The sequence below is a fragment of the Agelaius tricolor genome, unplaced genomic scaffold (genome assembly GCF_023055355.1).
Source record: "Agelaius tricolor isolate 1412-34295 unplaced genomic scaffold, bAgeTri1.0.p SCAF_5, whole genome shotgun sequence".
NCBI classification, from domain to species: domain Eukaryota; kingdom Metazoa; phylum Chordata; class Aves; order Passeriformes; family Icteridae; genus Agelaius; species Agelaius tricolor.
In genome coordinates, this window is record NW_027269265.1 from 52,651,441 (window position 1) to 53,164,633 (window position 513,193).

The 513,193-nt window shown below is 53.6% G+C and overlaps 45 protein-coding genes, 5 long non-coding RNA genes and 1 other non-coding gene across 91 annotated transcripts; 18 read left to right on the plus strand and 33 right to left on the minus strand.

The window, feature by feature from the left end:
- Positions 1-6,486: 6,486 nt before the first annotated feature.
- On the minus strand, positions 6,487-7,976 carry LOC139590395 (uncharacterized). The gene is made up of 2 exons (XR_011679332.1): positions 6,700-7,976; positions 6,487-6,600 (listed from the first exon to the last, which is right to left on the minus strand). It is a non-coding gene; the product is annotated as an uncharacterized lncRNA (long non-coding RNA).
- Positions 7,977-14,258: 6,282 nt separating this feature from the next.
- Positions 14,259-20,365, minus strand: LOC139590415 (uncharacterized). The gene is made up of 2 exons (XR_011679337.1): positions 19,427-20,365; positions 14,259-14,851 (listed from the first exon to the last, which is right to left on the minus strand). It is a non-coding gene; the product is annotated as an uncharacterized lncRNA (long non-coding RNA).
- Positions 17,138-19,887, plus strand: LOC139590416 (uncharacterized). The gene is made up of 2 exons (XR_011679338.1): positions 17,138-17,264; positions 17,601-19,887. It is a non-coding gene; the product is annotated as an uncharacterized lncRNA (long non-coding RNA).
- A 727-nt stretch (positions 20,366-21,092) lies between the features above and the next one.
- On the plus strand, positions 21,093-27,631 carry TALDO1 (transaldolase 1). The gene is made up of 8 exons (XM_071428001.1): positions 21,093-21,299; positions 23,325-23,448; positions 23,849-23,956; positions 24,504-24,635; positions 25,058-25,233; positions 25,368-25,565; positions 26,715-26,860; positions 27,368-27,631. Exons 1-8 carry the CDS (start codon positions 21,203-21,205, stop codon positions 27,398-27,400), a joined length of 1,014 nt encoding a protein of 337 aa, XP_071284102.1. The 5' UTR covers positions 21,093-21,202; the 3' UTR covers positions 27,401-27,631.
- Positions 27,202-29,657, minus strand: LOC139590414 (uncharacterized). Its single transcript, XR_011679336.1, has 3 exons — positions 29,124-29,657; positions 27,625-27,704; positions 27,202-27,383 (listed from the first exon to the last, which is right to left on the minus strand). It is a non-coding gene; the product is annotated as an uncharacterized lncRNA (long non-coding RNA).
- A 2,402-nt stretch (positions 29,658-32,059) lies between these two features.
- On the minus strand, positions 32,060-39,831 carry GATD1 (glutamine amidotransferase class 1 domain containing 1). Of its 2 annotated transcripts, none has more exons than XM_071428008.1 (8): positions 39,678-39,831; positions 37,980-38,056; positions 37,483-37,588; positions 36,854-36,961; positions 35,964-36,058; positions 34,738-34,831; positions 33,896-34,007; positions 32,060-33,367 (listed from the first exon to the last, which is right to left on the minus strand). In XM_071428008.1, the coding sequence occupies exons 1-8, from the start codon at positions 39,733-39,735 to the stop codon at positions 33,361-33,363; spliced, it is 657 nt and encodes a 218-aa protein (XP_071284109.1). In that variant the 5' UTR covers positions 39,736-39,831; the 3' UTR covers positions 32,060-33,360. The 2 variants fall into 2 exon arrangements, with proteins under 2 accessions (XP_071284109.1, XP_071284108.1); XM_071428007.1 differs by having other exon boundaries at positions 32,060-33,370.
- A 1,702-nt stretch (positions 39,832-41,533) lies between these two features.
- On the minus strand, positions 41,534-59,428 carry CEND1 (cell cycle exit and neuronal differentiation 1). 6 transcript variants are annotated; one of them, XR_011679333.1, is made up of 4 exons: positions 57,839-58,758; positions 56,946-57,102; positions 49,998-50,154; positions 49,536-49,774 (listed from the first exon to the last, which is right to left on the minus strand). XR_011679333.1 is itself a non-coding variant. In XM_071428011.1 (2 exons), the coding sequence occupies exon 2, from the start codon at positions 49,605-49,607 to the stop codon at positions 49,215-49,217; it is 393 nt and encodes a 130-aa protein (XP_071284112.1). In that variant the 5' UTR covers positions 49,608-49,774; positions 59,274-59,428; the 3' UTR covers positions 41,534-49,214. The 6 variants fall into 6 exon arrangements, 3 of the variants coding, with proteins under 3 accessions (XP_071284112.1, XP_071284114.1, XP_071284113.1); XR_011679334.1 differs by lacking the exon at positions 56,946-57,102 and having other exon boundaries at positions 57,839-58,692; XM_071428011.1 differs by lacking the exons at positions 49,998-50,154; positions 56,946-57,102; positions 57,839-58,758 and adding an exon at positions 59,274-59,428 and having other exon boundaries at positions 41,534-49,774.
- Positions 58,674-66,866, plus strand: LOC139590399 (NACHT, LRR and PYD domains-containing protein 3-like). Of its 2 annotated transcripts, XM_071427995.1 has the most exons (8): positions 58,737-58,875; positions 62,026-62,190; positions 62,866-64,558; positions 65,063-65,191; positions 65,424-65,594; positions 65,805-65,978; positions 66,103-66,273; positions 66,439-66,866. In XM_071427995.1, exons 2-8 carry the CDS (start codon positions 62,145-62,147, stop codon positions 66,638-66,640), a joined length of 2,586 nt encoding a protein of 861 aa, XP_071284096.1. In that variant the 5' UTR covers positions 58,737-58,875; positions 62,026-62,144; the 3' UTR covers positions 66,641-66,866. The 2 variants fall into 2 exon arrangements, with proteins under 2 accessions (XP_071284095.1, XP_071284096.1); XM_071427994.1 differs by lacking the exon at positions 62,026-62,190 and having other exon boundaries at positions 58,674-58,875.
- Positions 66,867-66,987: 121 nt separating this feature from the next.
- On the minus strand, positions 66,988-93,965 carry LOC139590630 (uncharacterized). Its single transcript, XM_071428380.1, has 40 exons — positions 93,421-93,965; positions 92,788-93,108; positions 92,376-92,696; positions 91,999-92,301; positions 91,611-91,925; positions 91,126-91,491; positions 83,510-83,818; positions 83,052-83,423; positions 82,827-82,970; positions 82,582-82,677; positions 82,284-82,367; positions 81,907-82,047; positions 80,593-81,030; positions 78,979-79,161; positions 78,355-78,747; positions 77,946-78,266; positions 77,569-77,871; positions 77,181-77,495; positions 76,665-77,048; positions 76,282-76,590; positions 75,824-76,195; positions 75,599-75,742; positions 75,354-75,449; positions 75,056-75,139; positions 74,678-74,818; positions 74,389-74,494; positions 73,233-73,823; positions 73,007-73,133; positions 71,528-71,933; positions 71,136-71,456; positions 70,727-71,047; positions 70,350-70,652; positions 69,962-70,276; positions 69,095-69,841; positions 68,637-69,008; positions 68,412-68,555; positions 68,167-68,262; positions 67,869-67,952; positions 67,492-67,632; positions 66,988-67,287 (listed from the first exon to the last, which is right to left on the minus strand). The coding sequence occupies exons 1-40, from the start codon at positions 93,929-93,931 to the stop codon at positions 67,193-67,195; spliced, it is 10,935 nt and encodes a 3,644-aa protein (XP_071284481.1). The 5' UTR covers positions 93,932-93,965; the 3' UTR covers positions 66,988-67,192.
- Positions 84,524-86,342, minus strand: LOC139590405 (scavenger receptor cysteine-rich type 1 protein M130-like). Its single transcript, XM_071428003.1, has 5 exons — positions 85,984-86,342; positions 85,583-85,912; positions 85,174-85,494; positions 84,797-85,099; positions 84,524-84,692 (listed from the first exon to the last, which is right to left on the minus strand). The coding sequence occupies exons 1-5, from the start codon at positions 86,141-86,143 to the stop codon at positions 84,658-84,660; spliced, it is 1,149 nt and encodes a 382-aa protein (XP_071284104.1). The 5' UTR covers positions 86,144-86,342; the 3' UTR covers positions 84,524-84,657.
- A 1,257-nt stretch (positions 93,966-95,222) lies between the features above and the next one.
- On the plus strand, positions 95,223-97,466 carry AIP (AHR interacting HSP90 co-chaperone). Its single transcript, XM_071428002.1, has 6 exons — positions 95,223-95,441; positions 95,571-95,750; positions 95,926-96,114; positions 96,293-96,469; positions 96,556-96,697; positions 96,783-97,466. The coding sequence occupies exons 1-6, from the start codon at positions 95,343-95,345 to the stop codon at positions 96,986-96,988; spliced, it is 993 nt and encodes a 330-aa protein (XP_071284103.1). The 5' UTR covers positions 95,223-95,342; the 3' UTR covers positions 96,989-97,466.
- Positions 97,467-97,720: 254 nt separating this feature from the next.
- PITPNM1 (phosphatidylinositol transfer protein membrane associated 1) lies at positions 97,721-109,124 on the minus strand. Of its 2 annotated transcripts, XM_071427991.1 has the most exons (24): positions 109,016-109,124; positions 108,344-108,451; positions 107,478-107,692; positions 107,283-107,404; positions 104,647-104,871; positions 104,260-104,574; positions 103,805-103,900; positions 103,589-103,696; positions 103,419-103,480; positions 103,104-103,348; positions 102,405-102,594; positions 102,184-102,291; positions 101,948-102,090; positions 101,548-101,726; positions 101,063-101,233; positions 100,716-100,865; positions 100,468-100,616; positions 100,284-100,394; positions 100,033-100,149; positions 99,695-99,843; positions 99,444-99,593; positions 98,926-99,109; positions 98,551-98,679; positions 97,721-98,445 (listed from the first exon to the last, which is right to left on the minus strand). In XM_071427991.1, exons 2-24 carry the CDS (start codon positions 108,419-108,421, stop codon positions 98,179-98,181), a joined length of 3,663 nt encoding a protein of 1,220 aa, XP_071284092.1. In that variant the 5' UTR covers positions 108,422-108,451; positions 109,016-109,124; the 3' UTR covers positions 97,721-98,178. The 2 variants fall into 2 exon arrangements, with proteins under 2 accessions (XP_071284092.1, XP_071284091.1); XM_071427990.1 differs by lacking the exon at positions 109,016-109,124 and having other exon boundaries at positions 108,344-108,972.
- Positions 109,125-109,373: 249 nt separating this feature from the next.
- Positions 109,374-110,523, minus strand: CDK2AP2 (cyclin dependent kinase 2 associated protein 2). The gene is made up of 4 exons (XM_071428009.1): positions 110,159-110,523; positions 109,911-110,011; positions 109,686-109,818; positions 109,374-109,586 (listed from the first exon to the last, which is right to left on the minus strand). The coding sequence occupies exons 1-4, from the start codon at positions 110,247-110,249 to the stop codon at positions 109,519-109,521; spliced, it is 393 nt and encodes a 130-aa protein (XP_071284110.1). The 5' UTR covers positions 110,250-110,523; the 3' UTR covers positions 109,374-109,518.
- A 479-nt stretch (positions 110,524-111,002) lies between these two features.
- Positions 111,003-113,768, minus strand: CABP2 (calcium binding protein 2). Its single transcript, XM_071428006.1, has 7 exons — positions 113,192-113,768; positions 112,592-112,753; positions 112,445-112,475; positions 112,240-112,374; positions 112,060-112,169; positions 111,835-111,982; positions 111,003-111,758 (listed from the first exon to the last, which is right to left on the minus strand). The coding sequence occupies exons 1-7, from the start codon at positions 113,447-113,449 to the stop codon at positions 111,733-111,735; spliced, it is 870 nt and encodes a 289-aa protein (XP_071284107.1). The 5' UTR covers positions 113,450-113,768; the 3' UTR covers positions 111,003-111,732.
- Positions 113,769-113,834: 66 nt separating this feature from the next.
- Positions 113,835-116,374, plus strand: NDUFV1 (NADH:ubiquinone oxidoreductase core subunit V1). 2 transcript variants are annotated; one of them, XM_071428000.1, is made up of 10 exons: positions 113,835-113,995; positions 114,080-114,162; positions 114,248-114,418; positions 114,500-114,683; positions 114,763-114,952; positions 115,282-115,494; positions 115,562-115,728; positions 115,803-115,884; positions 115,960-116,105; positions 116,179-116,374. In XM_071428000.1, the coding sequence occupies exons 1-10, from the start codon at positions 113,942-113,944 to the stop codon at positions 116,260-116,262; spliced, it is 1,374 nt and encodes a 457-aa protein (XP_071284101.1). In that variant the 5' UTR covers positions 113,835-113,941; the 3' UTR covers positions 116,263-116,374. The 2 variants fall into 2 exon arrangements, with proteins under 2 accessions (XP_071284101.1, XP_071284099.1); XM_071427998.1 differs by having other exon boundaries at positions 115,803-116,105.
- A 306-nt stretch (positions 116,375-116,680) lies between these two features.
- Positions 116,681-119,024, minus strand: NUDT8 (nudix hydrolase 8). The gene is made up of 4 exons (XM_071428004.1): positions 118,093-119,024; positions 117,892-118,024; positions 117,101-117,178; positions 116,681-117,027 (listed from the first exon to the last, which is right to left on the minus strand). The coding sequence occupies exons 1-4, from the start codon at positions 118,713-118,715 to the stop codon at positions 116,797-116,799; spliced, it is 1,065 nt and encodes a 354-aa protein (XP_071284105.1). The 5' UTR covers positions 118,716-119,024; the 3' UTR covers positions 116,681-116,796.
- A 149-nt stretch (positions 119,025-119,173) lies between these two features.
- On the minus strand, positions 119,174-122,216 carry MTCH2 (mitochondrial carrier 2). The gene is made up of 13 exons (XM_071428005.1): positions 122,047-122,216; positions 121,874-121,958; positions 121,680-121,786; positions 121,516-121,542; positions 121,033-121,080; positions 120,900-120,957; positions 120,765-120,816; positions 120,622-120,681; positions 120,292-120,385; positions 120,124-120,171; positions 119,813-119,880; positions 119,504-119,579; positions 119,174-119,375 (listed from the first exon to the last, which is right to left on the minus strand). The coding sequence occupies exons 1-13, from the start codon at positions 122,131-122,133 to the stop codon at positions 119,289-119,291; spliced, it is 897 nt and encodes a 298-aa protein (XP_071284106.1). The 5' UTR covers positions 122,134-122,216; the 3' UTR covers positions 119,174-119,288.
- Positions 122,217-122,663: 447 nt separating this feature from the next.
- AGBL2 (AGBL carboxypeptidase 2) lies at positions 122,664-127,230 on the minus strand. 2 transcript variants are annotated; one of them, XM_071427997.1, is made up of 13 exons: positions 126,218-127,230; positions 126,012-126,137; positions 125,698-125,850; positions 125,491-125,598; positions 125,263-125,413; positions 124,422-125,186; positions 124,182-124,344; positions 123,938-124,064; positions 123,749-123,846; positions 123,562-123,671; positions 123,421-123,487; positions 123,226-123,312; positions 122,664-123,107 (listed from the first exon to the last, which is right to left on the minus strand). In XM_071427997.1, the coding sequence occupies exons 1-13, from the start codon at positions 126,345-126,347 to the stop codon at positions 122,685-122,687; spliced, it is 2,508 nt and encodes an 835-aa protein (XP_071284098.1). In that variant the 5' UTR covers positions 126,348-127,230; the 3' UTR covers positions 122,664-122,684. The 2 variants fall into 2 exon arrangements, with proteins under 2 accessions (XP_071284098.1, XP_071284097.1); XM_071427996.1 differs by having other exon boundaries at positions 125,491-125,850.
- Positions 127,231-127,346: 116 nt separating this feature from the next.
- On the minus strand, positions 127,347-137,728 carry FNBP4 (formin binding protein 4). Of its 2 annotated transcripts, none has more exons than XM_071427992.1 (16): positions 137,549-137,728; positions 137,308-137,388; positions 136,329-136,465; positions 135,983-136,187; positions 135,739-135,889; positions 135,541-135,661; positions 135,037-135,375; positions 134,739-134,949; positions 132,713-132,831; positions 130,539-130,643; positions 130,134-130,267; positions 128,995-129,176; positions 128,527-128,840; positions 127,890-128,420; positions 127,648-127,805; positions 127,347-127,542 (listed from the first exon to the last, which is right to left on the minus strand). In XM_071427992.1, the coding sequence occupies exons 1-16, from the start codon at positions 137,670-137,672 to the stop codon at positions 127,452-127,454; spliced, it is 3,003 nt and encodes a 1,000-aa protein (XP_071284093.1). In that variant the 5' UTR covers positions 137,673-137,728; the 3' UTR covers positions 127,347-127,451. The 2 variants fall into 2 exon arrangements, with proteins under 2 accessions (XP_071284093.1, XP_071284094.1); XM_071427993.1 differs by having other exon boundaries at positions 135,541-135,658; positions 137,549-137,727.
- A 446-nt stretch (positions 137,729-138,174) lies between these two features.
- On the minus strand, positions 138,175-164,952 carry NUP160 (nucleoporin 160). Its single transcript, XM_071427989.1, has 35 exons — positions 164,729-164,952; positions 164,345-164,555; positions 163,197-163,419; positions 163,036-163,114; positions 161,663-161,777; positions 158,469-158,627; positions 157,516-157,593; positions 156,873-156,970; positions 156,197-156,281; positions 155,897-155,965; positions 155,186-155,269; positions 154,566-154,736; positions 154,382-154,481; positions 153,085-153,250; positions 152,422-152,537; positions 152,154-152,314; positions 150,962-151,095; positions 150,618-150,688; positions 148,974-149,133; positions 148,458-148,527; positions 145,623-145,721; positions 145,259-145,378; positions 144,492-144,587; positions 144,310-144,404; positions 143,576-143,672; positions 143,375-143,480; positions 143,097-143,257; positions 142,517-142,577; positions 141,294-141,404; positions 140,168-140,291; positions 139,863-139,964; positions 139,494-139,635; positions 138,804-138,929; positions 138,625-138,729; positions 138,175-138,538 (listed from the first exon to the last, which is right to left on the minus strand). Exons 1-35 carry the CDS (start codon positions 164,929-164,931, stop codon positions 138,452-138,454), a joined length of 4,185 nt encoding a protein of 1,394 aa, XP_071284090.1. The 5' UTR covers positions 164,932-164,952; the 3' UTR covers positions 138,175-138,451.
- A 1,510-nt stretch (positions 164,953-166,462) lies between these two features.
- PLEKHG3 (pleckstrin homology and RhoGEF domain containing G3) lies at positions 166,463-175,256 on the plus strand. Its single transcript, XM_071428042.1, has 16 exons — positions 166,463-166,582; positions 169,104-169,417; positions 169,506-169,606; positions 169,705-169,774; positions 169,858-169,904; positions 169,991-170,141; positions 170,352-170,486; positions 170,596-170,778; positions 171,012-171,104; positions 171,190-171,276; positions 171,389-171,422; positions 171,508-171,615; positions 171,776-171,979; positions 172,097-172,104; positions 172,189-172,374; positions 172,621-175,256. The coding sequence occupies exons 2-16, from the start codon at positions 169,142-169,144 to the stop codon at positions 174,181-174,183; spliced, it is 3,246 nt and encodes a 1,081-aa protein (XP_071284143.1). The 5' UTR covers positions 166,463-166,582; positions 169,104-169,141; the 3' UTR covers positions 174,184-175,256.
- SPTB (spectrin beta, erythrocytic) lies at positions 174,727-193,615 on the minus strand. Of its 3 annotated transcripts, none has more exons than XM_071428014.1 (36): positions 193,272-193,615; positions 189,753-189,950; positions 189,527-189,678; positions 189,183-189,356; positions 188,979-189,070; positions 188,816-188,896; positions 188,608-188,723; positions 188,296-188,408; positions 188,029-188,216; positions 187,830-187,947; positions 187,325-187,483; positions 186,940-187,242; positions 186,640-186,790; positions 185,681-186,548; positions 185,461-185,598; positions 184,610-185,369; positions 184,322-184,524; positions 184,148-184,238; positions 183,929-184,075; positions 183,174-183,437; positions 182,826-183,041; positions 182,650-182,739; positions 182,277-182,552; positions 181,807-181,937; positions 181,359-181,563; positions 180,903-181,277; positions 180,518-180,762; positions 180,299-180,437; positions 180,141-180,225; positions 179,849-180,045; positions 179,654-179,763; positions 179,296-179,380; positions 176,428-176,597; positions 176,176-176,349; positions 176,062-176,104; positions 174,727-175,611 (listed from the first exon to the last, which is right to left on the minus strand). In XM_071428014.1, exons 2-36 carry the CDS (start codon positions 189,898-189,900, stop codon positions 175,441-175,443), a joined length of 6,978 nt encoding a protein of 2,325 aa, XP_071284115.1. In that variant the 5' UTR covers positions 189,901-189,950; positions 193,272-193,615; the 3' UTR covers positions 174,727-175,440. The 3 variants fall into 3 exon arrangements, with proteins under 3 accessions (XP_071284115.1, XP_071284116.1, XP_071284117.1); XM_071428015.1 differs by lacking the exon at positions 193,272-193,615 and adding an exon at positions 190,876-190,953; XM_071428016.1 differs by lacking the exons at positions 174,727-175,611; positions 176,062-176,104; positions 176,176-176,349; positions 176,428-176,597 and adding an exon at positions 178,974-179,151 and having other exon boundaries at positions 193,272-193,611.
- Positions 193,616-194,494: 879 nt separating this feature from the next.
- CHURC1 (churchill domain containing 1) lies at positions 194,495-196,653 on the plus strand. 2 transcript variants are annotated; one of them, XM_071428034.1, is made up of 5 exons: positions 194,495-194,630; positions 194,757-194,892; positions 195,731-195,801; positions 195,897-196,003; positions 196,231-196,653. In XM_071428034.1, exons 1-5 carry the CDS (start codon positions 194,592-194,594, stop codon positions 196,307-196,309), a joined length of 432 nt encoding a protein of 143 aa, XP_071284135.1. In that variant the 5' UTR covers positions 194,495-194,591; the 3' UTR covers positions 196,310-196,653. The 2 variants fall into 2 exon arrangements, with proteins under 2 accessions (XP_071284135.1, XP_071284134.1); XM_071428033.1 differs by lacking the exon at positions 195,897-196,003 and having other exon boundaries at positions 194,507-194,630.
- Positions 196,654-197,191: 538 nt separating this feature from the next.
- On the minus strand, positions 197,192-199,313 carry GPX2 (glutathione peroxidase 2). Of its 3 annotated transcripts, XM_071428040.1 has the most exons (5): positions 199,181-199,267; positions 198,554-198,603; positions 198,216-198,290; positions 197,815-197,985; positions 197,192-197,736 (listed from the first exon to the last, which is right to left on the minus strand). In XM_071428040.1, the coding sequence occupies exons 2-5, from the start codon at positions 198,554-198,556 to the stop codon at positions 197,386-197,388; spliced, it is 600 nt and encodes a 199-aa protein (XP_071284141.1). In that variant the 5' UTR covers positions 198,557-198,603; positions 199,181-199,267; the 3' UTR covers positions 197,192-197,385. The 3 variants fall into 3 exon arrangements, with proteins under 3 accessions (XP_071284141.1, XP_071284140.1, XP_071284142.1); XM_071428039.1 differs by lacking the exon at positions 198,554-198,603 and having other exon boundaries at positions 199,181-199,313; XM_071428041.1 differs by lacking the exons at positions 198,216-198,290; positions 198,554-198,603; positions 199,181-199,267 and having other exon boundaries at positions 197,815-198,203.
- Positions 198,953-202,719, minus strand: RAB15 (RAB15, member RAS oncogene family). 4 transcript variants are annotated; one of them, XM_071428035.1, is made up of 7 exons: positions 202,327-202,719; positions 201,005-201,065; positions 200,802-200,862; positions 200,636-200,713; positions 200,470-200,559; positions 199,502-199,567; positions 198,953-199,385 (listed from the first exon to the last, which is right to left on the minus strand). In XM_071428035.1, exons 1-7 carry the CDS (start codon positions 202,448-202,450, stop codon positions 199,230-199,232), a joined length of 636 nt encoding a protein of 211 aa, XP_071284136.1. In that variant the 5' UTR covers positions 202,451-202,719; the 3' UTR covers positions 198,953-199,229. The 4 variants fall into 4 exon arrangements, with proteins under 4 accessions (XP_071284136.1, XP_071284139.1, XP_071284137.1 ...); XM_071428038.1 differs by lacking the exon at positions 202,327-202,719 and adding an exon at positions 202,069-202,285; XM_071428036.1 differs by lacking the exon at positions 202,327-202,719 and adding an exon at positions 201,990-202,285.
- Positions 202,720-202,845: 126 nt separating this feature from the next.
- On the plus strand, positions 202,846-208,795 carry FNTB (farnesyltransferase, CAAX box, subunit beta). The gene is made up of 12 exons (XM_071428027.1): positions 202,846-204,093; positions 205,082-205,146; positions 205,303-205,375; positions 205,606-205,697; positions 205,985-206,131; positions 206,205-206,288; positions 206,918-207,004; positions 207,080-207,209; positions 207,292-207,424; positions 207,518-207,629; positions 207,715-207,829; positions 208,326-208,795. The coding sequence occupies exons 1-12, from the start codon at positions 204,013-204,015 to the stop codon at positions 208,434-208,436; spliced, it is 1,230 nt and encodes a 409-aa protein (XP_071284128.1). The 5' UTR covers positions 202,846-204,012; the 3' UTR covers positions 208,437-208,795.
- Positions 208,782-211,923, minus strand: MAX (MYC associated factor X). The gene is given in 7 exon segments (XM_071428032.1): positions 208,782-209,598; positions 209,983-210,106; positions 210,316-210,423; positions 211,474-211,500; positions 211,680-211,742; positions 211,745-211,792; positions 211,795-211,923. Coding segments are annotated over 7 exon segments (669 nt in total). The 5' UTR covers positions 211,909-211,923; the 3' UTR covers positions 208,782-209,413.
- Positions 211,924-211,956: 33 nt separating this feature from the next.
- Positions 211,957-223,897, plus strand: LOC139590420 (aldehyde dehydrogenase family 3 member B1-like). 5 transcript variants are annotated; one of them, XM_071428024.1, is made up of 12 exons: positions 211,957-211,996; positions 212,803-212,895; positions 217,530-217,739; positions 218,091-218,253; positions 220,312-220,422; positions 220,510-220,630; positions 220,733-220,818; positions 221,014-221,095; positions 221,260-221,646; positions 221,815-221,981; positions 222,156-222,255; positions 223,327-223,897. In XM_071428024.1, exons 3-12 carry the CDS (start codon positions 217,546-217,548, stop codon positions 223,518-223,520), a joined length of 1,605 nt encoding a protein of 534 aa, XP_071284125.1. In that variant the 5' UTR covers positions 211,957-211,996; positions 212,803-212,895; positions 217,530-217,545; the 3' UTR covers positions 223,521-223,897. The 5 variants fall into 5 exon arrangements, with proteins under 5 accessions (XP_071284125.1, XP_071284123.1, XP_071284126.1 ...); XM_071428022.1 differs by lacking the exons at positions 211,957-211,996; positions 212,803-212,895 and adding an exon at positions 212,913-212,985; XM_071428025.1 differs by lacking the exons at positions 211,957-211,996; positions 212,803-212,895 and adding an exon at positions 215,694-217,441.
- Positions 211,981-216,173, minus strand: UNC93B1 (unc-93 homolog B1, TLR signaling regulator). 3 transcript variants are annotated; one of them, XM_071428019.1, is made up of 11 exons: positions 215,801-215,828; positions 215,335-215,436; positions 215,112-215,253; positions 214,879-215,032; positions 214,641-214,802; positions 214,448-214,577; positions 214,276-214,369; positions 214,072-214,196; positions 213,474-213,999; positions 213,130-213,248; positions 211,981-213,036 (listed from the first exon to the last, which is right to left on the minus strand). In XM_071428019.1, exons 2-11 carry the CDS (start codon positions 215,416-215,418, stop codon positions 212,770-212,772), a joined length of 1,803 nt encoding a protein of 600 aa, XP_071284120.1. In that variant the 5' UTR covers positions 215,419-215,436; positions 215,801-215,828; the 3' UTR covers positions 211,981-212,769. The 3 variants fall into 3 exon arrangements, with proteins under 3 accessions (XP_071284120.1, XP_071284119.1, XP_071284118.1); XM_071428018.1 differs by lacking the exon at positions 215,801-215,828 and adding an exon at positions 216,142-216,173 and having other exon boundaries at positions 211,982-213,036; XM_071428017.1 differs by lacking the exon at positions 215,801-215,828 and having other exon boundaries at positions 211,982-213,036; positions 215,335-215,538.
- A 151-nt stretch (positions 223,898-224,048) lies between the features above and the next one.
- LOC139590421 (aldehyde dehydrogenase family 3 member B1-like) lies at positions 224,049-229,709 on the plus strand. The gene is made up of 10 exons (XM_071428026.1): positions 224,049-224,256; positions 224,412-224,574; positions 225,292-225,402; positions 225,487-225,607; positions 225,738-225,823; positions 226,029-226,110; positions 226,344-226,730; positions 226,919-227,085; positions 227,264-227,363; positions 228,552-229,709. The coding sequence occupies exons 1-10, from the start codon at positions 224,156-224,158 to the stop codon at positions 228,743-228,745; spliced, it is 1,512 nt and encodes a 503-aa protein (XP_071284127.1). The 5' UTR covers positions 224,049-224,155; the 3' UTR covers positions 228,746-229,709.
- A 76-nt stretch (positions 229,710-229,785) lies between these two features.
- NDUFS8 (NADH:ubiquinone oxidoreductase core subunit S8) lies at positions 229,786-231,712 on the plus strand. 3 transcript variants are annotated; one of them, XM_071428028.1, is made up of 7 exons: positions 229,786-229,888; positions 230,590-230,637; positions 230,719-230,781; positions 230,867-230,956; positions 231,039-231,211; positions 231,286-231,414; positions 231,500-231,712. In XM_071428028.1, exons 1-7 carry the CDS (start codon positions 229,831-229,833, stop codon positions 231,629-231,631), a joined length of 693 nt encoding a protein of 230 aa, XP_071284129.1. In that variant the 5' UTR covers positions 229,786-229,830; the 3' UTR covers positions 231,632-231,712. The 3 variants fall into 3 exon arrangements, with proteins under 3 accessions (XP_071284129.1, XP_071284130.1, XP_071284132.1); XM_071428031.1 differs by lacking the exon at positions 229,786-229,888 and adding an exon at positions 229,931-230,116; XM_071428029.1 differs by lacking the exon at positions 230,590-230,637 and having other exon boundaries at positions 229,816-229,888.
- Positions 231,713-233,223: 1,511 nt separating this feature from the next.
- Positions 233,224-238,665, plus strand: TCIRG1 (T cell immune regulator 1, ATPase H+ transporting V0 subunit a3). Its single transcript, XM_071428045.1, has 20 exons — positions 233,224-233,268; positions 233,587-233,759; positions 234,013-234,091; positions 234,180-234,409; positions 234,497-234,591; positions 234,761-234,887; positions 234,966-235,048; positions 235,169-235,262; positions 235,333-235,545; positions 236,014-236,164; positions 236,241-236,380; positions 236,618-236,775; positions 236,853-236,943; positions 237,024-237,142; positions 237,319-237,532; positions 237,634-237,738; positions 237,812-237,916; positions 238,003-238,123; positions 238,210-238,381; positions 238,471-238,665. The coding sequence occupies exons 2-20, from the start codon at positions 233,643-233,645 to the stop codon at positions 238,550-238,552; spliced, it is 2,496 nt and encodes an 831-aa protein (XP_071284146.1). The 5' UTR covers positions 233,224-233,268; positions 233,587-233,642; the 3' UTR covers positions 238,553-238,665.
- Positions 238,666-238,715: 50 nt separating this feature from the next.
- Positions 238,716-241,771, minus strand: TBX10 (T-box transcription factor 10). Its single transcript, XM_071428381.1, has 8 exons — positions 241,628-241,771; positions 240,347-240,416; positions 239,956-240,139; positions 239,781-239,882; positions 239,543-239,714; positions 239,297-239,452; positions 239,162-239,229; positions 238,716-239,082 (listed from the first exon to the last, which is right to left on the minus strand). Exons 1-8 carry the CDS (start codon positions 241,769-241,771, stop codon positions 238,716-238,718), a joined length of 1,263 nt encoding a protein of 420 aa, XP_071284482.1.
- LOC139590431 (uncharacterized) lies at positions 239,667-253,527 on the plus strand. 10 transcript variants are annotated; one of them, XM_071428048.1, is made up of 8 exons: positions 239,667-242,948; positions 244,421-244,634; positions 245,695-245,783; positions 246,192-246,312; positions 247,244-247,358; positions 248,127-248,242; positions 249,449-249,516; positions 252,009-252,366. In XM_071428048.1, the coding sequence occupies exons 3-8, from the start codon at positions 245,771-245,773 to the stop codon at positions 252,272-252,274; spliced, it is 699 nt and encodes a 232-aa protein (XP_071284149.1). In that variant the 5' UTR covers positions 239,667-242,948; positions 244,421-244,634; positions 245,695-245,770; the 3' UTR covers positions 252,275-252,366. The 10 variants fall into 10 exon arrangements, 7 of the variants coding, with proteins under 7 accessions (XP_071284149.1, XP_071284150.1, XP_071284153.1 ...); XR_011679339.1 differs by lacking the exons at positions 239,667-242,948; positions 244,421-244,634; positions 245,695-245,783 and adding an exon at positions 249,639-251,113 and having other exon boundaries at positions 246,119-246,312; positions 251,195-252,366; XM_071428049.1 differs by lacking the exons at positions 239,667-242,948; positions 244,421-244,634; positions 245,695-245,783; positions 252,009-252,366 and adding an exon at positions 252,382-253,527 and having other exon boundaries at positions 246,119-246,312.
- On the minus strand, positions 248,239-252,499 carry LOC139590433 (uncharacterized). Its single transcript, XR_011679342.1, has 3 exons — positions 252,369-252,499; positions 249,425-249,544; positions 248,239-248,836 (listed from the first exon to the last, which is right to left on the minus strand). It is a non-coding gene; the product is annotated as an uncharacterized lncRNA (long non-coding RNA).
- A 70-nt stretch (positions 253,528-253,597) lies between the features above and the next one.
- LOC139590632 (basic salivary proline-rich protein 4-like) lies at positions 253,598-257,411 on the minus strand. Its single transcript, XM_071428383.1, has 3 exons — positions 256,893-257,411; positions 254,349-254,587; positions 253,598-254,057 (listed from the first exon to the last, which is right to left on the minus strand). The coding sequence occupies exons 1-3, from the start codon at positions 257,409-257,411 to the stop codon at positions 253,598-253,600; spliced, it is 1,218 nt and encodes a 405-aa protein (XP_071284484.1).
- Positions 257,412-258,564: 1,153 nt separating this feature from the next.
- Positions 258,565-265,064, minus strand: RAD51 (RAD51 recombinase). Its single transcript, XM_071428430.1, has 10 exons — positions 265,019-265,064; positions 264,049-264,158; positions 263,494-263,631; positions 262,983-263,100; positions 262,336-262,427; positions 261,566-261,660; positions 260,606-260,719; positions 260,153-260,282; positions 259,491-259,612; positions 258,565-259,231 (listed from the first exon to the last, which is right to left on the minus strand). The coding sequence occupies exons 2-10, from the start codon at positions 264,133-264,135 to the stop codon at positions 259,108-259,110; spliced, it is 1,020 nt and encodes a 339-aa protein (XP_071284531.1). The 5' UTR covers positions 264,136-264,158; positions 265,019-265,064; the 3' UTR covers positions 258,565-259,107.
- A 1,174-nt stretch (positions 265,065-266,238) lies between these two features.
- KNL1 (kinetochore scaffold 1) lies at positions 266,239-289,369 on the minus strand. Its single transcript, XM_071428053.1, is given in 27 exon segments — positions 266,239-267,394; positions 267,492-267,614; positions 268,728-268,846; positions 269,357-269,466; positions 269,591-269,659; positions 269,934-270,034; positions 270,513-270,614; positions 270,724-270,763; positions 271,132-271,200; positions 271,585-271,672; positions 272,480-272,596; positions 273,079-273,169; positions 273,396-273,511; positions 274,514-274,612; positions 274,739-274,806; positions 274,909-275,050; positions 275,393-279,646; positions 284,291-284,343; positions 284,669-284,706; positions 285,210-285,249; positions 285,571-285,626; positions 286,040-286,101; positions 286,296-286,355; positions 286,590-286,629; positions 287,488-287,542; positions 289,157-289,264; positions 289,267-289,369. Coding segments are annotated over 27 exon segments (6,429 nt in total). The 3' UTR covers positions 266,239-267,288.
- A 227-nt stretch (positions 289,370-289,596) lies between these two features.
- TRNAS-GCU (transfer RNA serine (anticodon GCU)) lies at positions 289,597-289,678 on the plus strand. Its single transcript has one exon. It is a non-coding gene; the product is annotated as a tRNA-Ser (tRNA).
- Positions 289,679-292,633: 2,955 nt separating this feature from the next.
- RPUSD2 (RNA pseudouridine synthase domain containing 2) lies at positions 292,634-296,067 on the minus strand. Its single transcript, XM_071428054.1, has 3 exons — positions 295,553-296,067; positions 294,772-295,068; positions 292,634-293,844 (listed from the first exon to the last, which is right to left on the minus strand). Exons 1-3 carry the CDS (start codon positions 296,036-296,038, stop codon positions 293,062-293,064), a joined length of 1,566 nt encoding a protein of 521 aa, XP_071284155.1. The 5' UTR covers positions 296,039-296,067; the 3' UTR covers positions 292,634-293,061.
- A 107-nt stretch (positions 296,068-296,174) lies between these two features.
- On the minus strand, positions 296,175-300,364 carry LOC139590436 (protein-L-isoaspartate(D-aspartate) O-methyltransferase-like). 2 transcript variants are annotated; one of them, XM_071428056.1, is made up of 8 exons: positions 299,833-300,364; positions 298,959-299,063; positions 298,589-298,620; positions 298,042-298,146; positions 297,695-297,815; positions 297,484-297,569; positions 297,231-297,400; positions 296,175-296,957 (listed from the first exon to the last, which is right to left on the minus strand). In XM_071428056.1, exons 1-8 carry the CDS (start codon positions 300,347-300,349, stop codon positions 296,945-296,947), a joined length of 1,149 nt encoding a protein of 382 aa, XP_071284157.1. In that variant the 5' UTR covers positions 300,350-300,364; the 3' UTR covers positions 296,175-296,944. The 2 variants fall into 2 exon arrangements, with proteins under 2 accessions (XP_071284157.1, XP_071284158.1); XM_071428057.1 differs by lacking the exon at positions 298,042-298,146.
- On the plus strand, positions 300,231-304,887 carry CCDC32 (coiled-coil domain containing 32). Of its 3 annotated transcripts, none has more exons than XM_071428059.1 (4): positions 300,231-300,296; positions 300,491-300,728; positions 301,433-301,589; positions 303,190-304,887. In XM_071428059.1, the coding sequence occupies exons 2-4, from the start codon at positions 300,500-300,502 to the stop codon at positions 303,326-303,328; spliced, it is 525 nt and encodes a 174-aa protein (XP_071284160.1). In that variant the 5' UTR covers positions 300,231-300,296; positions 300,491-300,499; the 3' UTR covers positions 303,329-304,887. The 3 variants fall into 3 exon arrangements, with proteins under 3 accessions (XP_071284160.1, XP_071284159.1, XP_071284161.1); XM_071428058.1 differs by having other exon boundaries at positions 300,261-300,378; XM_071428060.1 differs by having other exon boundaries at positions 300,279-300,300.
- A 2,758-nt stretch (positions 304,888-307,645) lies between these two features.
- LOC139590438 (prolactin-releasing peptide receptor-like) lies at positions 307,646-313,463 on the plus strand. The gene is made up of 2 exons (XM_071428061.1): positions 307,646-307,977; positions 309,132-313,463. Exon 2 carries the CDS (start codon positions 309,198-309,200, stop codon positions 310,281-310,283), a length of 1,086 nt encoding a protein of 361 aa, XP_071284162.1. The 5' UTR covers positions 307,646-307,977; positions 309,132-309,197; the 3' UTR covers positions 310,284-313,463.
- Positions 313,464-320,587: 7,124 nt separating this feature from the next.
- CHST14 (carbohydrate sulfotransferase 14) lies at positions 320,588-322,719 on the minus strand. The gene has a single exon (XM_071428062.1). It carries the CDS (start codon positions 322,655-322,657, stop codon positions 321,581-321,583), a length of 1,077 nt encoding a protein of 358 aa, XP_071284163.1. The 5' UTR covers positions 322,658-322,719; the 3' UTR covers positions 320,588-321,580.
- Positions 322,720-333,759: 11,040 nt separating this feature from the next.
- On the minus strand, positions 333,760-369,183 carry BAHD1 (bromo adjacent homology domain containing 1). Of its 2 annotated transcripts, none has more exons than XM_071428065.1 (7): positions 368,870-369,183; positions 347,468-349,111; positions 344,072-344,433; positions 342,322-342,481; positions 341,291-341,367; positions 339,141-339,232; positions 333,760-336,914 (listed from the first exon to the last, which is right to left on the minus strand). In XM_071428065.1, the coding sequence occupies exons 2-7, from the start codon at positions 349,092-349,094 to the stop codon at positions 336,725-336,727; spliced, it is 2,508 nt and encodes an 835-aa protein (XP_071284166.1). In that variant the 5' UTR covers positions 349,095-349,111; positions 368,870-369,183; the 3' UTR covers positions 333,760-336,724. The 2 variants fall into 2 exon arrangements, with proteins under 2 accessions (XP_071284166.1, XP_071284164.1); XM_071428063.1 differs by having other exon boundaries at positions 344,072-344,430; positions 368,870-369,001.
- A 16,577-nt stretch (positions 369,184-385,760) lies between these two features.
- Positions 385,761-400,485, minus strand: IVD (isovaleryl-CoA dehydrogenase). The gene is made up of 12 exons (XM_071428066.1): positions 400,322-400,485; positions 397,350-397,439; positions 396,049-396,100; positions 393,260-393,429; positions 391,749-391,842; positions 391,357-391,493; positions 390,736-390,832; positions 389,557-389,650; positions 388,360-388,441; positions 387,792-387,896; positions 387,081-387,153; positions 385,761-386,968 (listed from the first exon to the last, which is right to left on the minus strand). Exons 1-12 carry the CDS (start codon positions 400,451-400,453, stop codon positions 386,835-386,837), a joined length of 1,260 nt encoding a protein of 419 aa, XP_071284167.1. The 5' UTR covers positions 400,454-400,485; the 3' UTR covers positions 385,761-386,834.
- Positions 400,486-400,556: 71 nt separating this feature from the next.
- Positions 400,557-404,905, minus strand: KNSTRN (kinetochore localized astrin (SPAG5) binding protein). Its single transcript, XM_071428431.1, has 8 exons — positions 404,805-404,905; positions 403,736-403,868; positions 403,535-403,591; positions 403,235-403,322; positions 402,041-402,161; positions 401,684-401,736; positions 401,482-401,556; positions 400,557-400,928 (listed from the first exon to the last, which is right to left on the minus strand). Exons 1-8 carry the CDS (start codon positions 404,866-404,868, stop codon positions 400,797-400,799), a joined length of 723 nt encoding a protein of 240 aa, XP_071284532.1. The 5' UTR covers positions 404,869-404,905; the 3' UTR covers positions 400,557-400,796.
- A 941-nt stretch (positions 404,906-405,846) lies between these two features.
- Positions 405,847-425,404, minus strand: DISP2 (dispatched RND transporter family member 2). Its single transcript, XM_071428067.1, has 8 exons — positions 425,058-425,404; positions 417,481-417,927; positions 415,162-415,191; positions 413,239-413,362; positions 412,321-412,436; positions 411,935-412,053; positions 410,911-411,008; positions 405,847-410,208 (listed from the first exon to the last, which is right to left on the minus strand). The coding sequence occupies exons 1-8, from the start codon at positions 425,135-425,137 to the stop codon at positions 406,792-406,794; spliced, it is 4,431 nt and encodes a 1,476-aa protein (XP_071284168.1). The 5' UTR covers positions 425,138-425,404; the 3' UTR covers positions 405,847-406,791.
- Positions 425,405-436,224: 10,820 nt separating this feature from the next.
- Positions 436,225-463,017, plus strand: CCDC9B (coiled-coil domain containing 9B). Its single transcript, XM_071428068.1, has 13 exons — positions 436,225-436,534; positions 438,776-438,889; positions 439,291-439,395; positions 440,539-440,703; positions 443,932-444,081; positions 449,881-449,955; positions 451,766-451,950; positions 453,311-453,372; positions 453,878-453,931; positions 454,362-454,467; positions 455,033-455,090; positions 455,437-456,249; positions 460,736-463,017. The coding sequence occupies exons 1-12, from the start codon at positions 436,514-436,516 to the stop codon at positions 456,217-456,219; spliced, it is 1,878 nt and encodes a 625-aa protein (XP_071284169.1). The 5' UTR covers positions 436,225-436,513; the 3' UTR covers positions 456,220-456,249; positions 460,736-463,017.
- Positions 463,018-467,683: 4,666 nt separating this feature from the next.
- On the minus strand, positions 467,684-468,757 carry INAFM2 (InaF motif containing 2). Its single transcript, XM_071428069.1, has one exon. The coding sequence runs from the start codon at positions 468,572-468,574 to the stop codon at positions 468,188-468,190; it is 387 nt and encodes a 128-aa protein (XP_071284170.1). The 5' UTR covers positions 468,575-468,757; the 3' UTR covers positions 467,684-468,187.
- A 5,906-nt stretch (positions 468,758-474,663) lies between these two features.
- On the plus strand, positions 474,664-509,101 carry PLCB2 (phospholipase C beta 2). The gene is made up of 32 exons (XM_071428070.1): positions 474,664-475,088; positions 478,617-478,694; positions 480,212-480,280; positions 488,164-488,304; positions 488,989-489,068; positions 489,374-489,427; positions 491,500-491,575; positions 491,932-492,032; positions 492,340-492,506; positions 492,713-492,859; positions 493,118-493,275; positions 495,163-495,245; positions 495,612-495,696; positions 496,830-497,001; positions 497,769-497,866; positions 498,561-498,657; positions 498,775-498,859; positions 499,131-499,255; positions 500,230-500,384; positions 500,741-500,905; positions 501,866-501,965; positions 502,227-502,331; positions 503,271-503,356; positions 503,449-503,545; positions 503,718-503,771; positions 504,301-504,511; positions 504,708-504,879; positions 505,820-505,896; positions 507,495-507,590; positions 507,872-507,929; positions 508,519-508,605; positions 508,827-509,101. The coding sequence occupies exons 1-32, from the start codon at positions 475,005-475,007 to the stop codon at positions 509,097-509,099; spliced, it is 3,636 nt and encodes a 1,211-aa protein (XP_071284171.1). The 5' UTR covers positions 474,664-475,004; the 3' UTR covers positions 509,100-509,101.
- The last annotated feature ends 4,092 nt before the right edge of the window (positions 509,102-513,193 follow it).

Below are 513,193 nucleotides of genomic sequence, written 5' to 3' on the forward strand. Positions count from 1 at the left end.
TGCAGTGAAAGGGCACGTGACAAACTTGCCTTCTTCTTTTCTGATGGCAAAGGCTCTTTGGAAAACTTCCAATCCAAGGATCATTCCACTTCAGCTAAGCAGGGTCAGGAAACAGCCTTGTCCCATCAAACATGGAATAATAATATTATGTTGCCTTTGTTAATTTCATCAGTGTTTTTATCAATGGACTCATTTAAAGAATAAAGGAAAATGAAGAGTCTCTGAAGATAGATTCTTAGATTAATTTAGAGATAAACACTTTTTATGAGTTGTTCTTTAGATTTCTCCATTAATTTAGGGGCTTGTTTTAATTATGTTATTCCAGTTTTTCTCACATTTCCTATGTCAGATTCTGTTTGCATGTCATTGCTTAGGTAGCCTAAAATAGTGGGATGAGCAAGCTCTGGGCATACTCAGTGGTTTGTATTCTCCTCTAGTTAGAAAAAATAAGGCCCCTTTTCTTCAGTGAACCCTATTTGTTTGCACTACAGGTCTCTATTGCTTGCATTGCTGCATTGCATGTGGTTTGAAAAGAGGCTTTAGGCCAAAAACATGGATGTGATGGAAAGTGAGACTTTCTGAGCAAAGTGTGGGAACAGCACCTTTCAGATGCAAAGATGTTTTCCCCTATTAGTTACTAACACTTGCACCAGCCTGTGGTGCAGATGCTCACCCATGTATTTGCACAAGCTCCATGAAACAGGATGTTCAGAAATACAGAGGAAAATGTGCAGTAATTATGAATATGCAGAGCCAGCCACTGGCAGTTTTTCCCGCTTCTGAGAGCGAGAGGCAAATGATGTTCTTACTAAAATCCAAGTCAGAAATGGCCAAAATTGGCATTTATATAAAGCCAGAAAATATCTGTCAGGTTTAAGTGGGCGGTGGAACTCCAAATTGAGCCAATAACTATAAACTCAGTGCTGTGATGAATATAACCTACTGAATTAATCATCTTCTTTGTCCATTGAGGCAAAATGTTACTTTGAACTAATCCACATGAGAGATTATCTAAAATGCAGTTTTAGACTGCTTTGTAAATCATGCTGTAAGGATCTAGAGTAGTCCTCCTCCTGGTTCAAGTGTGTTAGTTATCAAAGTCATTTATAAATGGTGTGCTCTTGGCAGCCAGTGATAGTGTAACTCTCCTCTACTGGCAGTAAGGAAATTCCAAACTCTAGATCAAATGTATAATAAAACATTTACTACATGGCACAAAGACTTGTGTGGTTTTGGGGCTTTTCTTAAATATAGCTAAATACTTGCAAATCTAAGCTGAGATGTACTGATTTAAAATCACCAGACCCCAATATCTGTTGTTCTGAAGGGTGTTTTGAGTTCTGAAGCTGTTGCATGAGTGCATGTTGCTGCACTCAGTGGTTTTGTTCTCGTTTCATTTTGGTTCTTGAAGGCCTCTGTTCATGTGGCACTGGGTGACAGCAGCACACTGGAGCTGCTTTCTGGATTGGGTTGGATTCAGTGACACTGGAGTCATTGGCACAGTAGTGTTAAGCTCACTGGGAGTGTGAGGACTCCCAAAACTCTCAGCAGGCTCTTCTGAGACAGTGGGTAGCACCATTGCTGTCCCAATATTCAGGTGCTTGTCCTGCCTGGGGGTGATCCCTTGCTTGCCAGGCAAAGGATTCCCTTCCCCCTGCGTCTCCAGCCATGGCAGCTGCTTTGGGCTGTGTGCCAGGGCCACAACAACAGCTTTGGTTGGATGGTCCTGGTTTAGGCTGAGCTGCTGGAACAGAATGCTTCCCAGCAAGCACTCCAAGGCAAGGTGATTTTCATACCTTGTTATCCCCTTTCCCATTTCCTCTCCCTTTTTCCCTGCTGGCATACTTGCCTGTCTCCTATCCAGTCTTTTCCTTCTCTTGCTTTTTATCTTGGTCCCAGCTTGGCTGCATCTATACCCAGATCTGGCATTGCTGATGCATGATTACCTAGATAATCCCAGTATTTTGTGCTGCTACGGTGCAGTTACACAAATGCTGCTGGCCTCTACTCTCCAGAAAATCCCCAGTACTCTCCTTCAATGATCTGTGGAATTAATCTCTTTTTCATGTCATTTCCACATTCCTACCTGTGAAGCCCAGTTGTTCTTTCATTTCTGCTGTCTGTACCTCTTCTCTGCTGTGGCATTTTTCCATGCCATGCTCAGCAGATTTCCATGTCCCTGCAGTCCTAGGAGGGGTTTAAGACAAACTCTGTCCTTCTGCCATGCCTTTTGCCAGGTGGAAGAGCTTCTCTGGGCAAGAGCAGGTTTTTGGATCATTCCAAATGTCTATAAAAGGCTTTTTCCTTGCCCAGCAACCCAGAGAAGTGAAATAAAACTGCCATGGCAGGACACTGAGCACTGAAACTGAACTGAAAGGTACTCCAATACTTCAGCACTGCAGTTTAGTTATTTTCAGAAAAAGCTTAAATATTTTGTGACTCGTGGGCTTCCTGATGTCTCAGAAGTTGCGCTGTCATTTCTACAGAGACAGAGATTCTTTTTCCAAGGTAGCATCAATAGGTTTCCCAGGCTAACCTAATGATTCTATTTGGTATCCACAAGGATTAGAAGTGGTCTTTCAGAATAGTAGGTGAGAGAAGGATCAGTTATATTACTGATCAGATGAACTGGATAGAATAAAGACACATTAATATTTAGAAGTCAAAAATTATTATGTAAATATTAATAGTAATAATAGTTAATATTAATACTTTTAGTTAATAGTTAATGGTAATAGTTTAATAGTTAATAGTAATAGTAATTAGTAATTTTAGTTTAATAGTTAGTAGTAATACTTTTACTCACATAATATCCTTTTTAGTAACTTCAAAGGAAGCAAGAGGAGTTTTCTTTAAATTATCTCACTTTGAAAGTTTTTTTTCCCTTAGGCACAGCCTCTGGGGTTGATGGGCACAGGAGGGAATTTCCAGCAGGAGCTGAGGCGTTTCCTTTGCTCTGGCCAGCCCCAGCAGGGCTGTGGGAGGCAGAGGATGTGGGAGCAGGAGCTTTGCCCCCTGCCCCGGGGGAGTCTCTGCTGTCCCAGCCCCAGCAGAGCAAACGTTTGTGCTTTCACATCCCGTTCCAAGGAGCTGCCCAGGCAGGAACGGGGATAGGCGCGGAGCAGGGACGGTGCCAGGCACAGGGGGACATCCAGAGGTGCCACCAGCCCGTCCCTGCTGCCCAGGCTGGCATGAGCAGGCTGGGCACCGTCCCTGGCTTTGCTCTGCAGGCTGAGGAAGCCAACCCTGGCGAGGAGGAAGATGAGGAGGCGTGGGAGGATGGAGACAGCGGCCCCCAAAGGCTGGGGAAGGCCCAGCTCCAGGTAGGAGATGCTGCCTTCCAAGGACAGGGACTGGTCTGTCCCACTGGAATTTGGGGTGTGAGGCCGATGGAACAAAGGGGTTGATTCCATTTTCTTACATGGGCCAGGCTGTGTTTGAAACAGCCCAAGGTAGCAGAGCTGGAGTCATTTCCTAGCAGGGAACTTGATTTGGAAACTGCATTCCAAACTCTTGTCCACATTTATTTTATCTCCCACATGGAGATGCCTAAGGAAGATGGGGTGTTTCTAACAAAAGAACATCCCAATTCATCTGTGGCAGAGGGCTTAAAATTAAAGTGTGAGTGGAGCTGCCTTTAGGACACTTCAAATTCCTTAGTATACGAATGGAATTTAAATGAAATATCCAAACCCTGAGAAGCTTGTGTGAACTCCAGAGCCTCTGCAAGTGTTTTACAGCCAGGGAGGGAGACAAGAGTCTGGAGTCTCTCCCCAAAAACTGGCTGCTGTTTGTTTGACCAGGCATAGGAATGACTGTGTATTCCCTGGGGCTGTCCTTATGGAGAAGGGTTTATTTATGTGCCCTGGGTTTATTCAGGGTCTCTTCACCATGATGGAAACTGATTTCATTGAAATGCCAGAGGTGCCCAATGCTTTCCCCAGCCAGAGCTCAGAACCAGCCCTGTGGGAAGGGGTTTAATGCCCATTTTCCCAATCCCTCCAGGCAGCAGCACTGGAGCACTTGAGCAAACATGGCCAAGGTGCCCAGTGCTGGCAGGAGGCAAATCCAGGGATTGGACAGTGGGAGTTTGCACTGCTCCTGGAATCCCAGACCTGGAGCTGTGCTTCAGAGAGCCCAGGAGCTGCTGCCTCACTCAAACCTCATTTAAAGCTCAGCATCCTCCCTGCTCCCTTGGCATTATTGTTGCTCCCTTAGCTGCTCTTCCTTAGTACTATTATTATTATGCTATTGTTATTGATGTTATTATTACTATTATTGTAAACTCCCACTCCATGTCTTCCATAGCCCTTTGCTTCCCAGAGGTGGTGCTTTAGGAAGCCCCTCCAGCCTGGGAAGGGCTTTTGGCTCCAGACACGTTCCCAGTGCCCAGGAGCAGCAGGACCTGTGCTGCTCCCAGCAGGTGAGGCACAGGTGCCTTTCCTTCCTTCCCTGCTGCACTTGGGCTTTTTGAGGGGTCTCTGGGGCTCTGAGGGAGAAGTTCTTTGTCACTCCAAGGCAGAATTAGCCCTGGTCCCACTAAAAGCAGGAGAATTCATTTTATCCTTGGTTTTGGATACACATTTTGTGTTTTCTCTCTGCTGGTGACACCGTGTGGTGAAGCAGCAGCTCCCAGCCTTGTCAGTGCTGCTCCCTGGAATAGTTTTTATCTGTAGAACCATGAATTCCCTGCTGGAATCCAGTCACAGCCCCCAGACCAATGTGCAGTTTAAGGTCTTACACCCTGACCAGGACAATTTCCTGTCTCTAGACATGGAAAAGGGGGGAAAACTCAGGCTGGAGTGGAGCCAGGATGCAGAATGGGGGAGTGAGGCAGCGTGCTCAGCCCAGGCTGGGTTGGCACAGGGGCTGTTCCCTGTTGGATGACACCCACGTGGAACAGGTCCTTCTCTTCCTTTGTCCAAAGTCCAATGGCAAAGGATTGAATAACTCACAAGTGGGGCCTGAAATGAAAATGGTTCTGTTAAAATTAGGCAAAGAATGTGATAAGAAAAAATGGGCATCCTTTTTATGTATTAAAATAGTAGGGAATAAAATGTTGACAAGGGGCACTTTTATTCAGTGTCACCTTTCCTTTTTTATGGAGTGAGCAATCAGAACAGAAGTAGGAAAGCCAGGAGCCTTTGACTTCCAGAGTGGACCTAATTTCCATTTTCTCCTCTCTTTCAGGACAGGAAAAACCACTTAACTGATCCCATCTTTGCCCAGAGCTTTGGAGTTTGAGCAGCCAAACCCAACGGGCTCCAGCTGCACTGGAGGGTCCCTGCTCCTGCCCATGGTGTGGGGTGAGTCCCCAGCTGTGCCCAGAGTGTCACAGACCCAGAGGGATCTGCCCTGGTCCCAGGCTGTCCCTGTCCCAAGGGGCCTTTGTCACCTTTGTCACCTTGTGGGGAATGTGGTGGCAGCCCCGGGAGCAGCTGCTGGGAGCTGGGGCAGGGCCTGGCACTGATCCAGGGCAGGGCAGTGCTTCCCTTGGGGGGGTTGGCCCCCCACGCTGAGCTCAGGCAGGATCAGGCTCACAGATGCTGCATTTGGTGCCCCTGAGAGTTTCTGTCCCCCCTGGGGATTTCCTGCCGGGATGGGGCAGCACAGGAGCAGAATTGAACCTGCAGCTCCCGTGGCCATTGCTGGCCTTGGTCTCTCTGCTGTGCCCTCAGACCGTGGCAATTTGCTGCTGCCACTGCCACCCCCTGGGGGCTGTGTCCTCCTGGCAGCCCTTCCCAGCCCCAACAGGAGCTCCAGTGCTGCCTCTGTGCCTGTGGGCAGTGTTTGCTGGCAATGTGCCTCACCCCTGGCAGGATCCTTTTGTTCCAGAGCAGGCAGACTCCAGAGCTTTTGGGCTTCTCAGCTGCAGGGCTGGATTGCAGAAGTCCCTGCAAAGAAGAATAATAATGAGGTTTGTCCAGGTGGTGCTTTCAGAGCCCACCTGACAGTCTGTGCTTTGTGCTGGAGGCTGTTGTGCATTGGCACTGCAGGGAATGAATGTCCCCTTCCCAGTTCAGCCCAGCAGATCCCAAAGGCTCTTACAGGAATATTTATCCTTCACTTCCCTGTGTGATAGCTTAATCTCCACCTGCCGTGAGCCATTCCTTGAGTTCTCCTGGAGAAAACCTCACAGCAGAGGAGTTTGCCAAGAGCCCAGAGCTGTGTTTGGAGCAGAGAGAGCTGAGAGCTGTGTCTGCCTGTGCTGCCCCAGCCTGGCAACATCCTCATGGAACAGCCTGGGCAGATGGGATTAGATGGAGCAAAATCCCTTCATGCAAGAGGTTTTCTCCTGTGCAGATCAGGCACGGGGCAGGCAGTGAACTTTGGAAATCAGCTGATTTCCCCAGAAAGCATCACTCCCAGCAGCATCAATGACAGGACCTGTGCCCACTGCTCAGGAGTCACCCAGCCAAAATCAAGGGCAAAGCTTGGTTTGGGTCTGAGAACTTGAAATAACTTGGAAAAAGAAATGACCTTTTCCTTCTTCCTTTCCTTCAGATGCTGGAATTGCCTCTGTGGATGTGCACTGAGCTCTTGCTGCAGGGAACTGCCAGGCCTTAATGGTGGGGAGCTCATGTTCTTCTCACTGGGGAACTGGAAATAATTATTAATTATTTTTAGTTAATGGTAATAGTTAGTTTAATAGTTAATAGTAATTTTAGTTTAATAGTTAGTAGTAATACTTTTACTCACATAATACCCTTTTACCCTTCAGAAGTGTTTTCTGAAACATTCCCCCTTTGGTGCCCCACTGTGTGTGACAAGGACAGAGAAAGTGAGCAGAAGAGTAGCCACAGGCTGGGGAGGGGCAGGAGAAAGGCACTGTGGGCAAAGGGACCTTCCTGGCATCACCAGGGCACCTGTGGGGAACAGAATGGACACTTTGAGGGTAAATGGAGGTGAGGAGTGGACAGTTTGGGACAAAATCTGAGTTCATCTACAGGGAAATATATCAGGGATATTTCTGAGGAAAAAGCTGAGGTAATGAGTTCACCCACCTTAGCCCAAGTTGTGTTTGCACAAAGTGGGACCAGAGGTGAAGGTTAATCCAAAGCCAACCCTGCTCAACTTCTAAATCCCAGGATAAATTCTACAAGTTGCCTATTAAGGGACTAAAAATTTGTAAGAATGGAACCAAGAGCATTAGGAAGATTCCTGGAAATGCCATTACAATGTTGTCATAGCATCTTTAACAGACCTTTAAGCTATTTTGACAACAATGCATTTCTCTGTTGGGATTATTCACTCTGTAGGCTTTGGGGTTTATTTGGACTTGAACTCCCTCACAGTGGCCCTGACACTGCTCAGGAGCTGGTAGGAAAAACAGAGCTCCTGACAGGGGCAGGGTGGTTTCCCCCAAAGTGGATCCAGCTGCTGCCCACCAGCCTGGCCACGAGGGTTCTGCTTTGACTCCTGTCTTCTTCCAGGGAAAGAATGTTTTCAGCTGATTCAGATGAGTTTCCAGCAGCCTCATCTCCCTGCACTTCCCGGGCAGCCCATCCCCTCTCCCGCCCCTCCTACTCTGAGCTCCCGCCCAGTCAGGGCCAATGGGGCATGGAATTTGTCCTGCCAGCAGCAGCAGGATAGGAGCACTCTCACCCTGGGACTTGGATTGTCCTTTTGGGGGATGCTGGGTAGGATTTAGAGAATTCCATGCATTTGGTGGCTGAAATTTCCCAGCCCAGGGGCTTTGAATGACAGGGCAGCACAAAGATTGTTCCCTGTGTGGTGCCCAGATTTGGGGTTCAGTATCAGCTTTGCTACTTTAGAGGAATTATACCTGTAGCCCCCCATTCCCTGCTGAATTCCTACTGGAATAACCTTACAGTGCCTCATGCAGTATGGATATTCCCACACACAGTTGCCTATTGAACACCTGCTGTGCCAGGAACCAGCAGAGGCTCCAAGGAAGCTCAGTGGGATCAGGACAAGGACAGGTTGATATTCCATAGCATTTGGAATGAGGATGAATATCCTCATCCCCCAGCCAAGTGTTTCCCCACAAAATTTTCTATCTATCTTCTACCTATAACCTCATTGTTACCTTAAAATGTTCATTCTAGCCATGTTCCCGGGGGCACTTGCAGAGTTCCCTGGAATTCCGTGGGCTCCACCCCTGGGCTCGGCTCCAGCTGATGCTCTCAGCAGCGAGGGCGGGGCCGGACGCGCTCCCGGCCCTGCTGGGGCAGCCCCTGTGCCCAGGGGAGGGCATCTCTCCCTGCAGGAGCTGAGCTCATTCCAGAGCCTCGGCAGCGGCCTCCGGGAGCTCTTTTCCCTGAGGAAAGGGATGCACATCCCTGCCTGCAGGGCACCTGCACTGTGACCCACCTGTGCCAGCTTCCCAGCACTTCTGCAGTGCCAGCTGGCTCCCGAAAAACTCCAAACTTCATCCAAACAAAACTCCATCTAACTCTAACCTTTTGTTTTAAGGCATCTCCGAGGGCCTTGCTTGGGATTGAATTGCTGTGAGGGGAATTCCCTTGGCTTTAAGGCTGCTGCTGGAGGATGGCCCCAGGCTGGAAGGGAGGGCACTGGAGTGGCTGGGACACACCTGGTGGCTGTGTGGGAGCTCCAGGAGGTGGCACCGGGAATCGCTGTCTGAGCTCTTCTGCAAAGCCAGCGTGCAGCACTCCCAGGCAATGGCAGCTGTTCCTTGGGCTGGTTTTGGGATGTCAGGGGGCTCTGTCCGGGCTGCAGCCTCTCCGGGGGCCCGTTCAGAGCAGCCCCTGGCCCAGGAGCCACAGGCAGCCCTTGATCCGTGCCCATCCCAGCGCTGCCCGGGCATCCCAGCGCCCGCCCCGGGTGTGCCTGGCACGCTGCCTGCGCGGGCAGGACACTGAGGCACAGCTCCTGCCCTGCAGGCACCGAGGGCAGGAGGGGCTGGTTCCCCCTGGGCTCGGCCTCCTCCCGCCCCGCGTTCCCGGCCAGCCGGGACACACGGAGGGAGCAGCGAGGAACATTCCTGGCAGCGAGCAGGAGTCCCCGAGGGCTCCGTGCAGCTCCGGGCCAGAGAAGCAGCGCCGGGCTCAGCCCCCGCCGTGAGTTTGGGCTGTGAGCACTCACCTGCAGGAAAGGCCCCTCTGCAGGCGGCACCGGCCCTGACACTCTCTAGAAGAGCTTGGGCCTTGGAGCAAGGGAACCCTCAGGACTTGCTCGGTTCTCCCTGGAAAGGGACATGGCATCAACACCTTTACAGCTATTTAGGAAATAGAAAAGGCAGGAAATCAGGATTATACAAAGAGTTTCGTGCTGTTGTGTCAAATGCCAGCCAGTTCTACCCTAGAGCCATTCCAGAGGCTGGTGTACAAAGCAGCATTAGCAGAATATTTGCTGATTTGCATGGCAATTCCTTTGCTGGCAGCAGCCATTCCCATCCCAGGCAGGACCTTTCTCGTGACCCTGAGATTGGCTCAGGTGCTTGGAGCAGGGTGCTGAGAAGGCCAGGATTCCAAGTTTAATGCCCACGTGGGCCAGTCACCTATGACTTGACGATCCTCGGGGCTCTTTCTAACTCAGAATATCCTGTGCTCTGGAAATAAAGAATGAACACTTCTCACTGGCTTTTAAACCCAGAGATTTTTGCATTGAAGAGTACGAGCCACAGGGGAAAGGAGGGAGAGCATCAAGTCTCACCTGGCAGATATCAGGTGAGCGGCCCGAGCAGAACCGAGCCCGGGCAGGGGCCCGTGCCCGCACCCAGCACAGTCGGAGCAGGAGTAGCAGCGCCGGGCTCGGCCCCAGCGCCCGGCTCGGAGCAGCTCCTCCGGCCCGCGGCGATGCAGCCCCGCTCGTTCCACGGGGATGCGGCGGGCGAGAGCCCCGGGGGTGCGGGCGAGGGGTCCGGGTCCCGCGGCTGAGGGGGCTCCGCATCCCCGCGGGGGCCGGGCCGGGAGCGCGCCCCGGGGGCCGCCGCGCTCGCAGCCCCGCTCCGTGTCCGCCAGGGGGCGCCCCGCGGGGCGGCGGCGCTGAGGCAGCGGCGGGGCCTGAGGGCTCCCGGGGCCGGCACGGGCGGTCCCCGCGCCCCGGCCGCTTCCAGCCGCGATCCAGCGCCTGCTCCGGGAATGCGCCGCTCTCCTGCCGGGCCCGGCACCGGCACAGCCCCGGCTCCCCACGGCAGCAGCGGGACTTGCCCGAAGCACCGGCGGGGCTCCCGCCCCTCTCCGGCCGCAGCTGGAGCAGCAGTGCCGGGCTCAGCCCCAGCGGCCGTCCTGGAGCGGCTCCTCCTTCCCGTGGCGATGCTTGTCCCGATCCCTACACCCAATCGCCACCCCAGTCTTGCGGCTCCAGGACCCGCAGCCCGCTCTGCCCTGAACCCCCAGCAGACACGGGCAGGACCCGGATGCCCAGGTCCAGGTCCTGTTCCCGGCCCCACCTCAGCGCCTCGAGCCCCGCGCAGCAACGGGAGCAGCCCCCGGTCCGGAGCTCCGCACAGCGCTCCAGCGACGGCTCCGCCGCATCCCGGGATGAGCATCCATCGCGCAAAGCAGAGCGGGCGCGGATCCGCCGGGATTTACGGGCGCGGGCGGGGCGGGGCGGGGCCGGCTCAGGTGTGAGGGGTGGGGCCGGCTCAGGTGTTAGGGGCGGGGCCGGCTCAGGTGTGAGGGGCGGGGCCGGCTCAGGTGCGCGGGGCCGCAGCGCGGCTGCGCGGGGCGGGGCCGAGAGGATTTAACCCCCGGGAATCGCCGCTGGCGCCATTTGCCCCCTCGGCGCTCGGGAGGGGAAGGTTCTGTCCGCGCGGGCTCCATATCTTTTTATTTGTTTCTTTTCTTTTACGCTTTTTTTACCTCTTTTTCTCAATGCCTCCCTTCTCTCCCTTCTCTCCCTCCCTTCCACCCCTCCCCCACCCCCTACACCCTCCCCCCCCCTACCCCCCCCCCTCCCTCTCCCCCCTAGCCCTCCCCTCCCTCCCCCCCCAAACCGCTCCCTCCCGGGCCGGTCCCCCCTACCCTTCCTATGCCCCCACACACCCCAACCCTACCCTACCCCTCCTTTCTCCACGCTTCCTTCTCTCCCTAGCCCGAGGCCCACCTGCCCTCACATCGTCCTTTTCTTCCTCCCAATTCCTCCTTCCCCTCCTTCCTTCACCCTTCCTCCTCTTCCACCTCCCCCTGTTTTCCTTCCTCACCTTGATGCCCCGCCCCACCCCCACCTGTGCTCCATCCTCGTCCTCCATCCTCCGCCCGTCCTGCCCCTGCTCCCCTCTCTGCTCCCCTGCACATCCCGATCCCCCCACCTGCCCTCCATCCTTGACCCACCCCGACCACCCCCTCTGTCCCCCTGTTCCCATCCTCTGTCCCCCTGTTCCCGTCCTCTGTCCCCCCCTCCCTCTTTCCCCCGCAGCCGCGGGTCCCGGGGCGCCGCAGAATAAAGCCCAGAGGGCCGGAGCGGCGCCCCCGCTGTCCCTGGAGCCCCCACACGGGGCCGGAGCCGCTGGGCGGGTCCCCCCATTGCAGTGCAAAGCACGGCCCGACACCGCCGGGGTTCCGGCTGTCCCTACATCACACTGGGGGTCCCCGGGGGGGGGGGAAAGGTTGGGGGGCGGGGGGTGGGGGTTTGGTAGGGCCCCCTCCTCAGGAGGGGGTCCCGGGGGGAGGGGGGGGGGAGAAGGGGGGGGGGGGGTTGGGGGGGTAGGGCTCCCTCCGGAGGAGGGGGTCCCTGGGAGGGGGGGCGGGGCCGGCCCCCTCCGGAGGAGGGGGTCCGGGGGAGGGGGCGGGGCCTGGAGGGGGATTTTCCCCCCTCCTCCGCCCCGCTTCCTCCCCCCGGACCCCCTCCTCCGGATGGGACTCGGCTCGGCCCCCTCCCCGGGACCCCCTCCTCCGGACCGGGGCCCAGGGGGAGGGAGGGGGGGCGGGGTGGGGAGGGGGGGGAAGCAGAGTGGGTCGCGTCGCTCTGCATCGTGAACACAAACAGAGATGACCGGACAAACAAACGGCCCCTCCCCCTCTGCCCACCCCACCCCGCCCCCCTCCCTCCCCCTGGGCCCCGGTCCGGAGGAGGGGGTCCCGGGGAGGGGGCCGAGCCGAGTCCCATCCGGAGGAGGGGGTCCGGGGGGAGGAAGCGGGGCGGAGGGGGGAAATCCCCCTCCAGGCCCCGCCCCCCTCCCCCGGGACCCCCTCCTCCGGAGGGGGCCCGCCCCGCCCCCCCTCCCAGGGACCCCCTCCTCCGGAGGGGGCCCTACCCCCCCCAACCCCCCCCCCAACCCCCCCCCCTCCCTTCTCCCCCCTCCCCCCCCCCCCCGGGACCCCCTCCTGAGGAGGGGGCCCTACCAAACCCCCACCCCCCGCCCCCCAACCTTTTCCCCCCCCCCCCGGGGACCCCCAGTGTGATGTAGGGACAGCCGGAACCCCGGCGGTGTCGGGCCGTGCTTTGCACTGCAATGGGGGGACCCGCCCAGCGGCTCCGGCCCCGTGTGGGGGCTCCAGGGACAGCGGGGGCGCCGCTCCGGCCCTCTGGGCTTTATTCTGCGGCGCCCCGAGCCCCGCGGCTGCGGGGAATGAAGGAGAGAGGAGGAGAGGGGAGGACGGGGAGAGAGGAGAAGTGGAGGAGATGAGGAGGGGTAGGGAGGGGGGATCGGGGTACGGAGAAAAGCGGGAGGAGAAGGGAAAGGCCAGAAGGGAAGAGAAGGAACGTGGACAGAGGAGGGAGAGAGTGCGAATAGAAGGGATTAAGCGGGTAGGGACAGAAGAGGAAGGAGTGTGAGGGTTTGGGAAGAAAGGCGGGGAGGATTTGGGGGAGAGAGGGAGGAAGGGAAAAGGGAAAGAAAGCAGGGGAGCACGGGGAGAAGGAAGGAGGGGGAGAGGGGGGACAGGAGGCGAGGCCGAAGCCCCCGCGCCCCACCTGAGGACGGCGGACACGGACGCGCCACCCGCACCGAGCTCCGGGTGAGCAAATGGCGCCGGCAGAGATTTCCGCGGATTAAATCACCTCGGCCCCGCCCCGCGCAGCCGCGCTGGGGCCCCGCGCACCTGAGCCAGGCCCGCCCCGCGCACCTGAGCCGGGCCCGGCCCCGCCCCTGGAACCGCCCCCGGCCCCACCTCGGGCCCCACCTCGGGCCCCGCCTCACGGAGCCCCGGCCCCGCCTCACGGAGCCCCGCCCTGCCCGCGGTGGGGGCGGGACCATCGCTCGCGGCCTCGCCCCTCTCACCTGGGCCGGGCCCGTCCCTCACGGCTGGGCCCAACCGGGGCTGCTCCCGGCGATAGAACCGGGGCTTCGGGCCCCTGTCCGCTGGGGGTCCCGGGGCCGGAGGACCGGGGCGGGACTGGGGCTGGCGTGGGGACCGAGCTCGTCGCGGGCGGGAGGAGCCGCTCCGGGACGGGCGCTGGGGCGGAGCCCGGCGCTGCCGCTCCTGCTCCGGCTGCGGCCCCGCCCGGGCTCCGGGCGCGGTCCCGCCACGGCCCCGGAACCCTCCGAACCCCGCCGGTCCCCGCAGCGCCGGAGGAATATTTTCGGAATTTTTTATCCAGCGTAGGCAGATAATTCTCATAGAGAAAGCCCAAAAATAAAGGTTATGGGGTCGAGGTAGGTGGGAGGGGCGGGCGATGTTCTGCTTTAAATTAAAACACATCGGGAAAAAATCTATCTGTGGAACAGCTCGTTTCCTCTCCTGGACTGGCTTCTGTGTGATCGGCTGCGATTTCAGCTGTTCGCATGGCATTTCCAGCCTGTGGGACTCCAATGGAATGCCAGGTGCTGAGCACGGGAGAACACAATGGGAAATCTCTCTGGATCAGGCAGTGTCCCAAAGGTCTGGCAGCACCCAGCATTCCTGGCTGGAATTTGGGGATCCCAGCACAACCCCTCCATAATGTCCCTGTGAACCTGCAGTGCCCAGCATTCCTGGCTGGAATTTGGGGATCCCAGCACAGCCCCTCCATAGTGTCCCTGTGAACCTGCACTGCCCAGCATTCCTGGCCAGGGGTTGGGGGTTCCAGCACAGCCCCCCCAGCACATCCCGCTGCTTCCTCAAGTCCCCTTTAACCAGGATCCTTTTTTGGGGTGGGAGCACCCAAACCCAGCAGAATTGGCTTTAACCAATTTTGGGGGATCTCCCCTCTCCTCAGCCAGTTCCTGCTGCCAAAACCCAGCCTGAGGCTCAGCTCCCCATCCCCTCAACTCTCGAAGGAATTGCACTTGGATTTCCCAATCCAGCTGGGCAGCAATGCTGTTCTCCTCACTGTGTATCTTAACTGTAGGAATTGCTTAAGAAATAATTAAAATAAATTCAAAGAATGAAGAGACAAGAACTGCCAGCTCCAACCAAGGGCTGCTCAAGCCCCTTCTCAATGATCTGCTTTAATTAATCAATGCAAATGAACCAATTAAAACCACATTGATACAGTTTTATTCTTTTTAATTGAATTCTAGAGAAAAACTGCAGAATAGGAAAGAACCTTTTTAACCCCAAAACTCTTCTAGGAGATCCACAGGGCAGGGCTGCACTGCACCCCAAACTGAGAAGAACTGGGAGCAAAGACAAACCCAGACTGAGATTCCTGGGAGATTGGTGCAGCTTCTGCCAGCCAGAACATTCCTTGGTCTGAACACACACCTGGGACATCATCAAGAGCCTTTTTATTAAAAGCAGTTTTCCATGCAGAATTAACAGAATACAGAAAATTAAAGGCAAAGGAACAGCTCCCCCAGCCCAGCAGGCTGCAGCATCCAAAAGAAAATGAACAGAAAGATGATGGATTGGGACCATCACCAATCCCAAATCCCTGGTGTGGAATATCACTCTGCTTTGGTTTATAGATCACCGCTTCTCTTAGTGGACAAACCCTTCAGCTTTGCTCCCAATTCACTGAGTTCCCAACTGTGGCCACCAAGATTCTGCTGCACCAAGCCCTGGTAGGAACATCAAGTGGTACAGGTGCAGTGTGGAGCAGGGAAAGAATGAGGATTGTTTCTCTTTTCCAATTCCAGTTTTCTTGATGAGGTTGGGAAAAATAAGGAATTTAGTTTACATGAGAAGATTGGAGTCTCTTTTTAACAACTGGCAGACAACACACGTGGGGAAACATTTCCACCTATCTCAGCACAGGCAAACCATGAACAGTGGGATGGAATCTTAAAACAGAAATGATCAGGTGCCTTCTACCAAGGTGGGGGAGAGGAGAGGAGAAGGAGAAGGAGAAGGAGATCTCCTTTCTCGTGGGATAGGTGTTGTACCTGGTAACCTACCTTCCACACCCTCAACAGCAAATTTTCCTTATGGATAACACATCAGAAAAAAAAAAAAAAAAAAAAAAAAAAAAAAAAAAAAAAAAAAAAAAAAAAACCAAAAAAAAAAAAACCAAACCTACAAGTGAATTGTTAATCTGCCAGGATGACAGCCCAGGGACAAACATTTTTCCTGCTGTGCTCTTGCTCTTTTCAGAGCAGCCTGACCAAGTTTTCCTGCCAGGAGACCCCAGATTAGCACAAAGAGCCACCCCTTAGTACTACAGTTATTTACAGCTCGGCTCTTGGCTGCAGAGAAGGGCCCTGAAAGCCCCAGCAGCAGCACAACCTTCAGCACAGTTCCCCTTGCACAGTCCACGTGCACACAAAGCACACACCAGCCCCAAACTCCTCCCTCCTGACTCACTTACCTTCTGGAATGCCACAGAAGAAGGAATTCCAGCCTAACTGGGATTCCCTTCTCCTCCTGGCCTTCAGGGACTGCTGGGCAAAGGCAGCTCTCCCTCCCTGGCCTGCTGGATTCAGTTTGACTCCTCCAAGCTCTCCCCCGCTGTGGAATTACAACTGAAATGTTCCACAGGGGTATAACCAGACCAGGAGCTGTCCCAAATCACGTGAGCTAAAGACAACCCTGCAACCACTGTTGTGGCATCCAGCACTAAATTAGTGGTTTCAACCTCCTTCTGACCACCTAACACAGCTAATGAGGGCAGGAAAATTAATTTAAACTAAGCACAATGGACTCAGTTTCCATTGCCAGGTTTTACAGTGCACAAAGAACTGAGCTTCCCCAGTACATGGATTTCAAACCACTGGCCAAAGCCAGTAGGTCAGAAAGGGAAAAGCAGAGCTGCTGGCAGTGCTGGAAGCCCTGATTGCCCTGAGTTACAACAGCTTGACCTAAACTGAAGGAGAACCTGAGCCCCTGTGAATATGGCATCAGGTATCTGTGCAGGTTACATTTCATAAGAAAAAGATCCCTGGGAAGTGCATTAAAATTGTTCCTACCTGTCCTTTCACAAGGGAAGACTGGTTTTCCATACAGCAAATTTTTTTTTTTAATTAAACAGATAGCACTTCACTCAGCTGGAGAAGAAAAAGATGAGATCTGCTAAATTTCCCTAAGCCAGGCAACACAAAACAAAACAAAAACAAAGCAAAACTTTTCAGTTTGGGTAAAAAAGAACCTTTCATTCCACTTTTTCACCATTTTTAACAGTCTACCATATTCATTTTGTCTCTCTTCAAACAAAAAGCCAATTCAACTTTGAAAACCGTATATTCTGGTGTCCCAAGCTAACACATAAATGCATTTCTCTTCCCCTGTGCCCAAATACATCTTAGCATAGAAACATCCAAACTCACTTTTCCTGGGAACTTGCAGAATTCAGCTCAGCATTGCCTGATAAAAACCCCACAGATTTCCAGTGGATTCTGCCTGCTTGGACTTTCAATTCCTCTTCCCCCAGCTGCTCCCTGCTGTGGCATCCGGGGGGGGGGGGGGGGGGGGGGGGGGGGGGCAGTTGTTTCCACTGGGCAGGACAGGGAGGGTTTCACACCTCATCTTTCCCAGCACCTGCAATCACAGCCTTTGGGTCCTGCTGTGTCAGCCCCCCCAGGCCCTAAAGCAGCATTTCCTTCCACCCTGCCAGGAGCTGCCTCACAGCCCTCCAGGAAGGCCCCATATCAACCCTTGTTTCAGTGAACTCCCTGGGGGCAGACTCACTCCTTTTCTTTCTTATAAACATTTTCTTGGAGAAAAACAATCCACAAATTAAACCCAGGGCCTGAGATGCCATTGGAATCACAGCTGCCAGCCTGGCACAGCCCCAGGGCCCTGTGATACGACCCCAATGCAGCTCCCAGCCTCCCATCTCCCACTCCTCACCTCTGGCACGAGGCCACTGCAGCACAACCATCACCCCCCACTTTGTGTCTCCCCAGGACCGTGGAACACCTGGGCATCCTCACCGGAGCTCAGCTCTTCTCCCTCAACAGAGAGGAGCTGAAGAAGGTGTGTGGTGATGAGGGGAACAGAGTGTACAGCAAGATCACGGTGGAGAAAAACCAGCTGGAGGTGAGTATTTTTCTGGATAATTCCTGCTGGAGTAGGGGGCTGTACCAGCAGTGTCAGATAGCTCATTAAACAGGCATTTTAAGAAACACAATTGGGGGAAAAAAATGCAACCAAACCTACACAAGCAATAAAAGACACGTAAAAATTCTGAAGTGCCTTTTAAGCTAAAAGGCCCCAAATCCACAAGATCCCCCTGTTTCCACTAATTAATCAGCTTTTTACTGATATCACCCATCCCTTTGAAACTAGCTCTACTCCCAGAGCATTCACTGAATACTGTAATTTAACTACAGCTTGAAGTTCAACTCCAAACTTCCTGTTTTGTTTCCATTCCAGAAAAGCAGAGGGGAGTCAGAGCTCCAAGAAATCATGAAGCGCCGCCAGGAAAGGATTGATTCTGCTAATTAAAGTCTCTCTGCTTTATTTCAGCTCTTAGCCCTAAGTAGTGCAGAAAAAAAGGGAACAAAAGCAATGATTCCCGGCCCAGGCCGGAGGCAGCAGAGCTCCCCTTGGGCTCCAGCTGCCATCAGAGTGACAATTCCTCAAACACTGTTGGGAAGGGTTGACAATAAGACCATATCCCACTGGGAAAGGTGTTTTAATTTTGCATGAAATATTTTTTTTATAACTATATATTTTATACTGAAATTTTCCGTGCATGCGATCGGAGCAGGATTCCCTCGGGGCTGGATGTACGACAAGGGCTGGATTCAAACAAAGACCCCCAGAGCTTTTCTCCAAGGGCTGTCCCTGCTCCCAGCCCTTGCTGGCACAGCAGGCCTGGCACACAGCTCAGGAGGGGCCAGCTCAGGGCCTGGAGCCTGCACCACGGGAATGAGGCTGCAGGAACAGCCCTGCAGTGCTTTGGGTTGAAGGAAAGGACATTAAAGCTCATCCTGTCCCACCGCCATCATGGGCAGGGACGCCTTTCCCAAGCCCAAGTTGTTCAAATCCTGTCCAGCCTGGCCTTGGACACTTGCAGGGATGGGGAGTAAGGACCCCTCTGGGCAGCCTAAGGCAGCCCCATTTCCATTTCCTCCTCAGTGCAGGTGTCCCCTGCAGCCCATGAGCACAGCCCGGTGACAACTCCCTGTCCCCCTCCTGTCCCCCTGTGCCCCCTCACTGGACAAGGCTGGAATGGCAACACACATTCCCAAAGTCTGGCTGCTTCCTTAAATCCACAGACCAGTTGGTGCTGTCTCTGAGATGAGCTCTCAGTGCCTAGAAAGGAGCAGGAGTGACAAACAAAGGGATCTGAACGTGGACATAGGTGAGCTCCACCTGCCCACTGCTGCTGATGCACAGGCCTGGGCTCAGGGCAGCTGTGCAGCCCTTCCCTGGGCCACTGATCCTGCCCTGCAATGTTGTGGGGCTGCCAAACTCGGCCTCAAACCAGGAGAAGATAAGCCCTGACCATTTGTTCCCGTCCCAGGCACGCCCACAGCTCTTGCCAGGGTGTTGGTCACTCGTCCCCACCTCCACGTTTTCACTGTAGAAAGTCAGCTGAAATGATTCCCAAATAGCTGAAACCCCAAACCACACTGCAAAGGGCAGGTTTAACTCCAAATAAATGGGCACAAGGAAAAAATCTAATTTAGCACAGGATGTTGCTCTTGACTTCCTGTTTTCCTTCATAAAGTTATGTGCATTTATATATAACAATCTGTAAATAGGGAGTGAGGAAAATCTCTTCCCTAGAGGCAGAATTAGTGATTATGCTTCCAAAATTTACTCAGAATTTCAAAACTCAAGCAAGCAGCGTAGTTCCTGTCCACAGCAAGTTTGGCACATTGCATTTCTATCTCTGTTTAGCTGACAGACCAACCTGATTGCAAAGCAGTGAAGCAAACACAGCTCCAGAGCTGCCCACAGCCCAGGGACAGTTGGCTTTTCTCTCTCAGCACTGCTCAGTCTTTGCCCAAATTTGTCTGTCCTTGCACATCTAATGGAAAAAGCTTTAACACAGCATCGGGGAACTCGTGTCTCCATCTGAGAGCACCAATGCACCTCAGTTTTGGCTTTATTCCTGACTGTCTCCGATGGATAATCTGTTTTCTTCATCTGAAAGAGGACGCTGCTGGCACCAGCAGAATTAGGGTGCAGGCAGGGGGGGGATCCTGGGTTTAGTCACAGCCCTGCTGGGATCTGAGAAGGGCACTCACCTTGTCAGGGAGGGATGAAGAGGACAATCCTCCTGAGAAGCCCTGGCTCTGGAAGAGGGTGAAGGGAAGCAGGATGGCAAGCACAGGAGGTGAAAGAGTTTCTAAAATGAAAATAAAACCAAATGTTGAGCTAGGAAACACCCCACCTTCTAGTGCTGGGGTGTAGAGGAAAGCAAATCACAGGGAATTACAGTTATCTGGGATTTTAACAGGAGTGTACAGGACAGCTCTGTAAAGCTGGGAGCCACAGGAGCATTTCCAAAAACAAATATCTCAGCAGACCTTACTGCAGAGGTCACTTTTACAAATTTCCATGCAACTGAGCTGTGCATCTGTTCTGTTTGTACTGCCTGCAGACACTGCTATAAAGTACTGTACATTGATGTAACTGAGCAAAGGAGACAATGATATAACCATGCACTGTACAAGAGTTATTAAAATAGTTAAGTTATACTTATAAATCCATGTCTGTCTCTTTCACTGGGTTCTCATAATGGTTTGTCACTGACAGTCTGAGAAACTCAGCAAAAGGTCTGAAACCACACATTTCCTTTTGGGTTTGGGGACTGACATTCAACAGGAAGGGTGTTATGGCCTGGATAGCTGTGTTTTAAAAACACACAGGTGAAAATCTCACACATCATAAGAATTAAGTACCAGAAAAGCTGCAAGCTGAACTCCTTTCCTTGTCTGGTCTGGTGGAAGATGTTCCACCCATGGCAGGGGGTGGAACTGGATGGTCTTTAAAGTCCCTTCCAGCTCAAACCAGTCTGGGAATCTGTGATTCCATGACTCACAAGGGAGGCTCGCCTATTCCATGGCAAAGAAACCAGAGACAGTACGAACCTGTTTCAATTCAAACAGCACTTAAACCTAAAGCTTCTTTGCATTATTCTTTCTTGGGCTGGGCAAAGCACGACAAGGTTGTACAAAAGCACATTCTTACCTATCAGGAAGGGAAATTTCTGTGGCAGCTGTCCCAAGTGGAACAATACAGAAAGAGGGAACAGCATAACAGCATGACACAACCAAGCAACAGATTCTCCGACATGTCCAGCCATCCTCAGTCTCAGGTGAAAAATCACAATAACAAGATCACCTCCTCTACAGCCTAAATAGAGTTTAGGCAAATCAAGGGCCCAAAACACCTGCCCTGCTGGGTCGGGGGCTCTCTCGGCGGCTGGAGCTGTGCCCGACAAGCCATTTCGAACCTTGCCACCACGGCAGGGGAGGGAGCACAGCGCGCTGAGCTCCTGCAGCGAGGCAGCACCGGCGCGGCTCCGAGCCCTCCCTCACGGCCGCCTCCCCTCAGGGCCCGCCCGCCGCCATCTTGCGGCAGCGGCGGCGCCCGGGCCCCGCGCGGCCATGAGGGACGGGTGCCTCGGGGGGCAGGTGCCTTGGGGGCGGCTCGGGCCGTGGGGAAGTCCCTCGGGTGGTTCTGGGGACCGGAGATGCCGGTGCCGGGAGGTCCTGGGGCCGGCAGAGCCCCGGACGCGCTCTGCTGGGGACAATGGCGGCGTCAGGGTCGCCAAGGCGACCGCCCGGCCCGACCCCCAGGCCCACGAGCCAGCCAATCAGAATCGTTCTCCCTCCCGCCGCCCCGCCCCGGCTCCTCCCGGCCGCGTCCGTCTCGTGTCCGCGCTCCTGATTGGTCGCTGCCGCCCAGCCGGGCTGGGATTGGCGCGGGAGCGCGCGGGCCGCGGGTGCGCGCGCAGGCCGGTCCCCTCCGGGCACGCACCGTCCCTTATAGGCACGCGAGCCCCCACAGCCGCGGACATGTCGGTGTCCCCCGTGAAGCGGCAGAAGATGGAGTCGGCGCTGGACCAGCTCAAGCACCACACCACGGTGGTGGCCGACACCGGGGATTTCAACGGTGAGAGGCGGCGCGAGGGGATCCCGTCACCGCATCTTCTCCTTAGCCCCCTCTCCCGCCCCCCTTCACGGAGAGTGGGCGCGCCCGGCCGGAGGGGCGCGCGCTGGGGGGAGCGAACCACCATGCGGCCGGAGGGGGGCGGCGAGAGGCGCTCGGTGGTGGCGCCTTGGTCCCCATCCCAGGGCAGATCCCGCCCAGGCGGGACATTTTCCAGAGCCTCCCGTGATCTTCTCCCGGTTTGCCCTCGGGTGTGCCCTGACCACCACGTTCAGCTCTGCGTGCTGTCAGACTCAAGCCAGGTTCTGCTGCGCTAATGAATTCGGGTTTTCTTCCAGTGACCTGTCTAGATCTGGGACGTGTTTGGGGTTTTTCCAAACTCAAGGCAACCCGGTCCAGCGGAGGGTGTCGCTGCCCGTGGCAGGGGGTGGAACGGGACAATCTTTAAGGTCGCTTCCAACCCAGTCATTACAGGATTATGTAAAAATAATGCCAGAGTGCTTTTGTTTCCCTTATCTGCTGAGAATGAGCCAGCACACTCCTTTCTGAGAAAGGGAGGTGGCCTTCGATTAAAACGCCACTTGTTCCCAAGCTGTCACTGCCTGGCCCGGCACGGACACGGAGCCTGCTCAGTCCATCAGAGCCAAGAACTCCCTCCATGGGTGTCTCTGGGTTGTGTAGAGCACCCTTGAATCCTGTCCTGTCCTCACCCGGTCCCGCAGTAATCCCTCCACTGCTTGCCTAATCCTGTTGGTGTAACAGTAAACAATCCCAAACAGCCACTCTCAAATGTCTTACGGGTACTAAACTTAAGGTGGAGGAGCACAGGGGTGGCAACAGCTCAGACACAGGAAAAAAACAAACCCCCAGGATGGCCAAGGGGGTGTTTGTGTGCAGGCATAGTAAGGATTGTAGAATATCCCACAGGAATCATCGAGTCCAGCTCCTGGCCCTGTTCAGGACATGCCCCAGTTGTTCTCTGGGCTGCTCTTCCCAGTGGGGGTTATTCTCAGAGCCCTATCAAGGCAAGAGCCTTACCTGGCTTGCTCCTGGAGGGTTAAACCCTGCTGGAGGTGAAGGTGGTTGTTGCTGCTGCTGGTTCCCAGTGGTGTTTGTAGAAGGTGTCAGTACAGATGCTTTAAGCAGTACCTGCGTAAATTGAAATTCTGAAGGAGCTGTTTGCCTGGAGTGGACCTCACTCCAGGATCCTGATCATTGCCTGGGAGGAATCTATGGAAAAATAAGGCTTATTTTTAGTACAGTTGCACTCTCTCACTTGGGGTTTCACCCCTGTGCAGTAATGCTGAGGAGAAGGGGCTGCTAATACAGATTTTGTTATTTTTTTGACATCTTAATTGTATTGTTGAAAGTGCTGAGCGACCTGCAGAGGCTCTGCCCCGTTTGCCCTGGTGCCAGGCTGTGATTACAGCCAGCCAATGTGTGCCACAGCCTGCTGGAGCAAAACCTGGCATCCATCACCTGGAACAGGCATAGTCCAGGGCTTAGGGCAAGACCAAGAGTCAAGTGTCTTCCTGGTAGGACAAGGAAATGAGAAGAGCAGATACTGAGAAACTGCAGCTGTGTGGAAAACGTTTAGAAAGCAGTAAGAAAAGGTGCTGGAGCCTCACAGGTGAATTCACCTGTCCTGGCCCCATGAGTTGGACAAAAACAAAAGCCTGAATTTCTGACTGCTTGAAGGGAAGGTCCCCAGTTCTCTGATTCCTGGAGCTCAGCTATGCTGGTTGGGACAAAGCCTGGAAATTGGTACTACTTCTCTCCATCCATCATTTCTACAGGTTTATCCTTTTGGGCAATTTCTGTAGTTTACAAACTTTAAAGTTTGCTGTATCTTGTGACTGCAGCCCAGTTGTTCTGTGCTCTGGCACAAAGCAGCCTTCAGGCAGTGTTTAAACACCACTGATGTGCTCTGTCATTAACAAGTGTTAACATTCTCACCTGGTTGAGCAAAACCCTTCTGATTTCTCAGGCAGGCTGGCTGTTTCAAACAGGCTGGTTTTCTTTCCTTAGCCATAGATGAGTACAAGCCCCTGGATGCCACCACAAACCCCTCCCTGATCCTTGCTGCGGCTCAGATGCCGGCATACCAGAAGCTTGTGGATGATGCTGTTGCCTATGGGAAGAAGCTTGGTGGGTAAGTAAAGAGGGGTTTCATTTCCTGTATTTAAAACAGACCTGTATTTAAAATGCCTTCTTTATATACAAGAAACATACTGGGGTTTCCCCCTCGTGTACTTGTGGGTTTGTCTCCTGCCCCAAAAGACCTCAACACTTGGAGACAAATTCCTTACACCCATTCCAGATGTGTATCCTCATTTCCCAGCTCACACCTGGCCCTCCTTGCTCAGGAAAGAAACAGCACTATAGGAAAGAGTGTCCAAAGGCTAATCCTGCTGACAGGCCAGAAGTGGCTCATTTGAACTCTGGCATTTAATGTTAAATGGGCTGTGAAATTTGATCTTCAAATCCACAGCAAAGTATAAACTCACCTTTTTTTTATCCCCATAAATGCTTTTGCTCTTTGTGGTTTTCAGGTCAGAGGAGGAGCAGATCAAAAATGCTTCTGACAAACTTTTTGTGTTATTTGGAGCTGAAATCCTGAAGAGGATACCTGGCCGTGTGTCCACAGAAGTAGATGCAAGGTTGGTTCTTTTCCCTCTGGGTTATCCTGGATATTTGTAAATACAAAAAGTAACCTGAGTTGGAGAAAGATTTTTTGCCTAGAAGACCAGTGGGACTTACATTATTAATAATAAAGAGTGTGGATTTCCCTTAGTTGGACTAGAACTCTGTAACAAAAACAAGTAGCACTGACCTTGGATTTTCATAATCTTGGTCTTGCTGCTTAAGCAAGGGACTTCCAGTTGTAGTTTTGCTAATTCTCTTTTATGTGATAACAGCTGCTCAATTTAGCAAGAGATCTGTTTGAACAGTTTTTTCCAAGACCTGAACAGGACTTGGGTGTTAATTTGCTCAGTGCCAATTTTTGTTAATGCTCAGCTTCTGAATTCATTATGAGAAACTTCATTTCCGAAGGGCTGACAGTCCAGGAGGGATCTGAGAACACAAACCCTCTGTTGGCATGTAAATGCTAATAAAACAGGACAGTGTTTTCCCATGGGGCCTTGGGGCAGAGAATTTTAACAAAATAATAAGTCAATTTTAAACAATGCTGCTCTTGCCTTAAAGGTTGTCCTTTGATAAGGAAGGAATGATTCAAAGGGCGAGGCGCCTCATCGACCTCTACAAGGAAGTAGGGGTTGGTAAAGATCGGATTCTCATCAAGCTCTCTTCAACCTGGGAAGGAATCCAGGCTGGCAGGTAAGGCTGTGTGTGCCTGGTGTGCTGATTCATGGCATGCTCCTGCCTGTCTACAGGCACTGATGTTGCATGCTGCACTTGAATAAACAGCAGTGCTGAAAGCACCGTGCCATGAGGAAGTCTGTCATGAGCACGGAAGGTGCCCTGCCACAGCTTGCTGTTGAAATAGGCAAAGTTTCTTCATACAAGGGCCAGGCCACAGTTTCCTGAAATACCCTGCTAAGCTGGCTGCATTTGGCTAGAGGAACAGCATTAATAAAGCAGAGTTTGGCAGCACGAAACATTTGCTGTTAGCTGACAACTTGTGCATCCCATTTCTAAATTAACTCAGGGAATTCAGTAGATGGAACTTAGCAGCTCGTTCCTGAATATGAATTCTGCAGGTGAGCAAAGTGCTGTTCTAAGCCAGCCTGTGTCTGCAGGGTCCTGGAGGCCGAGTATGGGATTCACTGCAACATGACCTTGCTGTTCTCCTTTGCTCAGGCTGTTGCCTGTGCTGAAGCTGGAGTTACTCTGATTTCCCCGTTCGTGGGACGGATCCTGGACTGGTATGTCGCAAATGGAGACAAGAAAACCTATGAGCCTTCAGAGGATCCAGGTGAGCACACTGCTGAGAAAACAACAGCTGCTCATTCAAACAGTTTACTCATAAAAATCCTCTCATGGCAAATGCTGGGTTTGAGCATGTTCTAAATAATCCCTTACAATAAAGTTGCTGGTTTCTACTTGTAGGAGTGAAGAGTGTCACCAAGATCTATAACTACTACAAAAAGTTTGGCTACAAAACCATCGTGATGGGCGCCTCGTTTCGCAACACGGGCCAGATCAAAGCGCTCACGGGCTGTGACTATCTCACCATTTCACCCAAGCTCCTGGCAGAGCTCAGCAAAGAGCATGTCAAGTTAACTCCCACACTCAGTGTCAAAGAGGGTGAGTTTGCTCCTGGGGGCTTGTTCTGACTTCCTTTCTTCTGCAGTGTTGAGAGTCTGGGGTTCTGGTCAGTGCTGTGCTACTTGCTGCCATCCTGCTTTAGGGATAAATCAAATTTCCTAGAAGAAATATTGTAGCCTCAGAAGAAAATACTGTAGCCTCAGTACAATATCACTGCTACAACTGCTGACACTGAGCATAACTGGATTGCAGTGGGTTTGGAGAGTGCTTCCATACTCTGCACCTCTCCCCGTGGGACAGGCAGAGGGGAGGAAAGTTAATCTGCACATGCTCAGGATGAAATTTTACTGAACAGTAGCAAAGATGCTAAACTTGATTTCATCTTGATCTCTAGACATGCCAAGAGGTGTTTGCCCTCCAGAAATTAGAAACTAAGCATACACAAGGACTGAATGATTTGATCTGGTGACACTGTACCAATGATGGCTTGGAATCCTTGCTCCCATTACACTACTTCAAGCCCAGGTTGGATGGGGCTTGGAACAATCTGGGATAGTGGATGCTTGTGGCATCCACCCTGCTTGTGGCCAGGGAGTGGAACTGAATGGGCTTTAAGGTTCCTTTCCACCCAAATAATTCAAGGATTCTCTGATCCTCTCCCTTTTCTGCCGCCTCATTAAAATGCTGGTTTACATCTCAAAGCAGCTCTGTGCACAGCTGTAGCCATGGGTTGCTGCCCACAGGCTGCTGCTGGCCTAGGAGCCTGCTATCAAGCAAGCTTTTGTTAGTTCTTGCCAAATAATCAAAGCCCTGATTGTTCAGAATATTTGCATAGAACATCTCACTGCTGTGGGGTGGTTACACAATTCCTTAGAATAGGCCTGGAATTGCTGTGCCATTCTGCAACAGGTACAAGATAATGACACACACAAACACTGTTTTAAGATAAACTGATTTATTAGGCTACCTTTTTCTTTTTCCTCTTTGTTCTCCTCCAGCCATATCAGGAGCGCTTTCAATCTCACATCCCAGACTATGCTCCTGCAGCAAGTCATACTGAACGTATCTAAAATTTTTCCAACACATAGAAACGGTCAAAACCCAAGACAATTTTAGGAAGTCTGAATTTGATAAGAATCTGATCACCTGGTCACCTGGTCTGGTTCTTTTTCTACTTCTCCTGCACAGCTCAGGCGTGTGATCTTGAGAAGATGCACCTGGACGAGAAGGCGTTCCGCTGGCACCACAACGAAGACCAGATGGCTGTGGAGAAGCTCTCTGATGGCATCAGGAGATTTGCTGCAGATGCAGTTAAGCTGGAGAGGATGTTAAAGGTAGAGATCATGCTCCTCCCATGTACTGCAGCCAGCCTGGCGTGGCTGAGGATTAAACACGTCTGGGCAGGTTTTTGGACAGGTTATGTAGGACAGGCCACCTAAATTCAGTGCACTTGGTAAGCCTCATTGCACGCCAAGAACGAATTGGTGCCAGGTGTGGGCTATGCCTGCAGCTTGAGCCACAGGACTGGCAGCTCATCAGGATAACTGTCCAAGTCCCTTAAATCTGGATTCTGAGCTGTCAGCAGCAGCACAGGATACAAATAATCTGCAGGTAGTGAGCTGGAAATAAATCATGTTTGTACTAGCAGGCACTAAGACAGTGCAGATCTGCTGTCAAAGTCTTATGTCAAATTGTGGAGAGGCTTTCACATAGGATTCATCAAACTGTGTTTTTTGGGGAAGAAATACTCAGTATACCTGATCTAGGCACTTGGTGACTGGCAGCTCCTTGCAGCATTCCCAAACTCTTACTCAGCTGTGCTTTGTTTATTCTTTTTCTAGGAGCGAATGTTCGGCACTGAAAATGGAAAATAAAAAAAGAAAAATTAATAATCAGCATTTCCCTGAGTGCTCCAAGCTGAGGTGGATCACCTGAGGTTCAGTGGATGTACAAATGTCTTACCTGTACAAGTATCATGCTGTGTATGGATAGATTTCTGTATAATGCTTTTTTTTTTTAATCAATTTGCAAAGGGACAAATGGAATTTCAAATTTTTGTGGCACTTTTGTCAATACATGCAAATTAAAACCGACTTGCCTTGTAACATGGTCGATTCATTGCTGCAGGAGACACCTGATAGGGTTTTAATCTTCAAATTCCTTATTAAGTCTTCAGTCCTAACACATTGAAGAAAACAGTTTTTAATTTCAGGCTGTTTTAAAGAGCAAACACAGATTTCACAAGTCCCTCTTGGTACAAAACCCACCAACACTCCTGTGAGACACACATATGTATGTCAAAATATACATGTGTATCTTATTAGTTTATACAGATCCTGTTCCATGAAGGATCTGTATAAACTAATCTTGTCTCCTCTCCATGAAGAGGAGACAAGAACAAGTGATAGGACAAAAAGGAAATGGCCTCAAGCTGTGGCAGGGAAGGTTTAGATTGGATATTAGGGAACATTCCTTCACTGAAAGCTGTCCAAGCTGGCACAGCTGCCCAGGGCTGAGTCCTTGCCCCTGGAGAGATTTAAAAACACATGGATGTGGCACCTGGGGCCAGGGATAGTGGTGGCCTTGGCAGTGCTGGGGGAATGGCTGGACTTGATGGTCTCAGCAGTCCTTTCCAACCCCAGTGATTCATTCCATGGTTCTAAGAGATCCCTGCTCATACATGGATGCAGTTTGCTGTTTCCTGCCAAAGTTGGCTGAGCTTAAAGGGAGAAAAGGCAGCACTGTGGCTCCAGCACTGACAGCCACGTGCTCTGTCGAGACCAAGGGAGGCACTGATCCTCCCCCAGTGTGACACAGCAGCTCTGCTGTCAGCGCATCCAGAACAAGCTGGGAGCTGCTGTTCCAGCCAAAGGGACAGCAGCTACAATCAGACACAGACAGCTGGTGCTGCCCTCCCAGCCTGCCCTGGGAACAGTGCCAGTCTGCCAGAGGGAGGTGAAATCCCCAGGGACTCAGGCCCTCTGTCCTACAGCTGTGGAGAGGGGGGAAGCAGACCAGGCAGAAAGCAGACTGCCCAAAGGGAGGTGACCTTTTTTCCTGTCAAAGTCAAGCCTGCACCAAAAGCTTGGCCCTGCCCCTCCCTACAGCCATCAGACCCTCCACATCCCTTCTCAATTTAACCTGTTTTGCATTTTTCACTCTTACTAAACTGAGAATTCCAACAGAGATTCCTAGAATGCTTTGGGTTGGAAGGGGACCTTGAAGACCATCTCATTCCACCCCCTGCCTTGAGCAGGTTGCTGTGCTCTAACACCACACACTGCACCACCAGGGCAGGGTAGGGATTTGAGCACACAGAATTTGGGGACTTGGTGCTATCAAACTGGCTGGTCAGAGGCTTGGAGCCTCTGGAATAAATGCCCCTTCTTCCCTGAGTGAGGCAAGAACCTTCAAATGCATGGAATCTGTCCCCTCACACAGCTGAGACACAACTGGGTCAGTACCACCGTGGAGCTCAAATGAAACTGAAGCATTGCAGAAGGTGCTCAAGAGAGAATGAAATGCTGCAGTGAAGAGGGAAAAAGAAAAAGAGGTAGGAAAGGTGCCTGAGTAACAGTGAAGCCTTACTCCACTTACCAACAGATGCCTCTCAAGAGCTGAGGAGGCAAGAGGGGTCACGGGGTCAGTCACAGGATCCCTTCCTTCCCGTGGTGGCAGCTGGTGTTTCAGAACTCCCCAGCACTGGGGTTCTTTCTCTGCAGCACAGATGGATGTTGTGAGGGGCCTGACATCCGTGGCTAAGCCACAAAGTCCACATCCTTTCTGAAAAAAAAAAACCAAGCAGCACATAAACCTTCAGCTTGTACAGCTCTTTAGTCAGTCACACAAAGTGAGTTCACTCCTTAACTCTTCCCCAAATTCCCCTCTCTTCAGCAGATGCAGGGACCTCTCCCAGGGCCCTGTTTGTCTGCTTACAAACTCCTTCTGGGACTTCCCAGATTCCCATACCTCCTCAGATTAAGAAATCAGATGTCTCTGGTCCCCCAGAAAGATCTGTGGCTCTCACAGTCACAAGGACAGGACTCAGGAATTAGGGGCAGATACAACATCTATGCTTGGAGAAATCCTAAAGAATCAATAAATAAACTTTAAAGCATTGATTATAAAATGACAGCACCTTTCCCAGCCTTTCCTTGTGGTGGCTGCTCTCTGATTCCAACATCCAGCTCTGTGCAAACACACAAAGCTTGGAGGGAGGTTGGAAAAGATTTCCTTCCTCCTCCAGCTGTGCCTTGCATCCCATCACAGACTGTGTTAAGGGAGACATCCTGCTGCTCCCAGCACCTCCTCCATTCTTGACACAGGGTACAGGAAAGCAGAGCTGTTGGAAGAACAGACACAACAAAGTACATCCATTTATATTCATCTTCCCAACATGGAATTTAATTTAAAATTTAGATTCACTGATTATGTCCATCCAATATAGCCATCACAGGCCAGGATGGATGGCACCAAACCCAGACAGTTCCATTTGAAATTTTCAAGTAAATCAGGACCAAAGAGGCACTCCATCTCTTCTGGCTCTTGTTTGAATGCACACAAGATGAACAAAGCAGCAGATTCCATTGAAAAAAAAAAAGTTAGGTTTTTTTTTTTTTTACAAGATTATACTGTAGAAGCTCCAAGGAAAGAATCTTAATTTAATATGTTAATACACAAATTGAATGCTGGCATGACCAACAACCACCAGCTGCAGACAGGGCCAGAGCTCAAACATCTTGTCAGGATCCTCAAAACCACAAAAACTGAGATCATACCCACAGGCAGGTCTTGGGGCTCTGTTTTCCAGAATTAAGCAGTTTCCCAACCGCTGCACCAGCACTGCTCTTCCCAGCTCAGGTGTAATCCTGCCAGGAAAGGCTCCCATACCTTAGGGATGGTGGGCTGTCCTCTTTTTGCTGAAGAAATCCTTTGTGGGGTGCAGGACAGCAGTGCTCCTTTACAGCTGTGAGCCAACATCCAAGGAAACTCCTCCTGCCTTTGGATTCATCCTGCTCCACGTGCTGCAGAGGCACTCTGATGATTCTGGCAGGTACCTCCATGTCTGCCTGTAAAAACATCAGAGGAAAACAGAGGATGTGGTCCCAGCTATTAAACCCAGAAAAGAGGTAATACTGTGAGTCCCAAAAAAATAAATCACTAAAACTCTAGAAAATAAAACCAACCCCCCACCCAAATAAATAAAACAGTAAAACCCACCAGCTGGATGTTACCAGGAACAGATTTCCTAGGAAACAAGCCTGCCTGGTAACATTCCTAGGACCAAAGCACCAAGCATTGCACAACACAATGCTGAAACAATAAAGGTTTGTGTGGGAAAATCTCCCAAATTTGAAGGTTTTCAATTCTTTGGGAAACAAAGAAGAGACAAAAACCCCTCAGGATAAACCCCACTGCTTGGATGGCTGGGATGGGATTGCTCACAGGGCTCCTCAGCTGGACTAGACACAAGGTACAGAAGATACAAACTGAGGCACCTAAATTCTTCCCATAGGAAGTTTAATATGCAAGAATTACACAAAAATCCTTGCTCTTTGTTTAATGCCACTTCATGATTCTAGTTGATGTAAATACCTTTTAGGTAAAATAAAATACCAAATAAACTATCAAGTTTTATGTTTGTAGAACAAAATTATGGAAAATGAACAGAATAAAACTTTCCTGAACATACCTGGATGACATTCAACAACTTTGTGTTTCCTCTGTTCATTTGTCCTTCTTTTCCCACAGTTTTTCTGACCAATTTTTTCCAATCCCTGGCTAAAACTGGTCACCCTGTACAAGAACTTAAGAGCTATCATCACTAATGGCCTCAAGTTGTGCCAGAGGAAGTTTAGGTTGGATATTAGGGAAAATTTCTTCATGGAAAGGGACATCAAACCCTGGAACAGGCTGCCCAGGGCAGTGGTGGAGTCACCACCCCTGGAAGGGTTCAGAAAACACATGGATGTGATACCTGAGGTTGAGTGGTGAACATGGTGGTGGTGCTGCACTGATGCTTGGACTTGATCTTAAAAGCTCTTTTCCAACCTAAATTCCATGATTCTGTGACTCAGGTGGCTTCCAGTTTGTCAGCGTGACTTGAGAAGGTGACACAATCCAGCCCGCCACCTGCAGAGCCACCTCACACAGCTGCTGGCCCACACCTGCACACATCACTCCCCAGCCACTCGCTGCCTGAGCACACCTTTCTCCCCCAGTTTTCCCAAGAGCAACTTCATGGTGTGATGGGAAAGAGTGAAAACACACACAGGAACTCTTTTTCCCCTGCTCTCATATGGGAGGAAAAAGAAAGCACCATCAAGTCCCCAGGCAGTGTGCTCTGTCCAGCTTCCTGACAGAGGCACAAGCAGAGCAATTCCAGCAGGTCCTGGATGCCACAAAATAAGGAAAAACTGTACAAAAGAGGACTGAACAAAGCCTGTAGTGGTCTGAATGCTGTTTGCTCACCTAGCAGCAGATGAATGGGCCTGGACAGAACCTCATTTAAGGAATGAAAACAGGACACAGAGTAGACACCAATGTTCTATTTTTACAGGTAAGCAGAGAAAAGATGTAGCAATTTTGGCAAAATCCCATGGAAACAAAGACCCTAAGGAAATAGAGTCTCCCACTTCACAAACAAGATGTGGCTTTCCAGACTGAAAGTATTTCCTGATGGTGTCAACATCAAATCCCCAAGCTGGCTTGTCAGAAATGAAGATTTAAATCATCAAAGCTAATTGATCATTTAATATCTATCAAAGCACAAATTTCATTTCAAATTCTGGTTTTCATTTCCATCAATGCCAAAGTTCTGTAAGCTGGGCTCCAGAATGCAACAGCAGAAGACCCAGCAAAACCCACAGCAGTCTGTCTTTTCAAATCACACTGAATTCTTGAAACAGAGCTAAAAAAATGGATTCACACAGAAAAGAGAAAATTTCCCTACTTGATGATTTGTTAGAACCAAAATATTGTAATAGCCTGGTAAGAAAACAAAAATGCAGCCCCATTTCTTTAGGGCACTGGAGAAATGCTGCCCACAATTCCAAGAGGGAAGGAAAATCAATTATCTGAAAGTTTATTTATCTACTTTCCAATAATTTTGTATGTTTGAGCCTGCAACAATTTTAAAAAGAAAATTTAAATCTGGTTATTCCTTTCCACACTCAGCTTTAAGCCACACCTGCAGCTCAGAAGGAAGGAGGAGTCCAGACTCCACCCTACAGCTGGTTCCTCAGAGGGGTCCCACATTAACCATCTGCATTTTTCAGTGCCCTAGTCCACAAAATTCCAGCAAGAGACAGCAGCAGTGTACTCCCAGAGAGGAGTATTTCCAAGAGAACAAAACCCACAACATAAGCAGCACAAAAGGGAACAAATAAACAATTGTAGGACCATGTTGAAAAAAAAAAGCTGAGCAAACTTTCTGAACACAATTCCAGCGATGTGAGCAGGAAGAAAACAAGGGCACGCTGTGCACCAGCACAATGCCAACCCAGAGCAAGGGCTTCAGCTCCAGCAATTTGTATTCACAGCACCAATTTTTGGGGGGTTTTGAGGAGATTGTTTCCCACATCTGTAAACTGAGGGTCTACAGAAGCAGTGAGAAAATGGAGCAGCAAAAATATAAGGGAGTGTCCCAGTTGCTTCTGACAACCTTCATCCATTCCATCCACACAGAACCTGACACTGCCACTTCACGGCCACTTCACAGTCACTTCAGAGTCCAGGACAGAGGTTCAGAGGGGTGTTTCATCCAGGTCACAGCCATGGAAATCCTCAGCCTGCTGGCTCTTCATCCATCCTGTTTGCAAACAGACCTTCCCCTTCATTTCCTGCTGAAGGAAACACACCCAGACAGGACAGGACCTGTTAGTGCACAAAGGACAGGACTGGTACCACACACTCCCCTGAGCAAAATGAGAGGTTTGTGGTTATTCATATGGGCTTTTCTATCTGACAAGATGACACTCCAACAAGCCAAGCCATTTCCAAAAAAATTAAATACATTCATTCCCAGAATCCTAAATCAGAGCTGACTCAAAGACAGTCTGCCAAAGCTCAAGAAACAAGAGCTGTTTCCCTGAACAGAAATGTTTAGTGAAGCCTATTCAGCATTTTACTTTGCCAGTTCCACTACAGCTGTGCATTTCCCCACACATTTTCATCTTTTTCTTTTCAATAATCAAATGCTCTTTGCCAAAAGACACAACTGCCTGGCTGGCTTGATCAAACAGATGTGTCACACACACACTTCAGCAGAAAACCAAGGGGAAAAACCCTTTCTGAGAGACAGTATTCCTGAAACAAAAAAAAAGCTCACCACTGGCTGTTCCCAGTCCCTAAGCCCCATTTTGCCTCACCTGACATTGCAAAGAATCAGAAGGTTCTGGACAGCAGGAAGGGTGGAATTCTCATTCTGTCCTGTCACCAGGTGCCTGTCCAGCACCACATGGACAGCATCTGGGCTGCTGGCTGAACACAGGAGGAAAAACAGGGATTGCTCAGTGCCAGGATCACACCCCTGATAAACCCAACACAACACACAACTATTATGGCCAGACAGATTTGCTGGGTGCTGATCTATCACCCCAGCAGAGAGGAGCACTCAAGCCCCTCATCCTGAAAAAAATTCCCTAGGAAATCCTTTTCTGAAAGGGACTGGGTCCTTGATTCAGTTAACAGCAGGTGGGTAAAGTACACATATCAGAGACTTTTCATAACGAAAAACTCAAAGTATGTATTTGAAAACTACAATTACCTCACAATACAACACAAACTCATCTTATGCCAGACATGAGCTGTGATCACCAGGCTACAAAAATTAAATACTCATTTTCTGGCCAATTACAACACCCCAGTGTGCTCAGATCTACCAGCAACTGCTCAGCACCCTAAACAGAACTTTTAAATTTCCTCATTCCAGACAGACTCCCAGACTGGTTTGGGTTGGAAGAGATCCTAAAGCTCATCCAGTCCCATCCCCCTGCCACAGGCAGGGACACCTGCCACTACCCAATGTTGCTCCAAGCCCTGTCCAAGCTGGCCTTGCAAATGAGCAGTGATGTATTGGTAAATGAGGGAATGGGAATTCCAGGTGAGAGATCCTGCCAGAGTCCTGCTCAGCTGGATACAACCAGTACACAAACACTCATTTCCCAAGGCAAACACAAAGTGCCCATCCCAGACACCAGGCATGACCCACCACTGAATGTAGCTCCAGAATCCTTCACAAAGTCCTCCACAATAATGGACAAACTGGCAAAATTCGGCTGCCTCACCAGCTCGTACACAGAGGGCTGAAATAGATCAAAAGGAAATTAGTTTGGCTGGCTTTTTTACAGAAAAAGCCAAGCAAAACCAGCACATATTTCCCTGAAATTTATATTTCTGTTCCCTCTACTATTGACCCAGCCAAATGATCACAAGCAGCTTTGATGGATTTTGTGCAGGGAGCAAACTGGAAACTCTTAAGAGAGTTAAGTAAAGAGGAAATAACACCACCAAACAATTTCTGCAGGTGTGATTAACTTCAGGAGGGCACAGACCTGTCTGTCCGTGGCACACAAATATTTGGACACAGGTGCTGTGCCACCTGCAGAGTCCAAAACCAGTAATCCATGCTGGAATGAATATGGGAAACAGCTTACAGACAGAAAATTTAGGAGCACTTAGAATTCTAATTCACAAAAGGAAGGACTTTAATTTTATGGTTTCCACAGCAACCATAGCTAGGCCACAACATGATTTAAATTATTTCATCATGGACTGTAACAATCCACAGAGAGTCATAAATAATCCTTAACTCAAAGAGAAGCACATGAGAACACTAATAGCTTTTGTGAGTCACAAAATCCTTACTTCTTAACTTTCCATGTAAATTTTCCAGGCTAGAAAGCTGTACTAGGGCAATTTGCATCACTCTGACACTATAAAATGGGCTGTGAGGTCAGAGCACACAAAATAAAATATCAGCAGTAACTGGCTGCTTTAATTGCAAGCCAGTTTGTACAAACAGCCTTTTTCCCTACTTTTTTTTCTAAGACTCCCTCTACTTTTTAAAAAGAAAGAGTACTTTGAGAAATATAACTTATCCCCAGCATTCATTAAACAAACAAAGATTTTTTTATAAGTCCTCGACAGCAAATGCAAAGAGCTGCAGCAGGAATTTCCAGCTCCTTTTTCTCTTTTTGCTTCAGTTTAAAGTTTACTGAACAATCAGAGGGAAAGCATTCCCCACATGCCACTTCAGTGGGACAAGCCCTTCATGCACCCAGTGCTGGGCCGCCTGTCAAAAACAGCTCTGCACATCTTGCACAAGCCAAGGGCACCAAACTGATAATTTATATTTACAGGAAGTTCAAAACCACCAGAAACCACACAGCAAAAAAAGCCCCCAAACAGCAAAAACAAGGTAAAAGCTTGGCTTACCCCTGTCAGGCTGTATCCCTGGAAAACCCAGGATTTATCCTCATTGGTGGCACAACACAAAGCTGCCACTCCCTGTCCCACAGCACAGATAGGCTCTAGAAAAGAATTAAAGCACATTTGTGAGCATCTCCAAATACTTGAAACACAGGTGAGTGTGGTGAGCCTCATGCTGCCCTCCTGCAATGAAGTTATACTGCACTGATAATGCTCCTTTAGGCTGTAGGGGCTCTCCTGCACACTGCAGCAGCAATTATTGCCTAGCATAAGAATTGCTACAATTATTACAGTATTACAACTATTTTGTTATTATTACAGTAAGAGGAAGAACAAGAATTGCAGATTTTAACTCCAAGTTCAGAGACAGCTCCACAAATGTTCAAATGTGGAGCACACCCCAAGTCTTGATTAACTGCAGCCTTAATGATGATCCTGGGACATTCCACACTTGGCTCTGAGCCTTGAATGCTGCTGATTTGGACAGAGCCACTTCTGTACCACTGCAAGGCAGCAAATCCTTCTTCTGAGACAAGATCTGAAAAGCTACTGGCATTGCTCCTTAAGATACTTTAAGACCTCAGACCTCTTTTTCCTTTTCAAGTCTCCCTTTTTCTTATTTAACAGACATTAGGACACTATTTTTTTTTCCTTTTAGGACTCCTTTTTACCTTTTTAAGACATTTTAGGACACTTTTTTTTTCCTAAGTCTCCTTTTCCTTTTTTAAAGGCCCATTAAGCCATTTGTTTTCCCCCTTGACATCTCCTTTTTCCTTCCCCGTTTGGAATGCTCTTTAGCCATGCAAACACTCTGAAGTCTCTGGAAGGCAGCCACCCTGCAGAGGCAGCACAGGAGCCCTGTTTCATTCACCCAGTCCCCGAGGATGTTCACCTACTGCTCTCAGTGCTGAAGTGCTGCAGGATCTTGGCCAGGTACCCACTGTTGGCCAGGTCAGTCACAGCCCCGGGGCAGTTTGGGATCAGCAGGGCGTGGTACCGAGCCCCTGGGTGGGAGGAAAGCAGGAACTGATTGCAGGACAGGTAAAAAACCCAAAAAGCCTGATTATAAATCCACTGCACGTTTGGAAAAAAAGGACAAACCCACATAAATCAGTTAAAAGCTACCTAAAGAAACTAATAAAGCTACACAGAAGAGAGAAAAAGGTCCTTCTTAGGACAAGGGACACACATTTTTAATGAGCCAGGCAAAACTTACAACTGTTCTGTCTGCTGGCTCCTACTCCAGCAAAATAATTATTTTTAACAAGTAACAATGTGTTGTGTGCTTGTGTACACACAGACATTATTTGTATATATTACATATACAATTAAAAGAGAATGACCATTCCAAAATAAATAAGAAAATTGCAAAGCAGTTGCTTGGACTTCCTCTTAAATAAAAAGTAAACCAACAACTGCAGCTATTGAAACACAACTTTCCTGCCTCTTCTGTGTCATTCTTCCCTAAAAATCCTGGCCCTTTGCAGGCCCTGTCTCCCAGACAGGGCCGTGGTGACACCCTTACCATCAATGGACTCCAGCTTGGCGGGGCTGGCGTAGGATTTCATGCGGAAGTCCTGGATCCAGCGCGTGTTGCTCTCGTTCACATCCACAAAGTCAATGGGCTTCCCCTGGGGACAACGTGGTGACACACCCCGGTCAGCATCACTGCACAGGCATCCAGGACACTACTCAAGGATGGCCACGTGGGAGTTTGAGATGCTTTCAGCTCTCAAAAAACGTGAAGTTTTCTGTTTTTCCCACTGAATTAGGGCTAATAGTTTTCCCTCCACTCTGTGTGGAAACAGATACTGGATAGAGAAGTGCAAACCCACCCTACAGAAAGGCTGCAGTCACTTTGGTATTAAAAAACCAGAATTAAACCAGTCCCTTAATATCTACGGCAAATAAAACAGCTCTCAATAAATTTATATTACATTAATTATATTATTTTTTTTAATTACAACTGAGATATCGATTGGTTTCAGGCTGAAATCACAGCATTTGTCCATTTTCACTCACCCCAGGTGTTGCCACTTGCAGGTTAAAGGCAGAGCTGGCCAGAGTAAAGCAGTGAAGGAATGACTGGGCTGAAACACCTGGAAAACAGATTCCAATACCTTAGGGAAACAACAGTGATAGTTTAATGCAGGCCACACTTTATCCAGTGTGAAAAACGCCAATCACTTGTTTTTAAAATTTTAAAAGTTTAATTATAATAAAATGGCTATAAAAATAGTAATACAATTATAGTAATAATAATTTGGGCAATTTGAATTAGGACAATATGAGACAACAGAAACAGAGTTATGGACGTCGGGGTACCTTTTTCTGGGCAGCACAGCCCAAAAAAGGACCCCCATTAACAGAGAATTAACCCTTAAAAGCAATAGCCTGTTGCATAGTCATACACTTCATACATGATGCATAAATTCCATTCAAACAAAGGATTTCGTCTGGTCATCGTCTACTTCTTCCTCCTAATCCTAAGGCACCTTCGATCTTTAGCTAGGCAGGAAGAATTCAGTTTCTTCTGATAAGAGAACAATAAATTCCTCTTCTCTGAAAGATTTAGGTGTCCTGTGGCTGCTATCTGGTGCAGGTGCCTCATTCCTTTCTTAAAAAAAATATCCCACTTACATAGTTCTTATTTTAACTACCAAAGTTACCTTTTAACTACAAGACTACATTTATCATATTATTAAAATGTTAATACAGTATTATGAATCAATACAACAAAATACATATAGTAAATATCTAAATGCCATACAATATGCACTTTTCACATCAGCAAAGTACACAAGCTTGGGTGTTTGCTCATCTTGAAAGCTCTAAATAAATTCAGATTATTATTTTGTTAGGATTTAATGATTTTAAGACATCAGAAATGGGCAGCCTTCATTACAGGCGAGCTGTGTGCTGAGGAACAGAATCCTGGAATGATTTGGGTTAAGAGGGACCCTAAAGTCTTGTACCAACCCCTTGCCATGGGCAGGGAGCAGGGACACCTTCCACTGACCCAGGTTGCTCTAAGCCCTATCCAAACCGGCCTCGAACACTTCCAGGGATGGGGCAGCCACAGCTTCCCCGGGCAATCCGCACCAGAGCCTCAGCACCCTCACAGGTAAAAGATTCTTCCCCCAAACACCCAATCTGAGCCAACCCTCCTTCCCCTCAAAACCACTAAAGCCGCACGCAGAGGAGCCGAGCAGCACAGCTGCACATGGCGGCCACACCTGCAGCGCAAGACGGGCACGAACGGAAAAGCGGCACAGCTGGGCAGGGAGGGCACACGTGCGGCTGCACAGCCCGGCTCCGGTGACACCCACAGGGGCAAGGGAGCCCGGCTGCAGTGACACCCACACGGGGGACACACACGGGCAAGGGAGCCCGGCTGCAGTGTCACCCACACGGACAAGGGAGCCCGGCTGCAGTGACACCCACACGGGACATCCACACGGCTGCACAGCCCGGCTGCAGTGTCACCCACACGGCTGCACAGCCCGGCTGCAGTGTCACCCACACGGGACACCCACACGGCGAGGGCCGTGGGCCGGCCACACGCGGGACAAGCCGCGACAGCCGCACCGGGGACAGCCCCGCCCCGCCATGCCCCGCCCGCCGCGGCGCTGGGAAGGGACGGGGAGAGCGGGACGCCCGCAGTGGCCGGAGCGGCGGCTCCCCGCGAACCGGCGGGGCTCCCCCCCGAGAGCGTCTCACCCGCGGTGGCGGCGCTGGCGACGATGAGGCAGGAGGGCTTGGCCAGCCGCTCCGACATGGCGGGGCCGGGGCCTGAGGGCAGCGGCGGAGCCTCGTGCGGCCGCGCGTGCGCGGTGCCGGGAGCGCGGAGGGGCGGGGAAAGCGCGCGAAATCCCGAGGGAGGCGGAAAAGCGCGGGAAGCGCTGAGGGGGCGCTGCCGCCGCCGGGAGCTTTGAAAGCCCTCGGGTGTCCCGAGAATCCCGTGGTGCCACGTCCCATCGGCAACTGTCACTGTTTCCTTAGTTCCCCACCTTCGTAAACCTCAGTGTTCCGTTTCTGCGTTTGCATCTCTCATCCCTGTGTGAATTTAATCGGTTTAGCCCTTGCTGGCTGCTGGTGTGTTGCAGACACAATGCAGTTATAAAATGAAAGGTGTAAAATAAAGACAGCGCAATCCTGCTATTTGCTTTATTTGTTTATTGGAAAGGGTTTAATTTCTAGCCTGGTTTCCTAAAGGAAATGTAGCTCATGCCACCTTGTCCGTCTCTTCAATCATCTGTCTGTCTCCTTTTCTCTCCAGAGCTGTGTTCCGAGTCCGTAGGCTGGTTAATCTGGATGTTCCTCACCGCTCCAGCTTAGATACCAGAAAATTTTTTTTTAAAAGGAAAAAAAAGCATCTCATTCAGTTTCACTGGGGAGTATTTCCGGATTTAGTGCCACTCCAGCAGCCTAAGCCTTTATATCACAGAGCATCACATTTATGGTCCTTATTCTCTGCTTGTGACTCCAGTGCTTTTTAAACAAACACAAAGGACAGTGCTGTCCAACCTCTGCTCCATCAGCTCTTCCCATCCTCCCTGCACTGCCCCAGGCACGTGGAATTCCACACACCCTGACTGGGGCCAGTGGGAGAGTCAGGCCCCCATCCATCCCAGCCTCTCACCTCCAGCATTCCCACTCAGAAAATAGGAATTTATTTGATCTTCTGCTCCTGTCATGACAAACTAAAACTCGAGGCTCCAGCTGTGTTTCTGCAGCAAAGCCCGCAGATGATTACACTTCTGCAGCTGAAGGGTGCCCTTTTTCCTGACCCTGTGGAATTTACAGGATTTTTCTGCCCAGTTCTTAAGAAATTAATTTCCAGAAGCCTGCGGAGTTCCATCGGGACCCTGATTGGAGCTGGTGTAATACAACACCAGCCCTGTGCAGTGACACGTGCTGCCAAAACCCTCCTCCCCTCCAGAGCCTGCAGGGAATCCGTGCACAGGGACCCCAGAGACATCACCCAGGGGATGCTTTGTTTGGGAGGTGTTCCCAGGCCATCTCAGAAACAAAACCAGAAAATCAACAGGAGAAATTTGGCAGGAAAAAGGTCACAGCAAAAGAACTGGGGGTGAAAGCTGGAGACCAGGCTGTGGGATAGGGAATTTCTTGGACCAGAAATGTTTCCCCTATGTCTTTGGGTAAATCTACGATTCAATTTAGTTCCTATCTGGGAAAAACAATAATCATCCTGCTTTCCCTGGGCAGGCTGGAGTTTATTTGGGGCAGGAACTGCCTCTTCTCACAGTTCTCAGTGGCATCACCTAGAAAATATTGGGCCTTTGGGAAACACAGACATAAAATCCAGGAATCATAGAATGGTTTGGGTTGGAAGGGGACTTAAAGCTCACCTCGTTCCACCTCTCCCATGGGCAGGGACACCTTCCACTATCCCAGGTTGCTCCAAGCCCCGTGAACCCTGGCCTTGGACGTGTCCAGGGATGGGGGCAGCCACAGTTTTCTCCAGACAACCGCCAGAGGGGGCACAGCAGGTTCCACTCACACCCCCAGGTACACGAAGATGCTCACGGGAGGAATTATACAATCTCTCTATGTGTGTGTATATATATCTATATATAGTTTATTTCTCACAATCCTGGTAAGAGTTACAGGTGTATTTGGGAATCATTTACAGTTTCACAGCATATGGAGTGGCCATACAGCTTGTGATGTGAGTAACATACAGTGTGTAGAGAGCACACGATTCCGACCCATCCACCCACCACTCACACAATGGGTTTCCAAAGCTAATACTAGATTCAGCTACGGAGAAAGCCTGGAAAATGTCAGGGTACAGCGTTGGGTGTCGTACAACACTGTCAGTCACAATGGGACAAGCTAAACTACTTTAAATTTTCAATCTAGTATTTCTAGTCTACCTGCATTATTGCATTTATACGCTTTTTTTGTTTTCAAAGTCAAAGTAAATAGAATACTATATGGGAAAGGAAAAAATTCTTGACTATTTTAGGATTTGAGCTGCAGCCCATACAAAGTGTCCATAGAAGCATAGACAAGATTATAAATTCAACAAGGTATAAATTAGCTGGATAGCTTTGTGTGTAGGTAGGTGTCCATTTCCCTCCAGGAAATGTGTCTAGCAGCATATTGTTTCTGAGAGCAAAAAAATACCCCAAACCTGTATGTTGAACACAGGTAAAGATGTGTAAGTGACAAGCAGGTCTGGTTGTACAGGGAAGAAATCAAGGTGTCACTTGGAAAATTCCTATCGTTTGGAAAACACACTCAGGAGCTGACTCAAAACCCACCGGCGTCGTTGGAAAGGTGCCTGAGGCTTCCAAAGGAACAGCAGGCATTTCAGTCTGACTTCTGAGGGCTTTGGATCAGTCCCTGGAGAAGTAACAGAATCCAAACAAACCAAAACCAAAATAAAAATCCCCTGTAATCTGACCTTCAATTTCCCTTCCTAAAATTTTAGTTCCTCCACAAACTGATAGGCAACCTGCACTGGAAGAGAGTTGGTTTCCTGGGGAGGTGAAACTGCAATTTTTAAAGGCTTCAGTTGAAACAGTCCTGGGAAAAGGCACCAGGGTTATGAAGGGCTGCTCAAAACTCAGTAAAGCCAATTTATTCCCAAGTTGGTTGGTTGGTTTTTAACCAAACAAAATTGTGTGGCACCCTTCTTCTCATCAGCTTGCCCTAGAAGCTTGGCTGCTTGAAGCAGCTGTGGCACAACCAGGGATATGATGCAGGATGTGACTGTTGGAAAGGTGCATGAAGATTCCTCTTGTCCTGGTGGGAGCTTTGGTGCTGCAGCATCATCACACAGACAGAAAGAACCTATGCATTCAGGCTTGGGATGCTGCACTGGGGCTGAGGAATGGAAAAGTGATGGAACTGTTTGAGAATTGCAAGCTGGGAACAACCAGAAGAGAAATGGGAACAGCCAGTCCAAAGCCTGTTTAACCCAAGTTATGCTTTTCAGCAGAAAAAGTCTACTTAATTTGAAGAGCATCAAAGAGCAGAGGGCACAAGTCCCAGAGTGCTGCATATCTGAGCACACACTGTCCAGAGGAGGGAGCAGAGCTCTAGCACAAGGTAGATCCAAACTCATTAATTTGGAAAGCCAAAGGCTCTGATCTCTCACAGGAATTTGAGGCCTTTTATGGTCAATTGAATGAAATGTGAGTTTTAGAGGCCCGGACACCCCAGAGTTCTCTATCACCCAGTGACACTTGATCAGCTCATTGAGATGAGACAATCCTTGCACTTCCTGCACCCTCACCCCTGGCACAACAGCTGATCCTGCCAGGCCAGCAGAAGCACAAGTCCTCAACTTCAAAACTTCTCTTTTCCCTCTGTTTTTGGCGCTCCAGAGGGCTGAGGGAGCTCTGGCTGCAGCCAAGGGCAGTGTGTGCTCACAGCATGTCAGCCCCTCTCAAGCAGCCAGAACACCTCACACCTGACTGGCAGGGAAGGACAGGAGGGGACCTTCCTGGGGACTTGTCATCCATCACAAATCCTGTGCTCTCAAAGGTGAGGGCAGATCAAAGCTTCACACATTCCCTGCTGTGACACAGTCTGGGGGCCCAGCACCGCCTGTATTTTTGGGGGACCACCCCAAACCTGCCTTAGACAACTCAAAATCTGCCCCAGCCTTGGGCTATGGAGAGGCCACATCTGCAGAGCTGCCCAGGGAGAAAGTAGGGAAAGAAAAGGGAATACAGTGCAGTGGCCAAAGAAGGAGGAAAGAACAAGCAATGAATCAGATCTGAAAACAATGGAGCCCCGTAGTTTGCAGCAGCTGAAGACGTGGTGTGAACAGACATCCTAGGAATTAGGGAATTTAAAAGGAAATCAGGTTATTGATGGTCTCAAAAAGAAGAGGAAGAAGTCATCATAAACCCACTTTATTCAGTGGATTAAGCCTCCTTTGAGGGTTGCTGGATGGGGGCACAGGCTCCAAGGCTTTTTGGGGGTGCCAGCCAAGTGTCACTCATAAGACTCAAAATGTGCCAACAAATCCTCAGCATCAGCAGATTTCTCCCCAGAAGAGTAAAGGACGAAATACCTCCAGTGTAAATAGCAGGAAATATTCCCAATTCCAATGTCCTGCAGGGAGAATTTACTGGAATACAGAACTGTTTTGCTCCAGATCAAAGCCAATTCCTCTTTGTGGTGGGAAGTGCTCAACCTGTGCAGCAGAACTGCAGCCAGCTCATGAACATCATGTGATGCTTCTTCCTCTCCCAGCTTTGTGGTGAAGGGAATGACACCACAACAAGGCCTGGGAAGGGAATTGGCATTCCTGCTCCAGCATGGAGGATGGACCAGGAGGATGGAAGTGCAAGCAGGCTGCATTTGCAGTCCTTGTCATAACGTGAAAAGAGAACACAGCCCCTCCTGATGTCCTGGCAATTCCCCTGAATCATGCAAAGTTGGTTATAGAAGAGTTCAGGTATTTTTCTAACCCTTTAACATTGCTCAGAGACAGCAGGAAATCATCTGGAAAACGCAAATAGCAGAGGTTAATTTGCATGGCACCAGAGCTCGTCATTTTTGCCTTCTCCTGAGGAAAGAAAAAGGGGGGAAGAGGATATAAAAGTTAGCATGTCCTTACCAAAGCTATTAAGATAATTAAATAGTTCTTTTTCTCTCCACTTCTCTGCTCTGTTCCTTGCACCCTCACAGAATCTTCACCAAATTGAAGCTTTCCATGGAGCTGATTGAAATTCCAATAATTTCACCTTTCAAACATATTTTTTTCATTGCCTTCCTTTTTTGGTTTACTTCTCAAAGAATCATTTTCCTCTTCAATCTTCAGCACTGTTATTTTCAACCAATTCTAAGAATAGTTAGAAGGCCGCTGAATTCTAAACCCCAGTAGCATTTCCAGAAAAAGTAAGGAATATTTTAAGGCATAAATCATCTCTCACCAGCTCCAGGGGCTTTTTGGTTGCACTGCTGTTGTTCATACACAAATCCTGATGCCAGTATAAGCAGGGCTGCCTCAGAGAAGAGACTTCCCTTATGCTCAGTCTAAGGAACGTTTGTGTCAATTGAAAAGTAAATCTGCAACTGAGATGATTTTATGATGACCTGTGATCATATCCCTGGTGCCAACAAGAACTCAAAGGCCAAAGCATGGTGAAGCCAGTGGAAAAATTCCCCTTGCTTTTAGTATTCTATGGCTCAGCCTTCAAACTCTAGTCCATCAGAGACACAAATGGATGTTTAGTTTATCACCCAGCCCCCTAAGAAATGCTTCAGGGCAAGTGACTGTTGAGTGCTTTAAGGGAGCCCCAGGCGAACAGGAATGCATTCTTACCCTTGCCAAAATGCTGCTGCACAATCCCCTGGCTGCCAGATTTGTTTTCATCCTGCTGCAGCACTGTTAGGAATAACAGGACTTATCTACAGGGTATTAAATCAGTAGGAAGAGGAAGCAGAAGCATAATCCATTTCATCTCTCTTAAAATAGAAGCAGCAAAAACCTTCTACTGAGTTGTCCAAGACAGCAAAATGACATCTTTATATTCAACTAAAGTTTATGATTCCCTAAAAAGAGATTGAGATCGGGTGCAGTGATTCAATCGAGAGTTTTGGTGATAAGCTGAAAGGTCTGAAACCAGTTTTGCCAATATTTAATTTATCGACTTGATCAAAAGAGTAAACTAGCAATCTAGATCTCTTCAAACCCCAAGCACAGACTCTGATTAGTTTTAAGTGTTAATTCACTCTCCCCACGGAGATGTCACTGGAAGGACTTCATACCACAAAAACCACACAAAGAAGGACATCAAGCAAATAACGGCGTGTGCTCAGTACGAGAAAAGACAACTATTTATTTAGCACAGCGAGGTCAGTCATTAAAGCCTTCTGCTTCCACAGCTTTGGGGCTGAGAGAGGGGCATTTGCTCCCTCGGCCTGGTGCTCGCTGGACAGTTTTGGCTCAGAACAAAAGCACTGCACAGCCTGGCACAGGAAGGCAGGACAGGAGCTGTTTGCAAGTCAGGGCTGCGGCGCGCTGTGGCATCTACGCTGGATCTGCCCGGCTCAACACTGGAGCCACGCTTGGAAAAGCACTACAGCACAGTCCAGGAGAGTCTAAAAGTGCCTCATTTTAAAGCAAAGAGCCCAAAGGACTGCCTGGGGGGGAGCAGGGGCTCGGGGCTCCGAGCACACCACACACTCAGCACTTCACCAGCCAGACATCCCTTGCACTGAGGAGAAACCAGGACTGGAAAGGAATTCAGGAGCTGCATGGCATGGTGGGAATGGCACAGAAAAGACATCATGGACACTTGGTGTGAATGCAGGGAACGAAGGAAGGGGCATCTCCAGCTTGGATTCTCTCCCCCTCCCAGACTGCAGCAATGCAACACAGAGGTTTGTACACACACACACACACACACACAGAGGATGTGCTTCAAGGCACACACACACACAGACAGGTGTTTTCCAAACCACACTGCCAAAGAGGTGGGTTCCAGGTGCTGAACCTCTACAGCAGACTGATCACAGGAAGTGGGAAATCTCTTGGGAACAGGACAGACCTCATTCAAAAACCCCTGACAAACAGAACATACCAGGCTGGCCGAGCAGGGAGGGCTCGAATGAGCGCCGTGCCTGATGAGGAGCTGCAGCCCCATCACCACCTTTGTGGGGTTTCTGGATGAAATTGGTGGCCTTGCATCCAAGTGCTCTAAGGGCAGGCAGGGTTTGGCGATGGAGAAAAGGTTAAGGCCATTGGCTGAGAACTGTTTTTCCCCTGTTCTGTTGCCAAAGGTGAAGACAAGGAAATAAAAACATTTTAGAAAGGAAAATTCTAAAATTTTAGAAGATTAAAATTTTAGAGAGAGACTCGAGTGGAGCAGGTGCTTCACTTTCCTCCTCTGATCTATCTATGCTGGTCAGGGCAGAATAGATAGATGCTGTGCCTGATGTCACACACTGCTGAAAACAATCCTAGGCCAGAGCTGAGAGGGAGGGAGGGGACAGGAAAGGTGGAAACATCTCTTGAAAACAGAAGTCACTATCTGAAAATCACTACCTTACATGGCAAAACATGAACCAGAGCAGGAGGGGTTGACTTCCTTCTGAGCAACGTTAGCAAAACTCCTTGTGAAAATTTCCCTGCAAAGTTGTGCTGCTGAGGGGAGAGGAGGACCCTCCTGCTTCTAACCCTTCCCCAGGCTATTAGAGACACACTGCTGCTGGGAACACATCCACAGCTCATGCCAAGAGTGTTTTAGGCTACCAGGATCTCACCTGGAGCTGTAGCCCTGCTTCCAAAACTCCTGCGAGCCCAACACGCCTGCTCCTGTCTCTCTGCTGGCAAAGGTGGAGGCATCAACTTCCACCTGCACCAGAACATAGTGTCTGACATTCCCAGAGGCCACACACCTTTGGGAATATTTTCTGAGCTCACCACAGGAGTAGCCATGCATTCCAAGACCATGTGCATTCAGCAGGTCAGATTTGGAGGTAAATAAGACAGACTCGAGCCAAGAGCAGAATTGCCAGGTCAGGTTATACCCCCACACCATCCCATCCAGGGATTGTGCCAGAGGCAGACACTGCATAGGCAGCACCTGAGGAATGAATGCACACCCCCCTCTATCCCTGCAGCCCCTGAATCCATCCATCCATCCATCCATCCATCCCATCCATCCATCCATCCATCCATCCCAGTTAAAGGTGCACGATGGGCTCTGTAACAGAGCTCACCCCGCTGTGTCAGAGCCCCTTTCTAATCCATCACTCCTGCCCTGCCCATGGGCTGTGGCCACTGCCAAGCTCCCACTGGACCTCATCTAATGTCTGATCCCACTTCAACCCAAAACATAAGGGGTGTTTGTAACACTGTTTTGCAGCAGCCAACAGAAGCCTAATGGAAGCTTTCAGAGGCAGAGCTCCTCACCCCTTGCTGTTTAGTGCTGAGCACTGGCCAAAGCTCTAAACACCCTCTCTCCTCCCCCTCACAAGGTCTGGCTTTAGAGCCAAGGTACTCACCCATGAAATCAGGCTGCTCCTGAGGGCTGGGAATTTGTTTCCATTTCCAAAGTGTGAACGAGTTACAATTCCCTGCTACTACCGTCACAAGAGGGAGGCAAGAAATCCACCCAGGACAGACTCCAGTGCCCTTGAAGGGGGCTCCCTGGTATAAAGCAGGTAGGTTAGTGTTATTCTCATGGGGTCCCAGGTCCTCTCTGCCCTAACACCAGCTCATGTCTCCCCCTTTTCCTGTCATCCCATGTGCTGAGAGACCACAGCCTTCAGTGGGGAAAAAAAATCCAGTGAAAGGCCTTATCCAAAGCCCAAAAAAATGAACACAAATAGTCCAGCCAACCTCAAGGGAGCTTGGACTGAGCTCACAGCACTCTGCAAAGCCCAGCCTAACTTTAGGAAATACTAGATCCAAAACAAAGTCTCTCTATTCCAAACGCTGCCCACGTGACCCTGGTGAGCCCTGGGATCCTGAAGGCTGCAATGAGACTTCTCTGGGCCACAGCACAGCCCCTCTGGTCACTGTCCCGCTGGCAGCTCAGCCAGAGGAGTGACCTGATGTGACATCCCAGGCTCACACTGGGCTCTGCCACCCCGCAGCCACCCTGGTTCCTCCGGAGCACTTCCCAGGCGGGTGTTCCAAGGTGGGATGATGAGGGGCAGATGCACAGACACCAATTAGGGATCGCCTGTGGCTGTTGGGTCAGGGAGCTGCCTCTTCCCTGCCATGCCCCTGTGCTTCCCTTGTCCTGGGAGGGGGCTGGAAAAACACCCCCAGCCCAGCGTGACAGGAGAGCCGGGCCTTAGCACTCCCCTTCCATCTTCTTTACCACAGCCCAAGTTAAAACAGAACCAAACAGAAACCAAAACACAAATTGGGACTCCAAATGGGACGTAGAACACTTTGGACTTGAAAACGGGACTGCAAGGGGGGGGAGGGGGGGGTGTCTCCCAGGGAGGACAGCAGGGGAGGGGAGGGGACACCGTCATTTACACCGATCAGGAGAAGCTGTAATCTATACACAGCGGTATAAGCCAAGATATATTACATGAAAGAACACACTGAGTGCATGGAGTTACCCACAGCGGGTCAGACTGGCACAGTCGTCTTGAACAAGACCCTGGAGTTGCAGTTGGTGTTTGTTGTTGGCCTATCTAGCTCGCTCTCTATATATATAGCTATGTATAGAATTTCTCTGCATGCATTTGTCTCAAAAGGAGCTGTACAGCTGGGCTGGGTTTCTCATCCCCACCCCTTCTCGGTCTTCATTTTTTCCGGGCTAGGAATGCCACTCCCACAATCACAGCCAGCGCAGCCACCGCCACTCCTCCGACGATGATCAAGGGCTTCATGTTGTCGAAGAAGCTGCCCGGGGACTCCTCGGAGCTGTTTCCCTTGTGGTCAGAGTCAGGGGACTGCCCGCTGGCCTCCTGCGTCTCCGTGCCGGCGGCGCTGGGCTTCAGGTTGCTGTGGTTGTTGGCGATGGCGGCGTCACCTCCTGCCTTCTTGGTGGCCGTGGCAGGAGCAGGCTGCTCTTTGGGGGCCTCCTTCTTGTCTGCATTCGTGGCAGGCCCGGGGTTGGGTTTTTCCGGCTTCCCGGAGCCGGCGGCCTTGGCATCGGGTTTGTTTCCGCTTCGGACGTTGCCTTTGGAATCCATCCTAGGGGTGCTGTGGGCAGCGGCTGGATTCGTGGGGCTATCCCAGCTCTTCTCCCTCACCCAGCTGCTGCAGGAAGCAGAGAAGCCACCCGAGCTCAAGGCCTGGGAGAGGCTGTCTTGGGATGCTTGTTATTCTGGCGGTGTCCTACCTGGACATGGTACAGCACCTGGAGTGGGAAGCAGAACAAGGAGAGGTGAGTGACAGGGCAGAGCAAGCCAGTGTTGCTCTGCCTGGAGGTGACGGAGGAGGACAGAAAGGAAGACTGGAAAACTGTTGGCTCCTTCTTTCAGAACTGTGAATTCCATTCAAAGCATTTGCTACAAGCTCTGTGCCTGTAACAATCACAGAAGCAGAGAACGGCCTGGGTTGGAAGGGACCTTAAAAGTCACCTTGATCATGCCACGGGCAGGGACACCTTCCACTGGATCAGATGGCTCCAATCCCTGTACAGCCTGGCCTTGGACATTTCCAGGGATGGGGCAGCCACAGCTTCTCTGGTCAGTGTGTGCCAGGGCCTCAGCACCCTCACAGGGAAGGATTTTTTTCCTAATATCGAACAGGAACATTAAACAAATTGGACTGACTGTCATCTATGGCTGCCACTTCTGGGCATCCATAGTGAAGTCCATCCTGGCTGTGTGCATGAGGCCATTTGTGAGTGATGACAAACTCACATCCAACCAAATAAACCTTACTTTGCCTTTGCTCACCCTTTCAAACCCTTCTGGGTGAGGAGAGAACACTGTGTTCCATGGGAAAGCAGATGGATAGATCCTTCCTGCCTGTCTCACTCTCCACCCTCCCCTTTTGCAGCACTATCCCAAGGTCCACCTAGGAAGCAGTTAAAATGTGATCTTGTGTGATACTCCCCCTCCAGATGGGTACTGCAGGAAAAGCAGCATTAGTTTCTCAGTTCTCGCAGACAGCAGAGATAAAAGGATTATTTCTACCAGCATTTTGGTAGAGCAACAGCAAAACAAAGTGCCAGATCCTCAGCTGGTGCAAATCAGAGAATTGATTGCATGGATTTACTGCAGAGCTGGATCTCTTGGTGATAGAGACATGTCACTCCTGTCATCTCCTTTCAGGGTTTGCTGGACTTGCCCATGGAGCCAAACAGGATGCTGGTGACCATCTGGGGCTATCTTCCCCCAGGGAACTGGTGGAAGCAGTGAACAGCACTGCTGCACCACGGGAATTCAGCAAAGGGACAAAGTGGGCTTTGAGGGGATGAAAAACTTGTACCACAACAACCTCACCCCACAAAGCTGGCAGGGCAGGGTGAGCTGAGGATGGAGCTCCTGTGGCTGCACATTCATGTGATGGGAGGAGAGGACAATGCACTGGGCATTTTGCCAGCAGGCGCTGGCAGTTCAGCACCACATCAGCCCCAAGCTCGGGAAATAAAGAGTAACCAGGATCTGAGCTGCTGGCTCCCTGCTGACCTTCAGGGCTGCCAGGAACCTGCCAGGAGCTTTCTGCCTGCTAAGTGAAACCAGAGCTCATTGTCTGGATCAAGAGCTGAAGAGGCTCCTCAAAAACCTCAGCCAGCCAAGGTTCCTTCCACAGCGGCTCAGAGGGCAGATCACTCCTCTAATGGCAGGAACAAGGTCCCAGGACTGCACCAATGATCTGTGCTGCTGACTCTTCTGGGAAAGAGGCTGACAAACATGGCGCCTTCATATCCATTTAGGAAGGAGGAAATCTCAAAGAGGTGAGAGGTCTGGGACTAGAGCAAAGCTGAGCAACACCTTATGGCTCCTAAGTGTAAGATGGAAACACCTCCCTCTCCTGCTCTCCCTTGCCAGCCATTGCTTGGTGGCCACCAGTCGGCTAGAGCAGACTGAGGGAATTGCAGCACCAAAATCCTGGAATTCCACAACTCTCACAGAATATCCTAAGCTGGAAGGGACACACAAGGATCTTCCAGCCCAGCTCCTCACGCTGCAGTAGGCCTGGTGACCATAAAACCTGTATTTGTCATTGACTGCAGCATTCCCTGGTTTGGGAAACTAAACCCTTTTGGAAAGCCCAAACTGTGCCTCCCTCACAGCTTGCTGAGTGTGTATCAGACATTTGGGCATCCTGTACCATACAAACACCACCCCAGATGCTCCCCCAGCTTCAGACCTCACTGTGGCTTGGGGCGTGGGAGGGAAACAAGGGCCTGGCCAAGTGCAAGAATATTTTCCTCCCAGTGCTCATTCTGTGATATTTCTGTAGATACCACCTGCCTCACCTTTTCCTGTGCTTCCAGAGAGCATCCATAGTGCTCTGTCAGCACAAGTCCTACGTAAATCCAGAGCTGAGGCTGCACACAGTCACTCTCAGAACTCTGCTCCTCTGGTTTGGGACCAATTTATCCTTTTTTTTTTTTTTTTTTTTTTCAATCTGGCACAATGATACACAAAGAAATAGTAAGTGGAGCCCACAATTGAAATGGGCTCAGAGGTTAAAGCAGGGAGGGTCAGATTAATTGTGGCATAAATATTAATTTACCTTCTTTGTCACTTTGATATCAGTTAACTGGGCCACTCACACACTCTGACATTCGTGTGGTTACAGCACATGGACCAAGCATTAAACTTCTGCTCTTTCCCTAGGAAAATCATGTACAGCCTATGGAGATTGTGAGGTAAAACGTGATCTTGTGTGATACTCCCCCTCCAGATGGGTACTGCAGGAAAAGCAGCATTAGTTTCTCAGTTCTCACAGATAGCAGAGATAAAAGGATTATTTCTACCAGCATTTTGGTAGAGCAACAGCAAAACAAAGTGCCAGATCCTCAGCTGGTGCAAATCAGGGAGGGCAAACTCACCTTCTTGCTGAGAAATGGGGACCTTGCACAGCCAGGCACCTCAAGGTTTATCCACACCCCTCACTGCTCCAGATTCCTGGGGGCACAAAAGCTGGTTTTGCTTGGAGCCATGGAGGCAGGAGCTTTGTCCTGCTGCCATGCCCTGCATTGCCACAAACAGAATTTTCTGATTCTAAGTGCATTTCCACTAAAAGCAACACAAACCCATCACACAGCTTAGAAAAGGTTTTAAAAGATGTAGAAACCAAACTAAGCCAAAAATCAATATCAGCAGTTCTTAAGTGCCTGCATAAAGGGCTTTTGCCTGTGGTTTTCCATCACTGCAAGTAGCCACAGGATCACCCAGCACCTCTCCAGACCCTCTGGCCTGGCTCCTCTCTGGCTCCTGGGTACCCTTAGCAGCACATCCTCTTCCATCCCAGTGCTTAACCCTCTTCTATGTGCTCTTAGCTCCTACCTTGGGAATCATCTCTCCTCTCCATCCTGTACTTCAAGGGCATGACCATGGGCTCATCTTTAAGCACCTCTGTCTCTCCCAGACTGAAGAAAGAAGTGCTTTCCTCGTTTCAAAAAACTAAGCCTGCATGTGAGGGTTCCCCCTATTCCTTTGTCTCCTCCTCTTCCCTCATTCCATCACACCAAGTTTTTCTCTAATGACACATTTTTCCTACCTTTGCTTTCTTCTTTATAGCTCCTCACATCTTTTTATTCCTCCCTTTTCTCTTGTCAGCTGCTGTCTCTGCCTGTCTACCCATTCCTCCCCCTTCATCTCCCTCTCTGCCTCCTACACAGGCAGCAGCACTTGGGAATAAGATTTTGTGGGAGACAGGCTTCATTCCCTCCCTTTTCCCTGCTCCACGCTATTTCTCTTAAACAATCAGTGCCCTTTCTGGAAGGTTCTCATTTCCAGCAGCTAACCACCTCTTTCCCAGGCAGGGAAGAGGGAACTGGTGTAATAAAACCAGGGATGATCAAGGAGAAAAAGGAAAAGGAAAGCCTTCCAAATTGCTGCTGCTGCAAAGATTGGCACACAAACGCCACAGCTCCCCTGGGATGCTCTCAAGGTCAGTGCAGTCAGACTCACCCAGTGCAACAAGCTGCCCTCCACTGGAGCAACAGGCCAGCAGAGGAGCAGCTTCCCTTGGCTCCCTGAAGGGCACTTTCCTGCCTCAAATCCCAGCAAATCACCAAACACATCTATTCATCTGTCTCCTGCGTGCACAGATGAAAGCTGCATCAATCCTGCACCGAACGCAGCGGATGAGTCATTGCTGAGCTGAGCCACAGCACAGCTCCATCAGCATGGCCCCTTCCCTCTGCAGGGACCCATCCCAGCTCCAAATCTGTGCCACAGCACAGCTCCATCAGCATGGCCCCTTCCCTCTGCAGGGATGCATCCCATCTCCAAATCCCCTCATCCTCCCCTGCTGCTTCCATTTGGAAGGAAAACTCAGTCACTTTGCAAGAGCGAGGAGCTGCTCCAGGGTGTGGGTCTGGGGTGCAGTGGGAAGCTCATCCCCAGGGTTTTTCCCTCTGTCATGAAAAGCAACCCATTTCCATCAGGTCCTCAACTGCCACACTGAGACTGGCAGCAAGGAAGGATTTAACAGCACAGTGGGGTTATGTACCAGGATTTATCCTGCAACAAAGGTCCATCCCTGCACTCCAGGTGTCCTCCAGCTGGAAACATCCATCTTGGAAACAGCTACTGACCACATCTGACCTGGAGCAATGCTGTGAAGAAAGAGCCAGAGACGGCAAGAAAAATCTTCAAATCCTCCCCCTCATCCCCTAATCTGCTCCTCCTTTCTTTATCACTCCTGCCTGTCTGGAAGCAAGGCAGTCATCCCCTCATGCACAGGACAGACAGACACTTGCCCTCCCTAAGGAAACAGCAGCTGGCACCAAAGGTGGCTCTGGAGCAGCAGAGGGAGCTCCTTTCCCAGCACTCTCACAATCCCACTCTCCTCCATCTTCTCATCTAACCCCCAAGGAATGCAGCCTGGACCGCTCTGTCCTCTGGGACGTGTCCTCAGGGGTCTGTGCCTGTCCCCTCTGCCACACGTGGAGTGATCTGTCAGGGCTGGAAGGATTTGTGTCCAGTCCCCTCCTGAAACTGAGCATCATTTCTGGTGCTTCAACTCCCCATTCCCAATGGGGAAAACCAGCATTTCTCCCTTTCTCTGAGCTGCTGGGGGAACAAATGTGTTAAAGGCAGGGAGATACCAAGCAAGCACCCAGGAGAAGGTCAGCAGAGTAGTGACTAAGCCATTCCCCATGCCCAAGAAGTGCAGCGAAGAGGGATGAGGTAATGCACCGCCTCTGATATTACCATAAATATTAAAGCAGCTTTACATAAGGAGCTTGTGTTCTCTCAGCTGCCATGGGCAGCTCCCCAAGGAGGATTTTTAGCTCCCTTCCAGGCTATTTCAGCCCCCAGCTCCTGACGCAACGCACGGCAAACGTGACACAACGCAACGCAAACCCCACGCCAGCAGAGTCACTTGTCACAGACGCTTCTGAACGGCCTCAGTGCTGCACAGCCAGGGACAGACTGTACAGGAGCCTGCTGTGCTTCCCAGCCCTCCCAAATCCAACCCTCAGAGACAGCAGCACCCAGTCACAGCAAACACTGCTGACCCACTTCACTCTGATGAGATATTTATGAATCCTTTTCCCAGTCTGTTGTTTGTTACTCCCCACATCCCTCCCCCAATCCCTGGATTAAACATTTCCCTCTCAAACAAGCCCTTTGAATCTTGTTATGGAGAGTGTCAGATGTTGGAAGTATTTTAGCAGTGGCAGCAGCTTCAAATCACTGCCATGGGGGAGATCTGCCAGTCAAGCCTCTGCTCCATGGCTGCAGCAATTCCTGCAGCTGCTCAGAGCCCCAGCGTGCTCCTCACTGGTTCAGCTGGTGCTGGCAGTGCCCAAAAATCTGTACCCACAACCCCCACAGCCCCCAGAGCATGGCCAGCTCCCCCCTTCCCACTCCCAGCACCACCAAGCCATGTCCCCTCTCTCCAGGCTGGGCAAGGCATCCACCTTCAGAGATTGGGTTGTACCTGGCACCAAGGTGAGGTCAGGGAACAGGACAGGTTCCTGTAGCCCAGTAAAGGCAGCTTTGCCCTCCATTTACAAAGGGAAGGGCTCTGGGATGCAGATTGTGGGCCACCAGCTGCACAGAGGTGTGACACCATTACCAGTGTCCTCTTGGGAGGCTGCCCAGCCATGCTGCCCACACAGGTGACACAGCATTTCAGTCTACCCACCAGAAAGAGCCCAGGAACAGGACATATATGGTCTTTTTCTACACCACAACCTCTGCAGATGACAAGCTCTGAGCTGAGCGTCACCTCTGCAAACCACACACATCCTGTCCCCAAAGAGCTCCTGGGATGGATGTGGCAGACATTTTATTCTCTGAGAGATGGAGGCAGCATTGCAGACACACCACACTCCTACCAGGGGCTCAGCCTGTGTTCTTTTGGAGGGGTTTAACCCCAAACACAGCTCCAACCCACCCTGGTAAGAATCCCTGTTTGTATACAGCCACGTGCACAGCAAAAACCAGGCGCTGCCGAGCAGCTGTGGGAGAGAGGAGATTTTGTCTCCAGCCACGTGCTCCGACTGACTCCCTAGGGGTGGGCACTGAGTCACAGCTGGCATGGCCCTGGCCTGCTGTCAGCAGGAGAAGTCACACCTGGGAAGGCCCCTCAAGTGCCACCAGCCTCCCCCATACAGCTTGCACTCTCAGACACATCTTACAGCAAAATAATTTCTAGAATTCAACAGAATCTGGAAATATGTAGCTGAGGCTGGGTTGGAAATACCCTGCTGCAAAGCCTGGCTCCTCAGGGTCCCAGCACAGTCTGCAAGCTCTTAAAACAGAGTTCAGAGCACCTCAATTTGCTGTGCTAATCTCACTTTAATCTTGGGTTTGAACTTCTCTCAGACACAAAATCAATTTCTCTTTTCCCCTGTATAGTTTCAGTTTTTTGTCGCAGAGCAAAACTGTCGCTTTTACCGTTAAAAAACCACGAGGTGTTAGATCTTGAGCCTCTCCCTTGGCAGGGCTGGGCGTCCCTCACCCCAAGACAGAAATTCAGGGCACAAAGGAAAGGCTTCTCAGTTATTTGTCAGGACACTGGATCAAAGCACTGGAACAATAATGGGGAAGACTTTGGGAGACAGCAACAGGAATCTTGGAGCCTTAACCCATGACACCTCACAGGGATCTGGGTGCGTCCTGAACCCTACCCTGAGCAACTCTTCCTGTTTTGACTTTTGCAAACACACTCAGTTCATTTCTTTATAATGCTTTTCCAGCCCTCCCAGAGCCAAAAATTCAATTCCAGCAACACCCTGGCTGGGGCCATGGGGCTTGTCTTGGTTTCCTGCTCAGCTCTGGGCCTGTGGTGCCAGCTCAGGGATAATGTGACAGGGTCAGCAAACATTCCCTGCCTCTTGGAAAATGGTGAACACCCATTCCTTCCCACCACAAAGCCCTGCTCCTTACCCCAGGCCTGCCAGGACTTGGGAAAAGCCTTTGGGAAGAGGGCAGATGCTTCCAAATTGGGGTGCTGCTCCCCAAGCAGCCACAAGCCAGTCCCCAGCTTCAGGAGGCTGATTCCCTTTCTGACGGAATTTGCTGTTAAGGCATCTTCTTCCCAGTCCTGCATCCCAAATTCAATATCCACAAGCAAAAAAGGATGAGGGATATATGTGACACAGTGAAATAGCCCCAACCACTGCAGGAAGCAGCAGCAAATTCAACATCCCTCCCCAGTTTATGGGCATCCTAAATCCATCCCTTATGCCTGATGCGGCATCACCCCCTTTGTGGCTCAGCTGGGGCCAGCGGAAAGATTCTGGAAGCAATTCCTCACATGCAGAGCTGGGTCTGGAATCTGGCAGCCCCTGGATCTGCAGGCATCAGCCTGAAAACTGTTGCTCTGCAGCTGAAATCTAAGAAGCCACTGCAGGCAGACAAGGGGCCAATTCCACACGAGGCAGTGACCTTCCAGGGAGGCTCCCACACTCTCTGGGGTAAAACCCATCCCTTACCTTGTGCAGCAACACCAGGGCATTCTCCTTCCCAGCAGAAAGCTGGAAAGCATCTGGGAAAGGATGGCCAAAGCTCGTCCAGCACGGAAATCCCTGCTCAGGGAGCTCCACCCTGTCTGCCAGCCCCAACACCTGATCCAGGATGGGAACAATGTGCCAGAGTGTTCTCCAGCCCCGCATCCCAGCAGCCTGACAGGGGAGGGGATGGATGCAGCGGGATGAAAATGCAGTTTTAGGGGAGAATTGGGATTTCTTCCCCCACCCTACCACAATATCACAGGGTTAGATGTTGGTGTTGGGCACTGTGGCTGAGAAAGGACAGCTGGAAAACACTGAAGGTCAAACCTGTGAAGGTCAGACTTTTGGAGGTCAGTCCTGAGATGGAGCAGGGAGCTTAATCCGGCATAGTCCATCCTCCCTCTCCTGACTGCATCCTGCCCAAGCCCCACCCAGGAAAGCGGGGCTGCGGCGGGGAGGTTTCCTCCTCTTGTCCCAGTGCCCAAGTTCTGCCAGCCTGACCTCGATTCAATTTTAAAAATCCTCTTCTTTCCCCCTTAGCACCTCCCCAGAAGCCACCAGAGGGACAGAGAAGTAAACAGGAGCAAATCAACAGGTCCCTGCCAGCACACATCCCAGGGATGCGCATGGATGCACAGAGAGCAGGGACATCAGACTGAAGAGCCTGAGACATTCCCGAAGCATTCCCTCCCTGGAAGCACCCACCGTGACTCAGGAGCCCTGGGCTGGTATCCACCCCTCTCCCATTCCTTCGGTGCAATATTCTCCCTGTTTTAACAGGCACTGCTGCCTCTGACATCTTCCTCCCTTTGTGGGTTTTTGGGGGCAGATTTCCCTTTGTGAGTTCCTCTCCAGCACAAGCCCAGGGTCAAATCAAAGGATACATCCCCTAATTGATATCAGATTCTCCCTGCCCAACAAAACATCTCCCTTTCCTGGGAAAAGGTGAAGGCTGACCCAAGCTGCCGGCTCTTCACGCTTCCCTCCTGCCTCACGACTGACAGAATTAAACAGAGTCATTAAATCCATCCAGGCAGAGCACAAGGCAAACAAATCCCTCTGTCTATGCAGATGGGAGGGGGAAAGCAGCTGGAAAAGCGCTCAAACCCTTCCGGGGAGGTGCGGCAGCTCTCCTGCCAAGGCTGGAGGGGCTCAGCCCGGGATGCTGCTTCCCCTCCTCCCTCCCAGCAGCCCTGTTTCCGGCACATGGCCGGCTCCGCTTCCCCGTGCCCGCCGCCCTCCTGCCTCCGGAGCGCTCTGCGGCATCCAGGGCCTGTCCTTGGCCCGGCCCGGGCTCGGAGCAGGGAGGGCTGCGCTGGGGCTGCGCGGCACAGCCCGCAGAGGCGGCGGCGGGGAGGCTGCAGGTACGTGCGGGAAGCTGCGGGCAGGAAGCGGCCGGGAGGCACCCGTGCGTGTGCAGAAACGCCTCCTGTGCCTGCCTGACCTTCAGCGAGCTAAGCGTGCGAGCTGGGACGGGACGGGAGCCTCTCGGGGCCGGCCATCCTCACCGCGCTCCTTGTCTGGGGTCAAAAAGGATCTTTTTGCCTCTCACGGGGAAAGCTGCGGGGTGCCCGCTCCAGAGGCAGCGGGCATGGCAGCCCGGCCTCCATCCCGGGCGGCTGCGGGAGGTGCACACTCACCTTGGGCAGGTAGCTCCACGTCTCCGCTTCTCTTTGTCACCCTGCGCAGGACATCCGCACGTCCCCGAGCTGGGAGCCCCGGCCCTTCCACCCGCGCCCCCCGTCCCAGCGGCATCCCTTACCTCTGTCCTCCGGCCGGACCAGTCACACCTTGGGAGCTGGCTCTTGCGCAGAGAGGAGGGAGGGAGGCAGGCAGAGGGTGGGGGGGAAACTTGGGAGTTTCCCACAATGCACCTCTGCAGACTGCATGACGATGGAGAGCAGGGAGGGGGGGGAGAGGGCGCTCCAATCCAGAAGGAAGGGCTGGGATCTGGAGGGGCCGGGTGCCGAGGGGGGGCCGCAGGGTGGTGAAGGCAGCCCAGCTGCATCTCTACATCCTCTGTCATTTGGGACTGAGCTGGCTCAGCAGTTCAGGGCCATCCCTGCGGCACTGACCCCTCTGCTGCTCTGTTTGTTTCTCCTCCAAATCCTGCCTGGATTTGCAGCAATTGCATGAAACATAGCAACAAAGTGGGGAGGACACACAGGGAAAAATACCTGGGAGCAGGCCGGCCTGATAAATTGGGATGCCTCTGTGTACACCACAGGCAATAGGAGTATGAGCTTCCCCCCACCCGGACAAGGGATTTCCAACTGAGATGATCCCAGGCAGTGAGTTAAGGAATGTAAAACTGACTTGCCAAGGAGAAGCTCTGCACAGTGCAGGGAGGACACTGAAATGCTGCACCTTGGGGTAATTCTATGCCAGCTCTGCTTCCCTTCTCCCCAGACTGCTCCTTGTCCCAGCAGGCTGGGATTTGACACCCCTTCCCAGACCAGAGCCGGGCACACAGCCCAGTCCCACTGCAGAGCGTTGTCAGCCAGCCAGGCACTGCCAGACACAGCCACCTCCTCCTCATCCTCACCAGCTAAAAGCAAAGATACTTCTCTGTTACAGCCTCACCCCTCCAACCAGTACTGGGATGGTTCCCATCCCTGTGTCACTTCCTGCTTGTCCCCCAAACCTCAGCAGGTTCTGGGATTGTCTGGAGCTCTTTTAGCCCTTATTTCAGAGCAAATTGGGCTGTGTGCTACTTGCCCATCTGCCTCCATCAGTTACTTGGGACCCACCAACCACCCACCAGTAACCAGCCAGGTGCATATCATGTCTAAAAAATACTCAGGTTGCTTAAATCCCACTGCAAAGAAAAATCATGCCTGTGTTTGAAGAGAGCTGCAGAATGAGGGGCTGGATGCAAGAACCTAAATCTCCCAGGACAGGCTGTGCTTCCAGGGCCTGTTTTGGGATGCAGCTACCCACACCCCCTTGGGGCAGGGATGAGCAAGGTTATTCCTTCTGTAGTCCTTGGCTCCAGGAGCCAGCTGGGCTCAGACAGGCTGGCACAGACAGGATTAGCTGTGGCTGAAGCCGATGTACCCTCTGTTCCCTGTCTGGTCCTGCACTCAGCAGTGCCAGCACTCCCTGCTTTTTCAGAGACTTGTGCCAGGCACAGACAGGACCTTTTCATGGCTCCAAACAGCTGCTTCCCTTCTTAACGCCTCCCAAATCCGCTGATCTAATGACAGCAGCAGAGGGGCTGAATTCCTGCAAAGCTGGTGGAAATCCACAGTTTAATGCAGGGGACACCCCCAAACCACTGCTTCCCTAGCAAAATCTCTTTGCTACTTCTGCATCAGGCAGGAATATCCTCAAGGTGGCAGGAGGAGGGAGGGAGCCTCCTGCAAGTGGGAACTACCGGGTCTTGTCCCCAGAGCCTGGATGAGGGGTTCCAGCAGTGGTTTCCTTGTGATCACACACTCTGCCTCTGCCTTAGGAGATAAACAGCCCCACGTGATGCTCTCACACGCCTCAGACTGGAATTCACGTTACATTTAAATTCTGAATGTAAACTTTTTTTTTTAACTGAGGTAGGAAAAAGGGAAGTGAAGGAAAAGCTGTAAAAACAATACACTTCCCCCATCTCCCCGTGGCAGAGTCACATCCCCCCTAATGCAGCGCAGGCACAGCAAGCGGCAGCCCTGGCTGAGACACAGCAAGGTGAAAATGGCTTTTTCAAGGTCAGAGGGAGTGGGAAACCTTTAGAAACGGTGCTGCTGGATTTGCCCCCTCCCCCTCTGCTCACAGCACCTCCCAGGAGGAGTTAGCAGGGATAAGGACAGCCCTGGTTCCTGGGGAGCTCCCCCTGCAAAACCCACAGGGGAATGTTGGTGGCAGCAGCATCCATGGGAAGGAACATAGAATCGTGGAATTGTTTGAGCCCTCTGAGGTTATCAGGACCAGACATTCCCCAGCACTGCCCAAGGCCATCACTATCCCTTGTCCCTGGGTGCCACATCCACGCAGCTTTTAAATCCCTCCAGGGATGGGGATCCACCACTGCCCTGGGCAGCTGTGCCAGGACTGGACAACCCTTTCAGTGAAGGAATTTTCCCAAATAGTCTGTCTAAATGTCCCCTGACACACTTGAGACCATTTCCTTTGGAGAGAAACAGTTATCCCCAGAATTATTTGACGTCCTGCAAGCAGGAGGGACAGTGTAATGTCTGGCTCTGAGCAGGGAAATAAGAAGTCCATAAGGAGTCCTTAAACTCCCAGTGTGCCTTAAAACATCCTTTCTCCCTTTCCCAGTATCCCTCACAGGCTGCTTTGCTAAACACATCATCCTGAAGCTTTTTTTTCCCCCATCATGGAAAGAAAATCATCACTCACAGAAAATAAAATCATTGGGTGGGTTACCCCCTCGTAATCCAGACACAGGTGCCCTGTGCATAAACTGGAGCAGGCAAACCAGGAGAGCAGGTCACAGCACAGGCTCACACCCCTTTCATCCCTGAGCATCCAAAGATCCTAAAGGAGCCTCTCTCCTTTCCTAGGGCCCCAGTTACAACCCACCCCACAGCTGGAGAAGGGGGAAAAAGCCACGTAGCAGCAAAACCCTGGGGCTGTTTGGGCAGCACCGTTTGTCCGTACCTCAAACTCCTGGGAAAGCAGGATGAAGGACATTTCTCACAGTGGAATGACTTGCTGCAGCACCCAAGGTGGGTTTCCCTGGCAGCAGGAAGTCCTTGCAGTGAAAATCCAAGCCCTGCTCCCCCTGGGGTACTATTTATAGCCTGGAATGCTGAGCAGCCTCACCTGGAGCCTCCCCACCAGCTGGCATGGGCCTGGGCTCTGAGTTCAGTCCTGGGCACTCGTTGTTGAAGCTGTTCTGGGGACAGGGTCACCCAGCTCTGTCCAGGCAGCTCATCCTTGCAGTGAATTACATGGGCTTGTAATTCCTCCTGCATTGTTTAAAATCACAGAATGGTTTGGGTTGGAAGTGACCTTAAAGCTCACCCAGTGCCCTCAGCACTTTCCAGCAGCCGCCTGGGCAGATTCATTCCTCCTGGGATGGGGATTAAGGATATCTCTGCAGAGGTCTGTGCTCTGGAGCCTTTGTCCCCTGAAGCATGCAGGGCAGCCCCAGACAGTTGCATTTGCTCCCAGGTGGATGAGGATGATAAAACAAGGGTTAATAAACAAGGATCAGGACCCAGAAGAACGCTCAACCTACCAGAGTCCCCAAATCCTCACAAACTGTGTCCTTAGTGCCGCAGCCAGACTTAGGAGAGCACTGAGCATTGAAATAAGCAGCTGCTGGTGTGTTGGGAGCACAGGTGGGCTGGTGGGGAATTTCTCTGGGCTGGGAACTGACCCTGCTCCTCTTGGCACAGAGCACAGGTGGGACAGCAGAGAGCACATGGTCCGGGAGTCCCGCCAGGACAGGGAGCTGGGCGCCTGTCCCAGGGAGAGCCTGTCCCTCCACAGCCGCTTCACCACCCTGACCATCACCAGGGAGCCTCAGAGCAAGCACGGAGCCAAGGATGGAGCTGTGGGAACCAGCGAGGGATGTACCAGTGCCAGCAGCGGAGCAGCCACCACCACTACCATGCTGTTTGAACCCAGTGGAGATGGGCAAACCCCACAGGTCGTGGTGCTGGTGGGGGCCCCAGGGATGGGGAAGACAATGATGGTCAGGAAGGTGATGGTGGAGTGGGGAGAAGGGGCACTCCACACGCAGTTTGACTTTGTCTTCTGCATTGACTGCAAAGCCATCGTCCTTCCCATGGAAGCCAGCATAGCAAACCTGGTTTCACAGTGCTGTCCTGGCCTGCAAGTGCCAGCTGGGAAGATCCTGGATGACCAGAAGAAGATCCTGTTCATTTTTGATGGCTTTGAGGCCCTGGGGTTTTCCTTGGTTCACCCCGAAGCTGAGCTGAGCTCTGACCCCAGGGAGGTGAAGCCTCTGGAGCTCACCCTCATGAGCTTGTTGAAGAAGACTCTGCTCCCCAAAGCTTCTTTGCTCATCACCATAAGGCCAACAGCTCTTGGAAGCCTGAGGCAGTGCCTGAAGGGTGAGAATTATGTGGAGATACTGGGATTTTCGGCAGCCAGGAGGGAGGAGTATTTCCATAGGTATTTTGAAAACCCCAACAAAGCAGACGCGGCCTTCAGGTTTGTCAGAGGCAACGAGATCCTCTATAGCTTGTGTGTCATCCCTATCATGAGCTGGACCATCTGCACCATCCTTGAACAAGAGCTTTGTGGGAAGAAAAACCTCCTTGAGTGCTCCAAAACCACCACAGGGATGATGATGTTCTACCTCTCCCAGTTACTGAAGCACAGGGACAGGGACAACCCACAGGTCCTCCAGCAGTTCCTACTCCAACTTTGCTCCTTGGCTGCCGAGGGTATTTGGAAGCACAAGGTCCTCTTTGAGGAGAAGGAAATCAAGGACTGTGGCTTGGACTTGACAGGTCTTCTTCCCTACTTCCTCAATCAAAGAATCCCAAGGGAAGGAGAAGACCATGAGAGTGTCTATGCTTTCACCCACCTGCACCTCCAGGAGTTTTTTGCAGCAATGTTCTATGTTCTGGAGGATGATGGGGAAACAATCAGCAGCCTGGGGAGGCTTGAGAAGGATGTAAATAAATTATTAGAAAGCTACAACAAGTCCAGAAAGGATTTGAATGTAATAGTGCAATTCCTCTTTGGTCTGGTCAGCCAGAAATCCATAGAGTACATGGACAAAACCATGGGGTGCAGAATTTCATCACGAGCCAGGGAAGAGCTGCTGGAGTGGCTTCAGAGGAGGCACAGAGGCCTCTCCCACCCTGGCCAAGCACTGAAGGTTTCGGAGATGGACACTTTCCACTTCTTGTTCGAGATGAATGAGAAGAGCTTTGCACAAAGTGCATTGGGTCATTTCACTGACCTGGACTTGCAGGACACCAGGCTGACCCTGTACGACCAGATGGCTCTTTCCTTCTGCATCCAGCACTGGGCTGGGCTGGGCTCCGTCACCCTCCAGGGATGCTCCTTTCACTGGCGGGATCCTGAGGTAGAGCTGGATGTGTCAGTGCCTTGGTAAGTCCTGCTCCTCCTTGCTTTAATGACCCAAAACTGCAAAGATTTCTCTTCCTCTGTCCCAAAGGATGATTCAGCTCCTCCTTCCTGAACACCAGTTTGGCCTTTCCCTGGGTGTTTGGTTCCACAAGCAGGGGATTTACTTATTCCTGGGGAGAATAAGGAACACATGGGCTCCTCCATCCGCTGCCCACTGTGGAATTGATAGTGATGGAGCTTCTTGGCTCGACCTGGCCAGGCCCACATGTGCCCAGCTGTCACTCTGAGTTCCCATCATCCCCCTTCTCCCTTGAAAAGGGGGATCCCTTGTGCTGGAATGTTAAATGCGCCCTGTGACTCACCTTATATCTCTGGGTGGCTCCAGCAGCAATGCTTGAGGTCCTTCGCTCCTCCAAAGCCACAAAGGTCCCTCTGGAGAAGCTGGAGGTTCTGCTCGGGGTGGGGGGGTTGTGTGCTGGTGTCAGAACCAGGAGCTGCCAGCACCACGGCTCTGTTTCCCTGCAGCTCTGGAGTCTCAGGAGCCGGAGGACATCCTGGTGCCCTCGTCGTGCGGCAGCGGGAGGAGCTGCCCTGCCCCATCCACCTGCTCTGCCGGGCTCTGCAGCACCGGGACAGTGCCCTGCAGGTGCTCCGGTGAGAGACGCACGTGGAGCCCAAACCAGGGCTGGGATCCGGGCTGTGGGTGGGGACACACGGACCACAGTGCAGGGGGTGAGTGGGTTGGTGCTGCCTTGCTGCTCCCTGGGGACAATGGAAAGCAGCCAGGGGGGAGGCCAGGCCCTCTTTACTTGAGGGTTTGGTGGGCAGGTGGGCAGCCAGGACAGGTGAGATGTGCTGAGCCCCTGTTGTCCGTGCTCTCCCGCAGGCTGCAGTGGTGCCGGCTGTCCGAGAGCTGCTGTGCGGAGCTGGCAGCGCTGCTGGCGGAGCACCCGGGCCTGGCCCAGCTGGAGCTGGCTGACAGCTCTCTGGGTGACAGTGGCGTGCGCCTCCTCTGTGAGGGGCTGCGGACTCCGGGCTGCCGCCTGCGCATCCTGCGGTGAGTACCCCCAGAGTCCCTCACAACTCTCAGACGTGAGAGCTCGGGAGACACCACAGAGGGTCCACCTGGGGTGGCATGGTGCCTCTGTCCCACACTTCAGGCCAAGGAGCAGCAAGGTTGTGGCACCAGGGTGGGGAATGCTACCATGGTGGGATGGCAGTAAGAGCACTCAGGAGGATCTGAGGGTTTTCCCGGGGTTCCCATCAGGCTGCGGTATTCCCGCATCACCAGTGCCAGCTGCGATGACCTTGCCGCTGTGCTGGGCACCAACACCTCCCTGGAGGAGCTGGATTTGTCCTTCAGCGAGGGCCTGCGCGATGCCGGTGTGGAGCTGCTGTGTGAGGGGCTCCAGAAATGTGCCTGCCCGCTACAGACACTGCGGTAAAGGGGCTGCAGGATGGGCAAGTGCTCCCTCCTTCTTATGCAGAGCTTTCTCCTTCCCACCCGGAGCAGCTCAGCAAGCAGAGGCCAAAGCCCTCCTTCCCTGTTTCCCTCGCTCCCACAGGCTGGGCAGCTGCCGGCTGTCGGGCACCTCCTGCCCAGCCCTGGCTGCGCGGCTGCTGCAGGGGCCCCGTCTCACCTGCCTGGACCTGAGTGACAACGAGCTGCGAGCCCAGGGCGTCCTGCAGCTCTGCCAGCAGCTCCGGCATCCCGCCTGCCCGCTGAGGAGCCTGGGGTGAGTCAGGGCCCTGCCCCGGCCCCTTCCATGCCCGGCATGCCCGAGGCGGGCAGCGGAGGCTGCGGGACAGGCAGGGCCGCACCGGCACCGCGGCCCCTTCAGCACCTCCCTCCCCACAAGCTCCAACACCTTCTCCTCTGCTCCTGCCTCCTCCACGCCCAGGCTGAGCACGGACGGATTCAGCCAGGCCCTGCTGCAGGAACTGGACGCCCTCCGGGCCCTGCAGCCCGGCCTGAACATCGGGAACCTCCTGGAGCACGACGTGCCGCAGGCCGGGGCCATGGCCCGGCTGCCCTGCCACCGCGGGCTGCTGCCGGGGGGCAGGAAGGCGCTGCCCTCCTTCAGGAGACCTCCCATCCTTTAGGAAAATCCTTCCAACAACCAGAGCCAGTCCTGGCCCAGCTCCCCGTGCTGAGAGTGGGGCTGAGTCTGCCCCACCCTCGGGGAACAGGCAGGAGATCCTGCTGCATCTGCGGGGCGGGATCCGGCTCCTGCCCTCTCCCTTTTGCCCTCGCTGTTGGGGGCAGCAGTTCTCTGCATTTGGCAGTGCCAAATAAAGACCCCGAAGACAATCCCAGCCAACTCCCACTATTTCTCCCCCTCAGCCAAGGATGGGGTCTCTGGTTCCAGTTCCTGCCTCACATCCTTGTGTGTGGCTGGTTTACCTAAAATGAAAGTGCCAGCCCAAGAAGGACGTTCCAGGCCTGGCACTGAGTTTCTGTCCACTTTGTGTTTTAATAGGAAAAAGGGGAAATTCACACTGAAATTAAAGAAAATCCTTAAACAAGGGCTGCTTTCCTGCAGCGCTGGACAGCGAGGGCTGACCTCTGTGGGCAGGGCCAGCCTTCCCTGGGGACAGGGCCCCATCACGCTGCCACACACGTGTCCCCAGGGCTGTGGCATGGCCAGGACATCCTCATGGCAACGTCCCCAGGGCGCTGCTGCCGACATCATCATAGTCCATGTGTTCAGAAGGCTGTTCCGAGGGCTCCCTGCTGGCTCCTGGGGGACCTGGAGGGGAGTAGATCCCACCTTGGGGACAGCACAGAGAGGTGCCTGAGGGGGCAGGCAGCTCCGTGTCCCCCTGACAGACCCCACTTGGGCTCTGGCCACAGCACCCATGGATCTGCTGATGGGGCCCTGCCCGCCCCCACAGCCAAAGCCTGCCATGGAGTGGCTCTGCACAGGGGACAGGGCAGCTGGGAGCCCTCTCACCTGTGGGGAGCACACAGCTCCACCCCTGCCTTGCCACTCCCTTCGAGATGTCCACACTGCTGGCAGCCGGGGGCTCCTGGGGCACAGCCAGGACATCGTCGTAGCCATCCGGGGGTCCTTGCTCAGGCCAGGCAGGGGGATCTGGGAAAAGCAGAGGGGTCCATGGCAGTGACCAGCGGCCCTGGCAGGGCTCAGGCTGTGCCACCCCGTCCAGCCTTTCCACTTCAGCATGTGCTAGAGGCCCTGTGGACCCACAGGGAAAGGTGATGCTTCACTGCACATTAATAAGGGAGGAGATTTGTCCCCTCAGCCCCCCCAGCCCAGGTGTGTCCCCTCTCCCCAGCTCTCCCTGCTGGGCTCCTGCCCTGTGGCCCTACCTGGGGCTGCCTCAGTGTCACTCCCCGCCATGCTGTCCCCTGTGTAATACGGCAGCTTCTTCACCCATCCCTCCAACAGGGAACCTGCAGGGGATAAACAGGGACTTGGGGGTGGCCTCAAGTGGCACCACTGGTGACAGAACCTCCCACCACAGAGCGGGGCTGCTCTGGGACCGAGCGACACCCACAGCCCATGGCCAGGAGCCCCTGCTGGGCCACCAGGAGCCAGAGCTGCCATGGGGCTCTCAGGGCAGAGCCTTCAGGGAGGGCACAACTGGGGCACAAGGGCTGCACCCACCTGGGGGAGTGGGCACCTCCTGGTACTCGGGAATGGCTTTGTAATCCAGCTCCTCGTAGACAGCATTGGAGATGGCATCTGCAGCTCTGCCAGGGCCTGGAAGGAGATGCAGCACTTACCTGGGGCCCTGGGCACTGTGGGGGGCACCGGGATCGTCCCTGGCCCCCTTCTGAGCTATTCTGCAGGGCTGGGGTCGCTGGACCCCCAAACGGGATCTGTCCCCACCCCCACCCACCGGGACACACCTCGGCGCCGGGCACGGGCACGGCACAGCAGCAGGGCCAGGGCACCCAGGGACAGGCACAGCAGCGTCCCCAGCACCACACACAGCACAGTGGGCACAGGCACAGACCCCACAGCCACTGCCGGGGGCCTTCTTCTGGGGACACCTGTGGGGACACAGGCAGGCAGTGAGGCCAGGGGGATCCCAGCCAGCCTGCTGGGGGGGATGCGGGCACGGGCAGAGCTACCTGTGCTGCTGGCACCCTCCGGATATGGGGTCGTGTGTCCTTCAGTGGTGCCATCACTGTCCTCCTCACAGTCCACATAGGCATGCTCGTTGGTGCCACAGCTCTGCAGGTGCCAGGCTGCCGAGGGACACTGCCAGAGCGAGCGGGCCCCGTCCTCACAGCCCACCCAGGCCAGCCAGGCCTCGGTCGACTCCTGGGCCGTGACAGCTGAGAGCTCGCCCAGTTCCCCACAGCCCAGCAGGCGGCAGACGGCGGCGGCGGTGCCGTTGCTGGTGCCGTTGGCGCACACGCGGCCCCAGGTGCTGTTCTGGAACACCTCCAGGAAGCCCCGGCAGCGCCCAGGGCCCCCTGCCAGCCGCACGGAGAGCTGCTCTGCAAGGGAGGCACGGGGGTCACGGCACGGCCAGGAACCCCCCGGGGCCTCGCCAGGCCCTGATCTGGGGCTGCCCGGCACTGACCTGAGCAGACGGCCCCTGCCCCGCCGCCACGCCCGCACTCGCGCCGTTCCGTGCGCCCGCATTCCCACAGAGACTCCTCGGAGCCGGAGCAGTCGGGGCTGTACGGCCACAGCGGCCCCGCGCCGGCACCCAAGCGCGCCCAGCCCGGGGCCTGCAGAGCCGTGCCACAGCCCAGCTCCCGGCACACAACGGCCGCGGCCTGCAGCCCCCAGCCTTCCTGGCACACCCAGCTCCAGCTGCCACCGGAATAGACCTCCACACGCCCGGCACAGCGCCCAGAGCTCCCCACCAGCCTCACCTGCAGGCTGCCTGTGGGAACGGAAGGAGTGGGCTGGGGTGGCTGCTTGGGGCACCGGCACCTCCAGCCCTTCTCAGGACACCCACCTGAGCAGACAAGGTAGGTCCCATGAGGGATGTCAGCTGGTCCAGTGGTCATCAAATCGTAATCGTCCCCAAAATAATCCTCACTTATGGTCCTACTGGCCAGATCAGTGGTCATCTGCACAATGTCTTTGATCACCGTTTTCAAGATGCGCTTCTTGTTGTCTTGCCACAGATAGACCTCCCCAGGGACACCGTGACTCTTCTCCAGTTCCCCACAGTCCAGCTTCCAACACACGTTGCTCAAATTCCGTAGGAGCGAAACCTCTCCTGGCACACGGTGCCAGGCCCCGGTGCTTGTGTTATATTCCAGAAACCCCTCGCACCGGGTCTCACCTTTCACAAGCCGCAGGGACTCAACAGCGCCTGTAAAATGGCCGCACTCAGACCTTCACAAAAAATAAGCGTGCATCATCTCATACCTTCTCCACTTTTGGTGGGGTCCCGAAAAGCCCTTAAGGCACTTCACAGAGCTGCCATACCCACCTGAGCAGTTGACGGCGGCGGCGTTTCCGGGGGCACAGGGCGGCTTCCCCAGCACGGCCACGGGGCACTGGCCCGGGTGCCGCTCGCTCCCGCTGCAGCCGAAGGCGTCCGGCAGCAGCGGCCCCTCCCCGCTGCCGAAGGAGCCTCCCGGGGGCACGCTGAAGGCGCGGCCGCAGCCCAGGTGCCGGCACAGGACGTGCGCATCGGGCAGGTCCCACTCGCTGGCGCACACGGAGCCCCACGTCCCCCTCACTGCCACCTCCACTCGCCCGGCGCATCCCGAGCTGCCGTTGCCCAGACGGAAGCCCGTGTAGGCTGCCACAGGAACAGCCTTGAGAGCACTGATGCTGCAGGGACCCCAACTGCCCCCGCTGTCCCCGCCACTTACAGGAGCAGATGACGCTGGCAGGGCCGCTGCACTCCTGCCTCTGGGCCGGACGCCGGGCACAGGCACTCAGGAGGGGCTCGGTGCCATTGCACCGGAAGCCCCCGTCCCAGAGCGATCCCGACACTGCCCCAAAACGCCCACTGCCGGCGATGGCGATCACCTCACCGCAGCCCAGCTCCCTGCACACCACCTGGGCCGCCTTCATGTCCACCTCATCCTCACAGACACCGACCCAGGCCCGGCCCTGACGCACCTCCAGCCGCCCGGCACAGGCTCCATCGCCACCAACCAGCCGGGAAAAGCCTGGGGGAGCAGTGCAGCGCTAGTGACAAGGGATGTGCAGGAAGTGCCACAACCACCATAAACCCAGCTCCTACCTTGGCAGACAACGCCAACGTCCGAGACATTGATGCTGCTGTTATAGGGTCCCCAGCCGCGGATCTCGCAGTTCCAGAGCGTGGCCTCGTCCCCACTGCAGTTCACCAGGGCCAGGCTGACGAGCCCGTCCCCGACGCCAAAGCGCTCGTGGGTGTAGTAGGCAATAGAAGCCGAGCCACAGCCCAGCTGCTGGCAAACCACCTCGGCGTCCGCCATGTCCCAGCTGTGGTCTCCCACCGTGCCCCAGTGTCCCTGCAGCTTCACCTCCACCCTCCCGGCACAGGGACTGCCGCCGCCCGCCAGCCTCAGCTCCACGGCATCTGCACAGGGGCACCGGAACGGCTCACACCAGCCCGCGGTGCCCCAGCGCAAGGTGGCTCTGCCAGCACGGTCAGCGCGTCTCCTCACCTGTGCAGGTCACCCCCACATCCCACTCGTGGCCGCAGAAATGCCGTCCCCATCCGATGTTAGGACACTGCTCCAGCGCATCCTCGGTGCCGCGGCAGAAGAAGGGCTGCAGCCAGATCCGCCCGCTGCCCGGCCCGAACGGGGCGTGCAGGGACGCCCTGGCCACCCGGCCGCAGCCCAGCTGCCGGCACACCACCACGGCCCAGCGAGCCTCCCAGTCGAAGTCGAAGGCGCACACGGAGCCCCACTCACCGTCGTGCTTCACCTCCACGCGCCCGGCACAGCGCCCGCCGCCGCCCACCAGACGCAGCTCCCCGGAGCCTGCGGCACGGAGGCTGCTGAGCCGGGCCCGCGGCGGCGGCGGGCCCCGCTCCCGCCCGCCCGACACTCACCCCCGCACAGCCGCACGCACACGAGCAGCCCCAGAGCCAGCAGCGGCCCCATGGCCACCGGCCCCCAGCCAGCGCAGCCACGGCACCTCTGCCAGCGCCCGAGCCAATGCACGCAGCAGCACCAGCACCGGGGGGGGGGGGCAGCCTTTATCAGGCGCCTCATCTCCCGGCTGCGGGGCCGCGGCCTCCAATAACCTGCTCCGTGCCCAAATATGAGCCTCGCCTGCGCCTCTGCCGTCACACACCTCGCCACAGTGGGCTGCCACCCGGATGTCCCCGGGGGGAGACAGCCCCCCCACAGCACCTGCCCTGCGGGGGCCCCTCCTGCATCCCCCGCGGCTCCAACGCTGCTGCTGGAGCCTGCCGAGAGCCACCCTGATGGCGAGGACGGGCTCCAGCCCACATCCTACCGAGAGCATCCAGCCAACCACTTCTAGGTCGAGCACCTGCAAAGCTCAAAGCCCCACGCTCGGGGCGCTCCCCTCCCGGCTGCTCGGAGCCCCCGGGGGGGTGGCAGCAGCCCCCGGCTCTCGCCGGCGCTGCCAGCTGCCAGCTGCGTGCGGTCCCTCGCGGCGGCGCTGGCACATGGCGCCGCTGCCGCGGCTGTGGCCCCGCGCTCGCCTCGCCCAGGGCAGGAAGGAGGCGGTCACCCCTCGGCGGCTCCGGCCTCGCCAGCGACCGCACGCGCCTCCCGACACCTGCGCTGCCGCCGACAGCGCCGCGCCCCCGCCGCGCCTGCCCCGCCGCCCCGGGCCCCTGCAGCCCGCCAGCCGCGCACGGCAGGAAACGTCCCGGGCTCACCCTTCACAGGACTCTCCGGCAGCGCATTCCCAACGCAGGGATCCGCTTGCTCCCATGGCACTGACACCCATTCACTCACAGCTGCTGCTCCACTGACCCCCGCTGGCCCCGGAGGTTCCCCAAACACCCACTGCCACACACTCGGAACCCACATTTCCTCACCAGTTCCACCTCGGCTTTCCCACGGCACAGTCGCAGGTGACTCCCTCTCTAAATCCGATTGCTGCTGCCCGCAGGAACACAGAAACAGCCCCAGCTGCTGCCTCCAGGATTGTCCCAGGCAAAGGAACAGGGCTTTGAGCCTCTCACATTCCAAGCACAGAAAGTTCACTCTAAAGGCTCTCGTCCTCCCGATCCTCCTCTCCTGCTGTCTCTCTCAATGTGTCTCACCTGGCCGGGATCCCGCTTTCTCCGGCTCTTTGTTATACAAACGACCGGCACCTCCCGGACTCTCGTGCCGGGCTGCCGCGCAGAGCAAACGGAGCAGCTGGAAGTGCAGCTGCTGCCCCTGCACCGGCAGCGCAGCCATTGCTGCCCGGCACCACGTCCCGGTCCCTCGCTGTGCGGCGGCGGGAGGAGCTGCCCTGCCCCATCCCCCCGCGCTGCCGGGCCCTGCGGCACCGGGCCCTGTCCGGGGCTGCTCCGCTCACAGACGCACGCACCGCACGGAGCCCACACCGGCCCGGCTGGGCCGCGGCACCCGGACCGGAGGGCACTGGCCGGCTGGCTGTCTGGCTGCGGGCCCGGCCACAGCGGACAGGAGATCTCCGAGTCCACGGACACATCTGGGGCCCCTCGGGAGGCTCTGAGGGCCATTCCCGAGGGCTCTCATTGGGCTGCCGTATTGCCGCCTCAGCAGCCCCTGCTGCTGCGAGCACCTCAGCCACTGCTCCGCCCTTCCCACCCGGAGCAGCTCAGCAAGCAGAGGCCAAAGCCCTCCTTCCCTGTTTCCCTCGCTCCCACAGGCTGGGCAGCTGCCGGCTGTCGGGCGCCTCCTGCCCGGCCCTGGCTGCGCGGCTGCTGCAGGGGCCCCGTCTCACCTGCCTGGACCTGAGTGACAACGAGCTGCGAGCCCAGGGCGTCCTGCAGCTCTGCCAGCAGCTCCGGCATCCCGCCTGCCCGCTGAGGAGCCTGGGGTGAGTCAGGGCCCTGCCCCGGCCCCTTCCATGCCCGGCATGCCCGAGGCGGGCAGCGGAGGCTGCGGGACAGGCAGGGCCGCACCGGCACCGCGGCCCCTTCAGCACCTCCCTCCCCACAAGCTCCAACACCTCTGCTCCTGCCTCCTCCACGCCCAGGCTGAGCACGGACGGATTCAGCCAGGCCCTGCTGCAGGAAGGAACTGGACGCCCTCCGGGCCCTGCAGCCCGGCCTGAACATCGGGAACCTCCTGGAGCACGACGTGCCGCAGGCCGGGGCCATGGCCCGGCTGCCCTGCCACCGCGGGCTGCTGCCGGGGGGCACGAAGGCGCTGCCCTCCTTCAGGAGACCTCCCATCCTTTAGGAAAATCCTTCCAACAACCAGAGCCAGTCCTGGCCCAGCACTCCGTGCTGAGTGGGGCTGAGCCTGCCCCACCCTCGGGGCACAGGCAGGAGATCCTGCTGCATCTGCGGGGCGGGATCCGGCTCCTGCCCTCTCCCTTTTGCCCTCGCTGTTGGTGGCAGCAGTTCTGTGCATTTGGCAGTGCCAATAAAGACCCCGAAGACAATCCCAGCCATCTCCCACTATTTCTCCCCCTCAGCCAAGGACGGGGTCTCTGGTTCCAGTTCCTGCCTCACATCCTTGTGTGTGGCTGGTGTACCTAAAATGAAAATGCCAGCCCAAGAAGGATGCTCCAGGCCTGGCACTGAGTTTCTGTCCACTTTGTGTTTTAATAGGAAAAATGGGAAATTCACACTGAAATTAAAGAAAATCCTTAAACAAGGGCTGCTTTCCTGCAGCGCTGGACAGCGAGGGCTGACCTTTGTGGGCAGGGCCAGCCTTCCCTGGGAACAGGGCCCCATCACGCTGCCACACACGTGTCCCCAGGGCTGTGGCGTGGCCAGGACATCCTCATGGCAACGTCCCCAGGGCGCTGCTGCCAACATCATCATAGTCCATGTGTCCAGGGGGCTGTTCCGAGGGATCCCTGCTGGCTCCTGCGGGACCTGGAGGGGAGTAGATCCCACCTTGGGGACAGCACAGAAAGGAGCCCGAGGGGGCAGGCAGCTCCGTGTCCCCCTGACAGACCCCACCTGGGCTCTGGCCACAGCACCCATGGATCTGCTGCTGGGGCCCTGCCCGCCCCCGCAGCCAAAGCCTGCCATGGAGTGGCTCTGCACAGGGGACAGGGCAGCTGGGAGCCCTCTCACCTGTGGGGAGCACACAGCTCCACCCCTGCCTTGCCACTCCCTCGGAGATGTCCACACTGCTGGCAGCAGGGGGCTCCTGGGGCACAGCCAGGACATCGTCGTAGCCATCCCGGGGTCCTTGCTCGCGCCAGGCAGGGGGATCTGGGAAAAGCAGAGGGGTCCATGGCAGTGACCAGCGGCCCTGGCAGGGCTCAGGCTGTGCCACCCCCTCCAGCCTTTCCACTTCAGCACGCGCTAGAGGCCCTGTGGACCCGCAGGGAAAGGTGATGTTTCACTGCACATTAATAAGGGAGGAGATTTGTCCCCTCAGCCCCCCCCAGCCCAGGTGTGTCCCCTCTCCCCAGCTCTCCCTGCTGGGCTCCTGCCCTGTGGCCCTACCTGGGGCTGCCTCGGTGTCACTCCCCTCCACGCTGTCCCCTGTGTAATACGGCAGCTTCTTCACCCATCCCTCCAACAGGGAACCTGCAGAGGATAAACCGGGACTTGGGGGTGGCCTCAAGTGGCACCGCCGGTGACAGAACCTCCCACCACAGAGTGGGGCTGCACTGGGACCGAGGGACACCCACAGCCCATGGCCAGGAGCCCCTGCTGGGCCACCAGGAGCCAGAGCTGCCATGGGGCTCTCAGGACAGAGCCTTCAGGGCAGGCACAACTGGGGCACAAGGGCTGCACCCACCTGGGGGAGTGGGCACCTCCTGGACCTCAGGCATGGCTTTGTAATCCAGCTCCTCGTAGACAGCATTGGAGATGGCATCTACAGCTCTGCCAGGGCCTGGAAGGAGATGCAGCACTTACCTGGGGCCCTGGGCACTGTGGGGGGCACCGGGATCACCCCTGGCCCCCTTCTGAGCTATTCTGCAGGGCTGGGGTCGCTGGACCCCCAAACGGGATCTGTCCCCACCCCCACCCACCGGGACACACCTCGGCGCCGGGCACGGGCACGGCACAGCAGCAGGGCCAGGGCACCCAGGGACAGGCACAGCAGCATCCCCAGCACCACACACAGCACAGTGGGCACAGGCACAGACCCCACGGCCACTGCCGGGGGCCTTCTTCTGGGGACACCTGTGGGGACACAGGCAGGCAGTGAGGCCAGGGGGATCCCAGCCAGCCTGCTGGGGGGGATGCGGGCACGGGCAGAGCTACCTGTGCTGCTGGCACCCTCCGGATATGGGGTTGTGTGTCCCTCAGTGGTGCCATCACTGTCCTCCTCACACTCCACATAGGCATCCCCGCCTGGCCTGCAGCTCTGTAGGTGCCAGGCTGCCGAGGGGCACTGCCAGAGCGAGCGGGCCCCGTCCTCACAGCCCACCCAGGCCAGCCAGGCCTCGGTCGGCTCCTGGGCGCTGACAGCTGTGAGCCAGCCCCGCTGCCCACAGCCCAGCTGGCGGCAGACGGTGCTGGCAGTGCTGGGGCTGGTGCCGTTGGCGCACACGCGGCCCCAGGTGCCGTTGTAGGAGATCTCCAGGAAGCCCCGGCAGCACCCAGGGCCCCCTGCCAGCCGCACGGAGAGCTGCTCTGCAAGGGAGGCACGGGGGTCACGGCACGGCCAGGAACCCCCCGGGGCCTTGCCAGGCCCTGATCTGGGGCTGCCCGGCACTGACCTGAGCAGACGGCCCCTGCCCCGCCGCCACGCCCGCACTCGCGCCGTTCCGTGCGCCCGCATTCCCACAGAGACTCCTCGGAGCCGGAGCAGTCGGGGCTGTACGGCCACAGCGGCCCCGCGCCGGCACCCAAGCGCGCCCAGCCCGGGGCCTGCAGAGCCGTTCCACAGCCCAGCTCCCGGCACACAACGGCCGCGGCCTGCAGCCCCCAGCCTTCCTGGCACACCCAGCTCCAGCTGCCACCGGAATAGACCTCCACACGCCCGGCACAGCGCCCAGAGCTCCCCACCAGCCTCACCCGCAGGCTGCCTGTGGGCACGGAAGGAGTGCGCTGGGGTGGCTGCTTGGGGCACTGGCACCTCCAGCCCTCTCGGGACACCCACCTGAGCAGACAATGACCATCTCCTCAAGGCTGCTGTTTGCTGCAGGGCCCATCCCTGACACATTGCCCATCTCCTCCAGCTGGTCATCCATCTCCTCAGGGCTGCTGCTCAGTGCAGAGCCCATGCCCAAACTGCTGCCCATCTCTTCACTCATGATGTCCTCCTCACTGGGGCTGCTGCTCAATGCCGGAGCCGTACCCAAGGCAGCGTAAACGTCCTTGGGAAGGCCGCAGCCCAGCACCGCACATACCATGTACGCATCCCATTGGTTCCACTGCTCCAGAGGCACACGGCGCCAGGCTGGGCTGGTTATGGTCTCCTCCAGGCGCCCATCACACAAGCTCTGACCATCCACCAGCCTCAGGGACGTGACAAAGCCACTGCCTGTAAATTCACCAGCAGAGCCATGGGCTGTAGCACCTGGCTCACACCATACTTCAGTCCAAAACATCTGGTCGCAATTCTTGACGGGGTCCTGAAAGCCCTTAAGGCTCTTCACAGAGCTGCCATACCCACCTGAGCAGTTGACGGCGGCGGCGTTTCCGGGGGCACAGGGCGGCTTCCCCAGCACGGCCACGGGGCACTGGCCCGGGTGCCGCTCGCTCCCGCTGCAGCCGAAGGCGTCCGGCAGCAGTGGCCCCTCCCCGCTGCCGAAGGAGCCTCCCGGGGGCACGCTGAAGGCGCGGCCGCAGCCCAGGTGCCGGCACAGGACGTGCGCATCGGGCAGGTCCCACTCGCTGGCGCACACGGAGCCCCACGTCCCCCTCACTGCCACCTCCACTCGCCCGGCGCATCCCGAGCTGCCGTCGCCCAGCCGGAAGCCCGTGTAGGCTGCCACAGGAACAGCCTTGAGAGCACTGATGCTGCAGGGACCCCAACTGCACCCGCTGTCCCCGCCACTTACAGGAGCAGATGACGCTGGCAGGGCCGCTGCACTCCTGCCTCTGGGCCGGACGCCGGGCACAGGCACTCAGGAGGGGCTCGGTGCCATTGCACCGGAAGCCCCCGACCCAGAGCGATCCCGACACTGCCCCAAAACGCCCACTGCCGGCGATGGCGATCACCTCACCGCAGCCCAGCTCCCTGCACACCACCTGGGCCGCCTTCATGTCCACCTCATCCTCACAGACACCGACCCAGGCCCGGCCCTGACGCACCTCCAGCCGCCCGGCACAGGCTCCATCGCCACCAACCAGCTGGGAAAAGCCTGGGGGAGCAGTGCAGGGCCTGTTACAAGAGATGTGCATGAACAGTCTCAACTCCCTCAAGCCCGGCTCCTACCTTGGCAGACCACGGCAGTGTCTGAATCATGGATGGTAATGTTATAGGGTCCCCAGCCATGGATCTTGCAGTCCCAGAGCGTGGCCTCGGCCCCACTGCATTCCACCCCGGCCAGGCTGATGGGCCCAACGCCTACACCAAAGCTATCAAGGGCGAAGAAGGCACCGGAAGCCGAACCACAGCCCAGCTGCTGGCAAACCACCTCGGCGTCCGCCATGTCCCAGCTGTGGTCTCCCACCGTGCCCCAGTGTCCCCGCAGCTTCACCTCCACCCTCCCGGCACAGGGACTGCCGCCGCCCGCCAGCCTCAGCTCCACGGCATCTGCACAGGGGCACCGGCACGGCTCACACCAGCCCGCGGTGCCCCAGCGCAAGGTGGCTGTGCCAGCACGGCCAGCGCGTCCCCTCACCTGTGCAGGTCACCCCCACATCCCACAGGTGGCCGCAGAAATGCTCTCCCCATCCCAAGTGCGAACACTGCTCCAGCGCATCCTCGGTGCCGCGGCAGAAGAAGGGCTGCAGCCAGATCCGCCCGCTGCCCGGTCCGAACGGGGCGTACAGGGACGCCCTGGCCACCCGGCCGCAGCCCAGCTGCCGGCACACCACCACGGCCAGTGGCGCTGCCAGAGCCTCCCAGTCGAAGTCGAAGGCGCACACGGAGCCCCACTCACCGTCGTGCTTCACCTCCACGCGCCCGGCACAGCGCCCGCCGCCCACCAGACGCAGCTCCGCGGAGCCTGCGGCACGGAGGCTGCTGAGCCGGGCCCGCCGCCGCCGCGGGCCCCGCTCCCGCCCGCCCGACACTCACCCCCGCACAGCCGCACGCACACGAGCAGCCCCAGAGCCAGCAGCGGCCCCATGGCCACCGGCCCCCAGCCAGCGCAGCCACGGCACCTCTGCCAGCGCCCGAGCCAATGCACGCAGCAGCACCAGCACCGGGGGGGGGGGGGGGCAGCCTTTATCAGGCGCCTCATCTCCCGGCTGCGGGGCCGCGGCCTCCAATAACCTGCTCCGTGCCCAAATATGAGCCTCGCCTGCGCCTCTGCCGTCACACACCTCGCCACACTGGGCTGCCACCCGGATGTCCCCGGGGGGAGACAGCCCCCCCACAGCACCTGCCCTGCGGGGGCCCCTCCTGCATCCCCCGCGGCTCCAACGCTGCTGCTGGAGCCTGCCGAGAGCCACCCTGATGGCGAGGTCGGGCTCCAGCCCACATCCTACCGAGAGCATCCAGCCAACCACTTCTAGGTCGAGCACCTGCAAAGCTCAAAGCCCCACGCTCGGGGCGCTCCCCTCCCGGCTGCTCGGAGCCCCCGGGGGGGTGGCAGCAGCCCCCGGCTCTCGCCGGGGCTGCCAGCTGCCAGCTGCGTGCGGTCCCTCGCGGCGGCGCTGGCACATGGCGCCGCTGCCGCGGCTGTGGCCCCGCGCTCGCCTCGCCCAGGGCAGGAAGGAGGCGGTCACATCCCGGCGGCTCCGGCCTCGCCAGCGACCGCACGCGCCTCCCGACACCTGCGCTGCCGCCGACAGCGCCGCGCCCCCGCCGCGCCTGCCCCGCCGCCCCGGGCCCCTGCAGCCCGCCAGCCGCGCACGGCAGGAAACGTCCCGGGCTCACCCTTCACAGGACTCTCCGGCAGCGCATTCCCAACGCAGGGATCCGCTTGCTCCCATGGCACTGACACCCATTCACTCACAGCTGCGGCTCCACTGACCCCCGCTGGCCCCGGAGGTTCCCCAAACACCCACTGCTACACGCAGACCTCACGTTTCCTCACCAGTTCCACCCCGGCTTTCCCACGGCACAGTCGCAGGTGACTCTCTGTAAATCCAATTGCTGCTGCCCGCAGGAACACAGAAACAGCCCCAGCTGCCGCCTCGAAGGATTGTCCCAGGCAAAGGAACAGGGCTTTGAGCCTCTCACATTCCAAGCACAAAATTCCACTCCGAACTCTCTCTTCCTCCCGATCCTCCTCTCCTCCTGTCTCTCTCAGTGTCTTTCACCTGGCCGGGATCCCGCTTTCTCCGGCTCTTTCTTATACAAACGACGGGCACCTCCCGGACTCTCGTGCCGGGCTGCCGCGCAGAGCAAACGGAGCAGCTGGAAGTGCAGCTGCTGCCCCTGCACCGGCAGCGCAGCCATTGCTGCCCGGCACCTCGTCCCGGTCCCTCGCTGTGCGGCGGCGGGAGGAGCTGCCCTGCCCCATCCCCCCGCGCTGCCGGGCCCTGCGGCACCGGGCCCTGTCCGGGGCTGCTCCGCTCACAGACGCACGCACCGCACGGAGCCCACACCGGCCCGGCTGGGCCGCGGCACCCGGACCGGAGGGCACTGGCCGGCTGGCTGGCTGTCTGCTGACCCGGCCACAGCGGACAGGAGATCTCCGAGTCCACGGACACATCTGGGGCCCCTCGGGAGGCTCTGAGGGTCTTTCCCGAGGGCTCTCATTGGGCTGCCGTATTGCCGCCTCAGCAGCCCCTGCTGCTGCGAGCACCTCAGCCACTGCTCCGCCCTTCCCACCCGGAGCAGCTCAGCAAGCAGAGGCCAAAGCCCTCCTTCCCTGTTTCCCTCACTCCCACAGGCTGGGCAGCTGCCGGCTGTCGGGCACCTCCTGCCCGGCCCTGGCTGCGCAGCTGCTGCAGGGGCCCCGTCTCACCTGCCTGGACCTGAGTGACAACGAGCTGCGAGCCCAGGGCGTCCTGCAGCTCTGCCAGCAGCTCCGGCATCCCGCCTGCCCGCTGAGGAGCCTGGGGTGAGTCAGGGCCCTGCCCCGGCCCCTTCCATGCCCGGCATGCCCGAGGCGGGCAGCGGAGGCTGCGGGACAGGCAGGGCCGCACCGGCACCGCGGCCCCTTCAGCACCTCCCTCCCCACAAGCTCCAACACCTTCTCCTCTGCTCCTGCCTCCTCCACGCCCAGGCTGAGCACGGACGGATTCAGCCAGGCCCTGCTGCAGGAACTGGACGCCCTCCGGGCCCTGCAGCCCGGCCTGAACATCGGGAACCTCCTGGAGCACGACGTGCCGCAGGCCGGGGCCATGGCCCGGCTGCCCTGCCACCGCGGGCTGCTGCCGGGGGGCACGAAGGCGCTGCCCTCCTTCAGGAGACCTCCCATCCTTTAGGAAAATCCTTCCAACAACCAGAGCCAGTCCTGGCCCAGCTCCCCGTGCTGAGAGTGGGGCTGAGCCTGCCCCACCCTCGGGGCACAGGCAGGAGATCCTGCTGCATCTGCGGGGCGGGATCCGGCTCCTGCCCTCTCCCTTTTGCCCTCGCTGTTGGGGGCAGCAGTTCTCTGCATTTGGCAGTGCCAAATAAAGACCCCGAAGACAATCCCAGCCATCTCCCACTATTTGTCCCCCTCAGCCAAGGATGGGGTCTCTGGTTCCAGTTCCTGCCTCACATCCTTGTGTGTGGCTGGTGTACCTAAAATGAAAGTGCCAGCCCAAGAAGGATGCTCCAGGCCTGGCAGTGAGTTTCTGTCCACTTTGTGTTTTAATAGGAAAAATGGAAAATTCACACTGAAATTAAAGAAAATCCTTAAACAAGGGCTGCTTTCCTGCAGCGCTGGACAGCGAGGGCTGACCTCTGTGGGCAGGGCCAGCCTTCCCTGGGGACAGGGCCCCATCACGCTGCCACACACGTGTCCCCAGGGCTGTGGCATGGCCAGGACATCCTCATGGCAATATCCCCAGGGCACTGCTGCCGACATCATCATAGTCCATGTGTCCAGGGGGCTGTTCCGAGGGCTCCCTGGTGGCTCCTGTGGGACCTGGAGGGGAGTAGATCCCACCTTGCGGACAGCACAGAAAGGTGCCCAAGGGGGCAGGCAGCTCCTTGTCCCCCTGACAGACCCCACCTGGCCTCTGGCCACAGCACCCATGGATCTGCTGATGGGGCCCTGCCCACCCCCACAGCCAAAGCCTGCCATGGAGTGGCTCTGCAGAGGGGACAGGGCAGCTGGGAGCCCTCTCACCTGTGGGGAGCACAAAGCTCCACCCCTGCCTTGCCACTCCCTCGGAGATGTCCCCACTGCTGGCAGCGGGGGGCTCCTGGGGCACATCCAGGACATCGTCGTAGCCATCCAGGGGTCCTTGCTCGGGCCAGGCAGGGGGATCTGAGAAAAGCAGAGGGGTCCATGGCAGTGACCAGCGGCCCTGGCAGGGCTCAGGCTGTGCCACCCCCTCCAGCCTTTCCACTTCAGCACGTGCTAGAGGCCCTGTGGACCCACAGGGAAAGGTGATGCTTCACTGCACATTAATAAGGGAGGAGATTTGTCCCCTCAGCCCCCCCAGCCCAGGTGTGTCCCCTCTCCCCAGCTCTCCCTGCTGGGCTCCTGCCCTGTGGCCCTACCTGGGGCTGCCTCGGTGTCACTCCCCTCCACGCTGTCCCCTGTGTAATACGGCAGCTTCTTCCCCCATCCCTCCAACAGGGAACCTGCAGGGGATAAACAGGGACTTGGAGGTGGCCTCAAGTGGCACCACTGGTGACAGAACCTCCCACCACAGAGCGGGGCTGCTCTGGGACCAAGGGACACCCACAGCCCATGGCCAGGAGCCCCTGCTGGGCCACCAGGAGCCAGAGCTGCCGTGGGGCTCTCAGGACAGAGCCTTCAGGCCAGGCACAACTGGGGCAGAAGGGCTGCACCCACCTGGGGGAGTGGGCACCTCCTGGAACTCGGGCATGGCTTTGTAATCCAGCTCCTCGTAGACAGCGTTGGAGATGGCATCTGCAGCTCTGCCAGGGCCTGGAAGGAGATGCAGCACTTACCTGGGGCCCTGGGCACTGTGGGGGGCACCAGGATCACCCCTGGCCCCCTTCTGAGCTATTCTGCAGGGCTGGGGTCGCTGGACCCCCAAACGGGATCTGTCCCCACCCCCACCCACCGGGACACACCTCGGCGCCGGGCACGGGCACGGCACAGCAGCAGGGCCAGGGCACCCAGGGACAGGCACAGCAGCGTCCCCAGCACCACACACAGCACAGTGGGCACAGGCACAGACCCCACAGCCACTGCCGGGGGCCTTCTTCTGGGGACACCTGTGGGGACAAAGGCAGGCAGTGAGGCCAGGGGGATCCCAGCCAGCCTGCTGGGGGGGATGCGGGCACGGGCAGAGCTACCTGTGCTGCTGGCACCCTCCGGATATGGGGTTGTGTGTCCCTCAGTGGTGCCATCACTGTCCTCCTCACACTCCACATGGGCGTCTCCGCCTGGCCTGCAGCTCTGTAGGTGCCAGGCTGCCGAGGGGCACTGCCAGAGCGAGGAGGCCCCGTCCTCACAGCCCACCCAGGCCAGCCAGGCCTCGGTTGGCTCCTGGGCGGTGACAGCTGTGAGCCAGCCCCGCTGCCCACAGCCCAGCTGGCGGCAGACGGTGCTGGCAGTGTTGGGGCTGGTGCCGTTGGCGCACACACGGCCCCAGGTGCCGTTGTAGGAGATCTCCAGGAAGCCCCGGCAGCGCCCAGGGCCCCCTGCCAGCCGCACGGAGAGCTGCTCTGCAAGGGAGGCACGGGGGTCACGGCACGGCCAGGAACCCCCCAGGGCCTCGCCGGGCCCTGATCTGGGGCTGCCCGGCACTGACCTGAGCAGACGGCCCCTGCCCCGCCGCCACGCCCGCACTCGCGCCGTTCCGTGCGCCCGCATTCCCACAGAGACTCCTCGGAGCCGGAGCAGTCGGGGCTGTACGGCCACAGCGGCCCCGCGCCGGCACCCAAGGGCGCCCAGCCCGGGGCCTGCAGAGCCGTGCCACAGCCCAGCTCCCGGCACACAACGGCCGCGGCCTGCAGCCCCCAGCCTTCCTGGCACACCCAGCTCCAGCTGCCACCGGAATAGACCTCCACACGCCCGGCACAGCGCCCAGAGCTCCCCACCAGCCTCACCCGCAGGCTGCCTGCGGGAACGGAAGGAGTGGGCTGGGCTGGCTGCTTGGGGCACTGGCACCTCCAGCCCTCTCGGGAAACCCACCTGAGCAGACAATGACCATCTCCTCAAGGCTGCTGTTTGCTGCAGGGCCCATCCCTGACACACTGCCCATCTCCTCCAGCTGGTCATCCATCTCCTCAGGGCTGCTGCTCCGTGCAGAGCCCATGCCCAAACTGCTGCCCATCTCTTCACTCATGATGTCCTCCTCGCTGGGGCGGCTGCTCAATGCCGGAGCCGTACCCAAGGCAGTGAAAACGTCCTTGGGAAGGCCGCAGCCCAGCACCGCACATACCATGTACGCATCCCATTGGTTCCACTGCTCCAGAGGCACACGGCGCCAGGCTGGGCTGGTTATGGTCTCCTCCAGCCGCCCATCACACAAGCTCTGACCATCCACCAGCCTCAGGGACGTGACAAAGTCACTGCCTGCAAATTCACCAGCAGAGCCATGGGCTGTAGCACCTGGCTCACACCATACTTCAGTCCAAAACATCTGGTCGCAATTCTTGACGGGGTCCTGAAAGCCCTTAAGGCTCTTCACAGAGCTGCCATACCCACCTGAGCAGTTGACGGCGGCGGCGTTTCCGGGGGCACAGGGCGGCTTCCCCAGCACGGCCACGGGGCACTGGCCCGGGTGCCGCTCGCTCCCGCTGCAGCCGAAGGCGTCCGGCAGCAGCGGCCCCTCCCCGCTGCCGAAGGAGCCTCCCGGGGGCACGCTGAAGGCGCGGCCGCAGCCCAGGTGCCGGCACAGGACGTGCGCATCGGGCAGGTCCCACTCGCTGGCGCACACGGAGCCCCACGTCCCCCTCACTGCCACCTCCACTCGCCCGGCGCATCCCGAGCTACCGTCGCCCAGCCGGAAGCCCGTGTAGGCTGCCACAGGAACAGCCTTGAGAGCACTGATGCTGCAGGGACCCCAACTGCCCCCGCTGTCCCCGCCACTTACAGGAGCAGATGACGCTGGCAGGGCCGCTGCACTCCTGCCTCTGGGCCGGACGCCGGGCACAGGCACTCAGGAGGGGCTCGGTGCCATTGCACCGGAAGCCCCCGACCCAGAGCGATCCCGACACTGCCCCAAAACGCCCACTGCCGGCGATGGCGATCACCTCACCGCAGCCCAGCTCCCTGCACACCACCTGGGCCGCCTTCATGTCCACCTCATCCTCACAGACACCGACCCAGGCCCGGCCCTGATGCACCTCCAGCCGCCCGGCACAGGCTCCATCGCCACCAACCAGCCGGGAAAATCCTGGGGGAGCAGTGCAGGGCCTGTTACAAGAGATGTGCATGAACAGTCTCAACTCCCTCAAGCCCGGCTCCTACCTTGGCAGACCACGGCAGTGTCCGAACCATGGATGTTAATGATATAGGGTCCCCAGCCACGGATCTTGCAGTCCCAGAGCGTGGCCTCGTCCCCACTGCATTCCACCCCGGCCAGGCTGATGGGCCCAACGCCTACACCAAAGCTATCAAGGGCGAAGAAGGCACCGGAAGCCGAACCACAGCCCAGCTGCTGGCAAACCACCTTGGCGTCCTCCATGTCCCAGCTGTCGTCTACCACCGTGCCCCAGTGTCCCCGCAGCTTCACCTCCACCCTCCCGGCACAGGGACTGCCGCCGCCCGCCAGCCTCAGCTCCACGGCATCTGCGCAGGGGCACCGGCACGGCTCACACCAGCCCGCGGTGCCCCAGCGCAAGGTGGCTCTGCCAGCACGGCCAGCGCGTCCCCTCACCTGTGCAGGTCACTCCCACATCCCACAGGTGGCCGCAGAAATGCTCTCCCCATCCCAAGTGCGAACACTGCTCCAGCGCATCCTCGGTGCCGCGGCAGAAGAAGGGCTGCAGCCAGATCCGCCCGCTGCCCGGCCCGAACGGGGCGTGCAGGGACGCCCTGGCCACCCGGCCGCAGCCCAGCTGCCGGCACACCACCACGGCCAGTGGCGCTCCCAGAGCCTCCCAGTTGAAGTCGAGGGCGCACACGGAGCCCCACTCACCGTCGTGCTTCACCTCCACGCGCCCGGCACAGCGCCCGCCGCCGCCCACCAGACGCAGCTCCGCGGAGCCTGCGGCACGGAGGCTGCTGAGCCGGGCCCGCCGCCGCCGCGGGCCCCGCTCCCGCCCGCCCGACACTCACCCCCGCACAGCCGCACGCACACGAGCAGCCCCAGAGCCAGCAGCGGCCCCATGGCCACCGGCCCCCAGCCAGCGCAGCCACGGCACCTCTGCCAGCGCCCGAGCCAATGCACGCAGCAGCACCAGCACCGGGGGGGGGCAGCCTTTATCAGGCGCCTCATCTCCCGGCTGCGGGGCCGCGGCCTCCAATAACCTGCTCCGTGCCCAAATATGAGCCTCGCCTGCGCCTCTGCCGTCACACACCTCGCCACACTGGGCTGCCACCCGGATGTCCCCGGGGGGAGACAGCCCCCCCACAGCACCTGCCCTGCGGGGGCCCCTCCTGCATCCCCCGCGGCTCCAACGCTGCTGCTGGAGCCTGCCGAGAGCCACACCGATGGGGAGGACGGGCTCCAGCCCACATCCTACCGAGAGCATCCAGCCAACCACTTCTAGGTCGAGCACCTGCAAAGCTCAAAGCCCCACGCTCGGGGCGCTCCCCTCCCGGCTGCTCGGAGCCCCCGGGGGGGTGGCAGCAGCCCCCGGCTCTCGCTGGCGCTGCCAGCTGCCAGCTGCGTGCGGTCCCTCGCGGCGGCGCTGGCACATGGCGCCGCTGCCGCGGCTGTGGCCCCGCGCTCGCCTCGCCCAGGGCAGGAAGGAGGCGGTCACCCCTCGGCGGCTCCGGCCTCGCCAGCGACCGCACGCGCCTCCCGACACCTGCGCTGCCGCCGACAGCGCCGCGCCCCCGCCGCGCCTGCCCCGCCGCCCCGGGCCCCTGCAGCCCGCCAGCCGCGCACGGCAGGAAACGTCCCGGGCTCACCCTTCACAGGACTCTCCGGCAGCGCATTCCCAACGCAGGGATCTGCTTGCTCCCATGGCACTGACACCCATTCACTCACAGCTGCGGCTCCACTGACCCCCGCTGGCCCCGGAGGTTCCCCAAACACACATCGCTGCACGCAGACCTCACGTTTCCTCACCAGTTCCACTCCAGCTTTCCCACGGCACATCCGCGAGTGACTCCCTCTCTAAATCCGATTGCTGCTGCCCGCAGGAACACAGAAACAGCCCCAGCTGCCGCCTCGAAGGATTGTCCCAGGCAAAGGAACAGGGCTTTGAGCCTCTCACATTCCAAGCAAAAAATTCCACACCGAACTCTCTCTTCCTCCCGATCCTCCTCTCCCGCTGTCTCTCTCAGTGTCTCTCACCTGGCCGGGATCCCGCTTTCTCCGGCTCTTTCTTATACAAACGACGGGCACCTCCCGGACTCTCGTGCCGGGCTGCCGCGCAGAGCAAACGGAGCAGCTGGAAGTGCAGCTGCTGCCCCTGCACCGGCAGCGCAGCCATTGCTGCCCGGCACCACGTCCCGGTCCCTCGCTGTGCGGCGGCGGGAGGAGCTGCCCTGCCCCATCCCCCCGCGCTGCCGGGCCCTGCGGCACCGGGCCCTGTCCGGGGCTGCTCCGCTCACAGACGCACGCACCGCACGGAGCCCACACCGGCCCGGCTGGGCCGGGGCACCCGGACCGGAGGGCACTGGCCGGCTGGCTGGCTGTCTGCTGACCCGGCCACAGCGGACAGGAGATCTCCGAGTCCACGGACACATCTGGGGCCCCTCGGGAGGCTCTGAGGGTCTTTCCCGAGGGCTCTCATTGGGCTGCCGTATTGCCGCCTCAGCAGCCCCTGCTGCTGCGAGCACCTCAGCCACTGCTCCGCCCTTCCCACCCGGAGCAGCTCAGCAAGCAGAGGCCAAAGCCCTCCTTCCCTGTTTCCCTCGCTCCCACAGGCTGGGCAGCTGCCGGCTGTCGGGCGCCTCCTGCCCGGCCCTGGCTGCGCGGCTGCTGCAGGGGCCCCGTCTCACCTGCCTGGACCTGAGTGACAACGAGCTGCGAGCCCAGGGCGTCCTGCAGCTCTGCCAGCAGCTCCGGCATCCCGCCTGCCCGCTGAGGAGCCTGGGGTGAGTCAGGGCCCTGCCCCGGCCCCTTCCATGCCCGGCATGCCCGAGGCGGGCAGCGGAGGCTGCGGGACAGGCAGGGCCGCACCGGCACCGCGGCCCCTTCAGCACCTCCCTCCCCACAAGCTCCAACACCTTCTCCTCTGCTCCTGCCTCCTCCACGCCCAGGCTGAGCACGGACGGATTCAGCCAGGCCCTGCTGCAGGAAGGAACTGGACGCCCTCCGGGCCCTGCAGCCCGGCCTGAACATCGGGAACCTCCTGGAGCACGACGTGCCGCAGGCCGGGGCCATGGCCCGGCTGCCCTGCCACCGCGGGCTGCTGCCGGGGGGCACGAAGGCGCTGCCCTCCTTCAGGAGACCTCCCATCCTTTAGGAAAATCCTTCCAACAACCAGAGCCAGTCCTGGCCCAGCTCCCCGTGCTGAGAGTGGGGCTGAGCCTGCCCCACCCTCGGGGCACAGGCAGGAGATCCTGCTGCATCTGCGGGGCGGGATCCGGCTCCTGCCCTCTCCCTTTTGCCCTCGCTGTTGGTCGCAGCATTTCTCTGCATTTGGCAGTGCCAAATAAAGACCCCGAAGACAATCCCAGCCATCTCCCACTATTTGTCCCCCTCAGCCAAGGACGGGGTCTCTGGTTCCAGTTCCTGCCTCACATCCTTGTGTGTGGCTGGTGTACCTAAAATGAAAATGCCAGCCCAAGAAGGATGTTCCAGGCCTGGCAGTGAGTTTCTGTCCACTTTGTGTTTTAATAGGAAAAATGGGAATTTCACACTGAAATTAAAGAAAATCCTTAAACAAGGGCTGCTTTCCTGCAGCGCTGGACAGCGAGGGCTGACCTCTGTGGGCAGGGCCAGCCTTCCCTGGGGACAGGGCCCCATCACGCTGCCACACACGTGTCCCCAGGGCTGTGGCATGGCCAGGACATCCTCATGGCAACGTCCCCAGGGTGCTGCTGCCGACATCATCATACTCCATGTGTCCAGGGGGCTGTTCCGAGGGCTCCCTGGTGGCTCCTGGGGGACCTGAAGGGGAGTAGATCCCACCTTGGGGACAGCACAGAAAGGTGCCCGAGGGGGCAGGCAGCTCCGTGTCCCCCTGACAGACCCCACCTGGGCTCAGGCCACAGCACCCATGGATCTGCTGATGGGGCCCTGCCCGCCCTCACAGCCAAAGCCTGCCATGGAGTGGCTCTGCACAGGGGACAGGGCAGCTGGGAGCCCTCTCACCTGTGGGGAGCACACAGCTCCACCTCTGCCCTGCCACTCCCTCGGAGATGTCCCCAGTGCTGGCAGCCGGGGGCTCCTGGGGCACAGCCAGGACATCGTCGTAGCCATCCAGGGGTCCTTGCTCGCGCCAGGCAGGGGGATCTGGGAAAAGCAGAGGGGTCCATGGCAGTGACCAGCGGCCCTGGCAGGGCTCAGGCTGTGCCACCCCGTCCAGCCTTTCCACTTCAGCACGTGCTAGAGGCCCTGTGGACCCGCAGGGAAAGGTGATGCTTCACTGCACATTAATAAGGGAGGAGATTTGTCCCCTCAGCCCCCCCCAGCCCAGGTGTGTCCCCTCTCCCCAGCTCTCCCTGCTGGGCTCCTGCCCTGTGGCCCTACCTGGGGCTGCCTCGGTGTCACTCCCCTCCACGCTGTCCCCTGTGTAATACGGCAGCTTCTTCACCCATCCCTCCAACAGGGAACCTGCAGGGGATAAACAGGGACTTGGAGGTGGCCTCAAGTGGCACCACTGGTGACAGAACCTCCCACCACAGAGCGGGGCTGCTCTGGGACCGAGCGACACCCACAGCCCATGGCCAGGAGCCCCTGCTGGGCCACCAGGAGCCAGAGCTGCCGTGGGGCTCTCAGGACAGAACCTCCAGGGAGGGCACAACTGGTGCACAAGGGCTGCACCCACCTGGGGGAGTGGGCACCTCCTGGAACTCAGGCATGGCTTTGTAATCCAGCTCCTCGTAGACAGCGTTGGAGATGGCATCTGCGGCTCTGCCAGGGCCTGGAAGGAGATGCAGCACTTACCTGGGGCCCTGGGCACTGTGGGGGGCACCGGGATCACCCCTGGCCCCCTTCTGAGCTATTCTGCAGGGCTGGGGTCGCTGGACCCCCAAACGGGATCTGTCCCCACCCCCACCCACCGGGACACACCTCGGCGCCGGGCACGGGCACGGCACAGCTGCAGGGCCAGGGCACCCAGGGACAGGCACAGCAGCGTCCCCAGCACCACACACAGCACAGTGGGCACAGGCACAGACCCCACAGCCACTGCCGGGGGCCTTCTTCTGGGGACACCTGTGGGGACACAGGCAGGCAGTGAGGCCAGGGGGATCCCAGCCAGCCTGCTGGGGGGGATGCGGGCACGGGCAGAGCTACCTGTGCTGCTGGCACCCTCCGGATATGGGGTCGTGTGTCCCTCAGTGGTGCCATCACTGTCCTCCTCACACTCCACATAGGCATCCCCGCCTGGCCTGCAGCTCTGTAGGTGCCAGGCTGCCGAGGGGCACTGCCAGAGCGAGCGGGCCCCTTCCCCACAGCCCACCCAAGCCAGCCAGGCCTCGGCCGGCTCCTGGGCGGTGACAGCTGTGAGCCAGCCCCGCTGCCCACAGCCCAGCTGGCGGCAGACGGTGCTGGCAGTGCTGGGGCTGGTGCCGTTGGTGCACACGTGGCCCCAGGTGCCGTTGTAGGAGATCTCCAGGAAGCCCCGGCAGCGCCCAGGGCCCCCTGCCAGCCGCACGGAGAGCTGCTCTGCAAGGAGGGCAGGGGGGTCACGGCATGGCCAGGAACCCCCCGGGGCCTCGCCGGGCCCTGATCTGGGGCTGCCCGGCACTGACCTGAGCAGACGGCCCCTGCCCCGCCGCCACGCCCGCACTCGCGCCGTTCCGTGCGCCCGCATTCCCACAGAGACTCCTCGGAGCCGGAGCAGTCGGGGCTGTACGGCCACAGCGGCCCCGCGCCGGCACCCAAGCGCGCCCAGCCCAGGGCCTGCAGAGCCGTGCCACAGCCCAGCTCCCGGCACACAACGGCCGCGGCCTGCAGCCCCCAGCCTTCCTGGCACACCCAGCTCCAGCTGCCACCGGAATAGACCTCCACACGCCCAGCACAGCGCCCAGAGCTCCCCACCAGCCTCACCTGCAGGCTGCCTGTGGGCACGGAAGGAATGGGCTGGGGTGGCTGCTTGGGGCACCGGCACCTCCAGCCCTTCTCAGGACACCCACTTGAGCAGACAAGGTAGGTCCCATGAGGGATGTCAGCTGGTCCAGTGGTCATCAACCCGTAATCGTCCCTAAAATGATCCTCACTTATGGTCCTACTGGCCAGATCAGTGGTCATCTGCACAATGTCTTTGATCACCGTTTTCAAGATGCCCCAATTCTTGTTGTCTTGCCACAGATAGACCTCCCCAGGGACACCATGACTCTTCTCCAGTTCTCCACAGTCCAGCTTCCAACACACGTTGCTCAAATTCCGTAGGAGCGAAACCTCTCCCGGCACACGGTGCCAGGCGCCGGTGCTTGTGTTATACTCCAGAAACCCCTCGCAGCGGGTCTCACCTTTCACAAGCCGCAGGGACTCAACAGCGCCTGTAAAATGGCCGCACTCAGACCTTCACAAAAAATAAGCGTGCATCATCTCATACCTTCTCCACTTATGGAAGGGTCCCAAAAGCCCTTAAGGCTCTTCACAGAGCTGCCATACCCACCTGAGCAGTTGACGGCGGCGGCGTTTCCGGGGGCACAGGGCGGCTTCCCCAGCACGGCCACGGGGCACTGGCCCGGGTGCCGCTCGCTCCCGCTGCAGCCGAAGGCGTCCGGCAGCAGCGGTCCCTCCCCGCTGCCGAAGGAGCCTCCCGGGGGCACGCTGAAGGCGCGGCCGCAGCCCAGGTGCCGGCACAGGACGTGCGCATCGGGCAGGTCCCACTCGCTGGCGCACACGGAGCCCCACGTCCCCCTCACTGCCACCTCCACTCGCCCGGCGCATCCCGAGCTGCCGTTGCCCAGCCGGAAGCCCGTGTAGGCTGCCACAGGAACAGCCTTGAGAGCACTGATGCTGCAGGGACCCCAACTGCCCCCGCTGTCCCCGCCACTTACAGGAGCAGATGACGCTGGCAGGGCCACTGCACTCCTGCCTCTGGGCCGGACGCCGGGCACAGGCACTCAGGAGGGGCTCGGTGCCATTGCACCGGAAGCCCCCGTCCCAGAGCGATCCCGACACTGCCCCAAAACGCCCACTGCCGGCGATGGCGATCACCTCACCGCAGCCCAGCTCCCTGCACACCACCTGGGCCGCCTTCATGTCCACCTCATCCTCACAGACACCGACCCAGGCCCGGCCCTGACGCACCTCCAGCCGCCCGGCACAGGCTCCATCGCCACCAACCAGTCGGGAAAAGCCTGGGGGAGCAGTGCAGGGCCAGTTACAAAGGATGTGCAGGAATAGTCTCAACTCCTTCAAGCCCAGCTCCTACCTTGGCAGACAACGGCGGCGTTCAAGCCATGGATGCTGCTGTTATAGGGTCCCCAGCCGCGGATCTTGCAGTCCCAGAGCGTGGCCTCGGCCCCACTGCAGTTCACCAGGGCCAGGCTGACGAGCCCGTCCCCGACGCCAAAGCGCTCGTGGGTGTAGTAGGCAATAGAAGCCGAGCCACAGCCCAGCTGCTGGCAAACCACCTCGGCGTCCGCCATGTCCCAGCTGTCATCTCCCACCGTGCCCCAGTGTCCCTGCAGCTTCACCTCCACCCTCCCGGCACAGGGACTGCCGCCGCCCGCCAGCCTCAGCTCCACGGCATCTGCACAGGGGCACCGGAACGGCTCACACCAGCCCGCGGTGCCCCAGCGCAAGGTGGTGGCTGTGCCAGCACGGCCAGCGCGTCCCCTCACCTGTGCAGGTCACCCCCACATCCCACTCGTGGCCGCAGAAATGCCGTCCCCATCCGATGTTAGGACACTGCTCCAGCGCATCCTCGGTGCCGCGGCAGAAGAAGGGCTGCAGCCAGATCCGCCCGCTGCCCGGCCCGAACGGGGCGTGCAGGGACGCCCTGGCCACCCGGCCGCAGCCCAGCTGCCGGCACACCACCACGGCCCAGCGAGCCTCCCAGTCGAAGTCGAGGGCGCACACGGAGCCCCACTCACCGTCGTGCTTCACCTCCACGCGCCCGGCACAGCGCCCGCCGCCGCCCACCAGACGCAGCTCCCCGGAGCCTGCGGCACGGAGGCTGCTGAGCCGGGCCCGCCGCCGCCGCGGGCCCCGCTCCCGCCCGCCCGACACTCACCCCCGCACAGCCGCACGCACACGAGCAGCCCCAGAGCCAGCAGCGGCCCCATGGCCACCGGCCCCCAGCCAGCGCAGCCACGGCACCTCTGCCAGCGCCCGAGCCAATGCACGCAGCAGCACCAGCACCGGGGGGGGCAGCCTTTATCAGGCGCCTCATCTCCCGGCTGCGGGGCCGCGGCCTCCAATAACCTGCTCCGTGCCCAAATATGAGCCTCGCCTGCGCCTCTGCCGTCACACACCTCGCCACAGTGGGCTGCCACCCGGATGTCCCCGGGGGGAGACAGCCCCCCCACAGCACCTGCCCTGCGGGGGCCCCTCCTGCATCCCCCGCGGCTCCAACGCTGCTGCTGGAGCCTGCCGAGAGCCACCCTGATGGCGAGGACGGGCTCCAGCCCACATCCTACCGAGAGCATCCAGCCAACCACTTCTAGGTCGAGCACCTGCAAAGCTCAAAGCCCCACGCTCGGGGCGCTCCCCTCCCGGCTGCTCGGAGCCCCCGGGGGGGTGGCAGCAGCCCCCGGCTCTCGCCGGGGCTGCCAGCTGCCAGCTGCGTGCGGTCCCTCGCGGCGGCGCTGGCACATGGCGCCGCTGCCGCGGCTGTGGCCCCGCGCTCGCCTCGCCCAGGGCAGGAAGGAGGCGGTCACATCCCGGCGGCTCCGGCCTCGCCAGCGACCGCACGCGCCTCCCGACACCTGCGCTGCCGCCGACAGCGCCGCGCCCCCGCCGCGCCTGCCCGCAGTTAAGCCACATTCTGGGGGGGCACCGAGCTCACTTCATTTTGTGGGGAACCACCTGCGTTATCTTGGATCAAGCACCACCGAAAAACAAGGGGTGTAAGAGGGGGGAGCAGGAGCTCTCTTGAGTTGTCGGCTCTGTGTAAGGGTGACAGTGGGTCTGAGCCACCCCGAGCAGTGTTGAGCAGTGACAGTGCCAGCAGAACAGCTTGCTCCCTGCGCGGTCACTTCTGCAGCAGCGTAGTCACCGCTGTGAAAATCGCCAATCACTTGTTTTTAAAATTTTAAAAGTCCAATAGTAATAAAGTGGTTATAAAAATTGTAATACAATTAGAGTAATAATAATTTGGACAATTTGAATTAGGAGAATATGAGACAATAGGGACAAAGCGTTACGGACGTCCGGGTACACCTGTTAACAGAGGATTTACCCTTAAAAACAATAGCCTGTTGCATATTCATACACTTGATACATGATGCATAAATTCCATTCAAATTCAGGATTCTGTCTGGTCATCGTCAACTTCTTCCTCTGAATCCTAACAGCGCCTTCGAGGTGGGAAGAAGTTCGTTTCTTCTGATAAGAGGGCAAGAAATTCTTTTTCTCTGGAAGATTTAGGTGTCCTGTGGCTGCTATCTTGCTGCAAGTCCTTTCTTCACAAAAAAAATTATCCTACATAGCATAGTTTTTATTTTAACATTTTTTATACCCTAAAACTCTATTTAACACACTACTTAAGAGAATAAATACAGTATTACTTTCTAACACAACACATATAATATTCATTTTAATATTTGCGAAAAGCCAATCATAAAATACGCATTTTTCACAACCATCATGAGCCACCAGCCCTTCTATGGGACTGGGGACCTGCCACCTGCCAGTGTTCTCGTGTCACCCCAGGATACCTCGTGAGCTGCGCTAAACCCTGTTAAGCCCTGAGGTGTCTCCCCCAGGGTTTCGCACGGCGCTGATGAGGCTGCCTGTCATTCCTGCCCGCTCGCAGACCCAGCCGGGGCTGGCGGGAGGGGACAATCCGGCTAAGCTCTCCCCGCGGCGGGCGGGAACCTTCACAGTGGGTACCAGCCACATTATCAACCTCCCATTCTGCACCGCGGCCTTTGCATGCAGGTGGCAAAGTGCCACAGGAGGTTTCATTCCGGAATGCCTCCCGTGTCTCCTGGAATGACACCCCAGAAAGATGGGGGGAGACGGGAAACAGAACCACGTGGGAACGGGGCGCGCGGCTGCCCTGCTGGACACGCCCCTCTTCCCTATGACCGCGCCCCATTCCCGGAGCCCCCGCCCCGCAGCACCACCCCCGGGCCGGCAGGGGGAGCCCCGCGCAGCCGCGACGATCCGGAAAGAACCGAGCGGCGGCGGAGGCGGCCGAGCCAGGGCTGGCGGCGCGGGCGGAGCGGGCGCGATGGCGCAGCAAGTCGAGCAGCTGCGGGCGGACGGCGTGGACAAAGAGGTGCTGCGGGAGGGCACCGGGCCGCTGCCAGACTTCCGCGACGGCACCAAGGTCAGATCTGCGGGGGGACGGGCGGGGTGGGGGATGTGGGAAGCGGAACGCGGCGGGGCAGGCGCGCATGCGCGCCCTCCCCCGCCTGCGTCGCCGTGGTGACGCCGCGGGCTCCTCCTGCTCCTTCAGGCCACTTTCCACTACCGGACGCTGCGGTGCGGCGATGAGGAGACGCCGGTGGACGACAGCAGGGCACGGGGGAAGCCCATGGAGCTCATCGCCGGGAAAAAGTTCAAGCTGCCCGTGTGGGAAGCGGCGCTGCGAACCATGCGGCCCGGCGAGCGCGCACGCTTCCGCTGCGACACCAAGGTGGGCGGGCCCGGGACCTGTCCGGGGCGTGGTCTGTGCAGGTGGGCGGTGACTTTGTGTGGTGAGCGCGGGTTGCGGGGCCCCCGGTGCACTCCAGCCGCGCGGTTCGAGGCTGGAGCATCTTTATATTTTTCCCCTCGCCCTCTTCAAATTCTGGCTTTCTTCCCTCCCGCAGCACGTGGTGCTTTACCCACTAGTGTCCAAGAGCCTGCGGAACATCGCAGCAGGGAAGGACCCGCTGGAGGGGCAGCGGCACTGCTGCAGCATCGCCCAGATGCACGAGCACTACTCCCTGGGGTACCCCGACCTCGACGAGCTCCAGAAGAACCCCCAGCCCCTCATCTTTGACATCGAGGTGCTGAAGGTGAGGTGCTGGCATGGGGAGCTCAGGGTGAAAGTGTCCAGAAGACACACAGATGTGGCATGTGGGATGTGGTTTAGTAGTGGCCTTGGCAGTGCAGGACTCGAGGACTCTAGAGGTCTTCTCCAACCTGAACGATTCCATGATCCTGTTCTCTGATTCCTTGATGGGGTGCTGGCAGGTGGAGCCACCCGGCTCCTACCAGCAGGACCCATGGGCCATGACAGATGAGGAGAAGCTCCAGGCTGTGCCCCAGATCCACAAGGAAGGCAATGAGCTGTACCGGCAGGGCAAGGTGTCTGAGGCAGCTGCCAAATACTACGATGCCATCGCCTGTCTCAAGAACCTGCAGATGAAGGTGGGTCTCCCCAGATACACACAGGCATCCTTGGGAATGCAGGGCTTGAGAGCTGCCCCTCACTCTCCCTGCTCTGTCTGCCACAGGAGCAGCCAGGCTCTCCAGACTGGATCGAGCTCGACCAGAAGATCACACCCCTGCTCTTAAACTACTGCCAGTGCAAGCTGCAGTGTGAGGAGTACTACGAGGTGCTGGATCACTGCTCCTCCATCCTCAACAAGTACGAGGGTAAGGAGCCACGAGCCATCCCAGGTGGCTCTGGAGGGCACCAGGACACCCCCACCCTCCGCTGATGCTGGCTCTCTCCCCACAGACAATGTCAAGGCCTACTTCAAGCGGGGCAAGGCCCACGCAGCCGTGTGGAACGTGGCCGAGGCGCAGGCTGACTTCGCCAAAGTCCTGGCGCTCGACCCCTCGCTGCGCCCCGTAGTGTCCAAGGAGCTGCGGAGCCTGGAAGCGCGGCTGCGGGAGAAGGACGCCGAGGACAAGATCCGCTTCAAGGGCATCTTCTCCCAGTAGAGTCTGTGGCTGCAAGGGAGAGCCCAGTGCTCTCGGGACAGGTTCTTTTAGATATTCCACATGTGGAATGGTCATGGATGTTTATTAATGTTTAATACAGATTTTACTTATTTGAAGTCAGTGGAAATGGCCCCAGAGCTCGCCACGGCCTGGGGACAACAGCCAGGGCTCATCGTCACAGCAGGGATACGTGGGTGACTAGAGCCTGCTGCTTCCTGCCAACTTTTATCACTTATTTGATGTTTTTATACTTTATGGTGGCCATGGAAGGGCAGCACTGAGCCTCAGCTCCAACCCATTCATGCCTGTTCTCTGTGCCACGCCATTGTCACTTATCCAGGCTGCTGCTATCATCCCAAACCAGTGTCTCCTCTTGTCATGTCAGTGTCAAGAATATTTTATATAGAGTAACAGCTTGTTCCTGCTATCTCTATAAATCTCTGATCATGCTATGCCAAGATAAAGTCAAGTAAAACCAGTCACACCCCCTGGTCACTACAAAAATTTGCTGCTAGAGGTAAAATGAGGGGAAACCAAGTTGGAGAGGGGGAGGGTATCAGCATCAGCACAGCCCACACACCCCAGGCTCTTTTCCCTGTCCTAAATTGCTTGTAACCCAACTGCTGTGCCCCACAGCCATCTCCATGTGAGACATGGTGTCCCTGGAGGCTCCCCAGGGCTTTCCCAGTGGGTGGGAACCCTGCAGCCACAGGCACAGAGCAGACTCGTGGGTGATGGCACCTTGTCATAACATCTCTTTATTCAACACCGAAACGAGAAGGTGGGGGGAACAGAGGAACCACTCTGGAACCCCAACCCAGCCCTGCGCAGTGACACCAGACGGAAATAAATAGGTGGGGAGGTGCCACTCGCTCTGGGGCACAGCCACAGCCCCTAGTTCTGCACAGGGATAATGACCCTGGGGTGCAGACCCCACTGGGCACTGCCCAACGGCCCCAAAGGACCAGAGGGGATGGGGGCAGCAGGGAGGACCCAGGGTGGCTGTGCCCTGAGGGGATCACTCTGGTTCTCTGGGGAGCTCAGCCTTCTCCCAGCACCCCCTGGTCTCAGGAGACCCAGCACCCTCATCTCCTTGCGATGGCCTCATGGCCCAGCACTGGCTCTGGCCCCAGGTGCTCCTTGCTGGGAAATCAGGGATGTGGCAGAAGGGGGACATGGCTGTGCCACCCTCACTCCTCACCCTCCAGCTTGAGGCTGATGCTGCGGGGCTTGGTCCGGGAAAAGCCAGGGGGTGCTGAGGGGGGCCCCCCATCCCGCTCTGCCTGGCTGGAGCCCCGGGAGCGCAGGAGCTGGCTCTGCTTCCGCAGGAAGTCGACAGGCGCCGGGCAGCCATAGGTGCCTTTGCCCAGCACAGGTCGTGGGGGGCCCTTGGGGGAGTGAGCCAGGGCTGCGGCTTCCAGCTGGGCCAGGTGGGCAACATAACCCTCAGAGAGGAACTGCAGGACACACAGACAACCTGAGCCAGTGGCCACGGCCGGCTGGTGGGGTCAGCCATCATCCCCTGCGTCCCCAGTCTGTCCCCAGCCCTGCCACCACCATACCTGGCACTGGTTGTGGAACTTCTTGACGGCCCGTCCCACAATGTAGATGTGTGCTGGCGCAAGTCCCAGTGAGCTGTAGACGGAGACATCCTTGGTGGAGCCATAGCCAGCGACTATGGAGATCTCTGCCTGCCCAGAGATAAGAACATTAGGGCAAGGAAAAACCCTTCCCACAGGGACAGCTACCCCTAAGGGCTTGAACACCCTCATGTTAAGAGGGATGGCTGGCAGCTGCCCTGAGAAGCTTCCAGCTCTGCCATGGCAAGGCAGTCCAGCTCCCAGCATCCCCACCAGGATGCAGAGGTGCACAGGATTCAGCACAGCCCCCGCCACCCCAGCACCAGCCCTGTGTCCCAGCAGCACCCCCATGGCCACCTCGGTGCGCAGGCTCTGCAGGAAGGCGGCTTTCTGGCGCAGCGGGTCGTGGGTGAGCCCGTCACAGAAGGACACGGCGCCGTGGGGGAAGTTGTGCTGGGAGAGCCAGGCCACCACGCGGTGCTTCTGCATGTCGGGGCGCCCCGTCACGTAGATGATCATGTACCCAGAGTCCTGCCAGTGCCTAGGAGAGGACATAGATGGCTGCCAGGAGCCTGTGTGGAGACAGTCCTGCTATGGGTAGTTGGGATTTCCCAATACAGCATGTGTGGGTGCTGCCTCCAAAACCTCCCTGCTCCCTGGATTTTATCAAGGACAAGGCCCAGCAGAGCTCTGGGGACCACATCCAAACTTGGATAGGATTATTTTCCACAATAGGGCGCCAGCATAGAGATAATTTGCTGGAGGCAAGGGAGTGGTGGAATACCCTGCCCCTTGTCCCTGCTCTGACACTCCCCAACTGAGTTGTCACACCATGAAAAATGGGGAGACTAACTCCCTGACTGAAGGGCACCTACCTTACAACGTCCACAGCCCCCGCCCGCACTTTGGGGTCACTGCCCATGATGGAGACGCTGGCAGTGAAGGAGCCGTCGATGCTGAACACAACAGACTCAGTGCCACGGGCCACCACAGTCAGGTACGCCTCGGCATAGCTGTGGTCCCCTCTGCAAAGGCAGAGATGGTGGCTCAGCACCAGCTCTCCTGCCAGAGCAGCACGTGTAGCTCTGCCAAAAGGGCTGCAGGAGAAACTGAGGCAACGCCTCACCTGACCACCATGCGCACAGGGTAGATCCCGATAGCCAGAGCCTTGTCTGGAGGGATGGTGAAGGTCACGCGCCCGCTGCCACTCGTCACCTCGGTGCCATAGTACAGCCACTTCCCTGACAGCGGCTGTGTCATGATGTAGATGTCCACCTGAGAGAGGGAAATGGGCTGGGCACAGGCTGGACCCCACATAAGTCCTTACAACCTTCTCCTGACACCCTACACAGGGTCCTGTTAACCACATCCTTCCCCTACTGTGGGTGACACCAGCCCCATGCCCAGTCCTGGACATCCCACCCTGTCTGAGGGGTCCTAGTGGCCCACTGAGCCCAGCAATACCTTCTCCCCAGTCAGCGTCACCACGTCCAGGGGTCCATACATGAAGCGCCCGCTGAGGACCTGCGCTTTGCCCTCACACACAATGACATCGCAGGCACGGTGGTTGGCCGTCACGTTCTGCAGGCACACGGGGTGTTCAGCAGCTCCTGGGGGAGCTCCTGGGGCACCACTGGGACACCACTGGGCAGTGGGATTGTCCCAGAACCCACACACCCCTGGATGCCCCAGGTGGCCTCCCGCTGGCCACATACCCGGATCTTCACTTGGGTGCGCTTGCGCTGCCACTTCTCCCGCGGGATGGCGGGGCTGTAGATGGAGCTCTCCTCGCTCTCCGCAGGCTGTGGCCCCTCCTTCTCCATCACCTGCCGGCAGCACGGGACCAGCTCAGCCTCCATCGGCCCCGGCCTGCCACCCACCCCACCGGGCCTGCCGTACCTGGCGCAGGATGAAGGCCACCACGTCAGAGGATTCCCAGTAGCTGGCGTGGAAGAGGTGGGGCAGGGTGATAGTGGGGAAGGCAGTCAGGGCGTCAGGGCAGTACAGAGAGTAGTCAATGCGCTTCGGGCCCCACCAGCGCTCCAGGACTGCAGGGAGAGCTGGAATGAAGCCTTTTCCAGACTTCATCCCCTGTTGGGCAGCCTAACTCACCCACATGGGATGGGATGGGTGGGGATGACACTTACTCTTGACAACCTCGCTGGTGCTGGCAGGAGTGGGGGGCTCTGCCGGCTCATTGCCCTTCCAGAAGCCCCCAAAGCTACCAGTGGGGGTAGGGGGAGCAGCCACATCCACTTTGGGCAGGAACAGGGCAGAGTGTGTCTGCAGGGCTTCCGCTGAAGAGAGAGCTGGGTGAGCACACCCAGAGCCCCAGGGCACACCCACCACCCCAAAACACCCCTCCAGTAGAGCCCCAGAGCAGTGGGAAAGACTTGCACATCCCTCTACCCGCACCCAGCCAGGATGTGGGTGCTCTGGGTACCCTGCCGTGGCCCCAGGGTGCCTGGCACCAGCCTAGTGTGAACTTGCTCACCCAGGAGGGACGAGGTGCCATCACCCAGGGGGTACTTCTGGTATCGGGGCACGCTGAGCGGGGGCACAGCATGGAAGGCCTTGGCCAGGAGGGGCTCCAGGCGGGAGGCGCAGGGATCGGCAGCGTGGAAGAGGTTGTAGATCTGCTCACAGGTAGGACGCAGCTGGGCCACTGCAGCACAGAGCGGGGTCAGGGGCACCAGGAGCAAAACACCCAGGAGGGATAAAGCAGGACACAGCAAAAGGAAAGGCTGGACAGGGAAATTTGGGGCACTAGAGATAGGCTGAGGCTGGCACAGAGCAGGAACACTCAGCCACCCACCAACACCCACACAGCCAGGGCTGGGCATGCAAGGGCCTCAAACACAAGCAGGGCTCTCTGGGGTGGTCCTGAGGAGCTCAGGCTTGTCAGGTGAGCATGACTCAGGGACTTAAGCCCTGCAGGGAGGGTCAGGGGCTGGCACCGTGGCAGGCAGGGATCCTCACCATCCAGAGCAGGCATGACGGTCTTGCGCAGCGCGAGCACCAGCCCCAGTGGGGAACCGAAGAGGAAGAAGCCGGATACCTTAAATTCGAGGCGGGTGCTGGCACCCTCTGCCCCATCCAGCGCCATGGCACTGCTCCGGGGTGCCTCTGCCTCCAGCGGGGCCTCGCTGGCCTGCAGGCTGGGACAGCAGAGACAGGGGGCATGGGGAGGGATGGCAACATCGCATTCCCACCATCCTGAGGGCAAAGCTGTGCCTGGCACTGTTATCCCAGAGGAGCTCCAGCAAGATCCCCCCAGGGCAGGTAACCTCCATGAAATGCTCCTTCCCAGCCTGGAGCAGAGGGGAATTGCACCCTTTCCATAAAGCACAGTATAGCAAACCATCCCCCTTGGGCTCACCTACTCATGGAGCTGTGCTGCTGGCTGTCCCCCTGTGCCCCTGGGGCTTCAGGGTTGGCCTGGCCCAATACTGGCACTCCCTCTGTCCCATCAGCCAGCGGGTCCGGGCCGCCGCACTGCTCCGGGGAGATGGGCTCTGTGCTCTGCAGGGAGAGGCAGCAAACACCCAGATCCCATGTAGCCTCCAGTGCACCCCCAAACCCTCCCCAGGGGGTGCTGGAATGCACGGCACTCACCAGACTGCCACGGCGGCTGCTGCTCCGGCTGCCCCCTGAGCCCACCCGGCTCTGGCACAGGGCATCAAATCCCAGGATGCCGCCCACACAGTCCCCCAGCAGCACCACCTGCGGAGACCACAGATCCACGAGGAGGGTGAAACCCCCAAACCTTCCCTGCAGGGTCACAGCTGGACCCCAGAGCCAAGAACACTCAGCCAGACCCCCAAATTCCACCTCACCTGGCCGCAGAAGCCAGTGCCCTCTCCAGAGTGTAGGAAGGCTGTGTAGGCCTGGTTGGCACGGGTGATGACAGTGCCCACGGCCTGCTGGTAGGTGCCTGAGGAGGTGGCCAGTAGTGGGAGTGCTGCCAGTGGGATGTGGTCCTGGCTGCTGGACAGGCTGTCCCTGTCATGGCTGTAAGGGCTGAGCCTGAGGGGACACAGCGAAGGATGAACGTGACAGTTCTGATGTCCTCATCCCACTGCAGGGTACTGGTTCATCCCAGATGTCACACCAGGAGTAATCCCCATCCCATTCCCTCCCACCACAAGACACTTGCTCATCCAGGATGCTGTATCCGGAGTTACCCCATCCCATCCAATTCCAAGACATTCCATGCTGCCTTGATGTCCCCATCTCTCTGCACAATGCTTGCTCAACCCAGGATGCTGCACGAGGAGTTATCCCCATCCTATCCCATCCCATCCTGCCCCACTGTCCTAATCCCAGACCAAAACACCTGCATGCCCTGGGATACCACACCAGGAATTATATGTATCCCATCCCATCTCATCACACAACACTTGCTTGCCCCAAGACACTGCACCAGGAGTTAACCCCCATCCCCTCCCCAGTCCTTAATGTCCCACCAGAAGTGAAGTCCCCTCTCCAAGGATACCAGCTCCCCAGTCCCCTGCTTTCCCAGTGGGAATCCGTACTTGGAGACAAGGGTGTAGGCTGCAGCACAGATGGGCGGGCAGGGCACCAGGCGCAGGGCCACATGTCCCAGTGCCTCGGGAAAGTGTACACGGGTGACAGCATCAAAGGTGGCTGCCAGTGTCTGCACATCCGCCTGCTTGGAGCCCGGCTCGCCCGCTCCCTGATCCAGGATGTTCCCACTGTGGAGGATGAGGAAGAGCGCGTGGATCCCGCACATCTGCTCCGTGCTCTCTGCCGTGCCTCCCTGCAGGAAGGAGAGCAGTCAAGTCGGGGGATGCGGCAGGAGGGCAGGGCCCGAGGGAGGGGACACGCACCTCAGGGAAGCCGGATGTTCCCAATCCTTCAGCATCCCCCTTGGTGGCGCTGGCTCCATCCCCTGTAAGCACACAGCCTGGGTGAGGCAGCTAGGGTCTCCAGGTGGGAATCAGGCCCCTCCCAGGAGATCCACCCCAGGATTTGGGGCCAGAGCACTCTCAAAGCTCACCCAGTGCCTCATCCAGCTCTGCTGGCCGCTCAAGGGTGTCCAAGAAGTCGTTGGAGCTCCACTTGGTCATCTCCTTGGCGAAGACCTCATCACTGTCAGACAGATCCTCTGCAGAGGCAGGAGGGAAGCGTGGGTGGGGGGGACACCCCTGTGCCTGCATTCCCATCCTCAGATGCCCTTGCCCCCACCCAGCCTGTTCCAAGATGGTGCCAGTACCGTGGGCATCGAAAAATTCCTCTTCGGAGCTGTTCTCTGAGTCCCGGGCAATGTTCTGCATCCGCCACTCCGACAGGCTCTGAGGAGACACGCCCCCTGCCACCCATGGCAAGTCAGCACTCACAGCCCCCTGTTGTGAGAGAGACCCCCACTCCTGCCCCACAGCTCCCCCTTGCTCATGGACCCAGACACCCAGGGAGATCTGGGGCCATCCCTGTGTCCCCCAGAGTCCCTCCATGAGAGATCTGTGACCATCTCTGGGTCACCCAGAGTCCCTCCAGGAGATCCAGAACTGTTCCTGGGTCATCCAGGGCCCCTTCAAGAAACCTGGGACCAGACCTGGGAAACCCAGAACCCCAGCCCAGGAGACCCAAGCCAGGCAAACCAGTCCCCTGACACATCTCCTGTGGAGAACCGCAGCATCCAGGGCAAAACCACCCCGGATCTGGTCTCACCTCCATGCTGGGAAGAGTAGGAAGACCGGGAAGAGGTGGACCACTGCTTGGCAAAGGTATCATCCGAGGGGGTATTGGTCCCTGCCTGCAGCTCAGCCTCCTCCTGACTGCCAGGACCATCTGGCTCCGGCTGCCCCTCGGGGCTGACCCCAGCCACGGGTGGCTCCTCGCCCTCGCCACACTTGGCCATCTTCTGTGCCAGCATGCGCGCCGTCTCCTCCTCCAGCTGCCGGATGTCCTCCATCGTCAGGTCCGTCCACTCATCCTGCCAGCACCAGGCTTGGCGGTGGGCACGCAGCATCACCTTCCTCAGGCCTGGGGGGAGAGTCCAGTGTGATCCCACGGCTGCCCAAAGGACCCTCCAGCAACCCCTGGGTCTGAACTCACCCACGTCATGGATGAACTGCTCGATCTTGGACTGCATCCCCCAGTATCGGAACTCCACCTTGCAGAGCTTGTAGGCGCACATGAGGGGCCCGCTGGCTGCTGCTGCCTCCAGCCAGTCATCCCCCAGCGGCCCCCGGCCCGTCTTGGATGAGTGGTAGAGTTTGGGATCCTCCTCAGGTTTGTATTCCCCGGGGGAGATGGGATCACGCACAATGTCAATGGTGTCTGTGGGGGGAACGGCGCTTGTCACCCCGCAGCGCTTGGCAAGGGGGCATAGGTAGGAAAATAAGGAAAAAGGGACAAAATTAAGGTCAAATTATTCCCATGAGACATGCACCCAACACAGCTGGCAGCAAACACTCTCTGTCTGAGAATTCTAAAATCTTGGAGTTCTGGAATCATAGAAACCTGGAATAGCTTTGGTTGGAAGGGACCTTAGAGTTCATCTCATTCCACCCCTTGCCATGGACAGGGACACTTTCCATTATCCCAGGCTGCTGCAAGCCCCATCCAACCTGGCCTTGGACACTTCCAGGGATGGAGCACCCACAGTTTTTCTGGGCACCATGTGTCAGGGCCTCACCACTCTCAAAGGCAAGAATTTCCTAATAGAACATATAAAATCCCATGGCTGGAACATCACAGACACCCTTAGTGCAGCCAAAGACATCTCTGTCCCCATGTGGGACCCCAATCCAGCACCTCAGGGAGCAGCACAGGGAGGGAGGGTCTGGGAGCTGGGGAGAGCTGGGGCTGACACACATACGTGCATTAGCTGGCAGATCTGGCAGCTGCAGAGTGATCCCAGCCACCCTGGGGGACATGGGGGATGAGGACGGGGACAGCACATGGGGCAGCTTGGCACAGATCCTGGCTCCTCCCCAAAAAAGTCCAAGGGTCCCCCATAAACAAGGCACAGTAAAACCACCATGTGACACAGGAGCCTCCAGAGAGCCAGAGGGCAGGGGGAAAGAGAAATGAGCCCCATCTCCTGACAAAGATGACCTTTCCCAATGAGGATGAGCTTCCCCCAAATGAGGATGACCTCCCAAGACCAGAGAAAGGCTCCTGAAGGACACCCAGGAAAACACGATCCAACAGCCGTTTGGGCTCGATCCAGCACAAAATCTGCTAGAATTTGACATTTCCAGCCCTGTCTCCAGATCATGGTCTGGGGGATCCCACGGCACCCCAGTGGCTCCCAGTACCATCCTGCAGCACTGTCCCCACTTCTAGGATGTGCCAAACCAATTTATTTGCCCTCCTTGATGCCCCCAAGGTGCTGTCAGCCTCTCTTCCTCCAGCTTGGACTGAAAAAAGGGGTAAAAAGAAAACTAGAGATGCCCTGAATCCACAAAAATGATGCAATGCACAGCATGATGCCAAGCATCTTGGATAACAGCAGCAAAGAGCTGGGATAGGACCTGCTGTCCCCAAGCAGCTCCTGGCAGTGTCATTCCCATCACAATCCAACTCCCTCTGCTTTTGCCACTGGGAGAAAGCTGCCAAGGAAGCAGTTATCCCTGCGGATCACCCAGACCATGTTTTTCCATTGCCCTTTGAAACGTGAGAGGGGTTTAAATCTGTCAGTGCTACAAGACACCAGGGCAGAGAAATCCCAGTGGGATCCACACTGGGGCTGGTCCCAGTTCAACCCTCCTCCCTGTGGAAGGCAGCAGCCACTGGAGATGCTGAGTGCCCTGTGGAATGTCCACTGGACGGGCACAGAGAGTGGAAAACCAGGCAGTGGGCACGGGGCCATGCCCTGATGCCGTCTGCTTGGCCCTGGTGGCTTCCTGAGGGCAGTAGGGGCAGAATTCCTGCCCCCAGGTCCCAGCCATCGGTATCCCGGCCGGACATCCCCAGTGCCGCAAGAGCCAGGGAGAGAAATAGGTCAGATGAATCATTTCCTCCGAGTGCCTATTTTGGGCCTCCATTTTAAGAGGCAGCACGTCACACTCCACACTCTGGCGCCTGAACTGACCATGTCCAACACCACTGAGAATGGGAACTCTGTGCAGAGGGAAGAATCCCACCCCGAGCTCCCCATTCTGCCCACCAGTCCCAGCACAAAGAAGCCAGACAGCAAACTGGAGCAAAGCCCTGGGGAGAGGGGAAGCAGGACAAGAAGTAGGAAAATGGGGACATGCTTTTCCAGCTCTCCCTGCTCCAGCTGATCCAAAATATCCCACAGGACCCAGGTGTGGAGTCTCATGTACACTTTCTCAGGAGAGACTGAGAAAGCAAATGCATGCAAGAACAAGGCTGGGACACGGAAGGAGAGGGGAGTAGGTTGGCACTGGAAAGGAGAAGCTGCAAACAGAAATAGAGGCAAGGGAAGAGGCAGAGGACAAAACTGTCCCTGAAAATATCTTTAATGTGGAACTTAATTCAGCAGCGCTGAGAGGGAGTGGGCAGGGAGCTCGGAGCAGGGAGCCTGGGGCAGGGAGCTCAGGATCCAGGGAGCTCTTCCCTTCCAGCATCCGTGAAACATGAGGACCGGCAAGAAGAGGGCAGTTGAGCCCCTAAGGTCCCCATTATAAGGTCCCATTCCCACACACCCATCCCAGAAGCATTATGTGGGAATCCCAGCAGCCACAGTGCCCTGTCCAGCTCCCCAAGCCAGCCATACCCACCCAAAATCCTCTGCCTCTTCTCTGCAGCGCTCAGGTTGAAGATGTTGGTCTGCTGCCCCGCATCTGGGCGGTAGTATGTCTCAATCTCAATGGAAAACTTCTCCACGAAGGGACACGTGTACCTGGAGGGGCACAGGACTGAGCCCATGGGCACGGCCAGTCCTGCAGCCCACCCCGCCGCCTCCCAGCTCCCACCTGGTGCGTGTGTAGGGATAAGCATTCCAGGACTCCTCCTCCACCTGGAGCGCGGCTTTGGGGAGCAGCGCCCGGAACCAGCTGGGGATGTGGGAGCCAACGTGGTAGATCTTGTGGGTGTACTGCCCGCTGCCCCCAGGGCCATCGCTGTAGGGCCGGTTGGCCAGGATCTCCACGCCGCTGCCCTCGCCACTCGACTCCTCCCGGCTCTTCTTCTGCACAGAGACGATGGCTCAGTGCGGCCCCTCCAAGCTCCGAGACCCCACCCCCACGGGCGCCCAGGGTCCGTGTACACTCCTGCCCCATGTGCCGGCATCCACCGGCCCCACACCTGCCCACAGCACCCCCTGTTTGGCTTGGTGGTCCCAAACCCACCCGAAGTCTCAGTGAAACCCGTGCAACCTGCAAGAGTGATCCCTTAGGATCAGCCTCAGCTCCCTGCCGTGCCCCTCCAGGCTCAGCCCGACAGCTCCCCATACTCTGCCCCACAGCCCCCTTACACCCTCCAGCACCCCATGCTCAGCCTCATAGTCCCCTGTGCACCCTCAGGCTCAGCCCCTGCATCCCTCATGCAGCCCTCTACACCCACAGCCCTCTACACCCCTCAGGCTACACTCTCCAGCCTCTCCCAGCCTCCTGCACCCCCTCAGTCACAGTGCCCAGATCCCTGCACCCCTCCAGCTCCCCGTGCCCAGCCCCACAGCTCTGTGCACCCCCTCAGGCTCGACCCTAGGTCCCCACACCCCTCAGGCTCAGCCCCACAAGACCCGTGTAACCCCCGGGCTCACCCCCAACCCCTGCATCCCCAGCTCCCCCGCTCAGCCCGCAGCTCCCCCGAGCCCTCAGGCTCAGCCCCGCATTCCCACCTGGATCATGTACAGCTGGGCCACCTGGTACTCCTCCAGGCTCATGGGCAGCAGGATGTGGTACTCCTTGATCAGCATGGCGGCGGCGGGGCACAGCGGGGACACCTCCTGAGGGGGTTTCCGTTACACCGGACCGGGCCGGCTCCTGGACAGCTCGGGCCGGTTCGGCACCCCTTCAGAACCGCTCGGGCACGCTCAGCTCAGCCCGGTACGGGGTTCGGCCCGTCTCGGAGCCGCTCCGTCCCCGGGTTCGGCTGAGTCGGTATCGCTCGGCTCCGGGTTCGGTTCAGTCCGGTATCGCTCGGCTGCGCTCGGTCCCGGGTTCGACCCGGCTCGGCACCACGCTCGGCTGAGTTCGGTACCGCCCGGCACCGCTCGGCCCCAGGTTCGGCCCGGCTCGGAAAAGCCCGGCCCCGGGTTCGGCGGAGTCTGGTACCGCTCGGCTCCCGGTTCGGTTCAGTCTGGTACCGCTCGGCCACCCTCGGCCCCGGGTTCGGCCCGGCTCAGTCCTACGTTCGGCTCAGTCCGGTACCGCTCGGCCCCTCTCGGCCCCGGGTTCGGCCCGGCTCGGCCCCACCGGTCTCGGCTCCGTTGCCATGGCAACGCGGCCCCCTCCACTCCCCCCCGCCCGCCCGCCCGCCCGGTCCCCGCCGCCCCCCGGCCCCACCAAACCTGCGCCGCTCCGCACCGGCCCCTTGGATCGTGACATCACAGCCCGTTCCCACGGCGACAGCCGTGACGTAGGGAGGTGAGGGGGGGGGCCGTGACGTCAGAGAGCGGAAGGCAGCGAGCGCCACTCACGGGCGCTCCGCGTGTACCGGCACCACCGCCCCCGGAAAAACCCATGTTTTATTTCAAAAGCCACTCTTTTAAGTGATCAACGAGTGGTCCGATCACTCCTGCACTCTCAGCTCCGGGACACCCACCCAGCGCGTCTCCAAACACCCACCCAGAGCGACTCCCCCACCTCTACCCCGCGTCCCACCATCCCCATCGGGACCCACCCTCGCGGGGACACACCGAGGCCAAGTCCCAACATTGTCCTTTATTTATAAAAACACGCATTTATAAAGAGCGGAGAGCGCGGGGAGGGGGGGCTCGGGCAGCACGGCGGCCCCCCCCGCCCCCGCCGCCACCACCGGGAGGTCCCGGGGGCTCCCGGGTGGCAGCTGCCGTTACGTGCGGGCGTTTCGCTCTGTCTCTGCCAGGCACTCCCTGACTAGCGCCCGGGCGTGGATGATCCCTGCGGGGAGAAGCACAGGGACACCTCGTATCACCCTCCAGTGGCTCCCCACGGGGCTGAGGAGCCTCGGGGGCGCCCGGTTCCCCACCCTGCCCCTACCCCGCTTCAGCCGCTCCATGGCGCTCTTGCTGCCGGCGTAGGTGGGCCGGATCTCCTTCCCCATCTCTTCGATGACCGAGAGCAGGTCCGTGTAGGTGCTCTGCGAGCCCTGCGCCCCAGGGGGCTTCAAGGCCTGCGGGAACAGGGGGACAAGCAGGGACGGAGGGGCTGGGGGCCGCCCCCGCCGCCGCGCCCGGCCCCGGCGGCCCCGGCGCCGCGCCTCACCTGCACGTAGCCCATGGACGGCGGCCCGAAGTCATTGAAGAGCGGCCGGAAAGGGGCGGCGGCGCCAGGGACGGAACCGGAGGGCGACGGGACACTCGTGGCTGCGAGAAACTGAGGGTCACGGCCGCACTCCCTCTTCCTCGGTACCACCCTCATCCGGTACCATCCCTTCCCAGGGTACTCCCCCTCCATCCCCTCTCCGCTCCCGGTGCCCCCCGTCCCCCACGGTTACCGCGGCGTTCTCTCACCGGCGGACGGTGCCCCGGGCCCCGGCGGGGCGGGGCTGGCGCTGGCGGCTCCGGGGGTAGCGGGGGCGGGAGCGATGGGCTTGTAGGACATCCCCGACTGCCGCCCGCCGCTCCCGGATCCCTGGAGCCCCGCGGCGGGGGTCGGCGTGCGGCCCCCGCGCTCGCCCCGCCGGTTGTATCGCCGGTGCCCGCCTCTCTTCAGCTCAGCTCGGCCCCGCTCGGCCCGGCGGGAAGCCGGGAACCGGAGCGGAGCGCGGCGGCCCCGGTTCCCGGTAGCGCTGCGCGGCCCCGGCCTGACCCGGGTCTCTCCCCCCCTCCGCCGCCGCCGCCGGCGCTCGCGGTGATGACGCAGGCGCGTCACGAGCGCGACGTCATCACGCCGCCGCGCGCCCGCCGGCCGGTCACCGTGGAGACACGCGGCGTCGGCCCCGCCCCCTCGATGCCTATCCAACCACGTGACTCATGTGCAGGCCACGCCCCCTCGCTCGGCGGGGGCCTCTCTCGGTGTCACGTGAGCGACGGGCGCCGCCGCCTCGGGGGCGCGGGGGGGCACCGGGAGCGGCACCGCCACGCTCCCCCCGCCGCCGAGGGCCCCCGTGTCACCCCACAGCCCCGAGCCGCACCGGTCAGGGCGTTCCGACTCTCCGCGGCAGTGAACCCGGGCCCGGACTTTGGGGAACCCGCCCCACCCGCCGGCCGTGCATTCCCCGGAGCCCTGTGCCCGCGGTCCCGGCTCCCTAGGGGGCTCCCATGAGACACAGTGGGAGTCCAGGGTTTTGGGGGATACCAGTGGACGGCACGATCACGAATAAACTCTGGAAACAACACAAAACACAAGCCAAAAGTCTGTACAGAGAGTTTTATCATTTCAAAAGGGCAAAATTGGCCCCAAAACTGCAGCCAGGGCAGAGAGGGTACCTACAGCATCCCTGCCTGCAGCTGGCTGAGGCCCTTCCACCCAGTAATGCTTTATTTCTTCCCCCGGAGGCTCTCCTGGCTGGGCTGCCAGGAGTCTCCCCTGTGCTAGGGGCTGCCAGAACATCCATGAGGGTCTGTGCCAGCCCCAAAAGGGGAGGGATGCCTCACCCTAGGCGGGTCTGGGGTGGGTCTGACCTCAAACCGTGGTGACGGGATGGGTTATGCTGTGCAGTCTGCAATAAACTTGGTGTGGGGTGAGCCTGAGGGGCTCAGTGCGGCACACAGAGTGGGAATGGAGGCTGGAGGGATGAGCAGCAGGGGTGAGGAAGAGCTGAAGGAGAGGGGACCACGATGGTGGGAGTTTTAGGGTGAGGTCCGGGTGGGAAGGGCGATGATGCAGGGAGAGAACAGAGATGAGGGCGAGAGTAATCGAAGCTCAGCCAAGCCTGTGCAGAAAGGGGTCCCGAATTCGGCCCCGGTGCCTCCCGCCACGGTCAGAGCTCAGCATCAGAGCTGCCCCAGCACCCAGCCTCACCCTGGGCACGGGCACCGCTGTGCCAGCACTGCCCCAGTCCCTGGAGCTGGGGGTCCCTCCGTGGCTCCCTCGTCTTCGTAAGGCACGGGGGGCTTGGGTCCCGCGTTGGCACACGCTGCCCTCAGCGCGACATCATCCGCACAAACTCTGCCGTGGGGGGGAAACACACCTGGAACATCCCAGCTGTCCCTGGGAGCGCTCCTGGCCCCTTCCCTGCTCCTACCTTCGAAGTCCACCAGGCCATCACCATTGAGATCCACGTCCTTGAGGATCTCATCCACCTCCCGATAGTTGAGCTGCTGCCCCAGGAGCTTGCGCATGGCCTCCCGCAGCTCCGCCATGCTGATCTGTCCGTCCCCATTGGTGTCAAACTACGGACAAGGTCCCGTTGCCACCGGCCACCCTGGCACGCTGACAGCCTACCTGTCTGTCCCCACAGCCCCCGTACCTCACGGAAGGCGTCACGCAGCTCCTTGATCCCAATCATATCCGCCGTCTCCGCCAGCATCTTGGGGCCCATCAGCTCCACGAAATCATCAAAATCCACCTTGCCCCCAGCTGTGGCAGGAGAGGGGTGTCAGGGGGGCAGGGGTAGGGACTGATGGGCACCTGCTGCCCCACCACATACTGATCTGCTGGGACAGCTCGATGAGCTCCATCTCTGTGGGCATGTAGCCCATTGTCCGCATGCACTCGCCCAGGTCCTTGTAGCTGATGTAGCCGTCGTGGTCCTTGTCGAACTCCCGGAATGCCTGCTTCAGCTCTGGGGACACCACGGCGTCACCACCAGCACCACCACCCACCCGAGCGGGACCCCCTCCCCAGCAGCTCACCTTCGATCTCCTCGGGCCGCAGCTCCCGGTCCTGGGGAAGAGAGAATGGGAAGAGACGAAGGAGGGGTCCTGCTCCCGGGGATCCCACGGGGATTCTGCCCTGAGCCCCCCGGGAGCACACGGGGAGGGGAGGGGACGGTGGCGTACCCGTTGGGTGATGGCGATGCTCTGCCGCAGGAAGATGCAGGCCGGCCCCACCAGCCCCTGGAGAACCGAGTATCCCTGCATCGGGGGGGTCTGCGCCGCGTCCAGCACGTCCTCAGGGTCCCCTGCGCCGGAGCCTGGAGCGCCCGAGCGTGGCTTCCCATCCTGCGGGTGGAGCAGGCGTCAGCGGCGAGGGGGGGGCGAGCAGGGACCCTCCCTTCCTCCTCCTGCCCCGCGGGGTGTCGCAGCCTTGCCGTGCCTTGGGGAGCCGCCGCTCAGGGGTCTTGGTGCAGTTGCCCATGGCTGGGGGCTGCCCCCGCGCCGCAGGACATGCCTGGCCCCGGGGGGGCTGGCTGGCGCAGACCGCGGGGCTGCCACCGGGGATTTGAGGTTTTTATGGAATATCTGGGGATATGCAGGGCAGGCGCGGGGGGGTGGGTGCCGCGCCCGCGTGCATAATCCTCCGGATTATTCCCCGCTCGGCCGCCCTGCTCCAGATGTGGGCAGCCACCCAGCTGTTCCCCAGTCCCGCAGCCTCCCTGCGAAGGCACGCAGCACCCGCGGCACCCACCGCGCCCTGGGCCCGTCCCCGCCGCCGGTTACCTGCCCAAAAGCGGGGGGCGGCCGGGGCCCCGGCTCCTCGGCAGCCCGCTGAAGCTCCACGGGGAACGCACCACTACGGCTTAATCTCCCCTGGCTGCCCGCAGTGCCGGCGGTGCCGGGACCCCTGAACCGAGGGGCCGGGCGGGAGCCGCGGGCCCCCCTCCGGCCGGGGCCGTGGCGCCGGGGGGTGCCCCGGCAGGCGGGGGGCGCGGGGCTGCTAGTGCCGCGCCGCTGCGGCCCGCGGAAGAGGAAGAACATCCCGCCCGCTCCTGCTCCTTCTCCTTCTCCCCACGACCGGGACCGAGCAGGAGGAAACCAGATAGCCCCGGACCCGCGCCCGTCCCTCGCAGGGACGAGGCCACCGCCGTCCCCGGGACCCGCCGCGGAGCGCAAGAGATCGGGTGGAGCGCAGCGACCCCCCGGGGCGCTGGGGGGGGAGCGGGGCGCCCCGGGGGGCTCCAGCGGGAGCGGACGGGGGGCTCCGGTTTCAGCGCCGAAACCCGACCCGGGCCGGGCGCGGGGCACGTGCCAGCGCGCCAACAGCCAGGCCACGCCCCCTCGGCGCCGCGAGCCCGCCTTGTGACCGCGCCCCCCGCTCCGGCCCCGCCCCCTCCGCGCGGCCCCGCCCCAAACGTACCCTGGTCCAGCCTCTCTAGTGACGTCACTGCCGCGCCGCCGGCGCTCCCCCTGACGTCACCGGGGGGCGGCTGAAGGTGACGGTGGTGGGTCCTGGTGCCGGTGCCCCCCGCCATGGCCGGCAGGCAGCTCCTGGCGCTGCGGCGCCTGCCCGCCGCCTCCTTCTCGGTAAGCGGGGACGGGGCGGGGAGCGCCGGGACCGTGCGGTACCGCTCCCGGTGTTCCCGGCGCTGAATCCGTGTGTCCCCGCAGACGGCGCCCAAGAAGACGCAATTCGGGTCGCTGCGGGATGAGGACCGGATCTTCACCAACCTCTACGGGCGGCACGACTGGCGGTGAGTAGCGGGAGCAGCATGGGGAGAGCCGGTGCCCCGTGCCCAGTGCCAGCGTGCCCGGTGCCACCGTGCCCGGTGCCCGCAGGCTGCGGGGCGCGCTGCGCCGCGGCGACTGGTACAAGACGAAGGAGATCCTGCTCAAGGGCGTGGACTGGATCCTCGGCGAGATCAAGACCTCGGGGCTGCGGGGCCGCGGCGGCGCCGGGTTCCCCACCGGGCTCAAGTGGAGCTTCATGAACAAACCCCCGGACGGGAGGTGAGAGCGGGACCGCCTACAGCTCCGGTACCGCGGCCCCGGCCTGCGGGGAGCCGCCCCCCTGACGGGAGCTGCCCGCAGACCCAAGTACCTGGTGGTGAACGCGGACGAGGGCGAGCCGGGCACCTGCAAGGACCGGGAGATCATGCGGCACGACCCGCACAAGCTGCTGGAGGGCTGCCTGGTGGCGGGGCGGGCCATGGGCGCCCGCGCCGCCTACATCTACATCCGCGGGGAGTTCTACAACGAGGCCTCCAACCTGCAGGTACGGGGAGAGCGCCCCACAGCCACCCCACACCGGCGGGGCTTGGGGCGCTCCGGGGCTCACCCCCTGCCCCCTGCAGGTGGCCATCCGCGAGGCCTACGAGGCCGGGCTGCTGGGCGGCGATGCCTGCGGGTCGGGATACGCCTTTGACGTGTTCGTGGTGCGTGGTGCCGGCGCCTACATCTGCGGGGAGGAGACGGCGCTCATCGAGTCCATCGAGGGCAAGCAGGGGAAGCCCCGCCTCAAGCCCCCCTTCCCCGCTGACGTGGGTACGGCGCCACAGCTCTGTCCCGAGTTCCCAGCTGCCACCCCAAAACAACTGTCCCCAGGACACCGTCCTGCTGCAGGGACAACACCACAGGCAACACCACATCCATTAAGAGCTCCCACTGTTTCATAGAATGGTGTGGGTTGTAAGGGAGCTGTCTCATTCTACCCCACTACCATGGGCCACATACCACAATCCCCGGTTGCTCCAAGCACTGTTGAACTTGGCCTTGGACACTTCAGGGATGCAGCAGCCACAGCATCTTTGGGCCACTTTTGCCAGGGCATCACCACCCTCACAGGGAGGAATTTTTTCCTGATGTTTCCCCAGGTGTGTTCGGCTGCCCCACCACGGTGGCCAACGTGGAGACGGTATCGGTGGCCCCCACCATCTGCCGGCGCGGCGGCGCCTGGTTCGCCAGCTTCGGCCGGGAGCGGAATTCTGGCACCAAGCTCTTCAACATCTCGGGGCACGTCAACACGCCCTGCACGGTGGAGGAGGAGATGTCGGTGCCGCTGAAGGAGCTCATCGAGAAACACGCCGGTGAGCGCTGCGCTGGGCCGGGCTGCAGCGGGGCCGGAGCTGCCTGTCCTGACCCTCCTCTTTGCAGGAGGCGTCCGCGGGGGCTGGGACAACCTGCTGGCCGTCATCCCGGGTGGCTCCTCCACACCGCTGCTGCCCAAGTCTGTGTGTGAGACCGTGCTGATGGACTTCGATTCCCTGGTGCAGGCGCAGAGTGGGCTGGGCACGGCCGCCGTCATCGTCATGGATAAATCGGTGAGGGATGGGCTCCCCCGGCTCCCCCAGCCACGGTGGGACCCTCGCCTTCCTCACCCTCCCTCTCTTCCCAGACTGACATCGTCAAAGCCATCGCGCGCCTGATTGAGTTCTACAAGCACGAGAGCTGTGGGCAGTGCACCCCATGCCGGGAAGGTGAGTGGGGGCCGGAGCTGAGGGGCTGGGGGCTGCGGGGACTGCAGGGACCCATCCCCATCCCAATTCCTGCAGGCGTGGACTGGATGAACAAGGTGATGGCGCGGTTTGTGCGGGGTGACGCGCAGGCCGCCGAGATTGATGCGCTCTGGGAGATCAGCAAGCAGATTGAGGGACACACCATCTGCGCCCTGGGTGATGGTGCAGCCTGGCCCGTGCAGGTGAGGGGCCCGGAGGGTTGGAGGGGCCAGCAGCCTTCCCCAACACCATTAACCACTCCTCTGCTCCATGCAGGGCCTCATCCGCCACTTCCGCCCCGAGTTGGAGGAGAGGATGCGGCGCTACAACGAGGCCAAAGCCCAAGCGGCATCAGCGTAAGGATCCACCACCACGCGCCTCCCTCGTCCTGCTTGGAAGGGACGAGGAAGGGGTTTCTGGGGTGCTGGCAGCACTCAGAGGCTTCTCAATAAATGCTGCTGTGCTCCCAGGCTCTGCTGTGGACATTAAATAGTAGGAAGGGACTGACGGGGCAGAGGGCCTCAAGGTCCTGCTGCCCCTGGAGCATGAGATCACCAGGGATCATGGGGTCACACAGATGGAGCCTGAGGGGAGATCCTGGATTTCCATGAGGCTATGGGTGGGGCAGAGGCAATGGCTGTGGGGTACTAACAGACACAGTCCCCTCCTTGGGGACCCCACACTCCCTGTCCCCGCCGCAGTGGCACCAGGACTCCTCCTCCTGTGCCCGTGCCAAGGGACAGCTGTCCTAGCCCCAGTCCACAACTCGGAGCCCAGGGCAGTTCCAAACATGGCTTTTACTGAATCACAGTGTGCGACATCCCTGCTGGGCTCGGAGCCATTTCCCCCATGCATGGTGGAGAACCGAGGCAGCCCAGAGCCGCCCCTGCCCGCTCAGGCCGGGGCTTTCCGGGGGGGCACACGGGTCTTCCTGCGGTAGCGGCCGGGCACCAGCAGCTCCAGGGTCAGCTCGGTGATGATGGCCGTGAGCCCCCAGACCTTGTGGGGGCCGTTGAGGAACACGGGCAGGGTGTATCCGTAGCCGCTGGCCGTGCGGAAGTGGGTGTAGCCCTGGTTCTCCTCGCGGAGCAGGTGTGCCAGGGGCAGGGTGAACACCTCCTCCACCTGTCAGCACAGACTGCTGTGACCGGAGTGGCTACCACGGGAAGGGGAGCAGCCCTGGGGAGGAGCCACTCACCTCATCAGGGTTGGGGTTCAGTGTCAAGGCCTCGAGTGACCCCAGGTTGGCCACGATGGGCGCCACGGTCATTCCATGCTGGAAGGTGTGTCAGCGAGGGACAGGGTGACACCCCCTCCCCAAAGTGCCCATGCCTTCACCCACTGCACCCAGTACAGGCACCCACCCCGTGTGTCACCCCCTCACCAGTGCTACTGCCTTGTGTCCCGTCACCTTGAATTCCCAGAATTCTTGTCACCCGTATCCCTGTTGACCTGTCCCTGTCACCCAGAATCGTCATCACCTGTAACAACTGTCACCCGTGTCCCCGTCCCCCTGAATCTGCCACACATGACCCTGTTGCTTTGTCCCTGTCATCCATGACCCTGCTGCCTTTTCCCTGTCATTTCAATCTGCTGCTGCCTGCAACCCCCCCTCACCTGTGTTCCCATCCCCCTGGACCCCAGTCACCTGCACCCTGTCACCCATCTCTTGCCTTGTCCCTGTCACCCAGAACCCTCGCTCTGTCCCCTGTGTCCCTACTGCTTTATCTCTGTCAACTGAACCCCTTGCTTCTTTGTGTCCCTGTGGCCTTATTCCTGTCACATCTTGTTCCTGTCACCTGTGCCGCTGTCACTCTAAAGCCATCACGCCAGAACCTTTGTCCCCGTCACCTCGAACCCGTCACCCGTGACCCTGTTGCCTTACCCCTGTCACCCGTGACCCTGCCGCCCTCCCTGTCACCTTGAACCCATGCCCTGTCCCCGCACGCCCATGTCCCCGCGCCTCCAAACCCCGCCGATCCCCGGTACCCGGTCGGGCAGCGTCCGAAGCTGTCCCCAGACGCTGGTGGCTGCCACCGTCACCCCCAGTTCCTCCCGCGTCTCCCGCAGAGCCGTGGCCACCGCGTCCCCGTCCGCCGGGTCCCGCCGCCCACCGGGGAAGCTGCGGGAGGGATCGGGGGCTGGGGTCAGGGCCGGCCCGGCCCCGGTGCCCGCTCCCCCCGCCGGTACCTGACGTCGCCGCTGTGGGGGCCGGCGAGGCGGCGGGAGCGGAGCGTGAAGAGCAGCGCGGGGCGGCCGCGCACCGAGCACAGCGGCACCAGCACCGCGGCCGCCGCCGCCGCGCCCCCCGCGCCCGCCGCCGCCAGCCGCGCCCGGCACCGCCGCTCGCTGCCGCCGCTCAGCACATCCCCGGCGTCCCCGGCACCGTCGGCACCGCCCGGGCCCGCCATGGCGCCTGCACGGGGCGGGGAGGAGCGGCGAGGGAGGAGGGAGGCGGGGAGGGACCGGCACCGCCCCCCGCACCGAGCCCGTCCCGCCGCGGCCCGTCCGTGCCGAGGGTGAGGCAGCCCTGCCCGGGGTGCGACGGCCTCCTCCGGTGCGGAACGGCCCCGGCCGGGTATGAAACCACCGCCGGCTTGGCCATGTCCCGCCTGGTGTGCGACAGCCGCCCCCAGGTGTGTGACCCACGTCCCACCTTCGCGGTGTCCCTGCCAGGTGTGCGAGTCCTGCTCCAGCCCCCACCGGGTGAGCAACAACTCCTGCCAGCTGTGCCACCTATCCTCCAGCTTTGCCAAAACCTTCCGGCTCTGCCGGCTGTGCAAGGCCTGCTCCAGCCATGCTATATCCCTCATCACGTGTGCAGCAGCCCCTGCCAGATGTGCAATGAACCCTCCCCCCCCAGAGTGTCCCTCTTGCTGGTGTGTGACAGCCCCTGCCACCTGTGTGACCCCAGCTCCCCAGCCCCACACACCCCCCGGGTGTGCAAACCTCTGGCTTAGTGTGCAACGCTCACCTCTGCCCCCCCAGGGCCTTGCAAGGGGTCTTCAAGGGGCCCAACAAGCCCTTAACAGGCATCCAACAGCCCCTTCCAGGCATCCAGCAACCCGTTCCAAGCATACGCTCCCCCCACTTCTGACAGCCCCCATGTGCCAGCAAGTGCCTGGGCTTGTCAGGGAATTTCTGCTGTGGAAACAGCTTCAATGGTGTTTGAGGTTGGGAAAAGGCTCCTGGATAAATCAGGGAATGCTGGTGACCGACCAGCCCCACTTCCCAGGAAACCCCCATGGACAGAGACTCTCACACCTGCATCTTGACCTCTCAGCAGGAAATGATTTTTAAAAAACTGTATAGAAATCATCACTCTCCATGATTCTTTGCTTCCAGAGCCTGCCATTGGCTCCACAATCCCACTCCCGTCTCCGGAATCAGCGGAACCTCTGCTCCTCCCACACATATCGCTTCCCTGCTGGAACCTTGCGCAAGAACAGGCTGTTCCCTCGGCTCATGTTGCCCTGGAAAGGGAAAACAACCATGGAAGGGCCACTAAATGTCCAGGGTGGCCTCTCCAAACCCCATGGGGCTCCCACCTGGCTCCTCTCCATGTCCCTGGTGTCTGGAGCATCCCAGCTCCAGCACTTACCTCCCTGTGCAGCTGGCTCCAGCAATCCAGCCAGGAGGAATAGGTGGGTGCATAGGGAAGGAGACCCCCGGCCAACCTGGGGAAGGGAGGAAAGACCCACCAGGAATTATTCCCACCCGGGAATGACCCATTCCCTCTGTTGCTCCACACTGGGTTGAACCCCAAAACAACCCTCTCCCAATTTAAGCACGGAGGGATCAATGCTGTGGAGCACTGGCAGCACCTTTCCACCTGGGAATTTCGGTAAGGTGGTCCCAGGAGCTGATCCAGGGCAGACGGACACAGGGGTCAGCGGGAGCAGGGACTCACCCGCAGTTGTTCACGGCCATCAGGTTGGAGACCAGGACGAAGGGGTAGGTCAGCATGCTGGCAAAGAACTGCAGGAAAAACGGGAATCGGTGGGATGCTCCCTCTTCCCTTCACATCGGGAGAACCCCTCAGAGTTTCAACCCAGAGAGGAAGTCCACTCCTGCCACCTCCACAGGGTGACACGTGTCCTCCACGGAGCATCCCTTGGCCTGTGGGCTAATCTGGCTGATCCCAGCCTGGCAGCCGCACGATTCCAGGAACACACCCCTCCCTAGGGAAAGGATCCACTCCCTACTCCTGGCTGTACTCACCCCAGTGACCGCCTGGGAGTAGCTCTTCATCTCAGTCATGGTGGAGACCTGAGGGAGGAGCAACAGCACCTGAATCCCCCCCCCCAAAATGGGATCGTGGCTCCCAGAACATCCCTGGAGCTGCCCCCCGTGAGCTCCCGGCACTCGGGATCCCGGAGCAGAGCCTACCCCGTTCTCCAGCGCGTACGTGTTGATGAGGTAGGCCAGCATGTTGCACAGCCACAGGGAGAGGATGTCCCCGAGGAGCCGCGGGATGAGGCCGCTGCAAGGGAACAAACAGTGGGAATGACGGCCCAGGGTTGGGATCCGGCTGCGTGGAGAGCTGGAAACAACTGGTTTGGGGCAGGTTGAGGAGGGAACAGCCAGCCCTGGGAGCGAGGATGCTTGGGTGAGTGATTCAGAGCTGCTGGAGGGATTCAAGGTACTCCCAGGAAGGCTTTGGGACCTTCCCACCGCTGCCACCCCTGCCATGCCCCTCCCTGCCTTCCCGGCACTCACGCGAAGAATCCCAGGATTCCCTCTTCCCGGTAGATTGTGGCGAAGGCGCTTAGTGTCCCACTGGGATAAGGAGGAAGAGGAAGGATAAAGTCAGGGGGGTGAATCCCTGGCCCCCCAGAGCACCCAGAGCCCCCAGGCCGTACCTGTACTTGGTCTCGCGGCCAATGAACTGCACCATGCAGCGCAGGGTGATCACTGCGGTGACACAGGGGGACACGGGGGTAACAGGAGGCACCTGGCACTGCTCCCCCGGTCCCCTGGGGTGGGGGGACACCTACCGTGGAAGGGGTGGGTGATGAGGGTGGCAGCAGAGCGGGCAACCATCTCCTGGGAGGTCTGGGAACAAAGGGAGCCTCAGCAGGAGGGGACAGGGATGTGACATCCCACTGCCTTCCTCCTGCTGCTCCTCACCTCCTTGAGCACCTGCTCCAGTGAGGACTCCTTCCTCTTGGCTCCAGGCTGGAGGGAGAAGGAACAGTCAGGTGGGAACAGCTGCCTGGAGAGGGGAGGCTGTCCCCAGGGTGGGGGTGGAAGCTCCGGATGCAGGGCTGGGGCTGCCCAAATCCGGAGGCCATGGGGAGGAAGGAGAGAGGGAAGAGAAAGGGGAGGAGGAGGAAAGAACAGAGGGAAAAAAAGGGAAAAAGAAGGAGGGAAAGCATGGAGAAGGGAAAAAGGGCAGAAGAACAGAATGAAGAAAAGAAGGAAGGAGAGAGAGAAGAGGGGAGAGGAAAGAAAAAGAGAAGGAGAAAAAGGAGAAAGAAATGAGGGAAAGAAGAAAAGAAAGAAAGGATAAGAGAAGACTAGAAGAACAGAGAAATAAAGAGAGAAAGGAGGAGATGGGAAAGGAAGGGAAGGAAAGGATGCATTCCCTGTGTGAAGCATCTCTGCACCCACCTCAGCCTGCTCGGCCTCCTGGTACCGCTGTGGAGCAAAGAGCAGGGTCAGCGCAGGGTCAGCACCGTTCGGGGAGCCAGGGGGTCCCGGTGTCCCCCCGTCCCGGCGGCAGAACCCCCGGTTCCCGCAGCGCCCCGGGCCCGGCGCCCCGCCCGTGCCGGTACCTGCAGCACTTTGCTGTGCACCACGGTGCCGATGGCGCTGGAGCAGAGGCGGGGGGCGAGGCCTTTAAAGAGTCCTGCTCTCCCGTCCACCTTTACGATGTGCTTGGCTGGGGACAGCGGGGACCGTCAGCCCCGGGGGGACCCCACGGCGGCACCGGGACGGCGCCGGGGCGGCCCCACCAAGGCGGACTCACCGTAAGAGAAGAGGCCGGGCAGCTGATACACCTGGCGGCCAAAGATGTTCCTCCCCAGGGTGGGCGGCAGCGGCTCGTAGCCCACCTGCAGCGGGAACCGGCAGGCTGTATCCCCCGCGCGGCCGATACCGGGCCCGGTACCCCCCTCTCAACCCCGCCATTCCCGCCCTTACCTGCACCAGCACCTTCACGTACATGAGCGGCTGCGAGAGCACGGTGAGCCCCGAGCCCAGCAGCACCTGCGAAGCCGCGTCCGCCATGGTGCCGCCCCGGCGTCACGGCACAGAAGGACACGGCCACGGCTGCCGCCGCTTCCGCTTCCGCCTCCCGGTATTTCCGGCGCCGCCGTGACGCGCTTCCGGCCGCTGGGGGGGCGCCCTGGGAGTGCAGCGGCTGCCATGGAAACGGCCGGAGGCGCGGCGGGGCTGTTGCCATGGCAGCGGGGCTGTTGCCATGGCAACGGGTCTGCGGGCCTGGGGCACCCACGGGGCCTGCGGGGACACCGTGGTGACAGGGGGGACAGCAGGGTCACAGGGCTGAGGAGTCACCCGGGTGGCAGAGCTAGCACCAAACATCCCTACAGCCCAAGATGACACCATGGTGGCAGGGCTGAGGTGACACCAGGCAATGGAGGGGACATGCTGGTGGCAGGGCCCAAGGTAGCACCACAGGCATAGGCTGACACCATGGTGGTGTCATGGGGTTGGGTGCCAGCAAGATTCTGGCCGAGCTTGGGGACAAGGGGACTCCTGAGGGGACATCAAAATGAAAACAGGCAGCACCAGGCATAGACATGGAGGTGGCAGCACCTTTACTGCCGAGCACAGGCGCAGCAGCGTAAGGCCACCACATGAACAGTGAGGGGACGTGCCCTGTCCCTGGGCCTGTGCCCACCCCGCTGCCAGGATGGCCCCATGGCTGGATCCCGGGAAGAGTCACTGGTGGCAGCACGGTAGCAGGGGCTCAGTGGGGGCTTGCGGTGTGTCACCGCACTTGTGCTGCTGTCCAGCTGATGCCTTCCCATGGTGGCACAGCGGCCATTCCCTGCTTCAGGTGCCGTGCAAAGGGCCACTCCAGAGTCAGCTCCAGGCACTGCTCCTGCGATGGCACGGGGGCCATTCCCTGCTCCAGCTGCCCTGGAAAAGGTGACACTGGAGCTGGCTCTGGGCTTCTCTCCCACACTGTCACCTCCACTCTGGACTCCAGGAAGAACTGGATGCCTGCGGGTCCCAGCCTGGGGGGCACAGGAGAGGTGTCAGACCCACTTGAGGGGTGGGACAGCACTGGGGACAAATGTCCCTGCAGGACTGTCCCCTGGGGGCCTGGCTGACCTATAGTGGCTCCAGGCTCACCGGGATAGTGGTGCGGCTCCGCTTTGTTTGGCGCAGGACATTCCTTGCTCTCCGTCTCTGCAGCTGCTTCTTCCTGTGTGGCTCCATCTGTGCCAGTGGTAAAGTGGCACTGGGACATCTGCACCCTCTGTTACTGTGTTCCACCCTGGCTCTACATCCCTGCCACCTCAAAATCAGTGGCACATGGAGACTCACCTGTTGGCTGGGGCTGTGGAAGTCATCTGGGATCCCGTCAGACACAGAACTGTCAGAGCCACTGGTGCTGCAGGGAGCAAGAACCACCTGCAGCCCCCAGTGGCACCAGGGGATGACATGAGGTGACAGGGGATGACATACCTGGACTCAAGCTCTGAGGGGGACACATCACTCCAGCTGCCTCCAGAGCCTGGCCCACGACCCATCCGCCGCTGCAGCAGTGCATCCGCTTCCACCAGGCACTGCTGGAGCTGTGGGACAGTACCAGTGTCATGGTGTCACCATGGTCCCGTGGCACCAGGAAACCCTGGGCCAGGCCCAAGCCCACCTTGGCAGGTGCAGGGTCGCAGAAGTCGAGCAGGGTGTCACAGAGGAGGCAGCCCAGTGACTTGAGGTCCTCCACGCTAAAGTGGGAGCTTCTCCCAGCTGGAGGAGACAGGGAAAAGGAAACAAGGGCAGCTTCCCAGCCCAGGACCACCCCACTGGAACTGTCCCCGTGGCTGTGGCAGCCCCTCACCCAGTGTGGAGCCACTGAAGGCCACCTCCAGGGTGTAGCTGTGGGAGACGCCCAGGCGCCACATGGAGACCCGGCCTGTCCCCTCTTTGCTCTTCTGCACCTGGAACTTGCAGCTGGAGAAGGAGAACTGGAGGCCCCCAGGGTCAGAGCGGTCTCAGCCACACAGGGACAACTTGGGAAGCAGCACATGGGCTGCATTCCCACTGCCACCACAACATGTGGCTCTGAGGCATCTGTGTCCCACCTTGTCAGGGGCGTTTTTGCTCAGCATCAGGGGGAACACTCGCTGGCGCAGCCGTGTCCCTGTACCATCCCCGCCACCATTGCAGCCATACATGAACACGTTGTTCTTCCTGCTGTGCCCATGGAAGTCGCAGTACAGCACCACCTCCCGCTCTGCCAGCTCCCTGCACACATCAGAATATGGCCACCAGCACTGCCACAGGAGTGGCCCTGCGCCACCAGCTCCCCACGCCCACCTCACCTCTGGACCATGGCCCGCAGGTGCCACACGCCGGGGAAGGAGCCGGGAAGAGCCTTCCCATAGGCCCTGTTGGGATCCCGTCCCGCCAGGGAGCAGCGGGAGTTGCCCACCACCACCCCATCGGGGTTGAGCATCGGCACCACTTTGAAGACGAAGAGGCGGCGCAGGAGCTGCGCGTCCTCGTGGGGGCTCAGCAGGAAATCCAGGAATCCCCGCATGGCCCAGGAGCCGCCGCTCTCGCCAGGGTGCACACGGGCGCTCAGCACCACCGCCCGCTTGCCGGCCGTGCCTCCCGGGCCGGTGATGGTCAGCAGGGGCACGGTGTTGCCAGCCAGGCTGTGGCACAGTGCCCGCACCGTGCAGTACCGTGAGCGCGCTGGGTCGGCCGCCAGCGCGCGCAGGTAGCGCCCCAGATCCGAATAGGTGTAGGGGTAGCCGGCAGCAAAGAAGCAGGTGTCACCATCATGGGGGAAGCGCATAGTCCAGCTGAGCCGGAACAGCGGCGGCTCCCCTGCGCTGCCACGGTAATAGCAGACATCGGTCCCGACCCGGCGCCAGCCTATGCCACAGCTCTGGGCATCCTGCTGGGAATAGAACAGCGGCCGCAAGCCCTGGCCATAGAGGCTCTTGGGCTTGGCCATGTTGGCGATGGTGAAGCGGTAGAGCGGCTCCTGCCGCGTGTTTTGGACACGGAAGTAGAACCACTGTGTGTGTTTGGCCGTGTACAGGTCTGGCCGCAGCATCAGCACGTACTCATAGGGACCCCTGTGTGGAGGGAAGGGCAGTGCTCCAGCTCCAGGCTGACACCAGAGGCCCCATGGCCCCCTGGCCTCTCTCTTACACCTTGATGGCCTTCTGGAGGTTCCCACTCTCAAAGCGGGACTCGAAGAGCAGCGTGGTGTCCTGGGGACCCTCCAAAGGGGCTGCTGGCGAGGAGAGTGGCCCCGGGGCTCCTCCAACCCGAGCACGGGTAAAGCAGGAGCCTTGGAGCACTGTGGAGGGAGCAGGGACAATGGTGGGGGTCTGGGGAGGGCAGAGGCACTCAGGGGTGCTGCCTGTGCTCCCTTACCTGGGCTGGAGTGGTAGACGACAGTGCCCTGCTCCTCACCAAGGGTGCACAGGGCCTGCTCCTGGCCCATGGGTGGGCAGAAGGGCTCTGGTTTGGGGGGGACCCACTCTGGGAGAGGGGGGGGACACAGAGAAAAATGCCATACACACAATGCCATAGGGGTCTGGCACAGGGGTGAGGCAGGGGACAGCTGGAGCATCCCCTCACCGATGTGCTCAATCGTCTCTGGGATGACTTCACACTCCACAGGCCAGCGAGGAGCAGGGAGGGAGAACAGAGCCTGTGGTTCTCCTGGAGACCTCCAGGGCTGCCTTAAGGGGGCCAGTCTGCCCTGGTGGGGCGTCTGCACCACCCTGGGGTCTGCAAGAGCACCAGGAAAGGCTGGGGGCCTCCAGTGTGGTTGGGGTAGGGGCACCCCACAAAACCAAGGCAGGGACAGGGAGAAGCTCTCCCCCCACACTTGCTGTGCTGGGAGGACGCTGTGCTCAGGGGGCTGTGAGGGGATGCAGGGTCTCACTCACGGTTTGGCTCGCGCCCAGGACCTCGTTGCCAGCCAGGGTCGGTGTTGCCCATGGTGGAGGCCTTGGGATGCTGCCCGGAGGGTTCCCCCGGGGACATGGCAGTCTCTTCCCTGCCTGTCTTCTCATCTTGGGGAGAACAGCGCTGCAGCCAGGGAGCAGGAGGGGACACAGCCCAGGGACAGGAGGGCGCAGCGGCCAGAGCTCACCTCGGAAGTAGCCAAAGAAGCGCAGGTGGGTGCGGATGAAGCTGTCATAGGGCTTCAGGAGCTGTCCTCCCCTGAACCCCCGCAGAGCTCCCTCCCTTCCCTGGGCAGCGCAGCACCCTGCGGGCTCCATGGCTGTGAGAGCCCCGGAACAGCAGAGGCAGCGTCAGGGCTGGGCTAGCACCCGGTTGCTGAGCTACAGGGAGGAATGGGGCAGTCCTGGAGCAGAGCTGGGCAAGGAGCCAGAGGGATTTCGCAGTCATTAAAGTTGGAAAAGACCTCGAGGATTATTAAGCCCAACCTGCGACCAATCCCCACCTCAACACCCAGACCAGAGCACTGAGGTGTTCATGTCATTCCTTGTCATTCCATGTCCAGTCATTCCTCGGATGCTGCCAGGGCTAGGGACTCAATCACACTTTTGAGCAGCCCCTTTGATGCCTGACACCACTTTCTATGAAGAAATTCCTCCTCTCATCCAACCTCAACTTCTCCTGGCAGAGCTTGAGGCTGTTTTCTCTTGTCCTGTCCCTTGTAGCAGAGCCTGACGCACCCCCTGGCTGTATCCTTCTCTCAGGGAGTTGTGGAGAGCCAGAGGGTCGCACCAAGCCTCCTTCACTCCAGGCTGAGGACCCCCAGCTCCTCCTGGTGCTCCAGACCCTTCCTCTGCTCCATTCCCTTCTTTGGACAGCCCCTCTTACCGAGGGCTCCAGATTTGTCCCCAGGTAGAGTGGAGGCCACCTCCACTGCTGAAGGTAGCCCAGGAGTGTCAGAGCAGGGGATGGGCCCGTGGCCACACCAATGCTGGGACAGCCCAGGTGCCATCAGCCTCTTGTCCACCTGGGCTCCTGTTCAGCTGCTCTCACCAGCACACCCAGGGCCTTTCCCAGCTTTCCAGCCTCTCTTGCCCCAGCCTGGAGCATTCAACAGGGTTTGTGTGACCCAAGTGTAGGACCTGGCACTTGACCTTTACCCTCAGCCCTTCAATCCAGCCTGTCCAGTTTCCTCTGCAGAGCCTTCCTGCCTCCACAACCCACACACCCACCCAACTTGTAATAATGGATTACAGGGGGCTGTTGTGCCCCCCATCCCCATCTACCACCTGCCCTCAGCAGAAACAGTGAGATGGCACTTCCCAAACTGCTACAATTTATTGGACAATGGTCAAAGGAACTGTACATCTGTAAAAAAAACCAAAACAAAAAAACCCCAAGAGGTGGGCACGGCACTGCATGCCTCATGTGCTCGAGGCTGTTTTCCTCCGCTTCAGCCGTGACCGCCAGTCCTCTGGCAGTGCCTCGAAGTTGGCATTTCTCTCAGCCATGCCACTGCAGGGATAAAGCAGAATGTCAGCACCCAGCTGGCCCTCTCATGGACCCCCTCTTTTACAAGGGACCAGGAAATGTCCTGGTGCCAGCCCCCGGGCTCTGTACCTCATCAGCTGCTGCTGCTTCCACTCCTCAATGCGCCGCTGGGCTGTGGTCTCCCGGTCCTCCTCGCTGGAGCTGGAATTCTCCTCCTCATCCAGCTCCCGCTGGATACTTTGCCACTTCTTCACCAGCGATGGCATCTTTGTCTTGCCCTTCTTGCCCTGTGCCACAAAAATAACAGTGGTGAGTGTGGCTGGAAAGAGAGGAGGGAAGGAACAGTGTCGGTGTGAGACCTTCTGGCCTACCTTGTCCTTGCGCCCCTTCCTCGGCTTCTCCTTCTCCGGAGGCGGCGGCGCCTTGGGGGTGGGCGGTGGGGGCGTCTGTGGGGGTGGCGGGGGCGGTGGCTGCTCAGCTGCAGTGCCTGTGGCTGGCAGGGCTCCCCGAGCTGGCACCGGCTGCGTGGTGGCCGTGGTGGCTGGGCTGACGGGCACGGCGCACTCCGAGTATCCCATCATGGAAGGTGCGGCAGGTCCCGCAACACCCAGGTAGCTGGACTGCAGCCCCAGTGCCGTGGGCTGAGGGCCAGCGTGGCCCGGAGCCATGCGGAGGTTGGGCCGTCCCTGGATCTCGCTCTGGAGGCGCTGGCGTGGCCTTAGGGAGGCCAGGGGCACGGCTGATGGCTGGTACTTGCCCGTGGCCATCAGGGGCTGGCTGTAGATGACGGGGCAGCTGCCAATGGTGGCCGTGCGCTGCATCAGCCCTGGGCTCATCTCCACTGCTTTCCTCTTCTGTGGCTTGGCCGAGAGCAGCGGGGCTGGGCTCGGTTCAACGGTGGCCTGGAAGAGAGTGCTGAGGTGAGTGTGGAGCCAGGAGCACCATTACACACCCATTTCCCAGAGTCTCACACTCTGGAATCAGTGGAGCCCTGGCTCCAGTGCTCACCTGGCTGCTGCTGGCAGCAGGGCGCACCAGGGACTTCAGGGGAGCATCTTCCTCTGTTCCTGGGGCTGGTGGCTCCTCACCCCCCTCATCCTCCATCTCCACTTCCTGGATCTCCCCATCTTCTCCAGGTGGTGGGGGTGGCGGTGGAGGTGGCGGGGGCGAGTCTGGGGGGGGTGGAGGCGGTGGAGGCATTTCCAAAGGCAAGGGAGGTTGGAGGACTGGGACAGAGGACTGAAGCAGAGTCCAAAATGGAGTGAGCGGCATGAGAGATGTAGCAGGAACTTGGCCTGAGAAGGATTCCTTACAAAGGGAGCCTGAAGAACAGACATTGACACAGGCTTGAATGCATGGCCTACAGTCTGTACCACTGCTCTTGCCCACGGTCCCGCTTGGAGGCACCACCACTGTGGACTGCCCTGTTCCCACCCCGCGCTCTGGGGCCAGGACCCTCCCGCCAGCGAGGCGTACCTGCGGGGCGCTCGGCGGGCCCCTCGGCGTGCTCTCCTTTGTCTTTGGGAGGTGGCTTTGGAGGACTGTCGGGTTTTCTGTCGGCGGCACCTTGCTGTCCCTCCTCTTCGTCCTCCCCATCGGGGAACTCCCACTGCGACTCTCCCGAGCGCTCGTTAACATAGAAATAGCGTCTATGCTCCCTAGATCACAAGAAAGAGAAGGAGGCTTCAGCTTCCCTTCTCCGCCCCCGACACTCCAAGGCGGGCCTGCCCACGACAGCAGTGCGCTCTCGCAGGGGAGACCCTCGTGCAGCAGGGCTGCCGCTCTCCCACACACAACAAACAACTTTGAGGACAGAGGCAGGAGAGGCCCGAGCCGACTCGCTCAAAGCTATTTGCTATCGCTGGCTGCGGGAACGTCGCCCTGAGCCCCCCCGCTCCGAGGGAGAGGAGGGCCGGAACGCTGGCAACGTCTCGCTAACATTGGGACTTTCAGCACGGCCTTGGCTGAAAGTCGCCCTCCGAGAAGAGGCACAGGGGAACAGCCCAATGGAGGGAAGCGGCTGCCCCCCTACCCCATGGTGCGCAGAGTTTTTTATGATACTCTTGGTGTCAAACACACAGTGAATGCTAGAGAGAGGGAGCGGATCTGGGAGCTGAAAAACAAAAGAGCAAAGATTTCAAACAAAGGAAAATTAATCAAGAAAGCCAAATAGACAAAGAAATGTTTGGGTCTGACCTGCTGGCAGGAGACAGAAATCTTGTTCTTCATTCCGTCGGTGAGTTGAAGTTTGTCCTTTGGAAGAACTGTTGGTCAGAAGAGTTGATCCAGAGATCCTGCAAAGTTCACAGAGCTCTCGCATGCGCGACCCCCCAGGCCCGCCCTCCACAGCGCTGGACACTCGCGAGAGGCACAACCAGCTCTGTCCGTCAGGGAATCAGCTCCGTCGCAAAGCACTGGGCACTCCGTTTGGATCCTCCAGTTTGGTGGCTGGCCCAAACTCTGCGAGTGCCGGACGTTTCTCTGCCTGCCCAGCACTAACAGAAGCCGCTCTCAGTCTGCCAGAGGGACGGCGCCAGCGTCGTCGGGTGGTTGATGGTCACAAATCATGTCTGAGATGTCAGAGATGAAAGGTGAGAAAGGAGGAGAGCGCGTACCTGTCCCAGTGGCAGGACCAGCCTTTAGGGGTGGCGTTTATTTCGTATTGTTTAAGCTGTTCGGCTGCGTCTTGGAGTTTGCGTTTGAGGTAGTTTCCATTGAGAGCACCTTCTCGCCAGTCTGCAATGCGGGTCTAGAGGGCAAGAACCGGGGGAAGCCGGTGAGGTGGGCTGCCAGGGGCCCTGGGGGGGACAGGACTCGAGGATCGGGAGGCTCCCTTCCGGCACGGGACGCGGGGGGCCAGGAGGAGGAGACCCCGCCTCCGCGCCAAGCCGCGCTCTCCCCCCGCCGAGGAAGGGAAGGCGCCACGAGGCTCACGCAGCACCGGCGCTCGGACGGACGGCGGATTGCATCCGATCCGCTCCGGAACACGAGGCCGGAGCGAGGGGCGAAGGCTCGGTTACCTCTGTCTGCAACAGCAACATGTGGAAGTTGGAGATAGATTGTCTGTTGATGCCCAGGAACTCCAATTTACTAGTCAGAGTATTTGCCAGCTCTCCAATCTGAAACTGCCAGGAAAAAGGGCAGAGTCAAGAGCTGTTCTCTGGGAGCAGCATCGGGCAGCTACGGCCCCGCGGCTCTCGGGACCACCCACAGCCCCTCAGCCTGGAGACCGGGACGTGCCACCCGGGCCCTGTGTGCCTGTCACCCCCTCTGTTAAGTCCTGCTACATCCTGCACCCCAGGGACAGGCAGTGTGGGTGGCTGGGTGACAGCTCCTCCACGGACTGCGCTCGACTCTGTGTGGAAGGACAGCATGGGCTCCGGTAGCTCCGGTACTTTGGAGTTACAGCAGAACCATCGCCATAGCAGATACCTAAGAATGCTTCCCAAATAAATGGGCCAGGATGTCATTCCAGGTTCTGTAAATAATTCCTTTCCAGAGGAACTAGCTGGAAAGCACCAGAAAGGGACAACAGCTCTGGATTTACCCCAGAGCAGAGGCAGCAGCTACATCAAAATTCAGGTCAGCTCATGGCGACCACGGCTACTCAAACCCAGCATCCCATGGAGTGAAACCTCCAATCTGGGGACATGGGGATCCTGACTCCATCCCCCTGACTGGAGGCACTGCATGGAAGCAGCCACAAGCCAGAAGGGAATCCAGAACAGGAATGTCTGTGAGTGGCATCACCACTGCTTTAAGGAGGGTTTTAAAAATATCTATTTTTAACTTCACTCCTCCGAAGAGGCTTTGGAATGTCCACCAAAGCCACCAAGGAAGCATCTGTCTCCAGAGGTGATGGGCCAGACAAGCAAGCCCTAGAGAAGACCAAGGCAGGCATATGAATTCCCATGTTATTGTGTCTCTGGAGAAGCCAGGGAACATCCTGGAGCAGAGGGTGACTTGGGAGCGGTGGCCCCGGCGCAGCTCCTATAACCAGAGAGATCCCAACCCGATGAGCAAATGGTACTGGTTACCCAGGGAGCTGGCATTCCTCCAACAGCTCTAAGGGAATCCTGCATGGAAAAGCACCACACGGTCTGTCACAGCACCCACTGGGACCAGAAGGAGAAGGGGATTGCAGAGGGGACCAGCAAGTCCAGCCCTGCTACAGGCTTTTATTTCTTTTTATTTAAATAAATTAATTTAAAAATCAGGTCTCAAATGGATACTGCACTGAGGAAGGCTCAGTTTTGGTCTGGGAATGTTACATCTCAAAATCCTTTAAGGAGTTGTTTTACGGGGGGAGATAGGAGATTTTTCACAAGGACAAAAGGACCTTCCCTTTCACACCAGAAAAATTATTTAAGTAGTGGGAAATGAGGACAGGGATAGGCAACTCTCACTGCAGGTTCCACCTGGGCTCCACTATGAGCCGGCGATTCCCCATCTGCCACAGGGAGGTGACAACACTTCCAACGTCACAGAATAACTCCAGAGCCAAATTTTATGCTGGAGATCTTAGGTAACAAGTGGCATGGGGACTAAAGGACAAACAGGAAAGATGTCTCCTACTGCTCTGTCATACTGCCCTAGAGCCAGGAGCTCTGCTATAGATCAGGGAACTGATCCAGTGCAGCCAAAGGAGCAAACCAAGGCTCAGAGAAGAGCTATCAGCAGGATGCTGCAGAAATCCCCAGGGCTTCCCCAGCTTGTATCTAAAAGTAATGCCGGGCGAAGGGCAGAGCGGTACCGTCAGCCTCAAGAAACGGAGAGATTACGGACGAGGAGTCTTCAGCCTGGAAACGGGACGACTGACCGGGCCAGAGACTGGAATATTGTTATTGGTGAAAACAAAGTCAAGATCAAACTGGTTGTCCTCTGCCACAACAACACCCAGGGCTCAGTCTTCGCCCCCCCACACCCTCCTTTCATCCAAGCTTTTGCTGCTGAATCCTACTAGAGACAGGATATTGTCCCAGCCCTGCAGAGCCCTTCCTTCACAAGCTGTTTCCACAGCCACACCAGGATCTGAGCTGTAAAAGCTTCAGGTGGGCCAAATCCAGAGCCCAAAGCTCCAGTGTCCCCAGGGAAGAGGTGGCTGGGGGAGCCAGCATGTCCCTTGTTCCTGCTGGCAGCTGGAGCACCCATCACATCCCTCATCTCACAGACATGCACCTCTACCTCTCCATACCTTTAGATCCTGCTCCTCCTCTTCCATTTTTGGAGCCCCTTGTAATTTGGCTTTTTCCTGGGGCTCCTCAGATTCTGCCTCTTTGTCTGAGCTCGGATCAGTTGCTTCTGTGCTCGGGGCTGCAGGAGAAGGAAGGACAGGTCAGTCCTTGTCCCATCACCACCCTGGCAGTGCCAGCAGCTGGCTGGACACTGTGCCTGGAACCAAAGGCAATGTGAGCAACAGTGGGCAAAAGCTGGGACCCACCAGAGCCAGTGACAAGAGCCTGAAATTTAAAAGGATAGATGGTCACTGCTCTATTTTGGTGGTGGGGATCCTTCCAGAAGGATAACATGGGAAGGGGAGCATTGGAGCAGCTACAGTGCAAAGCAGCGATGAGGCAAGACCTGGAAAATTGGACATCAGGGAAGCAGGAAGAGACTAACTCCCAAAATCTGTCAATAACAGGTACTAGGTATTAAATAAGTTAATTATGAAAGACTGCAGAGGTCCCCAAAAGCTGCCAATACCAGAAGGTCTTGCCTTCAGATTACCAATTCACTGTCAAAGCAATCAATTCCAAAGAAGGAAGTTCTTGAGAGAGTCTCACAGGCCTCTGGGGAGAAACCCCAATTCCCAGCATTTCCTGGTGCTGGAAGGCAGGATGCTTCCCTAAATCACCCTCCAGCAGCAGGGTGCTCATCTTAAACTGGTTATTTTGGAATGACAGCTCGTTGTTCCCTAGGCTAAGGTGGAATCTGGTGCTCCTGGGAAGAACTGGCTTCAGGGTTATTTGGAAAGCCCTCTGGCAAAACCATTCATTTTCCTATGCAAAAATGACATCACTGATTTAATGCCAGAGCTGTCATCCAGCTCATACCCCTGCCTGAAGCAGAGGTGCCTCAGGGCCACAAGAACCCTGGGATGGGGCAGGCACCAACTCCCACTCCAGCAGGACACGGCCTGCTGTAGGCACTTTTGTACTAGTTTTTTCTTGCAAAAGCAATTCCATTCAGCTTTCTGTGCTGCAGGCACACAAATCTTGTGCTGGGAAGGGACTGGCACATACAGAGAAAAAGAGACTCAGGGGGACCTTCTCGGTCCCCACAATGCCCAGAGAGAAGGGTGGAGTCAGGCTCTGCTGCCGGCAAACGACAGACAGGACAAGAAGACACAGCCTTAAGTTGTGCCAAGGGACATTAAAGTAGGATATTGGGGGAAATTTCTTAGTGGAAAGAGCTGTCCAGCCCTTGCACAGGCTGCCCATGGATGTGGTAGAGCTCCCACCCCTGGAGGAATTAAAAAACCATGTGGATGTGGAACTTGGGGACATAGGTTACTGGTGGCCTTGACAGTGCTGGTGGAACAGCTGGACTCCATGACCTTAGAGGGCATTTCCAACTTGAACAACTCCATGCTTCTACAATCTGGGAGTCCCAGAGCTGCTGGGCATAGAGCGGTCTTTAAAATGCTACAGCTGGTGCATTTTGGGAAGCACAGCTCTAAGGGATCCAACTGGAACATGAGGGCTAGCTGTGTACGACTGATATATCCACACACACCCTGAGTTGAACCAGCCCCTCAGAAACAGGGGCTGCCTTGCCACACATGGGCTGGAGTTACATTCCCTACACACTGAGTGTGGGGCCCTGGAGTGGCTCCAGGGACACTGCAGCTATCTGGAATTCAGTACCAGGCAGCTCAAAAACTGAACTTTGCAAGTGGAGGGTGCCAACGTGCCACAGGCTGGATTTGTGACGTTGGGAGGAACAGGAAGGAAATGGGATGTGAGGCAGCTGTTACCTGTGTCCTGTCTCCCAAGAACCACTGAATACGGAACTCTTCTCCTTATGTGGGTAATTAGGATACGGAGACTGCGGCAGAGGCGCAGTGAGCTTATCCCAGTGAGGCTGGGCTGTGACAGAGCCACCCCTCACCTGTCCCCACCTGGCACAGGTACCTCACAGCCCTTCCTGGCACTGCTCTGCGGGTCTTGAGGGAATGGAAACTCCCTGCTCCTGCCTCCAAAGGAAGCCTTTCCAATTACCTGCTTCTCCTGCTTCTGGGCTCTCCCGGCCCGTTTTGCTGGGGCCTCGACTGGCGGACTCGGGGCTGGCGGCTCCCACGAACAGTTTCCATTTGCCTCTCTTGGAGGCCAGCCTGCGGGACACATCCTGCGGGGCTGACTGGCTCCCATCAGAGAGCGGGCTGGAGCCCGAAACGCTGCCGTCCCCTTCCTCCAGGGCACGCAGCTCCGCCTGCCGAGACACAACACCCCAGTGTATTCCCAGCAATACCATGGCTGCCACTGTGGCCCTGTTTACAGGACAAACATCTCCCATTACCTTTTTCCTCTCCAGCACCATCTCCAGTTCAAGTGTGTCCTGCTCTTCCTCCTCCTCTGCGCTCTCCCCTGACTGCACCACACTGCACAGATCCTCCTGCCCTGTGTCTTCCAGGGGGTCCCTGCTGGGCTCTGGCTCTTCTGGAACAGCTGGCGTCTCTTCCACTTTCGCCTCCTCTTCCAGAGGGGGCTCAACCTCCTCTTTGCAGATCATTTTCCTCCTCCAGCGCTCCTCTTCCTCCTTGACCACGTCGGGCACCAGTGGGGCCAGGAGGGCCGCAGCCACTCCCTTCCTCTCTTCTTCACTGTTGGAGAGAGCCTGAACTCCTTCATTCACTTCCTGTGGGATGAGCTCCATGTGAGCTTTCTAGCAGCTCCCTGGGAAAGAGCCCATACTACCAGGCCCCTCCTAGAGCTGTGGATGGAGCAGAGCATCCCAGCTGCTTCCAAGGACACCCAAGGAGGTACCTGCAAGCCCCATGGCAGCCAGAACCACATGACTGACCTTCTTCACCTCTCGCTTGCTGAGGCTAGTCCCACGGCCAGCGCTGCCTGGGGTCCCCTTCTCCTGAGGGAATGGCTCCGTGGCTGCCATGAAGCTGCCATTGGTGCCTGCCACGGTGCTGCTGGGGAAGAGAAGAGGGAATGAAGGGCAGGACTGGGACAACATCACACAGGGACACATCCTGGAGATCTTGCCCACCTGTGCTGGTAATGCTGCAGGCCCTGGACCTGCGTTGCCAAGTACTGCGGCAGCTCCCAGGTCACCTCGTTGCTCTGGGTGTTCCAATAGTAGTAGCAGCCAGTGTTCTCATCCCACACTTCCTGCCAGTCACCCATCTCCAGCTCTCCCACTGCCAGGGAACAAGGACAGCCTGTCACTCCCCTCTCCCCCTGAGTGAGACCCATTTGTCAGCATCCCCTTTGGAGAGAGGAAGGGCTCTCACCTCCGGCCAGCGAGCACTGTGTGTCGTACTGCCACTCGGGGGCCGGTGCTGAGCCCGTGCCATTGGCTGTGCCCGATGAGGGGCCCGAGCCCGACTCCTTTGGCTCTGGGCGGGGAGGCATGGGGGGTGGCACAGAGGAGGAGGAGGAAGAGGAGGCAGCAGTGGGCTCAGCGGGCTGTGCTGGGGCTGTGATGGCGTCGATCTCCTGTAAAAACAGCATCCCACCAGGAGCTTCAATCCCAAGCAAAATCAAAGCTCTGACTAATGAGGACAATGCCTTGCACTATGAAACTGCCCGCCTCCCGCCATCCCTCCCTCCCTCTGTCCCCGCTGGAGGGACACTCACAGCCAGGAAGTTCGCCAGGGTGCTGTCGATGTCAGCAGAGTTGCTGCCATTGGCATCCGTGGAGCGGGCCGGCTTCTCCGGGGTCTCACCCTCCTCATCATCACTGTCAGCATAGGCACCCAGCAGGCACAAACCTCCTGTAAAAGGCAGAGTGAACACTCAGGGGAACCCTCCTGCTGCCACAGGGCACTGGATCCCACCCTCCACCTCTGCTCCAGGTGCCACTGTGAGAACAGCCCCTGTACAAGTGCCAGGGACAGCCTGGGGGGAATCAGTACAAGAACCAGTAATAAAATGCATTTAGGAATGAGCAGTCACCTCTAGGGGCTGCTAACAGCATGACTAAAATAATCAACATGGAAACAACTCCAGCCCCAAAGTGAATTATTTAGGAAAGGGTTAATTCTCTTCCCTTAAACCTAGTAGTTAAAACGTGGTTAATTACCCTGTGTTAAAAATACAGGGTTATGGAGAGGAAAACAAACACAGTCCCATAAAAGCTCTTAAATTTAGCACAAAACCCACCACACTTAGAACCAGAAAACCCACACTCAGCATCTCCAAAAACTATTTGGAACCTCACAGCCCTGCACTTTTAGGACCAAAACCCCATACATACCACCAAACAAAGAAAAAAAAAAAAAATCACACAAAGGACCAAGCTCCTACATTTAGGACTCCCAAGCCCCCACATCAAGTACTAAAAACGCCTAGACTTAGGACAAAACACCTCTTTTAGGACCAAACTCCCCACATTTTAAGCTTTAAATAAATCATGGTTTGAACCCAAAAAAATTATATGTGAGAATCAACCACCCCCAAAATTAAGACAAAAAGCCCCATTTAAAACCACAACGCCAACGTTTTTTTTATCAATATTGTGCAGCAGGGGCCGCAAGCACCCCAAAATCCTGAAATTCTCCCCCTAGTTTTTCAGGGGGGATGTAATCCCGCGTCTCATCCCACAGCGCTCCCTTACCTGTGGCCTTGACCGCGGCAGGAGCGGGAGGCGGCGGATTCGGCGGGTTACGGGGCGGCTCCGCCACCGTCTCGGGCTCATCTACAGGGCAGAAGCGTCAATCACGGGGGGCTCATGTTGGGGGGATGGCGGGGGAGGAGCGGATCGGGACCACCCGGTCCCGCCAGGCCGCGCTAGGCCTCACTAGGCCGCACCTCGCCAACAAAGCGCCCCCCGCTTCCACCCGCCTTCTTCACCTTACCGGGTTCGGAGCCCGAGTCGCCCCCCTCTCCCGCGGGTCCTGCTGCCTCGTCGCGGCGCGGGGCGGGCGGGGAGAGCTGCAGGATGGGCCGGCGCCCGGGCGCGGCCCGCGCCTTCTTCCCCATGGCGGCGGCGGCGGCTGCGCCTCAGGGCTGGGGCCGCGCGAGCCGCGCACAGGGGGCGGGATATTGACGTCACTAAGGGGCGGGTCTGCGCAAGACCCGCCCCTAGGAGCGGGACTGCGGGCGCGCGCTCCCTATGGACGGGGACGAACCAGAGGTTATGGCTCCATCCGGACCCGCGGCTCCCTCCTGCCCTACAGCATGGTCCTGGCCCTTGATCCTAGAGCCCCGTCCTGCCCTCCAGGGCTGTGGTCCCTTCCTATCCTATAGCACCACCCTATAAGTTCTTCCTGGGGGCTATAGCCCCTTATTATCCTATACTCCCCCCCTTCCCTTGAATCTCCCTTGAGCTATATCTCCTGGAGATATAGCTCCATACTTCCTCGGGGCTCTACAGCTCCATCGTGCCCTAGATCCCAGCCCTAGGACCAGGGTGGTTATGGGGATGATCCCTGGAGAGGAGCACCACACTCCCCACGTTTCCCCCCACATCCTTATGTACACCTCAAATAACAGTTCCATTTTATTAAAGTTGATCCAAAAACATACCAATAAATAAAAGAAATTCCCAACAGTTCCATGTCTGGAGGAGGCAGAGAGCAAGGGGGTGTCAAGGCCACACACCCCCCAGCTCGGTTGCTCACCCACTGCCCACAAAAGGGACAGTGAGGGGACACGCCCTTCGGCACTCCACCTCCCTGAACCGGATCTTTATGGAAAACCAATGGATAAAACCAGCACTGCGGGGTGGGATGGTGACGCTCCTGGGGACGTCACCTGGACTAGGGCCGGCAGTACAGGCGCTCCATGGTGGCCACGCTGACCTTCTGCTGGTAGTCCTCCATCCTGTCATTCAGCTTCTCATAGAGCTGGGAGAGAGGCAGGAGTCATGAGGGATCCTACCCTGTCCCACCACGCTCCCACGCCATTCCCCATGCTGGTGCTCGGTACCCACCACGACGCTGTTCTCACTGGCGCTGCTCTCCCGCAGCGCCTGCAGCAGCTGGTCTATGGCGGTGTAGGGAAGCCACATCGTGGGGGACGTTGGGGACAGAGGGACCTGGAACGGAGAGGAACCCTCACATCATGTCCCCAAGGAACATCCCACCACATCCCAACTGCGGGTGAGCTCACCTCGATCCCAAAGTACTGGTGCCCTTTGCCCAGCACAGCATCCACGTACTCCAGGACCAAATCCACAGCCTCCTCCAGCAGATCGTAGTTCAGGTACAGGCGCAGCAGCTCGGCAGCATCCACTTCCTGCCAGAAAGAGGGAAACTCAGCCAGGGAATGTGACCAGGACTGGGACCATGCTGAGAGAACCTGCTCTGTGTCACAGACGTGTTTTATGAAAAATCCTTTCCTTAGGATTTTTTCTCCTGAGAAGCTGAGAGACCTCAGAAGCAAAATGTAAACAATGATTATGTGCTGCTGTGGAATGCAACAGGTGCATCTTTGTTTGGTTAGTTGTTTCTAATTAATAGCCAATCAATGTCCAGCTGTCCAGACTGTCTCAGTCAGTCACAAGCCTTTGTTATCATTCCTTTTCTATTCTTAGCTAGCCTTCTAATAAAATCTTTTCTCCTATTCTTTTAGTATAGTTTTAATAAAATATATATCATAAAATAATAAACCAGACCTTCTGAAACATAAAGTCAACATTCTCATCTCTTCCCCTCATCCTGGGACCCCTGCAAACACCACCGCAGCTCAGAGCCTTGGTACCAGGCACAGAGCACCTGGCAGGTGTCCATTGGAGAGAGGGTGATCCAGCAGCTCTGGGAAACCTGGAATTTTGGGGTTTTTGGGGACAGCTGTTCTCACCTTGTAGCTGTTAATGAGCCAGTTGGGCAGAGGTATCCCGTGTGCCAGGAGCTTGTTGATGACGCAGCGATGGTACAGACTGTTCTGGGATGGGTAACGCTCCAAGTAGGATGACAGCAGCCTCCAGGCTTCATCTGTGGCACTGCAAGGAAACAGTTCCCAGTGGAACACGTGCCAGCAGCTCCTGCCCCATCTGTGAGGCCATGGTGTGCTCCAGGTGATGTGGGGACAGGGTGGAAGCACAGCTCTCCCCACATCCTGTGCCCACAGTTTTGGCCTTAGGGGTTTTAAGGACCTGAGACCCTCTGGATTTGCACAGAGCTCTTGTCTCCAGATCCTCCTCCTCCCAAACTGTGGAGATAAACCTACCTGGACTCCTTGGTGGTGACCAGGGCTGAGAGTTGGTTGGCTGCCAGCCAGTCCCAGGCCTTTGCCTGTGCCGCTTCCCCTCCCAGCTGGAGCTTGATGCACCTGCACAACCAAAAGCCATGGGAAGGTGGGTCCCTCCAGAGCCAGCCCCTTCCCACTGGCATCAAAGTCCCTTACAGGACTATTCCCAACAAACAATCCAGCTGGACTGACAGGGAAAGAAGGCTCTTGGGCAAGTTGCACACCCAAGCCCCTGCATCCCTCCAGCCCTGCATCCCCCGAGGTGTGAGGGCACCCGGACGTACTTGAAGGTCAGGCCCTCAAAGATGGGCGTCAAGGGCAGCTTGAAGGTTTGGCACAGGGTGATGGCCGAGTCGAAGAGCCCGGCCCGGACCAGCAGAGACACCGTTTCCTCGGGCGTGGAGTTGCCTGCAGGGAGGAAGAGCAGGTAAAGCCTCCCCAGTAACACCCAGTGCTCACCAGGCCTCGCCCGGTGTTACTCATTCAGAGATGCAGCAGTAGGGTGCCAAGAGCCTCCAACACCCGGCAGCAGTACTCCTCAATCCATGGCTGGAGGCTTTCCTGGCCTCCAGAGCATCCCATGAGCCCAGCAGCTATCCCTGAAGGGACTGGACAGAGCAGCTGTGACCCACAGAGCTGTCCCTGATGGAGCACCAGCTGGAGAGGGACAGGAGAGGGACACAGGTAGCAATACATGATAGGGAAATGCTGCTGCTTAGAATCATTGAATGGTTAAGGTTGGAAGAAGATCCCCAAGATCATTGAGGTTAGGGAGAGCACAGCCTCATCACAGGCCTGCATCCAAGCATACATATTCTGGCAGCACAGAAACTGTGGCACTCGGCTCCCTGCGTCACCACTCTGCCCTCAAAGCAGCTGTTCCATCCTTTCCCTGCAATCCCACACTGGGAATTCACCTCCTCCTGACATTTAGAGGGGAAAGATGTGGACATGTTGTGTAACTTGTACCAGAGATACTAAAATACTCCAGGTGGGAGAGCTATACCTTCCTGCTTCCCAGAAAGGAACAACTTTCACAACTTTTTAACACCGTTCCATGAAGCAAAGCAAGATTGTCCAGGAAAATATATTATTCATCAATCAAAAAGGTTGAATTTAATGATCTTGAAGGTCTTTTCCAGCCTTAATAATTCTTTGCTTCCATTATTTCCAAAATGCCTTTTTTTTTTTGTCCCAACGCAGAAGCTCCTCCCACGCCCACTGCAGACCACCAGATCTTGAAAAAGCCAAAAAAAGAGGTGGAAAACTTAAAATTGGTTCTCCTGATGTGCATCTCAGACCCTGCTGAAGTCAGTGGCTGGATTTCATAGTAGGGATGAGAATTTGATGGTCCCTGGCAGCTTCTGGGTTTGCCTCTGGGACAGGACAGAGTGGCTGAACCCCCCTCACCTGCCACAGCTGCTGCTGACACGTCGTGTTCCACCAGGGTGAGCCGGATCCGTGCCAGCAGACATTCCCTCTCCAAATCCTCCAGCTCCAGGATCTCGATCTGCCGAGTGCCTGGAACAGATACTGGGTTACTGGGCTCTCAGTACTTCAAAAAGGGCACTTGAAGCACTGTGCAGAATGTCATGGAATCACAAAATGGTTTGGGTTAAAAGGGACCTTAAAACTCATCCACTTCCATGGGCAGGGACACCATCCACCAGACCAGGTTGCTCCAAGTCCTGTCAAACCTGGCCTAGGACATTGACAGGGATGGGGCAGCCACAACTTCTCTGGGCAACCCGTGCCAGGGCTTCAGCAGCCTCACAGGGAAGAACTTCTTCCCAACATTACATTTAGTCCCACCCTCTTGTCAGTCTGAAGCCATTCCCCCCTGTCCTGCTGCTCCATCCCTTGTCCAAAGCCCCTCTCCAGCTCTCTTGGAGCCCCTTTAGGCACTGAAGAGGCTCTGAGGTCTCCCCAGAGTACTTGTAAAAGCATCTCTACAACCCTCTGCCATCCTAAGAGGATTTGTACCCCAAAAAGCACCAAAGGAATGATTAGGATTTGCTGACTCTTCCCCGCTCCCTTGACTGTGCTTATGTCCTTGATACCATTGTCCTGCTCCCCCCTCTCCAGATGTTAGATAATATTTGGGAACAGCTGCTGCTTTGCCTGCCAGGCACATGCCACAAAAAAAAACCTCTTCAGAAAAAGAAGCAGGTTTAAAAATACCTGACCTTAAATTTTCCTACTGGAACGCTGAGGATAACCTGATCCCACATCCTGGGCTGTGGCAGACACAGGCAGAGCTTATTCCCAACAGGATTTCCAAAGGCACAAACAGCCTTGAAAAACTAGAAATTGCCTCAAAAAAATGGCTTTGTTTTAAATTACAAGTTACTTCCACTGGAAAAAAAGTGCTGTCAAGGCATCAAGCTGTTAGGAGCAGGCACAGGAGCTCCTTGGGGAATAGCTGTTCCCTTGGGGAAATTGCTGTATTCCTTGGGGAATAGTGGCAGCTTGTTGTTGGGAGACACTGGGAGATTTAATGACCTTAAAATCCCACAAATTATTGATCTGGTGGAGGCAGGAGCTGCCCTGAGCCATGTCCCAGCTCCCATGGGAGCTGCAGAGAGGCTGTGTAAACTCCAGAGGCATGGGAAGGACCAGGACTGGGCACTTACTGGGAACAGCCATGCACTCCCCATCGTGGCTCCTCTTCGGGGACGCTCCTGGACGCTCATACTTGCAGGAAAAAGCAGAAAGAGAATTTATACCCACCTGGTTTCTGAAGGATAAATCACTGATAGAATAAATCCCAACAAGAGCTCTCCATTTCAAGCCTTGATTCGGACCAGGGAAGCTGTGCAGTCCCTTGGGAATTCAGGATACTTTATCCTGGGCTATCAGGAACATCAGGATCAGGTGACCAGGCCGCAGCCACCACCTCCTCGAGTCCTGACTGGGATTTGAAACACAACACTAACTCTCCTCTGGACTGGTATTCCAGCTGTTCACATTCCCCAAGACATCTGCTGTCTTCAGCACAAGGTGATATACTCCTGTATCTGTCCACCAGCCCATTCCCAACAGCTACCCCACTTCCTCCTGCCCTAAAAAAGGGGGAATGGCACAAGGGTAATGGATGGGGTGGATGAGCAGAGCAGGACAGCTGGTCACAAGCAGCAGATAAGAAGTCCAATGTCTCTGTTCCCATCAGAAAGGATTCTGGAAGCTCCTTTTCAGGAAGCTCAGCATTCTTACCACAGCCCCAGAGGCTGGCTGCACTATCCAGGCGTATTCCGGGCGGATCAGGCGCAGGCAGTTGATGGCAGCCAGGAAACAATTGCCCTGCTTCTGGAGCCCTCGCAGCGTCCGCACCTCCCTGCCCAGCCGCATGCCATACTCAAACATCACTGTTCCAGCTGAAAACAGGGAAAAGTCATCAGCCAACAGCCTGGAGAGAGAGGCCACACAGCTGGCAGGGGCACGGAAAGGGTGTCCCAGGAGGTGGGCAGGTACAGGTGCATCCCAAGCTTTACCTTTCCGGTAGTTGTGCCGGTACACGTGGAAGGCGTAGAGCAACTCGTAGTAGTTGTGAGTCATCAGATCCACGGCCCGAGCATGGGACTCGATGATCCCAACGACCTGCAGCACACAGAGGCTCCAGTGGGTCCATAATCCCCTTAAAGGGAGGGTTGTGCCCCTCCCCTCCCTAAGCTGTGATCCCAGCGCAGGATTACCTCATTGTGCAGGTTCACGTAAGGAAATTCCACCAGGTCCTGGAGCTGGGATCGCTCGCAGAGAACCACCACTAGCTGGCGTAAGCAGTCCAGCTGCCTGCAGAGGGAAGCACAACCCTTTGGAGGAGCAGGAATAAACCCAGGAGCAGGAACAAGCCCGGGATTTAAGCCACAAACAACCACTTTGTGACAAGCTCCTGCCTTCCAAATGAGCCCTGCAGGGTTTTTCCTGGCTAAGAACCAACTTAAACCTTCAAGTTTCTCCTGTACTGGAAACAGAGATCCTCTGAAAAGGCCTCTCAGGAGGGCAGTCTTCCTCCTTCAATTAGTTAAAGAGCATTCCTATTTCTCCCCCATTATTCCAATATTTTCCTCTGCTAGGATAAAGCTTTCCCTACACAGTTCACTTTCCAAACTGAAAACTCAACACTGTATCTTTCCATTAAGCAAAATCAACTAGGCTCCTACAGCTTTTTAAACATACAATGCTACACAAATGATCCTTCAATCTCTTCCCTGTTTTTCTTCCTCCCATTTTTCTCTTTTGAGAGGGTGCCAATCCCAGGTGTCCTTCAGATGAACATCCAAAAATGAACTCTACATTTTTAAAGTCACCTCTACCCATTAACTTAACACAGCAGTCATGCCCTCCCCTAAAGTGTCATTTTCCCTTCAGTTTCATGGAAAAATGGGACCATGGACCTCCAAAACAAAGGCATAAGCCTGTCACCTACCTGCCTGGATCTGGGTTTTGTGTTAAAGCTACATAGGCTTCACTATTGTGCCCCAAATCCAAGTGATGTTTGAAGATGCAGGTCCTCAAAGTAGCCTGAAAACAGCACAAATCAGTTATAAACCCAGCAAGAAGTTCCTGTGGAAGAGGTTCCTGGAGAAACAGGGAAAGAAATGGCTGTACCTGGCTTCTCCAGTCATCTGCTGATTCCATGATGGCCAGGGTGGCCAGCTCGATGACCAGCTCTGGCAGACCCAGCATCTCCAACAGGCGAAGGACCTGGAAGGCAGGAGGGTTTGTTGTTGTTTTTATTTTAGGACCTGTTCCTGCCCCTCGAGATATTTAAGGGATTAGACTTTAAAGGGGAATATTTGGGTAAACCGCAGGGATCTGGATGAAATCCCAGCACAACAGGACCAGGTTATGGCTTCTCCGCAGGATTCACCTCTGTACGTGGGGGATTTTCGAAGCATTTCAAGCATTAATGATTAGTTTTCTGGATCCTAAATCCAGGGAATCCCTCATCAAACCCAGCTCCATGCTTGCAGCCTGCCTGAACCACAGCATTATGCAGAAGGATAGATCCTATCTCAATTTAAACATACTCACTTTAATTTGCCTCAGAGCTTAGTAACCCTTGCCTTAGGCAGCATCTTACATCGAGCCTGGACATGCCTGGCTTCTCCTTCCAGCAGCTGGATCTCATCCTCCCTTTTTCTGCTGGATAACCAAGTCCTTAGCTATTAGGAAACCAATAGGTGGAAAGTACCTAAATTTCACATACTCAGCTTGTCATTACCCCCAAACAAAGAAAAGCAAGTACACATTTCACATTCCAAAAGCTAAGTTTTCTGAGGCTCAAGTCACTTCCCACAAAGGCAGGGATTGAGGAGGAAATCCCGCTCCAGCGTGGGAGGACTTGGTGCCAGTTTACCCGCTCAGCACTATACCTTGTTGTAGTACTGCAGGCGTGGTGTGGAGACCACCTCGCCCTCCTCGGGCTGGATCAGCCTGTCCAGGAACTCCTCTCTTCCCACCTCAGAGGCAGCTTGGCAGAAGCAATCCAAAGCCTGGAAGCAGACTGGAATCAGCTCGCTGTCCCCTCAGGTGACTGATACACCTGCTGTACAGGTGAGGGGACAACACTGCCTGTCCCAAGCTTGTGAGGTCTTCCCAAGAGCAGATCGCACCAGGCCGCTCCAATCCCATCCTTTCCCAAAGGAGGCAGAGCTTGGGAAGGAAGTTTCCTGTGCACCTCTCCCTCCCAAAGGAAAAGGTTCCAGACCCTGGGAAGAAGATAAGGGAAGGCCTCACCTTGTGCCCTTCCCCCATGACGAGGTAGCACCTGCCCATCATGAAGCAGCAGGAGCCCATGTTCACGTGGCACCAGGGCTGCAGCAGTCGGATGTATTCCTACAGGAGAGAAGGAATGGCAGTTTGGATTCAGGTCAGCACTCATTTGTGATCAGCAGGCAGCCAGGACCAGCAAGATTTTGGTGGCTCCTTTAGCTACTGTGCTCAGGCAAATCCTGCTTCTCCAGCTTGAGGGCTGGTCTTTCCAACCCCACAGTCCCTTGGATGCACTGATCATGAAATCCTGGAATGATTTGGGTTGGAAGGGACCCCTTGAGCCTATCCAGACCCACATCCCTGTGAAAGGCAAGGACACCTACCACTCGACCAGGTTGCTCCATGCCTTGTCCAGCCTGGCCTTGGACTCCTCCAGGGATGAGGCAGCCACAGCTTCTTTGGGCAGGCTGTGCCAGGGCCTCAGCTCCCCTACAAGGAACAATTTTTTCCAGTACTCCATCTAGCCCTGCTCTCTTTTAGTAGGAAGCCATTCTCCCTGTCCTGTCAGTCTAGGTCCTTCTCCAAAGCCTCTCTCCAGCTCTCTTGGAGCCCCTTTAGGCACTGGAAGAGGTTCCCAGGAGACCTTGGGGCCTTCTCTTCTCCAGGTTCAATGTTCCCAGTTCTCTCAGCTCACCAGAGCAAAGCTGCTCCAGCCCTGTAAGGGGGAGATATCCCCCGCATGCTCCTGGGAAAAACAGTGCTCTAAACAGCTCCAGTGTCTGTGTGAAGCACCTCAGAAACAGCTCCCAACACACCCAAAAATCAGACAGGATTCTTCCTACATCCTGTTGCAGGCAACTGCAGGGAAAATATTGACAGAACGTGGAGGGCAGAGCTAAGGCTGCCCACGGAGGGCAGTACAATGGGCAAGGCAGGTGCTAGAAGGGGAATACCTGTGCAGGAGAGGGCCAGCAGCCAAGGGAGCACATGGATTACAGCATATGGGAGGGAGTGCCGATGGCACTGAGGGCACAGACAAAGTGAGATGACCCAGCCTGGGCCTGTGCCAGCACAGCATCCTCGTCATCCTTGGAGAAGCAGCCATGTCCTGCTAGCAGGGCCATGGGACTCAGCAGGAACTGGGAAGAGAAACCAGGACTTGGAAGTCAAGTCACCTCTACAGGTGTACAAACCACCAGCACCTCTTGCCTCACCTTTGCTGGCCATGAGTCCTCTCAAAACCACATGGCAACGTATCCGGAGCCCGGATTCACTCCCTGGATTAGAAGCTACAAGGGATAAATCCTGCTCCAGCTTGTAACACACAGTGAGCAACATGGAGAGCTTTGGCCCATGTCCCAGCCCTCTGCTCTGTCACCAGACTGCCCCTGTGCCCATCTGCTCCTTGCAAGGAGCCTCCTGTACCCCCCCAGTTTGGGTCACCATGCTCACAGAAAGCTGCTGTTACCTCCCCAGGGTCAAGGCACTTAATCCCAGTTTCCATGACTGACTGGGATCAGGGAGAAGAACAGAAGGCAGTGGGGAGGAGGAGGAGCTGGGCTCTGCAAAGATAAAAGCCTGGAGGAGACACCAGTGAGGCGAAAGAAATGCGAGGAGATTCAAAGCCTGCACATATGCCAGGAGGGAGAATGATGCTGCTCCAATCTTGGCATTTCCTGGCTCAAAAGCTCTAAAGAATTGAAATTCTTCTCTCAATTCTTCTCAGCAGCAACACAAAAGGAAGCAATTCAGCCCCCAGGTATGAGGGGCTGGGAGGATGAAAGGTTCTGCTGAAAAACAGGTCACTAACAGCCTGCCTGGCCTGCTGCCTCCAGGAATGCCCAGACAGGGATAAAGCTGCACATCACGTGGAGCTGCAGACAAGGAATTGTGCAGGTCAGAACTCGAGCACAAGCAACACCAGCTGCCAAGAGCACAGGGAGAAAGGTGGAGGAACAGTGATCTGAAATACAGCAGTCTAAAACCCCTGGAAATCAGGAGTTCACCATCCCTGCTACTGGGATGCGAGGAGCAGCCAGGGATGGAATGATGACAGCTGTTTCTCACATTGTTTTTTTACTAATAAGGACATTCAAGAAATAAATTAGTCCTTTTTGGACTGAAGAAATCCTTCTGAACCCAGGTCCCATGGGCAATCACAGGCAGAGGTGGTACAGGAAAGGCTGTGGGCACACCAGCAGCCAACAAGCTCTAGGATTGCTGGGATATTTAAACAGGCTCTGCAAAGATGTTTCAGGAGCATCATGCGGCCAGACAAGCCCTGGGAGAATAAACTCCTCCACGGAAAGGGAATAGCATAAACCTGAGTATCTGGATGCTCTTGAAAACAGATGAAAGAGAAAATGCAGAAGATGCTTCCCCCATGGCAGGGGAGTGGAATGAGATGAGCTTTAAGGTCCTTTCCAACCCAAACTGTTCTGGGATTCCACAATCTTAAATCACTCCCCATCAAACACTCTGTGGCATTGTCTCAGCTCAGAGAACAGCGATTAGGGGTGGTGGTTTTAAACTAAAACAGGGGAGATTTACACTGGATAGTGGGAAGAAATTCTTCCCTGTGAGAGTGGGGACACCCTGGCACAGGTTGCCCAGAGAAGCTGTGGCTGCCCCATCCCTGGAACTGTCCAAGGCCAGTTCGGAGAGGGCTTGGAGCAACCTGGGATAGTGGACAGTAGCCCTGTCCATGGCAGGGGATGGAACTGAACGAGCTCTGAAGTCCCTTCCAACTCAAACCATTCCAGGATTTCATGACTAGGGGAAAGCAGAACTCCAGCACTTGGAAGGATGATGCTTCAGGGAGTTTTCCAGCCCCTGTGAGGGCTGGCATGATGCATTCACCTGGAGCTGGGTGTACTGACAGCTCCCCATCAGGCACTCTGGGAAGAGGAAGCTGGGATTGCTGGGCCACCTGAGCAGAAGTTAAGGAACACAGGAGAATCCAGTCTGGAGAACTAGTCTGGAAGCCAACATGCCTCTCATGCTCCATTTGTGGGGGGAAAGGAGAGAAGATTAAGCTGCTCTTTATACAAATCATTATTCTGTAATAAGATTTATGCATATTAGAACAAAATCACCAGTACATCTAATCCCCAACTCCTGTTACCCCTCCAAATCCCCCAGCATCCCACCCCACCAAGTCAAGTAGCGAGAGCTTAAGGGCTTAAAGTCAAAAACTCAAATCCTTTATCGTGCACCTAAACAGGATGAAATCTGTGAAATCTTAAAATACCCACAAATCCCATTAATGCCAACAACCTCACTCCTTCAGGAGGTTTGTCTTGGAAATTTGGAGGTGGAAAACTGATTTTGGAATGGCAGGAGGCTCAGTGGCAATGGATTCACAGCCAAGGATACAGGAGAGGCAGAAAATCAGTCACTATTGAGGTGATAAGGTGGGGCCAGTTCAAACTTGTCTCAGCCAAAGAGGTGTTTGGTTGCAGGAAGAGTCGGGATATGATGTGTTTTCTGGCCACTTCCTGAAAGAAGAGCTCCACGATTGTTTGAGGGCCGGACACTAAAAGTAGAAATGAAAGGAACAGTGAGTAGAGAGCCTGCAGTAGAGATCCCAGGTTTTCCACCCTGTCCTGTGCTCATCAGCCCAAACAGCACAGATTAAGCCAGGGCAAACCAAAAGCACGTTCCACACTCCAACTTGTTGGTTTTGGATTTCTCCTGCTGTCTGGTTAAGTCAGAGGGAGCAGCAGGAGATCAAAGTGCCCCATCCTGCAGTGTTTATTAACCACAGCTCAATTAAAACACACAAAAAAAGGGCTCTGCTCCCTCTCCACTTGTTATTCCCAGCCCAGCTGCAGTTTTCCAGCATGACAGGGCTGAGGGAGTGCTGAGCTGGCTGTTCCATTCCCTCCCTCCTCATTCCAGCATCCCAAAAATCCCCCCTTACCGACTGTTCCCAACGCCTCTCCCTGAGCTGCCACCTCCTTCCCTATGTTTCACATATTTCTCCCCAAAGAACAGTGGCCAAACAGGACTTTCCTCATGAGCCAGCCAAGAAATAACCCACGACACCAGCACACACAAAGGATGTTTTCAACTTCCCTGACATTTCCAGCTGCCTCCTGCACCCAGACTCTCCATCAGGGAGAGCTCAGGCTCTGAAGATCACCAATGTCAGAAAGTGGAGGAAGCTCTTTCCCAGCTCACACGTGGCACTGCTGCCTGTTTGTCCCAGATTTCCCCAGCTCCCTCTGAAGTATCTCAGCCTCCAAGTGCTGACTAGTCACAGCAGGCCCTTACCTGCATGTTTCCTTCCCATCCCTGTTCACCTCCTCCCTCTGGAACCACTTCAAGGCCCACATTTCCCTAATTAAGCAGCCTTATAGTCTCCCAATAAAAAACTAACCCAAAAGTTACATCTTTGCAGCAGAAGATAAAAAATATGAACCAAATATCAGCTGCAATATTTTGGGGAGGTATTTCCATATTTTTAAACACGTTTTGGGCAAGTACTTCAACATTTTCATGCTTCCCTGAGCTGCTGCTCTTGGTTGCTGTAGGGTAAAGGGTGGAGAGCAGCACAGGTTGGATGGAACAGGTTGCTCTGAGCAACTCCAGCTAGTGGAAGGTGTCTCTGCCATGGCAGGGGGTGGAACTGGATGAGCTTTAAAGTCCTTCCAACACAAGCCATTCCAGGATTTTGTGACAGACCTGGTCTGAGCTACTACAGCCACTGTAAAGTATGTGAGGGGTAAGTTTGGCTGATGCTGCCAGGGTTAGAATGACAAATTTTCAGCTGAGTGAGGCATTCCCATCCTTCTCAGGCTGAGAGTAAAATCAGAGTTCAGCGCTCTGAGATCCTTTGCTGTTGCTTTGTTGTTTTTTTTTGGTTTTTTTTGTGGACAGCCTGACAAACATCCCCACTTAAATCAGGGTCATTCAACCACACAGTCCATTAGCTCCCTGCATAAAGCACTTCCCTTAGGTGGCAGAGTCAGGCTTAAATAACTGAAAGGGAGAGTTGATGATCCGTGGACACCTTACCCAGTTTGTGTGGTGTCAGAGCTGTGGTGTCTGCTAACTCCAACACAGAGAGATGCTGCAGATTAGATTCCCTAGGGAAGAAAGGAGCCATCAGTGAAGAGACAACAAAAGGCCTCCCGCTTTAACTGTGCTCATTGTTCAACTCCTACGGAGCACAGAACAGCGAGGCCTCACAGGGCAGATTTAGCACAAGGCAGAGTCAGCTCAGAACATGGAAGGAGGAAAAAAACCCTCCCCAGTGCTCCTGGAGTGATACTCCCACAGCAACCACCTGCTTTCCACACCAGGAAGGGCATTTCAGGTGGATTAAGGAGGACTCAAAGCCAGGTCAGGTAGAGACTCACAGCGTGTCCACGGGGACGTCGGAGGCCAGGCACTGGCTCGCCCACCGGATCAGGAAGTAGGACAGCAGCAGGGGAGAGGTGCGGTGCAGCAAGTCCTGCTGGGACTGGAAGAGCTGTCCCCCTCCCAAAACCATCTGCAAGGAAAGCCCAGAGCTTGGCACACTTGAGCAACAGCAGGACAAGGGCAAACAGAGAGGTTTGTAGCAGGCCCAGCTTGTCCCTTCTGCGAACAGCAAGGTGCTCAACAGCCTGGCAGGAACTCAGCCCTTCCAGGGAACCAGCAGGAATTCTTGCCCCATGTCTGGAAGTGTTCAAGGCCAGACTGGAAGGTGCTTGGAATTAAACACTCTTCAAGGTCTCTTCCAACCCAAAGCATTCCAGGATTGTTGTCCCTAAGACTGAAATCATGGCTTTGCTGTAGAGATCACCTCGGAGTCTCCATAAGCTCCAGCAAAGAGTCACAGGAGATGAAACAAGCCAAGCTTTTGAAGGACACAGGTACATCAAGGTGGGAAAGCAGCAGGTCACATGCCTCATGGTCTGGGAGAGCCCAGCTCTAGAGGGCACCTTGCAATGCACCTTAAATGCTACCAGGATAACCTCAACCAGGAAAAAGGCATTTATTGTAAACCAGGAAACTGCTGGCTATTTCTAAGCAAATAATATTGGTTTAAACAAGGCTGTCCTTGTCTGGGGACTTGTTCCACATCGCTGGGTCCATCCAAAGCAGCAGCACCTTGCCTCACATGGCCTCAGGCTGGGTGGGACAGACCCAGACCAGTCCATCCCACCATTCCAAACACAGCTACCCTCGTGGGGGCTGTTTGCTCTGGCTGGAGCAGCTTCCAAGGGGCTCAAACTGCAACCTTGGAGTGTGCTGCCAGAGAACGGAGCTGCCATTGCTGCTGGGAGAGGGACAGCTGGAAGTGCTGCATGTGTGCTGATTCACACAGGAGGCTGGAATCCATGCCCTCCTCCCACAAATACAGCTTGGCTTCCTGCTTCCTGGATGTTCATAGAGGAATAAAGGGAATTAGGCTGCTTTGCTTAGGAAGACAAAAGCAGCTGGAGGAGAGAGCAGGACCTGCCCAAGCCTCGGGCTATTCCAACAGCCTTGTGGGATAGACAGAGCTCAGCCCTGCACCAGCAGCAGAACCCCACGGGATTCCCAAGTGCCAGGAGCTGTACTCACGGGATCTCCGAGGCGCAGCAGGAGCTGCTGGAGGATGAGCAGGTCCCGGCAGAGGAGGAAGCGCACGGTGCAGATCTTGGCCACCCCCCCGCACACCACGTGCGCCGCGGTGCTGCTGCCGAACAGCTGGGACAGGCTCATGCGCAGCGCCAGGTGAGGAGCTGAGGGGAAAACCACCCAGGTGAGGCAGGAGCCACACAGGCAGGAAGCATTCCCAGGATAAAGGACACTTCCTAGCGTTTCCCAGAAGCTGGTGAAGAGCCTTCACCTCTTTCCATGTCGGCGTCTGTCTCGTAGTCCATCTCTCGGATGAGCAATCCAATGGCATGGATGGGATTTCTGATCTCCTGCAGTTTGCTGTGGATATCCTCCATCACATTTTCCCTGCGACATCAAAAAGATCCTACTCATCATCATGAACAGCAACCTAGGGTTCCAGCTGAAGAGGGCTCCCTTACACTCCCTTCCAGTGAGGATCAGTATCTGATCAGCCTGGACATTCCTAACTGGAATCCTTGGCTAGCTTGTGAGTTTTATTACAGCGCCTGCAGGGACCAGTCTATTTATTCCACTCCCTCAGGCTACCAGGAAATAACAGCCAGATAGCTGGCATTCCACAAGGAAACAATTTCGGTTAGCACAGGAACCAGACAGGACCACAAGGTTTGACCAAGGCTCTGATCTCTCCCTTCTGTCTCCAGGCACTTCTTTTCACACCTAACAGGAATTTGTGCCTCTTCTGCTCTCCAGGTTGTGGATGGAAGACCCTGCTAACAACTCCAAACCATGGTCCCCATCCCTGGAAAAGTCTCCTGCAGCACAGGGCAAGGAGCCCACACATCTCAAACGCCCTTGGATGACAGGCAGGGACAGCTCTGGACAATCCCAGCTCAGCCACTCTGAGAAGCTTCTGGAAAACCCATCTCCTTACGTGTCATTAGCTATCAAGTCCTCCAGGATCTGCTCTGCAGCCTTTTCTGGAGGCTGGAGGCGGGAGCAAGCCATTTCCATGATGAATGCCATTTCCATAGAAATTGATTCTCCAATCAGGCGAAGGCACTGGACAAGACAGACAACATCACGAGACATCTCCAAATCTGCAATGAAAGAATCTAACTGTGTATTTTCCAAGAGATTTCCAAGGGAAGGTGGGAAGACCATGCAAAAGCCAGTTAGTTCAGCTCCTATCACCAGTTACAGCAGACGGGTCCCAGTTCCCTGTGCCAAACCTTCCCCAATAACAATGAGGCTGAATTAAAGCTCAGGAGTCAACAAGGGAAAGATTTGGGCTTTATTATTCAGAAAATAAAAAATGATGCAACAATAAAAAAAATGAAATTCCCTCCAAGGGATTTTTTCCAGCCACAGGTTGAAAGAAAATAAGCAGCACAAAAAAATATATCCTGAAGAAAATGGCTCAGCTCAGCTGTGCAATCCTTTATGGGTCAGATTTTAAATTAAATCCCATTTTTTGAGACCGTGACTGTTTAAACAGCCAGGGGAGGAACTGCTGGGGCTCCTGCTGAGGCTCCCAATCCAGCTCAGGCCTCCAGCTTTCCTTCCCTCTGCTCCACAAAAAAGCTCAACCAAACAGATCCCACTTTATAAAAATATATAAAAATCACTCAAGCATGAAAATGGAGCTTAGGTAACATTTTCCACTGCCTTTTTCTTAGTGAAACGGCATTCCAGGGCCAGCAAAGCACAGAGGGCACTGTGGTGACAATATTAATGACATGTTTTCCATACTCTGGCATTCACTTCCTGGAGACAAGGAACAGCACGGTCCCTTTCCACAGCTGATGTGAAAACATTTCATAATTTCTGGAGAAGTTTGGGTTGCAATGGACCTAAAAGCCTATCCAGTTCCACCCCCTGCCATGGGCAGGAGCACCTTCCATTATCCCAGACTGCTCCAAACCCTGTCCACCCTGGCACTGGACACTCCCAAGGAGTGTCCACAGCTTCTCTGGGCACCTGTGCCAGGGCATCCCCACCCTCACAGGGAAGAATTTCACTCAACCCAAACAATTCCATTACTCTACTGCCAGCCTTGACACTATTTTTTAATTGCTGGTGTGAGCATGATGGCAAATTTCACAAAGTAAGTACCCCTTTTTTGGCAAAGCCAAAATAAAACTATTTGCATGCAGCTATGGATCAGGAGCTCTTCAAGGGATCTCTTTGGAGATCTCTAACAGGAGGGGAGAAACTCCATGTATTCTCACCTTCAAAGATGGCAGCATCATCCTCAGTCAGGAGGTGCTCATTGGAGAGGAGATAGAGATGATCAACCAAGGAGCAGGGCACAAGGAAGGACATGGAGCCCTGAAAGGTGAGGAGAAAGTCCTTGAGCTTCCCAAATCCTCTGGAGGAACTTGTTCAGGGAACCTCACCAGCACCCAGCCTCACCTTCTTTAGCAGGCACACCATGCTGGTGTAGGGGTTCAGGTGCAAGGCCAGGGGCCGGGAAAGAGCTTCCTGGTACTGCAGGCAGCAGGCATAGAACTTGGACCAGAATTCCACCTGCAGCTGCCAAAACTCCTCTGGAGAGCACTCGTATTCTGTCACACTGCCCTGGAACTGGTGGGGGCAAAACAAGGGAATCAGGAACAGCCAAGTGAAATAAGAGCAGGATAAAACAAGGGAATTCACAGACCCAAAAAGAACATAAGGATCTCTCAGGTAGGTCTCCTAATAATTATTATTTGGATTATTTGGAAGATAATCCCTCTATTTTGGATTGTCTTCCAAAATGATGAGCAACTGCTCTGCAGGGTAGTGGTCTGGGCACCATGTGATGGGTGACCAAAGTGCACGCAGGGAGCAGAGGCAGAACAGCCAGGATTCCAAAAACCCAAGAGGGAAAACGAAACCCCAGGCAGGAAGGATGAAGACTTGTACTTTTTTAAAAAAGTTACATCACTCCCTTTGGAGAAAGAAAGGATAAACCAAGGTGTGGGGTCACCTGGCACCTAAAATATCGTGACATCATGTACAACACAATATCCTGGAAGGAAAATCCATCTCACCTCATTTTCCACAGCTAAGGTGACCTCTTTCCTTAACTCCTCCCACGTCAGGTCCATGTGCCTCTCAGTTCCTTGAGAAAAGATCTGCAAAGCAGCATAAGAAACTTGGATTTTAAGGCAAAATAAAAGTCTCACCAAAGGTTCAAGCAGCACTCAGTGAGGTAAAGCAGGACAAGAGCATCAGCCAGCACTTTGTAGGATGGAAGTGTTAAAAAAAAAGATCTGGATGCTAAATTTGGGATACATGGATGTGTGGCAGTGTACAACCACCACACCTCAAGGATTTAAAATCCAGGTGATATGGCATTTGGGGATATGGATTAATGGTGGTCTTGGCAGTGCTGAAGGGAATTGTCAGATTCCACCATCTCAGAGAGCTTTTCTGACCTTAAAAATTCCATGACACATCCTGCCAAACAGCACCACAGGGCGCTGAGCCCCCATTCTCCTGGCTACATCAGCAGGAATGAAAAACAAGCTCATCAACTTGCTGTGCTATCCAAGGGGGAAAAAACCAATTATCTGGATTCCAGGTTCCATCTCTAGCTATGAGCACACAGCAGCTGCAGCACAGCCCAGCAGCCACCAACTCACTCCAGGGAGTCCCCATGAAAACATGCCTGGCAAGAGCTCCAAGGAATCCTGCTGCCTCACATCTAAAGGGCCAGGAAGAGGATGAAAAGAGAGCATCCCAAATTCCCACTCACTCACCTGCAAAGCCTTCTGGATGGCTGCATTAGAGAACCGTCCCGGCATGAAGAGATATTCCAAGTAGATTTCCTGCAAAAAGATCGTGACTTCAGGAAGCTCAAGGATGAGGAGGACATTTAAGCTGCTGTTTCTGGTCTTTCCTCCCATTATCAACATCATCCCCTGGATCTGCGTTTCTGTCCAGACCCAGCTCCAACCTGGGATCAAAAATGGCTTCCTGCACACTCCTGACTTTGTTTATTCCCATTCTCTCTCCTGAGTGACCTCGCTGTTTTCGGTGCTGTTCTACAGGTGGCTCACCCTGGGGTCCTGATCCTGCCGGACCGTCACCTCCTCCTCAGGGAGCGGCTGCACAAACACCTGGTTCCACTGGCCAGCAACATTCCTGGAAGGAAACAAACCTAGAATCAGTTTGGCATCCACCTGAACCAAACCTGTGGCTTTCATCAGCAAAAACAGCCCTCTGGGTGTGGAAAAGGAGGTTTGTGCAGTGACAAGGGACAGATTTTGGCAGGAGAGGTTAACTGTGGCATTCCTAGCCATAAACTGATGGAACATGTTGGAATCCTTCACTTAATTCAACATTCTCCCCGTCTCATGAACTCACAAGCAACTCTCAGACTGACCAGTAGCTTCTTCTCCTAAAATTTGCACACTCACAGCATTTTTCATCCATTCCTCAACTCCCTGGCCCTGCACCAAGCCATCCTCTCAGCTTTATACTCAGGGATGGTCCTTTCCCATCACCATCTCCCCAGAACATGTTTTTTCCTGGAAGGCACCACCTGGTTGTTTTGAAGTAGCTGTGGGGAAGCACAACGCTCCCTCTACCATGCTCAAACTCCACTTTCAGCAATCCTGCTGCCTGGATTTTTACATTTTCCATGTTCCGGCAGCTTGAGTATAAATCTCTAAGTTGAGGAGCTCTGTCAAGGTTTTCTTGCAGTTATCCCAGTGATCCATGCCCAAAACTCACTGCTCAAAGTTGATGTATTTCACAACAGTTTGGTTCTCCTCGTTGTGCCACAGTGCCCAGATCTCGGCCGAGGTTAAGGCAAAGTCAACCAGAGTCTCCTAAGAAAGAGGGAAAGAGCCAATTTCTTTTCTTATCCCCAAATTAGAATACAGCAGAGAAAGGTGGGTACTTAACAACAGCAAAACATTCCCCTGTGGAATTTAACCGGCTTTGGGAATTGTTCAGTCCGGAAAAGAGAACGCTTTGGGGTGAACTAATTGCCCCTTCCAGTACCTGAAGGAAATCTATAAGAAAGACAAATAGGGAATTTCAATAAGGGCTTGGAGTGACAGGACAAGGGGGAACAGCTCCAAACTGAGAAAGAGGAGATTCAGATGGGATACTGGAAGCAATTGTTCCCTGTGAGGGTGCTGAGGCTGCCCAGAGAAGCTGTGGCTGCCCCATCCCTGAAAGTGTCCAAGGCCAGGTTGGACAGGGCTTGGAGCAATGTGGTCTAGTGGAAGGTGTCTCTGCCCACAGCAGGAGATTGGAACAACAAGAGGAGCTTTAAGGGGTTCCTTCCAACCCAACCATTCTGTGACTCTGTGATTTAAATCCCAAAGTCCAGGACTCTTCCTCCTGGGAGCCAGGCCCCAGCTCTCACCTGTGAGGAGAACAGGGAGGAGATGTGGTCAAGGCTGTAGCGGTTGCTCTCAGTGCTCACCAGCTGGAAGACACAAAACTACAAACACACCTCATAAATAATTTCCTGAAGGACTAAACCAACACATCTCATGGAACATCATCATTCCAGTCCATCTCCCTGCCTGGTGCTAGGGGTAACAGAACCTAAGAGGACAAGAAGGGTGAGCTGAGCACACCACTGGACCCTCTGCACGGAAATCCTGGCTTCACCCTTCTCCCCAAGGACACTCATCCCTGCCTGGACCTGAAGGACTCCCAAGTCTTTCCAAACACTAAACTTGAAAAACTATAAGACCACCACACCCAGCACTACCAGTGACCACAAGATGTGGGAAAAGAAGGGGACTAAGGTGGGAAAGCCCCAATTTCTCAGCTGCAGGCCCAGCTCTGCATGTTCTTCCCAGAGCAGAGCACTCATGGGACAGCAGGACTCATGTTACACACTCTTGTTCTGTGTGGGAATTCCCTGGAGAAAGGGATAAGCTGTCTAACAGATGAGCCTGGTTTATGCCGTCCTTCCCCTCCTGCTAAATTTATCCTTCTCCACAAAAAGTTCTCCCCAAGTTGCAGAAACATCCACATGCTCCCAGGAGCCTGGTGTAAACACACCACCAGCATTTCCATGCTTTTAGCTCCTTTTGGACCTTTCCTTTTCCCACGGCACATCCACGCTTTCAGAGCAGGAGGTAAACAAGTGAACCAGCCCTGATGGATCAACTTAGTCACACAGGGAATTCCACTCCCAGAGCTTGGGCACACATATCCCCCAGTGCTGTGGGGGGAAAAATGTTTATTTAGAAACCACCGATCCCTCCAGAGGGTCACACGTGAAACTTTTCCCTATTTCTTGCCTTCCAAACCCAAGTCCTAGGGGAATGAGTCCTGCAGCTTGAAGAGCCCGTGGCTCCATACCTGCCCTCGCTTGGGAGCGTGCATGTAGACTCCCAGGTAGAGGCCCAGGGACTGGGAGAAGGCCAGGCGCAGGCGGTGCCCAGTGCCGGCTGCCAGCCGCAGGTCCCTGCTGACCGGCATGAACTCCAGCAGATCCGCCACCATCAGGCACATCTGATCCTGCAAACATCAAAAGCATCAGGAGAGCAGCTTAGGAAATACTCTGGATTGAGAAACCGCTCCTCTCCTTCCCCCTTCCAGACATCTGCCCAGAACTTTGCACAACAGATGTGAATTATGGCTCTGTACACTTACCTGAACCACTCCTTGGCTTCTCCCAGCTCACCTGGGCCCCCTTCCCACCAATCCCACGGGCTGCCAGAGCCCAGGCATGTAGGAGAAAGCTTCCCCTCCCTCCCACAGCACATTCCAATGCCACTGAGCCGTGAAAGCACCGTGCTGCTCCATTAGCTCTGGCACTCAATATCTGGAGCAAGAGGCTTTTATTAACTTCCTATTGACAAAGACACTTTCATTACTGCTGAAAGCAGGAGAAAATCCATTTGGGATGGCTCCTTGGGCCTCAAAGCGCTCCTGCCTGCCTTCCCAAAGGCTCCAGTAGGTCTGGAAACAACCCTTAGCCCAGCAATGTGTATGTTGCATCTGAGATGGCCACACATACATTGCATGATGATACACAAGAGTATCGCTATCAAATATCAGAAGGCTTCAACCCATACAGAGCAACACCTTACCACACCAGAACGCTTCAGGTGCCTGCCCATACAGAGTAACATCACCTCAGAAAGCTGCAAGCCTCTGCCCTTCTTGTTCTTTAGCCCAACATTTCATACCCCTCATGCTGATGCATTGCACCTGTGTGCCCTCTGTTCCCTTTGGGGATTGGTCAGTAACACCTCAGCACTCCATGGCTCATCACCTCCAACACTGCTCACCTGCTTCTCACAGCTGCAGCCCATTGGGGATGGGGCTCGGCCACAGCCCCACTCCCAATTCCCACAAACTGTGTGCCTACAATTCCCCCCTTTTTTTTTTCTTTTAAATAAATGCTATGTCTACTATTTCTCTACAGGGCCCTTGCAGAAGAAATAGTAAACATGGTACAAGTATCTGTTTTGTAGGTTCCACCAACTCTAGAATGCATCCCTGTACTGACCTTGATTCACTCTCTAAACTTGCATATTATTAAAATCTTTATACTTACATTTATAGAATATTGACAATTTCAATAGCAACATACAAGAATAAGCCAAAGGCCAAACACCAAGATATCAACAAAATCAACAGCTATACAATTCCCCCAATAGCTATACAACTTCTAACAATATCAATAATTATACAGCTATATAATTCCAAGTTATAATCCTTTTACAATTTTTAATAAAATAACAGTGAGATCAGTGTAGAATTGATAAAATGCAAGCACAACCCTTTGTCTGCATACTATGTAAATACATTTACAAAACTAGATCTAATGTGGATAATATGCAAAGACAACCATCCAGTAATAAAAACAAGAACAAATTCCAAGGCAGAACATTGCCTAAGCTGCAAACAAAGCCCAGCAAAATGGGAAACACAAAGTTGAGCTCAAGTCACCAGGTTGGTTGAGGGCTCTGTCATTTCCACAGCTGGGCTCCCTCATGCCATTTCCATCTACCCAAACAAGGATGATAATTCACACAGAGGATATGGAATCGCTCCATCCAGGCAGTGTGCTCTGAATTTCTCCCTCTGGGAAACCTGCTGGTACCAGTGCTTGCACTCAAAGACAGGAGGGTCCCTTGAGCAACAGTAAGGACTCAACTGGCTGGATGACTGCAACTGAGTATAGTTCTTTTCCACAGTGCTCCTATCCAGGGAGCAGTTCCTTCCCACAGTGCACCACGGATATTCCAATATCCCCTCCACGCACTGCAGTTAGGAATACTTGGGTCTTTCAAATATCCAGGTTTACAATGGAATTCAGTATAGTCACCTGTGGAGTACAGCTTGGTTTATTCGACCCATTTCAGCTCAATATTGTTTCTGCCCATATCTTCTTCCAATGCTGTAAAGAACACCAGGCAAACTGGGGGGCTTGTCCACTGTCCTCTAAGACAGATGATTGTTGGAGATCCTTTCAAGATATAGAAATTTGGGCATTTGCACTCCACAGTATCACTGTGTTGATATTCTTGCAAGAAGAAGACAAGAAGCTCTGCACTGTGAATAGCTAGAGGTGTGCCACATCCCCCAGCTTGTCCTTTGCACGTTGGCAGCTCTGTCCAGGTCCCATAGTCTTTTCCTAACTTCTTTCCAAACAGTAAATGCAGTACTTGCATCAGTCTTAAAATCTTATGACTTTGTCCATCGTAAAACACTACAAAGGGCATAGTCACTAGTCTCAATTCTTTCTCTTTTCCACAAAGCTTTCCATGTAGATAAAACACTCTGTTCTTCACTTGGTAAGTTATTTCCCATTATGTCCTCAGCAGCTCAACTGTACCCCAGGTGTCAAAATCAGTCTGGTCCAGACCAGGCAGCTTCTCCTGCTGCTCTCACCACTAGGCTGGGCTCTGTCTCAGGCTGTACCTCACCCTACAGCCAAACCCCAAGTCACATCAGGGTCACCATAGGTCACAACACACACCACAGCATAAGCTGTAGTTGAGAGGGCCACTATTCACAGAGTATCACCATACAATATCAGGAGGCTCCAACCCATCCAGAGTATCACCCTACCACATCAGAGGGCTTCAGGTATCTGCCCATACAGAGCAACATCATCTCACCTCAGAAAACTGCAAGCATCTGCTCATCTTGTCCTTCAGCCCAACCTTTCATACCCCTTATTGTTGATGCACTGCACCTGTGAGCCCTCTGTTCCCTTTGGGGGTTGGTCAGTAACACCTCATTACCTTCAACACTGCTCACCTGCTTCTCACAGCTGCAGCCCATTGGGGATGGGGCTCAGGCACAGCCCCACTCCCAATTCCCACAAACTGTGTGCCTACGGGAATGAAGCTGGACAGGAAACTCCACACTTCACAGACACTGCTACAAACACACACCATGACTGTTCTCACATATTGTCCCATATCCCAGTGTGGAGAAGCCACAGCCACAATTTAAAGGGAGACAGATCCATGTGGAGCACTCACCTGTGATTCCTTGGGCTTCGTTTTGCTCCCCTAACCCCAGGTTCTGCTCACCTTGTAGGACCACATCCGGAGCTTATGGTCCTGGCAGAGGGCGAAGAGGAAGGCATCGTGATCCAGGCAGTGCATGGAGAGGCTGACGGGCACATCCGAGGGGCCACCATCACCTCTGGAAAACCGGAGGTTACATCAACACCTTCAAAGAAAATTCTCCATCCCTGCAAGTGTCCAAACCCAGCCTGGACACTGGTCTAGGGGAAGGTGTCGCTGCCCTAGGCAGAGGTGGGACTGGATGAGCTTTAAGGCCCCTTCCAACTCAAACTGTTCCAGGATTTCATGATTCTAAAATCATGGCAGGTGCACAGATCCAAGGCAGTGGGGTTCCTCCATTGTGCTTAAATCCGAATAAACCACTAGATGAGATCAGAAGGGAATGTTTCAGCACCCACAGAGCAAATGATCCCACCACACCAGTGACACCCAGTTCTTCGCTTGCTTTGGTGGAATTGAAGCAGATTCCCACTTCCCCATCCCCAGCTTGGTACTTGCAAAACACAGGTGAAGGATCCAGAGGGAAAAAAGGATCCAAGCAGTCCCAGCATGAATCCTGCCAGCCTCTGACAAGGACCCAAGAAGCCATGAGCAAGGATCCTGACAACCCCATGATACCTTAAGTTTTAGCTTTCATATTTTCCAGATTCCATACTGCATCGGTATAGAACTCTAAACTTCATATGAAATGTTAGCAAGTTCTCTTCCCAGTTTAGTTAGACAACACAATCCTTTTCTAGCCCAAGAACCAAGGACACCATTGCAGCTTCAGGCCCAAAAAGTAAACAAATAAACAGTAAAAAAGTAAACCTTAAACAGCAGCAAATTGAGGAGAACAATGTGGGAGGATGGATCCTGCCAGACCCCAGGCAGGATCCATCCAATGGGATCCATCCAATCCATCCATTGGGGGCAGACCCCCCCAATGGTCCAAATCACTCAGGGCATCAAAGGACTCACTCCCACTTGCAAGAAAAAAGCTCTAGGACTCAGCTTTGCCCTCTAAGCCACCCTAAAGATCCCAACCCACCACGGAGCATCCGTGTGATCCCCATGTAACCTCTGCTCGTCAGGAACACGCCTGGCTCCTCAGCACAAGGGCAGAGTAATCCCTAATCCATGCTGGCTGCGAGCCACATCCTGGGCAAATCCTTGGAGGCCATTTACTAGAGAACATAGTCACAGACACACGGAACAGCAGGACCCTGCTAATCCAGCATTCCATTCCCAACTTCCGTATTCTGATAGCTCCTGTGACCCCGTTAACTTTTCTGGGTGGAGTATTTATAGGTGCCTGTGTGACTCAAGCTAAAGATTCCAGGTGAGGGGGTCCAAAAGCCAAAATTAGCTCAGTTTATCTGTCCCCAGGCACTTACCTGATGGCAGTTGGCATCCAGCCCGTGAGGAAACGCTGCACCACTGAGCTTTGCTTCAACTCCACGACAGAAACACTTCCTTCAAAAACAAAAGGAAAATCAAAAATGAAGATCAAATTAAACTCCAAGATGGGAGAGGGGTTGTAGTGCCCAATCCTTACCAGGAGCATCAGGAGGAGGCAGCTTAAGGACAAAGATCCCTCCTGAGGCAGAGGGAAGGGCAAAGAGAGCCTCTCCCTCACTGCTCAGCCAAGCTGCAGAGGCCACGGAGTTGGGAGCCAGCCCTGGCACGCTGGGAATCACGTAGTAATTGGAGGGATCCCTGATGTGGATCTTGCTGATATCTGTAAACACGGACTGCACTTGGCTCTCCGTTATCAGCTCCTGTGGGGAAACAGCAGAAAACAGCCTCAAGTTGTGCCAGAGGAGGTTTTCCTATATATGAAGCCCATATGAATATCAGGGATAATTCCTTCATGGAAAGAGTTATCAGGCACTGGAACAGGCTCCAGTGGTGGAATTCCCATCCTGTGTGGATGTGGTGCTTGGGGACATGGGTGGCCTTGGCAGTGCTGGACTCCATGATCCTAGAGGATTCCATAAAACATCAAATCCTGAGCACACGTCTCTACGGTACAGGAAAAAAAACCCACCAGACATCAATGGAATGGCAACTGTCTCCTTGATAATAAAGATTTTTCCAGTAAAAAATCTCTGGCATAGCTCAGAGAAAACTGCTGGTGACGCATCCCAGGAAGAGCAGCTCTGCCACAGCACAGGGTCATCCCTTGGGAAAGCTCTCCAGAGCTCTAAAAGCAGGAGAGAAGCTCTCCAAGAGAGGAGAGGATCCTGGTAAGAAGCAGGCACAAGAGGAAAAGTCAGAGCAAATGGGGAGAATCACGGAATCCTACAATAGTTCCAGTCAGAAGAGACCTTAAAAACCATACAGTTCCAGCCCACATCCATGGAATGATGGTAAATGTGATATAAACCCTGCCTAGGATCCATCTGCCACATGAAATACAGATTTCAACCCAGACAAAACCATCCTGAAGCCTTCTCAGCTGAGGGAAAAAAAGACAATCCAGCCAGGGAGGGCTCTGGAAAAGCTGAAGCTCATTCCCAGCAGGAGCTCAACTACAGTGTCATGACACAGGCTGGACACCCAGCCAGTTCCTGAGCAAAACACGGCGAAATTCCCCAAACCTCCACTTTTCTTCTTGTTCCCGCTGTATTTTGGGTCTCCCAAGCCCTCCCTGTGCTGACAGGGTCCCCTGCCCCGGCCTCCGGCGGCATTCCTGGCACTCACGCTGCGGTAGAGGCGGGCGGGGTGCGGGAGCAGCAGGCGGTGCACGGTCTGCGCCGTGATCAGCAGCACCACCAGGTGACTCTGCACCTCGCACAGGTGGATCCCGCCCGGCAGGAACGGGCAGCCCTGGATCCGCAGCCGCACGGCGTTGTTCAGCAGGTTCACGTCCAGGGACTCCTCCACCAGCTCCACCGTGTCCCCCGACGTGCTCCTGCGGGAACAGAGGGGCACACCTGAGCATGAGGAGGGTCTGAGAGGGGAGCGAAGGGCAGAGATGAGGATGAGGAGGATCTGAGGGACAGGAGGGTCTCAGAAGGGTGAGAAGGGAGAGATGTGGATGACGAGAGTCTAAGCGAGGCGAGGCGGACGGGGGCGTGCACTCACCATCGCACCCAGCGATTCCTGGTGGCGGCCCCGAGCTGCGCGCTCTCTTGGTAGCAGAAGCCGCCGGCGCTGTCGCTGTAGCGCCCGGCGGGGAGCGGGGCGATGCCGGGGGGGACGAAGCTCAGCTCCTGCGGGGATCGCGGCGGGGCCCGGCCGGCCGCGCTCAGCTCGAGGCAGCTCCGCGCCGCCAGAGCCGCCGCCATCTTGGGCCGCCGCGTTCCCGCCTTGGCCGCGCGGGGCACGGCGGGAAGGGGAGGGAGCGGGCGCCCCCCGGCGGGCGGGAGGACGGGGGCAAGAGGGGACAGGACGCCCCCTGGCGGGCGGGAGGACAAGGGGCAAGAGGGAGAGGAAGGGAGGAGAAAGGAGGGCTCGGGGCGGGAGGGTGGGAGAGTGTCTGGGGAGAGGGATCTGGCATGGAGATGTGGGAAGAGGACTATGGGGAGGGGAGAATGGGGAGAAGGTGTAGGAAGGGGCTACCGGGAGAGGAGAAGAGGAGGGGCTACAGGAAGAGTGGATATGGGGAGAAGATAAAGGGGGATTTGGGGAAGGGGTTTGAGGAGGATCTATGAAATCTGGGGCAGGACACTGGGGAACAGGACAGGAGGTCTGGTCTAGTGGGGGCATGTGCCCTCAGCAGCACCCGTCCTGCCAGCTCCTGACACCCACCTGTGTCCATACCTCACCCTGGTGAAGCAGCCGCAGCCGCCTTCCCGGGCATGTCCAGCACACCGGACCCAGCCACTGGCAGAGCACATGTTCCCATACTGGTGAGGGCCATGGGGACCCCACCATCCAACGGATGCCACACGTCCCCCCACAACACCACACAGTGCCAGTGCCAGCGCTGGGCCTGGCCAGGCTCCCGCTCTACTTGGAACAATCCGGCCTTTGAGCGGATCCAGGGCCGGCGCACGAGGCGCCCGCCTGTAGAATGGGCCCATTCTGGTGGCAGGTGCTGTGAGGGGCCGGGGGCTCCAGCTGGGGCCCAGCTTTACTGGGGGGGCTGGAGCCCAGTTGGATTTGGCACACAGTTGGATTTGGGGACTCAAGTGTCACGGTAGTGCCAGGGCCGTGCATCAGTCACGGAAGGGGCTGAGGTGGGATGGAAGGGCACTGGGACCAGGCCTCACCCATGGGCACCCATCCCACCGAGGCACCAAGGGGTGCCCTGCATCCACCCCGTGCCTGGTGGCAATGGCTGTCTGTGTCCCTGTCTATGTCCCTACGTCCCCGTCTATGTCCCCTCGAGCAGGAATGGGAGGTGCCCATGGTTGGGGCTGGGACCCCTTCGGGTGCCCGTGTCCCCTGGGAAGGGATCCCACGGGTGATGCAGTGGCTGCGGGTCTGCCATGCCTGGTGCAGCCTGAGACAGGGTCAGGAGCGTCCCGGGACCGCCTCGGGACTGTGCCGGGACAGTACCGGGACCACACCAGAAGCACGCCTAGTTCTGTACGGGAACAGTACCGGGACCACACCAGAAGCACGCCTAGCTCTGTACCGGAACAGTACCGGGACCGTGCCGGGACAGTACCTGAGCCATCTCTGGATGGCTCCTGTACCAGCCCAGTACCTGGAGCACACCTGGACTGTGCCGGACCGTGTCAGGACTGTATCAAGACTGTACCGGAACCATGCTTGGACCGGACCGGGACCGGGACAGTACCGGACCGTGCCCCGCGGTCACGCCCGGGCTCGGTGCGGTGTTGTCCCGCTCCCATTCCCGGGAGTCCCCGTTCCCGGGGCCGGGCGGGGCGGCCGCTGTCCCCGCCCCGGGGCGCTCCCGCCGCTTCCTGCGGGCACGGCCGGGACGGGGCGGGACGGGACGGGTCGGGGCGGCGGCGGTAGCGGAGCGCGGTGAGTCCGGTCCGGGCGGGAACGGGGCACGGCCGTGAGGTCAGCGGGAGGGGAGCCGGGGGTCCCCGCCGGGAGGGGGCGGTCCCGAGGGTCCCCGGCAGCGGGGGTCTCCCGGTGGGGCAGGATCCGGGGGTCCCGGTGATGCAGGAGCCGTTGCATCCCGGTGAAGCGGGAGCCGGGAGGCCCGGTGGAATGGGAGTCGTTGCATCCCAGTGGAGTGGGATTCCTGGGTTCCGGTGGGGCGGGAACCCTTGCATTCCCGCGCGGCAGGATCTGTGGGTCCTGGTAGGGCAGGAGCCGTTGCATCCCGGTGGAGCAGGATCCACGGGCCCTGGTTAGGCAGGATTCGTGAGTCCAGGGATGCCCGGAGTGAAGCAGGAGCTGGGGGTGCCCACGAAGTGGGAGTTGGGGATACTGGGGTCCCCAAGAGGCAGGAAGCAGCAGGACCTTGGGGTGCTGGCAGACCCCCGGGACAGGCACCCAGAGAAATTTGGGATGTCCTCAAGCCGAGCCGGGGGTGCAGGACAGGCTGTGGCATGTGGGGTGACCCTGGACAGGGGTCCCAGTGGGAGGTGGGGGTGTCCTGCGCCCCTCCTTCGGGATTAGGCGGCGCGACGCCATGGGCGCCGGGCACTAAGAGGCTTTGTCAGCCCCGCGGCTCGGTGCCGCCTTGTCCCGGGAATGCCGTGACACGGGGACCCCCGCGGTGCCGAGCCCCCCGAGTCCCCGCGGGCGGGAGCGGCGGCGCCCAGCCCGTGCCCGCCGGCCAGCGGCGGTGCCAGCCGGGGCCGGGAGCGACGGCCGCGGCAGCTGCGCCGGAGCCGGCGGCGACCTCCCCGCTCCCAAGGCCGCTGGGATTCTGGAAAATGCCTGGAAATGGTGAACCGCCTGCCCTTATATGGCTCCGGCGGGCTGGCGCGCCGCGGCCCCTCTCCCGCCGTGCCGTGCCGTGCCGATATCCTGGGAAAACGCCGTGGGCTGTGCCTCGCGCCCCAGCTCCCGCGCTGGAATGTGCAACGGGGCCGGCGATCCCACGGTGGGGAGAAAATCCCACCTCCCTCCCGCCGGCCCGGCACCACAAACCCGGCGCCTGCCTCAGTTTCCCCCACCGGGGAGCTTTGGGGACCCACCAGAGCCCCCTGTTCGGCACTCCAGGGGCATCGCCCGTCCTCTCTGGCGGGGTTGGGGAGGGTCGGAAGCGTGAAGGTCACAGCTAATCCCACCGGGGCAGGCGGGAGCGGGAGGGCTCTGGGCGGCCGCGTGCCCACCGAGGTGACACCGGGGGGGGGGGGGGGGGGGGGTAAGAGGATCAACTCCCCCGCTCACCGGGGCGGGCTGACGGTGGCCGACGGGCCCAGGAGAGTGGCCGCGGTCCCCGTGACGTGAGACCGGCGCCTTAATCACGGTGTTGTGAGCGGATTAGGATGGCCGAGGGTGGCCTTCGGGGACGGGCGGCGGTAGCCACAAATCCCCGCCCCGGTGTTAGGTGGGGGAGCCCCTGTCTGGTCCCTCCGTGCCACCTGGGGGTCTTCTTTTGTCCCCCCAGCAGGGTGGGATAAGGGTCGGACACTGCCCGGAGGGATGGTCGGGGTCTACTGTCTCTGGTGTCACCGGCTGGGTGCCCCCCCCCCGGGGTCGAGGTGACCCTGGGGCCGGGTGCCCCAAGCCTGTAGGGGTGAGGAATTTGGGGGCTGGGGGAGCTGCTCCCCCAATCACACAGGTCCGAGGTGTCCAGGAAGTGCCCCATGGCACGGTTGGGTGTGCCAGTACCCGGGGTTCCGGGCTGTGGCGCCACTGGGGACATGGACCTGAGCCCCACTTAGGAGGCACCGCGGTGGCGTTTTGGGGGGCTCCTGGCGTGCCGGGGAAGCCCCGGGGAGGGCGGTGGCTGGATGGCAGCCACGCGGCACGGTGGGTGTGGGGAAGCGGCGGCGGGAACCGGCCTGACCGGTTCGGTGCCGGCACCGGGGGTGCCGGGGGGCTCGGGCGGCCACGCCGCCGGCGCGGCACGTGGCCCAGCTCAAGGTCACTGTCCCCAGGGCCACCCGCCGCGGTGACCGGCTCAGTGTCCTCGACACTCCCACACGCTTTGCCACTGGCCGCTGTTTTCTGGCTGTCCCAACCGTGTTTGTGGCACTGAGCGGTTTCGGCGGCACGGGAGGATCCCGGTGGCACCGGTGGTCCGGAAGGGCGAGCCGGCGCTGAGCTCACCTGGAAGGTGTCCCGCGGGCGCGGCGGTGACGCACGGCCCCGGTGGGTGGGGGCAGAGGTGCTCGTCGCACCCGGTCCCAGCGCGGTGCCCGGGTCTGGGATGAGGAGGGGCTGGACTCCCAAATCTCAGCATTGGTGGGCTGTGCAGAGACTCCGTACCCAGGAATTTTTGGGGTCGGGGGATGCTAGCACCCCTTGGCATAGAGGGTTTGGTCATCAGGACTCTTTGTCAGCGTGAACTCCCTTGCTGCCACACACCACCCATGTTTGGGGACTCTCTGCACCCCCTAACCCACTATTCTCCCCCCAGAGCCGCCCTGTGCCCCACTGGTGCCGGGGGATGCCGGGATGCCGGTGCCCGTGTGCCCGCAGTGCCCTGCCCTGAGCCTGGAGCCCAGCTGTGCCATGGAGGATCCGCGCGGCACCAGGACCGAGCCGTGGGCCGAGGGGCTCCATAACGCCAACAACAATGCGTCCCCAGGGGGGTGGCCCGGTGCCCGTGGTGGGCACCCCCTGGCAGCTTTCGGGAGTCCCGGGGCCAAGCCCAGCTACCTGGACCGCGTGGTGCAGGAGATCGTGGAGTCAGAGCGCACCTACGCCCGCGACCTGCGCAGCATCGTGGAGGTGGGTGCCAGGGGGCACACGGGAGCACACCCCCTAGACACGGTGGGGGGTCTAGGGGTGCAATGGTGCCACCGTGGGTGCCCGGCAGGGTTACCTGGGCAAGATCATCGACGCGGAGGAGCCGGTGCTGCGACCGGAGCAGGTCAGCGCGCTCTTTGGGAACATCGAAGACATCTATGAGCTCAGCAGGTGGGGGAGCAGGTGCCACTGGGAGGTGACAGGAGTGTGACCCTGTCCCGTGGGTGTGTGGGGGGCTGTGGTCACCCTGTCCTCTCTGTGCCCCCCAGCACCCTCCTGCAAAACCTGGAGAGCTGCGCCAATGACCCCGTGGCTGTGGCCGTGTGCTTCGTCACCCGGGTAAGGGCACAGGGAGCCTTGTGGGGACACCAGGGGGGACACGTGGTCATACCAGGCTCTCACTGTATTCCCCTTACCTGCAGAGCCAGGAATTTGCCATCTACACCCAGTACTGCAACAACTACCCCAGGTGGGTTGGAGGCACAGCTGGGTGAGCGGGAGGTGGGCAGGGGGCGCAAGGGTGGGCAGGGATCTGAGCCCCCTCCCTGCCCACAGCTCGGTGGCAGCACTGACCGAGTGCATGAGGAGCAAGGTCCAGGCACGGTTCCTGCGGGAATGCCAGGAGCGGCTGCGCCACGCGCTGCCCCTTGGGGCCTACCTGCTTAAGCCTGTCCAGAGGATCCTCAAGTACCACCTGCTGCTCCAGGTGAGCGCCTGGCGCCCAGCACGGCACGGCGTGGGCACCTGCTGTGGCGTGGGCACCTTGCATAGCCTGGGGGGACACAGGGAGGGGCTGTGGGCATCTGGCCTAGCCTGGCTACCAGGCGTGGCACAGGGCATTGGCTTGGGTGCCTGGAGCAGTCCAGGCACCTGGCACGGCACATTCCCATGTCCTGATGCCACGTGCTGTGCCCAGGAGATCGCCAGGCACTTTGAGCACAAGGCAGGGGATGACTACGAGCTGGTGCTGGAGGCCATCGACACCATGACCTGCGTGGCCTGGTACATCAATGACATGAAGCGCAAGCACGAGCACGCCATCCGCCAGCAGGTGGGCACCAGGGGACACCAGGGAGGCACCACAGGGGCGGTGGGTGGCACCAGGTGTGACATGAGATGGGCACTGTGGCAAGGGTGCTGATGCCCCTGTGTCTGTGCAGGAGATCCAGTCGCTGCTGCTGGGCTGGAAGGGGCCGGACCTGACGAGCTACGGGGAGCTGGTGCTGGAGGGCACATTTCGGACACAGCGGGTGCGCCACGACCGTGCCCTCTTCCTCTTCGACAAGGCCCTGCTGATCACCAAGCGCCGTGGGGACCACTATGTCTACAAGAGCCACATCCCGGTGCGGGATGAGACAGGAGACTGAGGGTGATGGGGGGGGAGGGAGCCCACTGGGTGCCAGGGACTCCTGTGGATGCCCGGGATGGAGGCACAGGGTGGGTGCCAGGAACCACAGTGACTGCTGGGGTTGGGGGAACTGGGGAATGCTGGGAACAGGGGAGCCCAGTGAGTGCCAGGGACCCCAGTGGGTGCTGGGGTGGGAAGTTCCGGGGATGCTGATGCCTCTCCCGGCAGTGCTCCTCGCTGATGCTGATTGAGAGCACGAGGGACTCGCTGTGCTTCAGCCTGGCACACTACAAGCATGGCAAGCAGCAGCACAGCCTGCAGGTAGGGGGACATGGGGTGGGGGGCACCCTGGGGAAACACCCTGGAACCCCCTGCCCGACCCCACTGCCCTCCCTGTGCCCCTCAGGCCAAGAGCGTGGAGGAGAAACGTGTGTGGACTCACCACATCAAGCGGCTCATCCTGGAGAACCACCATGCCACCATCCCCCAAAAGGTGAGGTTGGTGGGGTGGGCACCTCAGTGACATCAGGGACCCCCTGGCACAGTGAGGCGGGACAGCTGTACCCCACCTTTGCCTCATTTCTCTCCATCCTCCCTCTACCCAGGCTAAGGAAGCCATCCTGGAGATGGACCTGTTCTGTAAGTGCCAGCAGTGCCCTATCATTCCCTCTCTGCCTTACTCCTACCCCCCCATTTTCCCTGGTGTCACTCCCTGTCCCCACAGATCCCCCACGCCTGCCCCGCTGCAGCCCTGAGCGCCTGAAGAAGAGCTGGTCCTGCCAGCCCCTGGGTGACGCTGCCACCGAGCCACTCCAGGGACGCCGGCAGTCTGGTGAGAGCCACGTGTCACCAGTGTCCCTCCTGTCCGTGTGTTCCCACCATGCTACCCCTCCGTCACCCTTTCACCAGGGCCCAACTGTGGCTGGGTGACAGCAATGCCCGCAGGGAGGGTGGCACTGGGTGCTGATGGTGCCCCGTTCCTGTTCCCACAGAGCCCTTCCAGCACCAGGGGCACACGGAGACGCTGCTGGAGCGGCTGCAGGGACACGGGGGGCGCAGGCAGTCGGGTGTGGACAGCGGACGGGATCAGGGGGCTCGGGGTGCTGATGAGTTGGGGGACACGGGGGTGATGCCACTGTCATCTCCCCTCCCCCCAGAGCCCACCAAGCACAACCTGTGGCACCTGGGCGAGCAAGGTGAGCTGGCACGACCGCGGCACCAGTGTGGCAGGCAGAGGGGTGGTTCAGGGCCATGGCGGGGAATTTTGGGTGCTCCCTCCACTAACCTCTGCTTTTCTCTATCCCGGCTGGCAGGGCTGAAGGTAAGGCCGGGTGTGGTGGGTTGGGGTGCCCAGTCCCTCCAGCCCTGGCACGGGGCGCTGAGCCTGGCGCTCACCCCCACACAGAACACCGGCAGCAACGGGGCGCTCCTGGAAATGGGGGAACCACACCAGCACCCCAGAGCCTGGGCAGCGGTTGAGGGCATGGTGGCGGAGGAGGAGGAGGAGGAGGAAGAGGAGGCTTTGGGCAAGGACTGCCAGGAGGAGCTGCCAGAGTCCAGGGATCTGCTGTTGGAGCCCCAGGAGGAGCAGGTACCTACACCAGCCCTTCGGACCCCAGGGAGGGCATGCAGAGCACCCCAAATTGCTTCTGGGGCACTCCCACACCACTCCTGGGGTACCCTGCCTCACTACCAGGACATCCCACTCCAGTCCAGGGCACCCCATGTTGCTCTCAGTGCTCCCTCCCAGGGCCCCATGGCTTGGCTGGGATTTAACCTGCTCGGAGCACCTGGGTGACCCCCCCAGCTCATGACTCCCCACATTTGTCTTGCCCAGGCTGGGGAACACCCATGGGTGCTGGAGGGACCCAAGCGGCCGAGCAGCTGGGGGCCAGGGAGCTGTGAGAAGGTCAGTGTGACCCCCCGGCCCCCACCCGGGAGTGCCCAGGGACCCGGCACCCACACCCCTAACAGCAGTGCTGAGGAGCACCCCAAGGTCCCCAAATCCCCGTCCCTGGTGGGGACCCTGGCGCTGCCCAGCGGGGACAGGGAACCGGAGCACACTGCGGAGGATTTGCAGGTGTTGAGCAGCGAGGAGGAGGAGGAGGAGGAGGAGGGGGAAGGAGCCGCCAGCATCCTGCCACCCTCAGTGCTGGACCAGGCCAGCGTCATTGCTGAGCGGTTCGGTGGCGGCAGCAGCTTGTCCCGAAGGAGCAGCCTGGCGCTGGAGGGGACCCTGGGACGCACCCCCAGCCATGGTGGCAGCACCCTCAGCCTGGATGGGGGCCCCCCGCTCGAATCTGCGGAGCCTGGGGAGTCCCGCAGTGCCATCCCCTCGCCTGAGCCCTTCATCAGAGCCCGCCGGGAATCGCTGCTCTCCAACCGGGACCGCCTGCTCCTCGACAAGATCAAGAGCTACTATGGCCATGCTGAGCACCGCGATGCCGGCTTCGGGGTGCGCCGCCGCGAGAGCCTCTCCTTCATCCCCAAGGGGCTGGTGCGGAGCTCCGTGTGCCGCCTCAATGGGCTCCCACGGCCCCCCGAGAGCCCTGAGCCCCCGACCCAGCCCGAGGCACCAGAACTGTGCCAGGAGAATGGGGCGCAGCCTCCCGAGCCGCTGCTCATCCTGGAGGAGGATGATGTGGGCACCGCGGTGTCACCCCCAGGGCCGCCCCCGCAGCTGCTGCTGACACCCCCTCACTTGGGCACCAAGGTGTACCAGCTGGCGCGGCAGTACAGCCTCCGCATCAAGAGCCGCCGTGCTGGCACCCACCGCCCTCCACTGACACCACAGGAGGACGGGGCCCCCACCCCGAGCACCCCTTTGCTGGCTGTGCCGCAGGACGAGGCGCTGGTGGCATCCCCGTCCCCACGTGGCCCCCGCAGCCCCTCGAGCCCCGTGGGCGCCGAACCCTTCACCTGGCCCGATGTGCAGGAGCTCCGTGCACGTTTTGGTGGCCCGCGGCCGCCGCTGGTGAGCCGCAGCCGCTCGGCGCCCGAGGGTCCCAGCCGCGGTGGGCGCCCAGCCGGGAAGGAGCGGGGCAGTGCCCGGAGCCGCAGCGCTGAGACCAACGGGGGCTCTAACATCCCGAGCCCGGCGCCAGCGCGGTACAGCAGTGACGGGGCGCTGTGGGTGGCTTCCGAAGCCCCTCTGGGCCCGGGGCAGCGGGTGGTAGTGCTGGACCGGCTGCCAGAGCCCCCGGCCTACGTGCAGATCCGCTCGCCCACCACGCGGGAGAAGATCTGCCTGAAGGCCGTGGTGGAGCGCTGCAAAGCCTACCAGGCGTCCGAGGAGTACCGGCGGCGCTGCCCCGAGACCCCCAGCAGCCCCGAGCCGCTGCGCCACGGCCTCGTCAGGGACCTGCGGCAGAAGTTTCAGACCCTTGACGCTGCCAGCTAGGGGCAGGAACGGGTAGAACGGGTGTCCTGTGGACTCCAAGGGAAGGAGCACCCCATGGACCCCCAACCTTCCTGGGAGAAGGAGCACCACATGGACCTCAATTCTAGTTGGAAGAAGGGTCACCCCATGCATCCTCAACCTGCCTGGAAGAAGGGGCACCAAATGGACCTCCAACTTACCTGGAAGAAGGGGCACTCGATGGCCCTCCAGGCTGTTTGGAAAAAGGAACCCTTTGGGAACTTCCAATCTGCCCAGGAGAGGAGGCACCCCCATGGACCCTCAGCCCTCTTGAAAGAAGGAGGACCCCATGGACCCCCAGCTTGTCCAGGAGAAGGGGCACCCCATGGACCCACAGGAAAAGGGGCACCCCATGGACTCCCAAACCCACCTGGCAGACGGAGGACCCTGGGGACTCCCAACCTGCTCTGGACAAGGGACACCCCCAGTACTCTCTGCCCACAGGACCTGGGGCACCGCAAGAACCTCCCACTACAAGTACCAGCGGCGCCCCGTGCTCCACAGGCACCCAGCACTGCTCCCCACTTGCTTTCACATCTTTATTAGAAAAAAAACCCCAAACTGAACCCAAAGTTCCTCTGTGGTCGCCCGCCCCCCCCCCCCCCTCCCCCAGGGTGTCTCGGCCCAGCTGCGGGGTGCAGGGGGCCCCCCCACCCCGGCTGGGGGGGGCACGGGATGGGGGTGCCAGAGAGGGGCCCCCATGGGCTGACGCTCTTTGGTTGGTGCCCGCGGGGGCCAGGGGGTCCCCCCTCTGCACCCACGCGCTGCGGTGGGGGGGGTTATGGCTTTGGGGGGCACCCACGCACCCCCCGTGCGGGTGCTGGGGGGTCCATGCACACCTGTGGGGCGCACACCTGTGCCGTGCGTGCGGAGGGGGGCCGGGGGTGCACCTGCATGCGGGGACACACGTGTGCAGACGTGTGCGTGCAGGGACACGTATGGGCACGGGGGGCACATGCCTGGGGGGCGCCTGCGGCCGCCTCCACACAGGGGTGTGCCTGAAGCGTGTAAATGTATGTATATATATAAATACAAATATATATATATACACTGTGCACACGGACACGTGTGCTCGTGGCGGGGGGGCTGGGGGGCTCCTGCCCACGCGTGACCCCCGCGTGCCCCTCTGGACCTGGTGGCACCTGTACAGGCACCGCACACGCGTCTCCTTACGCACGCATGGCCCCACTGGCGTGATGCAGGGTGTCATTCCCCCTCCCCCCCCGCCATCCAGGGGGGTTATTTCTTTTTTGGGAAGAAGCTGAAGCGTTTCTCCTTGTCCTTGCGGGGCATGGGGGCTTCAGGGGGGGCCGGGGGTATGGGCAGGGGGAGGCTCTGCACCTTCCCGCGGCTGCCCCGACACTCCTTGATGGCCGTGCTCAGCCCCTGCAGCCAGGCCTGCAGCTCTTCCTGTGGGCATGGGGGGTGGTCAGGGGGGCTTCCCTGGCGCCCAACAGAGTCCCAGCCAACCCCAGAGCCCCCTGAGTGATGCCAGTTGCTCCAAGTCTTCCGCAGGCACCCATGTCCCATCGGGCACTGCCAACCCCTCACTGTGTCCTCATGGCACCCCTGGCCATCCCCTCCCCCTCTGAGCATTGCTGGCCAGTGCTGACTACATTCCCCTGGCCATTCCTGTGTACCCCAGTCACTCCTGGCCACCACCCCATCCCCATGACAACTACAGCCACCCCATATATCCCTGGGCACCACTGGTGTCCCCCTGGGAACAACCTGTGTCCCTCTGGACCTCTCTGACCACCCATGTCTCCTTGGGCACTGCTGACCACCACCACATCCCCCAGCCACCCTGTGCCCCCTGGGTTCCACTAGCCACCCCGTGTCCCCCAGGCCACCCCTCACCTCATCCTTGCCATGGAAAAGCCACTCACTGCCGTTGCTGAGCCTAGGGACAGAGCACAGACACCAGTGCCATGCACGCCCACTGTGCCACCCCGCAAGGTGCCGCACCCTCACCTGAGCTTGAAGACGTGTTTCTTCTTCTTGTAGCCCGCGGGCACCTCGCAGCGGGCGTCCCACAGCCCCAGGGGCTCCTCGCCCTGGCACGGCAGCCCCAGCGCGCGGCTCTTAGCGTCCTTGAAGAAGGCGAGCTGGCCGCCCCGCAGGACGCAGTACCGCGTGCTCCATGACCTGCACCAGCACCGTGTCACCCTGGGGACACCGCCCCGCCGGGGACACCGCGCTCGCCGCCGCCGCTGCCGTGCCTACCGGTTGGATGCGCGCTTGGTGGCCGCCTCCAGGTCGTGCTTGCGGCCGAGGTAGCCCTCCAGCTGGACGCTGCTGACACGGGCAGGCAGCGTGGCCGGCTCCTCCGGCTCCTCCCGCGGTGGCCGTGGGGTCGGTGACACTGGCTCCTCATCACCTGTCCTCGGTGCCAGCTGTTGCGAGGCAACAGCACGGTTATGCTGCAGTGTCACCCACCCACCGCCCCTGACAGACCCATGGCAAGGTGTCGTGCCCTCCCATGGTGGCACTGGGCACATGGGTTGCTGTCACCAGTGGGTCATGGACCTCGGTCTGGTGGCCTGGGGGTAGGTCACCCCCAGGTCTCCGTACCAGTGACATCATCAGCTCCGAAGTGTGGGAACTGGAGCACCCCAGTGAGTGGGTGGATGCCAATGACCCCACCAGTTCTGATAGGTGAGAACTGGTGACTGCTGGGAGGATGGCTCAGCATCCCCATCCCAGATGTGATCCCCCACTGAGTGCCTGGAATCCTGCAGTGATTCCAGCCCTGGGAACCCTCCATGCAGTGCCAGTGACCCCACCACATGCAGTGTGTGGGAACTGATGGCTATTAGGAAGACCCCAGTGAGCATCTGGGACATGGTCCAGCCCTGGCACTCAGTGTGGTGTCAATGTGTGTGTGTGTGTCCATGTGTCCAGCTCCAGTGTGCAGGAGGAACTGGTGGCTACTGGGAGGACCCCAGTGAGCAGCTGGGACATGGTCCAGCCCTAGGACCTCCAGATCTCAGTGCCAGTGACCCCACCAGCTCCAGTATGTGGGAACTGGTGGGTGCTGGGAAGACCCCAGCAATCAGCTGGGACCCTCAGCAGTGCCAGTGAAGCCACCAGCTCCAGTACACAAAAACCGGTGCCTACTGGGAGGACCCCAGTGAGAGGCTGGGACATGGGCCTGCCCTGGCAGCCCCCAGTCTTGGTGCCAGTGTCTCCTCAGATTTGGGGTGATGAGGTTGAACCAAGCTAGATGAGCAGTCCTGGGAGCCACCTCAGTGTTGTTGCCAGCCCAGGGGACATGGGGACAGTGAGAGGTCTGGCTGGGGACCATGGCATCAGTGCCATCATCTCGAGGCATCAGTGGTGCCTGATGAAGGGGACGCCTATCCAGCTGGGTGCCACAGGAGGGGCTTGGTCAGGCCCCCTGTCCCCAAGGAGCCAGGAGATGCCCATGTCCCCAGGCAGGCAGATCTTGTCCCAAGATGCGTAGTCAGGGTCTTGTCCCCAAGCAGGCGAATGTGATCTTGCTCCCAGGGCAGCAGGAGATGTCCCATGTAGAGGGGGCTTCTGTCCCCAAGCAGGGAAAAGTGTCTGTGTTCCTGAGCAGGCAAAGACCACCCTGTCCCCAAGGAGCCAGAAGATTCCCATGTCCCCCAGAATGCAGAGTAGGACCCTGTACCCAAGGAGATGCCCATGTCCCTGAGCCAGCAGAAATGTTCTTGTCCCCAAGCAGGTTCTCCAGGATCCTGTCCCCACCCAGGGGAAAGTGATCTGGTCCCCAGGGATCCAGAAGATGGCCATGTTCCTGAGCAGGCTGGCAGTAAGCAGAGAGCACTCCTGTCCCCAAGCAGTTGAAAGTGGCCATGTCCCCAAGCAGGCAGAGAGGATCCTGTTCCTGAGCAGCCAGAAGATGCACATGTCCCTGTGCTGGCAGAAATGATCTTGCCCCAAGGAGCCAGGAGATGCCCATGTCCCCAAGCAGGCAGAAGAGGCAGAAGGGGTTCCTGTCCCCAAGGAGCAAAAGGATGCCCATGTCCCTGAGTAGGCTGGCAGTAAGCAGAGAGGGCTACTGTCCCCAGGCTGATGAAAATGGCCATGTTCCCAAGCAGGCAGAGGGGTACACTCTCCCTGAGCAGCCAGAAGATCCCCACATCCCTGATCAGGCACAAATGAGCTTGTTCCCGTGTAGGCACTCAAGGATCCTGTCCCTGGGCAGGGGAGAGTGACCTGAGGAGCCAGGAGATGCCCATGTCTCTAGGCAGGCAGAAAAGGCAGAAGGAGAGGTTCCTGTTCCCAAGCAGGCAGAGCCACAGAGAGCCATTGTGTCCCTGCACAGGCAGAGCACGTGGGAGGAGCAGAGAGCCGGCAGCGAGCACAGGGGCTGGCACATGGTGACAATGCCCTGTGGGCGACGATGTCTGCCTCGCAGGGTGACAATGCTGCAGGGTGTAAGGATGCCACACAGGTGCTGATGCCGTGCAGAGTGACAACATCCCACAGGGTGATGATGCCCCACAGGGTGACAGTGCCCCACGGGGTGACAATGCTCCATATGGTGACTGTGTCTCTTGGGGTGATGATGCTCCAGAGGGTGATAATGACCCACAGGGTGAAAATTCCCTGCAGGGTGCTGATGCCCTGCACAGTTCCAGTGATGTCCCGCAGGGTGACAATGCCCTGCAGTGTGCTGATGTCCCGTACAGCAATGATGTCCCTTGAGGTGACACAGTGGCCCCAGGGCAGACACTCCAACTCTGGCTGCTGCATGGATCCCAGACACACACATACACCATGGGTGCCACCCCCAATGTCACCCCAGGAGTTGGGGCAAAGGGGACCTGAAGTACCCCTCTGCCCACCTGGCCTTTTTGGGGTCATTCAACATTTATTCAACACAAGGCAAGGACAAGGTGAGGGTTGGGAATGCAGGGATCTGTCAACACAGTGAGGTCATGGTCACAGGGGTGCCAGGAGCTGTGGGACATGCAGGAACACCTTTTTGCATACAGGGACATATTTTGCATGCAGGGACACCTTTTTGCATGCAGGGACAACTTTTTGCATGCAGGGACACTTTTTGGTCATCAGGGAAGGTAAAAGCTAAACTCAAGAACTGACCGGCTCTGGTCCATCTGTAGTGGGCAGCGAAGTGTCCTGTGTGCTCACATCCTTCTTCTCCTCCTCTTCCTCCTCCTCCTCTGACCTGCACAGGGAGACAGACAGTCAGCATCCCCATCCTAGACATGATCCCATAGGGATGGGGCTGGCTGCTGCTCCCTGTCCCCCTTGAGGGATGAAAGCCCGGTCAGGGTGAAGCTTGACCTTCATCTCTCCCCTTCATCAACATCAATTTATTGCTTGCAAAAGGCAAATTGCTAAAAAGCCCTTTAATGCTACAAAACATCCTTAATGGTTTGAGAAAAGGGATGTGGAAACAGTGTCCCTGGTCACATGGAACGATGGTGGCATCCCTTACCCGGCCTCCAGCTCCCCATCCAGATCCAGGCAGTAGTCGGGAGCTTCGGAGCGCGTCATCCCATCCCGCACCAGCCCCTCACGCAGAGACCGCCCGCCAAGGAGCTCCAGCTGCCAGGCAAGGAGTGAAGGTGGTAAGGGATGGGGGGGAGATTGTGGCAGGGCCGGCAGAGGCCTCATCCCAAGCCTTTCTCACCGTTGTCAGCTTCCTGAGGGCAGCAATGCGCTCCTCCCAGGTGGCGGAGGACTTCTCAAAAGCCTCATGCCGCTTCAGCAGCTTCTCCACCGCATCCACCGTCTGCCCGTAGTCGCTGCTGGCCAGGTAGGGCTCCTGAGCCATGAGCCACGACTCGGCCACCGAGGCGTCGCGGGAGAACTGGCACACCTCCAGCACTGTGGGAAGGATGGGCAGTGCTCAGCCCCTGGACCAGCTGCCCCGCTGCCCCCGGCACTGCTGTGCTCCTCCCTGGCACCCCCAGTGCACTCACGCAACCGCAGCCGCTCCCAGCGCTGCTCCCACGTCTCCATCATGGCTTTCCTCTTGTCCACCAGCTCCACCAGCTTCGCCTTGATCTGTGAGGGGATGCTGTTAGGGAGTGGCACAGATGGCATCACCCCCACCACACCCCATCCCTGATTCCCTCACCTCTGGCGAGTCCTGGTGCTTGCGCTGCAGCAGTTTCTTGCCCAGCTCGATGCAGTCAGTAAAGTTCTTGCCTCGAGCATCCACCTCAGCCTTAATTCCCTGGTGGTATTTCATCAGCAGCTCCACCGAGGAGACATCCCTGAGGACAAAGAGGCGCCAGGGTCAGTGGTGCCATCAGTTCCATGTCCCATCCCGGGTGCCCACTGGGTGCATCCATACCTGGGTTTCTCCTGTGTCTCAATCTGCCGGACGGTGCTCTCCATCCAGGAGAGCAGATCCCGTGCCATGCTGAAGAAGCGGTGTTTGTCAGCCGTGTCTGTCAGCCGTGCCCTGCGCCCGCTGCATGCTTCCAGCAGCTCCTGCAGCGCTCGGGACACCTCCTGCTCCTTCTCCTGGATTCCAGCTGCCTTCTCCCCGGCATAGGCGGTCTGCAGGCGCGCTGCTGTCTCCCGAAACTGCTGCACCTGCACGAACCACAGAACCGCTTGGGTTGGAAAGGACCTCAAGGACCATTGAGCCCAGCCTCCCATCACGGGTAGGGACACCTTCCACCAGACCACAGAGAATGCTGAGTGCTGGCACCCATGTCAGGTTGGAGCCTCACCTGTGCCTCCAGCAGCTGGAGATCCCTCTCAAAGGCGTTGTGCATGCGGTGGAAAGCCTCCACTGTGCCAGCATCCTCGCCCAGATCCTGGGGCAGTTCCTGGCGCCGGGTTGCGATGAGGGCCAGCAGCTCAGCACCGTCGTAGAAGTATTTATGGAGGTCATGGGAGGCGGCGAGGAGCTGCATGCGGGTGTCAATCAGCTCCAGAAGGTCGGCCCAGCTCTCGTTCAGCCCATCCTTCCACTCAGCTATGGTGGCTGCCTCGATGTGCCCCGCATCAATGAGGTCCTCAATGGTCAGGTTCACCCGGTCCACGCGCTCCTGCCCCACGCTCCCTGTCTCCCGCGCGAACTCACGAAACTTCTCTCGCAGGAGCTGCATGGAGGGAAGAGAAGAGTCAAGTCACCCCCCTCAAGCCACCCGCCAGTACTGCCACATCCACAGCATCATTCTCACCATGACATGGTCCAAGTCCTGCCCCATCTCCGGGGAGGAAGCAACCACATCGCGCTCAGCAATCCACTGCTCCAGCTCTTCCACCTCCCGCTTCAGCTGGAAGAGGTGGGACATGTTCTCCAGGCGCCGGCGGCGCTCCTCGGCCGCCTCCTTCAGCCCCGCGTAGTGCTTGTCCACCTGGCCCTGCAGCCGGATGATCTGCTCCCTGCGCGGCCCCGGCACACAGACACCCAGTTCTCACCCTCGAAAAAATGTCCCCGACCCACCCGTGTTGACATCCGGGGGGGTTGAGGGTGAAGGACCCGCTTTGTGCTCCCCATATCCCTCTCCGACCACCTCCCTGCCCAACTGGAGCAGCTGCCAGAGCTCCAGCTAAACCCCCCACCCACACAGTGCTTAGGGCACGGGGCTGCTACGAAGGACAAGGGACATGTGGCATAGCACCTACCCCTCAGGGTGGCCGGCAGAGAGCAGCTGCTGCGCCCTCCCCGCCAGCTCCTTGATGGTTTGTCCGTAGTCCTCGATGGAGCGCAGCTGCCGGACATGTCTCTTCAGCATCATCAAGCAGCTCTCCTCATCCTATGGCACGGAAAACATCGGTGCCATCAGCACCTGGCATGGCTGGGGGACAGGGACTAGGGTCTAGACTCAGTGCCTGCCCTACGGGAATGTCCTGGCTCCATCAGATACCACAGGGAGCAATGGTGAGCTCTGAAGGGCATGGCATGGAATGGGTGGATGCTGTGTGATGGCATGGGAATGACACATAAGAGCAGGGCACACCATGGTGTCACATGTGGACGATGTTCAACAGAACAGCGTGGCACTGCCTGGGTCAACACTGGATATCCCAGCAAGGCACGGCCCAGTGCAGCACAGACCCCCAAACACGGAGCACCACATGGAATCACTCCTCACCTTTGGTTTCTCCTCGGGTCCCATGAAGAGCTCCTGCTCGCTGACCCAGGCCTCGGCCTCGTCAGCATCCAGGTAGTACTGCTGGGCCTCTTCAGCCTCCCGCAGGCGCCGGTGCCGGGCAGCCGCCTCCTCCTGCAGCGTCTCCCACAGCGCCCGCAGCTCCTGCGCCTGTGCCGCCAGCTCCGGGCCTGGCTCCTCGCTGCTCCCCACTGCCTCTCCCCGGCTCAGCACCTCGCCCAGGCGGGGGGCATGGCCCGCCAGCTCCTTCTGCAGTGTCTGCCGGCAGGAGGGAAGTCACAGTGAGAATCGCCCATGGAATGGATCCCGAGGGACCACCCGGGATGGTGGCTGTTGGTGCAGTACCCAGGCTCACCTCATTCCTCTTGGTCAGGCGCTGCACGCTCGCGAGGTCAGTGCCATGATCCGTTGATCTCGCCAGGGAAAGCCGCTCCTGCACCCACAGCTGCGGGAAGGAGCACCCACTGAGTCCCCTGCAGCACCCATGGGTACCCCCAGCCCCTCAGGCCTTGCCACAGCAAGGACACTCACCATCTCATCCTCCAGATCCCGCCCCAGCTGGTACATGGCCTTGGCAGTCTCCAACTCCTTCCTCTTCCTCTCCAGTGGCTCCAGCAGCTCAAGGACTCGCTGCCGGAGCATTTCCTCCTGCCTGGTGGTATCTGGCACATCCCCAGCACCAGGGGTGCCCTGCCACCCCAGTTCCTCCAGCTCCTTCATCCATGTTCTCACTTGCTCTTCCAGTCTCTGGCAGGGCAAATCCATGTGAGTTAGGGATCTGAGCCAAGATGGAGAACCCCAGTCCCATTTGGGAACAAACTCCATCACCTCGGACCTCCTGTCCCTTCCCAAAGGACCCTGTGAGGTGCCAGTACCCACCGTCAACCTCTTCAGCAGCAGGTTGGTGGCGGTGAGGTCCTTGACCTTCTCAGCATGGCGCAGTTCCTCCTGCGCCCGCCCCAGCCAGCTCTCCAGCTCCCCGTAGCTCCGGGCATACAGCGCCGCGCGCTCGGCCTCGAACAGCTGCCGTCCCTTGTCCTCGGCCGCGCCGCGCAGCTCGGCCCAGCGCCGGCGCAGCTCCTGCAGCCGCTGCGCCACCTCCACGCCGTACTGCGGCTTGCGCCCAGCCAGCTCCGTCCCCTCCTGCGGCAGCAGCACAGAGTGGGGTGGTCACTGTGGCACGGGGACATCTCACCCATGCAGCAGGCTGGGAGCATTCCAGAGTCATGGGACCTCTCAGGACAACGAGTCCAACCATTCCCCCAGCACCGCCAAGGCCACCACTAACCCATGTCCCCAAATCCTGCCAGGCATGGGGATTCTACCACTGCCATGGGCAGAATGTGCCAGGGCTGCACAACCCTTTCCCTGAAGAAATTTTCCCTGATACCCAATCAAAACCTCCCCTGGTGCAACTTGAGGCTATTTCCTCTCATCCTTTCCCTTATTTCCTGGGAGAAGAGGCCAATCCCCAACTGGCTGAACCGTCCTGTCAGGGAGTTGTAGAGAGCAAGAAGGTCCCCCCTGAGCCTCCTGTTCTCCAGGCCAAACCTCCCAGCTCCTCAGCAATTCCTCATGCTCCAGATTCTTTCCCAACTCCGTTCCCCCTCTCTGATCACAGTGCTGGCACCCACCGCCTCAATCTTCTCCAGCCAGCTCTGGTTGGGTGCCAGCTCAGCCATGAATGCCTGGTGCTTCTGCCACTTGCTGTGCAGACCACGGGCTTCTCCATAGGAGACATCCTGAGCCATCAGCATCTTCTCATCCACCCAGGCATCAAACTGAAGAGAGGGGTGTCAGTGCTTAGCCAGTGGGGACCCCCAGGGATGCCACCAGCCATCCTGAATTCCTACCTCACGGCAGCTCTGCAGGAAGGTCTGTAGGTCGTGGTTGTCCTGCATCAAACCCGCTGCCTCCTCCACCTTGTCCATGACAGCTCCATGCCTAGCAGGGAACCATGGATGTGCAGCATCAGCCCTGCTGCCCACACACTGTCCACCCATCCGCCGGCCCTGTGCCGGACTCACCGCTCCTGGAGAGTTCGGCACTTCTCAGAGATCTTCTCGGCAAAGATGTTCTCCTCAGCCACCAGCTTGGTGCCACCAACCACCACCTCTGGAACCTTCTTGGCATTGCTCTCCACACCAGCGCGAAAGTTCTGGAAGCGGTGCAGGGCAGCAGCCGAGCCCTCCAGCGTGGAGGGCAGCTCCAGGTGGGACAGCGTGTACTCCTGAGTGGCACAGCAAGGGATCAGCGCATGATCACCCGTTTTTGGGGTGCCCGTGAGCCCCAAAAGACATCACTTGAGCACCCACCTGCTTGGTGAGGAGGATCTCTGCCTGCTTGGTGTCGCGAAGGAACTCCTGGAAGTTGCGGCACTGGGTGAGGAAACGCTTCCGAGCCTCTGCCATCTTGCCCAGGGCAGCCCAGCCGTCCTTCACGCCGCCCAGGCGCTGCCGCAGCCCCTCGTATTCGGGGTCCGTCTGTCCCCGCAGCACCCGCTCCCCCGCCTCCACCAAGGCGGCGAAGGCTCCCGCATGCTCCTCAGCATCGCGCCGGGCCGCTTCGTGCCGCTGCAGCATCTCCTCTGCCTCCCCCAGCGTCGCCGGCACCTCATCGACGGCCGCCACGGCTTTCTGAGCGCCGAAGAGCCACGCCTGGAAGTCATCCAGGTCCTGCAGGAAACTCCGGAGCTGCCCGGCTTCCCCCAGGGACGCTGCGCGCTCTGCCAGGGCCGCCTGCAGCTCGTCCCAGGCGGAGGTGGCCATGGCCAGCTTCTGGGCCACCTCGGTGGCCGCCTCGGGCCGCTCCTCGGCCAGGCGCTCGGCTTGGGAGCGCAGGGCGGCCAGGCGGTCCTGGGCCACCGCCAGCTCCCGCTCGATGCCGTAGAGCTTGCGCTGGGTAGCCAGGACGCCGGCCAGGTCACGGCCCAGCTCGGCCGTGGCCTCCACCGCCCGGGCTTTGCTCCGCAGCCATTTCTGGGTCTCCTCGGACTCCAGGTTGTAGTTGAGGAGGCGCAGTGCCGAGCCCACTGCCCTCCGGCGCTCCGACACCAGCTCCCGGAACCGGCCCCACCTGCGGGACAGAGGCGGGGGATGGCAGGGAATGCACTGGCACCGCGTCACCGCCTGCCCCGGCACCACCGCCACCACCACCGCCACCGTACCTCTCGTTGAGCTGGTCCCGGCACTGCCGGACCTGGGGGCTCCGTGGGTGCCCGCTAGCCAGGAGCCCGTCGGCCGCCTGGTTGACCGCGGCGATCTGGGAAGCCACGGTGGCCATGTCTTGCTCCAGCCCGTCCAGCCTGTGGGAAGGTCCAGGCTTAGAACGAGCAGCAGCTCTGGACAGGGCACGGCGGCACCGCCACGGCGGGGGCTCCTTCCTACCTGCGCTGCGTCACGTCCAGGTCCTCCAGCGCCTGCGGCACCTCCAGCTCCGCCAGCCAGGTCTCCTTGGAGCCCATCCAGAGATGGCAGGCGTCGCTCTCCCCGAAAACAGTGTAGAGGTTCAGGGCATCCTGCAGCTGGCGGCCGCGGCGCTCGGCCAGCGCGGCCGCCTCGGCGTGCAGCTCCCGCAGGGCCGCCAGCCGGCTCTGCGCCTCGGGGCCGGCGCGCAGCTCCGGCGGGAAGCCCTCGGCCTGCTGAGCCAGCCTGTCCAGCTGCTCCCGGGCGGCCGCCAGCTCGTCCAGCAGCTCCTGGTGCTGCCGCAGCAGGACGAGGGTGCGGGATTCATCCTGGCCCAGCTCCTCGGCGGCCGCCCGCCGGCGGGCATCCTGCAGCCCCTCCGCCAACTCCTCCACCTCCGCCTGGAACTGGAAGAAGCCCTCGGCTTCCCGCAGGCCGCGCCGTCGGAACGCCGCCAGCTCCTCCAGCTGCGCCCACAGCGCCCGCACGGCCGCCCCCCGCTCCCGCAGCTGCTCGGCCGCCCGGCCCGCGGCCGCCAGCCCCTCGGCCACCGCCAGCGTCTGCTCCAGCCGCCCGCCCCGGCTCCGCAGCTCGGCCTCGAAGGCAGCGTGCCGGCGCTGGAGCAGCAGCACACCCGGCAGGTCCTTGCCGAAGTCCAGGGAGGAGTAGAGCTGCTCCTGCTCCTTGATCCAGCTCTCTGCCTCGTCTAGCTCCCACAGGCAGGTCCAGAGGGAGCGGGATTGCTCCAGCAAGGCCCTCCTCCGCGCCGCCAGTACCTGCAGCTCTCGCCGGCACATCTCCAGGTGGCTCACACGGTCCCGGATGACTTTGGGGTCACAGGGACGATAGCCTGGGCAGGGAGCAGGGTGGGTGCTCGTCAGGACAGTGTCCTGCTTTCCCTTGGCCATGCCAGGGATGCAGGGGTGTCCTGGCACACCTACCCTCAGCATCAGCAAAGCGGAGGGCAGCAGCGCTGATGGCCCGGGTCTTCTCTGCCTGTACGGCCATGTCGGCCTCCAGCAGACGGTGGGTCTGCAGCAGCTCCTCTGCTTCCAGAAGGTGCTTCCCAGATTCAGGAGATGCCAGTTTCACCTGCAGGAGACCCTCACCTATTACCCACTGACACCCAAAACTCAGCACCAGCACCCTGACATCTCATCTCCCTCCTTGGTGAGCTCCCACCAACACCTGGTGGGACAAAGACAGCTCACCCATGGTGACACCCAATGCCCACAGCTCACCTTGACCTCATCCATCCAGTCAATGCAATGGAGCATCTCCTGGAAGAGGTGCTGCAGGGTGAGGTTCATCTCCAGGCGCTGGCGCCGGGCAGCCAGCAGCTCCAGGAGCTGCTCCCAGAGCCGCAGGATGTTGTCCTTCCGCCCGTTGATGCGCTGGATGTCGTGGTAGCCCTCCAGCTCCAGCTCCTTGGCCACCGCCTCAATGGCCTGCACCCTCTCCCTGTAGGCAGCCGTGTCTGTCTCGATGGCCTCGTGCTTCTTCTTGGCCGCCTCCACTGCCGCCAGGTCCTGCCCAAAGTTGTCCTGCCCAGCACAGAGCCCGTGGTGAGGCTCTGGTGAGCTTCCCAGGGCGGGGGGTCCCTGGGGTGGGTGGTCCCCTCCTCACCTGGGCCACCAGGCGCTGGTTCTCGCTCAGCCAGGCCTCCCGCATGGCTGCTTTGCGGTCGAAGCGCCGTGCCAGCTGCTCCAGCTTCTCCTGACGGATCAGCTCGTTACGCAGCGCCAGCTCCCGCTCATGCTCCGCTTTCTCCAGCTGCTCCCAGGCCTGGGGGAAGGCGGCATTGGACAAGTGGCACAATCCCCATATCCTGCATCCTCCCACCCACCCATGTCTTGTTCTGTTGGTGACCCCCAGGTGGAGGAACACAGCCTGCCATGGGATGGATCAGTACTGTCCCAGTATGGATTCTGCATGTCCTGGGATGGACCTGAACTGCCTCAAGAGATGGACTCAACCTGCTCCAGGACTCATCCCAGCCTGCCCAATGACCTGAACTGCTCAGGGATGGACCCAATCTGCCCCAGGAGAGGAGTTCAGTTTCCCCCAGGAGATGGACCTGACTCGACCCCAGGAGACAGCCCCCAGCTCCCACAGCAGACGGAGCCCATACCCGGTTGATGTCAGAGACCAGGCGCCCCTCGTGTGGGGTGTAGACGCGCTGGTTGTTGGCCCTCATCCGCGACTGGATGGTGAAGAGCAGCACCTCCAGGTTGCCCTTCTCCTGAAACCTGCCCCAGAGAGAGCTCAGCGTTGGGCACCCTTGGGTGCCCCACACCACCGGGCGGGCATGGGGAGCGGGGGGCTCTTACTTGGGGGGCTTCTCCACGGTGCGGTAGGTGCTGAAGGCTTGCAGCTGGTGCTGCACTCCAGCCAGCGAGTTGGCAAAGCTGCGGCTGTTGAGGGAGGCGATGGTCTGCTCAATCCAGGTGAGCAGGTCGGACGCCAGCCCCCCATAGCCCTCGATCATCCGCTCTGTCTCCTTGGCGTGCTCGATGACCTGTGACGGGACCAGGGGTGAGCATGAGGGTCTGGCACCCCAAGAGAACACCCCCAGCCACTTCAACACCATACCCTACCTTGCCCAGGCGCCGTCCCTCCACCTCCAGCACCTTCATCTTGGAGAAGTAGTGGTAGAAGGCCACCACATAGGTGATGATGGACTTCTCATCGGGATTCTCCGTGAACACATCTGCCCGGTGCGAGTGAGAGGTGTCACTCCTGACCCAACCTCAACCCACTTCACAGGCCACCCCAGCCTCATGAGGTCCCTCCTGTGCCCACCCAGGCCCTCCTTCCATGTATTGGGAACCTCTCTGTGCTCCAGACTCTGGAGCCTGGGAATATCCCAGGGGAAACTGAGGCAGGAGGACAAGCAGCAGTTGCCTCACCTTCAGGGTCGAGGAGAGGAGTGATGCCCAGGTGCCGCTCTGCCACACTGAACGCATGCTCCAGGTTGTGCCGGGCATTGGATTTGGTAAGGTTTTGGAAGTCAACCAGCTCAGGCCTGGGGACAGAGGGCACGAGACAGCAGTGACACACCTGTGGGACATCTCTCAGTGACACTGCCGCCCCAGTGCCTGCTGCTGTGCCACCTACCTGTGCCTGTGGATGAGGGCATTGAAGGCCAGCCCATCCTTCCAGCTCGAGGTGAAGTTGGTGACATTCACATGGGGGTACCTGCGGTGGGGACAGGGCGTCATTGTCACTCTCTGAACACTCACAGACCCTGACATGGTCATGTGGGGGTCCCACCACCTACCCTGCTGTCTTCATCTGGCACCAGAGCAGCAGTGCATCCCTGGCAGAGCGAGTCTCCCGGCCCTCCTGCGTCTCCACAATGATGTCCTGGATCTGGGGGCAAAAGGACATTATTCTGGGGTAGGAACAGCAGTTCCATGGAGGATGGCTCCCACCTGGGAATGAGGTGTGAAGCAGAGGGATTCCCCAAACCACCTGTCCTCACCTGGAAGCGGAGGATGATGGTCCAGATGAGGCCGAGGACAAGGCGGTGGTTGCCATCCACGATATCATGGGAGCCCATGTTCTCCAGGTGCACCCGCTGCTCCTTCAGGAACTGCAGCGCCTTGTCCACATTCTCCAGGCAGTGGATCCGCATCCGGCCCTTGGTGGGCTTGGGCTGGGGTGTGACAGTGCTCAGTACCCTCCCTCCCACACCAGGCACCCCAAGCCCTGCCCAGGGACACCCCTACGCCCATGCTGCCACCCCTTGGCCAACACCAAGAAAAATTGTGTACAGTGCCATGGGCAGGCCAAGTCCCAGGGTCTCCGGCTGGATGGGATTCCTACCAGAAGCTCTCCTGACAGCACTTCCAGCAGCTTGATGAGCACCCGTCCATCCCGGAGGTCCATGTAGAGGTCTGAGATGCGGCAGGTGACACGAGCCAGGTGCGAGTTCACCCACTTGGTGAAGGTTTTCTTCTGCACGGCCTCCCGTTCATCTGGAGTGACAGCGGGCATGGGGTCACCGACAGTGGGGACAACCCAGGTGGGACCGAGGGGACCTGCCACCCACCTGCCAGGGCCTTGATGCGGGAGCGCTCGAAGAGCCGTGCAGAGCTGTTGTCATTGTCCAGCTCATCGTCGGACGCGTCCCAGCGGACATTGATGCGGCTGTACTGCTGCTGCAGCTCCAGCTGCTCGTAGTCATTGGCCGAGGTCATGGTCCCAGTGTGCCCCGGCCCGGTGGCCGTTGGCTACCGGTGAGAGGCCCCTGGGGGACAGCGGGACCGTGAGCATCAGTGTGGCCGCGGTGGCTCACCGGCCCTGCGGCACGTGGGGATTTGCAGCTCAGAGCCTTGGGATAAGCTGCTCAGAGGGATTTAGCCTCGCCCCACCCAGGTGTTGGGGGGGCACCTGGCAGCTGCCCTCTCCAGGACCACCATGCTGAGCCCTGCCGAGCTCTGCTAATGGCTATTTACGGTGCTGAGTCCCCACCCAGGTCCGTCTGCCCAGCTGAAACCCCAGCCCAGGTCCCCAGAGGTGTCCCCCCAATCCTTGGATGCCCCCAGGGAAGGGGCTGCTGCTCACTCCCACCCCGACCCCTGCACTGCACAGGGGCTTCGCCCGCACTGGTGGCAGAAAGTGGGTGACAGCTGCCGGCAGGGGGGGGCACCCACCCCCGGGGACATTTGAGACATAGATAGGACATGGGACATGACTGGTATCTAAAAATGCCTCTGAGCAGCTGTCGGTGGCTGCTGAGGCCCCTGAGGGGTGCAAGGAGATGGGCTGGGGCTCCCTACAGCCAGCAGCATGTCCAGGACCTCTCCTGCAATCCAGAGCTGCAGAGAGCCCTCAGTAGTGGGTGCCAGGGGGAACCCATGTGCCCCAAATCCCTGCTGTCCCCGTGACCTGTGACAACTCATGGGCCCCCAGCTCCCCCTCGGATGCCCCGGGCATCCCCCATGTCCCCCCTGGCAGGGTTATCAGGGTGGCCCAGGCTGTGCCACACCCCAACTCTGCACCCTAATCGGGGCAGCACAGGCAGGGCCTTGGCTTGGACCTGGAGGCACTGGGAGCGTGCAAGGACATGGAGGAGCGTGCAGGAGTGTGGGCAGCACAGCAAAGACACTCGGGAGCACACCAGAGTGTGCAAGTGCGAGGGAGGGCATGGAGAAGGGTGGCAGGGTGTGTACCTGTGAGCCAGGACACGCAGGGACTTGTCACAGCATCCACGTGTGAACGAGGACATACAGAAGTGTGACAGAGTGCGCCTGTGAGCAAGGACACACAGGGACATGCCAGAGCGTGCACAGGTGAACAAGGACAAGTAGAAATGTGCCAGAGTTTGTATGCCAGAGCAAGGACATGCAGGAACACACCAGAGTGTGCATGGGACACACACGACAGGCACTCGCGTGGGTGCAGGGCCATGCAGATGTGTACCAGAGCAGGCAGGAGGGCAGCCCCTCATGCCATGACTCCGTGCCTCTGCCAGAGCACCCAGCTCGCCCTGGCAGGAAAGCCTTCTGGGAGACCAAATCTGGGGATTTTGTCCCCAAAACTTCAGGGACTGCCAGCAGTTTGGGTGTGCTAAGTTGTGTCTGGTGTCTGCAGGAGAGACCAGTTCTGACTGTGACCCCGACAACACAGCAGCAGGGCCATGGCTGCGAGCATCCAAGGAGGAGAAAGAGGAGGAGGAGGAGGAAGAGGAGGAGGAGGAGGAGGAGGAGAAGGAGATGACGCCGAAGGGAGCCACAGCAGGCCCATGGGAGCATTCCGAGCGCGGGCGCTCACCCACCCTTTAAATCTCCCTCCGCCACACCGGCGCCTTCCGAGCATCCCTCCCTGCCACAGCCACGCCGCCACCAGCACCCGCCACCCGGGAATTGTCATTCCTGCCGCTCAGCGTGCGGAAAGCTGGGAATGCCAGCATGCCGGCCTCGCCGCCAGCATCCTGCGGCCATGGCCCGGGCAGCGTCGCCTTCCTCGGCCAGCGGCTCGCCTCGGTGAATCAGCACTTCCCGGTGAGGGGCTGGCACCGTGCCACCACCACGGTCCCCCCGCTGGGCATAGGGAATGTCCCCCCACACCCCAAGGGCGGCTGGGGCAGCAGTTGGCACCTGGCACTTATGGCACCCTCAAACCCATTCCCTGGCTCATCCCTCACAGCCACAGCATGCTGCCAGCAAGCCCATTTCCAGTGCACAGAAACTCATCAGAATCGCCCAAAACACCCCGAAATTCTGTCCCATCACTGCCACCCAGAGCCTGGCGTGTCCCCATTGCTCCACTTCACCAAAACACTTGGATTTGGCATCTCCCCCATGTCCACAAGCAGCCATGCTCCGGTTGGGAAGGGGCAGGGGCCGGGGGGCAGCCCCCCAGCAGCCCCCTGCGTGCCAGGCGCGGAGCCAGGCCTGGGAGCAGATGGTCCCTCTCGGCACGGCCGCGCGGCACAGCACGGGGCACCTGGGCATGGAAAGGCACGGCACAGCTCCTCCGGCAGCGCTGCCCTGCCCCGGCCAGGGCTCCCCAGCCACACTCCCACCCGCCAGGAGAATTTGGGCTTCCCCAGGGCCACATGCCGGCCGTACCAGGACTGTCCCATGTCACCCAAGCCGGTGACACGCACACGTGCTGACACTCCACAGACATTTTTGGCTATAAATAGGCCTCCCCTGCGCACGGCGCTAGCTGAGCCCCGCTCCCTTCTTAGGAGCTGCCCCCCCCTGCACCCCAAAACCACCAGACAGTGCCCCAAAACCACATGATAGCTATGAAATATTCTGTGGGGGGCTATGCTGGCACCCAGCAGGGTTTACTGAGTCTCCTGTGCTTGCCACTGTCTTCCAGGGCACCCCAATCCCCTGGTTTGGGAGCTGGAGATTTATAAAGGGAAAAGCTGGGAAATCAGGCCTGGGAGACCCCTGGGTTATTGGGGTGAGGGTAAGAATTCCCCCAGCCCAACGCCCACCCGTGAACATCCTCCTGGCACCGGGACAAGAGGGACAAGGGCATGGCACCCCAAAAACCCTTCCCAGTAACCCTCCAGTTTGCCCAGTTGCTAAAAGCTGGGAAACGAAGTGGGTTGGGTGATGTGTCCCACCAAGACCCTCAGGACTCGGCTTTTCCACCGTGTCCCAACAGTGCTGGGAGCACCAAGGACTAGTGTGGGGAGCCCTCCAGGAGTTGACACCCCAGGAAAAATGTCCCCAGGGTGTCCCCACACTGTCCCCGGGCTGTCCACAGGGTGTCCCTAGAAAGTCACCGCCACTCGCCCGCCCCGTCCTTCCCGAGAGCAGCCCCGAGGGACGCGGGGTAATAGCAGACCCCCCGCCGCGGGGGAAAAGGGGGCTCAGGCTCCGCGGAGGTCTGTTCACCCTCGCCACCAAACTTTCCTCCGTGCCCACCGTCGCCCCCCGGTACCGCGCCCCGTGTTCGGTGCCGCACCCCCCACCCGGTATCCCCGGGGCGGGCAGCGCCTGCCGGTGCCCCCCCCCGCGTGTCCCCGGGGACCGGCGCCTCCCGCTGTCCCCCGGTCCCTCCCGTGCTCCCCGGAGCGGCGCATCCCGGTGCCGCGGGGTCTCACCTGCGCGGGGCGGCGGGCGGGCGAGCGGCGGCGGCGGCGGCGGCGGGGCCGGTGCGGGAGCGGGGCGGGGGGAGCGGAGCCGCCCTGCACCGCGATATAAATAACATTATCTGGGCGCGCAGGGACATTCCTACCCGGAGCCGGCGGCGCTGCCCGGCCCCGATAGCCCCGCTCCCCCCGGGAGGGCCGGGCCGAGCCGACCGGGCGGGCGGGGACGGGGATGGGCGCAGGGACGGGGACGGGGACGGGCCGCCCGCCCCGCAATGCAGCACAGCGGCGCCCCCCGGCCGCCAGCGCCACCGGCACCGGCAGCAGCACCAGCAGCACCGACACCGACAGCACCGGCAGCGGCAGCACCGTTGGCGGCAGCATCATTGGCAGCAGCACCGGCGGCACCGGCACCTGCGGGCTGCGGAGAGGCGCAGCGCTCCGCCGACACCGGTGGGGGTCCCCGGCCATCCCCTCCGGCCAGCCCACGTGTCCCCCGCTGGCCCTGGATGCCCCCCAGCTAATCACAGGCACCCCTCAGCTAGCCCTAGGTGTCCTCCACCAGCCCTGTGAGTAGCCCAACTCGTCCCAGGCACCCCCTCATTAGATCTCTGTGTCCTCCAGCTCCTCCCAGGCATCCCCTAATTTGTCCTGGGTGACCCCCAGCCGCCCTGGATGTCCCCCAACTAGTCGGTGGTGCTCTCCATCTAACGCAGGCAGTCCCCAGCTAGCCTTGGATGACCCCCAGCTAGCCCAAGCCGCCCTACAATCAGCCCTGGGTGTCCCCCACTATCCCCGGATGCCCTCCAGCTAGTCACAGGCACCCCGCACCTGGACCTGGGTGTTTCCCACTAATGCAGAGTGTCTCCCAGACAATTTCCAACACCCCATAGTTGGCCCTGAATGTCCCCCAGCTCGTCTTGGGTGTCTCCCACTAGCCCTGGATGCCCCCCCAGGTACTTCCCGGGGTCTCCCACTAGCCCTGGATAGCTCCCAGCTAATCCCAGGCAGCTCCCAGCTAGCCCTAGGTGGCCTTCGCTAGCCCCTGGTGCTCCCCAGGTCTCTCTAGGTGTCCCCCACCAGCCTTGGGTGCACTCAGGTAGCTCCAGGTGTCCCCACTAGCCCTGGGTGCCCGACTATCCCAGACCCCCCCCAGTTATTCCCCGTTGCCCCAAGCAGCCCCACGGCTCCCTAGGCCACGCCCGCTTCTCTAAGCCACGCCCATTGCGCTTCAGGCCACGCCCACACCCAGCGTCTCGGTCCCCAGCCCTGTCGCTGAGCCCCGCCCCTCGCCGCAGGTCTCGCGACATTTGCGGGGGAGGGCGGTGCGAGATGTGCGGCGGCTGTGTGGGCACCGAGTACCCCGAGCGGGTGAGGGCGGGCAAGGGGGGCATTGACACCGACACCGACACCGGCACCGGCACCGTCCGGTCCCGGTCCCGGTCCCGGTCCCGGTCCCGGTCCCGGTCCCGGTCCTAGCCTGTGCTCCCGCCCTAGGGCACCACCTGCCTGGAGGGCGGATCTTTCCTCCTGAACTTCGTGGGGTGCGCGCAGTGCGGCCGCCGGGACTTCGTGCTGGTCAGCAACCGGGCCGAGGGCCTGCAGGACGGGGAGGAGATCGTCACCTATGACCGTGCGGTGGGGGGCACCGGGGGGGGGTGGGGGCCGGGGGAGCCTTGAGGGGGTGGGGGAGCTTTTGGGGTCTTGAGGGTTGGGGGCCCTGAGGGGACCTTTGGGGTTTGGGTCTCTTGAGGGCGATATTTGGGGGATCCCTGAGCCATTCCTGGGGCTTAGGGTTCACTGAAGGTTGAGGGTCTTGAGGGCTATGAGGGGTCGGGGGTCTGGGGGTGTTGAGTATTGGGGGAGACCTTCGGTCTTGAAGGTCTTGAGGGATGCTGAAGGCTCTGGGGGAGCTTTGGAGTCTGGAGCTTGGGTGATCTTGAGGGTTAGAGAGGGTTGGAGGGGACCCTTGGGATCTGGGGGTCTCGAAGGCTGGGGGGCACAGGTGGAGGTTTTGAGGGTTGAGGCCTGGGGATAGCATTTGGATTCTGGGGGGGTCTTGAGGGCTGAGAAGGACTCCTGGGGCGTGGGGGCTCTCGAGGGCTGGGGCGTGATGGGGTGGGGGGGCTCAGAGGTCAAAGGAGGGGGAGGCCTAAGGGAGGATTAGTTTGAGTAGGGAAAATTTGGGGCCCCGATATTTGGGGGGTCCCTGAGGGTGGAAATGGTGGATGCCCAGGGAGGAGGTCTCAGGTTTTAGAGGGAGTATCAGGGAGCTACTGATGGGCATTAACGGGGGGTGAGTTGCTGTGGGGGGAATTTTGGGGGCTTGATGTTTTAAGGACTGGGACGTCTATGCCCTGGGAACAAGGGCAAGCATGGAGGATTGGGGCTTGTCCCAAGAGATTGAGACTGGGGGGATACCCCAGGGACAGTGTCCTTGTCCTCTCACCCCACTGTCCCCTGCCCCACAGACCTGTGCAAGAACTGCCACCACCTGATTGCACGCCATGAGTACACCTTCAGCGTGGTGGATGACTACCAGGTTTGTCTCTTGTCCCCCAAAAGCCCTTCCCAACTCTGTCTCTGGAATTCCAGACCTATCCTTCCATGGGCTGATTCCCACCTTCCCTGGGACAGAGCCTTGAAGGATTCAGAGCCTCATCCCTGTGTTCAGGGCTACCTGGAGACCCCCCAGCACCAGTCTGTGCCTTGTGGAGGAAGCCCAGCTCACCTGGCATGGGAATGTGGGTGATGGGAGGGGGCTGTGACCCCCATTCCTCATTCCTGGCACATCTCCTATGCAGCAAAGGGCTGGAAAAAGGGCTCAGGGGAGCCAGTGGGGCTGGAAACGAGATCCCCTGGCTCTGATTGCAATCGGGGATCGGGTACCAGATCTGGCTCGAGTTTCCCTGTGGGGGAGCAGGGCTGTGGCAGCCCTCCTTTTTCCAGCCCCCCCTTTTCCTTCCCCCAGGAATATACCATGCTGTGCCTGCTCTGTGGCCGTGCAGAGGATTCCATCAGCATCCTGCCCGATGACCCTCGCCAGATGACCCCGCTGTTCTGATCCCCATGTGTGTCCCAGGATGAGCTTTCAGGAGCTCTGGGAGATCCCTGGATCCCTGGCACTGTATTTATGGGGACCACACAGTCCCTGACATGATTTGCCCCTCCAAACTTCCAACCTGGATGCAGTGAATACCCAACACCGGATGCTCCCATGTTTCTGGAGCTTTTTGGCTTTGACCCTGACTGCAAGGATGGGATGCAGTGCCACATTCCAAGCTCCTGTGTGCTGAAGACATAAAAGGGTCCCTAAAACAGGATCCAAAGGGATTCCCACCCCATCCCACCTCAGGAGCCCTCATATGTGGGGTAATAAATGTGATGTGTGACAGCTTGGTGGCACAGGCAGGAGTATTTTGGGAGTGGGCTTCACCCCCTGTAGTTGGTGAAGGGTGTTGGGAACTGATGCAGGAGACTTTTTCCATCCCAGGAACCTGTGGAATTCCTCCTTGGCCCTTCCCAGCACTGGAGAGTGCAGTGAAGAACTGCACTTTCCAGTGCTCTCCTAAACCCTGCAGAGAAAGGACTTGGATCATTTTCCCTTCCCACAGAATTGGTTTGGGTCACTTCGCCCTGCCCTGGGGTTTGGAACCTGGCCCTGCCCTGCTGGGAATTCCCTATTCCTGAGGCGGGAAGGAGCTGGGTGTGGGAAATCACTGCCCTGGGGTAGGTGAAGTGTTGCTCTTGGCACCCGGCCCCAGCAACACCCATGGGGAACTGGGTGCAGCCAGCCTGGCACCCACCTATCCCTGAGCCTCCATTTCCTGGATCTGGCCTTTCAGGGCTGTATCCTCCTTCCTGTTCCCCCTAAAAACCACATGTTTCCAAAAACCTCACGGATCCATTTACACTCCCAAAAACCACGTGGATCCAGGCACGCTCCCTGCGGCTCATTTATTGCCACCAGCCCACGCCGCCCCGGCGGCTCCAACCCTCTGCCCCATCAAGCCCCCTCCCCGTGGAGGTTTCAGAGGGGGCTGTCACTCTGCGGAGAGCTGGGGCCACCCCGGGGTGACACCAGAGCCAGGATCACACCAGAGCCAGGATCACACTGGAGCTAGGATTACTTGGCCAGCTTGAGGAGACGCTGGATGTCGGGCTCCAGCTGAGCTGTGGGCACACGGGGGCTGTAGCGCCGGAACGGTTCCCCCTCAGGCCCCACCAGGAACTTCTCAAAATTCCAGGAGATGTCGGAGCGCCGCACAGGGCTCCAGACGACGAAGCGGGGCTCGGCCATCAGATGTGCGGGCTCGTCGGCCGGTGCGGGCAGGTGAGCCTTGAGGTAGGCGAACACGGGATGGGTGTCACTCCCGTTCACCTGGCACTTCTGGAACAGGGTGAAGTTGGGCTCAAAGCCACCCCCGGGCCGCACGTGCTTCAGGGTGTTGAGGATCTCCTCGTTGGTGCCGTTCTCCTGTGGCGGGGAAGGAGAAATCCAGAGCCCTGTGTTTCCCAGCTCCTCACCCCCTGCCTCGTGGCCCATAGGACTTACCTGGTATCCAAACTGGTTACAGGGGAAGCCCAGCACGACCAGCCGCCGGGGGTAGCGGGCTTGGAGCTGGTTGAGCTGGGTGTAATCCCGCACCGTGGTGCCTCAGAGCGAAGCCACGTTCTCGATCAGGACCACGCGGCCCCGGAAAACACCAAAATCCACTTTCTCCCCCTGCAAGGAGGTGGCGCTCAGGTCATAGAAGGACTTGGCGATGGGGACGGTCATGGCTGCAGGCGTGCGGCTGCTTGTGCCCCGTGCCCTGCGCCGCCTCTTAAGGGCTTCCCGGTGCTCACGTCATGGTCCAAAGGTCTCCAGGCCCCGCCGCAGCTCAGGAGAAACCTGAGCCGCCCGTCCCACCCATGGAAGGAGGAAGGTGGCACGGGGCCAAGGCGATGCTCTACCTGCCTCAATAATTCATGGCACGGCACGCTGCGGCTGCTCATCCTGCTGCCTGCGGGGTGTGGGATGCTCCCAGCCTAGAATGGCATGTTCCCGAGGGTTGGGAATGGCGGTGAGAGTTGGGGAATAACGGGAGTCAGGGAATAACAGGAATCTGGGAGCTGGGGCTCTGTGGGGCAGAGGAGGAGGGGACAAGTGTCCCAGTACTCCTCCTTGCCTGGTGCTGCCATGGCATCACTTCTGGGGCCTCCTGTGCTGCCCATCCCAGTGCCCACTAGTCCTGGGGCCCACTGGTCCCAGTACCAGCTCCACCCTTGGGCCTATCTGCTGTGGTGCCTACCATGGTCCTGTGGTGCCCATCCGAGCACCTGGCAGCATCCTGGTGTCCACCTAGATCCCAGTAGGTTCCACTATCTTAGTGCCCACTATCATCCCAGTAACCACCCATCCCAGCCCATCACCATCCTGCTGCTGGCTCATCCCAGTGCTGCCACCAAGTTTTCTGGCCCTGTTCCCACAGCTGGGGCAGAGCTGGTAGCCTGGCAGGCTGTGGTGGTGGCCATGGCACTCCATGGGCATCATGCCCCATGTCCCTGTGACCAGCCTGGAAAGGGGACACCATGCTGGCAGCCCCAGATCACCCTCAATTATTGATCACCACTCGAGTGTCCATGCCCAGGCTGTGCCTGCTGCCATGGCATCATGCCCACAGCCCCCCTGGAGCACACAGACCACCAGCCCCTCCAGCATCACCTTTATTCTGCAAACCACTGTGTAAAACCGGGGGTCCCATGGGCATGGGGTGGCACAGGGTGGGCACACAGTGCCTGGACAGCCCCCACCCTACCTGCAAGCTGAGGAGGGCACAGGTGCCAGGATGGGGGGCCCCCCTTGCCACGTTCCCTGTCCCTGGGGGTGTCCCATGTCGCTCCCCACTCTGTGGGGGCTGCCTCAATCCTGCCCCTACCATGCCCCCTGACACAGCCTGGGGAGGAGGGGTCGGGGGGTCCCAGCCTTCAACACCAGCACGTTTTGGGGGTGTCCTCGCTCCCCAGGGGCTGCTGCTCGTCCTCCTCCAGCCGAGCCAGGGTGGGGGCGCGGGGCAGCCCCCGCAGCTCGTCCAGCTCCTTGCGGTGCGCCTGCAGCACCAGCTCCGTCAGCCGTGTGAAGGACTGCAGGAGAGGGGTGGGGTGAACCTGGGGGACCCCTCCAATACCCCCTGACCTCTCCAGGCCCCCCAGGCCAGCCCCAACCCCCTCAGAACCCCCCTGCCCCAGTCTCCTCATACCTCCTTGATGTTGAGGTTGCTGCAGGCACTGGTCTCGTAGAAATCCATCCCGTATTCCCTGGCCAGCTGCAGCACCAGGGGTTTGGCAGGGAGGGGGGGGTAGCATGATTTGGGAGGAGGGGGGATTCAATACCCCTGCCCCCCTCTCTGGAATGTGAACAGCCGGGCACGGACAGACAGGAGAGCTGCGGGGGGGGCTGGCATAGGGGCACACCTGGGTTGGGTGGTGGGTGCAGGGGGCCCTGGGAGGGGTGCTGGATGCTTTGGGGTTCAGAGGTCACTGAGAGGGGTACTGGGAGGAATTGGGGATTGTTGGACACCCTGGGGTAGCACTGGGCAGTAAAGGGGTTTCCTGGATGCTCTGGAGCTGCAGGGGGAGGTCAGTGGTCCCTGGGTTCAAACTGCAGGAGCATGAGGGGTCACTGGATACAGGTAGGGATGTTTGGGGGGGGTCCCTGGATATGGGTAGGGCTGCAGGAGGGCTGTTGGGGCCCATGTGGAATGCAGGGGGGGCTTGTGGAGGGTCTGGCCATGCTGGGATTGTAGGGAGGTGCACTGGGTGCTTTGGGGGTCAAGAGGTCCCAAGGGGGACACCAAGGAGGTCACTGTGTGCTTCAGGGGTACAGGAGACCTTGCTGGAGAGGTTAGGGGTCTCTGAACATCTTGCAAGTGGGGAAGAGGGAGCCTTGGCGGTGCACAACCACTGCAGAGATGGAGGGAAAGAGGGTTCCTGGGCACTGGGGGAGCTGGTTTTGGGGTGCCTGGGTACAGACTGCAAGAGGATGGGGGGGTCCCTGCTCATGCTGGGAGGGACTGGGGAGGCTTGGGGGTCCCAGATAGAGGTAGGGCTGCAGGAGGGCTGTCGGGGTCCCGAGTGCAGGGGGGGGGCTCAGGGAGAGGCTGGCCATGCTGGGGGTGCAGGAGGGGTCCTGCCCCCTGTGGGGGGGCACACAGCAGCCCCCGCTCACCTGCAGCCCTTGCTCTTTGGGCACTTGCCTCTTGTGCTCCTCGTCCGCCTTGTTCCCGATGAGGATTTTCTGGACGCCATCGGGTGCGTACTGGGTGGGGGAACAGTGTAAGGACCCCCCAACACACGGCTGGGGAACCCCCAGACCTCCCCTCAGGAACCCCCACCTCATCCACGTCGCTGGCCCACTTCACGATGTGCTGGTAGGAGCGCTCACTGCTGATGTCGTACACCAGGAAAATGCCCTGCAGGGGTTGGGGGGCGGCTGTTGACACCCCAAAATTGTGCCTCAGTTTCCCCTCTCCTGTGTAGCAGGACAGGGAGCCCCCATACCTGAGCCCGCCGGTAGTACTGCTTGGTGATGGTCTGGTACCGCTCCTGGCCAGCTGTGTCCCTGCCCAGTGACAGCGGGTCAGTGTCACCACCCATGGCATGAGTATGGCAGGGCTCAGCCCTTACCTTGGGTGGGGGGAGCAGGACTCAGAACCCCCAGAATTTCTTCTCTCTTGCCCCCAGGTTCCAGTGCTGCCACTCACCAGATCTGTATCCGCACCTTGATCCCATCCACCTCGATGGTCTTCATCTTGAAATCGACACCTGGGATTGGAATGGGGTGTGGTGTCCTGGTGTTTCCCTTTCCAGGAGATGCTGTCACTGGGGGCCCTCTGGTCCTCTCCTCCCTCCTGACCCACCCCATGCCCCAACATGGCCTGGTGCTGATCCCCGCACCCAGTGCCTGGCCTTGCAAGAGGCCTCGGTGCCAGGTGCTGATCCCGGTGCTCCCAGTTCCCCGGTGCTGCGGCTGTCCAGTTCTCCCAGTTCCCCAGCGCTATGGCTTCTCGGTGCTGTGGCTGCCCAATGCTCTCACTTCCCGGCTGCATGCTGCTCCCGGTTCCCCTGTGCCAGAGGTGCCTGGTCCTCCCGGTTCTCCCATAGCCAGGATTTCCTGGCTCCCTGATGCTCCAGGGAACTGGCTCCCTGATGCTCCTGGTTCCCTGGAGCCGCGGCACTCCAGAGCCCCCGGTTTCCCAGTTTCCCTATGCTGCACCCGGCTTGTGGATGCCCACAGTTTTACCGTTTCCCAATGCCCATTACTTCCCGGTTCCCCGGTGCTGCATCTCTCGATGCTCCTGGTTCCCCGGTGCCCACAGTTTTCCCTCTCCCCAGTGCCCGGTTTTCCCGCTCTCTGGTTACCTGTTTCCCCATGTTCCTAGTGTTGCAGCTCTCCAGTGCCCACGGTTAACCCTTTCCCGGTGCCCCCGGTTTTCCCGTGCCCACCACTCCCCGGTGCCCCGGTTCCCACGACTCCCTGGTGCCCTGGTTTCCCGTTTCCCCGATCCCGTGGTTTCCCGGCAGTTCCTCGGCAGTCCCGGTTCCCCGATGCCCACGGTTTTCCTGTTCCCTGGATCCCCATTTCTCGGTTGCTGCGTCTCCCGATTCTCCAGTTCCCACGGTTTTCCCGCTCCCCCGTTGCCCATTTTCCCGTTTCCCCGGTGCTGCGGCTGGCTTTCCAGTACTCACGGTTTCTTGTTGCCCACGGCTCCCCAGTTCCCCGTTTTCCCTTTTCCCCGGTAATGCGGCTCCCAGTGCTCCCGGTTACCCGGTGCTGCGCCTCCCCATTGCTCCCGATTCCTTGATGCTCCCGGTTTCACGTTTCCCCGGTGCCGCGGCTCCCCGTTTCCCTGGCATATCCGTTTCCACGGTGCTGCGGCTCCCAGTCTTCCCGGTTGCCCGGTTCCCCGATGCTCCCGTTTCCCCGGTGCTGCGCCTCCCCATTGCTCCCGCTTCCCCGATGCTCCCGGTTCCCCGTTTCCCCGCTCCCGCCGCCGCGGCCGCCGTGCGCTGCCGGTGCCGGTACCGATGGTGGAGATGTGGGCGGGGTGGAACTGGTTGTCGGTGAACCGGCAGAGCAGGCAGGTCTTGCCCACGCCCGAGTCCCCGAGCAGCAGCAACCGGAACAGCACGTCGTACTGCTTGGCCATGGCGGGCCCGGGCCGCCGCCACCGCCGCCACACCGGGGCCGCTCCGGGGCCGCGAGCTGCGCCGCCGCCGCGCCGGGCCGGGCTGGCACCGGGGGATGCACCGGGGCGGGGCGGGGCGGGAGCGGCGGCGGCGGGAGGGGGCACCGGGAGGGGAAACGAGGGGGGCGACACCGGGGATGGACCGGGGGATGCTGTGGGAAGCGGGGAGGGGACACCCGGGATACACCGGGAGATGCTGTGGGGAATTGGGCGGCGACGCGGGGGATGGACTGGGAGGAGAGCTGGGGAGAACGGGGGGATGGAGCCAGGAATGCACCGTAGGATTTGTTGGGGATGCTCTGGAAAACCGGAGGTGGGGGACAGGGGATGTACCAGGGGGAGCAGCGGCGACTCTGGGGGCTTTGGGAGCACCAGGGATGTACCCGGGATTGCTCTGGGGGCATTGGGAACTGGACAAAGAGGTGCAGCAGGGGACACTGCGGTGACACAGAGCTGCACCAGAGGGACTGCTGACACTTAGGAGGGATGGGATGGCACCCAGCAGGACCTGGACAAGGGTGGGTTGTCCAGGTTTTCCTGTCCAGGGACAAGGTCCTGTGGGAACTTGTGAGGGTAAACAAGGCAAAGGACAGGGCTGGCACATGGGTCAGGACAACTCCCAATATAAGTGCAGGATGCAGGTGGTGGGATGAGAAGCAGCCCAGATGAGAGGAATCTGGGGGGGATGAGAGGCTGGATATGACCTGACAAGGTGTGCTGGCAGCCCTGGAAAGCCACCCATGTCCTGGGCTGTGTTACTGGCAGCATGGGCAACAGGGTGAGGGGGGATTGTCCTCCTCTGTCCCACTCAGGTGAAACCCCACATGGAGCGCTGTGTCCAGCCCTGGGGTCCTTGTCACGGGAAGGACAGGGAGCTGCTGGAGCATGTTCAGGGGAGGCCACAGAAATCCTCCAAGGGCTAAGAACAGGCTGGGAGAGCTGGGATTGCTTGGCATGGAGAAGAGAAGGCTCCAGCGAGAGTTAGAGCCCTTTCCAGTTCCTACAGGGGCTCCAAGAGAGGTGGAGAGGGACTTGGGATGAGGCCATGGAGTGACAGGACAAGGGGAAATGTCTCCAAAGTGGAAAAGGGGAGGTGTAGATTGGATATTAGGAAGAAATTCTTTACAGTGAGGGTACTGAGGCACTGGAGTGGATTTCCCAGAGAAGCTGTGGCTGCCCCATCTCTGGAAGTGTCCAAGACCAGGCTGGACAAGGCTTGGAGCAACCTGGTCTGGTGGAAAGTGTCTCTGCTCACGGCACAGGGTGGAACTGGATGGGTTTTAAGGTTGTTATCAACCCAACCCGTGGGTTCTATGATGATGCAATAAATGACGTCACATCACGATGACGCAGCGGCCCCGGGGTGGCTTCTCTGCGCACGCGCGCCGGGGCTGGGCGTGCTCAAGAAATAAGAGGCGCGGCCATCCGGGGAAGGGCGTGGCCGTGTGTGGTGGGGCGGGGCCAGGAGCGCGGCCGCGCGTCCCCTCCCGGCCGCCGTCGCCCGCTGCCCCCGCGGCCGCAGCATGGCGGGAGCGGCCCCCGGCTCCGGCGGGCGGCGGCGGCTGCGGGACGATGGGCTGCGGACCTGCACCTCCGCCGAGCAGGTGCCGGGGGGCTGCGCTGTGGGGCGAGGGGTGCCGGAGCGGTGGGGTGTGGGGTGCCGGGCAGCCATGGGGCTGGGCTTTGGGCTGCCATGGAATGGGGTTTAGGGTGCCGGGCTGCCGTGGGGCTGGGCTTTGGGGTGCCATGGAATGGGGTTTAGGGTGCCGGGCTGCCGTGGGGCTGGGCTTTGGGGTGCCATGGAATGGAGTTTAGGGTGCCGGGCTGCCGTGGGGCTGGGCTTTAGGCTGCTCTGGGACGGGGTTCAGGGGTGCCATGGGATTGAATGATCCCAATCCCCGTATCCCCACGACACTACTGTCTCCACACCCGCTGTGACAACAGCGCAGCAGTGACCAGTGTTTTGGGGGGCCCGGCGGTGCTGCCACCCGCCAGCCACGGCAGCTTCCGCGGGACACGTTCCCCAGCACCAGCTGGGGGAGGGTGAGAAGTTCTGGGACAGCCAGACTCTCCCTTCCATCCCACTATCCTGACCCAGCCCCTGGCAGCTCCCCTGGGTGCTGGGACGGGGTAAAAAGTGACTCCGGGTTTCCCAATCCATGGGGTTCTTCTTGCTCAATTGTTCTCTGGCAGGACACAGTGCCATGAATGCAGGTCCCCGTGTGGCCCCTCCTCACCCCTGAGGCTGATCCCGGGGTATTTCCTTGAGGATTACCGTGGCTTAGAGTGTCCAAGTCCCCAGTTATCCCAGCGTGAGCAGGAGGAGAGTGTTTTCTATGACAGTCTTGAGCTGAACCAAACTCAAGCTGGATTTGTAAAGCAGCACAGGATGGTGCTGGATTCTGGCATAATTTGGGGCACAAAGCTCCTGGGAATTCTTAGTTTGGTTTTACTGGCTGAGATGGGGCTGTGAATCAGATAAACCCCTGGGATGGGGTAGGAGTTGCAGGGTTCAGTGGGGATCATGTTTGGGACATGCAAAGCCTCTTCCCAGAGCTCACCATAGTCTTTATTCCCATTTTTCCTGACTAGTCCAAGGTGGAGGACATCGTGCAGGAGGTCTATGATGCCTACAAGACAAACCATCACTCCTCACAGTGAGTATCAAAACTCCCAATAACCATAAATAACTCCCATCCCAAAATACCGATTGACCCCAGTGGGTGCTGCAGGAGGATTCTGCCCCTCCTGCCACTGTCCCCCTGCTTTTTCAGGCCACCCTGCCTGCTCATCCTGTCCTCTCTGTATTCCAGGTACGTCCTGCAGCGGGAGAAGCACTTCCATTACCTGAAGAGGGGTCTCCGGCAGCTCACTGAAGCCTATGAGGTACCGGGAATGCCGGATGTGCCACCTGGAGCCACTGCCTGGGGTGCTCCCCTCGCCCTGGGGCTGTCACCAGGGCTGTTTGTTGCTGGGGGTTTGCCAGCCCCAGGGTGGACACAGCATTCCCTGTGTGTCCACGCTCATCCCAGCGATGCTCTGGGGGCTCTCCTGGCTGTCTCCTTGCTCCTGCCATGTCCGGTGCCATTCCCTGACTGTCCCCTCTGTCCCTGCAGTGTCTGGATGCCAGCCGCCCCTGGCTCTGCTACTGGATCCTGCACAGCCTGGAGCTGCTGGATGAGCCCATTCCTGATTCGGTGGCCTCTGAGTGAGTGGGGAGAGCTGGGGGGAACCCCACCATGGCCACTGCTGCTGCTGGCCACCCGCGTGACTCCGGAGGTGCCACCTCCCGCTGTCCCCAGAGCAAAGGAGTGCTTTGTCTCCCTGCCACCGTCAATGCCGCCCATTCTTCCGGCGGCTTCCTCGTGACGACGGAGATGGGAGGGTGACACCCCCGGCTTCGACCTTGGGGGGGATTCACGAGGCTGGGAGGGGATGCATCGCCCCAGCGGGGTGACACAGGTGATGCTGAGCCCCTTCCCCACCTTCTCGCAGTGTCTGCCAATTCCTGAGGCGGTGCCAGAGCCCCCAGGGTGGATTTGGGGGTGGTCCCGGCCAGCACCCCCACCTTGCCCCCACCTACGCCGCCGTCAATGCGCTCTGCATCATCGGCACCGAGGAGGCCTTCGGCGTCATCGACAGGTCTGGGGGCCGGGAGGAGCTGGGTGGGAGCTGGGCTGCGTGTCCCCCTTCTCACAGCCCCTGGCTCCTGCAGGAAGAAGCTCTTGGAATACCTGTACTCACTGAAGCAGCCGGATGGCTCCTTCCTCATGCACGTGGGTGGAGAGGTGGATGTCAGGTGGGTGAGGGCTGTGTGGGGAGGCTGTTTTGGAGGGAGGGCCTGGGCATTTTGGAGAGCCAGTGCTGGAAGCAGCTGCTGTGGTGGGGAGCTGGTGCCATTCTGGGGATTCAGTGCTGGGAGCTGGTGATGTTTGAGAGCCAGTATAATTTTGGGGAGCTGGTGCTATGGTGGGGAGCCACTGCTAATTTGGGGTACAGTTTTGGGCAGTCAGTGCTACTTTTGGGGAGCAAATGCCATTCTGAGGAGCCAGTGCCATGGCAGGGTGCAATTTTGTGGACCTAGTTGTGTTTTGGGGAGCTGGTGGTGTTTTGGGGAGTGGCTGGTGCCACACTGGAGAACCAGTGCTGTTTGGGGGAGATGGTACCATGGTGGGGAGCCAGTGCCATGGGGAGGTGTAGTTTTGGGGAGCCAATGCTATTTTGGGGTGCTGGTGCCATGGCAGGGGACCAGTGACATGAGCTACTGCCATGGCAGGGTGCTGTCTCAGGGAGCCAGTGCCTAGATCAGGCATTTTGTGCCATTTTGGGGACCCAGTGTAATTTTAGGGAGCTGGTGCCACTTTGTGGTTCCAGTGCCATATCCCTGAGCACCCACCTCCTGAATCTCTGGGCACCCTTTTCCTGCAGGAGCGCCTACTGTGCTGCCTCAGTGGCCTCACTGACCAATATCCTGACACCTGCACTCTTCGCTGGGACGGCCGAGTGGATTGCCAGGTGAGATCTGGGGACAGGTGGGGGACAGGAGATGACGTTCCTGACGTTCCTGCTGCCCTGACTCTGCTCCCACAGGTGCCAGAACTGGGAGGGTGGGATCGGCGGCGTGCCGGGCATGGAGGCACATGGCGGCTACACTTTCTGTGGCGTGGCCGCACTGGTCATCCTCAAGCAGGAACATCTGCTGAACCTCCGGAGCCTGCTAGTGAGTGACCCCTCTCCAGGATACTGGGGCTCTCATCCTGCTGGGGAGCTTTGGTCCCACACTGGTTCCCATTGCCCCGCAGCACTGGGTGACCGGGCGGCAGATGCGCTTCGAGGGCGGATTCCAGGGCCGCTGCAACAAGCTGGTGGATGGCTGCTACTCCTTCTGGCAAGCTGGGCTCCTGCCCCTGCTCCATCGTGCACTCCATGCCAGGGGTGAGTTGCCACAGGCTTCCTCTGTCCCCAGAACGGCATCTGGAGGGATTTGACACCTACTGTGGTGTTTCTCCTCTGGGATTTCCCTTCCAGGCGATCCAGCACTGAGCATGGCACACTGGATGTTTGACCAGCTGGCACTGCAGGAATACATTCTCCTGTGCTGCCAGTGCCCAGCTGGCGGGCTGCTGGATAAGCCAGGAAAGTGAGTGTGGGGGGAAACACAGGGCTGCCTGGCACCAGGGATGCCCCGATGCCCCCTCAGCATCCCAGTATCTCTTTGCATGCAGATCCCGGGATTTCTACCACACCTGCTACTGCCTGAGTGGGTTGGCCATTGCACAGCACTTTGGAAGTGGAGATCTCCACAATGAGGTGGTCCTGGGTATCCCTGAGAATTGCCTGGTAAGTGCTAGGCATTGCTGGGGAGGGCAGGGATGAGCTTCCCGCGCTCCACAGCACTGAGAAAGGCAGATCCAATGGCAGTGAAAAGACTTGGGGTTCAGCGTGGAGAAGAGGAGGCTTCAGGGAGAGCTTAGAGGTGCTTCAAGGGCCTAAAGAGCTTCAAGGGAGCTGGAGTCAGGCTTTGGACAAGGGCTTGGAATGATAGGACGAGGGGGAATGGCTCCAAACCAGAAAAGGGGAATTTTAGATGGGATATGGGCGAGGTATTCTTCCCTGTGAGGGTGCTGAGGCCTTGGCACAGGCTGCCCAGAGAAGCTGTGGCTGCCCCCTCTCTGGAAGTGTCCAAGGCTGGCTTGGACCAGGCTTGGACCAATCTGGGATGGCAGAGATTCCCTGTGCACAGTGGGCTGGACTAGGTGATCCTTAAGGTGCCTTCCCACCCAAACCATTCCAGGACTCCATGATTAACATTCCTCCATCCCTCTCTCTCCCACAGCAGGCCACGCACCCTGTCTACAACATTGCCCCGGAGAAGGTGGCGAGGGCGGTGATGCACTTCCTGCAGTATCCTGTGCCCAGCCTGGATCCAGCATCCGCTGCCCAGTAGGGGAGTCCTGCTGCTGGCTCGGGGTGCCAAGCCCCGGGAGTGAGCGGCACAGCCCATCCCACCCCATCCCCACGGCAGCCTGGCCAGGCAGAGCACGGTGCTCAGGGTGCTAGCAATACCAAAATCCAGCCTGCTCCAGGCCGGGTGTCCTGCTGCCATCCTGGCCAGAGCCCAGGTGGGACACGGGCTCTGGCAGAGCTTTTTGGCATCAATAAACCAGAAGTCACACCCGCCGTGTGCTGGTGGCCCCGGGGATGCGGGGCAGGAGGTGATGCCACGTCTGGATCCGGTGGCACCAACTTCCCCCATTCCAAGAACAAATGGTAACCACGGGGGAGGATAAAATAAGTGGAATTTTGGCTTTTTTTGTTTATTATTTATAGTCTTATAGTAAAGGGAAGCCTTAACTTGCAAGACAACTCTGGGCAGTATGTACAACATACCTTAGATCCATGGAATGGCATCAAAATGGGGGGAAGAGGGGCACCTACGGGGCAGGGACGGGCCACTGGAGTTCGGAAAATGCCACGGAGGTTGGGAAGGGTCAAGGGAGGGAAGGAGGAGGAGGAGGAATGGGGAAGGAGCCCCTAAGCCTGGCTCTGTGCTCCGCCGACTCGGGCAGGTGGAGTTGCACACGGAGAAAATAAATAGGGAGATCCCCCCCCCAGTGCTTGCTCCTTTTTTGGGGGGGGGCTGCCTGGCTCCTCCCCGTTCTGGACTGCACTGGTCCCCGGGTATAAATAGAAATGCTCCTATAAAACCAGGAGGGAAGGGGAGGGGGGTCGCTAGCGGAGGGGAGTTGGCAGGGGAGTCTCCCTGATGCCCCCAAGTCTTTCTGCTCGGCCTGGCCGGCTCCCCCCGGGGCCGGCACGGTGGGAGCAGGGAAGGGGCCGGGGAGGGCTGGGAAGCTGCAGTCCAAGAGCTTCTAGGAGCGGAGGGAGCGAGTCCTGCCGCGGGCCGGGGGGTGGCGGAGGGGCCTAACTGGCCTCCATGCGCAGCTTCTTCCTGTTCTGCGGCTCGTCGGGCTCCGAGTCAGAGCTGGAGTCGGAGCCGCCGTCGAAGGCGGAGATGGCACTGCCCTTGGGGTTGGTGTAGAGGCTGTTGTCCGCGGGATAGCTGGCCTGGAGCTGAGCGCTGGCTCGGGCCTTCTCCAGCGCACGCACTGTGAGGGACGGCACTGTGTCACCCCCAGGCCTGGCCCTGCCTGCAGCCCAGCTCCCGACAGGCCCCAGCTCCCCCTGGATCCCAAACTCTTCTGGACCCCGGATCCTGCCAGACCCCAGCTCCCACTGAATTCTGGATCTTGCCAAACTCTGGTCCTGCCAGACCCTCAGCTCCCACCAGATCCCAACTCCCAGTGGATCTCAGCTTCCACCAGATCCTGGATTCTGATGGATCATATCTCCTGCCAGACCCCAGCTCCCACTGGATCTTAGATCCCAAATTCTACTGGATGCCAGATCCAGGCTCCCAAAGCCTGCCAGGCCTCAGCTCCTGGATCTCAGACCCTGCCAGACCCCATCTCCAGCCAGATCTCAGCTACCACCTTGCTGCTCCAGCAGTGCATTCTGCCGCTTGAGGTCGTCAATGTCCTGCTGGTGTGTGTGGTTTTTCCGGCGCATGTACTGGATGTACTCTGTGGCTTTGTCCAGGATTTGGGCCCGGGATGCCTGTTGCAATAGTGGGAAAAGCCAGAGGCAAGATAAAGACCTAGTCCAGGGGGGAAAACTGGAATTTTACCTGTCTCATCATCCCACCCTGGCTCTGGTCCTCACTGGGGACTCTTGTGGCACAAGAGAGCCTCGGGATCGTCCCAGATTGAGAAGCCTGGACCATGGGTGGGTGCTGTCCGTGCCCTCAGCACGCTCCATAAACTCACCTTCTCTCCTTGGAGCGAGGGCACGGAGTCCCGCAGGCTGTGGAAGCTATCCTTGATGTGGTCCCTGCGCTTGCGCTCCAGCGCATTGTGATGAGCCCGTTTGTCGGCCTGGGATGGGGGGGATAGGGGTGGCACCGGGAGGAGGCCACCACCTGCACCCCTAAAATTCCCTCTGGGAATCGTTGTGGGAGCTCAGCTGAGCCTCCAGGGCGGCTCCGTGGCTGTGACGCCTCCGGCTGGGCCGTGAGGGCGTGGGAAGGAGGCGGCTCCCGGTGCTTTCGGTTTCCCCAGCTTCCTGCTACCGGGGCAGCTCCGGGCCCCGGCGCGGGGGGGGTACAGCACTTTCCCCCTGGAACACGGTCACCTCCTCCCCATGTCACCTCCACCCCTGCCCCCCAACCAACCAGGCACAACCCCCCTCATGCCCTCTGTCAACCCCTGGTGTTGTTCCCCCTGTGCCCCCCAAACGTAGCCCCACCCCCCTAAATGACTCGGCCCCACACGTAACGCCTCCCCAACACCCCCATTTTCCCCCAGAAAGCCTCCCACTTCCCCTCCCCTAAAGAGCCCCGGATCCTCTTCCACACAACCCCAAGCCTCACTGGTGTCTCCCCCCCATAGGACCCCCAGCCCCACAGGACACCCCCAAACCCAGCTGCCCCCCCAAAATACATGACTCCATGGATCCCCTTCTGTGTCACAGCCCCCAACCCAAATAAGACCACCCAGCCAGAGGTGTCACCTCCCCAAGCCCAACCCTCCTCCCCAAAAGCCCCCCAGCCCTACTGGTGTCCCCCCGTTCCAAGAATCCCATCCCCACAGGACACCCCCCAAGCCCAGGTTTCTCCCCCAGGACCCCCATCCGCACAGATCCCTCTCCATGTCACAGCCCCCCCCAGAAGACCCCAACCCCAAAGGTGTGTTCCCCTCAAAAAGACCCCCAACCCCACTGGTGTCCCCGTCAGCACCCCCAATCCCACTGATGTCCCCCTACACCCCGATCCCCACAGGACACGCCTAACATCCCCCTCTCCCCCAGGATCCCCATTCCCCCAGTCCCCTTCCATGTCACCCCCTCCCCAAATCCCGCCCCCCTCACACCCCCGCCCACGTGCTCCCGATCCCGGGGGTGCCGCGGGGCGGCCCCCAGCGACCTACCGCGGACTGAAACCTCGGCTGCTCCTCCTGAGGAGCCCCGACCCGGGCGAGGAGGAAGAGGAAGAAGATGGTGGGGGGGGGGCGCCGCCATATGAAGGAAGAACACACACAAACCAAACATTACCACATTCTCAGAGGTCCTAAAGTAGGGAAGAGCCACGGGGGGTTATCCTAGGGATTGTCTCGGGGTTGGGGGCCCAACTCACGTCGCTCTCCACCTCGATGTCATCGTTGTCGCTCATCGCTCCCGCCCGGGTGAAGCCGCGGGCCGGGCCGCGCCGCCACAACAACAGCCCGCACCGCGCATGCGCGGAAGTCGGCGGCGGGGGGGGCAATGATGGCGCCGGGCGACGCGAACGGTCGCGGGAGTTGTGGTTTGAGTGGGGAGATGGAGGCGTCTTCCACGTGGCGGGGACTACAACTCCCGGCGTCCATCGCGCGGAGCAGCGCGTGGCACGCCGGGAGCTGTAGTCTACGCTTCGGGAAGGGGACGCTTCGGGTGCGCGGCCGGAGGATGGAGGAGGTGAGGGCCAAGGGCACGGAGGGAGGGGGTTTATTGAAGGAAAATGGGGATGGGATAGGTCGGGAAGGCTGCGGGGCCGGCCTGGGGGGCTGCAGGCTGAGCTAGAAGGGCTCCGGGACAACCTAGGGGGGGCTGCAGGGTCTGCCTGGGGCGCGTGTGGGTCTGGTCTGAAGGGCTGTGGGCCAGTTTGGGAGGGGGTCTACCTGCCTGGGGGCTCCAAGGTAGCCCTGCGGAGTCTGGATGCTAATGGGCTAATACGGGAGGGCTGGGGGTCTGCAGGACATTGGGGGCGGCTGCAAGCCTTGCTAGAGGGAATGTGCATCTGCTCAGGGGTCTGTGGGCCTCACCTGGGGGGGCCTTTGGCCAAATTTGGGGGGCTGTGGATCTACCTGGGGGGCGTGAGCCTTGTATGAGGGGCTGTGGATTTGTGTGTGGGGGCTCTGGGGCTGGTATGGGGGCCTGCAGGTCTGACCTGAACAACTACATCATAATTTGAGGGGCTATGGGCCTGCCTGGGGGCTGTCCCACAATTTGGGGGCTGTAGATCAATCTGGAGGCTCTGGATCTGATCTAGGGGATTCATGGGCCAGTGTGGGGGTCCTTCAGCCAATGTGGGGGGATCTGGGCTGCCTGGGGGCTTTAGGCTTAGCTCCCAGGCAGGGGGGGCTGCAAGCCTGACCTGAGGGGGTTTGCAGAATTTTGGGCCCACCCGGGGGGAGCTGTGGAACCCCCTCAGGTACCAAGAGCAGGATGGGGCCCAGAACAGGCTGTCCTTATCCCAGCAGCTCCCCGTCCTCTTTTGGCAGCTCGTCTTCCCTGGTGGCCTCAGTTGGGTGCCTGTCATCATCCTCCTTGTCCCCGTCACCGTCAGAGCCAGTCTCATCCGAGTTGTCTTCCAGGTAGCGGTATCCACGTGTTTTGTGGCGTGGGCGTGGGATACGGGGCAGCCGGACTTCCATGTTCCACGCCACCTTCCGCTCCATCCACAGGTATGTCCCCACCGCCACTACCAGCGTCAGCAGCATGATAGACAGCTTGGCCTGCGGCACACAGAGTTTTGGGATTGGTGTGGGGGTGTGTCCCCAAAAAGCCTGGAATCTCTCAGAGTGGGCTGGGGCATATCTGGGACTTACCTTCATGGGCAGCCCCGACCACAGGTAGACGGTGAAGATAGCCAGGGCCTGCCACCAGTGGTAGATGGTGAAGATGAAGTCTTGGCGCTCCTTTTTCTTGTACAACATCCCCAGGAGGACTGTGGCAGAGACTGGAATCAGTGTCCCCTTCCTGTGGTGTGTCCCCTTGGCAGGGGGGACAATCACAGTGAGTCTGTCCCGTGGATCCAAGGACTGAGACTACAAACTCGTGGTGCATGAGGAGAGGATGTGTGGAAAAACTTGGGACAACCCAGGCTGTTTTGGGGACCCCCAAGGCGTTTTGGGGACAACAGAGGCTGTTTTAGGACCTTCCCACTACTCACTGCTGATTCCGGTCTTGTTGAGGGCGCTGCCAGTGCCCCAGAGCGCGGCAATGCTGTAGAGCAGCGGCGCCTGCGCCAGACACCGGGGCTCCGGCGCCCAGCAGAAGAGCGTCACCAGGAGCACAGAGTGGATGAGGGCTCCAGCCAGGAGCGGGATGTGCCGGCGCAGGCGCAGCATGCACAGGGCCAGGCTGGAGCACACCGAGGCGGAGAAGCCGTAGGCCATGAGGAGATATGCCAGCCTCTCCAGCCCGAGCGCGCACACGCCGTAGTTCTGCAGAGAGCAGAGGCTCAGCATCACCTGTCCCCGCTCCATCACCTCCCACCCCGTCACAGATCCTACCAGGGAAAATCCAGTGCAGACAAAGAGCACCTCGAAGCCGCTGTAGATGAACAGTGGGAAGAGGTGCCGCAGGCGATAGTCCCGCATGTGCTTGAAGGGCAGCTGGAAGATGTTGCCCCAGCCGATGCTGCGCATGTCGATCTCCTCCATGGGCCGGTACGCCGCGCCGCACAGCACCAGCACCTACGGAGCGCCGGCGGGTGAGGTCCTGCCATTGTCCAGCCCATCCCTGTCCCCTCCCGCCCCAGCGCTCACCACCAGCATGGCGAGGAAGGCAGCACCCATCAAGGCGCTCTCCACGATGATGAGGTTGACGCTGCGGGGAAGGCTCTGCAGCACCGTCTTGTTGAACCCAGGCAGCGTGCCGTGGCTCAGGGTCCCTGCCAGAGGGGCACAGGCCGTGGTTAATCCCAACCGGGGGGCTCCCGGTGCCGCCCCGCGCCCCGCCCACAGCCTCACCGCAGTGCTTCACTGCAAAGAGCGTGTGGTTGAGTTGGTAGAGGTAGTTGTTGAGGAAGAAGACCATGGGCATCTGAGCGCAGACGAAGCTCAACTATAGGATGTAGAGGGGTGCACCTCAGTGCTGCTGGCATGGTCCCACGCCCATCCCAGCCACCCCACTGGGGCTCACGTGGAAGCAGGAGTAGAAGACAGTCTGGAAGATGATGATGTAGGCATTGCAGGCGTCCCGTGGTGCCCGCTGCTTCTCCTTCTCCTGCTCCTCCTTGTAGTTAATGTACTCATAGTACTTCTGGGCCATCCTGCATGGAGCAGCGGGTCAGCCAGCACCCCATGCACGCCCCACCCACCCCTCCGATGCCTACCGCATGATGTAGGTGCCCATGGAGGCCCAGAGGGGCACGATCACCATGCCAATGGCCACTGCAGAGGGTACCAGCGTGTAGTAGCGCTCCCAGTAGTTGCTGGAGACGAAGAGGGCGTAGATGCCAATCGCCAGGAACATGGCCCACTTGGTGCCAAAGAACCTGCCAGGGCAAGGAGTGGAAGCGTGGGTGGCCATGCCAGTGATCCATGCTGGCGGGGAGCGTGGTGGGGCTGTACCTGATGAGGATGGGTGTGTAGAGCAGTGCTGCCACGGGTGTGACATTGATGCCCATCAGCACCTTGCGGTCAATGTCCTCCAACCGGATATTGCTGTACTTCACCTCCCGGTAGGTCTCATCATAGTGAAGGATCAGCTGCATTTGAAGCAGACCTGGGGGTGTCCAGGGGTGGTCACCCCATGCCCTGAACACCCCGAGTTGTTCTGGGGGTCCCTGGGAGGTCCCATATACCCAGGTAGACGCTGTAAGTGAGAGTGCCAGCCAGGCTGGCAGCCACCACGTTCTTGATGACACCGAGGCGTTTGCGGCGAAAGTACTTCTGCTCTTCTTCCTCCTCATTGTAGTCAGGGTGAGGACCCACAAAATCGTCCAGCTGTGGGTAATTGCAGCTGTCACCCCTCGGGGATGGCCACCACACGCCTGCTTCCCCCCACGGGTGTCCCCCTGGTCTCACCTGTGTCTCTGTCCCCTCAGTGCCCAGCTTGGTGCTTGGCTCTATCTTGGCCCCATCCTGGCAGCCGTCAACGTCCTTCTCCATTAGTGCTTCTGGAGAGCCCTGGATGGTGTCAGGGTGGAAGGGACCCTGTTGGCACCCCAAGTCTTGCACCCATATGTTTTGCATCCCTGTGACCTGCACACACAGACCCTGCACCCTCATGCCCAGCACCCCCAGCCCTTGCACCCCTACATCCAGCACCGTGTACCCATGTACATGGCATCCCCAAGCCCTGAACCTCTGTGCTCTGCACACCCTGAACCTGCACTCATGGTTGCACCCCTGTGTTCCGTACCCCTGTGAACCTTGAGATCCTGCACCCCTGAATCCCGTGCCCCCTACCCAGCTTTGCACTGCCCAGAACTGCACCTCTGGGCTCAGCACCCCCAGCCTCCTCACAGCCCCCCCGCCCCGTCACACCGACCCCAGCCCTGCTTGCCCGTGCCGGAACTTCTCGGGGGCGGGGCGGGGCGGGAGCTGCTTCCTCTTTCGGTTAGCACGGGCGGGACGGAGATGGTTCAAGGGGCCGTTCCCGGACCCTCCCCTCCGCTCCCGGATTCCCCCCCGGTCCCTGCCCGCCCTCCTCAGTGCCCCCCACCCGCGTCCTTTCTCAGCACCGCGGCCTCTGCAGCACTCATCACACCCCAACCCGCACAGCACCCTGGCCCCCCCGCACAGCGCCCATTGCTCCCCCATCGCACAGCACCCCAGCCCTACCCTCCCCTCCGCTCCCCTGTGACCCCCCAGCCTCCCCAGCGCTCCCACCAGGCCTCGGGGTGGATGCTGCCTCCTCGGGGTGCCCGTGGCACTGGGTGCTGTGCCCTGCTGCTTTCGCTTCCCCTTTCCGGTCCGGGGGATGTGCCAGAGTGCCTGGGCGGGGGGGACACCCCAGTCGGGGGGTGTAGGGCACGTGCCTATCCTGGTGTCACCCCAGAGCTGGGGCTGGGAGGGTGCCCGGGTGCGTGGCACGGCGGGGTGCCCCGGGGCAGGGCGAGGGGACTGCTGGGCAGGGCGGATGGGGTGACTGACATCTCCGGGACGGGATCTGGCCCAGCCGGTAGCGGGGGATTCTTGGGATGGGACTCTTGGGAGGGTGCTGGTTTCTGCAGGATAGGGGGGATACACATGGAACAGCCCCAGAAGGGTCATGGCGGTGGGGCAGGGGCAACACCCGTCCTGAGGGCCCCCCACACCCCAGGCAATGGGAGCCACCCTGGGGTGCCGGGGCAAAGGGCCCTTCCTGGGAGCAGGATGAGTGGAGTCTATTGATCATGGAACCCTTGGGAAACAGGATGAGGAGTATTGGTGGGACCCCTATGGGCCAGGGTAGTCATGGTAGCAGCATGATGGGTGTCTATTGATCATGGAACCCTTGGGAAGCGGGATGAGGGGTGTCTGTGGGACCCCCATGGATCAGGGTGGTCATGGGAGCAGGATGAAGGATGTCTGTGGGGTCCAAATGGGTCAAGGTTCATGGTGGTGGTGAGGTGGCCATGGGAGTTCCACCATCCCAAGGGGGAGGTCCCATTCTATCCTATCCCATCCCAGACCTTTTCCCCACTGCCAGCCCCACGGAGGCGGGGCCCAATCCTTCCCGCCCCTGGCCATGGGGCTCAGCCCCACAGCATTTAGGGACCCTCACCCCGAGCCTCAGCAGTGCCTGCCTGGCCTCGCGCTCCTCCAGCTTCCACACGAGCTCCCAGGTAAGCACTGCGGGGTCCCCAAAGCCGGCACTCCCTGCATGGCACCCCTCTGACACCCCCCATGCTGGTGGGGGCTGTGGGGCACAGAGGGTGTTCCCTCGAGGAAGGGTGGGTGTCTGGGCATGGAGATGGAGAGGGTGACAGATGGGGGGCTGCAGCTCTGCTCCCCAGGTTTGGGGGTGTCTTGTCCCTGAGGTCCCCATAGGTGACTCTAAATCAGCAGGGCAACCTGGGCAGGTCAGTGTCCAGAGGATGGTGATTATCCCAGGAATCCCAGGCATCTCCCAGGGCCTCTGGCAGCTGCTCTGGGCTGAGTCACCCCACAACCAGGACGGCCCCGAGCACCAAGCTGCTCTTCAAAGGTGCCGCAGGTGACTCCTCTTGGGATCGAGCCGGCATCTCCAGCACTTCCATCCTGGCATAACCCACACAGTGTCTCTCTCTCCCCAGGGCCACCACGCTCTCCATGGAGACTGGCAGCTCCTTCCAACAGCTTGGCATGCAGCAGCCCCTCGAGCCCCCCAAGCAGCAGCTCCTGGGCTGCGGCAAGTGCAGCAGCACGGGCAGTGATCCTGGCAAAGATCCTGGGAAAGCTGCTGGGTGCAGTGGAAGCAGCGGGATTGGGAAGGGGCCAGTTCCAATGGTCTGCAGCACTCCGTGGTGAGAGCAAGGGGCTGGGGGCAGGAGGGAGACAGGGAGGTGGGCAGGGGAAGCTGTGGCAGTGCCAGGGCAACGGGGACCCCAGGTTAGTGCTGGGGGAAAAGTTTGAGGTCTGTGAGCCACCATGTCCCAGCATAGCCCAAGGGAGAAGACAAGATCAGCAGGGAATGGTGCTGTGTTGGGCTGCTCCCAGCAGCAAGGGAGACAGGTGTGTGCAGACTCCCTGCACTGTACCCAGGGAATCTGGGATCCAGTTTCATGCTGGAATGGGATAATGGGGATCTGGGATGACATGAAGCTCTGGGGAGGTAGAATGGAGTTGGGTCCCCTCTAACACCCTCACCCCTGCAGTGGGAACCCCTATGCAGGGCTGGTGAGCCACCTGCGGGCATCCTGGCTCTCTGGGAAGACTCGGCCCATGGAATATCGCGTGGCACAGCTGGAGGCTCTGGGACGCTTCCTGGATGACAAGAAGCAGGAGATTCTGGAAGCCACTGAATTGGATATGGGAAAGGTAAGAGGGGCTGGGAATTGGGGGCTACTGGCATCACATCTTTGAAGTCCTTCAGACTCCCTTGTCCAGGTGCTGTATCCTTGTGAGTGTCTGGGCACAGGGGTGTCCCTTCCCTGGGGTCCTGATTCCCCCTTGATGTGCTCCCAGGCTGGTGCATCTCTAAGTGCTGGATCCCTGCAGATCCAGGGATAGTGGAGGGACTGTGCTGTTGATCCCATCCCTGGTGCCCTGAAACCAGGCAAAGGCCCTGTTGGCCTATCGGTGACCGGCCGAGGTGGAAGCGTTTCACACTCTGGTCTGCATCCTGCGGGTCCACGTGACCTCCACAAGGGTGACATCCTGGGGTGCTCCTGGCCAGCCTGGCACGCCCAGGATTACTGGCATTGTGCAATGTGCTGGCACTGCACATTCCTCCCAGGGCCTCCAAGGGACTGGTTTCACTGGCATGGTGGCATGGGCAGGGCTCTGGATATGGCTCGGGGTATTGTGGCATGCCAGGAGCTCCTGGATGATCTGCTGGTGAAGTGGGAACATCTACACTATGGATAATTCTAGTGGTCACAGCTCATCCTCTCTGGAAGTGTTCAAGGCCAGGCTGGATGGGGCTTGGAGCAACCTGGGCTAGTGGAGGGTGTCCCTGCCCATGATGGGGCAGACTTGGATGAGCTTCAAGGTCCCTTCCAAGCCAATCCATTCCAGGATTCCATGAATCCTCACCTCTTTGTTCGGCATCAGTGAAGTGGCCCATGCCCTCAGCAATGTCTTTCCCCCTCCTGCCATCTCCCAAGGCTCCTAATTGCGTGGTTTGTTGGAGGCGAGGCCTTCTCCTTCAGCCAGGCCTTGATAGGCATCAGTGCTCTGAGTGTGTCCATCATCTTTCCTAATTACTCCTAATTAGATCCGGTTGTCCAGTAATGAGCTGGTTATGCAGCCGGGCCCTCATAGCTAGATGGACACTTCACCTGCTCTTACGTAGCTGAGGTGGTGTCTCACCTCCAGCAATGCCAGTTGCTCTCTGGTGCCCATGATTGGTGGCACTGGGATGACCTCAGACTTAATGTCCTATCTCACAACCTTTGTATCTCATCAAAATTCTTAATGAACCATCATCTTCCTTATGATTGGTGAAGCCATCATCATCCTGGGTTGAGAATAGCCCCGTTGCTTCACTCCATTATCTCATATGCCTCCTGAGCCCTCGCTTCCAAGAGGGTCCTCGCACCTCCTGGCAGCTGCCTTTTGGGGACCTGAAGGTCTCTTGGTGGTGGAAGATCCTGGGAATCAGCAACCAGCCTTCCCAACTCCAAAGTGGTGTGGAGATGGGAGGAAGACTCCAATCCAGGGGTGGTTTTGGGTTGGAGGAGTCCAAAGTATGATGTCACAGCACAGGAGCTTTGCTCCCCTGCTCCCCAGGTCATGAAGGGGCTCCACTGAGCCTGCTGGGCTATCCCTGGTGTCTTCACACTTCTCCTGCAAGGATGATATGATCCCAATCTGTGCTCCGCAACTATCAAGAGGACCCACTTCTCCATCACAAGGGGTTTAAGCTGTGGTTTTTATTACTTCCCTTTAGTCAAGGTCTTAAGACTTTGACTAAATTTAAGACTAAAAGGTGCAGCTTTAGTCCACAGGCAGTGAAAGGGAGGTTGGGGCTTTGCTTCCAGCTTGAACATCCAAGTGGGAAGGATGCCTTCCACCAGGACCAGCTCTTCAGGAGCTTTGGTGACATTGCTTTGGCTCAGGGTTCTGTTGCCAGTTCACAGTGCTGAGCTCAGGAATTTGACAAATAGCATGAGAATTTTAAATTTTGAGGTTTTTTTTCCTTCTGGCCAAGTAACTATTTTCATAAAATTTCTGGGTCACTGATAATCCCTAGGAGTTACAGGAGGTGATGGAAACTTCTGCTGAAGAGATCCTCCTGCTATTGATGTTTGGAAGGAGGGAGAGATGCCTCCTAGGGTGATGGGGTTGGTGTTGGGTGATGGGGTTTCTGTTAGGGTGACAGGGTCAATGATGGGGTCAGTGATGGGGTGGCACTTCCATGATGTCTGTCCCCAGCCATCCTTCGAGGCTTTCTTCAGTGAGATCCTCCTCTGCAAGAATGAGCTCAATGTCACCCTCAACAACCTGTGCAGCTGGATGAAGGATGAGCACGTGGACAAGAACCTGGTAAGAAGGAAGCTCTGGGCAAAGGGGAGTGGGGGAGAGGGATTGCTGGTGGGGAAGGCAGTGCTGAGGTCATGTTCTTCCTTAAAGGTGATGCAACTGGACTCTGCCTTCATCCGCAAGGACCCCTACGGGGTGGTGCTCATCATAGCACCCTGGAATTACCCCATCCACCTCTTCCTGGTGCCCCTCATCGGGGCCATCGCTGCTGGTGAGCCCAAACTTCCAGTCCCCTGGCCTGCAAGTGCCAGGGTCTCCCCAGGGGTCTCTGTCACCATGTCACTGTGCTGATGTCCTGTTCATCTTCCCTCAGGGAACTGTGCCATCATCAAACCCTCAGAAATCTCCAAGAACACAGAGAGACTCATTGCTGAAACTCTGAGCTGTTACCTGGACAGTGTGAGAAGCCCTTCTTGTCCTTGTCTGTTGTTCCTAGACCATGGTGTTCCCAACCCTGCCTCACACCCACCATCCCCACACATCATCTATGTGCAGAACCTCCTCCCTCCATCCTCAGCCAATGTCTCAGCTTCCTGGGATGCTGTTGGTGGGGACACATGGTGACACAAGGGGATGTTTTCTGTTTCCTTGCAGGACTGCTTTGCTGTGGTGACTGGTGGCGTGCCAGAGACCACCAGGCTGCTGGAGAACAAGTTTGACTACATCTTCTTCACTGGTACGTCCCATGGGACAGAGCAGAGCCCTCCTAGATGTGGTGTCAGGATCTGTTGGAGGATCTGAGATGTGTATCTGAGGTCTGGTGGGACCCAGTGCCACATCCCAGAGCCATGCGATGGCTGGTGGGATTCCCACCTCAATCCATGTTTTTCCTACCCACAGGCAGCCCCCCGGTGGGGCGGATTGTGATGACAGCCGCTGCCAAGCACCTGACACCGGTGACACTGGAGCTGGGGGGCAAGAACCCCTGCTATGTGTCTGACACCTGTGATGTGACCAACGTGGCACGACGCGTGGCCTGGGGCCGCTTCTTCAACGCGGGGCAGACCTGCATCGCGCCCGACTACCTGCTCTGCACCTTGGAGATGCAGGAGAAGCTCATGCCCGCCCTGCGTGAGGCCATCACCGAGTTTTTCGGCCCCAACCCCCGAGAATCCCCGGATTTTGGCCGCATTGTGAATGACAAGCAGTTCCAGCGCCTGCGGGCGCTGCTGGGCAGCGGGCGCGTGGCCATCGGGGGACAGACGGATGAGGCCGAGCGCTACATCGGTGAGACTTGGGGTTCACTCACATCTTGGTGAGCACATTGGGGGTTTTCAGCGGGTCTGCGTAGAGAGGGGAGGCTCTAGAGGGAAAAGAGTTTTAGGGGTGCTTAAAAATGGGTCCTGAGGGCAGGTTTCATCTCCAACCTCTGTGCCTGGCTGATCCTCTCTGCAGCTCCCACCGTGCTGGCAGATGTGCTGCCCTCGGACCCTGCCATGCAGGAGGAGGTCTTTGGGCCCATCCTGCCCATTGTCGTAATCGCCAACATGGATGAAGCCATTGACTTCATCAACGCACGGCCACGGCCATTGGCCCTCTATGCCTTCTCCTGCGACAGCAAGGTGTGTCTGTGGAGCAGAAAAAGTGGGGAGGGAAGTTGGGCACCTCCTCCACGAGCCCCAGGATGTGCTCTGAAGGGTCTTTAGAGCCCAGACACTCTGAGAACATCTGGTGGGTAAACTGGGTAATGTTTGCCAAGTGCAAGCCCCTCATCTACTTTCTCTGCTCCCTCACAGATAGTGAACCAGGTCCTGGAGCGGACGAGCAGCGGAGGCTTCTGTGGCAACGACACCCTGATGCATGTGACACTGACCTCGCTGCCCTTTGGAGGCGTTGGTAGGTCCAGAATCCCCAGTCCTGGCCATTGGGAGCCAGGTGTGATCCGTGGCCTGAGCCACGGTGAGGAATGGAAGTTTCTTCCTGCAGCCAGTGTGGTTCTGGGCTGGATCCCTTAATGTCCCTCAGGAGCCAGGTTGTACCTTCATTCCAACTTTTAGGACAAAATACTAGGAACAAAGTGCTTATGAAAACCTGGAGAAACTCTTCCAGGATCTTGGAGAAGAAGAAATTTTTGGTCTCCAGAGGCACCAATTTTTGCTTTCTCGGGTGAAAAGTGAGGCTGCTTAGCTCTGGGCTGTGGGTGCAGCACAGTCCAGGGATACAGGAATACAGGAATGTTGTTTCCCAGAATACTTCCGTATGACTTGATCTCTTCCCAAAATATTTCTGGGATAAGTCCCTTCATTTGGTGCTGCCCTTGCTCAGCATCTCTGTCGGCGCTGGCACCTGAGTCAGACATAATGAAACACCCAGACAATTAATTCCTCACCTGCCTGTGGCTCAGGGAACAATTTTTTGTACTTCCCATTCCGTAACTTATCTTAATTTGGAATGATTCAGACCAACCACCTTCAATTATTAGGTAAAGCCACTTTAGAGCAGGTGAAGGAGCTGAAGTCATTGGGGTGAGATGGCACCAAAGCTTCCTTGAGAAGTCACTTAACCTCCAGTTAAACCAGCCACAGGAACTGGGAGAACTGGTGTTGCCAATGTGGCTCCAGGCTTTTAGAGTTCCGGGAAGAGGGTCGAACAGCTCCAGCTGTGGGCATATACAGTGGAGCATCATGGAGTGAAATCAAGACTTGCAGAACCCAGCAAAGCTTGTGTAGATAAATGGAGGTGGGTAAAAAGGAGATGCTGGGGCCTCCAAACTGCTGAGCTGCAGCAAGATTGGCTGGACTGAGCATGATATACCTGGAGGAGGCACTGGAAAATGGAATTCCTCCACCATGTCTGTGCTGCTCAGAAAATCCTGTAGTTGTCTTTTTCCCTCATTTTGATGCTTGGAGAAGGCATCATCAGGAACAGAGTCCCATCCTGAGCATGGACCTGTCCTGTGTGTTCCAGGGAACAGTGGCCTGGGAAAATACCATGGGAAGTTCACCTTTGACACCTTCTCCGTCCACCGTGGCTGCCTGCACCGGAACATGGGGCTGGAGACGCTCAACACCCCACGCTACCCCCCCTACACCCAGCAGAAGTTGGGGCTCCTCACCACCACCTTCGAGGTGAAGCGCAGGGGCACCTGCACCCTGCTCTGAGGCTGCCGTGCCCTGCTCTGAAGATGCCACGGAGTCAGCGGGAAGAACTGGAACTGTCCCACTCTCCCTCTTCATCACACTCCCCAGCCACTTCCTCGCTGTGTCCTTTGCCTCGCTGGAGCATGTCAGACAGCCGGGATGGACATCCTCTCCTGCACCCTTTGTGGCCTCTGCTCCAAACCATTTTCCAGGACACAGCTGAAATGAACAAAATCTTTTTCTTAGTCCAAACTTCTCTTTCTGGTGGAGAAGTGCTCCCATCAGTCCCATCTCCCCTCACACGGACTTTTCCTTTGGAATGAACCTCTCTCCCTCCTCGCTGTTGCTCTTTGCTCCGTGTAACTCTGCCTGTAGTAAAGACTTTGCATCAAACTCTCTCCCAGCCTCTCTTTGTGCCTCCCTCCTCTGATCTGGGGTGTGCTGGGAGGGTTGGGGGGCGTTTCCCTCCCCAAGCAGTTATAGCTGGAAGGGAGGTGTGGCAGGGCAGGCAGGCAAGGGGAAGGACAGCCAGAGGGCAGGCAAGGGGAAGGTAGCCAGAGGGCAGGGCAGGAAGCTGGCAGCCGCCCGTGTTAGCTGAGAAGAGAGAAGCTGTGGTTGATAACCCCAGTGCAACCATCCCGTGCTGCACTGGGAGCATGGAGACTGGAACTGTCTTCCCGCAGCTTCCTGGGATCGAGGCCAAGAGAGCCCCCGAGGGCAATGCTGGGAACGGGAGTGTGGATGGTGACACCCTGAGGTGAGTGAGAGTGTGGAGGGACAGACGGGTGGCAGGAGGGGTCCCAGTGCTCCATCCTCCCCCTGGAGTGGCACCTGGATGCTGGGCTGGGATGATGTGGAGCTCTGAGGAGCTGGAATGGGGCTGGCATCCCTCTAACACCCCTGTCCCCACAGCAGGAACCCCTTTGCAGGGCTGGTGAGCCACCTGCGGGCATCCTGGCTCTCTGGGAAGACTCGGCCCATGGAATACCGTGTGGCCCAGCTGGAGGCTCTGGGACGCTTCCTGGATGACAAGAAGCAGCAGATCATGGATGCCACTGCCTCTGACTTGGGCAAGGTGAGAGGGGACAGGAACAGGAGGACTTGGTGGCTGGAGGAGCTGAGAGGCTCCTACAGCCCAGCTGGGGGTGCTTTGTGCTCCTCTCATTGGGTTCTCCAGCCCTGCCTGAGCTCTGCCTTGGACTCACAGCCTCTGGATTTGGGAGACTGAGATGTAGCATGTCACTGTCACCCGTACTCCAAAGTCCATCCATGCTCTGCCATAGACAGAGGGTGTGGTGAGCAGCACCTTGACAGGGATAACCATTCCCACACCCACCAGCCTCAGTTTCCCTCTTCCCTGGGCAAATTAATCCCAGATTTCTGTCCCTGCTCCCTGCCCTGAACTTCCCACCTGATGTCACCCCCTTTCCTCCCATGGGGCTCACCCAGGTTGTGACTCCTGAGCCCAGATCCCCTGGCTCTGCAGCCAGAGCCTTAATACCACACAGGGCTCATTGTCTTCTCTTCCCCAACCTAGTCCCTTTGGACACCCTCCCTATTCTTCCTGTTGTCTGGATGAATGGGATCTGCATAATTTTTCCTATTTTTAAGCAATCAGTGCTTAAAAGCATCATGTTGCAGACACAGGGGGTGCTCAATGCCCTTAGGGATTTGAATCCAGCATGGGATGTAGAGGGCTCCAGTCCCCAGTCCTGGGTAAAACACTATGGAGCACTGGGATAAGAGCTGCAGGATATGCCAAGGTCACATGTTGCATCCTTGGTGTCTGCAGGCACCCTTTGAAACCGAATTATCTGAGATCCTCGTGTGCAAGAACGAGCTCCATGAGACCCTGAACAACCTGTCCTGCTGGATGAAGGACGAGAAGGTGGACAGAATTCTGGTGAGAGGGGAGAGAGAGGATGGGAGGCAGAGCTGGGTGGGATGGTGGTGCAGGGTGGGACCTGATGTGGCGGGTGTCCCACAGGCAATGCAGCTGGACTCTGCCTTCATCCGCAAGGACCCCTACGGGGTGGTGCTCATCATAGCGCCCTGGAATTACCCCATTCAACTCTTCCTGGTGCCCCTCATCGGGGCCATCGCTGCCGGTGAGCCCAAACTTCCAGTGCCCTGGCCTGGAGGATCCCAGTAGTGCCAAGCACTGGTGAGGGCACTTCGTCCATAGAGGGACTGGCTGTCACCATGTCACAGCTCCAACATCCTGTCGGTCTTCCCCAGGGAACTGTGTCATTGTCAAACCCTCTGAGGTGTCCAAGAAGACAGAAAGACTCATGGCAGAAGCGCTGCCCAGCTACCTGGACAAGGTGGGACACTCTCCCCATCCCTGTGGCATGGCTGAGGCACCCCTGCACACACAGAGCTGTGTTCTGAGCCTGCCTCACACAGCATCTCCGGTTCCATGTACTGCCCAACTTCCTTCCTCCATGCCCAGCCAGTGTCCCAGCCTCCCAGGGTGCTATTGGTGGGGACAGATGGTGACAAGAGGAGGCCTTTCTCATTTCCTTGCAGGACTGCTTTGCTGTGGTGACTGGTGGTGTGCAGGAGACCACCAGGCTGCTGGAGAACAAGTTTGACTACATCTTCTTCACTGGTACGTCCCATGGGACAGAGCAGAGCCCTGCCTGGATTTTGTGTGAGGAGGAAGACGGTTCCCTCCAGACATCCCTGGAGAAGAAGGCAGGGATTGGGTTGGAGATGTGTACCAGGATCTGTTGGAGGATCTGGGATGTGTATCTGAGGTCTGGTGGGACCCAGTGCCACATCCCAGAGCCATGCGATGGCTGGTGGGATTCCCACCTCAATCCATGTTTTCCCTACCCACAGGCAGCCCCCCGGTGGGGCGGATTGTGATGACAGCCGCTGCCAAGCACCTGACACCGGTGACACTGGAGCTGGGGGGCAAGAACCCCTGCTATGTGTCTGACACCTGTGATGTGACCAACGTGGCACGACGCGTGGCCTGGGGCCGCTTCTTCAATGCGGGGCAGACCTGCATCGCGCCCGACTACCTGCTCTGCACCTTGGAGATGCAGGAGAAGCTGCTCCCAGCCCTGCAAAAGGCCATCAATGATTTCTATGGCCCCAACCCCCGAGAATCCCTGGATTTTGGCCGCATTGTGAATGACAAGCAGTTCCAGCGCCTGCGGGCACTGCTGGGCAGCGGGCGCGTGGCCATCGGGGGACAGACGGACGAGGCTGAGCGCTACATCGGTGAGACTTGGGGTTCACTCACATCTGCATCCTTGCATGGAGCACATTCCAGGTTTGGAGAAGAGTATGAGGGGAACTGGGTACTTGGCCAGGTGGCCTTTGGTACAGGAGATGTGTCCTGGGGGATCACCAAGGTGCCACCTCCGACCTCTGTGCCCGGCTGATGCTGTCAGGTTTCCTCTCCGCAGCTCCCACCGTGCTGGTGGATGTGCAGCCTTCAGATCCTGTCATGCAGGAGGAGATCTTTGGGCCCATCCTGCCCATTGTCATCATTGCCAACGTGGATGAAGCCATTGACTTCATCAACAGCCGGGAGCGGCCCTTGGCTGCCTACGCCTTCTCCTCAGATGACAAGGTAGAGCCAAGGCAGGACTACACCTGCCCTGTGCTCCTTGGCAGCTGTATCCAGCCATGTTTGTGCTCCAAGTGCTTCCCTTACAGCACACAGCCCTAGTCAGGGGGTATGGACTGTGTTTGGAACTAGTGGAATGGGATAGGAGATCCATGTCTCATCTTCTTCATGTCACTCCCAGGTGGTGAACCGGGTCCTGGAGAGGACAAGCAGTGGTGGCTTCTGTGGCAACGACACCCTGATGCATGTGACACTGCCCTCACTGCCCTTTGGAGGCATTGGTAGGTCCAAAATCCCCAATCCTGGCCATTGGGAGCCAGGTGTGATCCCACCGATGATCAGGAAGGGTCTCAGGGGGAACTCTCAGCTCCAGAGGGCTCAGTAGTCCATAGGGAAATTCTCCTCCAGAAGCCCTTTGCTTCATCTTGGGCTCTTGGACAACCATGGAGCACCCTGAGGTTCCTTCTCTCCATATTCCCCATCCCAAGCTCTGTGCTCCCTGGATCCATGGAAATGTCTGGCTTACCACACAGGGAATCAGAGCTTGAAGCAACCTGGTCTAGTGGGAGGTGTTCCTGCCCATGGTGGGGGGATGGAACTGAATAATCTTTAAGACCCTTTCCAACCCAAACTATCCTGGGATTCCATGATGGAGACACCTGCTTTTTATGGGATGATCTCCACTACCAGCTCCTGTTTTCCACTCCTGTTTTCCACCTTTTTTCCTCTCTTCCCACTCAGCTGGCCAGGAGGCATCAGTGACTTCCCTTTATCCTGGGGCTGCTGATGTGTGAGGAACTGCACCCAACGCATCACCCCAACCATGATTAGCATTTTATCAGGAAGACTGACTGGCTCAGGCTGACTCATGGCATTTTATCCCATCTGTTACCAAATCATCTGTGGATTTTGTTGTTTTTTGCCAGCCTGCCTGGCTTTCCTGTGCTTGTTCCTGGCCAGCCAGCTTTCACGTCCCAACATTGATCCCTGGTGCTAGGTCCCACCTTGCCAAAGGCACCTCGGTCATTGTGCCTCTCCACCCCTGCAGTCTTGCCCCCCTGCAGCAGGGCTGGATCCAGCATGGATGGGATGTCTTTTGTAGGGTATTCCTGTGGTAGGGAAGTTCATCTGGTGGGAGCATCTTGCTGCTGCCATCACCTCATCAGTGACACCATCCAGTTGCTAAACATGTTAATTGAAATGGTAAAATCCACTGATGACAGAGTTTTGGAGTATTTCTCCACCTTCCAGCCTAATCTTTCCACTCCAAACATCAACTTGGGTGTGCACTAGGTCACTTTGTGGTCCTCTTTGAGTCACATTCTTGAGAAGCTCATCCATGGCTTGGAAAGCAGCTGGATGAAGGCGTAGTGCTGCTTTCACAGAGCTGGGAGCCTAATTTTGGGTTCTTTGACCCAAAGGATGGCCAGATCCAGCTCCCCACCGGGGTCCTGTGCTGTGTATTGCAGGGAACAGCGGCCTGGGAACGCACCACGGGAAGTTCAGCTTTGACACCTTCTCCCACCCCCGTGGGTGTCTGAAGCGCGGGATGGGCCGGGAGTCCCTCAACGCCCCGCGCTATCCCCCCTACAGCCAGAGGAAATTTGGGCTCATCCAGGCCACTTTAAAGGTGACACGTAAGAGTGACTGTACCCTGCTCTGAGGGTCTCCACATCCCACTCAGGGTCTGCCCACTCAGGACATCTCTTGCTGCTGGTCCTGGTGCTCAGGTGCAATGAAAGATGTTTCTCAACATCCTGTGTGCTTCTCTTTCACTTCCCTGCACCCCTGCTCACCCCAAGAGTCCTTTGTCCCCCACATCTTCCTCCATTCCAGTCCCATATCCCTCTTTTCTGGCTGTTTGGGGCTCTATTTCCACTGGTACCACCAAACAGAAGGGTCTCCTGTGCCCCTCATTCTGTACTCTGCCTTGAGAAGGTCCACAACAACTCACTAATCCTAAATCCTTGAGCTGGGATGATCTTGGTTTCTCCTGCTCTATGATCCCAGTCTCCTTTGCCCCATGATATCAGTGTCCTTTGCCCTGTGTTCCCAGTTTCTCCTGCTCCATGATCCCAAGTTTCCTTTGACCCACGTTCCCGTTTATCCTGCCCCATGATCCCAGTTTCCTTCGCTCCATGCTGCTCCATTTGCGGGGCTGGTTGTGCCGGTAAAGGGATAACAATTTCTGTTAGGCTGGGGGTTGTCCTGGCTGAATGCCACGGGGATTTCCCCGGGTGGGCGGATGGAGAGAACTGGACGAGGCAGCTGAGATAAAGACAGTTTAATAGGGAAGGGGAAACATCCCTGATGCCCGCCTCCAGGGACTCTGCCGGGGCTGAGGGATCGGGGCCAGCGCTGAGCCCGCCAGAGGCGGAGCCGGGCTTTGTAGTGAATCCAAGTATCTGGGCCGCTCCAGCTGCGAGACCGTCCGGCAACCGTGGCCCGAGCTGCTCCAGAAACCGGACGGAAAGCTCCGGAGGCTCGGGAAGCCCTGGAGGAGCGGGAGGCTCCGCGCCAGCACCGCAACCGCGCGCCTCCGCCATGAACCCGCGCTTCCGCTTCCGCCCGCCGTTCGGACACGCCCCCTCCCGCCCCACCAATCGCCGCGCAGCACGGCCGCACTCCGCCCAATCAGCGACGCTTCTCCCTCTTTCTTCCCGCCCCCCTCGCCCTTTGCGAGACTCCCACCAATGAGAAGCGCGTCCGCCATCGTTCGCCCCGCCCACGACGGGCAGCCGCACGCGCATGCGCAGTGCCCGCGGGGGCGACCAGGGGTCAGGACGGCGGAGGGCCCTTAGGGCAGGTGAGGTAGGAGGGGGGGCCCAGGGGGGCAGCCTGGGGGGCCCGGGGGGCGGCCCGGGGCTGCGGTCACCCCCGGTGGCGTGTAGTGGCCGCCCAAATCCGCCTGGGGCAGAGGGGGCGGCCCGGACACTGCGCTGCCCTCCGCCGCCATCCTCTCCGAAGGGACACACACAGGCTGAGCGGGAACTTGGGGGGTGACAGGAAGGATCGGTCCCGCGTGGGGGCTCAGGTGGGTGCGGGGCGGCGGGGAGGGGCATGGGGACGGGGATGGGGGGACACGTGGGGCCCTTGGGAGGGACAGGACATCAGGGCCCCTGGATCCTTAGGGGTGGGATGGGGAAGGGACATCTGAGTGTCCCTGGAGGGTGGGGTGTGGATGCCCGGGTCCCCTGGGGGAACAGCTGGGTCCCTTTTAGGGGGTAGACAAGATATTGGGGGATACACTTGGGTCTCTTAAGAGGGGGCTGCAAGGAGGGACAGGATGCCTGGGTGCCTTGAGAGGGGTTGGCAAAAGAAACAAGATGCTTAGGTCCTTAGGGAAAAGCACTTGGAGTCCCTTGTGGAGTGTTGGGACAGGAGTGCCTGGGGGTCTGGGTTTCTTTGGGTGGAGGAGTGGGGATCAGGGTGCCAGTGTCCCCCATGAGGGCCCCTGGCAGCCCCAGTCCCTTACTGGTAGTTGCTGAGGTTCCCTCTGCCCCCCAGGACCGGCCATGGCAGCACTGCGACTGCTGTACCAGGCTGCCCGTGCAGGTGAGGCCGCCCAGGAATCCCCAACCTCCTGAACCCCCCAAACCCCATTGTGACCCTGCTGACCCTCCTGTCCCTCCCCAGGCCCCCTGGCCCCACTGGGCTCCCTGCGCCTGCTCAGCACCAGCACCCCCAGGGACTGTTACAGTGAGTACAGCCATGCCACCCCCCTGGGGGCTCAGCTCCCACCCCAGGGCTCTGCAGGGTGGGCACAGCTCCCCTCTTCCCGCAGAGTATGTCAACATCCGGGAGCCGGCCATGGACATGCGATCCATCACTGACCGCGCTGCCCAGACCCTGCTCTGGACCGAGCTTGTCCGAGGTGAGACCCTGCTCATCCTCCTCATTTGTGGGGTGATCCCCCGCTTCCCAAATATGCCATAACCCCTCTTTCTCCCCCGCAGGCCTGGCCATGACCCTGAGCTACCTTTTCCGTGAGCCGGCCACCATCAATTACCCATTTGAGAAGGGCCCGCTGAGCCCGCGGTTCCGTGGGGAGCATGCGCTGCGCCGGTACCCGTCTGGGGAGGAGCGCTGCATCGCCTGCAAGCTCTGCGAGGCCGTGTGCCCGGCACAGGTGAGACTACTTCCTCCTCCTCCTCCTCCTCCTCCTCACCCGGGGCTCTGGCCATGACGGTGTCCCCGTGCCAGGCCATCACCATCGAGGCTGAGCCCCGCGCCGATGGCAGCCGCCGCACCACGCGCTACGACATCGACATGACCAAGTGCATCTACTGTGGGTTCTGCCAGGAGGCCTGTCCTGTGGATGCCATCGTGGAGGTGAGTGGGGCCTGCAGGGGGGACTGCAGGGACTCCCCTTTCCTGCCAGGGTGACCCCAAGGGTGACCCCTTCCTGCCCTGGCAGGGCCCCAACTTCGAGTTCTCGACGGAGACGCACGAGGAGCTGCTCTACAACAAGGAGAAGCTGCTCAACAACGGCGACAAGTGGGAGGCTGAGATTGCAGCCAACATCCAGGCTGATTACCTGTACCGATGACAGCCCCACCCGCCCCCCAAATAAAGCGTTTGGGGGTTCTCCCCCTCTGCTGGCACTGTGGGTGTCAGCCCCTTCCCATAACTCTGTGTCTTTTCCTTTCCAGCGCTGGGGTCAGAGCCCCTGACTCCTGGGGGGACCCCAACCCTGGGTGTGGGGTTGTGTTTTGGGGAGGAGGATGCGGGTCCTGGGGGTGCTGGCACCAATGCTGGGGTAGGGGGTGGTTTGCAGGAAAAGGTGTGGGAGGTGGAGGGGAAGCAGGCAAGGATGGAGGAGCAGTGCTGGGGGGATTTAGGAATCTGGGAGGGTCATTTCCAGCTTCTGAGGGCAGCCAGGGTGGGGGGGCCTGGTGATCCTGGCAAGGGGGGTTCACAGTAGTACTGGTATGAGGGTCCCAGTGATGCCTGTGATCTGGGTGATCCCAGGAGAGGGTCCTGATGGCACCAGTGGGGGAGCCTCTGGTGGTACTGGATGGGTGTCCCAGTGATGCTGGTGTGTGGGTACCAGCATGGGGTGCCTGGCAAATCTGTGGTCTCACAGTGGTACCAGTGTGGGGGTCTCGGTGATCCCAGCAGGGCGATCCCAGTGCTACCAGTTGTTAGAACTTGTCCCTCAAAGGTGAGAGTAACACAGGGGCAGATTAGAGTGAAAGGACTCTTAATGATTGGTAAGTATGTATGTGTAGGATTTATTTTAGAACAGTTGGGTGGCAACAGAAAGCAGGTATGTAGGTGTTTTGGTCATTATTATCAACAGTAATACAGCTACATGAAAGCATAAAAAATTATTACTTCAAAGAAACGTCTAAGGGAAAATAGAAAAAAAGAACTGAAAGGTAAGGGTAAAAACAAATCACTCCTGGCAGATCTTGTGACTTGATTGTTGCAATAGTTGTCCCTTGGTCAAAGTGATGGTCTAGATCTGTCAGCAGTGGGGGAAGAAGCCCACAAAACACAAAGTCTGATGGGTTAAAATGCGATCAGGCTCGGGGGGAATGCCCAGGTCTGGTGAAAGACCTCAGAAATTAGTCTGGGAGTGCTTCGGGGATCTTTGATGCTCAGTGATCCCTTTTCAGCTGCCTCTCACGGCGGCGCAGTTCAGCCTTCTTTCTTCCAGAGGGGAAGCATTAGAACTGAGCCAGTTGTGCAAGGGAGGGCCAGAGCGTGACGAGAAGGCCGATTGCGCCTTGCAGGATGCAGGCAGTGATAGTTCACCCCCTTTGTGTTATGCAGATTGGGCAGTAGCACCCCAAACCTCTTCTCTCCAGGGATGTCAATCTGGCCCCAGCAAAGCACGCTGGCTCCTGCACAAATGGGGATTGTTTGGAGTAATTACTCACTAACAGTCCGGTCTCACACCGGTGCGGGGGTCCTGCTGATTCTCGCGGGCGCTTTTCCGGCTCCGCCCGGCTCTGGGAAATGTTTCCCATTTCCGTCCTCCTCGGGGGATGCTGCGAGGGTCCTGTCTCCGAGGGGCCGCTCCCCAGGCCAGGCGGTGCGGGGTGCGGTATGTCGCGGGGAACGGGTTTCCCGGGGGGCAGCGGGGCCAGGCCGGCCGGTCCCTCCCCGGGGCCGGGCTCTTCCTGGGGAAGAGGAAGTGCTGGATCCCGGCCGAGCTCGGCGCGGGGGGGGCACGGCCGAGTGGGTCCGGAGAGGGTCCGGCCCGGGGCGGTCCCGGGGCGGGGAATGCGCTGGCCCTGACTCAGAGGCAGCTGAATGGGGCAGGGGAAGGGAGGGTTTCGAAAGTACTTTGCCAGCCGGGTGCTGGGCGCAGCCGCGTGTGCCTGAGCGGGCCGGCTTCCCACGGTCACAGCCCCGTTCCGTCGCCGCAGCCGCCGAGACAGCGAGGCCACCTCTGCCCTGTTGTCCCCCTTTCCCGCCCTCACGCCTGAGGAAGCTCTCAGTGTCCCATTCTCATCCCACCCCATTCCCTCCTGTTCCGTTCTGTGCCGTCCCCAGGTGTGTGCCCTGACGCCTCCGCACCCCGGGCCGGACCGGGCGTCTCGGGGGAGGCCATGGGGTCCCTGTTCCGCAGCGAGGAGGTTTGCTTGGCCCAGCTCTTCCTGCAGTCGGCTTCTGCCTACAGCTGCATCAGCGAGCTGGGGGAGCGCGGGCTGCTGGAGTTCAGAGATGTGAGTAGGGGCTGGGGGGCGTTTTGGGGTGTCTGGGGTGCAGGGGGTTCGGCTGGGTGAGCCTGAGTGCGCTGGGTTAGGGGTGCTCTGTGTACAGGGGGTTTGGTCTGCTCGGGTTTGGGGTGGGTGTTCTAGGGTGCCGTGGGAACAGGGAAGTTGGTCAGGCTGGATTTGGTGCCTGGGCTACCTGTTCCCCCGGGGTGCTGAACCCCCCAATCCAGTGTGGGGCCATGCCTTGACTGTATCCCCGCAGCTGAACCCCAAAGTGAGCCCCTTCCAGCGGCGCTTCGTGGGCGAGGTGCGGCGCTGCGAGGAGATGGAGAAAACCTTCAGTGAGTGCCCCGGGCTGACTTTGGGGGGGCTTCTCAGGGGAACGCCCGGTTCGGCCCCTCAGTCTGACCGTGTCCCCCCGTTCTCCAGCCTTCCTGCAGCAGGAGCTGCGCGCCGCGGGGCGGGTGCCGGGGCCGTGTCCCGAGAGCCCGCGGGCGCCGGCGGCGCGGGAAGCGCTGCGGGTGCAGGAGCAGTCGGAGCAGCTGGCGCAGGAGCTGCGGGAGGTCAGCCGCAACCGCGCGTCCCTGTGCGGCCGCCTGCAGGACCTGCGACAGTACCTGCACGTCCTACGCGAGGGACAGCGCTTCACCAGCCTGCCGGTGGGTCCGGGGGTCCCCGCCCCCCTGGAGTGCTGCCGCGTGCCTCAGTTTCCCCCAAGCTCATCCCTCTGCTCCACCTCGCCGCAGGCCCCCCTGGGCTCCCCGCCGCGGCCACCGGCGCTGTCGGAGCGTGAGCCCATCCTCGACCCCTCCGTGCACCAACACCTCGAGCGCAAGATCAGGTGAGAGGGGGAAGGGTGCGGGGCGGGGGGTGGAGAGGGGCTCTGGGGCAAAGGTGTGGCCATGGGGCAGCTGGGAAACTGCGGGATAAGGCTTGGAGATGACCTTTGGGGCAGCGGTGCAGCCATGGGGCGGTTTGCCTATCCCAGCACTCCTGCTGTGTCTCTGCAGCTTTGTGGCCGGTGTCATCCACCCGTGGCGAGTGACGGCCTTCGAGCGGCTGCTGTGGCGCGCCTGCCGCGGGTACCTGGTGGCCTCCTTCGTAGAGATGCCCGAGCCAATGGAGGACCCGGCCACGGTGAGGCAGCACCCAGGGCGGGCTGGCATGGCTGTGGGGGCTGGGACACCAGAGTGACACCGACTGTGCTGTCCCCAGGGCGAGAGCATCACCTGGGTCATCTTCCTCATCTCCTACTGGGGCGAGCAGATTGGGCAGAAGATTCGCAAGATCTTGGACTGGTGAGTGGCCATGTATCCCCCGCAAGGGGGTTTATTTAGTAACATCCACTCTGGACCCTGCTGTGGGGCTGGGCTGGGTAGCCCTGACACCCCTGACATGGTGATGTCCCTCTGTCCCAGCTTCCACTGCCAGGTGTATGCGTACCCGGAGAGTGAGGCCAGCAGGACGGAGGCCATTACCAGGCTGCATGGGCAGATCCAGGAGCTCAGCGTGGTGAGCTGGGTGCCATGAGGGGATGTGGGGGCCACGCTTGGATTGCCATCCCTGACACAGGTGCCCGCAGACGCTGGAGGAGACTGAGAAGTACCTGGCGGAGGTGCTGGACAAGGTGGCACAGGTGCTGCCCACCTGGCGCGTGCAGGTGCAGAAGATGAAGGCCATCTACCTCGTCCTCAACCAGTGCAGCTTCGATGTCACCAAGAAGTGCCTCATTGCCGAGGTCTGGTGCCCCGTGCGGGACCTCACCCAAGTGCAGGATGCCCTGCGCCAGGGATCTGTGAGTGGCTCTGTGTCCCCATGTCCTTGCACCAAGGATTGTTCAGTGTATACATGTTCTTGTTCTGGGGTTGCTCAGTTGTCCTTGTGTCAGCAGTGGCTCTGTGTTCCTGTGTCCTTGTGCCTGGGTTTCTTGGTGTCCCATGTTTTCATGTCAAGGGTTTGTTGATGTCCCCATGTCCTCCTGCCAGGGGCTGTTCTGTGTCTCCATGTCCTTTTTGTGGGGTTGCTCAGTGTCTCCATGTCTTTGTGCCAGAGGTTGCTTGGTGTCCCTATGTCCCCTCATCATGGTGGAGCATGTGCCAGGCTGGGGGGGATTGTGGGGTGGGTGCCAAGAACAGGCTCCAGGTGCTGGGGGCTGGTGCCAGGAAAGGGGGTGTTGTGGGGTGGGTGCCAAGGCCAGGCTCCACGTGCCAGGCAAGGGTGTGCCAGGGGTGCCAGGATCAGGTTCTGGGTGCTGTTCCTGCAGTACCAGAGCGGCTCCAGCGTGGAGTGCTTCGTGCAGCGCGTCCCCACCTCAGAGAGCCCCCCCACCCTCATCCGCACCAACAAGTTCACCGCCGGCTTCCAGAGCATCGTGGACGCCTACGGGGTGGCCAGTTACCAGGAGGTGAACCCCGGTACGGCCCCCTGGCACCCCCCGAGCCCAGGGCTGAGAGGGGACGCCTTGTGTAATGCAGTCCCTGTGTCCCACAGCACCCTACGCCATCATCACCTTCCCCTTCATCTTCGCCATCATGTTTGGGGACGTGGGGCACGGGCTGCTCATGTTCCTCTTTGCGCTCTGGATGGTGCTGTACGAGGACAGCCCCCGCCTGCGGCAGGGCACCAACGAGGTGGGGACACGCAGAGGGGTGGGACGGACACAGTTACAGACATGGGAAGGCGTGGGGACATGGAGCGGGGTTGGAGGTGTGGGACATGGTTGGGGATGTGGGATGGGGCTGGATGATACAGGATGGGGCTGGTGGCTCGGGACAGGGTCAGTACGGGTCAGGGTGGTGCTATGGGAAGGGAGTGGTGTGGGGCAGGGGAGGTGGTGTGGGACATGGGAGCCGTGTTTGCCCCCCTAGATCTGGCTGACATTCTTTGAGGGGCGCTACCTCATCTTGCTCATGGGTGCCTTCTCTATCTACACCGGCTTCATCTACAACGAGTGCTTCAGCAAAGCCACTGTCATCTTCCCCTCTGCCTGGAGCGTGGCCACCATGGCCAACCACTCCTCCTGGAGGTGGGGTCCCACCCCCGTGCCCCCTGCCTGGGTCCCCATCTCCCTGCTGGCACTGACACCCCTTGCTCTGCCCCCAGCGCTGCGTACCTCGCCACCCACCCCTCGCTCACCCTGGACCCTAATGTCACCGGTGTCTTCCAAGGGCCATATCCATTTGGGATCGACCCAGTGAGTGTCCCATGGGGATGACAATGAGGTGGGACCCTCTATGGGGTGGTGCAGAGTCTCACCCACCTTGTTTGTGACAGATCTGGAGCTTGGCCACCAACCACCTCAACTTCCTCAACTCCTTCAAGATGAAGATGTCAGTGGTGCTGGGCATCGTGCACATGGGCTTTGGCGTCGTGCTGGGAGTCTTCAACCACGTGTGAGTCCCTGGGCTGCACCCACGGGCTCTGGTCATGCCAAGGGGACCGGGATTGGACTCACCTGGGTGGGATGGGGGGGCAGCTGGGGTCCTGTACCCCTGTACCTCGGTGAGTGCCAAGGATGTGCGTGGGTGGGAAGGGACAGGCTGAGCATGGCCAATGTCCTCCCATCCAGGCACTTCCAGCAGCGGCACCGGCTGGTCTTGGAGTTCCTCCCAGAGATGATTTTCCTCCTGGCTCTTTTTGGCTACCTGGTCTTCCTCATCTTCTACAAGTGGATCAAGTTCAGTGCTGCTGACTCCATGGTGGCCCCCAGCATCCTCATCCACTTCATTGACATGTTCCTCTTCACCTCCAATGCCGAGAACCTCCCGCTCTACCCGGGGCAGGTACCACCCACCACCCTGGCAGGCACCTACTCCCCACCCTGACTAGGAGAGCAGGGGTCAGGAGTGGGGGTAGACCCCAAAATGCTGTCCTTGTGCCCCAGGTGCCAGTGCAGGTGGTGCTGGTGGTGCTGGCGCTGGCGTCGGTGCCCATCCTGCTCCTGGGGACGCCGCTGTACCAGTGGTGCCGGCAGGGTGCCCCAAGGACGGTAAGGCCAGGGGCCGTGGGGGGCTCCCTGGGGATCACAAGGAGGTCTCACTGTGGGTGCTGTCCCGGTGCAGCCGCTGGGGGAGCAGGAGCCGCTGCTGGAGGGGCAGGAGGCTGGGAACTCTGTCAACGCCACCACGGAGGATGTGGAGAGTGGAGGGCACAGCCGTGATGCCAAGGTGAGGAGCATCCAGGCAGGCTTTGGTGGTGGGATGAGGGTGTCTGTGCCCCCAGCTGATGTCCCATGTCCCCTCCCTCCCTGCAGCACTTGGACTTCGCCGAAATCTTCATGCATCAGGCGATCCACACCATCGAGTACTGCCTGGGCTGTGTCTCCAACACCGCGTCCTACCTGCGGCTCTGGGCGCTCAGCCTGGCACACGCCCGTGAGTCCCCTTGGTACCCCCCTGTCCCACTCAGAGCCAGGCAGACCCTCACTCCCTGCTCCTGCTCTTGTCCCTCCCTTTCCCAGAGCTCTCGGAGGTCCTGTGGACCATGGTGATGCGGAATGGCTTCGTGGGGCTGAGCTACGTGGGCGGTGTGGTGCTGGTGCCCGTCTTTGCCGCCTTCGCTGTGCTGACCGTGGCCATCCTGCTGGTGATGGAGGGGCTCTCTGCCTTCCTCCACGCCCTGCGCCTGCATTGGTGAGCCCCCAAAGCTGACAGGTTCCTGGGTGGGTCTGGGGGGGGTGACAGACCCCCCAGAGCACTCCTCAACCCCCTCTCCTTGCCAGGGTGGAGTTCCAGAATAAGTTCTACGTGGGTGCCGGCTACAAGCTGTGCCCCTTCGCCTTCGCCCCGGACACCTGGGAATAGCTGTGCCAAGGGGATTCCAGGGGCTTGGAACATCGGCTGTGCCCCAAATTGCCCCCCCCATGGACCCCTGGAGCCTCCTTGGTGGTGAATAAAGCCATCCCTGTGCCTCCCCCCAGCTCTGCGTTGCCATTGCTTGGGTAGGGGGTGCTTGGGGGTGCCCCCGTCACTGCTGGCCGTAGCCAAAGGTGGGGGCTGTGGTGGGGCCGTAGGTGCTGAGCTGGGGGAAGGCGGGCAGGGGGTAGGGCAGGGTGCGGGGTTTGGCTCCCACATAGACACCAGAGGGGCAGGTGAGGGGCTGGAAGGTGGGTGCAGGGAGCTCGGGGAAACTGGGGGGTGCTGCTGGCTGTTGCGGGGCAGCAGCCAGAGCCCCATGGCTGCGTGGAGCCCCTGCAGGGGGGAGAGGCAGCAGCAGGGGCTCGGCCCCCCCTGCAGCCCCCCTACCTTTCTCCTGCTTCTCGGGGCGGGGGGGCAGCGGGGCGGCCCGGGCGCGGGGCATGGCCCCCAGCAGGGACCCTGCCGGCACCCCACACCTGCAAGAGACGTGGGGTGGGGGCTCAGGGAGGTGACATCCTCACCATGGTGGGGGGACAACGTCCAGGAGTGCCTTACCATGGCTCGGGGTCGCCGTCCCGAAATCCCTTGGCAAAGGGGTTGCTGGCAATCTTCAGCTGGGTGATCTGCGGAGGAGAGCGGGGTCAGGGAATCCCTGGGAGGGGCCCCAGTTTCTGTCTGGCTGGTGCTCACCCGGTGGTTCTGGTAGGCTGTCACTGCCATGAACTGGGTCTCGGGGAAGCTGAAGGACTTGAAGTTCTGGTGGGCGAAGCGCTCGCTGTCACGCCGCGGGTCCACAAAGACGACGTGGAAGCGGGGCTGGTAGCGGTGCATGGAGTTGAGGATGATCTAGGGGTGGGAAAGAGGAGGTGGCAGGACCCCCCCAGGCAGGGATGCATTGTGTCTCCCCCAGCACCCAGCCCGCAGCGGGGTCCTCACGTGGCCGTTGTCGTCCAGGAGGTTGTTGGTCAGCTTGAGCTTGTCGAAGGACACGATCTGCCGCATCCACTGGGCACCCTTGGCGGGGGAGTCGGGGTGGAAGTGGACGCGGCCAGGAGCCGCTGGCTCGGCCCGGCCCGCCGCCAGCCACGATGAGCTGTGGAAGGCGTATCTGCAGGGCAGGGAGGGGCTCAGCACCCCCAGATCTCGTCCCCTGCCCCCACTGCCCCGTCCCCACCTGTATCTCTTGTCATCCAGCGGGATGAAATCCATGAGCAGGACGTAGTCAGCCAACGGATCCAGCCCCGAAAGCTTCACCTGAAAGGTTGGGAACATCCTCCTGCACAGGGAGGGGGGTGGGAAGGGGGTGCTCCCCCCACCTTTGCAGCCCCTCAGGCCACTCCGGTTCCCACCTGCCTGCCTTGGTGACGATCATCTCGGTGCCCAGGCGGTTGAACTCCTCCCAGAGGCTGCCCATCTCCAGCCGTGCCACAGCGTGGCACACGTGCCGGTTCTTGCCACTGGCCCCCGGCCCCTCGCCAGCCCACCCGAGGACGGAGGTGCATGGAGACCCCTCAGCTGGGCCCCCCAGGAAGGCTGGCAGAGGGTTGAAGGGATGTTGGTCAGGGGGAGCAGACCCCGTGCGGGGCCACCCCATCACACCCTCCCTCCATGGAGATGGTGGCAGGATCAGGGTCTCCTGTCCCCTACCACAGTGAGGTTTTATCCTCATCCCCCCACACCCCAAACCACCACAGGACCCCACCACTGGGTGCAGAAGGTGTTGTCATGGGTGGGTTTTACCTGCCATGGGTGTGGTGTCAGGGCAGGAGGTGTCCGTGGCTCCGTTCCCCGGCATGGTGGCAGTGGGACGCTGCCAAAGCCCCCTCCCAGCGCAGTGCTGGCTCTGCAGTGTCCCTGCAGCCTGCCGGGGGTTTTATGCCCCAGCTCGGGGATGGAGAGGCGGGGGCTGGAGCCGAGGTGGTCCTTGGGGGCTGGAGCACGGCCCCCTTGCCCAGCCTGCCTTCGCGCCTTGACGCGGTGATGATGGACGGGATGTGAGCGGTGGCACCGCTGGGAGCAGCCCCAGTCCCCAAACAGGGCTTGGGATGCCCCAGGCTGGGCAGGGACGTCTTTCTTGGGGTCTTCTGGTCCCTCCATATCACAGATCTGAGTGGGGGGAGGTGGGGGCTCCCCCAGGCAAAGCCCCTCTCTGTATGTGGCCGTCACCACCTGATATTGAAAATCGTGGTGAGGTGTTGAGGTATTGGCAAAGATCCACTGCTCCAGCAGAGCCTCTGCAGCTCCAGAGGGAGGAATGAGCTTCCCCCTCCCCATAACCCCCTCAAGGTGGGTCCAGTCTTTGCCCTGATGCTGGGACCCCCTCGTTGCAGTGACAGCAGGAGATGGATGGGGACAAGCAGGCGCTGCGGGGCTGAGGGCTCTTTGTGGGAGGTGATGGACACCAGGATGGGGCAGACACCCGGAAAAGCAGAGGGGTTGCTCCAGAGCCCCCCTACTCCCCTCCAAACTGCACTGGGGCCATGGACGCTGTCTCATAGCACACCATGGAGTGTGTTCTTGAGGGATGAGGGATGCTGAGGCTCTGGGTCTGGAGGACCAGGGGATGTCCTTGTGGGGGTGCTGATGGCTTTCTGTACCTGTTGGTGTTCCAGTGATGGCAGCACTGGCCTGAGCTCCCTCCCTGCTCTGCACAGAGCTGGACATTTTCTCCCAAGTGGGGCTCAGCCTTCTGTCCAGCCTTGGGTTCAGCACTTGAACATCATAACACAGAGGGGACCCCGTGTTCCTGTGGGGCAGCCAAGGGGGCAGCCCGGGCAGCTCCTGCATTTGGGACCAGGGCCAGGACTGATGTGAAGTGTGGAGGCACCACCTCCCCAGGTTCCCCCACATCCCTCAGACGTGTCCGTGCCCCGCGGGGCCGGCTCAGCCCCATCCATCTCGCGCTGTCAGCCGGGCTTGGCTGCGGGGCCGGTATCGAGCGCCAGATGAGGAGGTGTGAGAGAGGCAGAGCTGACAGCGGGCAGGAGGATGGAGGGGGCTCAGCTCTGGGCAGGATCACACCTGCCAGGGCTCATCCGCAGCTCCTGGACCTCTGGGGTGGAACTGGATGAGCTTTAAGGTCCTTTCCAGTCCAAGCCATTCCAGGATTCTCTGGCTAGTGAAGATGACTGCAGGTGGGTCTCCTGAGCCCATGTTGAAGCACATGGTACAAAATGGCTTTTCAAAATGAACTTTTTTGGTCCCAAATGAGCAAATGGGAGCCAGAAAAAACTTCAAAAAAGGTAAGCAGTGAATCTTTCTCACGGGTAATAACTGCCCCAGACAGCTGGACAGGCTGGACAGAGCTGCGGAGGTTGTGGTGGCCACCAGGATGGAGCAGGAGAAGAGCATTGGCACACAGTCAGATGACTCCTTGCAATGAGCCTCTGACTCAGCTGGAATGGGGAAGTGAAAGCTGCTTGGGGTGCAGTGAGGGGAGAAGAGGAACTGACCCTGTTTCACAGGGAGCGGTGAACAGCCGGCACGGCGGGGTCAAGAGGGAACTGAGAAGGCAGCAAGTGACAATACTCATTTCTGAACCAGAAACACGTGTATCTGTTAGGTAAGAGTGGGCAACTCTTGAGCAGCAGTTGGCTCTTTATTTATTTTATTTATTAATTTTTAATTTTTTTCTTTAATTTTTAAAGCCCTGATTGAGAAAAGAGGAAGAGAATTTTAGCAGGTAAAGTTATACCCTGGAAGTGTCCAAGGCTGCCTTGGCCAGAGCTTGGAGCACCCTGGTGTAGTAAAAGGTGTCCATGCCCATGGCAGGGGATTGAACTGGATGATCTTTAAGATCCCTTCCAATCCAAACAATTCCAGGTTCCATTTGCTCTAGGGAATGTGTAGTATGAAAGAAAATTTATAATTGCTAAGATAAAGCAATAATTTCTTTTAATATGTCCATTACTTAATGTTTTTTCCCCTCCCATGTATAATGAATAAAGGATATGTTATACAAATATAATTATGTATAATTAAAAGGTAATGTAGAAATAGAGAAGAATTTAAAAAATCTTTCAAACTCAAGTCTCCAACAAACCAGTTTGATTTTGCTTCACTCCTGCTGACACCACTGTGCCCGTGGGCGGCATCGCTCCGTCTCTGCAGGCATCCATTCCAATGTGCCGTGGGGATCCCAGCCCTAAAACCCCAGCATGGATCCCAAGACCTCTGGGGAAGGCTCATTCTCTTTTCAGGTGCTTCAGAGACCCTTTGGCAACTGCTCATGGGGGGAAGGTGTCAAAGTTAAAATCTTCCAGCCACTTTAGAGGATGGAACAGGAAAAACTTCCTGGTTCTGGTGAGACCGATGGGGCTTGAGGACTTCAGCTCAAGGACCTGTGAGTATCTTGACTCAAGCTGGCATTAAGTAAAGGGTAGGACTTTAAGTGGTTTTGGGACAATTTTTTACTTGATGGAAACAGTCATAAATTGCATTGGGGAGGGGGAATGGTTTTCCCTTGAAGCTGCACATGGATGAACTTGCAATCAGGAATGCTGGTCTCATTTTAATTGACCCAAATTGATTGGAAATCACTTCAATGGTGTCTGTTGTCAATTTAATGCAACATTAATTAATGTGGAAAATTAAGGCATGGTGTTATTGTATTTGTTATTGTATTTTTTGTCTCTAAATAAGAACATCTCCCTCCCTCCCTCCAAAATCTCATCCTTTCCAGGGACAGGGCATCCACAATTCTCTGGCCCTGGCACAGCTGTCCAAGGCCATCTTGGACAGGGCTTGGAGCAGCCTGGGAGAGTGGAAGGTGTCCCTACTCATGGCAGGGGTGGAACAAAATCAGCTTTAGGATCCCTTCCAACCCAGCCCATTCCAGGATTCCATAATTCTGTGTTCTGCATTCAGGCACACCCAGCTCCTTTGATGCTTCCAAACCTCCTGATGTTGTCCATACCTCCTGCACCCTCTCCTCTCCAGTGTGTCTCTTTCCACACAGGCAAGGCTGATTTTCCACCCCAGCTGCAGTTTTCTGATTATTCCTGCTCCCAGGTTTCAGGACTTGAGTCATCTCAGCCCATCTCATCCTCTCTCTTTGTAGGCTTTGAATGAGTCACCACAGGTTCCCCCAATGGAGACAACAATGTGTTTGGGGGCTTTGACTCATCTGATCTATTTAAAACATTTTTTTATGGAAAAATGGGATGGATTTCTCCACTTGCTGCCTGATGGTGAAGGGCGGCAGGGTGACACAGTCACATGGGAAATGCAGGATTTATTCAGAGCAGGCATGCTCCAGGCACGGGCTGAAGAGTCAATTTGAGCCTCAAGGGCTTAAATTCAGACTATAATCATCACCAGGAAGTGTAAAAACAATTTACAGCAGCAGGAGAGTTCCTGAAGGGTTTTCCCTTTATCCCAGTTTGCAGTTGGAACACTTCTTCAAATCCTGGGTCATCTCCCAACTCCTGAATCTTGATTTCCTACATCAGTTCTTTTTAATTCCCTGTGATGCCTATAGATTAGTTACATATTTCAAGAGATAAAATTGTAGGTATATAATTATGTATTTCTAAGAAAAAATGCTTTATATATATTAAGAAATTATATATAAACATTTTCTTTATATATTAAAATTAATGAATATATTGAAATTATTTTTATATGTTTATTTTATTTTTATGTATTTTATTTTTATTATAAGTTTATTTTAATATGTTTTTAATATATTTTAATATATAAAATAATATAAAAATGACAAATATGTTATATATGTATATAGAAGTAGGAAATCAATCCCCAAGTTTCCATTTAAATTTCTGAAACTGATTGAACTTTATTTATTTATCAGTACAGGTCTCCTCTCGAGGAGCTGCTTCCAGAGTAACCAATTCCCAAACCATCCCAGGATTCTGTGTCACCGTGTGTGGGTCTCACTGGGACATGGCATATCCTCTTCTGGGCTACCTTGGGCATGTTGATCACTCTAATTCTACCTGAGATGTCACAGCATATGAAAACCTGCTCCAGCTGCGCCTGGGAGGAGAGAGGAGCCAAAATCTTCCTCCAGGTATGTTTGTATTTGGTATAGGGAAGAAATCCTTCCCTGGGAGGGTGGTGACACAGGGTGCCCAGAGCAGCTGTGGCTGCCCCTGGGTCTCTGGAAGTGTCCGAGGCCAGGCTGGATGGGCTGATCCTGGTGAATCCTAGTACAGCCTGTTGGGAGGTCCTCTACTGCCCTGCACTGGGATTTTAGGGAATTGGAGTAGGAAAACAGGTGCCACGATGGAGATCCTTACCCCGGGAGGGCAGGGATGAATATTCCACACCAGCCTCTCAGCAGGGATGAAATCTGATCCCTGCTTTTTAACTGAATTCATTTCCATTCTGTGTCTCCCATCCTACCACCAAGGTTCATTGAGTAAGAAAAAGCGAGGCTGAACTTGGATTAATCAAAACATTGGAGTCAGTTTTCTGACAGGGCAGATTTCCAGATCCAGGCAGGTGGGGGCTGCCCCCGGGGAGGACTCAGCCCCCAAACCGCTCGATTTTCATTATCTGTGACAGCTCCAGCACCGGCCTGGTGTCCCCTTCCCTCCAGCACCTCCTTGTGGGTGATGAAAAGCCGCTCTAAATCCTCATTACAGCACCAGGAGACCAGACACATGGCTTGTGCGACATGTGAAACGGGATGTCAGGTTCTGGGGATGAGGCTCAGCCCTTCAGCCAAAGTTTATCCAATAATGATGATTTCCAGGTTTGGATCCATTTGGCAGGAGCCTGCGGTGCCTACCCTCGGTTTACTCTCTAGTGTAACTCTGTCAAGCCATGATTAATGTTATCCAGGAGAAAAATCAATGTTTATTTATTCTATCTGTCACAGAGTAGGATTTTAGGAGCTGTTGATCTCTCCCTGGTGAGCGGCAAGACAGAGCCTGAATTTATCTTTTTATCTCTAGATGAAGAGTCACATCTAGAGCACAGTGAGGTGAGACAAAGCCTGACTCTTATTCCTAGTGCTTTCACCTAGACAAGTTCTTCCTGGGACATAGAGAGCAGGTATTTATTCCTCAAGTGCTCAGCCTGGACTGGGAACACTCAGAAAAGAAGGAAAATTTTCATTTTTCCAGCAGGTAATGGGAAAATCGTGGACTTCCATGCACGAATGATTGGAGGGGCACTAAGAGGAAGCCTTGCAATTTCCTGATGATCTGTCCTGGTGCGGTATTTCCCTCTTTGATGCCCCAAAAATTCCCCTTTTCCAGCGGCTCCGCCCGGGGCTCAGCGCGACGGGCGGCGCGCTCGTGCTGCCCTCTGCGGGCGGAGCGCGGTACTGCACCCAGGGGCTCGGGGCTGAATTGGTCTCACAGCAGTGCGCATGCGCAGTCCGCCATGTCGGCTGGGGGGGGGGGGGGGGGGCAATCCTGGCCGTATCTCGGTGCTGCCGCCGTGTGGGAGCGCCCGGCACTGCAGGCGCCGTCCCCGGCCTGGGTCGCTCGGGCACCGGCCCTGAGTGGGGAAAGGGGAAGGGGCAGGGTCCGGGTGACCGGGAGGATGTTCCTGCGATCGAATTTGGTTCGGAAAGCACCGCAAAGCGCATCTAAACTCTTGCTTTCCGATTCTGCAGCAATGAACGCGTCTGACTCCTCGGCCTCATGGACGTTGTCAGTACTTTCCGTGGTGCTGTCCAGGATTGTCCGGGAATGGGAACGGCTGGTGGGAGCTCGGGCAGAGCACCTGGAGACCAGGTAAACTCAGAAATGGGATTGTTCTCCCTGCTGCGGGCTGTGCGGTTCTTTTCATGATGTTCCTCTGATCTGTGTCACAGTAGCTTCCTAGAGTTAGAGTAATTTCCTAGCAGGGAACTTGACTTGGAAGCTGCATTCCAAACTCTTGTCCACATTTATTTTATCTCCCACATGGAGCTCTCTAAAGAAGCAGAGGTGGGGTGTTTCCAACAAAATAACATCCCAATTCATCTGTGGTAGAGGGCTTAAAATGAAAGTGTGAGTGGAGCTGCCTTTAGGACACTTCAAATTCCTTAATATATTAATGGAATTTAAATGAAATATCCAAACCCTGAGAAGCTTGTGTGAACTCCAGAGCCTCTGCAAGTGTTTTACAGAGAGGGAAGGAGACAAGAGTCTGGAGTCTCTCCCCAAAAACTGGCTGCTGGTTGTTTGACCAGGCATAGGAATGACTGTGTATTCCCTGGGGCTGTCCTTATGGAGAAGGGTTTATTTATGTGCCCTGGGTTTATTCAGGGTCTCTTCACCATGATGGAAACTGATTTCATTGAAATGCCAGAGGTGCCCAATGCTTTCCCCAGCCAGAGCTCAGAACCAGCCCTGTGGGAAGGGGTTTAATGCCCATTTTCCCAATCCCTCCAGGCAGCAGCACTGGAGCACTTGAGCCAAACATGGCCAAGGAGGCAAATCCAGGGATTGGACAGTGGGAGTTTGCACTGCTCCTGGAATCCCAGACCTGGAGCTGTGCTTCAGAGAGCCCAGGAGATGCTGCCTCACTCAAACCTCATTTAAAGCTCAGCATCCTCCCTGCTCCCTTGGCATTATTGTTGCTCCCTTAGCTGCTCTTCCTTAGTACTATTATTATTATGTTATTGTTATTGATGTTATTGTTACTATTATTGTAAACTCCCACTCCCTGTCTCTTCCATAGCCCTTTGCTTCCCAGAGGTGGTGCTTTAGGAAACCCCTCCAGCCTGGGAAGGGCTTTTGGCTCCAGACACGTTCCCAGTGCCCAGGAGCAGCAGGACCTGTGCTGCTCCCAGCAGGTGAGGCACAGGTGCCTTTCCTTCCTTCCCTGCTGCACTTGGGCTTTTTGAGGGGTCTCTGGGGCTCTGAGGGAGAAGTTCTTTGTCACTCCAGGGCAGAATTAGCCCTGGTCCCACTAAAAGCAGCAGAATTCACTTTATCCCTGTTTTTGGATACACATTTTGTGTTTTCTCTCTGTTGCTGACACCGTGTGGTGAAGCAGCAGCTCCCAACCTTGTCAGTGCTGCTCCCTGGAATAGTTTTTATCTGTAGAACCATGAATTCCCTGCTGGAATCCAGTCACAGCCCCCAGACCAATGTGCAGGTGAAGGTCTTACACCCTGACCAGGACAATTTCCTGTCTCTAGACATGGAAAATGGGGGAAAACTCAGGCTGGAGTGGAGCCAGGATGCAGAATGGGGCAGTGAGGCAGCGTGCTCAGCCCAGGCTGGGGTTGGCACAGGGGCTGTTCCCTGTTGGATGACACCCACATGGAACAGATCCTTCTCTTCCTTTGTCCAAAGTCCAATGGCAAAGGATTGAATAACTCACAAGTGGGGCCTGGAATGAAAATGGTTCTGTTAAAATTAGGCAAAGAATGTGATAAGAAAAAATGGGCATCCTTTTTATGTATGAAAAAAGTAGGAAAAAAAATGTTGACAAGGGGCACTTTTATTCAGTGTCACCTTTCCTTTTTTATGGAGTGAGCAATCAGAACAGAAGTAGGAAAGCCAGGAGCCTTTGACTTCCAGAGTGGACCTAATTTCCATTTTCTCCTCTCTTTCAGGACAGGAAAAACCACTTAACTGATCCCATCTTTGCCCAGAGCTTTGGAGTTGGAGCAGCCAAACCCAACGGGCTCCAGCTGCACTGGAGGGTCCCTGCTCCTGCCCATGGTGTGGGGTGAGTCCCCAGCTGTGCCCAGAGTGTCACAGACCCAGAGGGATCTGCCCTGGTCCCAGGCTGTCCCTGTCCCAAGGGGCCTTTGTCACCTTTGTCACCTTGTGGGGAATGTGGTGGCAGCCCCGGGAGCAGCTGCTGGGAGCTGGGGCAGGGCCTGGCACTGATCCAGGGCAGGGCAGTGCTTCCCTTGGGGGGGTTGGCCCCCCACGCTGAGCTCAGGCAGGATCAGGGTCACAGATGCTGCATTTTGTGCCCCTGAGAGTTTCTGTCCCCCCTGGGGATTTCCTGCCGGGATGGGGCAGCGCAGGAGCAGAATTGAACCTGCAGCTCCCGTGGCCATTGCTGGCCTTTGTCTCTCTGCTGTGCCCTCAGACCGTGGCAATTTGCTGCTGCCACTGCCACTGCCACCCCCTGGGGGCTGTGTCCTCCTGGCAGCCCTTCCCAGCCCCAACAGGAGCTCCAGTGCTGCCTCTGTGCCTGTTGGCAGTGTTTGCTGGCAATGTGCCTCACCCCTGGCAGGATCCTTTTGTTCCAGAGCAGGCAGACTCCAGAGCTTCTGGGCTTCTCAGCTGCAGGGCTGGATTGCAGAAGTCCCTGCAAAGAAGAATAATAATGAGGTTTGTCCAGGTGGTGCTTTCAGAGCCCACCTGACAGTCTGTGCTTTGTGCTGGAGGCTGTTGTGCATTGGCACTGCAGGGAATGAATGTCCCCTTCCCAGTTCAGCCCAGCAGATCCCAAAGGCTCTTACAGGAATATTTATCCTTCACTTCCCTGTGTGATAGCTTAATCTCCACCTGCCATGAGCCATTCCTTGAGTTCTCCTGGAGAAAACCTCACAGCAGAGGAGTTTGCCAAGAGCCCAGAGCTGTGTTTGGAGCAGAGAGAGCTGAGAGCTGTGTCTGCTGTGCTGCCCCAGCCTGGCAACATCCCCATGGAACAGCCTGGGCAGATGGGATTAGATGGAGCAAAATCCCTTCATGCAAGAGGTTTTCTCCTGTGCAGATCAGGCACGGGGCAGGCAGTGAACTTTGGAAATCAGCTGATTTCCCCAGAAAGCATCACTCCCATCAGCATCAATGACAGGACCTGTGCCCACTGCTCAGGAGTCACCCAGCCAAAATCAAGGGCAAAGCTTGGTTTGGGTCTGAGAACTTGAAATAACTTGGAAAGAGAAGAAATGACCTTTTTCTTCTTCCTTCCTTTCAGATGCTGGAATTGCCTCTGTGGATGTGCACTGAGCCCTCGCTGCAGGGAACTGCCAGGCCTTAATGGTGGTGAGCTCATGTTCTTCTCACTGGGGAACTGGAAATAATTATTAATTAGCAATTGCAGAAATGTTTTCTGAAACCTTTCCCCTTTGCTGGTAGATCTTCTCTTTGTGGCTTTGAATTTACAGAATTTCCTGCTCTCCTTTGCCCTGCCTGAATTCCTTGCAGCTCCTAACTGGGAAAACCTGAGATAACTCAGAGGGGACAGAGGTGACATTTTTAGCTGAAAACCTGGGGCAGTTGGGAGGGGATACAAGAACTGTTTGTGTAAGAAAATGTGAGGGGATGTCAAGGGGAGCCGGTGGCATTTTGAGGGAAAAGCTGAGGTGATGTTTAGGGGAGAGAATGCAAATTTCAGAGTAGAAAAGAGCTAATCAATATTGTACAGGAAGGAAAATTTGGGGGGTAAAACTCGATGTAAGCTGTAGGGGACACAGTGAATATATTGGAGTAAAAATGAGGTACTCATTTTTAAGTAAGGAAAATTTTGGAGACAAAACTTGTCACAATATCAGGAGTAGAGAAGGAACACACTGAGGAAAAAATGAGGTGACGAGTACTGAGCATGTAGGAAAAATTTTGGGTGCTAAATCTGAGATAATTTCTATGGGAGAGCATGAACATACTGAGGTAACATGAGGGAATCAGTTGTGGGCAGATGGGGAAATTTTGAGGGGCAAAAATAATATTAAATAATCTGTAGGGCAGAGAGTGAACATTTTGAGGTAAAAGTGAGATCATCACTAGTAGACAGATGGAGAATTTGGGGATAAATAATGAGACAAGCTACATGGTAGAAAATACAGTGAAGGGAAAATGAGGGAATCAGTAGTGGACAGGTAGAGGAATAAAGAAATAATCTAAAGGTTGAGAATAAATATTTTAAGGTAAAAATGAGGTAGTAAATTGGGGACAGGTAAGGAAAATTTTGGGAGTAAAACTGGAGTAAATCTCAAGGGAGAGAGTGAACACTGACATCAACTAAGGCAGTCAGTAGAGGCAGGCAAGGAAATTTTGGGGGTAAAACTTGGGCAGATCTGTAGGGCAGAGAATGAACATCTTGAGGGAGAAATGAAGTGATCAGGAGTGGACCAGCTAGGGGGAATTTGGGGGGCAAACCCTGAGCTAATATGTAAAAAGAAATGTTTTTGAGGAAAACTAATGTGATATGTAGGGGACAGAATTTGGGGATAAGACAGACATAACTTGTGTGGTTTTGATTTTAAAACCTAGTTAGTATACAGGGGACAAAATAGGCATTTTGGTAATAAAAAGTGAGCTAATCTGTGGGTGAAATAATTAATATTTTGAGGTTAAAATGTGGTAATAAGTACTGGGCAGGTAGGGAAAATTGAGGGGGTAAAGTGTGAGATTATCTTTTGGAAAGAGCAGGAACATTCTGAGGTTAAATTGCAGTGGACAGGTGGGTAAATTCGGGGGTAAAACTTGAGGGATTTGCCATGGTAGAAAATGAGTATATTGAGGTAAAAATGAGGTACCCAGTGGTGGAGAGGTAGGGAAAATTTTGGGGTAAAATCTGAGGTGATTGGTAGCAGAGAGGATGCACTTGATGGGGTAAACTGAGGTAACCGATTATGGACAGGTAGGGAAATTATTGGGAGGGAAAACTGAAAGCAGCTGTAGGGTAAAGAATGAAAATATTGAGGTGGAAATGGGATAATAGGTAGAGAAGATTTTTAGGGTAAGTCTTGTGGTAATCTCCAGAGTAGAGAAAGAATGCTTTCTTGTAAAAAGTGAGGAAATCAGAAGGGGACAGGGAATATTTGTGGGGGAATGTGGACTATTCCCCAGGGAAGAGAATGATCATCATGAGGTAAACTGAAGTCATCACTTGTAGAGAGGTGATGAAAATTTTGGGTGTAGAAATTGATATTTTTTATAGGATGGAGAATTAGTATTTTGAGGTAAAAATGAGATAACTAGTGGTAGACATGTAGGGAAGAGCTTGGGGGTAAAACTTGAAATAATCTGTAAAAATATTTTTGAGGAAATACCTGATATAATTTGTAGGGGACAGAATGAACATTTAGTGGATGAGATAGAGAAAACCTGTGTGGGTTTTGGTTTTAAAAATAGGTAATATAGAGAGGACAAAATGCTGGTAAGCTGGGATTTAGAGAATTCCATCCATTTGGCTGCTGAAATTTCCCAGCCCAGGCGCTTTGGCTGGCAGGGCAGCACAAAGATTGTTCCCTGTGTGGTGCCCAGATTTGGGGTTCATCTTTGCTGTTTAGATGAATTAGAGCTATAGCCCTGAATTCTCTGCTGGAATAACCTCCCAGTGCCTCATGCAGTATGGATATCCATGGGTATCCTCATGCAGCATGGATATTCCCACACAGAGCTGCCTATCTGACACCTGCTGTGCCAGGAACCAGCAGAGGCTCCGGGGAAGCTCAGTGGGATCAGGACAAGGACAGGCTGATACTCGATAGCATTTGCTATTTTTAACCCTTGGCTATTTATTCATCCCCCAGCCCCACCCATGTTCCCGGGGGCACTTGCAGAGTTCCCTGGAATTCCGTGGGCTCCACCCCTGGGCTCGGCTCCAGCTGATGCTCTCAGCAGCGAGGGCGGGGCCGGACGCGCTCCCGGCCCTGCTGGGGCAGCCCCTGTGCCCAGGGGAGGGCATCTCTCCCTGCAGGAGCTGAGCTCATTCCAGAGCCTCGGCAGCGGCCTCCAGGAGCTCTTTTCCCTGAGGAAAGGGATGCACATCCCTGCCTGCAGGGCACCTGCACTGTGACCCACCTGTGCCAGCTTCCCAGCACTTCTGCAGTGCCAGCTGGCTCCCGAGAAACTCCAAACTTCATCCAAACAAAACTTCATCTAACTCTAACCTTTTGTTTTAAGGCATCTCCGAGGGCCTTGCTTGGGATTGAATTTCTGCGAGGGGAATTCCCTTGGCTTTAAGGCTGCTGCTGCTGGAGGATGTCCCCAGGCTGGAAGGGAAGGCACTGGAGTGGCTGGGACACACCCGGTGGCTGTGTGGGAGCTCCAGGAGGTGGCACCGGGAATCGCTGTCTGAGCTCCTCTGCAAAGCCAGCGTGCAGCACTCCCAGGCAATAGCAGCTGTTCCTTGGGCTGGTTTTGGGATGTCAGGGGGCTCTGTCCGGGCTGCAGCCTCTCCAGGCCCCCGTTCAGAGCAGCCCCTGGCCCAGGAGCTGCGGGCAGCCCTTGATCCGTGCCCATCCCAGCGCTGCCCGGGCATCCCAGCGCCCGCCCCGGGTGTGCCTGGCACGCTGCCTGCGCGGGCAGGACACTGAGGCACAGCTCCTGCCCTGCAGGCACCGAGGGCAGGAGGGGCTGGTTCCCCCTGGGCTCGGCCTCCTCCCGCCCCGCGTTCCCGGCCAGCCGGGACACACGGAGGGAGCAGCGAGGAACATTCCTGGCAGGGAGCAGGAGTCCCCGAGGGCTCCGTGCAGCTCCGGGCCGGAGAAGCAGCGCCGGGCTCAGCCCCCGCCGTGAGTTTGGGCTGTGAGCACTCACCTGCAGGAAAGGCCCCTCTGCAGGCGGGACCAGCCCTGACACTCTCCAGAAGAGCTTCGGCCTTGGAGCAAGGGAACCCTCAGGACTTGCTCGTTTCTCTCTGGAAAGGCACATGGCATCAGCACCTTTACAGCTATTTAGGAAATGCTGGAAAAGGCAGGAAATCAGGATAATACAAAGAGTTTCATGCTGTTGTGTCAAATGCCAGCCAGTTCTACCCTAGAGCCAGAGGCTGGTGTACAAAGCAGCATTAGCAGAACATTTGCTGATTTGCGTGGCAATTCCTTTGCTGGCAGCAGCCATTCCCATCCCAGGCAGGACCTTTCTCGTGACCCTGAGATTGGCTCAGGTGCTTGGAGCAGGGTGCTGAGAAGGCCAGGATTCCAAGTTTAATGCCCACATGGGCCAGTCACCTATGACTTGACGATCCTCGGGGCTCTTTCTAACTCAGAATATCCTGTGCTCTGGAAATAAAGAATAAACACTTCTCACTGGCTTTTTAAACCCAGAGGTTTTTGCGTTGGAGAGCACGAGCCACAGGGGAAAAGGAGGGAGAGCATCAGGTCTCACCTGGCAGATGTCAGGTGAGCGGCCCGAGCAGAACCGAGCCCGGGCAGGGCCCCGTGCCCGCACCCGGCACAGTCGGAGCATGAGCAGCAGCGCCGGGCTCGGCCCCAGCGCCCGGCCCGGGGGGGCTCCTCCGGCCCGCGGCGATGCAGCCCCGCTCGTACCGCGGGGACGCGGCGGGCGAGAGCCCCGGGGGTGCGGGCACGGGGTCCGGGTCCCGCTCGGCGCGCGGTGGCCTTGGGGGTACCGGGGCTGAGGGGGCTCCGCATCCCCGCGGGGGCCGGGCCGGGAGCGCGCCCCGGGGGCCGCCGCGCTCGCAGCCCCGCTCCGTGTCCGCCAGGGGGCGCCCCGCGGGGCGGCGGCGCTGAGGCAGCGGCGGGGCCTGAGGGCTCCCGGGGTCGGCACGGGCGGTCCCCGCGCCCCGGCCGCTTCCAGCCGCGATCCAGCGCCTGCTCCGGGAATGCGCCGCTCTCCTGCCGGGCCCGGCACCACCACAGCCCCGGCTCCCCACGGCAGCAGCGGGACTTGCTCCCACACCCTCTCCGCCCCTCCGCAGCTGGAGCGGCAGTGCCGGGCTCAGCCCCAGACATCGTCCTGGAGCGGCTCCTCCTTGCCATGGCGATGCTTGTCCCGATCCCTACACCCAAACGCCACCCCGGTCTTGCGGCTCCAGGACCCGCAGCCCACTCTGCCCTGGACCCCCAGCAGACACCGGCAGGACCCGGATCCCCAGGCCCAGGTCCAGGTCCTGTTCGCGGCCCCACCTTAGCGCCTCGAGCCCCGCGCAGCAGCGGGAGCAGCTCCCGGTCCGGAGCTCCGCACAGCGCTCCAGCGACGGCCCCGCCGCATCCCGGGATGAGCATCCATCGCACAAAGCAGAGCGGGGGCGGATCCGCCGGGATTTACGGGTGCGGGCGGGGCGGGGCCGGCTCAGGTGTGAGGGGTGGGGCCGGCTCAGGTGTGAGGGGCGGGGCCGGCTCAGGTGCGCGGGGCCGCAGCGCGGCTGCGCGGGGCGGGGCCGAGAGGATTTAACCCCCGGGAATCGCCACTGGTGCCATTTGCCCCCTCGGCGCTCGGAGGGGAAGGTTCTGTCCGCGCGGGCTCCCTATCTTTGTTTCTTTTCTTTTACGCTTATTTTTATTTCTTTTTCACAGATACCTCCCCTCTCTCCCTCCCTTCCTCCCCTCCCCCACCCCCTACACCCTCCCCCCCCCTAACCCCCCCCCTCCCTCTCCCCCCTAGCCCTCCCCTCCCTCCCCCCCAAACCGCTCCCTCCCGGGCCGGTCCCCCCTACCCTTCCTATGCCCCCACACACCCCAGCCCTACCCTACCCCTCCTTTCTCCACACTTCCTTCTCTCCCTAGCCCGGCTCCCACCTGCCCCCACATCCTCTTTCCCTTCCTCCCAATTCCTCCTTCCCCTCCTTCCTTCACCCTTCCTCCTCTTTCACCTCCCCCTGTTTTCCTTCCTCACCTTAACCCCCCCACCTGTGCTCCATCCTCGTCCTCCATCCTCCGCCCGTCCTGCCCCCGCCACCCCACCTGCCCCTGCCCCCCTCCCTGCTCCCCTGCACATCCCGACCCCTCCACCTGCCCTCCATCCTTGACCCACCCCGACCACCCCTCTGTCCCCCTGTTCCCATCCTCTGTCCCCCTGTTCCCGTCCTCTGTCCCCCCCTCCCTCTTTCCCCCGCAGCCGCGGGGCTCGGGGCGCCGCAGAATAAAGCCCAGAGGGCCGGAGCGGCGCCCCCGCTGTCCCTGGAGCCCCCACACGGGGCCGGAGCCGCTGGGCGGGTCCCCCCATTGCAGTGCAAAGCACGGCCCGACACCGCCGGGGTTCCGGCTGTCCCTACATCACACTGGGGGTCCCCGGGGTGGGGGGAAAGGTTGGGGGGCGGGGGGTGGGGGTTTGGTAGGGCCCCCTCCTCAGGAGGGGGGTCCCGGGGGGGGGGGAGGGGGGGGGGGAGGGGTTGGGGGGGGTCGGGGGGGGGGGGAGGGGTTGGGGGGGGTCGGGCCCCCTCCGGAGGAGGGGGGTCCCTGGGAGGGGGGCGGGGCGGGCCCCCTCCGGAGGAGGGGGTCCCGGGGGAGGGGGCGGGGCCTGGAGGGGGATTCCCCCCTCCGCCCCGCTTCCTCCCCCCGGACCCCCGCCTCCGGATGGGACTCGGCTCGGCCCCCTCCCCGGGACCGCCCTCCTCCGGACCGGGGCCCAGGGGGGGGGGGAGGGGGGCGGGGTGGGGTGGGCAGAGGGGGAGGGGCCGTTTGTTTGTCCGGTCATCTCTGTCTGTGTTCACGATGCAGAGCGACGCGACCCACTCTGCTTCCCCCCCCTCCCCCCTCCCCCCTCCCTGGGCCCCGGTCCGGAGGAGGGCGGTCCCGGGGAGGGGGCCGAGCCGAGTCCCATCCGGAGGCGGGGGTCCGGGGGGAGGAAGCGGGGCGGAGGGGGGAATCCCCCTCCAGGCCCCGCCCCCTCCCCCGGGACCCCCTCCTCCGGAGGGGGCCCGCCCCGCCCCCCTCCCAGGGACCCCCCTCCTCCGGAGGGGGCCCTACCCCCCCAACCCCTCCCCCCCCCCTCCCCCCCCCCCGGGACCCCCTCCTGAGGAGGGGGCCCTACCAAACCCCCACCCCCCGCCCCCCAACCTTTCCCCCCACCCCGGGGACCCCCAGTGTGATGTAGGGACAGCCGGAACCCCGGCGGTGTCGGGCCGTGCTTTGCACTGCAATGGGGGGACCCGCCCAGCGGCTCCGGCCCCGTGTGGGGGCTCCAGGGACAGCGGGAGCGCCGCTCCGGCCCTCTGGGCTTTATTCTGCGGCGCCCCGAGCCCCGCGGCTGCGGGGAATGGAGGAGAGAGGAGGAGAGGGGAGGACGGGGAGAGAGGAGACGTGGAGGAGATGAGGAGGGGTAGGGAGGGGGGATCGGGGTACGGAGAAAAGCGGGAAGAGAAGGGAAAGGCCAGAAGGGAAGAGAAGGAACGTGGACAGAGGAGGGAGAGAGTGCGAATAGAAGGGATTAAGCGGGTAGGGACAGAAGAGGAAGGAGTGTGAGGGTTTGGGAAGTAAGGCGGGGAGAATTTGGGGGAGAGAGGGAGGAGGGGGAAAGGGAAAGAAAGCAGGGGAGCACGGGGAGAAGGAAGGAGGGGTAGAGGGGGGGACAGGAGGCGAGGCCGAAGCCCCCGCGCCCCACCTGAGGACGGCGGACACGGACGCGCCGCCCGCACCGAGCTCCGGGTGAGCAAATGGCGGCGGCAGAGATTTCCACGGATTAAATCACCTCGGCCCCGCCCCGCGCAGCCGCGCTGGGGCCCCGCGCACCTGAGCCAGGCCCGCCCCGCGCACCTGAGCCGGGCCCGGCCCCGCCCCTGGAACCGCCCCCGGCCCCACCTCGGGCCCCACCCCGGGCCCCGCCTCACGGAGCCCCGGCCCCGCCTCACGGAGCCCCGCCCTGCCCGCGGTGGGGGCGGGACCATCGCTCGCGGCCTCGCCCCTCTCACCTGGGCCGGGCCCGTCCCTCACGGCTGGGCCCAACCGGGGCTGCTCCCGGCGATGGAACCGGGCCTTCGGGCCCGTGTCCGTTGGGGGTCTCGGGGCCGGAGGACCGGGGCGGGACTGGGGCTGGCGTGGGGACCGGGCTCGTCGCGGGCGGGAGGAGCCGCTCCGGGACGGGCGCTGGGGCGGAGCCCGACGCTGCCGCTCCTGCTCCGGTTGCGGCCCCGCCCGGGCTCCGGGCGCGGTCCCGCCACGGCCCCGGAACCCTCCGAACTCCGCCGGTCCCCGCAGCGCCGGAGGAATATTTTCGGAATTTTTTATCCAGCGTAGGCAGATAATTCTCATAGAGAAAGCCCAAAAATAAAGGCTATGGGGTCGAGGTAGGTGGGAGGGGCGGGCGATGTTCTGCTTTAAATTAAAACACATTGGGAAAAATCCATCTGTGGAACAGCTCGTTTCCTCTCCTGGACTGGCTTCTGTGTGATCGGCTGCGATTTCAGCTGTTCGCATGGCATTTCCAGCCTGTGGGACTCCAATGGAATGCCAGGTGCTGAGCACGGGAGAACACAATGGGAAATCTCTCTGGATCAGGCAGTGTCCCAAAGGTCTGGCAGCACCCTGGCTGGAATTTGGGGATCCCAGCACAGCCCCTCCATAGTGTCCCTGTGAACCTGCAGTGCCCAGCATTCCTGGCTGGAATTTGGGGATCCCAGCACAGCCCCTCCATAGTGTCCCTGTGAACCTGCAGTGCCCAGCATTCCTGGCTGGAATTTGGGGATCCCAGCACAGCCCCTCCATAGTGTCCCTGTGAACCTGCACTGCCCAGCATTCCTGGCCAGGGGTTGGGGGTTCCAGCACAGCGCCCCCAGCACATCCCGCTGCTTCCTCAAGTCCCCTTTAACCAGGATCCTTTTTTGGGGTGGGAGCACCCAAACCCAGCAGAATTGGCTTTAAGCAATTTTGGGGGATCTCCCCTCTCCTCAGCCAGTTCCTGCTGCCAAAACCCAGCCTGAGGCTCACCTCCCCATCCCCTCAATCTCTCCAAGGAATTGCACTTGGATTTCCCAATCCAGCTGGGCAGCAATGCTGTTCTCCTCACTGTGTATCTTAACTGTAGGAATTGCTTAAGAAATAATTAAAATAAATTCAAAGAATGAAGAGACAAGAACTGCCAGCTCCAACCAAGGGCTGCTCAAGCCCCTTCTCAATGATCTGCTTTAATTAATCAATGCAAATTAACCAATTAAGATCACATCAAGATCACATTATTCTTTTTACTCAAGTTCTAGAGAAAAACTGCAGAATAGGAAAGAACCTTTTTAACCCCAAAACTCTTCTAGGAGATCCACAGGGCAGGGCTGCACTGCACCCCAAACTGAGGAGAAGTGGGAGCAAAGACAAACCCAGACTGAGATTCCTGGGAGATTGGTGCAGCTTCTGCCAGCCAGAACATTCCTTGGTCTGAACACACAGCTGAGAATCCCAGGAACCTGGGACATCATCAAGAGCCTTTTTATTAAAAGCAGATTTCCATGGAGAATTAACAGAATACAGAAAATTAAATGCAAAGGAACAGCTCCCCCAGCCCAGCAGGCTGCAGCATCCAAAAGAAAATGAACAGAAAGATGATGGATTGGGACCATCACCAATCCCAAATCCCTGGTGTAGAATATCACTCTGCTTTGGTTTATAGATCACCGCTTCTCTTAGTGGACAAACCCTTCAGCTTTGCTTCCAATTCACTGAGTTCCCAACTGTGGCCACCAAGATTCTGCTGCACCACGGTGGGATCCAGGGAAACACGCAGGGTCTGGTGCTCTGGGAATGTTGCTGAGGAAGCACATGGCCCTCACCTGTGCTTGCAGCCAAGGGAATCTCTTCCCAACAGCCATGGCTGAGCTCAGTGTGTCCCGACGCTTCCCAGGCTGACACGGCACAGCTTCTTCTGCCCGCTGCCTTGGGAAGTATCCCTAAGGTGCCACTAGGAAAGGAGCCTCTTACAGACACAGAGTCTTGGGATTCAGGGGAAGAAAAGGAGTTTTCAATCTTTAGCATCTCCCACTCCGTCGGCATTGATAGCAAACATGGCTTCGGCCTCGGGAAGGCACGGAGAGTCGTAGATTTTACAGATCCTGGTCTCACCTCGGCCTTTCCGCAGGTACAGCCTGACAGGGAGAGGGAAGGAAACAGGTCAGGATGGACTCCCAGAAAATCATCCTAATGCAGAAAGGAGTAAACAGAGCTGTAGGAACTGCCCAAGACATTCATTTCCCCATGGACTGAGGGCCCAGAGTGGCACTGAGCTGAAGCACAGGCTGGGCCTGTCATGGACAGACTGGAAAGCCCAGAAGTAAAAGCTACTTGGCCAATTCCATAAAACATTCCCAGCCCAGGCTCGTGGGATATGACCATCTCTTGTCTCACCTGGTGGTGGAAGCATGAGCAATGATATTGCCTCCGATGGGCTTTTTGGGATCTGCAGCAAACATGGCAGCTCCATCTACCTGTGCCACCACCTGGTTCGTGATGACGACGGCCACGCCAAACTGCAGGAGAAACAACCCAAACCCAATTATTTCCCACAATCAGAACAGAAAAGCAGGGAAAAGGACACAGGGGCACTCCTGGTGTCCATAAGTGTGGGATCCAGCCTCTCCAAACCAATGGGAGCAGAGGTGGAGACAAAGCCCTTGGGACCTTTTCTCCCTCAGCAGTGGGAGAAGCCTTGGGTGGATGAATCGACCAAACCCCCCCATTCCCATCTCACTGTGCTATTGGCATAGGAGGTAGAGCTGGGAAGGAGGGAGAAGTGGGGGTAAGCTGTTTTTTTAAGAGCTTATTTTACTTCTCATTATCCTGCTCTGATTTTGTAAGTAATGATGTCACTTCAAATCTCTAAGCTGAGCCTGTTTTTCCCTTGCTGCTAATTGATGAGTGTTTTCTCCCGGTCCTTACCCTAACTCACAAACCCTTCATTACATTTTCTCTCCTCTGTCCAGCTGTAAGGAGGGTGAGTGAGCAGATTTCATGGGTGCCTGGTGTTTGGGCAGCAGCAGCCCATGCCATAAAGCCCAGGGGATGCTCACCTCGTCGGCCAGGCGCAGCAGCATCCGCAGGAACCTGGCCAGGTGCATCTGCCTGGCGGAGAGCTCGCCCCTTCCCGAGTAATCCGTGCGGTACAGGGCCGTGGCACTGTCCACGATCAGCAGCGCGTACCTGGAAAGGGCAGGCGGGGCTCTAAGTCCTGGTTCCAATGCCAAGCTGCCTGCACAGCTCTCCTGGCAGCTTGGAAATCATCAGCACTGTTTCTAACCACAGCTCTAAACTGAGCTCCCAACTTGCTCCTCGGGCTGGCACTGGGGAACCATGAATTCCCAATGTTTGTGCAGCCACATCAGCTGGAGCCAGTTGCTGGCACCCAGAATTCCAGCAGCAGGATGTGCTGCTGACAGCTGACTGCCCATGGAGCAAGCTGGCTCCCTGGAGAATCAAAGGCTAATCCCATGTGGGAACAAACTCCGTGAAATCAGTGTAATTACCGTGACTCAGCCATCATGGCCGAGGCCTGGTACAGCAGCTGGGTCTGGTGGTCGGTGTTAAAGCCTCGAGCATAGGCCACGTTGTCCAGGACATCACTGCCAGACAGGCCATACCTGCCAAATCAGGGAAAACAAAGGGATGAACCTTGAGTGACAACTTCATCCATAGCAGTTAGACAGGAACTTTGCCAAAAGACTGGAAGAAAAACTCACATGCCCAGCAGAGATAAAAACAGATGGAAAAAAATGCCACCTGTGGTGATGAAAAGAGAACGGAATGATTGGAACCATTTGAAATGGATAAGAGGAAATGGCCTCATGTGATACTAGGGGAGGTTTAGGCTGAATATTGGGAAGTCTCTAAGAGGAAAGGCTGTCCAGCCCTGGCAGTGGAGGCTCCATCGCTGGAGGGATCTAAAGCCATGTGGATGTGGCACTTGGGGACATGGAAGAGTGGGGGGCTCAGAAGCACCAGGGAATGGTTGTGCACAGGGATCTCCCAGGGCTCCTCCAACCTGAAAGATTCCCTGATTCCAAGGACACTCTGTACATGGCCAGCACAGACACAGCTGTGCCTGCTGCAATCATTTCACTTCCTCTCCTTTGCCTGGCTGCTAAATATTCCCTGGTGACAGGGAACATGGGAGCAGTCCATGCTGTGGGAGAAGCCAGCAGGATTCAATTAAATTCCCTTCAGAAAGAGCAAACAGAACCCAGCCAGTCCTGTCCCAGCTGCTTGGGAAGCTCCCAATCCCTTCCAGTAGCAAAAGACAAGGAAATCACCTCATGCCAAGGGACAATGACACGAGAGCTCTGGGGAAAGAGCGGCAAGGAGAGGAGAGGAATGGCAACACTAGAGCTTTCCAAAGGGAACACCTGCCAAATCAACCTCCAGGACCTCTGGAAAACATTTTCCAACTGAGTTGTGAGCCCATCTATTCCTGTCTCCCACTCACTGACCTTTCAGCCACGGCCAGGAGCCGCTCTGGACGGAAGGTGCCCTCTGTGTCGATGTACATGGCCTTTCCCTCGCCGCCACCGCGGTCTATGGGGAGCTAAAGGAGAAGGAAAGGAAGGAACAGGGAATAAAGCATCCATAAGTACAGCAGATACTGCCACATGCCCTCACTGAGCTCATACAACAAATAACATCCAAAGTTATTGTGCCTAAAGTCCCATTTAGCTGGGAAAAGTGAGAGATCCCTGATCCCCATTGCTGCTGACACCTTCCTTTTGTAGTCCCTGTCACCCTGGAGTGCCAGCACAAGGGGGAATGGCTTCCCACTAACACAGGGCAGGGATAAATGAGATATTGGGAAGAAATTCTTCCTTGGGAGGGTGCTGAGGCCCTGGCACAGGTTGCCCAGGGAAGCTGTGGCTGCCCCTGGATCCCTGGAAGTGTCCAAGGCCAGGCTGGATGGGGCTTGGAGCAAGCTGGGATAGTGGAAGGTGTCCCTGGCCATGGAACTGGATGGGCTTTAAGGTCCCTTCCCACCCAAACCATTCCAGCATTCCATGACTCTACAAAAGATGACAGGTGCTCAGCTTTGAGCTGGGAAGTTCAGGGAGTAAACTCAACGATCAAATTAAGTCCAAGCCTCTAATATTTTAGGGAATAGAAACTTCTAGACAGCAATAAACACTTAGAAAGTAAAAGGAAGTGCCCAAATTAGCAAATATCCCAAGGCTGTGGGGTCTGAATATTGGATTGTGATGAGGTGAACCCCCACCTGACAGGTGACAGCCAGGGTGTGACACAGCTGCGTCTTCCCAGTACGGAATTCCCCAAATAATTCTGTTATGGACCCTGTTTCTATTCCTCCTGAAGGGAAAATAACAATAATAATTATTAATAAAAATCAAAAGGTCACATGCTACATGTATGATCTATGTATCCATGTCACACATAAAATATTACATTTACAGAGACTCAGTTAAACACTGAATTTGGCTGAAAGGTTCACAGCTAAGAGGGAAAATTGTTTGTCATCATGAGGTTTGTTCATGCTGTGGTTAAGAAGTTCACTTGTGTTTTTGAAGATGCTGAAGAGCTGAAATTACTTGTTTTCATTTTTAGATTACCAGAGGAATGGGGAGATGGTGATGCCTGGTTTTGTTTTCCCTAAATGCATCATGGACTTAAAAAAAACAGAAACATCCAAAAATGGACAGCTCTGGATCTTGCATCATGACTTAAAAGGACTAAAAACTATTTCTGCAGCTTCTAAAATAAAAGCAATTATTCAAGAGCAGTCCTAGAGGTTTTTCATCTAACCAGGACTTGCCTTCCATGGTTCTGTGCAAGGATCCCACTCATGGCAAAACCCCATCCCAATAAGTGAGGTTAAGCAGGGAAGAGAAATAATAAAATGCTGACCTTGGAGCAGCTTATCCAGCTCTTTGGAGCCAGTGGTGATCTGGATGATCTCCGACCGCCGCTGGTGGAATTCTGTGGCCGTGGTGAAGCCCATGGGAACCAGTTTGGCTGCCTCAGCCTGAGGGAAAACCCAGATGAGCAGTGCCAGAGGAGTTAATGCCATTTGTTAATCCCACAGTAATTAATATTTCCTGCCTTGTGGAGCGGTGCCTGTATCATTCCATGCACATTTCATATACTTTGCACTAGTTGGTACCTATGAACAGAACTCAAATTCTGCTCCAAGAAAAAGCTCCAACATCCCTTTTATGGAAATATTCTCCCCTTTTCCCCCAACCTGTTCAGTTCAGTCCTGTCCTGGTACGTTTTGCCTTTTCCCATCACAAGTCAAGTCACACCTCTAATCACCCCTTACTGCCCTTTGGACACCTTCCAAATTCACCACAACACTTTCAGCCAGCAGAAATAAACCTGTGGAATATCTTGGGTTAAAGTTCCAGGACATCCCTACCAAGATTTTGTCGGCTTTGGCTTCACTGATGCCTTTAATGTTCAGCAGCTCCTTCTTTGGCGCATAAGCCACGGCCTCCACTGTGTGAAACCCAGCTTCTTCCAGCTTCTTCACATCATTGGCATTTATGCCACATTGCTAGGAGAGAGGGACGGAGGGAGAGAGGAAAAATTACACCTGTTGGTATTTTTGGGTCTTTCTGAGTTTTTTGTTTGGTTGGGTTTTTTTAACAGAACACACGTAAGAATTTAGCAACAGAGTTTTTGGGGTCACCTTGCTTTTAAATAAAAAGGTTCAGGTTGGATATTAGTGAGGAATTCTTCCCTGGTGAGGTGGTGAGGCCCTGGTGGAGAGCCTGGAAATGCTCAAGTCCAGGATGGATGGGGCTTGGAGCAACCTGGGGTAGTGAAAGGTGTCCCTGGCCATGGCAGGGTATGGAATGGGATGAACTTTTAAGGTTCCTTCCAACCCAAACCATCACAGGATTCCATTCTAGGAAAAAGAGCAGCAAGTGCATCTATGGAAAAGTTCCTCCAGAGGTAACTCCTCACCTACCTCCAACCTGGATATGAGCTGCGGCCCAAAGCTCTCCTCCTCTGCTGAGGTGTCTGCGCTGGCCTCCAGCTGCATCTGCATGGCCATGGCAGCGAGGCCCAGGACAGCCCCTGGAAGGAACCAGACATTTCAGTGCTCCCTTTTAGCAATAAGTTTTGTGGTCACATAAATCAGGATCATGGAGTTCTTAAAGCTGGAAAAGCCCTCTGAAATGACCCCTGATGTAGGGGCTGGGCTGTGCCCCAGAGCTTGCCCTCGGGGCTGCCACAAACACCTTGGAAAGGGCTGCAAGACCCTGCAGAGGATCTGCACCACGCCTGGGATTGCTGAGCAGGATGGCAGGCAGGAGCTGTCATGGGAAACTGAAGGATACAAGGGAATTCACACACCTGGGACATAACACACAATTTGAATATAATACTGACAGGACAAGTGGGAATGGATTCAAACTGACAGAGGGGAAATTTACATTGAATACCGGTAAATTCTTCCCAGTGAGAGTGCTGAGACTTTGGCACAGAAAAGCTGTGGCTGTCCCTTGATTCCTGGAAGTGACCAAGGCCAGGCTGGACGGGGCTTGGAGCAACCTGGGATAGCGGAAGGTGTCGCTGTCCATGGCAGGGGGTGGAACTTCATGGCCATTCTGGCATTCCCAACTTTACCAGGGCCCCGGCCAGCAGCACCTCCCAGGTACCGCCCGCCGGCGATCTGGAGCTCCCTGGACTCCGCACGCCGTGTCCCTCACTGTGCTCAACCCCAGCCCTTTGTTTAACGCCCTCCATGGCTGCCCACAGCTGACGGCCTTGCCCACCCTCCGCCGCCAACGCCCTCAGGCTCCCGCACCGCGGAGGCGCCGGGGGGACCCCGAGAGGTGTCGGGGGTCCGGCGGCCCCGGGCCCGTCTCGCCCGCCTCAGCTCAGCTCAGCTCAGCCCACTGCACCCCGTGCCCGTGCCCGTGCCCGTCCCTCACCGCGGCCCCGCTCCGGCCGTTCGGGCGCTCCCGCCGCCGCCTCACGTGACCGATCCGCGCAGGCGCCGCCCCGCCCCCGGCGGCGCCTTAAAGGGGAGCGCGGGAACGGGGACCGGGATCGGGCGGGGAGCGGCACCGGCACCGGGCGGGGATCGGTACCGGGGTCATGGGCAGCAGCCCCGGGGCACCGCGGCCTTCCTTTCTAATCCTCTGTCCTTCCTCTCTCTTTCTTGTCTTCCTTTCTGTTTCCTTTAACCATTTTTCTTTTCCTTCTCTCTCGCCCCTTTTCTTTTTGCCCTTCTGTTCCCGCTTTCCTTTTCTCTTCCCCCCCTGCTTTTCCTTCTCTTTCTCCCCTCTTCTCCTTTTTTATCTCCTTTCTTTTTGCTTCTCTCTCCTTTCCATTATTTTCTCTTATTTTCCTTCTCTTATTTTCTCTTTTCTTTTCCCTTTTGAAGCACAACCCCGTACCCCCATAAATCCAGCGGCCCACGCAATTCCTGAGCAGTGACAATTCCTCAGAACCCAAGAACAAGCAGCTGGCGATCGAGACACATCTGGAGCAGAGGTTGCAATTCCACACTGGAAGATCCATCCCTTGACTTTGATGGAATCCCGTTGCCTTGAGGTCTTGTACAGAGTGGAGCTGCTGATTCCTGGCACATGGAAGTGAAGATTTCCATGATTTTTTAAAGCTAGATAATGGAATAATTTCTGCCTAAGCTCCCTTTCTTACCACAAATGTGTGGCTTTAGCTGCTGCTTGGATTCAGTATTTGGAACAATATAATAAACTCCACCAAAAACTCACTTGAGTCTTTAGTTATTGATGCTTTAGTGTGTAAATCCACTGAAAGAAAACAGCCAAAAAGGACAAAAAAAGAGAGGTGGATAATGCTCTTGGAGAACTGCCACAGCACTCTCTGCTAGTTCCTGATGCACAGAGAATGGCCTGGGGAAATTCCAAATTCCAGGTATGGTACCTAAGTTGAGAATGATTTGGGTGCTATCTTCCTAATTAAAATACAATAAATTCTTGTGAAAAGCCAGGATATAGAAAAGTAGCACTAGAAAAGGTAAGGAAAAAAAATGATATTGTGAAAAGCCTTCCCAAGTATTTAACATAATTATTTCAATATTTTGAATTTAATTTAGTATTGGCTTTTCAATCACCAGTTTAAATAGAGCAGCCCATAATCACCATTTGAAACAGGAAGAGTGATAAATCCAATCTTTATTAAACTTCCACTTTTCAGACAGACACAAACTTTGTAAAAAGACAAAATATATAAACACTAAAATACAGGAAAACATTTTAAAATTCAACATATTTTACAGGGTACAAAGATTTGCAGCTGCAGAACTGAGAGCTGAGCCAGGGTTGGTGCTTTGGCTCAGTAACACAGGGTGAGATCAGTTCCAACAGCAAGACCCACATAATACACAAAATTATACACAAAACCAAGCTAGAGCTCACAGATACTCCCAAGTTTAAGGAGTTCAGTCTCCTCACGAGAATTCCATGGCATTTCAAACTGGGAGAGTGCCCCAGCACCCAGAGATAGTGCTGGACTGAGGCAATGAATAAAGAACTAACTTCTGCCAGGGAATCACAGTGATGGCTCTGAGGCTGTTGCATCCCAAAGTCTATGGGCAAGCACAGGGATTTTTAGCCTTAATTCCAAAATATTTCTGACTTTGGTTTCTGGGGTGAATTGCTACAGGTTAACTGGTTAATTAATCAGATGCAGGGATAGTGTCTGGCCTGGGAGGGGTGCCAGGCAATGGACAAACACCAGACGTGGTGGGATCTGTTAAATTGTACGTGGTAGTGAAATAATGACAGCAAATGTAAATTCCAGTTGTAATAATTTAGAGAATGCTCATCATTGCTTTTTCCAAGTGCTCTGTAAATGACAAAATTAATGAGGTATGGCAGAAGAATATCCATGCTTGGAATGGCTATCCAATCATGACTATCTGTGCCAGGAATGACCACCAGTGACTGGCAGAAGGTAAAAGCACCTTGAACTTAGAAGGGATCTAGGAATTTCCTTCTTCTCCTCTTTAGACACCCCGGTCCTTGTAAAACTCGTGGCCTGCACCAAGGGTTCTACTTGGTCTAAGCCACAAGGACACTAAATAGGCAGGAATTGTGGAGCTGAGTGGGTGACAACATTCCCATTTCAGGGAGACACAGCTGGAATTCTCATAAGAGCAAACTCACAGACCACCCACTTTGACTGCTTCAGTCCTGCCTGTGGATGCAGCAGATCATCTGGGAGCCTGGAGCAGATTCTGATGGATCGAGGTGACTGCTCTCTGCAGATAGTGGTGACCAGCTGGAACTCTGGAGAGAACTGCAGCAATTTCCTTCTCCCTGGGGAAGATAAAATTATCACACATGTTGGAGAGGATCCTGAGTGTGCAATCCCCCATCCCAGCTTTGGGATGGAGTCACAGCTCTGCCAGCTCACCCGATATCCCCAATGTGGGTCTGGACCCTGAAGGGAAGCACAGCAGATGGGTAATCATGAGAGAGAGCCAGAGTCAACTCAAACTTTGCAAAAGCCACTGAAGAGGAGAACAGAAGCGTCACCCTGTGGAAATAAACACAAAGATCCATGCAAAACAGGAATTAGTGCCAGGAGCAGAAATAAGTGATAAGTGATGCAATATGAGTGATGCAATTATAAGTGATGTCACTGATGGAACAAGCACAGTAACTTCTAAAGAGTTCTAGCACAGACAGAACTTCAGGAATAAGATAAAAAGACCCTTCACAATTTATCAACACTTCAGAATGTAAACCCCCAACTTCCCCCACAGAAAAAGTTAATGTACACATAATTGACAGAACCATCCAGAAACTGAGAATAGAGAATAGAGACTAAAAACATGTTTTCTAGTTAACATGAAACATTCCCAGGCAGTTAAGGTTTTCTAATGCTTTAAGTTGGACTGATTTACCTCCAGCTCCATGGGGGTTTTGGCACTCTTGCAAAGGGAGCTACAAAATTAGAATAACCTCTGAAATAGCACCAAGGTAGGCAGAGGAAGTTCATAATTGGGCACCTCTCAATTAAAGATATGGATCAGTAATGGAAGGATGAGGTGAAATTGTATTTGTGTTGTACCACTGGGGCATGCCACAAAATTGGGAAGTAGCAAGGGAAAATGGAAAGTAAAGAAAGTAAACTTCAGTTTCAGTGCATCCCTCCTTCCATGACTGATTCTGCTTGGCTGAGGCAAACACAAGATTAAAAGAAACAAAGCCCTAAGCTACAGGTAAGCTCTTGGCTCTGTTTCCTTTGCATTGCTACAATTTGGCCTCAGTATTTAAGAAAGGCAAGTCAAGCAGGAAAACAGTAAGGAAGGAGAGGCTGTCTGATAGTCCTAAAATCAATGAATCCATGAACAGCCTAATTTCCATGCACTGGGACACTATAGTGCAATTGTATGAAGATAAATTAAATTGTTCTTAAAAACAGTAGCATGAAATGTCACTTTTAAGAAAACCAAATTGAAACTATTTCAGTGTTTTGCTTCTGATTATCTAGAAACTCCCTCTTAAGGCTGCTGTGAGCTCCATCTTATTGAACCAGGGAACATCCTGAGTCAGAAAGGACCCACACAAGGATCATCAAAGTCCAGCTCCTGGCTCTGCACAGGACACCCCAACAATCCCATCACAATTTTCTGAATTTACTCACTCTGTGTCTTTGATATCTGTCTCCAGGAGCTGGAATTTTGCTCCCCACCTCTGCAGAAATTCCAACTCATCTCCCAAGATTCTGCAGCGACTCACCACCAAGGAGATGTCAAAGAGAGCCTGGGGGGGCAATCAGAAAGGAACATCAGCACTCAGAGGGTGACCATGTGATGCTTGAACACATAACTTATCCTAGGAAGTATCAAAAATAAACGTGGTTTAACTGCTACCTCAGTTTGGGTGGAAAAATGAAATTGTACAAGTATAACAAATGTACATTTTTTGCTTTAAACTTGTCCTTTCAGCTTTGCCAACAGCCACACAGCAACACAAAAGTTGGGCTTGGCAATTTAAACCTACATGCTTTAGGAGACAAAATGACCTTCAGCTCAATTTTTCTTTTAAGGCAAAAAAATGTTTTTTAAATAAACTTCAGCTTTTAGGACTCCTGCCTTCAGAGACAGGTATTTCCCCTCACACCTCAGAATATTCCTGAAGCAGATTTTGGTTTGCATTCCTGAAGCTTTCATTAAGGTGCTTTGCTTCTCAGCTCAGCTCTATTTTCTCTGTTGCAGAAAATAATAACTGGATTTTTTTTTCAGAATCTTCTAAGTTTCCCTGGAATGTTACCTGGGGCAAGTAGCACAGTTTGGGACACTTCTTCTGCCAGCATCCCTGACTTTCAATAAACTGGAAGATGAGTTTTTGGACTAAACATGAAGAGGGTGGAGCTTGTTCCTCTGTAACACAAAAGAAAACCAGAAATCTTTGAAAAGCCATTTCATAAAGCGTTAGGAGATGGAGCAAGTCTTCCCAACAAAAGATTAGCAGGGCTGCTACTTTCACAATATTCAGAAATCTCACCATCCAGGAAAGATTCAAAGTCCAGGCTCATGATGCTCCTGGAAGGATGTGCAGCGAAAAACTCATCATCTGAGAAAGGAAATTTAAAAAATTCCAGTTATTTCCATGCTTAGTTCTGGAGTTACAGCTCTCCTCACCTTCAGAAACAGCCATGCATTACACAAATTTCTGAATTTTCATATGAAAAACATATTCAAAGCCACTTCTCTCAGCTTACACACTGTAGTATGTTTTCTATTTCCTACTTCCTTTCAGCAGATCTTTACAAATATGGACATTTTAGGTTTCTATTCTCTAACATTGCAAATTCACAAAACATAAACCTACTTATTATGTGACTCACCTATTGGGGGTCCAAACACAACTGTGAGTGTCACAGAATCATAAAGGAAATTAAAGACAGCTTGCTGCTCACTCCATTCCATCAGCTCCCATTCAGTGAAGCTGAAAAGGGGAAAAAAAAGCCACCATCATCCCAAGTTTCAACCAACCAACCAACCCAAACAACTTCTGAGGGACAAACATCAGAGTATTAAATGCTCTTGCAGCTCTTTCTACATCATACAGCAATGAAATTTCCCAAGCCAAAGAGAGTCTTTAATTCTAAAAGAATATAAGAATCTCTTGGGAATGCAAGCATATTACTATAAATTTAATGTGAATGTCAGTTTGGTGATTGAATCAGAGTTGGATGTAGAAACCCTGAACACAGAGTACCACTGCAAAGCTGCTAATAGAATAACTGCCTCACACATGGAAGTCTTCCAAGGCTTTATTGCCTACCTTAGACTGCAAGGAGATGGGCATTCCAAGATTTCCCACATCAAATAACAAGGAAAACCAAACCCAAACACATTCCAGTACAAATATGAGCTCCCAGAAACAGCTATTAAGAAATAAAACCTGGAGGTGTTTTCCTTACTCATATTTCTCCAGGATTTCCAGGCAGGCCCTTTCAGTGTTCTTGAGCTTCTCCATCTCAGCCAAATCAAGCTCATCCTCAGCATCCATCTGTGACAGTTCTCTGCAAGGATAAACCAATCTCAGGGGATGTGGGACAGTGCTTAAAAAACAGACCAACCCTCTAAAATCTGAGTGTGCAGCTGATTCTTAAATCCTCCTTGACATCTTACCTCAGAAGTTCCTCTTCTTGGGCTGTGATGCTTTGCAATTCTAAAGCGAAGAGAAAAAAGGAGAGAAAAGGAAAAAAATGAGAGAAAAGAGCAGCACAGGCAGCCTTAATTTGCTGTGCACTCACTGTTCTTATGGAGTTAAAGCTTATAATTATTGGACAATGAAGTGTTGAATATGATAATCAGCATACACTCTTCAGGTAAACAGTTCTAAATTCCCTTTTTCCAGGGAAAAAACCAGTCCTTTCCATTCTCTAACACCTATGTAACTAGCTCTGTGCAATGCAGGAAAGACAGCAGCAGTGTCTGCATCCCTCTCAGAGTTCATGCAGCAGAGTGGGGGGTGAGCATCACCCTCCCCAGGTTCTAAAACACCAGACAAAAAGTGCATTCAGCTGGTTCCATTACCTTCCTGGACATTCTGCCCTCCTGCTGTTCCAGCACTGCAGCCAGCTTCCTTTCCACTCCAAAAAGAATCTGTGGGAAAGAAGTGTCAGGTCTGTGCAGAACTTCCAGATTCAATACTTAAAGTTACTTGTGTTTGTTTGTGGGCTCTAGACATCTCAGCACTTCAAAGTTAACTAAAAAAACATACAAAAACATGGAAACGTATCTACCAAAAACCTCACAAATTTTAACAACAAGCAAGGCTTGTTCTATTGCACTGGTTTAGAGCTGCTACTGTGCAACTGGATTTCTACTCAAGGCATTGGAGAAAAAGAAACTACAGAGCATCATTACACAGTAATGCCAAGTTCTGGCTGCAGCTTGTATCAAACAACCACAAACTGACCTTTTAAACAGCAGCTCTGCAGAAAAAAGAGAAAGCAGCATACTGGCCACCTCTTTGGGAACACACACCTGATTCCAGAGCAACCACAGAGCTCTCTGCCTCCTTCATCCATTCATCCACCTTTTCCATTCTTGACTGGAGCTTTCTGTATTGCTCCTAAGATGGGAAAATTGTACTTGAGTCAATGATATTATTTTAAAAGCTGAATTTTTTCTGGGATCACCATGGGGCTCTTTGCCTGTTGATTAATTAAAGCAGTTTGTGAAATTTGTTATTAGAGGGAAGAGGCAATGGACAAACCATGGGGGAGTAGCCAATAATAAGAAATTACCAAATGCTTACTGAATCTAGAGCTTTGGTACATACACATCTTTGATCCCTGGCACAATGCATTACTTGTGCACTTCCTTTTTATCTGAAGAGAACCCCTGAATGGTTTGGGTTACAAAGGATTTTAAAGATCATCCAATTCCAACCCCCTGCCATGGGCAGGGACACCTTCCACTATCCCAGCTTCCTCCAAGCCCCATCCAGCCTGGCCTTGGACACTTCCAGGGATCCAGTGGCAGCCACAGCTTCTGGGCAAACCTGTGCCCACACCTCAGCACCCTCAGAGGGAAGAATTTCTTCCTAAATGCTTGCTAATACTAGTAACCTACTTACTAACACTGGTCTTGCTACAGTAGAAAGAACTCATTTTTGGTGGTGTTTCCCTTAATGCTCCCACTTTTCACTCTGCTAATCACCAAAACTCTTGGGCAGAAAGTTCCTACAGTGTAACTGCAAGAATGTCACTGTCCCAGTGTTATATTTGCATATAAATAAAAGGGAAATGTATTCATAAGAAAGAAACTTCCATGAAAGTACACACTACAATAATTAAGCTCCTACACATTTAAAGACAAGAAATGTGGTAGAAGTGATTTTTTAAAGGTAAATGCCTGCAGCCCTGTGGCTCCTTACCTCAGCACTCTGCAGCAATTTCCTGTACAATGTCTCCTTCTCATTGTGAGACAAGATTTTAGCCTCCTTGGTGAAACAGGACTTCATCTTGTTCAGTTCTGCTCCAAACTTACTCAGCTGTGATGAATGGAAAATACAGAAGAGAAAGTGATTGGAAATATAATCCTTCCTGACTCTAGCTCAGCACCCAACCTCAGTGACATCCCCATGCCAAACTAACAATGAATTATGAAAAATACTGTGTCTCTAAACAATTTAGACTTTATTTTCAAGGAGTAGATCTTTATTCTTGGCATTAGAACCACAGAATACAAAAATCTCTTGATCCACCTTCTCAGTTCTTGTGGGATACTTCTATAAATTTTCTGGGTTTTCTATGCAGGTGGGTCACTTCTTTTCCCTTTAATATATTTCAAAGGACACACTTCCTTGCATTCTCCTGACATGCTGTAAATTCTTAGCAGGTTTCCATTGAGAAAATATTTTGCCTTGTTTCACCTGCTGTTATTTTGTGACCATTCTGGTTCTTATGTGGTGTGAATAAATCAATTAACCTCACTTCTTCATTACACACAAACATTCTCTCCATGCAGCATTACCTCTTCATCAGTGCAGGTTCTCATTACTTCCCACAAACTCCTGATCACGTTCACCAGGGGCTGATCCAGGATAGTCACATGTGGTTTTAACCTGAAATATGGGGGGAAAAAAGTTGAAAGTCTTGCAGCAATTTCACTGACCACATAAAACAGCGTGCTGATATTTACACAATTCATTTCTAAATCTGTAATAAACTACTAACTATATTTTCATTTTTCCTGTATGTAATGTAGTAACTTTCTTCAGACCATTTCCATGCACCCAGACCTGAAAAAATGGAATTACTGATAAACTGTGTGACTGGAAAAGCACTCACTCCACTATTTTCTGAGACAGGTCCTGGCAATCCTCCTCGTAAATCCTCAGCTTGGGCCGGTGAACGTACTGGCTGTAGATGAGATCTTCTGCAGTGGGAGGTGCACTGACTGCACACTGAGGGAAAACACAGGAAAAGTAGGAAGAAAAACAAGAAAAAAAAAATCCATCTTTTTCAGAAATAGTAACTTCCAGTCATTTCAATTCTGCTTTCACAACTTGTCTTTCCTCACACCAGAACACAGGCTTCCTTTTGGGATATGTGCCTCATCATTAGAGCTTAAAACAATGAAATTAAATATTACTGAAAGAGGTCTCCCTTTTAGATGAAGACTTGAAAATATTATATGTTATGCAGATAAAAGAGTGCTCCCCAACAAAGCAATGCTTAATTCAAAGTCATGCTTAATTCAGAATTAAAGCCCCCAAGCCTTAGGGAAGCTTTATGGAGCTTTATTCCTCAAATAAATATGAGGGGGGTATTTCAGCAAGCTGCCTGTATAGTAAAGCTCAAAAATCACTGACATTAATTATTTCCACTCCTTCAGACAAAGTTTTCAGTGGCTTTTGTGGGGGTGTTGTCTGTTTTGTATCAGTCACTAATCCACAGTAGCAGTGTTATTAAGCCTGATGAATACTTAGAGACAACTCAGTAGGAATACATTTGTAAATTAAACTGTAACTAAGCTAGGAGAGTATTTTAAATAAAGAATAGAAAGGATTTAGAAGGCAGACTTCTGTTCTGTATTTCTTCCCCTTTCTTCAGGTGAGGGAATAGAAGTAGCAATATCATAGTGAAGCATTTCTAAAGGAGAGAGTAGAACAGGCAGGAGGAGCTCAGAGTAGCTACAGGCAGTAGTGGCTTATGGACACAGTGAGAAGATAAAGTGAAAAGGTCAGACTGAGCTTCTAATTCTTTCAAATTCATTGTCCTTAAAACAAATTTTAAAAGCAAGAATTAGCATATTTATGCAAGAACAGTAATCCTGAATATATGGTATTTGGTGAGGAGATGGAAATCTGTTCTGGTTTTCGTTTAAAGATGTCTGAGTTGCTAAAATTTAAAACCCAAACCAACAAAGGAGTATTATCTAAGGTCAGTTATATTGTTCCACTCACACTGGCTGGAAGCTGGCTGTGCCTGGGCTTCTGAATCACAACATGCACTTGAAGAAGGGTAAAAAACTCCCCAACCGTGATAGCACCGCTCTGAAATTTCTGTGCATTTGAGGAAAAACATACAGGTAAGTTCATTTTTCAAGACAGCATGCTCACTAGTGTATAAACACAGGAGGTTTTTTCCTGTTAGGACAGGAAATTGCTGTCTTCCAGCCCTGTCCATACCTCCCATAAATTTTCTTCACAAATGCTGTCCGTGAGAAGCTGGGATTCCACCTGGCTGCTGCGCTGGACTGGGAAAACAAAACAGAAAGGGGAAATACTGGTGGGTTAATAACATCCTTACAGGGCAAAGAACACAGGGTTTGGGACTCTTATCACAAATGGTCTCTTACTTGTGGACTCTATGTCAGCCTTGACAGAATCCAGGGAGCTGCTGGTGCTGGCATGGGGACACCCAGGGCTTTTGGCTGAGAGATTTGGAGGCTCTCCAGCTTCATCAGCTTCTGCTTGGTCCTGGGGCACATCAAAAGTCACCTGTTATTAACAAATTAAAAAAAAATTAATGTAGTTCTAGAAGACAACCTAACTGGATCAGTGGTTTATTGTAGCTGTTCCTTGAAAGGAATAAAGGGATACTATGCAGAGAATGGTTTAAAATTGGCAAATCCCTCATTCTGCCTGTTTTGCCTGTTGCACACACCAACCTGATTCTTCTGGCTTGGCAAAAAAATGAAAACCAGAGGGAATCACACAGGAAAATGACAGCAAACTGGTGGTTATGAAAAACAAGAACACCTACTAACAGATCCACTTACAGCCCCAAAACTTAAGCCCTGGTGGTGTTCCCATATCCTTACAGTGAGGGGCCAAGCTCACCTCCAAGTCTTGAGAGGCCCCAGCATCCACATGTTGATCCCTCTTGGCCTTCTTTGGGCTTTGAGCATCCTCCTCAGTTTGTCCTAAAGCTCTTTTCATGTTGCAAGCTTTTGTCCCTTCAAATGGATCCTTTTCAGAGTGGGGGATTTGTTTCTGATTTTTATCATCCCAAGCATTTTCCATGAGTTCGGAGCTGACAGATTCATTGGAATCCATTTCCTCCAGGCATACAGGGAGAAATTCTTCTGCTATGAACTGAAAAGGACTGAAGTTCTGCCTGCTGGACTTGTTACCTGGGGTTTCACTGGTGTTTGCTGGAACTGGGGCTTCTACTCTCTCTGATTTTGTATTTATGTCCTGTGCACTGGAAACACGATTTCTCTTGTTTGGTAATTTAGGCTGGAATATACCCAGAGGGATATTGATTCCTGGATATTTATCCTTTGGTGCCATCCCTATGGGATCAGCTCCAGATTCCAGACCTGTGTTCTCCTGCTTTTTGGGCTCAAAGAAGTTATTTGCTTCACTGACAGTGTTTTTTCCCAACCTCAGGGTATCCTCTGGCTGAGCTGAGGAACTGGGCAACTGGTCAGAAGAAGCAGTTTTGGAAACAGAAATAGATTTCCTTGTCAAACCCATCAGTTTTGAACAAACACCTATAATACCTGAAGCTGCTGGTGGAAGAGTGGCTTGTGTCTGATCCCCTGAACTGTCACTGACCAAAGGCTGCCTCGTTTGTTCAGAGTTTATTTGGAAATCTTTTGGAGACGCCTCCCCTTCAGCTGACAGCTCCTCATTTTTCTTGGATTCCTTGTTAGCAGCTGGAAGGAGGTTTGCTCCAGCCAAGCCCAAATCTGAATCTCCAGGCTGAGATGAATCCTCTTCCACTAGCTGGTTTCTCTGAGTACCAGGGGCATCTGGATGACCCTTCCAAGGATCTGATCCCTGCATGGGAAAGGCAACACAGGATCCCAAACTGCCACTTTCTTCCCTGTGATCCACAGGGCCCTTACTTGGGAACTCCAAAGATACTCCCTTTGACTGCAGTTTTTCTGGTGGTGTGAGATCCTGCTCCCTGCTCACAGGGACAGGATTATCTGTGGGAAGGCCTTGATGTGCTCCCACATCCATAGTACTTTCCTGAAGGGAGACAGAATAAATGGAATGTGGTGTTGTGCCACTGGGGACCTGGGTAGCTCCTTTCTCACTAGGAAATGCTGGGACTGATGAGGCAGAAGAGGGAAGAGGTTTTGTGGCATATTGTGAGGAATCCATTTCACCTCTGCAGGGCACCAGCCCGCCATGCATGTGCTGTGGTGGCTGCTGGGTGTTTGTGTGGGGCACCTGCTGGGCCTCAAACCCGCAGATGTTCTTACTGACAGCAACAGTGTGGGATGCAGTGATGTCCATGTCCTCCTGGTCATGGGCAAACACAATGGTTTTGTCAGCAGGAATGGCTGGGATGGGCTGTCTGTGCCACCCTGTGTGAGTTGTGGTGATCTCCATGTCCTCAGCCAGAGGAAAACTGATGGTTCTGCCACCTGCAGCCTCCTGCCTGCCCTGCTCTGCCGGCGTTGTCGTGGTGACCCCTTTTTCCAAGGACATTCTTTCATTTCCACCTTGACCAAAGCATCCAGGTGCTGCTTTGTTTTGTGACAAAACTCTGACAGTGTGAACTGGAACCATCACCACACCGCTGCCAGTCATGTCCATGTTTTCACCATGGGGAAACACAACAGACTTTTCTCCAAAGAAAGATAACTGGGAACTTTCCTTGGGTGCCTCAGATGTCCTGGCCCACGCTGGTTCTTCTGCCCCCCTCTGGAGCAGCCCAGGAGCCAAGGGAAGAGTTTTAAAATCCTGTCTTGAAGAACCTGTTTTACCCATGGAATAATGTCTGTCAGAGTCTCCTTGGGTTGGCAATACTTTGCTTACTGCCCTCACGGGCTGAGGTTTCTCTTGCCTCTCTGACTTTTGGCCCTCTGCATTTATTCCTATTACTGTCCCAGACTGTTCATTTCCTCTCATTCCAGAGGGAGCAGGATTGTTATTAAAAGCAAATGAACCACTTGGAGCCACAGCAGTAACAATTTGCTTGTTGGTGCTCATTTTCAAGTCCCCACATTCCATTGCTGCAGTTTGACTCACGATATCCACACCACGATGACTGGAAAGTGGGAAGGGCTGGTTTTGCAGCTGCTTGGATACTGCAGTGTTTTGATTATCATTATTGGATCCTTGTTCTGTGTTAATAGGAGCAATCTCAAAGGCGGCAGGATGAGCTTTGGTTATGTCCATGCTTTGATCACCTAAAAACAAGCCTGTTGTGTCATTTGTGCAGAAATCTGAGGGGCTTGGAGGGTTTTTTCCCAGAGGCTGTGACCCAACTTCTTGGCTTTGCAAAGACAGGGATGCACCAGTGTTGGTGACAACATTCTCAGGGACTCCTCTGTTTTGCTCTTGTAGCAGACACATGCTCTTAGCACAGGAACTCAGACCACTTGCCTGGAAGTTGGTTTTTCCAAGCTTCTTATCAACCATTACCATCTGAAGATCTCGAGCATTCCTCTCCATAGCCTGGCTCCTTTTAACATTCCTATCAATACTCCTCATTTCAACATTTTCCTTGTCCATATCCACAGAATATGCAGATATGTCACCCTCAGTGACATCGTTGTTCTGGTTCTTTCTTGGAATGATTTTACAGGGCATTTGTTTTGTCTCTGCTGTTATCCCACTGCTTTGACCATCAAAGAAAACAGTGTGGCATCTTGTTATTTCCATTTCTTCCTGCTCAGTTACATTGGAAGACATGGATCTGTTGCCCAGGAAATGAGGTTTGCACGTGACAGAGGTGAACACTGCAGTGGGATGCTCATTATCAACATTCTCTCCACCATCCTTAACAAACGTTTTAGCCAAGTCCATATCTTCCCCTCCAAATATTACTGTCTTCTCACCTGAAAAAACAAGCTGGGGGTTTGCAGAGGGATCAGACCTGCTCTTCAGAACACCACCAGCCACAAAATGTGTATATGAGCCAAACCCAGAGCTGGCTGCAGCAGGACCACAAGCTTGAGACACATTTTCCATTTGTCCACCTGAGGCTGAAGGCAGTTCAAGGGCACTGTTTTTATAGGGCCCAGCAGCAGGATTATCTCCAGGTGCCAGACCCTTTGGGATGTCACCACATGCCAGGGATCTGCTCCCTGCCAGCGGAGGGTTGGTACTCACTGGCTTTTCACAGGTTTTATGGCATGAACTGCTCTGTTCTGTGGTGCTGGCCTCATAGATGATGTCTGTGTAATTCCCAGTCATTTCCATGTCATCACACTTGGAAAACACAATGGTTTTGTCCCCTCGGAAGATGGTCTCAGATGAAACAGATCCCTGGATGGCAGCCAATGCCCCGGCCTCCTGCTTCCCAGCTCGCAGCACTGGGGGCTCTCCTCTGCCTTCAGCACTTGCTGCTTTTCTGTCTGCACAAAGCTGAGGGTCCTGCTGAACATTCAGGCTGGGATTAGATGCTCTCCTGAACACAGAATTATCTAACTCTGTGGGTGGGAAATCCTTTTGGAAATTGAGCCTTTGGTTCCCAACAGTGGAGAGGGCAAAGGATACCTTTGCAGTGTGACTGGTTGTGACGTCCATGCCCTCGTCTGCAAAAGCCTGGGTAACATCCCCACACTCCCACTGCTCTGCTGGAACCTCACTGACGCCAGGGAATGGAATTTTAACATCAGCTGCCTCACATTTTGTCATCTCCATCCCACCTTCTCGGCCTCGAAACACTCTTGTCACATTGCAGGTGTCCAGCGGCTCATGGGAATAACCAAATTCCCCAGAGAGCTGCGTCACATCTCCCGAGCCTTGGGAAGGGACACAGCAAACATTGTCCTTGTCAGCTCCCTCAGCAGGATTGTTTGACTTCAGTCTCAGCAGAAATTCATTGAAATCTATTTTTTTCACAGTAGTGGCTTCTTCCTTCTGTTCCAAAGATGGGCCCGGATGGTTTGTGGAGTCAGAGAGCAAACTCAATTCCTTGCTGGTTTCTGCCTTCCCCTGGCTGGAGTTTAACCTAGCCAGGAAGGAGCTGAAGTCTATTTTCTCAGTTCTGTCGGGCTGGTGGGTGCTGAGGTTCCGTGAGATCATGGCTGTGTGACTGGCTGTCATCTCCATCTCATTCTCCTCCGAGAACAGGAGGGTGGTGTCCTGCTTGTCCATCCTTGGAGCAGCCTGGTCCACGTCATGCCACTGAAAAACAACAAAAAAAGGAGAATTCAGTGATTCTGAGAATCACAGAATTCTGGCACTCAAAACAAATGATCAATGGTTTATTCTATTTAAAACAGCAGTCAGCTAATGTTGATTAATGTAATGACCTAAGGTTTTAGCTCTATAAGCCTTTTCTTAAAAAAACCAACCTGTTAATTTCAGGCCTCCCTGATAAGCAGTAACATATTTGAGGAAAGGGCAATGACTAAATTATGCAAATATATAACATTTAAATGGCTTTTAACAAAACAATGTGTCTCATCTTACACCTCACATCTAACCACATCTTAGCAAGCACAGACCTCTTACTGAGGCTTATGGATCAGTATTTTCTGATATTTCTCTACAACATGATTTCCACCTTTTATTTCCACCAGTTTATTGTCCACCTGCTCCAAAGCAGCAGCACCATGCTGGATGTTTCAAAAGACTTTTTCACCACTGATAAGGGAGATTTTAGCCTCTTGAACAGAAAGCACTTACAGTTTTATAGCAGTGGGGGGAAATTGTAATGAGATATATTATATTTTATCAAGCATAATGAATATATTTGTTACCAGATGATAAATTGTCTATACCTGGTGAATTATCACAATGCTTGTTCTCCAAAAACTACTGGCCTGGAACTGCTCAATTCCCATTGTGTAAGAAGGAGAACTTTAAAAACTTTGTCATCAGTGGTGGCCACTTTATACACAGGAAGATCAAGAGATGTGGCCTAAGGATAGAACCTTGCAGTATAATAAATATTGCAATTTATGTTGTTTCATAGAATGGAAAATAAGTGGGATTAAATTCCTTGTACACTTGAAAAGGAAAAGAAGGCAAAGGGCTAAAAGAGGTGCTTAAAGTGCAGGCAAGAAGAGCAGGAGGATGATTTAGAGCTGATGGTTGCTCTGTGGCAAAGAATAAAGGGGGTGAATCATGAATCACCAGGGAATACAGTTGGACACATAAGTGAGTCTTGGAAAAGTGGACTGGAACAGAGAGAACGTTTTAGGGGATAGGAGGATTTTGGTCCAATTGTAGGACAGGCTAGAAGGCAGCAAGGAGATGCTGGGAGAGATGCCAGGGAAATTCTGATAACCCCCCTCCAGCAGGTGGTTGGGAATTATTGTCCAGTAATCTTGTTTTTAATAGTGGATTTAATGTCATGGAGAAAGGTGGCAGGAGTTTAAAGGGAAAATCTGGACAGAGCTGCTGAAGTGTTTGAAACTATAACTAGGACTCAGGACCCCTCTCAGTGAGAAACAAAGCATATAAAATATAAATAAAAATATAAATAAATATATAATATAAAAATATATAAAGTATACTTTAGTAACTTGTAGTAATTAGTGGCTGAAGTATATCTGGCAATTTGCATTGTGATAATCAGTGTCTGAAATGTATTTGGCACTTTGTGCTGTGATAGTTGATAGCTGAAATGTATTTGGCACTTTGTAAAAAATGGGGACACTGGAAAAGGGAGTGTCCCCAAGCCAGGCAAATCAAACAAAGAACCTACACCAGGTTTTTCAAGCCATCAAGCCCAAGACCTTAAGTGAAAATGAAAAATCCCCCTAAAGGAACCAGGGGAATCATCCTTAGCTGAGCCCTGGTTACATTATTGCAATGAATGAATGAAAAGGTAAATTTTTTAATCGATACAGAAACAACTTATTCAGTATGGAATATATGCAGAGGAAAACTTAGCTCAGAACCTGTAAGTGTTGTGGGGGCAATAGGGAGGAAAGAGAACAGGCCTTTTTTACAATGATTACTATTTAAATTAATAAAACAGTAGGGGAAACACCAGTCTGTATACTCCTGGATGCTCAATCCCCTTGCTGGGGAGAGATTCATTGGGAAAATTGGATGTTCAAATAACTTTCTAGGATGGACAAATACAAATTGAAACATCAGAATCAAAAGCCATCATGGCAAAGATTTTTATGTTATAGGACTAAGAAGAGTTGGACAAAATCCCAGAGGAGGCAGAGAATGCTGTAACCCTGCTGGTATGGGCAACTGAGATGCCTGGATGATCAAAGGTGGCCAAACTGGTGAGGATTACTCTCAAACCTGAAGCCAGACTGGTAAAGCAAAACCAATATCCTATTAAGTCGGAGGCATGGGGAAGCTGGAGAGACTTATAAAGAAATTTTAGAATAGTGAAAGAATATGAATCAGAATATAATACATCAATATTATCAGTTATAGATTTAAGATTTAAGGGCCATTAATGAAAAGTTCCTGATATTCATCCAGTTGTAGCTAATCTGTACACACTCTTGACAGCAAATAAAAGTATTCTGGAAAGTATTCTGCCAGCAATCAAGACTGAAAGTAAGTGACTCAATGCTACTGTAAGTCTGCTACATTTCTTAGAACTGTCTGGATACAGGGTGTCAGAGAAAATAGCACAAATAAGCAAAGAAGCAGTAACATACTTTAGTTTTAAGATCTTGCAGGAAAAAAAAGAAGCTTGGGAAGCAGCTGAAAAGAAGCCATTTGCCAGACTCCAGAGCCAAGGACTATGAACCTCCTTATGTATGGCTGATGGTGTCACTTATGGATTGCAATTACGGGGTACTGGCAAAACCCTTGCATGGCCCTCCACCAAAAATACTTGGTTTGGACCCCCGAGAGCCAGAGCACCTGAAAAACCCTGAAAGAACCTTAATGCCAACCCCTGCACTGAGAGCCTCAGTCTTGAACCAAACCATTTGAGTTATATCTGTGCATGAAAGGATGCACCTGGCACTGGGGGAATTGGCTGGTGTTTGGGATCATGGAAGCAGCCTGTCCAAACAATTGGACAGTGCAAGGGAAGGTGACCCAGATACCTGAGAGCAGTGGTAGCTACAGAGAAGCACAAAAGCTGATATGTGTCCCCCCATGGGCACAGCTGGTTTGGAGCAAAAAGGAGGACATTGGATATTGCCAGCAGGATGTCCTTGTAAAGCCCATCAGTTTGGAGACTCCCCAATTAATACAGGGAATCAATTAGCTGACACAACAGCAAGAGAAGTTACTGAAAAAGGTATCCTTGCACTAATACCTAGCAAAAAATTGAATGTTTGGGAACAAAAACCAAACCAGGACAGGCAGTTAGCCCCACTATTGGAAGCCACGGAAAATCCCAGCAAGTGATTAGTAAATTCATGTAGGTGAGTAATTGTACCTCCAAATTAATGTATAAGATAACAGAACTAAAACCATCAAGAAACACTTAGGAAATAGAAAATACAGTAGCTAATGTATAAAGGAATTTAGTAAGCACAAAGGTGACCAAAACTAAGATCATTAAATTGAAAAATAAGTAATTTGTTTTCCACAATAATTTGTTTTCCTTTCCAAGGAAGGAAGGCCACCTCCAAGGCTAGTAAAACAGAGCAATTTACCAGGTAATTATTGGCAAACTGAATTTGCAGAACTGCCCAGGCAGAATGAGGGGAGGGTACATTTTAGTATTTTGGTACTTTCTCTAGATGGCCAGAAACTTTCCCCATGCCACACCAACAAGGCAAGGGAAGCCACAAAATTTTACTGAAATTATTATAATAGTATTAAAATTAACTCTTCTAAGTTTTACAAGGTACATTGTTACCAGCAAATCACTGGGACCAGACCCGCCTGTACATCCTTTCAAACCAGAAGATCTGGTGTTCATCAGAACCTGGAGTTTTGGAGCAACCCAGGAGAAGTGGAAGGGACCATATCAAGTCCTCCTGGTGACCTACACTGCACTCAGAGTGGAAGGAATTGAACCCTGAGCTCATCACATGTGGGTAACACAAGAACCACACATTAAACAGCAAGACTGACTCACACTGTGGAGTTTTTATGCAGATATGCAAATCCTATTGTTTTAGGATAGGATATGATTTTCTAGGGAAGTATTGTTTATTACATCCAGAGGAAAATTATAAATAATTACATATTTACAATAATAATATAAACTATATTAATTTCTTGGAAGGAAAATGTAGTCTTAAAGTTAGTGCAAGATTTTGGCAAATTACAGAATGTAACTTCTATAACATGAGACCTTACAAAGCAGATTAGCTTTAGAGCTATTACTGTTACACAAACATGAAATATGTAGTTATTTAAATTTAAACAATAATTCTTGTTGTGTGCACATTCCAAATGTGACTGCTAAATCAGATGATCAAATAAGATAAGAACTGGTTGCTGCATCTAGCAGAGAATTAAAGGCAGAATTAGAAAGTAACTGGTGAAATAAAATAAAGTATTTGTATTTTCTCTGACTGGTTAGTTGGCCTTACTTTTGCAAAATATAATTGTGATCAGATGAATATCTGATTATTGTACTTGCCTTAAAAACTTAGTAAAAAAAAATAAGGGAGGCTCATGAAGGCTTGCAAAGCAGACAAGAATGGAAGAACTACTGCTTTACTGAGAAGTTGTAAAGGAATTTCAGAAGCAAGAGTTATTTATGTTGCAGTCCAATGACTATCAGATTAGGATACACTTCAAAACATAGAATACTCAGTTTGAAGAGAATTTTATGTGAATACAAAGGCAGTTAACATTTTTAATCTTTACTACACAAATTCTTGTGATGTATTTTGGACACTGGTTTTTCAGCACCAAAAAATTACAGCCTTCACATACCTCAATCTGCTGTCCCAAGGCCTGGATGGGGGCATGAAGCAAAGTGTTCATCCCTGTGGAAAGAAAGGGAATACTCCAGTTTTTGTGCTGTTTACTTATTATTTTATCCACTGAGCTGAAGCTCAATGCTCTGAATAAATAAACACAATTAAACCCAAATATATTTTGAAAAATATTTTCATTACTCCTTCAGCACCTCGAAGGGCCACCCAGACTTCCACAACAGGATCCTTGTAAACAACTCCAAGGGACAAAGCCTATCCAGAGTGAGCTCTCCCAAGGCACGGAGACTGCTCTAGGCACAATAAAATTTCTTAAACATAATCAATAGCTTTAAATAAACAGTCATTTAGTTATTAAATCTGTTCTCAAACTCACCAGTGATCTCACATGGAACAGCCCCAGGGTCTTCATTCCTACAAAAGGTGGGTTTGAGAAACAGTTTGTTAAAAGGTTTCAAAGGGAAGCCTTGACCTGTAAACTGAAGAGGCAGAGAATTGTGCTGCACAGAATTCCAAATTCCATGGCAGAGCTCATGTGGATCTGGGCAGCAGGTACCAGACACTGCTTATCTGTCTTCAATATATTCTAATTTGATCACAATCTTATCTTTTCCATGAAATTATCTATTATGCCACAAACCACTGTTCAACATACAGCGGTATTTTAATTTTTAAATGACAAGAAAGATTAATTCTTTATTTTTCATAGCATCTATGGCTCTGTGAAATTCCCCTTCTCACATACAAAGTGTCTTATCTGTTATTCTACCACGAAGTGTTTTTAATTTTACAGATCCCACCACTGTGCTTTATCTACAAGAGCTTTGAGGCCAGACTAATGCTTCATCTTTTTCTGAGGAAAACACTTGGTAATAAACATTGAATAATAACAAATATCTATCAGACATGATACTTACTGATTAGTCAAGGTATCATCCTTGTCATTTGCTGAACACCCTAAAAATAAGAAAATGACAACATTACAATGTGAGAAGCATGATCACAGTTGTACTTGATTATCTTAAAGGTTTTGCCCAACCCACACAATTCTGACTCAGTATGAGACAAGAGTGAAGTGCACAGAAAACAATGTTCTGAAGTTCTCACTCCTGATGTGTCTTCTCAAGACAAGAACTCTGTGACTAAGGAGTTTTCAGCCAGGCCAGGACAAAGAGCTGACCACGTTGTTCCTTCCCCGGATGGAAAAGTTCTGATTTCTTAAATTCAAGCTAAAATCTTGTTGCTCATAGCTGTCAGAAAAAGAAAAAGGAGTTTTACCTGTATTCTCTGTCTCTGATGTGCCATTCTTAAGATCTCGCTGGAAGACTCTGCAGCTAAGAACAAAACCACCAGTTTTTAAAAACACAAAACCATCTCTAAAAGCAAATTAAAAAAAAAAAATCAGCACTAATTTATATACATTATATATGTTCTGAAACGAGATATCAAAAGCCAGAAATGTACTGAACCCAGCTGTAATTTTCAGGGAGAAGATGCCGTTATGACATTTAAGATGCATGAATGGAAAACAAAAGTTCCTAACTGGATGAATTTCACTGAACTGGACTTTTTTTCAGGCAGGAAAATGAATAATGGCTCTCAGGGTTTGACCCAACTGGATATATAACAATCTTCCTGCTGCTTGCAGCCATTTGCGAATACTCAGTGAGGACACTTTCAGGGGGAAGGGATGTTACTCCCTGCGTTTTCTGGCTGAGGAAGGGGTGTGGGTGTGCAGCTCCCTCACTTGATGGTGCTGGCGAAGCTGACCCTGCGCGAGCTCCTCCTGCGCCTCTCTACGTGGATGTCCTGCCAACAAAAACCACAACAGCTTGCTACCCACGACAGGCACAGCTCCCCAGGGAACACAAAACCAAACAAAAGCGCTGTATGAATGTTATTATCAAAAATGGTGCATTAAAACCACCCGTGTTATTACAGTGACACAGCTGAATCAGGAAAACACTGAGGGGGATTGGTAGGAAAGGGCATGGCAGACCCACCTCTGTCATTTCATTCCCATTTCCCAGATCATCCAGAGGATTTCGTGGAGCCTTTAAAATCTGAAAGAAAATGCAGAAAATTTTGAAAGAAAATGCAGGTGAGAGTCCAGCTGCAGCTCCAAGAGCTGCTTTCTTGGCTGAAGAGAGTTTCTAAGAGCCAGCACTGCCCCAGTCAATCCTCTCAGGACTGACAGGATCTTTTGGAATGCTTTTCTTCAAGCTCCTCTGTCAGCTTCCCTTGGCTCCTTTCCCCCTCACACAGTTTTATTTTGAGGAATACTGAAGGTTACTCACGGAGGACAGTCGCTTCCTTCTGATGTGCTCTGTGTTATCCCTGCAGGGCAAAAAGGGAAACAGGTATCAATGCCTAAAGTTTTTAGCTTTTATGTATTTTTCATGTATTTGTAGCTTTGTAGACTGTTAAATGCCTCAGTGTAACTTCCAGTACTTTCCCACCTTTCATTTCCACAGGGAATAGGCCCTTATTGACACATTCCTAAAATTTTTTTTGTCTTGCCTGTTACTTCTCCAAGGACATTTTTATTTTGCACCCCACGTAATGACTGGCATAATAAAGGCAGGGTAGAAGGGCAGAACCCAGCAGGGAGATTACCTAACCAACTCCTCCTCCAATTGGACAATATTGGCCAGACACTCTAATTGCTCCATCTTATAAATTGCAAGGATCTAATCTGGGGCACTGTTTTACACCACCTTATGTACCTGAAGGCTCCCAAGTAAAGTTTTGCTTTTATAGTATCATTATATGGCCTGGAAAAGTTTGTGTTCTATTTCCAGGCATCAGTATGAAGGCCACAAAATTGCACCAAGGTACGTTTTCTGAATGGTCCTGCCACGGTTTTGAGGTTATAAATTGATTTCTCTGTTATTTTTACAAGTGTGAAATTAAATAAACAACGTGCTTGGAACAGATTGATCATTTTAGCACTGGTTGCCAGGACAAGCTTTGGAAAACTCAGCAGATTGCCCCCCCAGTCCCATGGTCAGTTCATCTCCTGACAACCCACCACTATGAAATCCCCTCACCAAACACCAAAGAAACTCCCTGGTCTTCATCACAATGGAAAACACATTTCATTCAAGGGATGTTGAAGTGCATTACAAAAGGTTTTGCCTCTAAAGGGCAATATTTTAAAAGCCACAGTAAAATTCTTAGAGGGTTACAACTCACATTTCCATGTTAGGGTCTGTGTAAATCTTGTCCATTGCTGAAGGATAAGCTTTTCCTATAAAATACAGCACCAAAATACAAAACCATTAATGAGCCTCAGTAGGAAAACTGCATAAACCCTATAAACTGCTATTAGCTTTTGATGCTGTGTTTTTTCTGTGTTTTTCCCTCTCCATCCTTCTCTAGTCACAGAAATGCTCTGAAGTACAACAGGCCTCTCAAGTCAACGTTCTCCTGTTGTACTCACATTAGAGATACATTTCCTATTGTATATCATGTTAGAAAACAGCTGTGCTAACAATTTAAGTATTACTGGTTATTTTATTTAAAGGTAATATTCTGGTAAATGCTGGGAGATAAATGATCAAACCTTATCCTAGACAATGTTTGCTCTGACACATACAAGACATTTTCCCTCTTGCTCTAAACTGAGTTTCTGGTATTTCATAGCTTGTGCCTGCTGCGTTTTGTTCCTTCTCAAGATACAACCAGAAGAGCATGGCTCAATTCTCTTAAAACCCTCCTGAAAGGAATAAGAGGAATGTGTTTTTACAAACTATGAGTCTGCCTAAGCCAGAGAATTAGAGATGAGTTAAGAAACAGGAGAATGTTACTTATTGACACAAACTGCTCCTTATCCAAGGTGCTGCTAAATTCCTGTACTTGGGGAAAAAGAACAAATATACAAAGAAAATGAGGGGACCAGGGTGCACATTAGAAGAGGGTCTGTATTAGGCAATTCAGGAAGTCTCTATCTCTCAAGTACCTCAGGCAATGGGGAAAGGTAACTCGGGATAAAAAGGATGCTGCATTCTCCAGCAATTTGAGAGACCCCATGGAAAATGGCCTATTCCCTCTCTCTTTATTCATGAATAAAGTGACTCCTCTGTCTCCTTTCTAGACATAAACCTCATGAACTAATTTTCCCAATGCAGGGAACAATTCCTTCCCGATATCCCATCGAAACCCACCGTCGGCCAGGCTGAACACACAAAGAAGGGAAGGACAGGGAAGATCGCTGTGAGAGATAAGCCAGGAGCTATAAAAGCCCTGATCACTCTGCTATTTGGGATATTTATCTGAAATTCATTTCCCAAACACTTTCCTTAACTGTTCTTCTCTAATCCTGCTTCAAAGTCCGCTACAATCCTTGAGGGCCGAGCTGCGAGCTGTGCTGAAGACTACCCCCCACACCACACTTTTTATTCCCCCGTTTGACTCTGCGAACACGGGAATGGCTCCATAACACTTCAGTCCACCCCTGCCGCCCATCCCGCCCCTCCTCGGCCTTTTCCCCATAGGATAAACCCATATAATCTCTTTTTCCGTCTCTTTTTGTTCCCGCGCCTTCGCTTTAGAGCCCACACAGCCCAGGCGCCAATCACTCATCGATCACAAACGCCGCATTAATCACCTCTGCATTAATTACACCACATTAACTCCTTCCCCAGACATTAATGACCGCCCTTATCGGGGGGTTCCCCACACGCTCCGCGCCCACCGCAGGTGGCACCGCCTCAGCCCCGCTTCCACCCCGCCGCTCCCGGGGCAGCGCCGCCCGCCTTCTCCCGCGCTCCTTCCCCGCAGCGCCCGCCCGGCCCTGGCCCCTTGCAACGGCGGCCGCTCCCGCGCCGCCTCTCCTCCGAAGGGACCGCTCGGCCGCTCTTACCTCCCGCTCGAGGCCCCCCGCTCCCGAATCCCGGTTTCCGGGTCCCCGGCCCCGGTTCCCGCTCCCCGGCCGCCGCCGCCCCGTTCAAATCCAACCGCCCGCCCCGCGCCGTGACGACACATTGGCGCCGTACAGGACGGCTGCCCCCTTGTGCCGTACAACATGGCGCCCCCTTGTGCCGTACAACATGGCGGGTCGCCCCGCTGCTGCCATTTCGGTGTCTCGCGCGGCCCGCACGCCCGCAGATGCGGTGACGGGGGTGGCACGGTACCGCACCGGCTCTGCAGGATGCTCGGTCGCGGCGTGGAGGCTTCGCTCCGCACTGTGCCCGTGCAGGGCCGCGTAACCCGTGCCGTCACACAAGGGTGCAGCGGGCGGGAGGAGATGATGGAGGCGCTGGATATACTTCCTTATAGGTCCGGTGAAAGAGAAATCGCTGTGACGAGGTGGCCGAGTGGTTAAGGCGATGGACTGCTAATCCATTGTGCTCTGCACGCGTGGGTTCGAATCCCATCCTCGTCGGGGAGTAAAGTTTTTTCCCTCACACAAAAAAAATTTTTTTCCTAACATTTCCAAGGAAACCTCTCCCTTCCTCCTCTACTTTCGGCCCTTATTGGGAGAAGGAAAAGCAGAGGCGGCCGACAGGACACAGCACCCTGAGGGATTCAGGGTTCCAAGGCAGGATAGAGTGTGCCACAGCTTCTGGGGGTCACAACCAGGAGGGAGTGTCACGAGGGACCTAGGGGTCACCCAGGATAGTGTCCCAAAGAATTTAGGGGTCACCCAGGATAGTGTCCCACAGAATTTAGGGGTCACAGCCAGCACAGAGTGTCACGAGGGACTGAAGGGTCTCACCCCATATCCGGGTTCCTGTGGTGCCTCTCCATGGAGTATCCTGACTTACCTCCTTCCTCAGAGCACTCCAGCTGTGCCACTGGGGACAAATCACTTTTAATCTCCACCTCCTCTGGGATCCCAACAAAACGTCCTATTAGGGTTGGCTGGGTCCCTCATGAAAGCTCTGAGTAAGAATTAGAGGGATGGAAGATCTCTCCTATGAGGAAAGGCTGAGAGAGCTGGGATTGTTCAGCCTGGAAAGGAGGAGGCTGCAGCGAACCCTCCGAGCCCCTTCCAGTGCCTAAAGGGGCTCCAAGAGATGGACTTGGGACAAGGGGAAATGGCTCTGAACTGGAAAAGAGGAGATCTAGATGGGATATAGGGAAGAAACTCTTCCCTGGGAGGGTGGGGAGCCCCTGGCACAGGTTTGCCCATAGAAGCTAAGGCTGTCCCTGGATCCCTGGAAGTGTCCAAGGCCAGCTTGGACAGGGCTTGGAGCAAGCTGGGACAGTAGAAGGTGTCCCTGCCCATGGCAGGGGAGTGGGACTGGATGGGCTTTAAGGTCCCAGCCCCTCACTGAAAATGACTTCCAGTTCTCCTCAGATAGTTACTGCTTTGTCTTCCATAAAGTTATGGCAATTGAAAAAGCATAAATGAGTGTATTGACAAGATACAGGAAAACTTTTCCTCTCTGCCTAAGCCATCCATGGTTCACTTAAAAAAAAAAAAAAATCTGGAATTAGAGGCCTGGAAGTAGAAGTTAGTGAAACTCAGAGCTTCCAGGAGAAGGAACATCTCCCAGCTCTGCAGTGACAGCTCTGAGCCCTCCCTGCACACACTGCCAAAATTTTAACTACACTTAAATCCTTCTGGAATTTAGATCATACCCAACCCTGGGCAGAGTGGCTGGATCACAACAGTGCAGCCTCACAAAAGGCTCCCAAACACAATGTAAAGCACAAGTGAACAAGCAGCACATCTCCTTACTGTGTGGAAGGTGAGTACTCAGGGGCTGATTGCAGCCAGACCCATACAGGGACAGGCCAAGGCACAGGGAAGTTTGCCAGGAGGGTTTATTTGTATGGAAAAGTGCTTTAGCACAGTGAGACAGACATTCTCCTGATAAAGAAAGAATTACAGGACTGTCTAGGATCAAGTCCAAAGCTAACCCAGCAATGTCAAGGCATGTCCAAGTAAAGGTGTACTAAGGAAAAAAATTCTTCCAGGATCTACATTTTGTATGGAAAACTTTATGCCAACAACCAGGACCCAGTACTTACCTCAGACCCAAACTCAGATGGGAATTTATCACAGGGAATCTCCAAGAGCAACATTTTTCCAGCTAACAAAACATCAAACACAGTTTTGACAAATTAAAATAAATAAAATAAAAATAAATTTTTAAATAAATAAGTAAAATAAAATAAATAGAAATAAATAAATAAAATCTAAAATAAAATCTAAAATAAAAATAGAAATAATTAAAAAAATAAAAAATAAAATAAAAATGAAATGAAATAAAATAAAATAAAATAAAGTATCCTTGTGAAAGAAATCCTAAATCTTCATAGTTCAAAGAATCTTGGAAACAGAAGCCCAGGGGTTTCTTGACCAGGAAATTAAAAGTTGCCAGTTGCAGCCATTATTCCAGGAAAAGAGGAAAAAGCAGTGCTGAGCTCCAGTTCCTCATCAGGCCCTTTGGCCCCAGTGTCAGTCAGGAAAATCCCTGACAGAGCCTTTTTTTGTTACAGAAATTTCTTACCAAAAAACCTCCAAGCATAATTTGGGACACATTAAAGTCTAATTTAACTGTCATCCCTAAGTCTACCCCCATTCTCCTGCATCCAAGTTCAGTAACAGCTCCAGCCACCCTTTTTGATACACCAAAGGTGCTCAAGTTGCATTTATTTCCATGAAAGGTGTATTCCAATGCATCAAAAATTTGGATAACGCTGATTTTTAGCATCACCTCTCTAAATACCTGGAATTAAATTAGAATCACGAAACCACTGTCAGGATGTGGAAGAGCAAAGCTCAAACCTGAGTGAATTTTTATGGAAATATTCAACATCAGCTGGATGATCCAGCAGAGAAAGACACCACTTGGCTCCTGTGGGCTACTGGAGGCAAGCAATGGTTTATTGTGATTTGGTAGTTATGTCCCGACCCTGGTGACATCATCAAGTGATTTTAGGAGGAAGGTACTAATTCCTGTGGGCTGGCCAAACTGAGATTTCCAAAATTAATATAAAAACCCTCCCAGAAGCCAAGAATCAACTGTGTAAACACTAATGAAAATAAGAACTATGGTGATATTAATCATTCATACAAAATTATTTTAAGAGAAGTCTTCTAAAATTATTTTAAAAGAAGTCTTCTGCTTCATAAAACTGCTTTTGTTTTTCTTGAAACCTGACTGTCACACTGAAGTGATATTAAAAAATATCTCCAAGACAAAATCTGGTAAACAGTACCTCCAAAACCAGGCCCAATACCTGCACCAATCAATGTTGGTGATTTCAAAGGCAAGTGGATGTTGCTGACAAACAGCAGGCACAAAACAGATCACAGTGTCCTGGTTTTACCTCACAGTGTTCTCAGGAGTAATCTTGTCATTTTGAAATCAATCTGACAACAAAATACAATAAAACCAGAGTGTTTTATGACTTGACATCCAGCAGCTCTCACTGTAAGACACAGGAACACAGCAGGCTGGAAGAAAAATCAGTTTTTGACTTTTAGTGCATACACTTCGTTATCCATGTGGATAATTGATCCAGAATCCATTGAGGTGAAGGCAAAGCTGCCTGTGCCGAGCAGAGTTCAGTCCTTGCTGCCCCCAGGTGCCAGTTCACTGAAGGGCAACATAAAACTCCCGTTTTAGCCTTGCTTCCCTGCTCATCCTTCACAGCACCTGTGGGAAGCGAGATAATTCTCCAGCCCCACCGATCCCTCCCAGCCCAGCTCAAGGCACGCTTTGTTCACCTCAACCACAATGCAAAGTCAGTCTTTGGTCTCTGTATGCTGCTGTCCCAGCCAGCAGGGCCTGCAGGTGCTGGGTGTCCTGGTCACTCCTGCCAGTCCTCCATGGCCCACTCGGGCATGCTGGAGCAGTACTCAAAGTCGGCGCCCTTGTAGCGCAGGGCGTGCAGGAACATCACCAGCTCCTTGGGAGAGGGGTCCCGCCTGCTCGTCCTGCACTCCACACACAAAGGGTCCTTCTCTTCCCAACCCTTCTCCCCCGCCTGCCCATCCTGATTCCCACACAAACTGAGCTCTTTGTCTTTATCAAGCGTTTCCAGGTTGGTATCAGAGTTCAGTGGACAAGCTGCTATGTCATTCCTCTCTGGATCCTTCTCATCCTCAGCAGGGCAGGAACTCCCATTTACAGGATCAGACTTTGTGCAGTCACCTGAATTCCCACAGTCTCTACTTTCACCAGCAGAGTTCAAGTCCTCCTCCCCAATACCCAAGACCTCCAGGCTCTGTTTGGAGCGATGCTCCTCCACCAGCGCCTTCAGCAGCTCCTCGTCCGTCTTGCCGATCCTCCCGCCCTTGCCCCGGTGCGGTCCCCAGGCCTCCATGTTGTAGATGGGGTCGTTGAGGATGGGGTGTCCCAGGAACTGCAGGTGCACGCGGATCTGGTGCGTGCGGCCCGTGCGCGGCAGGCACCTCACCACGCTGCTGCTGCCATTGTAGCTGAGCCGCTGGAAGAGCGTCTGGCACGGCTTCCCCTTGGCATCCACGCGGCACACGCCCACCTTGTAGGAAACCACCAGGATGGGCTCCTCACAGACCACCTCGTGCTCCGGGAACTCCCCCACCACCCGGCAGACGTACTCCTTCTCCAGCTGCCAGGAGACACAAGAGGAAGGCTCAGGAAACACAGCGGGGAAACACAACCAAGCTCCAGCCTTGCTTCTCCTCCTCCTTCTCCCCTCAATAAAATACATCCTGAGGTGGCATTTTATTACAACAGGAAAGGGAAAAAAAATTCAATCAGCTACTTAAAAGCCAAATTTCCCCATACATTTTCCTCAGCTAGTTGGGAAATCAAGAGCAGAAAGGCCTGGCCTATTTGCCTTGTTTTAAATTCAGGACCCATCTCTCCACAGCCTTTGGCTTACAGCCCTGAAGCCAATCCTGGAAAAAGTTCTGTTTGGATCAAGAGATTCTGGAAAAATGGGAATTTTAAAATTAAGAAAGTGGTGGATAGTTGACATATGTCCGCTCACAAATAAATTTCATCTCTAACTGGTCTGCATGACCCCAGTAAGTTTGCACAATCCCTTAAGAAAGATGATCCACGTCAACCCAATATTACTGAAATAATTTAAATTTTTAAGAGATAACTTCCAACCTAAAATTACCAAAATCAATTAAAGTTTTAGGAGACCCTTTACAATTAAATATTACCAAATCAAAATAAATTTGTAGGAGACCCCTTTTAGTCCAGTATTACTAAATGAAATTAAATTACCACATTGAACCAAATTTTTAGGAGATACCTTTCAATCCAATATCAAAAGCAGTTAAATTTTTAGGGTTTTCATTCTAATATTATCATGCTAGGATTATCAAAATCAATTAAATTTTTTAGGATCTCCCTTCCAATCCAGTATTACCAAACTCAGTTTTTACTCTCTCTTTGGCCTATTAGGGACAAGAAGCACCAGATAAGAACACCAACACAACTATGAGTTGTCTGGAGAACTTGAGCTCACCTAGAGAGCAAACCCGGCTGACTGTGGAGCACAGCAGCAGCTCGCAGCCCTCACCTGCCTCTGCCGGACCTGCTCGTCGATGCGCTTGGACACGGCGGCGGTCTTGGCGAACATGAGCACGCCCGAGGTCATGCGGTCCAGGCGGTGCAGTGTGTGCAGCTCCCGCAGGCCGTGCTCCTTGCCCAGGATGAAGATGACCGTGTTGTGCCGGAACCTGCCGCAGGGGTGCACGGGCAGCGACGAGGGCTTGTCCACCACCACCACCTCCTCGTCCTCCGCCAGGATGCGGATGGGCTGGGCGGTGACCGGCGGCTCGTGCCGGTGCACCGTGTTCCTGAGGAAGTCGTTGTTCTGGAATGGGTATGGACAGTCAGCCTGAATCCGGCTCGTGCGATCACCCACCCGGCCACACACAACAGGGACTTGACATCGTGGGAGAAGAATTAAAGCCCCTTTCTCCCAGGATCCCGGATTTAGGATAACAAGTGTGTGTGTCACCATGCAAACCCGACCACCTGCCCATCGCGCATTCCCATTCCTAAGGACCGAGGAAGCCGTGAGGCTCGTGTGGGGCTGTAGGATCCACACATTCCCGAATCCAGTGGGGCAAGGATTCCCTGGGAGCCCCGATTTCCCCTTCAACCCCTCCACAGGGTTCACAGAATCGTAAAATATGTCGAATTGAAAGGAACCCATCAGGATTATCGAGTCCAACTCCTGGCCCTGCGTTATCTGACCGCACCGCTCACGGGGTGATGTTCACGGCTTGGGGCAGGCCGGGCTCTGTCCCCAGCCCACGATCCCCCCCAGGAGCGCCCACCCCGGGCCCGCCCACCTTGAGCACGATGTCCAGGTCGCGCACGGGCTCCTCGTTGAGGCGCAGGCGGCCGGCGCGGGCGGCGGCACGGTAATAGGAGAGGGGCTGCGCTCGGAACTCGGTGCCGAAGACGTGCAGGAGGCTGCGGCCCACCCAGCGCCCCTTGCAGTAGGTGCGGAAGTCGAAGTAGTAGGGGCGCACCTTGCGCAGGCCGCCCTCGAAGTAGTACGAGGTCTCGGCGAAGTGCTCGGCGCCGAAGCTCACGCCGGGGTTCAGCTTCCGCGGCGGCGGCACGTACCGCTCGCCGCCCGCCAGCCGCCGCTTCTTGGGGGCCGGCGCCGCCTCCTCCTCCTTGCCGGCGGGGCCCGGCTCCTCGTCCCGGGCTCGGCCGGTGCCGGGTCCCCGCTCGGCCATGTCGCCGCGGGACGGCGGCGGCGGCCGGACCCCGATCCTCGCCGCGCGCACCCACGCCGGCCACACCGCGCGCCGCACGCCGTGACGCATCGCGCTGCGCCGGGCGGCGCGGGCCAATCAGTGCGGGCCGGTCCCGCCAGGCCACGCCCCCGGCGCCCCCGTCCAATTCCCGCCCCCCCCCCCCCAGCGCGTCGTGAGGCGGAGGCGATGGAGGAGCGAGAGCACCTTTATTTATTTATTTATTTATTTATATTATTACTTCCCACCAGTTTCCCCCCTCAGAACTGCTCCACAAATGACCCTCGAGCGTCACCGCAGCCAGCCTGCCCCTTGTGAGCCTCCTCAGTCACGGCCTGCGGGAGGGATGCATCAGGGAAAAAGCCGAAACATGAGTATTATTTTAAAACCCCAATCAGAAAAGCCAAGAAATGCGCATTTTTCGTAACCCCAAAGAGGGTCAAGTCCAGAAATGAAAATTTTTCAAAACTCCAAACAGAAAAAAAACGAGCATTTTTCATACCCTCAAAATCCAGTGTTGCTGCCCATCATTAAATTAGCTGGTGCAGACAGGAAGAGAACATGCTCCCATATTTTAAAAACTGACAAGTCAGGGTACATTGCTGCTCCAAGACACTAATTGCGACTTATTTTCGCCAAGCATTAGGCAGAGTAGTCGATATTAAAGTGGTTTTAGTGAAGCTTTGGGTATTCCTGTCTGCTGTCAGAATTCTCTGTGATCTGATGTTATCTAGAGTTTATCAGAGAGGAAAGCTGGAGTTGTCTGGATCTGCTCCCTGGAAGCTGCTACGGCCTCCAAGAGCCTCCCCTGGTCCTGTCCCTGTTCTCCATCCCTCCAGAACGAGTTCCTCTGATGCAGAACTTCCCTTTATCCATTGATGAAATTTCCATCAAAAAGCAAAACCATACTGACCATCTACAGGCCTAAGTCCCTCTCATGAGCTTTCTGAGATGCCTTTAGAGATATCCATCCATGTGTCAGAGGTCATCCCTGAGGCAAAGGAAAACCAACAGTTACTACTCCCTCAGTTCTGTGCCAGCATCGCATGGAATTTAAACACACACACAAGCTCCAGAAAAAGAGGAAATAAAACTCTGCAAGCTCTATCAAAGAGAAAATACCCCCTGCTTTGCCAAGCTGTTCTCTCCTTTTTTCCACAAACAACATCCACCAGGGATCCAGGAGTCGGTCAGCAAAGCCAAGGAGAGCAAGCTCAGAGAGAGAGAGAGGAAGGAGTGTTCCTCAGGGAAGAGCAGGTTTTACCGAGGCCACTGCTTCTCCTTGTCTGTGAGAGGGACGTAGATGACGCCCATGAGCTGGGTCTCCACGATGTGCCCCTCGCTGGTCTTGTCGTACTGCATCAGCACCTGGTTCGCCCCCTCGGGCCCCACGGGCACGATCAGCCGCCCGCCCGGCTTCAGCTCCTTCAGCAGCTGCAGCCCCGAGACATCCCGGTCAGCAGGGGCAAAAAACCCCACACATTTCCTCTAGGGATACCCAGCATGGCCTCTCTTACCTCCTTGGGGACGGTGGCCGCGGCCGCTCCCACGTGGATGGCGTCGTAAGGAGCTTCCTCGGGGTACCCCTGTCTGCCATCTCCAACTACAGACAGAAAGCACCCAGGGAACACTTGGGTTGTGTCATAACAACTCAAAGCATCAACACAAACTGGAAGGGCTGTGAGGAGCAGAGCCAAGGGGAAAACCCTGGGGCTGCAGGGAGCTCACCCACGAGCTTCACGCGGCCGGAGCTGAGCAGTGTTGGATCATCCTCTTGGACGTTCCGGATGGATTCATGCACCAGCTCCTTGATGTGCTCCACACCCACAGCTTTTCCCGTCGGGCCAGTCTGCAAAAAACATCAATCAAACACCTGGTGCCTCCCATATGGAAGAGACAGGGCAGGTTTCAGTGGGAACTGGGGAATCTCCAGGAAGAAGCTCCAGAGCAGAGGTTCTGAAGAGGAGGTGCAAGCCCTGTGCCCCTTCCTTGGTTTTAGGGCTGAGTAGTCCCTGTTATAGCAGCTAATTAAGGGATGTGCGTTCCAGGCTGGGAATAGAGTGCCGTGAGCTCACCATCCTGGCAAAGCACGCGGTGAGGTATCCACTCCCAGATCCCACATCCAGCGCCTTGGCACCTTCCACCAGCTGATCCTTGAGCAGCTCCAGCGCGTGGGCGTGCTGCAGGGACACCCAGGACAAGGAAGAGGGAAACATCCTGGGGTTAGTCTCCTCTTCCAATACCTTTTCTTGTTTTCTGATTTAATCGCAGCACACCTGGCCTCGTGCCTGACACTTCCAGAGCAAAACTCAAGTGTCAGACCTGGAAGATCTTTTGCAGGACATCATTTAGGCAGTGGCTCAGAAATTAGATATGAAACAGTAGGAGAAAAGGTCTCATGCAAAAAAAGGGACAGCATGGAATTCCCATCTAAGCATGCTTTTAAAGCAACTGAAAGAGTACAGGGGAAACTCCTCTACAGAAGAAAAATCCCTAAAGAAGCAAGCAGGATAATCATGTCCATGGGATGTTTCAGTTTTCTACTTGAAGAAAAATTAAATATAAAAAGAGAAATAAACAATTCCCTCCATTGCTGTTGAAAGTGAGGAGTTTTCACCTTACCATGTGCGGAGCGCTGATCGTAGCCTTGTAGCCTAAAAGGAAAAAAGTGACACAAGTCATTTGACAGGGAATAAAATTCCCAATGGGAACAGTTCCTAATTCTCCCCCATCTTCCCCCAAAAATAGGAAAACACTTGTCTCCTTTCACAGAATCACAGGATGATTTGAGTTGGAAGGGACCTTAAAGCTCATCCAGTCCCAGTCCCTGCCATGGGTGGGGACACCTTCCCTTAGACCAGGCTACTCCAAGGCCCATCCAACCTGGCCTTGGACACTTCCAGGGATAAGGATTCCACATCACAACCATGGAGTACCTGCCAAGGCACCTTGTGCCCTGCTGACAGCAGATGTTTTGCCAGAAGTGACTCACCAATGGATTGAGGAGAATCCATGTATGGGAAATACTTGATGTAGTGACCTCTGTCCGTAGCCAGCAGCACATCGAAGACTCGCTGAGACTTAACAATCCCTTTTTCTGGGAAAGAAGGAAAAAAGAGACAAGCAGGACTGAAATTTTGGGCATTCCAGCAAGAAGAAATTTGAAAGGGGAAGTTCACACTTCAAGGAGTTCATGGATCTGGGGGGTATTAATGAGGGATCTGAGAGAGAGAGCAAACCAAACGCCGATGGAAGGACATCCTTTCCCGTTCCTGCTGGGGCCCAGCCACCAGCCCAGCTCCAGAGGGTGGCCACCTGCCCAGCCACAACGCCTCTGGCACTGCCAAGTGTAACGGGAGTGAACCAGAATCACGTTTCACGGCGGGAAACAGAGACTCCGGTTCAGGTTTCAGCCGTGAACTCAAGGGCCACGGCCGCAGAGACATCCAACATCCCTTCACACCTTTCTGCGGGAATTCTGGGGAAGTTTATAGCTATTTTTATGTGTGTTCCAGCCCGGTGTCCTGGCACCGGGCACCATTCCAGCCCTCGGACAGAGCCTGGATGTGCGGGACACTCGGCTGCACCGCCGGGCTCGAACACCGAGCTACAGCACTCTAAAGGGCGCCACACACTTCCAGAGGCAGGGAAGGAAGGTGTGGAGAGGCGCTCCTGCCCCTCCTGGCATAGCACCTTGTTTCCAGCTATAAATAGAACGAGTTCAGGCTGGGGCAAATGCCGAAATTCAGGAACGTGAACCCCAACCCTTCCGAGTGAGCAGCGTCACACGGCGTGACACTAAATATCCATACACAGCCATTAAATATCCGTGCACTGCCATTCCAAGGGATGCTGCCGGCACTCACTGTACAGGTTGTTGACCAGCTCCGCGTGCGTTTTCCCGCTGGATGTCCAGGCCATGGTCCTGGCGAAGAGCAGCCCCATGAGTGCCAGCACGGCGCCGCACGGCAGCTGGCTCATCCCACGGACACGGCAGCGGTCTACGGAGAGAGGGGGTGGTTCAGAGCCCCGCCGGAGCTCCCCGTGTGGCGCTGGAGCACATCCCGGCCTCGCTGAACCGCGGCGGGGGCGGCAGCGCCTCGGGGATGTCACACCGCCCTCGCCTGCGCCGCCCAGCGCAACTTCCGCCCACTGCCAACATGGCGGCGCGGCGGCGTCAGCGGCCCCCACTCTGCGGACCAATGGGCGTCCCCTCTCCGCCAGCGGCGGTGGTGATTGGTCGGACCCGGGGCCGGTGGCGACGGTGATTGGCCGGGTCCGGGGCCGCCGAGGCGCGGGTGGAGCTGCCGCGGTGCCCGGAGCGCGGGCGGTGGGTGCGGGAGTGGGGCGGCCCCTCCGCCTCACGGGCAGCCGCGGGGACATCGCTCCCTGCAGGGCGGCCGGGAGTCCTGGTGGGATGGGAATTCCCTGGAATGTCCGCTAGAGTGACTTGGGCAGAGGGAGGGGGGTGGCGGAGGCCTGGGCGGGCGGCTCGGCGCTCACCGTTTGTTCCCCCCGTGGCAGGATCCCAGGATGAGGATGATCGAGAGCGTGGACTCCGTGGTGACCCGGTCCAGCGAGGACCTCTGGGCTGAGATCTGCTCCTGTCTGCCACATCCCGAGCACAAGGACGCCGGCGATGCTTTCACAGACTCCTTCATGGATTCCTACGCCGAGGGCAGCGGATCGGGTGGCTCTTCCCAACCTGCCCTGAAGCCCTGGGCACCCCTGAACGACTCAGAGGTGTATTTAGCATCCCTGGGTGAGTGTCTGCCTGGTGACAGTTCTGTTTTTGTGGTGCCGTTGCTGTGGTCCAAAAGTCTTCCAGCTTAAATACACAGAATCTGACTCATTTTCTTCAAGTGCAGCAGTGGAAAGGTGAAGCTCAGTCAGAGCTTCTTCATCTCTGGCACAGAAAGGAACTTTTTATAAAGCAAAAGCTGAAAAAAGTTGTTTTTTACCCTCCACAATAAGTAGGAGGCTGCACACAGCAACACAACAGGTGGCAGAAGTAGCTTTTAAAGCTTTTATTTCTGCCAGAACTTTCATCGTGCCTTTGTTGCTGTTTCACAGCGCACCAAGTAGTGCAATGAGAGTGATTTATTTTCCAATTTGCATGGAAATTGTGGGAACTCAGTGCCTGTGAGATCTGTGCAGTCCTGTGTGATTTCATGGGAGCTGAGCAGTAAGTGTGAAAGTTATTAAAACCCCAAACAGGGAGAGCTGGCTGATTGCACAAACCTTATTTCCTTCAGAAGCATCACCTGAAATAATCATCCTGTGCATATATAGGAGAGGAAGCTAGGCAGGCTTGAAATACAGGGAGAAAATTACTTTTAAAATAGAAATTAGTCTTGAAAAGTTAATTTAACTTTCTTTTTGATATAGAAGTCCAGACCCTTCTCTTCTCTCCTTCCAGAAAAAAACCCATAACCAAGGTAACAAAATCCCCTGTTCCCCTCACAGAGAGAAGACTGATGAGGATCAAGGGCCTGTCCCAGGAGGTGACCTCCAAGGACATGCTGCGCACACTGTCCCAGGCCAAGAAGGAATGCTGGGACAGGTTCTTGCAGGAGAAGTTTGAAGCAGAATGTTATGTTGAGGGCCACGATGCTGATGAGAGGTAACAAGCAAATTAGAGGGAAAGGATCACCACTTACCCCTCAAAAACTGGAAGAAGGTTTTGTCAGGACATTACACAGAAATACCCATTGGGGTTGTGCCAGAGGGAGCACAGAGCACGTAGGGTTTGAGCTTCCAGTGCTCCTTTCTGATCTTTCCACCCCTCAGCCTGCACGGAAGCACCTGGGACCTACTCAGTGATTTCCCTCCTCACACGTGGGGTAGGGAAGGAATGGAGCAGAGGAGGGAATGTCCAGTATGTCTCAGATGGGGATTTGGGGTTGGTACCAGTCCCGGGATGAGATTTCCCTTCCCTGCCTCTCTTACAGTGCTTCTGCTCTCTCCCCCACTGCCCTCTCACAGGTGATGTCAGAAGTAAGATGGGAGCTCTTTCCCTAAGCAATCTCCCATTCCCAATCACATGGAATGCTCTCCAAATTCCTCATTTCTCAGCTGACATTTTTCATGATTGCTTCTGGATGACAAGAAGATTATTTCTCTCCCTTCAAGAAAATCTACTTAAGCCAGAACTATGAAAAGTAATCCCTGTTTATAAGGGGGTTTCAGATGGTTTCTTTGGTCCCCAAAGAAACTTCAATGCAATTTATATTTAAAACCAAGCTTTTATGGGCTCTTTCTACTATTTTTAAGTGGTGAGGGTTATCCATGGGGATGTTATCCATGAAAGAATTTCAGTCCCTAGAATTTAACTATGAAGTTCGAGGTCACTCTGAATGGTGCTGAAGTTTTGAGTCTCCCCCACCAATGTAATTAAAGAAGCCTTAACTTTTAAGTGCACTGAATTATGATATTAGAGGGTTAGGATTATATTGGTTTTTTAACCTTCCAGTACTATGTTAATGCTCACACATTTTGAGATATTCTTCTTCCAGCTTTGTTTTTGTTCCCTACCCTTCCTCCCCTGTATTTCCTGATCTTCATCACCAAGAGGCAGTTGGGGTTTTGGTTTGTTTGAACAAGAGGTTTTTTTACTTCCAGCCCAGAAAGCTGGAAACTTCTGGAATCACAGATTGGTTTGGGCTGGAAGGGACCTTAAGGCCCATCCAGTGCCACCCACCTACCCTGGGCAGGGACACCTTCCACTATCCCAGGCTGCTCCAAACCCCATCCAGCCTGGCTTTGAACATTTCCAGGGATGGGGCGGCCACAGCTTCTCCAGGCACCCTGTGCCAGGGCCTCAGCACCCTCACAGGGAAGGAATTCTTCCCATATCCCATCTAACCCTGCCCTCTGTCTGATGGAGTTGGAGTCTTTGGCTACAGAGGCAGAGCAGAACTTCAGGTGTGTAAAGGCTGAAAGGTTTCCTCTGCAGGTCCTTTACACTGAGAGAAATCAGAGCATAAAACCTGTTCTAACCACACTTCCAAAGGCCCACCTGCAGGGAATGGCTTTGGAGAGTGACAGATTCTGCTTGTCCCTGTGGCACCAGGATCCATCCACGCCAGACATCACCTGTGGGAATGGGAATACCTGCAGAGGGGCAGGAATTGCCTGTGGAGGCTTTTCCCGTCGCTTCTCCTGTGCGTTGCTGTGAGGCTCTGTCCCTCCCTGGTCTCATGGTGTCCCTTTGCTGTCCCCAGCACGCTGGAGCACCTGAAGCGCTGGCTGCAGCCTGACAAGGTGGCCATCAGCTCCGAGGAGGTGCAGTGCCTCATCCCGCCCGAGCCGCAGCCGGAGAAGCCGGAGGCCGAGGAGGAGCCTCCGGCTGCCGAGCAGTGAGAGCCCCCGGCCCTGCCCGGGCTGCCTCTTGTCCCAGCCCCCAGGAAGATGTGCCCAGCCATAGGAATAGCAGGAAGGGGGGCACAGAGCAAATAGTCAGTAATTGAAGAAGTAATTTTTAAAAGAAAGAACCCTCAACGCACCAAATCCCAGCTCTGGAGCTCCGCAGGCAGTGGCTGGCACTGGTAGGGACGAGAGGGAACACCTGTACCAAAACCTCACGTGGATCTTCTCCAGCCTGCTGCCACCTCATCATTCCAGCCTGGATGTGGATTGTTTGGAATCCATCAGGAGACACATTAAACAACAACAACAAAAGCAGTTGTGGAGAAGCATCAGAAAACATCACAGTCTAGAATAGAGCAGAGAAACCACTGAGTCACTTTGGTCCTGTCTTTTACCTTTTCATTACTCAGCTGGGCATTTTTTCCTCTCCTGCCAAATCCATTTTGGTTGTTTCTCCAGATCTTCACTGTTTCAGTCTGACTTGGCCCCAGGCTGTGCCAGGAAGAAGATGGATATTTCCCACCTCTGTGAATTTGGGACCCTGAAGGAAGATCTCACTGCAGTCAATAAATTGATGGTGTCATTGACATTGTAGCTATTTCACATTCCTCTCTGTAATGTACCCCCTAATATCCCACTTTATTACCCAAAATCTCTATTACAGACTGTAGGGGGAGTATTTTTCCTCTTGTTGGTCGTTTTGTACCTCTTCAGCCTCTCCAGAAAAAGATCAGATGAGATTCTGTATTGGGAAACCAAGAGGGGTAGCTAGGGAGGCTACAAACAACTTGTTTTCATCACAGACATGCATAGAATTCTCTGACTTGAAATATATTGTTTTTTTCACCCTGTTTAACTCTTCAGAGGGTTATTTCCTTTTACTAATCCAAGAATCTGTGATATTGTGCTGATTTTTCGCTGATCTGTGTGTTCTGCCTCGGCACCAACACTGGGGGTCGGTAGAGGGAAGCAGCACAGTCTGTCAGAGCTTCTTAGGGGAAATTGTGGTTCTAGGAGTTAATCCTCACCGGATTCATGCCGTGTTCATTTATGTACCTGTTTGAAAATACTTTTTTAGGAGTAAATTTTTGCTGGAGCCTCCCAGTTTCCTGTCTCTGTACCCAAAAAGAAGCGCTGCTCTCTTAGTCACCGTGTCACAACTCAGAGGTTGTTGCCACCATCAGCTTTCCTGGTGTAACTCCCACCCCAGCTCACCTCTCAAAAATGTCAGGCTCAGAATTCACCATTAAAACAATCCCTTGTTTTTTAAACCTTGAGGAATGGGGTGAATCATCTGAGTGCCAGTGATGCACAAGCCTCGTGTCTTGCTGGTTTGCTCATTAAATGTCCCCTTTAATTTATGCTTTAACTGTCCTCTGTTATGTTAAGTCTGTGTCCTTGTGCAGATCTCTCTCACCTGATGTGACAAAGCTGTGACAAAGATGCAGAACTCTGAGCTGTTCCCAGAAATGGTTTGTGCAGAGAGAGAAAGCAGTAATTTCTTTGTCCCCAGCCTATTTCCCAGTCAATAAAATTCTTCTTATGGGTAGCAAGCACTGTGAGGATGCTTTATATTATCTTATCTGTTCTTAAACATATTTGAGGAAGAAATGTACCCAAAAGAACTGTGCTGAAATTGTTCCATATCCATATCACCAGGCATTTCCTTTGGAGAAGGGACCTGAGAGAACAGCTCTTATCATTTCACTCATAAAAATAATAACCATTCCAAGATTCTCTGACCTGCTCTATGGAAACATGTGGGGCAAAAGAAAATCCAGCTGATAATTGTAAAGGTTGAGCAATAATTTCCTTAAATGGATCCTTTATGTAGAGTTAACTTTTTTTCCCCTCCCATATATAATAAATATATTACATAAATATAATTATATATAATTAAATTATAACTGAGAGTATAGACTTGGGGTGAGTCTGTACTTAAATCACCATAAAAAACCCTTTAAAACTTTTTTACAAAATCACTGAACCTGTAAATAGGAGTGTGATGTGTCAAAGCAACGTTGTTGCACTTGGTGATGTCACACATGATTCGAGTAGCAAGAGCTTTACCTCCCAGTATTTGGGTTTATTTTGGGAAAAACAGACTGCTGAGCTCCTCTGCACCAAACCAACTCTTGCTGGTAAAAGCAGCAGCCTCACTAGGGGTGGGTTTTGGTTCTACATCAACACCAATCTTCCTGTGTGTGGAAATAACTCCCACAGAGGGAGAATTGTTGAGGCTGGAAAAACCCTCTGGGATCATCGAATCCAAGCCCAGAACAGCTGAGCCCACCCTTGTCCCCAGGTGCCACAGCCACATGGCTTTAAAATCCCCCCAGGGCTGGGCACTCTATCCTTGCCCTGGGCAGCCTGTTTTTAACAATTGAGCCCAGAGGGGACATCAGTGACATCTCAGGGACACAGAAGGGGCCCATCCTCAGAGGCACAGGCAGATCTGCAGCTCTGGTGCCTGGTGGCATCAGGTCCAGACCATGAAGCACAGGCAGATACAGGGAATGACTTTCAGGCAGGATAAATGAGTAAATCACAAAGGAAGCAGCAGCCCCTTGCCCCTTTGTACCTTTTAAAGACATTATTTTACCTTTTTCTCTGCATGAAGCAGCATTTCTGCACCCCTGGAAGCCAGTGGAGAGCCCATGTGGTGATGCAGCCCCAGCCTGGCAGGGGTTTGCTTTCAAAATGGGGCAGAATAAAGTATCTAACACGATTCACCTGCTGCCTTCTCAGAGCAAGGGGAGGGCAGGGCTGACAGAGCATTCTGGGCAGCAAGGATAGCCTTCCACCCATCCAAATGGGAAAAAAATGTGGTTCTCCACAAGCTTGAGCCAAAGGAATTGATCCCACAGAAGCATGGGGTGGCAACACCCTGTGGTGCTGCTGAGAATCACAGAATTCTAGCATGGTTTGGGGTTTGAAGGGACCTCAAAGCTCATCCAGTTCTACCCTGTGCTGTGGGTAGGGACAGTTTCCACTATGCCAGGCTGCTCCAAGCCCTGTCCAACCTGGCCTTGGACACTGCCAGGGATGGGGCAGCCACAGCTTCTCTGGGCACCCTGTGCCAGCGCCTCAGCACCCTCACAGGGAAGGATTTTTTTCCTGCTAACCACCCAAACCTTCCTTCCTTCAGCTTATGGCCATTAAATATTCCATCCTCCTTTGGAACTGACAGGGTCTCAGGGATTTTTGGTTATTTCTAAAAACCACCCCAGTGACATGGAAAAGAATAAAAATCACAGCAAACTAATTCCTGTCCATCATCTCTATGGGTTGAGAGGGACACCAGGATGCCACAGGAGGGGCCTCCAGCACCTCCAGCTTGACCATCAGGGTGGGCTGCAGCTTTCAAACCCATCCTTGTATCCCTGAGCCAGGACCTGGGGCAGGGCAATTCGAGCTCTCGGAATAAGAGTGATTTATTCTGCAGGCTCTGGAATCAGCAAAGAGGATGTCAAAGAAGGCTTTTCCAGGATGAGCCTGTGCAGAGGGAAGGGCTCCCAGTGCTGCAGCCAGGTCACCCTGGCCGTGGCGCATCCGGGTGTGGATGGAGCCTGTGCTTGCCTTGGGCTGGACTCAGCATCCTGCAGTCAGCTCCAAAGCCCAGCTCTCCTCTCAAACATGCCTCTGGCTCTCCTAATCTGATTGTTCTGCTCTTTAAAATTAACAGCAGCTCTCATCAGGCACTGATATGGAGACAAAGATGATTTTTCTTCCTGCTGATTATTCGGCAGGGGTGAGCAGTCTCCTCTTGATCGGCTCAGCCAGCTTTAATAACCAGCCCAGCTCCATCAGATTGGGATGAATTAATCACCCTCTTGCACCAAAACTTCCAATTTTCTGTGACTGCTCTGCAAATTTCCATTCCTCTTATCCCCCCAAAATTCCTGTGGGTGATCATTATGTATCATTTTCCCTTATTAAAGTAAGGCTGACCCTGGTACCCTTTCTCATCTGGGGCAATTCACAATGGCTGGACCGCCCTCACCCCATCCTACACTTGCCCTCCCAGCTGGGCCACCAGCACCCCGGGGCTGGGTGCCCATCACCCTACGGCTGGGCCACCCTCACCCCACTCTGCCCTCACCCCACTCTGCCCTCACCCCATTCTGCCCTCACCCCCTCTTCCCTCGCCCCCGGGCCGGGACCCCCCGACGGGGCGGGCGCTGCCGACGCCGGGAGCTCCGCGGGGTGCCCGCGCTCGCCCGCCCCGTCCTCTCCGCGCCTTCCCCTCCTTCCCTGCCGGGAGAATGTGCCCGGATCCGGCCCCGAGGGCGAGGGAGGGGCTCCCCGCAGCCCCCCGGTGCTCCCCGCCGGGCCGGGGGGCGGGATGCGGCTCCACCTGCGGTGGGATGTGCGCGTCCCCCCGGGTACCTGGAACACCCAGCGCCGGGGGTGGGAACGTCCTGTTCCTCCGGGACTGAAAGGCTCAGGCAGCGGGGAAAAAAAAATAAAGAAAGACAAGGCAAGACAACAAAAGCCCCACACTACAAAAGCCCGGCTGAGATCGGCTGTGCCGGAGTCTCCCGGTGAACACCCCGCGAAGGGAACGCTCCTCCTCATCCTCACGGGAACATCGGCGGGCAGTGGGCGGCTCCCGGCCCCGAGCACTCCGGACCCCTCGGCAGGTAAGAGCTCCGGACCGGGACAGGGGGGTCCCGCAGCCACACCCTGGACCCCCCAAACCCCGGCCGGAGCCGCGCGGTGCAGCATTTATCGGGGAGAGAGCAGGAGCCTGGCGATGCACACACAGAAGGGCTGGTTTGACTCTCGTGGGTACACGAAGCAGAATTAAAGAATTTAATTGAGCTTCAGAATTTTCATTCTGTAAGTTAATGAGCATTTTGGCTCCTCAGCTGCAAGTTTCCTGATGGATTTTGTGCTCCTGCCCCAGGCAGGGCATGGGGACCTGGAGCTGTGGTATCACAGCGTGCGCCCTGTGAGTGCAGTTGGGATGTAGAAAACCTCAATATCCCTTGGTTAATTACAAGGGTTTCTTAATTAATGCTGATTTGACTCTCCACTGGGGGGAAAAGGCTGTCCAGATCCTGGCAAGGGGGATCAAACAATAATTTTTGAGAGTGTGGGACTTGAAAGGAGGGTCCTGGAGGGGAACTCTTAATTTCCATACACTTTCTGCTGGAATACATTTCACCTCATTCCCCCTGAGTGGGTTTGTAGAGGTGCCCAGGGAGCCAGGCTCTCCCTCCTTCCCTCCCTCCCATCACAGCTGCCACAGGGAAAGACAGGAGAAGCCAAAGCTCCATGGGTGATGAAGATATAACCAAGGGGATAAAGGAACCCAGTGGGATGGGTTGGGGTGGGGTGAGCTGGCTGGGAGAGACACAGGAGTGCAGGGGATGGAAAGGATGCTCCTTTCCCTGCCCAGCCAGGTGGCATGGGGATGGTGGGTCAGGGTGGGAAACTGAGAAAAATAAAAAGCAAGAAATGCAGGAGTGTCTTTTTTTTCTGCCTTAAGTCAGCTCAGCTCCCAAGTGGAAACTCTCCATGAGGTTTCTTGAGCTGATTTCTGGGTCCTGCTGCCCCAAGCTGGCAGCTCCCCACAGATCTGTGCTGGCTGCTTCACTATTTCACAGCCAGCTTCCCAACTCTCCTCCATACCGGAGCTCCTCTGTGTCTGTCACAGGACATCTTCACTCTTAAGCAAGTCATTTAAACCAGCCAGTAGTGCCTCAGCACAGGCTGTGCAAAAGGCCATGCCCACTTGGGACAGGTCCTTCTGCCCAGAAGTTCAGCCAAAATGTATTTGTGTCCTCTCCAGAGCTCACAGGCTCATCTGTGTTTGACTTTGAGTTGTGGAGAAGCTGCATCAGCCACAGGGGCTCCCATGGCTCAGCTGCCCAATGACTCCTGGCACAATGACTCAGCCCTGATCTTCACGGGCCTGGACCTGCTCCTGGAGCTGAAGCCACTCTTCATCCCGCTCTACACCACGCTGGTGGTGGTGGCGTGCATCGGGAACCTCTTCCTCATCCTCCTCATTGCCCTCACCAAGAAGCTGCACTGCACCACCAACTTCCTGATCGGGAACCTGGCCGCGGCCGACTTCATCATGTGCCTGGCCTGCGTCCCCCTCACCGTGTCCTACGCCTTCGAGGAGCGGGGCTGGCTCTTCGGCATGTTCATGTGCCACTTTGTCACCCTGCTGCAGGCCGCCACCGTCTTCGTGTCGGTGCTGTCCCTCACGGCCATCGCCATCGACCGCTACGTGGTGGTGGCGTACCCCATCCGCAGGCGGATCGGCCGCAGGGCCTGCGCCGGCCTCGTGGCCTGCATTTGGCTGCTCTCCATCGCGGCCTCCGTGCCCACCTCGCTGCACACCCACTACCTGGACCTCAACGCCATCGGCCACGACATGATCATCTGCGAGGAGTTCTGGAAGCACGAGGAGAGGGAGCGGCTGCTGTACTCGTGCCTGATGCTGCTGCTCTCCTACATGCTCCCGCTGCTGGCTGTGTCCGTCTCCTTCTGTGCCATCACCTACCACCTGCGCAGGAGGAACGTGCCGGGCGCCGCCTATCACTGCCGGGACAAGTGGACCAGGACCAAGCACAAGACCTTCCGGGTGCTCACCATCTCCGTGGTCTGCTTTGCCGTCTGCTGGCTGCCCCTGCAGGTGGTCAACTTCATCCGGGACATCGACGAGGAGTTCACCATCCTGGACAAGAGGTACGTCAACGTCATCCAGGTCTCGTGCCACCTGATCGCCATGAGCTCCGCCTGCTACAACCCCTTCATCTACGCCTCCCTCCACGACAAGTTCTGGTCCCACCTCAGCAGCTACTTCTACCGCAAGAAGCAGAGCTCCAGGAGCACGTCCTGCAAAGCTTCCCGCTTCAACACCTGCTCCACCCTGGCTGATGCTCCAACCGGGGCCTCGGACAAGATAGCTTTGCAGTCCAGGTTACCTTAGCCAGAGGACCTTGAGGGATAGGGTTTGCACAGCCCCACATCCCAAACCATGGCTAGGCCATATCCCTATATCCCAAATCCTGGCTGGGTGTAGTAGGTGTCCAGTGCTACATTTGGAGCACAGAGGCTTCCCCCCATGGTTTATGCAGGAGGTGGGTCAGTGTCTGAGCAAGGCAAACACCCATTGTGTAAAAAACTCTTTGGAGAGAGCACATCTTCATTTTAGTAGGATATAGATTGTTCCTAAGCAACAGGCAGCACTTTGTGCCACGGTAAGAGATCGACTTGCACAGGGAGCCATGAAATTGCTGTGCATTTATCCTTTAAAATTGTGGCTTACTGGTGAGGGGACAATGTAGGACAATGTGCATTCTGCAGGTGCAGATGGGGACACGTGGCTGCTGACAGCAGATGGCTGTTTGGAATGAGTGTGATTTTCATAACCTGCTTGGCCTGCTGGAGGAGCTGCCCTCATAACCAGACAGGGCATCCCAGTTTCTCCAGCCAAAGGTGCAGATGCAGCAGGGCACATCCATGAAGTCATCACTGCTTTTCATGGCCAAGTAGGACTCAAAAGATCTCATGTGATGAGTTTGCTGGGAATGGTGTCCTAAATTCTGCTCCCAGGGAAGTTTAGCTTGGTGTTTGTCCATGTTCAGGGCCCTGCAGTGGAGGTGGGAATCCCAGTGCCAGGCTGTTCTGCCCCAGAAGCTGCCAGATGAAGGGTGGGTTTGCTTGTCAGTGCTCCTCGGTGTCTGAAGTGCCTCTCTGGCCTCTCAGGCTCCTCTGTGCAAGCAGCACATGCAGAAGGCAGCATCTCCTTACACCCAATTCCCATCTAGGTTTTAACCTCTTGATTTCCCAGGAGAAACCCTTGGGAACAGCCCACAGGCACCAGCACTCCCACAGGTACCACAGCCCAGGGCCACAGCAGCTCCCAGCTGCCCTGCTCTGTGGGGCCGAGCCGTGACCTCCCACTGCTCCTTGTGCCCAAGGACAGGACTTCAAAGCCCCCAGCAACAGATCCTCAGCCCTGCACAGAACCTGCCCATGGCACTGGCCAGCATCCCTGCTTCTGCCAGCAGCTGGGGAGCATGCAGTGCAGACACAGCTGGCTGGACCCCAACAGGATCCCTAACCCACTCCCCTTACACCCACCCACCAGCTCACTCACCTTCCTGCTGAGGCCCTCGTGGTGGCCCTAGAAGGGCTCATGATCTTCTGTGGGGTGACCAGCAGAGACAGGGACCCATCCAAGGTAGTGCCAGGGACTCTGTTGTGCTCCCTCAGAGCAGCTCCCTCCTCAGCTTCCTGCAGCTCCCCTGGGCCTGGGCTGCTCATCCCAGAGGAGCCAAGCAAGGCAGAAGGTCCCTGTTTGTCCTTCCTGTAATAAAGGCTTCAAGAGCTTGGGCTGTGTGTGTGTGTTGATGTGAATCCCACAAAACTCAGAAACCCTTGACTGCAGCTCAGCCACATCCCAGGAACATGCCAGCTTGGATGTGCTCTGTCCCAGTCCTGGGCAGTGGCAGATCCTTGGGGGTAAAGCTGGGATTAGTGCTGGACCAGGTTGCTCTAAGCCCCATATGGACTGGCCTTGGACACTTCCAGGGATGGAGCAGCCACAGCTTCTCTGGGCAACCTGTACCAGGGCCTCACCATCCTTGGAGCCAAGGATTTCTTCCCAGTATCCCATTTAACCCTGCCCTCTGTCTGACTGAAGCCATTTCCCCTTGTCCTGTCACTGCTGGTGTTGATTCCTTCTCTCTCCATTTCATCCCACCGCAATCTCTATTACTTCACTCTTAATTAAAAGCCCTAAGTTTCCCTAAGTTACTCTTCTTAGCCTTTTTTTCCTTTCAACTCCACCACCCACTCATTCCCATCACTGTATTTATCTGCAGGACCATTTAAAATCCATACATCCATCCCGGAGAACTGATCTACAAAGAGAATGAGGCTTCCTCTTCCATGTTTGCAGACTAGACTAGAATTTGCAGTTATTGAGCACTAGGAAAGAAAACCCCCAGCCTCAGGTCCCCCTGTTTAGATGTTTTGCTCATTACCCAAATTATCTGCAGGAAAAGGGAAAACACTATTTCGGGAGAGTGAGCTAAAAGCTGAGTGACTTCTGAGAATAAATACAGAAATCCTGGAGCTGTAGTCTGTGATTCACAGAAACTGGGTATATAAAGGAGAACATGGTTGGTTTTCTTAATGAAAGTAAATTAATCAGATAAATGAGAGAGAAAAACATGTTTGAAGGCTGATTCTGCAGAGCTTTCCTCAGGAAGCTGCTAGAAGCTTTTCTCCCAGGAACCAGGGGGTATAAAGGGAATATTTTCATTAAATCATCCTCAATTATTGAGAGCTTTGCACAATATTCTCCCTGAGGCTGCTTCTTCCTCACAAACTCTCTTTTTGGTTGAAATATGGTTGATAACAGTTGGACTCTAGGATCTTAAAGATCTTTTCCAACATAAAAAATTCCATTCTGTGACCCTCTTCTCTACCAGGATTTGATGCCTGTAGCTCTCCTATCTGCCAGGACACAGCCCAGGAAGGGAAATATTGTTCAGCCTGTTCAGGTGTTTACAGCTTTAAGGGGCAGATAATATAATTGGGGCAGATAATATAATTTATTCCAGTGATGTTCTCTCAAAAGCACTCAAGAGTGATTATTCAAAGAGCTTACCTACAAGCAAGGTATTATTCCCATTATTTGGTCCCCATCCAGGTTTCTCCCATGGCTGCAGATGATGAAGCCCTTTGGCCTGCACTGCAGAATGAATTGAGATGAGGATCAGCTCCAAATGCACACAAAAGATCAACACTGTTTTCATGTGTACTCCTAGAAATTTCCTCCTCTGTCTCCAAATCAGGCATAGCAAACAAAATTAGCCTGGTAATTTTCCATTGACTTTTAGTCCCCCTCTTGCTGTGTTTGTTCTGTCTGGATGTCACCAGTGATGACAAAAATCCAGAAGAGAGAAGCTCTTCCACTGAGCCAGGATCATTGGGCAAATTTTATTTGTGGATCTGGAAAAAGCTTAGAAATTGCTGGTTCGTTTACTATTATTATTATTATTGTTATTATTGTTGTTATTATTATTGTTATTATTGTCATTATTGTCATTATTGTTATTACTGTTGTCATTATTTCCTAGTTTATTGTGAATAACATTCTGACTCAAGCCACTGCTTCTCATTTCCTTGACAGGGCTTGCAAAATATCTTTTGCATTTCTCTGAGCAGATTCCATGGGCTGTACAAACTGTGGCCAACTCTATTCCCAGCTCTTGGCTCTGGTTAAAGAGGCAGGTTTGTGACACGTACATGAGTAAATCAGGCTTATTTTATCTTCTTTTGGCTAAAAGCACAGTTGATACAGCTCAGGCTCACAGTAATGACTGGGAATGGGTCCTGGTTTGGGATGGAAGAGACCTTAAATCCCACCCAGTCCCACCCCCTGCCGTGGGCAGGGACACCTTTCAGCAGCCCAGGTTGCTCCAAGCCCCGTCCAACCCAGCCTTGGACACCTGGGGGCTGGATCCCACTGGGTCAGGCACACTGAGCACCTTCCCATGGGCATCACCTCTCTGTGAACTGCTGGGTCTCCCAGCATCGTTGAATTATTGAAAGCACCACAGGTGATTTATGGATGTACCCACTTCCGACTCATGCCGTATTCCCCCGGTGCCTCCTCCTCCTCCTCCTCCTCCTCCTCCGTCGCTGCGAGCGCTCACGCTTTAATTTCTGTGAGCGTAGCGAGCTCTCGCTGCAGCAAATTAACCAAGATTTCCTAAACCCCAGTTTAGTCCTCATTCATCTGTTTTATCCGTCATCCCGCTCCCGCTGCAGATGCCAAGAATCTCCTTAGTCACACACCACGGTCACCGTGCCCCAGCTCAGGGACAAATCTGGCATTTACCAGACTTGCTTCTCCATTGCTCCCCAAGGTGATGACGAGGGATGGGGTGCCTTGTGCCAGTCTCCAAAAACCTACAGACTCATCCCTGGCTTGGTGGCACTGCCTGGGACTCTCCAGCATGCCAAAGACGGAGCAGGCTTGGGAGACACCCCAAAACCCTCCCACTCAGAGCTTCATTTTTACTGCAGGTTAATATCCAATTTTGGGAGCAATGAGGGAGACACAGGCATTTCGTGCAGCAGGGACGGATGGAGTCATCCCACAGCCCCTGGCAGCAGAGAACTGGGGGTGATGCTGCAGGCAGATCCCCCACACGGGGGTGTCTCCAGCCATGTCCCGGCTGTGATGAGCGGGATGGGGCCGGGGCCACACACTAATTCACTAATTCCACAGATGAGGTGAGCGCTGATTGCCACGCAGGGAAGCACTGCCGAGCGGCTCTTGGTTGCCATAGGAACCATCAACCCCCCTGGGAAAAGCTAAATTACTGGATCGGCGGCTTCTCTGGCGGCGACAGTGGGGGGCTCTGCATGGTGACACCCTCCCGCTCCAGGAATGGAACCAGGGCAGCCTCAGGGGGTGAAAGATGGCAGTGGGGATGCCTAAGGCGCCAGGGAAAACTTGGAGCCCTTTCTTGTGCCTCAAGGGGCTCCCAGAGAGCTGCAGAGGGATTTTGGATATGAGCCTGGAGTGACAAGGGGGGAATGGCTTCCCACTGCCAGAGGGCAGCTTGGGAGATTGGGAAGAAATTCTTTCCTGTGAGGGTGTGAGGCCCTGGCACAGATCTTCCAGAAAAGCTGTGGCTGCTCCATCCCTGAAAGTCTCCAAGGCCAGGTTGGACAGGACTTGGAGCAACCTGGTGGAAGGTGTCCTTGCTCAAGGCAGGGGCTGGAATGGGATGGGATGGGATGGGATGGGATGGGACGGGACGGGATGGGATGGGACGGGATGGGATGTCCTGGCAGGGGAACAAAGGGTCCCTACAGATTTTACCAGGGCTCTGAAGGGAAAGTCAGCATTGCTGAGAATGTGCAGGATGTTGATAAAGCTCCAAAGTTCTGAACTAGGACCCTTGCAGCTCTTTCTCCCAAAAATGTGGCCAAAAAAAAAAAAAGATATTGCAATGGGAGCCTGGTGAATCAAATGGATGAATTTTCAAGATTTACCCTCAAACTCACCCCAAGGCACAGCCTGGTCCTTCTCAGTTCATCAGGAACCATCACCTCCTGGGCCACCCTGAGCCCGAAGCAACACCTGGAAATATCCAGGCAGGTTTAGTGATGCTCATCCCTCCTGCATTAACGAGAAATCTTAATTTCTCCCTTTGCCATGGGGTGTTTCCAGGCTGACAGCTCCCTCCTTCCACAGAAGACGACACAGTTCCTGGGTCTCCATAATTATTTACATGTGGGCTGTGTTTATTGGCAATTAAATGGTTCGGTGGCTGCGAGACATCAGTCTCCTCTAAACATGTTGTCTGCCAGATTGCTTCCTGCCAGCAGTCCCTGTGGGACCGGGAATTCTGCCCAGCCCTCCGGGGCCGCCTGTGGATGGGAGGGAGCAGCTGGCAGAGCCCCCCCCTGGAAAGACAATGCTCCAACGGGGCAGGTTTGGAATTGGGAGCCACGGGCGGGGCTGGGCTTGTGTTAAACACTGGGGTTGTATTAAACACGGCTCAAACAGGCGGAGCTGAGCCCTGGAGGATCAGAGGGGTGGCAGGGATGGGGTGTGCGGGAGCAGGGAAGGGAGGGATGCGACAGGCCGGGATGGGGCCGTGGCACCGTGTCCCCACCGAGGCAGCTGCCCCAGTCCCCCGGGGGACACTTACCACTTACAGTCTTCAAAGACCCACTGAAACGCTGCAGGGCTCACCCCTGCTATTGCAAGACTCGGTGAAAGCGATGCCTTATACGGAATTGTCTGAAGCCAGCGAGCGGAGGGTGGATTCCTGCTCCAGCGAAGGCTCCGGCGCGGAGCCGAGCGCCCGGGGCGGCCGCGGTGCCCTCGGACTCCGGGTCTCTGCAGCACCGTCCTGTCAGCGCCAGGAATTTGCTGCCGTCCTGCAGTCCTGGCTCCAGGGGGCTCTTTGTGAGCGCTCAGCGGGACAGACCCCCCAGCCCTGCCCTGCTGCCAGGGCTCTGCCACAAACCAGATGGCTCCACGGCCACCCCAAATGTCCCCAGATCCTCATCCCAGCTGCTGCTTCCTTCAAAGCCCCAGCCCCCAAAAGCCTCCCACAGAACACCTTGATTCTGAATGGGGCTTGGAGCAACCTGGTGTAGTGGAAGGTGTCCTGCCCATGGCAGGAGGCGGGACTGGATGATTTTTAAGTTCTGTTTCCACCAAAATCATTCTGGGATTCTCCCCAAAGGTCAGGGTGGCGGGGCTCTCATCAGCTTAACATCCACTTGGACTTGCCAATGAGCAGGAGGTGGGATTGAGGTGTGGGAAGAAAAAGTAGCATGGGGATCCAGATATTTATATGCATTTACTATGTTTTCTTATTTTAAATTTCAAGCTTTGCTGCTTTCCCCTGCTTGGCCCTTTCCCAAGTTAGAAATGAGCCTGAACCTTCTGAATTCTGCTCTGCTGGTGGCAGGGATCTGAGCCTAGACCCAGCCACACTCTTTATCCTTCACTCCTCACTCTAGCACCTTAAAATTCCTTCAAACAGTGGCAGCTTCAACAGGGGTTTCCTCAGGCACCTGTGTGTTGCTGCTGGTTCCCACATCCCTGTTTTCCTGCTCACCTGATGCTCCCCAACAGCAATAAACAGGATTTTGCTGGTTGCTTTGAGCTTCTTCCCAAGGCCCTGGTGCTTTCAGGAGAGCAGAAGGATGTGCTTAGGCCCCAAAGTGCCCTGGTGTTCCCCATTCCAGCTCCCACCAGCAAATACCACTCACCAGAGCCACTGAAGAGTGCAGTTCCCTCACTGATTCTGGGCCTCACCAAAGAGCTCTGTAGCTCATGGATAAACCCTGATGGAGATTTATTTTAGTCCCTCTCATAGCTCAGCAAGGATTCTGAGGTTCCCATTAGCACTTTGGAGAGGTATAAAGCAAATTCCTCAAGCCTCTTGGCTCACCTTAAGATTTGCTGAAAGCAACAGAAAATGCAGGTTATAACTGTGGGTCTGCAAAGAAAAGGCTTTTGGAGAGTTTAAAATCCAAAGGTCTTTTTCCCCAGAAGAAAAGGAAGCCACCTTGTCTGTCTGTATGGGCAAGTGGAAAACACACCTGGAAGATTCCTGGACACAAAGAAGAGGCTGGATATAGCTGAGACAGGAGACTCCTGCCTGTTACCTGAGATGGAGTTCCAGCTTCGGTTCCTTTGGGATCCTGAATGTGGGGCAGCTCTGCTGATTTGGTGGCACCAGCACGGTGGAAAGAGCAGGTGAAGTTCTACAAGCCCTTCCCATCCAGTCATGACACTTCTGATTTCTCCTCTTTTAACCCAAAGCACAAACTGCCAAGGACAAGGAACACCACGTGGAGGCACATGGGCCCTGGCAGAAGGTTCCTGACCGACAAGGTGTTCCCTCCTCCCTCCCGCTGGCGCCGGGCCTGGACATATTTTGCTCACGATGCAACTTCCATTATTTCCATGGCAACCATCCTTTGTCGGGGCTGAAGACTGGAGATTTTTTAACAGCTCCCCGTTCGCCAATTCAAGCCCCAGAAGGAAGTGGGAAAGTTCTCATTCACATGCAAAATAGCTGCGATAAAAGCCGAGGGGTGCAGGGCGGGGGCAGCGCTTGGGCACGGCGCTTTTCATCCCAGCCTTCCTCATTTCCTTGCTTTACAAACAGCCTCATCCAGGGATGTGCCTGACACCCTCTCAAACCCACCCAGGGAAGGGGGCTGGAACTTGACGTTCTTTAAGGTCCCTTCCAACCCAAACCATTCCAGGATTCTATGAATACCAAAATATCTCGACACACAATAGACCCATTGGAGATGCTTTCTTTTGGCTCTTTGAAATTCCTGCCCGCGAGGGAAGGAACATCCCAAGGATGTCCGTGCTCCAAGCAAGGTCCACAGCCCGTGGTGACCCTCGTCCATCAGGAGGGAGGCTGGGAGCCAAGAGGAGCAGAAGCCAGGCTGGTGTGATGCCGTCTGCAGGCGTCAGGGCAGCCGTCCCTGGCACCGCTCCCTCCCGCCGCCATTCCCAAAGCTTTATTCCCGCTAGATCCGGGGTCATGGCTACCAGCCAGCTTGGTGACTGGCAGCTTTAATGTGTTTATTTCAGCCCCAGTGCCTGGCCAGGAAGTCGGTTATTCTGCAAAATCCACACAAGATCCACAGGAAAAAGGAGAAACCTGACATAGACTCTGAGCTGAGCATGGGGACCAAAGGGAATGTGTTCCAAACCCCTTCCCAGAGACACACTGCCAAAAGCCAACAGCTTGGGGTTTGGAAAGGGTGGAATGAGGCTTTGCAGGTGTAATGTTGGAATGAGTAAAGAAGATGACACGTGAAGTGAGATTTTTGGAACAGCAAAAGTTCCTAACCTGTCTCGCTCCCCGGTGCACAGGGGAACACCAAACCAGCTCCAAATTCCAAAAACTGAGCAGAAGTGACTAATGACAAAATACAGTATCATTGTGGTACTTCAGAGGGAATCAGAAGGTTTCTGTGTCATGAGGTGGAATTAAACTGTTGGGCTGTCTCCACATCCCTGGACAGGGTTCTACAGGGAGAACATGAGAGCAGCGGGGGTCAGGGATGAGATTTATCAGCACAAAATTGGCATAAGCAAGTGAGGAAAAAGCAGGGAGAAACCCCGATGCCAAAACCTCGGGTTGTTCACTCAGGGAAGTTTGGGGCATTCAGTGCAGAACTGAGGATTAACAAAATAGAATTCAAAAGAGGAAAGATTCCCTTTTGATTCTGCGGGATAACTGCACGTGTAGGGATGGAAAGGTGGGAAAAGGAGCTGCCAGACTGGAGCAGATCCAAACCAGTTCAGAACTTCATGTTTTCCTCTCTGCTCCTGCAGCCGTCACCACTTTCCCCGTGCTCCAGGGGATGGTTGAATCCTGCTCAGCTCCTCTCACCTCCAGCGCCTGCTGTCAGCTCTGGAATCTCCTCCTGATTTATTCCACCCTGGAGAAACACCTGACAAAGGAAAGAAATGATACAGCTGCAGAGGGAGCTGACTTTTTTTTTCACTCTACTTGTACAAATCTGCCACGGATAATTGTACCATTGGTCACAGATAAAAAGAAGCCCAAACAATGGAAACCTGATAGATTTCTCATTTTTGCTGACCTGTAGACAAACTTCTTTCCAAGCTACAAGGCTCTGTCTGAATTAAAATCCTCTTCATGGGAAGGTACAAGGAGGTGGGAGCCTGTTTGCTTTATTTCAAGAGAAAAGGGTGATCATTGATGCTCAGAAAAGGAGAGAGAGAGTCTGAGAAAAGCAAAATCCTGTGCACAGTAAATTAGATTAAGGGGACAAGAGACAGAAATTTAATATAGAGAACAGAAGCTGCAGCAGATAAACAAACAAGCAGCATAAACCTTTAAAACTACTGAGAAATAAACATTTAATTAAAAACCAAATTACTAAACGAGCAGGAAATGTTCCCAGAAGCAAAGATAGCAAAGTCTCACCAACTTACTCCTAGTTAGGGAGACCTGGAGGTCAGGTTTAATTACAGCTCAGCCCACCCCCCCTCAGCAGCATCTGTTTTACAAACCAAAATCCGATTCCCAGCCGGATCTGGTGCCTTTGGCTGGAGGACAGATCTCCAGTTCTTCCAGCACCGGGCACCAAAACCCCTGGGGACAGACAGGAATGCTGCTGATTTCATAGTGGGCACAGAGAGAGAAAAGCCAATTTCTGACCCATTTTTGGCCTGGGATCAGTGCCCACAGATTCAGGACATGGGTAGGAGCTCAAATCCATGAATATTCCAGCACTTGCCCTCATACCCAGCCACGGCCCCCTCAGCAAAGGTAAAAATCTCTCAGCCCAAACTGTCCTTGGCCACTTACCCCAACAGTGGGCTTGGATCTGGCTCCATGCCCTTCTTTCAGACAATGTTAAAATCTTGAAGAAAACACCTTAAAAATGGGGAAAGAAAATTAAGAGAGGAATCCCAGGAAGTTGCCAGCTCCAAAATCACTTTGTACTAACTCCACAGCAATTAGGAGCCCATTTTGCTGCTTTTCATCCCATTTCCCTGTGTCCTGTTATGCCTTCGCCTCCAATGTGTCCCTTCTCCATGTGTGGGTGCTGCTCTGGCAATTAAGACATTAATTAGTCACAACAGGAACAACCAATTCATCCCACCTTTGTGTTGTGGCTCAGCATGAGGGGCAGAGGCCTCCCCAAGGACGCAAACAATCCCAAGGAAAAGCACTAACAGGCTAATTCATATAAAAACTTTATTAGAAACAAGGACACAGCCTTCCAGGAATGACATCCCAAACTTTCACCATTTCAGAGCCATAATTAAATAGAAAAGCTATAAAAAGGGTATGCACAACTATTAAAGGAGGAAAAATCAATCCACAAGTTGCCATTTTTTTCAAACATGGCTGGAGAAAGGGTTTTTCCACAGTGGTTTCCATGCAGGGACCCACGAGGCTGAAAGCTGGCACGTGGCCCATGGGATTTTTTTCCATCCTAAGGACCGGGATGGGCTTTGATCTTATCCCGAGTCTGTATTGCTTCAATTCAGAGAAAAGAGCAGAATGGGATGGCTTGATATTGCATCTGATACGTGATGTTGGGTAAATAGTTGTAGTCCCAAAATCACCCAAAAAAGGGGGACTATCCTAACCCTAATTATATTTCAATGGTAAATAATAATAATAAAACCCAGAGGTGCTACTGACACAGAAAAAATGACCATCCTCATTTGAGTACCATCTACAATGAAAAAATAAAGGATAAATGGGGCCTGGTTTACCTTTTTTTCTTACTTATACCCAAACCCCACCTGGGACTGGTTTAACAGCACTAATTTTTAGTGCATCAAGTGCCACGTTATGATCTCAATTCAACCAATGTTCAGTACAAAACCGAAAAAAGGAACAAAAATACTTAAAATATATAAATTTCTCAGATTCCTTACAGGAATTCTCCACGTTGTGGCATAAAAAAAGGATTTAGAGCAAAATAGAGATACAAAAGCTACTGTGCTCGAGCCAGTAGCATATGTACATGAGAAAGTCAGAGAGGTACAAAAAGGATCCTAAGTAGTGAAGGCAGTAGAGAGTATTTCATACAAACAGTGCTTGCAAAGTACGAAATTAGGAAATAATGCATAGAGGAGCGTGCCTCACACAGCAGCAAGGGCCGTGCAAGCAAATCCTTGTAGCCAAGGCAGAATTCCCACCGTCTCTCGACAGGAGCCGCTCAGTGCCTGCAGAACTCGCTGGTGATGTTGGGCAGGGGGTAGGCGAAGAGGAAGAAGTCCAGGATGTATTTGGGGAGGAGCTCTCTGATCAGGCGGCGCGGGGTGTTGCACAGGTAATAGTGCAGCGTCTCGGCCGTGACGGGCTTGTACCAGGCCTGGCGCTCCGGGAAGCGGACGAAGGAGGGCGACTGGACGTGCTCCAGCACGTGGTTGGCGTCGGCGCGCAGCCGCTCGTAGGAGCCAATGAAGTCGTACCTGACAGCGCAGGGCTGGCACAGGTTGTAGATGGGCATCCAGTGCTCGTTCATGCGCTCCACGTCCTCGTCCAGCAGGTACTGCAGGAACTCGGAGAAGGACACGTCGTCGCCGGCCGAGTTCCCCCCGTTCTTCCGGTAGCGCCGGACGATCTCCACGCCGTACTTCTGCTGGTACTCCTTGATCTCCCCGAATTTGTTGCGGTAGGCCGAGAGCAGCCTCTCCATCGGGTTCCGCACGAAGATGAACTTGTAGTAGTGCTTCAGGCGGTAGCTGATCTCCTCCGGCTTCATGTCGCCCAGGAACACCAGGTCGCTCTGGTGGTCCATCTTCCCCTGCACGTTCACGCTCTCCAGAGCCCCGTCCAGCACCTTGAGGACGCGCTTCCAGTTGGAGCAGGCCACCTTGGGCACGTAGCAGTAGAGGAAGCGATACTTGTCGCTGACCAGGAGGTGCCGGAGCACCGTGCGGCGCTGCCCGGGCGGCAGCTCCCAGACGCTGCGGGGCATGGAGGGCTGCCCGCACAGGGCGCGGATCGTGCGGTTCCGCGTGTCCCGCAGCACCTCCAGCTCCAGCTCCGCCGTCGAGTCCCGCCCGTCCTGCCGCGACGGCCCCGCGGGCGGGTGCAGCGGCGGCGGCCCGACCTGGGCGAGGATGCCGCGCTCGATCATGAGGAGGAGCCCGCTGGAGGCCAGGATGACGCCGAACATCAGCATGGAGGGCAGGAGCGCCGCGCCCGCCGCGCCCCGGGAGCGCACCCGGCTGCGGACCGGCGGGACCGCCCGGCGGGGCTCGGCGGGACCGGAGCCGCGGGGCTGCATGGCCGGGAGCTCCCGGGCCGGGCCGGCTCGGCCGGGGCTGCGGGAGGAGCCGGGCTCGGCGGGGCGGGGCGGGCGCGGTGACGGCGCGGGGCGGAAGAGGCGGCGGGACCGCCCCGCACTGAGCCCGCCCCGCCCGGGGCCCTGCGGCGGGGACGGCGGAGTCGCGGAATGACCGAGTAGCGGGACTGCAGGGGACCTCAGGGCCCGCCCAGTGCCACCCCGTGCCGTGGGCAGCGACACTTTCCACCCGCCCGGGGTGCTCCAAGCCTGGCCTTGGACACTTCCAGGGATCCAGGGGCAGCCACAGCTTCTCTGGGCAACCTGTGCCAGGGCTTCAGCACCCTCCCAGGGAAGAACTCTTCCCAATCTCCCACCTAACTCTGCCCTCTGGCAGTGGGAAGCCGTTCCTCTTTGTCCTGTCCCTCCATCTCTTGTCTCAAGTCCCTCCCCAGCTCTCTTGGAGCCCTTTAGGCACTGGAAAAGGCTCTAAAGTCACCCTAGAGTTTTCTCCAGGCTGAACGTCCCAGCCTGTCTCCAGAGCAAAGCTGCTCCAGCTCTCTAATCACTGAATCACAGAATCATCAGGTTGGAAAAGACCCTCCAGACCAGTGAGTCCAACCTGTGACTGATTCTCACCCAGCCCGGAGCACTGAGTGCCATGTCCAGTCCTTCCTTGAACATCTGCAGGTTTGGGGACTCCACCACCTCCCTGGGCAGCCCTTTCCAGCACTCGACATCCCTTTACACGAAAAAAATTCCTCCTGATGTCCAGCCTTACCCTCCCCTGGTACAACGTGGTAATTTCCTGTACTGTCCCTTGTTCCCTGTGAGCAGAGCCTGACCCCCACCTGGCTGTACCTTTCTGTCAGGGAGCTGTAGAGAGTGAGAACGTCCCCCTCAGCCTCCTTTTCTCCAGGCTGAGCCCCCCAGCTCCCTCGGCTGCTCCTCAGAGCTTCTACTCCCACTAATCATCCCTCTGGAGTGAGTCCAGAGCCATCCCTCCACCAGCACCTGGGCATGTCGGGATGTCAGTCAGGCCTGAGCAACACTTCACACTGCTCTCATCCCAGACTACACCGAAGTGTCATTTCAAACAGCTCACCAGGTTTGCTCCGAGGTTCTGGGCGCTGCTGGCAGCACAATTCACATCCCAGTGCTTCTGTGGCCTTGTGCAGTGATAACAGATGGTTTTTACAATACCAGGCCAAACTATCCATAATTAGGCATTGTGTTCCACTTTAAGGAATTCCAGAATTCTGTAATTCCCGCACAGGTTTAGCACCTGGAGGAGGGGCAGACACTGGCTATGTGCTGAGCCGAGGAGGCTGTGCCACACCGAGAGCCAGAGGGAGGGATTTCCCAACTCTCGGCAGGCATTTCCCCCGGAGCACCTCTGTGAATGACCCCAGCCGCTCACCTGCTGCTCCAGGCCATCCCCTGGCTGCCTGCGGCACTAACCCAGCCATCAGGATGCCATTTCCTCACACAGCCCTTCCCCAAGTCATTCCACACTGCCATTGTTCTCCGCATTTTCCTTCAATGAGTTTTCCTAGCCTACCACGGGGCCTGGGCTCTTAACCAGCCTTGCAGGGACTCTCTGTCAGGAGCTTTCTTAACATCAAGAGAAAACCAGCTTCCACTTACTTTCCTTTGATCAGGAGCCAAGAGCATTTTGTCAGCCAAGGCAGACAAAGCACTTGGAGCGCAGCGTGAGAGCCTGCAGCTAGATTATTGCACATTTCCCAGTTTTATTTGGATGTAAATACAGCATTAGCTCTAGGAAGAGACCGATATCCGACCTGCCACCAGCAAAGCTGCACACACGAAGTGTTATCAGATTCCTGCTCTCATTTCAGAGGGCAGGTCCTGATCCGATCTCAACACCAGCCCAAACTGAAGCCGTGCCAATATATATAATCCGTGTCACTGAGACAAAAATCAATCCCTCCTCCTGGGGAAAAAGCCTGATTGCAGCAAACTCCAAAGCAGCCAAGGGGAATTTTCATTTCTTCGAAGGCGTGTTAGTCTGGCACTGCTCATTCCTTTTTGTTCCTATTCCCCACTAATATCTCTAGGTCAGGAGCAGTTATACAAGATAGCCCACTGGTTCTGGAAAGGCAGAGAAACAGGAAACTGCCCACGAGGTCAGAGGGGCTATTTTCCAAAGGGAACCTGGATTTAAGGACTGGTCTGAAGAGCAAAGGCATGGGGTGGGATGCAGAGTCTCTATAGGAACAGCACAGCCAAGCAAATACAGGGTTCAGGGGCTGGTTTGCAGAGCTACACCCTGTGTCACTAGGGAAAATTAATTGTGGTTACACTCAGTGTGCCTAATTAACACCCAGAGTGAGCACTAATTTGATTTCCAAAGCAGTTAAAAGCCGCCTCACGTTCAGAATGTGCAAAACTATGGGAATATATTTCCCAGACAGATCCATCCCTTCAGAAAAAGCACATTTAGCAAATAAAATGTCACCGAGGAAACCCAACCTCAGGCTGCTGTGGTTTGCCTACAAGTTTATACAACACACCGCAATGATGGAAGGGTTTGGTTCTCTCTTCTGTGGAAGCAGGGAAACCACACAGCCCTTCCCAGGGAAATGCTCTGCCCGGCTTCTGTGTGATCTACTACCAGGGGCTGGAGCAGCAGCCTCATCCCTAAAATTCCCACTTACAGGTATAAAAAGATTTTTGTACTTCCCAGCCCTCTTCAAAATGCCTCCAAACCCCACTACTCACCTTAAGACCACCACAGCCTCCACCCTGGGTAATAGGAGCAGTAAATCTCTGGGCCTTTTCCTCACTGTTTACTTACACGGGTAGAAAAACAACATTAAAACACATTATTATTATTATTATTATTATTATTATTATTATTATTATTATTATTATTATGTTACATTATTATTATTATTATTATTATATCAACCACCTTAGACTGAGCTAGTCTCCCAACAGCATTTATGCACACACAGGTTTAAGGAAGGCTGTAGAACTCACCTTGGCTGTCAGAAATCAGGAAATTGTGTCAGTGTGACAAGGAAAAGCCCAGTTCCCAGAGGGGCTGGAGAGAAAGACTGAGGGACACCCCTGTCCTTCCAGCTCAGAGTAAGGTTGGACAGTGATGTCATCACAAATGCCCTGCCAAGGCTCTGCTTTGGGGTGAGATCAGATATTTATTTTGGTCTGAAGAACCGCAAAAAGGACAAACGGGTGAGGCCTCTGGAAAAGCTGAGCAAGAGAAAGAAGGTTTATTGAAAAAACATCAGTTTGGGCCAATGCCAGCTTCCCAGAAAAGAAACAGGACGGTGATTCCTATCCGAGGAGACCCCCTGGATTGGTTTGAGCAGCTCTGGATCAAAAAGTAAAACAAGCAAAGGAGGAGAGATCCGATGCTGTGTCTGCGTGTCCAGAGATTATCCCGTAATTTGGTATAATAAAGCCTCTTATCCAAGGGGATAAGCACAGAAGCCGCTCCACAATCAGCTCACTACCGAGGCAGAGTTTCTTATCTCTGGGGAAAAAGCCTTTTTAAACAAAGTCAAACACTCTGGATGAATACACTGAGTAATTCCAAGGAGATGGTCAAACACAAGAATCACTGTTTTCAAGGAAAACTTTCTGCTGACAGATCTGGTTCTAAATTCATTGATATGCAGTTGCCTGGGCTTGCAAAGACCTTGCTCTGAGCTCAGATCCTCACTCAGTTCCTCACGCTGAGCTCCATTCTGCTTTCCTTGCTCCGCTGGGCACTGTGGAATCGCTTCCCAACGGAGCCATCCCGGGGGGTCCAGCTCCTTAGGGCCAGGAGAAGCAGCAGGCACCGCTCGCTCTTCCCCTCTGGATTTGGGGTGTGAGGAGGCAGGGAGCGAGCCGGAGCGCGTCCCGCTCGCCGGGGACGGCACAGAGAGCGGAGGCTGCGGGGCAGGCGGCCAGCAGGGCTGGCAGACACTGCACGGACCCGCATCCCCCCGGGCTGTCACACACTCCGGAGGTCGGAGCGGGGGAAGGAATGCCGCAGGCGCCAGCGCCACGGGGACACCAGCTCGGGCAGAGCTCGCCCAGTTATTCTCCCGGTCCCAGATCTTCCCCCCCAAAAATCAGGTTGACATGCAAAGCCCATTGCCAGGCTGAGTGTATCCAATTTTAAGCCAGTAACAACCACAGCTCCCTTGTTGCACCCTTTATCCTCCCGCTGACCCATCTGTGATCCCTCTGATCCCTCTGAGCCCAGGGCTGCTGGATGCACACACACACATCCTCGGAGTCGCAGCCAGCCGGGGTTTTACCACCAGCGCTCAGTACAAACACACATTAAATCCAGCACAGCTCCCAAACCCGTGTCGCAGGAGAGTCTCCGAGTCTCTTAACTCATTCCAGGTCTATCTGCTGCTCTTTACACGGAGTTTCCCGAGGCTCCCAGGCGGCTCCTGCGGGGCTGTAATGAAGTCGTGACTCTGTGTGTGTGAAGTTCCTGCTGGAATTTGTAGGCAATTAATGCTTCTGTGGTTTCACAGGCAGCAGGACGAGGACTGATTCTGCTCCAACACCTCCAAAACCTGCAGCATCGCATCCCTGACACCAGCAATCATTGTCCCCAAGGCAATGGGACCGATAAGGACCCATTTTACTGAACCCTGTTTAGGTTTGTAACATCCTTCCATGTGCTAGGAGTGATAATGGCCTGTGAAGGACGTGCTTTGCCGCAGGGAAAGTATTTGACTGGGATATTGGAGACTGACGGTGGATGGCTGCTGGGAAGTTTTGGGGATAAGCTGAACGGAAACATGGACAAATTTATCCTGGAGGGGACAGTCAGACATCGGAGGAATGGTGCCATCTGTGTGGAGTCCAGGCTGGCTGACTCGCAGAATCCCAGAATTTGGAAAAGACCTCCAAGATCATCAGGTGCAATCTTCAGCTGTGGTACTGCAGAAAACTTCTCAACATTCTGGTCTGTTTCTTATTCTTCTTGATAAGGTTTTCTATTTGTAGCCTGAGTTTTATAGGAACGGGAGGTTTGTGCCTTCAGGCCATCCTAGGCAGCATGTTATTTAAATTGCTGTGTAATCCCTAAAAGCATTTTCCTGAGTATTCCAGGCGCACTTCCCAAGGAAAGTCTGAGGGTTTATCATCAAGCCCACTGTAAATTCCAGTCGGAAATCCTGGGCCAATGAATCACAGCAGCATCATTCCTATTTTATTATTACTGACACACACTTATGTACACACTCAATTTGTATTTCCATGTTAAACTCCCTGTGTGTGCACAGCAGGATCTTACTGGTGCTTTTAATGAATAAACATGTAGAATTAATCTGAAATTTTCTCTAAATGCAGCATATTTGGAAAGTTATTTCCAGTGTTTTCAAGCCTGAAATGTATCAGCATCAAGGTGGTTTGGAAAATGAAAGGAAGAAAAATGAGGGAGGAAATGCAGGATCTAGGGGAAGGCAAAGAGCAAAGAGTAAGTGAATCCCATCACTCATGAAAAATTAATTATTAGAAAAATGAGTTATTATAAAACATGAGCCATTGTTAATTAGATCAAAGAAGATAAGTGACTCCAGCAAGAATTCTGGCCTGACATCTGTCCCAACAGGATTAATTTAAAATAAACATCAGGAAGAATGAAATAAATCAGTCCATTTGTGCCCCCTCTTGCTCTGGACCATAGAATACTGAGACTTTCTGTTAAAGAGTGATGAAAATGGTTTTTTTCCCTCTCTCTACCAATTAAAAAAAAAAAAAAGTTGCATTATTTCCAGATTTTAGAAGAAAACTAATTGGGAAAGTTAAATTGCAAGACAATTTGCTCAAATATTAGGAAGAAAATGGGTTGGGAGCAAGGGGTCTGCCCCTAGAAATGGGAGACTGCTGCCTGCCTGGATCCTGGTTTCCAGACCCCCATGAACCTGTGGGGCTGCTTTTGGGACATCACAGAGACAGGGAGGTCCCCTGAGGAAAGCAATTCCCATAGGGAGTCTCAGCCTTCATCTCACAGGGAGGTGAGAACAAAATTCAACTGTGCTCGTTAACACGCCATGTAATTCCTTTTTTATAGACTAATTATCTGATGTGCTACGAATCCAATCCCATCCCAAAGTGGATCTTTGGCTGTGATAGGGAGAAACATGCCCCAGCCTGGGACAGGGAGAAACATCTGATAGCTACATTACCCTCACTCTGAGCAGTCCAGAGTCTGCTCCTTGAGAAATCCATCTCCGTGACCCAGGGCAGCAGAGGATGCTGTTTCCTGCTAGGGAGGTCATTTGTGTGGAAGGAACAAGAGGGGGAAAAAGGGATTAAGTGGAGGTGAGGGAACATTCTGTGATCTGAGAGCACAAACCACTGCACAGGCTGCCTGGGATGTGGTGGCCAGGGCCACCTGCTCTGCTCCTTAAATCTGGGTTCAGGGACCATCCAAAAGATGGAGAAGTCAGAGACAGCTTTGTGCAGCACAATCTCTACATAGTAAAAAGAAATAAAAAAGAGATGTTCCAGGTACTAAGGAAAGCCAGGGAATTTGCTCTGTGCCCTGAGCCTGGTGCAGGAGGAGCAGGAGAGTTTATCTGTTGCAGAGGGAGAAGGCAGTTTTCTCACCAGCTCTTCCCAGAGAACTTGATTCTTCCAAAACCACGACATTCCCAGTGTGAGAAGCAGAAACGCTCTGGGAACAGCCACAAACTGCTTCCTCGTGGGAAATCTGGCTGCCTTCCTGTGCTTTTCTCACTTATGGAGTGCTAAATGCTGCCAGGTGCCATCGTCCCTAACCCAGCTCTTGTATGGACTTTTACAGTCACTGCATCCCTGCTCAGGCAGCAGCACGGGAATAGCAGCGAGCACGGCTACAGAAGAAACTGGATTATTGATGAAGTTATATGATTATTAATTACATTATTTATGAGTGCAGAGAAAACAGAGCAACAAAGCAAATTCCCAACAACCTGGCTTGCTGTGGGGGCTCCCAACCCCGCTTTGCACCATATCCTTTCAAAAATCCCTCTCCATCAGAAGAGCTTGTTTGTTGTTTTCTAATACAGCTATTCCGGTGCTCCTTCTGAGAGAGGAAGAATATTCCTGGAGAGGCAGGTTTTTTCCAGCCCTGTTAAATTGATTTGCTTTTAAGAATCACTGGGCGGTCGAACCGCTCTGGCTCCGGCTTGTTTGTGCAGAACACTCTGGAGGGGTTTATAGAGATATTAAAATTAAATATGAAGTCATGGAATAAATGGGGCCTCCATTCAGTGTGCCTTGTAAATCCAGTTTAAATGGTTCCCTTTATTAAATATCCTTTCCTCTTAAAAATGGATTAACTGCTCTCGCCGGAGGCTCTGACGGGGAAGCTGTTGGATCCCTATGGCAACGCCGCGCTCCCAGAGACCCCTCGCTCCGTGCCAGCCCCTCGGCTTCATCCCAGTCCAGGTATCCCCTTTTACCACCTCCAATTATTAAGCAGCATCTCCCACTATTAATTGCAACCCTGAGGCCAGCACTGAGTGCTGTGCTGCAACTTCCCACTGCCTCGGTGAGTCCCATCCCATATGGAACACATGGATGGAGGTTGGATGCCTTTCCCAGCACACCTGGCAGTGCTCACCTGGTTCCTCCTCTGTTCCCCTGATTCTTGGGCTTGTTGTTTTCCTTTTCTTCCTGCTTTTGGCCTCAGTCTCTCGCATTGCCCAGTGCCACTCCCAGTGGCCCTGCAGAGCTCTCAACATGTTTTCCACGCTGGCGTTTGGAATTTAAGGAAAATTTACATATAAGGGGGTGATTTAGCTGGATTTTGGGGTTTTGCAGGAAGCTCAAGCAGTACAGTCCTGGCCAGTCCCCATGTGACCCCTCAGCACAGTTCCCTTCCCAAGGGCCACGTAGGAATTACCTTTCTGCCAAGAGCTTTATCACAAAAAAAAGAGCCTCCAGGAATGTCCAGCTTGATGTTTCCACAAAAATGGTTCCCCACACTGCTGCTCCAGGACCCTGAGGTTTTGGGCACAGGAATGCAGCCATGGCAGGAGCAGCAGCTGGAGAAGAACACAAAAAGCTCAACCTCATTTTAATTCAGCTTTGAGTGACACAGGCAGTGCAGGAGCCATTCCAAGAGTGGCTCTGCAAGGCTGCGGCTGCTTTCCCATGGATGGAGCCTGTGCCAATGGAGCTGGGGGCTCCCTGTGCTGCCACTGCAGCATTTGGAGCAGCACAGAGCAGCAAGAGCCAACGCTGGCATGCAGGGATTAATGAGCAGTTATCCATTATCTCCCCTCAAGCCCCCAGCTCGCTGAGCCAAGTGTTTATCCCACGTGGATGGGGTGAGAAGGGCACAGTAAAACAAAAAATTGCCCACACTCAGGTCCCTGGAGCCACCAGGTTAAGGGGATGTGTATCCCTTTTCCCTGTGTGGCACCAACCCTGCCAGGGCTGCTCCTGCCACTAGTGATGGGACAAATCCCACTCCCTGCACAGCTCCTCCATGGGCAGGGACAGAGCTGGGCGGGTGCTGGAGCACTCTGTCATGTTCATGTGACAGTCCCAACTGCTCCTGTCTCTTGGCTCGCTGGGATTTTAGCACAATTACAGCCAATTATAATTAGCAGCATTAAAGCCCCAGTTAAATGCAAGCAGGAGCTCCAGGCTTTCACTCCAGGTGGGAAGACACTTCAGCCAGTCCTGGATGCTGCTCTGGATCTGCTTGGCTGGGACATGTGGGGAGTGAGGTGAGGAAACCCCAAGAAGGCTCCCACAGCAGCATCAGGAGACCAGCTGGCACTTTCCCTGGAAAAAAGAGCTGCTCCAAAGCAGAACAAAGAGCCACACCAGCATCCCTGAATCTGCAGGACACTGCTGTGCTTCTCAAAGAATTGATTCCCAAAGGTCAGGATGCACTTTTCAACAACTCTCACCCTTGTGCCCAAACCTTATCCAAAGCCTCTGGAGGTGCCCATAGCCCAAACAGCTCCTTCCCAGCACCCCAAGTGCCTCCTTCTCCCTGCAATTGCCACAAGGCTCTGTCACCTTCAGACACCACACCTGGAAATGAGGGAAATGGGACACAGCAGGTTGGCTCTGCCAGGTACCTGAACCACTGCTCGTCATCAAAACCTGCCAGGGGATGCCCAGCTGGCCAAAGCCGGGCGGGATTCCAATGGCCACACACCTCACGCTTTCCAGCCGGTGAGCCCACGCCTTCCTGATGCATGGAGGACTCCAAGGACAACCTGTGGCCAAAAGGACTCTGCCTCAGTGGCAGCAGAACAGTCCTGGCAGTGTCAGTCATGACACAAGAGCAGTTTGCTGAATGTCAGATCGAGGAGAGCCGGATATGGCTCTGTGCGCCTCCCTCGGGTAGCAGATTTTAACAGTAAATCCAATTTTGTTTGACATTAATCCCAACTTTTCAGCCTGCCACAGATTATCCTTCTGGTGACAGCTCACCAGGCAGGAGGAGAGGGGATGGAAAAGCTTCTTCTTGGTTGTCTTTCGAAAGGACCTCTCTAAGGGAGCATCGATACCTGGATAAGCACAAGAGCCGGCCATGGGTCACGCACAGGGGGCAGGTTTCTGTTCCATTTCTGGCACCCACATCACTGATGGCTCCCAGGAACCAGGTCACATTAAATCCAACTGGGAAATCTCAAATTGGTTCTTCAGCAGAAATCCTAGGCCATGGGGTTGGGAATATCATGCTCAGTAATCCCACAGCAGCTCACAAATGTACATGTCCCTGGATGAGCTCCCTCCTTCCCTTGGGAGAAAAATTCCCACATGAATTCACTTCATCACTGTGGTTTCCTTTTTCAGGAATTCTCTTGGTTTGATCTGCTTCTCCAGATCTGTGCTTCTGGCAGCTCTCTGAGAGAAGCTGTGCTGACAAGGCTGGGAGCAGGAAGCAAAAGGCAAGGATCCTCTAGCAAAATTCCTAATCCTAGGAAGAAATTTAATCAGGAATTTAAGAACAGGTGTGATGCCAGCAGGGCTGCAGGGGAGCAGGGACTGAGCAGCTCCAGCTCATCCAACAGGACCATCTCAGAATCTCCTGCTCAAGGTGACCTGGAAGTGAAAGATGCTGCAAATTTTCAGAAAGATGCAGCCAGGGTCCAATGGATTATCCAAGGGCTATGGATGCAGTTCTGCCATGCCCAACTAATGTGCATTGAGGCCACAAGCCACATGCGCCCCCTGCTCCCTTCTCTGAAATTAGGAGCTAATTCCATGTCAGACATTACTCTTGCCTTCTGCCCATTTTGTTCCCAGAACTCATCCCCTCCCTCCCCAGGTGTGCAAGAGCCATAGCCCCAGGATGCAGCAGAACATCCCAACATGGAAAACATGAAAGTCAAGGAAGAGCCTGTGGGACAGCTCCAGAGGAGCCATGGCTCAGGACTGTATGGGAGTGGCTGTGTCACCACCCAGGGCCACGGGAGCTGCTCCCCCTGAGGATGAGTGTGCAGGAGCCCCTGCACATGCCTGTGCTTTCAGCCTTGCACCCCCAAGCTCTGTCGCTGGCTGGGAGCACCCCTGAACAGCTCTCGCCTGCATGGGGCTGCAGACACTCCCACCAGGTACTCCCAGTCCCATTACCCTGCTCCTCATTGCTCCTCAAGCAGGCTATTTGACTTCTGTATGCTCTTCTCCCACTTGGAATCCTTCTGGCCCCCTGGGATGTCTGTGTGGATGGCTTGGCTATTGGCCCTTCCTCAGGGTGCACGTGGCACTTGGTGCCATGGGGCTGTGACACTCAGATGGCAGAAGCTGGTGGAGAGAGCGTTCCAAGCAAGACACTTTTCCAAAGGAACAATCCCAAATGCTTCCCTCAGGGCTCCTAAAGCCTATCTAAAACAAGATCTGTCACTACTACCTGCCCTGCTTGGACAGCAGAGACTCAAATACTCCACTGACAGCGGCTGTCAAGAGCAGACTGGAGAAAAATCAGTCAATCCCTGCCTCTCCTGTTGCCACTTGTTTTATTTCCATGGAAAACCCAACAAATCACTCATCCCACAACCATTAGCACCTACATCTGATCCCAAGCACTCCTAACTCCTGCAACCACCAGGTCCAGGCGGGAAGTTCATGCAGGAATGGGAAGAACAGTCCAGCACTGGTTTGTTTTCTAAATCAATACGATTTTTCAAATTTATTTTTTAAGAATTATTTCTAATATATCTTTCTCACAGAAGGAGGGAATAGGGAATGTTCTCATTCCATCTGTAAACAATGAAATACAGATCTGGGAAACCAGGGAAGAGACACAAAAAGTGCATTTTACAAAATTATCAACTAAAATATATTTTACATGTATTACGCTTCAATTTAAATTCTACCGACTGCATTTTTCAGTTTCAAAAAATATTTCCATATCTAATAGATTAAAAAAGCAGGAAATCTTTTCATTAGGGGTAAGACATTTCAGTTCATTTACATGCTGTTTGCACAACAGCATCAGCAACCACGTGAACCTCAATGTTCATGGCCTGAAGCAGATTCAACATGAGAAGAGTTCAGGTTTGTCCTCTCCAGAGCTGGACCGGAGCCCGTTATGGACCCAGGGCAAGGATAACTTCCCTGCTACCTGGAGAGGAGCCAGGACGAGGTGGGAGCAGGGGGAGATGGGGCAGAAGGAGGAATTTCAGTGAGTTACTGTGTTTCCAAGGCTGGGTCTCACACCTGGGCCCAGCTGCAGCAGTGCTCAGGCTCACCTGGCTGGTGGGTCTTGCAGCATTCCGTGTCCAAAGCACTGCCAGGGAGAAATGGCCACAGCAGCTCTCCTGCTTCAGGTTCAGGGACAAAGGAGTCCCCATGAAACCAAACACGTGGATTTAGAGCTTCCCATCACCTCCCACTCACTGTGGGGTGCAGCTGCTGCACTCCCACCACGGCCAGGCAGCTGCCATTCCCTCCGTGTCACGGGCAGGAGCAGCTCCACTTCTCCAGCATTCTCCCTCCCTGCTCAGGGGAAAACCACTTCATATCCTCCCCCAGAAGCATCAGAGACCACGATCTCCAACACCTCCTTGCACCCCTTCATCCGAGTGTCCCCACAGTGCCACCACTTCTCAACCCAACGCAGCCCCACCACGTCATTCCAAGAGACCCCCAGTGCAAAGCGAATTGTTCAGGAGAGATCTGGGCAATCCCTTTGACACCAACAGTATCTTGAGGTATAAGTGAGAGAAGATGCTTCACCTGACAATTCTTGCTTGCACACCTGGGATCCCCCTTCTTGGAGCTGGGTGTTCTCCCTGGGCTATGCAGGTGGGAATAAACAGGAATTTTCCAGCAGGAATCATCCACCAGCTGCAGGGAGATGCCTGCCTGCTGTGGCAGGTGCCAGACCTTGTCATCCCCTCCAGCGATTGCCTCCAGACACGTTCCCCTCTTTGGTATGTAGAGCAAATCTCTGGAGAACTCCTGCATGCCTGAACTATTCCATGTAAGGAACTGGGTGCCATGGGCTTTCTCTCCAGGCCAGGCAGGTGTGTGGCCACTGGAGCAAGGTGACAAGCCCTGTGTCCCCAGGGAGTACAGGGAATGCTGCTTCCACTGACAGGACATTAAAGCAGAATGGACACTTCCACCATGGAACACAAGTTCAGAAGCCCCAAAAGACTGGGAAAACGCAGATCCCTCGTTTCAGTGAGCAGCTCCAGCCAGCAGCCATGTGGGTGGCACGGGGTCAGTTCTGCTGTAAGTTAGTGCAATCTCGGGCTGGGCTCCCAGCCTGGTGCAGTGACTCCCCAGGATGTGACACTGTCCTTTGGTTTGCTTTGGGATTAACTCCAAGTTAGCGTTGAGATAAGCTAAGGTCTGTCTGGGATCTAAGGTCTGTCTGGGATCTGTACAGGTAAGGCAAGAGGCAGGACCTGCGGGCTCACATGGTCCATCCATGCAAACCTTTCCCGATGCTCAGGTCCTTTCAGGAGCCACAAAGCCACTTTGGTGAGCTTGCTTGGACACCGGGATGAGTTTGGAGGGGGAGAGGTTGCTGACGGTTTCAACAGCACTCCCAGGATCAGGAGAGTCACATGGGGAAGGAATTTTAAAAAGCCAAAAACAGGCAAGAAAAGGGTTTGCCACTTCCCCCTCTGGCTTCTTCCCACTGCAGACACATGGGGACAAGCAGGGTCTGTAAACGACATTACAGGAAACAAACTGGGAAGAAAGAGAAAATCCAGGGCCCCCTGAGCCATCAGAGGAAGAGCAACACTCAGAAGAGAAGAGGAAACATGGTTCTCCCCATCAGAGCCCACTTTGTGAGCTCCAAGCTTCCAAGCGACGAGTGCCGGGCCTTGGGAATGGGACATAAAATCCTGTGGGCTCATTCAGGACACCTGGGACAGGACCAGCTCTAACCCTACACTGCGGTGTGACACCTGCCACCTTGCCAGCTCCCTCTGCTCCACCATGGAGCAGGCTCCAAGCCCCAGTCTAGGTGGTGAGGTGAGGGGAGGTAAAAGACAGGGGAGAACAGGGGTCACCTCTTCCCCTGGTGGAGCAACACCTATCCAAGCATGACACAAGGCCACTCTGCACCCAGGCAGCTCTCCAAGCTGCATTTTGAAGCTCTCACCATGGGAATCCTCAGAGTCTGTCCTGTGGAACCAAGGAGACTCTCCTGTGCTCTGCCAAGAGCTGGGCTCGGTTCAGGGCCTGAAAACCCCCGACTGTCCCAGACTCCACAAACACTGCACTGACACATCCCTCCTGCACGTTGGCGCCGTTCCCCCAGCCATGGCTCTGCACTGCTTCCTGGCTTTTATCCCCTGCAAACCCTCCCAATAGATGCAGCTCTACATACATATATAGATATAGATTTACTTATGCAAATCCCTATATCTATATACATATATTTATTTTTTTTACGTATATATTTTCATTTATGCTTTTAATGAAGTGCTGTGCTTTCAGCTGCTGCCTCCCCCTCCAGGGGCTCCGCTCCTCGCACGCTCCCAGTCCCAGGGCGGAGCGCTGGGCGCTCCCACCTGCAGCAGCATGAGGTGGGTGACAGTGCACAGGTGTCCCAGGCCATGGTGGGCGCTCCGGTGCCGCCCGCTCCGAGCCAAGGCTGCGCTACTGCGGATTCTTCAGGATGCGCCCGTGCCTGAAGTCGTAGACGTGACGACAGAGGAAAACCAGCTCGGGGTCCGTGTCCTCGGGCACCTTGCGGTGCAGAGGGGTGGAATACTCCTCCGAGGGAGGAACCATGATGGTTTTCCTGCCCGGGATCCCTTCGACTCGACGCTTTGCCAAGGCACAAAATCTGCAGGGCAATCACATCGAAAGAGTTATCAGAGGATCCTGGAATGCTTTGGGTTGGAAGGGACATAAAGGCTCATCCAGTCCCACCCCTGTCAAGGGCAGGAACCTTTCACTAGGTTCCACCTTCCACTAGTCCAGGTTGCTCCAAGCCCCATCCAACCTGGTTTTGGACCCTGCCAGTGATGGAGCAGCCAGAGCTTCTCTGAGCCAGGGCCTCATCACCCTCATAGCCAAGAATTTTTTCCTAATATCCCATCTATCCCTGCCCTTTGGCAGTGTGAAGCCATTCCCCCTTGTCCTGGCACTTCAGGCCCTTGTAAACAGTCTTTCTCCATTTTTCCTGTAGGCTCCCTTGAGGTACTTGAAGGGGAAATTAGGTCACTCCAAAGCCTTCACTTTTTCAGGATGAACAATCCCTATTCTCTCAGCCTTTCCTCATAGGAGAGGTGCTCCATCCCTCTGATCAACCTGATGGCCTCCTCTGGACTCGCTCCAACAGGTCCATGTCCTTTCTGTGCTGGGGACCATGAACTCATTCCCTCTCCTGCTGCCTGTGTCCTGCTGGGAGCCACAACTGCAGCTGCTGGGGGATAAGGGGAAGGGAAGGAATGTGGACAAAGCTTTGTTCAAAGAGAACTCCTGCAGGAAGCAACACAAGTTTGTATTTCCATACTGGTGGATATCGTACAGCACCAAAGATGATAGCAATTAAAAAAAAAAGTTTTAAAACCTTGTTTTTACTACTTTGGCTTCATTTTTGCTAATTAGTCCCTAATAAATGCTTATGAACCAATGTTTAGGAAAACAAAGAATTCAGGATGCCTCCAGGGAACATCTCTCAAAGATGACCTGACCCAGAAGAGCATGAAAGAACTCCTGCCAGTAGCTGTTCCAGAAGACTGGGGTGTTAGAATGGAAAGGAACTGCTTTGATCCAAAGCTTGGGGATGGGGGATTTTGTTTGGTTGGCCTTGTTTGGTTTGTTATTCTTGGGGTTATGTTGGGGTTTTTTTGTTTGTTTGGGGTTTTTAAGTGTTCTCAAAAGAAAGATCAAAATTCAACTTGTAAAGAGTTTGTACACCAGTTTGTTTTGAGAAATTCCAAGAGCAGAGCCCTGGGCAAGGAGCAGGCTGAGGAGGAGGCCTCAGGCATCTCCTCCATGGCAGGGCTGCACAGACCACAAGATGTACCCAGCAGAACTGAGATTTAAAGCACTGGTTTGCATTATGGGTTTGTGCCAATTCAATCCCTATTTTCCTTCAGCCCTGTGTACCCATCACAGGATGGCAGGCTGGAATATGGATGCTGGGAAATTCTTACTGACAAAGCTGCAATTCAATCAGCAAGAGCTCAACTATAATAGCCCAAGTCACTGCTCCAAGGGCGGCTGCTGCTGAAATCCCAGGATCTGGTGTCCAGCACAAACATTGGCACTTGTATCAGCAGGTTTTTGGTCTGGCACCTGTGTCCAACAAGGAATGGACATATAGGATCACTTCCTAACTCAGTTTTTAGCTCCAAGTTACATGTTTTCCTGTACACCTGTTCCTGTCTTCCTTGAAACCACATGCAGTGGTCATACAAGCATCGATATTTGGGAGTCCCTTGAAAGGAACACAAAGAGGCTGGGGAAGGGTCTGGAGCACCAGGAGTAGCTGAGGAAGCTGGGGGGCCTCAGCCTGGAGAAAAGGAGGCTCAGGGGGGACCTCTGGCTCTCCACAAGCCCCTGACAGGAAGGTGCAGCCAGAGCCTGTCAGGCTCTGCTCCCAGGGAAGAAAGGACAGGTTGAGAGGAAGCAGCCTCAAGTTGCACCAGGGGAGATTTAGGTTGGATACTGGGAAAATTCCTTCAGGGAAAGGCTGGCCAGGCCTTGGAACAGACCGTGGTGGAGTCCCCATCCCTGGAGGGATTTAAAAGCTATGTGGATGTGGGACTTGGGGGCACAGGTCAGTGGTGGCCTTGGCAGCTCCAGGGGAACAGCTGGACTTGATGATCTTGAGGGTCTTTTCCAACCCAAAAGATTCCATGATCCTACGCAATCCAGACACGTAATGGATCTGGAGCAGGAGAAGCCCCCTGCCTGCAGCAGAGCAAGTGTCACTACCCCAGCTCCAGCCACACCACAGCCCGCAGGCTGGGACAGCTGGGCTGGCTGGAATGGGCAGGATGAGAGAGGCTGGAGGCAGGGGGAGGTTTGGGAAGTGCAGCAGGTTCAGAGCTCCACCTACCTGCAGTACTCTGCGAAGGTCAGCACGTAGCACTTCTCCTCGATGCAGGCGACGCTGTTCTCGTCCTGGTGCCGCGACGCAAAGATCTCATTCTGTGAGAGGAGGGGAGGGGACAGACATGTCGGTCACCCAGCTGGCCCGGAGCCCCGGGAGGCACGGCCAGCTCCACACCCTCACCCACCCAGAGAGGGAATGGGGAGCTCTGCACCTTCACCCATCACCTTAACGTGGAGTCACCAAAGCATGCCCATGGTGAATACTCTTCAGAGCCAGTGTCCCACATAACCCAGGTACCTGCCATGTGCTCTGGGCACCACATTTTATCCAGCAACAGTGAGCAAAGGATTCTCCCACCATCTCACCCTGTCCAGCACATTTTATGAGACTAAGTGCTCCAATACTCCATGAATTTCCAATGTCACAAAGCTCTTCAGCAGCAAGGCCATGGCTGGCTGCACCCCTCGGTCTCCCCTTTCCTTCTGGATTCTCTAATCCATCTTTATATCTTAAAAACTTAAAGAAACCCTTCTTATCCAACCACTTCCTCCTCCCAATTCAATTAAAAAGGCTGGTTCAGTGAGAGAAGTAGCAACAGCCTTTTTCAGAATCATGGAATAGAATCCTGCTATGGTTTGGGTTGGTAGGGACCTTAAGGATTATCTCATTCCACCGCCTGCCATGGGCAGGGACACCTTCCACTAGACCAGGTTGCTTCAAGCCCCATCCAACTTGGCCTGGAACGCATCCAGGGAGGATCAGCCACAACCTCTACTGGCAAGCTCCTCTTCAAATTTTCCCAGAGTAATTTAGGGAATTTGGCTCTGCAGCAGGCAGGATTGGTTATACACAGGGTAACCCGGACAGAGCCACTGAGAAGAATTTCAGGTATGGTTAGATCAGCAGAGATGATCTCTGGGAACATGGATGCCCTGCACAAGTCTGGAAATATTCCCTGCAGGCTCCATTTCTGCTTTGCTGGAAGGGAAAACTCACAAAAGGGTGAACATCTGGGGACAGGGTTGATCAGGGACACTGGGAATGCCACACCTGCCTTCTGCACCTTGGGGTTCTGGTTTACTCCTCGAGTCAAAACTACCTGAGTCACCCTGGCAAGCCTGGCCCAGCCCTCAGACCAAGCTCTCTCTTGTTTGAAGAATTGTGTAATTTAAATGGGTTTGCAAAAACCTGGCTTAATTCCTCCTGGCATTCTACCTGGACTGAAATGCAACTGGATACACTCACCTTTCATTTATAAAGTGCCACATTTTGGTTTAGAAACTCACCTGTGCCCTGCAAACAAGGCAGCTACAATTCCCTGGCTGCTCTCAAACCCTCCATCCCTTTTTATTTAAAAAAGTAATGGAAATTAAGCAAGTTTTTAAAATTGGGTTGAACACAGCAGTGAATTCTTCATTCCCAGTTAAAACCAGCTTGTTCTGTCACCCAACACAAGCCCATGCAAAGCAGAGCAAGGCGTGAAGTCACAGTGATTCACACGTTTTTTTCTTTAAAAAGCAACTCCATTATCCTGGTACAGCATCCTCAAGCCAGACTTTAGTTCTCAGCATAAATCTATGCAGGGCAAGGATGATGCATCCACGTTTCTGTACAAAACTAACACGTTTTTGGAGTTTAAGAAGCAGATTAAGGGATTTATTAAAAGGCAGCACATGACACAGGCACTTCAGTTTCCTGCAAAATGGCAGCAGGAGCTTTTGCATCAGGCTCTGCAGTCCTGTAGGAATTAGAATGTGCTTTTGGAAAGGTGTCTGATCTTGATTCAGTATAAACTTTTTCTTCCTTATTTTTAAGGCAACAGTCAAAATTACTTTTTACCTAATATATGGAATTTTCTCAGATTAAAGGGAGAAACATCAACATCAGCAGTTTCTGGCAGAGCCTCCATGTAAGAAACTCAGCAGCTTTTTTGAGAGCCCAGATTTTCTCCACAGGACAATAAATCTGGGGGAAAAGCCCAACTACAGGACACCACCACTCCACACATCTGGCAACAGTAGCATCACAGCCAAGAGCGCTCTGCTGTACTCAGCTGGAGGCCACCCAGGAACGCAGGGAGATGTTGGGGCAGTGCTCCCCTCCTGCTGCAGGAGCACAGAGAGCCCGGGATGCCCTGCCCCATGGGGACTCACCTGGTGCATGCTGGGGTTGCGGCCTCCCTGAGTGTGCTCTGGTCTGTAATACCACAGGAGGCTCATCATCAGCTCCCCTGCAACAGCACAGAGGAAAACAAGTCAAGCCTCAGCTTCTCCGAGTGTTTTCCTACTCATTCCCAGCTTCCTCCTGCTGCTCCATCCCCTTCATTCCCACAGTGCTCACGGAGAGGCAGCTGTGGCTGATAAATATTTCATGCTGAACTAGGTGTCCCTTTGTTACAGCAAGAAGCTGCATGGAGTCGGTCATGTTGCTTTTCCACTACACCTTCGCCTCCTTCTACTCAGGTTACAACATCCCAAGGAAGTCAGGCACAAAAAACTCCCCAAAGATTCAAGAATCAAATGTTTTCACCTGCAAAAAAAAATCGATTCAGCACACAAGCTGGAAAAGATACTTGTCCAAACTTGCAGCATTGATTCCCAGGTTCAGAGCGAATTGCTGCTGCACTGACACAACCACACTGAGCCTCACCACGCCTCAATTTATGTCTTTTACGCAGAATTTTTGGGGTTTCTTTTCCCCCCTTTAAAGCACAACCTCTACTTTAAAGCATTTGGCTCAGCATCCTTGGCTCAGGGATTGCCAGTCAGACACCAGATCTCACCATAAGGCCCCACAAATCCCATCCCCAGCTCTACTGGGGTCCATCAGAGCTGCTGCAGAAGTGCCCTGTTCCCAACAGCTCCCAGACCAGATGTTGGATTGGAGCAAACAGCAGCTCCCCCGATGTTTGAGCAATGAAATAATATGGGAAAAGGCTGCTAAGACGGGCACTTGGCAAATATTCCGTGCTTCCATATCCAGGAAGATTTCCATTTATCAGCCCCAGACGAGTGATTAAGGAGCATTTCAGTTCCTGGAACAATCCAAATGCAAGCCATGGCGCTCATCTCATCTCCATCGCCCTGGTACCCGAACCAGCCTGCAGCTCTCCCTGGATCCATTCCTTCCCTGCTTCCAGCTCTCTGTCAAGCACACACACACACACACTGTCCTGGCACAGTACCTGTCTTGGGGTCCTCCCAGAGTGCAGAGATCTTGGCGACGTAGGGCATGGATTTCTTGCGGGGCCCGGATTTGAGGAGCACGGTGTCCCGCACCCGGATGATCTCCCCGTCCCTCTCCACAGCCTGGTAGCTCTTGCGCACGGCCGGCTCGGGCTCGTTCTGCACACACAGGAACCAAAACAACCCAGTCAACGGGCAAAGAGTGACTTCACGGTTCTCTTCCATAGTGCTGGCAGTGAGAGGCAGCTCACCAGGGGGACAGCACATCTCACAAAAGCCCTAATTGCTGAAATTAATACTCTGATTTCAAATGAAAACACGCTCACTCCTTCCATTCTGCACACAAAACCACAATCTTCAGGAAAATCACCTTTCCACCTGCCTACCTGTCTGCTTTTTCTTCCCATTCAAAGGCACTGAAAATTGTGTTTTGGATGCTTTTTCTCTGATACAAACATGGTAAAAACCCAATAAGATATGAAATATTTGACAAAAGCAGGGCAGGGAGTGGCAGGGAGGCCGTGGCACAAAGCCTTCCTTAGCAGGACTGCCAATGATTCCTTTGTACCCTCTGACAGTACGAAATAATCACTTTTGGGACTATGAACCAGGCGGTTTTAGTTTGCTTATGCTCTGAGTTTCATTTCAGAATGCCTGAGCAGGATGGTTTAACCTCCTGCCAGATCTCCCAGGCAGGATTGGAAGCATCTTAAGGAGATTAATGCCTCACTGCTCCTTTGGGGTGTGACAGCCTGAGGGGTGGATGCACAAGGCCAGTCCCTGGCCTTGACAGGCTTCATTCTGGCACAGTCCTTGGCACCTGGACACAGCCCCAAAGGCTAAAGCTCCAAAACCTGCCCTGGCTGCTGCTCCCGGCAGCCCGAGGTTGTGCCACCACACCAAGCAGCAGCACAGATCCTGCCTCAACCATGGCCCTCCTTCCTCCTGACATCTACTGCACATCAGTGCCTTGTCCCACCTTCCCAGACACCACGTGGGGCCCATTTCAAGCTCTTATGCTTTAATAAGATGAAGGATATTGCCTTCTCTCACAATTGAAGCAGACTTGACTGGACCTAATTGAATTCTCTGGCAGGAAATCTCCCATCTTACAGGAACCAGTCTCTGCCCCTGAATGCAACAAATGGGAAAGTACAGACAGGAAATCCCTGGAGAAGCAACTGGCCACACCATCATGCAAGTTACAAGAAAGGGGATTTCGAGTGCTAGAAAAATTCCACCTGGGAGCCACTAGACTATCTCAGTCCTCTGTGTGCTGGGAGATTCTTGTGGGGCTACAGACACCCTAAGTGAGAGCCACCTTATGAGAGCTGCCTCTAGATGTGCTCCTTATAATTGAGGCTACAACAACCCTCAGCTTCTCAGACAGGTTTGCCCTACCCAAGAGAAAGCAGCTGGAGGATGATCCCAGTAGGATGGACTCCCACGTGCCTCGGGTGCCACCCTTGTACATGCCGGAGCTGGGAGGATCCGTCACCTTTGAGCTGAGGCCAGCACAGGAGCAGCAGGTTCTCCTCCCCTCCCAAACCACACCGTGCAAGGTAACAGCAGGACACGCAGGGAACAGAGCCAGCAGTGCCTCTGCTCCCATCAGAATTCCACCGGGAGGTTCTAGACAGCACCTAGTGACCACCTCCAGCTGGAAGAGGGCCCCACAACTCCCAAGCCTTCACACCTGGAGGCTCACAGGCAGCTGTCCCCGCCCAGCCCCAGCACTCAGACACCTACCACGACGTAGACAGCCTTCTCGCAGGCCGTGCCCACGGGGATCCAGCCGTTGGTGGCTCTGCGCCGGCCGATCCGCTGCTGCTTGGGGTGGGAGTGGCCGCCCGCCGCTTTGCTGTTGGAGGCGTGCAGGCAGCCTGGAGTATTCCGCAGCCCCGACTTGGAGCCGCTGGGGGGCTTGGAGCTCTGAGGACATTCTCGGGCCATGGTCTGAGGGTCAGAGTTGGGGGTCTGCAGGTGAGGAACGGGCTCTGCAGCTGGCGGCACGCTGGGCACGGGACATCCTGAGAGCGGGTGGGCAGGCGACGCGGGGTGTCCTGCCACCGGGATTGTGAGGTTCAGCTGGTCCAGAGACTTGCAGCCTTCTAAGGGAAGGGAAGAAATGAGTCACGGATCTCATCTGGAACATAAAGCAACTACACAGCTGGGACTGTCCCACACCGTCGCCGCTTTTGCCCGAAATCCCCTTTACTGCATTATAGCTGTAAAGACTCTCCAGGCTGTAATTTCATTTTGCACTGTCACTGGATTGTAAAAGCAAAGCCATTTCCGAGCTTGCGTGTTCCAGTGCTCCGCAGATGACACTGCACCACAACAAACCCATCTGAATCCCAAGTAATGCCAGCCAGGAATACACACAAGGCTGGCCAGTGTCCAAAGCAGTTCCAGCCTGTCAATATGTATAAAAGAAATAAAAGGCTTATCGAAACAATGAGAAGGATTAAATCACGCTGCCAAAAGCAGCCAGCCTCTTTCAAAAAGCCAAATTCTACTAATCAGGGAAAATTGAGAAGATTCTCCAAATTAAGTCCAGAAAGATGAAACAAGGTGGAACACAACCACAAGATGCTGCATCCTCAGCAAAACTGTGTCCCTGCAGCAGACACAGGAACCTCAGCAGGTTGGAATTTGGCTGACGCTGCTTCTCAGAGCATCCCAGAAATACATTGTTCCACTCAGGAGTCACAAACAAGTCTCAACCCAGGCCAAGGGAAGAACCAGTTGTAATTATGCCCTATCAGCGGGAAAAGAGCTCCCGGACCAACACATCATGCACCCCTGTTCCCTAACGGGAGACTGTGCTTTTTGGGGTGACTAAAGCACAGCTCCAGTCAGGCTCCAGGAGATGCCTCAGACCAGAGCTTACAAATCTGAAGAGAGAATTCCACCCAAAGCCACACAGCTCCAGCCAAAGAACTGCTGGGACTCCTGCCTCCCCACCTTACCCTCCCTAAGGGCTTCAGCCAAGCCACTCTGGAGCTGTGAGTGCAAGGGATGCCACAGATCATCCTCATCAATCAATCAAATCAAATCAACCCCATGTAGCAAATGCCACAAGAACCCCAGGCACTGGCAGGCACAAGACACATGGAGCAAGGAATCACCTCTCAGGTATTTTGCTTACAAAAGCAGCTTTTAAGCTTGAGCTAGAGCAAGATAAAGCTTCACAAAAATCTTTATTGAATGTCAGAGCCCTGGTGCAGAACTGCTCTTGCTGGCACCCCTGGGACTCCTTCCTTGGTCACACACACTTCCAGCCTCTCCAACGGCACTAGCACTGAAGCAGCTCTCACAGCCTGTCCCAGCTCCTTTCCACCACTCTGCTTCCACACTGCCCAACCACTGCCCAAGATCACAGCCCAGTCCCTGGATTTGTACCACACAGACACTGATAGTCCCCTACAAACACCTGGAAGACACCAAATCAGACAGATGTAACACACAGCATTTAGCATGTCAGGCTGGATCCCTGTCTGATGGGAGCCTGCTGCTTGCAGCCAAAGTGCTCCTTCAGTTCACTCTAGGGAAGGAAAATATTTCAGAGGTGCATAATTATATAGAAATCAATCCCTAAGGCACCATCAATATTCTCTGAGACCTCCTTATATTCTTCAATCCACAAACCAAAATCTCAATGATTCTGGTGTTATAGGTTTTTAAATCCAAGTTGCTCCCAGCAAGGAAATCACAGCAAGGGAGATCTCAGTAGCGGGGTGACACACTAGCAAATACCCACTCCTGGAACTGCTGCTGCCCTTGCCAGCACCAGGAGAAATCACAGAATCCACAGGGAGGGCTGAGCTCTGGAAAATACTCTGTCTGCACTGCCTGCATCCTTCTGGCTGCACAAAATCAGAGGCACTAGCATGCAAAAGCTGAGGAACAAAGTAGACTGGTATGACCTCGGGGCGCTACACAGAAACTGTCAGGCAAGAACACACTGCTGAGCTGGTTGTCTTGTGAGCATTCCCCTTTCAAGAGCTCTGAAGGCACCAGCAAGCCCTGTCTGGCTGCTGCTGTAGGAAGCAGCACCATGACAGCGGGGATATTTCGAGAAAACAGAAATTACACTTCAACCAAACACTCCTGAGCTTCAGCAGCTTCCTACAACGGGAGATGACAAAGCCTCGCTTGAACCAAAACTCCATCCACCTACCTGAAAATCTGTTCTCAGTGGGTAAGTCATGCCAGCTCTTGGCTGGAACACGTGGTTAGTGGAAAGATCCCACGCTGGCACTCCCAGCAGCTGGAAAGCAGCCTCCTCTACAGACCAACTGTTTGCAGCACTGTCCAGCCTGGCGTTACATACAGCACTGGTGTCTGATAACCCCCACACAGTACTCCACTTTTAAATATTTAAAAAGGTATTTTTCAATGGCAGAGGCAAAGCTCCAAGAGAAAACAGGAAGTCTGAAAAGCAGGCGGGGACAGAGGAGACCCAGGCAGGTAAAGATATTTCCATACCCCCTCACCCCTCCTCATTCCAGTGCTTCATTGTCAGACAGAGAGCGAAGATGGGCTCAAGAATTCCCAAACTAACAGTGTGCCTGGCACTTAGACCACCACAGTGAAACTCCCTATGCAGCCCTGCCAGCTCTGATCAATCCATGGAATCCAAAAAGCCTGCAGCCCGGAGCTGGCATTACTAGAGTCTAACAGCAGAGGCAATGACTGTTTCTCCACAGGCTCTGTGAGGATGCCTCAGCCCCCAGAGTGAGGCTTTGGGATGGGAGTAACTCATCCTGGTGTGCTCCCGACCCTGGGCTCAGCGTGGCACAGCGGGATGGCGTGCAGGAACTGAACCCTGCTCGTTTTACACAGATCAAAGCTCAGCCTCAGCTCCAGCGTGACAAACCGTGAGTCAACTTCTCGCTGCCAAAATCCTTTCACCGATTCTCTGCTTTCCACACCAACAAGACCTTTCAGTGGGAAAACCCCCCCGGGCAAACAAACGGGGGAAGGGGAGGTGGAAGGCGGATCCCTTCCAAGCCGCAGCTCGGCTGTGGAGCTGAGAACTGCTCGCAGAGGGAACCAGCCTCCAGGCAAGCAGGCACCGCGCCGAGCCACCCTCTTCTCCCAGGAACGCCGGCCGGGATTTGCGTGCACTTTGCGCCTTACCTGCTGCAAAAGGCATTTTGTAGGGGTAGCTGTTCCGTCCCGCATGCACGCTGCCGATCCTGCCCTCCGGCACATGCACCACGCCGCAGACGCTGTAGCTGCTCACGGCTGCTCCCTCCCCGCAGCAGTACGGAGAGCTGCACCAGTGCAGGGGCTGGAAATGAGCACCTGATGGCAAGGAACCGGAAGATACCAGGAGCCCCTCGCAGGTCGCAGCCTGCGACAGCTCGTCCTTGGGATAAATGGAGCAGGGGGAATAGCCACTGTATCCGCTTTGGCCGTAATAAACATAAAACCCGTTCAACGGAGTCAGATCTGAGGATTCATAGAGACATCCACAATCCGCGTGATTCCCGGGCACAGGCAAGGGAGGGAACTGCTGCACGGGAAAGGAAGGCTGATGAAATTCCTGTTTGGGGGTTGGGGATTTCTCTCCAGGTCTTCCATACTCCGGCTTCATGGAAGCTTGTCCTCCCATGAGCAAAGGCAGTCTGTGATAGAAGCCCTCCGTGCTGGCGTAGGAGCCAGACAGCGACTCGTAGGGGACGGGCTCTGTTGTCCCATAGAGCCTGGAAGAGTCCCGCTGCTCCCCTTTCCCAAACGTGCCCAGGGTCTGGCCTTGCCAGCCATGCTGCCCATCCATTTTTAAGCTAGCCACTTCCTTCTTGGATTTGACACAGTTCTTCCGTCCGGCTTTGGCCCATTTGAGTGTAGATTTCGAACAGTGGTTCTCGGACTTGCCCTCCCCGTCCGATTTACTCCTCTGTTTCAGGGGTTGGTCTTTCTCGTGGGTCAGCTTCAGGAAGGCCACGGCATTCAGGCTGGCCAGTCTCTTTGGGGTGGGATGGTAGGAGATGGCACCATCCTCCCTCTTTGCCCCATCATCAAAGACCTCATCCAGCGAATGCTCACAGCTATTGCATTTCTGACTGGGCTCATGCCGGTTCTTTCCTTTCCCTGTTTTCACAGCCGGTTTTTCCAGGGCAGGCCAGTTGTCACCGGCTTTGCACTGCAAGCCCTTGAGGGTACAGTCCCCAGCAGCCTTCCCAGAGTCCCTGCGGAAGCGCCTGCCGGATAACAAGCCATCGTCCCGTTCGAACAGGAGGTTGTTCACCGCCTCGGCGTTCAGCGAGGCCAGCCGGCGCTTCCTGGGCTCCGAGGGAGCAGGATCAAAGTCCTGCTCCGGCCCGGGATAAGTTACTGTGCACTTCTCCCCGGATGAGTCACTCTTGCCCGCTCCCACAGGCTGAACTTGTTCTGAGAACAAAGCAGATCCTAAACCCTCAACCCAGCTGGCAAGGTGCTTTTTTTTACAGCTCGGGGTCTGTTTGGACAGAGAGCCAGCCACATCCTCCAGCCTGGTGAGAAGGACCTTGCAGGTCTTTTTGCTCACCGAGGGGAGCAGCCGCCTCCGCAGCGGGTACGTCTTTTGCACTTCGCGCAAACTCTTGCTTTTGTTATTCCCTACAAACCCACTGGGACACTTTGGAGCCTTCGAGGCATCTCCATCCCGCTGCTCTGCGTTGGCCCTGTCCATCCTCCTGCTGCCTGTTGGCGACGAGGCCTGGCCAGCAGAACCAGCTGGATGTTTCAGAAGGAAAAGTTGTTTTTTCCGGGCATGCGTCATAGGATCAATGTCCAATCCTGGGAACGAACGGGAGAAAACATCTATTAATATCGCTGAGAGGGTCCCATCTCCTCACAAAGCACCAACTGCCAATTAGGAAATATTTGGGGAAGCTTGTTTCTATACAGCAGAGTCTATTTGGGTGATGGCCAGTTAAGCCAATTAAGAGACAGGATGCAATTAGATGTGGTTTAATATTAAGCCATGGAACACGACAGTAATTAAAAGCAAGGTGGTGATGGCAAATGCCACAGCAGCTGGGGAAAGCTGGGTCCGTACAGAGAGCTGTCCACCCAGCTCACTCTTCCACCGATGCTGTTCCTAACATCTTACAAATTCCCATCAAATCTCCAAAATCTGAAGGCTGGTCCAGGGCACAGAGCAGAAATAACCCCCGGCCTGTGACTGCCTGCATGTTGATACAGGCAGGCTGTTCCAGTTTCATTTTCTGAGACAATTAGGCAAAAGAAAAACAAAAAGTCCACCTACTCAGGTGAAAAGAAAACTTGGGCTATTAAGCAGAGACCTGCCAACATTAATAAATTAAATACATGCAAATCTCTGTGCAGGTTGGAACCTGGCTGCCCACTGCTCTTGTCATTCCCTGTAGTTGTGTTTTATAAAAGCTGTGGGCATTGAACACCAAATCACAATGGGCAGAGGGGCCCCAAAGATACATTCATGGCAGGAAAAAGAAGCCTGGGCTTCCTGAGTTATCCAGCACCCAATTTTTAATTAAGAAATTCTGCAGTCTACAGCTTGGAGGTCCAAGGCTGAGACAGGATATGGCTGGGTGATACCAACCTACAGACATTAAAAATGTCAGTGTAAATGAGTGATAGTGGAATAGATTTAATGAAGTCTGTCTCTGAGCACCAGAAACAGCAGCAAAGGACAATTACTTTCATTCAATGGTATTTACAAAATGGTCAAATTCCATTTATTGGCAGTAAAGATCTGATCTTTTTATCAGCATCCACCTAGGATGGGTTTGCTCTTCCCTGCAATCAGGATTCAGGCTGTAACTCCCCTCAATTGACACTGGTCTGCCACTTTTGAGGCTTTTAATTAAAGCTCCTACTGCTTTGGCAGTGATTAGAACAAAGCTCCCGAATTACAAGAACTGTTCATTTGATATGGTTTAATCAAGCTGATAATTAGATTATCTATTTGAAATAAGCCCAATGTGTTTTAATTGCCTTACTTATATATGCATTAACTAAGGGAAATTCAGGAATTGAAACCCGCTGGGGTTTGCATGGTGCTTTTTTAGATGACATCCTCTTGGCAACGTGTTTTTGGGGTGACTGAGTTCCTTCACCCCCTTAAACAGGGTATATCCCATGGCTGGTGCCCCAGGAGGAGAGCTTGGTGGGGAACAAACACTTATATATGTCTACATTTTTCTTATTAGAAAATCAGGCTCTGGGAATTAGGAGGATCAAGTCAGATAGAATTTCCTCCAGAATTGAATTATTCTTGCACAAAAGGCTAAACTGACCACATGCAACCTCTCGAGTTTAGAAGAGGAGTACAATTTTTAAAAATAGATCAGGCAGAGCAGGATTTGGCAGAGGCTGAACAGGTATCCTGCAGAATGTGCCCTGGGGAGGACAACTCTTCCCAGGCTATATGGACCAGTGATTTCCTTGCAACTTTCATCCTATTTCCTACTGTCCCTACTGAGAGACTGAGCCTCTGGTAAAAATCCCAAAACAAAAAACCATGGTTTGCCTTAAACCCAGTATCAGACACCTTGTTCTTCTCAGGTTTCCAAAGGCAGGAGCCTGACCCAGACTAGTACCACATGTCCTGGGGAATTCGTGCTCTCATGAGTTGGAGTAACTGCTAAAAACTGGGTGCTGTAGCTGTGACTGTTCATGCCATAGATGCTCTAAAGTTAGGAAAAGGCTGGGAGAGACTGAGGGAAGGGGGTGTAAGAGAACTGGGATTGTTCAGCCTGGAGAAGCTTTGAGGTGACTTAACTGTCCATTCCAGTAGCTGAAGGGGCCTACAGGAAAGCTGGAGAGGGGCTTTGAACAAGGGCCTGGAGTGACAGGACAAGGGGGAATGGCTCCACCCTGACAGAGGGCTGGGTTAGATGGCATATTAGGAATAAACTCCCTGTGAGGGTGGTCAGACCCTGACACAGGCTGCCCAAAGAAGCTGTGCCTGCCCCATCCCTGGCAGGGTCCAAGGCTAAGTTAGATGGGGCTTGGAGTAACCTGGGATAGTGGAAGGTCTCCCTGCCCATGGCAGGGGGTGGAACTGTTTGAGCTTTAAGGTCCCTTCCAACCCAATCCATTGCAGGATTCTATGATTCAGTGCCAGCACCTATGGAACAAAACCTATCCTCAGTATGGACTACTCAGAGGTTTTTCCACACCTCCACAATCACCTGCACTGCATGGATTGCTTTGTGAGGGGGATGCCCCTGCTCCCAGCTCACCTGGGATCCAGCAATCCCTCCTCTTCCCTCAGCACAACACAGAGACAGAGCTTTTGAACACAGCTCAAACTCAGCCCTCTGACAGGCAAATGCATCATTCCTCAAAATTAGAGTCCTGCCGAGCTTCCTTCCAGCGACTATTGTGCTCCTGCCAGCTGGGAAGGGAGAGTGGCAGAGCTCTTCATCCTCTCTCCACCTTTGTATTGCTTCACAAAGCACAGAAAAACTGCCTGTGCCCAGAAGTCTCCAAGAAAGTGCAAGACAATGTGAAGAACTGAAAGATACTTAAATCAGAACCACCCATTTATTGCTCGTGGCTGAGGAACTGGATTAATGGTGAGAAGACATTGAGGCATTGGAAATTAAAATTTCAAGCAGCTCAGTCTATCCAGCTGCATGCAGAGTCCACCAAGCACTTTAAAGCTAGTTGGAATTGCTGCCTCCTTATCATACAAATCACAGAATGGTTTGGATTGGAAGGGACCTTAAAGCTCATCCCATTCCAACTCCCTGCCGTGGGCAGGGACACCTTCCACTGGCCCAAGTTGCTCCAAACCCCACCCAACCTGGCCTTGAACATTTTCAGGAATGGGACAGCCACAGCTTCTCTGGGCAACTCCTTCCTCAAACCAGACTGGTTCTGAAAAACCATCTTTCCAGCTGCTGAACCCAAACCAGATCAGAATAAAGAAAAATGAAAACCACTTCTAGTTTAGTGCTAGAATAAATCCATTACCCAAACAGCAAACTCAGGAGAGAGTTGATGCCTCATTAGCAGGAAAAGAAGCAAGTGGGATAACAGCTGCATGTTCTGTAATCATGCAGCTGCAGCATCTGTCTCTCTCTCTCCAGCACTTGATTGCAAGTGAAATTAGAAGAAACTAGTCTGGGACTACCCCTTCAAGCCCCATTTCCTCTCCAGAGCTTCACTACAGAGATGCGCGCGTTCCAAGAGACGATGCCAAAAGCACAGAAATTAAAGCTTTTAAAGCTCCTAATCCATTTGGCACTTCAATAACACACAAAGAGTTACGACAACACCAATCCTCCTCTCCACGCACGGCACCGCTCCGATGACTCTCAGCCCCATCTACTCGAATCCTGTCTATCCATTTCCATTGGAACAGCTTCTGCTGTGACAACAGCCCTACAACTGTGAGTGTCTGGAGGATTGGCTCCTTCCTCCCTGCTGCTTTTGCAGGCGAGTAATTCCCAGTGCTCTAAGGAACGTGCTGCATGGAAGAAGCCTTGCAGGAGCTTTGGGAAATCCGGATAAATCGCAGCAGCATCAGGTATCCCAGGCTGAGTTCCTTGAATGTCATGCACGTCCTGTGAGTGGAAACATTGCCTCCCTCTCAAACATTCAGAAAATCTGTAGCTGTTGGAAGCTACAATTTGTCTTCCCAGGGTCCAGTCCTGATTTTTCTCCTGAGATCCATTGAAAGCTCCATCATTCACATGCTCTGGAGGAAACTGTTTATACAGAGCTTATTAGGCTGCAGCAAGGGCTGGCTTCTCTCACTCATCAGCATAGCTCTGACCATTGTTCCAGAGCAGGGTTAAATGGGATACTGGGAAGAAATTCTTCCCTGTGAGGGTGCTCAGGCACTGGCACAGGTTGCCCAGAGAAGCTGTGGCTGCCCCTGGATCCCTGGAAGGGATGGATGGGGCTTGGAGGAACCTGGAATAGTGGCAGGTGTCACTGGCCATGGCAGGGGGATGAATCTTTAAGATCCCTTCCAATTCAAACCGTTTGAGGATTCTATGATTCACTGCCAGCAGCTCCTGAAAAGCCATGTGGACACGCAGTCTCCACAGCTTCCAAAAGGCTCATAAAAAGGGATGTGGGGCAACTCCGGCACAGCCGAGAGGATCTCTGGGAGCTGTCCCGGACTGGGCTCTGCTTCACTCCCTGCTCCAACGCCCGTAATTATCCCCCTGTTGCGAAAGCCGTGTGTGCTCCACCACCCGGCTGGGAGCTCTGCAGCCCGTGTGTGGCCGTGATAAATCACAGGCAACTGCAGTGAGAGCCCGGGGCTCCACACCCCGAGTGCTGAATGTGTCCGACAGGGAGCGAATCCGGCCGGGCGCAGCCTGACCCGTGCTGCCCGGAGCCACAGCTGGGAACACCCCCGAGGAGCTCCCCGGCTGATTCCTTGGGAAGGTCTGGCTCAGTCTCGGTTATCTGGTTTCAGATCTTGCCTAGTGGCAGTGCTCTGTCTGGGGAAGCCAAAATTGCATTTCTCTGGTTGTTCTCACACTCTCCGCAGCCTCAGCAAGCGGCATTCTCAGGGAAGAGGAAAGGGGAAAAACAGGGGGAAGAGCAGAGGGGGGGAAAAAGAAGAGGGGGATAAAAAGAAATGGGGGGTGCAAAGAAATGGGGGGTGAAAAAGTGGGGGGAAATGGGAGTGAAAATGAGGTGGGAAAAGAGGCGGGGAAATAAGGGGAAAAACAAGAAAACACCACTGGAAGTGAACAATGTACAAGCGTGGGGGAGAGTCACAGGATATTTCTTCAAAATCCGCAACAGGGCAGGTTGTTTGGGCAATAAACACAACCCCGGGAAAAGCACACCTTTCTCAAAGGCACCGGCTTGCCTTTCCCCTTTACACCGACGGTAAGAAGCTGTAACACTGTGTCATGTTGCCAGTGACAGGCTGCCACCCAGCAAAACAGCCAGGTAATGATGAAGTGAAAAACGAATGTGGGGACAGATAAGTGACCTCAGGAACTCCAACATCAGGCACCAAACCCCGACGAAGTTTGGAGCCCCAAAACTTTGGGGTCTGGCACATACTTGCATTAAAGCAAACCCCAAGTTTCTGAAAGCAAAGCCTTCACTGAACACCCGTGATCAAAACACTGGCAAAACCACTTCCTATGCCTTGAAAAAGTGCAGATTTCCACCCCAAGAGCTGTCACAAGCCCTTTTTCTTGTGACCCCTACATAAAGCAGCGTTGTTCTGTGTGTCTCTGGTACCTCTGGTGCCTCTTCTGCTCTTCACAGCCTCCCAAATCCCACTGAAATTGGCTTGAGTGGGGTCAGAGCTCGAGAGGCAACGGCACAGCCACAGTTCCATACTCACTCTGTGCAGAAGAGATGCAAAATCTGTACTTACAGGCAAAACTATCCTTGCTTCCCCAAAACTCCAAGCCCACTCCAAAGCCAGTAAAAAACTGGAAGTAGAGACCAGGATTTGTTTCTGTGCCCTTAGTTTGCTCAGAGTTTGCTTACCTTCCTACTCTCAAGAGGGGATGTATTTTCTTTGCTTTTCAACAAGTTAGGGAGGGATGCACCAGGAGGAGAAGGAAATTTGGAATTAATGGATTCTAGAGTGTGATAGAGCATATGGCAATTCCCAAACAGCATCCATCACTTGTGCTTCCCACAGGAGCCTCCCAGCTGCAGCAGCAACCCATGGAGAACTATGGATAATCAGCCTTAAGCATGCTGCTGCAAAGGAAAGCCTGGGTAGGGCAAAGGAATTCCCTGGCATTTGCAGGTAAGTACAAGGATGTGGGGGTGGAAATGAGGCTGAGCTTGTCTCCAGGCTGACAATTTGATGGAAAGAGATGCTTTGACACTTGGCTTTTGCTGCATCACTCCCCAGTGAACTAGTTACTAAGGTTTCCTTTTAATGAAGGCATTCAGAGTCCAGAGATTAGGCAAGAGAGACACGGGAAAGGATGGGAGGGGCACACCAGACCACTTGGCAAAACGACAAGGCTGAAGCTTACACAGATATTGCAATCCTGAAATATCCCAAGGAACAGCAGCAACAAGAAGGAAAGGGACTTTTTGAAAGAGCAGGTAGTGCCAGGATAAGGGAGAATAGCTTCCCACTGACAAGAGCACAGGGTTGGACAGGATATTGGGAGGAAATTCTTCCCTGTGAGGATGGGAAGGCACTGGCACAGATCAAGCCCAGAGAAGCTGTGGCTGCTCCATCCCTGGAAGTGTCCAAGGTCAGGCTGCACAGAGCTTGAAGGAATCTGGGATGGTGGAAGGTGTCCCTGCCTGTAGCAGGGTGTGGAACGAGATGACCCTAAAGGACCCTTCCAACCCAAATAATTCTAGGATTCTCTGACTCTATAAAATACCAGATATATTAAATACCACCCCTTTACACAGAAGTGCCTGTTACAAATTTAAATAGGTTCTGTACAAAGCTGCCATGTGACAGCTATGCCAACAACACCCTAAAACATGCCTATAAGTAGTTTGAAAAACCAAGTCAAAAATATTCCGGGACAGCTTTTGCAGTCGTGTTTATAGAAAAAGCACAAGCTTTGCCAATCAAGGTTTTTAAAAAAAATAACCCACACAAGCCCTGCTCATCTGATTTTTCATATATGCAAAATGCAAACTCGATTCCTTCATGGCAGAAGGCTGAGTCTGGTAAAATATCAATCACATGTCACTTTGCTCAGATAGCTCTGGCACCCTTCCTGTTCCACGGGCAAAACGGAATAACAAATTATTCCCAAGGCTTTATTTTGAAGAACAAGGTGTAAGGTTTTTCTATAGTAAATATTAAAGCTCTTCTATATATTATAATCACACCCTTCCACGACTGCTTTAGGAGCTTCCTTCAAGCTGCTGAGCTTAAATAATTCAAGCTGCGCCGTGATTCTGTGTTCTACACGTGCGGCTGCAAACTGTGCTGCCTGTGGGAATTTCAAGGGCAGGTGCATCCCTGCCAGCTCCTCTCCATGTCACGGAGCTGTCACTGCCATCCTATCTCTGGATGTGGATTTCCCTTCTCCTCCCTCGGGTACCTCTCTCCCACAAAGGTCTCCACTCAACTCTCTCCTGACTGGGAACTGTGGGCACGGCACCCTCAGGATCCAAAGACATTCCTACTCCACAAGTTCAAAAGTGGCTTTAGGGGAGATAAAAGAAATGCAAGAAATTCAGGGAAGAGCAAGGCATTCCTTCTACATGACATTAAACTAAGTGTTTGATTTAAACATTTTTTTTTTCCTTTTAATAATCTTCATCTTATTTTCCTCACCTCAATGTCCCTCAAAACTGCCTCTGCCCCACCTCAGTGACCAAATCCTTCACACTATGGTTCCAAGTAGGGACTCTAGGAATTATCATCTCTGAGGAGTGCAAAAGGCAGCCTGAATTTGAAAATGTAACAGACATGCATGTTTATAACCTCGACTTAAATTCACAGAAGCTTTAAGCCCAAGCAGGCAAAACTAAGTTCTGTTAAAAAACAAGTTCATGTAGTATTTTCGAGGATTCTTGTGTTCTGACTCATCTCCAGTTGAAATACACTGACCAGAACTAGCTCTTCAGACTAAAACTGCTACCTGAATTATTTTCAGTTCTAGAATAAGTACTTCAGACAGTATCATCTTACATTTGGAAATACCTTCTGTTTCTATATGGTTTAAAAAGGAGTAGCACACCACTTCACCCTCAGCTGGGTTGCAAGTTTTCCATACAGCACAACAGCTCTCTGGGATTTCCTTCATCAAAGGTTTTGATTCCTCTTTCTATTCAAAGTTTAACAGACATTTCAAAAGAAAACAGACTTTCTACTTCTTTATTCTCACTTTCTGATCATCACTTGAAACACCAGCTTTAACCCCACACGTTCCCAGCTGAGGACAAAGGTGACAGAGGATGAGTTATGCTGAGCATTTTTCCATTTGAGAGTTTCAATCCCAATCCAAAACTCAAGTCAAAGAAAGACTTTACAGAACTCTTGCATTCCCAGTGCAATTCCTGGAACCAAACCCTCTCCTTCCCTGATGTCTTGTAAACCACAGTGCTGCACTGAATGCTGAACAGAGCTTAAATCCAGAGCCAACCTTACTGGGTTTGAACTAGAATCAGAGAATCTAATTCTTCCCTGTGAGGGTGGTGAGGCCCTGGCACAGGTTGGTGGAAGGCATCCCTGCCCATGACAGGGGGTGGAAATGGATAAGTTTTAAGGTCCCTTCCCACCCAAAACATTCTGGCATTCCATGAATCATAGAATGGTTTGGGAACTCCTGGAATAAAAGTCTAGAAGTGGCTTGAAAATACACGATTTTTTTTTTCCCTTCACAAAATACAGGACCAATCACCACCAAAAATAGAGGTGCATATTCAAGCATCTTCTGGTGACATGGTTTTAGCCAAGGCAGAACTGCCAAGCCTACCTAAAGCTGCTTTAAACCCTTTCCTCCCTCTCATTAGTACCAGAGACAGTATTTACAAATCAGTAACTCACAAAGTAAGTGAAGAAGTTCCACTTAAAATTTCACAACTCAACTGGTTTCAGGTACTAGGTCAGTTCGAGGAAATGTAGCGCTGCTGAATTGTGCTGCAACAGCTGACACCTCCAAGGAGAACCAGTTCCTTAATTCCTAGGGTGTTAGCAGAGGAATCATTTAAATTTGGGTCCAATTGGATCATTTAAGCCCAGGAAGCAGGGGACTCAGTGTTGCCAAAGGTCCTGAGTTGACCCAGAGGAGCGTTTCTAGGAACCAGCAGCTGGCACAGATCAGAAATCTGGTGAGGGAAAACTCAAGCAGAAGCTGGATGTTGTAACATGTTAAAATCCCAGGAACCACAAGCCAAACATAGGCAATTCAGCCACTTTAGACAAGGAGAAACCCAGCTTGCTGGAACGCTGCTTCCATGAGAGCCCGTTTAACTCCCATTAGGAGCTGCCCCAGTTCTTTCATCCTTTACCCACATCGTTAGAGGTGTGTTTAAACACACACCTTTGCTTGTGCCCCAGGTTTGATCAGCCAAGGCAACAAATAGCACCTTTAAACAGACTGGACAGGGTTTGCAGCCCGTGCTGGGAGTGATCTGGTTTATATGCACTCATTAAGGTGCATTTATCGACCCACACGGGCGTGATGCCGCTCGGCCGTTCGGAAAGGCAGCAATTAAACACGCTCAGCTCTCCTAGCCAGGGCTAGGATCAGACTTCTTCAATAAGGTGGGTCTTACAGACTCCATCACATTGAAATATTGCTTGGATTTCACTGCACCTTGCACAGCCAGGAAGGAAATAAACTTAAGAGTATCAGGAATGGTTAAGAACAGTGACTAAGTAACAGCCTTGGTCCCAAGAGCTCTTGGTTGAATTCTGGGGGGATGCTGAATGCTTCTATTCTCCCAGCAGTGCAGGTCACCATGGAGCCAGTGGGAACTCCAGAGGATAAACCATCAGCTCTCTGGCAAAGGAGCCTAATTACAACTTCCTCTGGGGAACCACAAAGCTTTTAAATAGTGCAGCCTAGTTTTATGGAAATGCCACAGGTGCTCCAAATAATTTTCAGGAAGATCCCTTGAAGTCAGGCTGTGGCTTCAAAACATCCAGGTGTGCTGAGTAGCAGGGAGAAGAGTCCTACAAGTACTGTTCTGCCAAATGATGCTCTGATACTGCAAAACCACCCCCCATGTGCTTCCTCCAGCCTCGAGGAGAATATTCATTGTAGGGCAGAAAACAGCAAAACTTTTGAGGAACTCCTGGCACTGACAAGCAGAGAAACAAAAAAAGAACCAGAATCATCCCCTTCATTATCAGCTACAGGATTTGAGCACATTGACTGCACATTGAGGTGTTCAATACATGGATTAGAGGGATGGGGAAGGGAAAACTGCCCTCATCCATCCCAGTCACCTGCACAGGACCACAAGGGTAAAAGATGCACATGGTTCAGAGAGCCAGGCTCCAAGGAATGGGGCACAAGGAGACAATGTGTGAAGCCAGACCATGGGGAATGCGAGTGGAGCAGCGATCCCAGAGGGATTCCTGAGCTGCATGAGCTGCCAGCTGAAGCAGAGCCAAAGTGGCAGCGGGAGACGCTCGCAGCTACCGGTCGAATGTCGGGAGAGCTGGTAGGAAGTTTCTAGGAGCTGCTGGAAGATCCAAGCAAGCTGCAGCAAGCTCTGCTTTCCCAGGCTGTGCCCAGATTGGAAGGGTTAACAGCTGATAAGGAGGAATGTGCTGCAAAGCCCCCCCCAAGCAGGCAGAACCCCCTGCTATCCCACAGCTCGGCCCAAGGACAATTCCCAGTGCCCGGGCCCAGCACACACCTCCCCTCGGCCAGTTTTGCTGCTGGCAGTCCAAATCTCAGGAGATTTGATCCAAAGAGGATCCGATGCTGGACAACAGCTGCACAGAGCTCAGAGCTGAGGAGTTTCTGTCTCAGATTGCAGTTACAGTGCACAAGGAGAGATGTATCCACACAGGATATCCCCAGACACTAGAATTTCAGCTACAGCTATTTGTCACAGTAAAACATTTTAAGGCAGCAGCATTCTTCAAAGTAAAATGACAGATAATATCCCATTTTAGAGATCCAAAGCTAGCTCCTCGCTCTTCATTTCAATAACTAAGATAAACATTTTATTTAACAGCTGTATTAGCAGGTAGAAACATGCTTTGCTTCAGAAAGCCAGGCAGACTTACAGCCCCGGCTTTCTGCAGCATTTAAACTCTCAGTTCAAGATGAATTCCTGGAAACGGGGCGGGGGAACCCTCATTTCTTCTGAACAGAAACCAAGCACAAAGTCCACGTTTGAGTCTCCAGCTCTGCTGCTTCCTACCCTGCTTACAACTTTGCCCCACACATGGGAGCACCAGCAGAGCTGAGTGACACTTCCTAGAGGATGCCACAACTTCTGTCAGGTCTCTGCTGGGGTTGACACGGGGTCTGCAAAAGGAACAGACCCCAAATTACCTCTGGGGCCTCCTCCTGCTCAGTGTCACCTCACAGCTTTCCTTCCATGCCTCTATTCAAGCTGGGCTGTGCCTGGAAGTTCTCACACCTCTGGTGAAGGATGAGCCTTTAGGGAGCCACAGCACCTGCAGCTTATCTGAGGGATCAGGAGCAAATACCCAAATATTCACCAACTTTCCTGCTCCCCAGGCAAGGTCTGTCACAGTTACTGCCCTCCAAACACAAGCACATCAGTGTGCAGCATTAAGATGTTTTATCCTGGAATGATTTGGGTGGGCAGGGACCCCAGTGATCATCCCATTCCAACCCCCATAGCAGGGACACCTTCCACCGGCCTAGGCTGCTCCAAGACTCATCCAACCTGGCCCTTTCAACTTGACAGGGACACTGGTCCTCAATTTATCTAAACACTTTCCATTTATATTTTCGTGGGGGTCTAAATGCACATATGATGACTCCTTTGGGTCCATTCACAGCTTGCTTTGTTCAGCTGAGGGCTGGACAGGTTTTTATATGGCTGCATGAGCTCTCCAGCCTGAGAGAAAGAAAATTAGGACCTCACTACCCAAACCCATGATTTCAAGCATTGCAAGTGGCTGCCCAGGACAGTGGTGGAGTCACCATTCCTAGAGGTGTCTAAGGAATGACTGGACATGGCACTCAGTGCTCTGCTCTGGTTGACAAGCCGGTGATCAGCCACAGGTAGACCCTGATGATCCTGGAGGTCTTTTCCAACCTAAATGATTTTGGGATCTACATAAGAAAGTGCAGAGCTCTACGAGCTGGACTGAGGCCTCACAGAAGCACCTGAAGCCACCTTCCTTGAGGCCACTTTCCTTTCTTATTTTTAAATTCACTGTGTTTGTTTTACATAACACAGGCTACTCCAAGATCAACCATTTGACCCTCAAGGCTTCCAGACACTCCTCTATATAGGGTTATTACAGTGAACTGCGGCTTAATTATATTTAAATAGTGAAAAGTCAAAGTGCTGCTGCTGCGCTAGCCTCCCTGCCCCTCCATGATCCATTTCTCCCCACTGCCTCCCATGGTTTCCTTGGAAACATATGCAAGCTTAAATTGGATTGACATTCACTTAGTGGACAGATGGAGTTTGGAACAGCCCAGCGCCTGAAATTCAAGGCCGAGCCTTGGGATATGTCACGTTATCAATACAAAAAACAGCCCCCGAGCTTTGTGGGAAGGGGAAGGATCACCTAATTATTCAGTAACGAGCTCTGAGGTGGCATCTCAGGAAGGTCAGCGCTCACCCATTGTTCCTGATGAAAGCAGCGGGCTGAGCACGCGACCAGTTTTGTTGGGAGGGAAGGATTTAATTTTTGTTAAGCGCTGGGAAAACAGGGGAGTTCTTAAGCTCATTAGTGGTTTCAGGCAGGAGAACTGCAGCAGATCACATGTGGGCTGAGCACAGACAGCGATGCTCCATTCGCACTGTAATTAAGCTACTTGCATCCAAAACTTCATCCCTAGGCTGAAGTTATTCCTGGTAACTGATCCTGACCCACAGACACAGAGAGGGACAGGGTTTGTACCACTCCTCTACAGCCCCAGAGGTGGCAGGACTGCACTTCCAGCAAAGCTGGCAATTTATTCTCAAGTGGGAATTTTTCCCTGGGTCCTCTTCCACTATACAAGAAGAAACAGAACCGTGAAGAAATGAAAATGAAAACAGCTTTTGTTTTTTTTTGAAGGTTGGTTAAACATCGCTTCCCAACCACCCTGTCTACCCTAACAGGACTGGAAAGGATTCACCTCTTTCCAACCAAAACACAAGGAGGACAGTAGAAATCCCACATAACTACATCCCTAGAGATCCCTGATGAAATCCAGCATCTAGGAAGGACAAGATGACAGAGTTCTTGGGAAGGAACAGGGGGGCAGCCAGCAGGCACTGCATATTCCCCCTCACCAGGAGCTCTGCCCACCACATGCTTGGTTATTGCAGGGGCCATCTCCAGGTAATCACCACCTCCAGGAATTAGGGACATGTCACAGAGTCAGGGTTACCAAGTAATTTTTAAGGAATAAATCCCCAAAATACTTGGTTTGCTTCTGTTGCTTGTGCCATTTGCTGAAACCTAAGGAATTCCCGGGTTGGGATTTACCTGCCCAACTCAGCATTTCCGTATCTGTTCTGACACCTGGCATTTGGCCAGGATTTTAATAAAATCTCTTTTTTCTCTGTCTACACGTGATTATACCTGCCAAATCCTTTTCCTTTACTATCCTGCTCACCTTGGAGAGAGCTGCTCTGTCTCCTTACTCTGAGCCATCTCCAACCTTGAATCCTTCCACTGACTTTGGCTGAGCTGAACAAAGGAACAAACCCAAACATGCCTCTTGCATCTGTTTCTTACGAGTTTTTTATTCATTAAAAATAAACCTCCTGCTGCCCACTAGTTCCCTCCACAAGCCTGCACTTTCCTGCTTCCTCTCCCTCCAAACCATTCATATTTATCAATATGTGATTATTGCAGCTTAATCCTCATTGCCTGCATTTCCCCCGGCGCCTCTCCATCCTCCCTCAGCAGAGACCTCGATGCTCCTCTCCACCCCGCCTCAAATCCTGCTCTTTTTCCACAGAATTCCCAACCCTGAGCCAGCGAGAACACGCTCAACCTGCCAAATGCCCTAGCAGAAGCAGCGCTCCCGAAGGGATTTCAGGGACGTGGCCCCGGTCCGTTTCCCGTTAGGATGCTCGTTAGTTCACCGAACTCTCCCGGCGAGGATGTGGAACCGGGAGCGCGGGGGTGCTCCCAGCTCCAGCCGCATCCGCCGGCGGCCGCGCTCCCCGCGGCTCCTCCGCCCGCTCCCTCCTGCCTCCGAAACTCAGCTCGGCTCAGCCACCCTTCCCTCGCATCCCGGAACTGCCCACTGCTCTCCCCCGCTGTCGATTTAAGCCTGTTCCAGGTATTCCGCACGCACCCGGAGACACAATGAAGACGAGCACCGGATAATGCTGTGCTGCGGGAAGGCTGGCTGAAGCTCCCGATTTTCCGTGCTTCCCACAGGCCACAGGCAGGAACAATAGAAGGCCAGGCACGGTGTAAGTAGGAAGCAATGCCTGGGATCTCGATGCTTCCCTAGCACTGAGATTTTATTTCAAGGATGATAATTCAGACACTGAAGAATCAGCTGCCAGCAAAGCAGTTTTATTCCAATCAATGAGAGGAAAACGTCTGCTTTTTATTTCTAAAAGCCTCGTAAATAATTTGAAATATTGAGATACAGGCAGCCTCTAAAAGCCAAGATCTTTCATTAAAAAAAAAAAAAAATCAAGGCTGCTGAGCTGTAGAGTTTCAAAGCTGAGCATGAGAAAGCCCTTCAAAAACTGCTGGAAGAACAATGGGTGCCAGTGAGCGCTCCTGTGATGTGCCTTACAAAGGGGGAAAACCTAAAAATCATCATTTTCTTTAGTCATACCTTTGTTTAGGAGAACTGGGACACGAGGAATGCAGCACCCGGCAGCTGAGCCCAAGCATCATCTTATTCCTGAGCACCACGCGTTTAACACAAATCCCACCCGCTCTCCACGTGCCTTTTCCCGGAGCGCTTCTGTCCGCAACAGGGCAGCGCCCAGGGAATACAGCAGGAGAAAATTCCCACCTGGGCTGCATCCCCTTCTCTGGCACAGGAAGGAGGGAGCCACGAGACACACGGATCCCACAGCCTCCCCGCTCCCAGCATCACCGTGCCGGCTGTGCCATCCCATGGGATGAGCTGACACCCTGCCAATGCCACCAGACTCGTGTCACGGTGCCTGGCTGCACGTGTGACAGCAAACACCCCTCAAAATCCCGTGCTGCCAAGTCTCCAAAAGCACTGGGAATTTTAAACGGCGAAGGAAGGAGAAGGACAAACCGAGGGATTCCAAGCAGGCTCAGACAGGGTCCGGCCAAACACCTCTCCTGAAAATGCACCTCTAATCTAAGTCAGAGCTGCTAGGAGAGGTGATAAAAGCGGCATTCCCGACCGTGCCACGTGGGAAAAGCGCAGCGGCAGGGCCCTGAGCACGGCGCGCTCCCGGGGGGTGACACACATTCCCTCCCCATTTAACAGTGTTTATTTAGCTGCACGCTACCGGCACGGCTCAGACCCCAGCGGGGACTGCCCGGTGCCACCAGGCGCGCAGGGCGTTCCATCGCTCATTCCCACACGCTTTGATTCAAGGAAAGACACATCCACGCCTTCCCCCGTCATCAGCCAGCTAGAACCCAGCACTGCCAAATGAGAGCATCACTCACAAATCAGGCCAAAATCAACAGCGTCCCCTGAATTATTTTTGACCCATGTGGAGTTAATAACCACCCGCCCTCTATGGAAGATGTCCTGAAATTTAATGTATATCAATAAGTAGCAGATTGAAGGGAAAACAACTGCTCCTCCAGGGCAGCCATCCTCATTTTCAGCTGCTTTTCTCCAGAAGCAGAGCAGCACTGCCATCCCCACTGAGGGATTTCCACTATGATTTAAATCAAATTATTCTTTGGAAATTATACAATTATAATTTTGAGAGACCAGAGATTTCACAAAGAGGTTCAGGTTCACTTCCCTCAGCTGACTGCACTTCTTATATCCTGCCAGCTCTCCATACTCTGATTTTATAGGGGTTTCACCCCCATGGCCAGAGAAAAAGTGACTTGGAACAGATCAATTAAACCCCAATGGCACAAATATTGACAGGGCCCAAATGAGTTGATTTTAAACCAGATTTATATTTGTTTTTCTTAATGATACCCTTGGCTTCTCTTTTTAGTAACTTCAGTCCCTCATTTCACTTTAATGCATGATAAAGTTTTCCAGTGTCTTGTTCTCCTAATGGAAGGGGTTTTTTTAATTCAGATGAAATATTACTGTGACTCTATTCTACTTTATTTATAATAAAGCTCCATGCTAAAATAGCAAATCTGGGCAATAACTGGACAAAGTTATGATATTGTCCATACAATCTTGTTTCTTTCTGTCTTAAAAGACATAAAACCAGTAGTATCAAATTTAAGTGTGTTTTCCCCATTTCAAGGATATCAGGTGCCAGTACAAGTGTGAAAGCACAGAGAGTTAAATTGTGATGGTCTTACAGGTAACTCATTCACTGAGAACAACAATCTAGCCACAAATTTCAATATTTTCTGCCATTAAATCCATGTCTTTGGTCTCAATGAAAGAGGAGCTGCCATGCTGGACAGCTGTGATCATGGCTGAAGGACCCAAAGCCTCGAGTCCTCATGCTGAAGCACAAGGAACAATTCCTTCTGAGCATCCTCCACAAAACATCCCCTGTTCTTCCCTTTAAACACTGTCTGTATCCAAAACTGGAACGTCTTCCAGACTTCACACTTGGAGAATAGCTCAAGACAGCCCAAATCTGCAGCTGGGAATATGACCAGCTCACCTATGAGCTGCTGGAAACAGGCACATAAATCATCACTCACACTGTGAGTTCAAGCAGGAGAGCAAACCAGACGGTCAGAGCCCTCGGATGGGGAAATCCCCCGGGATCGAAGCACATCCCTCTCTGTCACAGCCCAGCCACCCCAGCCCCTGCCAGCTCACAGCTTGTGTTTGAAGCGATTTTCAGATTTATGGCTTCTCTGGGCTGCTTATTTTTGGTTGGTTTTTTTCCCCCCTGTATTTCCCAGTCATCTGAACACTGCTCCATTTATTATTATCAGCATGAGAGCTATGACTTGGTTCGGCCAGTTGGGTGTGACGCCGAGGCCGTTCTGCTGCTGCTTCCACGAGTTGTATCTCCTGGTTAACTGAGATCCCAGGACCAATGAGCTTGGAAAAGAACTCTGAGATCATCGAGTCCAACCTGTGACCAACCACCACCTTGTCATCCAGCCCAGAGCACTGAATGGCACACCCAGTCCTTCCTTAAACACCTGCAGGGATGGGCATTCCACCACCTCCCTGCTGTCAGCCCCTTCCAGTGCCTGACAACCCTTTACAGGAAGAAATCCCTTCTGATGTCCAAATGGAGACAACTAACTGGGAGATGGGGCAAAATAAGCCCCACACTGGATGTGATATTTGCACACCCGAGCACACCTTCCTGTTTTTGCAGAGCCAGATCTCATCATTCGTTCATTTGCTTGTGATCTGAACATGATGCCAAGCAGCGAGCATGCCTTTGCCTACCACTCCTAATTATTTTTCAATTGTTTACTTTGGACAGATTTGCTGCTAAGGGCTTATTTTTAGTGCTGCAGCAGCATTAGAAAAGCCTTTGCTGAAGGGTGGATTTCCCCCCAAATCACGGCCAGGCTCTCCCTAAATCGGATCTCCACAGACTGCACCGGCACACGTGTCCCACAGAGCCTCCAGGTCACACAACAGCGATTAACACCACCACAGCAAACAAAATTCACCTGCATCACCTAAAACACAAGTTCCACCTCAACAGGAGGAAGAACTTTCCATTGAGTGTGGCAGAGCACAGGAACAGGCTGCTCAGGCTGTCTCCCCCTCTGGAGGCATTCCAAACCCACCTGGACACATTTCTGTGTCACCTGCTCTAGGTGGGGATGGTCTCCAGAGGCCCTTCCAACCCCAACTGTCCCGTGATACTGGTTAAAAAGCCAAATAAACACTGAGGCTTCCAGAGTGGAAACGGAAAGGTGATGCAGATGAACTGGCAAGAAAGACAGAGTACCGACACTTAACTGAATGATTCAGTTGGATGAGAACATGTCAGTGACCTCCAAAATAACATTTCTGCCTCAAGACACAAGGGTGTGACTTTTTTTCCCCCAAACCCCACATTTCTAAGTTGCATCTTATTGTTCTGTGCAACTGTCACCATCAACCCCCAGCAAACAAAGCATCCAGAAAGGATCCACTGGCACAAAGTTCAGGGAATTATTTCTCCCTGCAGGCTTGGCGTTTTCCAGCTGATTTTACACCTATCAGTAGCACTACACTTCTCTGCTCTGCTCCAGCTGGAAAGCAGTTGGAAATGCTGCACTGAGTTCATGAGCAAAACAAACAGAAATCAATGTTTAAATCCAAAACATCCTGGTAAATCACACTAATGCACAATTTCCTATCACCAGCAAACATTTAGAGAGCTCCAGCTGAAGCTTGAGAACGATTCAGGTAGCCAGGACATGACAAACGTGAAGGATGGCCCGGGATGAATATGTGAGCAGGATATTTCTGTTAAAGCGATCAGCAGCGTGCTGGTATTTAAATCACATTAAGATTTCAAAAGCATCAGTCTATCACGCAGCTCGTGTCACTCTTTCTCACAACCATGAGGACCAGAAGCCTTAAAATAAAACCCCGAGCCCCCCAGAACACGAGAGAGCCCCTCAGCGTGGAGCAAGCACTCGCTAATTGTGGCAAACTGATGGACAGATCAATTAACCAGGCAAGCAAAAGCCCGGCAAAGCCTCTCGCTTTGAGGTTCGCCTGCTCCTGACAATGATGACTTCAGATGGAGAGCGAGCACGAGGGGCAGCTGGATTCTTTAAAACAAAACACAACCAGAACCTCTTTCAGATAAGCATTTTGTGGAAAGAGAGAGGGGAGGGGGAGAGGCAAGCAGAATAGATCCCAAATGCTCGTATTTTTTAAGTTTTCATGGCTGCTCTTGTGAAAGAGAGGGGGTTCCTGTGTCTCCCTGTGCCGGGGCAGGGAAAGGGACATCGGGGTGTGCGTATCCCCGCGTTGGGGCTGGCTGTCGAGCAGGAGCCCGGGGAGCACTTGCTAGTCTTCCCGAGATCTGCCCAGTCACATGTGCTGGCTCCTGCGCCTTATAGAAGCAGCTGGAAAAGAGGGAGCCAGCGGAGCTGCCTCCATTAGGAGCCACCGCTACACAAAAGGAGAAGAGGAAACAAGCCGTCGGCCACCGGAGCAGCCGGCAGGAAAGGAGAGATGTCCAGAGCCACGGGGAGCGCACGGCAAGTGGGAAAAATCACGATGGAAATGAAAACTGCTGTGCTGTCCCCCAAAGAGGCTCGATGGTACCTGCTTGACAGAGACACGGGGCGCACAGCCCGCCCGGCATCACATCCTGCAAACCATCGGGAACTCGACGCACTCAACCGCTCAGCCCTCAGGGGAGGGGCTCATGGCCCCGCTCGGGCGTGGGGAGCCCCAAAACGCCAACCCCAGCCAGCCCGTCCTGTGCCAACTCCCGGCCGGGCAGCGCCGGTTCAGCTCCGAGATCCGGAGGGGCCGAGGACAGCGACGGCTTTCCCTGGGAATCGCCCCCGATCCGGCGATGCCGAGGCGAGCAGCCCCTGGGGCGAGGAGCCCCCCGGGACCGCGAGCCCCGCAACTCCCCCGGGCCCCCCCGCCCGGCCCCGCCGCCTTTGTGCTGCCCGAGCGGCAGGGGCGGAGGAGCCCGGGGGGGTTCGGCGGGGCCGATCCGGCCTCGCACCGGTGGGACCGCGCGGGGTAACGGCGGCCCGGCCCGGCCCACCCGCCACCGAGCCCGCCGTGCCCTCCCGGCGCTTCCCCGCCGCCGCGGGAAGTTCCCGGTGGCCCCGCGTACCCCCCGCCCCCCAAACCCCGGGGCGGCGGCACCTGCTCCCGGCCCGGCGGAGTTCCCGAGGGCGGAGGGACGAGCCGGCGCCGCGAGGACCGCGTGTGGACTCACCGGGAGGCTGCCGCAGGCCCCGGGGGGGAGAAATCCAGCGGCGGGAGCGCCGCGAGTCCCGAGCTCCGCGCTGCTGCTGCGTCAGCGCCGCCGCCTCCTCGGCTGCGGGATGGGGACGAGGCGCCACCGCCGCCGCCCGCCCCTGGCCGCGGGGCGTCGCGGAGCGGGCGGGCGGAGGCCGGAGCGGGCGGCGGAGGGGCCGGGAGGGGCGGAGGAGGGGGCGGAGAAGGGACCGGAGGAGGGACCGGGGGCGCCGCCGCCGCCGCGAACTCCCCGCAAGCCGCGAGCGCCTCCGGCCTCCTTCCTGCTTCCTCGTCCGCAGCCAATCGCCGCCCGCCGCCCGCCGCTCGCCCCGCCGCGCCGGCCAATCACGGCCGCCTCTCCCCGCCGCCGCCGGCCAATCGCCGCCGCGCCCGCCCCCGCCCCGAGCCCCCCTCGGCGCCCCCCCACTCCCCTCACGGAGCCCCCCACTCTGCCACCCCTCGCCAGTGGCGCGGGATAACCGGGAAAACCGGGATAACCGCCCCGCCGGAGCTCTGGGGTAGCCCCCGGTGGCCGCGATTCCCTCACAGGACGGGGGCGTGAGGCGGCCTCGCGCGCCACTCAGGGCGCCCCCCGTGGGTCCCTCAGAGGCGCCCGAGGCGCCCTCACACCTCGCGGGTGTGCCCGGCGCATCCCGGGGGCGGTCCCACTCACACCGAGCCCTGCATCCAAACTCGGGGAAAGTTGTGTGTCCCAGGGGTCCGGCGGGAGCTCCGCTGAGAGCTGCCAGCGAGGAGAGGCAAAAGGCAGAGCGGGCTTGAGCGCCCATCATTGCCACCCCGAGATGGGCACTGGGAAGGCCACGGACACCCCCTGTGTGGTGGCTGTCCCTGAACAGCCTTGTGAGTCAGCACCAGGGGAATATCCCGTTGCATTCTAGGGGAAAAATGGCCAACAGGGAGTTCTCAGGTGTCCCAGAGCTTCCCCACAGAACCTGTCCTCACTGGGACACTCAGGTGTCCATGGCTTCTATGGTCTTACCGACAGGTGAGACATGGCAGCAATGAGAACATCTGGAAAACTCCATGTTTTCCTGGACAAATGAATTTAAAGCCCTAAAGCAGACCCAACAAGCCACAGAAGTTATTTGATCAGTATCTTTAGCAGTACCACAGTCTCCATCACGAAAGCCTCTCCATCAGTTGCAGAATGGGGTTTTTCCGTAGAATCATGGAATCTCCTGAGTTGGATCCACAGGAATCGAGCCCCACTCCTAGTTCTGCACAGGACAGCCCCAAATTCCCACCATGTGCCTGAGAGCATTGTCCAAACACTTCTTGAGCTCTCTCAGGCTTGGAGCTGTGACCTCTTCCCTGAGGAGCCTGTTCCAGTACCAAATTTGTCATATTTCTTTTAAATTTGGGAAACAGCTGGGAAGGAACTGGCACATGGAACAAGCAACCCATGGGGCTTCCTCCAGGAGATAAACACACACACAATGAGGGTGACACCCTGATGATCTGCTTGAAATTCAGCTAAACTGCAGGAGACTTACGAGCCTGAAATACTTCCTGCCTTGTTCCGGTGGTCCACAGGGATCTTGCAAACAACAGCAGGATCAAGCACTGCTATGATTATTGCAGGATCCAGATGTTACACAGGAGAAGCTTGAGAAGAAATTAAGCTATTTGGAGACACTGATTCCTGAAACAAATACCAGTCATTGGTGATGGAGCAGGGAAAAATAAGTAAACTTAACAGTTACACCCCTGGAAGCCCTCAAGGTGCAGTAGAGCAAGTCTCCTTAAAAACTCTCTGATATTGTTTATGAGTTGGACTTGGATGATCCTTGTGCATCCTTTCGACTTCAGGATATTCTGTGATTATCCCATTTCACTTCCTCCCTTGGATGCAATTTTCCAGGCTCTATTTAATGCAGCTGGACATCACCAAGAGCCACTCCACTCCAAAGTTCTGTCTCCTCAGACCAGAGCTACTCTCCACCTGAAAAGTGAAAGCAGCTCATGGTGCTGCCAAATTGTTCTCTAAAAATGATATTTTATTGGAGTTTTCCCCTCTGCTGTGAGCCACAGGAACAGGAGGGAAATCACAGAACTCTGAGATCAGAGCTCAATTTTGGTGTTACACAGAGCACACTTAACTCCAGTTGTTAGATGTGTTCAAGTGACTTACAAAATCTACCACCTCAGACTCCCATATCTAAACAGAATGATATTTGAGCAGAAAAGTGAAGAATCTGGGAATTCCAAAGTTCTGAACCCCCCCTGCAACTCAAGCAGCAAACCCACAGTGCCACAGTGTTCCAGAGGGAAACACTTGGGCAAATTAATGCTGAAGTTTGATAACAAATATCATTTAACAGCTGCTTTTTGGGGAAAGTGGACGTGAGACCACCTTCCCTCTTCCAGGTGTCTGGAATAGGAGAACATCTGGACAACGGACAGGTTGAGGATGGGGAGTTGAGTGCTCCAGAGCTGCACAAGAGTGAAGCACAACGGAGCCATCTGCAGAGCTCCCTCTCTTTTGAGATACTAATTTATTCTCAAGTGGGGCTTTTCCTTGTCCCTTTCTCAGAGGGATGAGGGGGAAAAATGGGAAGCTAATTGCTGATTCCAGAACAATATGTCTGTGTGTCTGCCGGGCTCCAGCCTCTGTCAGGCGGTGACACAGCTGAGATGCAGCATTTGGGCTTTTTCTCCCCTTATTAACTGGGAAAAACAAATCACCAAAGCCCCAACATGAGATCTTCCTACTCCAAATTCTGCCCTGTTTTCTGAACAGTAGCACAACAAGAATATTTGTCCCCAGCTCACAATTTGGGCTGTGGCAGCACCTTGCTGAGGTAGTACCTGTTGGTAAAAGGGGTTGTAAAGCCCCATGGCTGTGGGGGAGCTGGGACAGGAACCAGCAGGGATTAAGAGATTGTCCCTCATTGCACACCTTATCTCTGGGTACTGGGGTGGGACAGGCACACACAGCTGAGCCAGAGCTAAAGGGAAAAAAGGAAAAAGAGGATTTTACCATTAACACAGGGAAAACAGGGAAAGGGATCTTTTCTGATTTTAAATTTCAGGAGTAAAAACTTTAGTTGTCCCCAGGAAAATGGGAAAGAGCCCCAGCACCTCACTGTGGGTCAGGCTGGCAGAAGGGTGTTTGCACTGCACACTCAGAGCTCTCTGACTTTCAGGAACAACTATAGTGAGTTTTAAAAAGTCACAGGAAATCCAAGAGGAAAAATCCCCCAGCAGTGCTGCAAGGACGGAGGGAGGGAGCCTGGAGCTCTGGTGTCCGTGATGGCAGGAGGTTGGCAGCACCTCTTTTTAATCTAGGTGGGGAGGCAGTGCACCCCTGGGAGCACCCGAGCTTCCTGCACAGCCACAAACTGATGGAGAGCTTCCATTGTCCTGGCAGCTTGCAAATAGGCATGGAGGCTTAAGCAACAACATTAATCTGAGTAAGCTGACACACTAAGAGCAGCAGTGTGGAGGATCCTGCACCAACTGGTTCCTTGGCTGGGCCTCAGGGAAGGACTTGGCTGCAGGCACATCTGCGAGGGGAGGATGGCCAGCCCCACCTTCCCAAACAGCCTGGTGGCCACAGATGGGGATAAACCCATCCTTGGGTCTTTATGTGGCCCCTGTCTGGCTGCAGTGACAGGGCTGGGTTAAAAAGTTTTAAATTCAGCACATCTCAGCTGCATCCCATAGGGATCCTCCCCTTTCCAGGCATATCCCCCACCAAGAAACATCCCCAAATCCAGCTGTGTGATCCCATCCCTCCTGATGTCTCCACAAAAAAGGTGCCGGTGCTGCACTGGCTTGCTGGCAAAGAGATGGGTTTTGGTGGTCCCCTCTTTTCCTTCCCCCTTCCAGGGTTAACCCAGTAACTGCAAACGGCCAAATGAATCCCTGGTGGAGCTCCATGGACTGACTTGGAATTCTATTACACCAAAAAAGCAAATTGGCTGTGAGTGTTCAGGTCTGCAGCAAACCAGCTGTGGTTACAGAGGCAGCTTCCTCTGAGATTTCTGTTTAAACATCAGCATTTGCTCATTTTTAGCTGGGTGAAATATTCCCCGTTTTTCCACCAGAAGAAGACAGAAGGGATTCAGGCTGGAGGAGAGGGCTCTGCCAGCACAGAGCTGTCATGCAGGATCTCATTACCTACCTGGAAAAATCCAAATTACTCTATTGGTGTCTCAGGGAATCATCTGCAGCTTTTTGGTGCTGTTGCTGCAACAAAGGTTTGATTTATCATTTATTTTAATTTATGTTATTTTAGTTTTAGAAAAGTTCATGCTGTTTGTATCCTATATTGTCTATGAAGCAGCAGTGCCAAGGAAGTTCAGCAAATGAAAGGGGATTGATGTGTTCTATTTCTTATTTCACCTCTCATCTTAACACTTTAAAGTGCTTTAGTAAGGAATATATAATGGATAGAACATATATAATTTATTGATGGAGGGTGAAAACAGAGGGACAATGAGAATAGCTCAGTGGGGACCAGCACAGTCAGGAAATGAGACTGGATTGAATTAAAGCAGAAAATCCCAGGACTAAGAGTTAAGAACATCCCTGAGTGTTACAGTGGAGAGAGGTGAATGTGTGTACTTCAGTGCATTGCAAAATCAGGATTAAAAGCAAAGACTGCTTTATGAGCTGGGCTGGGAGTGACAAACTGGCAGGGAGTGACAAACTTGCATGCACAGGAAGAATAAATGTCCTGCCTTGAGTTCCCAAGGTAGCCATTCTTTTATGAAGTGTGATTCACAAAACCAGGGAGGCTGAGGGGATCACAATGCAAAACACATGTCCCAGAAAGTCAGGATGGGAAAGCAAGCAGCAATTATGGGACCATCTGTGCTGTGGGATCGGCTGTGGCAGAACCAGCACCGGTCCTTCACCCCTCTGTGGGTTGTTGGGCTGGGGCAAACACTTCAGCTGTGGTCTGCTTGGAAAAGTCAGTGGGAACAAACCCATGGCTGCTTGTACAACTCCTTGCACAGAATTAATACAGGAAAAACCTAATAAGAAATCCCAAAGGCACCACTCAGCCAATCTGCATTTCCAGAGAAACAGCTGGATCAGCAGGAAATCTTCATCTCTCTTTTGTGTCCCTCAGGTGGGTGGGAGCTCGTGCCAGCATGCAGATATGCAGACAGGGACATTCCTCAGTGGGGGAGATGTGTCTGCTCCTTCACACTCCTGCCAGCACAGGGACACAGGGACATTCCTAATTTCCTATGTGAAAAGGAAGCACCAGTCCTGGATGCTTTACTGTTTCCTTGTCCCCAAATTCTCAAAGATGTCCAGCACCCTGAGGCCCACCCAGAGTCCCATTCAGAGATATTTTCAGCCCTTAGCATTGTTTTTCATTCCTTACTTTCAGCAGCTGGAGACAAGATCAGCACAAGGAGGAACTGATATCTCCACGGGCTTTTTGTGGGACATCAGGAAAAGCTCCAAAATCTTCATTAAGACAATAACAACATCTCAGTGTTGGGGGAAACACACACACACATATCTGTTAATCCTCTGCTTCATCTCAGGGGTTGGGGGTTGAATTTGGGCTCAATACTCACAGTCTGAAGCTGCTGCATCTCCATTCCTTGTTGGCCATCCATCAGGCATTGGTGGGAAGAATTGGAGCTCCCCTATGCAAATCTCCCTCTTAGGGACATGGTTTAGTGGTGGCCTTGCAAGTGCCGGGGGAACGGTTGGACTTGATGGTCTTAAAGGTCTTTTCCAACCTAAATGATTCCATGATTCTATGATAATCCTATTAGCATTAACATGGGCTGTGTGGCTAAATCCCCACATTCTGCACAGAAATTGAATCCCTGAGGGGTTGGCTTAAAATAACAAATACTCAGAAAGGGAGAGACAGGAGCAAAGGAGGGTTTGCCCGGTGATGGGGTCTCCTATGGGAAGTAAATCAGGCAGTGCTCAGGGATTTGGAGCTGCTGTGGAGAGTCATCTGGACTGGGGATGGATCTGGAGCATGTGCAATTGGCTGGGGAAAATGCTGTGCCCTGGGTGGCAGCACCTCCTTAATTTCCTTTCCTACATCTTTCCTCACTCTTGTTTGATAGCAATGAGAGAGCAAAAGGAAAGGAAAAAAGGAAGGGTCAGTGCACCATTTCCTCCAGACTTTGAAACACAGGATGGGTTTTGAGGGAAAGGGCTGCACAGGGCTGTCAGTCATCGAGCAAGTGCTGGAGCTGTGGGGAGAGCAGAGAAAAACCCTGGTGCAGAGACACCATAGCAGGGGAGGAACAGCCATGCTCAAACAGCTGGAAAACAGGCAGAGCTACCACAGCCATTGATGTTCAGGTCCTGTCCACACGTCCAATGGCAGGATCTTCCCATGGGATGGAGGGATGAAAAGGGTGCTGGACAATGGGGGAACTGCTGCAGAGGAGGATGTGGGCCCCACGGCTGCAGGTGGCCACAGCTCTGGGCTCAGCCACAGGATTATACCAAAGTCCTGGCTGCTGCAGCCTTGCAAAAATAGTCATTAACCCAAATATCCTCATTAGATCCTCACGTGAGGACTTGTAGTCCACCAAAGTATTCCTGCAGTGTGAAGATTTCTGCTCTTTTGAGATACAAAGGAGCCTGAAGTAAAGGGAACTTTAATTCAGGAGACCCTGGATGATAGTGATCATTCTTGGCTTCACATTTAATGACCAGTTTATTCCTCAGAAGTGTCCATGAAGTGAATGGTGGCACAGCCTTGCTCGTGTCCCAGCTCAGAAACCCCCAGCGGGTTCACACTCAGCCTGGAAACCGACCAAACTTAAACAAAGTGGGTTGTTCATACTGTTTGGACAGAGCCTTGGATCAAAACCCATTTATTCTGCTATTACTATTCATTATTCCCTCCAGTGGTACCCTGGATGTTTGAGCTGGGATCTGCTTAATCCTGTAAAGCCCAGCTTCTCCTCGTGCCAGAACGGGGAACAAAGTCATAATTCTCCATTCGCAGCCTCCTAGGCTGTTGCCATGGGAATGATGCAATGTTCCCAATTCCTGGGGCTGCTCTCCTGCCAGTTCAGGTAGGAGAAGCCACTTTCCCGAGGGAAGAGTGCCCTGGATTGAGTGCTGTGCTTTGACAATTAGCCAGGGAAGTTACAGATCACTCCATCAAAGTGACAGCTCTGCACTCACAGGGACCTGGTTTCTGAATGGGAAATGAAGCCCTGGGCAAGCCTGGCTCACATGGTGTACATGGAAGTCCTGGATCTGTACCTTAGGGTCCTCAGGTACTAACAGTCCCACTGTCATTGTCCTGTTTAGAGCCTTCCCCAGTATTGCCCATCCACATCCAGGTCCCATCCTGCTGTTCCCAGCTCCTTACACACGTGACACCCCAAATCAGGCTCCTGCCCAGGAAGCCATTCCCAGGGCTCCTTGCAGCCTCGAGTCTGTGCCTGGGCTTAGGCAGGATCTAGTGGAGGCTTTTGAAGTACAAAAATCCCCAGGGGCTGCTGAGAATGCATTTGGGTGTGAGAGGCTGGTGTGGTAAGAGCTTCCCAAACTTAACCTGAGAGCAGCAACCCTGATAAATCCTCCTTATTCCACCACTGTGGTCAGAGATTGCCCCAGCCCTGCCTTATCCCCAAAACCAGGGGGAACTGGGGCACTGGTCTGCTCAGAACGCTGGTACAGGTTCCAGCCAGGCCCCACTCCATAAAAGAACCTTTCCAAGGTTATGGTAGGAAAAGTTGCTAAAAAGTGTTACTTAGTGTAAAGTTCAGTTTGCCCTGTGAGAATCCAGAGCTGTAGGAAGTTTCAAAGCTAAAATGGGGAACAAGGCAGGTCCTGATGGGAGCCTTGTCCAAACCTGTGGAGATAAAACTGGTTAAATGTCACCCTCTTTCCCCCCACTTGTTTTTCTTCCATAAACCCAATAAAATTGAAGCCCCAAACCCTTGGAGATGGCTCCTCTCTTCCTCCTATCCTTGAGACTTCAAAGCATGACCTGAAAATTTGATCAGTGCATGTTTACTCCTATGCCTTGTCCTAAATTTGGGTCTGAGTGGATCATCTCTGTACCAAACATCCTTGAGCTGGTCTCTGTCACATTAGAACCTGTGCAGCCCTGGACTGCCCAGATTGGTGCCTCCTCACCCAGCAGTGAGAGTTTGGTGGTGTCCAGGCACCACCAGGCAAGTCCTTCCTTGCACAGGGACTGGATTTGGAGAGCTGACTCGTTCCTGTCTTTAAAACAACATCCTTAATCCAGGGAGATTGAACACAGGGGACCAAACAGGAGGCTGGTGTGGAGAGAAGCCTCTCAGAACCCTGCCAAGGCTGGAGCTTGGCTGTGCCTTTGGGAGAGAATTTTCTGGCCAGCTGAGCAGCACAGTGGGTCTGTGTCCAGCCCAAACAGCCTTGTTTCCTTCCCAAAATGTCACATGAGGTCTAAAGCCTTCCTAAAGTCAGGATATGTCTCATCCAGTTTCCTCAGCAAAGAGGGGAATTCGAGGGTTTGATGTGATCTCTGTGTGACAAATGCATGCTGGCTCTTTTATCACCTGGTTATCTGCCAGGTGCTTCAATAGATCTGAAACCTCCCGTACTCCAGAAGCTTCCCAGGCATCAAAGTACAGCTGAGCACTAAATAATCCCCTTGGTCTTCCTCTTAACATTTGGGAAGAGGAGTAGGAGTTGATCTCCTCTGTGGGACAGGCTGTCTGATGGCTCAGAAATTGCTGGATCCTGAAGCTCCACAGCATCATCAGCGCTAGATCCAGAGGCACAGAGGTCTCTCAGTTCCCTCTAACCTCCCCAGCCAGCCCCTGCCCTCCCTCCTGGTCCCTTATCCCTCCAACCCAGCTCTGTGCAATGATGAAAACTGGGTTAATAGATGAAAGAGGAATTGCTAAAGCAAATATTTTCTTTCCAAAGCTCTCTTCATTAGCTATAAACACAGGGAACCGCTGCGGATAACCAACGTGTTTTAGAGGGTTGTGGCTCTGTGGTGAAAGCAGGGATTGGGGACGTATGGATTTCTGATTTTTTCTTAAAACCAGCATTGCTCCAGCACTTCATCCCTACTTTGTGGCCTGTCCCTTGGGCTGGAGAGGGAACTGTGGCACAGTTCCAGCATGGTTCTTTCTTCCCACAAGCACAGCCAGGGTGGAGGATGTCATTAAATCCTGATAATCCCAATTTGGTGGGCAAAGATGTCTTCAGGGGACACACCAGCCTTCAAAAACAACCCCTGGCCAGAAAAAAATTCTGGCAGCAGAAATGGAGCAACAAAACCCAAGAAGCAATGAGCACAAGATGCTTCCCTCACTATAACATCCACCTAAGAGCAGTGGTGATGTAAAAATCCCCCCAACCTTTGGGAAAAGGGAATAAAAATGTGATTTGAACACCTGAGGGGCATTAAATCCCCAGGAGTTCTCCTGGCGTCTTCTTGTCCTGAGCTGGAGTCGGCTCACAAACCCGGCTTTGCCGTGATTATAATCCTTAATTTCTGATTTTGCCACCTGCACTATGTTTCATGAAATTTTAAAGCTAATGCTCTGCCAAACTCAAATGGCAGTGGAGCAGATGTTTAAGTGCAGCCGAGGATGAATAAATTATGGGGCTTGTGGCTGTATGGTGAAGGAGGGAGAGGGTGGATGGCTCCAAATAGGGAGATAATTGATTTAAATGACATTGTCTGTTGGAGTCACCTGGGATCAGCTCCTTGGGCACAGGCAGAAGAGATGCAGCAATTAAAGACACTGGTCTGAGCAGCAGTGACTTGCCTCCGTGCAGACTGTGCTCAGCCTTTCCTTTTTGGCTGTTCTGTGGCTTTTCTACCTCTTTATCCCACCTCAATATCAGGCAGGGAGAGGAAAATGAGGCTGATTTTGATCTTGGTCCACCTGTAGTTGAAATGAGCCTGCTTGGGTTATCCTGGGGCTTTGGGAGGGAAGGGAATATGTTGAACCTTTAAAATGCATTTTAATTCCACAGAAAAATGTGTAATAATCATTGATGGCTGGACATCCAGACCTAGAAATCCAGACCTAGACCAAACTGTATTTTTTAATCACAAGATGGATCAAAAATGATGGTGACTCAGGGGCTCACAGGATTTTTGCTCTTCTTTGCTATAGACAATCCTGGCGACCTTGGCCAAGTTACTTAACCCCTTAGTATGGCCCAGTTCTTCCGGAGGGGAAGGTGCTCACCTGGCAGGGGTAAATAAATTCCCCTAGCAAACCCATAGCTGCCATGGAGGTAAGGATTCTCTGCAATCCAAGATCTTGCTAATCCATGAGCCCTCTCATCCCAGGGATGCTGTGGCTGGTTCTGCTCTGTGCCCTTCCAAGGACCTAAGTTTTGGGGGCTCAGTGCCACCCATGCCCTCACAAACCGCAGCCCAGGAGTGGGACCTGCCTGAACTTGCAACATTTTTTGCATTTCACCAAAACCAGTTTTTTTTCCAACTCAGACAAGCCCTGTTGGAACGTGTTGGCTTTTCAATCATCTGCCTGTCTGTGGCTCCTGGAAGCTTCCTGGCATGAGCTCCAAGCCAGAGCACAGCTTCTCTCCAGGTGCACACTGGCTTGGGAGCAAAGGCAAATCCGGCAAAAAGCAGGAAGCAAAGGATTCCTGCCTCTGAGGATGTTCACCTCCAGCCAGAGCTGGGACTGGTGGCAGAGGAAGGGGGATCCAGTATGGTGCCAGCAGCAGTTTTGGGGCACTCAGGGGGGCTGAGGTTCTGACCTGTGCAGAAAGGACACCAGGCAAAAAGGGCTCGATCCTGCTTATGACTCCTGGGAGATGCTGCCATGGAGAAAATAGAGATGAAGGAGGTTTTCCAAGAACAAAAGCAGACTGTGGAAACTGCAGGAAGACTTCCAGTTTTGCAAGACAAGCTGAGTAGATACACAGGAGGATGGGTGCTCCTGCATGCTGCAAGACAGAAACCAGTGCCAAGTCTCAGGCAGAGAGTGGCTACTCCCGTGGACACAGTGATCCCTGCAAAGGGAGTGATGTCCCATCTCAGCAGAGATGTGAGAGCCAGGGCTGCCCCCAGAGCAGGAGATGATCCCCATAAAGATCCAGGAAAGACCTTACCAGCCTCCAGTTCCACACACCATCATGGTCCCACGAGGGAGCTCCGTGGAGCCGTGTTGGAAACGCTGGCTCTTGGGAACACCAGCCCCGGTGAGCGTGTTCAGCGCTGACGTGACACCAGCTCCTTCAGGAAGTGGGGCCTAGGGGAGCTGCATGAGGGCTCCCCGTGCTGGAAGCTTCAGCTATGCCCAAGCAAAAAAAATCATCCCTGGGGATTTCCTGAGTGTGTCTGTGTGGCAGGGATGGGGCCATGCCATCCCCTCTCTGCAGCTCCCTCTCCTCATGCCAGCAGGAGTATCCAGGTGCTAAATCACAGTTGGAACTCTGCTGGGCTGCAAAAATAGCCATTTGCTTTTCTCCTTTGCATTGCACTGAGCAGGCAGCTACCACTCTTTCTGTTCCTTCAGACCAACACAGGGCTTGCTGTCCCTCTGGAGAAGCTCCAAGGGAGCTTCTGTGCAACAAGGCACAGAGAGGACACAGGCTGTTTCCTAATGTCCCTGGCACAGTTTGGCTCACGGGAGGAACATCGATCCAATACAGCCCCCTTCATTCTGCAGACACCCGCGGCACATGGATTATCTTCATCTTGCCAACAGCTGCAGGAAAATACGCTCACTCCTGCCCTCTCTTTTGGGAGGCAGCTGCAGCGGAGGCCTGGAAAACCCTCTTCTGGCCAGTCCCAGCTCTGCCACCACACAGCCACACGCAGGAGGGGCTGTGCTTGTGCTGAACCCCTCAGCCCACTGTGACACCCTTCAGCGTTCTCTCTCTGCCCTGCCCCATGTGGACAGTGCTGGGGGTAGAAGTGATGTTCCATGGATGAGCTGAGCAGGGTGATTCAGTGCTCATTGTAGACCCCAGAGAGGTCAAGGTGCCTCAGTACCTCTGGGTGACAATGCTGAGTGATCCAAGTACCACTCTGACCCTCATGCTGCAGGGAACATCTGTCTGACTGTCATTGTCCCTACCAGACCAGGGGCTGTGAGCAGAAACAGCAGGATCAGAGAATCCCAGAATTATTTAGGCTGGAAAAGATGTCAAAGGTTATCCAGTTCAACTGGTGACCAATCCCCACCGTGTCAACCAGACCAGAGCACTGAGTGCCACGTGCAGTTGTTCCTTGAACACCTACAGGGATGCTGACTCCACTACTTCCATGGGGAGCCCATTACAGTTCTGGACAGCCCTTTCCATGAAGGAATTCTTCCTGAAAAGTACCTTTCCTCCTTCCTGGGGAACAGCAGTGGCCAAGGGCAGGGTGCTCTGCAGCAGTGCTGCTTCAGTTTCGGGTTTGGTGGGGACATCCGTCTCCTGCCCATTGTGGCAGATTAGCGCTGCAGCCAGCAGGGTGCTTTGGGGAGAGCTCATGCTCCCGACCTCCTCAGCCTCTTCAGAGGTTCAGGATCATCCCCTTTCTCCTGGATTCCTTTGGAATGACAGCTCCTCAGGCAGACCCACACCTCCGGCTCTGCCCGGAGCTCCACGTGCCAAGGGGGAGCCGGCTGCCGTCCCCCCGCCCCCGGCGGCTCCCTCCTCTCGCTGGCACTGGGCCGCCTGCCATTTCCCTTTGGCGAGCACGCTGCTCCAGCCTTTTTTTCCCCCATTCAGGCTGACAACTGGGCCTCAGCATCAGCTGCTTGTTGCTCAGCATCAGCCTTTCAGCAAACAGCAGGTGCAAGCGGGGCGACCCTGGGCTGCGCTACAGTAATCCTGCAGCCCCCCCGGGCCTCCCTTGCACAATATTGTGCCCTCGGCTCAAGAATGTTTTTGTCTCCCCTTCACAGTTGTGAATTCTTGTATAGATTGAAAAGAAATCTCTTTCTAATCTTCCTGCGGTGCCGTGGCTGGGAGGAGCGGGTGCCTCGCTGCGAAGGGAGCGTGGCCGGCACAGCTGTGCGGGAGGAGCGGGCAGCTGCCGGCCAGGACGCAGGGACAGAACGGCTGGGATGCAGGGATCGCGTCCTCTCTGCCTGCATCCGTGTCAGCGGATACGTGTGGCTCCGTGGGCTCTCACTCCAGCCTGGGAAAGAAACCGACTCATCACCCACATGAGCAGCACGGAGGTGACACAGCAGCAGGTCCCTGCTCCGGCAGCGGCGTTGAACCGCAGCGAGTGCTGCCCGGAGCCCCGGGGAGGCTGAGGCGAGCGGGAATCTAAACACACAGGGATTTTGAATAACACATCGTGCTGGGCTGCAGGAGGGAGGCAGGAGCAGGAGGGAGGCTCGTGAACAGGGATGGAACATCACCGTAGGGCTTGGCTTCAGCACATCTCTGTACAGTGAAATCAGGATGCAATGACACTTTTGTTATGTGTCACCCTGTACTGAAATTGCTCAAAGCCCAGCACGGGAGGGAAACATCATCCTTCCCACAGGTTACCAAAGCCTCCCTTCCGCTCATGGACCAGCTCCGCAGGCAAGAAACCACATCCTCTGTCACGCATATGCACAAGCACACGCACTCGCCACTGCCCAGAAAGCAGGAGGGACAGGCAGTGGGACAGAGCAGGGGACAGAGGGGCTCCCCAGGGAGCTGCTGAGAGGGAGACAGTGGTCCCACAGCAATGCAGTAGGCTGGGAATCCCATCTGGCAGCCCCAGCGGGGCTCAGGACATCGTTTTTGGGAGGTAAACCACTGTAGCCAGGTCCCTGTGGAGGACTGGGGAGAGCCACTGCCTTGCCTGAGGTGCTGTGCAAACACGAGTTCCTCTCCCACATCCTGTACCTCTTGGTGCGGTTTGACCTCTCTTGACAAGGCAAGATTTGCTTTAACCACAGCCCAGCCCCATGACGGGGCCATGGCTCCCGGGGCAAAGGAGCCATAAGCCCAGCTGGCCCCACAGACCCTCTGCAGCAGTTTTACCTCACAAACTGATTTTAATACCATGTTCCTTGTGTGTGCATAAAGCAAACAGGTCCCTCACACTGTAGGCAGCCCCCCCAAACACAGCCTCTGTTTAAATTCAAGCTCTGTCCAAAACTGGAATATGTGGTCCCTTCTGGCCTGGGAAGCATGAGGCAGAACACTGGAGATGTCCAAGCCCCTCTTCCCTCCACTTTTCCCTTGAGTTTCTGGATCAAACACTGGCAGTGCCCCAACTCAGTGTGAGCGCAGCTTTTCTACCACAAGCTGATCACCGAGTCCAACCTGTGCCTGACCCCCACCTTGTCACCCAGCCCAGAGCACTGAGTACCATGTCCAGTCATTCCTTGAACACCTCCAGGGATGGAGACTCCACCACCTACCTGGACAGCCCCTTTCAGTGCCTAACCACTCTTTCTGTAAAGAAACTCTCCTTTATATCCCACCTGAACTTCCCCGGTACAGCTTGAGGCTATGCCCTCTTTTCCTGTCACTAACTGAACCTCATTCCAAATCCCACACTGCTGAACTAAACTCTGTTACCTTGTACTGGATTTGCATGGCCAGGTTTTGGTAGCCAGAGGGCTACAGGGGTGGCTTCTGTGAGAAGCTGCCAGAAGGTTTCCCCATGTCCAGCAGAGCCCATTCCAGGCAGCTCCAAGATGGATGTGCCAAGGCTGAGCCAATCAGGAATGTTGGTGACACCTCTGAGATGACATTTTAAGAAGAAGAAACTTATTAGGCAGATAGAATTTGGTCTAGATAGGAGTAGGGTGAGAATGTGTGAGAGGAACTGCCCTGCAGACAGCAAGGTGTAGTGCAGAAGGAGGGGCAGGAGCTGCTCCAGGTGCAAGCTGAGATTCCCCTACAGCCTGTGGTACAGAGCATGGTGCAGCAGGTTGTCTCCCTGCAGCCCACAGAGGGCCATGGGTGTGTAGAGATGCACCTGCAGCCTGTGGCAGACCCCACACTGGAGCAGGGGGATGCCTGAGAAGAGGCTGTGAACCTGCAGGAAAGCCATGCCTGTCAGGGACCTGTGGAGCCATGGAGAGAGTAGCCCACGCTGGAGCAGGTTTCCTGGTAGGACTTGTGAACCTGTGGGGGATCCACCTCAGAGCAGGCTGAGTCTGAAGGATTGACCCCATTCTTCTGTGGAAGAATGACCCACGATTCAGCAGTACATGGAGAGCTGCTGCCCATGGGATGGACTCACATTGGAGAAGTTCATGGAGAGCTGTCTGCCGTGGGAGGGACCCCAAGCTGGAGCACGGGAAGGACTCCTCTCCTGAGCGGTAGCAGAAACAACTTGTGATGAACTGACTGTAACCACCACTTCCGCCTCCCTGCGCTGCTGTGGGGGGAGGACTTAGAGAAGGGAAGGAGGGAAGATGTTTTTGAGGTTTTTTTTAACCTCTCATTATCGTGCTCTGATTTTGTTAGTAATAAATTCAATTAACATCTCTAATTCAAGTCAGTTTTGCCTGACAGTTTTGGGTGAGGGATCTCTCCCAATCCTTATCTCAACCCATGAACCTCTGTTATATTTTCTCTCCCTGTCCAGCTGTGGAGGGCAGTGATAAGCTTTGGTGGGTGCCTGGCACCCAGCCAGGGTCAACCCACCGCATATCTTCATGAATAATTCCCCCCACTGCTCTCCATGCCTTCTCTGCTCAGCAGCCAGCCAGCTGCAAACAGGGCAAAGATCTTGAAAAACAGGGAAGATGCAGCACATCCAGCCCTGCCACCAGCCAAAGGCTGTCAGGCCAGGGCAATTTCCATCATATACCAACAGCAGAAACCATTCAGATGATATCCAGCAGCACAGCCCCCTGTGTTTTCCCTGTAAGCTCTGCTGCTCTCCAGAGGAGCTAAAGCACAGCCTGCATGATCTCTGTAAATGTATTTATTTTAAATGAGAATTATGGGAAAAAGCTGTGGCTGGGAAGACAGAAGGATAGGCAGGGAAAGCAACACCGTGGCTGTTGCTGCTGCCAGCCTGGATGTGCTTTGGTGGGTAGCAGAGCCTTCACTTCCCCTCTGCTGAGCCCCCCCCAAGAGCATAGGCCACAGCAAAAGCTTATTTTATTAGAATAGTATAAAGATTAACCCTCTTTTCCCCAAAAAAGCTCTCCCATCCCTTTCCCAAGGCAGCTGCTGTGGAAGGGAGTGAGATTTGAATAAAACAACCCTGCTGAGGATTTATGAATCTGTCCCTGCCCCTGTCCCAAGATCTGTTAGATATTGATTCATTTTACCTTCAACTCCAAGGTGCTGATCAGCCTGGAAAGTGAAGGTATTATTTATTATGTGTATTAAAACCAGACCTCTCCAATGCTGAAGGACAGGTTTAAAAATCTCTGGGTTCCTTCAACCTTAGAAAACCTAATTTTAACAATCTGAATCTCACACCATCCCGTCAAGGCTCTGACACTTCCTAGAAAAGTTCCTCTGGCAGGAATGCATCTTAACAGTGGTCCAAGATTAATTTTTTGACAAAACATAAATGTCTGGTCACATAATTAAATTCTTACATCTGTGGACACCAATGCACTGAGTATCTCCTGTATGAAGTACACCTCAAGATTCACTTCCACAGCATTTTCAGATGCAGGTCAACAAAATATTCCTGACAAAGCACCTCTGTCCACCCTCTATCCAGAGATTTAGGCTGAAAATTAAACCCTGGGACACTTCCTGAGTGACAGCCACCCACTGAGGCTGAATAAATATGAAGCTTTGGAGGAAGGTGCTACCACCAGGACTTCAGAAGCTCTTTCTGACTCTTTGTGACTTTTATAAACTCTTGGTGACCTACCTGGCAATCCAGAGAAGTGAATGGTCTTCAATCTGTGGCATTTTAAAATTCTAGTCTACTGTCACCTGGTATAGACAAGAGTCAACTATAACCAAAGAAATACACAGTTGAAGGTGAGTTTTGTTAAAACTGCTGGGAGCTGCCTACATGGCAACGGTTTAATTAACTGTTCAATCACATTTCCAGCAGCCCATTTCCATTTGTGATTCACACTTAAAGGCTGGCAGGATGCTGGACAATTTCCTTTATAAAGCTGGATAAGCCCCGATTTGCTGGATACAAGATGCACTGAGATCACTCACAAACACATTGCTCAGTTGCCCACAGTTTGGAGTGTGAGGACAGGCTTGGCCAAAACAACAACCTTCAGAGGGAACCAAACCCCAAAGAAATCAGCTCTTTCTGCCTGCTTCATTCACAGATGTCACAACACAGCTCTGATGTGTTAACTTGTCCCCAGAGTGACGGATGGTGACGACTCTGAGAGAATGACCAGGTGGGAGCAGTCAGTCAGCGCAGCAAGGACTTGGGCCTGGACCCAAATAACTCCAGAAGCAGCCAGAATAGGAAAGCTGCAAATAGGAAAGGAATTCTGCAAAGCAACACACATGGGATTTAAGGAGGTTTTAGGAATCAGCACCTAAAACGCTGCTTGTGCACAGATGACTTTAAGCGTTCATGAGAACAACCCCTCAATATAGTTGGTGTCAGATTCCCATAATGGAAGGTATAGTCCCATTGGAAGGTCTCAGTAGAAGTTTCACCTTCCAATGGCAATATGCTAAATTCTAACTGTTTAATGGCACTCAGGGCTTTTTGGTAAGAACAAAGTTGTTCCCTCATTGTCCATGTTGGTGGGTTTGGGTTGACTTTCTGTGTGCAGTGGCTGCACACCCCTTGCCAGCCTGCCTGGTGGGGGGGATGAAAGTCTGCCTTGCAAAACTGAGACTCAACAGCTCATGAACAACATGAATCAGGATGATCACAAAAGAGAAAAAACACTTCTTCTTCCATGTACCCTCTGATTCATTTTGTCCAAGCCCAATCCAGCAGCATCTGTTCCCAGAGCAGGCAGAGGGGACTCCACAAGTGACAAAGCTGGAATGGCAGGCAGGAAGAAGCCGAGTTGTGCGCTCCAGCCTCACGGTCAAGGCCTCATGGTGGTTGTGGTGCTGCCTCTGTAGTGGTGGCATTACTTGAAGGTGGCGTTGAAGGCCCTGCCGATGACGAGCCTGCGCACCTCGCTGGTGCCCGCCCCGATCTCGTAGAGTTTGGCGTCACGCAGGAAGCGCCCCATGGGGTAGTCATTGATGTAACCGTTCCCACCTGACACACAAAAAAAGCCACAAGTCACTCCTTGTCCCTGATTTCAGGGTGGGACAGCAGAGGGAAATGCTCTTGCACTGTGCTTGGCTCTGTGCAGCCATCAGTGACTCACCCAGGCACTGGATCCCATCCAGGGCCACCTGTGTCGCACACTCTGCTGAGTACAGGATCACTCCGGCGCAGTCCTACGGGACAGTCAAAAGGGACAGTCAGGAAAAGTGTCACCTGCCCATCTCCAGTCCCTGTGCTGCCCTCATGCTGCCATCACTCTACAGACACCTGCCAAGAACCCTGAACTACTTGAATACAAAGCACAGGGACAGGGAGCCCCAGTAGTGTCCCTGTTACTATAGAACACTCACAGCAGGTCTGCAAAGGCCACATGAAGACAGAAGAAGAAAAAAATAACAAGTGCACCAGAGAAGATGGCTCTCTCACAAAGGCCCATCAATCCCCCAGGAGACCAGCATGATTTGCTTTGGGATGCAGAGATCTGTGCTCCCACTGTTAAACACTCAACATCCTCCTCCAACAGAGGCATGGTGACAGGTGGAGGTGACAACAACTCTAACAACTGCTACAGCCCTTACAACAACCAGGACATCTGTCAGGGCTTCCAATAAACATCTATTGATGCTGCTAAATCTCCTGCCTTGTAAAAGGAGGTTTGCTTTTAATTTGTGAGTGGAAAAAGGTATTTTGGGTGTGAAAAAAAGACCCTTTGGGCTGTGGGGACTTGTTGTACCGAGGTTCCCCCCAGCTGAGGCTCTGGGACTGGAGGAATTGCCCCAGAACACTCAGCCCAGGTAGGAGTCGAGCTCACCTTGGCGTTGAAGTGGCCCTGGTCACAGGCTTTGGCCACGTTGTAGACGTACTGCCGGCAGGCCATGAGCCGCGTGTACATGTCCGCCATCTTGCCCTGCATGAGCTGCACGGCCCAAAGACAAGGGACATTAATTAACAGGGGTGAGGGGAACCACCCATTCCCCAAAATACCTCAGAGGAACTAGACACAGGAGGAGGAGACATGGACCCAGCAGACATGAGGGAGCTGGAGGTTCTGTTAAGCCACAGACCCCTAGATATCAGCTACAGTCCCTCACCCACCAACAGCGACCTCAGGGGAGCAGGCTCAGAGGTCTTTCCACCTTCTCACCACATCATAGAATCTCAGGATTTCTTGAGTTGGAAGGGACCTTAAAGTTCATCCAATTCCATCTCCTTGCCATGAGCAGGAGCCTTCCACTAGCCCAGGCTGCTCATTATCACATAATGCAGCCCCAGCATAAACAGCAGGTCACCTTCTCCCATGCAAAGCCCCCACCACAACAAAGTCTCAGTCTTCTCAGTTTTAAAGAGAGAAGAGGACAAAAATTCCTTTTCTGCCTCACCTGGAAGTGACCAATTTTCTGTCCAAATGCTTCTCTGACATGCAGGTATGGAATTGCATGGTCAAGAACAGCTTGCATGAGCCTAAGAAGAGGAGAGGGAAAAGGGAAACAGTGGAACTATTAATTAATAATGATTTAACTTTGGAAATGTAACCCAAGGCAAAAAGGTTCTCAGAGCTGAAGTGATATCCTGCTGTCTTCCTACAGCTCCACTCAAACAAGGCCAAGAATAAAATCCAAAGGTCCCATATTTCTCTCCAGTGCTCATTTGGGACAACTTGTGGGAAGGTCTGACCTTTTAATTCAGGGGACTGAGATTTGAAGAGCTTTCTCACAACCACAACCAGTTTGGGCTCCTCTTACCTCCAGAGCTCCTCAATTCAAGGAATAACAGTCAATACCATAAAAAAAAAAAGCACAGGTAAGAACAACAAGGGGAAAAAATCCTCCTCATGCTTTGTGGAAGTTGATCTTTCCACAAGAGGATTAGCCCAGAGAGACTACTCAGGAGGACAAAAGGACTGTGGGGTGCCAATAATTACTAGGGAGCTTAAGGATTGAATAAATGAAGAACAAACCAGTTTGTGAATCTCTGGATAGTGTGTTAGATTCTAAGGAATTGATAACACAAATGTGCTGGCTATTCCCTGAGTAATAACACAGGGATACACAAGCCAGCAACTGGGGACTGAAGCAGATTTATACCTCTGGAAATTTTTTTTATCAAGACTGATAATTTCCAAAGCCAGCTCTTGAGGATCAGTGGACACTGGCAGGCAGACTTGCAAACGTTCTTTCTGGCATTGCTTCTCTCATCCCTTGCCCCTCACATGGGGCTCCACAGAGATGCTTTCAAATTGGAAAACCACTGCATGAGGAGCTGAGAGCTCAGAGCACATTTGAGTGAGCAGCGGCTGCTGGGAAGGCCCTGAGCACCTTCAGGAGAGTCTAGTCAGGCAGCTGTGCTGGTGCTGGAGTTCAGTGCTGGTTTTGACTGGGACACACAGCAGCCATGGCACCTCCTCACACCTTGCTTCCTTCCTACATCTGACCCAGCCTCTTCTCTTCTGCTGCCCCAGTAACCTAATTCTCCATCCAGGATCCATCCTATCCAGGCCCCAGGGGATCCCCACCAGGTTTGGCAATCACCAAGGACCCTTCTAGCCTTACAACCTATAAAAGATGACAATCCCTTACCCCAGGGGGCCTCCAGACAGCACAAGCCTCTCCAGGTCCAATCCACTCATCAGAACATAGACTCCTTTGCTCAGTGTCCCCAAGACATTTTCAGCTGCAAAGAGCAAAGGAAAAGTGATTTATTTATGTGAAAAACTCAGACAAGCTGCTCACTGAGGGCCTGTGTTCACTGGGGAGAGGAGCAACCTGGGCCAGTGGAAGGTGTCCCTGCCCACGGCAGGGGGTGGGACTGGATGAGCTTAAGGCTCCTTCCAGCCCAAACCATCCTGGGATTCTATGAAAAATGACTGAATAGCCTGACAAATTTCCTGGAAAAGAACTGTTTCAGCTTTCAAAGCCAAAGATTAGAAGGAGCATTAATGGCCAGAGTGCCAAATGCATTAACTTCCAACATTGCAGTGATGTGCTTCTCCATGTCATCATCCCCTTTCCACAAGAACATGCTGTTCCCTGTGGATGACTCCTGGGACATGATCAGAGCACCGGGGCACTGGCCTTTACGATTTCAGGGTGGAGGGATCCAACACAGTTAGAAATGTTAGGTTTCAGCTGAAACTCTTCCACTTTAGTTTTTGAAGGTGTATATGGGGAGCAGGAGAGCTCCTTGCTCTGCAAATGTGCAATCAGGATTTTTATGATAAGACATCTTCTCCATTTGCTCTAAAAAGGCTGGAATTTTTCTATCAACAAAAATTGCCACTAAAATAACAAATACTTGTTATTCAAGTGGCTATTACAGAGACCTCTGTTGTGCTAACTAACAGGGGAAAGGATGTCCATTTTCAAGCCCTGGCCCCAAAAGAACTCAGAAGTGTTACAAAGCCTGTTGGAAAGTCTCCAGTGGAAAAAACCTTTAGGGCAAAGTAGCTCACCTCCCTAGAAGACAGGAGCTCTAATGGAAACAAGTTTCTTGAGAAACTTCAGCAAGGCTTTGGAGAAGCTGTGGTTAAGAACTAGGTCCGTAAGGGTGAAAGAGCAGTGACCTGACAAACTATGTGCTCCCTCCCTGCAATCCAGCAGATTGCACTTTTCCAGTCCCATCAGCTCCCTCAGAGGCTGCCAGAGAGAGATAAGCATCTGCAAAGCCCTCCAGGTCACAGGCTGAACATGTGTGTAATTAGTGATCCAATTTATCTGATCAAGAATACAGGAAACCACCATGATTTGAACCCAACTCACCGGGGACCTTGCAGTCTTCAAAGATCAATTCACAGGTATTAGACCCTCTCATTCCCAGCTTATCCAGCTTCTGGGCTGTCCTGAAACCTGGCATTCCCTGCAAAGTCAAAGCAGTAAAAATACATTTCACATCTCAGTTCCAACAGACTAAAAAAGTCTCATGAGAGATCTGTGAAATTCCCCTGACCACAGGAACATGGGTAGGGTGCCAGGAGGGAGATAAAGTGACCTAAGAACAAGAACAGGTCTAAGTGCAAGTGCAGAGAAAGCAAATAGACAAAGAAACACACACATATGAACCCTGTGCACCCATTTTCTAATGCACATAAACAGCAAATAAATAAGTTATTTGGACAGCTGCCAACACAGGCTCTCCTACAGCAAGGGTTGCAAGCTCTGCCTGGAACTCAACTGTTCTAATAATGAAGTTATGTCCATCAGAAGGTTTACTGATCTCAGATTCTGTTTTATTAAATGTTCCTTTCCTGCCTGAAAGGCAGAAAGTAGTTTGTCTTTGAGGAAGAGGCTGGCAGCTATGGAAGGAAAACCAGCTGACTTCCAAATGAAGCTGTTAAGGTGAAGGATTCTGCTTTAAAACCCTGTGGGAATGCCTGACCCTACCCTCTCCACGATGAAGGCGGTGATGCCTTGGGAGGCCGGGACAGCGTTCATGTCAGTTTTAGCATAGACGATGAGAACATCCGCATCTGGCCCGTTGGTGATCCAGAATTTGTTCCCATTCAAAACAAAGAAGTCTCCTGGAAGCCAAGAGATGAAATCTGTTAGCTCATGACAGCAACGCTGCTATTTCCCACTCCATTTGTTCCCTAACAGGCTTCCCAGAATCACTTAGGTTGGAAAAGACCTCCAAGATCATCATCGAGTTCAACCTTTGGCCCATCACCACCTTGTGAAGCAGACCAGAGCACTGAGTGCCATGGCCAAATGTTCTTTGAACACCTGCAGGGATGTGGCCTCCTGCACCTCCCTGGGCAGCACAGGACAGGCTTTACCTTTCTTGTCTGCTTTCAGCTTCATGGACACAACATCAGAGCCAGCATTTGGCTCGCTCATGGCTAAGGCTCCAATGTGCTCCCCGCTGATTAGCTGGAAGAAAGGACAAATATTAGCAAAAGATGAAGACCAGCAGCATGGTTTGTGTTCCCTCTTTAGTCCCCTGGCCTGTTTTCCTGCACTGAACCTCCACAGTCGCTGTTCTCCGCAGGAACTTAAACAAGAGCTGCAGTTCCCGGCACAGCCCGAGCAAGGAGCTCCCTTGCACTGCACGAAGGAACAGAACCAAATCCCAGAGGGATGAGAAGGGTGACTCAGCTCTGTCTGAGCTACACAAGCACAGCCCTGCTTGCACAACACATGAGGAAGGTGCCAAGGAACCATGCAGGCAGCCATATGCCTGTCCCCAGCTCCTGCCTGGGCTTTCTGCTGCCCTTTTACACAAACAGGAGCTGGTGAACACAGAAGGCCAATGAGGGGGTGAAAAGGGATGGGAAAGTTCTCTGCAATCTTCTCATGGGCCAGTCCCCCCACACTCACCCCACAACAGCAGATGGACCCTCCTCTTGTGCCTGCTCACACCAGGCTCTGGCAGAGCTGTTGCTTCTGCTTCCCTGTTATTTCATCCTGCCCTTTTCTCCTTGCCTTTTTTCCCCTCCCTGTGTACTTTCATCCATCTTCTTCTCCTTTTGATCTCTACTTTTTTTTAAAAAGACGACTCAATGCTTAAAATATGTTCAACCAATTCAATCCATCAGTGCATTGCTACAGAAGTCCCAATGAAGTGCTCAAATCTAGTTAAGTACATTTAAAGTGCTCTGTCAGGAGCCAAAACAAGTCAGAGCTGAAGTGACTTCACATCTCATTGAAAGGCAGAGAATGAAGCATGAAAATACACCTGAGGAAGGAGGACAATTTGGGGTTACACATTTGCAGGCTGCACAGTGCTTTGAGGAAGTGACACTGTACTTTGCATGTTGTTTAAATCAAGTTTCTTGTGCTGATAATTTCACTGATAATCTCAGGAGCTGGGATTCAATGTGCTCATTGTTTTTATATGCATTTAAAAACGGAAATCTAATTAATGCACTTCTGAGTTGCAACATCAATTGCCCCAAGTGATGATGAAGTTTCACATGTAGTTAATTAACAGCCAAACCAAGCATTTCGGCAGTGAGAAATGGCGAATATAAAATAGGAAAGCAGTGACTTTCGTTCAGAGATCTCAAAGTGATTTAGGACTTTGAAAGAATATTCTCCAGTGTCACCTCAAAGCTTCCCTTAGTAACGCAGCTCCAGAGAGCTGGGCTGTGCTGCCTGCAGACAAGGACACGGGCATGGGATGAGGTCAATATGGATTCACAGGATAAAAACTGAAGAGAAGGGCAAGTTTGGCACGTTCAGTATTTCCTAAGGTTTGGTCACTGAAATCTGCTGGTGCTTAAAAGATGCCATCCTTGCAGCCAGGACCCAAACGCTTTGCAGTGCTGCCCCTCCTCCAGCCACATACCTTGGGCAGGTACTTGTGCTTCTGGGCCTCGTTGCCGTTGCGCACGAGCTGGTTGATGCACAGGTTGGAGTGGGCCCCGTAACTGAGCCCCACGGACGCTGACGCTCGGGAGATCTCCTCCATCACCAGCACGTGGTCCAGGTACCCCAGGGCAGAGCCACCGTATTCCGCTGGGAGGAGAGCAAAAAGCTCACGTTACCCACCACGTGCACAAGATCCCAGGGCTGGGCTCAGTCTCCAATGAAATCCAAGACACTGAGAATGCTTCTGGGTTTGACTGTTGCGATCCCTGAGCTGAGCACTTCTGGCTTTCCCTATCCTTCCTGAATTTCATTTTTCTCATCTTAAAGTCACAGGGATATTTTGTCTTCAGCATAATCCATAGTTGACTCGTATAACATAGTTTATATGTAGAACATGCACAAGAACACATCTTGAACATGCTACTGACATTGAGTAATAATGAGTCCTTCTTATCAACCTTAGTATTGTCACAAAGATTAAATCACCAAGTTGCAACCTCCTTAAGGTGAGAACAAAGGGAAGGTTTGTAAAATCCATGTATTTTTGCCCCTAAACAAATGAGAAATTCTCAAACTGCTCAAAAATATGACACTAAGGACTTTTCTAAGCCTACAAATGTGCAGGACACCAGAATTTTGATGAGTGGCTAACTGAGAACGAGAATGATCCATAAATGTAATTCATCAGTGACAAGCATGTAGGTTTCAAGAGAGCATAAAGCAAGACAGAGCAGCACTGACACCCCAGCTAGGCACATGGAGTTGAGCCTAAAACTAATAGTAAAGATTAAAATCACACAGTAGAACAGGGAGAGAGATGGCAGGTAAAAAGAGAAGGCTGAGAAATACGTAACAGCCTGGAGGAGCCAACAGCCTATATAAACATACACACACGTCCTTCTAAACATGTTTATAGACACACAAATACAGTCACCTCCCAACCTAAAAGCTTTGTTCTCCAGGTAGGAAGCAAGTGGTTGTACTGCTAAGAGAAGCACTACAACAGAACATGAATGCCAAGAAGCAGCTGGGGAGATAAGTTTGGAGCACTTACTTGTCATCAATGTGGAGGCTGCAAGCAAGAGCAACAAGGTAAGGGCAAATCTCTGTCTGTGCTCAGAGTGACCAAAGGGCACAGCTCCAAGGGGCTGCTGTCCCAGATTCCTCAAATTAACACCACAGCCACTGGCATCACATTCAGCCTTTCCTCCCATGTCCCTCATTTTGACTCCTGCTTTTATCTGCAGGGCACTTTATCCTCTAAAATCTCTCCCTACCACAAACCCAGGTTTAGGGGTTTGCTGTCAGTATCATAAAAGATGGGCTTAACAATTTCTCATGTATGCCAAAACAAGAGAGTTTTTGATGAATTCCTATATAATGGTTGGGTTTGGTGCTTTTGCCTCAAGAAAGGTGACGTAACTGTGTGCAGCACAAATCCAGGATTGCTTTGCACTGAAAGAGGAACAGGAAAATGATCCTGCCGGACATCTCCTCATATAACACAAACCATGGTGTGTTCCAATCATGCTGTGCTTTCAAAGCTACTCTTTGTACATGATATGCCTGTATTATCATTCCATGGAAACGATATATTTACATTTCTTCACTTTGCACTTTATAAAACAAATGGAAAGTTACAAACACTACACTTATCTTAGTTTTAGGAAGAAATCAAACAGCACTGTTATTCAAAATGTTCCCTTAATAGACTTGATGCACTGGCACCCAAACATGCCATTTAATTGTGTACACCCTCCTAAGACTCCACACGATCTTTACATCCTAAATCCCACTCTCCTCCAACAAAACCAACATCAATAAAGAAACACGCAACTCTACAATCCAAAATAAAGTGAAAAATCCTGGGCATAGGAGGGTTTGAGAGGTAAACCTTTGAGGAAATCAAGAAGGACAGGACTTGTGAGGGGATGGCTTATTTTTAGTGTGGGAAACTGCTGTAAGCCTCAGGCACAACATCAAAGAAGAAAGAAGGTAAGAGTGAGGAAAAACAGGAGCAGCAGTAAATGGGGAAGAGGAGAGAGAGAAAGCAGAAATGCAGAGTCTTTCAGCACTGAAAGCGAGGCAGAGGCATTATTCGGACGCATTGCTATTCAGCTGGATTCTGCAGAGCCTTTGCACAGCCACATCCAGCAAACAGACTTTTCCATGGGGAAAGAAAGGCCCCATCAGCCGCTTTTCTCCACTAAGGGTTTCTCCTCATTACCCTGCCTTGGTGCATTCAGCACGATCACACTCATCTGTAACACTCATCACAACACTTTTCACTAACCTGCTCAAGGCTGAATAAGATTTCCCCTGATTTTTTTCCGACTGGTTGGCTGTGGTCACTCCCCATTACTTATCACAGCTTTTCAGGGCATTATTTTAGAGCCTTTAACTTCTCCCATTACAGATGGATGTTTGTTCTGGGATACTTTTATCTCTAGCTCTCATTCTTCAAAACTTGCTTCACATCAGAAAGGCACAAATACGTTTGAGCTACATATGTTACATCTGGAGAAACCATTTCTGAGCAGTGCTTTTAAATTGTGAAAGGCATTTTGTCTAACAATGAAAAAGGATCCAAAGTCAGAGAAAAAGAAAAACAGTTGAGAAAGTTTTTTTAAACACAAAGATAGGACAAAATGAATGCCACATCACAGACAAGGAAGGCTGTTGTGAACTAGAAAGTGAGAATTTAAGTGGTCTCTCATTTGTTTGAAGTATCACCCGTCAGAAGGCAAAAGATCGAAAGAAACTTACCAGGGGCTGTGATTCCCAGAACTCCCAATTCTCCAAGTTTCTTCCAAAAGTCCTACAAATATAGAACAAGCAATCAGCACAAACTGGCAGCCTGGGCATCAGCATAACAACTTTCCCCAGGTAGCTCGCTGGACACATCCGTTTATCTGTGAGATATCACAAGAATGAGGCAAATACAACCCTAATTCCTGTTCCTCCCCCAGTGCAGCTCTATCCTCAGAACTGAGAAACCACCCACATTTAAGGACACTAGTTATGCTACACACAGGAGGAGTTTGTGGAATTCAGTGAAAATTCACGTGCCTAAATTTAAATCTGGAAGGACACCTCCTAAGATTTAACTCTTTGCCCACTCCAATGAAAATTTTTGTGTAACAGTGTAAACTATCCATTACCAAAACCTGGGAAATATGAAGCTAAAGTGCCATAATATGAATTATGGCACTTTAAAACTCTTCCAGTAAAACAGGAGCTGGCAACTAAAGCCAAGTGAGCATACTTGGGGGAGATTAAAAAAATGGGAATGTCACAGCCATGACAAAATGCAGCAGCAAAGGATGTTGTCACCAGGGAAGCCCACACGTGTCCTGGTGGGGCCATCTCCCTGCTGCCTCTTTCCTCTGCTATGTGGTGGACACATAGGTGAGTGCTCCTCACGTGGCCTTGGTGTCCGGCAATAATTATCAGAGACTTCAAAGAGTATCATACAATAGCTCTGGATGACATCTGGAATGCCAGGCTAAATTTATACACTTCACTTCAAAGCTGCACATATAGCCCTGGAAATGTCAACATCAGAGCTCTAGGAAATGCTGGCAGATGTTTAGAGCTTTTTGAGTCTTGTGGAGCTTATAAAAACCAATAGTCAGATCTCTCATTTCCATCAATCAAAGCACCCTGTGGCACAGCATTTGTTGGGTTTATTAGAAAGGCAAGTTTCAGCATTTGTAGACAATATTTTCACAGCAAATCTGAAGAGGAAATTCATGTCCAAGAAAGGGACTGAGCCAGGAGCATACAAAGCACACTTGGGGAAGGAGTCAGAACAGACAGGCAGGAATCCCACGATAAGAATCCAAACGAGACGGTTATCAATCTATTATGATTATCTCTGGGTTCTGCCCCAGTTGCTGAAAGTTGGTAACAAATGCTAAAACAGGAAATCAAAAAAAGGTTTTCTCTGTGGCTTTTAAGTTTGAAAAGTTAATGCACATGTGCCTGTGGTGTGGCTTGGGATTGTCTGGACTAAGGCAGAGATCAAAGCCCAGAGAGGCTTTCAGAACCACACATGAAATACTTGCCCGCATGCCTTTAAATTCGTTTTCCTGGTCAATCTGTTGGGCCTTTGGAGCCAAATGCTCTTGGCAGAACTTTGTCATGGTCTGTCTAAGCTGGGAAAAGAGGGGAGGAAAAACACATCCATTACATCTCAGCAATATATTGTCATCTTCCCCTGGTCCTGCCAACATTCCCTCACCAGGCCGTTCCAGCATCCCAAACCCAGAAGCACAAGACCATAAGGAAATCCATGGTTCAGGTAACTGGCTGAAATACCACATCAGAGGGTAATTTCTTTAGTCTTTTAAAAAGCACTTCATGTACTTTAGTCCCTTTCAGCATTTAACCTTAACTGTACCCTGACATGAGAGAATATTCCTGAACTCCTGCCTGCACTGGGGATTCAGGCATATTTTTGGGCAGGGAACTTGGGAAGCTGATGAACTGAGTTTATAATGTGCTAACCCATCCCACAGCTGCTCACAGCATCATTTAATGGCGTGCAGATGCCTGCAATAAGCAGGGATACTAATTAAAACATGTTTGTGTGTCAAACTAGAACTACATTACCTACCTTACTACCTTCTACAGTGGGGAAATTTGATAGAGCCAGGAATGTTCATTGATCCAAGTCTTAAAAACTCAAAATATTTTTCTAAATTTTATACTCTGAACACTTACATGTATGCTACAGAAGTCTATAAGCATACAAACAAAATGTATACAGTATCTTACATGTTTTTAACAGGAAGATTTAAAAACTTGGTCTTGATTTTATGGTCATATTGAACAACGTTTTTTTTTCCTTTTTGGTTCTTTATTCCCACACATTAATTCTGATGAAGCAACAGTTTTAGAGACTGAACCCCTGAGCTGTTAAACCAGAACCTGTATAAGGGGCAGCAACAACAAACCAGAATATACCCACACTCCTCTGTCTTTCTCTGACCACCAAAACCTAAGTATCCTCCTTTTTACAACTGAGAAGATATGTTACATTTCCAAAGTCACGCAGACCCTGGATTCCAGTACTAGCAAACAAGCTTTTTCTCCATTGCTAGATTTATAAACCTAAAGAGAACCCCAAATGACATTAGATATCTTTCCACTGTGACAAAGCTGACTGCATTATACTTGGGCAAAGAGCTTAAAATAAATTAAGACAAGCTTAAAACCATAATAAAAAAAGTCTTAACCAATTAGAGATTGAGGATGAAGTCAGACAGGCAGCCCTGACATCCTAACCCAGTTTATAACAGTTATATTGCCTTTAATTCACATTTCACTAATATTACTGAAGATTATTTCTGATTTTTGTTTTTTTAGCTTTTCCATCAGACAGATAGGAACAAGATGAATATTTTGCATCTTCTTTTCCATCTGCTGAATATAATAGTACAAAGAAATGTCAGTTTGAGCTGATAAGGCCATAAACACGAACACAATCATGGCAAGGAATAATTCTGCAGCAAGAAAGAAGAACAAGTAAGTTTATTTTGCACATCCATGTGCTTGCACCATCAGAATTGTCTGGAAAGTGAGGCTGTAGCTCCAGTGTTTCACTAGCACGAGCCTGTGTGGAACAGTCCTGGGAAGACACTGTCCTTCACTCCAAGCCCTGGGGCAGAAGGGAATACATCTGGAATGGTCAGCACTTGGCTGCTGCTGCACACAGAACACAGCAAAGCTAAGGATCATAGAACACTCTGAGCTTGAAGGGACCCACAAGGATCATCAGTCTGTTGGAAATTATATAACTTTCCTAACTAATGTCTCAATAGCTGTTTTAATTAATTGTAAGCATGCCCACTTGTAGTCAGCATTAGTTAAGTTCCTTTTTCACAGACACTTACTTTGATCATTAAATCACTGAAACCTTAGGTTTGCTAAAACTAATCCTGAAAAACTCCAATAAATAAAGCCAAGGAAGGTGAAGATTGGACATCTGGGATCTTGAATTTATGGCCCTTCAAAGACATGTTGAAGCAACCAGAAGACACAGACAAGACTCAACCCTAGAAAGCTGGAAACTCCCAATTTGAGAAAAAATGATAAAAGGACTAAAGAAAGTCGACCAGATAAGCATGAAGAGTGAGAAATCAATAACCAATAGAGGACAGAACACTAATTAATAAAGAGAATGATGCAACTCAGAACCAATAAACTTTTGTTTGCTAAATATATGTAAGTGAAAAAGTTTTGTGTCTTGGGATTGTGTGGAGGTCAGGATTTTGTCAGCCACACAGACACGTCTTGGACAAGAATAAAGTAATGCCTTACACACTAACACTAAAGACAGCGTAAGAGTCTTGTTTTTCCCAGTGTTTTCAGAGAAACGTCCAACTCCCAGCCCTGTACAGGAAACCCCAACAATCTCACCCTGTGCCTGAGAGCGTTGTCCAAATGCTCCTTGAGCTCTGGTAGCTTTAGGGCTATGATGATTCCCTGGGGAGCTGTTTCAGTGCCTGACCACTCTCTGGAGGAAGAGCCTTTTCCCAATACCCAGCCTAAACCTCCCCTGGCCCAGCTCTTGCCCTTCCCTGGTTCCTCTCACTGGTCACCAGAACAGAGATGTGCTGCCCCTGCGTGCCCCTTGCAGCAAAGCTGCAGCCTGCAACGAGTTCCAAGAATTACCCTAAACCTTTAAGCGCCCCATTGGGCAGGAGAGCAAGCTGGGAGAGCTGCAACACTCCTTTTGGGAGGATGTGCCGCGACCCCACCGAAATGTTCCTTTGATGATCACGTTTCTGCCGATTATCGCCTATCCAACAGCCGCAGGCGGAGGCCGGGGCCATTCCCTTAGCCAGTGCGGCGTTCCGTGCCGAGGCCGCGGGCCGGGCCGGGCCGGGCCGGTCACTGCCGCGGGCCGCGTGTCCGGGGGCGCCGCGCCCCCGCCACTCGCGCGGGGATTGGGCGGCCCGGCCCGGCCGCGGCCAATCAGCGCCCGCCCGCCCCGCCACACCCCCGTGCGCGGCGCGGCGCGGCCCGGCCGTACCTGGCGCTGCTCGGCGCTCAGCCCGTTCACCGTGTCGTCCACCGCCAGCCCCGCGCCGCCGCGCCGCGGCACCGCCAGCGCCCGCCACCGCCGCGCCCCGCCCGCCGCGCGCCCCAGCACCGCCGCCGCCATGGCCGCTCCCCGCCGCAGCCCCGCGCGCAGGCGCGGCCCCGCCCCGGAGCGCCCCGCCCCGCTCCGGCGCCCGCCTCCCGGAGCGGCCGCGGCTGAGCCCACGTCCTTGGAGCACCTTTATTGAACTAAAACCCACGAACACCCGACACCGGAGCAGAGCGGCGAACGCCCGACACAAGGCTGACCGGCCATCGCTGCTGCCTCGGCCCCCCGTCCGTCCTTACCCCGCCGGGGAGCAGTCACAGCTCGGCGTTTGGATCACCAAACGCAGGAACCGGGCTTGACAAACAGGGACCACTGAACTAGGGGTGAAAGAGCAAAAATCCCAGTCCATCCTCGTGCCTCACATTGCCAGGAGCTTCCCCAGCACTTCAAGTTTGGTTTTCCATTCCTTAATTTGAGCTTGGAAGTCGGAGTGCTTCTCCAGGGCGTGCTGGTTCTCCTCTTGTGCTGATTTCCACTTGGCCATGGCTGTCTGTGGAGAAGTCAGTGCACAGCACGTTTTACTAACAACAGAGTAAGGAACAGAAGAGCCAAGTCCTAAAGCATCTGAGCTCTTCCTCCTAAACTAAGATAAACCTGGGATTTCTTTTACCTTGATTGTTTGTGGAAAATGTAAATTTATCTATGGCCAAAATTTAGGAAGTCTCCTATAACAATTATATTTTAGCTCTAGGTCTTCTTAAGAATTGTAGAACTGAAATTTAATGACTATTTTGGTCTCTATATCGGTAATTATTGAAGCCACTTGTGCTTACACACTTCTCAGTTTCCCTAGAGATTAGCCAGGGTCACTGCTCTGCAACAGTTTCCAATTTAAATCAATTTTCTGACCTCCAGAATAACAACCAGGCTGGAGGACACCTCTATTTAAAAGGGGAGTAACAGTTTCCTTAACAAGTGCCTTTATATTAAAAGTAGAATATTGCAGGTTTTCATCTGGCTCATGTGGAATAAAAGAGCATTGGGAGGGGCAAAATAACCTCCCTGAGGGCCTGATGCTCACTGCCAGGTTGAGTCAGTCTTACCTCAAGCATCTCCTTCTCTTGTGCAGCTCTGTGACAAAACAGCATCAATTCTTCTGTGACCTTGCTAGTTAGCATCTGAAGAGTCAAAAGGAAAATGACTTTTAATATGATGCAAATAAATGTGAGTCTCAGCTGTCTGAGCATCAGGAGAGAAGGGGGGGGGCACACGGACCCCTCAAAGCCCAGTTCAAGCTTTTCTTACTGTTGTCTTTTCCCGGCATGCACGCATCTCTTTCTCCTCCTCTATGGTGCTGCCTGTAAGGAATTCAGGAGGTGCATTAGTGAACCTCTAATATACACATAACTCTGAGAACAAACAGCTTTTCAAAGTGACTTTCTACAGCAAGAAATACTAAGTTAGTTTATCCAGGCCAGGGCTTACTACAGGAAGCAGTTCTTCACTTAAGCCACAAAAAACTCCCCCAAACCCTGGAATTCCAGCAGTATTCCCTAAAAAAGGAAGCACAGTCCAAATTTCTTATGAATAGTCACAACAGAAGGAAAAAAGAATATTCTGGAGAAGGAGTACCAGGATATAAGCAAAGTGCAAACTCCTTACCAGGATTGATGTTTCTGCTTTCTAAAATTGTCATGCAAGTCTCCTGAATTTTCTTGAGCTTCTCAACCTCATGGACCAGCCTCTCATTCTCCTTCTTTAACTCCCTTAACTTGAGAGTGCCCTGGTTAACACAGGTTGTAAGTGAGGCAAGTTCCCAAGGAGATTTTCTTCTCCTTAGTAATACTGACACAAACAAATTCACAGTACTGCACTTGGCACCAAGAATCAGACATTGCCTTCTGTCTCTATCACCACAGCAAATGAGGCTGTTGCAGGTCCTTGCTCCTGCTTCTTGACAGGAGTAATACATTTATTACATCCACACACCAGAGCAATTACTAGAAAAATCTGATCATGGGCGAATTCCTTTTAGGCAACTCTATCCTTTCTTGTGCTCCCTCTCATTTATGTAAACAATGCACGCACTAAGGAGCATATAAACATTGTGAAGAAAAGGGTGTGTCAGGCCTTGAAGCCACAGCATTATTCCCTACACAATCCAGATATTACCAGGCAATTGGATAAGCTGATCAACCTCCCAAGTTGAATGTGATTCTCCAAGACGATCAATAAGCATGTGGATTAGGGTGATCTGCCTGATAGCGTCAGAAGCTTTGGGAACATTTCATAGGAAGTCTCAGAGGCTCTTAAGAAAATCAAGCTGTGACATGAGAGGAATGACCATGCCACAGACTGAGAACTAGAAAACAAAGTGAGATTTTACAGCTGTACGTTGCCAGGTGGGCCTCCTGTGCGTGACAGAAGTGGTACTAAGCGTGTCCTAGAGATACCTCTGAGAGCCAGGGAATAATCAAGTGCCAATTCTGACTCTGAACCTGATTCCACAAAATCAGGTCTGTTTGAAACACAAGTCCCTGAACAGTCTCAGCTCTCTCAGCCTTTCCTCCAGTCCCTCTGTGGCCCTTTCTTGGACTCTGTCCCCTACATTCACATATCTTTTGTACCAGGAGCCCAGAACCAGACCAAATGTTCCCAGTTTGGCCTCTCCAGAGCTGAGCAGATGGGAAAACAACTAGCAGAAGATACAAACAACTCAAACAACTTGTCCAGAGGAATACAAAGACATTCTGATGAAGACAAGAATAAAAGCAAGACAATCCTTAACATGACTCTGTATGGATCAGAATGCAGAAATTACTCAACAATTTATTTATTTTTCTCTCCTATCTTTACCTCTGCTCTTGCTAATTGTTGTTTGAGTGTTTCCACCAATTGATTCTTGTTTTTCAGCTCTGCTTCTAGTTGGTATCTGCTGAGAGGGCTGTGGAGTTAAAGAACAAAGACTCAGGGGCAAAAATTCCAGTGTTGCACACCTCCTAATTTCCCTTTAACCTTTTTTAAGCATTTGTTCTGACCAACGGATTTAATTAGCAAACTTGGCAGGAAAGCTGCACATGGATGAGAGCTCATCACCAGCCTTCACAGGAGAAGGCCACCGCACAAGGACAACTAACAGAGATGGGAGGCACATACCGTCTTGCCGCTATCTTCTTTGAAACTGGTTCCACTTTCTTCTCAGACTTAGGCAACCTTAAAAGAGAGATAAAATAAAATTACCAGAAGACTACAATGTTCTTGCAGATCACCAAGCCTGTTGGTTTGACAAAATGTGCAAAATGAGCCATCTTTAGGACATCTGCCAAATAAATCCATCAATATTTTGCTTTGATTTACCCTTGGTTTGCAGGCTTGAAGACACTGTCTGCTGGAACGTTTGAGGCAAAGTGAAGACTGGGAACCACGCTGAGCCCTGGCTCTGATGTTGTGCTGACAAATTTTCTCTTTGAAAGAAAATTCATTTGCAATTCTGTGAGAAAAAGACAGCTGTGAAAACACCACAGACTAGAAGTAACCTGCTTTAAGGTCTCTTAAGCCTTTAAGGTAAAGCAGTTATATCTGGCTAGAATGGAGACTTCTAGATAGAAGTAGAGGTAGAATTAACTAAGAGTAGACTTCGAGTTTTACCCAGGACCAAGGGTCCAGAATAAGCCAGAAACAGGTCAGATGTATACAGTGTTAAAATACAATCACCAGGCTAGCACTAATGAGAACTTGAAATGATAATACACAATAAAGAAAGTCTCAACATCAAGCAGACATCGTGCCACAAGGTTGTTGTTCAATGCTGGAAGCAAAACAAACACAGCCCATGAAATTCTGTTAAGAGACCTCCATATTTTGCTACGAGTGAATAGCTACTAAAATAACGTAGAAAACTAGCTTTTTATGTAGAGTTTATTTCTCTTAAATCACAACCGTTTAAGTATATAAAGCTTTGTTCACTCAGTGAGTTTAGGAAGTTGCTTTTTCTCCCTCAAGTTAAGTATTTTTCAAATTAAATACCCATGCGCACATTTACATTAGAGCAACGCAGAGTTTCCACCGATAAAGCTCAGCTCCCATGTTTTTAACGCTAATCCTGGGTGCCTTCCGCTTATAAAATGCTATAAAGTGCTGTAAGCAGCGTTTAAAGATTTAGAAAAGTAAGAGACTGTGAATGAAGCATCTTTCGCATCAAGGGGCCGCTGCCTTTAGCCGGTGGAGGGTACACACAGCAGGCTGAGCGTTAACTTAAGTCCTAAACAGGGACCAAACAGTGGAATAAAGCTTGTAATTAGATTTTGGAACAGCCACCACGTAGCCAGGCAGCGATGGAGCACCCTAATGCCGGCGCTCCGCTGCACCCCTCGGCCGAACCCCGCCAGCCGTGCCCCCCGGGTGCCCGTCCGTGCCCCGCACTCACCTGCGGACGGCTCGGGGCGGTGGAGCCGGGAGTGCACGGGGATGCGGGAGAGCCGCCCGTCCATGGCGGCCGCGCTCCCCTCAGGAGTTCAAACAGGAGCGCGCGGGACGGTTGGGCGGGTCCGAGCATGCGCGAGCGGGGCGGGGGGGGGGGGGGGGCGGCGCTGGCAGCGAGCGCACGGGGCGGGGAGGCGCGCGCGGGCGGGGATTGAGGGCGTGGGCGCTCGCGCCGCTTCTCGCTCGCTCGCGCCGTTTCCTGCTTCGCGCCGTTTCTGCCTCGCGCCCCCGCCCTCAGGGTAGGCGTTGGCCGCCATTACGGGGGCAACAGCCGCGCGCGAGGCTCCTGCCCTCAGGGAAAGGCGGAGCGCAGTTCCTTCCTTCCTTCTTTCTTTCCTTCTTTCCTTCCTCCACTGCTTCCCACTGCCTCTCACTGCCTCACCCTGTGGTTTGGGCACTCGAAGCCCGAAGATCAAGGGGTTTGTGGCCGTCTGTGCGGACGTGCAGGAGTCAAAAGCTGTGAGGGTGCCGGTCTGTTGGTGTGTGAGGTACTAAAATTGTCCTCTAATGCTGCAAGGTGAAATGAGGCTTCTGTATGAAATGTTTCCCGACTTAAAGACATTTTTTGCAGTGTTTGCTAACATAGTTTTCTTAATGGATGGGCAATCTCTCCCAATAGCAAAGGCGAGCAGCTCCTGGAGGAGGATGCTGCAGTTCCAGCCTGAGGGTGGCTTTGGCTGCCTAAATACCCATCTGAACATTCACTATGACAATCTCAAAATAAAACCCTAAAACTGAAACGTGAAAAATACAGAACCACGCAACTGACATGTTTGACACGTTTCAAACTCTGGTATTAGCTTTAAAAGTCCATGTCCCTAATGGATATCAGGGAGTTGCTGTCTGTCTCCCACAGCACAGGGATAACTCGTGAATGTCAGAAGAATAAGTATTTTAAAGATGTGTACTTCCCTTTGGAAAATATATTGGGCACTTAAAAGATGAATAAGCACAGTGCTCTTGGTGACAATGAAGCATCACACAGATTTTAGGAAAGGTTCTTATAAGCATTTATTGTATGTCAACTTGTAGAGAGAATGTTTTATTTTTCAACAAATAAGGGCAAATAAATGTTTGTTTTCCTGTTTGTTTCTGGTAGAGAGGGGAAGAACCCTAAAATTCAAGATTCACCAGATATGTGAATTTTAAAAAGTTGCATGTTTGAGGGGAATGCCTTGAGTGGAAACACTCTGTAAAGAGGACACAACAAGGCACCTGAGTCTGGGGGGGACAAGGACTTAATCCCTCAAGGAGGAAATTCACACTGAAAATCTTTGGCAGTATTAGAATTCCTTCAGATAAAACAAGCAGAAGTTGTTACTGGAAATAGATTTGGGCTGGATTCTGCAGCCTCCTCCACAGTCAGGAAGAGGCTGTGTCAACTCAGAAGTCTTGACAGGACTTTTTGTAATATCTGAGCTATTTTGCTGGGGTCTGTAGATCTGGACTTTGCATAAAATAGAAAATTAAATACTTTATTTTTTATTATTCACAACACACTTCACTTGATACCTAGATTTTCAGTAGTTCAGTTTTGGGATTTTTTTATTTTTTTGTTTTTTAACATGAGCTCTCTTTCTCTGTCATTAAATACCTGGGGGGCTTCATTATTTATCTCAAGCAAACAAAACCTAATCACCTTGTAGGAAATGACAAACCAGGTGTACTCGGTAAGTCCTGTGAACAGCTGTGAACATGGCACCACACACTGGAAGTCAAAGGGCTTGTAGTCCATCATGATGGCTCTCACATCCTCACTGGCATCACATCTGCTGATTCCTGTGAAAACACACGTTTTACACAGCTGAAATACTAAGAAATAGTCTCAGTCTCAGCTCTAGGAGAGGTGGGAGGAAAAAATTTATATTTACAGCTCTAAGGACATTCAGGCTTCCCCTTTCCCTGGCAGCAGCTTTGCTTTCTGCGAGGTCTCAGCTGTTGTAACCAGAACTTTGTGCACTGGATCGTTTGATCCAGACATCAGGCATGTCTGGCTGGCTGTTGGGCAGCACGACCGGCCCTTCGTTCCCCAATCCAAACCGATTTTTCCACGAGGAGCTGTTCTGTGATGCAGCTGGAGAGACATCAAAGACAGTCTCCCTCAGGTCCAGCCGCAGGGTATCTCTCTTCCCGTTCAGGTAACCTCGCTCGGCGTTACCGTAGGAGTCAGACAGCTCTAAGGCATCGGGACAGGAACTGGCTGATTCAGCGAGCTTCAGGCCTTGCTCGAAATCGCTGATTGACGTCTCGCTGGAGATGTTGAGCATATCAAAAGAGCTGCCAAGAGAACAAAGGCATCTGTGAATTTTGTAGATGTCAGCAGCAGGGAGAGGGCTGTGGTCTGAGGTATAATCTGACTGCTGCTGGGCAGTGTCACTGGAGCACTGGGATTTATTGAGCTGCCCTTCTTCTTTCATGCCAGCTGGCTGGATGTGGTCCAGCCCAGACCCATCCCATGCTTTCAGACCATACTTTTGACAGCGGCAATCTCGGCAGAGTCTCTCCCTGTGAATTTCTGTTTCTGAGGTGCTGTGCTTGTAAGGAGAGGAAGTTTGCAAGGCGGGACACTGGCACAGGCTGACCTGCTGGTCCCCAAGCGTGTCCTGCAGACTCTGTCTCTCTCTTTCCAGGGAGGGGTGCGTTCCCACTCGAGGGCATCTGTTGTCTTCAACTTGTATGTCTTCAGAGAGCACAGAGGGCCGGTTGGACAGCTTGCTTGTGGAAGTGCTGTTGTCAAAACTGTCGCTGAGTTTCCTGGACAAGGGTTGGAGCTCATATTGCTCGTTTGCAGTGTTGGACTCCTGGACCTTCCGCAACCGGTTTTGCTTCTCGCTGCCCCCACAGGCAAAGTTTCCGTTCGGCCCGGAGTCATCAGAGTAATCTTTCATGGTGTGGGCACAAGGCCAGAGGATTTGCCCACAATTCTTCTCCGGGCCGAAGAAGCAGCAGAGCGACTGGAAGAAGAGGCTGGCAAACCCACAGCTGATACAATTGATCATCATGATGAATATGCCCAGCTTCCTGTATGCCAGGACTGTGGCAGGCAGCATAATGACCCCTGCAGAGAAGAGAGCAGAAGCTGCCATGGCTGTGGCACAACTCATCTGCTTCAGGGAAAAGGCCACTCGGCTCAGGCGGTCGGAATGGGGGCACAGGTGATAGGAGATGCAGTAGTTGACAGTGAAGTCAACAGAGAGACCTACTGCAGCTGAAATGAAGAGAGACTCCACTGCGTTGAGCTGCCACTCCAAGAGGACCAAGAGGCCAGTGGTTACCAGGACGGTGCCTGCAATGGCAGTAACGGAGAAAATGCTAAGGAGAACGTTCCAGGTCGTGAGCAGCAGCACCACGAAGGAAATGGCTATGGAGAGCCCCATGACCACCATGGTTTCTGTGCTGAGACTGTGCTGGAGGTTGTACAGCTCTAGTTTACTGGTAAACCATCCATTCTGAAGCCCCACAGGGGCAGTTTTCATTTCCTCTGTTATCCAGAGGCTGATTTCCTCATAGAATTGTTTGGCTCTGCTGTAGTTGAAGGTATAATGATAGATAGTTTGAAACTGCAGCACTAAGGCAGCGACATTTCCCTCCCCATCAAACCTGAGGCCCATATCATATGTTTCTGCCCCTTCCCTGCCCTCTTCCAGGAGCATCATTTTGATGCAGTGCAGGAAGACTTCGCTTCTGTAAGGGAAGGAGAACTGGTTACAGCAAAGGTTGAAGCTGTGGTCTCGCTGGGAGCACTGGCGACTGTTCATCCACCTGAGGAACTCCTCCATGAAGCACACAGTAGATTTCTGTTCTGCATCAGGGTAATAGAATGTTTTGTTCTTCACTTTTTGGCAGAATTCAAGGAGCCACTTCTGGGCATCAGGGTTTTGGATGGTAAAGGTGGTGTCTGTCACTAGGGTACCATTGCTTTTTGGATTGAAATGGTCCCCATTATCCACAGGCAGAATGCCCCAGACTACGGTGACAGGCATACGCTGCCCTTCTCCGTGCTCCAGCCTCTCAAACATGAACTGGTGGCAGTACTCGGAATCGTACCTCTCAAAGGGATGGCTCAGCCTGAACACTTGGACGGACGATGTCTCCAGAGTCGGGAGTTTGAGTTTGGGGTTGGAACAGGAAATGTAGGCACCTCCTATGGCTAAGGCAGCAAACCAGCAGATCCAGATGTACCGAAACTTGATGACCCCGCAAGGCAGAAGCTTTTCAAAGAGCAGCTTGGAGGTTTCAGACAGTGTGTTCTGGAGAGCCCGGAGGATGTAATGGACGGAGAGAGCCACTCTCTTGTGGCTGCTGTTGTTCCAGTAGGCTTCTGGCTTGTAAACGCAGGTCGTTGCAATGTAGCGCTCGTAGAGCACGGCCGAAGAGGGCAGCCAGGTCATCATGAAAACCAGGTTCACCAGCACTGAGGTACCCATGTAGACAGCAAAGCAGCGGATGGCTGTGATGTTGCTGATGTAGCTGGCGTAGAAGGCAGCACCAGTTGTGAAGCACGAGGCCAGCATGAGATAGGCAAAATGGTGCATGGTTTGACTCACCCACTGAGCAAGCCCGGCGGAAGGGTTCTGGCTCTTGCTGAGGTTCCACAGGTCAAAGAAGACAAAAGTGTGGTTGGCACAAATGCTGCTGAGAATGATGACTGCTGTCAGGTTTACAAAAGGGAAATAGGTGAATCTGAAGGCCACCTTGTACAAGAAGTAGGAGATCATCAAAGAACTGACAACAGCGAGCAAGACCATCAGGGTAATAAACACTGAGCGTAAATAAAAAGAAATGCTTAGAAAAATAGCTAATATTGCCAGGACCGGATACTTAGTATCGAGTAAAAGGTAGTGCTGGAATAGTTTCTGTTTAAGGCCCAGGTCCATTCCAGTGATAGATGTGTAGTTATCAAACAGATCCCAGGTTTCAAGGTTGTCTAAGTAGATCCCCATCATAGATGCACCTTTTCTTGTAGGCAGGAAAAGCAGGCTGTATTTCAGAGAGGGCACTTGGTACTCCATTGTCTGGGGACTGAGAAAGTCCCTGTCAACCAGGAAGTGAAGCAGCTGGTAGATGGCATTGAAGCGGGTACATTTTTCTGGGACTTGGGCACACTGAGAGTGCTTCTGTCTGGCAGCTTCGGGCCCAATGCAGGAGGGAGTGAGGACACCTCGGTGGTAGTCTGGAGCACAGGCACGCAGCAGGGCCAGGGTGTGGGAGATGTCCCCTTGGGTTATCTCCAGACATGAAGACCTGTTGTACAGGACAGCAATGTAGTTCCCCAGGGACCAGCTCGGGCAGCATTCATTGGCTTCAGTGCGCTGGCAGAGGTCTCTAAAATGCACGTGGGAGCGTATCTGAAAAACACGAGGGGGCATCAGGTCAGACCTTCTCTTGCAGCCTCAGTGTTCCTTACTCACTGCAGTAATTCTCCGGTCCTGTCCGGTCCTGTCCTGTCCTGTCCTGTCCTGTCCTGTCCTGTCCTCTCCTCTCCTCTCCTCTCCTCTCCTCTCCTCTCCTCTCCTCTCCTCTCCTCTTTTCCCTCTTTTCCCTTTATGCAAGGTGTACCACCGATCCCTGGCCATCCTCCTAGGGACAAATCCCAAACACCAAAGTTTTGGAAAGTTGGTAGCCTTTTGCAAAAATCAAACCCTGTCCATTATTTATATTTTATAACTGCAGATTTGAAATTTTGGCTCCTATAGCAAATACAGCTCATCCAATTAAACTTTCCACTTACAAAACTTGCAACCAGTCTCCAAGCTGGTAGCTCAATTTCTGTAATTATGTTCTGCTGCCCAAAATCCTCAGCAGCTTCTGATGGACACCTTTAGCTTCTGGACCAGCTCCTGTTCAGTCTCCATTTATTCTTGTTGAATTTGCAACTGGCAGGTGGGATCATCCCCATATTGCCAAGTAGGTGAAATGTTTTGGAATCCTCCAGGTGAAACCTGTTGCATAGCCTGTTTTTTGTCTGGCATCCTCTCAGCAAGACATCAAAGATTGCAGCAGACAGAAAAGAGACAGCCTGTACATGTGTTCTTCCTGCCATCACTGACCTTGTCTTGTTCCATTTGACACATAGACTGAATTGCTTGCAAGTTCCATAAGCTCCCAGCAGTTGTGGACATAAATACCAGCTGGGAATAGCTCTTTTCTGAAATAAAGAAGATGAAAAAAAATCATAAAATGAGGTAATGAAGATGAATCAGCCAGGCTGTTTGAAGTAGACTCTGTCTTCACAGAAAAAATAAATATATATCTCTGTCTGTAGGACTGCTCTGGAGGGCTCCCTGGAGGGAAGCAGGTCACAAGACAGTAGTGAGCATGTGCCTTGTGTGACCTCACCCCTGCCCCTTGAAATAGGTCAGCAGCATCAGGGCCTTTTCAAAATCAAATGTCAGCTTGCCTTTAGTGACTGCTGGCATCTGGTTCTGCATCCATCCCTGGAACAAAGGAGGAGCTGAAGCTCAGCCAAAAACCCCCAAGGACCTGTGGGTTTGGTGTGTGACTTGTATCCAGGGGTAGATAGAAGGCAGGGAACAGAACAAAAATATCTTAATGCTGTTCTTCTTTCTACTTACTAGTGCACATTTTGGGACAAATCTGGGGGGTGTTGGAGTTTTCTGGTTTTGTCTCCAGATTTTACTGCCATGTACATTTTTCAAGAAGAAAAGAAGGAAGGAACAGAGAGGGAGAGGGAGAGGGAGCAGACAAGGGGAGGGAGCAGACAGCAAGCGGGGCATGTGCTGTTTTTTCAGGGTATTCACTTTTGATATGGGTAAATGGTGAAAACATTGGTCCTTTAATGTGTGCTTGCAAAGTATATTTCTAAAGGGAAAACAAGAAATATGGCAAAGAGTTAAGAAGGAGAAATAACTCTTCAGAATTTCTGAACCAGCCTTTTGTGACCGCTGACATATGAAGTGCTGGGAGGGCACTGTCAGAGCTCTCAGAGGAGGAATTGCACACACTGCTTGCTTAGAGCAAATTCAGAGTATTCCCTGTGTCCTGAACTCTGACAGTTCTGTCAGTTGAGTTCTGGGTTTGCAGTATTTACTGCCTCATCAAGATTTCAGTCACCTGGGGGACCACAGAAGAATCCATCTGCTCCATAGATGGTTTCCACCATTCTCCGTGTCCTCGCCGCTTGTTCTCCCTGAGCAGCCTTCTGTCCTCTGCCAATGCCAAGGTCATCATAGCTAGCAAGAGGGCAGATTATTGTTAATAACTGTGATTATTAACAAGAGAGTGTCTGGCTGGGAGTTACATTCACTGACAAGGCTCTGGTGCCAGACACAGCAATAGGGAGCCTAAATCCATTGCAGGCACAAGGACTTCAAACCCTCCAATGCCTCAGTTGCTTTTAAGCATAGGATGTATGGAATTCACATAAATATTTTGGAATATTGAATATGTGATTTTACAACCAACATATTCCTCAAATCCCCCAAACCAAGCTCAAATACCTTTTCTTCTTGGCATAGGGAGAAAGGGAAAGAGTCTTCTTGTAGCCTGTATGGCTCTCGATATTCCTCCACACAATGAGCTTCCTGCCAATGTCAGTGTCCCGTGGCTCAAAACCCTGCACCAAGGAAAAGGGCTTTGTCACAGCTCAGCTGTCCTTAGGCCTCCTCCAGCACATGGAAACTGTAGGAGACTATTACTGCATCTTGGAGAGACACACAAATTGAACTTCCCCTGGAAATACTGCATCCCAGAGATAAGAGAAAAAATATGAACCTTTTCCCTTTCCCTTTCCCTTTCCTTTTCCCTTTCCTTTCCCTATCCCCTTCTCTTTCCCTTCCTGTCAACAATGGCTACAATTATCCCTCCCTGATCTCCTAAGAGTTTCTCCTCCTTTTTAAGTGTAGTAGTCCCTTACAGAAATGGCACCAATTCTCCTTTTTGTGGACAAACTCTAGTGTATTCTTATTTTCTCAAGATTCCTCCATGAGCCAGAGGCAGGGATGATTTTAGGGAATGTGGCATTCCTTATGGAAAACATTCCATGTGCATAGTGCTCAGAACAGGGCATGCTCTCCAAAAGCCTCATGCACAGACTGTAGGAGCCAAAGCCAGCTCCTATATCCGGTCTCTGCCAAGCCTAGCTATTCACTGTGGGCAATCCCAGCCTTCCAGCCTTGGAAAGGGAGCAAAGGGAGCAATCCCAGTTTGTGTTGGCATTGTCTCCACACTGGAGTGAGGGCACTGGTGGGAGTGCACAGCGTGGCTCAGGGATGAGCACGGGCTGTGTTCTCCCTGTGTGTCAGGGGCAGCTGTGCAGGACTGGCACATTCTGCTCATCTTGAAGGGATGATTGATATCACTGGTTGGGCGTGGATTTTCCTTACATTCCTATTGATCCCTGAGCTGTAGGCACTTACCATTAGGGGCTCTGAAAAGTCAGGCAGGTTCCCAAGCAGCAGCCCAGCTGCAGTGCAGATCGTCGCCGCCACAGAGCACAGCACCAGCACGGCCAGCGGCCACTCCGCCATCAGCTGCGAGTAACTGCACACAGCAGGAGGAGAGAAAATGCAGCTGGTAAGATGCTTCTGCTCTGAGCACAAAACCTGCTCTTGAGCCAATGAGCTGTGAGTAACTGGAAGGAAAAAATCAGGCTCTCTGGTTTGCACAGTTATTTACTGTGAAGCTTGGAGGCTCTAGTGCAGCTATTAATGAACATATTACACCTCTAACTGGATATTTGCAGGCAGCTCTAATTAACTCGGGTAATTACATTTTGCCTCTCTGCGTTTTCCAGCTTTTTCAATCAGAAATAATAAAAACCAGACTCTTGAGTCCTCAAGCAAAATGAAGCTTTAAACATTTAAGTTCAAAGATTGCATTTAGAAAGAGCCTCTTAATTTCCCCCAGATTGTGCAATGTCAGCTGGTGGCTGCAACAGTTTAGGCTACAGATTTCCAAACTGGACCCTGAGAAATCTTTGGATAATTCTGAAGAGTCTTTGAAGGTAACTGACCCAAGTAAGCCCACTGTCATTGGTCTAAATTAGTGTATTTAGACACTGCTTTAAATTCATACATATTCACTAGAATGCATTCAATTTTAATGATGTATCACAAAATTTTGATGACATCAAAACCCTTCCAGGGAAGCAGCTTACTCTGGCCCAAGTATTATTTGTCAGTTACTTTTGTTCTTAAGGAGCTTGTATAAAGTTTTCTCTCCAAGTTCTGTTTTTCCTTGGGGACAAACTGTCTCACATATAGGATGATCTAGGAAAGTTACTCTCCCACATTTTTTACCAGTGCAAATTTTACTGTGTCAAGATTTTTGTCTTCCTCGGAAATATCAATTGAGATGTAAGATAGCAGAATGGGTTCCTGCTCTGGTTTGGCAGGCTAGTTCTTTTGTGTTCTGATGTACTTCTGAAATAGAAGAAATTCTTTGTTCAAAAATAGCTGACAAATATTTGTGAAGGCAAGTGGAATAGTTATGAACTTTATTTGAGATGGAATGTTTCTCCTTGCCTGCTCTTTTCCTCCTTTTGCCTGGGACTCCACTGCAGCTATTAGATAATTAGAAGTCATCCCAAGCACTTCAAGCAGCTTTTCACATGACTTTTGAGTTTTTTGTTATTTGGCCGGTTTTTTTTCAATTTACAATTGCCTTATCAAGTTTGTTTTCATAGATGAAGTCTTTACTATAAAAATGACCAAAACTGCTCTTCACTCATTAGAGTACCTAATTTCTGGAGGCTATTTTGGATATTTCCATGTCCAATTACCAGAAAAAAGCACAAAAAAAAATCAGCTGCAGTCACTGATGACAGAAGGTGCTTATCCAAACCATCCAGAAGCAATAGTTTACAAAAGTCAGATTTTAAACAGAAGTAGAAGGCAATCAAATTATTTTAATTTTGATAAATATATTTTAAAATTTCTCTCTTTTGAAAAGATGAGTTTATTTCATGGATGGGCTCTTTTCCTTATTGCTCCTCTGATAAGACAAGCTGGATTAATCTTACACACACACACACATATATATAGAATTATTTTATATATATATATATATATATATAAAGCTACTGTATGGGTTAGAGCCAGGCACCTGCCCAAGAACAGCTACTGAGACAGCGTTACTATTCATTAATGCAGGTTAAATTGATCTCACAAGCAAATGGAGATTTTTCCAAGGAGTGGAAAGCCCCAGGAGCGCTGACCTCGCCTCTGGAGCCGGCCCTGCTGGGATGTCACCAGCAGTAGCACTCTGCTTCTCCTAATAGCAGGACAGGAGAGCACTGATCACAGGGTACAAGGACAAGAAGCTTTTGCTGTTAAACATACCTTTTTGGCATCCTGAAAGCTTTGTCATGTCTGCAGACAGAAAGGAAAAAAGATGTGTTCATTTATTATTTTCCTGAGAAGCCCAGTGCTGGGCTGATCCCTGAGCAGATTAACCCTTGCAGCACTGTAAGCACCAAGGTGAGCCAGTGCTGACACAGTTCTGTCACTGTGTGAATTAGTTTAATGAATAAAAGAGCCTTTTCCTCTCCCATTTTAACCAAACAGGATGGGAAGCCATGTAGTCACTCCTTTAGTCCCTCTCAGAAAACCTTCCAGAGAGTACTGGACATTAGCAATGCAGGCCTATAGAAATTCATTAAAATCTGTCTGGTTTAAGTGCTTTTCCTGCACTTCCTAAAGTGTTTCTTGACAAAAGCAAACCTCTTTTTCAAATCTCATGAGCTGGGCTAGCAACAACTATAGTTAGTTTTTATTTTCTCTTTAGCTCAGCTCACCAAAAAGGTGACTCATTTGTTTCCTGGGTCCCTCCAAGGACTGTCTTTTCAGGCTATAAGAGCAGAAAGCCAGTAGAGCTGCTAAAAATATTTGATTTGGATTTTCTTCACAGAGGAGCGTTTGTTACTCCTACTTGAAGGGCTCTAAGGGGGGGAATAAAGAAGCCTTCCCCAGGGGATCCAAAGTTTGTTAATGAATCTCTGAGGACAAGCCTTCCACCAGCATCCTGGCAGAAAAGCTGCATCTTGTTGGGTCAGGTATCTCCAGGACCTTTTGTTCTGCTCTCTCTGCACTGAAATGTCCCCTTGAAACATGCCCCAGTCTTGCACGGCCTTGGCTTGGTCACAGCTTCCAGAGAACTGCTCCCACCTCCTTCCACAGCTGTGCCAGGCTCTGCTCAGCCAGTGCTCCCTCCTCCTCTCACCCTCCTACACTCCTGCTTAGCCTGGGAGAAGGTCCTGCTGCACTCCAATATCTGTGTTGGGCAGATGGTCCCCCCTCCTTGCAGCAGCCAACCTTGAGGCAGCTCATCCTTCCTAGCCTTGTTATGAGTGGGAGAAATGGAGAAGCAGTGGAGGAGAGCTCCCCATGGCAGAGTCACTCCAGGTGGCTCATGGAATAAATGATTCTGTGTTTTGCTCGTCACGCTAATGCGCTGTAGATTCGGGACAGAGAGGAGCAGAGCAAAAGCCTCCCCAGATTATCAAAGCGAGGTCTCTCTCCAGCAGTACACTGCCCATCCTGTGCTAATTCCCTCACAATAGCTCTTCAAGCAGATTTGCTTGGATTAAAAACCTCATTCTGGCATTATTATGTTATCACTTTTCTGACTGGTGGTGCTGCACACTCTGCCAGGGATTTACAGTCCAGCTGTGCTTCCTACTTAAATAACCTGTTACAGAGGATGTGGTTGGCAATTTTGTTGATAGCACATGAGTGAAAAAGGATCCAGGAAAAGGATCCAGGAAAACGATTCATAAAAAGGACTCAGGCTCCTTTGACTGCAGTTCCTCTACACAAACACAAGCAAATTAAATCCTGTGTAAATGGCTGGAAAATGAGACTCTAAAGGGCCTTTGTGCCTAACACTGCAATGCTGTACACAGGCAAGAAAGGAATCCTGTGCCATCTTTTATCAGGATTCAGTGGCTATGGCTACAGCAGTGAAGGGATCACGATCTCTTGTGCCAGGAGTGGACCCTAAAAGGCACACTCAGGAGGAAGGATGGTGCTGGCTGGAAGGAGCAGAGGTTGTAGCTCAGGCTCTTGTTACCCAGGCACTGCACACAAATGGATTCTGTCATGGACAACAAAGAATTCATACACTGGTTGCTGCCCAACCTGGAAAGCCAAATAATGTTCCCCCCTTTTGCATCTCTCACTGCTCAGCTGTAGCCAGCGCTTACTACCCTCCGCTGCCACTCCCTCCCAGCACTGGCAGCAGCTTCTGTGAAGGCAGGAAAAGAACAAACTCTATTGCCACCACTGAGAACTTTGCCAATATAAAGGACTGGCAGCTGGGTGGCTTGGAGTGCAAAGGGAGCAAATACAGAGGTAAAGGAAGATGGGCCTATTCACAGCTGCATGACCTAGGAGTGACTGAGTGACCTTGGCTTTAGCCAGCCACTCCCTTGAGAAGGAAATCCCACCTCTCCCTGGCATGGGAATGGCTGCTCTCTGTACGCCCACACAGAGGTAGAGAGCCAACTGGATCCTTCCGTGTGTTTTGGAGCAGCTACTGCCCCAAGCTGAAGAGCAAACCCACGTTTCATCCATCACAGCTCAGACCCTGCTCATCCCTCCCACTTGTCCCCACCGAGTCTGGAAGATGCTCTCTTGAGCCGCCCTCCCTGTGCCTCTTACCTGACTGTGACAACGTGATGTTGCACCGGCCGCCGCTGCCCGGGGGACCACTGCTTCCAGGGCGTTTCCGAGGCCTCGGGGTGGGAGGCTGGCACAAGATCACCACTGGAGAGGTGGGAACACAGCACGGGCCTCTCGCCATGCCCAGGGAGCGAGGGCAGGCTGTAGCTGCCTCGGGACTCCTCCTGGCTGCAGGGGTGGTACGGGTGGTGCTGCTGTGAGTCCTGGCAGCTGGCTGGCACCTGGCCATTGGACTGGGTGGAGACTGGCCCAAGCGTGTGGCTGGAGGAGGGCAGGTTGTCTTCTCCCAGTCCAGGGGATGCAGGAATGGGGCAGTGATGGACTGGGCAGATTTTTTCCCAGGAAGTGCCACTGTAGCTGAGCTCAACATTCCCAATCTCTGGCATGGCAAGGCAGGTCTGGCAAGGTCCTGCATTTTGTTTTTCCCTATGAGAGAAATGAAGGGAAAGGTAAAATGGGAGAGGTTGAAAGGCTGCGCTGGGGAGTTGCATCCCAAAAACTGGAGATGCTTACAGACCTCCCACATAACACAAATGTCAAACCTCACCCACTGTATCCTCTACCAGGAGTCTGCCTAAGGGCTGAACTGGATTATGCTTCTTATAAAGACATCCATGACTCATTCAGGGATCCCAAGTGATGGAGAATTCTGTAATCCATCCTTTGCGTGTGTTGCTTCAAAAGTTTGAAAAATTGGGTAATATCCCACCCCAAAATTCTCTGGGATATTTCACTGTGCCAGGAGCATCCTAACTGAGGACCCAGAGAAATTACAGAAGTCTGGACAAACAGAAATTAAAGGAATCTGCATATGAAGAAGCCACTCAATTATCTGCACTCCTTGGGAGGATTAATTAGTGTGATTGCTCTGCAGGACGACTGGCACTGCTCCATGTTGGGTCAGCAGGAGAGTGAGTCATCCCTGGCACTGACACAGCTGAGCAGTGAACCTGAGGGCTGTAACATCTAACAGGGCCTTCAGCCTCCAGCCTGGCACATTCCTTAATGGCTCCCATGTCTGCATGCTCCACTGGGCTCTTCAGGAACTTTTTAGACACACATCTCCCAAGGATGACAGCAACAAATTTTATTGGTCTTACCTTGTAGGAAGGGGATGGACGGGGATCTCTATAGATCCTTTGAAACTTGACTATCCTTTGGCTGCTGAATTTACTTAGACAAAACATTTGCAGACTCTAGTTCCCAAGTAATGAGGTTTCTGCAGGATACACTTTCTTCCCTCCAAGGAATGTAAAACATTATTTCATTCCTATAGTTCTTGATTTATGAAGCCTGAGAGGTTTTGCTAGCTTTGAGAAAGTTTGAATAATACTTTGAGGGATTGCTTAGTATGTGTGACACCAAAAACCCCTTCACACACCATAGACTGAGGTCCTTACGACCCCAAAAACGCTTTAGGAATTACTGTCCCAAGAGATGCAAACACCAGCAGTTTCTGGTCCTTGTTCAGAGCATGTGCCATGGTCTCTTACAGCTGAATGATGTGTCTTGCTGCAGTGCCTGGCGTCCAGGATTGAAAAGGACAAACAGTTCAGGCCAGCCAGAATCACAAAATGTCTCAAGTCATCAAAGAATTATGAGTATTGGAACAAGACTGCAGTGAGATGAACTTTAGCCTAAGGCACCTGGTGTGATGTGGGAAAAAATGAAGGTAAAAAGTTGGGGAAAGGATATCTTTTATATTTTTCTTACAGCCTTGGAAAAGGGCAGAATTTTAGTGATTACATGTCTCTAGAATTGCACCCAAAGTTAACTGGCATGAGATTTTTAAAGACAAAAGAATCTGGAAAATACTATTAGCTCAGTATTGCTTGAAAATTGCTATTTTTCCAGAAAGCAGGACATATTGGCCTTGGCAGTCTGTGCTGTGTACTTTCCAACATCAGCTGAGTTTATCAACATTGATAAACTATATTTCATGATTGTACCAAATGGGCTTATTTCATTAAAATCATTACAGCAGGCTCATGTTTGTGGTAGCAGCTACACCACTGCCAATGTGGACACTCATGGCACAGGCATCACACGTAGCTTCACTTGCACATTGTTCTAGTCCAGGGAGCAGTAACAGAGAAATCTTGCCTGATTAACCACCATCCAATGCTACATGTAGTTTCTAAGCCTAATGAAAGCTGCAGCAGTTACAGACACAGATAGCACATTCCTGGGTCCTGACTTCAGAAGCCATAATTGTTGTGGTGTCTGTGCTGAAGCAGGTGTCAGAAAACCAGCAGACAGGTGTGTGCACACACCTTATCTCACCTCAGTGAGATAAGGTTGGATAAGGTTGTCCCCACCAGTTTCAGTGCTCATTTGCCTCTAAGCTGCAATCAAGGTACTGAGCTGGTTCAAAACAGCAAGAGGGAGAGCAGCTGGCAAAGCAGAAGCTCCTGAACTGTGACAATGATATCCCAGTCACCCACAGAACTTGTCAAATGACATCAACAATAGGCTTGAAGTCCTTGCTGTCCTGTCCCAAGTGGATTAGTGACAGGATTACCTGGCCTTTCAAGCGTGTGATTTGTGTTAGAGCTCTGTGTAAAGGTAGTTCACAACAGGAGATTCCACACTTGTCATATATGAGATTACAAATGCAGAGCCAGCAAAGCTGCTCAGGAGATGCAATCTGAAATCTTGTTTGGGGTTCTTACAGCCCCATCAGAGCCTGGGGAGGGATTCAGGTGCAGCACGGGGCAGGAGCGCTGCAGACAGAGCAGGGAAAGATCAGGGTCTGTGGCAGTCAACACATAAAATTACACCTTCAATTAGTCATTGCACTTCTCTACTAATTATAGTGGCAGCCTGAGGGGAGGATGCTGAACCACCATGTCCCCTACAGTGCTGGTGAGCTGCAGGGGCAGAGGTTGTTTGGGACAGCTGACCCGGAGGGTCCCTTAAGCCACACTCTCAAGCTTTAAGTGTAAATCATCCCACTCCTCCCATGTGTCCAGTGACTTTGCGGCTTGTAGTTTTGTACTGCAGGGAATTTTCATCAGAGCTGAGGTCATGGTAGTGTTATGCTTTGACAAGGTCTAGACCTTTTCTGACTCCCTTTTTGTTGCCTCTAAGTTCTTTTTCCTCGACCTTGATCCTGTTGTTTTCCCTAGCTGCACACTTTATATAGGTGATGTTCTACAGTGCATAATAATTCATAAAGACACTACTGCACTGACATATTGTGTTTTGGTGTTCCTACACCTGTACTATATTTCAGATTTTTTTTTCAAAGGAAAAGCAAAATTCTTATCCCTTTAAACTACTGTATCTGCACAGTAATCTGGGACCAGAGGCTTTTCATGACTTAATTAGCCAGTCTGCCTCATCTGAGGGTGAGTACGTGACACTGGACCGAACAAAAGGGCTTTTACAAAATACACTTTGAATGTGGTCAGGGAGAGGCAGGAGACCATGCAATGACAAATTCTTCCTCCACAAACCCCTTGGCTACAAAACCTCCTGGTGGGGAAAGCAGATGCCAAACTCTTGGATATTGCAGATTGCCTCCGGGTTTTCTGCACATACGTTGGTAACGTTGAGTCTAATATTTCACACAAAATCACACTCTCCTTGTTTACCATCTTTGCTGTGAAATGCTGTCAAGTTCTGCTCTTCTCCCACATGTCGTTTCCTAACTCAATCCCTGACCTGCTCAGTGACTTCAGATTCTGGAATAACTTTGCAAGTTTGGATCATTCACTCGTGACTTCTCTCCATTATCTCTTTCTCAGACTAAACAATTACAGCTCTGTCAATCACCCTCTGGATATGAGTTCCCTTATGCTCACCCCTCTCCGACTCCATGACGATGTGACCTTGGCTATCCACAATCTCCAGGGAAAACTGGAGCTTGCAAATAATGATGGGTTTGGATAATCACTGCAGGCAGCTCAGCAGAGTTCGAGTCTCCACTTGCTGCTCTCCCAATTAGCTGCAGTGCTGGTGAGCTTAACCTTTGGTCTGCTGAGGTCTGCACCAGACACGTAGGCTGCTCCTTCTTTGCCTGAAACCATGTCACTATTACTTTTTTGGGCCCTCAGGACCCTGAACTATGTTAGAAAAATGTTTCTGGGGATTTTTGATGTCTGTTTGCTGTCAGGCGTGGGGAGAAAAGGGCAGAGCACTACACTGGACTCTGCTTGCCACACTGACACTGACAAAGACTTCTATTTTTAAGATTCATTCCCACTCTGGGCTGTGTCAGATATTTGATATCTTTGGGATTAAACAGCCAGAAATGGTGTCTTGGCTGCAGAAAAGCCTACAGAGGCAGCTGACAGCCTCCATTTTCTTTTCCAGGCACAGCTGGATGCAACCAGAGAGATGCTGGGAAAGGAGAAAAGAAGGGGTATCAGGGAAAGGATGGACTAGGGTTAACTGCTCCTGTTACCCACACTAGTGAGCTGTCTTGCTCTCACTGTTTGCTTCCCTGCCTCTTGCCCTGAGATGTCTAGACAGAATAATAATCCAATTTGTGGACCTGCCCAAGCCACTCTGAGTGCAGCAGTGCTTCTCTGAGATGAGTACCAGAGCATAAACACCCCACATTATGTGGGGGACCCAGCAAAAGAACTGGAACTTCTGCCCACAAGGAAACAGGAAAGAGAAGGTCAGGATTTCTAAGGAGACAGTTTTCTGCCATTCCAGGTCTGCAGGGATGTGGAGCAATGGGGGGATACAGGGTTTGTGGCAGGAGCCAAGGGCTGTATGCTGTCAGTCCACCCCCCTGGCAGGGATTATGTCCCTCTTCCAGAGACCAGCATCCTTCTGCCCACAGAGAATGGCTGCAGGACCTGGCTTTAGGCTTTAGCTGCTCACTCGGCCCTAGCAGGGTGCTTTCCTGGAAACATGCCATGTTGGCTTCTTGCTCCCAGCACATTCCCCTCAGGATGGTTTCATTCTGCAGCACACAGAGCCGAGCTGGGCTAGAGGAAGCTTTGCAGGCAGGGAAATAGTAGCATATGATCACCTTCCTTTTCCTAAGCAACTCCAGTTTTTGGGTCTCCCTGGTCTTGCTGTCCCCTCTAAGCCAGAGCAGCAGGAGAGGTTCTGAGAGGGTAATGGACCAAAAATATTCGGCCTTTTGCAGGAATGGCCCCTTTCTCTGCCTAATTCCACCCTCGTCACCAAACCCATTTCTATAAGCGCTGCTTTTTTTTTTTTTAATAGATCATTTCCCCCTTTGCATACTAAAGAGAGGATCAAGAAAGAAGCACTTTGCATATGAAAGACGGGAAACACCTACCGAGTGAATGGAGCTGTCTGATGCCTGACTCAAACTACAACTTCTCCTGTTGCCAGAGGAATCTCAAGGGGGAATAAAAACAAGTAGAAAAATGGCAGAAGTCTGTGCCTTGCCTACAACCAGAGCCCTTTTTCATCAAGAACCTTTGCTCAATTAGACATTAAGTGCCACAAAATTTCATTCAGCAAAAAAAAAAAAAAAAAAAAAAGCTAGTTTGTTTCTCTTTCCCCTTTTTTTCCTTCCTCTAGCAGAGTTTTGTTTGCATATCAGCTGTGCAAGTGTTCCCCAATGAAAAAGAAATATGAATTCTTTCTGGATTAAATCCATGTGCTATAGGTCAGCTTCCATCTAGACTAATAGCTTTTTCCTGGAGAGCTGTAAATGACTTTTTAAGAATGTGCTTTTATAATGGAATTTAAATTTCTCTTTGAACATACCACCAGCAAAACTGCAGTGGAGCTCTTGAGAAAAAGAGCTTTTTTCCTTGTATTTTCTAAGGAGATAAGAATGCCCTTTCTCTGGGATTAGGGAAGGGTTCATTGCCTTTCACTGTCACCTCGTTATCTAGCTCCCTGTCTCCCTGAGGGAGAGAGACAGGCACTCCTGAGCAATCCATCTCCTCCTCTGGCTGCAGCAAATCCTTGTGCACTGAACAATTCCTGCAGAGTTCTTTTGTTTTGCTTTTTCAGTCTAGCAGCAGGATCGTGCATACCCTTGAGAAGACCTACAGTTTTTTTGTTAGTGAGACTCCTGAGTATGTTAAATCATCATGAAAAATTAATGAGACTGCAAAACTCTGCTTCCCACGTAGTCTGCCAGGAAAAGTTTAGTTTTATAAACCTTTCAATTGACTCGTGCAAACAGCCTTACCTTTACGCCAGGCAGCTGCTGCTGCTGCTGCTGTGGGTACAGGTGTTTGTGCTGGGATAGAGCCAGAGACAGAGGGCTCAAGGTTCCCACCCAGCCTTCAGTGCCAGAACAGCTCTGTCTGCACTGGGAAAATCATATTTGCTAAGCCTTGTTTTGAAGGAAAAAAAAAGGAGTGAAATGGAAAGGGAAAGGAAAAGAAAATCCCCACCTTAGTGTCCCAGGCTGAAAGAGGCCAGGAGGAAAGTGGTGTTTTCTGACATCTGTGGTTTTTTGCTGATGCAGTGAGCGTTGATGATGAAGAGCCACCTTGGCTAGGGCAGAAGATGGAGACCACAGAGCTAAGACTGAGTGAGCAGCATGGGTGAAATTTGAAATGCATCTGTGTCAGGTGGCTTAACTCTCTCTATCTTACCTCTTGCAGGCTGTACTGTTCATTTCAAGACCTGTCTGAATGGCCAAGGAGTACTCAGACAAGCAAAGAAAATGGCTCCAGTGACAGCTTTGCCCCCACTGAATGAGCAAGGTCTAAACCAGTGCTGGACTGTGTGAGAGTCGCAGGAGACTGAGACCCCCGGGCACGGCAGCCTCTGGCCGGGGACACCAGAGCTGTCTGACGAGCAGTGAGTGCCCTGCCAGTGCTCCTGGGCGGGTGGGGCTCCCTCAGCGTGAATACCCTGCACCAGGCAGAAATGGAACCCTTGGGCTTTCAGAAAGGATTTGTGTGCTGCTGACTTCGGGGTGTGCTCTGTCAAGCAGAACCTGAAGAGCTTAGGTCTTCAGATTGCCCTGGTCTAACAAATGCCAATGTACTTGTGAATATGGGATGGCTCCTTGCCCATGATTATGGGCTTGTTGATGTTTCCAGAAAATGTTGATGATTGTGGCTGCTAATCTGGCTTATGACACCAGGTAAGGGAGCATATGGCACAGGGGGATGAGGGATGTGGGGGTTTATGGAGGAGATCTTTGGACTGAAACCCATGTTTGCCCACAGCTGATTGCAATAAGGCTCTGTCTGAAACATGCTGAGCTTCCCAACAATAGCTCTCCCGTTGCTGCAGAAGGGAGAGCACACCATGTTGCAGGATCGAAACCTGCCCGCGGGGCCAAACCAGGAAGCCCCCCCTGGCATGAATAGCTATGCGTGGTGGTCCTGGCCCCAGGGCAGGAGCAACCAGGACCCGGGCTGGGCAGCACACGTCGCCAGAGCCCGAATCGCGGGTGGGCAGCTGGGCAGGCTACGGGGGACTCTGTCCGCACCTCCGGTGGGACACACCTCGGCAAGACTGGGGGGCCCTGGTCCCAGAAAAACCCGGTGGCAACGACCACTTCCACACACAGAACCGGTGGTGGCGGCAGGGCGGCAGTTCCCACCCGCCGGGGCACCGGCTCTGCGCCCCTCTCCCGATCCCGCAGCTCCTACCTGGGCGAGGCGGGGTCGCGACCGCGGCGCGTCCCCTCGGGCCGCGGCTCCCGGGGCGGCGGGGCGGGCGCGGCCTCCATGGCCGGCGGCGGGCGCTGTCCGTGCCCGCGGTGCTGAACACTCCGGAGCGGTGGTGGCGGTAGCGCCCCGGCGCGTCCCGGCTCTGCCCCCGGCTCGGCTCGACTCGGTGCGGCGCGGCTCTGCCCGATTCGGCGCCGCTCTACCTGCCCCGCCTCGGCTCGGCGCAGCTCGACTCGACTCGGCGCGGCTCGGCTCGGCTCGGTCCGGCTCTGCCCGGCTGGGCTCTGCCCGGCTCGGCGCGGCGCTTGCGCGGCCGCGGAGGCGGAGGCGGGCCCGGCGCGGGGGCGCAGCCGCCGGCACCAGGAGAGCTGCGGGGGGAACTGTAACCCCCGGGCCAGCCTGGCTGTCGGGGATGGGGCTGAGCTTAAGGGCGCGGAACAGGAGCTCGGGGCACCAGGCATCCTTTGGACAAAAATATTCCCTCATCCCTGCAGTTAGTTGTGCTCCTGCTTGGCACGGGCTGGGAATGCTCCCAGAAGTGCTCCTGGCTCTGTGTGGCAGGTGCAGGGCAGCGTTTTGAATTGTTGGCTTTTAGAAGCATTAAATAGGATTAAATAGGTAAATGATCTTTTGACATAGATGGTAGGTTTGAAACAACTGAGTTGAAAGCATGGAGAATACAAGGAGGTCAGGCATGTCCACCTCCTTGCAGGATCCTTCAGTCCTTGTCTATCCATACTATGACATTGCTCTGAGCTGGGTGGTAGCCACACGTGTCTCCTTGTGCATGGGGACAGCTTCCCACAGAGCTGGTGGAAAGTGGCTTCTCCTTCTGTAGCTGCTCTCATGCCAATAACCATGCCAATGACTCGTGTAGGAAGGGTTTGGGGCTTTCTCGTGGCTGTGTGTATGGCCATGGGAGTGACAGCGACCTTCTCTGCCTTGTCATCATCCTTTGTGTGGCTGTAGGGACGGCTGTGACCTTCTCCTTCCTCATAGCCATGGCTGTGGACCTCACAGTGGCAGTGACCTTCTTTCTTATGAGGGTAGCATCCTTTTTGCTTCACACATACAGAACAGCTGAAGCAAAAAGGGAAAGTATTAGAGTGGAGAGTATCCTATAACTTCCACTAATCCTCTAGCTGCTTAGAGTAAGCCCTTCCTGCCTTAATGACTTAAATGCCCGAGGCAGTTTAAAGAACAAAAAGCTTTTCCTAATGCCAGGGTGGGTGACTCTCCCACGGAAGGCTGACACTTCTCTGAACCCAGCAGGAGGGAGTTTTGAGGACAACCTTCGGGCAGTGCTGCTGGCCCAGCATGGTGCTCTTCTGGGCAGGGCCACAGGGGAAAAGCCTGCTGTTCTGAGCCTTAGCCACAGAAATGTCACTTGCCTGGTAGGACCAGATCCACTGTGAGGAGCAGCTCCAGAGCAGCTTGTATTGGTGTGGCCCAGCAGGAAAGACTGAAACCTGGTATCTGCTGAAAAGATTAGCTAGCATTAAAGTGGTGACAAGGACAGAGGTGATATTTCCTTTTCATTTTTCCCGATGCTAAATAAAAATTCTTGCAACAGTAATGATATTAATAGAGCCATGGGAGCCGCAAGGATGGTGGGAATCAGCTGGATTCCAAACATCCCACTGCTTCTGACAGACAGGCATATCTTACAGCTTTAGTTTGGCTCAGCCCGAGGTGCGAACTCCTTGTCTGGTAAGTGGGGGTGATCACGCTTCCTCACTCCCACAGCTTGGCAGGTTTCCTGTGTACTGCTGCAAGGTATTCAACACATGGACTAATTATTTTTCATTGCCCTTAGCCAGGGGCTACAGCAAGGCTTGTGCTCCCAGCTGGCTGCAAAGCACTGCCCCCCAGACAGCAGCAGTGTTGCCCACATCCCTCCTGGGGCTGCTGCAGCTGCACTGCCAGGGCTGGGGGGACTGGCTGTGGTGGCCAAATCCAGGAATCCAGGAGTCCCTTACTTCAAACCTGCTTGGCTCCTCCCCTGCAGTGCAGCAGAGGAGGAGCTCCCTCTCCCATCAGCCAGAAGCTGATGCTCTCCTTAATGTGTTGTGTCATTTGGAATATTGCCACTCTGTCACCTCCCTGTGCTTGGCCAGCCTGAGACTGGTAGGGCAGATCTCAGTGTCATTCTAGGGGAGGCATGTGCTGATCCCAAGATTTCCTCTCCTTACAGAAACAACCTAAGGGTGAGCAGGAAGGACATGTAACTGGGGGTCCCAAACTATTTTAGGAACTAGGAACATAAATGCTTCCCACAAGACAATTGCATCAAGATATGAACATCCTTCACCCAGAGGAACTCTTTCTTTCACAGTGCCTGGCAAACCACGATGGGTAAGTCAGCAGGATGGAGGCCAAGTGGTCCGGAGGAGTCTCTTTAGATTGGGATGCATCCCTGCCTCTTTTTCTGCAGGCAACGCTACTCCGAATCTCAGGGAAACCATGCTCAAAGCTGACAGCTTGAAGTGGTGACACCACCATGGTGTTTTGCACAGTGCAAAAACACTCATGTCATGAGTTTCATGGACACCCAAGCCCTTGAAGTCATCGTGACCAAAGCAAGGCTGGGGATCATTGCGCAGCTGCCTCGGATTGCAGCACACTGCTGGTTTCCAGGCAATGTGCAATGGCTCATGGATCTGCAGCCAGCTTATGAACCCTGGTTTGTCACTGCTCACTGGAGCAATGAAATAGCCAGGGTATTTCTGCTGCTTGAAGCCAGTGACAGTGTGCCAGACACCTCCCGTGCTGGAAGATCTCCATGGGTACAGCAGCAGTTCTGGCTGTTCCTGCTGCATAAACCTCCCATTGTCTCAGCCATGAAATTGCTTCCTTAGCCAGAGAACAGCTCTCTGGCGGGGGCAGCACTGCATTAGCCAACTGAGCCCCAGTCATTTCACTGTGCAGAGCTTATTTTACAGGTGAATGTACCTGCCCACCTCCTGAAACTTCAGGAGGGATTAATTTAGAGATATAAAGTACTTTAGTCATGGTTTCAGTGCCAAGACCTGAGACAGAGCTGTTTGACTTAACGTTTACATTTTACACCAAAGCCATCGGTGCTGGGTGCCTGAAGAGAAAGGCCTGGACGGATGCTGGGTCTCCTCTACACAGCCAGTTTGATTTGCTGCTGTCCCAGCAGCACAGCACAAGCACTGTCATCGTGCACAGAAGGACATGTCTCTGTAGGTGTTTGCACTCCACAGAGCCCACCTTTTTCCTCCTTTCTACTGGTCCGTTATGGCCTTTTCCTTGTTCATAGGTGCAATAAAATTTTGAGTTCTTAGGAGTATAACTACCTAAAAGAATAAGATTTAGTGCCTATTTGTTCAGTGCTGTTTGTGACCACTCTGTACTGGGATGGGCTTGGAGGAACCATCACCTTCCAAAATCTGTGCAGTTGTCTGTGTTGATAAGAAGCATTTTCCCCAGTACACACCATTTTAAGGCATGAGGTTGAAAAGGGCTCAGGAATTAGGTTCACAGGTCGTTTTGGGTTGTCAGTCATCATTTTTGCCCAGGGTGTGTGCTGGAGCATGGCCCACATGCTGCACACAGAGGAGAGATCCATGCAGGGCCCTTCTCTCTTTCTCAGGCTTCTGCAAGGCTCCTGCAGTGCTGGAAAGCTCTGAATAGTTGTTGACCCAGTACCAGGGCTGAGAAGGTTGCAGGCATATGGCAGTTTTGTTTCTGGGCACTGGTACATTGCAAACTGAAGCAAATAAGAGATGTGCTGAATTTGCAGTGTGTTTGAAGGGGCAGGAGGCCCATGGAGACCCAAGACCACTTTGTCTTGGCAGGGGAAGTCTCACTGTGGCAATATTGTCCCATTTTTCCTGGTGCCGTGTGCTGGGAGTGCAGCCACATTCGCTCTGAAGCCGCCCATATGTTCACACCATTTCCAAGCGTGACTGACAGTGAGCCAGTTCCCTCCAAGCATCCTGAGATATCCCAGACTAATTCATCCTTTGTACATAAATATTCTTCCTGCGACATTTGGGACATAAATTCTCAGCCTGGGGAAGGCCAGAGAAGGCACTGGGGTATGTGACACACCTTGACTAACTGCCTGTTACAATACCTTCACAGCCTAAACAAGATCCCAGTGGCACCAGTGCTAGCGTGTCAGTGTCATCCAGAGATGGCCCAGTTGACATTTTGCCGAGGAAATTGGCCAAAACGGCTCATTTCAGGAGGATCAGAGCCTTGGGGGGGATGAAAACCAGCTCTTTTGGCTCAAGAGCAGATATATGAGCAGAGTGGAAAGCTTACACTTCTCATATTTGTTGAAATGTTTCTGCTTTTTTTTTTTTTTTTGGTTAGTAACTGCACTTCAGAAATGCTCCAAGTATTTCATCTGTTGCTTCCAGAAAAAGGCATCTTTAAATGTTTGTTCCAAACCTTTCTTATCAAAGGTTTCAATAACAACAGGGCAAAGGAAGAGTGTTTTTAATCAATTCCTTCTGAAAGTACTGAAGGGAACAAAATATTCCAGGGAGAAAGGAAATGGAACTTTTCCTTTTTACAAACCCAGCTCTGAACCCTAATTGTATTGTAGCCCACCCTAATCCCATGTGTTTGGACTGCACAGTGTCTCTAGATCTGGGCAAGCCCTCAGCCTTTTCTGTAGAGATCAAGTCAGAAGGGCCAACAAAATATCCACATTCCCAAAGGAGAATCACCTGGCTCAGGATCTCACTCAGGGACCCAAAATGGTTGCCCAGAGAAAGGTATCACCCTCTTGAATTATGATTTCCATCCTGTTGGAGCAGGGATTATTTGCATTTTCAGAAGTTTTCTGCCACTTGAGTGAAGCTCTCAGCAGCCAGGCACAGCCCAGCAAGTCTGCAAGTGCTTCAAGTGATGCCCAAGATTTTTAGCTTTTTATATTTTTAATATATTTGTAGCTTTGTAGATTGCTAAAGCATGGCTGTAGCTTCTAGTAGTTTTCCTCACTTTCTTCCCTACATTTAGGAACAATAGGCTAACTTTATAAACCTAAATATCGTGTAGTCTTATTTCAAGAAGAGAACAAACTACAAGGACGTTCTGTTTTCCAACCAGAATCTGGACCAGACAAAAGTGGGGCAAAAGAAAGCTCTGGACTGCTTCCAGTGGACACCCCAGGAATTATTACCTAATCAACTAACCTTTTAAGTGGACAGTATATGATAAGTATACTAATTGACTAACCTTATAAAAATTGTACAATTACTATACCATGTGTGATTTTTGCCATATAGTGTACTTGCAAGCTTTCAAGTAAAGGTTTGCTTTTATATTCACTCTAACATTGTTGGAAAGATCTCTTTTATTTTCCAGGCACCTCCACCCCTTCCCTTCACACAGGTACTAATTATTGTTGAACTAGTCCTTTAATATTTAATTGCCACCTCGACTCCCCTTTTCATCTCCTCCCTTCCCAGGCACCTCTGAGCCTCGTACAGGCTGGTCCTTCCTGTGTTGTGCTCCCAATCAGCTGCACACCTTGACCCTCTGCACAAGCAAAGCCAGTCTTCCTGCTGAGCCCAGTCAGAATCCATGCAGCATCCGTGTGAAGTGGCGCCGCTGGAGCCCAGGGAGATTCTTCAGTCCAGCTCAAACCCTGGAGCCAAGGTTGGTCTCTGGAGCTTGCTTTTGAGTTCTGCTGGCAAAGGGAAATGAGATGGTTTGTTAGGCTTTAATGGAGTTTGGCTGGGATGAGAGGCCCCGAATTTGCCACTTTTTTCTTCATGCATCAGACTCAAAGTGGGTCACTATAATTCATGTAGCCCCAAAGCAGCCATAGATAGAATAATTGTGAGATTTGGAGTTCACAAAGGGCATGTGACCACGTCAAGAGCAAGCTGGCTCCTGGCTGCTCATTTGCAGCTTGTGAGCCTAGGCCACTGGGCTGTCCGTGTCCTCCTGGATCTGGGCTGAAGCCATGGGCTGGAATGGGCAGCCTCCCTGGGCCCTTGCTGATGACAGGGCAAACAAGTTGCTGTCTGCAGCATTCCATGCTGTCCCCAAGGACTACATTTCCATAAAAGATGAAAAAACCTGCCTGACTGGCTGTCCTGGCCACTTTCCACATCCTCACACCCTCCCAAGGCTGGGTCCTGTGTCCTACATCTGAAGGCTGGGTTGTGAACAAGGTCAGCAAACCTGTATTTGTCCCTGCTAAGTGTGTCTGCCAGTGAGAAAAACTAAGTGGACAGATTAATTTTTCATTTGCTCAGCCTATGACCACTTCAGAGGTCTTATACTGGAATGACAAGTTTTCAGGAACAGAAAATATTGGGAGAGCTGACAAGATCATGGGTTTTTCACGGTGGCATTAAACACAGGTATGCACAGAACTCACCCACAGGACTTGAGGCAGGACCCTGCAGGCTGCAATGATGCACAGGGAAGGGGAAAAGAGGGGATGTCTTGTTCCAAATGGGAAGAGGGCTGCTCTGCACATCCTGAGATGTTTCTGTGCTGTGCCGTGATTGGTATGCCTGTGGAAGTACCAACAGGCAGCTATGATCCTTACTGCTTTTAATCAGGACCAAGCTGCCATTACATCCTTTAACTGTCTTTGGTAGTTTTAATTTTGATTCATTTCAAAACAAATGTCTCAGCAGCTCTTTGATCCCCATGAGTCTCTCCAGCTAAAGCCCATTTAAGGTTCCTGCCTTCTTCCCAGTCTAGGAAATATGCTGACCTTTCTCCTGGCTGGAGGAAACACCTCAACCCCTTTTTAATCCTGCAGTGCAGCTGCTTGAAGGACCAGAGCTGGGGGAGGCAAGGGAGGCAAGAGGAATTGCCTTATTGTGTGTTTGGTAGGAAGTATGCCTCCAGGCCTCCCGGAACTCTTCTTTGATACACCGTGTTCCCATCCCTCCCTCTGTCCAAGGCCTGGAGAAGGATTGCTAGTTCAGCTCAGGAGCCTCGGGCAGCACATCGCTGCACACAGCCGTGCCTTGAGACTCGGCCCTGTGCCTTATCTGCAGTCCTGACACATAATACAGAAACAGCCTCCCACAGCATCCAGACTTCAGCTCCTTCAGTGGGCTTTTGGCAGCTGCCTCCCAGATCCTCCCAGCAGTTCCCGAGTGCCATCTGTTGACTCGATAGCGGTCATGCAAAAAATGGAGAGGAGCCAGGATAAGGCTGGGTGAAGTGCACTTGGGAAAAGTGGCAGCATGGGACTGAGTGGCTCTGGAGGAGTTTCACAGAGAGCAAAAGGAAAAGGAGAGAGGATTTCAAGCTAAAGTAGTTCCTGCTGGTGGAAGGGCTGATGAAGGGATGCCAGGAATACTTCTCAGGGCAGGCAAGTTTGCATTTTTTGGAGAATCAGATTCTTTCCTTCAGTCTTTGTGTAAGGCAGAGAGACAGAGTCTTACCGATAAAATGTGGGGCAAAACTTTGTGCCAGATGCTGAGTGCTGTCCTGGAGCAGGGAGATGGCAGACTCCTGCCAGGGATGGTTCTTTGTGCCAAAACTGAAAGGCCTTGCAGCACACAATAAGAGAAAGGGACTATTTCACTGTCACAAGCACAAAATGGAGAGGTCATTGCCCTGCTTTCCTTCCTTGGCCCCAGAAAAATCTCCAGCAAACTTGGGCCCAAGTGGAGAGTGAGGGCTCCAAGGAGGCAGCTGGAGGCTGTGCTTAAGGACAGTCAGCTGAGCCCCTGTGCAACACAGCCACAGCAGGGCAATGCAGAAAAGACCCCTTTATATCCTTTTGATTCCTCCAGCTTCCAGGCTTTCCTGAAGGAAGCTGCTGTCCACCCCAGCGACTTCTTCAGGGGCAGCCTAAGATTAGCAAGAGCTGACAGATCCATGAAGCAGAAACCACAGAGCCAACCTGGGTACACTTCATGTGCCCACTGTGCTGAGCAGTTTCAGAGATGGCACCAGCCAGAGCACAAGAGAGCCCAGAATTAGACCATCCCAGCAGGTCTTCTGGGACTTGAAAGAATAAAGAGATTAACTCTAGGTGTGGTGTACAAATTGCTGAGTGAGCAATGAGGCTGGTTTCTCCAGATGTCCTTCCTGTTGCACATGGATGCAGGATACACTTGCTGTCTGAAGGACTCTGTCAAGCTGCTGCATGGGGGAAGCACTGCCACCAACGGCTGGAGAGAGCCGGATTGGTGTCCTGCAGCCACCCAGGTGGGAGTGTTGGTGTGAACAGGATTCAGTGTGTCCTGAAGTCCTGCAGGGCTCCCAAAATGTCATGCATCCAGCACACCCCGCTCACTAGAGCAGGAGAATAGGAACCTTCTCTGGTTCCTCTCCTTCCCAAAAGCAAACCTCTGGGTATTGGAATCCCTGGTGCCTGGATGATGGTCCAGAAGGATTGGCCATAGCTTGATGTAGGCACAGACCTCATTGGAAGGCAGTGCCAGTTTTGGGATTGACACTGCACTTTAGAGAAAATCAGGGGTTTTGACAGCTTTTTACTGGGGACAGCTGTGGTGTTACTGCAGCCCTTTCTGACCACAGTGCTGGGAATAATTAAATGTACATGCATATTCATAATCCCATAAATCTTGGCACATTCATAGGATTCTGTTTTCTCCTCTGACTGTCCCAAGGGCACCGGCAGGTCCCCAAACCAGCCTGTTTTGCCTCACTGCTGCAGCTGTAGAAGCTGCTTCCTTGACTGGGCCCTTTTGCCCGTGGGTTTCTGTGTCTGCAGTGTTTACTGAGGATTCCCATTGATCTTGGATGATGATGCAGAAGTAGGTGCCTGTCATTTATACCACTCAGACATGGTAAAGGACAGCTGAGACATGCCAGCTCTTTGTATTGAGGTCAGGAGCAGCTGAGACTGCCCTGGAGGGAAATGCAGCTCTCCAGCGACATCAGCAAAGGCAAAGGTATTTTAGGGATCTTCACCCCTGGTTCATGGCACTGCTCATTGCTGGAAGAGCTTTGTCACACGGCCAGGAATGGCAGGAACATAGGATGCCATGGCTGTGAGGTCTGGGGAAGTCTGGAGAAACTCCTTGTGAGCCGTTGGCTTAAGCCTTGATAATTTGAGCATGACATGGGCAGCACAACAGACCCAGCTGCATGTGGTGTTCACCCAGCACTGCACACAGAACCTGGCCTTGAAGATTGGGGTAATGGTTTCTGTTTTAACCTGAACCTCAGCATCAACATAACCTGCAGTGTCCTTGAGGCAAGAGACATGACCACCTCACAAAGAGGATAATGCACAGGATAATGCACTGGGGTCCCTCACCCCAAAAGGCCACACAAGGACTTGCACTTCCTTCAGGGTGGCCTTTCAGCGGCTGTCACTTTGTTTTCTTCCCTTTCCTGGCTGCCAGCAGGCACAGGGAGCAAATAAACCATACTGCACTGCAGGAGGGGTGCTGGGGGGACACATTTTTGGTGCTGGGGTTCACATCCCTGGCCAGGGCAAGTTGTGATGGCTGGTCAGGACAAGGTGCCTCCCAGGAGGCAGATAACAAACAGAAACACAGGCAGTGCTGGATGGTGCCTATGCTGATGAGGGCTTCAGTGTTTCCATGAACACTGACTCCCTGACTCAACCCAGTCCTGGGTGACCTTGTCCCTGTGGCCTCCAGCCCAGCTAAAAATGGGCTATCACTCTGCCCTCAAAAGAGAGTGTGCCAGCTTGGAAAACCAAGGCAGTGCCGTCCCACAGTTCCCCTCCGTTCCCAGGTCAAGGTAAAGCTCCACATGACTCTGCATCTCCTGCACAGCTGTGTCCACTACAAACGTCTTGACGAGCACTTGGGCTCCAGCAAAGCTCTTTTTCCCGATTTTCTGCCCAAGGCTGAGTCTTCATTTCCTTCATCAAGCCTGAATCCAGAAACACTGCCTTGGAAATGGTTTCAATTTCCTTTCATCATTGAGTACCTACTAATTAATATAGGTCAGTCTGTCCCTCCAAGAGCTTTTACTAAGCTGTGCTTCCAGCTCCTCAGTGCCTTAGCTGTGATGTCCAAGTCATGTGCAAAGAAGGGACCAAATTCTGAGTTCTGCAAAGTCTTTGGCAGATTTCCCTTCAACTACTCCAGGTTTCAGGTCGGTTTTCTCGGATTTTGTGAGGAGTTGAACTGCTTAAAGGTTTAGAGTGGACAGTGGGCAGCAGTGGACCAGCTTGGTTTTTTTAACGAAGGGCCCACATTAATGGGGGGCTGTGCATCAGTCCTTGGGCAACAAAACATTCCCTGGTGTACTTCCATCTCCTGTTTGCCTCACACTCGATCTGTATCCCTCAGGATGGAGGGAGAGGGCAGCCAATCTGTGCTGAGGGAGAATGTAGCACATGGCCAGGACACATGGCTGAGGTTTGTTCAGCCTGGAGGAGACTCATTGGGGGCTGCAGCTTCCTCACAAGGGGCAGTGGGGGGCAGCTCCGATCTCTGATCTCTGTGACCAGGAGCAGGAGCCAAGGGAACAGCTGGAGCTGTGTCATGGGAGGGTTAGGCTAGATACCAGGAAAAGTTTCTTTCCCCCAGAGGGTGGTCAGGCACTGAGCAAGCTCCCCAGGGAGTGGGCACAGCCCCAAAGCTGCCAGAACTCCAGAAGGGTTTGAACAATGCTCTCAAACACAGGGTGGGATTGTTGTAGTGTCTGGGCAGAGGCAGGAGTTGGGCTGGATGATCCTGTGGGTTCCTTCCAGCTCAGGATATCCTATGGTGAGGTAAGGGTTCATGTGGTGACTCAAGATGCAGCAGCTGAATGCTGTTCCCTCAAAGCCCCGTTGCTACTTGTGACTCTCCTGAGGCTTGTTTTGGCAGCTTTCAGACAGGGACTTATAGAGTCCCTCTGCTTTGGCTGTGTGCTTCCTGCTAGTCCTGCTGCCAGCTGGTGATGCCCACCCCACAGCACTCTTCTGTTCCTTCCTGAAAGGAAGGCCCACTTTAACAGTGGGGAAATCATTCCCAGAGAATACTGAAATTAAACAGAAAAAGGCAAATCTGCCCCATGTTTTCCCATGCAGGCTCGTGCACACACTCACACTCACAAGACATGCAGGACCCCAGATATTTCCCGGCCCCGCCAGGCGTGGAGCCAGCCATGCATAACAAACAACACGACCCCGTGAATGGCCACGCAGCGAAGCCAAGCTGTTTGCCTGATCCATCCGTCATTGTTCAGCCGGCTTTTCCCACTTTGAACGAGGGTTTGTGGCATCAGGAAGTTAAAAGGAGTCAGGAGGGGGGAAAAGGGGGAGTGTTTCTTTTAAAAAGAGAGTGAGATTGGAGAGGAGGACACAGGCACTCCAAACCCTGTCTGTGCTTGGTATATTAGGCAGCCAGTGCTCTTGGCTGGGAGCCCAGACGAGGCTTTTGTAATCAAAACATGATCTTGTATGCTGTGCAACCAGTGCTGAGAAAGGCCGTCTGATGGCTCTCCTCTTTTAGCTCTGCTCTGGAATCCGCCGGGCTCCGCCGCCGATGTCCAACATGCACCGAGCTGTGAGTGCTGCCTGCGCGGGGCCTGGGAGGGGCGGGGGCGCTGGGGTCCCTCACCCCAAAAGGCCACGCAAGGACTTGCACTCGCTTCCTTCAGGGTGGCCTTTCGGCGGCTGTCGCTTTGTTTTCTCGCCTCGCCTGTCTGCCAGCAGGCACGGGGAGCAAACAAGCCGTACCGCACCGCGGGAGGGGTGCTGGGGGGAGCGCATTTCGGGTGCCGGGGTTTACATCCCTGGCCGGGGCAGGTTGTGGTGGCTGGCTCAGAATAAGGTGTCTCCCGGGAGGCAGATAGCAAACAGAAACGCAGGCAGTGCTGGATGGTGCCTGTGCTGGTGAGGGCTTCAGCTGCAACTGTCAAGGAAGAGGATATTTCTTAAAAAGAGCGGATACATTTGCCTAAGCAGAAGAACATTAGTACGGCCGCCCCTGTCCCCTTTCCCTCGCCCCCCCGCCCCCCTTCACATTTTCCCAACCCTGCTGTCTCCGAGGTCTGGCTGTAGAAGTAGGCGATCGTAGAAGTGTATGGGAAAACACTGCACGCAGAGACAGTCTGGGGCGAGGTGTCCCTCCAGCCCCCAAGGAGCTGCGTAGCCAGCGTGTGTGCCACTTAGAAGAGGGGCTGTGACACAACGGGATGTCGTCATTTAACTGAAGCCTAAAGCCGATAGCTTTCAATTTTCTCCTTTTGTGACATTTTAATTTGCAATAGAATGAGGCCTCTCGTTCCGTGGCTATGCCCTGCTCTCGGGGAGGCTTTGGGTTCAGCTGATTGCTGATTCAAAGCCATCGCACGTTTGTTCTGCCAAAGCCATTTATAACTCTCTGTCGCGGTGACATACGGGCACCTTGGCTCCCCGGAAGAGCTTTACTCTGGGGAGGGCACGGTGGAGCCACTTTCCATCCTGAGCATCAGCTCCAGCACGGGCTGGGGCAGCGGGTTCGTTCCAGAAAGGGAGGACAGGGCCCGGCCCCCTGTTATCGGCTGGCTCGGAGCGGCAGCTGACGAGCAAACGCTGACTGGGCTGAAGTGTACAATGGGTGAGCCCCTGGGAGCTGAGCGTGGGCTCCACACGCTGCCCAGCGCTTCGGCCGCGGGGCCCGGGTGTGCGGGTGAGCGACCCCTCCCGCCCACAGCTTCCCAGCATTTGCTGAAACAGGTTGTGCACAGAGAAACACCATAATGGCTTCGTTAATAAAGGGAAGGAGAAGTGCTGAACACCAGCAAACTTTCCTTCCAGTGACTTGTTTCCAGCTGGAAATGGAAGGACTCCCTCCCCCCGCCCCCCCCCCCCCCGATACCAGCCGTCTTGCAGTGTAGACAAAATGCTGACAAATGGGCAGAGGGAGGACAGCCTGACAGGCCTTTTCCATTTTTTTTTCCTTAAAAATAGAAGAGCATGAATAAAACCTCTGCAGGAATTTTAAATTTTTTCTCAAGCCGGCAGCTCTGCCAGTTCTCCTTCAAAAGAATCTGAAGATGAAAGGGGAGTGTTTGAGGGCATGCACCACTTTGATCCCACCCTCAGCAGCCAACACCCCAGAGCTCAGTAAACAGTGAACCTGCCAATTTAGTGCTCCCAGAACAGCTTCTGTTCAGGTAAACACCGAATTTGGCTTTAATCAGTCTTGCAAAATGCCCATGGAACTGTATCCACCCACAAAGGCAATCTGCTCACCTGTCGCATATCCGATGATGAATGGCAATGGAAAAGCCATTTGTTTCCCACAGATCTTGACAAAATCCCATTGTCCAGCAGAAGAATGTGTGGAGGCAGTTTAAATGTTCTTGTTGTCCCACCGGGACACAGATTTGTGCCTGTGTCCCTGTGTCCTGGTGAAGCAGCCCTTGGCAGGGGCTGTTAGATCAGATACCCCTCACAGAGGAAGCCAATGGAGATGGGCTGGTGCAGAAGCTGCAGTCTGTGTCATGAGCAGATTCTGCTGCTTTTCCCTCACTGGTGCCTGAGAACACGTGAAGGTGAGGGTCATGTACTGCATGCAGATAAGCAGGGTGTTAATTCTGGTGCCCACTGACAGCCATCAAAGTGGGGCAGCAGCGCTTTGCTCAAACTACCTCATTGCTGAACAAAAATTGTAAGAAAAGGAAAGGTGAATTCTGTCAGGAAAAGTCAGGGAGAAGTGATGGGAAAGACTCTTTCACTTCCTACCTTGTCCAGACAGAAGGAGCAGGTTTCATCCTGTTGGTAAAATGACTGAGAAGAGCTTTGCTCCTTGTGTTTCCAGGATGCTGCTGTGGATGATGCTGTGTTAAGGAAGAAAGAGCAGAAGGATGTTGAACTCGATAAGAAAATCTTGGCTTTGCGGAAAAAAAATGAAGCACTGATACGAAGGTACCAGGTGAGTCTGCAAGTCCTTACCTTCCCCAGCTCTGATCTGGGGTCCTCAACTCACAGTGTAAAGAAGACTGTCAGCACAGTCAGAATGACTGTGTTACACAGATAGCATGTTTGCATTGGAAACACTCAGAGCAGGGGGGTAGAGCTCTGCCTTTAGCTTAGGCTTTACCTTCGCCTTTAATTACAACTCTTGAGTTGCTTCAGAGAACAGACACTGACACTTGCCTCACTGCTGCAGCATCTCCTCGCCCACTGCCACCTTCCTCTGCCTGCATCCCATAACTGGGACACAAGTTGGTCCACTCCCTCTTAGAGGTGGAGGTGGGTCCATTTAGCAGAATTAAACAGGAAAATTAACAACATCCAGGTACAGGCTTGTGATAAGGAGTATCTGTGTTTCAGGAAATAGAAGAGGACAAAAAGCGAGCGGAACAGGAGGGAATGGCTGTTACCTCCAGGAGGCCCAAGCAGGATGGACTCACTATTACCATCACCAAAGCTCACAACGTAAGTGGTGCCTCTCCTTCACCACGGGCCAGCTCTCACTCCAGTCTGAGAGACACCATCCACAACAAAGTTCTTTGAGCACAGGAAATACATCCTAAGCCCTGAAAAGTGTGTGTGAATTCTGCAGAGATGTGTGATGAGAGTGATTTTAGGTGCTGCACATACGTTTCCAGCCATGTCCAGGCACCTCTACCCATGTACTAAGAGATAACTGGCAGATGACTGGGTGTGTGAACAGGCACACTTGGCCCTCAACGGGTTCCGGGTGTCAGCATCACTGCAAATATGTAGGCAGAGTATATCAGGTGTATGTGTGTGTGTCACTGGAGGCATCAGGAGTGCCTCTGAGAATGCCATAGGCTGGGAAAACTTATGGTCTCCTTAGGCTTTGGGAGTGAGCAAAGCAAGTGGCCCTGGGCCAGAGACTGAGTCCCAGGTTTCCTTCCTAATTGGATCAAATCTGATAAGCTCTGTCCACCCATCCTGGCAGCATGGGGCTTGGGAAGCCAGTCCTGCCTTAACCCCTTGGTGAACTTCTCTGCCAGAGCTTATGCAGAGCCTGCTGAGCCAGCCCACCCTGCTTTCAGCACTCTGGGTTGTTGGATCCAGGCCAGTGCATTTCTCCCCTCCCACCCTGGCCACGGCCCTCGCCTCTCTCGGGGTGCGCTGCTGCACACATTTTTCTCTCATACAGGACCTGAAAGATGCAATTACCCAGACTGAACACTATGGACAAGATAGCCCAGCCCTCTCGATGGTGAGCACCACCCTCAGCCATCCACTTGGCTTCCAAGGCCACCTTCAGCAGGACTTAGGCTTTCCCAAGCTAACTCAGTGTGCTGCAGAAAGAGATGAGGATGGCATTTCTTTCCCATAACTCTGGCATTTTAGTCTGAAATGTCAGATTTGTAAGTGCAAAGGATTTTTCAGCCCTGCTGTCTTTGTGGGTTTTGCTGCTGAGCAGACAACAAGCCCCTTGTTCCCCAGGAATGTCACAGCAGTGTGCTGGGCACAGAGAACTTCCTGGGGGCAAGGGCTGTTCTGTAGCTGCCTTCCCGCTTGTGTGCAGGTGTGTTTGGGGAAGGGAATCACAGCCCTGAGTCAAGGGTCTGGATTTGCTAATGGAAGTGGTTCATTTTTCAGGACAAAAGGGTGGTGAGTGAGAAAAGGGGAAGCCCCTGTCCTACAAGCCCTGGGTTTGGCATTGGCAGTGAGGAAGAAGAGGAGGAGGAGGAAGCAGATCATATGTTCACATTCAGGATGGGGAAGAGGATGCAGCTGGCTGTTACCATGGACAACAAAGCAAAGGTGAGTAGGGAAGAGGATTGCTCTCACACTGCAGCCTCTTGGCTTACAAAGGAGCTTCTGTTCTGCCTCTCACTTGAGCTTTCTGTCCAGCGTGTCACATCCAAAGGGAACAGTTCCCTTGCTGCTTGTTTCCTCTCATTTCACAGTTCTTCAGCACAACCTCAGAGCTACCACATGCTTCCCTCTCTATATTTGATTCCCAGGAATCAGCCCTCAGGCCTTGCTAGCGCCCTCAGCAACACCCTCCACCCAGCCAGGTGGAACCAGTTCCCTTTCTAAGGGATCAGTCAACTTCTTGCCCTCCTGGGCCACTCTGGTGTTAAACTGTATTGCTGTGCCTGGAAAGAGGGGCTTGCTTGGTGACACTGGTGTGACTGAATGAGGCACCACCATCCTTCTTGTGACCACTGCAAGGTCCAAGCACCAGAGATCCTTGGCTGTGCAGAAAACCACTCACATACAATCATCAATAACCTAAATCATAGTCAAGCAAGATGCCCCAAAGGAAAGCCAGCTGGAAAGTTTCACAAAATGGACATAAGTCCGGGAGTTTCCTTTGTTCCCCTGTTCTTTTTCCTGGCACGCCTCGGATGAGTATTTTTAACCCTGCCTCTGCAATCTGGGGCATGCCTCAGGCATGAGATGGGCACATCTCACCTTACAGTGACTCTGTATGGAGAGTGGTGTAGTTCTGACTAAGCTAAAGAGCTGGTGCCAGAGTCCCAGATCTCTGTCAGGCAGGGAATGACCCAGGACAAGCCCTGTGGAGGGGAGGAGTTGGCTCTGCCAGGCGCTGTGGCTGTAGATCTGCTCTCTGTCCCTCTTGGCTCTGCATGGATGCTCTCCTCATATGACATCTCTTACTCTGGGAGCTGGGGCACCAAGGACCAGCATTTCCCAATGTGGGACCAGCAAGCTGAGAGATCACCCAGACTGTTAAAACAGGAAACAAGGAAAGAAGACACATGTCAGTAGACACATTGAGCAGAATGTGCCTTCAGGCGAGGCAGCTTAGCCAGAAGCAAAATGGGGAGGGAGGGAGGGAAGAAAGGAGGGAAGGAGTGGTAAAGGGAGGGAGAGCAAAGGGTATTATACAGAAAATCTGGTGGTCTCCCAGCCTGGATGTGTCTAGCTGCCACATCTATGTTAAATAGCTGTTTCCTGTATTTCCTTTGAGTCTTCCTTGCCATCTGCTCAATAAATGCAGGGTTAAAGGCTTTGCCAACACACTAGCCTTCACACCATGCCTTTTAACATCCAGTAGCCCAGGGATGGTGTCACCTCCCTGTAATCCAGTGATGTTCTTTGAGGCTTCTGTTGTGCTCGAGGTGTTTGGGCACAAGGTTCTTTGTGTTGGGTCTCATGAGGGATTTTCTCAGACAGCAAGTGATGAAGTCACCTTCAAATATCCTCCAGGTGCCAGACCTCCCTGGCAAGAGGTATCTGTGACCCTGTTACATGTCTAAAGGATGAGCCATCAACACCTAAACACTGAAGAGCTCTAGGGAACAGCTGTTGACTTAAGATTAATAAATGCTTGATGTACAACTTGTGGATTAATAGCTTGCTGTTGCCTTCTAAACCATCTCTGGGCTTACTTTCTTAATAAAAAAATTATGTTAAGTAGAATTCCAAACACCTCATACAAGTGCTCTGGGTAGGGCAGAGCCAGGCCAGTCTCCAGTTCAGGCTCTCACCTCAGCAGTACAGCCTAGAATTACTGAACCCAAAAGCAGAGCTAGAAATCCCCAAGGGAATAGGTAACAAGGTTCCCACCATGTCTGTTCATCTGGGGCTGACAGGACAGGCAGAGCCAGACCACTCCTCTCCCCTGCATCAGGCTGACTCAAGAACCATCTCTGCTGAAACAGCAAAATCACACAAATGTGAAAGATGAATAAACAAGAGACTGAGGTTCTGCTGCTGGAAATACTCCAGTGTTTCCTAAAACATTTATCATGTGCTAGGAAGCCCGATGACTGAGAAGCTGTAAAAAAGGTCATGCTGATGGAGGCTGTGAACAGGAAGGCTCTTTCCTCGCTAACATCTGCACTCCTGGCAGAGCTGAGGGAAAATGAGGTTAATGTGAGGCTTCTTGGTATCACATGTCATGGCAAAGGCCCTGATTGCATGTCTTCCCTACCAATCAGAGGTCTGGGTGTGCTTTTTGTTTTTAAAAACAATTTCGCAGCAACAAAGAGTTCCCAAGTTTCACTAAAGTTTCCTTGGAGATTTTGAGTACCTTTTAAATCAAGACTCCAGTAAATGTGAAAGCCCAGGGTGGAAAACAGAGTAAAATGCACCATCCTTTAGAGAGGGAAGCTGCTGAGTTTCCTTCATCCCTGGTGAAGTTGAGCAGACTTCATATGGATGACAAGAAAAGAAAAAGATCAGAGATAACGATGGATATGACTTATTAAGCCTCTCATTTCCTTGTAAGGCAAAAATAAAAAGGCACATGACCGGCCTGAAAGATGATACTTTTAAATGAGAAAAAGAACGAGTATCCCATTGTACAAAAGATGTGCTCATTTTGTGGAATTGATGGCTGAGGGCACTGGCAGGACATCAGCCAGCAACAAAGATCATTAACAAAATAAGAAACAGATGTAAATCCATGTAGTGAAGTCATGACACTAATACAGACAGCTGTAAATAATATCTGAGAGGGGTAAACTGCCCTTGCTCAAGGAGCTTATATATCAGGTTTCTCAAGTATTCCACTGTTGAATAAATAATTCCAGAAATATACAAACACACAATGACTATGAATCGATGAATTATCAAATGCTAATACACTTCAGGGGAGTAACTGCTATGTGGACAAGGTTGAAGAGAAGGAACCCCACTGTTCCCCTTCTCCTCCACCTTCTAGGCTTATGCTCTAAGGTAGCCTCACATTTTATTGGGACATGTTGTATGGGGAGGGGACAACCTCACATTTGTTTTTAAGACACAGACACAAGCTTAAAATACAACCATCCTTCAGTGTTCATGCTGCAGATTATCCAAGCAGGGTAAATCCCACCATGCTGGTGTTGTGCTCAGCTAAACACACCTCTGTAATATCACAGATCCCTTACAGTGGGGTGGCAGCTTTATGAGCCAAGGGGTCTGACTGTTCTGCTCATTTTCTGTTCTGCCAGCCCAAAATCCTTTGCAGTTTGGGATGGCCACTCTCCTAGGAGGGCTAATGGGGGTGTCCTTAACTGAGCCTGTGCCTTCCAGGGCAAGAGGATCGTCAGCGAGAAACGCGCCGAGAGCTTCCCTGGCCCGGGCCGAGTGCCGGACCTGAGCGAGGAGGAGATGGACCATTTGGTGGCTTTCCGACGGGGCAGGAGGATGCAGATTGCCATCACCATGGACAACAAGGAAAAGGTAAATACAGTGCTAGTGACTGGCCTGTAACCTATCCGTGGCATCCACTTCTGCTGGCATGAGGAGAGCCTAGCCACAGGATGCTGGGAGACACTCTATGTTAATAGTGCAGCTTATCTCCATATCTCTGCTTTCCATCCCTGTGAAAGAAGAAAGCCGGGATCTTTTCCCTCCCCTGTGATCCTAGCTAAAGCTAGAAGCCTCCTAAACACACTGAGTTCATCAACAGATGCTGCTTTGGAAGGATTGATGAAAGCACTGCCAGATATGGGGCATGAATCTCATCTTGTCTCTTACCAGCTTTTCTTTGAAGCCACACAGCAGACTGGGACAGGAGCAGTGTCCTCCTGACTCACTGCACGACTTAAACGTTAACAGAGCTGGGCTATATCTGCCTCTGAACCACACCCTGCTGTGCCTGGCCATCACCTGCTGAGTGAGCTGGCTGAACTTTGTTAATCTTTGAAACATAATTCAAATACTTCTTTACAAATACCTTTCTCTTTACACACACAGAGGCATGTGCTATTTTCCTCTTTGGAAGCTTTCACAGATAAGAAAGAATGCCTGCAGCAAACAGGGTCAGAGCCTGTGTAGGAAAACAACACACTTGGTGTAGCTACCAACCACCCAGGAATGCTGGGGGACATCTGCAGCCCCTCTCTGGAATAGTGCCAACCATTTGCTGCTACTACCCACGCTTATCTTCAGCTTCTCCTCCTCCCCAGGGCTTACCTAGGCTCCAGGAGCTCAGGTGCTCCTTTCTTGTGGCTGCCAAGCTGTTTTGAATGCCATAAACCTCAAATGAGCTGCTTGATTGAGCCACTGGTAACCCCAGAAGTCCCCATGACAGACATCACCAACATTCCTGGATATAATGGGATTGACCTGACTGTGCTGTTTCTGCCCTTAAGCTTGTCAAACGTACTTCTGTAATGTGGCAGGCAAGTGTCTTCTTCTGCTCTCTGCTGGGCCTGTTTAAACATTTGTCTCTGAGGTCATCAAGGCTGGGGCTGTACTAGGAGAGAGCAGCAGGAGGAGTGCCTGGATCTTGGCTTTAGATCCTGTGGTCTCTTAAGAGTATGGACTGCCCTGGAAGCTCATCTCTTATCTGGTTTTATTATGGAATGTGAAATTTGAAGCTGAGCATCCATGTATGTGGTTTTGGCAATGCCTTGCTCATACTGGCCTCAAAGCATCCGGATTCAGAGCATATGAGGGCAGGCCTAAGGCTGCACTGGCTAAAGCCATAGACTTATGGAAGCTTAGAATCCCAGACTTGTTCAGCCATGTTCCCTGACAGCTCCATTTGCTGTTCCTGCATCAGGGAATGTAGTGAATAGATCATTCCCAGGTCACTTCCCAAAGCACAAATGATTTTATTGACCTGTTTCACGTCTCCCTTCAGCTATCTCACGTAACTTAAGAGATTGCCCCTATTTAGACTTGTCTGCTGAGGACTGTTCTTTATTTCTGATCATTCTCATTGTCCCCATTTGTGCTTTTGTTATTTTTACCATATTCTTTCAGTACAAGCAGACCAGAACTGCACATGGTATTCCAGCTGCGGGCTCTCCAGGATGTACTCAGTGACATAACAATGTTCTGGTTTGTTCTCTATTCTTCTCCCAACAAGTTTGCATTTTCTTCGCTTTTTTTTTCCTAAATAATTGAGCTAACATTTTTAGAGAACTAGTCACAGTAACACCAAAATTTCATTCCTGACTGTTAATCATAGCTCAGGACTCATTACTGTGTGTGTGTATACAAGAAGGGACATTTTTCTCTGTGTGAGTTATTTTGTATTACTGATATTGAATTTCAGCTGTAATTTTATGATGCAGGCATTCAATGTCAAGAGATCTTTCGCAGCTCTTTCCGGGCAAATTACATTCTTTGCCCTGGATGATTTAGTATCATCAGCAAACTGTCATCGCTCTCTTCAGCTCCTTTTCCAGACCATTTATGAGCATGTTGAGCAGCACATGCTCCAGTGGCACACTCCTGCTAATCTTCTGCCATGGAAACCACCATTTTCTTGCCACTTTTTCTTTTCTATCCTTTAATCAGTTGTTAAAAGAGAAACTTCATTTTCATCCCCAAATCGATCAGCTGCTGGAGAGCCCGGTGGGGTGTCAGTGGCTGGGTAGCTCTGTGTTAGGACCTGAGCTGGGACCCCGGATTCAAGGATTAACTTTCAGTCCCTCATTAACCACAGCATGGTTCATCCTTTGGGCCTTTTTACTTTGTGCCCCAGCTGGTTCCCTGCTCTTTTGGGGTTCCCACAAAGACCTAGGAGAAAGAATCACATCCATCACTCCCCCTCCAGTAGCCTGGCCACTGTCAAATTTGCTTCCTCCTCTGTGCACGTGTCATATTTATCCAATTAAAGTACTTGATGGGTGTCCTCATTACCACACATTTTCTCTATTTTTATTCGTGATGAAATTCAATAAAGAAAAAAAACCCAAACTAACAAAACAAAACAAAACAAAACAAAAAAAATCCCCAAAGAGGAAAACTGTTCCCATTCTTGCTGCCCGTGGTGCTTCTGGCTAACCCCACGCTCAGTCCCAGACTGCAGCAGAGCTGAGATAGGAGCTACCAAAGGAAATGCAAGGGAAAAAAGATGCTTTCATGATCTCCTTCTCTGAGACAGCTCCAGTGCCATAAGCAGAAAGACTCTTTCACTCTCTGTTAGCCCACAGGGCTGAAGGGACCAAATTATCCTGTCTCCTTGCAGAGTCCATCACTCTACTGCTGCAGCTTCATGACCTCCAGTACTGCTACTGGCTTGGAAGTGCCACATCTGGGACCCATCTCTGCCTGCCTGCCCCTAAACCTGCCTCTGGGCTCTCCTGTATGTAGGGCTGGAGACAATCCTTCATTTTTAGCCCTAAAAAGCCACTCCATGCTTTGGCAGTGTTTCAGGCTCATTAGTACATTAGAGCTGGGAGCCAGCAGCCCAGGACCAGTGGAGCACAATGGTTAATTAACAGGTTACAAATCATCTTTTAAATGGGCAGTTGATAGAGCTTCAGGGCTTTTAAATTGTCCTTTTATTAACAGAGTTTCCCAGGATGGTGTATCAGAAATGACTGTAATCAAGAGACACAAAAGCTGCTTTCAGGGACTAACACAGAGGAGTCAGACTTGGTGCTTTCAGAGGAGAGGAACCAAACCTGTGGCAGGAGAAACACTTGCTTTTACATTGCAGATGGGAGGGGGAAATAGGCAGAGAGGGTGGCTGAAAAGTCTTTAGCTCCCTTCAGGCAGCACAATTAAGGAGGCAGATTTTTCAAAAGAGTTATAAAAAAATCCTCTCATGTACTAGTTTCAAAAATCCTGCCCAGTGGGGAATCTGAGCACTAGAAAAACGGCTTTAAGCTTCTACAAAAATCTCCTCATTTCTTCAAGAAGAAATGCCAGTTGTGGTGCTGACACGTGCCTGGAGAGGTGGGTACCAAAAGGTTTGTTTAACTCCTCTGATAGTCCTTATTTTTAAAAAAAGGAGGCGTTGAACTAGCCCAGAGATGTGGAAGCCCGTCAAAGCTTCTGGAGAACTGTTAGTACAAACCAGTGTTTGGCTGGATAATGGCATCAGTACTGTCACCACTGCACACTGACATTAGCTGGGAGTATGTGTGCCAGGGAGTCAGAAAGACCCACTGGCAGAAGGCATTTGGGATCCCAGGGCTGGTTTGGAGCAGGCTCTGCCCCACCTTGGGCCCCACCCTGGGCCATTCTGGACTGAGAAACCGAGAAATCTTGGCAGGAACCTCAGGATAAACAATCATAATCTTCCTTGACTGCTCCAGGCTTTTGTGTCCTCCTCCTGCTCTGCAGGAACAGTTACACTAGGAATGATAACGTCCATGTCATTTTTCTTTATTTTGGGGGCAGAGAGGAGAAAGAAAAGAAAAACATGTTTTGCTCCCTCTTGGCCTGGGTGTGTGGTAACAGGAGGAGCAGTTCTGGGACAGCAGGACAACAGGAATTCTGCTTCTGAGCCAGTGCAAGAGCCAAGCTGACTGTTCTCTGCACAGCTCAGACCTGCTGTCCTGGTACAAAAGAACTACATTTTTGTGGTCTTCTCCATTTTCCACAGTGCCCTCTGAGAAGCAAAAATAGAAGCAGACTAAGGCAAAAGGCAGCTGGCTTGCAGTGAGGGTGTAAAAGGATGAAGGGTTGTGCAGTGTCTCTGTGACCCAGGTTTGTGGTGGGCACTGACGAGCGACCATTCCAAATGGGACAGCCACTGGGATGTAGGGCCCTGGAGAGCAAAGTTTCCAGATTTCTGCTGTTTAATCTCTTAGTAAATGCTCAGTTTGGGACTGCAGAGAGTTATTCAATCTCTCACTACAGGGTTCTTCAAACAGGGCTGCCAGAGCAGGTGATTTTGAGTCCAGAGGGAGCATTTTTTGGTTATATAAGTTTTCACAGCATTTTGAAATAAATCCCCAGTGTCATCTTTCACCATATCCCCTTTTGCAACAGGCAGGATGTAGTGAGGGGCAGCTTCTCTGAGCACAAACCCCTCTGCATTTTTCCTAAATCTTTGCAGAGAAATCCCAGGACAATATAGCTAAAATTTTCCTTGTTATTTCCAAGGATCTGTTTGAACAAACCTCCATCTGTACTGGAGCTACGAGTCAGACCAGTGAAGCTGTCATGCACCAAGTGCAGTGACAGTCCATGAACTATATGGCCACATTTCCCACCTGCCTCAGACTTAGCATGTGTGGGCAATCCCCCAAAAATGTGTCCCCAGCTCATTCCCTGCATGATTCCATGGGATACATGAGAACAAGCTGCAGCAGCATTTGTTGCCTTAGGAGATTGGGCAGAGCTGCAGGTATCAAAACTGATATCCCAAGTTTCCCTGTAAAACTAAAGCTGTGTCTGGTGAATGCATGGAATAAAAGTCCTATTTCCAGCCTGGGCTGGACCTCACCACGCTGCTGCTTTCTGGAAGGGCTGAGCTGGCAGTTCGTGCTGCCACGTTCCTCTTTGTGTTTCAGTTCTGCTTGGCACTGCAAAATGGCAGCAGGACAAACTCAGCCCCCCACAGCCCTAGCCCTGTAGCTGTCCAGCCAGGCAGGAAGCCTTTCCTAAAAGATCTTTATGCTCTGCAAACTGTTTTGTTAAGACCCACTGCAATCTCACCCTCGCCTCTGACATGGCTCTGTCTCAATTATTCATCATGTGTGGGGACAGAGAACCCCTGGCTTGGCCCGTGTTTGGTGCCTGTAGCTCACTAAGAAACAGAGGCTGATTGTCACCTCCTGCCAGGCTGGGGAATATCAACACCAGAGCAGAGCTTGCCAATCTGGTGGCAGCACGGGTAAACCCCATGGGAGCAGGGACGGACCGTAGTAGAAGGATGCCATGTTTGCCAGGGACTGAAATCACTCCTAGTTTGACCATGCTGGGTTGTAGCTGCACCAGATAGCTGCTGTTTGTAGCTGTCCAGATCTTGTACAATGGAATTCTAAAATGGCCCAAATCTGTAAAGGTACCTGAAACTTGGTCTGCCTTGGAAAGAAACAGGACCATGCAGGACACCACTCTGCTTCCAGCCTGGGAGAAGGAGCGACCTCTGGGAATGCTTTTCTCATGCACCCCTTGCTTTCTGACTTTTTTTTTTCTACATCAGTTTGATTTGGGGCCCCAGAAAAAAATCCTTCCTCTTTTGCTGATCTTTTCTGAGAAGTTCTTACATGTCCTGGTCAGCATAGGTTCAGGTGCTGATTCCCCTGCGAGGAATCCTTGTTTAATCCTGTGTCTGTTCTCTTGCAGGGAGAAGAGCGGAGAACAGCAGAGAAGAGGAGATCAGACAGTGACAGAGGCCCAGAAAGTGAGCACAGCCGGAAGGTGAGTGGGAACCAGGTCCCTTTGTGGGGACCTTTGTCTTGGAAGAGGAAACCAGTAGAATGTGCCTTCCCACCATAATCCTAAAGGAAGATGACCTTTGAGGTCTCTTGAGACCAAACCATCCTGTAATTCTGTGAAGCAGCTTTGTGCTCTGATGTGGCTCCCGCTGTTCATCACTCTCATCATACAAAGCTTTGCTGAGCAGCTGACACACCTGGAGCAAGCAGCACTGGAAAGGTGACAAGGACCTGCCTCCACACCTTGTCATGGCTGCTCAAGCCCTTCACACATAGGGATGTTAGGAAGGGTAACATGCTCACCTCTGTGGCAGCACAGTTTTGGCTGTTTCCTCTCTCAAAACCATTTCCTTGTGGATTGAAAAGCTCAGGCTGTATTAGCTACAGATCCTCACTTCAGCAGGAGCTGAGTAGGATGGAGGTAAATTAAAGCACAGGCCTTCCCACTGACTGTTTAATGCAAAGCCTGGAGACATGCTGGCTCCCTCGAGCCTGCAGATGCTTTAATTAATGGAGCACAAATAGAATAACCCCACCTCAGTGTGATTCATTAGGAGGACACAGATGGGCTCTTAGACACTAATTCCAGCTGAGCCCCCCAGAGCAGGAAGGGGGAGCATGATAGCCTGTGGTCCAGCTAACCCCAGCTACGCTGTAATGAGGTGAGGGACCGACTCCTCCTGCTCCATAGGCCCCCAGCCATTTCTGCCTCTCCCCAAAAGAGAGCACAGGCATCAGCCTCAGTCCTTCCCTTGCTTTTGGCTTAATGGATGCATCAGGACCCATCCTGGCAGGACCCCCTCATCTCTTCCTTCTTGGGGACACGGTGTCAGGTCCCCAGCTCCTGCCAGCTGAGGAATGGAGGAGCAATTGGTACCACCCCAGCTCAGGCCCACGCAGGTGAGTCACCTTGGTAACAGGGCTTTCAGTCCCTTCTCCCTGCTGCTTCTCTTACCCGCAGTGCAAGGCTGAGGAGTTAATTCCTCTTTGGGGAAGGTGTGAGGGTGGCTGGCATGGAAGGACACGTGTATGAGGTGATGAATTATCTGCTGGTAATTAGCACCCCAGGACTCAGCTCTGCACTAAGCTGTTCCCTACACACTGTTGCTTGACAACACACCACAGCCTGTCGGCTCCTGCTTCCACCTCATCCATTAACCTGACAGCTGGGCTACTTCCCCCCCACATGCTCCATCAGCTCTGAATTGTCTTTCCATTAAGCTTTAAATTTTTGAGCAGTGTCAGCCCTTAACCAGTCTGTCATGAGGAGTGATAAACCAGGAGCCTGACAGCAGTGAAGGTAAAGAGTCCCTTTGCTCTGGGAATGCTGCTCTTGAGCACAGGGTTGGCCGCAGCTCTGTGACTGTGGGCTCCCATGGATGCCTGGTGGTCACACAAGGCTGGCTTCCTTCCCTGCCTTCTCACTGTGAAGGACTTCACAGGCATAACTTCAACTTAGGTATCCCAAAGCCTTCAGGTTGGGGGACTCATCATTCAAACCCTGTTGAGAGATGTTGCAAGCATTCCAGGAACTGACTCTATGCCATAAGTAAACCTTAGCAAAGGTTCCTGCCTCAGTTTTCCCTTCTGTAGAGCCAAAAAGCCCCAGTGTATTTAGGCTTTGGGTAAAGCAGAGTCCTGGTGTGCACACAGCACTTCAGAGAAAGGAGCTGACCTTGTCCAAAGTTGTTTTCAAATATTCCTGAGTATTTATGGTGGTGACAGTACAAAGTACCCTGAATGCAGCTGTTTCAGACAGTTTTATTAACCAGAAGCTCTTTTCCCTCCCCTAGGATGGTGGGAAGCCAGTCCAGAAGAGCCCTGGAGACCCGAGTTTCCCCATGAGTGGCCGGGAGCGCTCGGAGTACATCCGCTGGAAGAGGGAGCGAGACCAGATTGACCTGGAGCGCCTGGCACGTCACAAGAATGCCAAGGGCGAGTGGCGACGGGCTTGGGATGTGGAGAAGTCGGAGCACATGTAGGTCCTTCCCTGTCCCAGGGTGCTTTGCCTGCAGCAGGCCTAAAGCCAGTGGTGGAATCTTGTGCAGATACTTAGGAATCCCATGCTGTCATGTGCCTGACCAAATCCACACTGCTGCCTCTTCCTCCCCAGACCATGCCCATAAGTGGGATCTGGTATCAGAGTGATTCTCATGTTTTCTTCCTAGTATGAGCTCTCCTGAGAGGGGATACCATGTGCTGACAAAGATTGCCTGCCTTTGGTCCAACCAGGATATAGACTGTAGGAGTGAGGGGAGCATGAACCAAGGTTCAGTCTGCATTTGGAGGATCCTCTCCATTTCCACACAAACAAATCCAATGGCAGGAGGGTACAGGTGCTCTTCCAGAAACCTGGATGGACAAACTTGCATTGCTAGTCCACAGGTTCTCTAACTGCCCCCACTTCTTTGTCCTTTTTAAGCACAGGAGAGCCCAACATGCCTAAATCCTCCCCACTCCACAAAGTGAGCCGGTTCGGACACTGCAGGGCAAGGGGGTCACTTCAAAAGGCCACCTGTGTCATACAGGGGCAATGCTGAGAACAGCAATGTGGGACAGCTGGGAATGGGGCTGAACACATCCCTGCCTTAATCACTGTCCCTCTGACTGTGCTGGTTCAGCTGGGTCACACCAGGTAGAGAGCTTTGGAGGATGACTTGGCTCCTGTAGCAGGAAAAGCTTCTGGTAGGGTGAGGAGTTAGAGACTGTTACAAAAGTTTGGTGATAGAACAGTTTGCACAGGACAGGTAGGTGGGACAATCCTTTGGCTGAGGAATGGAACCAAACACATCAATTTTCAGTCGCTGAGACCCCAGTAATTAGGGGTGAATTGACTGAAGTGGCTGCTGAGTGTTGATGTCAAGACAGCCCTGAGCCCTACTGTTCTTCCAAAAATCCATTTTTAAGAGAAAAGACGTAATATAAAACAAGCAGGGCTAGAAGCCAACCAAATGGTCTGATTTGAGATGGCAAATCCTGAAGCTACTTCAGATTGTATTTGGAAGCTTGGGAAGCTGCATTTGAGTATAGTACAGCTACATCTATACATCTATAGATTGTAGTATACCCTACATCTATAGGAGGTTCATAACATTTAATTTATACATATGGGTACTGATGTAAAGGTTTTAGAGGTTCTTCTTTGGGGTAGAACTACCTCACAGCCTCAGTTAGCACACGCTGCTTCAGCTGCTGCTGAGAAACCTGCACAGGTTTGCCTGTGGGCAGCTGCAGAAGGGCCAAAGGCCGGAGCTTGCATCGTGCCAAGGGCTCCTGCCCACGCTTTGCACAGTGGAGGAGGATGGTCAGGTCTGACAATGCCTGTTTTTAACCTGCAGGTTTGAAGAGGACTTTGTTAAGGATGGGGAGCCAGCCTTGGATAATCCCAGCAGTAAGAAAGGTTGGCAAGGGACACCTAGACTCTGTCCTGACGCTAGTGAACGCTGATCGTGCGCATCCCAGTGCCACAGCAACTGTTGTGGCTGTCAGCTGTGAAGCTCTGCTTTCCTGGGCAAATGCCTCTGAGCTGGGGGCTCAGCCCTCCCTGCTGGGCAGAGGGCTCGGGGGATGGGATTTGAGCAGCTGGGTGCTAGAGCTTTGGACCTTCCCAGGGAGAGCAGTGGCTTCTGTAAGCTGGTACGACACAGTGTGGAGGCGCAGCCCTGCCTCCTTTCCCACATACTCCTTTAAGAGGCAGTCCTATTCCAGAGCACATCATCTCTGATCCCTATGGCACATGCTGGCTTCTTTATGAGCATAAGTCCATCCTGATTCCTGTTTCTCAGGAGATGGACTGGGAAAACAAAGCTTTCCCTCATGACACCCTACTTGAACATCAGGTTTTTTCTGCCCGTTCATTACAGACCCTCACTCACTTTGGTGCATCCTTTGTTGTGTCCTTGCAGGGGGAAGGAATGCAAGGAAATTCCAGCACAGGTCCTTTACTGCAGATGGGAGAGGTGAGTAAACCATAGGATTGTGTTATGTCACCCCACTAAATGCCAGCACCTCTGATATCCCTCAGGGAGAGTGTTCTCTCCAGACACTTGCAGATTTGGAGATCCTTTTGGAACGCACCACATGGTTGCTCTCATAGCTGTGTGCAGGGGAGAAGTTTTCCAAGAACAGCACAAGTAAGACTGTATCCAAGGAATAAGATTTAAAGTTAGAATTGGGATTTGGAATTAAAAAAAAAAAAAAACAAAAAAGAAACACCCTAAATTCTTGATTTGTCTTCATTACTTTAGAAAATATATGTGCATTATGCACACAGCTTCAAAGGCTTCCCACCTCAGAGGTCCTGTCCAAGATTACAAGGGTGTTGGTCTGTTCAGTGATCCATCAGCTGCTTCTGCCTGCTTTTGCATGGCATTCCTGCCTGTTTTCTAGGTGGAGGACATCATGGAGTGAATGTGAGCGACCCTGGGCCGAAAGCAGTGCCTGCTGTGAGCAGCCGAGCCAAGGGGAAGGACAGACTGACAGGCAGAGCCAGAAGGTGAGAAGCTGGCAGCACTGCCATGGTGTGCACATCCACGCCTCACTCCCTGCCTAGTCATGAAGAGGCAACCTGTGCCAGGGCCTCACCACACTCACATGGAAGCATATCCCACCTAACACTTCCCTATGTCAGTGGAAGCCATTGGCCCTTGTCCTGTCACTGCAAGCCCTTGTAAACAGTCTCTCTGACTTCCAAGCTACTTCAAAGTAATTTTAGCCTTCAGTATCTGCCTCTGTGATTGCTGTCGTGGAGACCTGGCACACTTGGGCACTGTCAGGCAAGCAGGCCCAAACTGTGGCAGGCATTAGCACAAGCAAACTCTTATCTTCTTAGTCTGACTCAACTGTCTGTTCTGGCAATTGGAGTTCATTACAATTAAAATTACAACAACCAGTTCATTAAGATTCAGTGGTCTCAAATGAGTGTCTCTGGATAAGCCTGGACAAGGGGCTCAGACAAGGAATACATGGCCCTGGAAGGAATCCCTGTCTGGGTGTCAGGCAAGGGAGACTGGCTTTGTAAGAACTTCAAGGCCTAAATTCTGATTACTTTTTCTTGACAGATGGGATGCAAAAGAAGGCGAGGACATGTCTCTTGTGAAGGATGACCTTGATGGCCAGGTGAGTTCCTGAGTTGCAGGCTGGCAACTGAGTTTTCTAAACACATGCACTATCAGAAATATTGGAATCTCTAATCTATTCCAGAGCTGGGAGACTTCTGCTAGTGGTGAGACTGTACTCATCACTAACACTCCTCACATCCTCACCTGGCCTGGTGTGACAGCAGCTTCACTGCTTACCCTGATCTTCTGTCAGCACAACCACCTCACCTATTCTGGTCCCTGAACACTTCTCCACCTACATCCCTTTACATCCTTTTTCCTCAGGTTTTCAGAACCACCACAGACTAGAAATACAATATACTGGTATTTTAATAAGCTGAACTTATATGTCCTTTGTTTCTCAGAGGAGCCTTGGTATGGACAGGCGAAATTGCAGAGGTGACGAGGGGGTGGAAGAGAACTGCACAGCTGAGCTGGAGGAAAAGGGGAAGCAGCCAAGCCTCCAGGATCACGGGGCCTCCTCCTCACAGCGGCTGCGAAGTGGGAAGGTCCAGCCTGCCCAGAATGGCCAGAAGGAGGAGCGGAGGGGAGTGAGGGGCTGCAGCACAGAGGTGTCTGTGGCCAGCGCTGGGGACTCAGAGCCAGGGCCCAAGCCAACCAAGGAAAGTGTTGGGGAAGATGCCAATGGGAAGCCTGGCACTGCCAACATCTCCCAGGAGAAGGAGAGCGCTGACAGCACTGCTTCACAGAGCAGCCTTCAGAACACTCTGCAAGGCACCAGCCCTGGCAGTGAGGAGACCGTGTCACTGCCTGTGGGAGCGAATGTAGATGGAGCTGGGTTGGAGAAGCAGCCAGCTTCAGAACAGGAGTCCTCTGAGAACTCTTCCAACAGCCACAGAGGAAAGCTCGACACAGAAGCAGGAGACAGACTGGATGCAGACCAAGGACAGCTGGTGAGCAAAGGAGGGGAAGAAGTGACCCAAACCACTGCTCTTGAGGGACAGGCACTTGCACTGAAAGGAAGTGAAGATGCTGAAGGCACTGAACATCACGAGCCTTTGCCCCCAGGGAAAGCCAGCTCTGACAAGGCTGTTGTGCCTGAGCAGGACATGGCAAAATCCCAGTCTGGGGAAGGGGACCAGCCTGAGGACTGCAAGGACAAGGACAGTGGGGACACTTACAACTAGCAGATTGCCCCGGCTTGCCTGAGACATAAGGTGAGTCATCTCATTAATGCTCTCAGCCATAGTACAGGGCCACAACTCCATTTTCTGTGATACAAAATCATCATACCAGATAACTGTTTAGAAATGTTCGTTAGCAGTGCTATGGATCTCTAAGGTAATTAAATCTGTGGATCTCAAAGGCCTGTCCTGCAGTGGGTGGGGAAGGAATGCAAAGTCAGACAGAAAAATTTAGACAGAAAACTGGGCTGCTGAAGTTGGTTGATGACACACATTAGTTAGGGCACACACTGATCTATTCCTGGGAAACTATGACCTTAGAAAGGATGGGAGGAATAACTTCACTGGGATGAGTTTATTTCTGTCTCTGGGGTGATCACAACTCGAGGTCATTGTGGTCCTTCCCCAAAACACTTGCAAAGCCATAGGGGTCCACCTCGTGGGCAGAGCTCAGGAGAAGGCTGATTGTATGTGGGATTCTCTTCCAGTAGAAGGTCTGTGAGTGCTACACTTTAAATTACACATGGTAACACTGATGTGCAGGGCAGTGTATAAATACACAGGGTGAGATGATTCCTGGTGTAAAGGCCCATGAACCAAACAGAAGGGAGGGAGAACAGAGCCAGTTATGGAGCAATGCTCCAGGTTTTACACAAACAATTTTTCTTCCATCAAGGCAAATGCAAAGCCAGGAGAAGGAACAAAGGATGACAAGTACAAAGTTAAGGTAGAAATTAGGAGGAAGAGGAAAGGAGAGAGGGTGGGGGCTCTTTGCAAGCTGTGTTTTTTCCAGGCAATGTCCCACAGAGCAGAACATCACACTAAACAGAGATGAGTATTCCCAGAACACAATCCAGCTTGCCTAACATGGGAGTGGCTCTCAGGACACTCGTGCCTCTCTCCTTCACAGAGGCAGCAGCTCTGTTCCATAAGTAGGCACTGGAGGCAATGAGCTGCTCAGAGCCAGGCAGGCAGATCCCCCCACCAAGTGCCTTTCCCAGATTCCAGAAGCTTTTCTGCAGACCCTACACAGCAATGTGTCCCCCGGTGTTGCTCAGTATTCCTCCCAGAGGTACAAATGAGATTAGGGATGAAGTGGCTAAGCTGCTAACAAAGCAGCTATAATCCAATCCATATAAAAGGCAGGGAGAAGTGCAAGCGTCATAGTCATTTCAAAAAGACAAAACATCAAGAACCAGCAGGAGCTGGTTCTATGTTTGAACTAAAATTCCTTCAAGTGAGGGAAATTAATTCCAACAGCATTTAGGAGTATGTTATGAAATACCTGGATGGACATAGTGGGAGATTACTGTCCAGCCACGCCTCTCCAATCTACCAAAATTCCCACCAAATTAGAGGATGGAGGAATTAATGACTACTTTGCTTGCTCAGGATAACTTTAATTAGACACCAACTAAGAGGAAACAATAAATTAGAGTAGTCCATTTTCATCTCAGCAATGGATTCCCATGGTTTGGTAATAGGGCCCTGAGTCCACTTCAGAGCTCAGCAGGTATATGTAACAGCTGGAAACATCTGTACTCAGTGATAACGATGTGCTGGCCCCCTGCCTGGCTCATGGGGCCTGTGTCCTACTCACATTAAATGCAGATCTCACATCCCTTCCTGCACAACTGCAGCCCTGTGCAGCCACCACGTGGGTTTCACAGCTCCCCCTCCCAATGTCTATTTATGGCACTAAAAATCTCCAGCACCTTCAAATCAGTGGGAGATGCTGTGCAGAGAGTGTGGTGGGGCTTTCATCCTTCGCTTCAAATAACAAGGAATAAATATTTACTCGAAGTGCAGGACTGGAATCCCTGGAGAACGTCCAACAAGTCCCAGAGAAGTAAACGATACACAAAAACCACAGAAGCTTTTCCCTGAATTCTCTTGAGAAAATTAATCTTAACATCTTTAGAGAAAATGCAGCTGGGGGTAGATTTCCAGAGCAGCTCCAGGGATCTGACCTTGCAGCACTGGCTGACGTAAACAGGAGTGGGGCAGGCAGGGCCTGAGTGCTGCAGGACCGAGGAGGTCAGGAGAGGTCGGCTCTGATGCAAACCAGCGCCCAAGGTTGGTGCAGGAAACAGCACAAGCAGAAACCAGCACTTCCCAAAACAGCTGTGGAGCTGCCGAAGGACAACCAGCTTCCTTGAGGTTCAGGAGACAGGAAGGTACCATCTGCTGGTATGTTTGGGGAGTTGGCCTAGGATTGGCAGGGTCAAGGGCTTGCCTTGAATAGCATTGGCTTCCCTGGTCCTTCCTGCAGCCCACACCACCCTCCGGAGCCCATCCTCATGCCATGGGCATTTTAAATTCCCAGAGCACCTCTGAGTACCACCTAAGTGGAAAGCTCGGTCTTTATGCAGTCAGGGAGTGGGACTTGACATAGTTGTCTCCATATCTCTGGAGTGATGGCACAACATGGGAGGACAGTGTTAACATTGGAAAACACAGGGATTCTGTGAGAATGGTGCAAGAGACTAGGGACACACAGGGAAGGCTCCAGGGCTGTTGAGGGAATGTTGTTTAGTCTAGGAAAATGAAGGCAGAAAGCAGTGGAATTGTGATCTCTGTAGATATATGGGTAGTGAACATCAGCAAAGGAGAAGAAACATCCAAGCCAGAACACAATGCTGGGTCAGGGACCAATATATTGGAGAAGCCCAGGAATAAATATGGGAAAATAAGGAAAAGGTGGCTTCCAGAGCACTTGGAAGCTTGCCATGGCTGAATCCTGAGGGCCACTTACTGGAGCTTAACACGTCTAAACATAACTCAGGGCTCTGATGGGCGAGCTGCTGCCATTCCAAACACCAGGAATGGAGCTGCTCTCATATCCCACTGTTGTTCCTGCTATCCCAGACCTTCATCAGCTATGTTCAGCTGCAGCTTCAGGGAGTTCTGCACATCCCTCCATCACATGGGGCCTGACCAGTAGGTCCCACAAGGACCTGCTGTTGGCTTGGCTGTGAAGGCCATCCCAGTGACATCGCCCAGCCAGCCAGGCTGGGAGGTGTGAGACAGACAGCAGTGATCTGTGACAGTCTTTTCCTGTGACACTGACACATGGAGGGAATTCTGCCACCACACAATTCCCACTCTGGTGGCAGAGCCCAGGCAGCACAAGGTGGCATTGCTGCCCTGAGCCCCAGCTCACAGCCAGCCCACAGCTGCTCTATCTCCCATTGGCCCTGGAGTTATGTATGGGAAAGAGGATACAGTGGGAAATGTGAGAAAGGCTAATCACTCTGGCTAATTACCAAGAGAAGTAATGACTTTAAAGCCCACCAGTGTCTTGGCTGTAAAGACTCACTCATGCATGGGAAGAAGGCGTCTGTATTGAAAGGATAGTACTGCAAAGCAGGAAAGGGAATTGTCTCCCAGCACTGAAACACAGTCAGAGCCTTCTGAAAGCATCAGTGATCAAATAGATCCACAATAGAAGAACTCGTGCTGGAGTCAGCTCAGACTCATACACCACATTACTTTACAATATCTGGACCACCAAGTGTGACTGTCTGCTTCTGGCCCTTCCCAGTCTCATTAAATCCCAGTGTGCTGCCACAGCAACTGAGCAGCCCTCAGCAGCAGGACACAGCCAGCCCTCACTGCTGCACACAGACAGGAGAAGGAATTAAGTCTCCAGCAACAATCTCATATCAGCTGTATACAGCATCAGTTGTGTCAGCACCTCGGGTCTGATTTCAGTGCACTTCCTTATTAAATATATGTGGCTGTGTCTTTAGATGATTCCTTGAGAAGTTTCTTTTTTATGCAAGCCAAGTTTCCTGTGACCTCTCCTGCCTTTGGATGATTTAATCTCTTCTTTTTTATATCCCTCTCCCTGACCTTTCTTGGGAGCTTTGGGTGCTGAAATCTGCATCAGCAAAAGGCAAATCTACGGATTTAAACATGGATGCAGGAAAATGCCAGCTCAGCAATTCTGAGCAGCACCCAAGCATCTGGCAACTAGAAAAGAATAAAAATTCTGCTTTTCCCAATTAAATTCAGCATGTCTGGGTCTGGAAGCAGCTCTAGGACAGCAGGCTCCACTCACAGGATAGTTTTTCATTAGGAAAAGCTATTCAGCCTCTGCCCTTGGGGTTCACAAGTGCTGCACACCCAGGCCAGGTTCACCAGGAAGGATCACAAAGCCCTACCTGAAATCAGCCTCTTCTCTTGGTGCTCCAGGTGCTGAACCAGCACACACAAGAACACATTAAGATTGCTGTTCCTGAGATATAAGGAAAGAGTAAAGTTGATGTATCCCAGAGGAGGACTGAGAGTGTTTAATCCAAACTGGTACAGTCAGCTCGTCCCCTGGGCTGCAGAGCCTCCACTGCTCCTGTTCTGATTTGGCAGCAGGTATCTGGGTTATGCCCCAGTGGTGCCTCCCAAGCAGCCCCAGCCGTGCAGGAAGGGCAGGGTGGAACTCAGCAGACATTTTAATTTACAGCTCAGCAGTTCCCTGGAGACTGATAATCCTGCGGCTGTCTCTGCTCTTGTTTCACAGGATAACGTGCTGGAGGCAGTGGAGGAGAAGAGGAGCACAAGCTTGTCCTCACTCTTTTACCTTCTATGAAATCAGCTTTCAGCACCTGTGCAGTGCCCTTCAGCACTATTCACAACGTGGGGTCCCCATCACCACCCACTCACAGTCCTGGCATCCCCCTTCCCTATCCGTGTGTCAAAGGACAGGGAAGGGTGCACACACTCCCACCCTACAGAGAAAACACCATCACTTAGCTATTTGTTTGGCATATATTGCAGCTGTGTGGCAAGCCAAGGAAATGTCTACTGGATGCACTTTATTTTATTTAATGACTAATTCTTTTTAAACTTATGGCTTGGGTTTCTGGGCACACATGCTGTTTTTTCCCCAAAGGCTGGAGGCACGTGCCAGGGGCTGTACCAGCAACTGGAACAGCAGGAAGAGGTGACTGGCAAAGCAGAGGGGTGAGGTGTTAGGGTGTAGTTCAGTAGGTGGGTGAAGAAGTTGTGTTCAGAGCTCTTGTACTAGAGGTTTGCACGTGGTTGAAGTGTTGGCAGAGGTGTATGGTAGTGGCAGGGGCTGCGGGGCATGAGCAGGATGGATGGATGGATGGATGGAGCGCTTCTGACAAGCACAGATCAAGCCAGCACCTCCTCTTTGAAGAGCCTCCAGCTGTCCTCCCCTTTGAGAGGCTGAGGAGCACATCAGGACAGTGCTTTGTGCCAAGGAAGGTGCCTGCTCGGGTGACCAGGTGTGTGCATAACCCAGCAAACTCCGTGCCCCCTTCCCAAGCGTAACTGGGCATCCCTGCAGCACGGCAAGGAGGGGGACAGCACAATAATCTTCCTCCCCCACCACACTGCCCAAAGCAGTTGGCAGCAGGACCCAGGCCAAACTGGAGCTGGAGGTCCAAGACTTTGTATTAAACATTTTCACCTTCCTGGTTGTGCCTTGCATAGCCTTGTGTTTCATTAAGAGAGCAGGAATCCTCTCTAAGCTGCTCTGCAGACCTTCTGACCTGGCCTTAAAGATACCTTTCAAATGGAGGATCTGGAGGAGCTTTACAAGCACAAACATGCAGGAATTCTAGCTGCTTGGCTATCCAGTTACAGCAAGCTAGGACCCAGCTGGAATACAGCTATCAGTTAAGGAGAAGGCACAAGGAATAACACAATATAATTTCTGACTTCTGAATGACAGGGCAGAGTGGGCATCACCCTCACTTCAAGGCTGCTCTAAAATTTGATGCCAGAGTAAGTGTCCCTGGGACAGGTATATGTGGAGACTGCCTGGAATGTCCTGCAGGATGTTGGCTGACCAGGCTGGCAGACTGCCCTGGAGATCAGGTTGGCATGTGTGGACTGAAATACTCTATGCTGCTTTAATAAACTAATATTTGCACAGACAAACATTTGTTTTCCCACGTGACTTAGATCCGTGACACCTATCATGAAGCACAAGCCTGGGAATTTCCTCCATGTGCCAAATTCAGGAGACTTTACTGGCATCATACCAGGTATTATCAAGAAACAGAGCATGCAGCTTTTGTGTTTTATCAGTAGAAACATCTCCACCCCACCAAAGCCCAGACTGGGTTTATTTGGACTTATCCAACAGATAAAACAGATAAATAGAAGATTGTAAAACTGCTCCAGGTCCTGGAGCTTCTCCATCACTGTTAAAGGCTGATTTTCCTTATCTGACTGGCTCAAAAACCTGCTTGCAATTGTTTAGTTTTTAATTCATTATTATTTTGTACATCAGGTCTCTGACCTGGCTCTTGGTCCAGTCAGACTGAGTCATTACCAGCATTTCCCAGGAGCCAGCTTGCCTCATGGTCCATGGAACACACAGTCTCAGCTCAAAAGCTGTTGTGCCCCAGGAACAGTGGGACACATGGCCAGGCAGGAATTTTACATTGCCCTGGTCCAGGACTGTGTTGAAGAGATAAAAAACCTTACTGCCCTAGACTCCATTCTGAAAGGAAAAACCATCACTGGTCCTCCGTTCCCTCTTTTTTTTTCCTTTCTTCCAAGTGACTTTGCAGGTAATGATGCCCAGGAAGGACTGAGTCTGATCCAGGCTCTGGGAATGGGACTGGACAGCTTGTGCCTGTTCTAAGTGTATTTTTTCCTGCTCATTAACACTTTGCTCAATGCACTTTGTTTGGTGCCTGGGTTGTGATTTTTCAGACAACTGTGGCTTAGCTGTTTCTTCTTTATGGTGAGAGAAAAAACTGAAAAGTTGACAAATCTGATGTAGAGGGATTATTTATATGAAATAAAAGTTGGAATGAGGAAAAACCTCCTGTGTCTTACTATTTCTCAGTTCCACATGTAGAGATTTCCAAACAGAATCAGTAATCTCTGCCTTTTAGAGCAACAGCTCCGGTTCAGAGCACTGATTCCTTTGGGAAGCACTGAATTCCTGGGCTAGCTCAGCTTCCTCACCACAAAAGCTCCCTGCAACAATGCCAGGAAGATGAGGATCACTTTTTCATTGAGGCATCAGAGCCACCACCTCATCACCACTGGACTTTTCCTGCAAGCAAATTCAAGGACAGCTCACAGAGTTCAGAGTCACCTGCCTGCACAGGACCTGTTCCTGCCCAGCAGTGGCTGGTAGCTCAGGGATTTCGTGGAAGTTGTTCCAGCTTTTCCAGACACAAGGGAAGCAGCAGCACTCCCAGGCAGAATGCTTTTTCCTTCAAACCAAAGGATCAGCTGGCCATCAGAATGCCACAGACAGCATTCTTTTCCTTAAAAATTTGGAAATCAATTTCAACACAGCCACTCTGTAGCTAAAACTATCAGAATTGATCCCAGACTGGTGAGTCAGCTCTTGCATAAAGAAGGTAATTTAACAAACTTCAAGCCAAGGACAAAAATACATTTGGATAAAGTTGGAGACACTTGTTTCCAAAGTAATTACTGAAGGAGGCAATAACACAAAATCCTGACAGCAGTTCGGCTCTCCATTCCTACCTCAACAAGTCCAATACCTGCAGCAGGAGCATACACACAGACCACTAACCAGTAAAGCCCAATACAGAGTCTCTAGATATAAAAATAACAGAAAATTTCACTGGTTTTCCACAACGATCTCCCTCCAGATAAACTGGTTTCAAGTCGCAGAGGACACTGAGGACACTGGCACTTAGCTATCAATTTTATATTTTAAGTGCATAATACAGTAGTTAGTGCTTTTCAAGTCAATGGGAGGCCCAGAGCAACAGAAGGATACAGCACTGCTGGGAAGTTAAGGAAGTTCAGGCAGCCTGCTGCCTTCCCTGGAAAGGTTGTACAGCAGCAGCTCAACCAGGCTCTGCAGCACTGGCAGGCAACACTGGAAGTCCATGGCTGATTCCTGCTCACACCATCCCAGTGCAGTGACACAGCACCTGGCCAGTTTTCCCAAAACTGCCTCTGAACATGTGTGGAACAGCCACAAGCCAAGCTTCATCCCCTTAGCTTCATGCTCCAGCTCGCTATGACTGTTTCTTATGCCATTCCCCTCTCTGTGTGCTCCAGCAGCTCCAGGACTCAAGAGCCAGCCGTCGGTAACACCCCCCTGAGCAGCCCACTGAGATCAGCTTTGACTTCTCTGGGGGAAATCCCTGATGGCCAGAAGCAGCCACTGATTTTGTTATCATCCCTACACCACACAACTGCTTTTCAGCTACGATCAGGGATTAAGCCAAGATTCCCTGTCAGAAATACTGCACAGGAATCTGGGATTAAGATGATGTGCATTGCATCAGATGAGCCCGCAAGAGAACACGCACAGGGAAAAAAGAGCTTTTAGAGATGGAAACGTGAGCCAGCTGCTGGAGCACATTACATGCTCCAGTAACTCTTCCTGCTATTTCCCTTCTTTCTGGTCCCTCTGCATGTGAGTTACACTAAATGCTCTCCTTGCACAAACTGGACTCATTTGGACAAGACCAGTCTGCACAGGCAGAGGGCAGGTATTAGATGTCTACCACAAAAACAAAAAGCTTTAAGGTATTTCACTCACATTGAGTATTTCCTTCATCCAACTGACTTCCAGATGTTTTCCTTCCTCACTGACATGCACACATGGGAACATGGCACAGCTCTGTTGGTAGGTGACGTGTAGGACAGCAGCTGTGTGAAGGGAATAACCTTCCCCAGCAATTCCAAGGAATCAACATCTTGAATCACAATGTTACAGTAATTTCTACCTGGGAAGCAACAAACAACCCCGTGCCTTGTCCTGCCTGATACAATCACACTAAGTGAACCTGAATTTTATTTTTTTTTTGAGGAGCAATGAAGGGAAAGGGTGAACTGGAGCTGAAGTAACACAACAGACGACACAACCATCTGCCTTTTAAACCTCAGCTTTACCCCAGACTGGTGACTGCACCATTTCAGGGCACTAAAGCAATTCTGCTGAGATGCAGATGACTGTCTCAGTACAATGACAGCAACATAATGCAAAAATTCCCAGTCCAAGTATCTGTTGCAGCCAATCTACTTCCCAAGAAATCCCTAGTGCCCTGAATTTTAAGTTAGCTTACATCTAGAAACCAGTCCAGATAAGCCATTTTTGTTACTAGAGTATTTGCAAAGTACACTTAGTCACCGATTTCTTCGACAGTCTGTCATGACAAGAGTAAGAAGCACAGCAACGGGCTCATCACAGGCTGACAACAGCATCCCAATGGGAACACATCTGCCTCCAGAGGGCTATGACTCCTGGCTAGGAAAAGGATGGGGAAATGATTATAGCTGAAGAATATAGGTCCAGAAGATTTGGAAAACCAGGCTGCTGCAATCACCAAAGCTCCCTGGCCATTAGGCTGGCAGCACACAACCCTTCTGCATCTTCCCCAGGCAGCTTCTCCTCCCTTGCACACTCAGTACAATCGGAGTGAAGCCCCAGGATGCTCCAAAGCCAGTTTTAATAGGTACAGAAATAGCAGCATTTCAGTGAAATCTGTTTGTCAGCAGAGGAGAAGATGCAAAAACACAGTCTGGGAACTCACCAAGCCTGCACTTTCCTACAGGAATGCAGACAGCCACAACCATCCTCGTACTGGCTCATCAACTATTTTTAGCACCAGAAGGGGAGGCAGCCATCAGTGAAGGGCCTGTTCCCTTTGATCCAGTGGATCTGTGCACTGTCTCTGTCCCAGAGATCCTTTGCTACCAAAACCACAAACTAGGTAAAGAACTTTAGGTTGTTCCTGCTCCTGAGTACAAGGCATCTCTCAGCAGTTACACGACAGGTTGGAAGAGGGCCACACAGCCCATTTAATTCCATTCACTTCCTCTCCCCTCTGCACCACGCAGCCAGGCTCTATTAGTCTTCTGAGAGCAACTGTAGTTAAAGTGAAGGATGCCAGGAGGCCCTGGGCACTCAGCACACAGAGTCACCAGCTCCAAGCTGCAGGCCAGCAGCAGAGAAATCCCAGCATCCATGTCATTGCACGCAGCTTTATTTATCTCCAAGGTTTTAAATGTTAAACACAAGCTCCTTCTCAGAGACACTTCCCAACTGGTTCTGCATTACCACCTGAGCTGAGAAGCAGACTAAACTCAGCTGGCACCACAATGAGCTTGGTTTCTCTGTCATTCATTTCTCCCTTGGGAAGCTGCAGGAACTTTGCCCCACAATCAAAGGTGTGCCCTAAGGCCAGCAAAAGGCATTGATGTCACCAGGACCAGAACTGCCATGGGTGTGAGCAGCCCCACAGAAGGATCAACACGCTGCAGGCAGAACCACCAAAGGAACACAATCCCCCACTCACAGAACAGACACCCGTGGGGCCTGGAGCCAGTGCTGCTCCGGGACACCCAGCCTTCCCCCTGCAAATGAACAGAGAGCAGAGAAGCACCTCAGGAGGTGACAGCTGCCGGGCACCTGTCTGCTGACACAGTGCTTCCAGCTCTTCCACCTGCCCCGCAGGAGGGTGGCAGTGATCCCATGATTTTGGCTAAAGTGACTAAGCGGGATCGTTTTGTCCTTCCCACCAGCTTTTTGTTCCAACAACACAAAGCATTCCCTGCATGCTCCCCAGAAAACTGGAAAAGAGGGTGAAAAGAAGATCACAAACCACTCTCCGTTCACCTCATTTCTCCCTGCAAACCCTCTGCTCCTGGTTCTACCTTTCACAGATGGTGTACAGGCCATGCCCAGCTGATGATGCAGCCTTAACAAGCCACCACAGTCCCAAACTCCAATTTTGATATGAAACAGCTCTTTTCGAGCAGCCAAATGCTGTATTTTATAATACCTTTGTGATCTGCACAACTCAAATATGTACGCCACGTTACACCACGTTTGCATCCCTCAGCAGAAGGAATCTGAACTGCTGTGATTCTTTCATAGAGATGCAGCACAGCCTGGCAGCCTCACAGATTCAGCTGAATCCATCCATCTGGAAAGCAGTAGCTTGGAACAACATGGCTCTTACGATTTCCTAGTTTATATCCCACATCCCAGAGTCATTAAAGGCCATTTTTTCACCCTGCTGATCAAGGAATAGAAGATTTCTGAGGACCACAGGGCAGGAAACCATGGAGCTGGGAGGACAGCCTTTCCAGGACTCACCAGGAGCTGCCTGGGCCAGACCTACCCTGGTTCTGCATGCCCCAGAGGTGCGGGGACGATCCGTAAGCGCTGCCATCCCTTGCAGGCAGCAGCACGAGGGTACAACCGCGGGTACAACCGCACCACAGCTCAGAGCCCACCAGCACCCACTGCCACAGCTCCGCCTGCTCTGCCAGCACAGATCAAACCTTTCCAGCACCACTGCTTCGTTGCCACAATTAGCCACGTACAGAGGTTTCTCCAGCCTCACCTACAGAGACCAATAACAAATGAATCAACACCATGTACCATAACTGCCCATTGCAGTGGCCAAATTTTTGCTACTCAGACCCCTTCCAGTTCAGCATTCCTCCTCCCACCACCGAAGAGAACATACTTTGTTACAGAGACTTTCATATTGGGAAAATATTTTAATATAGTAAACAAGTCAATTTACCTTCCACATATTTTAAATAAGTTTATGCTCATCGTTAAACAAAACTGGTTTTACTTCAACAATGGATTACAGCCTCTAAATTCGTATTGTTCCCAGCTGATCCTGTAAATAGCGAGGAATTTTGGACACCGATATCCTTGTATAGGTAACAGACTGGCATAAACAGCGCAGGAATTCAATGCGGGTTCAAAGGGAGAGAAGCTAGCCCTGGTGAGGAAGAAAACGAAGCCACAAAATTCCCTTTTGAGGAAAAATCGGGGGGAAAAGAAGATACCGCAGTTCCACCGAGTCCAAACGGGGCCGAGTCAGTCTCCAGGTCAGTCTCCAGGTCAGTCTCCAGTCAGTCTCCACGGGCGCTGCACGGTGCCGCAGGGACGGGCGAGCCATCGGTCTCCATCCTCGGCCGAGCCCCGCGGCCGCATCCCCGGCGGCGCGCGGCCTCCCGCGGCCCGCCCGGCTCAGGGGCTGCCGGCTCCCGGCCCGTTCCCGGCCGCGGGCGAGGGGGACGCGGCCGGCGGGGCGGTGGCGGCGGGGCCGGGGCCGGTGCGCGGCGGCGCGGGCGGAGGCCCCGCCGTGGGTCCGGCGGGCGCGGCGCGGAGCTGCGCGGGGGTGGCGGCGGCGCCGGGGCCGGGGCTGGAGGAGCCGCCGCTGCCGCGCACCGGCTGCCAGATGAGGCTGTAGTAGACGGCGAGCACGATGGCGGCCAGCGAGACGGAGAGCACGTAGGCCAGCACGGTGGCCAGGCGCACCCACTTCTTGTTGGTCTTGGCCGCCATGCGCGCCTTCTTGTCCCCGGTGTAAGTGGCGGGCTTGCCCCGCTCCGCGCCCGCCTCCTTCTCCTTCATGGGGGCCCGGCCCTTGGCCCGCTGCTCCACCGAGCCCTCCGTGCTGGCTCCGGCCCGGATCGGCCGCCGCCGCCGCTCAGGACATGCCGGTACCGCCCGTGCTGCCACCGGTGCCGCTGCCCGCGCTGCCCCGCCGGGGGCGAGGGGCGGAGCGTAGGGGGCAACCCCGCCCTGAGGGGTGGGAACGACAAGAGGGGAGGAGGGCAGGGGAGGAGAGGAGAGGGGCGGGCAGGAGGAGGAGCCTGGGCCACGTTTAAACCGAGCCCCCTCCCCTGGTGCCCGTGTCACCGCACCTCTTACCCGTCCCGGAGTGACGGGTGGGCGCGGAGCGGTGTCTCAGGGACGTGGGTAGCGCTCGCTGAGCCGCAGGAAGGCTTCTGGCACGGCTTCCTGGAACGTGCCCAGCGCTGGAGGAGGTCACAAGTCTCCTCTCTACCTTGGCTTCCCGACGGAGTTACTTTTTGCGCTCTCCCTGATGCAGGTATATGCTGCCTGCGCCTCTGTGAGGCTGCAAGGGTGCCCGAGCCAAGCGGCACTTTTTTAGAGGGAAAGACTGCCTTAGTTTTGTTCAAATTGGGCTCTTCCCAAGTCCGTTATTGATACACTCTAAACCTTCTCTGAAGTTATAGCTTCACCTTACTCCACAGGTGTTAGTTCCCTGCGAAATTGTTCTATTGTCTTGTTCAAAAGGCAACTAAAATGGTGATTTGGGACGTAAATTAGTTTTTTTTTCTTTATGGTGCAAGAAAATCACTTTTTGGAATGATGTAGTTGTGCCTTCTGCAATCGTTTTCTCCCTCCCCTCAATCTGAGGTCAGTCAGGTGTAGTGGTTGCAGCAAAAACCTCTTGTAAACCAGGACTTGTAGATCTGGAGGCACCTACAGCAACTGGAGAACTGCCTGTAACCCAGAGGCTTCCCCAAGAAGACATGTTATGGAATAAATGGAGTAGCTGCAAAATAATTGTAATTCTTGGAAAGTGAATTTATAGCACTTCCTACAAAATGGGCTTTCTAGTAATTTTTCAATGCGTTTTCCCTCAGTGATGGGTTTGCTCCGGCTCCTCCTCTTTTTTGGTTCAGCAGGTGAAATGATGATGAGTTATTACCTCCCACAAGTCCCTTCCCTATGCTCTTGCTTAATTCCAGTTAAGAGGCAGAGGATTGACATGTACTGAGAATGCCTCTGGGGCTGAGTCAGGTCTTGACAGTTTTTGCCTGGTGCTTGTTGGGTTGAAGTACTGAGGCCTGAACAACAGGCCTTGAGCCACAGCTGACCTCTTGCTGAACCTTCCAACCAGATGTTGTATGTGTCCACTCATATCAACCAATACCATTAGCAATATGATAGATGTATCTGTTCATTCTCAAAACATGTATTTGCCTTTCCCTATTTAGGAACCGGAGAAGGCTGGATGTGCAGGGGAACTGTTAGAACATTCTCAGCAAATGTACGGAGTGTGATGGGCTTGCGATGTTCTGCCTTCAGCCCAACAGCCTCACCTCCATGTTGCATTTATTTCTGACTCGCTCATGCTGCAGTGGAGACTTGCCCTTCCTAAAACACACAATTCCATGGTAATATTCAAGAAATTCAGTATTCTTAAGGCTCTCTTCTCCCTGCCAACCCTTTGCTCTCAGGGCTTTGAGTAGGAGCAGGCTTCTGTTCATTAAGTGTGAAGTCTTGGCTTTTGCCAAGGTCAGGTGAAGGCTTTTCATTTTATTGTGGACAAGTAACTGCGTGTGAGCTTCTCTGCAGGCAGCTGTGAGCAGGTCTGTGCCCTCTTTCCTAAAGAGAGCTCCTTGCTAACAACCATCCCTAAAGGAACTGCAGGAATGGTGCTTGCTTTATCCTTGGGGTTTTAGGGTTTTAGCAAAAACACCAAGCTGTGCTCTGTGTGGATTCCTGTGGTACAAAACTGGAGCTCTGGGGTCTTGTGAAGTCGGTGACTATGTTTGACACTAGACACAGCTTGCAAATTATCCCTCTCTAGGATTCTTCCTAAAGAGCATAAAAGAGATCACTTGGAGACAGAGTCAGGGGTACATGATGCCTCAGGGACTCCTCCAAGGAAGTAGAGCTGCAGAGTCCCTAAACAGCCTTCCTCCCACCACTCCAAAAACTGCTCTGCAGGCTCCTGTTCTTTATAAGCTCCTTTAATTTTGACTTCTCATGTCTGAGGGTCCACTAGAGAGCTTGAATTCTGCTGCTACCTCTTGCAGTGGGATGTTTGTTTTCTCTCCAAGGGCTCACGAAGGATGTAGCTAAATGAACCTGTGTTATTGATTTCCCACAATCACAGTCAGTGAATAGCTTCCCAGTGCTGCAGGATAGGGAAAACTTAATTAAGGGAAGATTGCTGGCCTGAGATAGATTCTCTCCATGCTTCTGAGGCTAGCAGAATACTGGATGGGATGCCTGGGACATCTGTCTGAGCTGTGCAAAGGCCTTTGCAGGGAGGAGGAGAATGCTCTAGGTTGAGGCTGGATATTACAGAAATGAGAGCTTTGGGCTAGCATGTGGAGAAGTGAAGGGAAGACTATGGCTGACACCTGTTCAGTTTCATGAACCAAGTAGGCAAACAGAGTAAGTTGGGCTGGTGCAGTGGGAAGTAAATGTGGATGAGCTTAAGAGCACAATGGGGCTTTGTCCCCCAGCATCCTGATTTCCTCTGCAGTGTGTTGTACTGGAGATGAATACAGGCGGGAACAGGCTGCATTCACCTCCAGGTGTGGTACAAGTTGCTTTCCTCTTCTTGTTACTCTGCTACTGAAGTGTACTGTGAGATGGGCATGTTGTTTGTGTGCCACTGCTCCTCATGCTTCCTTTCCTGTTAATGACCTGTCTTGGAAAGTCTTGTTTTTTTCCCAGCAGTCAGGAATGGCTGGTTCAGCCAGCTCTGGGCAGCAGTGACCTGGCACTGCAGGAATGTATGGGTTGTTTAAATGTGATCCTGCTTGCAGCCCCACTGTGCTTCTTGGAAACATGCTGAAAGCTGTCAGTGCTGTAAACACAACACACTGCCCAGTGAGTAGTTAATTACAGGCCTAACCATGTCTTGGTGGTTGGACAGATAGTTTCTTGGGATTTGGGGCTTTTTTGCACAAGACCTCACTGCTTTTATGGTTTTGTGGCATCTGTGGCCACTTCTCTGTGCCATAGTCCACTGTCCTCTGACTTTTGCAGATCAAGCTGAAGAGTCATGCTGAGAGCTGTCAGGAGTCCTTGGCCTTGTGGTTTCGGCTCAAAATGGGACACAAGATATGTCGCTGTACACACACTCAGCAATTCTGCTCTCCAGGGTGGTAAGAAAATACTGTCTTTGTGGTCTTAATGGTATTGTTAATCCTTTCCGGACTGCCAGCGCTCTGAGGGCAGAGCAGCCACAGGAGCAGTGGGATGGGCTGGCATTTGCAGAGCTGGGAGTTCATTGCTGATGTGCAGTGTCACAGCTCTTCACTAGAGGACAGCATTACACATGGCAAAGTAATTCTCCTGCAACAATGCTGGGAGAGATTTCTTACAGATTTCTGTGCCAGGAGTGAGCTGGGGTGGAGGTTACAGTAATTTGCTGGAAGTCAGGAGGGAGGTTTAACGGTGTGGCTTAAATGAGTGTCTGGAAACCTTGTCCCCTAAACCTTGTCTGAAGGGTGATCCTGCCTGCCTTGCTGCTGCATACACCCTGGGGGGCGGGGGGGGGGGGTGGGGGTAGAGGCTGCTGGATAGGTAGCACAGGGAGAGAAGGAAGAATATTAAATTTAAAAAAGGGAAATGTTTGCATACCAAAACTATTGTAGCAAGTGGTGGGTAGCCTGGCAGGGAAGGTATGGGAGGAAAGCAAGGAGACAGGGATGTGAGACAAGTGTGCACTAGGTGATGTGCCTTACAGGAGAGAGAGAATAAAGGATGCTTTGAATAAACAAATACTGCTCAAGTGCTGCTGTTTGTGCCTGCTCTGATGTTGCAGCTCTCTGCAGAGGGCAGGACTGCTGCTCTGTCCTATCAGGGCTCCATCAGCCATCTCTGCATGCAAGGGACAGAGGCTCCTACAGAGCAAGGAGTGTGAAGTGGAAGATAAGGAGGCTGGGTTGGGCAAGAGGAAGGGAGCTGCAGCTTTTGTGACAACCTTTGTGCAAGTGGGGGTTTGGCCCTTGCTGTTGGGCATCATGTGGCCTTGCAGGGCAGCCACCAACTTGGGCACTGATCTTCATGCTGCTTGTGTTTAGTTGAGTCTCAAATATGATTTCATTATTCATTGAATTAAGGTTTTATTCCTTAGGGGAAGCTGACCTTGAGTGACATGTAGAGTTAAACTGTGGCAGGATTCTTGCTTACTTTGTTCATGAGGCAGAGAAAGCTGATGAATATCCAGGTGTGAGAGAAGGACAGAAGCAGCCTCGCAGTGAGGCCCTGGCAGGAAGCACACTTGGTTCACAAAGCTGTGATAATTGACAGTACCAGTCAAGCCATGGGATCCAGTAGCTATGACTGATCTCACCTGCTCTTGGCAGTACCAGGTGGCAAAGCTCATCCCACCTCTCACTGCTTTGCAGCTGTGACCTCCAGGGCCTTCCTGCAGTGCTGTCAGTGTTCCAGAAGCTGGGAGGACTGCAGCACCTCTGAGCAAGATTAATGCTCTCTATTCTCTCCATTGCTGCTCCCTAATTTAAAGGGAAGCAAACCTGAAGCTGCTCTGGCCTTGCAGAAGAGGTCAGGTGAGTGTAGAGAACTTTCACTGCACTCTTTATCATCTTCTGTTTTTCTTCTTGGGAGTAACCACTTTTCCTGAGTGTGGGATCCTGGTGACACTGGCTTGGCTGGGCCTGGAATATCCCAGTGACCCTAAGGAAAGAGAGCCAACTTCTGTTGGAGAGCCAACTCCTGTAAGGGCAAGATTGATAAGTGCAGAAAATGCCATGGTAGCTGGAAATGCGGAAGCTCTCTTATTCCCAGGGGTTTTTTTGGTGGACCCCTTGAAAGACAAAGGATGTTGTGTTTGCTCAGGGCTCTCTTGCTCTCTTTTCCTGCAGCAGGGAGCTCTGATTCCTGCTTTTATTGTTTTACAGTTGGAGCACTTGCTGAAGTTCCACTTTATCTCTCCTGCCTCATCCCAGTAGCACCTGAGAATGCCCTTAGGATTCCTTCAGTGACCATTCCCCCAGCTGTCCAGGCTGCTCCAAAGTGCCAGACTCATCACATCAGGGCTGGGAAGAAAGGAAAGAATAAAACATGCAGCTGGCTCCTCTTACAGAGTTGGGGGGGGGGGGGGGGGTGGGGTTTGTTCTCCACCTTTTCTGTGCTACTTTTGCCAGCAGCTTGTCCCTTTTGAGCCATGGCAATCTTGGCTTTGATAGGAGGTGAGGAGGACATCCCACCGTGTGCCTGGGAATCCACAGCAATCATAGCACAGTCATTTCCACTTGTAATTAGTTGTGGGGCTCTGCCTCTGACTAAAATTGATCTTGGCCATGTCATGCCTTTTCATAAGCTGCTCTCTAGGTTAGCCAGTGCCCATGAGCCAGTGGAGCTCTTTTCCTCCTCTGCTGCCCACATGGAATTCCTTTGTTCCAAGGTCAGAAGCAGAGACTTGTTTTGGCCCTGTTTGCCTCTAACCTGGTTTTGGTCCCTTCCCTGCTGCTTTGTCACTATAATCCCCATCTTGCCCACCTCTCCTGTTCTGTGTCCCATGTATCTGCCACAGAGCCAAGTGAGTGTGTGGAGTAGTGCGGTTCCTGGGACCCTGGGAATGTTTCATTTCATCTGGGGAATTTCCAGCTGCCCTGCTGGTCTGTCTCACTTTGAGGCTGACATTCAGAAGAGCCCATAAGAGAAAGGAAAACTGTTTAAGACTGCACAGTGCAGTGAGTGGCCTCAGAAATGGCATCTGTCCAGAGCAAGGAAGGAGTTTGTTTCCTGGGACATCTGGCCTCTTGCATGAAGGGGGCAGTCTGCTTGTAGCCAGAGCTGAGCTGCTCCGTAACCACAGCTGCTGAAGCAGTTGGAGCATTTCTGGCAATGCCTGTACTTCGTCAAGAGAGCATTTAAGGAAGTTGAGTTGCGGAAGTTCACCGAGCCGGGTGCCTCACCAGCACAGCTCCAAGGAGTGGATCCCTCCCGGAGGGACGGTGGGTGTTTGTGCCCAACAGCACCCCAGCCATCGCCAGCCTTCCTCTGGGTGACCTTGGGTGAGGCTCTGCTTGCCTGGAGAGCTGTTGATTTACAATGCAGATTCATCGCTCCTCGCCTGCCTGTCCCTGCCCCTCCTAAATTGGGCTGGGATATAAGAGGTTGTTTGCTCTCTGATGCCAACAGAGGCCATGGCAGAACGCCCTGCCACGTGAGAGGCAGAGATAGAGGAGAGGGGGCTAAGGAGGAGTGAGCTGTGCAGTTGCTCTTGCTTGTGGTAGCTGAGCAGCACATCTGCAGGACCATGTCTGTGCTGAACCCTGTCCTGCAGCCCACGGAGGTGAAGGACTACCTGTGCAAGGGCGACCGCTTCATCAAATGGGATGATGTGAGTACTGGGGTGTTCCTTCCCTGGGCTGTGCCTGCGGTGGCAGGGAGACACTGGTTGGGTCATGGTTTGTGGGGAGGCCGGGAGCCTGTGTTCAGTGTGGTATCCCACCTGACAGCAGAGGTCTCTAGATGGGGAGAGGGAACTGGGAAGAACAGGAAAGCTGAGGACTGAAGTTAAGGGGATGTTGTGTGTCTGTGTGTGTGTAAGGGGCTGGGGATAGGTTTTCTACATCTCTTATAGTGGAGGATGGAAACAAATGGAGCAAGTGTGCTCTGGGTCTGTGTGTGCAGCCCCTGGTAAAGGACACAAGGTCCAGCCCTCAGGAAGGTGGTCGCTGCTGGGAGTGTCTGTGCGGTGATATGCAAATGCCACATTTGGACTTTCTGGGGGAGCATAAGGGGTAGGATCTACTCCAGAGCAAAAAGCACACATTGCACTTTTCAGATAAAGATGAAATCAGGCTCCAAGTTGCTTCCTCTTATGGCCCTGTTGCCTGAGTGGATCGGGGGTGAGCCATGGCCTCCCACGCCTGCCCGGCCCCTGGGTCTGGGAATGACTGAACAGCAAAGGGCCTGTGCTTTAGCAGGGCTGAAGCCTCAGGGTGCTGCAGCAAGCTGCTGCTCTCTCCAGCTCATTGTCCTCTATACCTTCAAAACAGCTGCTTTGCAGTCACTGCCTTTCTGTGTGAGGGGAAGAAAGTGTGGAGCAGCAGCAGTTCATTGGAATGTAAGAGCTCCCCTCCTCACTTTCTAAGGAGGCAAAGGAGTGCTTACCCCAGCACCCACAAACCTGAGCAGGAGGAGAGCAGCTGCCCATCTGTGCTGTCTGGAGATGGACTGTCTGCTGTTGGGCATGGATGTTGATAAAAGGGGGAAAGCCCAGATTACTCGTTATTCACAGGGGTCTGGGGAGATGGTTCATGTGGTGTTGCAAATGAGATGATCAGAAGGAGCCTGCAGCAGCAGTGCAGGAGGGATTAGCACTTTTGTGAGTAGGAAGCTGGAATAGAGTGTTAAGTCCCAAAGGAGCATGTGGGGGAGTGGATCACCTGTGCTCAACATCAGTGGGGTGGTCCAGCAGCACTGAGAATGAGAGCAGTGTACTGTGCAGCTGGCAGGAAGGATGGATGTGAGGAATAGGAGTTGGAATATGGCTGCCAGTTCCCCTGTGAGCAGTACATAAACAGGAGGATGACACCGGGGTACAGTGAAAAGCACAGCCTTCCTCTTTCCTGTGGGCCTACTCCCTGAAGAGTGCACTTAGGGCTTCTCAGAATTTGAAATCTGCTTTCTCAGAATAACAGTAGCCAAACTTGTCTAAAATTGCTGATGACTTTGTGTTCAGTCCTTGGGGGCCATTCTCCCAAGAATTGGAAGCTGTTAAGTACATCACTGGGTATTCCTGGGTTAGGGTCCCCTGAAAACCACCGTGAGTCAGTTGGGCTTCCAAGACCCACCAAGTGTTTATTTCCTGCTGTAGCTGTTGATTAGTGAGCTCAATTCCCATCTGGATCTTTCCTTAAGGTTTATATATTTGTAAATGTTTCTAAGTGGTTGCCTCAACTAAGTAGTTTACACGCTTCATCTCCACCAATAAAGAAAGGCTTCTCCATGAGTGGGCTGTTCTGGTCACATTGCTCCATCACATTGGGCTTTCCCAATCCATGGTTAGAATAGGCTGCAGAGGATGATGGTGAGAGCTCCAGATTGCAGGATTGCTGCACTTTAGAATTCATGAGTGTTAAGTTTTTTGTATCTCTTTCAATTGACACGACTGTACTGTTGGTAACAGTTTTGAACTCCCTCCAGGATAAGTGAGGCAAAGGAGTTCAGGAAGATCAGGCTGGCCTCTTAAATCACTGTTCAGCTTGGGACTGAACTAGGGCCTTCCAGCAAAAAAGCAGACCCACACTTTTTCTACAGAGCCCTCACCTTGTCCAGCTTTGGTAAGGCACTGTCTAGAGGAGAGAGCAATGGGTCCCTGACAGGCAGGACTGTTCCGACCTGTCCCATGGAGTTACTCGCAGGACCTTGGGGTAAGGAGCAGCTCTGCAGTGCTTTGGTCAGCATCCAGCAAGCTGGGGCTCCTAAACAGACTGAAGAGGTGAAGTTGTGCTATATGGGTGGTAGCTGAGTTAAAGAACCACTGGGAACTCTGTCAGAAGCCCAGGCAGGGCACAAGGCAGTAGCTGACCTCTTGAGCAGGGCAGAGGGGTATGGGTATGGCTCTGTGCTGCCTCTGAGTCCTCATAGTAGAGTCAAAACTGTTCCTGTCTCTGAAAGATTATGGATTACAGGATTTTAGCAGACAGTGCTTGCTTTTTGCCCCACAGAGTGAGAAGCAACCAGGTTGGCTGCCAGACCATCTTCTGTAGGATTGCCCATTTTCTTTGCTGCCAGCAGCTGCCCCATTGAAGAGGCTGCCTGCACCCCCTGTCAGGCCTGGCCCTGCCTCGGAGTCTGGCTGGCAGCAGCTTCCTTGCAGCCTCAGCTTGCCCTCCAGAAAGCTGCTTTGTGGGAGATAAGGGTAATCTAGAACATGGCACAATCCTCTGTGGTGGTCCCGTGGGGCCTGTTCTGCTCTCCACAGTCATGTGTGCAGGGAGCAGCCAAGAGCTCTGAGAATGTGGACATGGTGCTGGGCAGGCTGGTGCTGGCCCTGGCACAGCAGGGGAAGACAAGAGGCAGTAAAAGGACCACACACAATGTGCTGTGCAATGAGCACTTTACTGCAAATATTGTGTATGGAAATGGAGGTCCCTGAAAACAGATACACTCTAGAGTGAAGTATGAGTTGAGTAAAAAACTGAAGAATCTGAGGCCAACAGACAAGTACAACTTCCAGATTTCATTACTGGTTTCATATTAGCAGTGATGTGTTTCAGCTTCCTGAATTGAATCTGGAGCCTTCCCAGAAATGGCTGTCTGGGGTTCAGGATCAGCCCCAAATGATTTCATCTCGTTGCAGCCTCTGGTGTGGGTGTTTGTGTAGCTGCTTCTTTCTATAGTCAGTGTAGAGACTGAGTGTATAGTCTGTGGAGTTTCAGAATCCCCATCTAAAGCAGCATAATAATGTTGCATTGATGTATCCCCTCCTAGAAGCCTTCCTGACCAGGAGCCCAGATAATCTGCACCAACACCTGGATGGGAGATGCCATGGATGAATGCTTTCTCTGCTTGGCGTGGGTTACTCCTGAGCTTGTAGAATGGAGCAGGTCAAAGAATACTTATCAAATGAAAAAATTAATTGAATCTCCAGATACTTTATCTCAGTTCTTTATGTAGAAAACTCCAAGACAGCTCTTCTTGTTAAATGCACAGGTTAGGTGAGACTCAGGATTCAGCTTCCAGAGCATCACAGGTGTCACCATGGAGACATCCTAAAATCCTTGGGTTCATTTTCATAAATCCCAGAGGGTGTTCACCTGCTGGGTCTGTATTTGAACTGGGAACCTTGTGTCCCAGGATGTTTCCTCCAAGTCACCCAAGGTACCAACATTCTTTTGCTTTGTTTTTTTTCTGTCAGGAAACATCAAATGCCTCTCCTGTGATTCTCCGAGTGGATCCCCGGGGCTTTTATGTGTACTGGACCTATCAGAGCATGGTAAGTGCTGAGGCTGCACAGGTCAGGCTCCAACCAGCCAGCTCAGGTTTGTGTGAGATGACAACACTGCAAGTGCTCGAGTCCTGCCCTTGGGAGCAAACTGCCACACTTATTCCTCTTAGTAGGGACGCCCCACCAAGGAGTGAGAGCTGCTCAGTGGCAGGTTGGTCTTCACAGCACTAGGAAAGTGCAAGAACTGAAGGTGTGAGTGTGGCCTTTCTGTGCCTTTCATGCTTTCACCTTTTTTGACTCCTGCAAAGCTTGTTATGTGTCCTTCAAAGGACTTCATGAAGAACAGTTTTACTGATATCACTGATATCAGTAAAAAACCAGTGCTGATATACCTGTCACCCAGCAAGATACAGGATTCTCCTAACCTGTGCAGTGGGGCCATTAACTGACTCATTGGGCTTTTAGACCATTTAATTAAAAAAGTAGTGACCGTAGTGATGTAGGGCCTACATGGAGTATGGAGAGCAAGTTGTGCTCAGGGTGATGTTTGCAGGCTGCTGGAGGAGAGGGGGAGATAACACATGGAGGAAAGAGAATTCAGTTCCTCACTGATGAGTACATCAAATGATGGAGAGGGAGGTGGAAGGCTGGCCTTACTTCTGCTTTCCAGAGCAGGCTGTGGTTCAGCTCTGCTTCCTCCGCCTGACCTACATGCCATGGCAGTCAGACAGTCCTGCCCAGGCCCTGGCCAGGGAACTGGTGGGTTTGGGTGGGCTCTGCCTTTCCAGAGATTATGCCCAGTGCCAGCTGGGACCGGGCGCTGCCACAGCCACATCCCCTGAGAACAGTGTCACAATGCTGGGGACTGTCACGCTCCTTGATGTCTCTGTCACTCCTGTTCTGCTTTCAAAGTCCACTCGGGCAGTAGAATATCTGCTCTAAGGGTGCCAGCAGGATGAAGTGGAGCACAAAGTGAGGCAAGGGGAGCTGGTGACACCATGGAAAGGGAGATACTTCATTGGGATACCTGGGAAAGGGGCTGGTGGAGGGGAGCATAGCTGCCACAAGGAAAGCCAGACTGGAAGGGGTCTCGCATTCCTGGAAAATGCTGTTGGTTAGCAGCTAAAGTGAACTGAACTGCTTTTGTACTAGAGATTCACAAAGGAGTGGGATTAGGAGTAAAATTACTTCCTGCTTAACAATAAAATGGGGATACAGCCAGAAGACGTGGCATCCACATTGTCGTGTAATGTGATCTTGGAAAATAATATTATCTGCTGCAACAAGTATAATTTGTTCTCCAGATCCATGGTGAGAAGAAAAATTAGTAACAGAGGAAGGAAATTCAGGTTGGATATTAAAAGAACAAACAAGACAGCAAGCCAGTAGTGAGGACATGGAGGGGCTGCCTGGGGAAGGCTGTGCAGTGTCCTCTGTGGGAATGGCTTCCCTCCCTGCCTTGTTCCTGCTGGGAGAGCTCTTCCACAGGGAAAGACACTAAGCCATGGAGTGCTTTCCTTCCTCCTATGATCCTCATTTTTTTTTTGTCCTTATTCTGTTTGTAGGAAAGAGAAATTCTGGATATCACCAGCATCCGAGACACCCGAGCAGGGCGATTTGCCAAAATGCCCAAGGTGAGGCCACAGCTTCTTTCTGTCCTGTGTTTCAGTGGGAAGGCAGGGCTGCCTGAGGTTTTGGTGGGCTCAGGCAGCTTGTCCTGTGTCTCAGTCTCTCTGCAGGCCTCTCAATGTCCCTGGGCCTTACCCGGGTCGGCAGAGAATGGGGGGTGCAGCCCCACCACGGCCGACTGCGGGGAGACACTCTCTGTGCCCCGAGGGTGCTGAGAGCACTCAGGCTGGTTGCCTTTGCTGCAGCAGAGACAGCAGAGACATCGGTGGAAGAGAAAGGGGCCGACTCCCAGCAGGGGATATTCCAAGGTTTATTAAGGAGTCCAGAAGGAGCTCCTGCACCTCAGGGGGCTTCCTGCCGAGAGCCCCAGGGGATGTCCGGAGGTCACATTTAAAGGGGGGAGGGAACCAAAGTAGATAACACCGTACTGACCAATAGGTATCTCTGGGGGATGGGTGCTGGGGGAATAGACATACAAAACAGCGTATGGGGCAGGACTTGGGGGGCTGACCCCTAGCCTCTGGCTAATCACTCCACAACTTGGACCGAAACTTCTGGATAGGGGGCTGGGATGCTAAGTGACTGACAGAGAGCCAGGGTGGGGGTTTTGGAGATCTCATCCCAGGAAAGCGATAACACAAGTAAAAGGAAGCGGGGGGGGGGGTACAGTCTGGGATAAACCATTTGGGAAAAATATGGGAATACAAAACAAACTACTTCAAAGTATTACAAAATATAAGAACGCACTACAACAGTCCTGGATTTCTGTAGGAAGAAGCTAGAGAGGATCTCATCTCCTTACATCAAAGCTATGTAAATACAGAAAACCCATCTTGACTCTTGTCCCTGACCTCCCAGGGGCCCTCTGTGCTCCCAAAAGCAGCACTTCCAGACTATGGTAGATGGGCTCATTGGAAGGAATATGTCAGAAAGCCAGGAGAACCAATTCCCCTTCCAAGTGCCCTGCTGCACTGCTAAGTCCTGCTGGAGACTCTGATGTTCCTGCACTGAGACACTGGAGCTGCTCTTGTGTAAGGATACACAGGGTACCCACAAACCTGGAGTTACAATGCCACTCCAACAGTGTGTGCTGGGATCTTCCCTTTAAAGGGAAGAAAATGCATTTTCAGAAAAAGTGGTTTGTTTCTTTTCCTCCCCGTATATTTTTACATTTGCACGTGATCAGGGCTTTGTCCTCAATTTCAGTTATAATTGAAGATTCTTGCAGCCCTTGTTAGGACTTTGCTTCTGGGACTTTGTTTTTAACTTTTCCATGTATGGAAAAGGCAAGCAGAAAACTGCAGTAAAGCACAAAGGTGGAAAAGGGACCAAAGAAGTAAAGCTGATGCATCATGTGGTGACATAGGTGACTCTCTAAGGCAAAAGGGAAAGGTTTTGCAATATCTCCGGAGCCTCAAGAAGCCTTTTGCATAAGTTGTGGGGCTGTTTTCTCAATCTGCTCTGAAAATGTCTATTCAGAGCTCCCCAAGACCAGTATTTTTCAAAATACCATAAAAAGGTGGGTGCTAAAGGCACAGCAGAGCTCAAGAACAGTGCCCATCATAAAAATCATCTTTCCTTCAGAGAAACTGCCTTTCTCCTTAGAAGCTCACTAGATGGGAACATACTTCAGTTTTCAATGAGCCTAAAACTTTGTCAGCAACTTGTTTTGTGGGAATTGTGCTTTAAAAATGCTGTCAGAGGTTGGATTTTCATTTGAGAGAATAAAATATTTGGGGCTGTTTGAGTTGGTGCTGCCCTCCAGATGGGACACACTAAGAGGCTGACTTAAAGGAGATACTCTTTTCTAGGGTGTTAAACTTTGAGAAATGACCTGTTGACAAAATGAATTGATCTTTGATATAGATAATAAATTGCTGGGGGAAACACTGAGGCCATGGCTGGATGTCCTGGTGGTAACAGAAGGCTGGAGATGTCCTAGATTTTAAGAATTAGTTAAGGAAGACTAATTGGAGAGTACCAAGAGAAGACAGTTTGCCAATGTGCCAAATGTGTTATTTGGCATAATAAAATCAGGCTGGTTTGTAGGAAGACCTTGAATTGCTGATTGAATGCATGATCTAATGAGTGATACATTTTATACAGATAAAAATCAGGCAATGCATACAGAAAAAATCCCTCATCCTTCTGTAATAATAGGCCCTGAGTTGACTGTTGCTACTCAGAAAACATCGTGGGTGTATGGTAAAATATCAATGTAGTGTTCAGCAGTATTTGCCTCCTAAAAGTAAATTGTATCTTAGAGATTATAAGGAAATCATTACCAAGTTGTGCTATTGTGTACACCCCAAATTGATCTATATTTATGTGCAATTCTAGTGTACTCTCAAATTTAGTGAGGACTGGAAAAGGTATGGAAGAGCAGCAGGATTAACAAAGGAAAGAAGTGGCTGCTGGGGGCAGAGCATCTGAGTAGGAGGGACTGTGTTCTGGCAGAAGGAGTAAGGTGAATGAGATGTGGAGTGCTCTAATATCAGCAGCTGAATGGAGAAGGGGAGCACGAAGGGCTTACTCAGAGTTTGAAGCAATTACTCAGGGTTTCTTCCAGTGCAGGATCTCCATATAAGGTGGAATTTTCCAGAGGTAGGAGTGGCACAAGCAGGAGGTGCTGCTGCTGCTGTCCCACCTCAGATCACCATGCCATTGGTAATGCTTCCTGCCCAGTCATGGAAATGTGAGTATAAAAAGTCAGTATAAGAAGGAAATGCCCTTAGGGAGTTATTAAATGTGAGATAATGCCTCTGGGTTAGGAAGCTGCTGAATCCCAGATTGCTGGGAGCTGCAGGAATGTGTCAAAGAAGTGCCAGTGTGTATGCCCTGTTCCAGTGCTTTTCCCTAGGCACCTGGATGGAGCTGTTCTGTTCTAGTTGTTGTAATAGGCCAGGGATGGGATTTTAGAGCCATGGGAATTGGCTGCAGCTCATTTTTGAAGAACAACGAAGCAAGGGTCAAGCACTGACTGATTTATTAAGTATTCTCAGTGGGCAGAAGTGATGCACTTGATGACAACCTTTGCTGTGAAAATCCCAAGTGCTCTTTGAATTCTGCATTTTACAGAGACTCATTTGAAATAAGTCCCCTTTTTATTTCAGGGAGTTTTCTGGAATTCTGTGATAACAGGTAGTAAAATGCACTAGATTGGCTCCTTATCCATCTTTTCCTTGTGGATCCTGGGAGGCCTTATGTGGGCACCGAAGGGGTGTTGAACCAAGATGTGCCATCTGGGTCTGGAAGATTGTTACTTAAACATAGCTCTGCTTTCCTGTGCCTCTGGCTTAAAGCCCTCAGGGTCATGTTCATTTGGCTGTCCTGAGAGCAGAAGTTCACAAAGGAATGCAGAAAGCAGGGAAAAATTCTTCACATGAACCACCACACCCTCCACATGGGGCAGCTGTGTTCAGGGCGTTGTTACAAAAGGCATTAATATAAAAACCTGGTGTGGTGAAGCAAATAAAAATCTGTTTAGATGTGGAAGAATGAACATGGGTGCTCTTCTGCTCTGTTACAAAATAGTGGCTTGTAATGGTTGTAGAATAGAACTGTTGGAATTAATACCAAGAGTTAACCTGTTTCACTGCCTGAAGGTGAAGAAGAAATGAGCCATCGGCCTCTTTTAGGACAAGGATTAGGACAAGAAGAGCAGGATCACAGCTGTAGGAAGAACTGTGGATGGCACCAGCAATAAAAGGAACATCCTTTCCCCTTCTCTGCAAGTGATGCCCCAGTCAATTTGCAGCTGCTCTGAGGCAAAGCTTGTGGCCTGGTTTTCCTGCTGGCTGGTTACTGAAAGAAGTCCAGAGGAAGGAGAGTGCTGTATGGAGAGCATCTGTGCCCCTGCTTTCCACAGCAAGGGGCTGTGCAGGTTTGGGCTGTGGCTCAAGGGTTGTAACCTGCCCCATGGGTTTTCCAGTCCCATGGTGTGGAGAAGTCTCCCTGGGAGGGGGTGGGTCACTGTGGGTGTCGGGAGTTCCCTGCTTTCAGTAGCACTTTGCCACCACTGCCTGCTCAGAGGTTTGGGGTTTTTCTTTGTAACCCCTACACACAGCACGAATAATAACACCAAAGCAGCCACGTGAAAAACCACTTGAGAAGAGACCTGCTGCCGTAGTACTGCCAGCACAGGTCACAGCTGGAACCTCATCCATGGTTAGGGATGCCTAGGGAGCAGGTGAAGCGTGAAAAGGGACTCACCAAGGGCTGCCAGCCGTAGGAGCAACCTCCACATGGAAACGGCCCTTGCCTGCTTTCCCCAGTCCTTGCCTCACCACAGAGCAGAATCTTCCCCGGCCCCTCCTACGCAGGGCTCCCCTGTGAGGTTCTTGGAGAGCGGCTGCGCGTTTCTGCTGTGACTTTTCTTCACAGTTTTTTTTGGTTTTTTTTGGTTTTTTTTTGTTTTTTTTTTACGTGGGGCAGAGTGAACTTTGGTGTGTGTTCAAGAGAATAATAAAGATAAGAAGGAGCAGTGCCTTTGAACAGCAAAGAGACAAGATTAAAAAGCTATTGACTGTAGTTCAGCAGTGTGCTGATACAGATTGGGCTGTTACTTACAATCAGGTCTGTGTCTCTTTTCAGTAATGAGGAACAATAAGGGCTGCTCTATTTGTGGGGCTTCTTGTGTTTTCTTTTTTAAGGCACCAAGACCCTGGAATGCTGACAGAGAATCTAATAATAAAGGCCAAAATACATGATGTTTTAGCCCAGACTTCTGGCCTATTGGCTGTGTCTTGGGGTTTGTTTAGATCTTTCAGGCGCCATTGGCTTTGAGACAGACATATTTTTTAATAAAAACAAAAGTTGTACTTTCTGATTGTCATGATTATAAACCAGCTTCATGGTCTGTCCTCATTCTGTTGGTGTTGAACCTGGAGCTACAGCCTGAACTGCACATGTACAGGAAGAAAACAACACCAAGGTATTTCACTCATCATGTTTTGAGACAATAAAGTTGAAGCCAGTGGGAATGTTCAGGAACCCTGCAGGACAATCACAGTGCCCTCGGAGCTGAGCTGTGGCTGTGAGCCACAGGCTCTAAACACTGTGGGTGGTCAGTGGCTCTGCAGCACAGGGACTGACCAGCTCTGGCATTGGGATTGAGCAACTTGTGAGCCCAGGATGGAGCTGAACTAAGTCTAACTCCATCCCTCCAAGGAGAGTGATCATATGGAGTTGTAAGGAGGCACCAATCTGTGAGTGTGCAAGAGAGAGGCAGGTACCAGCCTGTGTCTGGCAAAGGATTTATGAGTGGTGGAGCAGGAGCTGAGCAAGGAAATGGGCACGTGTGAGTGATGACCTTTGTCATGCTGGGCCCTCCTGCTTCTGCCATTGTTGTGCAGTGAGTTCTGGGGCCACACATTCTCCTGCCCCTGGCAGCATGTCCTGCTGGATTGCAGAACACCATGGGCTATTCTGTGCCTGGGACTCTGAGCTGCTGATTTTCCAGTTCCTTTAGGTAAAACACTGAGGGCTGAGAGTGCTTAACTGGATTTTTGTCTGCCTGTGTCCCTAAAATGCTTGGCCCAGGGACAAGTTGGCCCTCCCCATTCTAGAGCCAATATCTCCAGCATGGAGCAGCAAGGCTAAAAGGGACAGGAGTGTTACCTTCAGAGTTAAAGGCATCCCCCAAATACCTTGGGGCTTCCTTTTTTCTTTCTGGCAACCAAACAAGAGCTCCCTTCTCCAAAAGAGAAGATTTGTTGTCCTTGTGCCACAAGACACAGCTCTGTCAGGGCACAGTGACACAACAGGTCCTGCAGTCAGTCGGCTCTGCCCCCTCTCAAGCAGAGAAAGGACTGTCCCTCTCTGTCCTGTGTCTGTCTCTGACTCTTTGTTTATATTTGCATGAGAATTTGCTTCTCTCTAGACTATGGATCTCTGTACAGCGGAGGACTTTAGGGAAATCAGGAGGGTGGGACATGAAACTCCAGCTGACTCCATATTTAGCCACTCTGCTAGTAGGTTGTTTTCTGCTTATCTGGCTTTTTTAAAGGGGATTTGCTAAGAGTGTTTCCCTTCTGATTTGCGTGGCTAATATGCGTGTCCTGCTTTTCATGCAGCAATTCCTATTTTTCCTTTATGGCTACCTGCAAGGCAACAGTGAGTAATCCCAGAGTGAAGCTGTGGCACAAGGCACTTAAGGAGTGCAGGTTGTGAAAGAGCCACGATGTGGCATCAGGTTCAGAGCTCCTGCACACAGTCTCTGGTCTTCTTTCCACATCTTCCTTGGGTGCTGGATGCATCACTGCCTGGATAAGAGAAAAACTGCTTGGTTTGCTGGGGACATGGCCTGGACAGAGAGGTGTGGAGAGAGCCAGGTGACAAATGTCTGCTAGAGGGTACCGAGAGTAGCGTGCAGAGAAGGAAGGGGTGGGCGGAGCCCCGGATAACAAATACAGGAAATGAGTTCAGCACAACCACAAGTTCACAATTGTTTTGGGCCTCCTCTCCTGTACAGCCCTGGAGCTGAACAAATGCTGGTGCATTTGCAAGATGAAGTCAAGTTTGGAGTTAAAATCCCAACATTTTGCTGCTGGCACTGGAAAGTTGAGCTCCAACAAGGAGTTGCCACGAGCATGGGAAGGAGATGTGGGTGTTTGGTGGTGCTCAGTTCTGTGAAAGAAAATGGCTCACAAGCAAGGAGCCATTTTAGAAATTCCCTTGTAGAAAATAGGCAAATCATATTCCTTCCCTTCCCTCCCTCCAAATGCTCTGGGATTAAACAGGTTTCAGAGTTACCCCCTTGGAGAGGTTATTTTCCAAAATAAGAGACAGCAGTCAGATGATCCAGAGTTACAACCCACCCTGTCCTGTTTTTCTTAAAGATGCCTGTTTGCTACAGCTGTGACAAAATTGCAAGTGCTTCAGAAATTAGGAAAATTGAAGTAAAAAAATTCTGCAGTTCCTTATAAAATGTGTATTCAGCTCTGTGTGTGACGTGGTGCTGAAACCTGAAAGAGCTGAAACCTAAAGGTGCTCTCAGATTCCAGCTCCAGTTTAACTTCCAAGTCTGATCTGCTCTAACAATTCTAGATTGTGGATTTGCCATATTTCTAAAGGAGAGCAGGTGCTCTGACAGCTCCCTGTTTGCTTCGACAGGGATTTGTCCTGCACTTTAGATAAGGGATTCCTGTGCTTTATTCTAGGAATGGAAATTTTTATCTTCCCATTATAAATAGCACCATCAGTAAAACTCTAGGATACCTTGGATACCTTGGCTTAGTGACACCATGCATAGGAATGCAGAAAATGATGAATAATTTTAAGCATCCTATAAATACTTTCATATGGTGCTGCAATCCAAGTACCACTAATCGGATGAGGTTACACTTAACAAAACAAGTCTCTGGTGAGCTATTGCTGTAGGGTACTGGAATTGCTATGGAAAAAAACACTACTACCAACTGACAGCAGCAGAAGATGGGGCTTGGAGGGGAAGAAGCCAACTCTGAAGTGACAGGAGGTCCCAAAAACTGGGTGTCACACTAATACGTTTTCGTGTGTGTTTTGATAAAATCAACTGGTTACACACCTCTGGCACAAGCAGGCCAAACCCTCCCCTGCTTGCTTGCAAGTCCAGCCTGAAGTTTCAGAAGAAATTTCTTTAAGAGCAGTCTCCAGCTTTGACTTTTTCAGGCTTGTGCAGGGACGTTAGTTATGGTGATTTTTCCCATGGAGGATCCAGTAATGCAGACTCCAGAATAAAGATAAAAAATAACGAAAGCCAAGGAAAGGAAGATTGCACTAAGCACTTTTGCAACCCTTGAGATGCTTTCTGTGAATCTGAACTAATGTGTGTACTGGGGTCTGTTTTTTTTGGGTACAGTTTTTCCTCATTCTCCAGTTACTCCCATGTGTTCTGTTTCTTTTGCAGTCCCTGAAGGTCCGAGATGTTTTTGACTTGGATCACCCTTCCAGCACCTTCCTGCTGAAGAACCTCACAATTGTATCTGGTTCTGATATGGTTGACCTCACTTTCCATAACTTTGTGTCCTACAAGGAGAATATTTGCAAGGTATCAGGGCCTGAGGTCTTGGAAGTACTGGGAACCTCTAAGGATTGGGGCATTCAGTGGGGACCAGGAAAGGAGAGGAGGAGACATGATAATGTAAGATAAGAGTTTAAACATAATGCTGAGCTCTTTCAGCATTACTGACAAGGTTATAAACAAGCAGGTTTATGTTCCAGTCAGGTGTGGTATCTCCAAAGTTCTAGAAGCTTCTGCCCTGCACAGAGAAGGACCAGTAGAAGACTGGTCATTGTTGTGTTTTGTATGGATAAATAGGCAGCTGAGAAGTAGAAAAGTTTCAGCACTTAGTGTTTATAGGCAGGAGGAAGGTGATGGAGTCAAGCCCACAAGTCTCAGACAGAATAAGGGGTAAGAGTTTTAAACTAGAAGACAGTAGATTTTGATTTGGTGTGAGAAGAATTTCTTCCCTGTGAGGGTGGGGGGCCCTGGCACAGGTTGCTCAGAGAAGCTGTGGCTGTCCCATTCCTGGAAGTGTTGAAGGTCAGATGGGGCTTGGAGCACCCTGGGATAATGGAAGGTGTCCCTGCCCATGGCAGGATGTGGCACTGGATGGGCTTTAAGGTCCCTTCCAACCCAATGATTCCAGGATTCTGTGCCCTTTCCATGTTTGCTGTGTACTTCTTGGAGCAGTTCAGTAGTGCCCAACTGCCTCTGCCCTGTTTGTTCCAGGACTGGGCTGAGGACATCATGGCCATTGCCCGGAATCCCCTCATGTACAACGCTCCCCGCTTCACCTTCCTAGAGAAAATGTAAGTCCTTTCTGAGTAACTTTTTTCTCTGAAAGAAAAAGTTTCCATGTCCTGCTCTTTCTGACAGTACTTGAAAAAAAAAAAAGACTTCAAAGCATCCAGGTCTCTTGGCAGCCTCCAGACCAAGGCCTGGGTCATGCCTTGGCTAAGCTGATGGTCTGTAGGACCCCGATTTTCAGTTCAGACTGAAACTGTTAGACTGTTTTCCCGATTAAATGTTTTTCCTTTCCTCTCACTTAGTAGGATCTCTTAAGATGGTACAAATGCATTTTTGTAATCTTGTTTGGGTTTTTTTTTTTTCACAGTCTAGTGAAGCTGAAGTTGCAGCTGAATGAAGAGGGAAAGATTCCTGTCAGGAAGTGAGTGTGGATATTTGTTTCATTGTGTGTTCAGACTACAGGCAGAGCAGCTGGTGAGAGGATGGTTGCTCAGTGGCTCCAGCTGTCTGCTCTTCCTGCACCTAAGAGGAGGTGAACATTCCCTCTGTGTCCAGGCCATGGAAGTGCTCCTGCTGCATTGCCATAGATGACACATAATTTGAGTCTGGAAAGGAGACTTTGTGGCCTTCATCTACAGCAAGAAATGGCTTAAATAGCACAAATATAATTTCCTGCTTGTTGCCAAGAAAAAACCAACAAAACAAAGTAACTTTGGTAAAATTCTGATCACAGATGATTTCGCAAACCTGAGCAGATAGGTGGATGAGGTGTAGGATTGTTTCACTTTCCTGTAAGGAGTTCTCCATCTGGAGAGCTCTTTGCTGGACTCCCCAGTTTACCTGCAGCAGGGCTCCCTTGCTTTTCTTGTCTCCTTTCTCCCTGTGTGAGCACTCCAGTCCTTCCCCACTTCCTCCATCCCTCAGCCTTTGCTCTGGATGTGCATGAGAGTGAAGCAGCCTCTGGGCCAGTGTTAGTGCTGGTTTAGGAGCAGAACAGATGGAGATTTGTCCTTCCCTGTCCCCAGCTTGGCCTTGTGAATCAGGTAGGGCTCCCATTAGAATGGGAAACAAAGCCCAGCCTGTCCCTTCTCCCCTGCACTATGTGGCATGAATCTGGAATTGATTTTGTGCCATTTAGTGTCTTCCCAAGAAAAATTGCTCCAGGGCTGGTCCTGTGGTTCCTGTGTTGATTTAGCTCATAGAATGACAAAAGGCAGCACTGCCATGTTGAATTCCCTTTTGGGTCCATAAATTACCTTTTGTTTTAAGAATAAGAAGCTGCAGACAGTGCATTTGGGAAGTTCTGAACCACTCTGCTCTTGGTCTCTGCTGTGTTACAGCATCACAAGAGGTGAGCACTAATTACCCCAAATAAATACAGACTCCAGGGTGTCTTGTAAAGCCGAGCTGTGCTGGATTAGGGCTGTGCTGACTAAATGGGCTCCTGGAGGGCTGAGCTTTATTCAACACTAAACATTTTTTGTTATTTGTTTTCTAAACCACCAACCAGCAGAATTTCATTGTCAGAAACCAGAATATTCATCAAAAGGCTGTTAAAAATGTGTAGGTCTATAATGAATAGCACACTAGGGAAGAATGCTTTGAATTAATCTTTAAAATGCAAGCAAGGTAGCATTGCTGCAGGAAGAAACCAGCTTATTCCTCTGGAACAAGCCAGAAAAAAATATCTGATACAGGTTGTACCTCTCATCAGTGCCCATTTCTTGCAGAATGGTAAAAATGCAGACCATTAAATAGTCCACATTAAGAGCAAGGTTTATAAAAGTACTCAGTACTGTAGGGTAAAAAAATTCCAGTAAAGGCTATAGGTAAACATAAGGCTTTCAAAACTCCTAAAATTCTGAAAATTCCACAAGCATTTGCCTTTCCTTTAAATATGTAAATCCCTCTGGAATCATACCAAGGCTGCTGCAGTTTTGCCTTGCAAAGGGCAGTGTTTGCATGAGCTGCTGCAGTCCCCACCAGGCACTCCCACCTGGCAGCACAGAGCACTCCTTGTTCCCCTGTTTGCTGTGAGCACCTGTGACTCCAGGAACTTAACAGAACTGAGGCTGTTAAGTGCCTCCGTGCACTTATAAATCCACGTGGATTTATCCATGGTGGAGACCATGGTGCTGTTGACAGGGATGTTCTGAAAGGAGGGGAAGTTCAGTTATTGTTACTTCTCCACAGTACCATAGGAAGCACCTCCAAGAGGGGCAGAAAAGGAGAGGAGAGGGATTTTGAGTGACATGGCTCTTACAGAGTCCATTGCAGAAACACAGGACTTCTGCTTTAAATCACTAGTCAAAAAATGCTGTGTAGGTTTATCAAAGTCAGTCCCTCAGTTACTGCCCTGGAAAAACACTGTCTTTGCTGGTTCATGCTTACAGTTGTTTTGCCTGTCTCCCTTGCTCCCGTGCACTGCCTGCAGCTCCAGCCCCCCAACCTCTGTCCTGCCCCATGGTGATGTTTGTTTTCCTGTCTGGTCAGTATTTTTCAGATGTTCCCTGCAGACAAGAAGAGGGTGGAAGAAGCATTAAGAGCTTGTCATCTGCCAAATGGCAAGGTAGGGGTTTCTCTGGGTATCCAGAAGTCTCATGAGCTTGTGAAAGATCTTTTTCCCTGCCCTGACTGGGATGCCTTTGGCTGTGAAAAACCATCAGCCAAGATGCTCACAGTTGTTTACCTTACCCTACCACTGCCAAGCTTTAACTCTGGCCTGCTGGCATCAGCTCTTAGTGTTTTCCAGTAACACTCGTGACTCCAGCACGTGCACTGTGTGGCACAAAGAGCAGCAACACCTGGCCAGATGTTCCAGTCATTACTGGGGTTGTCACAGCCAAGTGCTGAGCTGTGGGTGTTCATGACAAGTAAGAGCTGTCCCGGGTTTGTGGTCCTGACACATCTCCACTGCATTCTCAGAATGATGCCATCAACCCCGAGGACTTCCCCGAGCCGGTGTACAAGACGTTCCTCATGAATCTGTGTCCACGGCCTGAGATTGATGAGATATTTACCTCACAGTAAGTTTCCCTCGAGCCACAGCCCAGAACTTGGTCTCTTGTGGCAAAAGATAGACAGGAAGGAGGGGATTTAGTGTCATGGGGTTTGTCTGGCCTTAGGCCTTAGAAGGGCAGGATCCCAGGTCACTTAATGCCTTCACTCATGGCCTGAATAAAAAGGATGAGACCTCAATGTGCTATAGGACCCTGAAATATATGGGCCCAGAGGGAGGATCAACCTGAGGAAGGATCAACTCTCCTATGTGAAAAGATTTCTGGGGTAATTCCCAAGTCTTACCTCTGCCCCTCTGTGATTCTCTCACTGCAGCCATCTAAAAGCAAAGCCCTACATGACCAAAGATCACCTGGCAAAGTTCATCAACAAGAAGCAGCGTGACACCCGCCTCAATGACATCCTCTTCCCACCAGCCAAACCTGAGCAGGTGCAGAGCCTGATAGAGAAGTATGAGCCCAGTGGGTTTAATGTCCAGAGAGGTGAGTCTTGTTCAGCCCAAAGCTCTTGGTGTACAGGTGGGATGACAGAGCAGAAGATCTTGTGCCCTCTGCCATCCTGCTTCCCAGGGGAGCAGTCAGCCTGCTTCCCACAACTCCCTGTTGTTCCTACAACTCTCTTTCCACCTCCAAAGAGGGGCCAGAACCGTTCTATTTGGCGGCCCTGAACAGCTCTGTTTGCCATGCAGGGCAGCTGTCTCCAGAGGGGATGGTCTGGTTCCTCTGTGGCCCCGAGAACAACCTGATCGTGCTGGAGAAGCTGATGCTGTACCAGGACATGACCCAGCCACTCTCGCACTACTACATCAATTCCTCACACAACACCTACCTGACAGGTAGGGCTGTGCCAGGGCAGGCACACCCAGGGACAGGGGAGGGACACAACCAGCCTGGCAGATGTGTGTGCCCTGGGGGATTTGGGGGCTGGGCTGACTCTAAATGCTGTGTGACATGAAGCAGTGTCACCCTGCAACCGAAAACATCTTGTCAGTCTGCTGCATCCACCTGCTGAAGGCTGGCAGAGACTCCTGTTGCCCCTATGTGTGCAGGAGCTGTCCTGTGTGAGTAGCTAACACTGAGCCTCTCTCCTGCAGCTGGGCAGTTTTCTGGGACATCCTCTCCTGAAATGTACCGGCAGACACTGCTGGCCGGCTGCCGCTGCGTGGAGCTGGACTGCTGGAAGGGCCGGCCCCCGGATGAGGAGCCCATCATCACCCACGGCTTCACCATGACAACTGAGATCCTCTTCAAGGTAGTGAAGAGCTTTCTCCATGGATGCTTTCCCCTGCCTGCTTTTAGACTGATTGCTGAGGGAACCAGATGGCTGAGGATGTTTGAGAGGAAAAGATTGATGGTGAGGTGACAAGTGAATGAATGTGTGGGTAGAAGGAAAAGTGAACAGATAAGCACTAGGTTGAGTTTGTACAATTTTGGAATGGGAGGAGTAGGAGAGAGGTTGATAGCTAGATGAAGATGGATGGATGGATGGATGGATGGATGGATGGATGGATGGATGGATGGATGAGGGAGATGTGAGAAGTCAGGCAGAAGCCATGGAGAGATGGCTGAGCAGAGGTGTGTGTGTACACAGGCTGTGTCACAGGATGGATGCACAGAACGTGGCAGGAGGCTGGGGGGTTTATAGACAGAGGCACATCAGAGGAGTGAACAGGATGCCTTTTAGAAAACACAGTCAAATGAGTTAATCTTCTGGTCTGCAGCAGGTTTCTATGGCTGACTGCCTCAAGTGGAGGCTTTTGGAAGAACAGGGTTCAGTTTCTTCCTAATGACCTGAGTGTTGGAATGTATTTTGTGGAGCAGCTGGCTTCCCTGAGGATTCAGCTCCCAGCCTTTGGAAGCACAGCACAAAGCCAGGCAGTACAGGGCATTTATCCACAGCTTGCAAGTTACAAATAAAGGCATCACGTTGACTTTTTTTCTGCACTTCTTTACACAGCTGCTGCCAACAGGTAGAGGCGCTTTAGATGTTTTTCCCAGCTCTTTATTTTTCTTCTGTATCTTCCCCCCAATTCCCACACTTCACTATTACTAAAATATTTATGTGTGAAGAGGAAAAAACAACAAACCAAAGCAGTCCTTAATGTCAGAGGTATTGTCCTCAGACGCAGTTATTTCCAAAGCCCTGTGGTATCACTGCTGCTTTTTGCACAGCAGTTCACTGCAGATGGAACAGAAATAATGGCATTTGTAGCTGCTGTAATTGCAGAGTGCTGCTGAAGCCTGGGACCGTTCCTCAAGGAAATTATAACCTGCTAACACAGCATGTGCTGGGTTTTGGTTTTACATAACACATAGTCCTTCCTTCCACTACAACTCCTGTGGCCTTTTAGTAGCATTGTCTGAGGCTTTTCCTGAGAGCCTTGAGGCTTCTGTGACAGACTCCCAGTGGTCCATGGAGGAGCAGCTGTGGCAGCCTCCCTCCTTGCTGAGGTCATGGCTGATCCAGGATTTGGGATGATCAGGGGACTCTAATTGCAAAGGAGCAAATGGCACTTCTTTACCAATTAGCAGGACCAGAAAGGAAAATAGTGGAAAGTTTGTGGCAGTTTAACAGGGGCTTGGGGAAAATATTATTTTTTCTTACATCATTAATGCTGAAAAGGTTTCCATGGTATTTGCATTTGAAATGTCAGCACAGCTGGTAACTGAACACTCCAGCTCTCTTTGCTGCCAGGCAAAAGGATTTTATAAGCAGCAGAAATGATAGAAAATTGGGCAGGTTCAGAGGTAAGTATGGATAGAGTTTGCAGTGGTTTAATGTGGTGCTGCACACACCTTTCAAGGTGCTTGGGGCAGGGGTTTGTCCCTCTGGCCACATGCTCTCATGTGCAGTGATGTGTACACTGACCTGTGCAGCAAAACCAAAATCTCACCTTGTTGCATCTTCAACTTCATTTTGGTGCAAGCTATTGAGTTTAGCTCAGTGTGGATCCTCTGGAGCTGGAAATCTGGGCAGGTGTGAAAAAGATGACACTTCTCACCTTCTTACTGGGAGAAGTTTAGTGACTTTGAAAGGAGCTCCTGAGAGACAGTTATGGAGTCTGTTCAGTGGGAGGTCAGCTGTGTCTCTGTTATTAATGGCTGCTGAGCTTCTCTCTGACCATGGCCTCTCCCTCAGGATGCCATCGAGGCCATTGCAGAAAGTGCTTTTAAAACATCTCCGTACCCTGTGATCCTGTCCTTCGAGAACCACGTGGACTCGTGAGTATTTGGTGATTGGGAGAATTGGCTGCTGTGGCCAGAGCAGAAAATACACAGGCAAGGGCTGCTGGGTTTTAAGTGAGTGCTGAGCTGAAATTAAGTATTAATTGAGGTTTCTGAAGCAACTGAAGGTGGGTCAGAGCTGAAAGGTGAGCCTTAAACCTGCAGACTGAGGTGATCACAGTTGTGCAGCCTTTTACCTTAGGATTACAGAGTATGAACATAGGAGTTGGCTTGGGAATGGGACCTTAACATCTGCATAGCTGAGATGGTTTTCTGGGTAGAGGACATGGACATCTTTTGTTCATGCCAAACTCTGATTTTGGGCATTTGCTTTCCTCTTCACTCCTGCCTGATCTCTCTTAGGCCAAAGCAGCAGGCAAAGATGGCCGAGTACTGCCGAACAATTTTTGGAGACATGCTGCTGACAGAGCCACTGGAGAAATACCCGGTATGAGGGAGCTGGGGCAGGAGGCCACTGGTGAGGCCTTTCTGGAAAACTTGGTCACTCCTGGTGCTGGGAGGTGCCACAACAACAGATACAATGCCATGGACATGGATCCTGGTTCATAGATACAGGTGGAAAACTCTTGTTTAGTACTCTGTCACCTGAGGGGCTCTGGGCACTGAGCTCTGGGTGGCCAAGGATGTACCAAGGGTACCAGGTGTGTTCTCTATGTGACACTGATCCAGCTCTGTCTGCCAGCACTTGGAAACAGGAGCAAAGGCCTAATCCTGCTTCTAGCCTGGAAATATTCCCTTCCAGGTATAGGTGGGCAGGTCAGTGTCATGTGCTTGCAATAGCTGAGGAAAGCTCCCCCTCTACCTGACCTCAGTCTTCATCTTACCTGTACAACAGGTATTTCTGTGGCCCCAGTGGCACCTTTGGTGACACAACTGCCCTGCCAGGAGACATGGTTTTAAACATCTGAGCAGGATCTGTGTTCTGCAGGGCACGAGGCAGATCCTTGGGGTGCACAGAGGAGGGATAGCTGAGGCACCTGGCCCAAGCATCTGTTAAAAAGCACTGAGACCCAAAGAAGAGCTGGAAAGAAGCAGTGAGCCAGCAGCAACTGCCCACTGTCCAGCCCCATGTCCAGGCAATAGGAACAGAGGGATGAGGGGGGGAACAGTTCAAGAGATCAGCTAAGCTATTTACAGGCCTTTGTTGTCTGTGCAGTCTGTCACATGTCCTTGTCTTGAGCCACCTCCTCTGAGATCTTTTTTAAATATGCTGCAGGCAGTGTTTAAATCTGGCCTGAGTACTGAGGAGGGACTGAGGATCTGGGATATAATGAGAGAAGTAGGTGGAATGGGAAGCCAGGGGTATGTGGATGCCTTCAGGCCATCTAGGTGGTTTTTTTAGCAGGATGGGTGGCTAGGCAGCATGGCAGAGCCTGAGAGGTGCAAAATGCTGGTCTGAAACCACAGGTGAAATCGTAGGAAAAATCTGCATTAATTTAGCTGGCAGATGGAGGAAGTTAGGAGTATAGTGGGTGAGAGATGTGTCTGTGCACTGGCAATTGGCCAGGGGGACAGGAGAGGTGAGTGTTTGAATTCTGTGATGAGGTTTATCTGTTACAGCTGAAGCCAGGAGTTCCTCTCCCAAGTCCTAAGGACCTCTTAAGGAAAATCTTGATTAAAAACAAAAAGAACCAATCTATGTCTGAGAAGAGGCAGAACTCTTTGAAGAAAGGGAGGAACGCAGAACCAGAAACCACTGAGCAGCCAACCTCTGTGGATGCTGAAGATACTGGTATGTCCGAAGGGAAGGGGGAATAATAAAACTGATGGGCAAAGCCTTCTAAATCTCTCAATACTTGGTAAGCTTGGGACAAGCCAGCACTAGTCATTAAATCAGTTATTCCAAGCAGCAGCAGAAAATTGGAAGAGAAATTAAATCTTCAGAATGCTTTGAACACTTAGTCCAACCAAAGGAGAAGATCATTTACCTGCCCATCATCCCTTAGTGATCCACTGATACACTCTGGCTTTTGGGTTGAGGGAAGGGGAATAATTTGTTACTGCTTGTAGCTCTCTGATAACCACAAATTCACCACAGCCTAGTTCTTCACCATGAGGGCCTTGGAGGTTCATAAAACCTTCAGCCCCTTTCTCCTCCCTTCCTGTCACCTCCTGGGCTCAGAGCCCCTGTGGTAGAACAGTCCTAGTCATGGTAAGAACACATAATGTCATGTGAGGACAAGGTGAACAGCAGAACACCTGGAAATGGGCATTTGTTCCTGAAAATATATGTGACCTAGGAGGGGAAACAGCCCAGTGATTGTTGCTCCTGAGTGTGAGGGGAGCCTGCAGCAGGAATGGTTTGGTCTCTTGGGTGCGCTCATCCTCAGTGTACCAGTTCATGTTTGGATTTGGCCAGTAAAATTGTGGGATTCTTCCCCTCAGTGTTCCAGCATTACTTGGTGGTGAGGTTTGGCAGAGCTCTCCACTGCCAGCAGCCTGCAGGGTCCTGTCTGTGTCCTCCTGATCCATACCATTGATAAGGGCCTGTGTGCTTAGTTTGGGCAGGTGATGTGGCTGAAGAGGAGCCAGAGGAAGAGGATGAACAGCTCAGAAATCTGGATGAAGAGGAAATTAAAAAGATGCAGTCAGATGAGGTACTGTCACTGTTGGTTCTTTTCCTTTTCTGTTTTGATTTTTGCTGGCTTCCACTTTTCTCTGGGGCCTCACCCTATTGAATAGAGATGAACCCGAAGTGCAAAGGGGAATGAATCTGTGGGGGACTTTCCATCCCCCACAGGGCAAGACCTTTGCTGTAAAAACTGAAAAAGAAAAATTTTGTTGCAAGCATAAAGAATGTGGCAGAGGAGTTACTGCTGACTGTGCATGATTTGGAGATAACTGTTTGCCTGGGGGTGTTGGAGAGGCTTAGCCTTGGTCTGAGAAATTGTTACTGAAAGTGCTGCTGCTGAAGGAGGGGGGAGAAGATCAGCATTCCCTTGAATAAAAGGTCTGTTTCCCATTTCCATCTCCCTGGTATCCTTTGGAGAGGAGGAAAAGCAACATCCTTGTTTATCCCAGACTCCATGTTCTGAGGGGTCAAAGAGATCCTGGGCTTCGTATATCCTCCCTGGAACCCCTCCATGTGCCTTAATTCCATTTTTGCCCAGCCACATGGAGATCCTGTGCCCCTGCCCCACCATGGAGCTGTAGGACTGGGGAGCCAAAGAAACTGGAGCACTCTGGTCAGGGCAGCCGCCAGAGCTCTTTGACTGGGAGGCCCTGGTGCAGTTTGTTTCATCTCCAGGGAAGGTCTCTTCATTGTTCCCTTTTGAATTGTTCTCTGCTCAGGGCACGGCTGGTCTGGAAGTGACGGCGTACGAGGAGATGTCCAGCCTGGTTAACTACATACAGCCCATCAAATTCAACTCCTTCGAGGTCTCTGCCAGTAAGTCAGCCTCAGTCCCTTTGGAATGCAGGCCAAGTGCTTCCTGCCTCTGTCAGTCCCCCGTGCAGAACGGGGGCTGGGCGTGCCTTGCTCCTGAATGCAATCTCCTGTTTCTAGAGAAGAACCGGAGTTACGTCATCTCTTCCTTCACCGAGACCAAGGCTTATGATCTAGTGAGCAAGTTCCCCGTGCAGTTTGTTGAGTATCCTTTTGGCAGCCCTTTCCCAGTGCCACTGGGTGCTTGGAATGTGAGGGAGATTCTTGACAGGATGCATCCTACTGTAGCCAATGTCAAGGCTGCCAGATGCTTGTCCTTAAGTGAAAAGCGTATGGACAAGAAGCCTGAGCCTCCTTGGGGTCTTGTCTGGAAGGCTCTGAGTATTTGGTAGCAGAGCTCCAACAGTTTTTATAATGGGAATATGCGGGCTGGCCTCAGGGCACAACAGGAACAGTGTTTCCTATAGAGCCTGTAGATACAACAAATGGCAGATGAGCCGCATTTACCCCAAAGGCACCCGGATGGACTCCTCCAATTACCAGCCCCAGATGTTCTGGAATGTCGGCTGTCAGATGGTGGCACTCAACTTCCAGACCATGGGTGAGTGTCAGGGTGTGCTCCAGCCTCCGAGGAGGTGAAGTCAGGCACTGCTGATCCCCAGGTGCTCCTGGTCTCTGTCTCTTCCTTTTCTGCCATTTCCCTGGTCATTGTTCCAGGTGCCTTGTCCCAAAGTGCTGTTCTCCTCTGATTTGATCTCCCACAGACCAACAGCACTTTTCCATGCCCAGCACAGACCTGGCATACACACATGCACTCATATGGACTGCTGTCGCCTTGTGTCCGGGCACTGTCCCTGGCTGTCCTTTTCCACGATGTCACACTGAATCATATCCATGAGGGCACCTGCAGCTTCCATCCCCCAAGTTGCTACCTCTACAAGGAAGAGGCAGAGCTCCATCTGGCCACAGCACTGACCTGTCTGTGCCATTGTTTCCAGGATTTTGACCTGACCAGGGAGGAAAGGCCTTTCTTTGCTGCACAACCAGCATAAGAAGGAAAGAAAAGCCTTGCGAGAAAGCTGTACCTTACCCCTCTTCCTTCCTCAGAGGGCTGTGTTATGTATAGAGCATAGGAGACAAAAGGGAGCGAGTGCAAGGTTGGTTCTGAAGAGGATGACAGTGCAGGCAGGTGCAGCAACCACCAGGCAGTGTCCTCAGTAGTGTCAGACAGAAGATGGCCTCAGAGGAGGCCCAAAATGAAATGGGGAAGGAGCAGAGGAGCTTAGACAGTTACTTATTCCCACCCAAAAATAGCAGGTGCTCCTTAAAGCAGGTTTTAATTTAGTTCTGCCCATGACTTAAGGTGCAAGCACAAGCAAACCACTTCCCTTCCTTACAACAGCTGCTGTAATACTTTTCCCTGTAGGGTGCTGAGAGGCTTAATTAGTTTTCAAGATGGCTTTGCAAGCCCTGGGCTGGCAGGGGCTGGGAGCTTCCGGCAGCTTTCAGCTCCCTCCCAGCACACAGGCTGCCTGTCCCCCCCAGCCCTGTCTCACTGTGTTGCTCTGCTCTCAGATGTCCCCATGCAGCAGAACATGGCCCTGTTTGAGTTCAACGGGCAGTGTGGGTACCTGCTCAAGCACGAGTTCATGCGGCGCCCCGACAAGCAGCTGGACCCATTCTCCGTGGACCGCATCGATGGGCTGGTGGCCACTACTGTCTGTGTCACGGCAAGTACAGCCTGGGCACCCTGTCCTGTGTCACCCAGGGGGACTCTTAGTGCCACATGAACCCATGGAGTCCTGTGAGAAAGCGTTACTGTGGCAACTCCCAGGCTTGTCACTATTTTAAATTAATCATAATCACATGAAAATGGAAAATGAGCATCTGCCGTGCAGAGGGAGCCAAGGCTGTGCTGGTAGGGAGAGAGGAAGTGCTGAAGCAAGAAATAGTGGTGAAGGTAAAAGAAGAGCTGGAGCAGAAAAGCTGTTTTGGAGTGGGAGAGTGACTTTAGGGTGAAGGAATGGGGGGGTCCCTCCGTTTTATTCTTCCCAGCAGTTGCTAACTTGGTTTGTGTTGTTCATAGGTACTCTCTGGTCAGTTCCTCTCAGACCGCAGCGTGAAGACCTATGTGGAAGTGGAGCTCCTTGGGCTGCCAAGGGATGCCAAACGCAAACACAGAACCAAACTGACCTCCACAGCCAACTCCATTAACCCTGTGTGGAAGGAGGAGGCTTTTGTTTTTGAAAAGGTGAGAACATTTGATAGTAATTTAGGCAGAGAATCCTTAAAGCTCCTGATGGCCATGAGCACTGCCTTGGCAGAGGTCAGTGCCAGCAGAAGAGACTCCCCTCTGGAGACCTCAGGCCTGGCTTTGGACACTCTCAGGTAACATCCAAACAACAATATCCAAAATTACTCTGCATCAGAATTTCCCAGAACAGACAAGGGGTAGCTGGGAATGGTTCTGGAGATAACAGGCATCCAAAGTCTCCCCTCTATGATGCCCTCTTCAGACCAATCAGTTTGGAAAACTTCCAGCATCAGAAAGGAACTGAATTTCTGTGGTTTAACTGTCAATGAGAAACAGCCAAGCTGGAGCAGTAATGGGACCAGTTTTCAGTTGTGCCAGAACATGGAAAGCTGCCCTGTCTCTCCCCAGGAATTCAGAGATCACCAATCCAGATGCAGGGCACAGGAAAGATAAGTCAAGTATACATTATACAATTCATCTGTCAAGCACAGTATGAAGATACAGATATTTTCAGCCTACTTGGCTAAAATATCTTCCTTTCAGAAACCCTCTGAGGCTTCACTCCTGCCAGAATAATTTTGAATTCATTTTATGGCGCAAGAATACAGGGAAGGAGGGAATCAAAAGCCTTTATTAACAATGTTACCATGTTTGCTAAATTATCCTTCCAGTTCATTCCAGTGATTTCTTCCTGGAAGCAGTGGTTTGGAGGGTTTGTTGGCCTGTTTTTGTCTTTAGGTAACCTGTGACCCTGGGCAGGCTGAGAAGACTGTTTGGTGGAGTTTCTGGGCATTCAGCTATGATGTCTATGATAAACTGTGTCCTTAAATTACAAGGATTACAATTTCCAGAATGACAATGCCATCCTGGAAGAGATGGAATTGTTAGGTTGGAAGGAGGATGCTGCTATCAGGAGTGAGGTGAGGACACTGGTGCCTTATTCTGCTTTTCCCTTAGATCATGATGCCTGAGTTGGCATCTCTCAAAATTGTGGCTTGGGAAGAAGGAGGAAAGTTCATTGGCCAGCGTATCATTCCCATCATCGCAATGCACCCAGGTAAATCAGTGGAAATTCCTTCAGCTCTTGTGCCCTTCAGACCTGTCCAGTGGGAGCCATAAAGATCGTACAAGCAGCTGCATACTTTGCTCCTTAATCTCCATGCTCATAGGCAGAGGAACCCTGAAATCCATCTTGTTACAGCTTTGGCTTTATCCCATGATATACAGGCTCCTCCTGTAAAGAGGAGCCTTGGGCTGCTGGAGCAGACAGGGAGGGACAGGATGCCACCAGCTCAACTCCCTCCCCTCTGTGCCCCAGGCTACCACCACGTGTGCCTGCGCAGCGAGAGCAACATGCCACTCACCATGCCCGCCCTCTTCGTGTTCCTGGAGATCAAGGACTACGTGCCAGATGCTTGGGCAGGTAGGGAGTGCTGGAATGTGGGGGGAGTGCTTCTGGCCTCTTCCAAACTCTGATTCAGAAGTATTTTTCCAGCATGGGAAGTGCTTTCCTGCTGCACCCTCAATTCCTTGTCAGGGTGGGACTTGAGTGCATGCCAGCATCCTGTCACAGCCTTGCTGCCTTGGGAAGAGCGTGGAGGCTCCCAGCTGTGCCTGGTTCCCACCTGAGGTGCAGTGCAGGTGGAGCAGGCTCCAGTGTGGAATGGCTCAGCCCTACCCTTGTTCAGAGGCAGGGAGAGGTTTCCTTGAGGGAATAGGTGACATCTCTCAGGGGTTGCAGAGATCAGGGGCTTTAGGGAGGTTTTAGGAGTGATGCTCTTCCCTATTGGAAGAAAAGGGAGGTTCTTGCTGGTACTGAGAAATGGGGACCTTCCTTTGAGAAGGGTCAGAGCTGGATGTGACAGCAGCCTCACCAGAGGGATGAACTGTCATGACCAAACCAGAATGCAACAGCATCAGCCACAGGAGCTCTTATGAATACTTTTCATGTTTGTTCTCTCCCCCTCTGTGTTCATACAAATGAACCTTTTTCACTGGGGAAATCCTGAGAAACTTGATTTATCACATTTTTATTAAAAAGATGAGGTTTATACAATGTTGGGCTGGAATTGGAGTAAGCAGCTGTGCAGGTAGGAAAAACCTTAACCTGGCCCTGGCTTTTGGGAGCAGAGTTCCCAAAATCACTTCACAGAGCTACCCTGAACATCAGTTGTGAGCCATGGCCTTGGACTGGCACTGAGGGGAAGGAGGTTCCCTTCCTCCCTCCCTTGTGCTGTCAGGGAGACTTTGGTTACAAGCAGAGAACACAAACTATTCCTTCTTCACAGTGTCCTGCACTGGGCAGGGAAACGAGTCCATGAGTTGTTTGCTATCCAAGCCAAGCCCTGGTCTCTGTTTCCAGATCTCACTATTGCCCTCTCCAACCCCATCAAGTTCTTCAACCTGCAGGACAAACGCTTGATGAAGCTCAAGGATACCTCAGGGGAGGTGAGTTTTTCCAGGTTCTGTTCTCTAGAGCACCTTGCATGGATTCAGCTTGAAATGATGGAGTTTTCATTTAACTCTGATCTTTGTTTTAGAAGCCTGGCACACAGACAAACCTCTCAACTGCTGAGACTAATGGGGTAACAGGCTCCACTAGGAAACCCAGCATTCCTCTCTCTAACAGGTCCACAGGTAAGTTTCCAAGAGTTTCCAAGCATTTAAGCATCTTGGCAGTTTAATTAATTCTTCTGTACTGACACCAACATCCTTCACACGGGCTGTGTTCTGGTGAGCTCTCCTCTGTCCATTTCCAACCTGGACATCCAAGATGGGACATTAACAGGAACTTCTTTTGGGATTTCAGGAGCAGCAGTGTTCACCAAGGATGAAGCCGTGTTGGAAGTAATGCAGATGGCAGGTAACTCCTCATGCTGGTCACCTGGGCTGAGGCCCTGCCTGTCATCTTATATTTCCACATTAAAAAGACTTGTCCCAACCCTTCTTGGTGTAGCCAGCACTAAAGATAAATCCCAGAAATCTTGGGGATCCAGGACAGGTTTCCTTCAGCACAGCTACATTCCCTGTGCAACATGTTGTTCACCTGCTTCTGGGTGCCTGAATGCAGTGTGATGCCAATTCCTTCAAACACGAGGCCTAATTGTGCCTCAAAACTGAACTGAAGGCACAAGAGGAAACCTGTTTCACTCAGGATATATTGGCAAATTACTGTTATGTACATTGCTTTCTTAGAAGTTATTCCTAAAGAAAAGGGTTTGCCAGGACAGAATATGTACCTGGGGAGAGGCATCCCAAGGTGTGGAGCAGAGGGGGCTCTGGTTTGGATGTCATAATCCAGGCACTTGTATTGGAGCTGTATGCTCCAGTTTCCCCACTCCAAGCCTTGGGAAGGAGCTGGCACTGTTCAGCCTTTTTATTTTGTGTTTCAGAGCCTGAGACAATCACCCTTGCTGAGCTGCAGCAGAAGAAGCGCTTCCTGAAGCTGCTGAAGAGGCAGGAGAAGGAGCTGAGGGAGCTGGAGTGGAAGGGAAGCAAACAGAGGGAGGAGCTGCTGCAGAAATACTCCGTGCTCTTTTCGGAGCTGGCCTGCCCTGGGGGCAAGAAAAGGACAGTACGCACAAGGAAAACGCAGAAGAAGAGGTAACCACAGTCTGGGGTCACCTTCCCAAACCTAAACAAGGATCCCCAGGGAAACATGGCCTTCCCTTCTCTGCAGGAAGATGGAGCAGTGCAGGCATGTGCATGTCCCTGGGTTGCTCTCACTGAGGGTGGGTAGGAAGGTTGGGATTGTATTGGTGTGGCGAGAAGCAGCATGGCCCCTGTTCCTGTTCTGCAGGAGCGTGACCCCAAGTGATGCTGGTACCAGTGCAAATCCTGTAAGAGCAGCAGAGAGCATCGATTGCCACTGGCTCATGGAGCTGAGGGAGAGGCTGGAGAGGGACCTCATCCACCTTGGGGAGGAGCACCACAATCGCATCCGAAGGAAGAAAGAGCAGCACGCTACCGAGGTGAGGGCTGCGAGTGTCACCTGAAAATGTGTCCTGGGACAGCCCCAAAAATCCCAAGTTACTCATTAAACTGAGCTTGGGAATGTGGGCCCAGAACATACCTGACACATGCACACACCAGGTAACTGAGAATGAAGACATGAAGCTTATTATATGTCTGCTATTTTTTAAAACAAGAGTAGCATTGCCCTGGAGAACATCATGCTCCATGTGCTCCAGCTCTTCTGATGCCTTAGCATGGAGTTAATGTGGTGCTTAGTGGTTTCACACCTTGCCAGGTGCCACCTCTCCGGGAGCCCAGGAGCTGGGGTGATGTGGGGGTGGGCTGAGGGCTCACCAGTGGCACCATCAGAGTATGTTCTGCTGTTTGACTTGGTGGAAGTCAGAGTCCAGGTGAGGGGAGTCCTGCAGGCTGAGCTCAGCCAAAGCCAGAAGGAGCCACAGTGGTGCCTGGGGACAGAGTGCAGGCCATGGGATGGTGGTGATGGTAAATCCAGCATATGCTATCTGTTCCGATGAAAGGGGAGCAATTCCAGGCTTGGGAGGCATGTTCCCATTAGTGTTTTCTGAAGGAATTTGCACTGATATATCTTAAATCTTCAGTTCCCTGGTGCAACTTGGGCTTGACAGGCCTCTTGCAAGCTGTGTAACACTTGGGCACTGGCTCACCTGGAATCAGGTTTCTTACCTGGGAGAGGAGCCAGGGATGAAACCTTCCTGTCTCACAAGTGCAGCCCACTGGCACAGTGGGGCCTGCATGTACAGCTGAGCTCACTCCTGTGCCAGTGTTTGCACTGAGCCTCGGGGTTTCAGAATTTGTTGCTCCTGGAATTCAGTGCAGGGAAGTGTACAGCTGGCTTGGGTGCAAGTGGATATAGATGAGGTGCAGTGTCTCATCCTGCTTTGTTCCCTTTTGGTCTTGTGTTCATCCCTTAAACAGCAAGTTGCCAGGATCCTGGAGCTGGCCAGGGAGAAGCAGGCAGCTGAGCTGCGGGTGCTGAGGGACACATCAGAAAGGTAAATATGGCAGTGGAATCACAAACAATGCCAGGTTCTGCTCCAGGCAGCACTTTCTGCTGGATCTCACAGCTCTTCTCTGCAGCCAGGGAGGGAGGATGGTGAGAAATTGAGGCAGGGGATGTGACAGGGGATCTCACACAGTGGTATGGGAGAAGATGCCTCTTGTGATCCCCAGAACAGTGTTCCTGCCATGAGGCACCAAGCAGGATACAGTGTTCCATCTGCAGTGAGCAGCCTGGAGCCACTGACAGGGAAGGATAGGAATACACTGCTGGTCCCTGGCTGCCACCTCTGTCTCTTACAGTCAAGACCTCACATTAATCCCTTCCAGGGATCTGCTCTATCTTCTAAGTGAATTGAGCATCTTGGCTCCAGTATTTAAACAAACTAGCAGAATCAATTGACCAGTTTCTAGCCAGCCATGTATCCATTTGTTCTTACAAGAACTTTGTCCTGAAGCTGGAATCCTCACTCATTCCTACTTCCCATTAAATGCTGTCTCAGCCTTTAGTTGCAAATTCATATAAAACTGACTCTTTTTGTGTCCTGTACCAAGTCAGAGTCTCTTTACTCAGCTATTCAGCATATTCAGGCAAGTCTAAGGAAACAGGTGAGTAGCCAGGTAATGGTTTGCTGACAGTGGGATGTCATTAGTACAGTCACATCTCCCTGGCTGGGAGAAGCTCCAGAAAGATTTCAAGATCTGCAGCAACAGGCAGTGAAATGGCAGTTCAGCAGGAATAAATATACAATGATGTGAATGGAAAACCCTGGCCACAGCCCATCAGTGCACTGGTTTTGGCACCCAGGTAAGAGATCTTCAGCTGCCATGGATGTTCTTCATTCCCAGCTCTGCAGTGGCCAAAGTGGCAAACAGGATTTTGGGAATTGTACAGGGAAACAAAAAAAAAGATTGCGTCAGCCTTGTGCCACTGGATCCATCTGCATAGAGCTGTCCCCTTCTCAGTGTGCCATCTCAAACAAATAAAGTCTTTGAAAGGACAAGAAGAACAGCCAGCACTGGGGAGGAATTTGTGCACAAAAAGGAATTAAATGGGACAGCTAGGAGAACAGATGTTTGAGGGAATGTGACAGGAATGTGTAAATCATGAATGGTCTGGAAGAGGGAAGTGATTGCTCACTGTTTCTCAGTGGAAAGAAGGATGGGACATCCAGTGAATGTCTCAGGTGTGTCTGTCACATTGTGTGTAAATTAAGTGCTGTTTCTCTCACAGCAAAGAGCGGTGAAATCCAAAAGGGAAGGTAAACTCTAAAGTACAAGTGACATCATGGAACATGATACCTGCATAGATACTGGAGGATAGACTGGAAACTGGGAAGGTGGAGGAGGGAAAATTTCCTGTACATTTGTTCTTTCTTACACTTGCCTTTAGCATGTGCTGCCTCCACTGCTGGGCCAGGACATATCCTGACTCAGGACTTAAAATATCCTTGGAGACTCCAGGCCTCCTGCTGCACAGTCTCCCACATTTGGTGTTTCTGGACAGTGGAACATTCCAGAGGGCTGTGGATGGAGGACTGCTCTGCTGTCTGGGGCTGGTAACCAGGCTGTATCTCCTCTCTTCTCTCCACAGCAACATTAAAGACATTAAGAAGCGGATGGAGGCAAAGAGAGTGGAGCGGGTCCAGGCCATGCTGAGGAATACCAGTGACAAGGCTGCTCAGGAGAGGTGGGGGAGTGGATGTTCCTGGGCTCTGCCCATGCAGGGTGTCCTGCTGACTTGGAAGATGAGAAAGTAGAATTTTGCATCCAGTTATTTGCCTTATGGCTCAGCCAACTGAGTGGTGTTTTATTTGTCCTTTGTAGAAGTACAGCAGCTTCTCTCTGTGGTAGGACAGGGTGGGGATGTAACACACCTGTTGATCACTATAGAACTGATCAATCCTGACAACTGTGCTTTATGGAAGGAGAAGAGCTGGATTTTATAGGGTTTTATAATTTTCTTTAAAGGTTGAAGAAAGAAATTAACAATTCCCACATTCAGGAAGTGGTGCAGACAGTCAAACGGGTGAGTTCAGGGGGGTCAGGCTGCCCCAGCAGCTCTGGGTTCTGCAGGGGAGGGGGTGGCCAGGGGAACTCAGTGTCCAGGGCATTTGTAACCCACGACTCGGGAACAATGGGAAAGCCCAGTGGGAGGAAAGACACCTCAAAGACCCCAGCTGCTCTGCCCTTTGAAGACTCAGTGCCAGTCCATGTCTGTCTGTGAGTGTCAGCATTTGAGTCCATTTGTCCCCATGTATGTGTGTCTGAGTGGCCACGTGTCCAGCTGTGTCTGTGTCCACCTGTGTGTCTGTCCATGTGTAGCTGTGCCTGATTGTCTGTGTGTGTGTACAGGTATCCCTGTGTCTGTGTGTGTCCAGGTGTCTGTCCTTATGCAAGTGTGTGTATCCATGTATCTCTGTGTATCCCCCTGTATGTCTGCATCCCTGTCCCTGTATCCCACATGCCCATGTGCACTCAACCTGCCAGGCTGTCGTGGTGTCCCTAAATCCAGGCTGCTGCTCCTGGCCCACACCCTGCTAGGCTGAGCCTGGGACATCCAAAGCCCTTGCTTATAAAACTGGAACTTGAGGGGGAATAATTTATTCTTTTTAAAGATGACAGAGAAGACTGGCAGGTTGCAGCAGAAACTGGAGGAGAAGCAGGCAGCAAATCTTCAGTCCATCAAGGAGAGAGAAAACCAGGTAAGAATAATGTTTAGGGTCAGGGCTGTTTCTTGGCACAAGAAGTCCAAACCCCAGAGAATCAGTCTTGATGGCCGCTCTCAGCCCACCCATTCCCAGGGGTCGAGAAAGTGGATGAGAGAACCCACACAGACCCCAGAAGGACCAACAGCTCATCCCAGAGCTCCTGCTCTCTCTGCTTGACTGCAGTGTGTGGGAATGACCTGATTCTCCATTTACAGCTCCAGCAGCAAGTACGGGTAGAATATGAAGAGAAGTTGAGAGCTCTGAACATGGAGGTTCAGGAGATGGTGAAGAACTACACCAAAACCAGCTTTCCAGAAGAGCCACAGACTGGGAAGGAAGCAGGTCAGAGCATTCCTGAGGGAGAACAAGGCTCTACAGATGAACTGGAAGCAAATATCCCAGTGGCAGAGGTGTCCAGGCTTACACTGGCAATGACTGAGCCCTCGGGAGCTGCAATGGATGTGGAGATAGAAGAGAGCATATTCTGAGATGAGGCCCTTCCTTACTGTTCATTGCAAGAAGTTATATGGTGAAGTAACAACCAGCTTCACAAACTACTGCCATCCCTTTCCATTCTGGGGAGCTCCTGAAATCCTTCAGGAATGTACCACATTATTCCAGATATCTGGAAGCAGTCTGAAGAGCTCACCCTTCAGAGTACTGCACCTTCTGCGTTCCCCAGCCTGAGCTCTGAGGTATTCCAGCAGTGGGAAAGGGCCTGTGCCTGCAGACCAACTCCCTGTTGGCATCACAGCAGCAGCTACAGGAATATTTACTTTGCATTCAGAACAGTTCTTAGAGTCAGTTCCCTCATCATTCTTCACATCAGTCCAACTCCTCCTAACATCTTCCACACGGTTCAATGAAACAGCAATAAACAAACCTAAACACTGATACAAAGAGACACCACAGGTGGGGATAGGGGTGGGAAGTGGGCTCAGTCACAGCAAACCACACCATGCTGTGTGTCCTACAGGAGAACAGTTACATCTGAAGCTGCATTAATAAACAATTACAAATGCTGCTATAAAACAAACCAAACCCCAGGTCAAGCAGGTATGAGACAGCATGTTCCAAGCCTAGTCTGAACACCCAACAAGAGTCCACCTCTCCCCTGTGGTGTCACCAGAGTACTGGAATTATGGATTGTACATTTCTGAGCTATTTATTTTCTAAAAAATTAAAACATAGCAGTTCTTAAACAACGAGGTCACTTGTTACTTAGCTGCAGTTAGTGTGTGTGTGTGTCCATCTCCATGTCTGTGTCCAGGTGTCTGTGTAGCTGTAACCATGTCCCTGTGTTCATGTGTGTGTCTACGTGTCTAGGTATGCATGTGTCCATGTTTGTGTGTCTGGTGTCTGTCCATTTGTGTCTGTATGTCCACGTGTGTGTGTGTGTGTGTGTGATCCATGTCTCAGTGTGGGACTGTGGGTGTGTCCACATGTCTGTCTGTGTCCATCTATCTAGCTGTGTCCCTGTGTATTTCTCTGTGCCTGAGTGTATGTTCATGTCTGTCATTGTATCCATGCATCTCTCTGTGTCCATGTCTGTCTGTCTGCCCGTCCATGTCTGCAAGCCTGTGTGTGTGTCTGCATGTCTGTGTCTCTGTAGCCAGGTATGTGTGTCAATCTTTGTGTCTGTCTTCTGTGTGTCTGTCCACGTCCCTGTGTCTCACACCTGTCTATTCATGTCAATGTCACAGTGTCTGGGCCTGTGTGGCTGTGTCCGTGTGTGTGTCCCTGTGTGCCCATGTGGGTGTGTATCTCTGTTCCATGTCTGTCTGTGTGCACATATCTGTGAGTCTGTGTGTCCACATTCCTGTGTGGTTGTCTGTCCACCTCTCTCTGTCCCTGTGGTATTTGAGGCCCTTCCTCATCAGAGAACAAACATCTCAGCAAGGTCCAGCTGCAGCCAGGGAGCAGTTGGAGATTTTACCTTAAATCCAGAGAGGCGGCACTGGCAGTTCCAAAGCTGAGTACAGGAGCACTGTGCCCCACATTCTACACCAGTGTGTCACCAGCTTTGACCACTCAAACCCCTCCAGAGGGGTTTTTAGAGGTTATTTTAAAGGAAAATTTGTCCCATCTCTTCCCAGAGGGAACCCAGAAACCAGTGTCAGACCAGAACATGGGCACAGGGTGGCCTCTTTTCCACGCACTGCCAAAGTTCCAGGGCTGTTTTCTTCCCCTCAAAGCCTCTCTGGAAATGAATCCTGCAGAATAAACCTGAGTCAGAGAGAGATGCGTGGAAAGCCAGGACACAGCAGCAGGGCCAGGATTTGCAGGAGTTTTCCTTCCTCCTGGGCCACACCCTAAAGATTCTGTTGCACAGGGACAGTGGCAGGCAGGACATGCTCTGTCCCTTCACACGGCACATGACAGAATAAACACTCCAAGTCAGGCTGGCCAGGTTCAATCTCACAGGCTGCTCCTACCAACAGCACCAGCACAAGCTGTGACACTGGACAGCACCACTACAGTCTCCTTCCCTCCATCCTGCCACAATTCTCAAACAGCTTCACTTTCCAGCCTGGAGACCTCTAATTCCTGCCTAGCTTCAACTGCTCCCCCAGGAGCCATCTGAGAGCCAGCAGAACCCATTGCTCTGCCCTCCTCAAGCTGAGCTCCTCTGTCCCTTCCCCATGCAGAGCATCAGTGCCCCCACAGCTCTGAACAGCACAAACCCAGAGGCCAAAGCAAGGCCTGACATGGCACTGAAGCAAAATGCTCTGCAGGGGGCTCCTTGAGGCATGGGCATTTCAAAATTGACCAGAGCTGAGCTGGACTATGACACAGGGAACTTCAGCATGTAGAATTCGTAGCATTAATGACCACTGATGTTTGAAACCTAAGCAAGGAAACCCACCATAACAACTTGTGCCCTTTACAACCCTCTCACAGTTTCTGCACTGCAACCCTTCTGTTATGGAACCCAACACTAGCACAAGGGTTAATGCCAAATTTCATGAAAACCAGCTGTAATCTTTCACACAGATTTCACCTCAGTGCTGAAAAACACCTTCTAAATGTACTTTTCAGCATGCACACAGATGCATCACTAAAAGCAAAGCCAGGGCTCCCATGAAGCACAGACCATACTCTGCATCACCCCCTTTCTCCCCAGGGTGCCTCTGAGCCCGTGTGCCGCGGTGCCTCCAACACCTCCCTGTCTGTCTGCACAAAATGGGGGAAAGTTCTGCAAGATGGGAAATGGACAAACAAATAAATAATAAAGCATAATAAATAAAGTCACTAAACCAAATGTTACTGCAAGGGTTCCCGAGCACATCTTGAACCCAACCATCCCTCCAGCAGCACAATTCAGTCACACAATGGTTTGGTTACTCACAGACTCCAGAGGGGAGAGGCCATCTGATTTTCCAGCACTATTTCTTCCCACGGGATTGAGACATCCTTGAGGATTCCTTCCTGTGCAGCCCTGCCTGTGTATTCACTTACCTGCCAAGCACAGGGCAATGTGCTATTTTGCTCAGACAGGCCTCTCATCAGGCCTGTCATTACACACAGAACTCCAGTTCAATGGCAATTGAGACAATAACATCTAGTAAGATACTGAACAGCAGCAGATTCAGGTACAATCTCTGATCCTTTCCAAATTTTCATCTTTTAAATGGCATATTTTAGATCTCATCCTGCGCCCAAAATATTTAAGTAAGGCCAACCTTTGTACTAGATAATTAAAAATTAGATAATGGGGATGTCTAAAGCAGAGGAGGACTCCAACCCCAGCAAGGGACACAAACAGGAGACACTGTACCTAAATGACCCCAGTCCTTTTTACCTCCGTGGCAAAGGTACTGCTGATGTGCCTAAGGCACTCAGAGAAGGAGCTGCTGCACAGTATCTATTGCATTTTAGAGATACTCTCACTGCCCCCCACGTATCTCACATGTCAAGATTCCCCAAGATTATCTAGATTATTACTTGTTATCCCATTTATAACCTGGTCAGGGCATAGCCAGCAGCTCTCCCCAGTCTGCAGGGAAGGGTGGCACTTGTCTCAAACCAAACTGAACAATGTCAAATTCAGGAACCTCATTTGAACCAGGGTCCTTCTGTTGCCACTGGTTAAAAAACAGGGGCCTCTACACAAAGATTTGTTCGGTTCCAAAAGAAATGGGATAATAAGCTGCTGCATCCAACATCAGAGGCCTGTTGGAGGGAGACAGGCACCATTATAGATAAACCAGTGCAATTGGGATGCGACAGCCCTGACAGACTCCCTGTTTGATTCAGCAAGTTGTTCATATAAATACCATGTGCCATCTTCAAAGGCCTCCTGGATGCTGATTGCCAGAGCTATGCCAGCAAGGAAAAAGGCTCTATACCAGCAAAGCTGACAGGAAGGAAAATAAAAGGGAAGGATTCAGGGGAAACATGACATAGAACAGCAGCAAACCCTAAGACACGAGTGCACCCTTGTAGAAAAGGAAAGATACTCAGAGAAAACAGCATCTCTGAGCATAATTACCCACTGAGTAGGCTCTGAGCTCGTCGGAGAAGAGGCTACACCTTGCTGTACAATCAGATGTCACCAAGCATACATGAAATCCCGACCTGA

Coding starts and splice junctions, on each gene's coding strand:
- CCDC32 (XM_071428059.1), top strand. CDS start 300,500: ATGAGGATGATCGAGAGCGTGGACTCCGTGGTGACCCGGTCCAGCGAG. Junction 300,729..301,432: donor GGTGTATTTAGCATCCCTGG/GTGAGTGTCTGC, acceptor TTCCCCTCACAG/AGAGAAGACTGATGAGGATC. Junction 301,590..303,189: donor GGCCACGATGCTGATGAGAG/GTAACAAGCAAA, acceptor TGCTGTCCCCAG/CACGCTGGAGCACCTGAAGC.
- NDUFV1 (XM_071427998.1), top strand. CDS start 113,942: ATGGCCGGCAGGCAGCTCCTGGCGCTGCGGCGCCTGCCCGCCGCCTCC. Junction 114,684..114,762: donor ACGAGGCCTCCAACCTGCAG/GTACGGGGAGAG, acceptor TGCCCCCTGCAG/GTGGCCATCCGCGAGGCCTA. Junction 115,495..115,561: donor GCTCATCGAGAAACACGCCG/GTGAGCGCTGCG, acceptor TCCTCTTTGCAG/GAGGCGTCCGCGGGGGCTGG.
- CCDC9B (XM_071428068.1), top strand. CDS start 436,514: ATGTCCAACATGCACCGAGCT. Junction 439,396..440,538: donor CCATCACCAAAGCTCACAAC/GTAAGTGGTGCC, acceptor TTCATTTTTCAG/GACAAAAGGGTGGTGAGTGA. Junction 451,951..453,310: donor GTGGAGAAGTCGGAGCACAT/GTAGGTCCTTCC, acceptor TTTAACCTGCAG/GTTTGAAGAGGACTTTGTTA.
- RPUSD2 (XM_071428054.1), bottom strand. CDS start 296,038: ATGCGTCACGGCGTGCGGCGCGCGGTGTGGCCGGCGTGGGTGCGCGCG. Junction 295,069..295,552: donor ACCTGGACATCGTGCTCAAG/GTGGGCGGGCCC, acceptor TACCCATTCCAG/AACAACGACTTCCTCAGGAA. Junction 293,845..294,771: donor AGCAGGTCCGGCAGAGGCAG/GTGAGGGCTGCG, acceptor GTCTCCTGGCAG/CTGGAGAAGGAGTACGTCTG.
- CHST14 (XM_071428062.1), bottom strand. CDS start 322,657: ATGCAGCCCCGCGGCTCCGGTCCCGCCGAGCCCCGCCGGGCGGTCCCG.
- TBX10 (XM_071428381.1), bottom strand. CDS start 241,771: ATGTGCTTCAACATGGGCTCAGGAGACCCACCTGCAGTCATCTTCACT. Junction 240,140..240,346: donor TGACACCACACCCATGGCAG/GTAAAACCCACC, acceptor ACCCTCTGCCAG/CCTTCCTGGGGGGCCCAGCT. Junction 239,230..239,296: donor CAGCCTACCAGAACCACCGG/GTGAGCACCAGC, acceptor TCTCCTCCGCAG/ATCACCCAGCTGAAGATTGC.
- MTCH2 (XM_071428005.1), bottom strand. CDS start 122,133: ATGGCGGACGCGGCTTCGCAGGTGCTGCTGGGCTCGGGGCTCACCGTG. Junction 121,959..122,046: donor ACGTGAAGGTGCTGGTGCAG/GTAAGGGCGGGA, acceptor TTCCCGCTGCAG/GTGGGCTACGAGCCGCTGCC. Junction 119,580..119,812: donor ATGGCCGTGAACAACTGCGG/GTGAGTCCCTGC, acceptor TCCCTTCCCCAG/GTTGGCCGGGGGTCTCCTTC.
- UNC93B1 (XM_071428017.1), bottom strand. CDS start 215,538: ATGAGGGTGCAGGGTCTGTGTGTGCAGGTCACAGGGATGCAAAACATA. Junction 215,254..215,334: donor CTGAGGGGACAGAGACACAG/GTGAGACCAGGG, acceptor AATTACCCACAG/CTGGACGATTTTGTGGGTCC. Junction 213,037..213,129: donor GGTCGGGGCTGCCCATGAAG/GTAAGTCCCAGA, acceptor TGTGTGCCGCAG/GCCAAGCTGTCTATCATGCT.
- KNSTRN (XM_071428431.1), bottom strand. CDS start 404,868: ATGGACGGGCGGCTCTCCCGCATCCCCGTGCACTCCCGGCTCCACCGC. Junction 403,869..404,804: donor CCGCCCCGAGCCGTCCGCAG/GTGAGTGCGGGG, acceptor TTTTTCTCACAG/AATTGCAAATGAATTTTCTT. Junction 400,929..401,481: donor AAGAGAAGGAGATGCTTGAG/GTAAGACTGACT, acceptor ACTTCTCCACAG/ACAGCCATGGCCAAGTGGAA.
- AGBL2 (XM_071427996.1), bottom strand. CDS start 126,347: ATGGAGCCCGCAGGGTGCTGCGCTGCCCAGGGAAGGGAGGGAGCTCTG. Junction 123,672..123,748: donor GCGACCCTGCACCTGCCAAG/GTGGGCTTGGGC, acceptor ACTGTCCCACAG/CTCCAGCAGTGCCTGGTGGA. Junction 123,488..123,561: donor CCCTCAGAGCTTGAGTCCAG/GTATGTCATCCC, acceptor TGCTCCCTGCAG/CACCAGTGGCTCTGACAGTT.
- LOC139590630 (XM_071428380.1), bottom strand. CDS start 93,931: ATGTGGCTTAACTGCGGGCAGGCGCGGCGGGGGCGCGGCGCTGTCGGC. Junction 76,196..76,281: donor GGCAGGGGCCGTCTGCTCAG/GTCAGTGCCGGG, acceptor CCTCCCTTGCAG/AGCAGCTCTCCGTGCGGCTG. Junction 74,495..74,677: donor GAGCTGTGTGCTCCCCACAG/GTGAGAGGGCTC, acceptor GCTGTCCCCAAG/GTGGGATCTACTCCCCTCCA.
- LOC139590421 (XM_071428026.1), top strand. CDS start 224,156: ATGGAGACTGGAACTGTCTTCCCGCAGCTTCCTGGGATCGAGGCCAAG. Junction 226,111..226,343: donor TGACTACATCTTCTTCACTG/GTACGTCCCATG, acceptor CCCTACCCACAG/GCAGCCCCCCGGTGGGGCGG. Junction 227,364..228,551: donor ACTGCCCTTTGGAGGCATTG/GTAGGTCCAAAA, acceptor TGTGTATTGCAG/GGAACAGCGGCCTGGGAACG.
- PITPNM1 (XM_071427991.1), bottom strand. CDS start 108,421: ATGCTGATCAAGGAGTACCACATCCTGCTGCCCATGAGCCTGGAGGAG. Junction 103,697..103,804: donor GGAATTTTTCGATGCCCACG/GTACTGGCACCA, acceptor CTGCCTCTGCAG/AGGATCTGTCTGACAGTGAT. Junction 98,446..98,550: donor AGTTCCACAACCAGTGCCAG/GTATGGTGGTGG, acceptor TGTGTCCTGCAG/TTCCTCTCTGAGGGTTATGT.
- LOC139590420 (XM_071428025.1), top strand. CDS start 217,224: ATGGGGGGCTGCAGCTCTGCTCCCCAGGTTTGGGGGTGTCTTGTCCCT. Junction 221,096..221,259: donor TGACTACATCTTCTTCACTG/GTACGTCCCATG, acceptor TCCTACCCACAG/GCAGCCCCCCGGTGGGGCGG. Junction 221,647..221,814: donor TGAGGCCGAGCGCTACATCG/GTGAGACTTGGG, acceptor TCCTCTCTGCAG/CTCCCACCGTGCTGGCAGAT.
- FNBP4 (XM_071427992.1), bottom strand. CDS start 137,672: ATGGGGAAGAAGGCGCGGGCCGCGCCCGGGCGCCGGCCCATCCTGCAG. Junction 135,376..135,540: donor GCAAGCGAGAGGTGAAGAAG/GTCAGTCATGTG, acceptor CTCATCCCACAG/GAAGTGAATGAAGGAGTTCA. Junction 134,950..135,036: donor TGGTGCTGGAGAGGAAAAAG/GTAATGGGAGAT, acceptor GTGTCTCGGCAG/GCGGAGCTGCGTGCCCTGGA.
- GATD1 (XM_071428007.1), bottom strand. CDS start 39,735: ATGTCGGAGCGGCTGGCCAAGCCCTCCTGCCTCATCGTCGCCAGCGCC. Junction 38,057..39,677: donor CGCCAGCGCCGCCACCGCGG/GTGAGACGCTCT, acceptor TCTGTTTTCCAG/GTGTTTCAGCCCAGTCATTC. Junction 36,962..37,482: donor CAAGCTGGAGTCCATTGATG/GTAAGGGTGTCA, acceptor CCTCCCACCCAG/GGGCTCGGTACCACGCCCTG.
- NDUFS8 (XM_071428028.1), top strand. CDS start 229,831: ATGCGCAGTGCCCGCGGGGGCGACCAGGGGTCAGGACGGCGGAGGGCC. Junction 230,782..230,866: donor CACCCCCAGGGACTGTTACA/GTGAGTACAGCC, acceptor CTCTTCCCGCAG/AGTATGTCAACATCCGGGAG. Junction 231,415..231,499: donor CTGTGGATGCCATCGTGGAG/GTGAGTGGGGCC, acceptor CTGCCCTGGCAG/GGCCCCAACTTCGAGTTCTC.
- RAD51 (XM_071428430.1), bottom strand. CDS start 264,135: ATGGCCATGCAGATGCAGCTGGAGGCCAGCGCAGACACCTCAGCAGAG. Junction 260,720..261,565: donor CTCCTGGCCGTGGCTGAAAG/GTCAGTGAGTGG, acceptor CTGATTTGGCAG/GTATGGCCTGTCTGGCAGTG. Junction 259,232..259,490: donor GCTCATGCTTCCACCACCAG/GTGAGACAAGAG, acceptor TCTCCCTGTCAG/GCTGTACCTGCGGAAAGGCC.
- AIP (XM_071428002.1), top strand. CDS start 95,343: ATGGCGCAGCAAGTCGAGCAGCTGCGGGCGGACGGCGTGGACAAAGAG. Junction 96,115..96,292: donor TTGACATCGAGGTGCTGAAG/GTGAGGTGCTGG, acceptor GGGTGCTGGCAG/GTGGAGCCACCCGGCTCCTA. Junction 96,698..96,782: donor CATCCTCAACAAGTACGAGG/GTAAGGAGCCAC, acceptor CTCTCCCCACAG/ACAATGTCAAGGCCTACTTC.
- LOC139590431 (XM_071428046.1), top strand. CDS start 246,119: ATGTTCCTGCGATCGAATTTGGTTCGGAAAGCACCGCAAAGCGCATCT. Junction 248,243..249,448: donor GCTCCTGCCCATGGTGTGGG/GTGAGTCCCCAG, acceptor CCTTCCTTTCAG/ATGCTGGAATTGCCTCTGTG. Junction 249,517..252,008: donor ACTGCCAGGCCTTAATGGTG/GTGAGCTCATGT, acceptor TTCATCCCCCAG/CCCCACCCATGTTCCCGGGG.
- NUP160 (XM_071427989.1), bottom strand. CDS start 164,931: ATGGCGGCGGCTCTGGCGGCGCGGAGCTGCCTCGAGCTGAGCGCGGCC. Junction 153,251..154,381: donor TGATGCTGCCATCTTTGAAG/GTGAGAATACAT, acceptor CTTTCATTGCAG/ATTTGGAGATGTCTCGTGAT. Junction 152,538..153,084: donor GACTTGATAGCTAATGACAC/GTAAGGAGATGG, acceptor TTGATGTCGCAG/GGAAAATGTGATGGAGGATA.
- DISP2 (XM_071428067.1), bottom strand. CDS start 425,137: ATGGAGGCCGCGCCCGCCCCGCCGCCCCGGGAGCCGCGGCCCGAGGGG. Junction 412,054..412,320: donor CCCTATGCCAAGAAGAAAAG/GTATTTGAGCTT, acceptor CCCTCTTGCTAG/CTATGATGACCTTGGCATTG. Junction 411,009..411,934: donor ATTCTTCTGTGGTCCCCCAG/GTGACTGAAATC, acceptor TCTTTATTTCAG/AAAAGAGCTATTCCCAGCTG.
- LOC139590438 (XM_071428061.1), top strand. CDS start 309,198: ATGGCTCAGCTGCCCAATGACTCCTGGCACAATGACTCAGCCCTGATC.
- TALDO1 (XM_071428001.1), top strand. CDS start 21,203: ATGTCGGTGTCCCCCGTGAAGCGGCAGAAGATGGAGTCGGCGCTGGAC. Junction 23,449..23,848: donor TATGGGAAGAAGCTTGGTGG/GTAAGTAAAGAG, acceptor TGTGGTTTTCAG/GTCAGAGGAGGAGCAGATCA. Junction 26,861..27,367: donor AGCTGGAGAGGATGTTAAAG/GTAGAGATCATG, acceptor TTCTTTTTCTAG/GAGCGAATGTTCGGCACTGA.
- TCIRG1 (XM_071428045.1), top strand. CDS start 233,643: ATGGGGTCCCTGTTCCGCAGCGAGGAGGTTTGCTTGGCCCAGCTCTTC. Junction 237,143..237,318: donor CTGGGAGTCTTCAACCACGT/GTGAGTCCCTGG, acceptor CCTCCCATCCAG/GCACTTCCAGCAGCGGCACC. Junction 237,533..237,633: donor TCCCGCTCTACCCGGGGCAG/GTACCACCCACC, acceptor CTTGTGCCCCAG/GTGCCAGTGCAGGTGGTGCT.
- PLCB2 (XM_071428070.1), top strand. CDS start 475,005: ATGTCTGTGCTGAACCCTGTCCTGCAGCCCACGGAGGTGAAGGACTAC. Junction 500,385..500,740: donor CCACTACTGTCTGTGTCACG/GCAAGTACAGCC, acceptor TGTTGTTCATAG/GTACTCTCTGGTCAGTTCCT. Junction 503,772..504,300: donor GGAAGTAATGCAGATGGCAG/GTAACTCCTCAT, acceptor TTTGTGTTTCAG/AGCCTGAGACAATCACCCTT.
- FNTB (XM_071428027.1), top strand. CDS start 204,013: ATGGCGGGAGCGGCCCCCGGCTCCGGCGGGCGGCGGCGGCTGCGGGAC. Junction 205,376..205,605: donor AGCTCACTGAAGCCTATGAG/GTACCGGGAATG, acceptor CTGTCCCTGCAG/TGTCTGGATGCCAGCCGCCC. Junction 205,698..205,984: donor CCTGATTCGGTGGCCTCTGA/GTGAGTGGGGAG, acceptor ACCTTCTCGCAG/TGTCTGCCAATTCCTGAGGC.
- CDK2AP2 (XM_071428009.1), bottom strand. CDS start 110,249: ATGTCCTACAAGCCCATCGCTCCCGCCCCCGCTACCCCCGGAGCCGCC. Junction 110,012..110,158: donor GCCCGGGGCACCGTCCGCCG/GTGAGAGAACGC, acceptor AGTTTCTCGCAG/CCACGAGTGTCCCGTCGCCC. Junction 109,819..109,910: donor CGTCCATGGGCTACGTGCAG/GTGAGGCGCGGC, acceptor CTGTTCCCGCAG/GCCTTGAAGCCCCCTGGGGC.
- INAFM2 (XM_071428069.1), bottom strand. CDS start 468,574: ATGAAGGAGAAGGAGGCGGGCGCGGAGCGGGGCAAGCCCGCCACTTAC.
- SPTB (XM_071428014.1), bottom strand. CDS start 189,900: ATGACCTCGGCCAATGACTACGAGCAGCTGGAGCTGCAGCAGCAGTAC. Junction 187,484..187,829: donor TGGTCTCTGACATCAACCGG/GTATGGGCTCCG, acceptor GCCTTCCCCCAG/GCCTGGGAGCAGCTGGAGAA. Junction 179,764..179,848: donor CCCTCAGGAAGCTGACAACG/GTGAGAAAGGCT, acceptor CTTGCCTGGCAG/CTGGAGCTCCTTGGCGGGCG.
- PLEKHG3 (XM_071428042.1), top strand. CDS start 169,142: ATGCCGGTGCCCGTGTGCCCGCAGTGCCCTGCCCTGAGCCTGGAGCCC. Junction 169,775..169,857: donor CCGTGTGCTTCGTCACCCGG/GTAAGGGCACAG, acceptor CCTTACCTGCAG/AGCCAGGAATTTGCCATCTA. Junction 169,905..169,990: donor TACTGCAACAACTACCCCAG/GTGGGTTGGAGG, acceptor CCCTGCCCACAG/CTCGGTGGCAGCACTGACCG.
- LOC139590436 (XM_071428056.1), bottom strand. CDS start 300,349: ATGTCCCCGCGGCTGCCCGTGAGGCGGAGGGGCCGCCCCACTCCCGCA. Junction 299,064..299,832: donor GCTGGTCAACAACCTGTACA/GTGAGTGCCGGC, acceptor CTTCTTTCCCAG/AAAAAGGGATTGTTAAGTCT. Junction 298,621..298,958: donor GGATTCTCCTCAATCCATTG/GTGAGTCACTTC, acceptor TTTTCCTTTTAG/GCTACAAGGCTACGATCAGC.
- NUDT8 (XM_071428004.1), bottom strand. CDS start 118,715: ATGAGGGATATAGCATGGCTGGAGCAGGCCTTGCACAGCCGGCAGAGC. Junction 117,179..117,891: donor TTCGGACGCTGCCCGACCGG/GTACCGGGGATC, acceptor CACACCTTCCAG/CATGGAATGACCGTGGCGCC. Junction 117,028..117,100: donor TGAACCCCAACCCTGATGAG/GTGAGTGGCTCC, acceptor CTGTGCTGACAG/GTGGAGGAGGTGTTCACCCT.
- BAHD1 (XM_071428065.1), bottom strand. CDS start 349,094: ATGACGCATGCCCGGAAAAAACAACTTTTCCTTCTGAAACATCCAGCT. Junction 344,434..347,467: donor CAAAATGCCTTTTGCAGCAG/GTAAGGCGCAAA, acceptor CCCTTCCCTTAG/AAGGCTGCAAGTCTCTGGAC. Junction 342,482..344,071: donor AGAAGGCTGTCTACGTCGTG/GTAGGTGTCTGA, acceptor CTGTGTGTGCAG/AACGAGCCCGAGCCGGCCGT.
- RAB15 (XM_071428035.1), bottom strand. CDS start 202,450: ATGGCCAAGCAGTACGACGTGCTGTTCCGGTTGCTGCTGCTCGGGGAC. Junction 200,714..200,801: donor AGTACTACCGGCGGGCTCAG/GTATGGGGGCTC, acceptor CAACCCCTGCAG/GGCATTTTCCTGGTGTACGA. Junction 199,568..200,469: donor CCAAAGAGCAAGGGCTGCAG/GTGAGCGGGGGC, acceptor CTGGTGCTGCAG/CTGGCCAGGGAATACGGGAT.
- LOC139590399 (XM_071427994.1), top strand. CDS start 58,674: ATGCTGCTTCCCCTCCTCCCTCCCAGCAGCCCTGTTTCCGGCACATGG. Junction 58,876..62,865: donor CGGCGGCGGGGAGGCTGCAG/GTACGTGCGGGA, acceptor CTCTTGGCACAG/AGCACAGGTGGGACAGCAGA. Junction 66,274..66,438: donor TGCCCGCTGAGGAGCCTGGG/GTGAGTCAGGGC, acceptor CTCCACGCCCAG/GCTGAGCACGGACGGATTCA.
- LOC139590405 (XM_071428003.1), bottom strand. CDS start 86,143: ATGAGGCGCCTGATAAAGGCTGCCCCCCCCCGGTGCTGGTGCTGCTGC. Junction 85,495..85,582: donor TGTGGGAGTGACCTGCACAG/GTGAGGGGACGC, acceptor GCCCCTGCGCAG/ATGCCGTGGAGCTGAGGCTG. Junction 84,693..84,796: donor TGCCAGCGTCATCTGCTCCT/GTAAGTGGCGGG, acceptor GGGCGACGGTAG/CTCGGGATGCGCCGGGCGAG.
- CHURC1 (XM_071428034.1), top strand. CDS start 194,592: ATGTGCGGCGGCTGTGTGGGCACCGAGTACCCCGAGCGG. Junction 194,631..194,756: donor GCACCGAGTACCCCGAGCGG/GTGAGGGCGGGC, acceptor CTCCCGCCCTAG/GGCACCACCTGCCTGGAGGG. Junction 196,004..196,230: donor AGCTCACCTGGCATGGGAAT/GTGGGTGATGGG, acceptor TCCTTCCCCCAG/GAATATACCATGCTGTGCCT.
- CEND1 (XM_071428011.1), bottom strand. CDS start 49,607: ATGGATTCCAAAGGCAACGTCCGAAGCGGAAACAAACCCGATGCCAAG.
- CABP2 (XM_071428006.1), bottom strand. CDS start 113,449: ATGTTCTTCCTCTTCCGCGGGCCGCAGCGGCGCGGCACTAGCAGCCCC. Junction 112,476..112,591: donor GCATCGCCATCACCCAACGG/GTACGCCACCGT, acceptor TCTCTTCCCCAG/GACCGGGAGCTGCGGCCCGA. Junction 111,759..111,834: donor TGGCCTGGTGGACTTCGAAG/GTAGGAGCAGGG, acceptor CCCCCACGGCAG/AGTTTGTGCGGATGATGTCG.
- IVD (XM_071428066.1), bottom strand. CDS start 400,453: ATGGCGGCGGCGGTGCTGGGGCGCGCGGCGGGCGGGGCGCGGCGGTGG. Junction 388,442..389,556: donor CTGTCTGGAGGCCCCCTGGG/GTAAGGGATTGT, acceptor TCCTCTTCTTAG/GCTCATGCAAGCTGTTCTTG. Junction 387,897..388,359: donor AGAAAATTGGTCACTTCCAG/GTGAGGCAGAAA, acceptor TGGGCCGTGCAG/CTCATGCAGGGCAAGATGGC.
- LOC139590632 (XM_071428383.1), bottom strand. CDS start 257,411: ATGAGAATTATCTGCCTACGCTGGATAAAAAATTCCGAAAATATTCCT. Junction 254,588..256,892: donor GCGGGGCGGGCCTGGCTCAG/GTGCGCGGGGCC, acceptor CGCCCCGCGCAG/CCGCGCTGCGGCCCCGCGCA. Junction 254,058..254,348: donor GCGGGGCTCGAGGCGCTAAG/GTGGGGCCGCGA, acceptor CGGGCCCGGCAG/GAGAGCGGCGCATTCCCGGA.